Genomic DNA, 576,716 nt, shown 5'->3' on the forward strand with positions numbered 1-576,716 from the left:
ATACCCAGTAGCACGTCCTTTAGCGTTGATGCATGCCTGTATTAGCCGTAGCATACTACCCACAAGTTCATCGAGGCACTGTTGATCCAGATTATCCCACTCCTCACGATTCGGTGTAGATCCTTCAGAGTGGTTGGTAGCCCACATCGTCCATATACAGCCCTTTCCAATCTATCCCAGTCATGTTCGACATAGTTCATGTCTGGAGACATGGTGGCCACTCTAGTCGACCGATGTCGTTGTCCTGAAGGAAGTCATTCACAGTAAGATGCCGATATGGTTTCGCTATTAATCGCAGGTAGGAATTCATTTATCATACAGCCGTTACGGCGCCTTCCATGACCAGCAGCGGTGTACGTCGGTCGCACATAATGCCACCCCAAAACAGCAGGGAACCTCCGCCTTCCTGCACTCGCTGACAAACGTGTCTAAGGCGTTCAGCCCGACTGGGTTGGCTCCAAACATGTCTCCGACGATTCTCTGGTTGAAAGCATATGCAACACTCATCGGTGAAAAGAACGTAATGCCAATCCTGAGCGGTCCATTCAACATGTTGTTGGGCCCATCTGTACCGCTCTGCACGCTGTCGTGGTTGCAAAGATAGACCTCGCCATGGACGTCCGAAGTGAGGTTGCGCATTATGCAGCCTATTGCGCACAGTTTGAATCGTAACACGACGTCCTGTGGCTGCACGAAAAGCATTATTCAGCATGATGGCGTTGCTGTTAGGGTTCCTCCTAGCCATAAACCTTAGGTAGCGGTCATCCACTTCAGTATTAGCCCTTGGGAAGCCTGAGGAAGGCTTGTCGTCGACAGTTCCTGTCTCTCTCTGTATCTCCTCCATGTGAGAACATCATCGCTTTGGTACACTCCAAGACGCCTGGGCACTTCCTTTGTTGAACTCTTCCTGACACAAAGTAACAATCGGATGCGATCTAACTGCTGTATTGAGCATGATTGAACTACAGACAACACGAGACGTGTAACTCCTTCCTGGTGAAATGGCTGGAACTCATCGGTTGTCAGACCCCCTCCGTTTAATAGGCGCTGCTCATGCATGGTTGGCTATATCTTTGGGTGGGTTTAGAGACATCTCTGAACAGTCAAAGGGTCTGTGTCTGTGATACAATATCCTGAGTCAACGTCTATCTTCAGTTGTTATGGGAACCGAAGTGATGCTCAAAAAATGGTTCAAATGGCTCTGAACACTATGGGACTTAACATCTGAGATGATCAGTCCCCTTAGAACTACTAAACAAAGGACATCACACACATCCATGCCCGAGGCAGGATTCGAGCCTGCGACTGTAGCGGTGGCGCGGATCCAGACTGAAGCGCCTAGAACCGCTCGGCCATTGCGGCCGGCCCGAAGTGATGCAAACCGTTATTTTTTAAATTTTTTTTTAAATGTGTGTACATACAAATCGGTGGCAGTTACAAACTTATGTGGAGAAACATTTTCCTTAGAGGAACAGTAAAAAGATGAAGACCTTAGTCACGGGCTCTCTGCATGTGTCCTATTACTCTACAGAACGTCATCAATTGTTGTGACTCTGTATAGTACAGATTTCAAGCTCGTAAGGGTACTTGGAACAAGCTGAATGAGAAACGATTGTGTATTCCAGAGCTCATTAATACGCTGTGGTGTATATTTATGTCAGTATATCGCCCTGAATAACTTCCGAGTACAGATTTCCTGCAGATAATCTGATTATATAACGTTATCTTTGACATACAGCGTCCAGCAGTGTTAATTGTATGACACAACTTGTGCTTAGAGTCATAAAATGTATCATGGTCCCTACTCTGTAGTAACAGACACAGGTGTCTGACATTTTTCCCATCCTACTCATGGCATATATAATAAAGCATAAAAGATGGACTGTCATTATTCCGTAGGCAATCTTAAAAGTTATAGAGCGTTATATTAGAGTGCATGTGTTCAACTATTTCTGTGCTATATTACGAGACCTAACTTTTCAGGCAGGTGTAATGTTAGAATTCGTCATTTAAATTAGGGAAGGGCTACTAGAATTAATAGTCACCTGGTGGAAGATGTTCTGACATGAGCGTGCCGATAAACATTACTAATATGGGATTCATTGTTACAGTCAATATTTCCGAGCCGGAAACGATGATACAAGGGACAAAATCCAATGTTTCCCTAATTCTTAGTCCATGAATACCGATTTGTAGCTTCCTGACTGATTAAATCTTGTAAGCCGGATCGCGATTCGAATATGGGAGTTTTTCTTTATTTCAGGAGTGGTAGTCTTTTAATGTCTGCGGGAGAGCGTTTGTGATGTTTGGAAGTAAGTATCGTTGAGTGTACACCTGTGAGAATACTTCGTGAGTTGTTCTTGTTCTTGAATGGCTCAGTCGGTAGAGCACTTACCCACGAAAATCAATGATCCAAGCTTCGATCTCCGTTGCCATACACGGTTTTAATTGGCAAGGAAGTTTCATATAAAGACATCTGCTGAGAAGCACATATCCAGTAGCTTGGAGAAAATCAATCCGCGCGTCTGACAATTCGAGTAGGTTTTATCTGTTTCCTCGCGTTTGCCAGTGAGAGCGGCTGAATTTATTTGCAGGTGTAAATGTCAGAAGAGGTGGAATGCCATCTGCGAGAAACACCACTTTAGCAATATTAAAAACAGCGTCCGCGGGCAGTTGCCTGACGTACGCGCAAACTCTCATTTCCGCGTGAATGTGCCGCGAAAATTCCTTTACGAGCTAGTAATCACGTTTTTATTGCAGTGTGAGACGGGGAGGCAGCCACTTGAGTGGGCGGCGGCGTTTGACAAGGAGTAACACTGCGAGCGGCGGAGGTGAGGCCAGGGGAAAGAGGGGGGGGGGGGGGGGGGGGAGGGGGGTGTAGGCCACGCCAGGCCGGGCTCGCGGAACGCTGACAGAAGAAAGGGACTTGCAAATGAGCCGTGCATAATGCATTATGGGGCAAGCGCCGCTGACGAAGGCGAGAGCGACGCCGCGGCGCTGACTTTGCCCGGGGGTCCTCGCCTGGCGCCGTGTTGCAACAACACCGGTTTCCTCCTCACTTAGTCTCTCGCTACCCGCATCGTACTGTATCAGTACTGTGGAACCAGCGAAGAAATCAAAAGCCGTCCACCATCTCAAACATTAACATCTGCGTATTTCAGCAGAATGATCCAAGAAAACTGTACTGTTTGCTGATGACGTAAGCGTTATCCCCAAGGCCATAAACTGTCGTTTGGCCTACAGTCGATTGAAAGGGCCTTACTACTGATTACCATCCACGCACATGCAATTGATATATGCGTTTCTAGCGTTTCTTTAATCTCTACCACTGTCATGCATGAATCTAATGTTTTACATTTCTTCTGTACAAATGTTTTGGGTTTGTTGTTTTACACTCCCTGTCAATCACGTTTTTGACAGCTGTAATACGTTTTACGTTTTCAACATGAGATGTTTCGTGAATTATGTTCAATATCTCAGTTGTAATCACGTGATTCCTTCTGGGCATCACATTTTTTTCCTGTTTATTTCTCACTTCCCTTCATTATTTCACCTCTCAAAACTCCTCATTCGTCTGATTTTTCCCTGTTTGTCTCATCCCCTGTGTCATGAATCGTTTGCTAATCTTCCTTTTGAAACGTAAAAAAATGACTTGTTACATAAATTTTATCATTCTCGAATCTTCCTAATTTCCTAACTTTGTGCAAGTCTCCAGTTTTCATTGGCAGTTTATTAACAACAAATTGTGGTCAGAGTCCACGTCTACTACGGAACGTGCTTTGCAGATTAAAATCTGGTTACAAAATCCCTGTCTTATCATTATAAAGTCAGTCTGAAATCTCTTAGTGTCTCTATGTCTTATAAACCTACAGGATTAAAATGTGCTTTGCACAAATTCTATCACGCTTTTTCACACTTTTCTCCGGGGCTCGTTATCATAAAGTTTTTCCTTCTATTCCTTTTTTCACTTCCTAATTCCATATCCCCTACAAACCTAAATATTTACGGCCATTACCGTTCTGAAATTTTCTCTTTTACCTTGTCATAAATAGTACCTCACATGGTCTACCTAAGGAAAGTAACTTTTTTTTATTTTTGTGACTGGCAGTAAATTATGACTGTTGGCTTCAATCCGAAGTACATCAGACTGGTCATGAAATGTACTGATATGAAGCAAGTAACATGATTAGGAAAGCCACATCAAAAAGTATGGGAAAAAATTAGTTTTTGGCATACTGAGTCAACTGTGTTCCCAAAGTGGGTTGTTCTTCTTATACTACAAATTAAAAATACTGGAAGCTAATTAAATCTGGTTTTCAATAGGCTTCATGTTCAACCACACAAACTAATAGTAACTGAAATTAGTTGTTTAATAAGACAGTTTTAAGGAATTTAGCTGGCATAGATATAAAAACTGGAAAAAATCTTAAACAGCCCTTATCAATTAGTCTCAGATTATTGTTCTTCAGACCACATTCACAAAATGTAATGCTTTCCGAACCATTGTTTAATCGCTTATGTAAGTTATCTATAACAGTGAACCGTCAGAGACGGCCGAAGTGGCCAATGGTTCTAGGCACTACAGTCTGGAGCCGCGCGATCACTACGGACGCAGGTTCGAATCCTGCCTCTGGCATGGATGTGTGTGATGTCCTTAGGTTAGGTAGATTTAAGTAGTTCGAAGTTCTAGGGAACTGATGACCTCAGAAGTTAAGTCCCATAGTGCTCAGAGCTATGTGAACCATTGTGAACCGTTAGAAAAATATTGTTACCTTTGCTAATCGCTGTCCTCACAGCTTGGGCTTATAAAGCAGTCCTTGTTCGCTGTCGTTAACCTGGACGTAATCATTAATGTAATCGTGGACGTAATGACCTCAAACAAAATATATGCCATATCGTTTACTGAATCTTCTTTGCACACTTTACATAACCAAGATTCACTCTTGTGAGTCAATATGTCTTTTTTGGTTGGTTCCCTGGTCGCGACTGGCTGTATTTTGGATGTTATAGGAATTTTCGATTCTTATGTCGTCGAAAATAGCGATTTCCTCAAAACGGTGCCTTAACTGTTCAAAGAAAGTTATGTCTTGGACACTCGAACCATTTTCTTTTTTAGTTTTGGGAGTATATTGGCAAATGTGATCGTACCAGCAACTTATCGTCACATGACTCAAAAACGGACTTTTCTATAGAGTTATCCTCTTCCATAAACAATAAGCATACTTCATTCATATTTATATTTGGCATACCCGAAGACCCAGTATGTGGATATGGAATGTGTTCTGATTTTCACTGAGTTGATGTTGACATAGGTTCTGTAGCTGCATGATTTTGTAACTCGGAAGACGTGCTAGATGCAAATGTTGTTCCGAATCTTACTGGTATCATGCGGATAGAGTCCAGTAGCCTTAGACCCAGCTGTGATATTAATAATGATCATCGATATCTCCCAAACTTTGGGAAACATTATTCCAAAGCGTTGCTTAGTTAATATCCTCTCACGACGATTGCGCCATTACATCATTACTTCTTGATCCCAGTGCTGTTCGAGTGAACGGAACACTGCCTAATCCAGAGGCTGAGGTTCATGAGTAGTGTTGTAAAGGACGCCGTATAAAACTATGCAGTACAAGTCAGAAGTTTCCACTATTACATGATCTCAGTGTCTTCTCGCTCCATCAATAATCAATACGTACCGACCACCAGGTTCATGATGACAGAAAGGGAGTCACCCTTTAACATAACTTGTTGATGCCATTGACTCATTTTCTGTCATGCAGCAAACATACTATGTAGCCAGATCGTCAGCAAAGTCCGGTTTCACGTGTTTTCGTTTGAATTAGTTCATTGAAGAAACATTTGCTCCTATTGCGCTCGCTCGAGAGATGGCCGTTACATTTTCTCCCTGTTTATTATCAGTTATGTGCACTTTACGAGTACTCGTGGTTGTATGCGTCAATTCAATATGGAACTTGCATCATCCGTATTGAAAATCAGTTCATAATTTCCAAAAACATCATCTCCATTAAAAAGAGTTTTAAATTTTTGAAAATGGTTCAAAACTGGTATAAATGGCTATGAGCACTATGGGACTTAACAAAAATGGTTCAAATGGCTCTGAGCACTTTGGGACATAACATCTATGCTCATCAGTCCCCTATAGCTTTGAACTACTTACACCTAACTAACCTAAGGCCATCACACAACACCCAGTCATCACGAGGCAGAGAAAATCCTTGACCGCGCCGGGAATCGAACCCGGGAACCCGAGGCACTTAACATCTGACGTCATCAGTCCCCTAGAACTTAGAGCTTCTTAAACCTAACTAACAAAAGGACAGCACACACATCCATGCCCGAGGAAGGATTCGAATCTGCGACCGTAACGGTCGCGCGGTTCCAGACTGTAGCGCCTAGAACCTCTCGGCTACTCCGGCCGGCTTGAAAATGGTCTTGAAGAAATATTTTGTTTAGCATTTGTGTCCTAGCCGGCTAAGATTTTGAAATAATGGGACATAAATTGTAGAGTTATCGTTGAAAAAATTTCCTTACCCGTTTGAGGCTTGCAATGTGCTTAAAATCAGAAGATTGTTGAATAGCGTTGTTTTATTTGCCGTACGTGTAGACATATATTCTTAGAATTTTAGTTTTTTTTCATATCCCGCTTCTGCCAACTTTGCTGTTCAAGAACAGAAGTCAGCATTTTGTTGTTCACACGAAGTAAACTTTCAACACCACCTTGTTTTGAGTTTACATCCACATTTGATATACCGATGGAGAGTTCTTCGTTGAATACGAAATTCGTTTTCTGCTTTATGGTCTGGCATTTCTTTCTTAATGATGGTATCTATAGCATTTTTCTACGTCGACCAGTCTCCCTCAATAAAGAGTTCAATCAGTACTGACTTCTATCAACAACGTGTAAGCCCAGTTTGGGCTACAAGGCCATGTCGGATCCGAGTTACAATTAAAGTATTTGACACATGTTGCTCCGCAAATGTTATTGTGTAGGTAAAACTGATTGCATGATTCGAAACACAACAACTGTGTGAAGTAACTGATACAGTGCCACATTTGTAGAATAACGTGTAATGAATGAGTGGCGCAAGAAGCTTAGCTCCAATAAACAATAACTCTTCGTTGAAAAACAGCTGAAGATCTCCCGTGGACACTGTGTGAGACGTATGATAGTTGACGTAGATTGACAAACCTGCATGAGCTACCCTCTGTCGCGTTCCATTCCTAGCAATCAAGAAAAATTCGAAATACACTATGAAACAGTGTAGATTGCAAAATCACGTTTATTACAAGCTGCCCGGTTTCGATCATGACATGATCGTCCTAAGGCCAAAATTGTGATATGATACAGTATATAAATTAGAGGGATACATGAAAAGAACTTAATGAATGAATAATGGCTGTGCACGGAGCAGGAACCGCTGAATGACGATAATCAACTGCTGGAGAGAGTAATGAAGCTATTTCTTAAATACTGAAGGCTCCTCCTGCAGCTGAGTCAGCCAAGCAAGTACAAGAGAAAGAAATTATGTACAAAGGGATGTGCCTGTTATCAAATAGAACGTCGAAATTTGTTAATTTTACAATTAAGGAAAAACAGCTTGTTAATTGAAGTATTGTCAAATGAATCTACTAAACACTTTGAACTTTAAGAAGGAGACAAATAAACAGCAGAATCATTGTGTATACGTTGCCCTAGAGGGACATGCTGGGAAAATAATTCCGATGTTGTTAGTTTCTATGAAGACAGCAGCCGCCGATCCAAAGATGTAGCAGCAGGATGGTTTCTGAAGAGACGGCTATGAGTGTCGATAGCTGACGTCGAACATACGACATTCTATATATGTACATTGCAGTTAGTTAATATGGAGATGGTAGATGATCTCAGGTGTATTCCACTGAAGCAGTCATAGCCATCGATAAGCCAAGCTTAGTAGAGAACGCTTCGTAGATGCAATCCCAGGTTGTAAATAAGCGGTATTCATTAGTAGATGTATCGATCTATAGTAAATAGTTGTTGATCGTAATATGTTAGCAAATGGCAACGAAAGTGGCATTAAGAGGCAAGCAATTTAAAAAGAAAGTACGTGCCTGTATTCCTAAAATATATCATGTGATAACTAACAAAAAAGTACCTAATATCAAAAATTAATTAACTAAGACAATTCCATGATGAACAAGTATAGATTAAAAATGTTGTGCCATTACAGACATAACCTGCACATTTTTATACAATGCAATAAAATTGTTTGAATACATATATAATAATTTTAAATTAAAGAGAAGATATTATTATTTAAATAAAATAATTTGAAGCATAATAATATGAATAATATGAAAATAGTATGAAGAAAAATACTAAATAAATATTTGTAGTTATAAAATCGAGACATCAGAGAAAGTATTCTAGAGCAGACCATCTAAAAGCGCAAGGAAATGTTTGTCTTTGAAGTCTAACTGCTCGTATATATCAGATGAGGATTTGTTTTTGTGATGTGAGTAGATTTCGATTTCTTTTGACGTATTAAGAAACAGCCGTTTAGGGGCACTGTGTAAAATTTTCATGTTGTTGGAAATGCAACATTCAAAGTGATTGTGTTCATCGACATGCCGATCAAACGATGATTTGGTTCGGCAGCACAACAGTACATCTACTGAAGCGTATTAAATAGTTACGGCCAGTTTGCTCGGTACATAATTTATAGCAGGTGTAGTACTGCATTTTGTAGGAGCCACAACTATGATATTTGTTACATTCGCCGATTGTATGTTTCAGAATTTTTTGTAGCAAGTTTTTAGTTGTGAAGGATGTCGTCAGATTTATGTTGTTTTTTTTTATATAATTTGTTAATTTTGTCTGAAATAAGTCCCATGTAAGTCATTCTAGTAAACCTCTTATTGAAACTGGGGTTCATGTCATTTGCCTGTTTTATTTCATGATATAAAAGTACGTTGAGCTATGCCTGTTTGGCTAATGCCGTCATCTTGCTGTCAGTTGTAGGTGGTGAAATAGCTGTACCGGTCTCTCTGTTAGTTGATTATCGTCATTCAGTAGTTTCAAATCCATATAAAGTCGCCATCTGTGTTTGGTAAATTTATAGCTAATTTTAAGTCCCTTTTTTGTAATTCATTAGTTTATATCCTGTATGATACTGTGGTTTTGTAGGTTTGAAGATGATCCTGTGATAATCGACGCCAGTCAGCTTGTAATAAACGTGTCTTTGTGATCTAAAAGCACTCCTTCTTCAGGCCACAAGTGGCCCATCGGGACCATCCGACCGCCGTGTCATCCTCAACTGAGGATGCGGGGCGTGTGGTCAGCACACCGCTCTCCCGGTCGTTACGATAGTTTTCTATGACCCGAGCGCTACTGTTCGGTGGAGTAGCTCCTCAGTTGGCATCACAAAGCTGAGTGCACCCCGCAAAATGGCAACAGCGTACGGCAGCCCGGATGGTCACCCATCAAAGTGCCCGCCACGCCCGATAGCGTTTAACTTAGGTGATCTGACGGTAACCGGTGTACCCCTGCGACAAGGCCGTAGCCCTTTGTGATCTAAACTGCTTTATAATTTACTTCAGATATTCCGTATTGATCACTGTGTCCAGAAATGTTGTCACAAAGATTGAACTTTAAAAGAAATATGAGTCACAGTATGGGATACAAGTTGCTTCCAACCCCTTTTTCAGTTGCTGAGACAGTGGACGTGTATTCATGATATACTGACATAGGTGTTCACTTTGTCTATCTTGGCTACGACATGCGTTCATAATAACTAACCTGATTCATATTTTTCTATTCATTATTTGATCGGCTTCTGCTTTCCCCCTGTTTGATTTTGTGTTGAGTATCCTCTACTCACTTCACCAGAAGTCCTGTTTTTCTAGACGGCGCTTAATTTAATCCCACTATGTGTAAGTTCGGACTTTTAAATTCTGGAACTTAAGCCGATTAAGTGGTCGAACATTCCGACCAGTTGAACGAAGCACTCTTGAGATAGTTCTCCCTCGATGATCGAAATGGGGAACAATGTTTCCTCTATAATACCTTATCCATTAGGATGCTATCGTCAGTAGACTACGAGGTAGAGCTGGATGTTCTCATGAAGTGTAAGAGCTTAGTTTCCCTTCGCTTTCAGCCACTCACAGTGCCAATATTGCAAGACCATGTTGGCTACTATTACTAGGTCGTATCAATAAAACACCCAACCTACTGTTACCTTACCTACTCGAAAGACTGCTATTCCTCTTCAGGAAGCATTACTCATCTCTACCCGCATCTGCCCCTCTGTTTTGCTTGTAGCAGTAATGCGGCTGCCTCTACTGTAGACGTAAGCATGCCATCCCAACTGGCTCAGGACTATGGTTAGTGGATAATTTTTGGTTTATCTATTCATTTTATTTTCACTTCTTATTCCCTTAAGGAATCATCTTCTCAAGCTATGCGCCTAAGGTAACTTAATTCAGTAGCAACGAGCGATAGGAATATTGTATAATGTAGATATATGCAACTGTGCTGATTTTTCCTTAAAGAGCTTGGAACTGTTAACTCAAATTCTAGTATAGTTACTTCTAATTTGTATATTTTACTAATAACTAAAATCCGTTTTGACTTAATTGTGGTTTGCACAGTTATACCTGCTGCAGTTACCTACTGTCTAGCACTCAACATGGAGTGGTGTACCATCTTGCTAAGGTCATTAACAAGCTTCCACATACGCACAAAGTAGGAAACAGGAAGTCCGTGCCAATTCAATATAAATAAAAAGCAAACAACGTCAATCATTGCTACTAGCACGTACCGTACAAGCTAGATTCATTTTCTGAAAATTTGAGCATGGGAACCGGAAATCTTCATTGCAGAGATGTATGGCGGGAAGTGGTATTTTCTTTACACCGGTCTATAGTTACAGATAAGCAACCGTCTTCTAGGAAAACACCAAGGTACTGAAGTAAATACTGAGACATTCTTTGCAGATAAATCTTACACTTAGATGGTCCAACATCAGTACCAAATGAACATTGTCAAGACAGCGTGAAAAGGTACATAGTTTCCGCACTATAAGCAGCAGGTTTCGCTGCTCGCTCGCACCGGGAAATAGAAACAGAAGCGGCTCCGGAGCCAATTTTATTACACGACGCCGCCGGCCGCGGGGGCAACAGAACCCATGTGGACGTGTGGAAAGAAATGTGTCAGGCTTCATAATACGTATTTCTACGTGTCGTGTATTACGCATTTCTTGTACGTGGATGTGAATCTGCACATGAACTTTCCTAGTCCTCCTCACACCTTTCCGTAAAGCGTGACCTAATCTTTGTTGGGAAGTAGCTCTGTAGTAATGCAGTGCCAACCTTACTCCTGGCTAGGGGATCAGAGAGACAGCACAGGCAGGTAAAAGTCAAAGACTTTCCAGTGTCACAAGATTTGGGGTGGAGAGCTTGGTCACGGCCAAGTGGTTCGACCACCCCTCTCCACCGGAGCCCAGGAAGACCTCCGAGAGCCCGCCATATTCTTGGAGTGTTACAGAAGACGGGTACGTGAGCAGACGTGCCCTCAGTGCGTCTGTCTCAATGTTCACGCATGGAAGAGAGGTATTTGAATATTTGTACTAATTCTTTTATTTCCAGCTTCGGATTGTGTAAGGTAATGAATGTGCTCGTTTAATTCGGGAAATTTGACCGCCTGTGTTATAGTATCTGGTCCCCAGTTTGCCCGTTATCCTCCTCACATAGTGAATGTTCTATGTAAAGATACTGGGACACTTTGCTGGTATACATTTGGCCAACGCAATTCCGTCTTACCAGTAGAAATGTGCGTGCAGATTAGTATATAATATACCCGAGCTATAAGTTGTAAAACCGTAATATCTGTGAACTGAAATAATTGCTGCTATCGCTGGAAAGTAACATGTTTAAAATAAATAGGTTTTCAACTGTCGTCAATCTTTAACATACCTTAAAAATCACAAAGAAGTCAAGTTAAAGGAATTTATTTAAAATAAAAGCTATAGACTGCAGGGACTCACACATCAGCGTGTGAGACCTCCAGCCCCTTGCCTAGTACCACACAGAAGGGACACGCTCTCTAGGTAGCGCTCTCAAGCTCCTCTCCCCAGTTATCCGTTGCGCAAGTTTGATTCAGGGCTTGACATCATCTTTCATCTGGCGTCCCTAGGCAAGGAGGTAAGATGGTAAACTTTCAAGCGTACAATTTAAATTTTTAAGAGTCGCTTCAATTTTGTTAGCATGTACTTTGACATTTTCCACATAACTGAAAGATCTTGTTGTGACACACGAAACAAAACGAATGCAGGAATGAATGTGTTAATGCATGCCATCCACCATGTCTGCTAGTGTTTATGGTTCTTCAGCTTCTTTCGGCATACGTCGTGTCAAAATTGTTCATGGATGAACTGCCGCGTAACAGTGTCCGTCTGTCACAATATTTCGGGGAACGGCGGCATTATCATCATCGGGTGTGCTGGTGATGGCAACGTGGTGGTTTCTCGAAATATTGCGTGCATTGTACACCGGCATCCGGCTGTTGAACCGTGAACTATTTCGACAATTTCTTCTCAATGTTAAATTATCCAAGCTACAGAATATTTTCGTAGTATAAAGAAGAACTACACCTTAATACTGTGGGAGAATCATTATTAAAATCATTATATGATATAAAATTCAGACCTCAATATTTCTTAAGATCTATGATTAATTAACGTTCAGGTTTGGCAGAATGACGGCAGTAAAATATGCTCTCAAAAGTAGCTTATAAACTAATTCCGAGAAAAATGACATTATACGGACTTATATGGACATTTGTTCAATAGAATGGTGACTAAATATTACTTTTAAACTGACAATGGAGATAACATCAACAGAAATATAATTGTTTATAGGGTATTAGTACAAGTAATTGAGTACAGTTCGTTTCACTCTATATTCATGGCCCGCTTCATTGGAGACATCGTAACACTTTGTACAGGATGTCAACGATTACTGTTTCCAACGTACCACTATGGTGTTTGGGAAGCCGAGATGAAAATTTGGTACTGGACACCTGTGGCCTATCAACCGGGGAAAAAACTTCTAATTGGCCTGCAAAAACCAGCAACCCACAGCGCATGTGCACCGTAAAAAAATTTTAATATATTCTCAATCTCCTCCGTCAACGGCGTAATCGATTAGATTTTTTTGAAATTTTCTCTTTTATTAAGACAAGTAATTTAAAATTTCCCTTGATGTTAATTAAAGAAAACAGACTTCTCTAAGAGTTATGCAAAAACCGTTTATATTTCGATATAAAAATCCCTACAAGCGAAGTAGTAGCGTAGCAAACTGGGCAGGGAAAAATGCGATTTAGTAGTTATTTTTATGCTGCTATTTTGATCTAAAATTTACACAAACGTTCCTTTTATAATTAGTGACTGCAATAACAAGGTATGTTTAATATTCACTGGTATTTTCACGATAAATAGGAATCAGCCTCAAACGGGTATGACCGACTAGCCGGTAGCCTACAAGAGCTAGAGGAAATTAAAAATATCGCTTGGCACTCGTGCACTGAAGCTTAGGTGACTTTTGTAGCCCAGTTTGAGGTTGTCTCCCGGCTAACATCAAGTTGTTCGTCTTCACTTCTGTTACATTACTGTGGTACGTTGTAAAAATGTTACTGTGCACATTCTGTATGTGATCGTTTAACAGTTATCTCATTTGATTTCGGAGTTTGACATAGTTGTCCTTGGAGGGTTATGTGTGTGCCGAAGTGCTACGAATTTGTTCGATTCGATTGTTTCTCAGTCTAGGTTCTGAATACCAGCACGCGTGAAAGAATTTTAAAATGGAATGCTAAAGAACGCTGCATTACAGACATTAAGGGTTATGTGGAAACTGTATGGTCGCTGTGTAGCTTGAACGTACAGGTCGTACCGCAACCTATCTGGATGACCTGTTTATCTGCAATTCCAACGGAGAGTAAGGTGGCCAGACAGTTCCGCTGAATTGTCGGCGCTCGATACTTTTCAGTCAGGGTATGTAAAAATATTTCACTAATATATTGATACACTGTTGGATGAAACGCAATGCCTAATTCGAAATATTTTTTATCTACATCTATATCTGCATCCACGGTGTGCGCGGCCTAGAGGAATAGAAACAATTTTTTTTGTATTTCAGTACCTATTAAGGTTCGTAACATTATTTGTCCAACATTGTATACAAGAGCTCAAACATTTTTATGCATGTTGGGAGAGTTCAATGTGGGCACGGTTGTACTTCTACAGATACCGAAAGTTCTAAGCGCTTGTCCATAAGGTCGAGTGGTGGTATGGCCACTACTGCCACGTGTATCCCTTGCATTAAACCTATCAGATATCGAACCCTTGCTTCGTAAGCAATGTCATTCTTAAACCCCCGTGCACTAAAATCCGGAATGGTCGATCCAAAGACGGAAGGGACCTGGCAATGGGACCACCTCTTTCCCATCCAAAGCTCAGGAAACGTCTCATGGAGAAGTGTGATGACATTCCAATGATAGTGGGGCGACGGGGGAGGGGCACCATCCTGCTGGAAAATGGCGTCAAGAAGTATCTGTGGAACTTCATAGTTCGCCAAAGTATAGAAGCAAACAATATAAACTGATGGGAAAAAGGGCAACGGAAAAAAATATTGTTTTTTGTAGAATAATGAAATTTCGTGATACCATTTGCTCAGGTCACACATTTTAGTGATTAACATTGCAAGACCACAGGTTAATGCAAGCACGCACGAGATAAGACACTGAATGTGACATGAATTTCTGCAATATCGCTAAGGGACATTCAAATTCTCTTAGCACTATTACACGTTCTCGTTCGAACTCAAAGAGGTGCTGATAATGGCATCTTTATCGCCATAAAGGCATTCTTGACAGACATCAGCTCACCATGTCGAATCTCAAAGTAAGTAACGCTCACGATCCTTACGAGGGTGCATTTAAAGCAAACTTGATTCGCACGCTAACGTGAGCACAACTAGCGCCACTCTTACTTGACTGTCCCGAAATATAAACTGACGTCATCTTGCAGACGTAGGAACACGCATACCAACTTTCGTTTATGTCGCACGGCTCCTTCTTCGCGTTTTTTTTTATTTCCATCACTGTATAAAGTTATAATTGAAATCGTCACATGGTATTGAAACATGATACAGTTGTGGTACACGTTCATGGCCCGTGACGGGTTTACTGCTGCTGTGCAAACAGCTGAAATTGCTTGACCGCCAGGTGTCGTTGACCATAAGCACTGTTTACAAAGAGTGAATTCGCTTTATACTTCTTTTCAATTGTATTAAGGAGAGGCCTATCTACTTGCAATCGCTTAGCATGCAAATAATCTTTGTTCTTTGTGCTAAAACCAAATACATTTGAGACAACAAAGTAGGACGGCGTGCTGGAAAGGGATGCCTCGAAATTCAAGCTTTTTAAATAAAAAAACTTTATTAACATTCTACTCTTTTTTCTTCATGTCTAGACGTTTTTTCGGTACGTACCCACACCGTCTACGAGCAAATTTATCCCAAAGAGAGAACAGTTTGTTGCTACTGTCAATGAAGAAATTCTGACTTTGTTGACGGAGCCACAAATTCTTTTGGGCTTCAACTGTTTCATGATAATCAGCGTGAAGTCCTCGAGGGTGTTCTTTAAATGATGGAAACAGATGAAAATAGGATGACGTCGAGTCAGATGATCGATGTCAGTGAACTGGAGGCTTCGGGTTGTAACAGACGTCGCAGCGCTCGTGTATGGTGTGGCACTGTCATGTTAAACTGGAGGGTGCACAACATGTCGACAAATTTTTCTGCTGTTAGAAGCTCGATTAAAACATGCTCTTTCCCCAAGCAATTAAATATCTCCGGAAGAAATTGCCCTTTACTAATGGTGCAGTGTTTACCGGGTGGATGTTGCCTCCTATTCAATGTGATATTGTTTGTTTATTTGTTCTCGTGTTTGAATGAGTCTGCATGGTCCCAGGAAGTATGCATGACAGGTAGGTCAGCTTCTTGTTGCTATATTGACAGCCAAGCAGTGCCACGGTCGCTTGTAGGAACCTCGTCCCGCCTTCCAAGGTGACGGATCGAAGGGTTGTGGGAAATTCACATCTGCTTGTAAAACTTCATTGTGTGCTGTTTAAATCTATCAAAGATTAGTTCCTTATGAAATACGTCGAGCAGGTAGGCTACGCCGATGGGAGATTCTCTAGACATGATACATCCGTTGTAGTGCTTCGTTTTGAGGGCATTGGATTTCTTCGAATCTGTTCTCCAGACGGGGCAGGCGTAGTAAAATATTGGCCGGATGTAAGACCTATAAACATGAAGAGTCCATGCAGTAGAGAGAGTCTGAAGGCTCATTTACGAATGGATAAATGACGTTCATGGTGTTTGTCGTATTCTTGTGTATTTCATCGACGTGGTGCTTTCGCGATCCAAAGTCAAGCAAAGGTACTTTACAGCTGGTTGAGAGTGTAATGTTGAGGATGTTCGGTGGATGTCTGATTGTTCGTAGTAGAGGTGACACCTGGGGACGTAGGGAGGTCGGTGGTACAGGCTTCATAGAGGGCAGTGTACAAAAGCCGACGATATCAGACATTGTCAAATGCGCTCCCAACGTCTTAGAATACCATAACACAGTACTCCTTGTTATCACAAGCTATTGGAGATTTATTCCACTGCCCACAGTAGATAATGCGACATCGTGTTTCCAGGTCAGCAACAAAAGGCTGCTGAAGGAAGCACGTCTTCTCGGTTAAAGAGTCGGATCAGTCAATGAAGGAAATGCGCTTGAAGGTCTTGCTCGCTGTTGGCAGCTAGCTTTGAGCCTTGGTGCCATTGAGATACTAGACTGTAGTGTCTGCCGCCCATGGCTCAGATGTAGTATCGAATATCGTACTTGCGGCCCCATTGACATTATCTATGAGGAAGATTTGGTATCTGTGGGTTGTGTCCTTAGAATGTCTTTGCCTGCCGATGTATATACGGGGTTCAATGGTCAGGGGGACTGCCTCCCCCCCCCCTCCTAATTCTGTAAGTCTCTCCAGATCCTTGATCGCCATGCACTCTGCCTCGCCTTCCGTATACACATCCCGTCCCCCACGCGGATCCCCTATGACCTATTTCCTTTCCCCCATCTGCTCCTATTCTTCGAACATATCCGCATACTCTACACCTTCCGCCGCCTTGATCCCCCTCATCCCCTGGTTGCTCCTCTCCTCTCCCATCCCCACCCCCTGCCACACCTTCACTGTTGTGTCCCCCCTACCCTCCATCTCTACACCCTTCATCTCCTTTCCCAAGGTGGCTTCTGTGGACTCCCCTTCCCAGATGATGCCCTCTCTCCCTCCATTTATCCCTCCTATCAGCTCTGATCCTCACAGAGGAGCAAGTTGCCCAGAAACTAAAAAGGAAACTTGTTGTTAGATTTAGCTGTTAATCGGTTCAATTCTTTGATTGTAATTGCGTTTCTCAGTCATTAGTCACAATCTGAACAACCTGTTGTACAAAGCTGTTCGTTTCTGTGTTTGAAAGGCCGTGTCATTATTGATACATTTTAGCTGGATATTGTGGTTCCGCCGAGTAAGTTCTCTTGTAATAATTGTTTACAAGTAATGTTTTAAGACGTTCCTTAAGAGCGGTCTTAATAACTGACAAGCAGTTTCACTTTGAAAATACTAACAGTCAAGTGTCACCAGGGCTTTAGTGAAAATAAAGTTGTCAAAAGGAACGGGTTGGAATCCAGTCGCACCTTGGTTGCCGATTAAAATCAACAGTTTAGTTGCTTGAAGTAAGGCTTTCATTGCCATATTGTTTGCTAATCTGTTTAACATTGAAGCACAAAAAATGGCTCTAAGCACTATGGGACTTAACACCTGAGGTCATCAGTCCCCTAGACTTAGAACTACTTAAACCTAACTAACCTAAGGACATCACACACAGGCATGCCCGAGGCAGGATTCGAACCTGCCACCGTAGCAGCAGCGTGGTTCTGGACTGAAGCGCTTAGATTTCCCGGCCACAGCGGCGGGCCCTTTAAGAACATTTGCGCATCTTAACCCTAAACATTTTGACATACAGCTGTCAAATTAAAACTCAAGTAATCTCTTTTGAGTAATTGAATCACTCTTGACATCAATGGTGCTTAAATAGGTTTCATGTGTTGCATAAGGGCATTTGATAAGACATACTGCGTCAGCGCGGTAGTAAACGCCACTGTTTCACCCCACAACGGGCCGGCTGCAGATCTGACTGTCTTGTAATCATTGTCATGTTGGTTGCTGTTTTGCAATACAGCACTTCCGATTTCTTTTGCAAAGATTAAAAGCTTATTCAACTTAAAGTTTAAGGTGAAAAGAATTTTGCAAATTTCATCATTTTGTTAAAGAATCGTTTATATTATCTGTAAAACACAGTTTATATATTGTTATATAACACGTTGTGTGAAAAGAAAGTTGTGTTGGTGGTTCCTCCCTTCCACGTTTTCCTCAATTCCAGTAAGTACTACGTATCACTGGTAGCAGAGCGTGGTTGTCGACCCGTCACCGGGGTGTTGTCGTGATTTTCAATTCATGCAACCTGCTTCAGTTTAAATTTTGTACTTTATTCTTCTGAGACATTATCTAATTGTTCTCTGTTGTCCACAGCCGCACAATGGATCCACATCAGTGTCCCGGTATTTCTTACCTAAATCGGAATTAGTTCGGGTATGAACTGGGCATTAGGCAACGAAAGGCTCACGGTACGGTGGGGGAGTTGGTAGCCAGGCGACAGGCAGCGTTGTCAACATAACTCTCCGTTTCTCTCAGCACTGTTGGTGAGGTGAGCCGAAATTTATAAACTGTTGAAGTAGCATTGAATCAGTTACAAGTAAATCTCTCCTTTCTCCAAAATAATCAGTCAACCGTGAGTCAGGTGCAGTGCCTTCTTGCACAATTAGTCCATCTGGGCAATAGAGTAAAGGATCTTAAAATTCTAGAACCGAGACATTAGCAGTTAGCACGTGTCATTCAGTTAGATAATCTTCTGTTTGATTTGCAAATCAAACTGCAGCTTTAGAATCAGGAAGTGGGGCTGATACAAATAATATAGAATGTGTTTCAGGCAGTCGAATAGCCAAAGGTGGATCCGTCCCCCGAGATCTAAGTGATCGGTCTGGGGAATATTTTGCCCGCTTCCCGATCATGCGTCTCGTAAATATTCGAGAATTGTCGATTTAAACCTTAGAAAATATACAACAGGTATTGTGACTGCTAGTTTACTTTGACTCGCATGCTGGTGCATGAAGGATCCCTCATAACTTAGTACTTACCGCACTCTAACCGTTAGTACGCGGTAGCTTAAGTAATCTGCTTCCTGAAACCTTACAGCAGGATAAGACGATCAGGCAACTGAGACAATCGGTTGTGGAGGGTAAGTTATCAGACGGTATGTGCAAAGATCTAGAGTGTAGAGGTTATTGGCGCGTGCAGGACTCCCACGAATCATTGTTTGAATATGTAGAGCGGGTTCGTGAGGCAGTATCGGCACCGTAGATGGATGTACCCGAGGCGAATTTAGTTGCTTACGTCTTGGAAGATATTCAGCTTCAAGATAGGGCCCGGATTGCACTATTTCCTCGTCCAGTCAAGCTTCGTGAGTTAGAGAATCTTATTACCTCTGTTATGAAATTGTCTTTTCCGACTACCAGCCGAAATTAGTTAACGGGAGCCTTTCAAGACTTATGTAACTCCGGTCCAGAAGGTAGCATGATAGCTAGAGCGCGCGGTTCAATGAAATCATGGGTTTGCTTTAGATGCGGTGCACGTGACCATTTAGTACTAGAATGTCCTGTTCCAAGGACGCCTCGTGCTGTGAACTGATTTCAGGCGGGGGGAGAGTCGCATACTCGAAGACAGGAGTGGTGTAGTAGTATACAGGCAGCCACATCGCATACCCTAGCACTTGTTTGTGCGGCAATAGGGGGAAGCATTGTGTGGGATACTAGATTCAGGCAGCTCTGTGTCACTCCTTAATTACGAGTGTTTTATTGGATATTCACAGCTATGTTGAATATCTCTAGTGCGTCCCTCGATTGAGAGATGTTGGGTGTCCAATGGCCATGAGTTACCTCTGTGCAAGGAAGTGCGGGGAAGTCTTTCCGAGTGTTAACTTTCATGGCCTGTCAAGTTTTTATTAGTTAAGGGATTGGTGCCTGACTTAATTCTATGGCACTATTTCATTCGTAAGACCGGTATGGTGTTAGATTTAGGTACCCAGACCTTTTATTTCGAATTTTCCCTCATCGATCGAATAGCCTTTTGGTCATCTGCTCATGTGGGATGGGACGTGACACCAGTAGTAACACGTGTCTGCTTGGGCGCGCTCACCTCTCTAGACAAGAAGGGGAACAGTTAAGTGACCTTTTGGGAGAATTTCCTGACGTACTTTGTGACAGGTTGGGAGTCAAAGACGTCATTAGGTACCATATACAAATCATGGATGACGTGCAGGTTAACCTGTCTCCATATCGCTTCTTATCGCCTTGTATAGAGTTATTGCTTCACATAATTGAGGACTTTTTAAAAGACAGAGTCATAAGACCGTCCACCTCCCCCTATGCTTCCCCCATTTAGTTTCTACCTAAAGATCAGGGGCAGGATTTCTGACCTGTGGTTGATTACAGGTTCTCAATAAAAAAGTGATCTTGGAATCAGTGCCACTGCCTGTTCTCCACAACTGTTCCACCTGATCTTGGCTTACGCTGTTATATCTTAGCCATCTTACCAGATACCCTCAACGGAGGAATCGAAGAATCTCACCCCCTTCGCCACTAACTGACATTTATATGAGTTCAACCGGGTTCCGTTCGGTTTGTCAACCGGTGCAGCAGTTTTATCCCGTTTACTGGATAAAATTTTAGGTGATTTAAAGTTCAATTGTGTCCTCAATTATTTAGACGACATGGTCATATTTTGTGACTCCTTTGAAGAGCCCTTAAAGCACATCCAGAAGGTACTCTCCATATCAGGGATGCGGAGCTGACTGTGAAACACTCGAAGATAATCTTTGCCAAGCGCCAACTGTCACTTCTGATCACTTGGTGTCCGGGGACGGAATTAGCATTGATGAGGAACGCACTAAGGGGTTGAGGAATTTCCTATAGCCACGGAGCAAGAGGGAGGTTGCCCGAGTGTAGGGAAGGCTAATTATTTCCGCAGATTTGTCCCAAACGTTGCTCAACTGGCAGCTCCGTTAAATTTGTTGCACAGAAATAATGAGAAATTCGTTTAGGCTGTAAAACAGCAGACTGCCTTTGACAGAACTAAAACTTCGACTGTCAACACACCCGTTTTAGCCGTACAGGGCTTTAAGAAAAGGTTTATGGTCCAGACTGATGCTTGCAATACTGGTGTGGCAGTAGTTCTTTTGTAGGAAGATCTAGATATCAGGCGTCCGTTAGCATTTGCTTCGCACCTGAGCTCAATTACTCGGTATATCAGTGCGAAGCTCAAATGGTTCAAATGGCTCTGAGCACTATGGGACATACCATCTGACGTCATCAGTCCCCTAGAACTTAGAACTACATCAACCTAACCAACCTAAGGACGTCACACACATCCATGCACGTGGCACGATTCGAGCTTGCGACCGTAGCAGTCGAGCAGTAAGTGCGAAGCGTCAGCTGTGTTGTTTGTGCTGAAAAGATTTCGGTTCTATCTCTAACGTCGTGAATTTGACCTACAGACGGAAAATCAAGCCCTTAGTTGGCTCCTAACTAGTCCCAGGAAGAAAGGGCGTATCGCGGGATGGGCGTTACGCATTTCGATTTTCCATTTTAAGGTTCGACACGTTAACTTTGTGTTATGGCTTACGGCAGGTCTTGTCAACGTTAAGGGACCTGAGAATCAGGTTTCCTTAGCAGGTGTTCCAACAGCACGAGCTTGATGAGGAAACGCCGGACCGTCACCTAGTATGTGCGATCCTTACCGAGGTCCCCCAACTGTTTAATAATTTGAAAACTGAACAAGAACAAGACCCATTGTGTGGGTAGGAGGGGGGGGGGAGGGGGGTCAGGAAGCAAATACTAGATGGACAGGAGTCCAGTGACCATTACGTGCAAAATGGCATTCTGTGTAACCGGAGGAGTAGGTCTGTGCAATCTTGTCTTTGTCCCCCACGAACCTTAGTTATTCCAGTCATTCTGTACTTCTATGATTCTCCAGTAGCAGGACACTTAGGTCTTTATAAAACCTTGTAGAAGGTCAAGGAGCAGACGATCTGGCCGACACTTAATAGAGACGTAAGAGGATTAGTCAAATAATGTCAAGATTGTAAGACGGGAAAACCAAATAACTCTCTTGTGAGGGGATTGCTGCAGTCGGAACGGGAAGAGCATCCGTTGGGCAAATTGTTTGTTGATTATGCGGGCCCACGTTCCCAGAGGAAAAAAGACAATTCGCATATTCTCGTAGTGGTGGGCATCTTTTGCTGGTTCGTGTAGTCGATACTTAGCTGGGGTGTCACGGCTCTTGTTACCCTCTCTCATCTTCCTGTTACATTTAGGTGTTTCAGGCCACCGCAGACGTTGGTTACAAATAACGCTCCGGGCCTCCTGGGAAGGTCATTTAGACAATTCTGTTTAGGCAATGGGATAAAATATGTTACCACCACATCTTATTATCCTCAGGCTTCCTTTGCTGAAAGAAGTACGCGCAACTTGAAGTCAGCGTTGATTATTTGCCACCATAAATCGCCCAAGAAGTGGGATACCATCTTTCCCTGGTCTATCTAAGTATCTAACTCCGTTCAAGAAGCATTCCATGCCATCCCAGCTAGCCTAATGCTCGCATATCCCAAGAATTCCCCGCTCTCCAATTTATGGGAGATAAATGATCTTTTACCTCCATCTACTACTCCGGAAGATCATGGGGAGAAATGGGGGGGGGGGGGTAGGACGAGCTCGGGTAAATATTAAGGAAGGTCGTGATCGCCAGGTCTGTCGTTATAACAGAAACAAGCGCCCCTTTCAGGGGGCGATAAGGGATATTGTCTACATCAGGAACACTCCTGGATGGCCTTTCCGGGATAAACGCTTAGGGAGGTTTGCCCCGCGCTTCCTAGGTCCATATTCCAACACTCCTTGATGGCCTTTCCGGGATAAACGCTTAGGGAGGCTTGCCCCGCGCTTCCTAGGTCCATATTCCATCTTCAAAAATTTTAGCCTGGTCAAACTTTTGGTCAGGGACAGCTCATAAGGATTCATCTCTGTCAGATTAAACATTCCTGCGGAGTGAGAGGTTCTTAACCCTGGGGGAGGCTTGTTCAGTTTTGAGAGGGAGGTTGAGCCATGGCGCCATTGAATTAGTAGACTGTTTTGTCTGTCGCTACTGGCTCAGGTGTGGTATCGACTATCCCTCTTGCGGCCCAATTGACAATATCAATGAGGAAAAGTTGGTATCCTTAGAAGGTCTTTGCTTGCCGATATATATATATATATATATATATATATATATATATATATATATATATATATATATATATACGGGGTTCACTATCCGAGGGAGAGGCATGAAATTTGGGGATTGGCAGTGGCATTGCAATAAGAGGTGGTCACGAGGTCCGAGCGGGCAGAACCATAAGCTGCGCAATGAGGGCCTGCGCAAAGCGAGGATACCGGTGTACTTCACCGGGGTCAGCGTCGACTACAAACAGCAGGCCGACATCTCGTCTGTTGGTTGGCAACATTCGTGTTGGACGACCTCTCGTGGCCTGGCTGCCCTCTTCACCTGGCTTTGATTGCCACCACTTAGTAACCACTGTGATGCAACATGGACCCATGGAATTGTTTGTTGGTAAAGGGGAGTAGCATCCTGTAGTCCCAATGGTGATTTGTTTCATTGTCTACCTGCCCTCCTTATTATTTTCTTCTTTCTTTCCGATCATTAATGTTCTAATTAATCATCTCTGGTTCGTACATGTAGCCTGAACAATTGTACAATAGCACGGGTTTTCCATAAACAAATGAGGGACCTTGTGGTTAGATTTAGCTGTTAACCGGTTCAATTCTTTGATTGTAATTGCATTTCTCAGTCGTTAGTCACTACCTGAGCAACCTGTTGTTAGTACAACCGGCCGTTTGTTTCTGTGCTTTGAAGGCCGGGTCATTATTGATGTATTTTTAGCTGGATCTTGTGGTTCCGCCGAGTGAGTTGTGTTGTAATAAGGGTAGAGTGGGGTTGTGAACTGCCTCTCTGACTGCATCGATCAATTGAGATACTGTTTCAGTGAGGTTCGTTTAATGGTAAGTGGGTGTTTTCAAGTTTATTGCGAACGTGCTGTTGGTGTCGGTCGCAGTTGACCCTGACAGTGCTGACGTCTTGTGCATTGGTGTTTGCCTAGAGCGTCGCTGAAAACACCACTGGCATGTGAACCCGACGAGAGGGCACGGATAACCATTGCTGAGATGAAATCTGCAATCCGTTGAAGTACATCAGTGTCCAGGACATCTGGTGCTTCTCTTCCACATGGTTAGATAGTGGTTTCACATGGGCCACATACTTTAGTATTGGCTGCTTCGATAGTTCGTAGGTGGATGCGGCCGTTGCATGTGTGACTCCTGTTGATCCACCTTGGGTGTTTCGAGTTTCAGCCGCTTCACATGTGATATGTTCACGAGGCGACATGCAGACGGCAAAGAACGTTATAGGTCCTAGTCAAACGTTATAGGTCCTAGTCAAGTCTCGAAAGTTACTATCATGGATTCTGCCCCTATTGACGGCGCGGTGCTGTTCCATACGAAGTTCGACGCCTGCAGCCCTGCGGAATTCTAGCTGAAAGACATTCTCTGACAAGTGGACTATCTGGTTGTAGTCCTCGTAGGAGCGTGGGTTACGAAATCCCTGCTGCAAGTGCCTTTTTGCGGGGCTACACGGTCTTCAGATCGACGCGCCTCTGGCGTTGCGTACGCTTTTGTGTGCGATGCAGCCTTTGTAGCTAGCTGGGCACCGGGCACCACAGTTGCATCAATTTCAGGAAAATTTTCTTTGACTGTGGGTGTTAGAGACTGTCTCAGTCGCTGTTACATTTCTTACGCTTCGGTGGTGTGCTGCAATGCCGGACTACATATAGAGCACCTGGCATCAATGCGACGATGAGTGCGGAGAAGTGCGTCACGTGAAAGATTTGCTTGTGCTTGCTTCTGTGAGCCTGAAGTCCTGCGAAAGTCGACATCTCATTCAGCGCAGCCATTGTCTTCAAATACTTCTTTCGTCTCGACATGCGTCATAACTGCTTTCATGATATTCTGTTTCGTGACAGGGAACGTAAAATCCCATTCACTTCCTCCATATTCATCACTGTTACACAATCATTGGCCGTAGTATAGAACAACTTAAGCTGGTCACCATCTCCTTGATCAGCGGTGAAAGGTTGCTGAAGATTCTGCTTTAGCCAGTCGTATAGTAGTTGATGATCAATTCAGCTTAGGGAACGTAAATGCACCAGAGAGGAAATTGTTTGGTTGGTTGACGTGTTGGTTGATCTGGGAGAGCGTATGAAACAACGAGGTCATCGGTTCCATTGGATTAGGGAAGGATGGGGATGGAAGTTGACTAAGCCCTGTCAAATCAACCATCCCGGTATTTCCCTGAGGAAATTTAGGAAAATCTCAGAAAATCTAAATCAAAATGGCCGGACGCGGTTTTGAACGGTCATTCTCCCGAATGCGAGTCCACTGTGCTAACTACTACGCCACTGCATCTACATCTACGTGATTACTCTGCTATTCACAATAAAGTGCCTGGAACAGGGTTCAATTAACCACCTTTAAGCTGTCTCTCTAACGTTTCACTTTCGAACGGCGTGCGGGAAATCGAGCACTTAAATTTTTCAGTGCGAGCCCTGATTTACCTTATTTCATCGGGATGATCATTTCTCCCTATGTAGGTGGGTACCAGCAGAATGTTTTCGCAGTCGGAAGAGAAAACTGGTGATTGAAATTTGATGAGAAGATCCCATCGCAACGAAAAACTCCTTTGGTTTAAAATTTTAAACATGGCTGACGCAGCGACTGTTGAAAATCTTCACGGTAAATGATAACATCCAAACAGTTGCAGGAGAAAGATTTACTAAAATCCTTTCTCGCGCATACTACAAGTGCCCTCTCTCGGTGAAACTGTCTCCGCTAGTACTTCCACACCTTCTTCACGCTTGTTCACAGGCTAAGAACTGATAATATGCAGTGTTCGCATCGACCATCTCTTCATAATCATACTGCACAGATGGGTGAAATATTTTAATTTTAACTACTGATGACGCCTTTGGCATGCTTGTTTTATGCATCTCCACTGCAGGTTGTGATTTTAGTAAGTGTTCAATAGTTTATGTGCTTGTAATTACGTTGGTAATTTTCATGGTTACTTAAAGCTGTAAGTCTTTGTTTGTTTCTTCAATCTCAGTTAAGTTGCTAACTTTTTTGTTAATAAAGTTGTTTCCTGTTCAGGTGTTCAAAAATGGTTCAAATGGTTCTGAGCACTAAGGGACTTAACATCTGAGGTCATCAGTCCCCTAGAACTTAGAACTACTTAAACCTAACTAACCTAAGGACATCACACACATCCATGCCCGCGGCAGGATTCGAGCCTGCGACCGTAGCGGTCGCACGGTTCCAGACTGTAGCGCACAGAACCGCACGGCCACTCCGACCGGCTTGTTCAGGTGTATTTTTGCCTCTGATAATGGTATATTTAGATATAGCAAAACCGAAGTCAAGGATTTTAATAAATCTCTATCCTGCAAGTGTTTGGCCGTTATCATTTACCGTGAGGCCTTTGATTTAATGATTGCTACTCCAATTCACGTATCATGTCCGTGGCATTATCTCCCCTACTTCGCGATAATACAAAACGAGCTTCCGATGTCATCCGTCTGCCATATCTAATGCGGGTCCCACATTGCACAGCAATACTTCAGAATCGGGCGGACAAGCTTGGTGAAAGCAGTCACTTTAGTAGACCTGTTGCACCTTCTAAGCGTTCTGCCAATGAATCGCAGTCTTTGGTTTGCTCTTCCCACTACATTGTCTATGTGATCGTTCCGATTAAGCTTATTAGTAATTGTAATCCCTAAGTACTTAGTTGAATTTACAGACTTCATATTTGTGTGACCTACCACGAAATCGAAATTTAACGGATTTATTTTAGTAATCACGTGAATAACTTCACACTTTTCTTTATTCAGGGTAATTTCTCACTTTTTGCACCATACAGGTATCTTACCTAAATCATTTTGCAATTTATTTTGTGTCATCTGGTGACTTTACAAGACGGTAAATGACAGCATCATGTTAATTGAAATCAGGAACAACAGAGAGCATATAACATTTCCTTTGGGAACTCCGGATATTTTTTATACACTCCTGGAAATTGAAATATGAACACCGTGAATTCATTGTCCCAGGAAGGGGAAACTTTATTGACACATTCCTGGGGTCAGATACATCACATGATCACACTGACAGAACCACAGGCACATAGACACGGGCAACAGAGCATGCACAATGTCGGCACTAGTACAGTGTATATCCATCTTTCGCAGCAATGCAGGCTGCTATTCTCCCATGGAGACGATCGTAGAGATGCTGGATGTAGTCCTGTGGAACGGCTTGCCATGCCATTTCCACCTGGCGCCTCAGTTGGACCAGCGTTCGTGCTGGACGTGCAGACCGCGTGAGACGACGCTTCATCCAGTCCCAAACATGCTCAATGGGGGACAGATCCGGAGATCTTGCTGGCCAGGGTAGTTGACTTACACCTTCTAGAGCACGTTGGGTGCCACGGGATACATGCGGACGTGCATTGTCCTGTTGGAACAGCAAGTTCCCTTGCCGGTCTAGGAATGGTAGAACGATGGGTTCGATGACGGTTTGGATGTACCGTGCACTATTCAGTGTCCCCTCGACGATCACCAGAGGTGTACGGCCAGTGTAGGAGATCGCTCCCCACACCATGATGCCGGGTGTTGGCCCTGTGTGCCTCGGTCGTATGCAGTCCTGATTGTGGCGCTCACCTGCACAGCGCCAAACACGCATACGACCATCATGGGCACCAAGGCAGAAGCGACTCTCATCGCTGAAGACGACACGTCTCCATTCGTCCCTCCACGATGTTGGGGCGTGAGCGGAAGACGACCTAACGGTGTGTGGGACCGTAGCCCAGCTTCATGGAGACGTTTGCGAATGGTCCTCGCCGATACCCCAGGAGAAACAGTATCCCTAGTTTGCGGCGGTGTGGTCCCCTACGGCACTGCGTAGGATCCTACGGTCTTGGCGTGCATCCGTGCGTCGCTGCGGTCCGGTCCCAGGTCGACAGGCACGTGCACCTTCCGCCGACCACTGGCGACAACATGGATGTACTGTGGAGACCTCACGCCCCACGTGTTGAGCAATTCGGCGGTACGTCCACCCGGCCTCCCGCATGCCCACTATACGCCCTCGCTCAGAGTCCGTGAACTGCACATACGGTTCACGTCCACGCTGTCGTGGCATGCTACCAGTGTTAAAGACTGCGATGGAGCTCCGTATGCCACGGCAAACTGGCTGACACTGACGGCGGCGGTGCACAAATGCTGCGCAGCTAGCGCCATTCTACGGCCAACACCGCGGTTCCTGGTGTGTCCGGTGTGCCGTGCGTGTGATCATTGCTTGTACAGCCCTCTCGCAGTGTCCGGAGCAAGTATGGTGGGTCTGACACACCGGTGTCAATGTGTTCTTTTTTCCATTTCCAGGAGTGTATTTTACTCGATACATTACGTCTACTACTACGACCTATGACCTTTCTGACAGGAAATCACGAATCCAATCGCACAACTGAAGCTACATTCCATAGGCACGCAGTTTGATTAGAAGACACTTGTGAGGAACGGCGTCTAAAGCCTTCTGACAATCTCGTTCCGTACCAATCGCAGAAGGTCTCCAGTATTTGGGAAACTATATGCAGCATTTTCTATTAGTGGTGTTGTTTTTGCTTTTGCTGCTTCTGTTGTGTTTGTTGTTGTTCCCGCTGCTGCTACAAATGCTGCTGCTGTAGCGCTGCTACGTCGCTGGCTCGACAGGTTTCGTCGTCTCGCAAGGCGATGAAGCTGTTTTTCGTCTCCATTAAGGGCAACTGGACGATTATTCTGGTTCAAAATGGCTCTAAACACTATGGGACTTAATATCTGAGCTCATTAGTCCCCTAGAACAGGAGAAAAAAAATGGTTCAAATGGCTCTGAGCACTAAGGGACTTAACTGCCGTGGTCTTCAGTCCCCTAGAACTTAGAACTACGTAAACCTAACTAACCTAAGGACATCACGAAACATACATGCCCGAGGCGGGATTCGACCCTGCGGCCGTAGCAGCAGCGTGGTACCGATCTGAAGCTCCTAGAACCGCTCGACCACAGCGACCGGCAATTATTCTGGGTTTTGCCTGCTTCTTCTGCGGCGGTTTCGTAATTCTTCCTTAACTTGCTCCACAAGTTTGAAGTGCCTCCATGGCATGGTGGTAAATGCTTCACTCCCTTTGCGCCTGGAGGACTTGGTAGAGACCTCTAAATTCCACGATTTCTCTAGGTTCGAGTTCGTCTGCCGAGTCGTCGTATACTGAGTGCCCTCTTCCACTGCAAAGTTGGTCTTCGGTGGAGTGGCACAGGAGGCAGCCGGCAGAGCGAACCCCACTGGACAGCGAACGAACCCCACTGGACGGCGGTGGCAAACTCCGGCGCCGTTGAGGCAGCTGCCTCGGCAGTGCACGTAAACAACACGTTAGTATGCTGTGCCAACGCTCGCTGAACTCTTGGTAACTCCTACGCTGTTACTCCCGCACCGACGAAGTTACGTCTCACAGGCCATGTTACCCGATGCAGTTTGGAGGTCTCTAACGAGAAAGGTTGCAACTTGTGTCAGCAAAGCGGGAAACTCGACCGAGTAATATGCATGACATGACATACCTCAATCGATATTGAGAATAGAATATGAAGTTCGGAGGCTTTACTTTTCAGCGCTGCTCCATATTGAGCTTTATTTTGTTCACTGCTAAGATGATTTGTGGAGAACATGTAAGCAGCCTGGTTGTAAAATATGAGGTTTCATGATTGAAAGTGTCACAATTATTAATATATTCAGGACTATATTATCGTGATGGAATTTATTCCTTGTCAACCCCAATGACACAACTGCAGGGGTACGTCTTCATGGAATTACAATTCCTATGAATATGCAATTTCCACACTGACTCTTCGTAGCTTGTCGTCTGCTGTTTCTATCGCAATGGAATCCAGAGAACAGTAAGTGTCGTACCCTCCTGTTTCCTAATGTATTTGTTGGAGTGTTCATAGATTTGTGTCGCCTCTCCATACAGCCTATCGCAGTCTCGGCTTGTAGCATCCATGATCTGAGGTCTTATTAAATCGAATGAGATAGTTTCCTCGCTGCAAAATGTATTCCACAAATGTTGATGTAAGTCCTTTGTCCGCTCACACAGTAACAGTTATAATAATCTAACAGTTTTTTCCACCATTCCTTTTGTTATAGTCTTGTACACTTGTCCACACCTTCTATATATTGCCGGCCGGAGTGGCCGTGCGGTTCTAGGCGCTACAATCTGGAGCCGAGCGACCGCTACGGTCGCAGGTTCGACTCCTGCCTCGGGCATGGATGTGTGTGATGTCCTTAGGTTAGTTAGGTTTAATTAGTTCTAAGTTCTAAGTTCTAGGCGACTGATGACCTCAGAAGTTAAGTCGCATAGTGCTCAGAGCCATTTGAACCGTTTTTTCGATCTATATATTTCTCCTCTATCCGAACGTTATCCAGTCTCGAATATTTTAATGAGAATTCTGGGAACTGTATCAATAAAAAAGACAATACAGCAAACATTTTGGAGTTCTTTAGGCAGAAATTACCATTATGTATGTTGTGAGAGGTAGTCAAAGGTACGCTAGGCTTCTAACCGAATGGTTTACACAGTACGAAACCGCTGCGGAAACAGTAGTGGACATCAAATGGCAATCATTGGTAGAGAGCAGGACACCAGATTAACCATTTAGGGAGCCATTAGTTTGAGCTACAGTACAGTTCGTTTCTATATGTAGTTCTTTTCATGTGCCTTAAGATTCGCGAGACTGTCCACAACATCGCTGATATTTGTTTCGCGCTTTGTTTGATTCCCCTCCTCCTACGCTCACCCATTTCAACGATGGGCCCATTGAGCTGCTTAAATGTCCTTTTTTGTCGAACCGTTAACAGTCAACATTCTCTAATGCAGCAGAAAAACGCGATTCTCTCAGTACCAGCATATGGGTTCCCAGAGGAGTACACAAAAACAACGAACCGTGGCTGTAATTTGCAGAGCGCCCGTATCATTTGTCCCATCTCGGCCCTATACCGAACTCTGGGGTATTAAGATTACTTTAATATTTTGTTGTTAAATGGTTTTGTGGTTGTGCAAGTACTTTCCATTGGAATTCTAAACCTACAGCTTACATATAGAGCTTATACAACAATAGTTTTCACATGTGTTAGGTTAGATGCGTATTGTTCATGTGGACTGCATACAGTTTACCTAAAGATGCACCTGGCTACTTACAACATAGAAGCTTCGTATCTATAGCATGTTGTAGTTATCTATAACCACAAGTGAGCGTACAGTTACATCAGGTACATAGTCAAAGTATGGTCTAAAGGTTTCATTGAGAATCTAAAGTAAAAATCTGTGTTTAAAAAGTTAGACAATAGTATCAGCACAGTGTCTTTTATCATGTGACGATATGTATATTCGTTGAAATATTAAATGGCTGTCTGATGTTCAAAGTGCCTAACTATTTATTCATCTGCTGGTGGTTTTCTGTGGAAAAGCAGCTCTAAAGATGGCAACTACTTGCCGAAACCGTTAATGTGAATATTTTTTATATTTCTATGTGGTCATTGACGTAATAAGTAATTATAAAGGCAATAGAAAGACCACATACTTCTAGTTGGAAATATGTCAGTTTACTGCCTATTCTTCCTAAATTCCTTTTAACACACAATTTTTTACAATATTTTCATTATGTATAATGCAGCAATGCATTACTAATGTATTCAGTCTTTTATCTTCTGGTTTCTCATTATCAATGTTCTCCTTTGCATTCTTTCGAGTTCTCGACGAGTATATTGATACGTTTTTCTGAACAGTTTCTCTTCCTTTGTAGCAGAAATCCCCCCTGCTAATGCCCACGTCCATCTAATCTGTTCCTCGCGTGCGCAAATTCATTTATCCTGCTTCGTAGAAAGAAGTCTTCCACCCTCGGTACTACGTATTTACCAATAAAGCTGATTAAAAAAACGTTATTCTTCTTCCTCCCACACTTTTTTCCTGACATTTTTCTTGTTCCTTACTTCCGATTCTGTGACAAACGTCGGTACCTTAGAAGTACTTCGTACTGTCCAACATACAAAACCTGTGTAGAATTCAGATTTATCCAGTTGTATATTCATTTACGCCCTGCTTGAATTTAAATCTGTTTTCCAAACAAAATATATTTCTGTCATAAAAGTTTGTAGGATTCCAAGCCCAGCACCATTTTCAACTAAGCCACTTCTGGTATTTCGCCGACATTATCAAACATAAAACAACGAATATACTGGCGTTTCGATCGTCTTTTCATAGGTCCTCTTCAGAGAGACTGACTGCTGCACTGTGATAAGGGTTATCTCATATCCACAGTGTCTTGCGACTGTTAGGCAGCAACCAAAATCACATTTTGGGGTACCACGGGACAGCTCGGAGTAAAGATTGCTAAGGAGTGGTGGTTGTACGGTGAGATATTGCCCGCACTACTCTGAAGGTAATTCATAGGCAACAGCGAATCGTCATCATGTACCGAGGGAGAGTGTTCTCCGGTTGTTAACATGTCGCCTGCCTGGCGAACACACGGAACTCGATGGTTAGGGATGGTTGGCAGACGAGCCAACGATAACTCATAGCCATCCTCCCTGTTCATGCTGCTAGGTAGCTTAAATATTTGAGTAACCTCAATTACTTTTCGGTACTGTCTCCCCGGTTGCCGTACAGGCAAAAGTGGTTCTTGGACATTAATAGACTGGCCAAATTACGGGCGATCTTCAGCTACAACTGATTTGTTGAGCTGGGGCAGACGTACGTAGATTTACGCTCAAATACGAGAATGCTAATCAGTCTCCCGGTTTCACCAATGTAGACTTCGCCGCGTTCACATAGGAGTATGTAACCGACTGCACTGAGGAGGGCATCGACGGAATCTTTCGTGTGTGTCAACCGATCTCAGACGTTTCAGCCGCTCTGAGATACTGACTTAATTCCTCCACGACTTAACACCTTTCTACACTGTCGCTAAGGCCAGTCACATCAGGTTCAAATGGTTCAAATGGCTCTGAGCACTATGGGACTTAACATCTAAGGTCATCAGTCCCCTAGAACTTAGAACTAAAACCGAAATAACCTAAGGACATCACACACATCCATGCCCGAGGCAGGATTCGAACCGGCGACCGTAGCGGTCGCGCGGTTCCAGACTGAAGCGCCTAGAACCTATCGGCCACACCGGCCGGCCTGTCACATCAGGTAAACGGGACGAATAGGAAACGTTCCCTTAGTTCCTTTTTCCGTTTTGTCATCAGTTTATCTCACAGATTGTTGCATGTACTGTTGCTATACTTCGTTCGGGCTGTTATCTGGAGCTCGCTCAGTTAATGTTGGAGTCTGTCAGAACCATTAATCCCGTGTCCTCAGGCTGTCAGGTAGCTTAGGGTTCTTTTGTGCTGGGTGGTGTTGCGATCACGCATGGATGTATCTGTTGGTGTGCACCGGTTTCCTGTACATTTCACGTTCTAATTGGGCACTAGGTGTTCCATACACTTATACACCCAGAAAAGGTGTTGCTCCAACATTTACAATTCGTAGCGTAAACTGTATGTTTTAAACGTAAGCTGTCGCGGTACTGATGAGATCTGCTTATTTCAGCTTCCCCTTGTGACTATATGACGACTACCGCCAACAACATGGGCGCAGGGGCGTGGCCTTCAGTGCTATCTGTCTGAATCCTTGCACGACAACATCAGCTGCTACTGGTGAAACGGTGCCTCCCACTGCCATTCCATTTGTCTGCCCATAGAGTTTGCTCTGAGGACAAGTACAATGCACAATTCCACCAAGTCTGCTGAAGCAAAGCACTCTCTCTGGATATAAGTTGCCACAGCAATCATTACTTCATATCGTCCAGTGAAATCCCAAATATAAAGTCGGTACATTTCTAAGAACCGAGGGAGTATATGTTCTCTTAGTGAGATAGATGATTATTTTCGATATTTGTTAACGGATGGGAATAATCTGTTTTGTAGCATCAAAAAATTAACTAGATAATCCGCATAATCAAGAAACATACCCTAACTAACAAATTATTCGTTATCTTTAAAAATTATGGTTCAATTTAAAGTACTATTATTACTGTTAGTATTATTAATTTCTTTTGTTTTGGTATCAACATCACAGAGCTGCATATCTGCAAAAAGTAGATATAGGGTGGTTCTCATTGTGAGAAATTGTAAGAGATAGTTATGGCACAAATACCTGGTGTGGGGTACGTGGAGATCAAATGAAAAATTTTTGGAGTTGTAAATGTGAAATTTTCGAGTAGGAGGTGGTATCGTGATTTTTAATGAATGATTGCCAACAAAGAGGAAACTGGCACAAATGGAATAGTTACGAAACTTGAATTTTTATTTACACCACTATAATCATAACCTGATACCTTCAGTTACTGGATGTTTCATAGAGTTTCATAGGGCCATTAGGAATAAATTTCAATGGAAAGTTCTAGAATGCAAGTGAAGTAATCAAATTAGGAGTCAGTGACAGTTTCATTAAATATTTTGCAGAGGACTTCGCTGATTTTTCAGATTTATCCTCTCTAGCAACGTCACCGACCCTGGAATATGAACAAATGTTTATCGTTTTTCGATGGTGTAACACTCGTAGTTAATGACTTCTTTGAGCTCAGTTACTAATAAGAGAGGAGTGTGGCCATCTCTCAGGATGAGCCATTTAAGGTCACCTCGGCCAGCACACTTCAGAATTTCATATACGGAATTGCAGCGAAACGATGCCGTGTTTCTACGTTTCGGCTCAGAACATTAGTTATTTATGAACGCATTATAGTTGGTAATACACCCATGACTGCACTACTAGATTGAGTCTGTCGTAATATCATAAGGTTATTTATCTACATTCGGACTCGGAGCATTAGTTACGACTGTTATCAAATTGCCATGAAGACTGCACTACTAGCTTCAGCCGGGCATTTATTGTGTCGGTTGCCCCTGTTCACAAAGCAAGAAACAGTATACTCTGTGCACAGAACTTCATATTAATTTTCTACGTTTTCCTTCCCATATCCCTTAAATGAAAATATGTAAGTACTGAAAATAATGATACTGCCCAAAATACAATTGATGCAATAATTATTATGCAATTGTGATGCAGCTAGAGTGGATATAAAACAGACGGATGACGAACCGTGCTACGGATATCCAAGACATCAAGAACGAGATAAACCTCCCAGAGTCTGACAGAATGACGTTATATGTCGAAGCATTTCCTTCAAAGAAAAAAAAAACTCTTATTCAGTTAGAGGTGTGAAGCGGATTTTATGTTCTGTTTATGATTTCCATGAGTGGAGCCTTAGATATGAGAGAGTACGACCGTGTGCTGCATTGCAATCTAAAAGAAATTTTAGACACAAACAGATAAGTGTTCCTATAGACATTTGTTCATACACATATGAAACAAATACTGCAATCTCCATGAATGTGTTTTTGCTGTTTTCACTGACAACAAACGTTTTACTAACACTATATACTGACACCATATACCTTTATTTTAACTTACTTACTTACTTACTTACTTACTGGTCATACCGAACTCGAGAGTCCATTATGGCAGCAACATTTTTTCGACATGTGTCCCTGTCTTGGCTATTTCCTTCCATTCACCTTCAATACCTAGGCTCCTCAAATCAGCCTTCACATTGTCCTCCCATCTACGCCTCGGTCTCCCCACAGGACGTTTTCCCTCTAGTTTCCCTACCAGTACTCTGCGCGCTGCGCTGTCCTCATCCATTCAAGCTACGTGACCCGCCCATCGCAGCCCACGTGATTTAATAATACTGATTATGTCAGGGCTTGAATAGAGTTCGTAAACTTCTTCGTTATGCAGTTTTCGCCACACGTCGCTAATTTCATCCCTGCTTGCTCCGAAAATTTCCTCAAAATTTTGTTTTCAAATACTAGAAATGGCTTTTCATTTTGCTCAGTGAGAGACCAAGTCTCACACCCATACAGCATAACTGGTAGAATAATAGTTTTGTATATTCTAATCTTTAAATTCCTAGACAATATCCGTGATGAATGTAATCTATTCAGTGAGACGTAGCACGCATTTCCCGCTCGAAATCTCCTCTTCAGTCCTGATTGAATCTCATTTCTCGAAGTGATGTCCATGCCTAGATACTTAAATGTGTTCACTTTTTTCAAACTGCATGTCTCCAACTCTTAACATTTCCTGATCTACTGCTGTTGGCATTCTAATAGTAACCAGGTATTTAGTTTGTCTTTACTTATCCTTAAACCTACATCTTCACTAGCCTTGATTAACGCATTCGCATTTGCTGTTACATATTCTTTCCTATCGCTAATGATGTTTAGATCATCTGCATACCCTAATATCTTAATATTTCCATTTAACTCCACACCCTCTGAATTATCTGCTGCCATTCGTACAATATATTCTAGGACTAAATTAAATAGTAGCGAAACAGGGCATCTCCCTGCTTAAGTCCGTTCTTCATTACAAATTCTTCTGACTTTTTAACTTTCTGTATGTGCAAAAATGCCTTCCTATTATTCTTTAGTTTTCAGCAGCTGTGTCTGTCATTGTACTAACTGCTCAGTTAATTCAGTTCGCTACGCTAATGTGTATTGAGAAAAGCATAATGTATCGTATTGTAGGCGTAATGCTTTCAGCGCGTAATTTAAAACAAACAAATCTTCGCTGTAACATTTAATTCTAATGGCTGTCGTTTCCGTAATTGTACCCTGATTAAATGTCGTTCTGACAAGTGTTTTATTGTTAACCTCCATTTAATTTTTGTTGAAACAGTACAGAATGCACGATACATTTTAAACGTTCCATTTCGACACCAATTAAGCGCTATTTACTATGTTTACATAAAATTTACCGGTAAAAGAACGACACGTCAGTTTATTTAATTACTGAAAATTGTTTTTCCTAGATTATCAAAATGTACAATCAAGCATAATTATTTTCTTGTTTTTTTCAGATGAAAAGTACAGTTAATTTTGCCACTGGAATATGTGTCGTGCTGTTAGCGTTTCCCTCAGTCAAGCATTCCAGTAACGTGTCGACATATACGTCAATAAATTTCTTATAGAACTACAGCTTTGAAAAAAGCATGCCTTTTACGGGTTTTTGGCACAAAGAGCGAAATGCTGACCGTGTCTTTTCTTATCCAGACCGTTGTATGCTCCAGAGGCTTTGTCGTACACGTTATCACATAGTGTCAAAGATTTCAGATGAAAGGAGCGGAGATTTACGATTCAGACTAGAGATGAGAATTCAATGAGAAGACTGTGGCCTTACCCAACACTTATCAATGATTAGGCATTATTAAGAGTTATGCTGCAAGCAGGATATTAGACTGATGCATGTTTTTAAGAGGAAACTGAAAACATATGTGTTCTGGAACACTCACAAAAGAGATAAAACAGATTCTTATATGTTATTAACATGTGCTGGCAAAGATACGAAGCACCATGGATGAAGAATATGGCGTAAGTTTTCTTTGTATTCAAAAGGGGAGACAGAATCGGATCTAAAAACTACAGATGCATTAGTCTGTTCGATGCTGCGTACAAGATCTATGAAGTAGAATAAGTAATGGAATTCCAGTTGAGGCGCTTTACCTAAAAGATCAAAGTACTTTCAGACAATGGCGTTTATACAACAACTGTATTTTTAAAATAACATTAGTCATATAAAAATAAAAATTATTTCACCATTAATGCCATATTGCGTTTTAAAAATCCTTGAACTTTCTAAACGTTCCGAAGAAAATAAATTACGGGCAATAGTTAGTGACAGTGGCTCCCCTTAAGCACAATCAAATGTCTGTGTAGTGAAGAGAAAGTGCAAATATGATTAGAATCATGTAAGAAGGACAGGCAATTCTCTTCGATTAACTCTGTTTAACATCCCTTTTAACAGTGTACTTAACAAATGGAAATCAGATAATCATCTAGGAAATAAAATGTATAACACTAATCTAATTGCATTACTACTTGTAGGTAGTAGTGTAAAAATATGAGAAACTGACGATGATCTAATAATAAATCTTTTAAACCAAATACGTACAGAATACAGTCTTCTCATGTCGGTTATATAGTGAGTTTTCAATGTGAATACTGACGAATATATTAGTGAACTACGAAACTACTGAACAAGAGTCACTTTTCAAACGTTTGCACTATGATACGAATTATGATTATGGTAAAAATAGGTTGCAAACATATCAAACGACACGTAGAACAACAAAAGGAAAATTTAATTAGAATAAAAAGTTTATTCATATTCAGATACTATTCTGTAGGAACCATTTCCACCTCATACAGTGGAATTTTGACAATCTTAATGACTCTTGCAAAACTGGGGAAATGTCCTTTCTATATTCCATTAACATTGTGAGCAGTTTCATATGAAGGAACACTGAAACTTATTTCACAAACATGTATGATAGTGAAATGAGCAAAAGAATTAGTTAAGACTTCGACAACAGTAAAAATGTTTCGCTATGTGTTCGCCAAACATTTTCTAAATGTGGTACTCTTTCTAAAAAGCAATTTCACAGAAAAATAGAAACATTGTGGTGGACTGCGAGTGTGGTTGACAGCAAAGTGACCTATCAAATTTGCATTTATTAACTGATAAATCCTTCCATTCCCACAGTAAACATCGTGCGCCAATAACTACAGCTGTATCAACACGTTTACTTTAGCTACATAGAGAATTAGTATTAACATCCTATATTATCAGCAAGCATAGCCTGTGGAAATAAATAGGGATTATGGGTTTTTTAGGGAGTGAAGTAAATCTGGATCTCACAGTGTACAATCTTTCAGACAACACAAAACTATGGGATGAAACTGCATAATGTATTTATATGCGCATGCACTGTTGTCATACGAGGGTTTTAAAGAACATAAAACCTGGTCTTCTGTATTTAATAGAGACTCAATAATTGCAACAAACCTCAGCCTAAGGAAATACTTCTTGGGCTATGTGAATTCATCCTATTCAGGGAATAGAGCATGATGCAATGAATGACATGGGCCCTCTGAGGGTGGAGATCAGTATGTGACTCAACCTGTTAAAATGCAGTAAAACTGCTAAATTTTGGCAGTGACAACCTTAGATGTACATTTAGGTAATCGTTCTGCTTAGTGATTTGAGAATTATTCGATATCACCCCATAAACGTACATGTTAATATAACGAAAGCGTCGGCAGGAGTGGTCGAGCGGTTCCAGGCGCTGCAGTCTGGAACCTCGCGACCGCTACGGTCACAGGTTCGAATCCTGCCTCGGGCATGGATGTGTGTGATGTCCTTAGGTTAGTTAGGTTTAAGTAGCTCTAAGTTCTAGGGGACTGATGCCCTCAGACGTTCAGTCCCATAGTGCTCAGAGGCATTTGGACCATGTTTGAACAACGAAAGCGCGATGAAACAGATCAAAATTCAAAAGCTGGAGTCACAAATAGCTTACTGAAGGCGAGCAGTAAACTGAAGGGGTGAAGACCTTACAAAATATTAACTAAAGTCAAAGAGTCATAGTCATAGTAATAGTAATTGTAATAGTAATAGAAAACATGGAAAAGGAAGAGAAACGTATTAAATAGTCACTCTGTAAGTAGGCTGTTTAGGTTTTTTTTATTGGTAACGCCGCGCCACGTAGCGCTCTGTATGAAAATCACTGGCTGTGCCGTGTGCAGTCTGAGGCTGGTTTGCATTGTTGTCTGCCATTGTAGTGTTGGGCAGCAGGAGGTGGATGCTAACAGCGCGTAGTGTTGCGCAGTTGGAGGTGAGCCGCCAGCAGTGCTGGATGTGGGGAGAGAGATGGCGGAGTTTCGAAATTTGTAAGAATTGATGTCATGAACTGATATATATATTATGACTATTAAGGTAAATAACTTCACTAGATAGAGTATACGGTGTGATTTTTTTCATTGTGCGCAAACTGTAGGGATTCATCGATTTGATGATACGGAAGAAAAGCGAGCTAATGAACTTAAGTTTGGAAATGCTTATTTTCCGTGCTACAGATAATTTATTCAGCCATACATTGTTCCAGAGACTGCATTCCAGTACGCGCTGTACCATGCACCCACAGTTACAGTAAGTGTAGAAAACGTTTTCCAAGAGCCCCAACTTATGCTTGTACGCACCGTTGCATGTTCCGTCTCATACGTTCACATCGGCCAGGCTCCAGCCGAAAGGCATGAATATGCTGCTCCAGTGTCGCCACATCTCCAACGGGTATCAGTACGCAATACTTTTGGAATGGCCCCATAAGCAGAAATCGCACGGGCTGAGATCAGGTGGACTAGCAGGCCATGCAACTCGGCCCCCTCGTCCAATCCATCGTCCACGAAGGGCACCGTTGAGATACGTCAGGACATTGATGGTGAAGTCGACTGAAACACCATCATGTAGCAGCCACATAACCATTCATATCGTCAATGGCACATCTTCCAGCAGGGCGGGCAAAGTCACCGGAAAGAAAAGCCTATAGCTCCGGCCAGTTAGGCGACATGAAAGGAAGAAAAGTCCCGAAACACGGTCGCCAATTTTCGCGGCATACACATTCTGGCTGCACCGATGCTGATGCTACCTTGCGGGTTCTGCCTTCTATCCCACAGATGACTGTCGTGAAAGTTGAAGATACCACTCCGTGTCATGGTGGCCTCTTCTGCGAATAGGATGAAACTAAACAAAACTCCGCATGAACAGGACGTGAAGACCCAATGTTACGGATCGGCCGCCTTCTCATCCTCAGCCCACAATCGTTACTGGATGCGGATATGGAGGAGCATGTGGTCAGCACACCCATCTCCGTCTGTCAATAGGATCGATGACGTAAGTTCCGGAATCATGGTTGCCTGGTGATGACAGCAATGACGAAACTGCTACCGATGTGGAAAGTCTGTCACTATGAAGCCACGCACACGCTGTTACTGATAAGGGAAGTATCAATTCTCATGGAGAATGTTGTGCAGGGCCGTCTCGTTTACCCGCCACTGGCAGGGCAACTGCCTTATACTGACACGGCGATAGCCTTACACAGTGTCAATCACATTTTTCTCCAGGTCCGAACATTTCGTGTACGTTCTGCATGATTTGCTTCTTCTTGAAACGACCGTGTCTCAGACGAACGGCAACACATTTTTTCAAACATTGAATTCTGTGGTTGTTGTCAGCGTGGATAGGTCTCCTTATGAAATGAGCGGTCTTATGCCAGAATGAACTAAGTGACATTTTTTTAAGAGTTCTTCACCATTTTAAAATGATAGGGTTTCATTTCGTCGTATGACAAAACGAACTATCTGACAGCTAGCCTCGTTTCGTTACCGGAGCAAGGGATTTCTTTGGCAGAAGGTTGGTACTATTCATTCTATTATTCCAAAGTGAAGCATGCGGCATTACAAGATGGCTACCCCGGTGTATAGCTCAGGGGCACGTTCCCGCGATGTGGCAGACAACAATGATAACTGTGAAGACGATTCGTTTAGCTCTAGTTCTTCTGATGTTTACGAACCTGGTGATGGTGCCTCTAGATCATCAAATGGTAGGTGGATCTTAATAACCATCGATACTTTAGTTCATAGAATAAACTCGTTAATTGGAGGTTATGTTGTTACCTCACGTGCCAGAATGAACCATGACCACAAGTAGTAAATCTAAGGTCACTGCACAATCGATAGTGAGTCTATGTCGATATTTAGGCCAGTGCTGCCATAAATAATGAGGGGAGAGGAAAATTGAACCCATGGAAAGAAATACCTCTTTATTTAGAGCGGGAAATGTGATTTAATGTGGAGATGGTTCACTCTGGCTGAAGAGTTGTATTTCGCATATATTAGTCAGCTCCCAAAGTACTGAAATGGAATATCGTGACATGGTCTCATGATTAGCATTCTTAGTAAATCAGTTTTGAAAACGAATTTGTAGAGCTAAGTAATTTATTTTTGAGATGAACATGAAATTTTTGGCAATAGAAGAAAAAAAAGGAAAGAGGGAACAATGGAAGAAAAACCTAAGGAAGAAGAAGCGAAATAGTGGGGAAACTTCCGTTAACAGTAAAGGGGAGACTGTCCCAGGAAAGACATTTGTTGACTTTAATAGTTCATGTAGACAAAAATGTTGCCAAAAATAAATAGTAAGGAGAAAACAAAGTTTTTTGACACATTTTATGGAAGTGAGTCTTGGGATGTCCAGACAGCAGTAATATACGATTCAGTTAAAAATGTTCCCATCAAAAAGAAGCGTTCTAAAACCGACCAGAAAAGATTTTCTAGGAATTGTTATTTCCTAGAGCGGATGGAAATGATGTGAAGGTGAGCAAAGAAACTTATCGAAAGACACTACAGATTTCTGCCAACAGGGTGCATCGAGCCATATCCAAAGCATAGACAAGTTCTTTGTGTGACCAGCGTGGAAAACACGTACCTCATAATAAAAGTGCTGACTCAGTTATTATTCACATCAATAATCACATTAATAGCTTTCCCAGTACATCGTGTCACTACTGCAGAAGAGATTCGTCAAAAACGTTGTTGGACAGTAGACTTAATCTTAGTTTGATGTACAGGTTATTCATTGATAAGCTGAAAGAAGATCCCATTGTTTTAGCTCCCAGCTAATCACTGTACGAAAAAGTATTTAGACGAGACTTCAATCTCAGTTTCAAGCCTCCTCAAAAGAATGCATGTCAGACATGTGACAGGCTAAACAAGCTAATTACAGCAGAGGAGGCACTTAAAGCTGGTGAGGCAGGCACTGAGAGGCTACGAAGATTAAGAATTGCACCACAGGAAGGCTGAAACTGCAAGAGATTGTCTGAAAAGGGATATGGAGGACTCCGAGACAGAAGATAATCTTACAGTTTTTTCATTTGATTTGTAGAAAGCATTAGTGCTGCCAACACTGACAACAGATGTTACATACTATAAACGTCAACGCTCCTGCTTTAATCTTGGAATTCATGACTTTGAAAGTGGAAAGGCAGTAATGCATTGCTGGAATAAAAGTATTGTTTCAAGGGGAGCTCAAGAGGTAGGCTATTGTGTATTGAAGTATGGACCTCATGATATTGGTCAAATGATGGTAGTATGTTCGGATTCGTGTGGGGGGGAAACAGGAATTTTAAAACTTTGCCAATTTGGATGTATTTGGTTCAGATTGACAAAACTAACATTGACGAAATTACGCACAAATTTGCTGAACCTGGTCACTAGTGTCTTCTGAATGACAGTGATTTTGGCGATATAGAGAGCACATTATGGCACTATCCAGAAATATTTACCCCAGAACAGCTTTATTGTATTATTGAGAATACCAGAGTGAAGAAAGGTAAGTTGTAAAAATTGATTGTACTGACTTGAAAAGCACTATGCTACTCCAAAAAGCAAAGACTTTTTGGAGAAATTGTTCAGTGGCTTAGGGTTAAAGAAAGGGGATATTCAAAAGAAAAGCTGGGGATAATGGAGTACAAATACAGCACAATGACATGGAAGAATAGTCTTCAGTGAATTTAAATAAACCCTTAAAAGCTCGCCATTGTTCTCTATATCTATTAGGGCTCACTTTCACCCTGAGAAACTGAAAGATATTCTAAGCTTTCTAGTGTATGTACCCTCAATATACCACCAATTCCACAAGGGCCTCAAAATGGTTGAAGTATCAGAAATGAGCAATGGCAATTATGAATAAGAGGAGTAATGGGGAAGCATAAATATCGCCGTAAGTATATTGCAATGTTGTTACCTAACTCCAAAACGTGCTTAATAATGATGTAGTACATAAATGCCGAAATTATATCTGCGTGTTTCAGTTGCCGAATACATCTATATATGAATATAATACAAAAACAAGAAATCTTTATATTTGGTACTGAAGTGCATTAATGTGATGTGACAACAAAATAACTTGACGTACATGGGTATTTTACATTGTTTCTCTGTAGGTTTAAGTTTCAAACTGTAATTAAATAATGTGCAGCAAGGCTTAAAATGCTTTAAAAATTTTACACACACGTTATGTACCAGACCACATGTATATTCAAAAATTTTTTGAATAGATAAGTTGCTGTAAACTCATAACTTCAGTCCTTTATTTTTCAAACTAACTACATGTCACTTAGTTCATTCTGACAAAAGACCACTCAAACATTGCTGTCCGTTGCCAATTCGAATTCGGAACCATTGTGTACAACGCTGCATCACATCCACCATAAGGTGCCTCAGCAAGAGAAGTGAATCGGACACAACAGTACCAATTACTATGACGGGAAAGGGCGCTATGGCATGAAGTAAGAGGAACAGTACAACCTTCTAGGAGGAAATCATGAATAGTATCATTGTGGTTGCATGGTACAGGGTGTATTAGACCGCAGTCTCTGTAAAAAAAATTATTATTGAATAAATGGTCTCTATCATGGAACTAGGCGTTTCCGGACATTAGTTCATTAAATATTTTTTTCCGTATTTTGGAAAATTTGTGGTAAGGTCTTATGGGACCCAGCTGCAGAGGTCATCGGTCAATAAGCTTACACACTACTTAATCTTAGTTAAAGTAACCTACGCTCAGGGCAACACACACACACCCATGCCCAAGAGAGGACTTAAACTTCTCACAGGGAGAGCCAAATGGACCATGGCAAGACGCCCAATACCGCGTAACTATATCGCTCGATTTCTTCGTATTCTCTCATCGATCAATCCCTAGAGTTTGTACAAGACAGAAAGAATCAAATTGTGGGTTAATGAATTGGTAACCATGGAAGCAAGATATGACCTCAAGTACCGAGCATCATGTAGCCACTGGATCGACATCACAACTAGCACCACATAAGAAATTAATGAAGTCCACATTAACCTGATTAACTTCTGAGAAAAAAATGTTTCCTATCAGGAATGAACTCTTTAACTTACTAGCAACGAAAAGCGATACTTAGTTACACTGCACAACAGGAATGTAATTAACCCCAATCAAAGTGAGGCATACGATTAGCGCACTTGGAGGAGCATGAGATACTCGCAGCGGATCCTCCAGAGAGAGTGTGAAACACTTCCTAGTCGCCATCTATCAGCAACCGGGATGTTCCATTTTCATGTACTGGGTGAGGCAGTGCAGGGCAAATGGCTATTTCAGCTAAGAAAGCAGCCAGTTGTTTGGCCTATAGATTGACGTTAAAAAATGGGGCTTGGCCTTTGGCCCATACCATGACAGGTTAGTGGACATGTCTGAACAGAATTTCGTAAACAATGTCCACGGTTTTACAGGTTTAGACTGGTTGGGTTCTTGGGTAATAAAAAGATGCTTAGAGCACGGGGCGACGACCGTTGCTCCAGGCCAAGCTGGCTTACTGTGCATTTTTCAACAGAACGGCCATCCAGTAGAGCCGCCCCCTGAATGAATCTCGTTAGAAACCAACACCTATTTATACCCATCTGTGCATCCCCGTGTTGCTAACGCGCCGCTCCAAGTCATGCACGCACAACACCTGGGTTGCCACAAGCAAACTGCTGTATTTACTCTTTTAAGCGGTTCGACGGCCCTGTGGCCTCCATTCTACTTCGCAACCGCTGGTCAGCATAACTTTCTGTCAACTGGCCCTTGCCTGGCTGTAACTTGTGCTCAGAATATCGCACTAAACTAACTTTCCCTATCCTAAAAGGTGGTGCCGCTACAGCATCATGTACACAACTACGCCTCCATTGAAGTGAATTAGCATCAACTGTCCACCTTTTCTGTTTTTCTGCTTCATGTGGAATATCTCAGAAAAGAAATTGGCTCTGAGCACTATGGGACTTAACATCTCAGGTCATGAGTCCCCTACAACTTAGAATTACTTAAACCTAATTAACCTAAGGACATCACACACATCCATGCCCTACGCAGGATTCGAACCTGCGCTCGGCCACCCAGGCCGGCAATATCTCAGTAGTTTATGCATGAACATGAGCATGTTTTGATTGTGACATGCATCTTGGCTCCATCTCTCTGCATTGTTACAATCTACTGAACTGAATTCTTCTGCTTACTTCTCCGGCACCCTTCGATTATCATAGTCTTCCATTTCTTTTGTACAGAACTATGGCTGCAATCCTCCTTTGAATGCATACATGTAATACAGGCATTGGAAGCTGCTGTGTCATTCACATTCATCTCACTGACTGAACGCATCATGATTCTTCCACAATTACAGCTCATAACAGACTGAACCCATCCCACCGCTTCTGGTCATATGAGTGGAGAAAAAAAATTCCCACCAGAATCTGAATCTCCCGCCAATCTCTGTGGGATGGGGTGTGGGTGGGTTGTCGGCACAGCACTGGGGGAACGAAATTACCAACAAAATTCGAAATTCCCGCCAAAATTCGAAATTCTCATTAGTAGGGTAAGTGGGGGAGAGGGAGGTGAGGGAGAGAGGTGACGAGGAGGGAGGGTGTGGAGAACCACCAATCCCGCCAGGAGATCCTGGGGACTATTTTACCTCCGAAATATTCGACCAAAGAGGACGCCCACATAATATAACCATACAGTAGAGCTACATGCACTCGAGAAAAATTAGTGCTGTAAATACCTTTGCTTTTGAGCCAATTACATTAAAAAATTGTTAACCTTTGTAAAAACTAAAATACTAAAACTAAAAAAATTACTCTTTAACGAAAATTTTAAATTACAGATTGAAGAGAATTAGCAAAACCTTCTGATTAGACGTATGAGTACAAAAAACTCAAAAAAAGTTTATTTTCGTTATGTAGAGATGTACATTACCCATATGAAAGAATTAATGAAACTTAACAAATCGTGAATTCCGCATAGACATACACCAAAAATTCCAAATGTTCCAGTTTTGTTTAATCTTATTCTAGGTGGAAAACAAATAGTCTAAACCACAGCAAACAAATGGAACCAAATTTTGAAATCACTAACTATCTTAACGAAAGACAGCTGTAATCAATGTACCAAAGAAACAACCGCGGCGATATTAAAAGTGTCTCGATGTTGTAGCATTGTCGTCAACTCACCTGGAACGTCCTCCGTTAACACACAGAAGCTGGCGTAGAGGAACATCCTGACGCACAGCTATCCGATCTGCGCAAAGTATTCCGTCTCTTTTCCACTTTAAACCACGGCCGCTGGCACTTGAACGCAGGCTACGACGAATCAGCTTCTGACTTGACTGAGGCGTGGTCTCCGTGACTGATATTGACGCACCACTCGCTGAACACCGTGTGGAGTCGGGCCGCACACTCGTCCACCACTTTGCGAAATCACCTGGTGACCGTCAGCGCCGGCACCGTACTCTGACTTTCGGTGCCAGAGAGCGACACTTGAACATTTTACCGCACGGCTCACATCTCTCATTATTCCGCAAAGGCGCAATGTGAGTCACGTCAGCAATCAGTGTACAGCCCTTTACCTACAATGATAATCGTTGCCTCGCAACGGCTCAGCAGTAGCAGACGCAGTGAAATTAATTACACCAAGCGATGTGGCGCAGTGATGATCACATGGCACTTGCATTAGGGAGGACGACGGTTCAATCCCGCGTCCCGCCGTCCTGATTTAGGTTTTCCGTGGTTTCCCTAAATCGCTTCACGCAATCGCCGGATGGTTCCTCCGAAATGGTGCGGCCTATTTCCTTCCCCATTCTTGCCTCATCCGACGGGACCGATGACCTCGCTGTTTGGCCCCCAACCAACCAGCCGAAACTGATTTCAGTCGGATAAACTGGGGCGTTCTTCACCACACGTCAGTTTTGACTAATAGCTTCATACCGGACCACAAGATGCAGCACACGTGTGATTTCAAATGGCTACCTGTACTGATAACGTTTCCATCGCATGCAGATGTATTCACGAAGTGTAGAATCGTGCAAATTCTTAAAAATAAATGTTGAAACTTACGGGACAACCGCAAAAAGTGAGGGTTCTGGGTGGGGACAAACTGACATCTGACATAACACCAAACTCACTTTAATAATAAAACGTGCTAAATGCAGCTTCGACAAAAACAAGATATAATGGAGAAATCACGGAAACTCAGCTGATAGAAATAAAGAAGTCTTAAAAGAAAATCACGCTAGAAAACTAACGAAAAATCATGAAAACTAACAAAATGCGGTACTGATATCAGTCGACCTGTCTACGTTAAGACCAAACGAAAACTTGCTCAAATAACGCACGTTGGAAACCTAACCTCACCACCTTGAAGAAAACAGACACCAGCCGCTAGTTTCAGTGCCTCATCGGCACTATCTTCTGGCACCTATACACGCCAGTAGACATGACATCTAGTTGTTCATTCTGCTATAGGAGCCACTACAATCCAACTGGTCCGCATAGACCGAGAACGTTTCAGAGATCTACAGAAACCAGATTGATGTAGTGCTCGCTATAACTGAACAAACGCATAGAAGACCAGTCTAGCTAGCTTCGTGTATAGGGGCCTGAATATGGTGACAATAAGGCAGAGAAACTGGTTGTTGAACCAAATTATTAAACGCAGTCAACACTGTTGGTACTTGTTTCCTTTAAGTTTGCGACTAGCTGCAGTGTCATTCCAGTTACATAACATGGAACTACAGTAATCTCACCATTGGGTGTCCACTCAGCTCCACAACACCTGCTACTAACAGTCCAGGATAACTGCCAACACAACCAAATAATTCATAAAATGTTGCACTAACACCAGTTTCCATATACAATAAATATTCAATTCTGTACAAAAACAAACATTTCAAACATAATGCAATAAATAAACAAAACTAATAAAAGGCACTTACCCACGAAAGGCAGCCCACACATAAATATATCAGTTACGACAGTCTACACGATATGTCTTCAACACAATTTCTCAATCTTCCAAATAGCAGGCTTAGACTTTTCACACCAGGAATTCCCCCGCGCAGAACGCCATACATTGTCCCAACGGCAATACCATACACTGTGGCTCATGGACCGAAATAAAGCAAGTCTGGTCAGTCTTATACCTTGACCAGAAACGTAACGCGTTATGTATTCGGCAAATCAACCGTATACCTGTAGGAATTGAATCATGGTCAACATCTCGTTCACCGTTGCGACATGTGAGGACATACTCGTGAACTTCTCCAACAATAACTAACACGCCAGACCCATAATTATAAAACTGAAAATGAATCAGTTATCCATAGAAAACAATATGAAAAAAATACCTCGCACAATAACGCCACGAACTCAATCGCTACTATTGACAGATACAGGGAGTTCAATTTCACTAAAAAATAGACACAAAAAATTTGTAAAACTAAACACTCCACAGCATAGTCTGCCACTGTATACTCTGTACTTTATGCCCTTTGTAAATATGATGAGCTGTATCAGCTCCTGTCAATACTGAACGTGGTTACGCTCTTCTATCGATGTGTTACACATGTGTGTGACGTTTACTTGAGGTCTTGGTCCTCCCTGTCACGACGCATCTTGCTCTATACCCATCTCACACGATACATTTCAAATAGGACGGGCTACCTTGACCTCACACAACATTTACGACACACGTCAAAGCGAAGAAGTGAAATGGCATGAGTCCTCAGCGTGCCTTCATGGCCCATCAGTTCTGGAGAACCCTTTACTATCGCCGGCTCTCCACAGACCCACTATGTTGACTCGCTCGCACCTCGCACTGCAGTCACTATTATACCTTCGATCTGCTACACCACTTCAGAAAGTTTGGGCGAGTGCCCGAGTCCAGGCCCCTGTATCTTCAGCTGCTTGCACCACGGCTCCTGGCCGAGCTTTCCTGTGACGTCGGTGCGTTCCCCATTCTTCAGTCCCCACCTCCAAATGTAGCCCACTTCCATCAAGCGCCACCCAGCACAGCCACAATCCATCTTGAGTGTTGGTTGGTTGACGACTGTTACAGCTCTAGTCTGTGGGAGATGCAAGGCGAGCACAAGACTGACTTCCTGCGTCTCGCTCCGTCTCACAGCACCACACCTTAGTTCGGATTGCACAAATTCTGCTGACCATACCGTTTATCCAAACAGTAGCATGAGAGCAATGCTGACGTGGCCATCTCAACAGGGCAGGAAGAATGACGTGTCGTCAATTTCAAATTCACAACTCAGAGAGTAATACTTTTTAGCAGCCCATATCCTATATGATGGTTTACAAAGAATCAGCTGAGGCTAATATTGACAAAATGTAGCAGCACGACGGATCTCAACGTGCTATATTTTCCTACAATCACCCACTGCTTGTAGTGGCTAAAACGGAAGACCGAATTTGGGACGTGGCAGATTTCACACAGATTAGTACAATAAATGTAGTGGGAACTGACATCATATGAGCATTTGCAATAGTTTCATGCCATTGAAGTCCAGTCTTTTACTGACTTATGACATCTACTGGGAGGGTGAACTGCATCTTTATTTCAAACATTCGTAGAAGTCTTTGGTTATGGCCCCTGCTATCAATTTTTTAAGTTACCCTTCACCCGGGTTGCCAGTTTAGCCGCATTTTTCAGAGGTTTTAAAAGCACTCTTCCAACAAATTTCAGAAAGATATTAACCATCTACATTGATGATATACCGGTGAGTCGGGTGATTTGGTGGGAGGAGACCAAACTGCGAGGTCATCGGTCTCATCGGATTAGGGAAGGGTGGAGAAGGAAGTCGGCCGTGCCCTTTCAAAGGAACCATCCAGGCATTTGCCTGAAGGGATTTAGGGAAATCACGGAAAATCTGTATCAGGATGGCCAGACGTTGGATTGAACCGTGGTCCTCCCGAATGCGAATCCAGTGTGCTAACCACTGCGCCACCTCGCTCGGTGATATACAGGTTGAAGGAGAGTTGGAAGAGAGATTATGAAGTTCTGGATAGGTTATATAGTGTTTTCAGCAAACATGGCGCACTGTGAACTTAGAAAAATCGTAGTTCTTTGGATGTCAGGTGAACGTTACTGGACGTACTGTGACTTCCATGGGAGTTCTAGTTGTTACAGAGAAGACTGGGGCAATTAGAGACTTTCCGTACCCTAAGACGTGGAAACAGATTCTAGCATTCTTAGGTTCAATTAATTTTTATACAAGAGCTGTAAACGTATTTTGGCTATGCCTTGATTATGTGCACTGTTGGGAGAAAAACTCGTTGAGATTGGGATGCCTAAACACAGACTGAATTTGACAGTGTGAATCAGGCCTTTTTTTGGAGGCGCGTCTCTTGTCACGTTCAAATTTAAGTAAAAAGTTTTTTCTGAGTTCGGACTCTTTTAAAATTTATCTTGGTGCTGAGCCGTTCCAAGGATCCGTTGTAAATGGGGACTTCAAGCGCCATACTGTTGCTTCTCAGAACTATGTGCTCACTAAGTGTGAAGACAGCTATTCAGTTACTGAACATAAAGTTCTTGTGTTTTGTAGTGTTTCATGACGTTCAGGTGTTACTTAGCTAGCGAAGTGACTAAGGTCTTTACAGCTCCTCAAGCGTTAGAAATTTCGAAGAGTACAATGCTGATTCATGGTCGTTTAGCAAGAGATCAATTTAAGATAGTGAACATTTCTAGAATAGATACCACAATTTTTTACTTTCTTTTCGGGTCATGGGACCAATGGTGATAGAGAAGAAAGCAATTTCAGTGTAATGTATTTACAGAATGTAGTTTCTAATAGTACCGTTATGAATAGAGATGATGATATTGCAAAAGACCATGATGGACAACGTCACCAACAAACCTTTTTATTTGCTTCGATGTGATGTTTTGTTCAAGAAATGAAGTCGAGGCGTTTCGCAGTTTGTATGCCTGACGGAAGAGTCAACAAACTGGTTTTGTTTAGTCATCTAAGTTAGGTACATTTTGGTGCAAGGAAATGATTTCACAAGTTTTCTCAGACATGTTATTTTCTGTATAAGTAGAAAAGTATTCTCAAGATCTTGGATTCCTGCTAACCATGTAAAAAGGCGAAATCATCGATAGGGTCACATCAGACTTCTTTAATTCCAATCACTCTATCTACATCGCCATTTGATTTGTTTGGTGCTATGCAAAGAACTATTCAACGCTACTTCTATGTTTGTGTTACTAACAAGTACCCCTCCTATATTTCGTTATACATCCAGCATTTATTTCTTATGAGTCTGTCATGAGGGAACTTTGCAATTTGTGTAGCCTGTTTTGCCAATGCTGCCAGAGATCTTGGGATTCATATCTATATTTGTTTGAAGGGATCTTAAATAAAACATCAAATGCTTTGACGAATTTGCTGTAAAAGTTCGTGATAAATAATGAGCTTCCACAAGATAAGACTGAAGAGAGTCTACTACTCTTAGCCTCTGCTAGACAAAGTGATGTGGAAGACTGGTTTTAGGAAGAAATATTAGGAACACTGAAGAGAGGCGTCAAAGAAACGACATGTGCAAAAACATCAACATTGTTGTTCATGGTCAGGCAGAGAGTACAAGGTAAAGATGAACAATACGTCGCACAAACAACATGCAATGACACTGAAAGTTTTCTCCGTTTCCATTGTTCCATTCAGGGTGCGACATGTGGAGCACAGAAATGTCATAAAGGCGGAAAATTGAAATACTACAAAGTCGAATGTGTTACATCATACTTCATATGTAAAGCTATTTTTCCAGTAGACATGTTGGGATGCATAGTGGAAATATTCCATGACACCTACAACTTTTGCCTATAATGTGTACTTGAGTATGTTTTTGTAATCACAATTTACTGATTAGTGATTAAATTTCAGTTTATTAGGAGTTGATCTTGAAACCTTTTGTCATTCATGTGAATGGAATATAAAGCCAAGGAAATAAGTGTACTGTGGAAACGAGATGTCAGGTGTGAGCAATCCTGGGCAAACAGATCTATCAAGGGTCATAAGGATGTTGCACAAGAAGCTGTACTACTATCTCCGGGTTGATATACTGTTGATGAATGGTCAAGGTATTAGAATAATCAGAGGAATTTGGATACCACAGTAAGATGAAAGATTTCTAGAACAATTATTACGAGAGATTAATTTTGTCTTTTTTCCCTGTCGTGTACAGTGACCCATGTCTTGTGAGTTATTGTGTAACGTGTTTAACATTAGACTTTGCCGATTTTTTCGAACAGTCGAGTCATAGGAGCAACGACATACGTGGCATAATTTACTATCAAAAAATCATCCATGAAATACTTTAAAATGGCCCAAGGCCGATATAATTCACTCGTACTTGCAATAAATCGATTGGCAACTGAAGGAATCATGAAATCTGTCAAAAAATTAATTAAAATCAATGAGGTACCATTTTCTAAAATACATATACAAGTTGGTAGATGTTACAGACTGTGTAGTTAAGTATGTTCATCTAATAATCTACAGATTATCGTCTTAGGATTGAATCTTTCGTTCCGCATTTATACAGGAAACTGTAATAACAAATAAGAGCCTCTGGCTTTCCTGTTAGATTTACGTATCTGGGAGTGAAGACGACTTCCGCCGAAGTCTGAATAGGTAGAGCTCTGACTCTAGCTTCTGTACAATTTTTGGCAAGCCCCTCCATGAGCTTGATAAGAAGATCTAGTCTTGTTATTAGGATGTTTGTTGCTTCTGTGCTGACTATCAAAAAAATGGTTCAAATGGCTCTGAGCACTATGGGACTTAACCTCTGGGGTCAGCAGTATCCTAGAACTTAGAACTACTTAAACCTAACATTCGCCGGCCGGAGTGGCCGTGCGGTTCTAGGCGCTACAGTCTGGAACCGGGCGACCGCTACGATCGCAGGTTCGAATCCAGCCTCGGGCATGGATGTGTGTGACGTCCTTAGGTTACATCTGTTTAATTAGATCTAAGTTCTAGGTGACTGATGACCTGAGAAGTTAAGTCGCATAGTACTCAGAGCCATTTGAACCTAACCAACCTAAGGACATCACACACATCCATTCCCGAGGCAGGATTCTAACCTGAGACCACAGCGGTCGCGCGGTTCCAGACCGTAGCGCCTAGAACCGCTCAGCCACACCGGCCAGCGTGCTGACTATCCACCATTTGATGGCTGCCAAATTTTTAATTTTATAAACAGTACATACAGATCACGATATCCCACTAGCTTTCATTGAGTGAGTAGTTGTGGGCCATCTGATCAATGTCATGTATCTCCTGCTTTCATTACAACCTGTCACTGTGTCTGGCTTTGAGTTTGTGTAATTTCCAGTTTTTGCAATTGGATGCAAGAAACTAAGAATTATCAAGTTCTTTCTGGTTTTTCTTGACATGCTGTGAGTCTTATATCGTCATTTTTTAAAGCTGTAGTCATGTATAGGTCGTTTCTTCATCCACTTATGCATTTCTAGTTATGTTTATTGTACCAAGACAACTTCTTCGGGTCATTTTCAGATGCTATGCGAGTGAGGCCACGGCGTTGAAGGTCTTTACCTTCTCTTTCTTGTCAAGGTTCAAATGGTTCAAATGGCTCTGAGTACTATGGGACTCAACTGCTGTGGTCATCAGTCCCCTAGAACTTAGAACTACTTAAACCTAACTAACCTAAGGACATCACAAACATCCATGCCCCAGGCAGGATTCGAACCTGCGACCGTAGCAGTCGCACGGTTCCGGACTGCGCGCCTAGAACCGCGAGACCACCGCGGCCGGCTCTTGTCAAGGTATGGACCTACTTGCGTGTCTCATCTTGTGTAGGAGCGACGCACAACAAAAAAGAAAATGGAAGCTCCGCAGGTATATTCTGTGGTATCATTTGGGAATATGATGACTTGTCCAGATGTTAATGTATGCGTCCTGTTATTTGTACACAGTGTTTTCTTTTCAGAGATGGCCCCCAAGTTTTATCTTGGGATCGGCCGATCAGCAAATTCTAATTTGTCTATCTCGCTCTGCGCGTGGTATAGTTGCTACAATGTGTGTTAGGCTGATTCGGCCTACGAAGTAAACCATAGGACACAAATACAGGAATAACATTGGTTGGTATGTTTCTAGATTCATATGATATTACGTCATTAGGACGCAGCTGGTCTCAGTTGCGCGTTCTCTACTTCATCGCAAAAAAGCCTCACAAAAGCCGGACCGGCTGGAGTTGCTGCTGTACAATGTGGTATTTTCCAGCGTGTAGAAACTGTAGGGAATGATCGACGACTGAATACGAAACAAAAAAGGTCTACGGAACTTATGTCCGGAAGCGCATGGTTTCCATGCTAGAAACCATTTATACAGTCAAACGTGATTACAGAGACTGCGGCCTAATGCGGGCAATGCCATGCTGCCATAGTTATAGTACGACTTGAAAATGGTTTCCACCTGCCTCAACGCATCCATGTACAAGGGAATGAATACCCTGCTCCAGTGTCTCCACATCTAGAATGGGCTCTGCGTACACGATACTTTTGAGATGGTTCCCATAACCAGAAATCTCACGGTTTGAGATTCGGAGAACGAGCAGGCCATGTAAATGGACCCCATCACCCGATCCATCGTTCGTTAACGACAAAGTGGGCTGGAGAATCATGATGTAGTAGCCACATAACCCTTCGAATCATCAATGTCACTTTTTTCCAGCAGGGGAGGCTAAGTCACCAGCGAGAAACACCGATACTTCCGGCCTTTTAGGCTACGTGAAAGGAAGACTGGTCCTAAAGTACAGTAGCCATTGATCTCGGCCCACACATTCCGGCTGCAACGAAGCTGATGATTTGCTCTCACCACACCGTGGGGGTTCTGCATACAACCCCACCTATGTAAGTTATGAAAGTTGAAGATACACTAAGAGTAAGGCTGGCCTCATCTGTGAATAGGATGCATGTCACAATCCCGAAATCGTGATTGCCAGATGAAGATACCAGTGTCAAAACTGCTCCGGATGCAGATAGCCTGTCGCCAATAAATCCTGCACATGCTGTAAGTGATAAGCATAGTAACAACTGTCATGGAGAATCAAAGCAAATATTTTTCCCTAATGTCATTTTTTTCCATGAGGAGTATTTAAACCGGTAGAGGAAGATTTCTCTGGCGGCAAATTAATTAAACCAACCAATACTTTTCCATTTTCTTATGACCAAGAGACAACACATTAACACAACCCAATTTCAATTACAGTAGATTTTCAAAAATGTCTCCATTGACACGTAAACAAAGGTTACACTGTCGGATCATGTTCTGTGTTACACGGACAAAAACATCAGGAGTGTCCGGAATTTTTCCCCACACACAAAAGTGGGGATCGAACAGGCCATGGTACAGGACCACCTCTGTCAATCCACGTGTCTGGCAACCGTCGGTCGAGGAATCGACGCAGACGACGACTGAAACCTGCCGGCGCCCCGTCATGTTGGAACCACATGCGTTGTCTTGTAGGGAGCGAGACGTTTTCGAGCAGTTCTGGAATGCTCTAGCAACAAAATTGCAATAGTGCCGGCCATTTAATGGCCTAGGTAGCAGATAATGCCCAATTAAACAGTTCCCAACAATACCGACCCTCACATCAAAGAAGAACGGCACTTGATGAGCGTTAGTAATTGCGGCATGCAGGTTATCCTCACTCCAAACACGCGAAATGTGCATGTTGAAGATTCCATCACACTCGAACGTTGCTTCATCGGTAAACAACACAAAGGATGGAAATGTAGGATGCATTTCACACTGTTCCAGGTACCACTGCGAAAACTGTGCTCTGGAGGGATAATCAACTGGTTCCAGGTTGTGGACACGCTGTAAGTGAAATGGACTAACGATTGCTCTCGAAGGACTGTTCTTACACTCGTCTGATTCGTCCCCATTTTACGTGAAATTGCGCGAGTGCTGATAGAATGATGCCGCTCCACGTGCTGCAAGACAGCTTCCTCAAATTACAGCGTTCTTACCGTGCGACGGCGTCCCTGTCCAGGTAATCTGCTAAATGATCCGGTCTCACGAAGACTCTGGTACACGGCAGCAAAGGTCGTATGAAGCGGGATACGGCGATTAGGATATTGTTGATAAACACGCTGTGCAGCTCGTCCGTTGGGTGCGCTACGTAGTACACACCAACCATATCAGTGTACTCACTCCAAGTGTATCCCTCCATCAGTAAACAGAGACAATGCACTACGACACTGGTGGACAGCAGTTTCCTACAACTGAAGAGCGTAATACGCCCTTTAACAACTGAAGAGCGTAACACGGCCTCCACCGTTTTAAATAATCCTCATAGGAAATAATTACATCAGGGAAAAATATTTGTTTTGAGGTCGCCTACAACCTCCCAAAGTTTATCTGTTTAAATACTTGTCACCCTGTACTGGCGGACCAACTGCCTGCTACTGACACGGCGGTCGCCTCCCGTAGTATTAATCATATTTCTCCCCAATTTTGATTTCTGTACATTTCGGGTACGTCTTTCATGATTTCCTGCTTTCTGTAACGACCCCGTCTCACACTGCTGCGAATATTGAATACTGTGGTTCTTGTCGACGAAGATAGGTCTCCTGATACAACCTTGCTGCCCGCCACCCGTTGCCATCTGCCTTTCCTAAGTAGACACCACGTCGGCATCCTCTAGATTCGAATGCGGAACCACTGTGCACAACGTTGTATCACATCGATTAAAAGGTGAGTCAGCAATAGACGTGAATCGGACACATCATTACCAATTACTACAAAGGGCGCTAGGGAATTATGAGGATGTCTTATGAGGTGATATTTTATGTAACCAGGTCCACTGTATCTGAGTATAAAAACTGTGAAGTGTCAACGCCATTGTGTCTAAACTACTTTACCACTGCCTGTCTGGTGTACTGATTAATTAGAAATATTGTCCAGAAGACTATTTCATTGCTCTCTCTCTTGAAAATCAATGTAATGTTCTTTTGGACACAACATTTAGTGTTTAAAATATTTTGTTTTGAAGTAATTGTTTTACTCAAGGACATGAAGCAATTCGGTTTACTCTTTCTGTTAACAGGTAACTAATCTTTGAAGCTATTCTTAACATTTAATTAGAGCTATTATTTTGTAAATTGTCGTTCCATCTTGTACTGCTGTCTATTTTGGAAGAAGTTAGTAACTGCAAGTTTACATTAGAGAGATATAACATTTTATGTATCAGTTTTAAACGTGGTGATTTAGTAATAACAGTTTAAATTCTACACATTTTTGCCACTAGTAAGGATATGTTGTTGAAATTATTCTACTGGGATTTTATTTCATGGGAACTTGAAAGGTTTTACATGTTTTTATGATATTTTATGCGCTCTTGAAGCAACACATTCTAAACCATGAACTATAATTATATAGAATTAACTATGAGGCGTTGCCAGGAATTACCATATTAGTTCCGGAGTTAGCAGCAACTTCAATAATTACTCTTATTTCTTACTAATTTTGTTGTATTAATTGTCTGTGGGAAATGTCCACGTTCCATCATTCCATAAAATCTCAATTTATTAAGGAGCGGGCGATGTAAGGTGCTTGTTAGTTAACACTTTCACTTTCTAACAATATATTTTTCCTTTTTCTGTATCACGATGCTTGTATTTGCTATAATCCATGAGATCCTGCTCTTAGTAGCTTGCAAGCATTTATACAAGCTTTCCAGCAATGTCTTTCCATGCAGATGTTCACTATTTATATGAGCAAACCCTTAGAAAAAGTATTGTGATTGGCTCTTGTTTAAAATGGTGAATAATTATAATTTCAGCAACGACAAATTTGTTTGGTGTCAAATGTAATTGATCTGATTAAATCGGCTGTGCTGATGCGCACCTTATTGTTCTCCTGCAAAAGCTAACTACGTGAATCGTAGACACTCTGACTAATTCACATTCAGCTGAAGTGCTGAAACTAATCAACAGAAATAAGCAGAGTCATCATGAATGGTAATTATGTTTCGGCTGTTGTTAACGGCTAGGTCGTCGTATGCTGGACTACTGATTGTTGCTAAGAGACATCGTAGACACACTAAAAACCTAAGTCTAAAACCGTAGCCCAAAGGCCAGACCCAACACACAGAAGAGACAAACCCACAGATTGAGCGATAAAAGCTCCAGCTCGAATAAAATTCAAAACTAAGCCTGCCACTGCAGCGTCATCCGCTAAAAGGGAAGGGAGCGTATCAGCTGACAAAAAAGCAGACTAGCATAAGAAAAGAGGACGTTCCCGACCTAGATAAATATACTAGTTTCAAACAATGGCCTTAATTTGAGGATAAAATTTTTCAGAATGTGATGTTGGAGCATAGCATTATACGGTAGTGAATGGTGGACTTGGGAAAACCCAACAGGTAGGCAGTCCAAATGTTCCAGATGTGGGGCTGTCGAAGGATGTTGAAAAGTATGGAACAATGGAGTGAAGAAGGGGTTGTAGGCAGAATCGGCGAAGAGGGGGAGATATGAAAAACATTGACAGGAACTAGTTAAAGGCGATAGGTTTTGAGGCATCAAGGAGTAAGTGTTATGTTATTAGACCAGTAGTCGTCAAAACTGCGGCCCGCCGGCCGCATGCGACCGCATGTATTCGCGTGGCCCACGATTCTTAGCCGTATTTTATAGCAATATGCATCTGACAACTAACAGCCGAATCCAAAACGTCAACTAACGCCAAGAGCTGTAGTTTTCCTGCTTAGTAACAAAAAAATGCTTACACACCGAGTCACGATTTTAAGATGTGCTTAATTTTAATCGATGTTGATGAATTGTTCCATGTTCTAAGTAAAGTTGGCCGCTTACCTCATGGGTGTAGGGATCACGTACCGCCGCCACTGCTGTTATACAGCGGGAAACGTTTATTGTTTTGTCATCCTGTACCGATAACTCACGTGTGCGAGCGTCTCCTGCTGTGGTATGAATTTTGAGATGGAAGTAATATGGATTTGTGAATGCGCGTTACACAGACGGCCGTCTTCAAATGTGGCACCCACTTGCAGCAAGGAATAATGTAAGAGGTCCATGACTAAGGAATTTTTTGCTGGCGCACTGGAGCACATATATCTTCCATGGATTGCTCACGCGCTGCCTGCGATATGTAAGTTAAAATAGAATCACAGACCAGAGAGCAGTGTCGGCAGCAGTAGTAGCTGCTCACAGTTGGGCGGTTGGGTCAGACCGCTCGTAGAGAGCTGTTATCAAGTTGTATAGCTTACAGAGAGCAGTCGAGTTATGGAATTACCAAGGCCGGTCGTGGAGAACGATGGCGGTGCCTGAGCGATATAGTATAAGGTAAAAGCAATATATTCTTATCATTTATTGCCACGGGCATATGTTAGTTGCTACAACTGATTATTGTACTATTGTTATATCAAATTCCTATGTAAATGTATTTAAAAATCTTTGAATAATAATCTTTCTTACAAAGATAACTTTTGACAGTCATTCATCTGAATTTAAAGTTTTTACAAATTTTTCCCATCCATAGTCATGCCAATTATCGTAAATAAAGTCAGTTGCTTTTCATACATAATAAAATCTATATGCCAGCATTTCAATGGGCTGTGTCATCAAAATATCTTATCGGAGCAGATATATATGCATTATCCGTCGACATCATTGAGGTAAGAATATTCAGTTTATTCAGAATGATTTTTCAGTGCCATGACGCAGCACTGCTGACGTCCAGATTTACCAGTTTAGATTAATAGTCAGTTAATTATTGAAGGTTACATTACAAGATTTGTTTTTAAGGGTTATATATACACTCCTGGAAATGGAAAAAAGAACACATTGACACCGGTGTGTCAGACACACCATACTTGCTCCGGACACTGCGAGAGGGCTGTACAAGCAATGATCACACGCACGGCACACCGGACAAACCAGGAACCGCGGTGTTGGCCGTCGAATGGCGCTAGCTGCGCAGCATTTGTGCACCGCCGCCGTCAGTGTCAGCCACTTTGCTGTGGCATACGGAAATCCATCGCAGTCCTTAACACTGGTAGCATGCCGCGACAGCGTGGACGTGAACCGTATGTGCAGTTGACGGACTTTGAGCGAGGGCGTATAGTGGGCATGTGGGAGGCCGGGTGGACGTACCGCCGAATTGCTCAACACGTGGGGCGTGAGGTCTCCACAGTACATCGATGTTGTCGCCAGTGGTCGGCGGAAGGTGCACGTGCCCGTCGACCTGGGACCGGACCGCAGCGACGCACGGATGCACGCCAAGACCGTAGGATCCTACGCACTGCCGTAGGGGACCGCACCGCCACTTCCCAGCAAATTAGGGACACTGTTGCTCCTGGGGTATCGGCGAGGACCATTCGCAACCGTCTCCATGAAGCTGGGCTACGGTCCCGCACACCGTTAGGCCGTCTTCTGCTCACGCCCCAACATCGTCCAGCCCGCCTCCAGTGGTGTCGCGACAGGCGTGAATGGAGGGATGAATGGGGACGTGTCGTCTTCAGCGATGAGAGTCGCTTCTGCCTTGGTGCCAATGATGGTCGTATGCGTGTTTGACGCCGTGCAGATGAGCGCCACAATTGGGACTGCATACGACCGAGGCACACAGGGCCAACACCCGGCATCATGGTGTGGGGAGCAATCTCCTACACTGGCCGTACACCTCTGGTGATCGTCGAAGGGACACTGAATAGTGCACGGTACATCCAAAGCGTCATCGAACCCATCGTTCTACCATTCCTAGACCGGCAAGGGAACTTGCTGTTCCAACAGGACAATGCACGTCCGCATGTTTCCCGTGCAACCCAACGTGCTCTAGAAGGTGTAAGTCAACTACCTTGGCCAGCAAGATCTCCGGATCTGTCCCCCCCTGAGCATGTTTGGGACTGGATGAAGCGTCGTCTCACGCGGTCTGCACGTCCAGCACGAACGCTGGTCCAACTGAGGCGCCAGGTGGAAATGGCATGGCAAGCCGTTCCACAGGACTACATCCAGCATCTCTACGATCGTCTCCATGGGAGAATAGCAGCCTGCATTGCTGCGAAAGGTGGATATACACTGTACTAGTGCCGACATTGTGCATGCTCTGATGCCTGTGTCTATGTGCCTGTGGTTCTGTCAGTGTGATCATGTGATGTATCTGACCCCAGCAATGTGTCAATAAAGTTTCCCCTTCCTGGGACAATGAATTCACGGTGTTCTTATTTCAATTTCCAGGAGTGTAAGTAACATTTTTATTGAAAGGTTAGTCACTTTTTTCATTGGGACGTTACGGAGTTTATCTGTTGGGAGGTTACAATATTACAAATATTACATTATAGATCTTATAACACAGTGCAATGAGGAGAGGAAACCTGACATCCGGATCATACGTCATAGTGTCTCAGATTGAATAATGGTTAGAAACGCAAGTACAGATTGTTTTATTAACTAGTTAACCATCCGTTCACACAGACAGCACAAGCCTTAGGTAAGCAGAGCTGTGCTACGACTTTGGGGTCGGTGAGCGTGCAACGATCTGAAATAGAGAACAGCTGACACGAAGTGGTCTGAATGGTACCGACTTTTAACGATCACTACATGGGGGCCAGCTTCCCACTTATATCGCCCTTAACACAACTAGTCTACTGGACGCTTGCAAAATACCAATTCGCATAGTTTTCCAATTATTAATAAGATTGGTACATATGCGACCAGAAGCGTCGTCCCTCAATGTTAATACCAGCTCTTGAGCAAAAAGCTTTGAAGACCACTGTATTAGACGGAGCCTTAGAGGGTAAGAAGTGTAGGGGAAAAATATACCTCTGGATACATGTTACAAATACGGAAGTATATTAGCTGAAGTGCTAGTATGAGATGAAAAGGTTGGCACAGACAAGGAATTCGTGCCGGGCCACATCATGGCAGTAAAAATAATTATTACCCAAGATAAAAATTGTTCATTAAATTATTGAGTATATTTGTTTTCATCCTAGATACAGAGTAAATACTAGTTTACCGAGCAGTCAGTTCGTCAGAACGATGTACAGCTCACTTAAAACTTGACCAACGACGTCACTGCCTCTGATGAAGTCAAAAAATTGAGTGCTATGGATCTATGTGTGTGAGATTTGTATCTTGAGAGCTGTCACTGAGTCCGTGTTGCTAATAAGGGAACACTGATGTTCCACATCGTTGAATGACAGTCACTTTGAGCACATCCGTCTTTTTTATACTTTGCAGTAAGAGGTGAGAAGGAATCAATTCCGCAAAGTATTTATTGAAAGCATTAGCCATATAAGGAAAACAAACTCAGATCTGAACAGAAACCAGTGACCTCCACTCTAGACTAGACAACGCTTTAAAAAGCAAATGGTTAAGTATGCTATTCAAGAAAGTTGCGTATTTGACTATCTACTTATTCAGACACAGTCTCAAAAAACTAGTTATAGAGCCGCTTAATGTTCAGTGAACTGCGGGACATGCCAAGTGCTGCTCAGACGAGGGGATATGAAATAGTTGCAGCGATCTGGAATGTTACTTGAATGAAGTCTTAACCCGGATTCCTCAGGCACGAAGCCGAGCACACCCGCCAGCCCGGTAAAGCCTCCGGTAGGGCCCTAATTGAAACTCGACGGATCCAGGGCGCTTTGTCCTAACCCCGGCCTGCCCACACACTCCTGCCAGTCCCGAGTTGCGACGAATAATATTAGAGCGTAACTCTGTCACAGTGGGAATATTAAACAACTTCACGGTTACTTGCCCCGCAAAACGGCTTTATATTACATTCTCTCCAACACCGAGAAACTTTGTAAAGAGACAGACCCACAACAGAACCTCGCAGCATTGTTCCTTCCACTGTAACTGAACTACTTTGTTTTTACTTAGTTTTTATTCCATTTGTCATAGCGTGCGACACCGTTCAAAATCGAAATATCGATTGGCATTTGTGTGTCATGACAAATACTGCCTTAGTAATGTGAGTAATCTCATTCCCTTAGTGTTGACACAGTTCCAGTTAGGTCTAACTATGGCTGATTAAGAAGAACCACAAAGTGTTTAGAAAATGGTTCATGTTAATGACAGATCAGAAAGAAAAATATTACTTGTGGACAGGACTGTGAACTAACACATTCGCTTGCTCAAATGTGCGGCGAAAGAGGATTTAGTAACGTCAGCATGTTCGTGTTCTGATGAGTCAACTTCTGTAAATAAAGTCAGAAAATGACATTTATTCTCTATCACTATGGTCTTTAATAACCAAGACTTCTCGGAAATAGAATCTTTCATCTTCAGGTATCGTAATGTGGGTAATTGTGGGCATCCGTTTAACATAGGCTGTCATCTTAGACTGGTTGTAAATCTCATTTTTATATCAAATATCTTACACCCATCCGCTCAACATTTGATTCGTTTTCACTAAAATTTTGTTTTTCGAGATCATGACTAAAATCACCAACTTATTCATACACTGGCAGCCAAGATGTAACGAAACAGCGCTACTCGCATAAGTATATGTAAATGGTCTATTCTAATTAACAGTTTTCTATATAATCATGTATTATATATGACTGCATACATTTAATCACACACGTGTTTATTTCCGTTAATTATATTTGAATTCATTTCAATCCTGCAAACGCTGGCCGTTGTGGCCGAGCAGTTCTAGGCGCTTCAGTCCGGAACTGCGATGTTGCTACGGTCGCAGGTTCGAATTCTGCCTCAGGCATGGATGTGTGTGATGTCCTTAAGTTTGTAAGGTTGTAGTAGTTCTAAGTCTAGGGGACTGATGACCTTAGATGTTAAGTCCCATAGTGCTTAGTGCCATTTGAACCACCTACCCTGCAAACGAAATAATATGATAATTAAAATACAGTATCACAAAAACTAAGTAATAACTGTGATTCTCTAGGAGCTTGTCGTACTGTGACGGATATATACCCTGTATTTCGAACGTGATGTAACATACGTGAGTCATAATACAGAACAAGGGAGCGTTCACACGGAGCATATAGATGTATATCTAGGATGTAGGAAGTAGTTGTTGCTGTTTCAATGGTGGACGAGGATACTGTTGCCAACTGAAACTATGCACAATTCGCCGATGTCAGTCGTGATCGAATCCTCTCGTGTGACCTTTCATCGGCTACTGTCTTGGCCTGGAACACTCTGGTTTCTAATATTAGAATCACTCCCATGTGAACATTCGTGGACAACTTACGTTAGACGAAGCAATTGTTTACTGACAAATGATGTAAGGCTGTTTGACAAAAAGTGCCATAAGACCGTCGAATTGTACCGAAGTGCTTCTAATCTTAATTAACTGATGAGTCCCCTGAATTCAAGTGGGAGATGTTACAAAACATTTTGCTTTAGGAACCTTTTGAACGAGTTCTACATATTTGAGAGGATAAAAGGAGATGCTATAGCGGTCTCTCACCCAGGGCCGTATTGGAAAGGGAACGCGGATGGATGCCGTACCCCCCCCCCCCCCCCAATTTTTTCCAAGAGGTACGCTGTTCAAAAATGGTTCAAATGGCTCTTATCACTATGAGACTTAACATATGAGGTCATCAGTCCCCTACAAATTAGAACTACTTAAACCTAACTAACCTAAGGACATCACACAACACCCAGCCATCACGAAGCAGAGAAAATCCCTGACGCCGCCGGGAATCGAACCCGGGTACCCGGGCGCGGGAAGCGAGAACGCTACCGCACGACCACGAGATGCGGGCGATGTACACTGCCCCCTTGCTAATTTAAGTGGAAAACATTTTCGTGTTACAGTAATTATCTTTCATCGTCTCTCTAAATTAAATTATCGTCAATTTTGAGTTATAAGTCATAAAACGTATGAGCAATGAAGTCAACTGTGTACTGACAAAGTGCCCAGACGAACAACGCAATGAAAAAGAACAACGATCATCTGGCGCTTGTGGTGGGGCATCCCCGCAAAGCGAAGACGGTTCGACGAATTGGTTCTCGTTTTCGAATGCCTATATATTATTACGTCGGTTTAGACAGTCAAATCAGTCACTGTCAAGGCCACACGAGAACCAATTCGTCGCGTTGTAAATGCTGCCGCACGTCCGCTGACGTTGACTCAAATTGTGCGAGCGCCTGAAGGTTAATAATACATAAAACCTGGCTCCTATCTGAAGCCTAATCTGTAAGATAAGATATAAAGGGTACGTTCCGAAAGTAATGCAATTGAATTTCCCGCGCCGCTCCTAGTAGTCGGAGTGGGAGCGGGCCACGTGGAGTAGGTGGGGGGGGGGGGGGGACGCTAAGCTTTGCCGCGAAACCGGTTTCAGTGCTCTCCGAGCTGTGGAAGCGGCAGGACGTCTGTTATTGTAAACCTCTGCGCGCCGACCGTGTCACGGAAAAAATGGAATCGACGATCGAGCAACGTTACGCGATTACGTTTTGTGCTAAACTGAACAAATCTTTTGAGGAGACTAACAAAATGACCCGTGAGGCTTACGGGGACTCTGCTCTGTCCTACTCACAAGTTTCGAGGTGGTTAAAGGCCTTTAAGGAAGGCCGGGAAGAGGTTCACGACGAACAACGCTCTGGACGGCCGTCAACCAGCAAAACCGACAACAATGTGGCTCGTGTGCGACAACTGTTGGACTCTGACCGTCGATTGAGTATCAGGATGGTTGCCAATGAAGTGAACTTGTCGTCCACTGTTGTTTTTCGCATTGTTACTGAAGATTTAGCGATGAGGAAAGTGTGCGCCAAGCTCGTGCCCAAGGTGTTGTCAGACGACGAAAAGACCAACCGAGCGGAAATTTCAAGTGAACTTTTGCAACGTGTTGAAATTGAACCTGATTATTTGGACAACGTCATCACTGGTGATGAAACCTGGGTTTTTGAATACGACCCAGAAACAAAACGCCAAAGCTCTGAGTGGCACACTGATCAGTCCCCCAAGCCCAAAAAGGCAAGAATGAGCAAATCAAAAGTGAAAACAATGCTCATTGTCTTTTTCGACAGCAAAGGAGTGGTCCATAAGGAGTTTGTTCCTCAAGGACAGACAGTTAACGCTGCCTACTACGTGGATGTGCTGGAAAGACTCCGCAAAAGGGTCGTCAGGACGATAAAGGACTTCTCCGCCACCTGGCAACTCCATCACGACAACGCGCCTTGCCACAACGCGCTACGAGTCCGCGAGTTCCTGGCCAAACACCAGGTGCCAACGCTGCCCCACCCCCCCACCCCCCTATAGTCCTGACCTCGCCCCAGCTGACTTCTTTTTATTTCCTAGGATTAAGTCAGCCCTGAAAGGAACCCGTTTTTCGTCCATAGACGAGATCCAATCCGCCGTGACGAAGACCTTGCGAGAGGTCCCAGAAGACGCCTTCCAGGGCGCGTACCGGTCATGGCAGAGTCGCTGGAAAAAATGTGTAGAGGCCCAAGGACAGTACTTTGAAGAATTTTAAGTGTTTGTGCATATCTGTTCAATAAATTACTTTAAAAAAAAATAATTGCATTACTTTCTGAACGCACCCTGTAAGTATAATAAAAACATTTCCGCTTCCTTATGCTGACATTGTAAACTTCAATTCTCCAACCCCAACACCCAATTTCAGGTCTTGAGTTCACCCTCTGCTATGATATTATTACAGTAGTCCTAATTATTATTTCGAGTCATTGTCATGCCTTTCGTTTGTGCTTTTACAGATCGACTGTTAACAGCATTAAACTGCACGGAGGCACGAGTATTGCTAATCAGTTTTCTTTTCAGTGACGTTAGTGGTGCTGTAGTGAACAGCTGTGTTGTCTGCTTCAGTTCTACGCATATCACCACCATTTCAACGCCTGGCATATTACATTTTTAAGTGAAAAGTTTATAAAATGTGTTAGTAATTCAATGGTGTAATTTTTCAGTATGAAAAGCAGTATAGTAGATTATTTCACTGACTCTAGTGGGATTTCAAGTACAGAAGATTATCCTTTTGGTTCGAAAAAACGCGAAGCTGACAATGACCCCTCTACCTCATATACGAATAGAGGCACCGCAACGGTCATTGTTCAAGATAAAAGCCAATCGTGTGAAATAATTGCTTGTCATTTGGACACCAAAAACGTTTCTAATTATCCTGTTCGTTGGAACTGAAGTACAGGGAGAGAATTTAAGAAGAACTATGAGTGATTAATGCTTAGGGAAGGCCACATGGGCTGCCCAGTGCGCAAAGATGTGCAGAATATCGGAGTGAGTAAATCAGAGAGAGTGCATTGCAGACACTATGAGGAAGAAAGTCTGTTCATCCATAATACCGAAGAAATCCAGTGTGTCTGTACTCATTCATGAGTCTACAATTGTTACATCACAATCTACATCTACATCCATACTCCAAAAGCCACCTGACGGTATGTGGCGGAGAGCGCTTTGAGTACCTCTATCGCTTGTTCTACTATTCCAGCCTCGTATTGTTCATGGAAAGAAAGATCGTCGGTATGCCTCTGTGTGGGTTCTAATCTCTCTCATTTTATCCTCATGGTCTCTTCGCGAGATATACATAGGAGGGAGCAATATACTGCTTGAATCCTCTGTGAATGTATGCTCTCGAAACTTCAACAAAAGCCCGTACAGAGCTACTGAGCGTCGCTCCTGCAGAGTCTTCCACTGGAGTTTATCTATCATCTCCGTAACGCTTTCGCGATTACTAAATGATCCTGTAACGAAGCGCGCTGCTTTCCGTTTGATGATCTCTATCTCTTCTATCAAACCCTATCTGGTACGGATCCCACACTACTGAGCAGTATTCAAGCAGTGGGCGAAGAAGCGTACTGTAACCTACTTCCTTTGTTTTCGGATTGCATTTCCTTAGGATTCTTCCAATGAATCTCAGTATGGCATCTGCTTTACCGACGATCAACTTTATATGATCATTCCATTTTAAATCACTCCCAATGCCTACTCCCAGATAATTTATGGAATTGACTGCTTCCAGTTGCTGACCTGCTATATTGTAGCTAAATGATAAATTATATTTGTTTCTATGTATTCGTATCAAATTACACTTGTCTACATTGAGATTCCATTGCCATTCCCTGCACCATGCGTCAATTCGTTGCAGATCCTCCTGCATTTCAGTACAGTTTTCCATTGTTACAAACACTCGATGTACCACAGCACCATCCGCTAAAAGGGTGAGTGAACTTCCGATGTTTTAATAGTTTGTGTAAGGTCTGAAATTAGTGATGGATCTGTAAATACAATTTTCTGAGGTATGATTGAACTTGAAAGACGAGCGCAGAAAAGAATTGAAGCTGCCACACCTCACTGCTGCGCCGCAAGCGTGGATTTGGGTAATGCTTGCAAATTTCGCGTAGCTGTGGCTGGAAGGCTGTAGTTACAGGAATAATTGGCACATCGGATCTCAGGCGCGAGCGATGTTGATACTTTGCAAAAGAGCCTGCAAGCCACGTTTATGGCATCGCTCGCATGCTATAAGGCTGGACCCGGTGGCTGCTGTGTAGCAACGTAAAGTAGTGAGGTCAGCAAAGGGGACCGACGTGCTGTGAGAAACCCATACGGTGCAGCTATAACATCGCCTAGTGACCTATGTGAAGAGCCGAAGCAGGCTGAGGAAACCTGACATCGCACACTACTGGCCATTAAAATTGCTATACCAAGAAGAAATGCAGATGATAAACGAGTGTTCAATGGACAAATACATTATACTAGAACTGACATGTGATTACATTTTCACGCAATTCGGTTCATAGATCCTGAGAAATCATTCCACAGAACAACCACCTCTGGCCGTAATAACGGCCTTGTTACGAGTTGGCATTGAGTCAAACAGAGGTTCGATGGCGTGTACAGGTACAGCTGCCCATGCAGCTTCAACACGATACCCAGTTGATCAAGAGTAGTGACTGGCGTATTGTGACGAGACAGTTGCTCGGCCACCATTGACCAGACGTTTTCAATTGGTGAGAGATCTGGAGAAGGTGCTGGCCAGGGCAGCAGTCGAACATTTTCTGTATCCAGAAAGGCCCACACAGGACCTACAAGATGCGGTCTTGCATTATCCTGCTGAAATGTAGCGTTTCGCAGGGATCGAATGAAGGGTAGAGTCACGGGTTGTAACACATCTGAAATGTAACGTCCACTGTTCAAAGTGGCGTCAATGCGAAGAAGAGGTGGCCGACATATGTAACCAACGGAACCCCATCCCATCACGCCGGGTGACGGCGATGACGAATACACGCTTCCAATGTGCGATCACCGCGATGACCCCAAAAAGGGATGCGACCATCACGACGCTGTAAACTGATCCTTGATTCAGCCGAAAAGATGACGTTTTGCCTTTCGTGCACCCAGACATGGTTGCACAATCCGTTACAGCCATGCGGATAAGATGCCTGTCATCTCGACTGATAATGACACGAGGCCGTTTGGATCCAGAACGGCGTTCCGTATTACCCTCCTGAACAGACCGAATCCATATTCTGCTAACAGTCATTGGATCTCGACCAACGTGAGCAGCAATGTCGAGATACGATAAACCGCAATCGCGATACGCTACACTCCGACCTTTTATCAAAGTCCGAAACGTGCTGGTACGCATTCTTCCTCCTTACACGACGCATCACAACAACGTTTCTCCAGGCAACGCCGGTCAACTGCTGTTTGTGTATGACAAATCGATTGGAAGCTTTCCTCATGTCAGCACTTTGTAGGTGTCGCTACCGGCGCTAACCTTGTGTCAATGATCTGAAAAGCTAATAATTTGCATATCACAGCATCTTCTTTCTGTCGGTTAAATTTCACGTCGGTAGCACGTCATCTTCGTGGTGTAGGAATTTTAATGGCCAGTAGTATAATTATCAAATTGCACTCCACCTGTCCCCTCAAGAGGAATAACGCCAGAGTCGTCGGCAAAGGATGTACAAAAAAACGAGTCCAAAGGCATAAATCAGGAAGTTCTGTTGCCGACGATTGTCTAACCACGACGACGGTTTGGTGATATCGGCTGCCAACCGGCCCTCAGAAACTACCGCCAATCTACGCTGTGGAATGGTGCGCCGCACGTTGGTGCTGCACTGGCGTGAGGAGCGAGAGTATGTGACATCGTCCAGCAGACTGGAAGCTGCCGTCCTAAGGGTCCGGGACGCGAATTCGCAGCTGTGGAGCTGTGGAGCTGTTAAGGCTCACTACAACGATGTCGGCCGGGGCCAGCTGTTTCCCATCGGCGCCCTACATGTGGTCCACGAATCGCGCTTGAGGGATAGTCAGCCGTGTTCCGGGCTACAGGTGCAGTTTTTTCCCGCAGGAGCAGCTTTTCGGTGGCTCGTATAAGAGCGCTACGGTCGCTAAGCTGGGTGACCGGGCGCCGACACTGCGGTTTCCGGCATTGGCACGATGTGCGCCGAGTTCAGCAGAAGGCCAGCTGTGTATCTCCGACGTAATAAACTTAACCCTTTCGTGGGCAAAATTATTGAGAAGTTTTTTTTTAATGAATGGGGGAGCAGACAGTAGTTAACAGGTATATTTATCGTACAGAATATCAAATTTGCTCCAACTGTGAAAGTGGGGTCACACAACGAGGTGGAAAGTATTCTTCCGACTGCCCTTCCTTGGAGTTTAATGACAAAAACAACTTTTTCAATATATTGTTGTTGTTGTCTTCAATCCTGAGACTGGTTTGATGCAGCTCTCCACTCTACTCTATCCTGTGCAAGCTTCTTCATCTCCCAGTACTTACTGCAACCTACATCCTTCTGAATCCGCTTAGTGTATTCATCTCTTGGTTTCCCTCTACGATATTTACCCTCCGCGCTGCCCTTCAATGCTAAATTTGTGATCCCTTGCTGGCTCAGAACGTGTCCTACTAACCGGTCCCTTCTTCTTGTCAAGTTGTGCCACAAACTCCTCTCCTCCCCAATTCTATTCAATACCTCCTCATTAGTTATGTGATCTACCCATCTAATCTTCAGCATTCTTCTGTAGCGCCACATTTCGAAAGCTTCTATTCTCTTCTTGTCCAAACTATTTATCGCCCATGTTTCACTTCCATATATGGCTACACTCCATACAAATACTTTCAGAAACGACTTCCTGACACTTAAATCTATACTCGAGGTTAACAAACTTCTCTTCTTCGGAAACGCTTTCCTTGTCATTGCCAGTCTACATTTTATATCCTATCTACTTCGACTATCATCAGTTATTTTGCTCCCCAAATAGCAAAACTCCTTTACTACTTCAAGTGTCTCATTTCCTAATGTAATTCCCTCTGCATCACTCGATTTAATTCTACTATATTCCATTATCCTCGTTTTCCTTTTGTTGATGTACATCTTATACTCTCCTTTCAAGACACTGTCCATTCCGCTCAATATATCTCATATTTATTTGATAAATTTACTTCTCTTGTTACAATGACTTTTCACAATTACTTGCCATGCAATTTTCTGAAACATGGGTCTATGCAAAGTGGTATTTGCAATATGTACAAACACAGCGAGTGCTCTTTTCTGCAGCTTTGGTACTACAATGACGGCACGTCCAGTAGGTTTCCCCTAAAATGGGTTGATGCTCCCCTACACCAACATGACGAAACTCTTCAGGTACTTTACCCCTTTTTGCCAGAAAGACAGGTTTTTGTCCACGCGTTTTTTGGGATGAGAAACCAGCGATCAATTGAATGGCTAGATGGATCCTGTATGTGAGCTGATCATGCTGTCAATAGGATAAAACTGTTCACTACAGCAACGTCCACCAGGAAATAAAGTATTCTGGGCCACCATTTAACAAAACATCTGCCAATAGCATACCTTTCTTATAACTGATCAAAATTATCGACACCTCCCATTATTTTGTTGTATTCTGCCAGAACTTCAGGACAAGAGATCTCTGTACTAGTACCATCTTTTTTTTCCTTTTCACTGTGGCTGTTTCTCATGGGTCATGAATTGAGGACAGGAAAGTGACTGGAAGGTTATCCATCCATTTTACTGCAGAAATGGCTCCTTTTACACTCCTGGAAATTTAAATAAGAACCCCGTGAATTCATTGTCCCAGGAAGGGGAAACTTTATTGACACATTCCTGGGGTCAGATACATCACATGATCACACTGACAGAACCACAGGCACATAGACACAGGCAACAGAGCATGCACAATGTCGGCACTAGAACAGTGTATATCCACCTTTCGCAGCAATGCAGGCTGCTATTCTCCCATGGAGACGATCGTAGAGATGCTGGATGTAGTCCTGTGGAACGGCTTGCCATGCCATTTCCACCTTGCGCCTCACATGGACCAGCGTTCGTGCTGGACGTGCAGACCGCGTGAGACGACGTTTCATCCAGTCCCAAACATGCTCAATGGGGGACAGATCCGAAGATCTTGCTGGCCACGGTAGTTGACTTACACCTTCTAGAGCACGTTGGTTGGCACGGGATACATGCGGATGTGCATTGTCCTGTTGGAACAGCAAGTTCCCTTACCGGTCTAGGAATGGTAGAACGATGGGTTCGATGACGGTTTGGATGTACCGTGCACTATTCAGTGTCCCCTCGACGATCACCACAGGTGTACGGCCAGTGTAGGAGATCGCTCCCCACACCATGATGCCGGATGTTGGCCCAGTGTGCCTCGGTCGTATGCAGTCCTGATTGTGGCGCTCACCTGCACGGCGCCAAACACGCATACGACCATCATTGGCACCAAGGCAGAAGCGACTCTCATCGCTGAAGACGACACGTCTCCATTCGTCCCTCCATTCACGCCTGTCGCGACACCACTAGAGGCGGGCTGCACGATGTTGGGGCGTGAGCGGAAGACGGTCTAACGGTGTGCGGGACCGTAGCCCAGCTTCATGGTGACGGTTGCGAATGGTCCTCGCCGATACCCCAGGAGCAACAGTGTCCCTAATTTGCTGGGAAGTGGCGGTGCGGTCCCCTACGGCACTGCGTAGGATCCTACGGTCTTGGCGTGCATCCGTTCGTCGCTGCGGTCCGGTCCCAGGTCGACGGGCACGTGCACCTTCCGCCGACCACTGGCGACAACATCGATGTACTGTGGAGACCTCACGCCCCACGTATTGAGCAATTCGGCGGTACGTCTACCCGGCCTCCCGCATGCCCACTATACGCCCTCGCTCAAAGTCCGTCAACTGCACATACGATCACGTCCACGCTGTCGTGGCATGCTACCAGTGTTAAAGACTGCGATGGAGCTCCGAATGCCACGGCAAACTGGCTGACACTGACGGCGGCGGTGCACAAATGCTGCGTAGCTAGCGCCATTCGACGGCCAACACCGCGGTTCCTGGTGTATCCGCTGTGCCGTGCGTGTGGTCATTGCTTGTACAGCCCTCTCGCAGTGTCCGGAGCAAGTATGGTGGGTCTGACACACCGGTGTCAATGTGTTCTTTTTTCCATTTCCAGGAGTGTATTTCAAAATGTAATTCTCCTCGTTCCAATTTTACGTTTTCCTACATAAATTAGGGTATATCAAAAGTATTTACCTTATTTCTCGACCGCATTGAACAGGAGAGGAGTTTTTGATGTCCTGGAGGAGAACTCTGGGGACTGCATTCTGGCTCTGGAGTACCCATAGGCCACTGACATAGGCCACGATTGGCCACTACATTCTCCGGAGCTAAACACATGTGACTCATTTCTGTGTGGCTATATTAAAGAAAAGGTGTACATAAATAACCCCAGAACCATTGCTAAACAGAAAACAGTCACTGAGGATGTCATCGACAGCATCAGTGATCAGACGCTTCAGTGGGTCATGCAGAATTTTGCTATTCGTCTGCGGCACATCATCGTCAATGATGGCCGGTATATCGAAGACGCCATAACCTAAATCCGAACAACTGTAGTGACGTTTAAATGTAGAATAAAGTGTGTACACATCGTACTTTTTAATTAATTTACATTTTTCTTTTATATAGTTCAGTAACTGCCACCCTATGTTCCAACCCCTGAGCTCGGTGGGTTGTAACACCACTTTCTACACTTGTGTTTTGTTTTCCTTTTGCTGTCGCAAAAGAATGTCCTATGAATATTTTTCGTGACATCATAAATATATTACAATTATTTAAAAAAGAAATGAGCATTTCAAATGTTATTTAAAATGGTTTTTACCATCGCAAATACGTAACTGTAATTTAAGATTAAAAATTCTAGTAGTCCAATTTTTTTTATTTCTGTATTATTCTTATGCTTCGGTAGAACCATGCTTTCATGAAAACATCCAAAGCATGAAAAATTCGGAACACCATGATCAACGTGCGAAGGAATATACAGAGCGATTGCAACTAAAGTTAAACTTTCAAAACGGTGTCGAAAGAACACCAGTGGTGAGAATGACGTCAAATTGCAACGGAATACTGTCGGAGAAGGGGGAAAACGTATGGCAGAAGAAAGAAATAGTCTGAAAATTGATCAATAGACGGCGCTGTATGTGTCAGAGTACGTAAATGAAAACACTTGTCATTCGCACGGCCCAATGAAGTTAGTATAAACACGCCGGGTAGATGGCTATTCCTTCTTTCGCGTCTGGGACGTTCGCATTGACTGCCTCAATGCAGGATCGCGCTCTGCTTGTAACGCTGTATTACAATAATGATAACTGCCCACACGTCGCTCTGCAGAAATTCCGGGCACTGAAGGGATTGAAAAACGGCGATGATCCGATGACTGCCGTGGGTCTGGGGAAAATGATTCAGAGATTCGAAAAGACGGGTTCTTGTGATGTGGATCGTGGTAGAGGGAGGAAACGAAAGGATTCGACATCAGTGCAAGCAGAGGCAACAGCAATGCAGGAGGAGACGAGTTGTGGTGTGCAAACGTGTGGTGCACAGAGAATTGCCGGAACATTGGACATACCAGTGAGCAGGGTGCGTAAAGTCCAGCGAAACTTCCTTATTTGTATCCATTCAAAATTACCTATATGCACGAGTTGCTGCCTGTGGACCTGCCAGCAAGAAAGACCTTTGCTTTAGAATTTCTTGCTCGTATGGAAGTCAACAATGATTTTCCGTGGAAGATTTTGTGGACAGACGAAGACACTTTCATCTGACAGGATATGTCAATACACAGAATTGTCGAATATGGACAGCGGAAAATCCAATGAAAATCAACCAGTACCACTTCATCCTGAAGGGGTCTCTGTGTGGTGCGGATTTACGGCTTCATCTATTAGAGGGCCATATTTTTTTGAAGAGACAGGTGCTTCCGGTCCTGTTACCTGTACTGTCACTGGTAAGCGCTACGAGTGTCTTTTGCGCAACCATGCCATTGCAGCTCTCCAACAGCATATATGTGTGGATGGGATCATTTTTATGCGAGATGGCGTACCTCCGCACATTGCAAATCCAGTTTAGCAGCTGCTGAAGCGCCATTTCGGAACTACTAGAATTAGCAACCGCCATTTCCCTACAGCCTGGCCGTCCCGATCGCCTGATCTTAATCCGTGTGACTTCTGCCTGTGTGGCTATCTGAAAGATGTCGTGTTCAGCGCTCCGACTGCTAACTTAGCTCCATTGAAGGAATGCATTGTGCAGAACACTCTGAACGTGAGCCCGGAAACACTTCGATCAGTTGTGGAACGTGCTGTTTCTCGATTTCAACTTGCTACAGAAAACCGTGGACAGCATATTGAACATGTTTTGCGCCAGTCACACCGAAATTAATAACCGAATTTGATTTCGATTAATGGCTTTTATGCGGTTTTTGGCCTCAGGACAATTAAAAACAGATTTTTCCTATCCGATGTTGTATGTCCTAGACTTGATCGATGGGCTTACTTCCTAACAGTATCACCCCTGTACACCCATGCATACTGAGTAGTACAGTTTGTTTAACGTCAGATATACACCATAGTTATTACTGTATGTTTCATTTGTCATTTGTAGTCGACCACTATTAAATTTTGATGCTTATAGCGCCATTTATTGTTCCACTTTATAACTATTTATTTTTCCTCTGCCATACGTTTTCCCCTTCTTCGTTAATATTCCGTTGCAGTTTAACCAGCGGCGTTATTTCTACAGCGGTTTGAAAGTTTGATTAAAATCACCCTGTATAACACAGTGAAATTATAATGTTTGAATATCGTTAGAATAACGACCTCGCAACTTGGCTACAATTTCACTGTAAACCACGGTATCGGAGGATTCTCGAAAGCTGGAAAGTGCAGTAGAGTTTGCACGCTGCTGTTTGTTTTAACTGCATTGCACCCAATGGTGGTCTCCCTTTGCTGTGCGATGAGATTACTTCTGTAATCAGCGGAGGCAGCTCTTCACGTGGCAGTAGAAATTGCGTCGCAGGATTTAGGTTACGGTACACGCTATGGCGGAATTGCTTTTAATGAATCTGTCGGTACTCCGATTTCATTGATAAATAGTCCATCGTGTAAAGAGGGATCGTTTTGCCCATCCCAAGGGTCATCAATATACAGAAACGGCTCCATTTTTACATAAGGTCGAAAAACTTTGTCCAGAAATCGACGATACATTTCCTTTGTGGTTGTTGCGTGCACATTCTGATACTGCTCCATTAAATGATGTACGTCTTGATGGACTCTAGGACCGAATATGTCAGTAACTTCTTGGAGATAGATTGAAACTATTGATCGGCAAGGTGTTAATCGATGCCAATTGTAATGTTAAAATTGAGTTTTACTGAAATAAAAAAAAATTATTTCTTCTGTCATTAATTAAATTATAAATCACAATGTCATACAAAATTTTAGTGTCATATACTTCTGCAGCAGCAAATGAAAAAAAAACATTAGATTGTATTTTAAGGCGGAACGAAAATTTTCCAAACCGTACTCTCAGCCACTGTCTTGCCAATGCACTTTGTTTTACGGTACACGAGTGGCCTGATGAACTGATTTCGAGGAAAGAATGATTGTTTATTTCTAACTTCAAATGAAGATTACTAGCATTGATCCTGTACCCTAATCCTGCGTGACTAACTTAATGCAAGACACATTTGAGTACAAAGTTTTTTCTCGCGGATAACAGAAGTTAGTTGTCTGGTAAACCAGATTCGTCAATCTTTGGGATACACCGAACAGACAGAATCTTAATTGTGACAGTACAGCAGTTTCCTTTGATAAGGCGTGTTAGAGGGGGTGCACAGAACTTCTCTGAGTGACACACACACACACACACACGCACGCACGCACGCACGCACACACACACACACACACACACACACACACACACACACACACACTCATTTTCCATGCTAGATCTAACGGTGGGCTGTTGTCAGCCTTTCCTTCTTCGGAACGTTTTAGTACATTCGTAAGTGTGGAGGTGATTTATTGGATATACCTTGTGTGTAGGCTTAGTGTCAAGCATGTGACCTTGTTATTATTGCACTGGAGACACGAAGGGAAGTGAATGCACTTAAAGCAGGACGGACACATGTGATATTCTCGGGCGTTTGAGCAGATTTTATAATTGCTGGCGAATGTTAGCGATTTGGGGAGTGATCTTAAACCAATAATAAGTGGCCGTATTTTTTCACGTTTGTCTCTTGAGCATGTGCATTTCCAATTTCAAAGGAAACTTGCGGTGAATTAATCAGTTCCTTGGTTCGTAAATATACTGATATCCTTCCACATACGCACAACATTATGTGTAGACAACAACATTGTTGCTAGGTGAATAAATCTCAACATTCTGAGTACATGTAAAATCTGTACAATTTTTATTCAGTTCCAGTGTGTGATATTAAGATGGTTTTTCTAAGTTTGCTGATGCCCTCCCACATACGAACCACATTATACATAGACACCAATCGTGTTGCTAGACGAATAAATCTCAACATTCTGAGTACATGTAATACTTGTACCCCTGGCCAATTTTTATTCATTTTCATTGTACGAAATGGAGATGGTTTTTCTCAGTTTGCTGATGTGCTACCACATGTCCACCAAAGTATGTGTAGCCAGGAACAGTGTTGATAGATTAATGGATCTCAACTCTCTGAAAATACATCCATAGCTAATTTGATTCCTATTCGTGATTTTCGAATTTATGAAATTTTTGGCATCTAGTTATTAGTTCAGAAATGCAGTCCAACTTCTCTGCTGAGAATGCTGTACTGTTGTCCAGTAATGACATCCTGAACTTAAGCATGTATGACTGTTTTACTGCTACATACCGGTCATATATTTTACCACTTGTCTATCTGAAAACCCCTGATGTAACGCTGTACTTCGAATAATCACGCATAGCTAAGAGGTACAGTCACCAAATGTTACTGAACAACAGACTATGTCATTCCATGTGCGCACTAACCTGAATTATATTAATATGTATTGATTTGTGTTTAATGTTAGCCACTCTTCTCTTGTTCAATAAACCTCGTGTAAAATTCCCCAGAAATCTACATGTCCTGTATTAAGACCGCACACCAGTAAGCCCCCCTCACCCCACCTCTCTTTTATTAACAAAGTTATTCTAACCAATATGTGTTGCATGTCATTTCAGAAGGTACTGATTAGTTGGAACCTAAAGGAAATCTTCTAGGACTGCCCATTGTATATATGTGGCCAGTGTGTAGATCGTTATTTTTCCAACTTTACGTTCATTAAACTTATTAACTGAACTACTGTGTTCTGTTACGATATTAGTGAACTTGAATTTGTACCACTACAGTCAATTTACTTTAAAAAACAAACCTGTTGCTTCCAGGATACCTCATGTATCAGTGTTCATAAACGAAGTCAATTAAACTTATTGGTAACGCCATATTTGTCAAGCCCTCCATCCATAGCTTTTTTCACATGATTTCATGTGTAACAGGTATCAATGCTTCAGATTATTACCAAATAAACCTGACGCCTCTCGCAAGAGCCTGTAAAACCACTGCATCGTGCTTACGTATAACCACCTGGACCTGCACATGCGTCTCTATCGAGTGTCTGTTACTCATATATTAAAATCAACAGGTGGTCGTCGGTGCCTCCCGTTTTATGAGTGGCTGTTCACTGAGGAAACAATGCTGCGCGGAGTGGCCGATGGTTAGAGGCGCCGTGTCAAGAACCACGCGGCCCCTCCAACCGCAGGTTCGAGTCCTCCCGAGGGCATGGGTATATGTGTTATCCTTAGCGTATGTTAGTTTCAGTAGTGTGTAAGTCTAGAGACCGATGACTTCTGCAGTTTGGTCCCTTAGGAATTCACACACATTTTACCTTTTTGATACGAGTTGGCCCCGCCTTCTTTCGTCAGATGCTGACTTCAGCACGTTACATTGCCAACTCTTTGAAACCATTAACCGAAAATATCGACAATTACTACAGGATGTACCTGAAGTACACTTACACAGTATTGACGCCTAACAAATTTATTAGCAGAGGTCAGTCTGGTAGCGGACGTAACTGGCCACCCCGATCACCTGACCTGTCAGTGTGCGATTACTTTGTGTGGGGAGCCCTCAAGACTCAAGTGTATGGCAAAAGCCCTCATTGTGTTCAAGAACTGCAGCAGAATATTTCGGATGAGACTGCTTCAATTCTAGTGTCCAACCTCCATCTTCTGTCACCAAATTGCTGATCAGGACACATACGTGCCAAGAGATGCATAGGGGTCACTTTCAACATTTTCTATAGTCGGGTTTGCACTGAATTTCCTTTCCACTGCTATGTTTCTTTGTAGCCTGGAACTTTGTTCTCTGGGTCACTTTATTTGCCTCGCCTTGTGTTACTGTCAAGATCAACACAACAGATGTATTATAGTAGGAACCACCCACTAGTGAATCTGAGCCATTGCATAATTTATACCTTCAGAAAGTGCTGCTGCCTGCTAATTAGAAGCTTTATCAAACATTTTACCCTTTCCCCAGTCAAAAGTATTCATTGTTACATATATTTGTGAAGAGAGATTACTTTTTTCCTTTGATTGCTCGTAGTTGAAAAAGACAATATTGTGTTTATTAAAATCTGGTAAGTATATCTGTGATCGTTGACAACTAACTTTTCCATATACTGAGGTGACAAAACTCGTGGGATACCGATATGCACATGTATAGGTCGCAGTACTCTCTGTAGTACAGGAGGTATAAGAGGGTTGGACTGATTTGGTGGAGGAGACCAAACAGCGAGGTCATCGGTCATTACGGAAGGATGTCGGCCATTTTCTCTCAAAGGAACCATCCCGGAATTTGCTTTAACAAATTTAGCGAAATCACCAAAACCTAAATCAGGAAGGCCGGACACGAGATTCAAAAAATGTTCAAATGTGTGTGAAATCTTATGGGACTTAACTGTTAATGTCATCAATCCGTAAGCTTACACACTACTTAACATAAATTATTCTAAGGACAAACACACATATCCATGCCCGAGGGAGGACTCGAACCTCCGCCGGGACCAGCCGCACAGTCCATGACTGCAGCGCCTTAGACCGTTCGGCGGACGCGGGATTGAGCCATCGTCCTCCCGAATGCGAGTCCAGTGGACTAACCACTGCGCCACATCGCTTGGTGGATATGAAAGGACAGTGCATTGGAAGAGTTGTCATTTCTGCTGAGGTGATTCAGAATAATCAGGGTAACAGGTTTCCGACACGGTTATGGTCACACGACGGGAATTAACAGTATTTGAACTCGCAATGGTGGTTGGAGCAAGACGCATGGGACATTTCGTTTGGAAAATCGTTTCGTTTTTCAGTATTCCGCAATCCACAGTGTCAATAATGTGCCGAGATTATCAAATTTCAGGCGCTATCTCTCACTACAGACAACGCAGTGGCAGGTAGCCTTCACATAGCAACCGAGAGCAGCGGCGTTTGCGTAGAGTTGTCCGTGCTAACAGACTAGCGATACTGCGTAAAATAACCGCAGATATCAATGCATGAAATACGACAAATGTATCCATTCGGTTGGACCCATACGGAAGGATTTATAGGTGACGCTTATGAAAGTGAAATGCATTGGTTTGCTACCTCAATACACAATAGATACTGGTGGTACACTTCTGTGGGGAGAAATATTCAGCTGAACATCGTGTTTGAAAGTTGAGACGCATTCATTTGTCAGTGTGTAAGTGTCATCTGTCCAACGTGTCTACGAACAATAATGTACCATAACATCCGGAGCCACGTGACAGGGCGAGTGCACGACCCAATCGCATTATTGCGATCACGACTTACGTTAGACGTCAACGTACAGTAACCACTCAGAGACGTCAGCTTTCAGTACATGCAGTGGATGGTATATAAAGCAGCTTTGGAGGGTTCAGGGAAACTATAGTAGATGTGGTGATGTGGAAATGGATCGATTTATCTGATATACAAAGGCTTTCCGGCCAAAGGTTGGAAGCAGTTTCGAAATGGCCAAGAGTGTAAGTATTTGTGTTCAAATGTGTGTGAAATCTTATGGGACTTAACTGCTAAGGTCATCAGTCCCTAAGCTTACACACTACTTAACCTAATTTATCCTAAGGATAAACACGCACACCCATGCCCGAGGGAGGAGTGTAAGTATTTCTACTGCCGCCTTGGTTTAAGTGTATTGTTCATGACAAAATGGCGCTATACAAAACCAGCACGCGAGGCAACTGTGGTGCACCACAGACTGTACAGGAAAAGGCCGAACGACGACTGCACCGATGTGTACGGACGAATACATATGCAACCGTTCAGCAAGTGCCCGCCCAGATGAACCAAGTCGCTATCAACATTGTCTCCTCAACGCCGTTCAGCGGACATTTCTGTGTATGGGCCTCTGCTGCAGGCGCGTGGTTCATGCACCCATGGTGACTGATGTTCATCGATGACGAAGGCTGGAATCTGCACCCCAGTATCGCAACTGGACATACAGTGGGTGGCGACAAGTGGCCTTTTCAGATGAATTGCAATTGATGCCTCAGCAGGCAGATGGCCACTGGTGCATAAGACTCGAATCGTCTGACAGCAAACACTCTGCAACAATCATCGGATAGCTCCATGACAGACGACATTTCCTGGATGAGTTTCTCATTCTGGAGGTCACACTGAATCAATAATACATTTGTTCTTGTTGACCTTGACCTTCCTTCTATGATGTTGTTGTTGCTGTTGTAGTCTTCAGTCCGGAGATTGGTTTGATGCAGCTCTCCATGCTACTCTATCCTGTGCAAGATTCTTCATCTCCCAGTACTTACTGCAACCTACATCCTTCTGAATGTGCTTACTGTATTAACCTCTTGGTCTCCCTCTACAATTTTTAATATCCACGCTGCCCTCCAGTACTAAGCTGGTGATCCCTTGATGCCTCAGAACATGTCCCACCAACCGATCCCTTCTTCTAGTCAAGTTGTGCCACAAACTTCTCTTCTCCCCAATCCTATTCAACACCTCCTCATTATTTATGTGATCTGCCCATCTAATCTTCAGCATTCTTCTGTAGCACCACAATCGAAAGCTTCTGTTCTCTTCTTGTACAAACAATTTATCGTCTATGTTTCACTTCCATATATGGCTACATTCCATACAAATACTTCCAGAAACGACTTCCGGATACTTAAATCCATACTCGATATTAACAAATTTCTCTTCTTCAGAAACGCTTTCCTTGCCATTGCCAGTCTACATTTTAAATCCTCTCTACTTCGACCATCATCAATTTTGTTCCCCAAATAGCAAAACTCCTTTACTACGTTAAGTGTCTCATTTCCTAATCTAATTCCCTGGGAGTCACCAGAATTAATTCGACTACATTCCATTATCCTCGTTTTGCTTTTGTTGATGTTCATCTTATACCCTCCTTTCAAGACAATGTCCATTCCATTCAACTGCTCTTCCAAGTTCTTTGCTGTATCTGACAGAATTGCGATGTCATCGGCGGACCTCAAAGTTTTTATATCTTCTCCTTGAATATTAATACCTGCTCCGAATTTTTCTTTTGTTTCCTATACTGCTTGCTCAATATACAGATTGAATAACATTTTAGATAGGCTACAACCCTGTCTCACTCCCTTCTCAACCACTGCTTCCCTTTCATGCCCCTCGACTCTTATAACTGCAATCTGGTTTCAGTACAAGTTGTAAATAACCTTCCGGTCCCTGTATTTTACACCTGCCACCTTCAGAATTTGAAAGAGCGTATTCCAGTCAACATTGTCAAAAGCTTTTTCAAGGGTCTACAAATGCTAGAATCAAAGGTTTTCCTTTCTCCTAAGGTAAGTCGTAAGGTCAATATTGCCTCAATTGTTCCAACATATCTACGGAATCCAAACTGATCTTCCCGGAGGTCGGCTTCTACCAGTTTTTCCATTCGTCTGTAAAGAATTCACGTTAGTAGTTTACAGCTGTTGCTTATTAAACTGATACTTCGGTAATTTACACATCTGTCAACACCTGCTTTCTTTGGGATTGGAATTACTATATCCTTCTTGAAGTCTGAGGTAATTTCGCCTGTCTCATACATCTTGCTCACCAGATGGTACAGTTTTGTCAGGACTGGCTCTCCCACGGCTGTAAGTAGTTCTAATGGAATGTTGTCTACTCCCGGGGCCTTATTTCGACTTAGGTCTTTCAGTGCTCTGCCAAACTCTTCACGCATTATCATATCTCCCATTTCATCTTCATCTACCGCCTCTTCCATGTCCATAATATTGCCCTCGGGAAATCGCCCTTGTTTAGACCCTCTATATACTCCTTCCACCTCTCTGCTTTCCCTTCTTTGCTTAGAACTGGGTTTCCATCTGAGCTCATGATATTCATGCAAGTCCTTCTATATAGTTTGTTTTTTCCTCAGCACGATGGCATCTACCAGCATGACAATGCAATGTGTCACACAGCTGCCAGAATACGTGAGTGGTTCTAAGAGCACCAGAATTAGCTTATCGGACTCCCCTGGCCATCGGACTACCCCGATTTCCACCATATCCGGAATCCGTGCGAGCACTTCTGTACAGCTGCTAGCCCCATGGATTCTCAACCGAGAAACCTAGCGCAGACGGTCTCAGCACTGGGGTCGGCATAGTTCCACATTCCTGCGGGTTCCTTCCAAATCGTCACAGACTCCATTCCTGCATGTGTCACAATGATCCAGGTCCTATGCTTTTTACGATTTACATAAACGATCTGGTTGATGGAATTGACAGCGACCTTAGACTGTTTGCCGATGATGCTGTAGTCTACAGGAAAGTAGTATCACACGAAAGGAGTGAACAAATAAATGAGGATTTGCAGAAAATAAATGCGTGGTGTAATGACTTGCAGTTATCACTCAACATTAGTAAGTGTAATCTACTGCGTATAACAAGGCGAAAATCCCCATTAATGTATTAGTACAAAACAAATGATCAGTCTTTGGAAGCGGTAACATCAGTTAAGTATCTCGGTGTGACTATTCGAAATGATCTCAAATGGAATGATCAGATTACACAAGTAACGGGGAAGGCGAACTCTAGATTGCGGTTTATTGGTAGAATCCTGAAGCGATGCAGTCCTTCAACACAGGAAATAGCTTACAATACGTTAGTTCGTCCAGTCTTGGACTATTGTTCGTCTGTATGGGACCCTAACCAGTTGGGTCTGATTCAAGAGATTGAGAAGGTGCGAAGAAGAGTGGCAAGATTCGTGACTGGTACATTCAGCCATCGCGAGAGCGTTACAAATCTCATAGAAAGTTTGAAGTGGGACACACTTGCAGATAGATGACGTGCTAAACAAAAGGGGCTGCTCACTAAATTCCGAAATCCAATCTTCACCGAAGATGTAGAATGGTTCAAATGGCTCTGAGCACTATGGGACTAAACATCTAGGGTCATCAGTCCCCTAGAACTTAGAACTACTTGAACCTAAGGACATGACACACATCCATGCCCGAGGCAGGATTCGAACCTGCGACCGTAGCGGTCGCGCGGTCACAGACTGAAGCGCCTAGAACCGTTCGGCCACACCGGGCAGCCGAAAATGTAGAGCATATATTATTACCACTAACTTTCAAATCGCGCAATGATGATCAATCGAAGGTAAGGGAAATAAGAGCTCGTACTGAGGCGTTCAGACAGTCGTTTTTCCCTCGCGCGATCAGCGAGTGGAACAGAGGAGGTGAAATATGACTTTGGCGCGAATTCTGCCCTCCGCCACACATCGCTTGGTGTCTAGCGGAGTATATATGTAGAGGTAGATGTAGATGCAGGCTACAGAATGTGGTCATCCACGCTTTTGACAGGTGGTCACAATAATATGAGTGGACAGTGTAACGGGGGTTGTGAAGAGATCCAAGTTAACGGGGATCTGCCCCGAGTGTCATGCATTCCCTAATTGCAATCGGTTTCTGATTCGAAGGGAATTGCTGGTCAGTGATTGCGGGTCCACGCCAACCAGTGTGCGATCCGACATCGAGAAGAGAACTGAGCCCAGTTTATATTTGGAGCTAGCTGCTGCACGAAAATTGCATTGATCACAGGAGCGTATATAGCTGCACGTTTCCAATGGGACACGCACACAGAAACAAGAGAGTGTTTGACAGGAGGCGAGTAACGAGGACAGAAGAGTCGTTATTTCGCCTTTTTTCTTTTTTTTCGAAAGATTCAAGAAGAACTGCAACAGGATCCACCCGCCTCTGTGGCCAAATGAGGTGCAGCTTGGATAATGAAGCAGCAGCATCATGAGGAATCAGCTGCTGGCAATAACGGTCGGAGTTGTGGCGTCACAGCCGGACTTAACGAACTTTCCTCCACATCAAGGCAAATACTTACTCAAAGACAGCGCACAGTGCGCTTAAGTAAGCCAACATATCGTTTTACTAGTTAAAACATCTATGCAGTGCAGTGATCCGTGATCCTCGCTACTGGTACTGAGATAAAAAGTATTAACGAAGCCCACGTACGAGTGTACCCTTGCGCTTACGAATAGGTATTGTTGGGAATCAGGTCTTTCTTGATCAGTATCTGAGATGTATTATTAAATGTGAGTTATGTTAAGGTGTTTACAGTAACTGTTCATTAAAGCGTAAAAAGTAAACTGCATATTACGACTATGTTATTTGAAAATACTCTTTCATTTTGGATGAAAAGAAAATAGATTTCACTCATAAAAAGTGAGAAAGTTTAGTACGTAAGCCTTCCGTTTAATTCGTGATTATTTCAGAAGCCGGTTCTCGGTAACTAATAGTTGCTTATTACATTTTTTAGATGCAGCACTCATTTATTTTTCTCGAGGTCCTATAATATTCCTGAGCGTCGTTATTACGATAGTGAACTTCATTTCTTTTCTTGGTCTCTAAAATAAAAAAAAAATGTTTTCATTCTAAATGTGGCCGTAGCCATATTTCAGTTTTAAAGTTGATTCTCGCAGAAGTAGGATTGCACTAAAGATTAAAATACGACCCAATGTTTTTATAACTTACCGTCAAAGACAAAATTCTATTAATAATTTCAAAATATATAAGAGGTGTCTGTCTTTAAGATATATATATGTATATACACTTAAGGCACCGTTCTATGATCAGTTCAGCGTTTCAGCGCAGATGCGCATAAAGGTGAACTCATAAGTGAATCGGCAAGATGCCGCGCATAATGTAGCATATCAACAGGGGCACTGCATCAGAAGTGTGTGGTACAAGTTGATAACAAGAGGCGAGCTAGGATAATCTGTGCGGCTGCGTTGATCACTAGGTCGGATGGCGTAGTGGTCAGCGGGTTTGCCAAGTAATCGGGAGACCTGCTTTAGAACTGCTGTCTGGCACAAATTTTCAACTTTCCCCTTTGATATAAATGAATGCCCACTGACAAATAAAATCTGTAATACCTTTGTGTCTTAATTTTAAAATATATTTAATGGACTTCAGTATCAAATTCAGGATATGAAGCATAATTTCTCGCAACTGCAGGTGTTAATGCTATAGAGGAACTGGGGCGTGTGGATCACATTTCTCACGATCACAATGAGGTTCTTGTACTGGCTTGTAGGCGGCAGGTTGGTCATTCAGTACCGGCCTACGACCTAGCCTTTGACTGGTGCTCACGTTTTTTTTAAATGATTAAACGCGTCGAGCGTACCAGTGGCCCAACGGTGCTTTTAAGTCGCCGTCGGAAGAATGTGTAGTTCAGGTTGGAGGTGACTGTGTGACTGCTTTCAGGCTCACTGAGTCGCAATGGAAAAAGTCAAACATCTGCCAAGGAATGGGTTTATCAGTCAAATAACTCGTTTCAGAATTTATTGATCAGACGTCTACAAAACATTAGATACAAAAATATTTTATAACACACACTAATGATTAGAATGGATAGCTGAAGCAGCCGACTCTGATTGAAATCACCTGACACTATCTGCACTATAACCACCCAGGAGTGACTGCTGCACACAGATACGGTGTTTCAAGCTGTATGTGAAACAAACATTCCCAAACTACCGGCAAAATTCTCCAGAGTACGGTCCAAGAAGACAATTTCGTCACGGGTCGCATGCAAAATGTATAGCGGGGCCGGAGTACATTAACTAATATACATTTATCATACTGTGTGTCTGACGGGTGTGAACTAATTATTATTATTATGGTTGTTATTACACACGTTACAGATCTTTATCAAACCACACGAAGCATTTATGACTACTTGTTCTTCCTGTTCCTCCACCTTCATTCGTTCGCTAAAGGCACCATTCCCTTCTTCGGTCCACTTTGGTCTTTGGGCTTTAGGTGCTGTCTTCTCTGACATTACTTCCCACTTGCGTATTTTGTGCCTATAGACGCTTTTGTCTGTGATGTCCACTGAATCTACCTGTGCTTTCTCCAATTTTGACTTTTTCCATTCAAGGTGTAGCGCTTTTGAGCCTCTCGATTTATCTGAGTATTCTGTTGGTGAGTTTGGTCTGTGGGAGTCCGCTGATGTGGCCGCAACATTTTAGGCGCCTTTTCCTGGTGTGCGCTGCGAGGTTAGACAAGTTCTCTGTGGTGTCTCTAGAGTGAAGCATGTATCCCTCGTCTGTGAGTTTTGGTCCAATAATTTTCCTGATAATTATGCTTTCCTCTGTGAGGATCTTCTCTAGGTCATCCTTGGTGTGTAGTGCCAGTGCCTTGCTGGCGTATAGAACCTCAAGTTTGATTACAGTATTGTAGAGATGAATTTTGATGGAGGTTCATGGACAGTTTTTTGTTGTAGATACCCTGTGTTTTGTATACGGCTTTCTTCATCTGCGTGATTTTCTCCTTTTCTGTTGTTTCGAACACTTCCCATAGGTATTTAAAATGTATTACTCAGTTTATTTTGTCATATTTTGTGTTTAAATTCAGTATGTTGAAATTTATGCAGAAGAACTCTGCTTTTTGGAAGGAGATCTGTAGCCCTACTTTTTTTTTTGCGCACGCTTTGAGTACTTCTACCTGCCTGGTTGCTGTCGTTTCGTTGTCAGCAAGGAGTGCCAGGTCGTCGGCGAAGGCTACACAGCCAACTTCCAGTTCATCCTTGTGTCATCCTAGTTGCACTGGCTTCCAGTATCCCTGTAATTTAAGCTCTTTCTTCGATTCTTTAATGGCTTTGTCCAACACTGGGTTGACTGAGGAATGGTGAGAGAGCATCACCTTGACGCACTCCTTTCCTGATCTCAAAGGGCTCAGAGATTTCCGCCCTAAATTTCACTTTTGACGTCGTGTTTGTCAGTGTCTGTTTGATCAATCTAGTGAATTGTTGTCGAAACGTTGTTCGTATAGGATGCTGAACAAGGACAGGCGGTCACCCGAGTCCTGCGCTTTCATAACGTCCACGGAAAGTTCATATAACTGGCGTGTTTCTCAGGGTTTTGATTTTCAGCGTAGTCTTCAAACTGTAGATTTGTTCCGCTCAGAAGCACAGTTATTATACCGTGTGTCTGATGGCTGTGAACAGGTTTACTACAAAAGAAATATTTTCATTGTACAACGACTTACACTGATAAAAGTGTATAAAATTTTTTGTTTAAATTTGGGAGTATTACGTGGTGCCACATGTTTTAAAAACCCGCAGTCACAATAGCTATATGAGGTGACAGGGTTCAGAGGTGGTCACCTCAAACAAATTCATTAAATAAATACTTATTACTTAGGGCAATACATTGAAGCTCCCCATCTTTAACTACCACAGTTCCTATCACGCAACAGACAATACATAGAGGAACTTATGATATGGCCCTGTTTGTGGTCGGTTTAAGAGTTGCGCCTTCGACATAATTCTGTTTGTGATAATTTAATAGATTGTCACTCGTTTCTGGCAAAAGGGCAATGATAAAAAACTACCAAACATTACAAAGATTTTGGAATCACTAAGTGATTTATTGCGAGAGTTCCTATAGTATTACCAGACACAAATGTTAAATGCAATATAAATAAGAACGGTGTAACTTGAATAATGAGATGTTGTACTGAATTCGCTTGCAGGAGTGGTATTAAATATCACGTTATAGAGCCGTATAACCTTTGTGAGTGGGACTATTTCTTTAGACTTTACGCCGCTACACATTTTTCATGCCACTTGGTGGTCAAAAAGTCTTCTCGACCCGCACTCTGTAACATTGTGTCTACAGTCTGCGGACAGCAACCGCTTTTGGGTGGATCTAGCACAGTTAGTGCCAGGTGATTTCAAAGTGGAATCATCCTGCTATCCTTACTTTTATAAAATATTTTTTATATCTGGCGCTTTGTAAATATCTCATAATGGATAAATGACCAGCAATGTCATTCCATGTCTGACGTTTGAGTTTTACCATTGCGAGTCATTCAGCCTGAAGGGAGAATTACTGATTTTCAAACAATCACCTCATATCATTGTGTAACGTTTTAGGGATTTTTTTCTTAGTAACGTGGGCATAAACACTAAGATGTTTATTTCAGCATTCTAGCTGATCATCTGATGCCCTTTCTTCAGCGTCAAAGTGCTAACGTGTCAGTATGCTGCAGGCACTCCCATATTTCAAGCGGAGTACAAATGTTCACATTTGTATGAATTCCTAAGGCACCAAACTGCTGAGGTCATTGGACCCTAGACTTACAGACTACTTAAACTAACTTAAACTAACGTATGCTAAGAACAACACACAAAACAATGCCCGAGGGAGGACTCGAACCTCCGGAGGGAGGGGCCACGCAATCCGTGACATGCCTCCTCAAACCACGCGGGCACTCCGCTCGGCCGAGCGAAGTACAGCCGTGTTTACAGGAAACTCTAAGATGCCCCATTAGATTAGGATGGGGCTGCAGATTCGCCTGATCTTAATCTCATATAAAATGTCTGTATTAATTTGAGCATCGTTTTTAACGTATTCGTCAACGTCGCCACTAATCGTCAATGAGTGGTGTAATGCATATGTGACTTGATCCGACTATTCGGGAATAGGGTCTTACAATCTGAGACAGTGTTCCGAGACAAACTCCCGCACAATGTCCTCAAACGTGGCGCCAGATCCGCCTAGCAATAGCGATCTGAACGGCCATTGGCTGAAGGTTTGGATATTTATATATGTAGGAAACGAAAGAAGTGTCCCTATTGGCTGATGGGGAACGGGGGGTCTCCCTTGTCCTTCAAGAAGACAGGGCGAGTCAGTTGCGAGGAGCCACTCAAAACGCACGGTCGAGTAACCGGGTCGGCTCTAAAAGAACGCTCGCGAGTGCATATTCAACATGTTAAACAAGATATAAAGTGAAGTTATTACTTATAAGAACGACACGTGTGCAGTGTGTATCATTATGTAAAGTCAGAGAATGGTTTTAATGTGTGTAAAGGGTCGGATGTAACGGCGTAGTCAACAGCCGCCATACTGCAAATGCTGGTTCTGTGGGGTGTGTGACAAAGCAATTTCTGTATTAAAGCAAGTGTGGTACAAATGTTGTTGACAATTAACAACTGGCATCCCTAAACACTCCTATTCAGCAGGATCACCAACTTCAAGGAACCTGGCGACTGAGCGTTACTTCTGCCCTACAAGGGACTTACCGAATCAGCAATACACCAGGTTAGTGATACCGCCCAGGGATGCACTTCTTTCTCTCTACAATGGCACTGAGGGTGTTGTAATGGCTTCAGCTATATATGGCAGGAATGAAGGAACTTCTTCGCCGTATTCAGCTACGAGGGTTATCTGGAAAGTTAGATTACATGCATGTAGCTGTAGCATGGAACGTCCGTGGGTGACGTTGGTACCACTTCCGTGTAGCGGGACGTCAGCGGAAGGAACATGCATTCCCAACAACCAGCATCTCGTCGATTACTGTGGTGACTTTTAGAAATGAGCGTTTTCATTCCGGCTTCCGCCAAGTGTGAAGTGCGCGCTGTAATTCGCTACCTAAACGCTAAGGACATGAACGCGGCAGTGAGTCATCGTGAAATTGTTTCAGTTTATGGAGGGGACTTAATGTCAAAGCGGAATGTGACTAAATGGATACGAAATTTCAATTTTGGAAGGACGAAAATTCACGAAGAAGACACAAACAGAAGGCCGTCAGTTGTGACTGATGATGCGGAGCAGAAAATTGAGGAAAATCTTCTCTCTGAATGCCATTCGACAGTTGAAGACCTGCATTCGGTTTGTCGAAACATTTCAGGAACTGTTGTGCCAGATATCATAACTGATCGGCTAAATTCTTGCAAGTTGTGTGCGCGATGAGCACCCAAGGTGCTTACCGAAGCACACAAAATGAAGAGTCAGTGGCGCACGCGAATTTCTTGACCGTTTTAAGACTGAAGGCGGGGCTTTTCTCAACTCTATAGTGACAGGAGATGAAACTTGGCCTTTTCATCATACTCCAAGGAGCAAATGACAATCAATGCACTGGAGCCATACTCATTCTCCTTCATCGAAGTAATTCAAAATTCAGCAGACAGCGAGGAAAACCATGGTGTCAGTGTTTTGCGACAGAGAAGGGCCTCTTCCAGTAGATTTTTTTTTGGAAAGAGACGGAACAATAAATGCTGCAAGATATTGAGAGACCATTAAGAAACGTCGCAGAGCTAAACAAAACAAATCCCTTGTGACTATCAGCTGCTCACCGAAATGAAGGTACACCTTCGTGGAAAACTCTTTTCCGACGACGGCGGGGTGAAAATCGAAGTGAAGAATTGGCCGAAAAGGCGGTGGGAGACGTCTATGAAAAAGGAATCAGAAAACTCGTCCCACGGATTACAATATGTATTGAAGTAAATGGTGATTATGTGTAAAAATAATGGGAGGCTTGTACTACAATGCATGTAAATTTTATTAAAACAAAGTCAGTATCTATACTTCAAAAAGTTCTTTTAACGTCCTGAATTAGCCTCGTATTATGGAAGATAGAAGCGATCGTACACAGTGTTAGCGTGATTTCTTATTACAATTACTGTTTTCACGTCCAGTATTCTAAGTTCCACATGAGACTGAAGTGTCTCAAAAATATACTGATATGATACAAGACTTAACGCTAACATTAAAGTAACATTCTTACCGTAGCAAATCATTGACTGATGGTTTCCCTGTTCTCTGCTAGAGTATAAAACAGGAGCTCTAGTTGTACACAACCTTGAAGGTGTGATGATTTTCTTTAGAGAATGTAGAAGCCAGTGTCATTCCACTAAATGTGGAGATGACAATTACTGCCAACTGACTATTAAACCTTGATGAGTGTAATGATTTCTGATTTAAGCGGTTTTGGATATTCCAGATTATCATGCTGTACCTTCTGGAGCATTCTAGCAATTCAGTTCCACAGCGAGCGACGCCAAAATGATATGGAAAGAACCGCTTTGTTTCACTTGAAAGGGAAGAATATTGTTTATCAATATAATGTGCCGGAATACGTTAGCATCGCCCGTTCCCGGAGAGCTCAGCTCGGGAGAGATAAAAATCTCTCGCGTCGGCTCGGGGTTTTGTTTGCGCTGAAAATGACGGCCTATCGAGACCAGCGGCGGGGCAAAACTTCGGAAATGGGCCGAAGGCACGCGAGAAGTTAATTCACATTCGGCAGATTGCGAAGCTGAATGCGAAGGTCGCGAGAGAACGCGTCACGTCAGACGTCAGCCGACCGGCGAACTCACGGCAACAGTGTGAAAGTGTCCTCGCCGAAGTCACAGCGCCGTACAAACAGAAACATGGGGGTGAACTTAGAACTATTCAGGGAAGTTAGGAATACGCGGTTGACGTTGAACAAAGAGTAAAAGTATCGTAATAGTAGATTTGGTCGTGCCACTACAACTTACCTGTAAGGTCATGAAATTCTCGATGACGTTTGGTACGTGATATCGCCAATCCAGTGTATGTAAAAATCGTTTTAAAATTGTTTGTCTGCCTTAAAATATACAGAAACTGTATTTGACGTAATGGCCGATCACGAGGACAATCTTTGACCCTTTCGAAAACGGGCACAAGCCGTAATGCTGTAACGCGCTGCTGTCCTGGTCTTCACTGACACTTTTATCAATTTTTTTGTAATTTTATTTGAATAGATTGGAATTAAGTCGAATGCAGCTTTTACAACATTGGTTTGTTTATTAATGTGTACGAAGCTTACAATATCAAACAAATGTTTTCATGCTGGAAAACTAATACTAAATTTGTTTACAATGAGTCCTAGGGAGAAGACTTAAATTAATTTTTATCAGAGGAATGCATCAAAATTTTTATTATGCGTTGGATCGTGGAAAGTTGTTTTTGAGTCGTACAACAAAAGGTTATAGTAATATCTAGGAATTTTAAGACCATATCAAAAGAAATGAAGCTGAGTGATTATTCTTTAACAGTGTGTAGAAGGTCTCTCCGCGTACTTTAGACGACAGGTAGGCTCTTAAGTTTGCCATAGACGTCACTTCTTCCCTACTTATCATAGTACTTCTACTTTCTCGCGCTGTGGGAAGTCGAAATTCGATATCGAAAAAAAATTAGTATTATCAGACAATGAAATAACTTCGCAGACAGTAGAGTATACAACACTTGAATAGAGATTTTTTGTCGGAGTTGTTAGGTGGTATTCGATGAACTTGCAGGAGATAAAATATAATAAATAAAAACAACGATCACGGACTACGACACCACATGTTTTACTTTAATAAAGTTCCAAAAAGAGCTGAGGAATTATATAGGAGCGTTGCCTTTTTAGTTTTTACATAAGCAACGAAACAAAATCAATTTTGGTACAAACCGTCTAGTTGGTTCTTAAAATATTCGGTTTCATCTTGCCCATACTCCAATCTTTTAAGTGGCTAGGAAGTAATCAGAGCCTGCATCATTATTTGTAAATAGCAGGGTATCTCAAATCTAGGAAGTAATTATTGTATTAGTTATTACACAGTCAATTATTTTATATATAGGCCATGTAGCTATGAAGTAGAAAGATGCGCTACACTCAGGAATTAATATAGGAGCTGGTGTACCATTAAATAATCTCTCATCTGTGGATGATCAGATTATTATGTAGAAAACAGAGAATAATCTGCAAATATCGGTATATAGACTGAACCAAAACGAGATGTACTACTACTAACCTATATTTGCAAATAAGGCCAAGATACTCGCTTTCATAAGCAAGAGTGCAATCAGATCGAAAATAACCTTAAATGAGAAAATTTTAGAACAAGTATCCTACTTCAGTTATCTAGTATGTGGTATTAATTGTTTCAACTATGTCAGAGACACTGCGAAGATGATTAATAAATATCAAGCTATCTGCACTATCGGAAGATCTCTGGGACGAAAAAGAAGAAAGGAAACAGAAACGGTATTGTATAAAGTTATGCTTGTACCTACTCTTATACATGAATCCGAATCATGTACAGTAACAAAAAATGGATGTATATAAGCAGCAGAGAGGAAGTTCAAGAGGTATGCAAGGGCTGTACTGTAGTAAAATGGATAAAATAACAACTGAATCGATCTGATCAAATTCAATTTTTTTCAGTTTATGACAAGAAAGATGATAATAGAATGAAAAGACAACAGCAAGTTGATAGAATGACAGAAAATAGATTGATATACAAGATAATGAATTATCGGCCGACTGGAAAGAGAAACCTAGGTAGACCTCCTAAGAGATGGATGGATAGATGACTCAGAACGGAGGAGTTGACTGAAACACCTAACCCTTGGAAGGTAGGCAGGGTCATTATGAAAATATTGTTATTTGTGCACTACTGGAAGTATTTTTTCCCTCTCTGGTGTTCGTCTCAAACACACAGTTTCGAATGATTCAACATCGTCAGGTGACAAAACTTGCTTGCTGCGCATTTCTCGTTTCGAATAAGAGAACAAAAACAAAAGTAGTTGGTCGGTGTACCAGGTGAATATGGGCAACGAATTTTTTTCCTCAGAATACTCAAATATTTGATGTGACGTGTGAAGCGTGTCATTGTCATCATGAAGAAACATGTTATGACATAGGTTATTTTCCAAGAGTTCAGAGATGAACTGTAGCATAAGAGCTACAATTCTTCGATCCTCTGCAGCAATTACCATGTAACGTCTGGTGAAACGAAATAATGAAGCGAACATTTTATTCGGTTGCTGTGTAGTTTCTTGCTGATTCGAAAATATCCAAATTTCGTCTACTTTTACGATTCTATGCGTATTTTATATTTCCAAAATAAATGTTTAACTGTTCCTTACACTAACTGTGTTTATTAAATCAATCTATTTTCTGGAGGTTTTTCCTTACATCGTTTAATAACTCGCTGAGCGTCGATCAAATTGCCCGGAATCCGTCGGGGATAAATCTTTGTCAGTTGAATGTTATCCAAAATAAAATATACTGCAGTCTTCGAAATGTTTGCGAATACCTGTACTTCACAGTGAATCACATATCATTCCTCATCTATCACAAAGTTCACGCCATCGATATTGCGCACATGAAAAGCCAACCTTTGTCGAATTCCAAAAATTCATCGTTAATAGAAGCACGACGAAATTCCACACTTAAAGAGTAAATTCTTTTTTAAAGGTGAAGATAGTTTGATGAAGCTATTCGAGGCATTGTTGTAGAGTTACGATTTAACGAATATGTAGGAGAATCGTCCATCGAAGCACTTATCTCGAAATTTTCATTTCTTAGCAGCATTGTTTCTTCACATTGCAATGGAAACAAAATACTCCACCAATAACTGAACTGAGTTTTGTTTTCACAACAACAAATGACAAATTTTACAACAATGGTTATGTCATTATTATTACTCAGGGGGATGATAAACGTACATACAAGTGGTATAAATCACCGTGGAATTAAGTTGGAACTTAATCTAGTTATATTATACTGAATGATCTGAAGCCTGTCAATTAACAGTGATTATTTCGATGTGCGAGATTCTGACGTGAAAATTAAGAAGGAAGCTACATTTGTTGTCCGACTGACAATAAACTACTCACCTTCTCGCTCCGTAGATTTACTCAACCATGAGTACTACAGCATGAATAATATTGAATAACATGTAAACGTACAAGCTGTGCTGGTGACTGCAATGTGGCCGTGGCGAGCGGGTAGCGACTACGTGACCTTGGAAAAACCCGAGCGGAAGCTTGGCGAGGAGCGTATGGCGGTGCTGAAGCGCTTGGAGGACATTATATGCCTGAGAAAAACTGACGAAAACAGAACCAAGAGTGACACAGAGGTGCGAGTTGGCACTCATGGACAGAAAAATATGTAAAGCTAAATTATCTAGACGCGCCACAAAAATATACGATAATTGTTGTTTTCTTAAAAACTGTAAATTCGTGGAAGGTCAGAACATAATATCTCGGCAATTCTTTGGCCAATTAATATCAGCAAAGTGTCTACGGATGCGGCTAGTAGAGCTGCATCGAGTAATCATAGCCGACTTAGCAGTATATGTTCCATTTTTAATGAGAGGTTGGAATATAGGGACCAGCTGAGACAAACTGTGTTTTTGTTAATAAATAAATTTAAAGAGACAACACTAGCGGCAGATTTCTAATGTTTAAATAATTGTGTGTTTAGGGTATATTTTTATTTGTTTACTTTCGTTGTTATTGTTGTTGTCTTCAGTCCTGAGACTGGTTTGATGCAGCTCTCCATGCTACTCTATCCTGTGCAATCTGCTTCATCTCCCAGTACCTACTGCAACCTACATCCTTTTGAATCTGCTTAGTGTATTCATCTCTTGGTCTCCCTCTACGATTTTTACCCTCCACGCTGCCCTCCAATGCTAAATTTGTGATCCCTTGATGCCTCAAAACATGTCCTACCAACCGATCCCTTCTTCTAGTCAAGTTGTGCCACAAACTTCTCTTCTCCCCAATCCTATTCAATACCTCCTCATTAGTTACGTGATCTACCCATCTAATCTTCAGCATTTTTCTGTAGCACCACATTTCGAAAGCTTCTATTCTCTTCTTGTCCAAACTAGTTATCGTCCATGTTTCACTTCCATACATGGCTACACTCCAAACAAATACTTTCATAAACGACTTCCTGATACATAAATCTATATTCGATGTTAACAAATTTCTCTTCTTCAGAAACGCTTTCCTTGCCATTGCCAGTCTACATTTTATATCCTCTCTACTTCGACCATCATCAGTTATTTTACTTCCTAAATAGCAAAACTCCTTTACTACTTTAAGTGTCTCATTTCCTAATCTAATTCCCTCCTCCATTAATTCATAATTAATAACTAATTGTTTACTTTTAGTATAAAAAATTCGGGAAACTCAAAATCACGCTACAAGAATATTACTTGTGGGAAAACGGTGCCACATACAAAAAAACTGGATTTTAAATTGTTATTGCCCGGAAAATTTCCTTATTTTTCAATGTATCATATGTGCTTTCGCCTTTAGTTTTAGAACACTCGTAATATTTTTTGGCAAACATTACTTTGAGCTAGGCAGTCGTTAGGAGGGTGGATAGGGGGGCCATCTTTAGACAGTTCAGTTGGAGCTACGCTAAGAGCCGATCTTGCCGCTCATCTTGGGGTAGTACTGGGTTGGTAGCCACGATTAATGACGAGTATATATCAAGTTACGTTCGAAAACCATCAAGTAGAGTGCAATATAGTGGTTTAGGACAGCAGACGTCTGTGTACTTCGTGAACTGTGAACAAACTGTCGAATGCCTTGATCGTGACATATAAATTTTATAGTGAAGTGTTGTAGCCTCACTTATTAATGGCCACCCTTATGTAAAAGCCCCTCGGACTGAATTTTAACCGTTTAGTCAATATATTAAAGACACTTCGTGGAAAAATAGAAACAAAATTCATGTTCAAATTATAAATCAACGTGAATGACTCAATATTTCAAAATTTCACCGCAATACCTTCCTGCATTTTGTTTTTGTATTTAAAAAAATATTTCAAATGGCTTTGCGCACTATGGGACTTAACATCTGTGGTCATCAATCCCCTACAACTTAGAACTACTTAAACCTAACTTAAAACTAACGTAAGGACGTCACACACATCCATGCCCGAAGCAGGATCGAACCTGTGACCGTAGCGGTCACGCGGTTCCAGACTGTAGCGCCTAGAACCGCACGGCCACACCGGCCGGTGTGACGTGGCACCCTATGACAAAAAAGTAGACAAATATTGAGACCAACCACGTCCCTGGGCCGCTCAAATAGCTGAGTAGCGAGTGTAACAAATATATATCTTTTCGTGCCATAGTACGTGAGGGCTCGAGCTAACTACTCAATCTACAGTGTGTACTGTCCGGTACTACTCCCCGGCATCAAACATAGTTCCAACAAATATACATCACAGGACGAATGTTGCTGAATAATTGCTGTAAATACAAGCACAAATCGACTCAAAGCCTCAAAATTTACAGATGCCCCCAACCTATGAGACTCGCGAAATTAATTCCAGACACCTGTACATCAGCAGTCAGATTTGTATACAGCGCTTGCTGCAGTTCTCGAAAAATAGGAATAAAACACAATGATGGAAGGTCCCGCATGCGCGCTGTATAATACGAGTTCGGAAACTTGATTACTTCACGATTTGAATTGTCTACTACGTGGCAACTGATAATGTGCCGCAACAAGACGAATGCCCAGAACGAATGTGTGGATGTGCGGCTACTACTGCACAAATGAACGGAAAATTATAGTAGGAAGGGATGCAGAGCAAACTTAACGTTCATTTATTAGTGTTATTACGGTAATTCGCGACGATACATTCGATCTAGACAATATTAAAAGTACTAAAAAAATTATGTTATAGAGAAAGCAGTACATAACTTTTGTAATCGAGAGCCTGTTTCTATATAGCAGCAGGCCTCATGTCTCAAAACTCTCCGCTTTGGCTACAGTTCACATCGTTGTAGGATTCCGAGATAATGTGGCGGCTTTGACGTGCAGTTCTGACGTATGACGACACTGTTTTGTAGAAAACGTCTCCAGATCTGTTAGTCAGGATAGTCAGAAAAACTCATGAGAAATAATTGTAAAGAAAAAAGTTTTTCAAATTAGGTCGTTGCGCATGCTGATTCAAGCGACCGAGAGCGACAGCGTCGCTAAACGTATTCTTCTCTTGGTATCCCAAAACAGAACCAAGGAGCGATGCAAAAATTGTACATGGGGCGGCAGTAAGAATCGAACCCGAGCCATCTCTGAGCAGTCTCGTGTACCATCATCAACGCTATCAAAATAACTGACATTATTCTCCCTGGCTGGCAGCTTGCATTTGCGCGCGTAACAGCCTCATTGGCTAACTGAAATGATACCGTAATTAACTCGAAAGCGGCGAAACTTGCTGAATTTTCTTCTTAATACCTCTCGGCACAAACCACACTGCAACACTCTTAGAAGATTTTCAGACTGATTATGCCGACACTGTATATCTATTACACGAAATTATACAAATCTCCTACTGTCACAGCCGTATAAGTTGCCCTCATGCTGTACGATTACAGATCCCGAGACTGCACAATTTAAAACGTGTGGGACTGACGTAATTATGGAGCACGCACAATTTATTCATCAAGTCCTTGAAAATGAGAGTAATTATTGACCTGCAACTTGCTTTACATTCAATTTCAAACCTTAACGAATTTTTTCTCGCTGACACTCACCAAAACTGATGAAAGGAATATATGACTATAGCTTACTAGATTTTCGGCTTTTATGTTGTAAAACTTTATGTTCAGGCATGCTGCATTAATTTATTACCTGTTTACTTACAACTCAGCTTGCAACACAATTTTAGTTGGTATCCCTTATAGCGCCTAATGAGCCGACAGAATTATATCATTTTATAGCATATAGTTCAGGAGATCGGACACCATAAACATTCAATTTTACGTAAAACCAGCTTTTGATTAAAGTGGAGTGGAAATTACCCGGATGTTACCACGTTTGATAATGACAGCTCTTGACGCCTTCCAGCAACCTCTAAACGTAATTTCAAACCGTTTGTAAGCTTTTGTTTATTACATACTTATCATTAACTATTTAAGACATTAATTCAGTCGTAAGATAATCAAAACTTTGAAGGTGGATTTTCGAGTCCTTAAACATTTTTGGGTTGGGTGATTTACTGTATTTACCTCTATGATGTCCTAACATGTAGGACACATCAAACAGTTTCACATCAGTAACTTATTGATGCAACAAAGTTCAGTATAGTGCTTTAGCACTGTTTCCCCAGTTACCCACCGATTTACGTCCGTTGCAGATGTGAAAACTGTCTTACTTCAACCACACATAAAAACAGAGCGCACAATTAACAGTTTACACTTTAATTATTTATTTTATTTATTGTTTATTTGTTTCACCACATTAGGGCCCTAAATGCCTCTTTTGCATCAAATAAAGGAGAACAGGTATCAAAGGCATCACAGACATTTTTATCGAAGCCATGTTTAGTATTATGAAAAGCGGAATGGATAACGGAATTGGAGAAGATGGAACTGACAGTAACAGCATCTGTTGGGGAAGAACAGAATATAAAGAGAGAACTCTAGTGACAAGAACTAAAAACCTAAACTACTCCTGAACAGGCCAGGAAATCCCAACGGCACCGACCGGCCGCCGTGTCATCCAGAGACAATTAGGCTTCACTGGTTGTGGATCTGGAGGGGCATGTGGTCAGCACACCGCTCTCTTGGACGTATGTCAGTTTACGAGACCGGAGCCGCTACTTCTCAATCAGGTAGTTCCTCAGTTTGCCTTACAAGGGAATGAGTACACCCCGCTTGCCAACTAGGCAAACCGGATGGTCACCCATCCAAGTGCTAGCCCAGCCCGGCAGCACTTAACTTCGGTGATGTAACGGGAACCGGTGTTACCGCTGCGGCAAGGCCTTTGGCGCTCTACTGACAAGGGGTACATAAATGTTGTGCGGAAGGAGCCTGCGGAGAGCGAGCACCACAGAATGTAGGGAAGATCCGCTGCTGCGATAGAAGGTGGGCCTTTAGTTGTCTTCTGAAGTTTAGGAAGAATTTAGTGTCTGTAGTATTTTGAGGGTGATAGTTTCAAAGTCAGGTTCCTCACACTGAAAATGATTTAGAGAACTATGTTTATGCACTTCACATTTGTACAGCGCACATACTAATTTAAATAATTTCCCTGCGTCGTCACACAAGATAGCCAAACCACCAGTCATGACGTCACGCCAACAATCATCTTCACCAAACCAATAACTCGACTGTTCTTTTTCTATAGGTTTCACAGGCTCTCTCCTAGCAAAGAATCATGAAGCTATACTGAAAGTCTTGTGGTCAGATAGATTTATCTGAAATATTTCCATTTACTGACATTTATTGTAAAATTTTATGAATGAAAGAACCCAGCAAAAGAAAAATTTCTATACTCTCACATCACTTCACCCAGCGAGACCCTAACGTCGTCTTCTGGGGGAGCCAGCGCAGTTTAGAATTTCAGTGGCTTTCCTAAATCAGTTTTGGCGAATGCTGCTATGTTTCTTTCGGAAATGCCACAGCCAGTTACCTTCCCACCCTTGTGCTCCCACTTTACATTTAATCATAAGATTTCTTCCTTTAGTGTTCCTTATATCGTCCCAAATGTTCAGTGGTCGTTTCTTTCGAAAGTACCACGATACGTTCCTTTAAGCTTGTCTTGTCCAGTAGATCACATTTACTCAAATAAACCTGATATAGTTAAATATAATCTTACTCCCTTCAGAAATAATAGGCGAGCATGGGAATCTACAAATCAGTGCCAGCACATCTGCTCGGTTGCATGAGTTATTTTACTGATCTTAATATTGCCTACAAAAAGCATCGAAACAAAATTACGTTGTTCATTAACAAAAATTACTGAAAACGTTTCAAAAACCAAAAAGAATTATTTCAAAATTCATCATCTCTGGTGGAAAACACATGGATGCGACGACTATTGCTCACTGAGGAAAAACGTAAACATATAAGCTAAAAGTAACTTTCTGGCAGCAGATGAAAGCGTGCTGAAGCCCAAAGAAACACTCCTACTCTTTTGCAAAATACGTAGCATAGGTTATTTCAAATGCGTTTCCGAAGCTCAGGATGCACGGTAAATAGTGCAAGGCACGTGTACACCTTCAAATGTTCTGGAATATCACGGAAACGGTTACGTCGTTGCGCCGTTTCATGTTACAATGGTTGCTTTTAGAAATTCTGTTGACAAACACTTTACCAGGTGTATGAAAGACGAATTTCCCCATAGATAGATGGTGCTGGCCGTTATTGTAGCACTGTAGTCTCATCTTTGGTTTGTGGAATTCCAGCCTATCACTTTCGCGGTAAAATACCTAGTTGACTGACGTCTGCTGTCATTTCATTGTGTCCTAATGATTTTAAGCTTAATATCAGAGTGCTCGTGGAAATTTCATGGAATTTCCAACGTCTTATGGGGAAGGCATAATTTATTAAATATTTGTTCGCATCAGTTTATTGAATAACTGCCGTGGTTGAAACATTATCCGCTCCTCCGGAAGCAAAAATCATATTTGCGATTTTTTCTCCGAAAGTGCGCCGACACGGTGGCTCAGCGTGTTCGGTCAGATGGTTAGTTGCCCTCTGTAACAAAAAAACTGAGTTAACAGATCAACGATGCACTTGAACAGGTGTCATGGGACGTCCACCCCGAGCAAATGCAATGAACAAAAACGACTAAAATGAGATAGGAAAAAAAAGACACACTACAGTCGCAAACAGAGACGATTTCGTCATCTTGTAGTTGCCCTTTACCCAGCATTTTACCTTTAAAAAATTCAGTGTACGGTTTAGGCAATATGAGGTCTTAATGATAAACACATGGACAGATTTATTTTATGTAATGTTTTCTCAAGGTCTAATTGTTATAAATATACTTCTATTGATATACCTTATCTGCCCTTACCAACTTCCAAACGTCACCATGATCCTGTGTAATTAAAAACACCTTAAAGGTCGTTACAGGAGGTTCCTGGAGATATAATCTTGCTAATATTTATCGATGGCCTATGTTATCAATTTAATTCGTTATTGTGATCGAAGATTTACTTGACGGGAGCAGATCGGATCCCAGCAGCTCTTCAAAAATCTTTCAGTTAATTAATTTATAATATACTTAAATGCTCTAAATCTACACTGCGCTACGAGGATCTCATTACATTCACTGCTAAGGCAGAATAACATATGCTGGATTCTCAGTTTCTCTCTTTCTCTCTCTGTCTCTCCTCGCATCCAGTTGTAGCAATATTGCATTGAATTTCGTGGAAGATACTGTAATTAACAGTAACGTGCTAGGATGTGAATTGCAGTTTGGTAGAGGATGTGTACGAAATGGTAACAAATTGCTGGCCGCAGTGAAATCGAGATTGATAAGAGAAACAAGGCAGCAGATTTCCATTTTTCTCCGACGCAGAGTCTTACTTGGATTTGGAGATGGTTTCGTACTTTTATTTAACTATTCTGCCCTTTAAGATCTCACAGAGAAAGGGAGCATTCATTTAAAATACACACTCTGTTTAACAGTGCGATTAATGTGTGTAGCCGCTGTTATAATTCATACACGTACACATACTCATCTCACGTGACAAAAATACAGAAAGTGACGAATGACGAATCCATCCAAGAAGCCAAAGACCGTTGCTTTAAAACCTTTAAAAGATTTTGTTCTTTTTCGTATGAGCTTTTGGACACTCAACGTTAAAGTTTTCTGGGTATGGTACCACGCGACAATGTAAAAACAAAAGACTACTGGTCAGCGCGATACATTAATATTTAATTTATGGCATCACGTTGTAAAAACAAAATAGCACTGGTTCGTTCTATTCTGATGGACTTTAGTATTTACTTCTGGATAGAAACACTCATCCCGGAGGAGGAGCAGGAGATCACTGTTTAACGTCCCATCGACAACGAGGTCATTACAGACGGAGCGCCAGCTCTGATTAGGGAAGGATGGACAAGGAAATCGGCCGTGCCCTTTCTAAAGAACCATCCCGGCATTTGCCTGAAACGATTTAGGGAAATCACGGAAAACCTAAATCAGGATGGCCGGACGCGGGATTGAACCGTCGTCCTCCACTCATCCTGAAGCGATTCTAACTTTCCAATATGGTAGAGTTGATGTTATCAGAAACGGTCTACATTTTCGTTCGCTAACGATTCTGTCGTTTATAGAGTTTAGCATTCGTGATAACGGGAGCGACATTCGATACTAACAGCGAAACCTCGTTGACCCGTATCGGTATGGAAACTGTCTCCAAACGTGCAAAAATGAGAAGCAGTACGAACAAGGGTGTGATCATCAACAATATCGTCTCAGTGTAGCTCCAACATAGTTTCCAACATAGTTGATCGACGTCATCATAACCTCTGAAAACTGTAATATGAACACGGATTAAAATCTGACTATCGATCGCTAGACTGCAGTTTATTGTCTGAATTCGTGAGACAGATGAAAACTGTCAGTTTATGTCTGTGTCAATTCTAGAAGTATTTCGTCCCTGGATGATGATGTATTGGCCACCGTCGCTCGCAAAGTACATCGATCTTGCTGTGCGCCGGTGTTACTAAAAAGTCTAAAATCTGGTCTACGGATGCGGGAACGTCCAACAGACTCCTGCTGAAAGCAACAACACACCACACCTACACTGTACCCAGCGCGTATCGATACGCTCAGCTTCTTGAAAGACCACAATGTGATCCCACTGAAGCCGTTCACAGAAATAGACACTCGTCGGTGGAGAATTGATGTACCCGACGACGAATGTTGCTAACATCGTTCACCTCTGAAGTGAGCACAGTTACCGCATGCAGAGTCAAAACAGATGGTGCACAGACAGACCTCTTGAGCGCACCCGACTGCTGATGACCGCATAAGATGAATCACTAACACTGCAGCCCTTCAGTTATACCGTGGTGCCATTGAGAGTGTTGCTTTTTCTCCGGCAGTGAATAATATCGTCATATGTAAAAAAGAATCCTATATTCCGAACATGATTTAAGCTAAGAAATATTCACAAAAATACACTACTGGCCATTAAAATTACTACACCAAGTAGATGATGTGCTACAAACGCGAAATTCAACCGACAGGAAGAAGATGCTGTGATATGCAAATGACCAGCTTTTCAGAGCATTCAAACGAGGTTGACGCCGGTGGCGATACCTACAACGTGCTGACATGAGGAAAGTTTGAAACCGATTTCTCATACACAAACATCAGTTGACAGGCGTTGCCTGGTGAAACGTTGTTGTGATGCCTCGTGTAAGGAGGAGAATTGCGTGCCATCAAGTTTCTGACTTTGATAATGGTTGGATTGTAGCCTATCGCGATTGCGGTTCATCGTATCACGACATTGCTGCTCGCGCTGGTCGAGATCCAATGACTGTTAACAGAATATGGAATTGGTGGGTTCAGGAGGATAATACGGAACGCCGCCCTGGATCCCAGCGGCCTCGTATCACTAGCAGTCGAGATGACTGGCATCCTATCCGCATGGCTGTAACGAATCGTGCAGCCACGTCTCGATTCCTGAGTCACAAGATGGCGACTTTTGCAAGACAACAACCATCTGCACGAACAGTTCGACGACGTTGGCGGCAGCATGGACTATCAGCTCGAAGACCGTGGCTGCGGTTACCCTTGACGCTGCACCACAGACAGGAGCGCCTGCGATGGAGTACTCAACTACGAACCTGCTTGCACGAATGGAAAAACTTCACTTTTTCTGATGAAACCAGGTTCTGTTTATAGCATCATGATGGTCGCATACATGTTTGCGACATCGCGGTGAACGCACATTTGAATCTTTATTTGTTACCGCCATACTGGCATATCATCCGGCGTGATGGTATGGGGTGCCATTGGTTACACGTCTCTGTCACATCTCGTTCGCATTGACACCACTTTGAACAGTGGACGTTACATTTCAGCTGTGTTACGACCCGTGGCTCTAACCTTCATTCGATCCCTGCGAAGCCCTACATTTCAGCAAGATAATGCACGACCACATGTTGAAGGTCCTGTACGGGCCTTTCTGTATACAGAAAATGTTCGACTGCTTTCCTGGCCAGAACATTCTCCAGATGTCTCACCAACTGAAAACGTCTGGTCAATGGTGGCAGAGCAACTGGCTCGTCACAATATGCCAGTCACTACTCTTGATGAACTGTAGTATCGTGTTGAAGCTGCATGGTCAGCTGCACCTGTGCACGCCATCCAAGCTCTGTTTTTACTCAATGCCCAGGCGTATTAATGCCGTTATTACGGCCACAGGTTGTTCTGTGTACTGATTTCTCAGGATCTATGGAGCGAAATTGCATGAAAATGTAATCACATGTCCGTTCTATTACAATATATTTGTCCAATGAATACCCTTCTATCATCTGCATTTTTTCTTGGTGTAATAATTTTAATGGCCAGTACTGTATTTTCTAATGTTTGCGAATGGTAAACTCTCTCAAGGCTGGAAATGTTATTTGATCTTTATAAAATATTGATAACTTAGCACATGTTTACTCTAATAAAAGGCGTAACAGCCCCTTGCCGCAGTGCTTACACCGGTTCCCGTCAGATCACCTAAGTTAAGCGCTGTCGGGCTTGGCTAAAACTCTGAGTCTTTTGTTAAGCGGAGTGCACTCAGCCCTTGTGAGGCTAATTGAGGAGATACTTGATCGAGAAGTAGCGACTCCGGTCACGAATAGTGACAACGGCCGCAAGAGCGGTGTGCTAACCTCATGCCCGTCCGTATATGCATCCAGTGACGCCTGTGGACTGAGGATGACGCGGCGGTCGGTCAGTACCATTAGGGTCTTCCGAGTCATATTCGGACGAAGATTATGAAAAATAACTGAGAGTTTTGTAATTAAACTTATACCCGATGTAAGATATTCTGGAAACCATAGTAATGACATTTTTTATTGAACGACGGAATGATTTTAAAATCAATGGAACTTTACTTCACAGAAGGCTGTGGGCAATAACTTGTTAATGACAATAAGGAGTAATATTGTTAATATTGTCAGACATTCCTTCTCTGTTGCAACATTCATTTGTTGAAGACGGGTTTGTTCTTGTCTACATGACAATTATAATTCAAGTAGTAACTGACAAAGGACTGCTGGAAATAGTAATATTATTACTACTCAGGCAGCATTTACATCGAAAAATGCAGTAGCAAAACACGGTTTTGTTCTTATGTGCGTGACAATCACAACTGATAATTAAAGGAGCACAGATGTGTACTACCAACCGTTGTTCTCCTACGGTTTCCGACAATGGGATCACAATAAGTGTAAATAATTTTTTGTATCAATACACACCTTACTCCATCACTTTTGTGATGTCGTTACCTTAGAGGTGTGACGTAGATGTGGAAAATAAAAATATTCATGAGGTGCTAACGCAAAACCGTAGTAAAATTGATAAAATGTATGGTTGCTTCGAAACTGAGGAGACGACGGCATATATGGCTGACAGGCTATCTCCCGACTTGCGGAAAGTAATTGGATCCTACAGATCGAATATTCACTGCGTGGAGGTAACTGACAGTGCAAACTTCGGAATTCGTCCGTTATTACAGCGTCTCGCAATAGGACACAGGCAGGTACGTGTTTTCACAGGATCAGCGAGCATCCGAAGACTGTGCGGAATTCGGCTCTCCGTCTTCAGAACTGCCGGTGTAGCTTTGGGAAAGTTCAGGCAGCTCCCCAAACCCCTGAAAGCTTGCGCTCGCCGCTCCAGTCGAGAAATGTGTGTTCTTAGAGCGCTAATTCATTGCAAGGAAATTAATACAAGGAAGCCTGTCAACGATATATTTCCGCTGCCGGTAAATCACGCACATTGCTCTCTGCTCCCCCTTGCGCCGTGTGTGTGTGTGTGTGTGTGTGTGTGTGTGTGTGTGTGTGTGTGTGTGTCGTTGGCGCAGCATTCCGGCTGCAGACTTATTGGGAGATTTCTCAGCAGCCGGTCTGCCATCCGTACGGTGCTGACGTTTGGAAAGTCGAGAGCAGCAGCGGCGAGGGAAGGGAAATGGTGCACCGAGCGAAAAGACCTCCGGAAGACGGCCGCCGGTAGCGAGACGCTGGAATGAGACCTGCAAGTGGCGGACGGAATTTCTTCCGGTCCCGACAAGTTTTCCAGGGCGGGCGAGTAATGACGGGGACGGCTGCCGCCGACAAGGGCGATGGTTCAGAAACCTCGTCTGCGAAACGGCAGGAATCTGGGACCGCCGAGGGCGTATCGAGAGCAGGGCACCGAATCGACCTCCTGCAGTCTCGCAGTCTCGCAGTCGTGGTCGACGGTCACGTATTGTACAATTCCGATAAATACGAGACGTACTGGACGGAAGAGTTGGGGGTAAAAACTTCAGAGGGCGACCGAGACCTGACTACATTAAGCAGGTTGAAATGGTTGTAGGTTACAATAGTCATTGACACGTGACTATGTACAGGGTGAAAATTATTTAAACCGACAAACTCTGGGATGTTGTAGGAGACATCAAAACAATTATTTTTCCCTAATGTCATTGTTCCTATGAGGAGTATTTAAACCAGTAGAGGGAGATTTCTCTGGCAGCAAAGTAATTAAGTCAACAAATACTTTTCCATATTTTTATGACCAAGAGACAACACATTACCACAACTGAATTTGAATTACAGTAGATTTTCAAAAATGCCTCCGTTGACACGTAAACAAAGGTTACACGTTCTGTCTGACTCGGGCAAAAACCCCAGGAGTATGCTGACTTGTTCTAGCTGCTGCTACTATCCGGGCAACCAGATCCTCTTCTGATGCAACAGGCGTTCGATACAGTTCCCCACAGTCGTTTAATGAACAATGTAAGAGCATACGGAGTATCAGACCAATTGTGTGCTTGGATAGAAGAGTTCCTATATAACAGAACGCAGAATGTCATTCTCAATGGACAGATGTCTTCCGAAGTAAGTCATTTCAGGTGTGCCGCAGGTGAGTGTCATAGGACCGTTGCTATTCACAATATACGTAAATGACCTGGTGGATGACATCGGAAGTTCACTGAGGCTTTTTGCAGATGATGCTGTGGTGTATCGAGAGGTTTGCAACAATGAAAAATTGTACTGAAATGCAGGAGGAGCTGCAGCGAATTGACGCATGGTGCAGGGAATAGCAATTGAATCTCATTGTAGAGTGTAATGTGCTGCGAATACATAGAAAGAAAGATCCCCTATCATTTAGTTACAAAATAGCAGGTCAGCATCTGGAAGCAGTTAATTCCATAAATTATCTGGGAGTACGCATTAGGAGTGATTTAAAATGGAATGATCATATAAAGTTGATCGTCGGTAAAGCAGATGCCAGGCTGAGATTGATTGGAAGAATCCTAAGGAAATGCAATCCGAAAACAAAAGAAGTAGGTTACAGTACGCTTGTTCACCCACTGCTTGAATACTGCTCAGCAGTGTGGGATCCGCACCAGATAGGGTTGATAGAAGAGATAGAGAAGATCCAACGGAGAGCAGCACGCTTCGTTACAGGATCATTTAGTAATCGCGAAAGCGTTACGGAGATGACAGATAAACTCCAGTGGAAGACTCTGCAGGAGAGACGCTCAGGAGCTCAGTACAGGCTTTTGTTGAAGTTTCGAGAACATACCTTCATCGAAGAGTCAAGCAGTATACTGCTCCCTCCTACGTATATCTCGCGAAAAGACCATGAGGATAAAATCAGAGAGATTACAGCCCAAACAGAAGCATACCGACAATCCTTCTTTCCACGAAAGATACGAGACTAGAATAGAAGGGAGAACCGTTAGAGGTACTCAGTGTACCCTCCGCCACACACCGTCAGGTGGCTTGCGGAGTAATAGATGTAGATGTAGATTTGCGTCAACAAGGTTGCGCATCTCCCCTCACACGAAAGAGTGCAGAGGAGACATATCTGGGGATCGAGAGGGCCATGGTACAGGATCACGTCTGCCAATGCACGATTCTGGCAGCCGTCGGTTCAGGAATCGACGCACACTACGAATGAAATGTGCGGGCGCCCCGTCATGTTGGAACCTCAAGCGTTGTCCTGTACGGAGCGGGACGTCCTCCAGCAGTTCTGGCAATGGTCTGGCGAGAAAATTGTAGTAGTGCCTGCCATCTAATGGCCTAGGTATCAGATACGGCCCAATTAAACAGTCCCCAACGGCACCGACCGACACATTTACGAAGAACCGCACTTGATGAGAGCCAGTAACTGTGGCATATGTGTTATCCTCACTCGAAACATGTGAACTGTGCATGATTCATCGGTAAACAACACAGAGGATGGAAATGTTGAATGCATTTCACACTGTTCCAGGTACCACTGAGAAAACTGTGCTCTGGGAGGATAATCAACTGGTTCCAGTTTGTGGCAACGCTGTAAGTGAAATGGACGTAACAATTGCTCTCGAAGGACTGTTCTTATATTCGTCTGATTCGTCCCCATGATACGTGCAATTTCACGAGTGCTGATTGAACGATCCCGCTCCACATGCTGCAACACAGCTTCCTCAAATTGCAGTGCGACATCCTCCCTGTCCAAGTAATTTGCTAAATGACCCGGTCTCATGCGGACGTTGGTACACAGCAGCAAAGGTCGTACGATGCAGGTTACTGCAATTGCGATATTGTTGTTGATAAACCCGCTGTGCAGCTCGTCCATTGTAGTGCGCTACGTACTACGCACCAACCATATCGGTGTACTCACTCCAGGTGTACCGCTCCATTGGTAAACAGAGACAATGCACTACTACACTGGTGGTCAGCAGTTGCCTACAACTGAAGAGCGTAATACGCCCTCAAACAACTGAAGATCGTAATACAGCCTCTAATAACTGAAGACCGTAATGCGGTCTCCACCGGTTTAAATAACGCTCATAGGAAAAAATGACATTCGGGAAAATATTTGTTCTGATGTCCCCTACAACCTACCTAAGTTTGTTGGTTTAAATACTTTTCACCCTGTATAGGTTGTCTCACCCAAATTTTCCACCTGTGAAAAACGCAACGGGGCAGGAATGCATCTAACAGGTGCTCATACAACAGGCAAGCATTCGCAATCCACACAAGTAAACAAATATTACGTTCAGCATGAAGCCACATATCTTTATTAATGGCACATGCATGGTTTTTCTACAGAAAAGAAAATTATAGGAGCAGTTAATGATGGCAGATTTCGTTTCATCACTCTGTTCTTATACCTTGTGGTTCACCTAGGTTTAAATAATGCAAATGGTGGCATACGTTCTGCGGTAACGTTGTAATGCCGTATGCTGGTTGCCTCCACTGTTCTTAAGCCTGCTATAGGCAACCTTTGCCCTGCGTCTTGCTGCACACATTTCGGCGGCGTTTCTGTCGTTTGGTGCATACTAATTTCAGAAGGTATGAGGCTTCGAGTATTTAAAGTAAGTCTGCCGTCACTGAACGTACGTCTAGTAACCATTTCTGTAGAAAAAAAACCATCTATACCTCTTAAAAAAAGATGAAACTATTTGTTTATATTTAAGGATTGTGCTTTCCTTCCCCTTGTGTATGTGTCTTTGTGTCCGAACGTTCCTTGCACAGTCACTGCCGTGTAGACATGGAGAAATACTGACGACAGCGCAAAATTCTGAGGAAAAGGGTAAAGAGTAGGCTTTCGCACAAGTGAAACTCTCAGAGTGAAACTAAAAATAATAGAAGTAAAGCAAGCTGTAAGTAGGTCAAACGGTAAATCCTTTGAGTCCCTATTTAAAGAACACAGGTACCCACGAAGTAATAAGACAGAATTTCAATAGTATCTAAATGAAACTGAACAGTAGTACCACCAAACACACATTTGAAATTTTGCACAAATTACACACACCGCCTAAGGTATGCTTTTCACAACAACTTGGACGAAGTTTAAATACAGGGATATTCAAAATTATCTAGACGCTTTTAAGTTATTGAAAAAAAAGTCACATATTATGTGATTTTATGTATGGAAACAGCAAGTGAAGACTTTTTTTTTCCTTGTTGCAATGATCTCCAGGAAAATGGCTGCTTAAGCTGTGCAGAAAGCACTTTGTTCGTGGAGTTCTGCAAGAGCTAGGCCACAAAGGCAGTGCGCCGGAAATTCAGGACAACCTGCCGGACAGCCCACTTATGAGAAGGATATATTTGCAAAGAAAATTGCTGTGGATGGCCATCAACATCTGAGTAAGAAGCTAAAGGGGGACACGTACCTCAAACGTCTACAGAAATCTGCCTCTCGTACCCGTAGTAAGCTAGGAATTCCACAACAAGCCATCTGTAGAGTGCTGAGAAAATGGCTGCAAAAGAAACCATATCGGACTGAGATGCTCCAAGCCATTACAGATGACGACGAACGGTTTCGGAAACAGTTTTGCATCGATATGCAACAGTTAATGGAGGAGAGGACTATTTCACCCACAACTTGACTTTCATTGTTGAGGCTATCTTTCACGTGAACGATTCAGTAATCCTGCACAATTTGCCAGTACAGCAAGCCGTGAAATTTGACAGTGTTATCGAACATGTCGGTAAATCCCTTATCCGGGGGTAAAACCTCGAGTTCTATTGGAGCTAGAGAGGTAGAGACACGTGTTAGCCCTTGTGCTACGGCACATTCGTGTCTCAAACACCAGTAACTTCTTACTGCAGTTATCCGACATGGTTGACACACTTCCCCCCCCCCCCCCCCTCCCCCCAGCCTAGGAAAATCAAGCTAATCGGGTTTCTTCTTTTTGCGTTATGTGTGGGACACTATATGCCTTTAGCGCTTATGGAGGCACTATTTACTTCATGGGCTGTTCCTCAGAAAACTTGAGAAACATCTTTTCTTGGTTACAGAAGCCAAGCAGGAAATGACTGCAATTTTCACGATATATTGCTAAGATCCCGATCTCTTGGTATCTTTACCTATTTCAGTGATAATACAAAATATGCACGTAATGTCCTACGTGATGTGAAACGTAGTTGATTTAGCAACGTAGCAACGAGAAATTTGCAGTAAAGTGTCTATGTTATCTTCGTAAGTGTTCTGGAAACTTCGTGTAGTAGTACTGAAGGCACAAGCAAAACGTTTGTGTACATGAAATCCTGCTTGAGGCGTAAAATTAGTTTTCCGTTATTTTAGATTCACATGCGTAAACTACAAAAATTTACTGACCACAAAGTTCTCTTTATGTGACTGACGTAAAGGGAACCAGCGGAAAAACGCTCATATCGAAGTACAAAGAGGCTGAAATGCTCGTACTGTGAAGGACTCTGACTGGAAAGAGGTGTATCAGCTACCTCAATCTAACTACTGCATTACTTTTCATATTTTTCATAAATCTGACTTGCAAAAATATTCAAGCTTTTTTATTGTGAGAGAGAAGGAGTCAGTGGCAAAGAGATGGAAGAGTGACAGACATTGGAAGATAGTAGACAGTGACTGTGATACAGAAGTATCGAACGACACAGCGGCAGTGTGAGGGGAAGAGAGGTATGGAGTGGCAGTGGATGAACTGTAGTCGCTCTTGTGAATATGAACCACCATCAGCTGTATAAGGGAATGAAAACAATGAAAACGTGTGCCCGACCATAACTCGAACCCGGATCTAAGGTTTTACGTGAGCAGTCACCTTAACAGCTTTGGTTACGAGTGCATGACTCACGGCCAGACAAACTCCCATATGACGTCGTTCCTGCGTCACAGCCTGCACTGGGACACACCATGTGTATTCCCGTAAAGGTGAGAAGGCTGTAATCGAAAGTCGCTGCCTGGTATCGGCTGATAAATACAGTACTACAGTGTCTGTGTTGTTAAGAAGGAAGCCACATGTTCCTTAGGACTTGCGTACATGTCCGTAGGAACTGAGGCGTCCTTCTTAACAAGACAGACACTGCAGTGTCGTATAAGTGACAGTGATAGAAGAGTGCTAACGAAAGTGTGAAGGAGACAGCGTTAGTGTTAGGAAGTGGAAAGGAGTGAGAGCCAGTGTGGTCGGTATTGAAGACTCTGACAATGGCAGAGAGGAATAGAGAGATAGTGACAGTGAGAAGAGTTAGTAACAGTGAAAATCAGTGAATGAGACAGTAGCAGCAAGAAAGAGCGATAAGGAGACAGTGACAGAGAGAGAAGGCAGTAACAGTAGGACAGATAGAAGGAGACTGTTGCTGTGAGACAGGAGACAGTGACAGTTACAGAGACACTAAGAGATAATGATAATGAGTTGGGTTGACTGAGTGAGGGAGAATGGATACATGGAAGTGGATGAGCAAGAGAGACTTGCAGCGACGTGCTAGCGGGTGTGCGCGCGTTACAATTAGGATGACCTGGGAGCGTGAGGTGCGAGCTGCATGTTAAAAAAAAAGTGCGAAGAATTTCGCATGCCAAAATTTTTGGGAAAATATTTATAAGGGTGACGGGATAGGTAGAATGAGACACCACTTTTGACTCAGAGTCTTTTGAAACAGGGGTATGTTAGACTTTTTTGTGCTTCGGTGGGAGCATTTTTACGATCGTTTCATTTTTGGCTTAGTATTCCACACACACACACACACACACACACACACTAGAGCAGTACTCTAGAACGGGTCTTACGAATCTGCTTGGATAATTGTGCAACTTCCGTCAAAGAGTAAATAATTTGAGGCAATTTTACCATCTGAAAATAGTACGAGATTATTATTAAAATTGTCCTAAAGCTCATTAGTACACAGAATGCCCAAGAACCCCTTAAGTCACTTCTGCATTTTTATAGAGCACTTCATCCAAGATAAGATGCTGCGTCCAACAAATGTTGGTTCCAGTGACAAAATCCATTTTCTACGCCTTCTGATACTACTTTCACTAATAAATGTTTTGATGGTGCTGAGTCTAATTTGGCCCCTTGTTTTCGGAACGCGTCTCACTTATAGGGAAGTACATGTGTTTGTTCAAATGGCTCTGAGCACTATGGGACTTAACATCTGAAGTCATCAGTCGCCTAGAACTTAGAACTACTTAAACCTAACTGATCTGAGGACATCACACACATCCTTGCCCGAGGCAGGATTCGAACCTGCGACCGTAGCCGTCTCGCGGTTCCAGACTGAAGCGCTTAGAACCGCTTGGCCACACCAGCCGACACAGGTGTTTGTCATCTGTCTTCACATCCTGTTAATGTTTAGTCAGCGTTCATTCGAATTTTGACTGTCTGCACGTTGTATTTCCCATGCGGGCGCACTGATAAGGCGTGCGGTCTTGAGTCGGAATCTCCACACAAGTGCGATTCCAGCCCACAAGTTAGCTGTATTAACGGCATCTCTTACAGAGTGTCTTCAGTGACCAACAGTTGTCAAATTGGGTTGCTCGATGAGGACTGTATACCTCAAACAGCGTGTTTATGCTGATGTGCTGCCTCTTTTCCTGCTCTGTTATATTTAAGTGATGAATTACCTTTCACCAGCTGAGAAATGGATGTAATTGCTAGAGGAGCCGATACTGCTCTGCAGCAGAAGCTATTTCGTAGCCAATTCTCTTGCGCTACAATTTCGGTTCACAACTGGACAAGTTTCTCATTTAACAGAAAGTTTAGTTCTGACAGCTCTACGGTAAAGTCCTTTCGATTGGGACACAACTCGTGGGATTCGACACATCTGTCCGGGAGTGGAGCATCGGCAAAGTTTGAATGGAACTGACGGATCGCGCTTACATCAGCACCCAACCCTCCGTCCCCAACTCTCCTTACCCTCTCTGTCACACACATTCTGTATTACAAACTGACTAACTAATCGCTATGCTACGACTGCGACGAGAGGAGGTTTACGTGAGAAATCTAAACCGTTAGTGTTTCTTCGTTGGCAAATATGGTGCTTCCTCTTTCCTTAAAATCACCTCGCTACAATCACGTAATTTCCACAGTCAAATTATGATAAGTTTGGCAGCAATTTCTTACTGCATGAACAGTTCGAAAGCTCATTTCCGAATTGGTTTAAGAAGCGTCTACATCCACAATGCGTAATCCACGTTAAGATGTGTGGTACTTCTAAAGGTAGCCACACTAGAAACTGCATGCTTGGCAACCATGATTTCATAAGCATGCCCAAGCATATAACATGCTTTTGCTACGCGACTGTGCAAGCATGCTTCCTATTTGTTTACTATAAAATGTAGAGGCAAGAGCAAAAAGTCCTTGGCGGCCTTTCTGCTTCTGTTACGAAAAAGTGAAAAGACAAAGCCAAAGATGCATAGTAAAACGAAGTTAAAGTAACGAAAGTATTAGTTCCACACTAACAACTCGAGGTAAACGAGCAACAGAAACTGTCTCACAGCATTTTTGTTTTCCATCTCTTTTTCTTAGGGCTATATGACGTGTCTTACATTGTAGTACGACCTCCTTACCTGATGTAATTTAACAGGAGCAAATAAAAATTGAAGAAACTCTAATCACTCACGAGTGTTTGTACCAGCCTCCAGATTCCTGACATACACGCTCAAGCATGTACATGCTTGAATGCTTGCAAAAGTATCCATAAGCGAAATACGATCAAGTGATAGATCTCTTCTGCAGTCCTGATGTTTGTGCAAATTTACCCTACAGACACTCAAGCGTGCTGGGACAAGCAGGCTTGTGTATGAGTGTGTTTTATTTCATACCTGGCTCATTATAGGCAAAGTATTACATTTATTAATGTTCTTTCCAGTGTATATATATATATATATATATATATATATATATATATATATATATATATATATATATATATATATATATATATCATGTTTCTATGTGTAGTCAATATAGCTCAGTCGGTCAGTGATGGAGCTATAGTGGCTATACATACTACTGCTATCCTTTCGAGTGTATCTTTCTATATATGTCAACTACTTGTCGGTACCAAGCGTAGTTAGTGTCATGGCAGGCTGGGTGAAACACCCTTATCACAACGACTTTGTCATCCTGTGAAGATGCAAAAGAAGACCTGAAGAAGAACAAGAAGAACGGAATTCTCCTTTCTGATAATATACGAGTAATTACTGTAGGTTCATCTAATTGTGGAAAGACTAATGTCCTCATGACTCTGCTAACACATGTAGATGGAGTCGGATTTGAGCATGTTTGTGTATTCTCAAAACACAGTTTCAACTCAAGTATCAGCTATTGCATGAGATATTGCACGCTGTAGATGGTGTTACATACACGACATTCACTCAGAGCGGTTATATGCCTCCACCTGAAAAAGCAAAACCAAACACTGTCTTCACATTTGACGATGTTGCTGCGGAAAACCAAGATCTAATTCGAAAATATTTCTGTTTCGGTCGTCGTATGGGTGCTGAGGTATTTTATCTAAGAGAAACATATTCCAGAATCCCGAAACAGTTGGTTAGGGATAACAGAAACCTCATTATAGCCTTCAAACCAGACAGTCTGAATTTAAAACACATTTACCAGGCACATGTCGAAACTGACATGTCGTTCAATGATTTTGTAAAGATGTGTGCTGATTGCCGGAATCTTTCAGCAGTCGTGTGTATGGCCCCTTTAACATGTCGTACATTCCCTGTTCCGTTCGTGACTGGTGGACTTCCGGTCTTTCGTCAGACAACTTTGCTTTAGGTCTTCTCGTATCTCCTCACAAGCGTCTTCTAACCAAAACTGCGTGCGTATGGAATATCGCCTCAGTTCTGCGACTGGATTCGTGATCTCTTGTCAGAAGGGTCACAGTTCGTAGTAACAGACGAAAAGTCATCGACTTAAACAGAAGTAATATCCGGCGTTCCCCAAGGAAGTGTTACGGAGTCTCTCTTGTTACCGCGCGACCGCTACGGTCACAGGTTGGAATCCTGGACATGGATGTGTGTGATGTCCTTAGGTTAGTTAGGTTTAAGTAGTTCTAACTTCTAGGTGACTGATGACCTCAGAAGTTAAGTCCCATAGTGCTCAGAGCCCATCTCTCGTGTTCCTGATCTATGTTAACGGCATAGGAGACAATCTGAGTCGCCCTATTAAATTGTTAGCAGATAATGCTGTCACTTACTGTCTTGTAAAGTAATCAGAATACCCAAATTAATAACAAAATGATTTTGGTAAGATATCTGCATGGTTCGAAAAGACCCTGAATAAAGAGAAACTTGAATTTATTCACATGAGTACTAAAAGAAATCCACCAAATTTCGATTACGAAGTAAGTCACACACATCTTAAGGCTGTAAATTCAACTAAATGCCTAGGGATTACTATTACAAATAACCTAAATTGGGACGATCACATAGCTAATGGTGTGGGTAGACCAAACCAAAAACTACGATTCATTGGCAGAGCACTTAGAAGGTGCAACAGATCTACAGTCTCTGCTTGCACCATACGTGTCCGCCCTATCCTGGAGTAGCGCTGTGCGGTGTGGGATCCGCATCAGGTGGGACTGACGGATGACACCGAAAAAGTTCAGAGAAGGGCGGCTTGTTTCGTGCTGTCGCGGAATAGGGGAGACAGTACCACAGACACGATACATAAACTGGAATGGCAATCGTTAAAACAAAGGCATTTTTGGTTGCTACTGGATCTTCACATGAAATTTCAATCACCAGTTTTCTCCCCCAATTGCGAAAACATTCTGTTGGCACCCACCTACATGGAGAGAAAAGCTCTTCACGATACAATAAGAGAAATCAGGGATCACAGAGAAAAATTTAAGTGCTGGTTTTTCCCGCTCGCCGTTCCAGAGTGGAGCGGTAGAGAGACAGCTTGTAGGTGGTTCATTGAACCTTGTGCCAGGCACTTTATTGTGAATGGCAGAGTAATCACGTAGGTGTAGATGTACATACATTTGGCCATGAATGTTAAGGCCAACATGTGTACTGTGTACATAATTAGGCAGATTGTCTTCGTGCAAAAGAGTTCGGAATCTCTCTTGCTGCCGATTGATTTCTTATATAGTACCTTGGCCGCGGGAAACGATCTGTTGGCAGAAATATTTAAGTTATTTGGAAGAGAACTGAGCGCAGTGAGAAATGAGTTTGAAGAACTGGTGTGTTATAAAAGGCCAAATACTGTTTGTTACCAGATGCAGTTTTAAAGCGTGAGGGATATACTGTTCTGCGACTCCCACCGTACCACCGAAATCTGAACCCGATCCAGCAAATCTGGGATATAATGAAACTAAATGTTACAGAAAAAATTCTTCCATTAATTTAACTTGCCTAAATAATAATGAGAGAGTCTTTATCTGCGTTTACCCAAGATAATTGGCTAAAAGCTGAGAAAATGTAAAAAGGAATTGAAAATTGGCGCTGAGGTTGGTTAATGGAAGACGATATATGGAATACAGTCATCAACGCGGGTCAACATGAAATACAACACGTAATTATGACAGTGATACGGAAATCTACACGGCAGGTGAAACTGGTGCGGAATCCAGTGAAACAGATTAGATGCAACAGATAAATCAGTTGGCGTTTACCCCTCGTGTGACGGACCATCCAATTAACAGCTCTAATGACCAGGGATAATGAAGTTTTCATTGCATAACTCTAGCTGTACCGTCCTTTATATTCTCCGCCGTTCGGATTACGCACTGTCTCACGATCAACTGACGGAGGCGCCCTCATTTCTAGATGAAATAATATTGTAGTCGGCTGATAGAAGAAACAAGAAACGCCTGAGTGTACGTACTAGCTTTCACACGTCATCCCTTAGTGGTCAGCCGGCCGGTGTGGCCGTGCGGTTCTAGTCACTTCAGTCTGGAACCGCGTGACCGCTATGGCCGCAGGTTCGAATCCTGCCTCGGGCATGGATGTGTGTGATGTCCTTAGGTTACTTAAGTTTAAGTAGTTCTAAGTTCTAGGGGACTGATGACCAGACATGCTAAGTCCGATAGTGCTCAGGGCCATTTGAACCATTTTGAAGCTTAGTGGTCAAAAATCATCCGAAAAATCCACTAAATAATTTGAAAGGGGGCTATATAATGAGGAAGAGAGAATGTGTAATATTCAAGGGCATGTAAATAGAACCAGTTACTGGGACCCTGACGTGACTAGTTGGAGTCTCGCATCAAGAGATGTGTCTGTTGATTTCCAGGAACAACAGCTACTATGTGGTGCTGGACCGGAAACGTACAGTGACGTAGTTTAGTGTGTGAGTGCAGATAATCAACAATATTTCGTAGAACGGGGTTTATTTCAAGCAAACAGTTATTGTGTAAGAGACAATCAGTGATAAACTATAAATTAAATGAAACTTTCGCTTGGTAGCGGTAGAAAATAGGAGGACTACCATGCCTTGGAGATCAATGCGTCCAGCAGTGGAGCAACATCTGATCCACAACACGTCTGCAAGATGTAACTGTGGCCCTCCGTCCCAAGTGAAACAATCATCACAATTCCGCGTGTTCAGCAAGCGCCTCAAGCGGTTGTTTTCAGATCGAGAACCGGTCACGGTACACGTATTCAACGAACGACGGTTGGAATTACAACGCGAAGCTCGGAAACGCGTGCAGTTTGGTGGAGAGCAGGCGAGATGTCAGCTGGGTGCACTGCCTGCGTGGAAAGCCCGGAGTGTGGTCGTGATGGCCACTATCTGCGTCTCGGCAATCTTCGCGGAACTCTATTTTTACGGCGGAGACAGTGGCAGGTTTGGAAGCACTTAAGTTTGTCTCTAGCACTTCCTTCCCCAAGATATTGATAGTATCTGCCTCGCAAAGCGTTCTTAAAAACATTCAGTACAGTCGAAGGAACAAAACAACCAACAGTTATATCTTGGATGTGATATGTGAATATATTCGCAGCACACGCACGGGCCGGACGATCCATTTGTTGTGGGTACCTTCCCACTCTGGTATCCTCTATAATTATGAAGTTGATTTATTAGCCAAGCAAGCGGCAACCTTAGGCACCGTCCTGGATCTGCACCTTCCTTATACAGACTACTTACGTGAAGTCAAGGATCACGCAAGACAACAATGGCAGGAAATGTGGAATGTTTCTCAACATACAAAAGGCGGTTATTACGCAGTGCTACAACCTCGGATTCCTTCACAGCCGTGGTCCATGAGGACACATCTGGACCGATCCATGATTTCTACCATCATAAGACTCCATTTCAATCATGCCTCTTTCCCACAACATCTACATCGGATCAACGTTTACAGTTCACCTGCATGTTAGTGTGATCCTGAGTCGGAAGCTGATGTCCACCACATCTTATTTATGTGCCCCATATTTGACCGTGAACGGTTGGTCTTTCTGAAGACATTGCTGAGTATCGCCTACCATCTTCCTCAATCAGCTTCTTCTCTTTTGTGTACTAAAGATGTTCGTCTATAGAAAGTGATAGTTAACTTCATCAAGAGTACTGGTTACAATCTGTAGGTGTCAATGGTGTGCGTTAAGTTATAAATATGTATTGCTGATGAAGATATTTCATAATTGTTGTGAATTGTAAGCCAAGACACTTTTAATTATTTTCCAATTCAATTCAATTCAATTTTTAAAACATTATGCACAAAACTGTAACAGTTAAGTTTTTGTTCTTGTAAATATGCATTTCTGTTTTTGTTTATCCAATTATGTGTACATTGTCACTATGTCTTGCCGATGGCTGAATTGAGTACACACTCAAAGGCCACATAAAATAAATAATAAATAATAATAATATACACAGCGGAGTTCCTAACATAAATAGATACTGACGCTAACTAAAACAGAGGTTGGTACGAAGAGAGGTTATACTTTGGGGAATGGAAGTCGGATAATCGTACTGCGAAAGTTATATTGGATTTATTAGCGCACTATTTAGGAAGGACTGAGTTTATGGCAGAATAGCTCGAAACGTCAGTGTAGTTAGTACCAGGTATTAATCTGGTGAGGCCCACATCTCATGGTTGTGCGGTAGCGTTCTCGCTTCCCACGCCCGGTTTCCCGGGTTCGATTCCCGGCGGAGTCAGGGATTTTCTCTGCCTCGTGAAGGCTGGGTGTTGTGTGGTGTCCTTAGGTTTGTTAGGTTTCAGTAGTTCTAAGTTCTAGGGGGCTGATGACCATAGATGTGAAGTCCCATAGTGCTCAGAGCCATTTGAACCATAATCTGGTGAGTGTATGGTACCTAGACCTCATCAATCAGCATCAATCCGCATCAATCACTAGTCAAGAAATTAGTAAGAAAATTGAGGAGAATGTGGTGATAGAAACAGTCACCTTTACGAAGAGGAGTAACTGCAATTTAATTGCTGATGTGACAGTCACTAAGCAAGATATTATTATGAAGAAGTTATTATGGGAGACAGGAAAAGGAGTAAACTTCCCCAGATAAAATAAATGTTGTGTAAATACAAGTGACATGCCAATAAATGCTTCAGATCTGCTACAGTCTCAAGAGATGAAAATAACAATGATAATTGGCGCATGTTGCGGTCTGTCAAACAATCCAAAATACAGACATTGTCATGTGTTGGAGAACTATTTGGGAGAGAAGATAAATAGAGCTCGTAAGGGATGTTCAGATAAAATACAGGAGTGAACTATTGTTCAAAAAACGCAAAGGAAGTTCATGGGTTTACTCTACAGTTCGAAATTCTAATGACAGATATAATTGATTTATATGACAAATGAGTAAGTCACATGTGACTTTTAACTGTGTATCTAGGCTGAGCAGCCAAAACGACAGCCCACTGCAAGGTTGGATGTCTCCTGGTGGCGTTAAGGGAACGTGACGCGGTAGGAAATGTATGTAGGCCTAGCAGAGACGGATGGAGGAATATCCTAGAGAAGATATGCAATGCAAATGGAGACGTCTACTGAGAAAACTGACTTTGCCGATGGATGGGTTATTGTAATGTGTAGCCTGTCAATTAGCATATTGAAAACGGCGAAGCTGGTCGAATTTTCATGTGCTACTGCTGTGAACATCTACGGATTGAGATAGAGGTGAAATTACGTCTTAGTTTCACAGCCATCCTGGTGTCCGCTAATTTGTGGTTGGACGCTAAGTGGTTGGACATACACGACTCTTCACAGGACACGGGGTAGCCGATCGCAGTGGCGGCCGTGTTTAAGGCGACGTGTCACGAATTGCGCGGCTCCTCCAGCCAGAGGTTCGAGTACTCCCTCGGGCATGGATGTGAGTGTTGTTCTCAACATAAGTTTATTTAAGTTAGTTTGTTGTTGTTGTTGTCTTCAGTCCTGAGATTGGTTTGATGCAGCTCCCTATGCTACTCTATCCTGTGCAAGCCTCTTCATCTCCCAGTACCTTCTGCAACCTACATCCTTCTGTATCTGCTTAGTGTATTCATCTCTTGGTCTCCCTCTACGATTTTTACCCTCCACGCTGCCCTCCAATACTAAATTGGTGATCCCTTGATGCCTCAAAACATGTCCTACTAACCGATCCCTTCTTCTGGTCAAGTTGTGCCACAAACTTCCCTTCTCCCCAATTCTATTCAATACCTCCTCATTAGTTACGTGATCTATCCACCTTATCTTCAGCATTCTTCTGTAGCACCACATTTCGAAAGATTCTATTCTCTTTTTGTCCAAACTAGTTATCGTCCATGTTTCAGTTCCGTACATGGCTACACTCCAAACAAATACTTTCAGAAACGACTTCCTGAACATAAATCTATAAGCCATGTTAACAAATTTCTCTTCTTCAGAAACGCTTTCCTTGCCATTGCCAGTCTACATTTTATATCCTCTCTACTTCGACCATCATCAGTTATTTTACTTCCTAAACAGCAAAACTAGTTTACTACTTTAAGTGTGTCATTTCCTAGTCTAATTCCCTCAGCATCACCCGATTTAATTTGACTACATTCCATTATCCGCGTTTTGCTTTTGTTGATGTTTATCTTATACCCTCCTTTCAAGACAATGTCCATTCCATTCAACTGCTCTTCCAAGTTCTTTGCTGTCTCTGACAGAATTGCAATGTCATCGGCGGACCTCAATGTTTTTACTTCTTCTCCATGAGTTTTAATACCTCCTCCAAATTTTTCTTTTGTTTCCTTCACTGCTTGCTCAATATACAGATTGAATAACATCGGGGATAAACTACAGCCCTGTCTCACTCCCTTCCCCACCACTGCTTCCCTTTCATGCCCCTCGACTTTTATGACTGCCATCTGGTTTCTGTACAAATTGTAAATAGCCTTTCGCTCCCTGTATTTTACCCCTACCACCTTCAGAATTTGAAAGAGAATATTCCAGTCAACATTGTCAAAAGCTTTCTCTAAGTCTACAAATGCTAGAAACGTAGGTTTGCCTTTTCTTAATCTTTCTTCTAAGATAAGTCGTAAGGTCAGTATTGCCTCACGTGTTCCAACATTTCTACAGAATCCAAACTGATCCTCCCCGATGTTCGCATCTACCAGTTTTTCCATTCGTTTGTAAAGAATTCGCGTTAGTATTTTACAGCTGTGACTTATTAAACTGATTGTTCGGTAATTTTCACATCTGTCAGCACCTGCTTTCTTTGGGATTGGAATTATTATATTCTTCTTGAAGTCTGAGGGTATTTCGCCTGTCTCATACATCTTGCTCACCAGCTGGTAGAGTTTTGTCATGACTGGTTGTCCCAAGGCCGTCAGTAGTTCTAATGGAATGTTGTCTACTCCGGGGGCCTTGTTTCGACTCAGGTCTTTCAGTGCTCTGTCAAACTCTTCACGCAGTATCGTAACTCCCATTTCGTCCTCATCTACATCCTCTTCCATTTCCATAATATTGTCCTCAAGTACATCGCCCTTGTATAAACCTTCTATATATTCCTTCCACCTTTCTGCCTTCCCTTCTTTGCTTAGAAATGGGTTACCATCTGAGCTCTTGATATTCATACACGTGGTTCTCTTCTCTCCAAAGGTCAATTAAATTCAATATTTCTTCTGTTACCCAAGGATTTCTATTAGCCCTCGTCTTTTTACCTACTTTATCCTCCGCTGCCTTCACTACTTCATCCCTCAGAGCTACCCATTCTTTTTCTACTGTGTTTCTTTCCCCTATTCCTGTCAATTGTTGCCTTATGCTCTCCTTAAAACTCTGTACAATCTCTGGTTCTTTCAGCTTATCCAGATCTCATGTCCTTAAATTCGCACCTTTTTGCAGTTTCTTCGGTTTTAACCAATAGATTGTGGTCAGAGTCCACATCTGCCCCTGAAAAGTCCTACAAATTAAAACCTGACTCCTAAATCTCTGTCTTACCATTATATAATCTATCTGATACCTTTTAGTATCTCCAGAATTCTTCCATGTAAACACCCTTCTTTTATGATTCTTGAACCAAGTGTTAGCTATGATTAAGATATTCTCTGTGCAAAATTCTACCAGGTGGCATCCTCTTTCATTTCTTAGCCCCAATGCATAATCACCTACTATGTTTCCTTCTCTCCCTTTTCCTACTGACGAATTCCAGTCACCCATGACTATTAAATTTTCGTCTCCACTACCTGAATAATTTCTTTTATCTCATCATAGATTTCATCAATTTCTCCATCATGTGCAGAGCTAGTATGCATATAAACTTGTACTACTGTAGTAGGCATGGGCTTTGTGTCTATTTTGGCCACAATAATGCGTTCACTATGCTGTTTGTAGTAGCTTACCCGCACTCCTATTTTTTTATTCATTATTAAACCTACTCCTGCATTACCCCTATTTGATTTTGTATTTATAACCCTGTATTCACCTGAACAAAAGTCTTGTTCCTCCGGCCACCAAACTTCACTAATTCCCACTATATCTAACCTTATCCTATCCATTCCCCTTTTTAAATTTTATAACCTACCTGCCCGGTTAAAGGATCTGACATTCCACGCTCCGATCCGTAGAACACCAGTTTTCTTTCTGCTGATAACGACATCCTCCTGAGTAGTCCCCGCCCGAAGATCCGAATGGGGGACTATTTTACCTTCGGAATATTTTACCCAAGAGGACACCATCATCATTTAATCATACAGTAAAGGTGCATGTCCTCGGGAAAAATTACGGCTGTAGTTTCCCCTTGCTTTCAGCCGTTCGCAGTACCAGCACAGCAAGGCCGTTTTGGTTAATGTTGCAAGGCCAGATCAGTCATAATCCAGACTGTTGCCCCTGCAACTACTGAAAAGGCTGCTGTCCCTCTTCAGGAACCACACATTTGTCTGGCATCTCAACAGATACCCCTCCGTTGTAGTTGCACCTACGGTACGGCCATCTGTATCGCTGAGGCACGCAAGCCTCCCCACCAACGGCAAGGTCCATGGTTTAAGCTGATTAAAACTGTGTGCCCGACCGAGACTCGAACTCGGGACCCTTGCCTTTCGTTGTTAGCTCAGTTGGTAGAGCACTTGCCCGCGAAAGGCAAAGGTCCCGAGTTCGAGTCCCAGTCGGGCACACAGTTTTAATCTGCCAGGAAGTTTCCTATCAGCGCACACTCCTTTGTAGAGTGAAAATTTCATTCTAGTTTCAGTAGTATGTCATTATAGGGTCCACGTCCTCAGCAGTTGGGTCTCTTAGGATTTCATTCACATTTGAACATGGGGCACGGGGGTTTGTATGCTCTGCAAAATAGCACAAATGGCAATCTGTTGCATCTCTGTCGAAACATCACAATGTCGGTGGACACACATGTGATTCGGAGCACAACATTCAGCGCACGTTGTTGAACAAGGGACTCAACAGCAGATGACGCATAAGTCTTCACATGTTGGTCCAACGACATCGCCGAATCTGATTGTAGTGGGATCAAGATCATCGAGAATGGACCGTCTATAACTGGAAACTGGTCGGCTCCTCACATTTTTACTACACAAGTTCGATATTCGTCTCCGCAAACGGAGTAATCCTGGCGAATGGCTGCTAGAAATGTCCAGCGCGCAACGGACGCAGGTCGGTGCGAGCAGTCTTCTGTTGTGACGGACGTTCCCCTGCGCTCGCATGGGACCTGTGATGTTGATCGAAGACACCCTGTCAGGTTCGAACCACCTGCATCCCTTAGTGCTTGATGTCTTCCCTGACTACGACTGACCATTTTTCGAAGCCGTTATTGCCCTACAGTGTTTCGAGACGCATGATAAGGGAATCACAGTAATGTCTTCGCTACCACATTAGCCTGTTAAGAAGCCGATTGCTCCCATCTCGGTCGCTATCGAACGCCGACACAGCGTACACAAATCAGCGGCCATTTATTTTCAGGGTCGGCCGGAGTGGTAGAGCGGTTCTAGGCGCTACAGTCTGGAACCGCGCGACCGCTACGGACGCAGGTTCGAATCCTGCCTCGGGGATGGATGTGTGTGGTGTCCTTAGGTTAGTTAGGTTTAAGTAGTTCTAAGTTCTAGGGGACTGATGACCTCAGATAGTAAGTCACATAGCGCTCAGAGCCATTTGAACCATTTATTTTCAGGAATTATGTGACTTATGCTTAGACACCTGGTGTCACATAGCTCAAAAAACCTGTTACCAAACTGTCGGGTCCCTGATATGCTGAACCAGTGATGCATTTCATTCAAAGGCGGACAAACAGGCATTACGCACGGGGTCATCGAGGTCATAATGTTTTGGCTGATCAGTATAAATCTGCACTTCTGGACAAACGTAATTGCGCAAAATATTGTATTATAAGCTATTATTTGATTCAAACTGTAATAATTTAAGCATTTCAAACACAACGTTTTCTAGAGAGCCTTACTTTGATATTCAGATACTAGTGTCCATAGTCGAAAATCACTAGTTCGGATAAACAGAAATTTGTATCCCGTTTCGCCTACATCTGGACCATGAGGTATACGGACATGAACACATGCTCGGATAGGACTAAAACAACTGATTGTGTAATTTTCAAAAGAACCATATTGTGTTTCATCCTAAAAGTATTTAGGCAACGGGGAAGTAGTAAATAAAAAAAAAATGCTTCAAATGGCTCGAAGCACTATGGGACTTAACATCAAAGGTCGTCAGTTCCCTACACTTACAACTACTTAAACCTAACCAACCTAAGAACATCACACACACCCATGCCCGAGACAGGATTCGAACCTGCGACCGTAGCAGCAGCGCGGTTCCGGAATGAAGCGCCTAGAACCGCTCGGCCACAGTTTTCGGCAGATCTAAATCAGTTCAGGGTCTTAATTACCAGAGTTCCACATTGGTCAGCCGCTATGATTAAAGATGAAGAATTAGTTAATAACGAGCAAGGCTGAAACATTTTTCCCCATGTTTTAAGGAAAACCATAAAGAATCCAAGTACGAACCGTTAGGCAAAAATTTTAATTATTTCCTCCTAAATAACAAACCAGGTCCTTAACGTCTACACTGCCTGATTCGGTGCAAATATTTTTAATATTTGTCTTTGTAACTTAGTAAAGAAAGCAATTGATTTTTATAAATTCTACGTGTACCTTTATACAGTAAAAGTCAGTTTAATACTGGCAGAAGCGTTCCTGATACGTTTCAACTTCAGTAAAAAGCATTATGCCACCATTAGAACCACCACAACTGTTCGACAGTTAGTGGCATGTGATAAACACTCTTTAGTTACGTGATGACAGTTAGTGGTCTGAAATTTGAGTTTTAGAGTTTATCTGCTATGTACTGACGAAATTATCTTTTCATGGAATGTAACCATTTTCTTCTGCGCCTCATGGATTAAACTTTCAGGCCTGCACAGTCTCCACAATTTCCCTGAATCTGTTCATGAATCTTCTCATTTGTCACCTCCCGAGTGGTTTATTATCTAATTTTGTAAGCATTTTTTATCCGTTTATTGTATTGGCTCAATCAGATATTACGATGCTTGTTGATTTTCTCCAGGACTGTGTCCATCTCTTTTCCCACACATTTTATTTGTCATATGTTCTGTGGAAGAATGACAACTGTTTCTTCTTCTCAGGAATTTAACTTCGGCGCACAGTACTCAACTAAAATGTCAGCTAATGTTGTGATATAAGATAACTAGACGGGCAATAGTGGTCTAAAATATTACTCTCTGGACTAGCTGGATTTTGTACTTTAATATGTTACGTGTCGTGCCACAAGCTCTTTCAAACTGGGGCAATTTCATTTCAAGGAATTTATGGAAGCATTGTCCAATTTAACAACCTAAATTCTCGAATGAACACATTTGCCCTAAAACCGTCTGATTGAAACAATTCTTCTTCAAACTCAATATTTGTCACAGAACGCCATTACCTATATTTTAGCTTTAGAAATTTTCCTGTCACATCTCTTGCACAAGCTGTTGCAATGCTAGAGTACACGCTACAAATCTTCTTATGATGTTTGAAGTTTTAACGTGTCGCCTTCAATTAGTGAAATACAGTCGTTAAAATCTTGTCTTTTGATTCTTCAATAACTATGTGATTAAACCCTATCCAGGCAGGGGCCATGTAAATTATATAGTTGAAAAAAGTAGTGCTATGGGAAACTGTGGTAGAAAACTTTTATTTATTAAAATTTTATCTATACAATTATCTTAGAATCTTTATAAAGGCCCGTCTAGATGTTAGTAACATGCCAAAATATCAAATATCTCCCACTGTTAACTATAGCTTTTAACATTCTCGAATACTTTGAGACGCTTATAAAATTTCATGTGACTAACTTCGTAATTTAGCTGTTTAGTATTTGTCTTATACTGTCGTCCGGGCTGCTCTCGGAGCGACTGAAGTATTTACCGACATGTTCCACTTCATGCTTCTCACGTCCTCTCATGCATAAAGAACTGAGGGGGAAAATCTTTAATGTCGCTGGACTTGTACTCCCCGTTATCTCCGAATTTACCGAAGGAAAATGCGACGGAAAACCCTTTTGTCCCCTGTTTTCTGTTCGTGATGCTTTGTTTGGCGTCCTGGCGGCGGACTGAAGATAATTCCGACTTAAGCATTCCTCTTAATCGAGGAGCTGTTTATAAATTTAGATTGAGAATCTATACTCCCGTAATGAATTCAGCTGCTTCATTGCCTTCAGAAGTGGAGCACCGTTTCTAGTTCTGAGCATAAAATTTGTATTCCGGTTAACAGGTTAATATTAATATAGGTTGTCCACAATTGAAGTGCTTAGCTCGTTGTATGTCTTATTCTTCTGTATTCGGTTTCTCTGTTATCATTTCCATCTGCCCAAAGGTACAAACGTAGGGGAATTCAAAAGTAAAACGCCAGCAGTATGCTAAAAGATATTTTCTTGTTTTTATATTCAAATTCTAAACTTATTTAAAGTTGTGTTAAACGCATTAGGTCAAAATTTGTGCCTCGATCCGCAGAAACAGCGTAATCACGTAGCAGATAACGATGTTGCTTACTTTTCCACATAGCCCACTGTCTGTGACCTGCAGATCTTTTTTGTTACAGTAATATGTCACGGTGGGTTACGGTTTTCTCGGGTCGCAGGTGTCCTTTTTTCTCAGTACTTCCTTTGTGAACCTCTTTAACATTTTGGAAAACTTAGGACTCTTTGTTTAAGAGTAGTTGGAAAAGGTTACTGGGCTAGGTGGACAGTGCGAACACGTAGCAGAATCTCCATTATACATTCGCCATGGTTTCGTTGCACTCCAAACCATCTATTGCCTTTAACACTTCCTCTGTTACCGAAAAGGTAATGTTCCTGTGACCAAGCATTCACTTGTTTCTGTCTAAATGTTCACAGTTCAGGTGACGAATAGAATTAAGGTGTCGGCATTTCGTACTTTCTCGTATTATCCCTCCTCCAGTAATTACGGTAACACATACATCAGTATAACAACACGAAGATTCTGAGTTTCCGGGACAACTCTACGAATTCTCCCCAGTCCCTTCCATATTGCTTCGGCAGAGTTCATGAAGACAGACTACCACCAGTTAACAGCTCATAATAAGATGTATAGGCAGTCATTCTTTTTATCTTCCAGACGTCAATGGAACGAGAAGAAATCATGTAGTTCAACAGAAAATACACGTTATCAACCAAAAATACTGGCCCCTAGTGTGCAAATTTAGAATTACAATATTCATGAAAATGTGCACCATACCACATTTTTCTACTGCGATATATAGGTAAGCGGTTAGAACTCCTCTATTCAAGACCGAAACGGATGATAGCAGGCAGAAATCCGAAATACTGAATTCAGTCTTCCGAAACTGTGTCACCGCGAGAGGATGGTAATATTGTCCCTCTTTTCAATCATCTTACGACTGTCGAAATGGTAGATACTGAGGTAAGTTACTGCGGAACAGAAAAGCAACTGCAATCGCTTCCGAAAGGAAAGACGCCAGGAGCAGATAAGCCACATGTAAGTTTCTACAGAGATTATGAGAAAAAAATAGGCTGACCTTATAGCACTAGTTTATTGTAGATCACTGAAGCGACGAAGTGTATTTAGCGACGGGAAAAAAAGAAAGGCCATTCCCGTTTTCAAGAATGGTCGCAAGACAGACTCACGTAATGATGGGCCTATATCGGTGATGTCATTCTGTTGTAGAATTATGGTTTGTAATGTATGCTGAAAAGCTATGACGTTTTTCCAGAACGAAAATCTCCTCATTAAAAATCAACATGGATTCCGCAGCTAGGGGTCTTGTGAACCTCATATCGCTCTGTTCCTCCACGAGATTCAATGCACTTCGAAAATGGAGCTCAGGTTGATACCATGTTCCTTGTCTTCACAGTGAGAAAAAGAAAAAAAAACTAATTTATTTATGACTTAAGACTTCATAACAGATTTAACTAAAACGTCGCTCTCAACGGAACAAAATCAGCAGATACAAAGGTGACTTGGAGGGTGTCCCAAGGAAGAGCGAGAGCCCCGTTACTTTTTATAGTGTATACAAATGATCTATTAGAAGCTCTTTTAACAATTTAGGGTGACCATGCGGTTGTCAATAAGAAATTAACAACGCCACAAGACTAAATCTATTTGTAGGCTCTTCTGCAGAGGGTGGATGAAGGGTGCTAACTCTGGAAATTTACCCTAAAAGTAAATAAATGTAGCATATTGCGGATACATAAGAAAAGAATTTCACCAATGTACAAATATAGTACGGATGACAAATTCCTTGGCATGAACTGCGCTGCACCTCCGGATGAAGGTTCGAGTCCTCCCTCGGGTGTGTATGTTGTTCTTAGCATAAGTTAGTTTAAGTAGTGTGTAAGTGTAGGGACCGATGACCTCAGCAGCAGTGTGGTCCCTTAGAAATTCACACACGTTTGAATATTTGAACATTTTGAAGAAATACTGGAAACAGTTGCAGCCAATATACAGGGCTTTTCTAAGTGATGGACCCATTTTCTCAACTTCGTACTTATTTATGTACAAATTGTAATATCTCTTTATATTCAATGAATTATTCTGATACAATTGTACCCTTGAATGATGTTTACTAATCTTCTATCTTCATACTAGCAGAATCCGTGAGCAAAGTAGTTTCATACAATAGCTATGCCATGAGCGCATAATTATTCTTTGTAGTACTCTCTCTGGCGGTTGTTAGAAAATAGCTTCCGAGATTGTCTTCGTGCCGATTAACCTTAGCATTGTTTGAAGAACAGTAATCTGAATATTGAGATTTATGACAAAAGATAACTGATGCGAAATTGCTCCTTCATACAAAAGGTGTGTAACAATTTACACTATTTGACATTTGAGAATTAATGATATTCATCGGTATATTGCGTAGTTGTTATTCAGCAGGGAACATCCGGAAGACTGGATACGAACGTGCATTTAATAATCCAAGAGCTCCATTACTTCTTCGGAAGGTTAAACATCATTAAAGCCAAATATCCGCATGATCTGGGGTTTCCCGACTGATTATACAACGCTCCCAAAAATACGAGGCATTTTATTTGTACAGTTTAGCAGACTGCCGCAAAACACGAGCCTGCAGAGAAGAAGAATCAGCGCCTGATTTCATTCCAACAATGAAATTTCTGAATAATTTTGAGTGACTGAGTTACGACTGTGTTTCCTATTATGAATGTTTGATTGCTCGAACGAATTGAGAACTATATGACTAGATAATTACATAGATAGAAGGAAAAATTACAAAATCCAAAATGAACATACCTTATACCAATGAAAATAGGAAGTTTCAAAGCTTTTTTCATAATTTTTGACATCAATTTAACAAATTTGATAATTTGTAATTAATTAGTTTTTAATAATGATTTAATAATTAGAAATGTGATAAATGTTATAATGTTCAATGTGACCGCCGTTGGCTGCACGGCACACACCGACACGGTATCCTAACTCATACCACACACGCGAGAGCGTATCTGCTGTTACTGAGTGTAAGGCAGAAGTGATCCGGTTCTACAGATCGTTCAGAGTGATTGGTAGAAGAGGGATGTAAACAGCTTCTTTCACACAAACCCATAAGAAACAGTCACAGGTGTGTGTGAGATCTGGAGATCTCGGTGGCCAGAAGTCAGAGCCAAGTCCCCAAGTTCCCAGCGACTGATCCAGCCCTGAGGAATGGAATCATTCGAAAAAGCTTCGTACATCACGATGCCAGTGGGATGGAGCTACATCCTGTTGGAAAATGAAGTCCTGGGAATCTTCCATAACTTGAGGGAGCATGTCGAGTTACGTGATTCCTGTTATATTTTCTTTCCGAAAAGAAAAATGGTCCCTAAACCCTTCTACGGGATATGGCACAGAACATGTTGATATTCAGTGAGTCTCTTCCGTGTTGCAATGATGAATCTGGATTTTCAAAACCCCATATGCAAACATTGTGCCTGTTGACTTTTCCACTAACGTGGAACGTCGCTTCATCGCTGAAAATTACATGCTGTAGAAATGCGTCATTCTCCATCTTTGCTAGCACATAACCACAAATTGCGACCTCATTCTCTTTCTGATTGGGTCTCAGAGCCTGCACAAGCTGTAATCGGTAGGGACTGTACAGCAAACGCCGTCTCAGAACTTTCCATACCGTTGGTTGGGTTATCCCAAGTTCTCGACTGGGTATATTGGTAGACTTACTGGGGCTGCGCACAAAACTTTCTTGAATCCGTCGGACATCATTCTCTGACACACGCCGTCGGATTGTGCTTTTTCCTTTGCACATACTTCCAGTTTGTTGAAATAGCTTAATCAAACAGCTAATGCTTTTGCGAGTTGGTGGTTGAATACCGAATTTGGTACGAAATACCCGCTGCACTGCAATTGGCGACACACTTTTCGCGAACTCAAGAACGAGAAAACGTTGATCACCGCAGTCGCCACCTCACTCACTACTGACGGTGAAACGGAATGACGGTCCTATTGCCACACCAACTGGCCGCTTCTGATACCATCACAGCCCGCCCGCTGCCACCCGCCAAAAACTTTGGAGCTTCATCTTACCAGTGGTATAAAGCTTGTTCATTTTGAATTTGTACCTGAATACATACGAATTTCTGATGGATCCATCATTTAGAACAACCTGTATATCTAGGAGTATCTATTCTAAGCAGCCTTAAGTGGAATGACCACGTATGACAAGTAGAAGGAAAGGCAGATGTGAGACAGATTCATAAGACCAATCTTAAGGAAATGTAGCTCATCCACGGAAAATTGGATTAGAAAGCGCTTGGTCAGTCCATTCTTGAGTACTGATCATCGATCTGTGACCTTTACCTGGTGGGACCGCCGATGGAGTAGGTCAAATGAAGAGCCGCGCGTTTCGTCACGGATCGCTTAGTAGGCACGAGAGAGTTCCAGAGGCGCTCGACAAACTCCTGTCGCAGAGGCTGTGATAAGTTGTTAAGTAGTTAGCTATAATTTTATGGCCTGTCCGTCTACATGCGGTACTGCCAGTTTCTTGGAGTAACACTATTTGATCACGGAGGACACTATCCTTTAGTGCAGGATGCAAAGTTTGCTTCCAGTTGGACGGATTACTCTTGTAACCGACATAGCCAGATCTGAGAATTGTTCATGTGGAACGGAAACTGCTCACTTTTAAAAAGGAAGGGAATCTAGAAGTTCGACAAAACATAACGAGTATTTAAATGAAAATGTGCAAAAACGTAGTAACAACCGGTATGGCTGAAATTTGTGTATGCCGCTTTGGCATAACGTAGGGAGACATATAGGAATGCGAATATAGTGTCGTCATCTCCCCCTAAAGTATAAGAGCTGTGCCGTCAGCCAGCAAGGTAAAGCTCAGAGTCGTTTACGACGTCCGGTGTCCAATACTCTTCGAATTCCTCGATCATGGAAAAACTATTAACAGTGACGCATACTGCGAGACCCTCAGTAGCTTAGGCAAGTCCATCTAGAGCAAACGGCCTGGGCTGCTCGCGGAGAGAGTGATTCTGCTTACACTATAACGCGCGTCCACGCGCCTCCGAGGTGACACAAAGTGTAATGGCCAAGTTCAAGTGGGAGCAGGGAGCAGGGAGCAGCTTAAGCGTCCGCCCTGCAACCCGGACATACCGCCCTGTGACTTCCATGTGTTTGATTCGCTGACAACACATCTCACAGGGAAGCGCTTCAACTCGGGTGACAAACTGAATGACACAGAAATACTAGGAACAAGGAATTCTCACAGTTACGTTTCGTACCTTTTCTTTCGAACATCCATAATGTGTTGTAAAAGGCGTCCTGTCACAAAATCTTACTTGCAACCATTTGGGAACCACAATTCTGATGTCACACTTCAATGAAATGCTGGCCTCTGCAGGCACAACAGTATCAGGAATTAATCAAGGTTGTGGCGAACACTAGGTTAAGGTCTTCATATGAAGTAGATGCGCCATGTCTCATTCACCAAATATTCCCGTGTACAGGAGCTGATAAACAGGGGTATCAACGCCGACTTTATATACTATTTTCTGGCAGAATAATGTGCGTTACCACATAGCGAGGAATGTTGAAGACCTCTTCGATGAAAGGTAGCAGCATACCTGGACCTAAACGTTCGCATTACTTGTCACTCATCAAATACGTATTCGATGTGACAGGTGGGCAACTTGTTATCACTACTTCTACAGCAAGCGTTTGTTTAAAGTTTTGTGGACTCATGTACAAACAGTACACGCCAGAAACAAAGCCAAACGCTGCCGTACTTCGTACGATAACGTTAGTAAGCTCCGACTGCATCACATACGGACATCGTAGGATACTCAACTATCAGAGAACCGAGCCAGGTATGCAGTGGTGAGACGTTGAGCTCCGTTTCTGGAGAGCGACGCTTCAAATCCCCAGCCATCCATATTTAGATTTTTCGTAACTCCCGTGAATCACGTTGCATCCTTTGAATGAGCAAAACTTTCAGACGTGCAAAATAGATACTTCTAATTACTTCGTGCAGTGCCGGCCGGTGTGGCCACGTGGTACTAGGCGCTTCAGTCTGGAACCGCACGACCGCACGTTCGAATCCTGCCTCGCGCATGTATGTGTCTGATGTCCCTAGGTTAATTAGGTTCACGCAGTTCTAAGTTCTAGGGGGCTGATGACCTCCGATGTTAAGTCCCACAGTGCACAAAGCCAATTGAACCGTTTTGAACTTCGTTTAGCGTAACAAGTACCATACAAGTATTCCCAATAACTTGATACACGACACATAATAACTGACAAATATGGAAATAATTTTTCATCTGATCTGTACAGCATCTCACCAAATTCCTTCCAGAATGAGAAAAACTAAGCGTTTTAACTAGGTATTGTTGGAAGATCAAAGCCGTTTTGAAAATTTTCAGCCCTTTGACACTTTCGGCGCTACAGCAATTTTGTGACTACAAGACATTTCGAATCCACTGTAGAAGTTATGGAGACTGTGGACGGGAAGTGTCCAGACGCTCAGAATTTTATTTCAGGTATGGCATGTACTCACTGGAAAAATCTTGAACGAAATAAGTTCACGTAAGTGGGGACTAAGCAGCAGAAACAATTGCCCTAACTTCCACGCCGACTGAATGCCGGACATTCGCCACGCCGGACATTTGCCACACTTGCCCCTTCGCCAGGTAGCGATCCCTCATGTAAGGGACGCCCTTCCTATTCCTGTCCGCTTCCAAACCGCAGTCTCCACATGTTACTCGATACAACCGGTACATAAGGGACCTTCTTCTTCTACATCTTGGCCAAATACAGAGCTTCTTTTCCGAAACAGAAGTATGTATAACTTTTGGAAAACTAAAACAAGGCCGACGGTTATCTCAGTATGTAATTCGTTCTGCCAAGTACAAATATAGATCACTCTGTTTGCACGGCAGCTTCCTTTCACGCTTACTGATTGCGACAGAAACAGTCCATCGCCATGAGAGCAACAAGAAAGGAACGATGTAAAGAGTATGCTAATGTACGCTAATCATTGCTTTTTGATCACTGCATTTGTGCCTACTGTAATTACTACAACTGCATGCCCAAATGCCAATAAGGAAAGAAGAAATGGGAATGTGGATGTTTGAAAAGAAGAGCGAACTAGTACATACTAATTTACTGTCTAAAATCCGATATCCCTTGCGGCGAAACATTTGCTAGTAAAATGTAGCACGCAATGTTCAAAACATGACTGAAAATACATTCACTAAATAGAATAAGAACATCTATGATTGACATGTCATCTACAGTCGATGTACAATTTTTAAAGTGTTAGAAATAAGGAAATGAAGTTATACAGAATGCTGTGCTTGTAACGTACGTTGTTGTTCTACAATGCTTAGCTCTGGTATTTACAGGGTCACAGAGAAAGCATCCTAGGTTTTGGAGGGAAAAGCCGTAATTGTAATGATCTGCACAACAACAGAAACAAGAAAGAACAACTTAAGGACAAATAATGTAATGTGTGTTTCAGCTCACAAGCGACATTGAAGCAGATAGTTCTTGTGACTTAGTATGGGCAGCGGTTATATTTGACAACCGGAATAAATTAATAACTAGCTCCTTTTACCGACTCCCGGTCTCACATGAAACACTTGCTGAAGAGCTCAAAGAAAACTTGAGTCTCAACACAAATAGGTACGCTACTCATACAATTATAGTTGGCAGTGACTTCAACCTACCTTCCGTATGTTGACAAAAATACATTTTCATACACTATTCTAGATCGAAAACAACTCCCGTAATTCTTCTAAATACTTTTTTAAACATTATTCTGAACAGTTAGTTGATGAGGCCATTCAAAATGTAAATGGTTACGAAAACACACTTTAACTCTTAGCCACAAATAATCTTGAGCATCACGACGGATACAGGGATTACAGTAGTGGCGAGGCTCAATTCCGTAACAAAGAAATTCACCAAAACTATACGCGAAATGTATCTATCTATAATAGCAGCTAAAAATTCGGTTGACGTCTTCCTAGAGGCAGTCTCCAGTCGTTCCAGACTATGTAAATGAAGACTATATGTGGCTTAAGTTCAAAGGAATGGTATCAACAGCACTCGAGAGGTTCAAACCAAATAAATTAATGAGAGACGGAACTGATCCCCCATAGTACTCGACACACAACAGAAAGCTGCTCCAGGAGCAACGAAAAAGGCACGTATAATTTAGACGAGCGCAAAATCTCCAAGACTGGCGAAGTTTTACTGAGGCTCGAAATTTGGTGCGGATTTAAATGCGAGATGCACTTAACAGTTTCCACAAAGATACTCTCTCTAGAAATGTGGCGGAAAATCCAAAGAGATTCTGGTCATATGTTAAGTATACCAGCGGAAAGGCTCAGCAAGCGATGAGGAGGAGGAGGAGGAGGAGGAGGAGGGGGGAAGGAGAGACAAGGGACCCAACCTTTCGGAGCAGGTAAAATCGTGGCAAATGTCCATCGTGGCAAATGTCCGCACGCCGGCCGACTTCTTGTCAACTCGTATAATTTATGCTCTGGATTAATGACCGTCCTGTCGTGTGGGCCGATGTAAACAAAGAACAACAGTGTCCTTTGTCACAGATGAAAAACCTTCCGAGTCCATTACACCGTCTTGTGCAGATGGCGCGAACCATGCAGATGGCCTCCTGTGGTGAGACGGTGGAAATGAGAAACGACGCCGGGGTTAATACGAGCGTTCGCTGGGGACTCAGCTGGCGGACAGGTAAGATTGGGGTGGAGGGACAGGAGCTGAGTGGAAGACGAGGGGATCGGCGGCGGCACTGGAAGGGCGTCCTCAGCGGTTTGGGGGAACGGCTGCTGTCAAAGAACGCTAATGACCTGCTGCAGAGCGCTGTTTGCTAACAGGGAGGTTTCTCGCTGCGAAGGTGAAGCCACGCTACTCCCTACGAGGAACGTCGCTGCCGACTCCTCCCAACTACATTAGGGTAATGGCGGCTTCTGTCCGCTCGCTGAATTATTGTGTGTCTAGGGAGAGCCAGCCGTGACGAAATTATTCCAACTGGTGCGCAAGACATATGGGACCGCGGAACAGTCTCAGATATCTAGAAAGTATGTAATGACCTCAGTTCGAAAATTGGCTGTAGTGAACATTATTGAACCATCAGTTTACTAAGTCGTTTAATTTTGTACATTGTTTTTCAGTGTTTCGTCCGCGACTGTTTTACTTTCGTAAAATGAAGAACAAACCGCCTTCAGTCACATGTTGCGTTTATTTACTACACTATGCATTTCGAGCCCTGGAGGCTCGTCTTCAGGTGCTTTTTTGAGTACACTGTTCTTAGTGCCTGGCCAGGCAAATGTAACTTAATTTTATCCATTACTAAGTCGTGCTTCCAAAGTACAGACTCGTATTATTTATAGAAGAATGGAAAATCCGTCCAAAGGAAGCACGTGTGAATTTTACCGAACCATCCGGTTATTAAGCTGTGCTCGCAGAATACAGACTCGAATTATTTACAGAAGAGTGAAAAATCTACTGCAGGCGGATGTTGGGGAGGATAAGTTTGGGTTCAGGAGAAATGCAGGGGCACGGGAGACAGTACAGAAAACACGAGTCATCTCACAAGGGAAACTTCCCATCGCACCCCACACGGCTTTAGAGGTAAGGTCCACCGCCAACAACAGAACACAGATCAAGTATAAAAACAGGAAGAGCATGTTCTGAACTGTCAAGAAAGAAGCAAATTAGAAACAGGGAACGACCCAGCTGTAAGATGTGAAACACGGAGCTACTACAGACAGCGGTGGCGTCCTGATTCTGTTGTCATAGTCTTGGACCGTAAAGCGGGAGATCCGAGTTCATACCTGCTTTGTGTTCAATATTTTTTTCCACAAATTCATAAACTGTCCGTTAGATCATTGACGTGTCTGTTCTTCGTCTGTGTTCTTGGCAATTGTCATTATCTACATTGCTTATAGAATATGAGTCATGTGGGAAGGATATATTACAGTCTCAAGTAAATGAGACGATTAAAGAGAGCGGGCGAGATGCCTCATAGACGTCTCACAGAAATGAAAACAACAAATAAATGGATTTGAACTAGGTTACAACGAAGGAATTGAAGATTGAAACTTCCAAGCATAACATGTGGTACTTGTAAAGAACATACAGGAGGCCCTTTATTTACACGCCGCTGTTGTAAACGAACGTTGCACTACGATAAACACACAAATTTTAGTACAGCGAACAGACGTGCCAGTACCCGGACGGACAGATCATAATTTTGTGAAAAAAAATGATTAGACACGACATGGTGTAACGTTATTTAAAAATGATTTGAAATAGTTACTTTACGATTACGTTGAATGAAGTCTGAACTGTGGATACAGAACTCGAATTGTCGTGTTGCGTGCTGTAACTGCAAGTGGTGTGCTTACTCCGTGTTATTGTTAGCAAAACCTTACACGAATTGATATGGCAATGCAAGTCCCAAAGCTAATAACGTAATAGAGTCACTACAAAATACATTCAGTGCCTTAGGTACTGAATCATCTTGTAACGCCGGAAATGCATATCCTTCTATTTCCATCTATTGCACAATAAATTTTTTTCCTCATTCTGTTACCTGAAGATATGACGTTTCTGTGTCTTTGTATATTGTAATTGTTTTACTATTTTTATATATATGCATTTATGTCGATGTATAATTGGTTTGTTTTGTAAATATTATTAGTACTATTACGCTGGGTCTTGCGTAGGGAAAACTATGCTATCGAACGATTACATCGATAGGTCGTGTGGAGAACCAAAGGTTTTAGGAAATTTGGTAGTGTTAACTCTGCCACGTGGAGCGCGGGTAGTGCAGAGAGAATTTGGCTGAGGTATGGCGGTGGAGCAGGTGTGTTGTGTGACGCTCCCGCGAGTTGCCGCGCTTTCGGGGTTTGGCAGCATGTAATTGCGCTCTGGCACGGTGTCGCGGACGGGAATCATTAGCCGGCGCACATCAAGAGCCCGTTTCGCCAGGTGACACTGTCGAGAAGAAGGCGCGCCAACATCCAGCTTGTGCAACAGCAACGGCCGACAATGAGTGACAGTCGCCACCTCCTCGACCCACAACTTCAAACCTTCAATGAACCAACAAGGAAGACTAAAAGCACGTCAAGTTTTAGAACTGTATGGCAGACCTCAGCTTTTCAAACTGTTAAATATTTCTCACTAAATTACAGCAACGTAGTATGAACCTTTGTTGCTCATTGTCCCAACTGCATTACCAAGCAGGGTCCCATACTTTTCCGGAATGAACCCGAGTGTCGTTGAAATTCAAACGCCAGCATTAAAGTAGTATCATTGGATTTCACTGCTTTAATTTCAAAGTTCAGTTAAGGTATTCATAGCTGACTACAATATTTAAATTACACAAGCGAAAATTAAGATTGCGTGTTTTGTTACCGTATTTTTGCTTACCTGTGACTGCAGCTCATCTTTGTACGTACTAAACTTTACTATTGTTAATTGTTCAGAATCGTTTAATTCAAGTCCAAAGTTAAATCTCTTATTTCTAAATAGCGTAAATTCAAGTAGCTTTTCAAACGATTGTTGAGGTAGCCCAAGACTAACCTTATTTTATTGAATTTTGTAGTGCTTCAGAAACAAAGTTCAATATTAATTTCAGTCACTAAGTTAACTTCCAATTTTCTGGTTCTATCAATACGTTTGCTGTATTAATTCATGGTGTAGCGAAATTTATTACTTCTGACAAACATTCAGTTTTCACACAAAACGTGTCAACCTTCTGTAACCACGCTTTGAGTGCTAATTGTATGTGCATTGATCATTAATTTTTTTAGTTATTATAGTATTTCTCCATAGGACAGGCGACTGTAATTTTCCCCAAATCTCAAATATATAATTAACGCCAGTTAATTGTTAACGTAACGACCGCACATTTACTTTCTTTATTAACTTTACCCCTTTCAAAATTAATTTCCACCAGTTTCATTTTCATTTTTCCTTTCATTTAGGTGTAATCCTTTCCTCCCTCTTTACCGACAAATTAACCCCGGTGACGATTGCTCTTCCCAAATTTCCATTAGGAGCACGCGGTTTAATTTTTAACTGTCATTAAGGTTGATAAGTGAGGGGGAGGTTACATGTGGCTACCTGGTGACAGGACAATCTTCAGATTTGAGGTGGTTCTGGACACGAATTTTGCATTTTGCAAATCTCGCAACAAAATACTGGATACGAACAGGTCGTTACGTCAGTGAGAATAAGTAGTGGGAGGAATCCTAATTAGATCTGAGATTTGTCATTTATATTGAAAATTTGTAAAATGAGTGAAGGCAACAATTACCAGAATTTGGTAGACTTGGGTACTGAAGAATCGGTCGCACAGTGGGAAACGCGCACCGCGGAACTCATTGTTCAGGGGCAGGCGGCTAGCATGAAAGACGTGACCGCCGAAACGCAACAAAGAGCAGAAATGGAATTCCAAATTTTAGAAAATGTTTCGGAATCGGAAGTGAAAATCATATCCGAACCCCTTGATGACGAATACGGGGGGACAATTAAAGAGGAAGCCACTACGGAAGCAAAACTGATAGTTTCCGGGAATTAACTGATCTATTGAATGTTTTGGTTAACGAAATCAAGAGCCAATCGTCAGAAATTATAGTTCAGTCTGCCAAGCAAGAGGCTTAGTCTGAAAAATTTACAGAAAGCTAGACAATCAGAACACAGCTATTAATGTTGTTAACAACAATGTAGGAGTTGTTAGCACAAAAGTTGATAAAACCAAAGAAGATATTGTTGTAATTAATACCGAAATGGGTAATCTTAAACAGGAAATTATAGGCGTTCAGGCGGAAATTGCGAGCATAAATACTCGTTTTGATTCCGAAATTAGCAGAATCGAGAAAAGTGTAGGAGAAGCAGTTGGTCCGATCATCGAGAATAAGGTGACGGAAGAAATTCAATTAGTGAAAAAAGAGGATCAACAGAAGGTGGAAACATAGAAGGCTTTAGTATCCGAAGTAGATACTAAAGTGAGGAAGCAGGCTAATACCTGCGAAGAGAAAAAAGGGGAAGTGGAAACGCTTGCGACAACCACTTGCCAAGTACTTACGAGAGTTTCGGAATTGGAAAAGGAACTTGAGGAGGAACAGGGCTATGTGCCAATCTGTGCACATAGTTCGGAATTGTTGACGAACGATGAGCGGTTCGACCCCTTGAAAAAAGGGGTTTTGTGAGGGCTGGATCCGCAAGTTGGAATATTTGCGTGATCGCCTCACGGAATCCGAAATAGTCTGGGGACTCTACAGGAGGCTTCCAGATGATACAAAACGCTGCGAAGGAAGCAATCAATGATTTCCTGGAAAGAGTAGAAGGACGAGGACAATTGGCGCAATAATCGCGATAGTGGTAGAGGCTGTGGTAACAACAACGGGTACCGAAACAACCACAACAACGATAACCATGGGACCGTAATGACAATCGGTAAAATTCAGATAATAACAGGAATTATGGAAACCTTTATCATACTAGCGTGATACGGGCTTCGCAGTATAGTAATAACGGCAGAGGGTGTGATAAGCCGCCTCAGCAGCATCCGGGGAGCAGATCTGCTGGGATGAGACAGGGAAACCATTAGCGCAGGTGAGGGGCCGGCCGGGCGTGGAGAAATTTTCGCGGCTCAATAACAGGAGAAAACCGAGGTGTCGCCGTTATGAAAATTCCGTTTGGAATAATCAACGGCGGGAGAGTGTGCCCGTGTTAGGAGAAAGGCTTGCGCCCACAAGTAGTAGATCAGTTGTAGACACGGCAGTAGAAAATACATTCACTCTCAGTGAGGACAATTTAAGTAGTGTTCCGGAAATCGATTATAAAGTGGCAGCTGTAGCACCCACAGCGGAACTGGAGATTGAGTTTAAGAATGATTCGCAAGTGTTGAGAGAAGATCGGCTGTCGGATAACACGGCTGTCATCGAGCGAAGGGATGCAGAGAGGGATGAGGTCTGGTTAAGGCAGTTTGGTCGGTTCTATGACGAACTAAGAGATTATAGGGGCCTGTACGGGAGATGTGTTAATGGGGAGCGTGGGCAGAATTTGCCGCGTCTCGTCCCGCAGGAAGATAGTGTTTGTGAAGTGATAGAAAGTTCCGGCCCTAATCGACAAACTTTACCAGAAATAGTTGATGTTAATGTGGAGCACGAGCAAGATTCGTCGTGTTTCGTCCCGCAGGAGATAGATGTTTAAATAGTAACGGAAAATTCTGGCCCTAACCGGCAGACCTTACCGAAAGCCATAGTGGTAGAAGTAGCCGACCAATCCGACGCAAACCTCCAGTTTAAACATTGCGAGAGTATTGAGGAGAAAGATTACGAAAATTTTAGTGATAGCTGGAAACGACTGGTAGAAAAGCACTTAGATTACAGCGTGTATGAGGTTTGAGCTGACGTCATACGGTCGGGCGATAGCATTGTGGCTTGCGCAGATCCAGAGAAAATAATTGCAGAGACTACTGGGCACATTCCTCCAGGTAGATTGGCAGATGAGATCAATATGGCCAAAGAGGAATCAATGAAGACGGCTATTAGTGAGTTGATAGCAAAGCAACACTCAATAGTTGACGAGTTACAGGAAAAGGTTTCGGTATTGGAGGCGAAGCTACAGACTAACCCTCAGGACAAACGTATTGAAATTAATACTGTATGTGAACAGAGGCTGAAAAAGCCGCCAGATAACCCGGATTTAGGATCAAAGCCGGATGGTTTTCTCTGGGATGACCTGGATATAGACGAGGATTTACTGTGGGAAAATAAAGAAACAGTCGCGGACAAGTGTAGACAGATAGTAGCGTCTGTTAATACGCAGGACCTACAACTAAACGTGTTGATTAACGGCGGTGCAGAATTGAGTGCTGTATCTGGGAAAACATTAGAGTTACTGAAAGACAGACCTGGTATCGTAGTTATGCCAGTAACAGGAGTGAAAATTATCGGTGCTACTGGGAAGGCCAGTAAACTGGTCACAGAATAGATTTTTATCAACTTCGAGACATGTGGGGCACGATTTGAACAAGAGTCTGTCGTCGTGCCAGACTTAACTACAGAAGTAAGTATCGGGTTACATTGGCTATTAAGGTACCGTGCAGTGAGTAATTGCGAAAGCAAAACTTTGACATTTGAATCACAAGACAAAACAATAGTAGTTAGTTTTGAGGAGGCAGGAGACGGTGTGCATAGGCAATACTAGCCTATACACACTGTTAACTGGCCGGATGCTATTGACGTAGGTATGAATTTGAACTACTGTAATGTGAATAATCTCTGCATTGACAATAGTGTAGAAAGTGAATGGAATGTATGGTAGACAGTGCGTCAAACGTAACATACGAACAAAGACGAGGCCTGTATGAAGTAATAATGAGGAATCAGAGTGTGGTTTTAGACAATCCGGGACTTGTGGAAGGATATAAATGCAAGTTGCATGTAATTCCGCACGAACCATTCTTCGTGAGACCGTATGCTATACCGCTGTCCAAAAAGGAAGCAGTGCAATGGGAGATAGATAAGATGATCGAATGGGGAGTGATTGAAAGAAGTACGAGTCCATACAATAACGGTTTGGTCATTGTAGCAAAATGGGATGATAGCGTGCGTATTGTGATTGACGCACGCACGTTGAACAGGGTCGTTCAACGCGAAACAGACAGACCAGAGAGTATGGGGGAGATTTTGCAACGTTTTCGTGATGTTACGTTCATGACTAGCCTCGATCTGACGGCTAGTTACTGGCAAATAGATCTCGAAGAAGAATCTAGGCTATACACCGCACTCTTGTTTGCGGGCAGGTGTTATCAGCATAGAGTGCTGCCGTTTGGACTTAATATATCTGTGTCCGCATTTATCAGGGTCCTAGATAAAGAGCTCAGCCCGGTTTTGAGTTCAAGATGAACTGTATATGTTGACGACCTATTGTTGGCCAATGCCACTTGGCATGATCATCGGGACCTCTTAGATGAAGTTTTTAGAGCATTGTGCAGTGGCGGAATGACTCTAAAGCTAAAGAAATGCGAATGTGTGCAGCAGGAACTGAAATTTTTAGGGAATGTAATTACCACTGCTGGTATTACGAAAGACCCAGAGAAACTAGAGGCAATAAGGTTTCCACCCAAGTCTCGGAAACAGTTGAAAAGTTTTCTAGGGCTCACAGGATTTTACAGTAAATTCGTAAAAGGACAGGTGTTTAATGATGAAAATTTGAATAACCTCTTACGCAAAAATGTTCCGTCTGTGTGGACTGACGGGTGTCGGCCGCTTTCGAGAGATTAAAAGACGAGTTGTTAAGATCTAACATACTATTTCATCCTGATTTATCGCTACCCTTCCATATGTGGATGGATTCGTCGAATTACGGGGTGGGGGTAGAACTGTTTTAAGAAGTTGGTGAAGGAGAGGATAAGGAACACAGGACGGTAGCGTTCGCGAGTCGAACTTTATCAAAAAGTGAGCGAAACTACACAATTTCTGAGAAGGAGTGTCTCCCTATCGTGTGGGGATTCAAGAAGTTCAAGGGTTACCTATGGGACCGTAAGGTGATTATTCATACGGACCATAAGGCGCTCACGTATCTGAAAGATTGTAAACTACTTCACGAAAGACTGACTAGGTGGTCGCTGTATTTACAGCAATTTAACTATGACGTCTGTTACGCAAAAGGGACCGACAATAGCGGATGCGCTGTACCGGTTGCCCGAGTCTAATCAAGATGTATTGAAAGATGAGTCAGATGGAGTGGTTAAGTTATACAGTTTTAAAGAAGTTGAGGGACGAAAATTAATAATGAACATCTGTAAGAATCTACGTCGTCATCAGAACGAGGACGGTTGTTTAAATATGGTGAAAACCCGATATGACGAAAGGAGTCCAGAAGGAGAGAAATTAAGGAAGTATTACAAGATATACGATCATATATTGTACATATGTATATATGTAAGGGTGAAGATAGTAATATTTGGCGGGTGTGCTAACCCACCAAATACGTCACGGAAATAATAGACTACTACCATTTGGCGTATGGTCACTGTGGACCAAATAAATGTACGGAAAAGCTGAGTGAAGCGGTGCATTTTAACAACATGTTAAAACGTGCTACTGACAGAGTGAAAACGCGATTTATGTCAGAAGGTGAACGTTACCAACTGTACGAGTCGTGGTCCTATGCAAAGTATAAGGCCTAACAGCATCTTTAAATTACTGTGCGTTGATTTGTACAGACCATTGCTCAAGTTATCAGGAAACTTTGCCTACGTTTTAGTAGTGCTAGAAGCTTTTTCCAAGTTCGTCAAACTATACCAACTACAGCCAAAGCGGTCTCTAGCAAGCTTGTGAACGATTATTTTGTTCATATTGGTAAGCCCAAGGCGATTCTATCAGACAATGGGGCACAATTTACTTCTAAGTTGTGGAATGAAAGCATGGCAAGTAATGGGGTCAAAGTGATCAATATTTCAGCTTACTGTCCGGCTGGAAATCCGGCTGAGATGTATATGCGCGAGCTAGGTCGACTTTGCCGTACCTATTGCCACCACAACCATAGGGCATGGGGCAAATATGTAGCACAATTTGAGAGAATTATGAGTACCTTGAGATATGAGTCTACGGGATTTTCTCCAGAGGAAATCCTGTTGGACGACAGAAGTAAAAGTTTAGTGGAACAGATAATCAATTTCCCTCCGCGGATTGACATTAATATTGGTGTGAAAAAAGATCGTTTGCGAGAAGAAACGAAGCTAAAAGCCGACGCTCGCATACAGCGTCATGACGCTAAAGCACATTTTCCTAAGTTTGCAATCGGAGACTTAGTACTTGTAAAAGCTCATGAGAAATCGAGCGAGATAGACAATGATATCTCTAAGTTTGTTTATAATGGACCATATAAAGTCATTGGTATACCTCACACAAATGCTTATTGCTTAGAGTATCCAAGTTTTGGAAAACTATTAGGTATACAGAACATTGTAGACTTTTAATTGTACCAACCAAGGATTGATTAATGCCAGAGAATGGGTAATTTGTACAGTATGTAAATTTAGAGTGTAAGATTTAAGGATTTGCCGTGTTGCCATGCTTTTGGCGGACCAAGAGGTCATTAAAAGAAGTTGTAGTTAATAAGTAATTAATTTTGATGACGTGATTTAAGAGTAACTCATTATTAATCAATTGAAAAATCCAAGCTGCTAGTTTAAGTTTTCAGCTGAGTCACAGTAGATTAAGGAATGTAAATATGATTTTGTAACTAGCTGTAAGATTTCATGAATGTGTGTTTCACTAGCCATTGCCGATGTACTCAGAAGCTGTTTTAAGTTTCACGCTAGTACATGCGTGTGATGATGGACAGTGTTAAGTTATCCACTGTGATAGTGTTAATGGACCCCTTGAGATTACTCGGGAGTGAGTTTTTTTCGGAAGAATTCAGTGAAACGGACGTTCTGGAAATGCCCTTACACAGGCGAGTGAGATCAAGCGTGCCGCACAGGCGGGCGCAACAATACTGGCGAGGCGGAGCCGCTGTCGGCTCTTGTGCCGCTCTCGGCATTCTTTGTACTTGAAACTTCCTGGCAGCTGATGTGAAAGAATTCTACTGTCAATATTTATCTTCCTTTTTTTCGATCTGCTGTACATTATTTTCTTGTTTAGCGTTAAGTGGACTCTCATGACGAGAATATTAATTATGAAAAGATTATATAAAAGTGTGTATTCTATGTAATTAATTATTAATTTGTGTATTTTGATCAACCTGTTTTATGACTATGTACTCTGATTAATTTTGTAAATAGAATTCAACTTCTTGATACTGTTAGGAATTTTGACGATTTTAGAATAGGTAAACCATTTTCTATGTTTTCTATGAATTTTAATATGTTGTCAACCTGTTTTCTTTTGTGTAATATGACAGAGTGGAATAAGATTAGGAGTGTCTCCACTCAATTAATATGGTCTAAAAATTGACTTATGGTTAATCAGACTAATGCTAAAATTTCTTGATGTTTAGAGCATATGCATTTCTGCTGTTGTTTTTTCCCTTTTGGGACATTTTCTGAGTCTGTTTAGGTTACACGAACATCCTCAGACAATGTGGAGCACCTGTAACGGCGGAAATGTATATCCTCCTATTTCCATCTATTGTACTATAAATTTTTTTCCTCATTGTGTTACCTGAAGATATGACGTTTCTGTGTCTTCGTATATTGTAATTGTTTTACTATTTTTATATATATGCATTTATGTCGATGTATAATTGGTTTGTTTTGTAAATATTATTTGTGTATTTACGCTGGGTATTGTTTAGGGAAAACTATGCTGTCGAACGATTACATCGATAGGTCGTGTGGAGAACCAAAGGTTTGCACTGCCACGCGGCAGAGTTAACACTACCACTGTCATTAAGGTCGATAAGTGAAGGGGAGGTTACAATCTGGCCTTGGTCAAAACTGCCGACCTCAGTGGCCTAGCGGTTCTAGGCGCTTCAGTCCCGAACCGCGCTGCTGCTACGGTCGCAGGTTCGAATCCTTCCTCGGGCATGGATGTGTGATGTCCTCAGGTTAGTTAGGTTTAAGTAGTTCTAAGCCTACGGGACTGATGAACTGGGATGTTAAGTCCCAGAGTGCCTAAAGCCATTTGAACCATTTCATTTTGTATATATTTAGAGATAAGTTTGGCGAAGTTGGCTGGAATACACTCTTTGAAATTTCTGAAGTTAGCTGGGAGACATAACAGGGACGATAGGTTAGTTACAAATTCAGTAGAGACGAGACTGCAGTAATGGTAGTCGAGGGTCATAAAAAGGGAGCACAGATTGAGAATGAAGTAAGACAACACTGTAGTCTACCCCAATGTTATTAAATCTGAAACAAATGCCAGCACTTCTGTCATAAGTTGCATATAGGAGAATCCTTTGTTTATTGGTGAAGGCTAGTTTAAAACATTGGGTCTGTCATCAAACTACGTATCTTCATAAATAACTAAACTGAAGTCAAGAAAGCATGTTTGGAACAGCTACAGCAGATAGTTCAAATGGCAATAAGGGTAGTCTAACACCCAGCAGATAACATTATATTGTCATCGTTCACTGTAACTTGTCTGTTGTGTGTTAAACTGCTTGCATGCCATTTGGTTTGTCTGCTGTAGCTGATACGAAATTGAATACTAGCTTGCATTTCAATCACTTGCGAAGACGGACGGTATGAGAGTGGATACAACGTTCGAAACTAGTCACCATTCATTAATAAAGGATTCTTCTTCATACAACGTACAATGGAAATCAAACCATTCTTATCAATAAAGAAAAAGTTGTAGTTTTATTCTACCTATATCATGCTTCATGTCCGAGAAAGTTAGTCAATCTGTACACAGAGCTAGCAGTAAATAAAGCCTGCGGGAAATGTGGAGAGGAAATCATTTAGGGATAATAAAGGTTTAGAAATATGTGACAAGTTCTTATGGGACCAAACTGCTCAGGTCATCGGTTCCCAGGCTTACACACTACTTAACCTAATTTAAACTAATTTAATCTAAAGTCAACACACACACACACACACACACACACACACACACACACACACACACACACACACCATGCCCGAGGGAGGACTTGGGACTCGAACCTCCGATGGGGAGAGTCGCGCGAACCGTGGCAAGGCGCCATAGACCGCACAGTTAATCTACGGGGTAAAGTTTGGCTATCTGGTTGCTTTTCTGTCTGAGGTAGCAAAGGACTTAAATGAATCCATCAACGGAATGAATAATATATTGAAAATAGGTTATACAAGGAACATCAACAAAAATAAAAGATCGGTAAGATGTTGTAATCGAATTAATTAGGTGGTACTGATGGAATCACTTTAGGAAACGATAAACTAAAATTATTTTCGACGAACATATAACTGAATATGGCCGAAGTAGGTAAGATATAAAAGGCAATCTGCCTATCGCGTGAGAAACATATACGAAAAATATGAATAATTTATGTCATTTAAGTATTAGAAACTCTTTTTCTCAAGGTATTTGTTTGAAGTGTAGTCTTGAACGCAATATAAGACGAGAAGAAAGTAAAAGCTTTTGAATCATTGCGTTACGGAAGATTACTGCACATTAAATGGAGTAAATAATAAGGAGGTACTGAATCGAATTATTGATAAACTAGCTGCTACCCACAGCGTTACGCGCCGTTGAGCTGTTATTTGTAAAAGAAATGCCCAGGTATGTATTTATTCCTATATTCTATTAGTCCATCTACTCCTTCCTCACGTTTTTGTCCAAATTCTATCATCTTCCCTCTTCCCTCCGCCCCTCGACTCTGTCCACCTCTTCCCCCCATCTCTCTGTTCACTTTTTCGAGCCTTCATTCTCTGTCGATCTCCTCCTTCCCCTCTCTCTGTTCACCCCCTCCTGTGCCACTCTCCCTGCCTATCTCCTCCTCTTCATCCTCCTCTGTTGTTCCTGCTCTTTGACCTTCTCTCCCTACTCCTCTTTCTGTAAACATTTCTCTCCCGTACCCATGTCGTTGTCCATCTCTCAACATCCTCTCTGTCCATGGCCTCCACCCCTTATCCACAGTGTGCTCTCTGTCTCTTTCTTACTGCTCCTCTCTCTGTCCATCTCCCCCTCTCCCCATCCATCTGCTCCTTCACTGTCTCTATCTCCTCCTGGTCCCTTCCCTCTCTAATCTACGACTGTCATTTCAATAGTAAGCTGATGGTCTTTACACCGACGTCTTTCCAGTTCGTAACTAATGTGGCTACTGAAGTTGGCTGAAGATATTCCACTGGTTCAGGATGACGTTCGTACTTAAGGCATTGCCCACGTTACACATATCAAATATATGTCACACATATTTAACACATTTCATACGCATTTGTACACATGCCACTCTAGTGGATTTCTGCGTACATTTTCATTTTCACGCACCTCAACATTTATGACGTCGTATCTTAGGAAGTACGGGCTGTGCAGTGACATTATCTAGCAGGTATAATCAGTGTATATGTTGTTACTACCTGAAAAATGCGTTGTGAGTAGAATTAGTAGTAAAGTAATACATTAATGCGTCATCCATGATGTGGCAGTTTTTCCCTCAAATTAAGTATTTGACATCATATCTCCGGAACTACGTGTCGTACAATGAGATAACTTCGGTGGTTCATTCAGTGGTATATGTGAACTCTGTCTGCAAAATGTACCGCGAATACTGTTAGTAGTAGAGAGATAATGGATTAAAACTTTTATGTTTCACGGGGCAGCATTACTGTAGAATCATCAAAAATGTAATAAACGATCAACACTTTTTCCATTCATTATTTTGTAGGGGATGTTAGCGAGAAAAATTTTCATAGAAGTTGGATATAATAGGTAAAGTTCGTTTAAGTGCCTAGGTGCTCACGTTTTTATAACTCTGTTCGTAAAAGTAAATGCATCTTACAATTTAAAAGAAGGGGTTGGTTGACAGGACACATCCTCAGGCATGACGAAATTGTCATTTGGTAATGGATACAAGTTTTGGGCTTAAGAATTATCGAGGGAGGCCAAGGAACGACTAAAGAAATCAGATTTAAATAGATGAAGGATGGAGAAATCATTTAGAGGTGAAGACAATGTCATAGGATTGATGCTGCTAGTGGTTCGCCCTCTAGCAAATTCGGAAGATTACTTTAAATAAAATCCGTTTCAACAGCGCAGCTTTCTCCCCTCTTTCATAATAGGTACTCTTATATAAAAATCACATCAGCCTGCTCACAGAATATGTACCCATCCAAGTTCAAACAGTGCGCTTACTTTTACTACGGAAGTGAAACATTAAAGACAAACTATTCTCGGATGTGTAAGATGGCAGGTGACACGTAACAGGTCACGGTTGTGCTTCATTGTTGTCGGTTGTATATAATGGTGCAAGGCCAAGCGTACATAGTGATAGCACATATTGGCTTTCCGACTGAAGTGAGTGTCGAAGTGATACTGATACGTGACGAAACCATTTGTGAAAACCGAAGTTCCTTTGCTGTTAGATAATTTTCCGCAGATTTCTCGGAGTGTTTTGCTAATGAGTACATGCAAATTATTAAGGTACCATAACCACAAGTTGTATGATTGTTAAATTCGCAAACGTCTTTTTAATAACCGCAAACTTCAACGTATGACTTCCACTCTAGACGTTCCTCATTTTATCATGATCTACAACGAAGAAGGGTAGTGACTCAACTCGTGGTCAGGGACGAGGTGGAAGATTGCTAAGCACAAGCAAGGACAAAGCAGTAAACAGCGTGGGGACATATAGCCTTATCCAACAAAGCACATCTGAAAGGATATAGATTGCGTATGGGCTTTTAAGGGAATAAGGGAATTCTGTTTCAACATCTTATGGAACTTGTGATAATTGGTTATAAAGCGAACTGCGGGACGTTGAAAGATGTGGATAAGCTATTGGCTTCAAGCAAGAGCTTGTCAGTTAATTGTAAATGTACACGATTTCTGCAAATGTGTGATTACCTATAAAATGAAAATATGCTTACATCCTTATAACTTACTGCATGTCAGTGAGGACCATTACTATTGACTTCTGTGCAACAGAAATTATCAAATGGTTCAAATGGCTCTGAGCACTATGGGACTTAACATCTGAGGTCATCAGTCCTCTCGAACTTAAAACGACTTAAAAGTAACTAACCTAAAGACATCACACACATCCATGCCCGAGGCAGGATTCGAACCTCCGACCGTACCAGTAGCGCCGTTCCAGACTGAAGCGCCTAGAACCGATCGGCCACATCGGCCGTCTTCCGGTACGTGACACTACTGTAACTTGTACATCTGATTATCGTTAGCCCTTTAGAGTGTTTATACATTTGACTGTGGACTGAGGTCGAAAGTAGATTCACTAGATATAGTGAGGTATTTAAGAGAAGGAACCAAAAATGTGCCCATATAAAAATGTATCCATATAAACTTACTGATTGCGTTGCGGACTCGAGGTGCGGTAAGGAATAGTGCCAAAAGCAAATACTGAAACTTGTTGAGGAACCCACAGCCGATGAAAATGTATAAGTAGGCGGCTTGTCCGCTCTAGAAGCTATGTTGAGGGAGATCTGACCGTAGACTGAACTGACCACCTTGTACATAGATTGTGTGGCACAGGTGTTTCCGAGCACACGATTCGAGGCACAATGTTGAACTGGGGCACTGCATCAGACATCTCCTGTGCATTCAAATCTCGACACAGCGGCATCATCAGTTATGAGAAAGTGGGCACAGGATCAGGGAGATAGGTCCATCAATCAGCGGAAACTAGTCACTTGGTCGAACGAGTCCCAAGTCTCGTTACAAAAGGACAACTTTCGTGCCAGAATGCATCGTCATCCAGGGACATGGCTGCCACCGCTCCACAGATACTGGCAAACGGGGTAGTATTAAGCCATGGATAACTGGTGTCTTGACCACCAAATTCTCTGATGCCGATCGAACAATCCTCGGATGGTATCCGGCGTTATCTGAGTGTTCACGAACCAGTGGTTCGTAATTTATGGGAATTTCGTGAACTTTGTGTGGACAGGTTGTGTAACATACGTTCACAAATTACCAAGGACTTTTCGAATCCATGCCATTTATCAACATTGATGTATTATGTTCTAAAGGTCGACAAACATGCTGTTCACCTGGTGGTCACTAGAAGCTCTGCTCATTTTTGTATACGAGGGTTCGCAGAAAGTAATGCAACAATTTCTTTTTCTCAACCGAAAACAATGCTGTTAATGGGAAACGTTACTTATGTATTATTTGATGTCTAGCAAGTGAGCACGCCAAGTTTCCGTCACTTCCCACACATACCGTAGCCTAGCAGCAGCACAGTTTCAAAATGGTTTCTGTAGATGTGCGTTACAAGCAACGTGCCCTCATAGAATTTCTCACTGCAGAGGAAGAAACAGTTAGCAACATTCATAAACGCTCGGCCACTGCGGCCGGCACAGAAATTATCATATCTATTCCTGTCTGTATTTTGATTCCGTACCTCAGTTGTAAAACCCGAACCCATTTTGTTTTCCGCATGTCTGTCCGTCTGTTAATAAATATGTTTCTCAAAAAAGGGTAGTCGAAATTTATGTCAAATATCAGAGTTAGAAACTTGGTGGCGCATAAAATTTAAGCTTCTAAGTCAATGCAGCCAAAAGATATCGTCATTTATGTCATTTATTTTGGCTGCCGCAGACTCACTCATCCAAACATAGCAACGTTTGTAGTGAAACTGCAGAACGCGAATCCTACTTACACTTGTCCGTATTTTTTTTTAAATTTTTATTATAAGTGTTATGAATACTTGGCTTACGCCAATGGCCTTGCAGGAGTGGTATGACCCTTTCCCTTCGGATCACACAAGTGCTGTTGGACTTGGCTAAAACTTGGATGGGTGACCGTCGAGGACTGCCGAGCGCTGTTGGCAAGCTCAGTGCCCTCAGCCCTTATGAGGCCACTTCGGGAGCTGCTTGATTCAAAAGTGGCGGCTCAAGTAATGGGAACTGACAACAGCCAGGAGAGCGGGTTTCTGACCAAATGCCTCTTCGTATCTGCATCCGGTGATGCCTATCGGCTGAGGACGACTCGTTGGTCGGTCGGTACCGTACAACCTTCCTTCGACCTGAGTTTACACTGGTCTTATGTCATTCTCTGTATCCCTGAGCATTTCTTCACTGTTCATGTGTGGAACAACATGTACATCGAACCTAGCCTCATAGAATCTAACGTAAAAGTGCTGTAAACTGTATTCGATAAAATACAGAAGGATCCTGAATGAGATTTCCACTCTGAAGCGGGGTGTGCGCGGATATGAAACTTACTGGAAGATTAAAACTATGTGCCGGGCCGAGACTCGAACTCGGGATCTTTGCCCTTCGCGGGCAGGTGCTCTATCATCTAAGCTACCCAAGCACGACTCAGCCCCGCCCTCGCAGCCTTATTTCTGCCAGTACCTCGTCTCCTACATTCCAAACTTTACAGAAGCTCTCCTGCGAACCTTGCAGAACAGGAGACGAGGTACTGGCAGAAGTAAGGCTGTGAGGATGGGGCGAGAGTCGTGCTTGGGTAGCTCAGATGGTAGAGCACATACCCGCGAAGGGCAAACGTCCCGAATTGGAGTCTCGGTCCTGCACACAGTTTTAATCTGCCAGGATATTTCACAGGATCCAGTTTCTCGTACACACCTAAGTATGGAAAGAAAATTATTTTGGTATACGTGCTGTCAATGTGAGAACAGCTAAGCTTAGCCTAGTTGTGACGCACTTTCACCCCAATGAACGAACCGGTTAATGCAGTACGTAGGTGTAGGTCAAGTTCTCAACACTATCCGTACCGCTACGAGTCGCTGCTAACGCATAACCAACACTGCTGGGAAGTCCATCCTGAGTTTGAATACAGGGTGAAGAGTAGTAATTGTTGTTGTCAATGGCAAATACCAAGCTGAGGGTATCACCAAACAAGGCACACTGAGCATACCGTCGACATTTTCAATGTGTTATATCGACGTGTAACTTAACTCTTGAACTGTATTAATATCTATATCCATATGAAATGTACTCTGTCCACTGACATTAATGTGACCTCCCCGCAGAAACCTTTTTACAGCACGGACCGGTGAGAGATGTGCAGGTAGAAAGTCAGTGAGGTTCTGGTAGGTACTGACAGGGATCTGGAGCCGTGTCGACTCCATCACCGTGACCAACTCGGCTTGGATTTTTGTTGAGAATCCATGGTGCATAAAGCCTGATGGAGGTGGTTCCATAGATTCTCGATAGAATTTAAATCTAGGGAGTTTTGTGGCACGGGGAGTATGATTAACTATCCTGGTCCTCTGAATCACGCATGCACACTGTAACCTGTGTGACAAGTTGCATTGCCCTGCTGGTAGATGCCACCGAGCCGTGCTAAATCAATTTGTATATACGGGTGAGAATGGTCCCGAGTGAAAGATGCACACTTCTATTGATCAGTTATGCCTTACAGGATGACGAAATCATCCAGGGAATGCCGAGGAAACATTCCGCAGACCTGAACACACACTCCTCCGACCTGGACCCTTCCGACTGCTGTTGCAGGGTTTTCCCTTTGAGACGTTTTACGTCGTACACATCAACGGCCGTCTGCCTGATGGAACTTAAAACGTGATTCATCTGAAAACTTCGCTTGTCGACACCAGTAGCCGTTCAGTGGGAGTACTGGCATGCAAATTCGATCATTTGTCGCTGTTGAACAGCAGTCAGCATGTGCGCACGAAGCATGAGGTTGCTGCGGAGGTCAATAGCCAACAACGTTCTCCGAACGTTGCCTTCTGTGGGTGCTTATTGCACGCTGACTTCCAACATAGGCAGTGGTCACATTAATGTGACATCGCCGTGTATATTATGTTTTACCTGTTTGTTCTCTTGTTTTCAGGCTAGAAACAACTTCTTCAGCACAGTTTTCTCGAGGCTAAAGTATCATTCGGTGTTACTTACATTTCTGATGTTGTTAACCCTTGTGTGTCGTCCTAGAGATGTATTTACTTGATCTGCATTCTCCAGATGGGCTGTTTTCGGCGTTTTTTCTACCTCATTTGTTCCAGCACTTCACTTTCACATTACACCGTGTACTGAATGTGCGTGACTAAAGTGAAAAGTGGAAACGGGGAGGAGAAGTGAGTGTTGTTGAAAAAGCCAAAAATCGGCCGTCCAGAGTCTTCAGACCGAGTAAATACATTTCCAGGACAACACACGTGGAGTAACAACATCAGAAGTTCTAAGAAAAACCAAATCTTAATTTAACGTCACGAAATGTGTGCAGTTACTTACAACTTGAAAAACAAGAGAAAACAATACGGTGACAAATTTATAACTACTGCACGATACATTTATTATATACATAAAAGAGACATGTATTACAGTCCACTGAAGATGCTTCACAGGTGATAGAAGCGAAACGCGTATGGCAAAAACAAACTTTCTTTCATTTATTTGTTAAGACGGAATACACAGCCATGAATTTTAATGACTGAAATCCTGCTTAGCTATCATTAACCGGTATGACTGCCTTCTTTGTGCGTTACTAAGATATTAAAAATAGTACGTCTTCTATAAACAGCACTCTGTATTTTCTATTCGACAATACATTTCACCACCTCAAAACCTATTCAAAGGATTGTGCTATTCATCTAAGCACGACGTTATAATAGACATAATACAAATATTTTACACACCTACAGGAGCACACATTACAGCTACCCAGAGTAGCGTAACTCGTCCACTTGCTGGAATTGACATTAAATAATATAAACATAAGGCTACTGCAAATGCCAAAGAACTCGTTCTGCTACTTGCTCCGATGGTGAAGATGTATTTGAATATGGTGAATAAATAAATGGAGTATGTGCAAATAATAAGTTCCAGCAAAGCGCCGCACAATGTAAGCTATGAAATATTTAAGTTATTTTATTTATCCTGCTATTTCCGTCTGGGATAGTGAAGCAAGTATAACATCAGGAAATAAGTAGTAGAGCAAATCGATCTGGAATAGTCGTGTGATGTCACTGTGACGACTCTTCGCATCCAAACCACCTCCACGGATCAGTGACTTCTGTTTACTCTCCGTTTAGCCAGACACGCAGGAACGGGACGGAAACGGTCGAGTTTACTAATTCACAGTGGGGGCTCTCAATCGGCCTTATTGGACAGCTAACCCCATTACCTGCGCTGCAGCCGCCGGAGTAAACCGCCATTAAGCTGCAAGTTTAATACGGCCGGTATGCAAATTGCCGTTCGTCATAAGGAGACTACCGCACGGCATTTCCACGGCCAGATCCGACCAGGCTACAACTATCTGTTGTTTACGTTCGCTAGCTGCGACGCCGTAAAAGCATTTGTTTTAGAGCTGAGGTAGATCGGTCCGAGCGATAATCACTGTGGATACCTCGCCGGTGAAAATTACACGTAAACTACTCTTTGTCTAAAGCTATTTTCGGCAGAAAACAATATCAAATAGTACAGTATTGGAAAACAAGGTTAGGAGGAAACACTGTCTAATTTGTGGATTATGTACTAGACGAGGTAAGCGACTTTTGCTGCCTAAGAAGAAAATGCATGACGGAGGAAGCAAGGTGGACATAGGAAGAGACTAGCGTTCCTCGTCATACGAAATGTACTAGTATAATCCGTAACAGGAGGAAGATATTTCTGAGACAGTAATTATGTATCGCAACATTTTAAGGTATTACGAACTGGGCGAAACAATGTTGAAATCGATGTTACTAAGATGATTATATAGTGTAATATGATGAAGTAATGAATGGAATGGAACTATGCAAAAACCGGAGATGGAGAAAATTCACGTGGCTGAGACGTATGTTAAGAAAAGATGCTGATAATTAAGATGGCTGGGCAGATAAAGAAATTGTCTCAGACATCTCTCCGCAGAAGTTACGGGGAAAATAAAAGAAGGACTGTGAGTGTATCACATCTTGTTGTAGACGACAGAAACGGACGACACGCATGGACTGACGAAGATTGGGACGGGAAACACCTGTGCTCTTTCTAAAGAATCATCACAGAATGCACCGAATGTGTTGTTCAATAATTATGACAACGTAAATCTGGGTAGCCAAAGGGGGTTTCAAGCGCCGTTCTCACAGGTATGAGTGCTGTTTCGTAAGCAATGCGCCACGTCACTTGTTGGATAGAGAAACAAATGAATGGAAACAATAATGAGGAGAACGAAGTGGACGAAACAATGTTGAAATCGATGCTACTAAGGTGATGATACAGTGTAATATGTTGAAGTAATGAGTGGAATTGAGTACACACGAATACTAAGCTCTGGCAAACTACGGTACAACGCTGGACGACAGACAATGAAGTAATTGGCGTTTCCGTCTAGTCTCTCATCACGAAGACGCTGGTGCAAATCGTTCTGGAGCAGTCGACCTAGCTGCGTGGCGACTCTCAGATGCAAATCACCTCCACACCACCGTATTCTCAGCGCTTTTTCTCTTTTATTTTTGATTCATCACTGTTTTGATTGATACGAAGGAGCCGGCTATGAATTCCTCTCCTGCACCAACCTCTTCATTTCAGAATAGCGCTTGCACCATATGTTCCCAGTTATTTGCCGAATGTACTCTAATGTCCTCTCTTTTGTCCGGTAATGCTTTCTTCGCCGCTCTTCGTCTGTCTTGCACAACGTTCGTGGTTCGTCCAAAATTTGTTATTATGCTTCCTGTTGTTGTTGTTGTTGTCTTCAGTCCTGAGACTGGTTTGATGCAGCTCTCCATGCTACTCTATCCTGTGCAAGCTGCTTCATCTCCCAGTACCTACTGCAACCTACATCCTTCTGAATCTGCTTAGTGTACTCATCTCTCGGTCTCCCTCTACGATTTTTACCCTCCACGCTGCCCTCCAATGCTAAATTTGTGATCCCTTGATGCCTCAAAACATGTCCTACCAACCGATCCCTTCTTCTAGTCAAGTTGTGCCACAAACTTCTCTTCTCCCCAATCCTATTCAATACCTCCTCATTAGTTACGTGATCTATCCACCGTATCTTCAGTATTCTTCTGTAGCACCACATTTCGAAAGCTTCTATTCTCTTCTTGTCCAAACTAGTTATCGTCCATGTTTCACTTCCATACATGGCTACACTCCAAACAAATACTTTCAGAAACGACTTCCTGATACATAAATCTATATTCGATGTTAACAAATTTCTCTTCTTCAGAAACGCTTTCCTTGCCATTACCAGTCTACATTTTATATCCTCTCTACTTCGACCATCATCAGTTATTTTACTTCCTAAATAGCAAAACTCCTTTACTACTTTAAGTGTCTCATTTCCTAATCTAATTCCCTCAGCACCACCCGATTTAATTTGACTACATTCCATTATCCTCGTTTTGCTTTTGTTAATGTTCATCTTATATCCTCCTTTCAAGACACTGTCCATTCCGTTGAACTGCTCTTCCAAGTCCTTTGCCGTCTCTGACAGAATTACAATGTCATCGGCGAACCTCAAAGTTTTTACTTCGTCTCCATGAATTTTAATACCTACTCCAAATTTTTCTTTTGTTTCCTTTACTGCTTGCTCAATATACAGATTGAATAACATCGGGGAGAGGCTACAACCCTGTCTCACTCCTTTCCCAACCACTGCTTCCCTTTCATGCCCCTCGACTCTTATGACTGCCATCTGGTTTCTGTACAAATTATAAATAGCCTTTCGCTCCCTGTATTTTACCCCTGCCACCTTTATAATTTGAAAAAGAGTATTCCAGTCAACATTGTCAAAAGCTTTCTCTAAGTCTACAAATGCTAGAAACGTAGGTTTGCCTTTTCTTAATCTTTCTTCTAAGATAAGTCGTAAGGTCAGTATTGCCTCACGTGTTCCAACATTTCGACGGAATCCAAACTGATCCTCCCCGAGGTCTGCATCTACCAGTTTTTCCATTCGTCTGTAAAGAATTCGCGTTAGTATTTTGCAGCCGTGGCTTATTAAACTGATAGTTCGGTAATTTTCACATCTGTCAGCACCTGCTTTCTTTGGGATTGGAATTATTATATTCTTCTTGAAGTCTGAGGGTATTTCGCCTGTCTCATACATCTTGCTCACCAGATGGAAGAGTGTAGTCCTGACTGGCTCTCCCAAGGCCGTCAGTAGTTCTAATGGAATGTTGTCTACTCCAGGGGCCTTGTTTCGACTCAGGTCTTTCAGTGCTCTGTCAAACTCTTCACGCAGTATCGTATCTCCCATTTCGTCTTCATCTACATCCTCTTCCATTTCCATAATATTGTCCTCAAGTACATCACCCTTGTATAAACCTTCTATATACTCCTTCCACCTTTCTGCCTTCCCTTCTTTGCTTAGAACTGGGCTGCCATCTGAGCTCTCGATATTCATACACTTGGTTCTCTTCTCTCCAAAGGTCTCTTTGATTTTCCTGTAGGCAGTATCTATCTTACCCCTAGTGAGATAAGCTTCTACATCCTTACATTTGTCCTCTAGCCATTCCTGCTTAGCCATTTTGCACTTCCTGTCGATCTCATTTTTGAGACGTTTGTATTCCTTTTTGCCTGCTTCATTTACTGCATTTTTATATTTTCTCCTTTCATCAATTAAATTCAATATTTCTTCTGTTACCTAAGGATTTCTAGCAGCCCTCGTCTTTGTACCCACTTTATCCTCTGCTGCCTTCACTACTACATCCCTCAGAGCTACCCATTCTTCTTCTACTGTATTTCTTTCCCCTATTCCTGTCAATTGTTCCCCTATTCTCTCCCTGAAACTCTGTACAACCTCTGGTTCTTTCAGTTTATCCAGGTCCCATCTCCTTAATTTCCCACATTTTTGCAGTTTCTTCAGTTTTAATCTACAGGTCATAACCAATAGATTGTGGTCAGAGTCCACATCTGCCCCTGGTTCCTAAATCTCTGTCTTACCATTATATAATCTATCTGATACCTTTTAGTATCTCCAGGGTTCTTCCACGTATACAACCTTCTTTCATGATTTTTAAACCAAGTGTTAGCTATGATTAAGCTGTGCTCTGTGCAAAATTCTACTAGGCGGCTTCCTCTTTCATTTCTTAGCCCCAATCCATATTCACCTACTATGTTTCCTTCTCTCCCTTTTCCTACACTCGAATTCCAGTCACCCATTACTATTAAATTTTCGTCTCCCTTCACTATCTGAATAATTAGCAGAATTCGTGGACTTCGTCCATTTGGTGATCCCCAATTTTGCTATCAAGTTATCGATAGTTTCATTAATTATACTGCTCATGCTGTTCCTTCGGTAGAATAGTAGACCAAGCAACTGAGGATATTGAGCTAATGTTCCGCCCCAAGATGAAGCAGTTGCCATATTAGAGGAAATAATTTCTCAAGGAACCTATTATTAGACCTGTCATTATTGTTTTGGTAGTGGTGATGGTGGTGGTGGTGGTGGTGGTGGTGTTGGTGGTGGTTGTGGTGATTCGATGCACCTCTACACACTACTCTAGCCTGTGCAAGTCTCTTCATCTTCTAATAACAGCTGCTACGTATGTCCATTTGAACCTCTCTATTGTACTATTCATCTATTGGTCTCCCTCTCATCTTTCTACCCCAGACACTTACCTTCGCTCCAGAACAGATATGTCCCACCTGTTATGGTGTGTCGTAAGTATCTTTTATCCCTCAATTCCATTAAAAATCCTTCATTAGTTATTCCATCTAAACAGCTAATTTTCAACATTCTCCTGTAACACCGCATTTCAACAGCCTCTGTTTTCTTCTTGTTTGAGTAGCTTATCGTCCACGTGACACTTCCGTGCAAGGCTAAACACCAGACAAACATCGTACCTCCATGAATGGCAATCTAACTCTTACACTGATATTAAATGTTACAAAGTTCTTCATCTTTAGAAAAGCTTTTCGTGCCTTAACAAGTCGGCACTTTGCTGCCTCTCTACTTCGCCCATCTTCAATTATTTTGCTCCCTAAACAGGAAAATGCATCTACCACTTTTCGTGTCTCACTTCTTAATGTAATTCCTCCAGCATCGTGTGATGTAATTCGACTATATTCCATTACTCTTGTTATACTTCAATGATTTTCATCAGTTAATCTCATTTCAGAACGCAATTCATTTCACGCTCTTCTACGTTCTTTACTCTTTCTGACAGAATTATGACGTAAGCAGAAGGCCTCAAATTTCCTTTTTTTATTTATTCTCCCTGACGTTTAAGTCCTTCTCCAGATATCTTCTTTTCTTTTTACTGAATGATCAACGAATAACATCGAGAATAAGCTTCAATTCTGTTTCACTAGCCTCATCAGAAAAATGACCTCTACTGGTGATTTCATATTGCCTGAGAAAAAGCGGCACCGTGGTACTAGCCGAGCGGTCTTAGGCGCTGCGGTCAGGGACTGTGCTGCTGGTCCCGGCGGAGGTTCGAGTCCCCCCGGCATGGGTGTGTGTGTTTGTCCTTAGGATAATTTAGGTTAAGTAGTGTGTAAGCTTAGGGACTGGCGACCTTAGCAGTTAAGTCCCATAAGATTTCACACACATTTGAACATTTTGAGAAAAAGCAACAGATGATATAATCTGTATGATCCTGGATCAGTTGTTACGAATTCTTGGTGAAATATGATTACATTATTAAAATCGTCATGAGATATCCATAGCAACTTTCTGAATCGACAAAATAGCTATCTGCTGTCTACTACGTCAGATAAAAATACCGCTTCACCTACTACTACTGCTCCTGATCAATAGCAAGGACAGGAAAACCATTAATGTCTATTCACTGTGTACAGACGTAAGGCTGATACTACATTACGATCCATATCCTCATCGCATTTGCTGTGTCACCAGCGCTTCTTCTAATCTGTAAGAAGAGAATGCGAGACACATGTTCATGCGCCTCCTTTACTGTCCTTTGAATGTTCGTAATATAATGGAGGAAGAAACGAATACTTTTTCTCCTATAAAGGAGATCTTCTTGAGATTGTGACGTTTCGAAATTTCGATGCGTAATAATACCAAACGATGTGATACTTGCACTATAAATCGAGAGGATGGAAGGTAAGTGACTCAGATATCTACGTGTAGATCTTCAGAAAAATATCGATGTTTAGGATTAAATAAATGTTCTGCTTGTAATTCATTTCTGCAATATGTATACTTTTGACCATACGTGAAAATGAAACAGTAAATACGACATGTATTGTTGTTGTTGTGGTCTTCAATACGAAGACCGGTTTAATGCAGCTCTCCACGATACTCAGTCTTGTGCAAGCCTCTTCATCTACGAATAACTACTGAAACCTAAAACTTTTTGAATTTCCTTGATGTATTCATTTCTTGATTTCCCTCTACGATTTTTACCATCCAAACTCCCTCCGATACTAAATTGGTGATCCTTTGGTGTCTCTGAATGTGTCTTATCAACTAATCCGTTCTTTTGGTCAAATTGTGTCACAAATTCCTTGTTCCCACAATTATATTTAGTAAATTCTCGTTAGTTACTTGATCGACCCATCTAATCTTCACATTCTTCTGTAGCACCATATTTCGAAGGCCTCTATTGTCTTTTTACATAAACTGTTTATCACCCATGTTTCACTTCCATGCGCAACTACACTCCACAGAAATACTTCCAGCAAAGATTACCTGACACTTAAATGTATACTTGATGTTAAAAAATTTCCCTCCTTCAGAAACGTTTTCCTTGCATTGCCAGTTTATATTTGATACCCTCTCTGTTTCGGCCATCATCATTTATTTCGCTGGCCAAATAGCAGAATTCATCTATGACATTACGTGTCTCGTTTCCTAATCTAATAACCTTAGCGTCACCTGATTTAATTAGACTACAGTCCATCATCCTTGTTCTGTTTATATTGATGTTCATCTTGTATCCTCCTTTCAAGACACTTCTCTTCAAAGTGTTTTACTGTTTCTGACTGAATTACATTGTCATCGGCTAACTTGAAAGTTTTCATTTCTTCCCCCTGAACTTCAACCCTTGGTCAAATTTTTTCCTTACTTTTCTTTGCTGCTTGTTCGATATACATATTTAATAACATTCTCGACAGATTCCTCTCTTCTCAACCACTGTTACCCTTTCATACATTCGACTCTTATTACTGCTTCTGTTTTCGCTCCTTGTATTTTACTCCTGCTACCTTCTGAATTTCAAAGAGGCTATTGCCGCCAACATTGTCAAAAGCTGTATTATGGTGCCGAAACCCGGGAGTCTTTGACTGATGGAATATCGCGATAGAGTTGGATTTCAGCTGCAGAACGGAAACAACGTCGGCTTGTTGCACGTCTTCGAATCGGGTAAATGGAAAGGCAGTGTGGCGAGGGGTTCCCGTCGGGTAGAGAGTTCGCCTGGTGCAAGTCGTTCGAGTTGACGCCACTTCGGCGACTTCCGCGCCGCTGGGGATAAAATGATGATGATAAGGACAACACAAGACCTAGTCCCTGGGCGGAGAAAACCTCCGACGTAGCCGGGAATCGAACCCGCGCCGTTAGGCATGGCATTCCATCGCGCTGACCACTCAGCAAACAGGGGCGGATTTTGAATTGGGTAAGAGAGGAGAAAGCATATAGAACCTCATTCTGCAGTCACATAAACTCGGCGCAGAAGTTACGTAGTGCGCTTTCCTATTCTGGCAAATGCGTGTTAAGAAATCTCTGCAAATATTGTAAGTTTAATACACTGGAGCCTGAACTGCAAGCAGTGCGTTCTGTTGTTTGTTTATACTACTACAATCTATGACTGTTCCCAAGTAGAGGTAAGGGGAGACAGTGAAATCAATTGCCAGATCTTTGTACTGAATGCTTTTAGTTAGAAAGGCCTTGTCTCCTGCGAATCTGATGCTCTGACGTCTCGTTGAATGACAGTTTCAGACAATAGTTTTCATCGGCGTTTTATTTTTGTCTCGAAGCCCTCTACATTGTTTTACGGTACACAGGCCTACGCAGTTTTAAAAGGAAACGAAGGACAGACAGAACACTAGTGACACGGTTCAGAACGGCAACGTAAGAAGGAGTTGAGGTCCAAGACGCACTCATAACAGAGATGGATAATAAGTAAACTGCCACTGTCCAATGTAAGATAGACCAGGTAAGAAACGCTGTTGAGAATTAAAAAACTGCTCATCTTTTCAGCTATGTAATATGTATTCGTTGACTGGCGACGAAAATAAAGCAGAAAAAAGCTACACATGTGGTCCTGTCGGTTAATGCGCAATAAACAGGGTGCTGCAAAACTATAACGACAAACTTAGAGGTGTTGTGGACGGTGTGATGACCAAAAAATCTAGTAGAGGGAAGGAACCATGCCCGGAAACGTCATGCATCGACGTTACAGAACGTCGAAGCTATGGACGCCGGTTCCTGCCACCCTCTCGGCTGAAAAGGAGATTGTAGAGGGCTCCAAGAGAAAAATAAAATCAGGATAGAAACCGTTGTCTGAAACTGACATTCACCGATACATTAGAGCATCGGTTTCAATGGAGCAAGGCCTTTGGAAACAGCAACTACCTCCTTATTCTGCACTGGCGGTCATGGCAATCAGTAGTGATGACTGAACAATAAACATTATGACGAGACGTTCCGCCTATGGTCCGTCAGCGTACAAAGCCACATTTGCTGTCGAGGCCGCGGCCTAATGAGAGGCGCCGGCGCCTGTTACTTCGACGCTCTGTAGCGTAGCTAGATGACGTTTTCGGACATTACTTATCCTCGATTTCTTCCTCAAGACACCCTGTACAACCGCTCGTAGTCTGTCGCATCATTTCTGGGACACTCTGTGAAACAAGCGACAATGGTCTTGTGAAACACAGTGGGATAGATGTGTTCAAATATTTATTCGGTAGAACGTGAGTGGTGGTGCAGCGGCAAGACTCTCCACTTGCATTCTGGAGGATGCTGGTGCAAATAGTCCACAAATCGAAATTTATGACTTCCGTTGTATCCATAAATAAGGTAATGGAATTTTCGGAATGGCTCCGTTCAATAGAAAACTTCTGAGTTACTACCCCACACTTCTCTAACACGAGGTTATACTCCATCTGCAGTGACGGCATCTACGACAGGACTTTATTTGAGGAATACTGTCGAACAGCTTTATTGCTTCTACCGTAACAATCTTGACAGTCTGAGTGGATCCTATACATAGTCACCCTACCTCGTCTCGTAAAAAGTTGGAACAGCGAAGTAACACTCCGTGAGGTTAATCAAGCGCTGTTCACTGGTTGGTGAAATATAAGAAAATGTGTGAAAAAGTTCACGGAATGTGCACTGAGATAAGATCTCTAGACTACCTTTACGATTATACGCGTCATCTTGGGATATCAATCCAGACAATCGCCTACGTCGATTACAAAGAATAGTTTAGATGCAAGTGATATATCTTGTGTTAAAATTCGCTACATATTGTTTAAATAATTTCGCTGTGGATATATATATATATATATATATATATATATATATATATATATATATATATATATATATATACAACTGGTTGGTAAGAATTATTTACGAATTTAAGCTAATGAAATAAATGTGTTAGGAAACTGATATTTTCGAACTCACCTCCACGCCATTTAAATGATAGTTCCGACAGCAGTTACGAGGTAAGGAGGAGCATACCTGAAACGAGACAAAAGAAATGGAGCATGAGAAAAACACCTTCAAGTCGGATTTCCATTTTCACGTCATCTCAATGCATTGTCGAAGAGTTATACATGAAAGGGTATTGCAACTGCTTCTGGGTGTTTGTATTTTCAAATAGCTGTGCATGGTAGAGTATTATACGTATTACACAAATTGTTTATTATCTCAAGAGCAATATCAATCGCCAGAAACACAGGTACATTTACAGAAGAGTAACTGAAGTTGAATCATCATCTTTGCTGGTTAACACGCATTGTCGGAAACACACACACACACACACACACACACACACACACACACACACACACACAAGCCAGAGTAGCCTGGACGGCTAATTGGCTGCTTCGTGGGTAGGCGCGCTGGACCCGGATCCAATCCAACCGGTGAATTAACGACGACGGCCGATATGCCGGCCAGGCTGAATCTGTATTGTAGGCGGTTTTCCACATACCGCACGTGGCTACCAGGATGGTCCCCACGTTCCGCCACAGTTACACGACTCACAGACATTTGAAAACGTTCTCACTATCTCATGGCTTACACTAGATGCAGACAGCTGGGGTACACTATTTACGTCACGGGGGGGGGGGGGGGGGGGGGTACGGGGTGACAGCTGGAAGGACATCCGGCCACCCTCTGCAACTAACACTGCCAAAACCGTAATGACACCGCCAAACCCCGTTGAAGCGTGACAAACGCCAAAAGAAAGAATATGGAAAAGCTTCTTCACAATAATCACTCTCGCTTCCTCTGTCCCGTATCTTATTTTGCAATTAATAGTTACTAGGCATTATTGTGTATATAGTCACTTATAGACTCATCATATACACTATGCATATTAAAATTGCTACACCACGAAGATTACGTGCTACAGGCGCGAAATTTAACCGACACGAAGAAGATGCTGTGGTATGCAAAGGATTAGCATTTCAGACTATTCACAGAAGGCCGGCGCCGGTGGCGACCCCTAAAACGTGCTGACATGAGGAAAGTTTCCAACCGATTTCTCATACACAAACAGCAGTTGACCGGTGTTGCCTGGTGAAACGTTGTTGTGATGCCTCGTGTAAGGAGGAGAAATGCGTACCATCACGTTCCCGACTTTGATAAAGGTCGGATTGTAGCCTATCGCGATTGCGGTTTATCGTATCGCCACATTGCTGCTCACGTTGGTCGAGTACCAATGACTGTTAGCAGAATATAGAGTCGGTGGGTTCAGGAGGGTAATACAGAACGCCGTACTGGCTCCCAACGGACTCGTATCACTATCAACCGAGATGACAGGCATCTTATGCGGTTACCCTTGACGCTGCATCACAAACAAGAGCGCCTGCGATGGTGTACTCAACGACGAACCTGGGTGCACGAATGGGAAAACGTCATTTTTTCGTATGAATCCAGGTTCTGTTTACAGCATCATGATGGTCGCATCTGCGTTTTGCGACTTCGCGGTGAATGTACATTGGAAGCGTGTATTCGTCATCGCCATACTGGTGGGTCACTCGGGGTGATGGTATGGAATGCCATTATTTACATATCTCGGTCACCTCTTGTTCGCATTGACGGCACTTTGAACAGTGGACGTTACATTACAGATGTGTTACGACCGGTGGCTCTACCCTTCATTCGATCCCTGTGAAACCGTACATTTCAGCAGGGTAATGCACGATCGCTTGTTGATGGCCCGGTGCGGGCTTTTCTGGATACAGAAAATGTTCGTCACAATACGCCAGTCAGTACTCTTGAAGAACTGTGGTATCGTGTTGAAGCTGCATGGGCAGCTGTACCAGTACACGCTATCCAAGTTCTCTTTGACTCAATGCCCAGGCGCATCAAAGCCGTTATTACGGCCAGAGTTGGTTGTTCTGGGTACTGATTTCTCAGGATCTATGCACGAAAATTGAGTGAAAATGTAATCACACGTCAGTTCTAGTATAATATATTTGTCCAATGAATACCCTTTTATCATCTGCATTACTTCTTGGCGTAGCACTTTTAATGGCCAGTAGTGTATGATGTTATGCTGTGTATTTACTGTTCTAAAAACGGTGTGTCAGGAAGGAGAACGTACATTGTTCGATATTATCCTGGCAGTCAGACCGATCGCGAATCGCGTATTGTTCTTTGAAGATCGCATTAAAAACGCAAGCTGCATCTTTTACTACGAAGCCTCATTCAGTTTCACTATAACTAATTAATTTCAAACTAATGTACAACTTTTCACAGCCAGTCTGCTTATCGTCAGTCGCACGTTCATTACGACGTACAACCCTATACATTTTATTTAAAGAAAATCGACGTTCAACTCGATTGAAAAATTAATACTTTCAGATGTTTTCTGTCACTTCTGTGATGTGTCCGTCCAACGGCAACCTTAGTTTATGCACTGCTTATTATTGAGCAGATTGAGTAAACTTTACCATTTTTATACTTGCTCATTACTGCCTGACGAAGGTTCCATACAAAGTGCGCCGGCAGGGGTGGCCGAGCGGTTCAAGTTGCTTCAGTCTAGAACCGCTCGACCGCTACGGTCGCAGGTTCGAATCCTGCCTCGGGCATGGATGTGTGTGATGTCCTTAGGTTAGTTAGGTTTAAGTAGTTGTAAGTTCTAGGGGAGTGATGACCTCAGATGTTAAGTCTCATAGTGCTCAGAGCCATTTGTACCATTTACATACAAAGTGCGCGTGCGTGCGTGCGTGTGTGTGTGTGGGGGGGGGGGGGGGGGGGAGGGGGGGCGGAGGTTGGGAGGGCATTTTACGACAGTCGTGATCTTCTCCTTCTTACCTTGCGTAGTTTCTTACCTCTCCAATGTTCTTCCTAAAGGCCCCTTCAGTTCACCATTGTACGATTTGTATATTATTTTCTTCTATCGTTTACCATCCATTCGTTGGGGGTGACGGTACCAAGTCAATATCTTGCAATATATGGCATCCAGAATAGTGTATTTTATTCTACAGTTTCCCGTATTTCAGTATTCATTTCTGATGTCTTCCAGTCTGGAGATGCGACAACTTCTACACCTAAAATCCATCTCAAGCAACATAATTTTTTTCTTGTATACTTTCCTCCTAACTTATTCTTTAATTCCTAATTGGAGAATTTCATTTGTTTTATCACGATAGCCAAAACCACATATTTTTGAAATGGTGGAATATCTATCATATAAGTGATACAGCAATATATTTGAATGATTCATATCTCATTGCATAGAAAATTCTGTACCTGCTGATTACTTTATAAATTTTCCTGGTGTGTAGATCATTGTGGCTGTGAATTGTATTAGTTTAATATACGAGATCAGCAACTTCTTATACTTTTCTTCTAGCTTCTGCCCACCTTCAGCAGGAGTAATTCATGTTTAAAGACGGGCGGGGTAGCCGCGCGGTCTCGGGCACCTTCCCACTGTTTGCACATCTCCCGCCCCCCTCCCCCTTCCCCCCCCCCCCCCCTCATCGGAGGTTCTTCGAGTCCTCCCTCGGGCGTTTGTGTGTGTGTGTGTGTGTGTGTGTGTGTTGTCCTTAGCGGCAGTTAGATTAAGTTATATTAAGTAGTGTGTAAGTCTAGGGACCGATGAGCTCAGCAGTTTGGCCACAATGCAACCTACCACAAATTTCGAAATTTTTCCTATTTCACTTTTCATTAGCACATCACACAGCCATCTCACGTAATACGACAGCTGCTCTATAAAACCAGATATATGTTTTCTCCACGATGCCATGTCAGAGACAGGTCAGATATATTTTAACATTTCAACATGTACTTGAGAATGGCTACAAAACTGAAATACTGATTTTATAAAATAAATGAACAATTAATAGGCAAATAGAGAAAATTCTTTCAAAACATTTTTAAAATAATGTTTCCTACTAGGAACCCCTTGAGCGCCAGATTGCAGAAGACGAGTAACGTTTACGGCAGTCGCCGTCCCACATACCGTCTACCATGCAACCACGATATTGGCTGCTGATGGCAACAGAGCCGGCCGCTGTTGCCGAATGGTTCTAGGCGCTTCAGTGCCGAACCGCGCTGCTGCTATGGTCGCAGGCTCTAATCCTGTCTCGGGCAAGGATGTGTGTGATTTCCTTAGGCTAGTCAGGTTTAAGTAGTTCTACGTCTAGGGGACTGACGACCTCAGATTTTATGTCCCATAGTGTGCAGACGCAAACAGATGTTTATCCAAATGGTGCATCGTCCTTGACGGAAACGGAGCCACAAATTCTGCCTCCAGTGAAACGTAGTAAAAGGGAAATGTTACCCAACGAGTGGGGACTAAGCAGAACTATGCACAGCATAGTAAAAACAATTATGAACAGATTTCGAGTAAGTACACAGTTATATGACCGTATAGTGCATAAGAAAAACTACGGATATTCAAGGGAAGACAAGGCACAATTGTTACAAAAATTGGTGTTTGCGCGCTTCAAGGATGCTCGATAAATTTACGGGATGTACGTGATAGTACGATAGTACGTTATGCACGCCATAGTGTACAGTGATTTCAGAGGAAGCATTGGATGTCGGCATAACTTCGTGAAGTGCATCAGAATTTGAAGACGTAAGATAACGAAATTTCAACCAAAGCGTCAACATATTGAAGCACAGCAAAATGTGGAATCGCCCTAAAATTTGTGGCAGATGTAGACAAACTTGCCCCATTATTCAGTAAGGGGTTTGCTTTCAACTCCGACCAAATGCGATTTGAAGAGTAAATCCACATGAAACGAACGTTGGAAATTAGAGGTACTAAGAGAGTTGTATCAGTATCAACTAACATTGGTGCCTTAATGCATTCGTTTACACTTACGCCGACTGTTTATCTAGATATTAAATTGGCTGTAAATGTATTTATTGTGCTGCGAGTAGCTTAAGATGCTCTGCCCTTACGAGTCTTTCTCGTGTGCGTGATCTCTCATGAACAATAGGCAAAATTTACGTCACAGCAAACAAGAGTGAAAATGTGCGTAAGAGAACTGTAGCTGAGGTATGATCACTGCTTTACGCCAATACCTTGTAAAAATTACTTACATTTGCTTGCTTTCTCTGTCTGCATATAAAAATCACACTCCTTTAGAGAGCACACTATCCCGCCAGAAAAGTATGTGACACTGCAGTTCATAATAGCTATAATCACTGGACAAGTTCAGCTTTTCTCCTGTGGATTATATTATTGTTGTTGTTGTGGTCTTCAGTTCTGAGACTGGTTTCATGCAGCTCTCCAAGCTACTCTATTCTGTGCAAGCTTCTTCATCTTCCAGTACTCACTACAACCTACATCCTTCTGAATCTGCTTAATGTATTTATCTCTTGGTCTCCCTCTACGATTTTTACCCTCCACGCTGCCCTCCAATGCTAAATTTTTGATCTGTTGATGCCTCAGAACATATCCTACCAACCGGTCCCTTATTCTTATCAAGTTGTGCCACAACCTTCTCTCCTCCCCAATTCTATTCAATACCTCCTCTTTAGTTGCGTGATCAACCCATTTAATCTTTAGCATTCTTCTGTAGCAGCATATTTCTAAAGCTTCTATTCTCTTCTTGTCCAAACTATTTATCGTCCATGTTTCACATCCATACATGGCTACACTCCATACAAATACTTTCAGAAATGACCTCCTGACAATTAAATCTGTAATCAATGTTAACAAATTTCTCTTCTTCAAGAGCGCTTTCCTTGCCATAGAAACGACTCAAGCTGTTCCATGTTCGTGCGCAAAATGCATCCGACGTGTTAATGATGTGATAACGAACATTTAAGCATTTATTATGCCATCTCATCTGAACATAGGCGAAACGCCTGAAAAATAAAAATACAATAAGTGGGCTAGTTGCGTTTCTTAAAGCAATGTAATCTACAGCCGTAGAGCTCAGCAACAACTGAAATACAAAGAAACATTGTGATGAGTTTAACTGGTTCGTTGGTTTTTGGGATGTACACGTTCTCGACGGCGAAGTTATCAGCGCTCGAAATGGTTTTGCGGAAGAAACTGCTAATCCTCAAATTAATAAGGAGTTGTCCGATCACATAATGTGTTTTGTTTTTGAGTGAACCATGTGCTGGTAACATGTTATTTCTATATGCACCAATAGATAGAAATGCCTGCTTTATAGTTTATTTTGTCTTTTTAAATTTATATTCCTGCTTTTTAAATTAGCTGTTACAAATCCCCCAGCTCAGGGGTTGTCGTACGTCAGAACAACCGACAGGTATGGGTTGGTAGAGAGGCGTGACTTACGCCGAAGCGTGCAGAGTAAACCAGCAAGTGTGTCAGTGACTTTATTACATCGAAGGTACACAGACGACCTTACGGTGATTTCGGCAATGGGTCCGTGAGCGCGCGTGGGCCAGCGCCAAAGTGAGTACCGGAATCTGTAGAGTCGGCATCCGGATGCCCAGCTTTGCAGACGTACTGACCCTACTGCTGCCACGTCTAAGTGGCCGCAGCGTGCCTTAAGTGTGCCCATGGCCCGTAACACGGCTGACTGCTCCCTCAAGCGCCACCCGTGGAATCCACGTAGAGCGCCGAAGGGAAGCACCCGACCGCCGTCGTTGTAGTGAGAGTAAGCAGCTCGGGCCGTCCACCCAGAGCAGCTCGTGTAGTGCCCACAGACAGCTCTGCACTGGAAAGGTCGCGAGTTCGCGCTCCGGCCCCGCGCCTGCAGACGGCAGCTTTCAGTCCGCAGGACGATACCATTCAGAGACTGAAGGCTAGCAGCCCTCTCGCTCCTCGTGCTAGTGTACCTGCAAGTAGTGTACCCCGCAGTAGCAATGACGCGTCCATGCAGCGAAAGTAGGAGGTGGCTTCCGCAGGCCTCTTTGCCTCAGGTATCCGTGACCAAAAGGTCATCATGGTTGGCCTGCCGCTTAAGCAATCGGGACGAAATATCGACAAAACTGCTCCCTATGAGCCTCCGGTCTTGCTTATATCTACGTTTTTTCCGTATGCGTCTGACGTAGTTCCTCTGGAGGGTACAAGTTGAGTGCTCTTTGATAATTACCTCGTCAGCCTCACTCAGTCCACTTCGGCCCCTACACACTGGTCACCAGGCGCTGTTGTAACTGCAACGTATGCGTTCTTCACTGCACCTCGGTGCCATGTGCATAAGTAACAACGCCAGAAGATAGTAAAAATTTGCAGAACGACCTGCAGAGAATAGTTGAGTGGTGCAGACTCTGGCAATTGACCCTGAACGAACATAAGTGTAACATATTGCACATACATAGGAAAAGAAATTTACTACTTACAGCTACACTATTGACGCAAACAGCTGGAGACAGCGTAGCTACCCAGGCGTACCTAACCAGAGTGACGTTAAGTGGAATGACCATATAAAACAGATAGTGGAAAAAGCAGACACCAGACTCAGATTCACCGGAAGAATCAGGAAAGGTGCCCCATCCACGAAAGAAGTGGCTTACAAGGCGCTTGTTCGCCAGATTATTGAGTACTGTTCATCTATCTGGTATCCCTATCAGGTAGGACTGATGGAGGAGATAGAGAAGATCCAGCGAAGTTCGGCGCGTTTCGTCACAGGACCATTTAGCTGGCAAGAGAGCATTACGGAGGTGCTAAACAAACTCCACTGGCGGACGTTACAAGAGAGGCATTGTGTATCACCGAGAGACTTACTATTGAAATTTCGGAAGATCACTTTTCAGGAGGAGTCGGGCAATTTATTACTTCCCTCCTTCTCCCCCCACATGTTGTTGTTGTTGTGGTCTTCAGCCTTCAGACTGCTTTGATGCAGCTCTAAAAAGAATGGTTGAAATAGCTCTGAGCACTATGGGATTTAACTGCTGAGGTCATCAGTCCCCTAGAACTTAGAACTACTGAAAAGTAACTAACCTAAGGACATTACACACGTCCATGCCGGAGGTAGGATTCGAACCTGGGACCGTAGCGGTCGAGCGATTCCAGATTGTAGCGCCTAGAACCGCTCGGCCACACCGGCGTGCGATGCAGCTCGCCATGCTACTCTATCGTGTGCAAGATTCTTCATCTAAACAGTACCTACTGCAGCCTACATCCTTCTGAATCTGTTTAGTGTATTCGTCTCTTGGTCTCCCTCTACGATTTTTACCCTCCACGCTGCCCTTCAATACTAAATTGGTGATCCCTTGATGCCTCAGAATATCCCCTACCAACCTATATCTTCTTCTAGTGAAGTTGTGCCACAAATTTCTCCTGTCTCCAATTCTATTCAGTACCTCCTCGTTAGTTATGTGATCTGCCCATCTAATCTCCAGCATTCTTCTGTAGCATCACATTTCGAAAGCTTCTATTCTCTTCTTGTGTAAACTATATATCTTCCACGTCTCTATTCCATACGTGGCTACATTCCATAAAAATACTTTCAGAAACGACTTTCTGACAGTTAAATTTCTTCAGAAACGCTTTCCTTGTCATTGCCAGGCTACATTTTATATCCTCCCTACTTCGACTATCATCAGTTACTTTGCTCCCGAAATAGAAAAACTCATTTACTACTTTAAGGGGCTCATTTCCTAATCTAATTCCCGCAGCATCACCCGGTTTAATTCGACTACATTCCATTATCCTCCTTTTGCTTTTGTTGATGTTCATCTTATATCCTCCTTTGAAGACACTGTCCATTCCGTTCAGCTGCTCTTCCAAGTCATTTGCTGTCTCTTACAGAATTAGAATGTCATCGGCGGACCTCAAAGCTTTTATTTCTTCTCCATGGATTATAATACCTACACCGAATTTTTCTTTTGTTTCCTTTACTGCCTGCTCATTATTCAGATTGAATAACATTGGGGAGGCTACAGCCATGTCTCACTCCCTTCCCGATCACTGCTTCCCTTTCATTCCCCTCGATCTTATAACTGCCTTCTGGTTTCTGTACAAGTTGTAAGTAGCCTTTCACTCCCTGTATTTTACCTCTGCCACTTCAGAATTTGAGAGCGAGTATTTCAGTCAACATTATCCAAAGCTTTCTCTAAGTCAGCCAATACAGAAGCTTAGCGAAAGTACCCTCCGCCACAAACGATTAAATGGATTGGGGAGTATGATGTAGATGTGCTGCCCTGATTACTTCTCATTTGTAAACACTACCCGCCGTGCCTTGCTTGCTAGGCTGTGAGCGGTGTCGTGAATCTGTCCCACAGAGTCGTTTCCAAAATATCAACATCTCCCGGGCCTGCCAACCGATGTGACTGTCCGTCGCTTAACTATTATCTTCCAGCCATAGTTGAACGAAATTCACAAGAGTTCCCCAAATCCACCGCTGTTCTTTTCGTGAGGCAACATGACAGGTCATGTAACACGCAGCAGCTAAAAACACGATTTTGTGGGCTAGGGTTTTCTTCCATCGACGCTTTCAATTAAAATGTACTCAAGGTACTACTTGCCGTACTGCTTAAAGTAATGTAGCTGTCCACCTCTGAAGCGAGGTAGCTTGTATCGTCACCGCGACTCGCAGCAATGCGGTGGTCTTGAAGTCAACCGACGGTCCTGCCGGGGAATGGGGTGCCCTCGGACTTGTAACTTCTCCAAAATTGCTGCCTAAGTGAGAAACAGCGCCTCAAAAGCTTCGGAATCTCAAAATGTTCAGGAGATGGTGTGCTTCCTATACGAGTCTCCATACTACATGCGAGAGGTGTCATTGTCACAAAATGACACAGCCGCCGGTCGGTACGGCATGATTCGTCAGAGCTAGTAGATGGAGCTGCTAAATACAGTTTGGATTAAGCTGCATCTTTAAACATGTAGTGAAGCCTATTCTGTTGTAAGGACAGGCTATTTTGTGATAGTCTATAAATAAAATTTATAACGAGCTCTCTGACGTAATAACAAGTTATTTGTGGGCGCCTGCCCAAAGGGAAATATGTTTTGCTCCGTTTTTTTCCGATTCGTGTAGTCGTAGGCAATTATCCGGTCGAAATCGAGTTAACGTGGTTGTGGAGTCGTCCTGCATTAACTTGATTGAGAGCGCCAATTACGATCCTAGTAAATTGGGAATTTCAGCCAACAAAGATTTTTCTCTTGCATGGATGCAAGGTAATGTAATTTAAAGAAGGGAAGAAATTCCGTACTATTTAGAACATCGGAAAGCATTTACATTCGAAATTGGCTTCTGTAATTTTCATCAAAATAAATTAAACCAGTGGTGTGACAAATTAAGCGGAGGACCATTTTCTCTCACCGATAGACTTTGTTAATTGACAGCACTGCGCTTCTACCTCTGTACGAGCACGTAACTAGTGGTCTCTTTCTGTCTCTGCACTTCCTCATTCCCCCCCTCCACCCCCTATTCTCTCTCTCTCTCTCTCTCTCTCTCTCTCTCTCTCTCTCACTCACTCACACACACACAAGCGATAGTCTGCCCTTTCGGTAACGACATCCACTTTGATGCTAAATGCTGGTAACGAATAGTTTTTTTCCACAGTTTTGTTACTGAATGTTACGTATCATCTGTCAATGATATAAGTCACAGGACATGCGAGGGTTGTCCAGAAACAAAGTTCAGGTCGGTTGCTGAATGGAAACCACAGTGAACATTTCATTTGCAAGAGTTAGCTTCATTTTCCAGATATTACTCTACATAGTCGCCTCTCCGACTTAGACATTTGTCGGAGCGTTATAGCAAATTTCCAACACCAGCGTCATGGAAGGCAGCCGCCTGTGCTGTCTGATAATTCTTTACACTGGGCTATAGCGCATAGCTTGCGCCGAAATGTTGTCTTCGTATCCAGCGTTTCATGTGAACAGAGATGATACCTAGGATGATCCAATTAGGGCTATGTTGCGCATGATCGAACACTTCCCATCGAAAAGGCTGCAGGAGAATCTTCGCTGCCCCTGTAGAGTGCGGCTGAGAATTATCTCGAAAAAGGAAGTGCTTGGCTGTTGTGTTAGGTGGGTTGCATTCATTAAGGCGATGCCTCTCAGCGGGCCTTCCTACTTGGCGGGAGACATCGTCGTTCTAGGCACCTTTAGTCGCAACTGAAAAGAGCATCTTGATGTGATCGACGGTCATACTAGAGACACTACCCAAAACATCTGTGCGGAGCTTCATGGGATTTTCACGGTGGTGTCTATTTCGCGACCGTTCGGAACTTAGTTTCTGGACAGCCCTCGTATTAATGATTGTCCTGGCATTGTACTCCGTCTCCTTAACATTACTTCTCTACATTACTTTTGTTGTAGTTCAATACATGTGTCGTTGTTTTAAAGGCAACTACTTCCACACAAATTTTAATCCTTTCTGATTGTCTCCCTTTCTGGAGCTATCTGTAGTAATAACCAATGACAGAAATATAACAGTTCATTTAAGGTAGTCATTTAAAACCTCGAAAGAAACATTGAAAAATTGTTTGAATATTATTTTCGATGTATATTCAGTTGTGTCCGGATGGCACAGTAATAGAAGTAGAGGTGAACTTATTTCTCAGTAGCCAATAGCTTGAAAGTAGAATTAATGTGTAGCTGCAATAGATACGAATATAATACTTTTTAAAAAAAATTCCACAAGAAAAGTAAAAATTATCAGAGCGCTTAACACATTGATCCTTTCTGATAATAGGAAGATATGAATAAAATCATTTCGGTTTTCTACAGCATTATTGTAAGTAGAACACTCGAGCATTCGATTGTTATCTCCCACATCATGGCGAAGAGTAACAACCACTCAGTGCTGGGGCTGTTTTTCTTCCTTATTGTTAGTTTCTTATCCCTCGCCCCATATGGGTAGGGGGTTACCTGCCAGCGATACAATATACCGTTCTTCAGCGAAGAGCATTTTTAAAAATGTAACAAGAATGGGTTACGGACATCAGAAATGATATGCTATTTTAAATTAAAAAGTCAAAAATTGTCATCGAGAATATGAAAATGTATACATTTTACAAGCACGAGACAGAATGAAGATATTATTTTAGGAGAAAAAAACAATGAGGTGTTGCACTGGGAGAAAAGTATTTTGGGAAGAGAGAAGATGGTCAATAGGAGTGAGGGAAAGGGAAAACTACACAGGTGAGGGTGTGTTGATGTGGATCGTGGAAAGGCAGATGCTGGGAAAGAAATAGGTTTGGAAGGAGTTTGGTGTATGGGTAGAGTGGTAGAGTAATGTTGCTGTAGGCAAACGAATGTGCAAAGCGAGAGGGAGTACTTGGCGCTCGAGAGTTTGGAGAGATTTGTTGAACTTTGATGAAGCGGATATCAATGCAACATGTGGATAGCAGAGGATGGGTTGCCGGGGCTGACACGTTTTTCGCTGATGCAGGCACGCTTGGAGCATTTGGAACCAAACAGAGGGGGCCGAAACTACGGGTGCGTGGAAGGTGAGTTGGGCAGCTCATAGCAGCTCCGGGGACCGAGTGACCTCAAGTGGCGAGAGGGATCGGCGACTTGTTTGATTCTGCTGCTCCCGCCTGCTTCTAACCGTCAGGCATCCGTGTTTGCGCTATATGAACTTTGATGAAGCGGATATCAATGCAACATGTGGATAGCAGAGGATGGGTTGCCGGGGCTGACACGTTTTTCGCTGATGCAGGCACGCTTGGAGCATTTGGAACCAAACAGAGGGGGCCGAAACGACGGGTGCGTGGAAGGTGAGTTGGGCAGCTCATAGCAGCTCCGGGGACCGAGTGACCTCAAGTGGCGAGAGGGATCGGCGACTTGTTTGATTCTGCTGCTCCCGCCTGCTTCTAACCGTCAGGCATCCGTGTTTGCGCTATATCGATATCCAAAGTCTGCCCCACATCCTACTAACTGTCTAAGCCAACTTTCTTCTAATACATTGGCCGTTTGTTCTAATCTCGGCCGCCTCTTTTATAATGGAACAACAATATGTTGACGCACGAGCGAAGACTGTCGCCTTTCCATACTGTAGTTTATCTCTGTTTTTCGGGAAATGCTCAGCTGTGGTCAACTTGTCAAACTCGCTTTGTTTCAGATGTCCCTTCCTCTCCGTACTACGTTCTTAAACTGTTTTATCTACTGCATACGGTGTCGCATTTACGATGGACGCCATACACACCGGGCACACGAAGAACTAAGTTGTCTTTTTTAATAGGACGCAGAATACCACGTTTTCACTTCTAACGACCATGTGAAGATAACCAACGACAGCTGGAGTCTTTTATTCTAAATGACGTTACTTGACAACCGGTGAGATTTTATTTAGGCTTGCCGCCACAAGAGGCTTAGACGACATTTACAAAAGTTTTTCCAGGACGGCAAGAGTCATAATTATCACACGAGAGTTTATAATGAGAAAATTTCGTAATAATAATTTCAGGGGAGATTGAAACTTAGTTGTAGTAAAGATATAATAGTGAAGAGACAACGACGAACAACTATACAAATTAGACACCATTTAGAGCTAATCATGAATTTTCAGGGCACCATAAAATACATTATGGGCTTCTGTACGTAGTCGCTGAACAGCAGTAAGTAGTTCGTTCATTAGCTTATTCATACACACATGATTTTACACTGACACTTCACACACCTCTTCCACACATCAGTAAAGCATTTTTAAAAGTTTACAAAATACTACTGTATATACAGGTACATAATTACTAATTCACTTAGATTCTCATGTAGTTACAGGCCGAGTGGCCAAAATCAATGATGTTTATTCCTCGGCTGCTTTCCTTTTTCCCCAGCACACTACTGGTGTAAATGGGTCCCCGATGTATCATGTGCAAAGCGGCGGCGACTGTCTCTCAGCTGACTTTTATCGCCCTAATTGCTTTCCAGAGACGACCTGACGTCCTTTCGTAAAACTCCTGTCCAGGTTTTTACATGTGTGGAAACATTGCCTCCGCAAATAGGAAAATCCACTGTTGACCTAAATTCCTGTGTAGTCTTTAACATACTGTAACCGAAGAGACTTACAGGCATAGTGAGAGAAGCGGTGCAGTGGTTAGCACACTGGGCACTCATTCAGGCATCTTGTCTCCATATTGCTCTAAGTAAATGGTGGGATGGTTCCTTTGAAAAGGCACCGCTGATTTCCTTCTACATCCTTGTCCTCTGTCTCTAGTGATCTCTATGTCGATGGGTCGTTAAACTGTGATACACCTTTCTGCTTTACTTGCGCTGATTATTGCTGCCTTCCCCCACCCCCCCCCACCCCCCCCGCAATCCTCCTTTTCCGCTCCTGGTTCAAAATGGTCTAGGCAGAGGTATAGACACAGAGAAACGACGCCGGCCTATGAGATAAGGTAGGACTAACTTCACTGGTTATTCATATAGGGGAACGCGACTGGCGTTTTCTTAGAATGCATTTTTATTGTTCGGCACTCGGAAGATCCAGAACTCAGCCAATCTGAATTCAGTAAGAGATGTGAAACGCAGCCGTGTGACGTTTCGTTTCAATTAAAATTTGGCCAGGAGTCAGTTGATCTTTGGCAGCCTCTATCGGGACACTTTCACACTGAGAGCCGATGTCGACTCCACGTGCATAACACGCCACCTGATCGCATGTATTGGGGACTTAGATTTTCGAGCTGACCGTCACTTATCCGCTTGTGATAATGATTGGTTCCGCCAATGACTGGTTCTGCTGCCACTTCAGTCTTTGCCTCCAATGTTATAGCGAGATCAAGCAACAACCACAATATGATGTGCATAGGCTTAAAGTCATTGTATAGGAATGCGATTACTTGAAGCACTGAGGACTTCTATTTTAATGCCAATGAACAATCTGATTTCAGCTTCACCCACGGGTGTGTCGTATTCCCCTTTGAAGAACTACTTATTTTCGATTAACATCATGACAATCACTGAGTGCTTGGTGATTATAGTTGATTCATGTGTTTGATTATTAGCATCCTTCCCGTGACCCCTGTGTCAGATATGCCGAGGGAGTATATTACTGTTACGTCTGTCATTTTCAAAGGGAGACGGCAAGGCTCAGTCTTTATGTAGTGGGATTAAATGAAATGAAACGTTAGGGTAAAAAAACGTTTTCCATCCAGACGAGTTGCAGTATTAACAAAAGTAGAAAATGATGCAATGCTAGTAGGATTTTTTATGATCTTACGTCAGAGAGTACTTTATTCTCAGAAACTCTGTGGTGCGTTTTTCTCGACACTGTCGACAGCATACCAGCACCAACAACAACAATTCAGTATACATGCTACAAGTGGAACATGAAAATGTAGAGAAAGTTTATGGGGAGAATGAACGTTGTTAAATTGTTTGTGAATCACAGAAGGAGGGGGGTATACTTGGAAAATGCCCAGGGAAACGGGAAGCTCGCAGCTGGATTACGTCATGCACAGACAGAAATTCTAAAACCAAAAATTGTATTGTAAAGTACACCCAGGAACAGATACAGATCACAATTTTGTAATGATGTAGAGCAGACAAGGGTTGAACAGATTCATACGCGAGAATGAAAGTGGAAAGAAAATACTGAAGGATAGATGAATGTAATTTGGCGTATCAGAAATGTGATTAACGATACTTAACACTGAAATAAATGTCAGCGAAATAGACGAAGTTAAGGAATTTGTTATGGCGGACGGAAATTAATACATATGAAATGAATTTTCAATCTGCGGCGGAGTGTACGCCGACTGAAGCTTCATAGAAGGTTAAAATTGTCTGCTCTTTCGTATACGCTGTCCATGCACGACCGATGATCCATCCGCACATTATGCCTTCGGCTAGTACTTTAATCGTACCTTTCAGACTTGGAAGCACTTGTCCGCGAAACACAAGGGTTCGATGTCATAATTCCAGTACGGCACAGAGATTTAATCTGTTAGTTTCAAAAAATATGCATGACGGGTGAATCAAGTGCATAAGAAGCAGACTACGACAGGCAATGAAGATATCTCTGGCCAAAAGACAGTCTGCTATTTTAAACATAGGCCTTAACTTGAGAAAGAACGTTCTGAAAATGTGTGTATTGATCACTGCTTTGCGAGGCTGTGAATCATGGATTGTGCGAACATCAGAAAAGAAGAGAATCAAAATGTTTGCGACGTAGTGCTGTAAAAAGAATTTGAAGATTAAGTGTTTTGTTAAGATAAGGATAGGCACGTCCTCTGAGTAATCGGCGAGGAAAGGAAAATAATGAAAATATCTGCAAGAAGGCAGGAGACGACTGCAGGACATTTGTCAAGAGATCAGGGTAAAAATCGTAGCGGAATTCAGAGATTGAAACACATCAAACGAATAACTGAGATCTTAGGGTGCGTGAACAACACGGTGATGAAGAGATGGGCACAATGAGGATATTCGTAGAGGTCTGCATCAAACCATTCAGAAGAGAGGTGACTCATGGTAAAAGATTAGTTTCAGAGCACGACAGCACAACTGCCTACCGATCACCTTTTTGGTAATCTTACTTATGTGCCACATAATTTCTTGTTGAGTCGGCAGAAATTATTGAAATTTTCAGTGGCATTTCGTATCGTCCAGCTTCTTCTGACTCCATATCCGTGTATGTGCAGGCAGTATCCGTGACCTTTTTCACGTACAAGTAATTCAATCGAAAACTGCATCTCACTGTTACTGCGAGTAAGTCTATCCATTTTCATACTGTCGGGAGGATTCGACATTTTTAGTGCTGTTAGTGACGAACAGGTTTATTAATGCTGCCATCTTATTGGATGAAGTGGCAGATTCCATTATACAGATAACGATGTAGCGTGTCTTATTACAAAACAGTTAAGAGTACAATGTCGTCTTATAACTAGCTGTTCATTATCGCGCTTTATAATGAGCTATAGCTATAAAATGACATAACAGACCAAAATCGCGATGTTTGTGAGCAAATAAATTTAATAGCAAAACTAAATGTTGTGTTGGCAGAAGAGTCAACACCGCGTTACGAGAGGAGGCCGAAATGCACACGTTTTAGCTCACGCAGGCTGGCGTGAGGAGGGAAGGACTATACTGATGTGAGGTCTGGAACGTGACAAGGAATTAGAATTCAGAAAGCGGACGTAATTAGTTTGATACTTAACTTTAATCCATTAATGATGAACGTCGCTCTTGACGGTACATGATTCACAATATTATCTGTTCAGAATACACAGTAACTGAATATGGCGTCTTGCTAGATCGTAGCAAATGACGTAGCTGAAGGCTATGCTGAACTGTCGTCTCGGTAAATGAGAGAGTATGTAGGCAGTGAACCATCGCTAGCAAAGTCGGCTATAGTACTGGGGCGAGTGCTAGGGAGTCTCTCGAGACTAGACCTGCCGTGTGGCGGCGCTCGGTCTGCAATCACTGATAGTGGCGACACGCGGGTACGACTTATACTAACGGACCGCTGCCGATTTTAAGGCTATCAAATACAAAGTGTGGTGTCTGGCGGTGACACCACGCTAAACTCCTTCCGAACAGGCCTTTGAAGCCCCAACGGTACCGATCGGCCGCCGTGTCATCCTTAGCCCAGATGCGTCCCGGACTTATGTCAGTTTACGAGACCGGAGCCGCTACTTGTCAATCAAGCAGCTCCTCAGTTTGCCTCAGAAGGGCTGATTGCACCCCACTTGCCAACACCGCTTTGGAGACAGGATGGTCACCCATCCAACTGATAGCCCATCCCGACTGCGCTTAACTTCGGTGATCTGACGGGAACCGGTATTACCACTGCGGCAAGGCCTTTGGCACATTAATATTATATTCTTCGTAAAATTACCCCCACTATTAGCCATTCACCGGAATGATGGGTATAGCGCCTGAAATAGTAGTGTTTGGACTGTGGTCTTATCGTAACCTCGACAAACACACAGCGTTTTATATTTTACTTCTTCCTGTACTTTTGTTAATTCGAAAGTAAAATTCTATGTACCGACTTGACAGAAAATTCTAGGAAGTTCTGGTCTTATGTTGAATCAGTAAGTGGCTCGAAACAGCATATCCAGACACTACGGGATGATGATGGCATTGAAACAGAGGATGACACGCGAAAGCTGAAATACTAAACACCTTTTTCCAAAGCTGTTTCACAGAGGAAGACCGCACTACAGTTCCTTCTCTAAATCGTCGCACAAACGAAAAAATGGCTGACATCTAAATAAGTGTTCAAGCAATAGAGAAGCAACTGAAATCACCCAACAAAGGAAAGTCCACCGCACCTGACGGGATACCATTTGGATTCTACATAGAGTACGCGAAATAACTTGCCTCCCTTGTAACAGCCGTGTACCGCAAATCTCTAGAGGAACGGAAGGTTCCAAATGATTGCAAAAGAGCACAGGTAGTCCCAGTCTTCAAGAAGGGTCGCCCAGCAGATGCGCAAAACTATAGACCTATATCACTATGTTTGTTGCTCGCGTATCATGTCGTTTCTGCAAACCCAGAATCTACTCTGTAGGAATCAACATGGATTCCGGAAACAGCGATCGTGTGAGACCCAACTCGCTTTATTTGTTCATGAGGCCCAGAAAATATTAGATACAGGCTCCCAGGTAGATGCCATTTTCCTTGACTTCCGGAAGGCGTTCGATACGGTTCCACACTGTCGCCTGATAAAGTAAGAGCCTACAGAATATCAGACCAGCTATGTGGCTAGATTGAAGAGTTTTTAGCAAACAGAACACAGCATGTTGTTCTCAATGGAGAGACGTCTACAGACAAAGTAACCTCTGGTCTGCCACAGAGGAGTGTTTTGGGACCATTGCTTTTCACAATATATATAAATGACCTATTAGATAGTGTCGGGAGTTCCATGCGGCTTTTCGCGGATGATGCTGCTATATACAGAGACGTTACAGCATTAGAAAATTGCAGCGAAATGCAGGGAGATCTGCAGCGGATAGCACTTGGTGAGAGGAGTGGCAACTGACCCTTAACATAGACAAATGTAATGTACGGCGAATACTAAGAAAGAAGGATATTTTAATGTATGACTATATGATAGCGGAAAAAACACTGGTAGCAATTACTTCTCTAAAATATCTCGGAGTATACGTACGGAACGATTTGAAGTGGAATGATTCTATAAAATTAATTGTTGGTAAGTGGGGTGCCAGGTTGAGATTCATTGGGAGAGTCCTTAGAAAATGTAGTCCATCAACAGAGGAGGTGGCTTACTAAACACTCGTTCGACCTACACTTGAGTATTGCTCATTAGTGTGGGATACGTACCAGGTCGGGCTGACGGAGGAGATGGAGAAGATCCAAAGAAGAGCGGCGCGTTTCGTCACAGGGTTATCTGGTAAGCGTGATAGCGTTATGGAGATGTTTAGCAAACTCAAGTGCCAGACTCTGCAAGAGAGGCGCTCTGCATCGCAGTGTGGCTTGCTGTGCAGGTTTCGAGAGGGTACATTTCGGGATGAGGGGTCGAATATATTGCTTCCCCCTAATTATACCTCCCCAGGAGGTCACTGATGTAAAATCGGTGAGATTCGAGCGCGCACGGAGGCTTTCCGGCAGTCGTTCTTCCCGCGAACCATACGCGACTGGAACAGGAAAGGGAGGTAATGACAGTGGCACGTAAAGTGCCCTCCACCACACACCGTTGGGTGGCTTGCGGAGTATAAATGTAGATGTAGACGTAGATGCACGTCGAAATGCTGCTGCGGGCTGAGCCGTAGCAGAAGCAGAGCTCAGTCGCTCTGGCCACGGACCACCCACTCGGCACCGAGAACCAGCACATCATCCTCAGCCAATGGCCACTACTGGGATGCCGTAAGTAGAGGCACGGGATCAGCTCACCGGCCGTTATCGGCTTTGCAGTCGCTACTTCCCATTCAAGTAGCTCTTCATCTGGCGCCACGAGGCTGCGTAGAGCCTGGCCCAGAGCTTCCACTAAGAGAAAATCCCTTGCAGTACCGGGTACTGAACCCGGTTCCTCCTCTTGAAAGCTATGTACGCTGCCCACTCAGTTACGGAGTCGGGCCTGCAGCAAGGACTTCCGTAGTTCGCTGTTCACTATACTACACACTGGGGGGAAACTAAAAAGACGAGAATCGATGCGTTTGAAACGTACCTCTACAGAAGGATGCAGAATATGAAAGAGACTGTTACGAAATGAACTGCCGAAAAAAGGTTAGAGGAAAGGTGCCTATTATGCGATAGTTCCCTAAAATGAGACATCCCAACTGTGCTCATGTTAGGGGTTGCACTCTGGTGGAGAGTTTCTTAAACACGTCTATTACGCTGCAGACGACGTCACAGCGAGTAGGACGCCATAGTTGAGCCGGACACAGTACGTAGAGGCTGATATAAAATTTCTTGTGTTTGGAGTTTTTGCGACATCGGTGTTGAGACAATATTTCACCTTAGAGGTGAGTGGATATAACTGTAGTCTTTTATTGTTGTTATTTGTGACGGTATTACCTATAGTTATTGACAATTAGGTTCATTTTTCAACAAACGTTGTTAACTAGTGCGTGATTTTTTGTGTAAAATGGCGAAATTCTTAATATGCGTTAGTATGGGGATCCAAATATGCGACAGTGTCACGTATTGCGGTACCTATCGCATATTGAGGGAACATTATTCCCAGACAAAGAATCTCGATGTGTTAGATAAAGCATGTGAAAACAATGTACATATCCTATGTCTGCCACCTCACTCAACGCATAAAATGCAACCACTGGACGTCGGATTTATGGGGCCTTTGAAAACCTACTATGCCCATGGGATAGAAACGTGGTTCGCAAGTAACCCAGATCGTGTTATCAGCCCGTTATTAATAGCCAGGTTATTTGGGGCAGCTTACAACCGAGCAGCAGCAATGGATGTATCTGTGAATGCCTTCAGAAAAACAGGTCTCATCACATGCAACAGAAATATCTTTAGGGAACAAGGAATTTGCAAATCATCATCATGCTGACGCTCTTCAAGAAAGAGATGCCAAAAACGAAAATGAAACTACTGATGGTGATTGTCAAGCTGTCAGCCCGGCAGACATCAGACCTCTCCCACACATCGCAAAACCATCTGGAGACAGTCAAATAAGTCAAACATCGCGTTCGTGCTCTGCTGCGTTACTAACTTCAACTCCTTATGTGAAGCAACTGCAATATTCTAAACAGAAGAAGGCTGAAGCTAAGAAAGCAGCCAGAAAGTTATTTGGGGAGAAAAGTGGAACACCTTCAAATCGTAGACCTAAAGCAGAAGAATCGTCTTGTGACTCGGCATACGATGTCCATCTTGATAACACTGGGGATTCAGACAGCAGTGATGACGCAGAGTGTCTGTTCTGTTCTGGGCCCTTTTACGAAGACAGACACGGGGAGAAATGGGCACAGCGCACGAAATGTTGTCGCTAGGCTCATGAAGAGTGCAGTGTCACAGAAGACAATATTGTTTTCCCTGGATGTCGTAAATATAAACCTAAGTAGTGTGAAATGAGTGAAGGATAACAGGAATGAATGAATATATAAAAACTGTATATTCATATGTCATTATTCTGTAATAAAATAATTAAAGAAAATATTATTCGTGTCTCATATTAGGAAACCTTGATGTCATTTCTACGAAATGCCTTGTTTGTAAGGATTTAACAACCACTATGAATGATTGTTTATTATTGCAAATATGATAATTGTATGATAAAATTAAATAATGCGAGATATTATCACCATCATCAAAAATACAATTGCACTTACTTGTAGGTCTTTCAAATGGGTTTACAAAAGTGTGTCTTATATTAGGCACCTTTCCTCTAGTACGCCCTTTTACAGGTTTCCAGTTCATTCGAGATTTATTGTTGTATACGGAGTGCACGAAATAATTACTGGTGAATAGCACAAGCGGTTCTGAGGTAGCAGGTACTGACCCTTGCTGAAACACCGATATTACTAAGTGATTTAACCTCAACCGGCGTCAATGCAGGCACAGTTTCTGGCATCCAGTCCATCGTACAGATGGCGAACACTATCCTTGGATATGTCTTTCCACGCCAATCTGTCTCTTAGTGCATCTGCTGACGAGTCTCACAAGTCGCTTCTCGTCCTGTTATGTACCACACGCGGTCGATTGAAGACAAGTGCGTAACTCATGCTGACTAGGAAACTTGCTGCATTACTTACAGAGCATGTTCAGTTTCACGGGCAATGTAGTCGGTTGATTCTGAGGATGGGACCAACCAGCGTATTCATTTTCGAACACAACATGCGACCAGCTTAAAGACAGAAGTGATGACACTTTGTGCAGGACCTGACCTTCATTTTGCAGGACAAAGCTCAAGCACATGCGGTGCAAGCTCTTACTGATTTGTTTGACTGAGGGGGCTGCTAAGTGCTATACCACCTACTGCACTCAACTGAATTAAGCCCTCGTGAGTTCACCTCGATTTCTAAACTGAAGGAAACACTTCACGGCATTCACTTCAGAACTGTCACAAATTCGTCGGGCAATAGACTGCGCCGCTCGAACTGTCAACACAACTGGCACTTCTGGGAGTATCCTACAACTTCCGCATCGCTGGCAACGGGTTATCCAAAATGCTGGTGACTACTTTGAAGGTCAGTAAAACTTTGAAACGCGTATCTATTTCGTACGAGCTATAAATAAATAGTTACCACTATTAAAGTACCAACCCATGTATAAATATCAAATAATAAAACGATCGAGACTTGTACATCTACATCTACATTTATACTCCGCAAGCGGAGGGAACCTTACGTGCCACAGTCATTACCTCCCTTTCCTGTTCCAGTCGCGATTTGTAGCTATGACATACTGTCACATGTCGCAGCAAGTGCTCTAGTCAGCATAAAAAATGTTGCATTCAGTGCAAATCTTACTGCGTAAGGTAAATCAGTGACGGAATTGCAGAATACATAGAGTGACGTTCATATTGACCTGCCGTTGGTTGGGACTAGTATAAGGTATTACATACTACAGACAGAATCCTTAATTAGGCATTGAAGGAACCATCGAGGCCGTAATTGGGAAACATGAGAGCTTTATTCAGGTCCATAGCGTCTGTGAGACTACCACAACAACAAATATATCCCTACATTCTTCGTGGAAAGGTGTTGTAAGGGCACCTGGTTTCCTGGATTCAGTTAATTAACTTACGTGCGTGTGACACAATTCTCAAGTAATGGTGAAAACAACTATAGTATCATCACTTACACACAGAATTAACAAGAGATGACGGAAATAGTGACTGCGATGGTCTGGCATCCCAAGTTGATGTACACCAAAATCGTAGTAAAGAAGCGAGAGATACGAGTCACTAGCGATGCATACAGAGCGCCTGAAACTTCTGCCTCTTTAGTTACTCTACGTAACAACGTTCTGCAGGCAGTTCGTGGTGCTGTGGTGAGTGTTGCTGCCTCTCTACCTCTGCGCCCCAGCTTCAGTTCTCAGCAGTGTCCGGGTTGTTTCCCGCTGGGACGTGTGTGTGTTTGTGTGTGTGTGTGTGTGTGTGTGTGTGTGTGTGTGTGTGTATGTGTGTGTTTTGTTTTGATCATTTTTACATCTACATCTACATCTACATGACTACTCTGCAATTCACATTAAGTGCTTGGCAGAGGGTTCATCGAACCACAATCATACTATCTCTCTACCATTCCACTCCCTAAGAGCGCGCGGGAAAAACGAACACCTAAACCTTTCTGTTCGAGCTCTGATTTCTCGTATTTTATTTTGATGATCATTCCTACTTATGTAGGTTGGGCTCAACCAAATATTTTCGCATTCGGAAGAGATAATTGGTGACTGAAATTTCGTAAAAAGATCTCGCCGCGACGAAAAACGTCTTTGCTGTAATTACTTCCATCCCAATTAGCGTATCATATCGGCCACACTCTCTCCCCTATTGCGTGATAATACAAAACGAGCTGCCATTTTTTGCACCCTTTCGATGTCCCCCGATAATCCCACCTGGTAAGGATCCCACACCGCGCAGCAATATTCTAACAGAGGACGAACGAGTGTAGTGTAAGCTGTCTCTTAAGTTGACTTGTTGCATCTTCTAAGTGTCCTGCCAATGAAACGCAACCTTCGGCTCGCCTTTCCCAAAATATTATCTATGTGGTCTTTCCAACTGAAGTTGTTCGTAATTTTAACACCCAGGTACTTAGTTGAAATTACAGCCTTGAGAACTGTACTATTTATCGAGTAATCGAATTCCAGCGGATATCATTTGGAACTCATGTGTATCACCTCACACTTTTCGTTATTTAGCGTCAACTGACACCTGACACACCATACAGCAATCTTTTCTAGATCGCTTTGCAACTGATACTGGTCTTCGGATGACCTTACTAGACGGTAAATTACAGCATCATCTGCGAACAACCTAAGAGAACTGCTCAGATTGTCACCCAGGACATGTTCACTCCTGGAAATTGAAATAAGAACACCGTGAATTCATTGTCCCAGGAAGGGGAAACTTTATTGACACATTCCTGGGGTCAGATACATCACATGATCACACTGACAGAACCACAGGCACATAGACACAGGCAACAGAGCATGCACAATATCGGCACTAGTACAGTGTATATCCACCTTTCGCAGCAATGCAGGCTGCTATTCTCCCATGGCGACGATCGTAGAGATGCTGGATGTAGTCCTGTGGAACGGCTTGCCATGCCATTTCCACCTGGCGCCTCAGTTGGACCAGCGTTCGTGCTGGACGTGCAGACCGCATGAGACGACGCTTCATCCAGTCCCAAACATGCTCAATGGGGGACAGATCCGGAGATCTTGCTGGCCAGGGTAGTTGACTTACACCTTCTAGAGCACGTTGGGTGGCACGGGATACATGCGGACGTGCATTGTCCTGTTGGAACAGCAAGTTCCCTTGCCGGTCTAGCAATGGTAGAACGATGGGTTCGATGACGGTTTGGATGTACCGTGCACTATTCAGTGTCCCCTCGACGATCACCAGAGGTGTACGGCCAGTGTAGGAGATCGCTCCCCACACCATGATGCCGGGTGTTGGCCCTGTGTGCCTCGGTCGTATGCAGGCCTGATTGTGGCGCTCACCTGCACGACGCCAAACACGCATACGACCATCATTGCCACCAAGGCAGAAGCGACTCTCATCGCTGAAGACGACACGTCTCCATTCGTCGCTCCATTCACGCCTGTCGCGACACCACTGGAGGCGGGCTGCACGATGTTGGGGCGTGAGCGGAAGACGGCCTAACGGTGTGCGGGACCGTAGCCCAGCTTCATGGAGATGGTTGCGAATGGTCCTCGCCGATACCCCAGGAGCAACAGTGTCCCTAATTTGCTGGGAAGTGGCGGTGCGGTCCCCTACGGCACTGCGTAGGATCCTACGGTCTTGGCGTGCATCCGTGCGTCGCTGCGGTCCGGTCCCAGGTCGACGGGCACGTGCACCTTCCGCCGACCACTGGCGACAACATCGATGTACTGTGGAGACCTCACGCCCCACGTGTTGAGCAATTCGGCGGTACGTCCACCCGGCCTCCCGCATGCCCACTATACGCCCTCGCTCAAAGTCCGTCAACTGCACATACGGTTCACGTCCACGCTGTCGCCGCATGCTACCAGTGTTAAAGACTGCGATGGAGCTCCGTATGCCACGGCAAACTGGCTGACACTGACGGCGGCGGTGCACAAATGCTGCGCAGCTAGCGCCATTCGACGGCCAACACCGCGGTTCCTGGTGTGTCCGCTGTGCCGTGGGTGTGATCATTGCTTGTACAGCCCTCTCGCAGTGTCCGGAGCAAGTATGATGGGTTTGACACACCGGTGTCAATGTGTTCTTTTTTCCATTTCCAGGAGTGTATATAGATCAGGAACAGCAGAGGTCCCAGAACGCTTCCCTGGGAAACACCTGATATCACTTCGGTTTTACTCGATGATTTGCCGTCTATTACTACGAACTGCGACCTTCCCGACAGGAAATCACGAATCCAGTCGCACAACTGAGACGATACCCCATAGGCCTGCAGCTTGATTAGAAGTCGCTTGTGAGGATCGGTGTCAAAAGCCTTCCGGTAATCCAGAGATACGGAATCAACTTGAGATCCCCTGTCGATAGCGGCCATTACTTCATGCGAATAAAGAGCTAGCTGCCTTGCACAAGAGCGATGTTTTCTGAAACCATGCTGATTACGTATCAATAGATCGTTTTCTTCGAGGTGATTCATAATGTTTGAATGCAGTATATGCTCCAAAACCCTACTGGAAACCGACGTCAATGATATAGGTCTGTAGTTAGATGGATTACTCCTACTAGCCATCTTAAACACTGGTGCGACCTGTGCAATTTTTCAATCTGTAGGTACAGATCTATCGGTGAGCGAGAGGTTGTATATGAATGCTAAGTAGGGAGCTATTGTATCAGCGTAATCTGAAAGGGACCTAATCGGTATACAATCTGGACCTGAAGACTTGCCCGTATCAAGTGATTTGAGTTGCTTCACAACCCCTAAGGTATCTACTTCTTAGGAAATGAGTTAGCAGCTGTTCGTGTTTCAAATTCTGGAATATTCCATTCGTCTTCCTTGGTGAAGGAATTTCGGAAAACTGCGTTCAGTAACTCCGCTTTAGCGCCACAGTCGTCGGTAACAGTACCATCGGCACTACGCAGCGAAGGTATTGACTGCGTCTTGCCGCTTGTGTACTTTACATACGACCAGAATTTCTTCGGATTTTCTACCAAATTTCGAGACAATGTTTCGTTGTGGAACCTACTAAAGGCATCTCGCATTGAAGTCCGTGCCAAATTTCGCGCGTCTGTAAATTTTAGCCAATCTTCAGGATTTCGCGTTCTTCTGAACTTCGCAAGCTTTTTCCGTTGCCTCTGCAACAGTGTTCGGACCTGTTTTGTGTACCACGGGGGATCCATTCCATCTCTTACCAATTTATGAGGTATGAATCTCTCAATTGCTGTTGCTACTATGTCTTTGAATTTGAGCCACATCTCGTCTACATTTGCATAGTCAGTTCGGAAGGAATGGAGGTTGTCTCTTAGGAAGGCTTCTAGTGACACTTTACCCGCTTTTTTAAATAAAATTATTTTGTGTTAGTTTCTGGTGGACTTGGAAGAAACGGTATTGAGCCTAGCTGCAACGACCTTGCGATCACTAATCCCTGTATCAGTCACGATGCTCTCTATCAGCTCTGGATTGTTTGTGGCTAAGAGGTCAAGCATGTTTTCGCAACCATTTTCAATTCGTGTGGGTTCGTGGACTAACTGCTCGAAATAAGTTTCGGAGAAGGCATTTAGAGTATTTAACACGTTGTATTCCGGCCAAAATATCGTTAAAAGTTTCTCTAGCACCTCGTATATCGCTACACACAAAGAAATTCTGCTTTATTGGGGTCGATTTACAGTAACAACCAATAAAACTCTAGCTCTCAGTTTCCATATAGTCTGCCGAATTACTTTGTCGTATAGTGTAGTTGTGCTCACTGCATACGCCGAGTGAAAGGTTTCCACGTTTCTGTCTGGTACATATTGCCCAAGAACTAAAGACAAACCCTGTTCTTCAGTCCCGACCAAGTTGTTTTGGCGATTAGCTGTGGGCTTAAGGTAAATTTCGGAACCGGAAATCACTTATAAAATAGTCCCCATTTTGACTACTTCCGGTTCATTACCAGCTCATCTGGTGTTTGGCTAAAACGTCCATGACACTGCAACTAGAACAAGTCGCTCTCCCTTTACGGGGAGTAAATGGAAAGCTAGAAACAAAATCTCATAATAATCAAATGTAGCCTCCAGAGTAAAAAATCACGCGCGGAATCGATTCCGAGTCTGGGATCGATATTGACACCTTCCAAAACCAGTCATCGTAGCATTGTAAATACTTTTGATCTTAAACTAACGTTCTTCTCATTTCACAGAATAGTATAGTTTTAAATTCTTAAGAAATTTGCTTTATGTGATGTTTATAGGATATAATTAATTTAAATTCTTAAATAATTTGGTCTAGATATAACCGCCGCCATAAATAAGAAAACCGTAAGCGTCAGCTACTCGGAAGTTACATTCATGGACAAAGTAGCCATAAAAACTTAAATTAAAACATGATCCAAGCAAGTAACGATATTCTGCCGTTGCTTTGTGCTTCTGATGCTATTGTAAGTTAATAGCTGAAATCATAAGCAAAATGAAATCAACTAAGATACGAAACAAAGATATCCAATCAGTAGACTTCAAGTCCTTAGTAGGCAATAATCCTGGGTGGTTGACTAGAAATTGTGACCAAACATCTTTAACTACAGAGAGAACGGGCTCAAAGAAAGAAAAAGTTCGCAAGCCTCACTTGAGTAAATTACATTTATGACAAATATTAAGAGCGCCGTTAGGAGTGTTACAGCTAAAAATGAAAGAAAAAATTTTTAATCGAGGCGACGGAATGAAGTAATACGGAAAAGTATCTGAGTAACCTGTGCTAAAAAAGGAACGACTCACCCAAGAGCTGCCAAAATTAAATTACTGTGCCACTTAACGAGATATGTCCTTAAACAATGAGTTGCGGAATGTCTGTTATTGTCTACGAAAATAATGGTAGAACAACCGGAAATCAGTGAAAGAAAGATGTTGAGAGTAATTCTAGTGCTAATTAGTGATGAACAAAATTATGGAGGACGTCATTATATTGAACGTTAGACAATTACTGAAAAATATGGTGGCCAGTTGCTAACAGTACTCACGCTGCAAAGGCTCCTATAAACCTAATTATGAGTATAGACGGTTCAGCAGTTCCGGGAATTTTGACTGTTGTGGATAAACATATGGGCAAAGTACCGGTATGCATTCAAAATTGCAATCGAAATAGGCTAACAAATGACAAAATAAATATTTCTTGTGTCATTTAAGTACAAATTAATAATTTTATGTTTTTTCTCTTTTTTTTCTGTGAAGCCTTACTCATTGCGAAATTCAATGATTATAGGGGAACATGTAGTACGCCGTAGGGTTTGGTGACTGACTGACTAATTTGCTAGTATTAACATACGTGTCGTAAAAGATCATGTCCTTTCATTGCTTGACTTAGAAGCTTAACTACACTACTGGCCATTAAAATTGCTACACCACGAAGATGACGTGCTACAGAATTGAAATTTACCCGACAGGAAGAAGATGCTGCGATATGCAAATGTTTAGCTTTACAGAGCGTTCACACAAGGTTGGCGCCTGTGGCGACACAACGTGCTGACATGAGGAACGTTTCCAAGCGAGTTCTCATACACAAACAGCTGTTGACCGGCGTTTCCTGGTGAAACGTTGTTGTGATGCCTCGTGTAAAGAGGCGAAATGCGTACCATCACGTTTCCGACTTTGATAATGGTCGGATTGAAGCTTATCGCGTCTGCGGTTTATCGTATCACGACATTGCTGCTCTCGTTGGTCGAGATCCAATGAATGTTAGCAAAATAAGGAATCGTTGGGTTCAAGAGGGTAATAACAAACGCCGTGCTGGATCCCAACGGCCTCTTATAACTAGCAGTCGAGATGACAGGCACCTTCCCTGCAGGGCTGTAACGGATCGTGCAGCCACGTCTCGCTCCCTGTGTCAAGAGATGGGGACATTTGCACGAAGAGTTCGACGACGTTTGCAGCAGCATGGACTGTCAGCTCGGAGACCACGGCTGCGGTTAGCATTGACGCTGAATCACAGACAGAAGCGCCTGCGATGGTGTACTCAACGACGAACCTGGGTGCGCGAAAGGCAAAACGTCCTTTTTGCATTAATCCAGGTACAGTTTACAGCATCATGATGGTCGCTTCCGTGTTTGACGATATCGCGGTGAACGCACATTGGAAACGTGTGTTCGTCATCGCCATACTGGCGTATCAAACGGCGTGATGGTATGGGGTGCCATTGGTTACACGCCTTGGTCACCTCTTATTCGCATTGACGGCACTTTCAACAGTGGACGTTACATTTCAGATGTGTTACGACCCGTGGCTCTACCCTTCATTCGATCCCTGCGAAACCTTACATTTCAGCAGGATAATGCACGACCGCATGTTGCAGGTCCTGTACGGGCCTTTCTGGATACAGAAAATGTTCGACTGCTGCCCTAGCCAGCACATTCTCCTGATCTCTCACCAATTAAAACGTCTGGTCAATGGTGGCCGAGCAACTGGTTCGTCACAATATGCCAGTCACTACCCTTGATTAACTGTGTTATCATGTTGAAGCTGCATGAGCAACAGTATCTGTACACGCCATCCAAGCTCTGTTTGACTCTATGCCCAGGCGTACTAAGGTCGTTATTGGTGGTTGTTCTGCGTACTGAATTCTCAGGATCTATGCACCCCAATTGCGTGAAAATGTAATCACATGTCAGTTTTAGTCTAATATATTTGTCCAATAAATACCCGTTTATCATCTGTATTTCTTCTCGGTGTAGCAGTTTTTATGTCCAGTAGTGTAGTTCTAGTTAAAGTGCCCCAGTTAGGACAAATTTGTGTATTACATTCATGTACCGAGGAATTTTCACCTATGTGGTTTGAAATAACACTGCTATAAACAATGGGAATTCAAATGGTACTTGACTATAAATGCTGGAAGGTCGTGAGAACCCGAAAGAAAAATTCGTATTCAGAATGACCAGGGCGTCTGCTGGTGAAAGACAAAGAAAGAAATCACGTCCGCAGTCGTTGATACACCTAAAATGGAGTGAATATTCAGGAGGGAGGCACTTACTATTCTCTACCAGCCGGTGCCGTGTCATCGGCGTGGGACATCTCGCTGCGTCACCCCCACTTCTGTAATTAACCCCTGCCACCTCATCCCTCGAGCCCTGCCGGACTCAATTACGATGGCCGCTCACACCACACCACACCACCCCCCACCGCGGCTCCCTGCGGTCTCTGATTGTGCCCCGCCGGTGACCCAGTGTCCTGGAAACGGCTGCTCGCGCTACGGCACTCAGCTGCCTACTTGTCACTGTCGCACTCCCATCGAAATTTACTAGTAACACGATAGCACTCTTTGAGGCTCAAATTTCTGAACGCTGTACACGGGTTTCTAACCGATCCCACAGCACCTGAATTTCAGACTGAACCTCAGAGAACGAAAAGCATTTATGAATCTGACCCATGATTGTTACAGACTTTTTTACACATTTCCTTTGAGGAGCGAAGGACAGTAATACATGAGGTGTGCTTAAATCAAAAAGAAGAAGAACACTGTAAGTATAATTGAAGTCTTTATTAAAAAGTAATGACCAGATGGCTAAACACTACTCTAATAATTATTTTCAGCCATAATGGCTATGTTTGTGAACCGTGACTGTGTGAGATAATTATTTTATTTCACGTTTTTGCTATCAGTCACTTTTTATTTTATGCTTAATCTACGAGGGTCAGTCAAAAAGTAATGCCTCCTATTTTTTTTTCTACGTTTAATTGTCAGGAAACTTAATTGCAATTACATAGGTTGAAAACCACAACATTGAGGATCATTTTGTCATTTTTCAATGTAATCTCCGCCCATCTCTACAGTTTTGGTCCATCTTTGAACAAGGGCATGTATCCCAGCACGGTAAAAATCACAGCTCTGCTTCCTAAGCCATTGACGCACGGATGTTTTGACGGCCTCCTCATCTTCAAAATGAATCCCACGATGAGCTTCTTTTAGTGGCCCGAACAGATGGAAGTCTGATGGTGCCAGGTCAGGGCTGTATGGGGGATGAGGCAAAACTTCCCATCCAATTTTGACAATCTCGTCAGAGGTGTGACGACTGGTGTGTGGTCTTGCATTGTCATGCAAAAGAAGAACATCTGCCATTGATTTTGTTGGGTGAACTCGCTGAAGACGTGCTTTAAGTTTTTTGAGGGTTGTGACGTATTGAACAGAATTTATTGTGCATCCCTGCTCCAAAAAATCAACCAGAATCACACCCTCTGTATCCCAGAAAACTGTTGCCATAACTTTCCCTGCCGATCGCACAGTTTTGAATTTTTTCTTCCTCGGCGAGCTTGTGTGACGCCACTCCATTGACTGCCTCTTTGATTCGGGTTCAAAAAAATGCACCCATGTTTCGTCTCCGGTCACAATTTTTTTCAGAATCTCATCTCCCTCCAAACGGAAGCGCTGCAAGTGTTGGGAGGCTATTGTTTTCCTTGCCTCTTTATTCTGATCGGTTAACATTCTTGGAACCCACCGTGCACAAACTTTTGAGTACCCCAATTGTTTAATAATCGTGATCACACTGCCTTTACTAAGAGAAATAATGCGACACACTTCATCTGCAGTCACCCGACGGTCACCACGAATGATGTCATCAACTTGCTGAATGTTGTGTGGAGTCACTGCACTCACCGGCCTGCCGCTCCGCTTTTCGTCCGTCAACTGTGTTTGCCCTTCAGCTTCCTTACAACGACGAACCCATCGTCTAACAGTGCTGACATCCACTGTCACAACACCATACACCTTCTTCAGTCTTTCATGAATGCGTATGGGCGTTTCACCTTCTGCATTCAAGAATTCAATCACACAACGCTGTCTCAAACGAACATCGATGTCGGCCATCTTACAAACTTCTGCTGTGCTGCCACCTGTTGACACAGAAAGTTACTACTGCAGTGTATTGCAGAAGAAGGTTTGAGGAATGGCGCCAAATTCAAATTTTTCACTTAACTTAATTTTTTTAAGTAGAAAAAAAAATGGGAGGCATTACTTTTTGACCGACCCTCGTAACATAAAGCAACGCGTTTCGAACATGTGCAGTTCATCTTCAGGCGTTTATACATACATACATACATACATACATACATACATAGATAAATGTTACTTAAAATAAACAGTCTTAAACTAGATTAATGTAGAGCACTTTGTCCATTGCTTTTACTGTAGCTGCTGGTGTGGCATTTGGGTGGAAGGAGGGGGGCAGTACATGGCTACAAATCGAAATCAGTGATGTCTTCTGCTGGTTTTCTTCTCTTTGGTTGACTATGCATATCACAGTCTGTATAGGATGCAGATAGATTTGCATCAGTTATGTGTTACGAAAATAGTGTGAAAGGCTTTTATATGACAGTTGATCACTTACAATTTCATAATCTTGCTACTTCACTCGCATCACTGGTGTAATGGCGGAGCTGTTGATTGACAATACACTATTGCACATTATAATTATGTCACTGATTCACAACGTAATTCACTGCACAAATTGCTTCGATGTTATCCACACAACACAAGATGGTGGACTGTAGCATTTGAGTCTGTACCGATTATCAAGGATTTGTGTCGATATTCATGGTACTGATAGATTTGTAGTCAATTATTATCATTGTCATATCTTGAACCTATTGAGCTAGAACTGGCTTAAGACTGTTGAAGAATTTTGAGTTTTTGAATTCGGTTATTTCATTAAGAATGTTATCAGCATGCTTTGTGTTATGTATAAAAATTTCCATTTCTTCCATTATATCCATTCTTTTACTTTTCCTATTTTGTGTAAAATTTCGAGGTCGTCCTCGATTTTCAAAGGGTGGCCTGTGTCTTTAATGTGAGTTGCTACTTCTTATTTGTTACATTTATTGAGCTTGTATCAGTCTAAATGTTCCTTGAATCGGGTTGTGAAATGTCTGCCTGTTTGGCCGATATAATGTTTATTACATTTTCATACAAATCTGTCTGCATCCTATACAGGCTCTGATATACATAGTCAACCACGAAGAAGGAAACCAGCAGAAGACATCACTATTTCGATTTCTAGCCTTCCAAATGCCACACCAGCAGCTACAGTAAAAATCATTGGACAAAGTGTTCTAGAGTAATCTAGTTTAAGACTGTTTGTTTTAAGTAACATTTTTCCATGTATGTATGTGTGTATAAACGCCTTAAGATGAACAAATATGTTCGAAAAGCGTTGCATTATGTTAGATTAAGCATAAAATAAAAAGTGACTGGTAGCAGAAGCTTGAAATAAATAACTCTAATAATGTTTCACGAACCGAAGGGTACCCCGTTTCCAGAATTTCTGTGGCCCTGAGAAGAGCCAGTGGTACAGTGTGTCCTTAGTTTCTTCGTCCGACGTGAAGCGCTTCCCCTTGAGACACTTTTTTTTTTCAAAAAAAGAAAAGAACAGAACAGAACAGAAAGCCGACCAAGCACATGGAAACCGCAGGGCGACATGACTTTGCCATTACACTTCGTGTGAAAGCGCGTTGTATTGGGTAGAATCATTCTCTGCGTCAGCAACCAAAGACGTTAGCTCTTAAGGTTACGGAGTATCTCAGTACACTTGATGTTAACGGTTTTTCCGTACTCGAGCAATACTCTGAGTGTCGGACTTCGGCCGTCGAAAACGAGCGTTACCTTACCCGCTGAGGGCACAGCTTTGAATTTTTTAGAGGGAGACGTCTCAGTACATTATCCTAAAGCAGCGCATGTAAATTTCAATTGGTTTCCTTATTACGACGTTTCGTATCCTTTCATTTGAAGACCTTTATAAAATCTGTAGTGTATGCATAACGATATAACGTACCGTTCAAGAAACTAATAATTCACAAAAACTGAACTTTCATCTCTGCTTTGTGTATTGTATGTAAATAAGGATAATAAAGAAAAAAAATTTAACAGAGTATGAAGTTTTTCAGCTTTACATGATGAAATCGCGTTGCCAACCAAATTTTAAAAAAAATGGTTCAAATGGCTCTGAGCACTATGGGACTCAACTGCTGTGGTTATTAGTCCCCTAGAACTTAGAACTACTTAAACCTAACTAACCTAAGGACATCACACACATCCATGCCCGAGGCAGGATTCGAACCTGCGACCGTAGCAGTCGCACGGTTCCGGACTGCGCGCCTAGAACCGCGAGACCACCGCGGCCGGCCCAAATTTTAAGGATGACTAACAATCTCTTATTATATCTCGTTATTCATAACCTTATTCTAACAATTGCCTACAATTCTACTTATTTCTCATGAAGCGTAATATGTACTTTGGTGGATATCGACTAGTTCGATAGTGATCTATCTAACTCTTGACTATGTTTACTCCACAAATACTGTGGATTACATACTATACATGCAACGGCCTTGCCGCAGTATATACACCGGTTCCCGTCAGATCACCGAAGTTAAGCGTTTCCGGGCGTGGCCGACACTTGGATAAGTGACCATCCGGGCCGCCATGCGCTGTTGCCATTTTTCGGGGTGCTCTCAGCCTCGTGATACCAATTGAGGAACTACTCGACCGAATAGTAGCAGCTCCGGTCAAAGAAAACCTTCATAACGACCAGGAGACCGGTCTGCTTACCACACGCCTCTCTTATTCGCATCCTCATGAGGATGACACAGCGGTCGGATGGTCCCGATGGGCGGCTTCTGGCCTGAAGGTGGAGTGCTTTTTGTATACTACACATGTCTCTCTTTGTCACGCCTTTTCTCTTTGTTCTTAATACTCCGACAATTGCAAGGCTCTATTGTAAGATGATACATTAACAACTTCTATTTCTTTGATAATCACTCTTCAACGATTGCTTTCTTCGTGTATTGTGCCTACTGGCTCCTCGTTTTTAACTGCTGAGTGCCAAAACATACTAGGTGACGCTGAAAATTAAATACAGACAGTAGTACAAATTTTGACACAGGATGGAGCTACAATTGGTATGATGATCTCGAGAAGTAAAGTGACAGCTACGCTGAAGCAGTGCACGTGTTGTACATAAGTACGCTGCGAAGTTACTTTTGACATGCCTGCATGCCGGAGGGATCAGGCCCTGCGCAAACAACTGCCGTTATGAAATATATGAAATGTATTTGCATTTGTCAACCATCAGCTGTTTAATGGAATGACGGGGATGAAACTTTATGCCTGCGAGACATACAATGCAGTCACTGTCATACCGTATTTATCCGCTAACACCGGACACGCGACTGTCAATTTAAATGTGTACCCTGTTCGGAAATATACACAATGGGAGCACGAGTGTAGGTTGTTGATGAATTGCTGACGAGATATGAAAGTTTTGGCCTGTCTGTGAGTCGTGCTTGAATAGCGCAATGGTAAGGCGACAGATCGCGATGGGCGGGAAATCTTGGTTCGAATTTCGGTGTGGCACAAGTTTTCTCTGACGTCATTCCGTTATACAACTGCTGGTTGTCCACATTCACAAAATCCGAATACATTTCATGTAAAGTGACAGCATTTCTAGGACTAGAACCAACAAGAGCAACTGCAGAATAAATGGTCACCTAAGTAAAATTAAATGTCAATGGTGTCATCTTATGTGTACAGAATCACACGATATTGAAAATAAATCTCACGAATCTAGGCATTCCTGTCGTACAATAAGACGAAGATTTAAATTTTATCGTTGGAAGGAAACCTTACTGAAACTGCACGAACTTATAGCGCATGTTATAGTTGTAGGAATTCGAACGCCGATCTAACGACAGTATAAGACGAACTGCATCGCCTGAAATGAGATTTTTCAGCTCTGTAGCGGGATCCATCGCATCTAGATCATAGCATGAAAGCTGAAATTACGACGACACCAGCGACCCGCCGCAGCATCGAACACGTAACACATAACATGTGTGGCCACACGCAGCGGTAATGAGCTACATGCACAAGTCTTCCCTGTGACTCAGTCGAACAGTGAATAGCCTGTCAATATACGTACAGCAGTTTCTGGGATTATCCTTCACACAAAGGAAGGCAAACGCGGAGGGGAACTTTTATTTATAATGTGCAGTTATCAAATATGGAGTCATTTCCAGATTTTATCAATAGTACAGAGTAAAGTGGAAGGACAATTTGGAACTACTGGACGACATTACTAAAATTAAATGCAAGAAAATTCCCCAGGGAACGAAACGTTGCGAGCTATAAAAGGATAGCATGAACAGTTCTGGGCGAAAGCGTGCCAGAGATGTAATGCATGATGTCGATGATAATGATGGGACACAAAGTTCTCCCTTTTTTACGTTTTCTCCTGCACTATTGTCACCCTTCCTTCTTTCCATCTTGTGAATATTTACTCCAGTTTGTCGAACTATGCAGCGAACATTGGAATGAATTTATAACGTTCACCTCATCAAAATTTTATAAAATTTTGACACTTGAGTTAGAATTACCTCCAAAGCTAAGCCCTCGTATTCCATCATTTGTATTTGTATCCTAACTGCAGTGTCGACGGCAAAATCTCTGAGAGTCCCGAACTCTTCGAAAGACGTAAATTGCTATCCTATTTATGTGTGACAGTGTAATGTCTGCTCCTGACTGAAATACGGTTAGCGCATCAGAACAAATATTAATTCACCCTTGATAACGGGGCATCAGGTACTTCGACTGCGCCATGCGGAGTGGCAGCGTGGTATGAGGCGCCATGTCACACACAGCGCGGCCCGTCCCTTCGGACGTTCACGTCCTCTCTCGGGCTTGGGTCTGTGTTGCTTTCAGCATACGTTAGTTTAAGTAGTGTGTAAGGCTGGGGATGCTATGACCTCAGCAGTTTGGTCCTTTAGGAATTCACACACATTCCAACATTTTCTTCGATGACCGTATTAAATTAGGAGGTCCGGCTGTAGTGAGCCTGTATTTCGAGAAGGCGAACACCGAACTGAAATTCTCGTTTCTAATTGTAGTGTCATGCGTTCTGAGAAAGACCAGGAAACGATTACTTCCCGTCGCTGTGGGCGTCGTGAGCAGCTACTGTCATCAAGTAATATTTAAATGAGCAGAACCGTCAGCGTTAGTGCCTCTAAGGATTCAACAAAGTTCCTTGAGAGGCAGACACACATACACGAATCCCGGAAGTACTCATCGGCAGTATGAAGAAAGAAAATAAATCACTAAAGAAGATGAAGTGGAGAATGTCGGGACAGTACAGACAACCTGCAGAGAGACTCTCAACTGAAATACAGACAGTGCTCCAAAGAAGATCTAGAATGGGACTAATCGGAGATATTACTAGCTTCTGAACGTGGCAGAGTCCTATTGCTCTCTTTGCTGAATTAATCTAGTGGCTGGTGTCAGTTCCTATGATATCGGCTTGCAAGTGTAGGGACTAAAGGTTCTCGGTGTGGGTGAGTTGCATTATACGTCCTTTAAGGCCTGGAGCAGATCAGTCGCATCCCTGTGACTGCGACTAGTGAACAGTCGATAACAGCAGTGGAACACTGCACTCAGAGGCACATGGTTCAAATGGCTCTAAGCACTATGGGACTTCACATCTGAGGCCACCAGTCCCCTAGACTTAGAACTACGTAAACCTAAGCAACCTGTGGACATCATACACCTCCACGCCCGAGGCAGGTTTCGAACCTACGACCGTAGCAACCGCGTGGTTCCGGACTGATGCGCCAACAACCCCAAGCCTACAATGGGCCGGCCGATAATTTGTGACTTGACTAGCCACGGCTACTGCAAATGATAAGCTCTTGTCACTTGTCTAGTGATGATGGACTTCGAGAGACTTAGATGCTATGTCGCCGACATGAACGGCTTAATTGAAACTGCTCTGGAGATCGAACCATGAGCTAGTGCAACCTCACCAAGTCGACGACTCGTGGAATTTTTGAATAAATAAGCTACACTACTGGCCATTAAAATTGCTACACCCAGACGAAATGCATATGATAAGTGGGTATTCATTGGACAAATATACTAGAACTGACATGTGATCACATTTTCACGCAATTTGGATGCATTGAGTCAAACAGAGCTTGGATGGCGTGCACAGGTACAGCTGCCCATGCAGCTTCAACACGATACCACAGTTCATCAACACTAGTGACTGGTCTATTGCGACGAACCAGTTGCACGGCCACCATAGACCAAACTTTTTCAGTTGTTGAGAGATATGGAGAACCTGCAGGCCAGGGCAGCAGTCGAACATTTGCTGTATCCAGAAAGGCCCGTACAGAATCTGCAACATGCGGTCGTGCATTATACTGCTTCCAATGTGCGTTCACCGCCATGTCGCTAAACACGGATGCTACCATCATGATGCTGTAAACAGAACCTGGATTCATCCGAAAAAATGACGTTTTGCCATTCGCGCACCCAGGTTCGTCGTTAAGTACACCATCGCAGGTGCTCCTGTCTGTGGTGCAGCGTCAAGAGTAGCCGCAGCCGTGGTCTCCGAGTTGATAGCCCATGCTGCTGCAAACGTCGTCGAACTGTTCGTGCAGATTGTTGTTGTCTTTCAAACGTCCCCATCTGTTGACTCAGGGATCGAGACGTGGCTGCACGATCCGTTACAGCCATGCAGATAAGGTGCCTGTCATCTCGACTGCTAGTGATACGAGGCCGTTGGGATCCGGCACGGCGTTCCGTATTACCCTCCTGAACCCACTGATTCCATTTTCTGCTAACAGTCATTGGATCTCGAACAACGCGAGCAGCAACGTCGCGATACGATTAACCGCAATCGCGATAGGCTATAATCATACCATTATCAAAGTCGGAAACGTCATGGTATGTATTTTTCCTCCTTACACGAGGCATCGCAACTACGTTTCACCAGACAACGCCGGTCAGCCGCTGTTTGTGTACGAGAAATCGGCTGGAAACTTTCCTCATGTCAGGACGTTGTAGGTGTCGCCACCTGCGCCAACCTTCTGTGAATGCTTTGAAAAGCTAATCATTTGCATATCACAGCATCTGCTTCCTGTCGGTTAAATTTCGCGTCTGTAGCACGTTATCTTCGTGTTGTAGCAATTTTAATGGCCCGTAGTGTGCATGAAGTAATACATCTGCTACGTTCACTGAAACGAGACCACAATTTTGGGAACCCTTTTACGAGGACACACTTTCGCTACTCAAACAAAGCTTCTACTGCGGTGAAAGCCTTATAAGGAAACTGACTTGAGCATTTGATCATACAGCCTCTGAGGCCCAACTACCATGTTCGGCAGCTGCTTTAAAAGCTATAAGAGGATCTTCGCCCGTTTAGAGGAAGCCACAGACTCGCATGTAAGGAACATGTGAATCAAATCAAAATTATCTCATTCGTGAAGCGTTCAACGACTTCGAAAATAAAATGTTTCCCTGACCTGACAGAAAAGTTGCTGTCTTCAGTCAGTAAAATGATAAAAGCCATCTGACCAGACTCTCGGTGACGATAATGGCATCAGAATCAGGGAACATGGAAAGATAACCGGAATACTAATATCCATTTTAGACATTGTTTCGCTGAGGGAGATCGTAATTCTGTCCCTTCTTTGAATCGGTCTACGAGCAATAACATATCACGCGTTCAAACAAATGGCAGCAAGATACGAAATCAACTAATATCGAACAACAGACCTGCGAGAAGGGATGTCCACACAGAGTAAACGAAGGAACGTGCCGCTCTATTAGCAGCAGTCAACCCTAAATCACCTGAACAAGGAACACTTCCTACTGATTGGAAAAATGCGCAGAAAGGTTGTCAAACAAACACACACACACACACACACACACACACACACACACACACACACACACACACAAACAAACAACAGGCTTCTATCGCTGGCGTCAGTGTGTTGCATAGAAATGAAACGCGTTTTGTGCTTGTGTATTACAATTTATCGAGTTCAAGCACTTTGTAACGCAGGAAATGCATATCTTTCTATTTCCATCTATTGTACTATAAATTTTTCCTTATTTGTTACCTGAAGATATGACATTTCTCTGTCTTTATATATTGTTATTGTTTTACTATATATGCATTTATGTCGACGTATAATTGGTTTGTTTTGTAAATATTATTAGTACCATTACGCTGGGTCTTGCCTAGGGAAAACTATGCTATCGAACGATTACATCGATAGGTCGCGTGGAGAACCAAAGTGTGTAGGGTCTTTGGTAGTGTTAACTCTGCCGCCTGGAGCGCGGCCAGAGCAGAGAGAGTCTGCTGGCACACATCAAGAGCCCGTTTCGGCTGGAGACCGTGTCGAGAAGAAGGCGCGCCGACATCCAGCTTCTGCAACAGCGACGGCCTACAGTGAGTGACTGTCGCCACCTCCTCGATCGACGACTTCCAACCTTCAGTCAACCAACAAGGAAGACTGGTAGCACGTAAAGTTTTAGAACTGTATGGCAGACCTTAGCTTTTCAAACTTTTAAATTTTTCTCACTAAATTGCAGCAACGTAGAATGACCCTTTGTTGCTCATTGTCCCAATTGCATTACCAAGCAAGGTCCCTTCCCCTTCCGGAATGAACCCGAGTGTCGTTGAAATTCAAACGCCAGCATGAAAGTAGTATCATTGGATTTCACTGCTTTAATTTCAAAGTTCAGTTAAGGTATTCGTAGCTGGCTACAATATTTAAATTACACAAGCCCAAATTAAGAGTGCAAGATTTGTTACCGTATTTTAGCTTACCTGCGACTGCAGCTCAGCTTGGTACGTACTAAATTTTATTATTGTTAATTGTTCAGAATCAAATAATTCAAGTTCAAAGTTAAATCTCTTATTTCTAAATTGCGTAGATTCAAGTAGCTTTTTAAATGATTGTTGAGGTAGCCCAAGACTAACCCTTCTTTAATGAATTTCGATGTGCTTCAGCTACAAAGCTCACTATTAATTTCAGTCACTAAATTAACTTTAAATTATCCGGTTTTATTAATTCTTTAGCTAAGTCAAGTCAGAGTGTTAGCGAAATTTATTACGTCTGAAAAACTTTCAGTTTTCACACTACATGTGTCAACCTTCAGTTGCCACGCTTCTAGTGCTAATTATATGTGTAATAACCTTTATTTTTCAGTTACTATAGTAATTGTCCATAGGACTGGTGACCGTAATTTCCCCCAGATCTCAAATATCTAATTATCGCTTTTTAATTCTTAACGTAACGGCCGCACATTTACTTCATTTATTAAGTTTACCCCATTTCAAAATTAAGTTCCACCAGTTTCATTTGCATTCTTCCTTTCATTTAGATGGAACCCTTTCCTCCATCGTTACCGACAGATTAACTTCGGTGACGATTGCTTTTCCCAAATTTCCATTAGGTATGCGCGGTTTAATTTTCACTGTCATTGAGGTCTATAAGTGAGGGGGAGGTTACAACCATTCCTTAGAAATCAACATGGATTCTGCGAACAACGATCGTGTGAAACCCAATTGAGGTCACGGGACCCAGCTATCAGTATGATTCCACGTTCCATGACTTAAAGGAGGCATTAGAAACAATTCCGCATCAAAGCCCAGTTACTAAAACACGAGCTCACGTAATATCATACAAGATTCATGACTGCATTGAGAAGTTTCATCCGATAGCACACTACATATCGTTCTACATTAACACTCCGCGAGTCACGGTGTGGGGCGGAAAGTGCTTCTGGTACCTCCAACTGATCCACCTTTCCAGTTCCAGCTTGTTGGAGGATTGATTGTAGTTAAGCCTCTGTATGAGCTCAAATTTATTGAATTATCTCGTCCTGATCAATTCGCGAGATGTATATGGGAGGTGTTAACATACTCTACGATTCTTAACGGAAGGTGCACCAGTGCACCAAACGAACTTCGATCAATGGTCATTCCAAGGACACCATTTGAGTGCACGTTGAAGGTGTGGTAGTGGGACTTTATGTTCCGTACCGCACTCCGACGGTAGAAGTTCAATTTGCAGGTGACATAACGACATTAGATACCAACATTGTTGGCTTATGATGATCGAGTGGTCAGTTCAACACTGACGCTTCATTAGTAGCCGTAACAGGACTATCGATAGCCATGGTCGGATTTCCTCAAGGAAGGTGAGAAGAACAGGGTGGCGGCGCCTGTGTCAGGGAGTCATGCTCCCAATGTTTTGTAAGCCAGGGATCGTGTCGCGTGGGGCTTCCACTTCGTTGTAGACACACCTTGGCTTCTCTCGCATGGTAGTCCTCACAGTGACCATGTACGTCTCCTCGTGGAGGGTAATTACCTTCATAAGGGGAGTGGCATGCAGGCTCCACCGAAGCAGTTTATTCTGCAGGTGCTGGAGGGTCAGCATTCGGGACGCACTAATTGTAGCCCCCGCAGTGGAGCTACAGGTGAGGGAGGGGTGGACAACTATCCCACACAATCGGAGCTTGGTTTCGAGGTTCAGTACACCACTTTTGAACAATGGGTACTACACTTTTATCAGCTTATGTCGTTTTTGGCTGATGTATTCTGCATGTCGATGGAAGAGCAGATTTTTAACCATCCAGACGCCTAGATATTTTGTATCAGGGAGCCATGTTACCTGTACGCCTGCAGTAGTGACGTTGTGGCAAAGGATGGGACGTCGTCAAGTGAAATAGATTGCCATAGTTTTGGAGGCACCGAACGACACCAGGTCACTGACGCGTCCACCTGCCTCTGGAGGCGAGCAATGAGCTGGTCCATGTTGTGGACGGTTATATAGAGCGCCGTATCATCAGCGTATTGCGCCAGGTGGTGGTGTGGGGTGACTGGCATATCATTAACAGAAATGTTAAAGGAGATGGAAGAATACACTGAGCCTTGAGGGTTACCCATCGACATTTGATATAAGCTGGAGCATTCAACTTGCTGAGTAACCAAGAAGGTTCTATCGTGGAGCAAGTTATCCACGATCTTGACAAAGATGTCAATGATGGTCGTGTGTGCCAGCATTTTGTACACAAGACTGTCCTATCAAATCGGTGATACACGTTTTTCGGATCCAGGAAAACCGCTGGAGTTGACATGGTGGAGTTAAAGCCGTTGCTGACTCGGAATTTGGCCTACAGGTGGGAAGCGAACACGAATTGTCCCAGAGGCTGGGAAATGCGGTGGGGGATCAGAGATTCTAGAAACTTTGCCATGAGTTTCAGAAGGCTAGTGAATCTGTTGTTAGTAGGGACCATAGGATCCTTTGAGTGTTGAGGATAGCAGTCAGTTTGGCCTGCCTCTACTGTGGGGGAAAAGACCAGCTATGAGACGGTAGTTCAGGATATTGGTAAATAAGACTGGTTGCTTGTGTGGGAGCAAACAGAGGTGTTTGCGTAAGACGTCGTAAAAAACTGGAGCTAACTGCCCATGCTTCCACTGGAGGATCCATTAGATTTCCGCTATGGACATAAGATGATTGGCAGTCAGAGGTGGTCTTTTGTCTGAAAGCGATAACAGTCGCCAGAATATCATATTCATCTTAGAGTCCAACAGGAGTGAGGACCTGGGTGAGCAGTTGTCTCTGGGCCTCAAATGCATTGGCCAAATTTTCTACTATACGGATGGCATCAGAAATTATGACAGCCATTGTGCAGATGGGACGGTTGGTCTTCACTGCAGAGTGCCACAGGGCACCGATAAAAGACCATTTGGATATATGTTGGAGGAGCAAAGCGGACATCATGTCTTCCAATTGTTCTGTTTTCCAATCGGAGAGGCGTTGGCAGAATTCACACTGCTTATCTCGAAGATCATAAAAGTGCTTCCATGGCCTGTGATAGTGGTTCTTCTGGATTTTGACTTGATACAATAGGGAAGGCAAGTCATCTAGTGGGGTTAATGACGTAGGGGCAATGCAAGTAGAGGTCTTCATCGCCTTCTGGATTTTTGTGGTTGTATAATCAACAACACTAACCAGATTGGCCGATGTTGTCAGGTTCAGATGTTGCTGAGTGATGTTGTTGAGGACCCTGGAAAATTTGTAGCAATCCATGACGGTCAAGGTAGAATGGGCATCTAAAGAGAGAGTGATGTTGGTAACATACAGAAGCATGGTGTCATGGTCAGAGGCCAGTTGGTGGAGTATTTCAAACAAAAACAGGACCACAATGTGCTTCCAAATGGCCACATCCAGAAAGTCAACTTTGCAGTTGGAGCAGACTGGGATATGTGTGAGTGTGTGGGTCACAGGCTGGCAGTGCCAAAGGATCTTACAGGTCCAGGAGGAGTCAGCCATTGGGACTAGCAAAGTAAGAATGCCAAGTTGGATGCCTGGCGTCGAGACCTGCCCAACAATTAGTTTGTCAAATTATGTCAAGGTACAGAGGTCCATTTGAATAAGTGGTAGGTTAGGGCTCAAATCCGCCACAGCGAATGTTATAGCAGCAAGGTGGGTAGAAACAGTGTCTGCTGTAGCCTCAATATGTTCTAGTGGTTGGAGAACATCATGATTATGGACAAGTGTTTTATGTAGGAACACTGCTGTGCCCCCACCTCAACGATGGAGTCTGTCGGTGTGAAAGCAACTCATGTTGCCGAGGCGAAAATCGTCAGTGGGTTTAAAGTGAGTTTGGAGACAAGTAAAATGTCCACAGGGTGGTCTGAGAGGAAGGTGTACAGTTTAGTCTTCACTTCTTCAATGCTATTAGCGTTAAAAATGCAGACAACTAGATCTAGAGGGGGCTGATGACTCTGTGGTGTGCGATGCGCCATTATAGCAAAATCTGGTTGAGCCCATCAACTAGGGCAATGAATTTGGTGTACCCATCCTCCAACCAACGGCTCTTTTGAGCTGCGTCACGAATGAAAGCCCTAATGTTGGGTTGCGTGAGCAGAGAGATGACTTGTAGAGTCTCTCTCTTGTCATCCCAGAGAAGCATCTGTCTCCACCACTGGGGGGATATCCCAGATGGGCTTTTGCGGCAAATCTGAAGATGGTCATTACAGACCGAAACTAGTAATCTGATGACAAAAGATTTGTGACCACTGATGTTGAGTGAAGGAAATTTATAGCTAGAAAGTAAACAGTGTACTACGTTCAGGATCCGAGGTGCTCATCCAATGACAGTGGTAGAAGCTACAAAAAGGCGTTGTGTGTCACAGTCGATTCACAGTTTGCATTCCGAGAAAATAAACGGTATGAATTTCTGGCACTTATGTGTCCCTCACGAAAAGGCCATGGTGGTAAAATTATATTCAAGGTTCCTCCGAGGCTACGAAATATCGTTCATCTCACTCACCATTCAGGACTGTATCGTGAAAGATGCGGTACCGGGAGATTTAGACAGTGATTCGCCCTTAAAACATACCATCAGCGAGTTTTGCGGAGTCTAGATGAAGATATATTAGGTTATGAAAAGGGAAAGGTAACAGAGTGAATGAAAATAGAGTAGTAATTACCTAACCAGCATGCCGAGCAAGCAGTGCAAATAACCAAAGTAAAATTTCTGCAGGAGATAGAAGGTGAGTGACAAGAAATAGAATTCTTTTGGTTTGCAGATGACTTTGTAAGTCTGTCAGAAATGGCAAACCGTATGAAAGACCAATTGAACAAAAATCAACAGAGTCGTTAAGAGAGATGAACATCAACAACAGTAAATCTAGGGTAATGGAAGGTACTCGAATTACGTAAGGCGATACTAAGGAAAGCAGAAAATGATACATTAAAACAAAAACAAAAAAAGAAATAAAATATTAGTATTGGTACTTGGCAGAAAAGTTTCTGATAATACTGGAAGTAAGAAAATAAAAATGCAGAGTGTGAATTACAATGAATGCGATTCAGAAAAAAATATTTTTTTTAAATGTTGAACATAAATTTGTGTGTTACAAATTTTTTTTCGGTAAGTATTTCTGTGGTATATAATATGGAAGCGAAACATGAAAAATAAATGGCACAGAAAAGGTTGGAATAGAAGTTTTGGAATGTGGTGCATCAATAGAATGCTGAAGGTTATGTGTGTAGATCACATACCTAACAAAACAGTGAATCGAACGTAACAGCACATGTATTACGACAGCGAAAGGAACCTGTGACCACTGGAGAAAGTGCCACAAATTCCTCCAAAAAATTGTAACAACACACACATACAAATGTCATACTAACTAATGTAAATCCACCCAAAGGTGAAGGTTTAAACCTTTGAAACGCGTCGTGGAGATAAATAAACCGGTGATTGGTAACAGTGAACTTGTTGTTTCACTTAACTTACGATACTTGTTTATTTTCTCCACGACTGCGTCCATCTTTCTTGCCTATATTTCATTTGTAGTGTGTTCTGTTTCAGAACTCAAGCTGCAGAACACCATTACTTATACTTTATCTTTAGAAATTTTCACAACATGTCCCTTGCACATGCTGTTGCAATGACAGAGAACCCGCTGTACGTATTCTTATGATGTTAGAAGTTTTAACATATTGTTTGCAATTAGTGAAATACAGTAGTTAAAATCTTTTCCTTTGATAAACTGTATGCAGGTACGTATCATGCGTTTTATATAATTGGAGACCTTGGAAACCCTTGTAGATAACCTTTATTTGCTAAAATGTAGTCTTTACGGTTATCGTGTCTTTCCTAGCTGTTACTAAAAGGCAAAAAAATCAAATATTTCCAGCTATTAAAGATAGCTTTTATCATTATCGAATGATCTGAGACGTTTATAAATTTCATGTGCGATTCTATATTAAATTCCAGTTACGTTTTATCAGATTAACTTCGTTGGCTCTCCGTGTATTGATCGTTTGGTATTTGTCTTATTCTGTTTTCTGGGATGCTCTCTAGGCGACCGAAGCCAGTCTAATTACGTTTCGCTTTCATGTTTCTAACGCCTTCTTATGCATAAAGAACAGAGGGAAATATCTTAACTGTCGCGTCACTGGTCTTGTGCCCTCGTTATCTCTGAATCTGCGGAAGGAAAACGCGGCGGAAAGCTCTTTTGTCCCCTGTTTTCAATTCCTGGTACTTTGTTTTGCCTCGTCGCGGCGAGATGAAGCTAAAACCGGCTTAAGTATCCCTCTTAATCGAGTAGCTGCTTACAAATTTAGATTGAGAAAGGGGTTATTTTACCGTAATAAATTTAGCTCATTCATTGCTTTCGGAAGTGGAGCATCGTTTCTAATACTGGGGATAAAATTTGTCTTGCGGTTAGTACGATAGTATTATTGAAGGCTGGCCAGGACGGAAATGCGTATCTCATTGGATGTCTTATTCTTCCTCTCATCATTATGTATTCAGTTTCTTTGCTGTATCAATGTCACCAGTCCAACGGTAGCAACTTATGGGCTTTAAAATTTAATACATCAACACTAAATTATCAGATATATTCTAAATTTTATATCCAAATTATAAACTTACTTAAAGTTGTGTTAAATGCATTTTGTAACAGTGATGTGTCATGGAGGTTTGCTACTTTCACAGGTGTCACTTATCTTTCATTCCTCAGTACGTCCTTTGTTAACCTCTCTAACTTTTTTAAAAACTCGGGACTCGTATGTAAAGAGTTGTTGGAAAATGTCACACGGCTAAGTGGACAGTGCGAACCCGAATCTCCATCACATGTTCGCCATGGGTTCGTTGTGCTTCATACCGTCTATTGCCTTCACATAGTGGCTTGCTTATTTCAGTCTGAATGTTCTTTGTTTACGTGACGAATAAAATTAAGAAATGTGTAGATTTAGAACTACGGCATTCATGAAAACGTTTTCATTACTGCGGAAAATAAGTAAGCAATTCGAAATCCTCTATTCACTCACAGAGACCATACTGGGATCAAAACGGAAGGTCGAATTACTGAATGCAGTCTTCCGAAATGGTTTCACCGCGGATGGACTTACTGTTGTCCCACACGTCAAGCACCGTAAGAACGTTGAAACGGCAGATGTTGGCGTAACCGGTTGCGAAATAAGAAAGCAACTACAGTCACTTAGCAATGGAAATGCACCAGGAGCAGATGAGACAGCAGCAAGTTCCTACAGATGTTATGAGATGAAATTTGCTCCCCTTGTGGCAGTAGTTCCTTGTAGGTCACTGAAGCAAAGAAGAGTACCTTGCGAATGGAAATAAATGCAGGTCATTCCCATTTTCCAAAATGGTACTGGGACAGACGCACATAATTATAAGCCAATATCTCTGTATGCAATGTCACCTCATTTTATTGCTTGTCAACATGTATGTAGTGCACCAAGGCTAGGAATTAGCATAGAGTCATGTCGTTGGCTGTGCTGGTTGAAACCTGTGCAGAGTAGTTTAAAAGTACGTTATAAGAGGGTTGAATCCGGTAATGACTGGATAGTACTTCGCCTTAAGTAGTAATGTATACATTCGATCATGTAACGAACCGTGCAACAGACATTAAGAATGTCAAATGATCCCTGATATAGAAATGCGTTAACTGACAGTACTCTTCCAGTATGGAAGTTAATATGTTTCTTGGAACTCTTTTCACATTTTCGCCTGTAGACATCATGTGAAAGGTGTTTTATGTATGTTTTTACTACATTTTCAAACTATGGCATTCTCTTCTCATGTGCTGCCGTTCTCTTCGGAAATCACAAAAACTATTCCTGTAAACTAAGATCTTTCCCGATCTCGGAGCATGTTCCGTGTTCCATATACCTAGGAACAAATATCCTATCGAAATTTAAAAGCCTTATAATAGGGAAAACATTATCAATACAGTAATTAGTCGCCTGATTGTTACAGTGTCGCTCTAGAAAGCACCAATAACGATTGATATCAAATTAACAGAAGTGTTATCAAAAACCAGATACAATTTTAATACATTTTGAAACTGAATCTATCGAAAACTATCAAAAATTTCGATTTTCAGAGCAGATAAAACTTTTAAAGCATTAACGAAAGTTGGTTAATTTGCAAATATCACATTTTCCATGGCAAAACACATTCTGCTGTTTCATGATACAGGATGGTGCACGACCAACAAAGTATGACTCGACCTTCCGTACGTTATTCAACTAGTTTTAAATATATATGAAGTTCTAGTTGCAAAAAAGTTTTGTAACTGGACAACTAACAATGTATTCCAGATTAACTTAACTAAATTAACTGAACTTAAATGCGTAGAAATCGAAATAGTTACAAATGCAGCACACTGCACAACGCTATGCCTAGCAACAACAAAAACCGTAGAAAATTGTGAAAACTACTTATGGCGGTCTCTTGTGTCGATGCCTTCCAGTGATTCTAAAATCATTCAATAGACTGGCTTACCGATGGAAAATCATCATGTGTTCTTAGGTGCACCCTCCTCTAGGTACAACACCATCCACTAGAACTGTATGTCGGCACCAGAATCAAGAATATTCAAATTTGTACGATGTCGCACTGAATGACCAGTAGTTGCATTTTCAGCTACGTTGTGCTGCAGTGTGGGTAGTGGTCGCAGCATGTAAACCATCGGAAGGTGAGAGAATGATACAAATTGTGTTATGTGCTACCGTTAGGCACTAAAAATGTGTAATTACCCGTAACTACCAATTCCTAATGTGGCATATACTAGATACTAGAATAAACCCATGAACGTTATTTTCTAGCAGAATACTGTCCATTTCACCATAGAGATGCTTATAAGGTGACTCACTGGTCGTGTTCATTTAGGTATAGGATATAATCACGTCTCTTAGCACACAAAGTGCAGGAATCAACGGTCGTCTATGAAATAAAGTATATAAGACTTCAGTGTAGTAGAAGCATTACCAAAGGTATTGTCACTACAGTTTAGAATTCAGTTCCAGTAACTATTAATTTGATATTAAGCTGAATGATGTGATTTTATGGAACTAACTCTCGAAACTGGTTAACGGCACACACCCCTCATAATTTCGGCAAATTTGAAATTTTTTATGAAAATACTATCTCAATACTCTGAAGCATATACGGGGATGGAACCAGTACATTCTATGCCTTATTGATATAATGATGTTCTTTGAGTTTGTGATTAGATACCTAAATTTTTTCAGTTATCTTGAAAGGTTAACATCATCTTACAGATGCAAGTTCTTTCCACTGATGTTCCTACATTATTAACTGCATTTGTGTTTCATTTGATATTGCGAACAGAGGAATGGAAACTCATGACTGTATCATCCACGATAAGTTTTTAAAGTTTTTGGTGATATATTTTATGTTTTTATACAAGGCTAGTTACTATGTTCAAGATTTCAGTGTGCCTTAAAGCAACGTTTCCCTTCGTGAATTACAGCGTTTATTGGTCACAAACTTAGATGTTCTTCTCTACATGTTGTATTAACAAAACTCTTTTTATATGAAATTTCTACAGATATATGCCCGGAAAAAATATTTTTTGACGTATGGACCGTTCTATCTTATGGTAGATAACTGTCCGTTGTAAGTATAGGAGGTGCTCAATTACATCACTTCATTCTGTTACACATTCTTCAGTGGTAATTTTCAAAGAATTATGAAGTAACACGAACACATTTGTTGGTCTCAATTATTGTTGCATGCATGAGCTACACATTTCAGTAACGTATGCACGCTGTCGATTTATGTAGAATACAACAATGCTTTTCACTGTCCCTCAGAGAAACAGAGAGACTACGCTACTTGACGTCGTAGACAAATCCATCTATCGTTCCCTGTTCCCATAAGCTCACAAGTTAAAGAAAAGCGCAAAATACTCACTCTTGCCTAATCATATATTTTGGAAGTTATGTCTTTCATCATGAAAATTACACACAGTGAAAAACATGTAGTGTTTAAGATGGATGCTTTAAATACATATAATATGAAAAACTTAATTTTTAATGAATGTCAAACGAGGTCACACTTTGCTGTGGGTCATTTTGGTACGAGATAAATGGGAAAGTAAACAAACATATTCTAGTGAAAATACAGTCACTAAATAATTCAATCCATTACGCTGCCTCACGTTGCTGTGGCTATGTGTAATGAAAGTAAAGGAAGAAATAAGGTTTTTTCACAGAAAATAATGTGTTACTGTAAAGGCAATGGATGGACTGAATTCCTTGTTTGTCTGTTTTCTGTGTAAACAAAGATCAAACAGTTTACCGACTCTGGAGCATGCGATGTATAATTGCTCATGGGAGAAGGAATAATCGTTTACTAAATTCAAACGACAAACTTTCAAAGCTTACCTTTGAGCTTTATGGATAGTCTGGAAACTGAAGTCGTTTGAACTTTAACTCCATGACGGTCGAAATGAGTGGTATTCGTGGTACTAGTACGTCTTCATCTTTTTGATGTCTGAAAAAAATTGATGCTTCACCCAGATTCTTCACCAATTTGTGAACAACTAATCATTTGCCATGGTATAAATTTGGCTGATTGGTATTTCTGAATATGTATAATTGTCACACCAATGTTCAAATTCAGGATTTGTGACGGTAGTCCGTGAAGATAGAGGTTTAAAAAGAAACTACGTTGGAATCTTCACTACTTCACTTCAGTTTAAAACGGAATCGAGTATTTGTATGTCACTGTTTCACCTGCGATTCTGCTTAGATTGATGAGGTACAAATTGTGTATGTCGACAATTTTATGCTGCTAATTGCATCTTCCTCTTACCCATGCGTGATATCGATACTATGTTGCGATGCTTTGGAGAACCTTATACAATTCCTTCTTTTTATGTCACGATATTGCACAAAGTGTTTGGGAAGATGATTTTCAGCTGTTTGTGGATTTGTTGGTACAGTGTCGTTAACGACCTGGAATAACTGCCTTAAAAGTATGTCACATGTTCAATCGGCTTCAAGCTAAACTATCAATTTGTTATAACATGAAATATTTTGGCTGTTTTCCGAAACACTGAATATTTCAAGCAACGATGCATTTTATCGACTGTTTTTGAGCGAGGTATCACTGGAGGCGTTTGCCTGCAGTCGCTGCGTAGTAAAAACCATTGAATCACCAAACGCTATCTTATCACTTGACAAATTTTTCAGTGTATGCTCTAATGATTCCATTGACTTCTTGTGAACCATAATACTCATATCCACAGGATTCTGCATGTCTGAAGAACTTTCCCCGTTCCCGACGTATTTGAAATTATATGTGAGTGTTCTGTCAATTGCATTTTTAGTGACACTTTATTAAGAGCTGAATGCGATGTTCTATCTCCTTCGATCAACGGGGCAGCAACGCTTAAAGAAGCGAATCTAACACAACGTTTGAACGGATTTTAGCCGGGATCGTAAGAACGTCTTTCCAGTTACACATGGAGCTTCCAGAAAGTGCAGTTCAGAGGATTGTCTGGTCGCAGCCTGCATGATAGTAACAAATGCTTTCTTTCGTTCTGAAAGCTGTTTCAGTGTATTTTCGTGAACGAGCAACTGGAAAGAAACGAAGGAAATGATATCAATTTTCGAAAACACTAATCAAATAACATCACAAAGAAATGAAATGAAATGATTTGAGTGTAGCAAGGAGAAGCAAAGTAACTCACGTTTTGATTTTCTAAAACAGACAAACAAATCATTTCCTAGATATAAAAAACACTCACCTATGCTAATGCAACGTTGCATTAGAATTTCAAGTCAACTGACCGACTATTTTTCGAGTTTTGTAAGTTCAAACATACGAAACTTGAAATCTCATATCTAAAGATATCCACCGCATGAACTGTCACTATCCAAAGTCAGTATTAAGAAGTAATCCGTCAATATAACACGTATAAATTTTCTTCTTTATGTAATATAAAGTCCACAGTCAATTGTAATTAGCAGCTCCTGCAAAAATTATATAGTTATTTAATTATATTTCTTCATGTGTCTGTATAGTACCAATTTTGACCTAATTCCTTGGCGCTTTCTACAAATAACCTACGGAGGCCGCTTGCCACAATCTGAGTATATAAATCAGTAGTGCTTGCATTCAAATGTATACAGGAACTACAAAAACATGCATTAGCACCCACTTTAAGTAGTGGAAAAAGAAATATATCTGGGCAGTATGGATCAATCGGGATAAGCAGAGAACGTACTATGACCATCTCATGCTGTTGTTTTGGTTGATTGATTTGTGGGGGTTGAAGGGACCAAACTACAAAGGCCATCGTCCCCTTGCTGTTGTTTTATTAGGATCCAATCATTACTATGCTAGCAGATACAGAATGGTTAACAGAAAAGAAGAGGAATTGAAATGAGACACATTGTGAGCACCAGTACTAATTGAAGTTCCGTAACGTAGGTCGGTGCGAATCCGCGATCTTGGACCTGCTGTCTGATGACTTCATGATCGGACGGTTGCCTGGATACCTATAAACAGTTGGGCTAGCTGCATTTGTCTGGAATATGCATTCTGAGATGTTATAGCCTCTGAAGATGCCGCCGGCACTGTAAGACGAAACGTTAGTCTGAGAAATATGGATAGGAACAAGGCCTTGTGCCCACAAACCAAATACCATCAAATATAGTAGTAATTTAGGTTCTTTTGGTTATTATACACTTTTGTTGTTACGATCGTTGATAGCTATTTTGGTATGTATGTAGCTTTAACTCTTCAGTGAAGTCTGTCTGGAAACCGAAAATTCGTGAGATCGAATCCCCATTACATCACGGATTGTTCAGCCTGCCTTTCACCAACCCATTACATCTCGTGGAAATAGAGACTCGTCGGATATTACATGAGGTTAAAACTTCGCTCTGAACTGTTGATTCTTTTTCCCCAGTGGGATAACTCGGTATGTCAGAATCATGTAGGTCTTTGAAGTTAGGCGCAATTAAAAGACTTCCATCAGGCCGTCCAGCCACACAAAATTACTGTTATTAATGATTGCTGCACTACTCCAAATTTTGATGAATTCTTATTGAAAACATCCTATCCATCAGCCTTAATCAGTTTTATTAGCGCTGAATTCTCTTCCACCTTCCCCCTCGCTTAATTAATTGTGACCTCATGCTAGTGAGAACGACGCTTATTGCCTTCACAATCGACTCTGAGCTACGTCCCACTTAAATTCGCTCCATCTTGCAGATTTCTGCTTCAAAAATGCAAAACCGGTTACTGCGGCATGAAACTTTGTGGCGAGCAGTTTACTATTGGATGACTCGTGTTCTGCACACAGCTCGAGGTTTAGAAGATCGTACTGAGTGTCTTCTGAGACATGTAACAGGTTCAGATACCTTCTGACTTAGAATCCACCAAGCTATAGAGGGTGAAGTACTTTACTCAGACATAGCAGTAATACCGCATGTTATCGGAGGAAGCCTAAAAGCAACGTCCTCAAGTACACAAAAGTATTTACAGAGAGTAAACAGCACTGCCTAGTTGTACATTAATGGTGCTTATTTCAATACAAAAGTATTTTACGAACTATTGCAGTATTTGTTGTTGGTGTACAAAATAGCTCCTTTCTTTTAATGTATAAAAATGCGAGATAAAGTTATTACGAAGTGACATGAAAATGTACGAACTTGCCTAATTAGTAGTAACGAAAGCGGGTGGAAGACAGATTCCTTGGAAATTTTGCATGAAGGTCAGCGCCCAAACAGAATGTACACAAGAGACTAGTGCAAGTTGTTCGGGATTACTGTTCCGCTTTTTGTAGTCCTTGTCACGTGGACCTGTCAACACATGTCAAAGTAATTCTGTTATAACAGTTTGGCACAGTCCATGAGAAACAGGAAAGATCGGGAACCTAACCACAAACCCTTAGAAGAGAGGTGGAGTTCAAGTGAAAAACTGGTGATCAGTCTGAATAGGGATGTGCCACATCTTGACAATTATTGTTAGACGTATGATAAAAAGGTCATCAAAATATCAAAGGTAGGTTCCCTCAGGAAAGACACTGTGCATGACTCACATGCGTGATCATAAAAGATGTCTAGTGAATCCACCAAGATCAAATACTGCTTCCCCTCCGATATAAAACAGTGCTTCCCGTGTCCCCTTCCCATATAACGATGGCAATGATAAAATTTAAGACGTTGGAATTACACAGAGGAATAGCTCCATTTTTTTCGACGCGAGCGTAAGTAAGAGAACGTTCACTGGTAATGATTCACTCGCCATAACCAGTAGAATGTGGGGCAGAGAAGTAAGTTTGATGGACGTAGATGATACCGAATTTGCTGCAGAAAGTAGTTCAGTTGCACTTACAGTAACTTCTAGTTCTCCACTGATCTTAAATGTATTCTGATATGGTGATCCTAGTAAAGAAGGTGAAGGAAATGGAAGTAATTATTTCTGAGTAGGTGTAGGGAACCACGAATTATCTTGGTCGTAACAATTAGGTGTGTAACACCATATATCAGGTTCTTACCTTTTTTCTCCCATGTTTGTACCTTGCCACCGCAACATGTGGCTTTGTCCACGACTGGCGGGAAATTGAGTAATTTCCTGTATCTGCTTGTGTGAGTGTGCATGTATCTCTCTCTCTCTCTCTCTCTCTCTCTCTCTCTCTCTCTCTCTCTCTGTGTGTGTGTGTGTGTGTGTGTGTGTGTGTGTGTGTGTGTGTGTACACTATGGACAGTCGACCACCGTACAGGTTTCCGCCACACGTTTCGGCATTAATTATCCGTCAGCGGCATCTGTCAGAAAGAGACAGGGAAAGGCTTGGCTCACGGCTTAATTAAGACCAGATCAGCTGCTTCCTGCATGATAGGGCTGCTATAACACTCGGAAAATTCGCGAGGAGCCTGCTGTATAAATAGCGGACACATTCCAAGATATCTCCAGACGCAGAACACTGTTCTGAGATGTTCTGTGCAACCAATATTCGAGGAGTATTAATGACGTTAAACCATCTCCACATATTCTCCAATCAATGAAGAAAATTCGTCTTAATTATGGATAGTATGACGCAGACGTTTGAAGTAGAATGCTTCTTCGCCATTCACGAAACGATCCAGTCTGAAAACTCCTGCCACATAATGGTTTCTTCGTCAGAGGAAAGAAGTGGAATATCTTGGGTGCCATTTAAAAACATCGGAGGTGAAGGAATGTCTGACGGCTGAAAGAAGCAACATGTTCGGCTGTGTCTCGGGCAGATTGATCTGGGCCGGTATTCTGGGGCAATGCCAAGTCTTTGGAAAGATCACCGCGACGAGTTGTCTTCACAGCTTCCCGTAACCTCATCATGAAGGTATTACGTTACCAACACATCGATTCGGTTACAACAAATACCCATTACCTCTTTGTCCAGTTATGGTTGAATCTTCACGGAATAATCGCCACGTCAGCACTGTTGTGGGTAGTACAGAAATAGAGGAAGATTTCGTAAGACCTGAAAGCGAACTTTCGCCATGAATTTTCAGTACATGGACAGGAAGCTGTAAACATAGCACCTGATGCAGTTCGCTGGAGGGAGCTTGCGCCCAACATGCTACTAAGCATTGGAGCAACTTAGTCTACGCCCTCACTTTTTTTTTGATAGTGGTCAATCCACATGTTTTCCCTAGTTGTTTTTGCCAGCTTCCAGTCGTTTGCTTCGAAGTTGGAGGTGTGGAAACTGAGGCCTGTATTTGACATTTTGTTGCTGTTGTCTTCAGTCCTGAGACTGGTTTGATGCAGCTCTTCATGCTATTCCATCCTGTGCAAGCTTCTTCATCTCCCAGTACCTATTGCAAACCTACATCCTTCTGAATCTGCTTACTGTATTCATCTCTTGGTCTCCCTCTACGATTTTTACCCTCCACGCTGCCCTCCAATACTAAATTGGTGATTCCTTGATACCTCAGAACATGTCCTACCAACCGATCCCTTCTTCTAGTCAAGTTGTGCCACAGACTCCTCTTCTCCCCAATTCTGTTCAATACCTCTTCATTAGTTATGTGATTAACCCACCTAATCTTCAGCATTATTCTGTAGCACCACATTTGAAAAGCCTCCATTCTCTTCTTGTCTAAACTATTTATCATCCATGTTTCACTTCCATACATGGCTACACTCCATACAAATACTTTCAGAAAAGACTTCCTGACTCTTAAATCTATACTCCATGTTAACAAATTTCTCTTCTTCAGAAACGCTTTCCTTGCCATTGCCAGTCTACATTTTATATCCTCTCTACTTCGACCATCACCAGTTATTTTGCTCTCCAAATAGCACAACTCCTTTACCAATTTAAGTGTCTCATTTCGTAATCTAATTCCCTCAGCATCACCCGACTTAACTCGACTGCATTCCATTATCGTTGTTTTGCTTTTGTTGATGTTCGTCTTATACCCTCCTTTCAAGACACTGTCCATTCCGTTCAACTGCTCTTCCAAGTCCTTTGTCATCTCTGACAGAATTACAATGTCATCGGCAAACCTCAACGTTTTAATTTCTTCTCCATAGATTTTAATACCTACTCCGAATTTTTCTTTTGTTTCCTTTACTGCTTTCTCAGTATACATATTGATTAATATCTGGGACAGGCTACATACTTTAATTAAATAGCAAGATAATGAATTAGTAATTATACGAATATTAAATGGAACAAGAATCACAATTAATTCGGCGTATTCTGTTGAAGAAATCGTTTGACAAGCAATGATAATATGGTTAAAGTAAAAACTTGGCACATCTGATAAAAGGGTCTGGGATAAGATTCTAATAATGACGTAAGTAAAACTACTACAATCGGGGTGTTGTACAATGATTGTCGTGATATTAGTAGATAGCACAGATATTAGTAACCAACGGAATAAGTTGAAACTGTGTGCGGAGTTGAAGGCAAGCTGTTCATTAAATCGAAGTAAAGCTTGAAGTTATGAAACTGTATATAGAGGCTGTATTCTCTCTACACTTCATCCAGCGGTGTGGCTCGATCTCACATCGGGAAACCGCGGCTGGAGGCTGAAATGTTTGCGGTGCATGCCACTGGCAGCAATCATACACCATCACTAACCTGTTGGGAAGCAATATTCGCACATCGATAATGTGCTGAGTCAGTTAGGCTCAGCTACTTATGCCGTTAGAGTTACTGCAAATTTTGGTGATGAACATACCAGTTATGTAGCCTACTATGCCTGTTTTCATTCACTGCTATCATGTGGTATCATATAACTAAGAGAAAAATTATTCAGTGCATAGAAGCGTGTAATCCGAATAATAGCTGGAGTCCAGCCAAGTCCACCTTGCAGACGTTCATTTAAAGAACTCGGGATATTCGCAGAACCTTCGCATTGCGTATACTCACTTACGAAATGTGTTATTAATAACTCTTCCCTGCTCAAAGATAATAGCGAAGTTCCTTGCTACAACATCACAAGAATGTATGACCATCACTATTCTGAGTTAAATTTGGCTTCATCTCAGAAAGGGAAGAATTATGCTGCCACAAAACTCATTAATCATTTACCAAATAGTATTAAAACCCTGACAAATAAACCTACGAACATTTAAAATAAATTAAAAGTATTTCCGAATGTCAACTTCTATTAAACAGTTTTTTTTTTAAATATGTAAAAATCATCCAACCGGTTTCAAAGGTTTTCTGCATACATTGACCAGGTTTCGTCACCTCTAAGGGTGACTTCATCAGAAGGTAAGGTAATTACATGAAGAACATATCGTCAAAGATGTATAGTGATTTACGAGCTGAGTTGCTCAAGTTACTGTACACCTATGACGATATGTTCTTCATGTAATTACCTTACCTTCTGATGAAGTCACCCTTAGAGCTGACATAACCTGGTCAAGGTATATAAAACCTATTCAACCGATTGGCTGATTTTTACATACTTTTCTAATTTGTGTATACGGTTGCTGCAAAAGTCAGCCATGTTCAGAGCTGTACGTCTATTAAATAGATGAATTTTTAGATTTGAAGTAGTAACTGCAAAAAAATAATTGTAATGTGTAAAGAAAAGGAAACTGACACGTTCCGCAACAATACAAAATGCCGTATTCATGATCTATGGAAAAAATATTGATGTAATGTAATGTAAATGTAATGTAATTGGTAAGTGCAGATCAGACCGAAATTTCTCAACTGCCTCGATGCCTTGACGGCCTCGTAGCCCATTTCTTAGTGATCAAAACATAACCGTGAAGACTAATTTTGTACCGGGTGTTTGCTCTTTACTCTGTATGGGTTAGTTAGGCTTTGGATCTTCAGAGTAGCGAATAGTAACAATGTACCTCAAAAAACGCTATTCTCCTTCCCTGGGTTACTCTTTAAGCAGTTAATCGGTACGTGCAGTCTATCATTTAACACTGAAAAAAAGACATCTCAGTTTTTTTCCATTTGTCTCTGTAGCCAGTGAAGTGATTCTTCATTGACACAGTCATGTTGCATAAACATTGGGTTTTTGAGAAAACAGCGTACAGTGGCATCTCATGCCTACAAAGTGTACCAGGAGTGTGGGACCCCAGTGTGTTTTCAAGACAGCATGTGTAGCATCTGGAGCTATCCGGAGAAAACACAGCTTTCTACGTTTTGTGCATAATAGTGTTTTCTTGGACTTCACTAAAAGTGGCGTTCCTCTCCATCCTACTTCTGGGTTGTAAAAATAGTCGCAGTTGGGGGCCTTGTGCCACAGGATATATGTTTTTCCCTGCATTGGTGTGGTCGACTATCAGCGCCAATGGAAAAGATTGACTGGTGGCCTGTAAGTCACTGATTGGTGCACAACCCTGTACTCCCTCTCCAGAACCGCCCCAAGCCCATGTAGTTCTTTGCTGCTTTCTCCTCGCTCTAATCTGCGTTCAGCATTCTGCCATTGATATAAGACATGCAAATTCGAGTAAAAGAGTAAACGAAGAGTAAATTACATTAGTCAACTACTGATAATCACTAGTTCTTTTATATGTCACAATACTCACTGTCTGCTAATTGTTACAATTGTGTGGATCATTGTATTATGATTTTATATACATTACTGGTCAATAAAATTGCTACACCACAAGATGATGTGCTACAAAAGCGAAATTTAACCGACAGGAAAAAGCTGCTGTGATACGCGAATTATTAGCTTTTCAGAGCATTCACACAAGGTTGACGCCGGTGGTAACACCTACAACATGCTAACATGAGTAAAGTTTCCAACCAATTAGTCATACACAAACAGCAGATGACAGGTGTTGCCTGGTGAAATGTTGCTGTGATGCCTCCTGTAAGGAGGAGAAATGCCTACCATCACGTTTCCGACTTTGACAAATGTCGGATTGTAGCCTATCGCGATTTCGGTTTATCGTATCGTGACACTGCTGCTTGCTTTGGTCGAGATTCAATGACTGTTGGCAGAATATGGAACCTGTGGGTTCAGGAGGGTAATACGAAACGCCGTGCTGGATCCCAACAGCCTCGTATCACTAGCAGTCGAGATCTACATCTGCATCTACATTTATACTCCGCAAGCCACCCAACGGTGTGTGGCGGAGGGCACTTTACGTGCTACTGTCATTACCTCCATTTTCTGTTCCAGTCGTGTATGGTTCGCGGGAAGAACGACTGTCTGAAAGCCTCCGTGCGTGCACGAATCTCTCTAATTTTACATTCGTGATCTCCTCGGGAGGTGTAAGTAGAGGGAAGCAATATATTCGATACCTCATCCAGAAACGCACCATCTCGAGACCTGGTGAGCAAGCTACACCGCGATGCAGAGCGCCTATCTTGCAGAGTCTGCCACTTGAGTTTGCTAAACATCTCCGTAACGCTATCACTGTTACCAAACAACCCTGTGGCGAAACGCGCCGCTCTTCTTTGGATCATCTCTATCTCCTCCGTCAACCCGATCTGGTACGGATCCCACGCTGATGAGCTATACTCAAGTATTGGTCGAACGAGTGTTTTGTAAGCCACCTCCTTTGTTGATGGACTACATTTTCCAAGGACTCTCCCAATTAATCTCAACCTGGTACCCGCCTTACAAACAATTTTATATGATCATTCTACTTCAAATCGTTCCGCACGCATACTCCCAAATATTTTACAGAAGTAACTGCTGCTAGTGTGTGTTCCGCTATCATATAATCATATAATAAAGGATCCTTCTTTCTATGTATTCGCAATACATTACATTTGTCCATGTTAAGGGTCAGTTGTCACTCCCAGGCATCTTATCCGCATGGTTGTAACGGATCGTGCAGCCACGTCTCGATCGCTGAGTCAACAGATGGGGACTTCTGCAAGACAACAACCATCTGCACAAACAGTTCGACGAGGTTTACAGCAGCATCGACTATCAGCTCGGAGACCATGGCTGCTGTTACCCTTGACGCTGCATCACAGACAGGAGCTTCTGCGATGGAGTACTCAACGACGAACCTGGGTGCACGAATACCAAAACGTCATTTTTTCGGATGAAGCCAGATCCTGTTTGCAGCAACATGTTGGCTGCATCCGTGATTGGCGACATCGCTGTGAGCGCTCATTGGAAGCGTGTATTCGTCATCGCCATACTGGCGTATCACCCGGCTTGATGGTATGAGGTGCCATTAATTACGCATCTCGGTCACCTGTTGTTCGCATTGACGGCACTTTGAACAGTGGACGTTATATTTCCGATTTGTTATGACTCGTGGCTCTACCCTTCATTCGAGCCCTGCGAAACCCTACATTACATAATGATAATGCACGACCGCATGTAGCAGGTCCTTTGCGGGCCTTTCTGGATAAAATAAATGTTCGATTGCTGCCCTGGCCAGAGACAATGGGAGCTATAATATGACGTAGGTTTTTTGTTGCTAGGTTTGGTTCCTTCAGAGGTATGAAGGTCAATTTTTTTTATGGCGTGCTGTAGTTTCGTACTTATCTTTTCTGATAGCGGCTATCGAGCCCAGTCGAATGATATGTAACAGGGTCTTCGAAGATCAACTAAGGTCAAGAAGGTGGGACGAACGTGCACCACTTACGGAAAATGTTCGAAGTGATGGGCAGTGTATAAATGCAATGCTGCAATCTTCTTATAATGGATTGTGCGATTTACATGTAAACAACATTCGGCGGTTTCGCAATGCAACACTAGTAGGAACGGTAAGTCTAGTATCGTCGAATCAAGGAAATGTGAATCACGTATTCCTTCGAAGAACAAGTACATATGCTTCTCATTTACGGAGAATGACAACGAAATTCAGTGAGAGCTGGAGACTTATATGCTGAAAGAAATCCTCAAGTACTCAATCTGCACGTCGTACATTTAAATATGTGTATGATAAATTGATAACAATTTGATCCTTAACACATCGGAAGCATATCTGGCAAAGGAAAGTTACTAACGAGGTAACGGAAATTGGTACACTTGCCACTGTGGTTCGCGATCCTTGTGTTAGTTCGCGTCAAATCGCAAGCGAGTCTGGCATGGACCAGAGTAGTGCTGTTCGTGTTCTGCATCGCCATACACATCATCCATACTATATAAATCTCCACCAAGAATTAGCTGGTACGGATTGAATGCGTCACGTTGAATTCTACCTGGTATACTCAACTTCAGATTCAGAGGCATGACACATCATTACATATACTGACGAGGCGACATTCACGAACCATGGAAGTGTCAATTTGCATTACATGCATTATTGGTCAGCTGAAAATCCATGTTAAATGCGGCTAGTTGCACGCCAAAAACCGTGGTCTATGAATGTATGCTTTGGGATTCGGGAGATTAAAATTATAGGCCCCTATTTCATCGAAGGAAATCTTAAAGGTAGGAAGTACACCAGTCCTGTAAGATACATTATGTCTGTTACTGGAAGAGATACATTAAAGAACAAGGAACAGAATGTGATATCAACACGATGGGTGTCCGGCATATTTTTCGCTGATTGCTAGAAATAAGTTGTATAGATAATTCCCAAACCATTGGAATGGTCGCGGAGAAGATGTATCGTGCCTGGCTCATTCGCCAGACATCACGCCTTTGGATTTTTTCTTGTGAGGATTCGTAAAAGCCATTGTTTGTAAAGTCGTTCCAACTACAACTGAAGATAAGCGAGAGAGAAACGTCCTGACAGATTAAAACTGTGTGCCCGACCGAGACTCGAACTCTGGAGCTTTGCTTTCGTGGGCAAGTGCTCCACCTTTTTTTTGTAGTCTCATTTTGTTCGCTTTTGTTCGTTGCATCTGCTCGGGGCGGACGTCGTAATACATCCGTTTTAAGTTCGTTGTTGATCGATTAGCTCAGTTTTTTTTTATTACAGAATGGTGCTAAAGCTCTGACCGAACACGCTGAGCTACCGTGCCGGCGTCACCAGGTACTCACAGCTTTACTTCTGCCCGTATCTCGTCTCCTACCTTTTGGAAAGTAGGAGAACAGATACTGGCAGAAGTAAAACTGTGAGTACCGGGCGTGAGTCGTGCTTCGGTAGCTCAGATGGTAGACCACTTGCCCGCGAACGGCAAAGGTCCCGAGTTCGAGTCTCGGTCGGGCACACAGTTTTAATCTGCCAGGAAGTTTCATGTCAGCGCACACCGCGCTGCAGATTGGAACTCTCATTCTGATAACGGCGGCCATTGAGTGAAACGCATTTCTTCGGCTCGCAGGTTTTTCCGCTCATTGCAGGTGTTACAGAGAAGTGCGGCAGTCCACAACGTGTGCATCCGACTAAACAAGTGTTACTTGCCGTGGTGTATTGTTCTCCGTTGATTACCACAAGTGATAACTGATAAGTGAGTGAAAAATGGGAAGAGCACGAGTAAGCGGCAGGAGGCGAGGCTACAGGGGCGCAGGCAGCGCGGGCGCCCTGTCTCCGGCGGCAGGTGAGGCCCCGCTTCCCGACATCGGGGAGCTCGTCCGGTCGCAGGTGAGTGCGGCGCTGCACAGCAAAGACACGCTAGACGTAATCGTCCATTCCATCACGGACTCCGTGACGGCCGCGGTCATGGACAAACTGCAAGAGTCTGTCGGGCGCAACAGCACCGAAATCCGGTCTCTTAGAAGGTCCCTGGCCGCACAAGAGAAAAAAGCCGCAGACCTAGAGGCTAAACTGTCTGCTGCCACCGATGGAATAGAGCAGTATCAGCGAAGGAACAGCTTGCGCTTGTTCGGGGTAGCTGAAAACGATCGCGAAAACACCGACGACCTGGCCATTAGCCTCGTGCGTGAGAAACTTGGCGTGCAGATCGACGTGGACGATATTGACAGAAGCCACCGTGGTTGGGCGCAGGATACCAGGTGCCATGAAACCCAGGTCCATAATAATTAAATTTGTGTCTTAACGGAAAAGAGCTGAAGTGTTTGCTTAGAAAAGAAAACTCGCCAAGACTGGGGTTACCGTGAGGGAAGATCTGACGCGCGAAAGGCTAAAAGTTTTGAACGCTGCGATCACACAGTTCGGCCTTCAAAATGTATGGACCCAGGATGGAAGGATCGTAGTCAAGACGGAAGGAGGGAGGAAAATGGTGACGAACATGTTCGAACTGAAAGACTGAGCGAAATCTCGCAAGACATAAAGTCTCATATTGAAATCTATCTAATATAAGTTAATTTTTATTCTTTCCTTTCATTTTTTTAGCTTCAATATTGTTCTGTTATTTCTGTAAGTGCCATATCCTGTATGTTCATACTGTTTACACTGTCAACTATATCTTAACTAATATATTATCAAATTATTCGTTTCTCTACATAACTATTTTTTTATTTTTATCTCTATTTACTTTTTCTCGTGTAATTTTTGTTATTATTTGTATTATCAACTTTTCGTTTCTGCACATAACTATTTTCATCTTTAATTGATTTTCTCATGTACACTCCTGGAAATGGAAAAAAGAACACATTGACACCGATGTGTCAGACCCACCATACTTGCTCCGGACACTGCGAGAGGGCTGTACAAACAATGATCACACGCACGGCACAGCGGACACACCAGGAACCGCGGTGTTGGCCGTCGAATGGCGCTAGCTGCACAGCATTTGTGCACCGCCGCCGTCAGTGTCAGCCAGTTTGCCATGGAATACGGAGCTCCATCGCAGTGGTTAACACTGGTAGCAAGCCGCGACAGCGTGGACGTGAACCGTATGTGCAGTTGACGGACTTTGAGCGAGGGCGTATAGTGGGCATGCGGGAGGCCGGGTGGACGTACCGCCGAATTGCTCAACACGTGGGGCGTGAGGTCTCCACAGTACATCGATGTTGTCGCCAGTGGTCGGCGGAAGGTGCACGTGCCCGTCGACCTGGGACCGAACCGCAGCGACGCACGGATGCATGCCAAGACCGTAGGATCCTACGCAGAGCCGTAGGGAACCGCACCGCCACTTCCCAGCAAATTAGGGACACTGTTGCTCCTGGGCTATCGGCGAGGACCATTCGCAACCGTCTCGATGAAGCTGGGATACGGTCCCGCACACCGTTAGGCCGTCTTCCGCTCACGCCCCAACATCGTGCAGCCCGCCTCCAGTGGTGTCGCGTCAGGCGTGAATGGAGCGACGAATGGAGACGTGTCGTTTTCAGCGATGAGAGTCGCTTCTGCCTTGGTGCCAATGATGGTCGTATGCGTGTTTGGCGCCGTGCAGGTGAGCGCCACAATCAGGACTGCATACGACCGAGGCACACAGGGCCTACACCCGGCATCATGGTGTGGGGAGCGATCTCCTACACTGGCCGTACACCTCTGGTGATCGTCGAGGGGACACTGAATAGTGCACGGTACATCCAAACCGTCATAGAACCCATCGTTCTACCATTCCTAGACCGGCAAGGGAACTTGCTGTTCCAACAGGACAATGCACGTGCCACCCAACGTGCTCTAGAAGGTGTAAGTCAACTACCCTGGCCAGCAAGATCTCCGGATCTGTCCCACATTGAGCATGTTTGGGACTAAATGTAGCGTCATCTTACGCGGTCTGCACGTCCAGCACGAATGCTGGTCCAACTGAGGCGCCAGGTGGAAATGGCCTGGCAAGCCGTTCCACAGGACTACATCCAGCATCTCTACGATCGTCGCCATGGGAGAATAGCAGCCTGCATTGCTGCGAAAGGTGGATATACACTGTACTAGTGCCGACATTGTGCATGCTCTGTTGCCTGTGTCTATGTGCCTGTGGTTCTGTCAGTGTGATCATGTGATGTATATGAGCCCAGGAATGTGTCAATAAAGTTTCCCCTTCCAGGGACAATGAATTCACGCTGTTCTGATTTCAATTTCCAGGTGTGTAATTTTGTTAATTATTGCTTAAGGTAGTCTCACTTTCATGCTTAATTAGCAACCCACCATCATACTTTAGTTGTAAACCTCATAAGTGAAATTAATATCACACTCTGTCGTAACGTGCAGATTACTCCCGTTGTGTTTAGCGAAATTCCTTCCCCTGGCAGCCCACGGCTGCTTCCAGAACCGTGGCTGACATTGCTGACCTTGGCCGCAGACCCCGTTGCCTCCCCGGGGGCCTACCCCCTCCCCTTCCCGACCGTTTTCACTGCACAGAACTGGGAGGACACTCCCTCACCCCCCTCCTTCACACGCCTTCCGCATTCCTCATGCCAGACCCTCTTGTCACCGCCTACCACGACCCGCAAACATCGGTCGTCAGCCTCCTCGGGCAATCAACACCCGAACGCACCAAGTTGCATATTGCACATGCAAATGTCCAGTCTCTGCCAGCTCACTTCGACGAGTTCAAATATATATTTCAAACTGCTGATATACACGTAATACTTTAGTCACAGACTTGGCTCAAACCAAGTATTCCTACAACTTCCGTAAACCTAGATGGCTATATCTTTCTCAGGCACGACAGATGCAACAGACGAGGGGGCGGAGTAGGGCGTACATACGCTCTGATTTGTTACCTACTGTACTACACACATCCGACAACAATGTAGATAAACAAGTGGAATATATGTTCATAGAGATCAAATCGCTGAACAGTTAGTGCTTAATATGTGTCCTTTACAAACCTCCTAAAGTAGGTGGGTTCGCCTGCTTCGAAACTGCCCTCTCTAGTCTCGAATTGTCATATGAACATGTAATTATAGCAGGTGACACTAATACTAATTTTCTGTGCAATAGTCCTTCCACTGGGAAATTTAAGAGGATGCTTTCTTCCTTAAATATGACGCTACTTCAGCTGGCACCTACTCATCACACGACTACCATTCACACTTTCATTGATATATTCGCAATGAAATCTCCGAACAGAATAATCCGCACCTCTCAAATATCTGTGCCTGGCATGTCTGCCCATGACATCATTTCCATGACGTATTCACTAGAATGTCCTAGAAAGAAACAAAAACTGTCTACATACCGAGACCTCAAACGCATAAATTTGCCTGAACTCGAAACTGAGGCACAAGAAATAGTTTGGGGGATGACCTCTACTCCACTCATGGACATAAACGACAAACTCCAGGATTTCACTAACAAAATTACTCGACTCTATGACAAATATGCTCCAATAAAGACCAGAAAAGTAAAAAGGCAACCTGCACCCTGGCTGACTGATGAACTAAAATAGCTCATGAATCTCAGAGATGCTGCACATCGAGCATACAAGATACACCCTACAACTGAAAATCATGCTCTATACAAGCGGAAACGAAACAAAGTCAGTCAAGCGGTGAGAAACGCTAAGCTCAGACATGCCTGTACATTAGCTGACAATAGATGTAGACCAGCTATCCTGTGGAAAAATCTTCGTAGTCTCGGTTTAGGCAAAATAAAAGTTGCAGAAAATCACATGGTCCCAGCTGAAGAACTAAACCGATTCTTCACGTTACCTACAAGCAAAATTGTACCGCAAAATAAACAGAGAATCGTTGATTACTTCATGGGGTTGAACGACTGTAGCAAAAAAAAAATTCTATCTACAGCACGTCACTTGCAGTACTGTCAAGAAAGCCATAATGCGGATTAGATCAGCATGTACTGGACATAATGGTATCACTATCCAGATGGTAAAACTTATAATTGACCAACTACTGCCCTCTATAACAGATATTTTCAACGATTCATTAATCACAAGTGTTTTCCCTGTGGCCTGGAAACTGGGACAAATTAAGCCACTGCCTAAAAAGGACATAGCCACAGCACCCTCTGACTACCACCCCATCTGCCTTCTTCCTGCACTATCAAAGGCCTTAGAATATATAGTTCATGACCAGCTCACCAACTACCTCACTACTAACAACCTTCTAGACGAATACCAATCAGGTTTCCGTAAACATCGAAGCACAACATCTGCTCTGATAAAGGTGACATATGATTTGAAACTTGCCATGGACAGACAAGAAGCGACTATCATTTGCTTCTTAGATTTCAGCAAAGCATTTGATACTGTCGACTTCGACATCTTACTGGCCAAACTTGGCGGTCTAAATTTCTCACCAAGTGCAGTGCAATGGTTTCGGTCATACATGATGTCTCCTCAGCAACGCGTCCTATCTGGGAATATAAAATCACAATGGCGGCAGGTAGTGTCAGGTGTTCCTCAAGGCTCAGTATTAGGTCCTATACTCTTCTCTCTGTATGTCAACGATGTGTCATCGGTTCTGACCTATTGCAAATACCATATGTATGCTGATGACCTTCAGTTGTATCTGAGTGAGAAACCAAGCAATCTCAAGAAAGCTATTGAAAATTTCAGTACTGACCTTGATGCACTGTCAAAATGGGCACAGGACATAGGTCTAAAACTAAACCCATCTAAAACACAAGCGGTACTTGTTGGTCACTCTAAGCTCATTAGCCCAAAACATCGGGAATCCTTACCACTTCTTATCCTAAGTGGAACAAATATTAACTTCTCTCCCTCAGCAAAGAGTTTGGGAGTAATAATAGATGAAAATCTAAATTGGACAGTGCACGTAACTGCAGTGTGCAAAAAAGCATCAGCATCCCTTCAGGTCCTACAAAAATATAAAAAACTCTTCCCCTTCGATCTGAAAAAGAAATTAGTACAAACGCTTATACTTCCAATCATTGACTACAGCGATATTATCCTACAAGGCCTCTCTCAGGAAAATTCCCGACGTCTAGAACTGGTAATGAATGCCTGCGTCCGATATATCTGTGACGTTCGACTTTTTTATCACATTTCACGAGCATATGCAAAATTGTCCAGGCTGCGTGCAGACAAACGCAGAGATTTCCATACACTCTGTCTCATCTACTGCCTTATAAATGTAAACTGTCCCTCATATCTCTCCTCGTCCCTAACGCTCATGTCGGAACAACATGACAGAAACACACGTTCCCATTATAATAAAATCCTCTCCGTTCCACTGCGTCGCTCAGTCACCTTCTCCAAGTCCTTTACAGTAGCGGGAACCCGACTCTGGAATAACCTCCCTCGTTATGTTAGAGAACTTAAAAACATGTCCAGCTTCAAAAAACAGTTAATGACGTATCTACTTAAGCAACAGTAATGCCTTCCTCTGTACATGAATGCACTTCACCTCATTACTTCCCTCTTTCCCCCTCCTTAAATCCCCATTCCCCAAAACACGCTAAACTAGTAAACATCTACTTTACACACCAAGATATTATGTACATCTGCACAAACCTTCGTTACTTTTGCCAATCCTTCTCATGTTTGTCATTATTATTTGATTTTTTTACTGTTATTATTATTGCTTATTATTGCTTTTATCATGATCCGTATGAATAACACCTGTTGTAAAAATACTGCCGCATTTACTTAATTAGGTCTTAGTCACTACTCTTTATTCATATTGTCACTAGAGTAAGCTAACATTCTCATTTAAACTATTGTCATGATGTAACTCTGATGTGTGAAATGCTGCATGTGTGGAACACTGGTCCGATGGAAGAGAGGGCCTAATGGCCCTAATCTGATCAGGTTAAATAAATAAATAAATAAATAAATAAGCGAGAGAGAATTGTCACAGCATATGCTTCGATAAGTGCCGAAGTGATAAGGAATACCGCTCAATCTATGATAAGAAGATACCAGCACTGCATTGAGACCGGTTGTTGTCACTTCGAACACCTTCTGTAAATGGACGTCTCATGCCACCTTTTTGACCCTCGTTGACCTTCAAAGACCTTACTGTTGTACAAAATTCGATTCCTATCGATAGCTGCTATCAGAAAACAAGTACCAAACTATTGCTGCTTTGGTCTTCAGATCAGAGAGTGGGTTAATGAAGCTCTCCATTCTACTCTATCCTGTGCAAGCTTCTTCATGTCCAAGTACTTACTGCAACCTACATCCTTCTGAATCTGTTTAGTGTCTTCAACCCTTTATCTTCCTCTATGATGTTTACCCTCCACGCTGCCCTCCACTGGTGATCATTTCATGCCTCAGAGAATGTCCTACAAACCGGTCCATTCTTCTACTCAAGTTGTGCCACAAATTTCCCTTCTCTACAATTCTATTCAGTTCCTCCACATTACTTACCTGATCTACCTACCTAATCTTCAGTATTCTTCTGTCTCGCCACATTACGCAAGCTTCTAATGTCTTCTTGTCCAAACTGTTTACCGTCCATGTTTCACTCCCATAGATGGCTACACTCCATACCAATACTTTCAGAAAAGTCTCCGTGACACTTAAATCTACACTCGATATTAAAAAATTCCTCTTCTTCAGAAACACTTTCCTTGCCATTGCCAGTCTACATTTTATATCCTCTGTACTTCGACTATCATCAGTTATTTTGCTCTCCAAATAATAAAACGCATTTACTACTTTCAGTGTCTCATTTCCTAATCTAATTCCCACAGCACCACCTCATTTCATTCGACTACATTCCATTATCCTCGTTTTGCTTTTGTTGATGTTCATATTATATCCTCCTTTAAAGACTTGCTCAATATACAGATTGAATAACATCGGGGAGAGACTAAAACCCTGTCGCACTCCCTTCCCAACCACTGCTTCCATTTTATGCTCCTCGACTCGCAGAACTATCATCTGGTTTCTGTACCAATTGTAAATAGCCTTTAGCTTCCTGTATTTCAACCCTGCCACGTTCAGAGTTTGAACGGGGTATTAAGTCAACATTGCCAAAAGCTTTCTCTAAGTCTACAAATACCAGAAACGTAGGTTTGCCTTTCCTTAATCTATCTTCTAAGCTAATTTGTGGGATCAGTATTGCCTCACGTGTTACAAAATTTCCACGGAATTCATACTGATCATCCCTGAGGTCGATGCCTGCCGGTTTTCCCATTCATCTGTAAAGAATTCGCATTAGTATTTTGCGACTGTGACTTATTAAACTGATAGTTAATTTTCACACCTGTCAATTGGGATTGGAAATATTATATTCTTCTTGAAGTCTGAAGGTATTTGGCCTGTTTCATACCTCTTGCTGACCCTATGGAGGAGTTTTTTCATAGCTTGCTCTCCTAAGGAGGTTATCAGTGGCTCTAACAGAGTGTTGCCTACCTCTGGGGCCTTGTTTCGACATAAGTCTTTCAGTGCTCTGTCTTACTCTTCACGCAGTATCATATCCTATTTCATCTTCGTCTACATTCTCTTCCATTTCCATAATAATGTACAAGTAAATCGCCCTCGTATAAACCCTCTATATATTCCTCCCACCTCTCTACTTAACCTTCTGTGCTTAAAACTGCTTTTCCATCTCAGTTCTTGATAATCATACTAGTGGTGCTCTCTTCTCCAAAGGTCTCTTTAATTCCCCAGTAGGCAGTATCTACCTTACCCCTAGTGATATATGCCTCAACATCCTTACATTTGCCCATCACCACGTAACTAATTTTACTCTGTCGATCTCATTTTTGAGACGTTTGTACTCCCTTTTGCCTCTTTCATTTAATGCATTTTTATATTTTCTCCTTTTATCAATTAAATTCAATACATCTTCTGTTACCCAAGTATTTCTACTAGCCTTTGTCTCTTTACCTACTTGATCCTCTGCTGCCTTCACTATTTCATCTCTCAAAGCTACCCATTCTTCTTCTACTGTATTTCTTTCCCCCATATTTGTCAGTTGTACCCTAATGCTCACTCTGAAACTCTCTACAACCCCCGATTCTTTCAGTTTATCCAGGTCCCAGGTCCTTAGATTCCCACCTTTTTGCAGTTCCTTCAGCTTCAATTTACAACCCATAAACAACAGATTGTGGTCAGAGTCCACGTCTGCCCCTGGAAATGTCTTAAAATTTAAAACCTTGTTCCTTAGTCTCTTACCATTACATAATCTGATACCTTCCAGTGCCTCCAGGCCTCTTCCACCTATAGAACCTCCTTTTATGATTCATAAACCAAGTGTTAGCTATGGTTAATTTAAGCTCTGTGCGAAATTATACCAAGCGGCTTCCTCTTTCATTCTTTCCCCCATTCCACATTCACCCACTGCTTTTTCCTTGTCTTCCTTTTCCTACTATCGAATTCTAGTCCTCATGACTATTAAATTTTCGTCTCCAATCAGTACCTGAATGTCGTCCCCGATAGCGTAGTGGTCAGCTTGACGGATTGCCGTCGTACATGCCCTGTCGGGGAATTTTATCCGCTCAGGGACTGGGTGTTGTGTTGTCTTCATCATCATTTCATCCCCATCCGGCGCGCAGGTCGCCCAATGTGGTGTCGAATGTAATGAGACCTGCACCAACGCGGCCAGATCTGTCCCGCAAGGTGCCTCCCGGCCAATGACGCCAAACGCTCATTTCCATTTCTAGTACCTGAATAAGTTCTATTTCATCGTACCGAACTACAGCATCTCATTAAAAACAAGCGACCACACCTAGCAACAAACAACCAACGTCATATTATGGCCCCCGTTGTCCCACGCAACTTTTGTCCCACAAACTTTACTTTCGGATCTATTGTTGCTGACAGTAGTTAGTGACTCAGCCTGTATTATGAGTGAGAGACTTTCACTTTGTCCACTATCACCTCCGTTGTAATTTCTTGGGTTTTGAGTAAAATCGTGTCCACATGGTTTGCGATTACCAGCTTTTCACAGAGTGATTGGCACTTCGTTCTTCATCATTCGACTTGTTTAAACACACTGGCAAGGTCTCAGCCAGTGTGTCATAGGACGCCGTAGTTTGACGTATACTTTCATGAACTAAGAATAGATTGTTGAAGCGTTTGAAAATGCCGAAAACGAACTACCACACGATGCTTTACACTATGAGTGGGTTGTGCCATTTCCATCTGAATTTCCTAGCAGTATGTTACGGCGCACTGTCAGGATATCACTGTGCATTGGCACTATAAGGGTATACCTATACACACAGTAAACGATCTTAATGTTAGTCATTTTCCTGTGTTGGCTGTTCTTTCATTGTGAAATAAACATTTTATTTCATTATTGAGCAATTAACTAATTTCGTCCTCTTGTACATTAATAAATTACATCAAAATAAAAATTGTTATGGTTGCAGCATATAATAAATCAAACAACAACGTGAACGGAAGTATTATATCTGGGGTTCGTAAGAGGCGTTTCAAACAGTGCTGTAAACTACGGACGCAACAATCTGAGTTATGGAGTTCACTTCTAAAATGGAAGAAGAACAACTCTTTTACACATTAATATACAAGGTTTTTCAAGCTGGTAAAGAAAATTTTGGATCTATCCTTGTGTAGAGTGTACAAAATGTATTGCCCCAGTCTTTCGAGAACTGTAGTGTAATGACGTTGAAAGGTCGGTGAAAGAGAAAAATTCCTTCACCTGCCACCTTCGGAAGAGACCAGTATTGCATAGTCCATGTTATCAAAACAGCCGGAGTGGCCAAGCGTTTCGAGGCGCTTTAGTCTGGAACAGCGCGACCGCCACGGTCGCAGGTTCGAATCCTGCCTCGGGCATGGATGATGTCCTTAGTTTAGTTAGGTTTAAGTAGTTCTACGTTCTAGGGGACTGATGATCTCAAAAATTAAGTCCCATAGTGCTCAGAGCCATTTGAACCATGTTATCAAGAAGTTCATGAGAAAGAAACAGATAATTGGGTATTAACGCCTACTGCACGGCAAGATTATTAGAGAAGAAATGCTCAAGGACAGCGAAACAAAAAGCAGAGGAACTTACAGTATTAAATTTGTAATCTCGCGTTATGTTCCTGCTGATTCTTAATTGGAGAGGTTTGTTCGCGCGATCAAAAGACATTAGAGATGCTTAGAAAACACGGTTCGTAAGAAACATGACTGTATCGTCTAAACAATTTCTTTTGTGAGTGTTGAAGTCATCCGTTCTTCAACTAAAATGAAAGCTTACTTTAGAGCTAAACAGTTCATTAAAAAAAATGGTTCAAATGGTTCTTAGCACTATGGGACTCACATGCTGTGGTCATTAGTCCCCTAGAACTTTGAACTACTTAAACCTAACTAACCTAAGGACATCACACACATCCATGCCCGAGGCAGGATTCTAACCTGCGACCGTAGCAGTCGCACGGTTCCGGACTGCGCACCTAGAACCGCGAGACCACCGCGGCCGGCTTCATTCATTGTGTTCGTTTAGTAAGTTGCAAGTAGCACACTCGGTAATAATGGGTAGTCTCAACCGCTCTCACACTGTTAAGCTCCGACCGAATGAAGTTTCCTATTGCTGTGTTTCCAAACTGAACTATAACTTTATAAAAGTTTGCGGTTACCTTACTAACCAAATAATAATACAAAATGGTTCAAATGGCTCGGAGCACTATGGGACAACTTCTGAGGTAATCTGTCCTCAAGAACTTAAACCTAACTAACCTAAGGACACCACACACATCCATGCCCGAAGCAGGATTCTAACCTGCAACCGTAGCGGTCGCGCGGTTCCAGACTGTAGCGCCTAGAACCGCTTGGCCATCCCGGCCGGCAATAATAAAGTTCTGCAACATATGCCACTAATTGCGAATGACGGTACAGCATTTGCCCTGGTTTTCGTATGTGATTACACGTACCATCCGCGACTAAACAGACTGGTCAATCAGATTGCCGACCCTTCGATGGAAAACGTTCATATGTTTACCAACATTTTCAAACAATTCGAAGTTTTTAATTCGCCCTGCTACATGTGACCTAGTCATGTGGAACCTCAACAGCAGCTGACTTTACACATCACATAAAGGTGAGGGAACGACAGCGCTTTTGGGTTGTTGGCCGCTGCAGGAGCAAGACCATGCCTTCTGCTGGAATCTGCACAGTCCTCAGCTCCGATTGATCCAGACAATCATCGGTGCGTAACGGCTACCATTGGCTACGTCATACTGCAACAACACCGCTCGTTGGTACTGCTCAAAATATGATGATGTGGACAGATTGTGACATCGAGCCATTTCAAGAGTGCTTTGCAGGTGCAAATGGTCACTACCAGCTGAGGTCGCAAATGATCGTTCCACTCACCTTGCGCTTTTTGTAACTGTGTCCCTTACGCAGAACGTACAGCAATGCCGTAGGTTCATCGATAGCACTAATTTTGACCACAATGATGACATCTTCGTATATCCATAATTTAAATGGAAAATTTGGGACATCAGCTAGTATAATATATGTTAAAAATGACGAAATTACTTCAGATGTATTGGGAGGTTGGTTTTATTGGCGGCTAATTTCGATGTTGTTAAAACATCATCTTCAGGCCCACACTTGTCGACAGCAACCGTATGTATCTAAGACTAGTAGTGAGTGGTGAGATAGGCCACTGAGTACTAGTGTGAGACACATACGGTTGCTGTCAACAAGTATGGGCATGAAGATGATGATGTAACAACATCGAAACTAGTTGCCAATAAAACCAACCCCTTAATACAGCTGGAGGAATTTCGTCATTGACAGTCCTTAATCATTATGAGAAGTATCCGTGTGGAGTCTGCAGCACTCGTAATCACAAACGCTTTGGAACATAGTGACACACAGCTGAAACAGAATGAAGCACACTATCGAACTACTTAACTCTTCTACACAGGTCCACATCGAGACATTGACGCCACCCGTTCGGCTAGTTCGTTTAGGAGTCTCCAATCAGAAACGGCTTGGCTTCCTTATATGGCCGTGACCTGGGCAGCCAATGAACATCGAGAAAACGTTTTTCTCAGTCGTTTTTCTTGATGGACCACGTATTCGGCGCGTGTTCACGACGCCGTATGCGTCACCTAGATGATTTTATAAGATAATGATGATGATGTCGTATGACTAAGGCCTCCTGTCCGGTAGGCCGTTGGCCTGGTGCAAGTTTTTCGATTTGACGACACTTCGGCGACTTCCGAGCCGATGGGGATGAAATGGTGATGATTAGGACAACGCAACACCCAGTCCCTAAGCGGAGTAAATCTCCTACCCAGTCGGGAATGGAACCCGGGCCTTTAGAACTGACATTCTGTCGCGCGACCTCTCAGCTACCGCGGGCGGACTATAAGATAATAATCAACACTTAACGCTGGTGTGAAAAATATAAGGATGGAAGCTTCTGCCGCATAATTTGACGAAACTTTCAAGTGACACAGAAAGAACTGCTACAGTACATCACAGATGGTAACTTATAGAAATATGCAGACGAACGGAAATGACCCTTTCATTCTTTTAAGACAATATCTGAAGCGTACTCTGGAACAACGACTTCACTGAAACCCTAATCAGTCAGTACTTCTTCTATTGCACCACCACGTCATAAGTTATGAAACCACAAAACTTATTTTGTATTTCACTGAAATGTAGCTAATGTAAGAGAGTTTCAAATGAATGAAATAATATTTAAAACATTCCACAGAGCACCTCAATTACGCTGAATTCACCACGATTTATGATGGGCCCTTGGACCTTACAAAAGGCAGGCGATTATTATTTACTGCAATATGGATGTCAGTGCATGCTCGACTGCACCGTTCTCGCATGCTGGCCTCAAGGCTGTAGTCCACCTGCGCGGTTAAGAAATTTAGGATGGTCGTTGATGTAAGATAGTCCTCTCATACTGTGACGCTACAACGCAGTCCTTGCTATGAATTTTTTCGCTTACTTAACACATGAAACTACTTGTATACGATATATTGTCTAGTGTGAATATGTATTGTAAATACTATGTTTAAATTACGTAATATTTAACACTGGCAAGTCAGGGCATATTTAGTTAACTTTGAAGTCAGTTTTGTGGCGCCTCTGGGCGCGGGAGCGCGCCAGCGGGCAGTAGCAGCAGTGACGCCGTGCTAGTCCTAGCTTTGTTACATCTAACGGCTAGTATGTGGATCTACATACGACAGGAAAGTAATGGTCGGTATATCTGGAAGCATGGCCGGGCAAGTTATTATGGATTAATGGGCATAGTGCTGAAGAAACGAGTACCTAAATGTGAAGCGCACTGTGGGCCCAAGTCACAAAACTAAAAGCCCGCTGCCTCATTGTGTCGCTACTGTGGACTTCCGTCGATCCACCGACAACGAGGGAAGTAAGATCTACGTAATTTTCGTAGGATAAAATTGTAGAAGGCTTGCCAGTGACTCTGCTTTTCTCTGAAGATGAACAATTGTTTACATGCACTTTATAATCGAAGTGTTGCAGTTAGATTCCACCCGACAATAACACCAAGTAGCTTCCTTCCGATCCTTGCCTTATTGAATGGAGTGCGTCACGCCATTATCAAGAGAAAATATGTTGATTATCAAATTACTTGCATAGACGGTGCAGAGTAAATTTCGGACTGTTTTGAACGACGGGTTATCGTAGTTAATTGTTGCACTTAATAAGCTTACGCCAACCGTAGTAACTTCATAATAGACCGAAATAAGAAATTTGATTTTTAAGATTTATTTCAATGCATATTCACCTGAGGCCAGACAAACGTGTGGTTCCTGAAGAGGGGCAGCAGCCTTTTCAGTAGTTGCAGGGGCAACAGTCTGGATGATTGACTGATCTGGCCTTGCAACATTAACCAAAACGGCCTTGCTGTGCTGGTACTGCGAACGGCTGAAAGCAAGGGGAAACTACAGCCGTAATTTTTCCCGAGGACATGCAGCTTTACTGTATGATTAAATGATGATGGCATCCTCTTGGGTAAAATATTCCGGAGGTAAAATAGTCCCCCATTCGGATCTCCGGGCGGGGACTACTCAGGAGGATGTCGTTATCAGGAGAAAGAAAACTGGCGTTCTACGGATCGGAGCGTGGAATGTCAGATCCCTTAATCGGGCAGGTAGGTTAGAAAATTTAAAAAGGGAAATGGATAGGTTAAAGTTAGATATAGTGGGAATTAGTGAAGTTCGGTGGCAGGAGGAACAAGACTTCTGGTCAGGTGACTACAGGGTTATAAACACAAAATCAAATAGGGGTAATGCAGGAGTAGGTTTAATAATGAATAGGAAAATAGGAATGCGGGTAAGCTACTACAAACAGCATAATGAACGCATTATTGTGGCCAAGATAGATACGAAGCCCACACCTACTACAGTAGTACAAGTTTATATGCCAACTAGCTCTGCAGATGATGAAGAAATTGAAGAAATGTACGATGAAATAAAAGAAATTATTCAGATAGTGAAGGGAGACGAAAATTTAATAGTAATGGGTGACTGGAATTCGAGTGTAGGAAAAGGGAGAGAAGGAAACATAGTAGGTGAATATGGATTGGGGCTAAGAAATGAAAGAGGAAGCCGCCTAGTAGAATTTTGCACAGAGCACAACTTAATCATAGCTAACACTTGGTTTAAGAATCATGAAAGAAGGTTGTATACGTGGAAGAACCCTGGAGATACTAAAAGGTATCAGATAGATTATATAATGGTAAGACAGAGATTTAGGAACCAGGTTTTAAGTTGTAAGACATTTCCAGGGGCAGATGTGGACTCTGACCACAATCTATTGGTTATGACCTGTAGATTAAAACTGAAGAAACTGCAAAAATGTGGGAAATTAAGGAGATGGGACCTGGATAAACTGAAAGAACCAGAGGTTGTAGAGAGTTTCAGGGAGAGCATAAGGGAACAATTGACAGGAATGGAGGAAAGAAAAACAGTAGAAGAAGAATGGGGAGCTCTGAGGGATGTAGTAGTGAAGGCAGCAGAGGATAAAGTAGGTACAAAGACGAGGGCTGCTAGAAATCCTTGGGTAACAGAAGAAATATTGAATCTAATTGATGAAAGGAGAAAATATAAAAATGCAGTAAATGAAGCAGGCAAAAAGGAATACAAACGTCTCAAAAATGAGATCGACAGGAAGTGCAAAATGGCTAAACAGGGATGGCTAGAGGACAAATGTAAGGATGTAGAAGCTTATCTCACTAGGGGTAAGATAGATACTGCCTACAGGAAAATTAAAGAGACCTTTGGAGAGAAGAGAACCACGTGTATGAATATCAAGAGCTCAGATGGCAGCCCAGTTCTAAGCAAAGAAGGGAAGGCAGAAAGGTGGAAGGAGTATATAGAAGGTTTATACAAGGGCGATGTACTTGAGGACAATATTATGGAAATAGAAGAGGATGTAGATGAAGACGAAATGGGAGATACGATACTGCGTGAAGAGTTTGACAGAGCACTGAAAGACCTGAGTCGAAACAAGGCCCCCGGAGTAGACAACATTCCGTTAGAACTACTGACGGCCTTGGGAGAGCCAGTCATGACAAAACTCTACCATCTGGTGAACAAGATGTATGAGACAGGCGAAATACCCTCAGACTTCAAGAAGAATATAATAATTCCAATCCCAAAGAAAGCAGGTGCTGACAGATGTGAAAATTACCGAACTATCAGTTTAATAAGCCACGGCTGCAAAATACTAACGCGAATTCTTTACAGACGAATGGAAAAACTGGTAGATGCAGACCTCGGGGAGGATCAGTTTGGATTCCGTCGAAATGTTGGAACACGTGAGGCAATACTGACCTTACGACTTATCTTAGAAGAAAGATTAAGAAAAGGCAAACCTACGTTTCTAGCATTTGTAGACTTAGAGAAAGCTTTTGACAATGTTGACTGGAATACTCTTTTTCAAACTCTAAAGGTGGCAGGGGTAAAATACAGGGAGCGAAAGGCTATTTATAATTTGTACAGAAACCAGATGGCAGTAATAAGAGTCGAGGGGCATGAAAGGGAAGCAGTGGTTGGGAAAGGAGTGAGACAGGGTTGTAGCCTCTCCCCGATGTTATTCAATCTGTATATTGAGCAAGCATTAAAGGAAATAAAAGAAAAATTTGGAGTAGGTATTAAAATTCAAGGAGACGAAGTAAAAACTTTGAGGTTCGCCGATGACATTGTAATTCTGTCAGAGACGGCAAAGGACTTGGAAGAGCAGTTGAACGGAATGGACAGTGTCTTGAAAGGAGGATATAAGATGAACATTAACAAAAGCAAAACGAGGATAATGGAATGTAGTCAAATTAAATCGGGTGATGCTGAGGGAATTAGATTAGGAAATGAGACACTTAAAGTAGTAAAGGAGTTTTGCTATTTAGGAAGTAAAATAACTGATGATGGTCGAAGTAGAGAGGATATAAAATGTAGACTGGCAATGGCAAGGAAAGCGTTTCTGAAGAAGAGAAATTTGTTAACATCGAATATAGATTTATGTATCAGGAAGTCGTTTCTGAAAGTATTTGTTTGGAGTGTAGCCATGTATGGAAGTGAAACATGGACGATAACTAGTCTGGACAAGAAGAGAATAGAAGCTTTCGAAATGTGGTGCTACAGAAGAATACTGAAGATAAGGTGGATAGATCACGTAACTAATGAGGAGGTATTGAATAGGATTGGGGAGAAGAGAAGTTTGTGGCACAACTTGACTAGAAGAAGGGATCGGTTGGTAGGACATGTTTTGAGGCATCAAGGGATCACAAATTTAGCATTGGAGGGCAGCGTGGAGGGTAAAAATCGTAGAGGGAGACCGAGAGATGAGTACACTAAGCAGATTCAGAAGGATGTAGGTTGCAGTAGGTACTGGGAGATGAAGCAGCTTGCACAGGATAGAGTAGCATGGAGAGCTGCATCAAACCAGTCTCAGGACTGAAGACAACAACAACAACAACAACATATTCACCTGAAGTTAATTCAAGGACATTTCATGAAACTATAAAGCTTATTCCACCTGACAATCGCCAAAACATAGTTAATCAAATATTGGCAATATATTTCATTATCAGTAGATTAAACTGTGGAAAATACGTAATTTTAAAGACAGAATGACAGGCCATAATTCCAAATGTCGATAGATAATTATCTGTGTTGTCAGCATTGCACTTAGCTGACAAATTATGAACAAAATAATTATCAAAATACTTATTGAAAGTTAACTATTAATGTTTAAGTGTAGTTAGATTGTTATGACATTATTTTATATGACTACTGAGCCTGACACAGCACTTACGTAAAAGTTCCCGTTCCACCTGCTGCGCTGTAAACAGGTAAACTATATTTTTGACACAATTATTCACGTACGTAACAGTACTGTTGCTCATCAGTTGAGCTGGCGACCGATTTTTTATTTGCTTTTACAACTTAATCATTTCTTTCGGCAAAATTTCCGATGGCCATATTTATTTCCAGATTATTTCCATTACTTCATTTACAGATCGTTACGTAATGAAATTACTCATTCAATAAAGATCAAGTTATAACCTCTCCTGTTTCCCGCGGAATAATCATTATTTACTTCGGATTCGGGTGCCTTATCTCGACACGGGTCACAATTCATAATTCACGGTGATTGTTAACTTGTAATTTCACAAATTCCGGGAAGCAGGAGGGTGTTGTAGTAGCAAGAGCTCTTCCACCTCTATTGCTCGATGTTGTCACTTATTGTCATTTATAAACATAAAGTAAAGGTCGGACGCATCGCTGAGTTGCCGCACTGAGGGAAGGAGTTCAGCTTTCCAGTACCGTTAACTGCTGAGTGCTATGTTTTCAAGGATTTGGAGGTCAGTGTGGGCAAGCTGCGTTGTGTGTCCCCACGCCATATCATCTGGCCCAGAAAACGATCGTGTTCGACAGTACTGGACGTCCCCTCACATCGCAAGTGGTGTGAACACGCATTGCACCCAGGAGCGTTGTTGAGCAGCGTCGTTTTGGTCGTCGATGAAATGTGGTCCAGGGAGGTATAATGTTGTATGGGAGAACTGATGTCCCAATCCTTGGACACCGTAAGCTGTACGGCTTCCCCAGTTGGTTTATTCAGGTGAGCATTCGCTCCTTACTTCATTTTTATGGATGACAATGACCGACCGCCTCGAACTGCACAGTTAGAGTGGTTCCTGGAACAACAAAATGTTCGCCGAGTGAACTGGCCTGTCCGTTCTCCCGACATAAATCCCATCAAACACGGGCGAAATGCATTGAGCACACATACGAGGCCTGTTCAGAAAATTCCGGAACATTCCTGATATCGTGCCAATGATTTCTTGGAGCGAAATGCGTTTGGCATTCCTGCACACATTTGCGTTTAATGTGCAACTGCCGGAAGTTTTATTGTTGTATGTCTGTTAGTTGCTGTTCAGTGCTGTATTGAGTAGACGTCGTTTAGCACAGCTCGAAAATTTCGAGATGGAAGATTTAGAGGAGCAACGCATATGAATTAAATTTTGCGTGAAACTCAAGAAAACCTTTACACGGCCACACCAAATGATGCAGGAAGTCTACGGTCATGAGAGCTTCAGCCGTACTCGGAGTTACGAATGCTTCACATGGTTTACAAATGACCAGACGGAAGTTAAGGTGGCCCTCCTTCAGGAAGCTCTAAGACTCCACCGACGACGCTCACGTCAGGACCGCCACAGAAATCGTGCGTGACAATCGTAGATGACTGTCTGAGAGACTGCCGAGGAATTTAACATTTGTATAGGATCATATCATGAAATTGTGACGCAGGGAATGAATTGTGTTGCCACCAAGTACGTCCCACGGCTCATGAGTGAAGACAAGAAAGACCTTCGCCTTGCAATCTTCTTCTTCTTTTTGCGTTACGGCCTCTGTAGGACCACGACTAGCCCCTTCGTGGACTGCATTTTCCTCTTCTTCTCCCAGAATCTCTTTATTCTTTCTCTTCTCCTCTCCCGCTCTTCTTCCGAGATCCTTAGTTTCCGTTTCTCCTGACGGCTCTACTGGTGACATTATAATCTTGACTGTATTCATCTATCATTGATCTCCGGCATATTTGTCAGTGTATATTTGTTCCTCCAATTATCCTTTCCTTCGATCTAGATCCCCAATTCCAACCAGTCCTTCCGAAGTTCAACAAAACACTTGGTTCCTGTCTTTCCCCGTGTCCTCCCTGTTGTTTCCCACACTCTCTTTGTCATTCTGTCCATACTCATACTAACTACATGCCCAGCAAACCTTGCCTTTTGAGTCTGATTTCCCAGTATATTGTTCTCATGTTCTTCCCTAGGTCTTCGCACCCACCTCTCTCACTACGCAATCTGTGACAAGCTTTTGGACCGCGCAGATGAGAACGGGAATCGTAATTGATGATGAGACGTGGACCTACGGTCCTGAAGTTGACATCAAGGTTCAGTCTTCACAAAGGGTCGGGAAATGTTCTCCAAGACCAAAAGAAGCTTGTCAGGTCATGTCAAATGTCAAAGCCATGTTGATACATATCTTAGCCTCTGAAGGTCCAGCTCTTCAAGTATTTGTGCCAAAGGAACAAACTATTATTCGATGGTACAATCACGACGTTTTGAGATGCCTGTGAGAAAATGTGAAAAGGAAATGGCCTGAAATGCAGTGAGACAGTTTATGGCTCTGGCATCACGATAGCGCACCTGCACATTCATCCCTGTCGGTGCCTGGCTTTTGCACAAAAAACGAAGTCACTCTGCCGCCTCATCCTGCGTACTCTCCAGACCTGGACCCTGCGGAAGTTTTTTATTTCCGAAGTTAAAAATCCCGTTGAAAGGACAAAGATTCTCAACGGCAGAATAGATAAAAGAAAATTCGCAGACGGCCCTTCGTGTGATCCAGGAAGAGTCGTACCAAGACCGTTTCCGGAAATGAAAACGGCGGTGGGAGTGGTGTATCAGTTGTAGATGGGAGTATTTCGAAGGAGCGCAAGCACAATAAGCAAAAGCAAAGCGCACAAAAATTTCGTGGACGAAGTTTCAGCTCCATATATACTAACAACTGTCCAGTTTTCAACCGCGCTTATGGAGGAATGGAAGGGGCTACCACAAGAGAACACGTTTCAGAGCGTACATTACCGACAGCGGTCACCACGCACAGTAGTAAGTACCTTGACCCCTTTTTGCAGTGCCCAGGGGATCATGATTTCAATGTAATTATTGACTCTGAACAAATGTGTCACTCCTCTTCGTACCATTGCGTATTTCAGTTAGCTTCTATACTGCACTGTACTGTAGTAGTTATTCCCACTTATCTTCCAAGTTTCATCGGGTTAAGTTACTTGACAGTACACATAATGCGGAAGTTACTTTCGTAATAAAGCTCAGCACACCAGCGTAGAAGTTTCCATATCGCTGTATTTGGTTGTAATAACTGTTTGCCAATAAACCAACATCAAATATGAGAGTTGGAGATCTCAGTACAGGCTCAATTAGCCAGAAAGTCACAATATCTCTATCGATAGCAGTACCCCTTGAAGGTTCAATGGAGCTCACCAGGATCCGGTTTAATCCATTTCGGAAAATTAGGTATAACGTAAATCTTTATGACCCTACCTCTCTGATCTGATTGTGGATGTGATGGTGAAAGATGTGAAGAAGGAAGCGCCGTGGAATATGATGTTAGCGGATGATGTGGTTCTTTGTGAGCAGATCATCGACAGACTTGAGAAAAACTGGAGCATTCGAGGAAGGCACTAGAGGAAAGAGCGATGAAAATTAACAGGACAAAGTCTGGATATTTAGCACTGAAGGATGTGCAGATGACGTCTTGCAAGATCCAGGATTGTGAGCTGAATTCGGTGAGCAAATTTAAATACCTGGTGTCGTATATACAGAGAGACGGAGGACAGGAAACCGAGATACAACACAGAATAATTTGCGGTTGGAACAACTGGAGGAAAATGAGTGGAGTGTTGTGTGACAAGAAGGTGAGCATTGGGTCGAAAGGGAAAGTGTACAAGTCGGTGGAAAGGCCTACTATGATATACGGGGCAGAGACATGGCCAATCACGGTAGCACAGGAAAGGAAGATGGAAGTGGCAGAAATGGGGATGTTGAGGTGGATGTGTGGGGTAACAAGGAAGGACAGGATTAGAAATTAATTTGTTAGAGGAGCTGTGAAAGTGAGACCAATGGGGAAAAAGATACGAGAGAGCAGACTAAAGTCGTCAGCACGTGGACCGTGATGTCGAACGTTGACGTTGAGCGTGCCAAGTTCAACGTGCTGCTGAACGCTCAGGAACGATGCGACTTGTGCACACGGTACGTGGGCCCCAACGTGGTATACGCGATCGCAATGCACTCCAGCGGCAGTTTGAGGGATGTTCCTAGTTCGTCAATCACACTGTTTACTCAACGGTCGCGTGTAAAATTCCCATGTTAGCTCTATTAAAATGCACATTTCCTCCATAGTCCACGAAAAGGAAAATACCATGTCCAATCAACAAGGACACAGCCTTATAAAAGTTCCATTGCAAACAGTACGGTACAAGTTTGGAATAATTCCCCGCATGAGATAAACATTGTTTCATCATTCCCACATTTTAGTAAAACCCCGAGGTCAATCTTACTTGATCACTGTTCCTACCCAGTAGCAGAATCCTTGCAACATGTGAATTACGAAGCATAAAAGAAAGAGGAGCAAAATATCTTTATACAAGTAGCGCAAGGCTTCCTGTCGATTATGCCTATCAAACAAAGTCATCCCTCAAAAAAAGATGAACTTATATTTACATAACATCAAATGTTATAGCATATACTTATATTAAAATAATAGTAAAGTATGAGAACCTAATAAAAACGCAAATGGTAAGAAAAAAATTTGTAAGTGTTAAGACGCGAACCAGCGCCTCAACAAAACCTCATGTCTGGACAGATACGCTACTCATTACGCTAAACCAACGATTTGCACCATGCACTTAAACATTTGTGTTACCCCTTCCTAAAAACGTTACTCGTACATAATTATGTTACTAACTGAAATTTAATTATAACAAATTGTACCAAGAACAATGCGCGTTTTGGGTGGATCTTCAGTGTGTCGCTGCCTTCAAATAACCTACTATCACAATACGGATGTTACAATAATTCCTTTGCCACGAATATGATGCTTCTAATTGTTTTATTGGACAGAATCACACAAATAAAATTTGCTGGTGCTCAGAAACGGCATATATACATATAGGCTTGAAATGAATGCCAATATGGCATCATAACTCTGTACTGAAAGGAGACGGCGTGTGTGTGACGGAGGTGGCTTTGTGCCATCTCATTGACTAAAGGTCAGACGCACGCTCGGAATACCTGACATGCCAGATATTGTTCTGCACGTTCGGAAAGACTCCCGAACGTGCTGTTCCACGCTATGACGTCAGATACTCGGCACGTTCAGAGCTCAACGTTCGGATGAGCGGTCCGTGTGCCAACAGCTTAAGGTGGTGCGGAAACTTACAGAGGAAAGGGGAAGAGTATATAGGAGTATATAAAGATTGAAGGAGCGAGAAGGACAGGAAGACCGAAGATAAGGTGGAACGATAATATAACAGAGGAACTAAGGGAGAAAGGATGGAAGAAGGAAGAGGCAATAGATAGAGTACTATGGAGAAGGATCCAGCAGGGCAACACCGACCCTATGTGACGTGGGACAAGGCGACGATAGAGAAGAAGAAGAAGAGTTTTGAACGTCGTGTCCAGAATGCGAGTTCAGTGCATCCGCCATTGCACCACATCTCTCGTCTCCACGTGGAAGGATTGCCTGGAATACGTCACCTAGTGGAATTTTTCCGAGAGCGCCAGTCGACCTGCAGGCCTAATTGAGACGCAGGTTCCGCAAGGTGGGCGCCGGGCGCCCGCTTCCGTGAGGCACCTGTCGGGCAGATAGCGGCTGCCAGTTGATTCCGTGTAAAGCCAGAGAGCAGAGCGCGCGCACGCGAGACCGTGCAGAGGCCACGGGGCGCAGCTGACTGTAAATCCGCGTCCGGGAAGAGGAAATAAGCTGACTGCTGACCTCTGAGTCTGGACACAAGTTCTCTCTAAAAGGCAACTTGTCTTCTTTCGTGATTCTCAGTATCGTGTTAAAGAATATCTACACTACTGGCCATTAAATTTGCAGATGAAGAACGGGTAGTCATTGGACAAATATATTATACTCCAACTGACAAGTGATTACATTTCCACGCAATTTGGATGCACGGATCCTGAGAAATCAGTACCGAGAACAACCCCCTCTGGCCGTAATAACGGCCTTGATCACGCCTGGGCATTGAGTCAAACAGAGCTTGGATGGCGTGTACAGTTACAGCTGCCCCCGCAGCTTCAACACGATACGACAGTTAATCGAGAATAGTGACTCGCTTATTGTGACGAGCCAGTTTCTCGGCTACGTTTACCAGACTGTTTCAATTGGTAAGAGATCTGGAGAATGGGCTGGCCAGGAAAGCAGTCGAACATTTTCTGTATTCAGAAAGGCCCGTACATGGCCTGCGAAATGTGGTCTTGCATTACCCTGCTGAAATGTAGGGATTCGTTGCGATCGAGTGAAGGGTAGAGCCACAGGTCTTAGCACATCTGAAATGTGACGTCCACTGTCAATGCGAACAAGAGGTGACCAAGACGAGTAACCAATGGCACTCCATACCATCACGCCGAGTGATACGACAGTATGGCGATAGAGAGTACACGCTTCCAATGTTCGTTCACCGTGATACCGCCAAACACGGATGCGATCATCTTGATGCTGTAAACAGAACCTGGATTCATCATAAAAAATGCCTTTTTCCATTCGTGCACCCAGGTTCGTCATTGAGTACACCATCGGAGCCGCTCCTGTCTGTGATACAGCGTCAAGGGTAACGGCAGCCATGGTCTCCGAGCTGATAGTCCATGCTGCTGTAAACATCGTCGAACTGTTCGTGCAGATGGTTGTTGTCTTGCAAACGTCCCCATCTGTTGACTCAGGGATCGAGACGTGGCTGCACGATCACTTACAGCCATGCGGATGCGATGCCTGTCGTCTCGACTGCTAGGCCATTGGCATCCTGCACGGCGTTCCGTATTACCCTCCTGAACCCACCGATTCCATTTTCTGCTAACAGTCATTGGATCTTGACCAACGATAGCAGCAGGGTCGCGATACGATAAACCGCAATCGCGATAGGCTACAATCCGACATTAATCAAAGTCGGAAACTTGATGGTACGCATTTCTCCTTACACAAGGCATCACAACAACGTTTCACCAGGCAACGCCGGTCAACTGCTATTTGTGTACAAGAAATCGGTTGGAATCTTTCCTCATGTCAGCACGTTGTAGGGGTCGCCGCTGTCGCCAACCTTGTGTGAATGCTCTGAAAAGCTAATCATTTGCATGTCACAGCATCTTCTTGCTGTCGGTTACATTTCGCGCCTGTAGCACGTCATCTCCGTGATGTAGCAATTTTAATGGCCGTTATCTTGGCATTAGAGAGGAGAAAGACCAATTGCATTTCAATAGCCGCGTTTTAAAGTTGCTACAGAGCATCATCACAGGTTTCATCGGAACAAAAGGCCGCTAACAAACGATGAACTTATGTCGAATAAGCAGAAGGAGAACAATGCTGCATCTGCTAATAAAGATGATAGTGTGTTGGTTCGTGTTACAGCGCCCTTACTGCTGTATTTTATAGGACGAGTGTGGATAATTAACTTCAAAGCTAATAATTAAGGAAAAGGGCTGCAGATGGCTATGGCTGGCTGAAATCTGAACAAAATGTATCAGACTATGACTGTACAACCGACCAACATGTTGTTGTTGTTGTTGTTGTTGTCTTCAGTCCTGCGACTGGTTTGATGCAGCTATCGATGCTACTCTATCCTGTGCAAACTTCTTCATCTCCCAGTACTTACTGCAGCCTACATCCTTCTGAATCTGTTTACTGTATTCATCTCTTGGTCTCCTACGATTTTTACCCTCCCTGCCCTTCAATACTAAATTGGTGATCCCTTGATGCCTCAGAACATGTCCTACCAAACGATCCCTTCTACTAGTCAAGTTGTGCCACAAACGTCTCTTCTCCCCAATCCTATTCAATAGCTCCTCATTAGTTAAGTGATCTACCCATCCAATCTTTAGCATTCGTCTGTAGCACCACAATTCGAAAACTTCTATTCTCCTCTTGTCTAAACTGTTTATCGTCCACGTTTCACATTGATACATGGCTACACTCCACACAAATACTCTCAGAAACGACTTCCTGACACTTAAAACTATACTCGACGTTAACAAATTTCTCTTCTTCCTTGCCATTGCCAGTCTACATTTTATACCCTCTCTACTTCGACCATCATCAGTTATTTTGCTCCCCAAATAGCGAAACTCATTTACTACTTTAACCTTCTCGTTTCCTAATCTAATACCCTCAGAATCGCCAGATGTCATTCGACTTCATTCCATTACCCTCGTTTTGCTTTTGTTGATGTTCATCTTATATCCTCTTTTCAAGACACTGTCTATTCCGTTCTTCCAGGCCCATTGCTGTCTCGGGCAGAATTACAATGTCATTGGCGAACCTCAAAGTTTTTATTTTTTATCCATGGATTTTAATACCTATTCCGAATTTTTCTTTTGTTTCCTTCATTGCCTGCTCTATATACAGATTGAATAACATCGGGGAGAGACTACAACCCTGTCTCACTCCCTTCCTAAACACTGCTTCCTTTTCATACCCCTAGACCCTTATAACTGCCATCTGGTTTCAGTACAAATTGTAAATAGCCTTTCTCTCCCTGTATTTTACCCCGCCACCTTCAGAATTTGGAAGAGGGAATTACAGTCAACATTGTCAAAAGGTTTCTTTAAGTCTACAAATGCTACAAACGTAGGTTTGGCTTTTCTTAATCTAGCTTCTAAGATAAGCCTTAAGGTCAGTTTTGCCTCACGTGTTCCAACATTTCTACGGAATCCAAACTGATCTTCCCCGAGGTCGGCTTCTACCAGTTTTTCCATTCTTCTGTAAAGAATTCGCGTTAGTATTTTGCAGCCGTGACTTATTAAAGTGATACTTCGGTAATTTTCACATCTGTCAACACCTCTTTCTTTGGGATTGGAATTATTGTATTCTTCTTCACCAACATAACCAAGCTATAACCTTCGCCTGATAACCAGGCAGTAAACACTTTTCCGAAACTTCAGGCCTCGTAAGAAGGCATATACGTTCCTCCTCGTTGATTTTACCCTCTCGCCACAATATACGATGCACAGAGCTAAAATGATTTGTACATAATGAACAAGCTGGTGAAGGAGTGGGTGGGCGGAAAGCACTTACTGCTTTTCTCGACAGAGAGCGAAGTGTTGTTTTAGGGGACAGCGCCCATTTTGAGGCTGTTTACGGTAGCCTCCTCTCGTCGCAGTAACTGATGTGCAGTACATTCAGAATGAAAACGTTACCTACCAAACATAGTTTTAAATAAACTTTGCGGACGTAACCAATTTTATCCATAGTCACTCAGCGATCATAATTGTACTGAAACGGATAATGGCGTAGATAAAACTCTGATCTTAGATTCAGTCTTCCGAAATTGTTTCACAGAAAAAGATCCTACTACGGGTCTCTCTTAGAAAATTGCAGGAACGGAATATGTCAGTTACCGAATTGACAACAAAGAGAATAAAAAGTGAAACTGTATCTCTCAGATAAGATAAGATCAGTAGAGCTAATGGGATTCGCAAATTCACTGAACAGCGATTGCAGTGATGAGTATGAGAAAATGGAAACTGCCTACTCGAGGGCTCTCAGTTTCTATGAACCACTCGACCTATTGTCCCGGCTGCCGGGTGCGGCTCGTGCCAAGCACTTCGAGCTAAGGAACAGATAAATGGGAGCGTACAGACGAGCTATAGTCACTCTATGGTATGATTCAAACGATGTACACTGAAGAGCCAAAGAAGCGGTGCACCTGCCTAATATCGTTTACGGCCCCCGCGAGCACGCAGACGTGCCGCAACAAGATATGTCATGGACTCGACTAATGTCTGATGTAGTGCTGGAGGGAAATGACTGTGAAATCCTCCAGGGCTGTCCATAAATCCGTAAGAACACGAGGTGGTAGAGACCTCTCCTGAGAATCACGTTGCAAGGCATCCCACGCAACGATGTTCTAGTATGGGGAGTCTGATGACCAGCAGAAGTGTTTAAACTCAGACGAGTGTTCCCTGAGCCACTCTGTACCAATTCAGGGCGTGTGGGGCGTCGCATTCTCCGGCTTGAATTGCCCAAATCAGACGGAATGCACAGTGGACATGAGTGGACGCAGGTGACCAGATAGGATGCTTATGCACGTGTCACACGTCAGAGTTGTATCTGGACGTATCAGAGGTCCAACTGCACACGCCCACATCATTACAGAGCCTCTACCATCTTGAACAGTCCGCTGCTTACATGCAAGGTCCATGGATTCATGAGGTTGTCTCCATACCCGCACACATCAATCCGCTCGATACAATTTTAAACGAGACCAGCAACATATTTCCAGTCATTAACAGTCCAATGTCGGTGTTGACGGGCCCAGGCGAGGCTTAAAGCTTTGTCTTCTGCGGTCATCAAGGGTACTAGAGCCCATTTCGATGATGATTCGTTGAATGGTTCTCATGCAGACACGTGTCGATGGCCAAGCATTGAAATCTGTAGCAATTTGCTGAAGGGTTGCACTTCTGACACGATGAACGGTTCTCTTCCGTCACTGTTGGTCTTGTTCTTGCAGGATCTTTTTTCGGCCGCAGCGATGTCAGAGATTTGATGTTTTACTCGATTCATCATATTTCCAGTACACTCGTGAAACTTTCGTACTGGAAAATACCCACCTCATCGCTACCTCGCAGATGCTGTGTCCCATCGGTCGTGCGCCGACTATAACACCACGTCCAAACTCACTTAAAGCTCGATAACCTGGCATTGTAGCAGCACTAACCGATCTAACAACTGCGCGAGACACTTGCTGTCTTATATTGGAGTTACCGACAGCAGCGTCGTATTTTTCCTATTTACATATCTCTGTATTTGAATAATCATTCCTTTACCAGTTTCTTTAGCGCTTCTGTGCACTTACTGTACTGTCAGTAAATCATATCTTATGAAGCATGCTGTGAACACTGGGAGATGAGTGGACGGTGCTGACTGGCTGCCGTTACCCTTGACGCTGCATCACAGACAGGAGCGCCTGCGATGGTGTACTCAACGACGAACCTGGTTGCACGAATGGCAAAAGGTCATTTCCTCGGATGAATCCAGGTTCTGTTTACAGCATCATGATGATCGCATCCGTGTTTGGTGACATAGCGCAGAACTCACATTGGAAGCGTGTATTCGTCATCGCCATACTTGCTTACCACCCGGCGTGATGGTACTGGGTGCCATTGGTTACACGTCTTGGACAGCTCTTCTTCGCATTGACGGCACTTTGGACAGTGGACGTTACATTTCAGATGTGTTACGATCCGTGGCTCTACCCTTCATTCGACCTCTGCGAACCCTATATTTCTGGAGGACAATGCACGACTGCATGTTGCAGGTCCAGTACGGGACTTTCTGGATACAGAAAATGTTCAACTGCTGCCCTGGCCAACGCATTCTCCAGGTCTGTCACCAATCGAAAGCGTGTGGTCTATGGTGGCGGAGCAACTGGCTCCTCTCCGTACGCCAGTCACTACTCGTGATGAACTGTGTGTTGAAGCTTCATGGGCAGCTGTATCTGTACACGGCATACAAGCTCTTTTTGAGTCAATGCCCAGGTGTATTAAGGCCGTTATTACGGCCAGAGATAGTTATTCTAGGTACTGATTTCTCAATATCTATGCACCCAAATTGCGTGAAAATATAATCGCTTGTCAGTTTTAGTATAATATATTTGTCCAATAAGTATCCGTTTAATCATCTGCATTTCTTCTTGGTGTAGCAATTTTAATGGCCAGTAGTGTATATCTCCGGCGCAATGTGTTTCACTGAAATCCAGCGCCTAGTCATTTTGCCATAACAAGAGATTCACTTTGATGTAGTGACACTGCCACACCTGCTACACAGTTACTATTGTGCCTTGCGGCTTATCGCGCAACCCTGCTGCCCTTGCTTCGCAATCCAGTTGTGCATCTGTTACTGCGACCTACATGTCACCATACTGGCAGCTGCCGACCTGCGGCTATTCATAGCCAACACACTGTGTCGACTTCCATGCTTTCTTTTTTTTTTACTCTCGCTAAAGACTATTAATTTTCTGTCAAGGCACTGGATAGTGGCGCTACGCTTGTGGCGTTTCTGCAACAAATTTTGAATTCTGTGAGATTGCAGTTACCGACTGTCCACAATTTCACCGGTCTGCTTACTGGTGTAAGTAGGCTGTTTAGGTTCTTGTATTGGTAACGCCGCCGCCACGTAGCGCTCTGTATGAAAATCACTGGCTGTGCCGTGTGCAGTCTGTGGCTGGTTTGCATTGTTGTCTGCCATTGTAGTGTTGGGCAGCGGCAGCTGGATGCTAACAGCGCGTAGCGTTACGCAGTTGGAGGTGAGCCGCCAGCAGTGGTGGACGTGGGGAGAGAGATGGCGGAGTATTGAAATTTGTAAGACTGGATGTCATTAACTGCTATATATATTATGACTATTAAGGTAAATACATTGTTTGTTCTGTATTAATATCTTTCATTTGCTAACTATGCCTATCAGTAGTTAGTGCCTTCAGTAGTTTGAATCTTTAATTAGCTGGCAGAAGTGGCACTCGCTGTATTGCAGTAGCTTGAGTAACGAAGATTTTTGTGAGGTAAGTGATCTGTGAAACGTATAGGTTAATGTTAGTCAGGGCCATTCTTTCGTAGTGATTTTTGGAAGTCAGATTGCGTTGCGCCAAAAATGTTGTGTTTCAGTTTAAGCACAGTCGTGTATAATTTTTCTAAGAGGACGTTTCACTGGCAGTGCCCAATTCAGAATTGTATTTCATAGAATTCCTTTGCATATGCGCCTTGTGTGTCTCCAACAAACAGCAGTTTACGTAGTTAAATAAATAGTAACCCACAATTGAGATATTCGAAGAAAGAGAAACGGACGCAGCTTACCTTTAACAAATGTAACAGTAAGAAAAATGTAAACAACAACAACAGCCACACCATCGTTATCAAGTAGAAGTGCAGCAACAGGGAAAAAACAGCAGAAAAGTGCAAGAAGAATACCAGCAACAACTGATCCAAAGGCTTTATGTGACCAGAGCCAGCAGCAACGTCTGTAAGGGATTGTGAGCATTTTAAAAGTTTTCCATCCTGTACATCTCAGCTAACAATACAAAAAAAAAAATAAATAGTCAAATGGCTCTGAGCACAATGGGACTTAATTTCCAAGGCCATCAATCCCCTACAACTTAAAACTACTTAAACCTAACTAACCTAAGGACATCACACACATCCATGCCCGAGGCAGGATTCGAACCTGCGACCGTAGCGATTGCGCGGTTCCAGACTGTAACGCCTAGAACCCCTCGGCCACTGCAGCCGGCAAGAATGTCAGGAGGACAGTCTTATGTCCGTTGAATGCTCCCCAATTTTGATAAATTTAAGGTTGCCATGATCAGATTTATAGGCCTTTCTTTGTCGTCTACTTACTGAACATTGCAACATCTTGGTCTTGAATTATCATCGCCAAACTCACGTTGTTTCTCTTCGAATAAATATTCATTAGAGTAAGAAACAGGCTATCGACATACTCGTGTATCGTAATGCCCAGGATGCACGCTTGCGAGACGAGAAGTGATCTAGTCCAAGATCGAATCCGCGCAGCTATGGCTGGTGCATTGACCAAATTGAGTGTCTTTTTAGGTGCATAAACAAATGCTCGGTAAAGCAAATGCTGGGCTCATCTCCAATCTGCACGTCAGAAAACACGAAACACGAACTGTTAAAATACGATAACACACAGAACAAAGTTCAGACCATTCACATGCACGTGGCTCACATTAGGACACCCCTTCACTCATCCCACCCCCCTCTCCCCCATAGGTAACTGACGACTACGGCGACAGGAATGGCATCCAGCCAAAAAGTTAAATAAAAAAAATCACGAAAGCTTGAGCTCGGCGGAAGCCATACGGAATTAACGCTACGTACAAAAAGAAGTAGCATTAAAGAGACCTTTGGAGAAAATAGAACCACTTGTATGAATATCAAGAGCTCAGTTGGAAACTCCGTTCTACGAAGAGAAGTGGAAGCAGAAAGGTGGAAGGAGTATATAGAGGGTCTATAAAGGGCGATGTACTTGAGGACAATATTATGGAAATGGAAGTGGATGTAGATGAAGATGAAATGGGAGATATGATACAGCGTGAAGAGTTTGACAGAGCACTGAAAGACCTGAGCCGAAACAAGGCCCCAGGAGTAGACAACATTCCATTGTAACTACTGACGGCCTTAGGAGAACCAGTCCTGACAAAACTCTACTATCTGGTAAGCAAGATGTATGAGACAGGCGAAATACCCTCAGACTTCAAGAAGAATATAATAATTCCAATCCCAAAGAAAGCAGGTGTTGGCAGATCTGAAAATTACGGAACTATCAGTTTAATAAGCCACGGCTGCAAAATACTAACGCGAATTCTTCACATATGAATGGAAAAAACTAGTAGAAGCCGATCTCGGGGAAGATCAGTTTGAACTCCGTAGAAATATGGGAATACGTGAGGCAATACTGACCTTACGACTTATCTTAGAAGAAGGATTAAGGAAAGGAAAACCAACGTTTCTAGAATTTGTAGACTTAGAGAAAGCTTTTGAAAATGTTGACTGGAATAATCTGTTTCAAATTCGGAAGACGACAGTGGTAAAATACACGGAGCGAAAGGCTATTTACAATTTGTAGAGAAACCAGATGGCAGTTATAAGAGTCGATGGAGATGAAAGTGAAGTAGTGGTTGGGAAGGGAGTGAGACAGGGTTGTAACCTCTCCCCGATGTTATTCAATCTGTATACTAAGCAAGCGGTAAAGGAAACAAAAGAAAAGTTGAGAGTAGGTATTAAAATCCATGGAGAAGAAATATAAACTTTGAAGTTCGCCGATGACATTGTAATTCTGTCAGAGACAGCAAAGAACTTGGAAGAGCAGTTGAACGGAATGTACAGTGTCTTGAAAGGACGATATAAGATGGACATCAACTAAAGCAAAACGAGGATAATGGAATGTAGTCAAATTAAATCGGGTGATGCTAAGGGAATTAGATTAGGGAATGAGACACTTAAAGTAGTAAGGGAGTTTTGCTATTTGGGAAGCAAAATAACTGATGATGGTCGACGTGGAGAGGATATAAAATGTATACTGGCAATGGCAAGGAAAAGAAAGCGTTTCTGAAGAAAAGAAATTTGTTAACATCGAGTATAGATTTAAGTGTTAGGAAGTAGTTTCTGAAAGTATTTGTGTGGAGTGTGGCCGTGTATGGAAGTGAAACGTGGGCGATAAATAGCTTAGACAAGAAGAGAATAGAAGCTTTCGAAATGAGGTGCTACAGATTAGTGCTGAAGATCATATAACTAATGAGTAGGTATTGAACAGGATTGGGGAGAAGAGAAGTTTATCGCACAACGTGACTATAAAAAGGGATCCGTTGTAGGACATGTTCTAAGGCATCAAGTTATCAGCAATTTAGTATTGGATGGCAGCGTGGAGGGTAAAAATCGTAGTTGGAGACCTAGAGGTGAATACACTTAGCTGATTCAGAGGGATGTAGGTTGCAGTAGGTACTGGGAGATGATGAAGCTTGCACAGGATGGAATAGCATGGAGAGCTGCATCAAACCATACACAGGACTGAAGACCACAACAACCATAAAAAGTCATAAGTGTATTTGTATGTGTAGGCATCTTTATCGCCTATTTTCGTACGCGGCCGACTGCAGACACGAAATGCAGCAGGGGGCCTAGGGATCAGTATTTAGACGAACAGTATCGAATCGCACTAACATTCAGGACGGTACAAGCTTCTAATAATCAGCAGCAAGATGCCACGCAAGAGTTACAGAAGAATCTTACAGCACAGTGTCGCGTACCGTGGTGTCGAAGCTCGTCACCTCACAGGCGCCCACACTAATGACAGCACGCGGCAGCAGCAACCATCTGAATAGGCTTACTGTGCTGTTTTGCATTATGTGATAGAGGTATGGGTTAGGAGCAACAAGCACATTTACCTTTTACAGACTTCTTGTTCCGTGGGTAACTTTGTAGCAGCAGTAATAACGAAATAAAACGGTTAACTAACCCACCGCGAGCAAATGAAAACTAAATGTACACTCATGGAAATTGAAATAAGAACACCGTGAATTCATTGTCCCAGGAAGGGGAAACTTTGACACATTCGTGGGGTCAGATACATCACATGATCACACTGACAGAACCACAGGCACATAGACACAGGCAACAGAGCATGCACAATGTCGGCACTAGTACAGTGTATATCCACCTTTCGCAGCAATGCAGGCTGCTATTCTCCCATGTAGACGATCGTAGAGATGCTGGATGTAGTCCTGTGGAACGGCTTGCCATGCCATTTCCACCTGGCGCCTCAGTTGGACCAGCGTTCGTGCTGGACGTGCAGACCGCGTGAGACGACGCTTCATCCAGTCCCAAACATGCTCAATGGGGGACAGATCCGGAGATCTTGCTGGCCAGGGAAGTTGACTTACACCTTCTAGAGCACGTTGGGTGGCACGGAATACATGCGGACGTGCGTTGTCCTGTTGGAACAGCAAGTTCCCTTGCCGGTCTAGGAATGGTAGAACGATGGGTTCGATGACGGTTTGGATGTACCGTTCACCATTCAGTGTCCCCTCGACGATCACCAGAGGTGTACGGCCAGTGTAGGAGATCGCTCCCCACACCCTGATGCCGGGTGTTGGCCCTGTGTGCCTCGGTCGTATGCAGTCCTGATTGTGGCGCTCTCCTGCACGGCGGCAAACACGCATACGACCATGATTGGCACCAAGGCAGAAGCGACTCTCATCGCTGAAGACGACGCGTCTCCATTCGTCCCTCCATTCAGGCCTGTCGCGACACCACTGGAGGCGGGCTGCACGATGTTGGGGCGTGAGCGGAAGACGGCCTAACGGTGTGCGGGACCGTAGCCCAGCTTCATGGAGACGGTTGCGAATGGTCCTCGCCGATACCCCAGGAGCAACAGTGTCCCTAATTTGCTGGGAAGTGGCGGTGCGGACCCCTACGACACTGCGTAGGATCCTACGGTCTTGGCGTGCATCCATGCGCTGCTGCGGTCCGGTACCAGGTCGACGGGCACGTGCACCTTCCGCCGACCACTGGCGACAACATCGATGTACTGTGGAGACCTCACGCCCCACGTGTTGAGCAATTCGGCGGTACGTCCACCCGGCCTCCCGCATGCCCACTATACGCCCTCGCTCAAAGTCCGTCAACTGCACATACGGTTCACGTCCACGCTGTCGCGGCATGCTACCAGTGTTAAAGACTGCGATGGAGCTCCGTATACCACGGCAAACTGGCTGACACTGACGGCGGCGGTGCACAATTGCTGCGCAGCTAGCGCCATTCGACGGCCAACACCGCGGTTCGTGGTGTGTCCGCTGTGCCGTGCGTGTGATATTGCTTGTACAGCCCTCTCGCAGTGTCCGGAGCAAGTATGGTGGGTCTGACACACCGGTGTCAATGTGTTCTTTGTTCCATTTCCAGGAGTCTAATTTCGATCCTGTAAACGCAGTTGCCCCGCAATTTTCCTGCCTCTATTCTACTCTCTGACGTAATACCAGTGCCGATTGACCATGAAACAAGAGTCGCACATGCTGCTGAAACTTGCTGTCTTCGTGAGTATACGAGTATGAATACCTATCTTCTGCAGGCGTCGTCTGACGATGAGCCAGGAAAGGCTTGAAAACCAGATAATGGAAACAAAATGCATTTTTAGTAAGTGGGCATTCACAGTTATCTGTGTTTGCACAGTAACCATTTATCTGTGTTTTCTTTAATACTTCATTGTCCATGCTATTAATGGATGTGAGCCTTCACTTCCCTCTTGTAAGTATTAGCGACATGGATGACAGCTCCTGACTGCGAAATAGCTGAGCTACTTCTGTTGGAGTGACGATATGGAGATGTAAACCTGTATTTCAGGTTCATACGAGATTACAAAATAGTCATAAATTCAGACTGACTCGCTTACTTCTTCCGAAACATAGCTGGGACCATAATTTCCCTCCCCTTCAGACATCTTCAAGCATTCTGACTTTTATTATTTCCGTCATATCGCACACTGCGTCCACGGCAGCAATTAAGCCGCTTTGAAGTGTTGCAGCGTTGCTATGGCACATGAGCAACAAAGAAGACCTAGATCCATTTTCTTTGAGCGAGAAGTCTCTACACACTGAGTGAAGACGTTCACCCATAGAAATTTACAAATAGTCATTTGTTAGTGGTGTTAATTCCAGAGCCACGGAAAGAGTACAGATTCCCAAAACCAAAATTCCAGTGAACATACTTACCATGTGGTCATTTGTTGTCGCCGGTTACACGTCAACGACATCATATCGATGGTGGTGAGCTGCCAACTCGAGTGTTATAGGATCATATAGCAACATCGTAAGTCTACTTTTATTTAATTTATGGCTTGAAACTTATTTTCGAAACTTTTCTCCAATCTATTTTCGTCTAATATTTGATTAATAGAAATGTGGTACAACGAAAATAACTTTACATTTAGTGTAGGTTAATTCTTACAAAGAAGAAAAGAGCAACCAGCCACTGTTAATAGTGCTAAATATTTAGGTAAATAGCGCCGTTACCGGTTTCCAACTGGCAAGTTCATCATCAGACGGCTGTTCACATGATTTTCATGATACACTTTACATTATCGTCCGTTTTCGATTTTTATTATTCCACTGAGGCTAAGTATTTCTGGTGTGTTGTTGCCTTTAAGAAGAAAACAGTGTTAGAAGCGTCCTATGTGAAAATAAGTAACCTCCAATCGATTAAATACAGCGTAAATATGTGAGGTTAAGTGGATATGGTAAATATGTCAAAAATTCGGCTCGATTTTGTAGCGAAATTGCAGCATTGTATTTTTAGAAAATTTTTGAAAATCATGTGAACCGCCGTCTATTGAAGGACTTGCCAGTTCGAAACCGGTAACGGCGCTATTTACCTAAACAAATAGCAGTATTAATAGTGGCTGGTAACTGTTCTCTTTAAGGATTAACCTACATTAATTGTACACAGCCAAATTCTCACCATCTCAGTTTTAGACAAAATAGCATGAACTTTACATTTGTTTGATATCGAGATAGTAATAGCGTTTTTTCACTCTCTTGTAAAGAGGAAATTTTTGACATACAAGCTTATTGTGCAGTGCCGTCGGTATGTTAACCGATGAGTTTTTCAACTATAAATAATTATCACGAACTTTCAGTGGAGTTGGCCTGCAAAATAAAAACAACGCCCGTGAGTTGCACTCAAATAAGTGTCAATTTGAAAACACACGCACATCGTAGTTGTGAAAGCGCCATTCTAGGGTGCCACGCTGTCCCTTCAACTGATACTACTGTCCAAGTGTACCCTTCAGGCAACAACTTCCATTTAAGGGGCTAGTGACGCCATTACCATGGCATCACACAAGACCGACGTCAGCCTACTCACGCTATAGAGTCACGTGCCACGCACTGAGCACACACGTCAGCGACACTGGGCATTAGGCTGTTGCAATGGCGTGATCTTAACCATGAGTAAGTGATGAACACATTAATTTTGACAGCCACACCCTTTAGGGCCTCCACCATCCAGCTACCGCACCTCAATCGTCCACCATCTGACTGTCTGACATTGTAGCCAACTCTCCACCCCCAGGGTCAGTAATAATGCTTTAATTAGTAGTAATGAATATGTTGTCTTGCAAGTAACGTTAGCTATCAACTTCAAAGTAATTTAACCTTCTGTAACGACTGAAATACATGAATAGCTTTTTAAATGTGTCAAAATTTAAATCAGCAGTGCTCTCGTTTCCCACTCGCTGGATTAGTTTGTGGAAGCTGTCCCCCACACAACGCATTATATCTCAGCATGAGATCGACTCGATTTCCAATAAATGAATTCCTTTCCTGCGGCCAACTCTAGACGTCAGAGATACAATTCCACCTTACGTCCTCAGTGATATCATGGATGTATTGCAATTTCTATCTTCCCCTGCAGTTTTTATGCTCTACGGATTCGTTTAATACCCTGTAGAATATTTCCTGATACCTTAACAGAAGTCCCACCATCGTGTTTTTTCTTCTTGTCAGCTTTTTCGTATGTTCCATTCTCCGTCCGTTCTGTGGAGAACAACCTCATTCCTTACCTTGTCAGTCCACCTGGTTTTCAAAGTTGTTCGGTATCACCACACCTCTAACAATTCGTTTCCCCTCTGTTGTGGTTTTACTACGGTTGTGAATCTGGACCGCAGAATGCTGTGCTCCAAACGTTCATTCTCAGAAAGAGCTTTCTGAAATTGAGGCCTTCCTTTAATACCAGTATATTTCCCCTGGCGAGGAATGCCGTATTTTCTTGTGCTATTCTGCTTTTTATATTCTCCTTACTTTGACCGCTATCGGTTATTTTGATTCGAAGGTAGCAGATATAATTTCTTCATCTACTTCGTAGCCACTACCTGTAATGTAAGTTTCTTTCTATTCTTATTTCTGTGATGTTTCAGTGTCTTCCCCTTTTTATGATTTACTCTCCATCCCTATTCTGTAATCATTGGAGTGTTAAACTCAACCAACAAGTCCTGCAATCCTCCTTAACTTTCACTGACGATAACAGAGTTAACAGCGAATGCTTTTATTGATATCCTTTCACCCTCAATTTTAACCCCACTCTTGAACCTATTTTTTTTATTTCTGTCATTGTTTCTTCGATGTATAGACTGAACAGCAGGGAAGAAAGACTGCATCTCTGCCTTAAACCCTTTTTAATGAGAGCCCTTCTTTTTTGTCCTCCAACCACGTTCTTCCCTTTTGCTTCTTGAACATATTGTATATTACCCATCCTTGAATGTAGCTTAACCCTGTTTTCCTCAGTCTTCCTAAGACTTGCACCATTTCACATTGTCACGATCAGTTGGGTTTCTGGCACATGATGTCCTTAGGCCGATATTGCACTATCATATTTCTTTGTTAAAGACGATATGTCAAATATCTAAGTCAAAGAAATCTGATGGTGTAATAGAGAACTTTGTCAAATGTCGCGTGTCGTCAAATAACTATGATCAAATCTAGGGCCTCGTCGTAGATTTGACCGTAAAAGTCGTTCGTCTTCTGTCCCCTGTCTTCTGTCCACCCAAGATCATCCTGCAGACATTTATTTAAGGATCTAGGGATATTCACAGTAGCTTCTTAGTATATACACTCTCTTATGAAATTTGTTATTAACAACCAAACCCAATTCAAAAGCAATAGCACGGTGCATAACTAGAATACCAGAAGAAAAGATGATCTTCACTATTCAAGATTAAATCTAACTTTGGCACAGAAAGGGGTGAATTATACTGCCACTGAAGTCTTTGGTCACTTACCAAATAGTATCAAAAGTTTGACAGATAACCAATAACTCTTTAAGAAGAAATTAAAAGAAATTCTGAATTACAACTCCTTCTACTCCATAGAGGAATTTTTAGATGTAAATTAAGAAAAAAAGAAACAAAATTATAAAAAAACAAAAAATAAAAGAAGTTGTTATATTAACTTAAGTATGTTGTTAAATTAACTTAATCATTTCATGTATTGGAAAATTTGACTCGTTCCACATCATTACGAAATATCGCATTCATGATCCATGGAACTAGTATTAATCTAATCTAATCTAATCAAAACGATGTAGAAATAACATCACTGGTCAGAATGGTGTCAAATTGCAACGGAATATTATCGGAGAAGGGGGAAAACGTATGGCATAAGAAAAAAAGTGTGAAAATTGAGCAATAGATGGCGCTGAATGTGTCAGAATACGTAAATGAAAACACCTGTCATGCGCAAGATCCATTGAACTTGGTATAAACACACCATGTTCACGGCTTTCCTCCTTTCGCGTCTGCGACGTTCGCCATGACTGTCTCGATGCAGGATCGCACTCTGCTTGTAAAGCTGTACTACAATACTGATGATACTGATGACTGTGCACACATCGCTCTGCACAAGTTCGGGAGACTGAAGTGTAAAAAAAGGCGTAGGTCGTATGACTGCCATGGGTCTGGACAAAATGATTCGCAAATTCGAAAAGACGGGTTCTTCTGGTGTGCTACCTGGTAGAGGGAGGAAACAAACTGATACGACGTCAGTGGAAGCAGTGGCCACAGCAATGCAAGAGGAGACGAGTGGTGGTGTGCAAACGTGTGGTGCACGGAGAATTGCCCGAACATTGGACATACCAGTGGGCACAGAGCGTAAAATCCTACGAAACGACCTTCTGTGCTGCCCATTCAAAATTACCCATGAGCACGAGTTGTTTCCAGGTGATCTGCCAGCAAGAGAGACCTTTGGATTAGGATTTATTGCTCGCATGGAAGTGGACAACGATTGGCCGTGGAAGATTTTGTGGACAGACCAAACCCAGTTCCATCTGACAGGATATGTCAATACACAGTATTGTCGAATATGGGCAATGGAAAATCCGCACGCAAATCAACGAGTACCGCTTCACCATGAAGTGTGGTGCCGGTTTACAGCATCATTTATCATAAGTTCATATATTTTCGAAGGGAGATGTACTTCCGCTCCTGTTACCTGCAACGTCACTGGTAAGCACTATGACCGTCTTTAGGGTTATCAGTCCAGCTCACCGACAGCGTGGATGTGTGAATGGCATCATTATTATGCAAGATGGCGTAGCTCCACGCATTGCAAATCGAGTTAATCGTCCCGATCATCTGATTTTAATCCGTGTGACTTCTTGCTCCGGGGCTGTCTGAAAGATGTTTTGTTCAGTGTTCCGATTTCAAAATTAGCTGCATTGAAGGTACGCATTGCGCTACACATTCTAAACGTGACCCCGGAAAGACCTGGATCAGCTGTGGAACATACTGTCTCTTAATTTCAGCTTGTTGCAGAAAATTGTGGACAGCATATTGATCATGTTTTGTGCCAGTCACACGGAAAATAATAACCCGATTAGATTTTTTATTGACGCTTTTATGCGGTTTTTTGTCTCAGGAAAAATAAGAAACCGATGTGAGTGATGCTTTTTATATGGTTTTTGGCCTCCGGATCATTAAAAATCAATTTTCCTCATTCAATCTGATATAACTTTGCCTTGGTGGATGGTCTTACCTAACTAACAGTATCACACCTGTACACCCACGCACACTGAGTAGTACTGTTTGTTTAACGTCTACTGTACACCTTGAGCATTATTATATGATTCTTTTGTCATTTTTAGTGTGACCACTATTAAATTATGATGCTTTTAACGTCATATATTGCTAAATTTCGTATCTGTTTTTCTTTGCCATACGTTTTCCCCCTTCTCCAATAATATTCCGTTGCAGTTTGGCGTCATTCTGACCAGTGGTTTATTTCTACGGCGGTTTTAAAGTTTAATTATAATCACCCTGTACATGCGAGAAGCGTTCATTCAGTAATGTATAACATGTGCAAATAAGGCAAAGTAGATATTGGATATATAAATTTAAGGTCTTCCAATACCACGGCGGTTTTGCGCTCGGTGGAAAATGTGAATGGTTTTGTTTTTCAATACTCATCACAGTATGGCCCATTTCTGCCACATGCAACACAAAGGCAGCTCTGTTACTTGGCTGTAAATGCACATTTATGTTACATGAACAGAGCTTCTGGTTTAGTTAATATAACACTTATCACAATAATTACACTCGATCTTTTACACAGAGCATCCGCTGAATTTGTCATGTGCTCTTCTCGACTTACGTTATACACGAAGTTGTTAACTTGAAAAATGATCTGACTTTCGATTTTCTAAAACAGTTCTCTATTTTCTGGGACATATTGCTTTGTTTAACCTACTTTACAGGTACATAACATCATAAACGAATGGCTGTTGCGGACTGCTTTAAAATACCGAGTTCCTTGCGGGTTTTGTTGTCGTTTAAAGTAAATGAAAGAACCGGTGAGTCACTGAGGTAAAGAAGGCCTTTTTTACATGATGGGAGTGGCATGAAACGGAATTGATGATAATATCTGTGCATGTTGGCTTTCTGAAAATGGAAGATTTATATTTATTATCAACTTTCTTAATAGTAAGGTCTAGGTAAATAATGTTCCGTTCTTCTCCTTCCGAGTAGAAGTTATTATTTGGTGCATGCTGCTTATGTTCGAAGACATGCCGACGGTAGTCTAAGGACTAAACGTTTTGTGATTATTGGCGGAAATAAAAGAAATTCATTCTACATTTCCGGGATCACCATTCTAATTTGTCACCATTTCATAACTTGTGAAAATATGTTATATTTTTGAGTAGTTTCGATGCATGCGATGTTCAGCTGATTGTGGGAGAGTTTCCGTATCTATCTTCCCTCACTGTCTTCGGAAATGTGTGGATGCTGTTTTGCTGGAAGTCTGATGGTACGTTGCCAGTCTCGCACATTCTACACAACAACTTGATTACAGTTTGGTTGTTATTCAAATTCCGACTTAGTGTATTTTGTCCCTTCTGCTTCATATCATCTCCAGTCTTCCAGAGGTCCATTCTTTGTACCTATGTCTCAGTGTCCTGCATCTGTGAATGCCCCTTCTAGAGACGACCCCTTCAGCTAAACGGCAAACTCTCGTACTCCTTACCACAGTATCCACATTGTTAGCGAACTTCGTATGCACCTGATCATTCCTCAGTATTTTAGCATACCACTGCACGTTTTTTCGGACTATTCTCTTCGACTTGAGCAACACTTTAAATTCAGCATTATTAAACTGTGATGTGAGTCTACATTTACTCCTGAGCAGGACTTACTATCCAACATTTGATTTCTGAATCTCTGTAGACTGTGTTGTAACCCACGGGAATCTTCCCGTGTGTCTGTATTTTCCTAGTATACTTCCTCCTGTTGTGATTCTTGGACAGTGCATTCGCTAATACCATCTAAAATAAATTTACTGCAGAACTCAATTATTCTTTCTCCTCTCTCAAACCTACTGCCAATGAAAATGAAACTCTTTCTTCTACTCCTTACCCTACAGCCGCATTCGAATCCCCAATGACTAACAGATTATTACCTCCCTTTACATACTGAATTACCAGCTCAGCATTCTTGTATACTTGCTCTGTCTCTTCATCCTCGACCTTCGAAGTCGGTATGTACACGTGAACTGCCGTTGTCGGTGTTGGTTTGAAACCCTACCACTGAACTGGTCACAGTAGCTCTCTTTCTGTCCTACTTTCCAGTTCATCACGAATCCTGTTTCCGTTGTACCATTTTCTGCTACTGTTGGTATTACCCTTAATTCATATGACCATATATCCTTATCTTTACATTTTACTTCACTGTTTCTCACTATATCTAGATTGAACCTTTGCATTTTTCTTTTCCGATTTTATAGCTTTCCTACTACAATCAGACTTACGACATTCCATGACTCAGACTCGTAAAATATTTTTTTCTTTGGTCATATCATCTTTGCCTCATGGTCAACTACCCCTTATCAGTGCTCTCAGACTATCCCAATAGGGGACTAACTAATTGGTAAATTTGTATAAAGTGCCTCTGAGACTAAACTGCTGAGGTCTTTGGTCCCAAGGCTTACACACTACTTAAACTAACTTACAGTAAGGAAAGCACACACACACACACACACACACACACACACACACACACACACACACACACACACCTATGCCCGAGAGAGGACTCGATCCTCAGACCTATCCTCAGACCGAGGCTACCCTGCGCGGTTGGGCAATGGAGAAATCATCATGACAAATTTTCTGTTACAGACAACATGCCCTGTGGATAAACGTTATGTGTTTTTCAAAATGGCTCTTACCACTATGGGACTTAGCATTTAGGTCATCAGTCCCCTAGAACTTAGAACTACTGTAACCTAACTAACCTAAGGACATCACACACATCCATGCCCGAGGCAGGATTCGTACCTGCGACCGTAGCGGTAGCGCGGTTCCAGACTGTAGTGCCTAGAACCACTCGGCCACTCCGGTGGGCCTTGTGGTTTTAATACAGTAGTTTCCATTGCCTACTGCGTAGTCTTGTCATTGATCTGATGCTTCTGCCCTTGAGGGGCATTTTGCAGCCCCAAGTCAACAGAGTTTCCTGAACTTCTCCCCCCCCCCCGCCCCCCCCCCCCTCCTTCTCGTTCACAAAGCCGATGACAGAGCGAGGTTGACCTCTTATGCCGGAAGCCTTTGGCCCCCGTTGCTGATCATTATTATTTTTAAAAAGTTATGCTGTGGTTGGTTTCGAACACTGAACCCATGAAGTCTTGATTACTGATTTGAGAAGCTTCCCCTAAAACATGAGTTCAAGTAGGTAACGAAGGAATTTCGTAAACTAAATATATCGGTATGGATGGGTATGGATAGTTCAAGCAATTCTATGCAATGTCTAAAAGAAATTTCTATATTACATCAGAAGAAACTTATTACGTCACATTTCAGCTTTTTTTTTAAATGTAAAGGTATCGTTTTTGAGTAGATCGTTGGTCGATATCGACCTCGTATTTGTGAAAAAGCGGCCGGAATAGGATTATAACACACCCCTAACACCTCCACCCGCTTGCAAATTGTAGATGACGCAGAAACTTCCTGGCAGATTAAAACTGTGTGCTGGACCGAGACTCGAACTCCGGACCTTTGCCTTTCGGGGGGCAAGTGCTCTACCAACTGAGCCACCCTAGCACGACTCACGCCCCGTCCTCGCAGCTTTACTTCCGCCAGTTCCTCGTCTCCTTCCTTCCAAACATTACAGAAGCTCTCCTGCGAAACTTGCAGAACTAGCACTCCTGAAAGAAAGGCTGTGGCTAAGCCATGTCTCCGCAGTATCCTTTCCTTCAGGAGTGCTAGTTCTGTAAGTTTCGCAGGAGAGCTTCTGTAAAGTTTGGAAGGTAGGAGACGAGGTACTGGCGGAAGTAAAGCTGTGAGGACGGGGCGTGAGTCGTGCTATGGGAGCTCAGTTAGTACAGCACTTGCCCGTGAAAGGCAAAGGTCCCGAGTTCGAGTCTCGGCCCGGCACACAGTTTTAATCTGCCAGGAAGTTTCGCATCGGCGCACACTCCGGTGCAGAGTGAAAATCTCATTCAGCAGGTGACGCTGTTGACCTATTTCTGACGTATTCATCGTTTCCCCCTTGGACAGGGTGCAACTGTGCTGACGCAGCTGACAGCACTGCTGCAACGTGGCGTCAGAAACTCCGCTGCATCGCCAATCTCCGTGAGCGACGCGAGCGGCGAGCTAACTAACGCCCAGGCCACGCGTGGAGTCTGGCGCACTCCCAAAAGCACGGCTCTGTTGCACGCAGAGAGGAGACTTCGGGGCCGAAAGCGGCCCAGCGGCGCTCCAGCATCGCAATTACGGGAATTACTCTTTAATCCGTCCGGGGACTGCGCGCCTGTATACGTCAGAAAAAGGAGCGAGCGAAACAGGAGAGCACGGCGCGGAACCTGTCCGAACCAGGGCAATCGCGGGGGCTGCACCTGGCTGTACAACTAAGTCGTCACCGCATGCAAATTTGCTGGATTAGAAGACGGCGTAAGCTGCGGAGAAAGAGTGGAATTTAAAGAGGGCCATTACTGGACGCCTCGCGATCCGCGTTGCCGTTGCAAAGAGCTGCTACCACTGAGGTTTTCTTTCTAAATCTTTTCTTGAGCGCTGTGTCTTCTGAGTATCTTTAGCAGAAGAGTAAACTACGATTCTTTGAAGAATGGTACTCTCATGTTTAAAACAGCTCTAAGCGTCTGATTACACTATAAATGAATTAGTGTGTTAAATATCTGCGGTTGAACACGTCAGCGAGAAAAAGTTAGCACAACATTCGAAATTTTCCTTTAAGTCTGTGGGAAATCGCTAACATTATGAATCATTGGGCTAATATAGTCTGGGCAAACTGCGGGCCATTTTAAGCAGCAGAGTGTTTTTTAAGCATCTAAATGTTTGTGATGTCAAATTACCTGAACTATGTAGCACAGAATGTTATGGTGTTGGGGGTACATTGACTGGCATATGTAGGTACGGTATACAATATATATTCCGAATATAGTCGGTAGCGAGAGGGTAACAAATTAAAACAGCAAGTCTGATGGTGGAGTTTTACTGCGTGAAAAGCGGAACTGTAATATGCGATAAATTTTTTCCGTTCATCGTTTTGTGAGGAGTGTCAGAGAGAAAAATTTCCGGAAAGGTTTGAAATTATGCGTAAAGTTTGTTCAAAATCGCTAAAAGTTGTTATTTTGAAGCAGTTCATAAATAAATTCGGAACATTCCGTTCAGTAATTTACGCTGCCGCTAGACGACACACATTCTGTTATATTTCTTTTACATTGTGTTACACTACTGGCCATTAAAACTGCTTCACCACGAATATGACGTGCAACAGACGTGACATTTAATCGACAGGAAGAAGATGCTGTAATATGCAACTGATTAGCTTTACAGACCATTCACACAAGGTTGGCGCCGGTGGCGACACCTACAACGTGCTGACATGAGGAAAGTTTCCAGCCGATACATAAAGAGCAGTTAACCAGCGTTGCGTGGTGAACCGTTGTTGTGATGCCTCGTCTAAGGAAAATGGCTCTGAGCACTATGGGACTTAACTGCTGAGGTCATCAGTCCCCTAGAACTCAGAACTACGTAAACCTAACTAACCTAAAGTCAACACACACATCCATGCCCAAAGCAACATTCGAACCTGCGACCGTAGCGGTCGTGCGGCTCCAGACTGTAGCGCCTAGAACCGCTCGGCCATTTCGGCCGGCTCGCGTAAGGAGTAGAAATGCGTACCATCACGCTTCCGGCTGTTATAGTGGTCGGATTGTGGACTATCGCGATTGCGAATTATCGTATATGCAAGTGGTAGGTTCAGGAGGGTAATACGGAACGCCGTGCTGCATCCCAACGGCCTCGTATCACTAGCAGTGGAGATGACAGGTATCTTATCCGTGTTGTGGTTGGCAGGAGAGCCAACACCGTGTTACTACAGGAGGACGAAAGGCACGCGTTTTAGCTCACGCAGGAAGGCGTGAGGTCTGGAACAGGACAAGGAAATTAGACTTCAGAAAAACGGACGTAGCTGGTGGAATATTTAACTTTAATACATTAATGATGAACGTCGCTCTGGACGTTACATGTTTCAGAATGTCAATAGTAACTGATAATGACGACTTGCCAGGTCGTAGCAAACAACGTAGCTGAAGGCTATGCTAACTATCATCTCGGCAAATGAGAGCGTATTTTGTCAGTGAATCATCGCTAGCAAAGTCGGCTGTACAACTGGGGCGAGTGCTAGGAAGTCTCTCTAGACCTGCCGCGTGGCGGCGCTCGCTCTGCAATCATTGATAGTGGCGACACGCGGGTCCGACGTATACTACCGGATCGCGGCCAATTTTAAAGGCTACCACCTAGCAAGTGTGGTGTCTGGCGATGACACCACAATCCGCAAGGCTGTAACGGATTGTGCAGCCACGTCTCGATCCCAGAGTCAACAGATGGGTACGTTTGCAAGGCAACAACCATCTGGACGAACCGTTCGACTCCGTTTGCAGCAGCATCGACTATCAGCTCGGAGACCATGGCTCCGGTTATCCTCGACGCAAAACGTAATTTTTTCGGATGAATCCAGGTTCTGTTTACACCATTATGATGGTCGCATTCGTGTTTGGCGACATCGCAGTGAACGCAAATTGGAAGCGTGTATTCGTCATCGCCATACTGGCGTATCACCCTCGTCAATGGTGGCCAAGCAACTGGCTCGGCACAATAGACCAGTCACTGCTCTTGATGAACTGTGGTATCGTGTTGAAGCTGCATGGACAGCTGTACCTGTACAAGCCATTCAAGCTCTGTTTGACTCAATGCCCAGGCATATTGGCAGTCATTACGGCCAGAGGTGGTTGTTCTGGGTACTGATTTATCAGGATCTATGCACCCAAATTGGGTGAAAATTTTATCACATGTCAGTTTTAGTATAATATATTTGTCCAATGAATACCCTTTTATCATCTGCATTTCTTCTTGGTATAGCAATTTTAATGACCATTAGTGTAAAATTTTAACGTAAGAGTATACCTCCTAATCTGTACGTTGTGAAAGCATTTGAGATTTCTAAATTGGGTCACTTACACCCAAATCATTGAAATTCAAATTTTTTTGCCTCTGGAAGCCATTAGACAGGCAACCTCCAACTTGTTAATGTGTTCCAGTTATCTGGATAGTCGCATGTGATTTTGGGCAGGTGGTGCCCACGCCTCGGGATGAATAAAGTCGTATATAAGGACCACAGATATCAGCAGTTTAAATAAAGCTTTATTCAATATGTTTTGATCAAATGGTCAAACACGTTAATCTGCTGATCATATATAAATAAGCTATGAGTTTTATGTTGACGGCAGTTTCACTGACATATTTTGGACTTTTATTTAATTTTTGACTCCACAGCGAGAACCCTAAAATACAAACTGATGCAAGTAATTGGAAAGTTTCCTCCTACTGTTGTCCGTTCGACCAGGGAAGTTCCAGACAGTTGAAGCAGTCTATGTACGGCTGCTATGTTGGTCTTCCACATGTAATCAAATAACGCGATTTGTTTCATGTTTACATGTTTCCAGAGTTCTAGATTACTAGAGATATCAGTTAGTGTGGCGTTGTGTTTTCTTCGAAAAGGTTCCTACTCCTTTGCTAAATATATTAATCTTGTGTGTACAAGCTTCCCAATGAATGCAAAGTCAATATTACCCCGAAAGACACCTGAAAGCTACTCACATCCTGTTTGAAACCAACGTTTACACAGAAGCTTTATTCTCTAGCAGGCATAGCGCTACCCGATACAAAATGTGAAGTGGCAGCACTTACAGAGAAGCAAAAGGCTTGTACCACCACTGCCCATCCCTTTCGTAAACATGAGCAACAACTAGCTCGTCTGAAGCCCGGGGAAGAGTCATTTACAGACTTCTGCTCCACTTCAATGGCAAACAAGAAAATTCACGATTGATCTAAGAAAGCAGAGGAATGATGAACACCTGATATGTATCAAAATTGAGGTAGCCACTTGGTCACGAAAGTAGACTGTTTTAACTTCCCCCTTCCGAATTGGCCTATTGGACTGCTATATACTTGACCGAGATCGCTTACGCCTAATGAAACTTTACAGTGAGTAAGGCCATCGTTATCGAAGGATAATAATGTCGCTTAGTAGGAGGAATGTCTACAACAGACCCTTCTAAAGGAAACGATATATTCTAAACCTAACCTTATTACTAATGATTATTTTGAAACAGGTAGAAACTAAGTGCAGTCACGAACCACACAGGGGGTAAAGGATACCACATTATATTTAATACGAAGGAAATAATGATTCCAACAAAAAAATGGTTCAAATGGCTCTGAGCACTATGGGAATCAACTGCTATCGTCATTAGTCCCCTAGAACTTAGAACTACTTAAACCTAACTAACCTAAGGACATCACACACATCCATGCCCGAGGCAGGATTCGAACCTGCGACCGTAGCAGTCGAGCGGTTCCGGACTGCGCGCCTAGAATCGCTAGACCATCGCGGCCGGCAATGATTCCAACAACAACAACAAAAATTAAAAGGTCGCCAGCCAACTAGGGCAATAAATATTTAACATCCTAATAAAGGTACTGGTAAAGAAAGTTAAGCAAATAATCACTGGCATGGCAACAAATGGCTGTCACGCTTCTCCGTAACACAAAAGTTCACGAGAAATAAGATGAATCAGAAATCACTGAATTTGTAGTTACCTATTCTGAAATTCTAAATTTTGAAAGTAAAGTTAAATGAAGTTGCTGGTTAAATAAATGACTGGCTGTAACAGATACGATGTTACGGAAAAAATAACTTTCACTAACATCAGCGTAACGTAACGCAAAATTTAGAAATAGGCACGTCATTTACTTCTGATTAGTGAAAGATTGCACTGAATTTACTTTAAGCAAATGAGAAACCGAGTTTACTTTTAATATAACAATAATAAGATACATACTAAGCCGGCAGAAGTTACCGCTTAAGCTAAATAGAGAATAATATGAAATTGTGCACTCTTAATTTGATGAAATTGTGCACTCTTAATTTGGGCTGCATATTCAGTTATTATTTTTACTATCGAAATTTTATGTTAGTTTAAGTGATTGAGGTTAATTGTAAATTAGTTAAGCCTTTGTTATGGAATCCAGGAATGAACAGTTACTGAGGCAGCAAAATTTAGACAAACTGGTCATTAGCAAAGAAACAATACTAGTAGTAAACAGTTAATCAATTTTCAAATTCTTAAGACACTCGGTGACTGCATGGAAAGGAAAGGGATCCTGCTTTGTACTAATGTCTGACAATACAGGTGCCCTAAGAGTTTTAACTATTGCAGGTTGACATTCGGGATGGAGTAAAACTTTGTGAAAGAAATCTCACTGGTGACGAATACTGGTTACACTTTGTCAGTTAATTGTCTCACGGAACTGTGGCTGTGCGGATGACGAAAAATGCAGCGGTCGACAACGCAGGGCGGCTGCTGTATCTGCTGTCGGTTGAGGAAGGCGAGTCGCCTCCAGAGCCACGAATAATTATGGTACAGGCAATAGATAGAAACACATCTTCCTTCGCCTGCCAACTTCCACCGTTCTCTCAGTGCTCGAGGATTATCGAAGTAGGTGCATCTACACTGGCGCGATCATAGCTGCACACCACATCTGCGGGAGCGCCGGGCAAATACCTCCGCACTCTTTCACGACTCAAGCTGCTCTGCTCCCTCTCTGATCGCAGCGCAACTGAGAGACACTCTATACGCAAAGATAAGCAACGGCACAGCCACTGCCATTTCGTAGTTGCTATCGATACAACTGCAAAAATGTAGGAAATTAAGGAGATGGGACCTGGATAAACTGAAAGAACCAGAGGTTGTACAGAGTTTCAGAGAGAGCATAAGGGAACAATTGACAGGAATAGGGGAAAGAAATACAGTAGAAGAAGAATGGGTAGCTCTGAGGGATGAAGTAGTGAAGGCAGCAGAGGATAAAGTAGACACAAAGACGAGGGCTGCTAGAAATCCTTGGGTAACAGAAGAAATATTGAATTTAATTGATGAAAGGAGAAAATATAAAAATGCAGTAAATGAAGCAGGCAAAAAGGAATACAAACGTCTCAAAAATGAGATCGACAGGAAGTGCAAAATGGCTAAACAGGGATGGCTAGAGGACAAATGTAAGGATGTAGAAGCTTATCTCACTAGAGGTAAGATAGATACTGCCTACAGGAAAATTAAAGAGACCTTTGGAGAGAAGAGAACCACGTGTATGAATATCAAGAGCCTAGATGACAGCCCAGTTCTAAGCAAAGAAGGGAAGGCAGAAAGGTGGAAGGAGTATATAGAAGGTTTATACAAGGGCGATGTACTTGAGGACAATATTATGGAAATAGAAGAGGATGTAGATGAAGACGAAATGGGAGATACGATACTGCGTGAAGAGTTTGACAGAGCACTGAAAGACCTGAGTCGAAACAAGGCCCCCGGAGTAGACAACATTCCATTAGAACTACTGACGGCCTTGGGAGAGCCAGTCGTGACAAAACTCTACCAGCTGGTGAGCAAGATGTATGAGACAGGCGAAATACCCTCAGACTTCAAGAAGAATATAATAATTCCAATCCCAAAGAAAGCAGGTGCTGACAGATGTGAAAATTACCGAACTATCAGTTTAATAAGCCACGGCTGCAAAATACTAACGCGAATTCTTTACAGACGAATGGAAAAACTGGTAGATGCAGACCTCGGGGAGGATCAGTTTGGATTCCGTCGAAATGTTGGAACACGTGAGGCAATACTGACCTTACGACTTATCTTAGAAGAAAGATTAAGAAAAGGCAAACCTACGTTTCTAGCATTTGTAGACTTAGAGAAAGCTTTTGACAATGTTGACTGGAATACTCTTTTTCAAATTCTAAAGATGGCAGGGGTAAAATACAGGGACCGAAAGGCTATTTATAATTTGTACAGAAACCAGATGGCAGTAATAAGAGTCGAGGGGCATGAAAGGGAAGCAGTGGTTGGGAAAGGAGTGAGACAGGGTTGTAACCTCTCCCCGATGTTATTCAATCTGTATATTGAGCAAGCAGTAAAGGAAACAAAAGAAAAATTTGGAGTAGGTATTAAAATTCATGGAGACGAAGTAAAAACTTTGAGGTTCGCCGATGACATTGTAATTCTGTCAGAGACGGCAAAGGACTTGGAAGAGCAGTTGAACGGAATGGACAGTGTCTTGAAAGGAGGATATAAGATGAACATTAACAAAAGCAAAACGAGGATAATGGAATGTAGTCAAATTAAATCGGGTGATGCTGAGGGAATTAGATTAGGAAATGAGACACTTAAAGTAGTAAAGGAGTTTTGGTATTTAGGAAGTAAAATAACTGATGATGGTCGAAGTAGAGAGGATATAAAATGTAGACTGGCAATGGCAAGGAAAGCGTTTCTGAAGAAGGGATATTTGTTAACATCGAATATAGATTTATGTATCAGGAAGTCGTTTCTGAAAGTATTTGTTTGGAGTGTAGCCATGTATGGAAGTGAAACATGGACGATAACTAGTTTGGACAAGAAGAGAATAGAAGCTTTCGAAATGTGGTGCTACAGAAGAATACTGAAGATAAGGTGGATAGATCACGTAACTAATGAGGAGGTATTGAATAGGATTGGGGAGAAGAGAAGTTTGTGGCACAACTTGACTAGAAGAAGGGATCGGTTGGTAGGACATGTTTTGAGGCATCAAGGGATCACAAATTTAGCATTGGAGGGCAGCGTGGAGGGTAAAAATCGTAGAGGGAGACCGAGAGATGAGTACACTAAGCAGATTCAGAAGGATGTAGGTTGCAGTAGGTACTGGGAGATGAAGCAGCTTGCACAGGATAGAGTAGCATGGAGAGCTGCATCAAACCAGTCTCAGGACTGAAGACAACAACAACAACAACAACAACATCGCTACATTTAAATTAAATGCCGGGTTATTAGAGGAAAGGTGCCTAATATGAGACACTTTTGTAAACCTATTTCAAAGGCCTAAGAGTAAATGCAATAAAAAATTTTATGATGGTTATAAGACCTTGCATTATTTAATTTTATCTCACAATTCTCGTTTTTTCAATAATAAACTATCTTTCAGAGTAGTTATTAAAGCTTCACAAACAAGGCATTTCCTATAAATTAGATCAAGGTTTCCTCATAGGAGACCTTAATAATATTTTGCTGTAACTATTTTATTACATAATAATGACATATGAAAATAAAAGTTTTACATGTTCATTCATTTCTGTTATCCTTCACTCATTTCATACTACTTAGGTTTATATTTACTGCGTCTGGAGCCAACAAAATTGTCTTCTGTGACACCGCAATCTTCGTGAGCAAAGCGATAAGATTTCATGCACTGTGCCCATTTCTCCCCGTGTTTGCCTTCAGAAAAGCGCCCAGTACATAACAGACACTCTGCATCATCGTCATCACTGCTGTCTGAATCCCCACTGTCATCAAAATGGACATTGGGTGCCGAGTCAATAGACGATTCTTCTGCTTTAGGTCTACGATTGGAGGGTTTTCCACTCTTTTCCTCAAATAACTTTCTCGCTGCTTTCTTAGTTTCAACCTTCTTCAGTTTACATTCCTGGAATTGAAGTTAGTAACGCAGTAGAGCACGAACGCGATGTTTGACCTATTTGACTAACTCTTGATGGTTTTACGATTTGTGGGAGAGGTCTGATGTCTGTCGGGCTGACAGCTTGACCGTCACCTTCAGTAGTTTCATTTTCGTTTTTGGCGTCTCTTTCTTGAAGAGCGTTAGCATGGCGATGAATTGAAAATTCATGTTCCATAAAGACGTATCTGTTGCATGAGATGAGACCTGTTTTTCTGAAGGCATTCAAAGATGCTTCCATTGTTGCTGCTAGGTTGTAAGCAGCCCCAAATAACTTGGCTATTAATAATGCGGTGATAACAGGACCTGGGTTACTTGCCAACCACGTTTCTATTCTTGGGTATAGTAGGTTTTCAAAGGCCCCATAAATCCGACACCAAGTGGCTGCCTTTTATGCGTTGAGTGAGGTGGAAAACATACAACATGAACATTGTTTTCACGTGCTTTATCCAACACATCGAGATACTTTGTGTGGGAATAATGCCCATCCATAATTAAAATGACAAGGTCATTTGAAAATGGCTTTACATGGCACACAAAATGATCAAACCACTGAGTAAAAATGTGAGTTTATATCTTGCCACTTGGATGACAAGCTGATATTGATCCTGCAGGTGCACCATCCATCAAGTTCCAGAAAACATTCCAATTTCTGATCATAAGACTAGTCAAAGTAATCCCTGTTTATCATAATTTAATCGATTTATAATAAACGCAGTTGCCAAAATTTTACTACAGTAAATGACGGAATATTTTTATCTCATGACAGTATTGCATAAATTACACATAAAAAATCGTGAGGGAACGGGTTCCCCCAATATGCGATAGGTATCGTAATATGCGACATTGTCGCGTATTTGGATCTCCATACTACCGCTTATTAGGAATTTCGCCATCTTACAGAAAGAATCACGCACTTGCTAACAACGTTCATTTGGAAATGAAACAAATTGTCAATAATTATACGTAATACCGTTACAAACTGCAACAATAAAAGACTGCAGTTATATCCACTCACCTCTAAGGTGAAATATTGTCTCAACACCGATGTCGCAAGAACTCCGAACACAAGAAATTTTGTATGAAACTCTACGTACTGTGTCCGGCTCAACTATGGCTTCCTACTCGCTGTGTCGTCGTCTGGCATACAATAGACGTGTTTAAGAAGCTCTCTACCGGAATGCAACCTCTAACATGAGCACAGTTGGGGTGTCTCATATTAGGGAACTATCGCATAATAGGCACCTTTCCTCTTTAACCCAGCAGTTTACAATATTTTCATTATAATTACAATCAGTTATATATAGCCAGAAATAAATGCACTACTACATCGATTACATATTAAACATAGGTTCTGTAATAAAGTTTACAAATTTAGAATTTTCAACGGACAATAAACGGCGAAAAATTTTATATGGCGCAGAAGGTATTTCATCTGCATTTTCGATGTTACATAGTGAAAGTGGAAGAGTTAAACGGAATGTACACAGGGATTGCTAGATCCAAGGAAAACCTCAAGAAATGGTTCATATTATACTATGGAAACTTACTACACGAATGCTGGGAGGAATAAGCTTCTAGTGGTCTCACAAATTGGCGTCTTTACTTGATTCGTGCAAAGGGTTGGAAATGGCACTGGCATCAATGTCATCAAATACTGGTGACAGTATGCATAAATACTGTATGTATTGTAAATATTTCATTATGACAGTTTATATCCTGTGTAGTACATTATACTTGGACCAATTTATTCATGTATGTTTCATATTCTTTTAGTATCTGTTTTCTTTGGTACTTACGACACGAATACAGAAAAAAATTTAAGAGGCTCTGCAGTAAATTGTCTGACTGTTTATCAGGATTTCAGAACATCTGACGCTGGAAGGTCACGCTCCTAAATTTATACACGCATTAAGTGATTTACTAGCGATACGGGTAATGGCAGCCCCTTAGATTGGGTTGAGTTGGGGGTAAGAGATCAAACAGCGGGGTCATAGGTCTCATCGGATTAGGGAAGGACAGGAAAGGAAGTCGGCCGTGCCCTGTCAAAGGAACCATCCCGGCATTTGCCTGAAGCGATTTAGGGAAATCTAGGAAAACCTAAATCAGGATGGTCGGACGCGGGAATGATCCGTCGGCCTCCCGAATGCGAGTCCAGTGTGCACAGCGCTCGGTGGCAGTGCCTTGATAACAGTTAGTGTAGTAATCGAAAGAGATCGAAAGTATTAAGTATTTCTAAAATAAGGGTAGGGAGGATGAATATTGAGAAGGGAATACCAAAATCAGCTGCAATTTCTGCTCTTATGTCACCTTGTGAGATCAAAAGTAAACAATGCCGTGTGTCATATACTGAGAGCTTTGGTGAATGCCGTGAGTTAATAGACGCACTCCCCCGCCCCCAAAGCATTACCCCTGGCAGTGTTGCGGGCACATTATGAGGTAGTGAAGCTACATAAGCGGAGCAGACAGATATGTGGAACCTTTCGAACGGCGATTAGGGCTAGAAAAGATAAATCCACTGACATAGCGACTTTGACAAACGGCAGGTTGTTGCTGCCCAGCGCCTGCTAACGGCCACCTCTGAGGCTGCAAAGCAGCCATCAGTTCGTGTGCTGCTACAATGAGTATAAATGGAAAGTAGCTGAAAGACGGCGTAGCCACGAGCGAGAGACAATGTGTTGTACGTCTAAGCCTCATAACGGAGTGTGGAGGTCAGAGGACGCTTTGCAAAGCAGGAAAGACGGTTAGCTAACGACAGAGTATACTGCTTGTGCAGGCACATTTTACGATAATCACAAGTCACCAACTTGTTGTAATGTGTAATACTCCATCTTCTTCAGGCTGTTATGAACTCTAGCGAATAGTGACCTGCACATTAATCACGGACGAAACTATTTCAAGGTAGCATCCAGTCGCCAGACAGGTGTTTCTTAAGGGACATATCTCACATTATTCGTTCAGGAATATCGTGTCTTCCCGCCCGATGATTTCTTATATCAATACTTGGTTTAGCGTCCTTGACCCTCTGTGTAATTATTTAGTCCATCGATGTCTGCTACATATGCAGAAGTTTTCTCTAAGGGTCTAGTAATATGGTAACAAAAGATGTACCTTTAACTGTGAGATTATCTACGAACACAGTGTTATCACACACAGAGAAAATTTAAAATACCTGCTATTCACAGTTGTTATTTTTGTAGTTATAAACATACAGGGTGCTTGTAATTAAACTGTTGCTGCTTGAGAGGGTGGCCGTGAGAAACTAGTGATTTGGGGACAACAAAACTGTGTGGGAGCATTTGTAAGAACGTTCAGAAGAGAGTAACGAAGAAAAAATTCAACGAAATGCATTTTAATTTCCACATAGAGGGATAACATATGTTTACGTTCCAGATTACAAACGTTGCTCAGTGTAACGACCTTTCACATCCACGACAGCCTGGAACCTGGCTAGAGATTCCATTTCACTACCGTTCGCAGCAGTTTTTGGTCGATGGACTAACTAATATTCAGCTGTAGTGACACAGCTAGTGCGCTGCTTGAAGGTCGCATGTTACGTCCATCATTCTCCTTCATAGCAGCAGTAGCTGCTTCAGCAGCTTGTGACGCAATTGATCGTCGGACTTTCTCAGGAGTAATTCGCCAATCGTTAGTTAATTCAGAAGCACGTTCTTCAACATCGGTGCAGAAACAGGACCCCTTTGTATTCCTTTCACGTGTCGATGATTGTCAGGTGCTGCAGCACTATCGCAGATTTACGAGTAAAGTCCTGCTCACCTTGTTCAGACTCAAACTGTCTGAAGCCTAATACACACAGATACTTGTGTTTCAGTCCTGCGTTACTGTACCAGAACCGGCACGTGGCAGCAAAACGTAACACCAGGACAACTAACAGCGCAAATCCTACAGCACACAGTCTGAGCACCATTCCTATAATGTTGAGTACCAATTCGGTGAACAGGTTTCCGTCCACGTTGACTCACACAGCGAAAGTATAGTTATAACCGCTCTGCACATGTTGCATGTCCGAATGGAAAGCATTCTGAAAAGGAAATGACGACAATCACGCATGAAGACATACATGAATGACACAGGGATGTAGGAGACTACAGCCATGAAGAGAGGAACGAGAGTAAAGCTTTTACTCACAAGCTGATCATATGTCGATGATTCACTAGATGATTTAACTAGATAATTTCACTAATAAAATTTCCTGCTGATGCACCATCTGAAATTCTGAGTAACAGAGGTGTTCAGAGTATTAGAACAAAAAATTTTCTGCACTACCCTTCCATGAACCTATCTTTGGCATGAAATAAGCAGTAATATACTTATTTGATAATATACCAATGGAAATACATTTATGACAGACAGCAGAATCAATTTGAAATTTAGATTATACATGTTTCTTCTTAACAACTGGTTCTATGCCACAGAAGAATTTTTTAAAAGAAATAGCCATTTACAACAAAAAACCTGTTAATGGTTTGCATTTAGCGATGTATGTATATTTCTATTTTATGTATTTGTTCAGTTAACGCGATCTACATCATAACGTTTGCCTTGATTATCACCTTTGGAACATGTAACTAACTTCATAGAGTCTTGAGGTACGCGCTTCTGATTTTTTTCTTCAATAGGGGACATTACATTTCGGATTCCAGGATGTCAATTATCTTTAACCAAGAATTTCGGTAAAAATCCGACGTTGTTACAGTTCTCTTGTGCTATGAATCCGAACCAGAGTATAAACAGAGCACATATTGATCCTGGTTCGTCGCCACCATAAGACGACGAATGATTTGAGAAGAAAAGGTGTCGCAGGGTTGGTAACTGACCTAATTTAAGATATGTGTAGCAATGTTTGGAGGCAAGGAAATTTAGTAATTTGCGAATTAAATGTTAATATCGGCTGTTGCGAACTATTTTGGTGTGAGACATTTCATAGTACGAGTATTTCGACTCGTCATCTGAGAATCGTGTATCAGTTTATTCGACATCATGATATCGAAACTGATCTGATCGGTAGACTTACTGAGTTTGTGTCACACAGTTAGAACAGCATGCGGAGAAATACGGTAGAGTGGAACTATGCTATTCGTATTAAACCTTGGTAAATTGTCTTATTTTTCACTCATTTTGTTGCATTATATTTTTTCTGTTACAAATTAATGGAATTTCTTCTGCCAAAACTTGTTTTCATGGAAGAAACACAATTCCACGCGTACTTTGCTCTCTTTGTCCTGACAGAAAAAAATAATTGTTTGGAGAGGGGACTTAGCGAATTTGCTCTTGGGACGTGATTTCGTTTTCCTTAGAAAAGGAATGCAGTGGCTCGGTTAGCTCATTTCACCTTTTACGCCATAAGTAGACTTACAATCCCTTACCTTCGTCAGAGGCTGCTACTTTAACCTTTTACTTAACGTCTTAAGCACGGCCACAATAAGAGACGTAATAACAACTACAACAAAAGATAAATCTGATTACATTCCCCTTAGCACGACAAAAGAGATTTAACTTTCGGAATTTCTCTTCTGACTTAAAAAGGGCTTACCTATAGCGCTAATAAGACTTACGAAATATACAACGGCTAGAGGTTAAAGTAAATCTGTAAGAGTTCTAAAATGGGCTCTTGCTGCTATTGCGGTCGAGGTATACGCTGAGCAGATAATTGTTGTTCGGCGTAAGTAGGAATGTAATGACTTCGAATTAACTTACGTTTTACGGCAACTATAAAAATGGCTTCATAACAACGTTCTTTCTTTCTTCTAGGAGTTAAGAAATGCAAGAGGATCATGTGCAATTTCAAAGCACGTCCTCACGAGTTACCTGAGTACACTACTTAATAGTCATGACCAGAAGAAATTGAGCAACACGTTAACCGTCCACTTCGTTCGCAACTCTCTACTGGTACAGGTCAGAGATAAGTTTCAGATGTATTAAACTTTCTAACACTTTGATAAATGTTGAATTATATTTTGTTCTTTTGCTTTATGGTTTTTTTCAGTATTCACCTCCTGGAACAAATACCACATCAGGATGCCGAGATGTGCAGCATCGTGAAGACAAAATTGGTCCCATCACATGGGGTAATCTTCCAGTTCTTAGTCATTTTTTTCGGATTCGGAACTGGATTTGCTATTTTGCAAGCTGGTGCAGAAAAAACAAATTTGTTTTATAATTTAATAGGTAATATGCAAAGCATTAGGGTCTGCGTAGCTAGATGTTGCATAACAAGTGTACACAATACCTTTAATCCATGTAAGGGCTGAACAGTTTTGTACTTCGGCTACTGCTCTCACCATAGCTCTTTCTAACGGTATTAGGAAAGCTTTCATATATTTATCGACATAACAGAACTACTTTATTTATTAACACATTTTCATCTGAGCGTACCCTCCGATAACGTCTATTTCCGCAATAACTATACATTTCAGCATACGCCAAGAATACGCATCAGTTGTAATATGCTACAATATCAGTATGACTTGACTGTACCGACCTGGGTCAGTCCGACATTGTTTAGCATTGTCGGGCGCCTTCGGTCACGTATGTACGTAAACGAGGTTTCGTTCCGCTTTCCGCCGTAGGCAGTTGTAAAATGAACAGGTAATACGTAATTTGTAAATCCAATGAATGTTCTCTAAGTTATAATAAAAGTCATATAAAAATCTCAAATTTTTAAAACTAATATGAAAAAAGAGCACACACCAGTGAGCAAAGTTTGCGTCTGGCTTTGATGGCAGAAAACTCGTTGATCATATCTACATAGTTCAGACGGTTATCAGTTAGAAGGTCGGCTTCGATGCAAAGAATAGACAAGACTTTCAATCTCTCCTCAGACAACGTAGAACGTAGATACGATTTCAGTCTTTCAAGAAACGAAAACGAGCGTTTTGCTGAAACATTTGTAAGTGCCATACATAGAGATATTCTAAGAATAATGTCAACATTCGGGAACACAGACTGTAACCTCTCTATTCGTAAGAATTTATTCATTTCGACTGGTATATCTCTAATGTCAGAAGATTTCAAAAGTTCCGCGAAATGACCGCAGCTCGTGGTCGTGCGGTAGCGTTCTCACTTCTCACGCCCGGGTACCCGGGTTCGATTCCCGGCGGGGTCAGGGATTTTCTCTGCCTCGTGGTGACTGGGTGTTGTGTGCTGTCCTAAGGTTAGTTAGGTTTAAGTAGTTCTAAGTTCTAGGGGACTGATGACCATTGATGTTAAGTCCCATAGTGCTCAGAGCCATTTCAACCATTTTTTTTTTGTTCCGCGAAATGTAGACATTCACTAGGGAAGGAAGGCTCTAATTCAGTGTCATATGACGCTTGGAGATTTGCTCCACGTTCAGCAATATCGTCAGGTGAAAAATTCTTAAAGTTACTGAAAACTGTGAAGGAGTCCTACAGTGTTCTAAAGGTTTCCTTCGTCCTCACTAATTCGGCGTACAATTTGTCAAGTACTGAGTGAAATGTTTCGACTCTAAATTTTTCCCTCCCAGTCAGAGAAACTACTTCAGAGTCCGCTTCTTCGTCATCATGAAGTTTGCGTTTTCGTGATCTTTTATAGGTGCATTCATAGTCTATATCAGTCACAATCCCCATGGATTTATTTTCATAGTAGTCGAGCATGCCACGAATAGATGCCATAAATGCTACAAGTGATTCATATAATTCATGCACTATTTTAGTATCAATATTTACACTTTGCAATTTCAGATTTACACTATTAAGTCTCCGAAGTATGTCCTTACAAACTGTCGTCATGAATACTTCTAGTCTGCTGAGTTGATTCAATAAAGCTGACGCCTCATTTCGCACAAGTGGTTTTTAAAATTTATTATTGGCAACATGTGTGAAGGGCATTGCTAACGCCATCCTAGTTTTCATATAGACTTACACACGCTTCCTTCTCTTGCTGACCAACGTGTTCTCGATAAACTTTTTAGAATTTTGTTTCCTGATTTCATGAAAGAAATACGTTTATCCCAGAGCTGTGTAGCCGAGAGAAAAATTCTAAAGGGTTTGCACCAGACTCAAAAATGAACATGCATCCCGACAACAGACTGCAGCAATAGTACCGACTGAATTCAAGGAATGAGTTGCACAAGACAAGGCCCATAATGCACTTTCGGATTTCGTTCTTTATGCGTGCCTGCAAGCCAGTGTGGGTTCCTTACATATTGCTTGTGTTGACATATGACTGGCCTCTACAGTCAGTAATATCAATGGAATTTGTAGACAGTAGTTTTAGTACGGCCTCATTAAGTTTGCAGACTTGTGTCCTGGGTTTGGTAAAAACAGAAGAAAGGGTTCAACAGGTTCACCAGTTTCGGTCACATACCTTAATATGGAAGATAATTGATCAGTTGTGAAATGCCCGCAGTCGAACCTACTATTGCAGAGAAACATTTGGCCTGTTTTATTTCACTTATGATAATTCCACTTATTCGTTCAGAAAGAAGCTACGTTATTTCATCCCAGACTGTTCAAGAAAAATAACTTGTATGTCCCTGCCCTGGATTTCCATATCATACAATGTGCTCTGCGAGGAAAGGATCAAACTCGGCTATAAATTCAAGAGACATCACAAACGGACCATTGTGTAATGAATGGAATCTTTCATTGTGTACGGGAAGCCCACAACTATTTAGCTTCTTCGCCGGCCCCCGCGGCGTAGCGGTTCTAGGCGCTTCAGTCTGGAACCACGCGACCGCTACGGTCGCAGGTTTGAATCCTGCCTCGGGCATGGATGTGTGTGATGTCTTTAGGCTAGTTAGGTTTCAGTATTTGTAAGTTCTTGGGGACTGATGCCTCAGATATTAAGTCCCATAGTGCTCAGAGCCATTTGAACCATTTCTTAGCTTCTTCACTACTGCGAACACCCTTTTCAACACACTGTGGCAGTACAGTTTTTTCTGTCCCCACATATGACTCGAAATGGCAATCTATTGTTCCAAGCGACTTTTATCTTGTTAAGAGTGATAACTCAGAATTTTTCTGTTCAAGTGAAATCTCATGATAAGATAAAATAAACATCGGTGCTACAGGAGTATACTAGAAAATCACGCAAAGTTGAGTCACCATTTAAAAGTTTGCGGTAAGTTACATTTTTGTTCAAATATCTGGTTTTATCGCCTACTGATCTTCTTGAAATAGAAAAATCAACTTGAAAATTTTGATTAATGCCGTGTTGTAAGAGAGTGTCGATTGTGGATTCACTGACACGCCATTCTGCATGATCATCACTAACGAGGTTAATTCGTTTTTTAATGTATGACTTGACACTTGTTTTTCCGTGAAACTCGAAATCAGGAACAATTTCCTTTCCTTCATTTTTAACTTGGTTTCGTCTGTATTTACTTGTTTTACAACAGCTGTTGTGCCTGATATATCACACGTACTATTTGAACTCGAAGTCGAACCAGCAACACATTTGCGAAGGATTTATCTACTGTGTCAAGCGTTTTTATAACATTGGCTTCTCGCCTTTCCTTCGATAATTTCAGAAGTGCTCCACTTAATTTTGCACGTTTGTTTTTTTCACTGTTATTCATGCTAAGGTACTCCACAAAATTGTCAACCAACAGTCAAAACAGAAGACAAAAGATTGTAGAAGGAAAAAAAGAAATACTGTAAATCGTATTAAACCGCACACGAGCACAAATCATTTTACTTTGAACACATCACATGATCACAAAGCCGGCCGGAGGCGTCGAGCGGTTCTAGGTCCTACAGTCTGGAACCGCGCAACCGCTACGGTCGGAGGTTGGAATCCTGCCTCGGGCATGGATGTGTGTGATGTCCTTACGTTAGTTAGGTTTAAGTAGTTCTTATAGGGGACTGATGACCTCAGAAATTAAGTCCCATAGTGCTCAGAGCCATTTGAACCATTCGATCACAAAGATTTTTCCTTTAAAACCAACTCGGATTTCTCAACGTAACTGTGCAATGAAAGAGCGACAACGCAAAAAAAAAATTCACGGTCGCCTGTTTCTCTGTTGTCAGTGAACGGTAGAAGCACACCTGCCGGCTGGAGTTCGTCTCGTAAATCAAACGGGACAGTCCAATTTTTAGCTTGTGTTTCCCGCGTCGCTGGTATTTTAGCTGGGACGCAAAAATGTTGTGAATGTTCTTGACACTGTCTTTCTTATTTAAAATCAAATAATTTTTGCAATTTTTTGCAGTGAGGTGTGCTGGATCGAGTCTTATCCCGCTTATTCTTACAACGTTTTAGCAGTTTTTGTAGGCAGAGAAGTAGTCTTGTTTGCAGTTGATGTGGTGTGTTGTCATTCGTGTGAACACTGCTGTTATGTCTACACGCAAATGCACCTTTTGTTCAAACATAAAACAAAAATAACCTTTCCTCGAAGAAAAAAGCTGAGTCAAGAGGTTTAATATAAAATTTTGCATATTATTAGATTACACACAGTGAGAACTTTGACATCGTGCAGGTTGCAGCAAAATAAGTAAGACAGACGAAAATTGGTTTCTTCTTCTCTTTTCGCCAAACAAAAGTAACTAAGTAAATAAATTAATAAAACATTTGAACTGTTCTGAAGTGTATTTCACACATTGTTAGATATACTGCTTATGTAATTTTCGTATAAACATGGGTTTAAAAATGTAAGACAATCCCAGCATCAACATGTTTTGCTAAACGAGTGTTATTAAATCAAAGCTCAGATATTGAAGACCACAGAGCTTTCAAATTAAGTACAGTAATGGAGGGTTGACTTTATACTTCCCCACAATTGCTACAAGACATTTAAGTAGGGTCGGGTTTTACATACTGAGGCCCACACGTGTTACATTATTTAAGAAACTGCTGATTAGTTTATCGCAGCTTTTCAGGTCTCCCGGTTTTTTCACGGGGAAAATATGGTGGGGTTAAGTAGAAACCGACATCACTCTCGGAATAATGTTTCAAATATTGTATTGTAGATTGCCATCCTGACAACTTATTTCAAAATATTTTGAACACTCGCGAAGATGGTACCAGACAAAAACCCAGTGTCAAATTTCCATTCAGTCACCACGTAAACCGAGCGAGGTGGCGCAGTGGTTAGCACACTGGACTCGCATTCGGGAGGACGACGGTTCACTCCCAAGTCTGGCCATCCTAATTTAGGTTTTCCGTTATTTCCCTAAATCGCTCCAGGCCAATGCGGGGATGGTTCCTTTGAAAGGGCGCGGGGCACGGCCGACTTCATTCCCCGTCATTTTCCTAATCCGATGAGACCGATGGTCTCGTTGTCTGGTCTCCTGCCACAAAGAACCCAACCCCCACCAAGTAAACCATGTATATTGTTGAATTTCGTTCTTAAGGCTTATTTGAACTAACAAGTTGTTTAATAATTTTAAAATCTTTTCTATTTGTAAGCGCAGTTATTTTAAAATGTAAACGGTTAAAATGAGTACGAAGCACAAGATGCCGCCCCCCTTAAGGTGTCGCCTATAGGCCCGTACCTAGTGCGTCTATATGTAAATCAGAGTGTTGTTTTACACACACACACACACACACACACACACACACACACACACACACACACACACACACACACACACGGTGATCCTGACATCTCCGTCTATCTCTTTGACTTGTTCCTGTTTCCAGCCTCGTGGTAGAGATTGTTGAAGGACATTCGTTCGTAGGACGCTGTGCTGTTGACTTGGGAGACAGCGAAGCTAGATTACCATAAAAGTCGTAGTCTTAGCATAAGTTAGCTTAATTTAGTATAAGTGGTAAGTCTATGGACCGATGACCTCAGCAGTTTGTCCCTCAGGAATTCACTAACATTTGAACGTTTCATTGTTCTAAAATACTTCACAGACACACTGTGAAAATATATTCCTGTAGGCAGCAGGATCTCCTGTAGCTCCCACAACATTATGTTAAAAATAGTTTATGCATATTGTTGACATTATGAGTCCCTCTTCACTTTGTTACGGAATAACCCCTATTACATTCGTCTCCATTGAAGATTCTCCACCCAGTACCACATGTTTGTTTTTGAACTAAACCGGATCCTTTTTCGTTTTTAGCACTGGACGGAGAACAGACTCGTTTGGAAATAGGGGAAGCTTTGTGCCACTGATGTTCAGAATGTTTCACAGACAAGTTATTGAGGATTTTTCAACGCTTACGATAAGGTTAGGAGCAGCTTACAGTTCAATAGTGTTTGTTCCATCAATAATCTTGGCATAGTCGCTGCTTCACCCCTGGTGTAGCTTTCCACTTTACGGTGAATGCTGTTGGAGAACACGAAGATAATAACTTCGCTAACTTCGTCCGCCCATCACGTCGGAGGATTTGCAGGCGCTGTCCGCGCTGACGTTAACTTGCTAAGTTCTCTCTGTGGGTCTGAGTTTCTTCACAACGTCTTCTTATGCGCAGGAAACACTGTTTCTTGTAAGCATAAACCAGCGAAGTGCATAAAATCCTTTGTTTCATTTCTCGCCTGAGTACTCCGTGGAACAGAGCGCAATAAAACACTGAGTACACACTAAGCGATACACTGGAATTAAATTATAAGCTATCCTATTGGCGTGAACTAAATGTATGGCAAACGTATTTATTCTTACAGAAAAGCGAAACGTATTTTTATAGTAAGTAGTAAGCGTCACAAATAAATACTAAATTCATAAGAGTAGCTGACATAAAATATCCGTACTACTGAGCGGAATATTTCCATGTTGCAAATACGTATGGTATTAATCCCGACCATTCCTAAGTTCTCACTGGCGTCAAACACTTTGTTCTCCCGTGAGTGTTACACACACAGAATGACTGCAGGAGCTCTAAATAGTTTTCAAGGTATGGAGATAAGGCACATCGAAGAATGTAGCTTTCAGTCATTCGTGAATCATCAACGAAATTTCTTCGTCACAAACATTGAAAAAGGTCTTAATTTGTCGAAGAAAGAAAAAATATGTCTCACTCGATTTTCTTGCTTAAATTTTCCTGTGCTTACAGTTCAGCACTTTTATTGGACGGTATTGCAAACTTTTGTTCATATCGTTTTACGAATATTAGAAACTCAGTGCAGATATTACTTTACCAAATCTAATGCTTCCATATGAACAGGTAACGTCTGATGCCTTTTATGAAGTTCATCTAATCTGACGTTTAAGTACTCATCATCATCATCATCATCATCATCATCATCATCATCATTTAAGACTGATTATGCCTTTCAGCGTTCAGTCTGGAGCATAGTCCCCCATATAAGATTCCTCCATGATCACCTGTTCAGTGCTAACATTGGTGCCTCTTCTGATGTTAAGCCTATTACTTCAAAACCATTCTTGACCGAATCCAGGTACCTTCTCTTTCGTCTACCCCGACTCCTCCTAACCTCTACTGCTGAACCCATGAGTCTCTTGGGTAACCTTGCTTCTCCCATGCCTGTAACATGACCTCACCATCTAAGCCTGTTCGCCCTAACTGCTACATCTATAGAGTTCATTCCCAGTTTTTCTTTGATTTCCTTATTGTGGACACCATCCTGCCATTGTTCACACCTGCTAGTACCTGTAATTACCGTAGCTACTTTCAAATCTGTAACCTCAACCTTATTGGTAAGGTAACCTGAATCCACCCAGCTTTCGCTCCCATACAACAGAGTTGGGCGAAAGATTGAACGGTGCACAGATAACTTAGTCTTAGTACTCACTTCCTTCTTGCAGAAGAGAGTAGATCGTAGCTGAGCGCTGACTGCATTAGCTTTGCTACACCTCGCTTCCAGTTCTTTCACTATGTTGCCATCCTGTGAGAATATGCATCCTAAGTACTTGAAACCGTCCACCTGTTCTAAGTTTGTTCCTCCTATCTGGCACTCAATCGGTATATCTATCTTTCCCATTGACATTAGTTTTGTTTTGGAGATGCTAATCTTCATACCATAGTCCTTAAATTTCTGATCTAGCTCTGAAATATTACTCTGCAAACTTTCAATCGAATCTGCCATCACAACTAAGTCATCCGCATATGCGAGACTGCTTATTTTGTGTTCACATATCTTAATTTCACACAGCCAGTATATTGTTTTTAACATATGACTCATAACTAATATGAACAACGGTGGAGACAGGTTGCAGCCTTGTCTTACTCCTGTAACTCAATATACCGTCAACTCTAACTGCTGCCTGACTATCTTTGTAAAGACCTTTAATTGCTTGCAAAAGTTTGCCTCCTATTCCTTAATCTCGTAGAACAGACAATAACTTCCTCCTAGGAACCCGGTCATATGTCTTTCCTAGACCTATAAGGTATAGATACAATTCTCTGTTCCACTTCTAACACTTCTCCATTATTTGCCTTCAGGTGAAGATCTGGTCCTGACAACCTCTAAGAGGCCTACACCCACACTGATTTTAATCCAACTTCACCTCAACTAATACTCGCACTTTCCTTTCAACAATACCTGAAAAGATTCTACCCACAACGCTGATTAAAGAGATACCTCTGTAGTTGTTACAATCTTTTCTGTTTCCATGTTTAAAGACTGGAGTGATTACTGCTTTCGTCCAGTCTGATGGAACTGTCCCGACTCCCACGCCATTTCTATTATCCTGTGTAGCCATTTAAGACTTGACATTCCACCGATATTTGATGAGTTCCGACTTAATTTCATCCAACCCAGCCACTTTATTGCACTGCAATCTATTGACCTTTTTCTCCACTTCCTCAAATGTGAAGAAGATTGTCAAGTACTGAGGTCGTGTCGATTTTGTAATGTTTGTAATGAGGCTTCGTTTGAATGATGATGTTATTTAAAGGAAGGTCGTACCAACAGAAAACCAAAGGAACACGTGAGGAGAAGTTATACTGGGCGCAGGGACGCGCAATTGCTTTCACAGTAAATAATTGTCTCCCCCCCTCCCCCCTGCCCTCCTTCCCTCTCCTGCCCCTTCCCCCCTCCACGGGGCCATCTGTCGTCGCCCAGTGTTATTCCATGTGAACGTGTGAGAACACTTTCTAAATGATTGCTTAGTGTGCCGCTGGGGCAAGACTTCAGTACTAGTTAGGTATTCGCCAACTCGGATGTGAGAAACCGCCTAAATCCACATTCAGTCTGGCCCTCATAATGACTCCCGTCGTTAATCCAACACAAGGATTCGATCCGGGGGCGAATCACCGAGTGCTGGAAGCGACTTGCTAACACGTGCGGCTATCAAAACGGATTAAATTCCGCAATATAGCTCTAACTGCTTAACTTGTACTATTTGTGATGTACCGAACTGTGAAACTGGAAGCAATTTTTCTTGACCCTGAATATACTAAACATTAAACGCATCAATAAATGAGTTACCTACACCAAAATGTCAGTGGTCATATCCTGATCAAAGACAGTTTTGTTGGTGAAATGCGATAATTTATCGGTTTAACATACACTGTGAGGTGCGACAGTAAATTATTCTGTCACGACAGAGATCAGCGCCAGGTGCCACAAAGTGTCTTTGAATTATTCATTGCAAATTTCCCGACATTGCATGTCGAGGCGCCGGTAACGTTTTCCGTGATGACTACGGCGCCTGTTTTAAATTCATCAAATGCAATCTTGTTGTTACTGCCCCAAACGACATCCTCCTAGATTGTAACACAACTGAAATGAGTACATTGTATCATAAAAGCAGTTTTACGGTAGTTTACCGACATTTCATACACGAATGCCGTTAAATTTGAATCGAAATGGACAGGCTCGCTGTAAAATTGTTCTGTAACGTTTTGCAATTCCCGGAAACGACCTTTCCGCTGTTGTGGTCTCTGGGCGCCTTATAACGCGTTCGTACTCTCTGCCAAGCACAACGTTTTGTAAGTAATTTTTCCACAAATATGCCATCAAAACTGCCTACAAAAGACGACATAGTACTTGCAAGCATTTTGTTAGTAATTTTTCCGCAAATATGCCATCAAAACTGCCTACAAAAGACGACATAGTACTTTCAAGCGTTTTAAACATTTCATTCTTGGTTCTGCTTGTGATTCTTACGAGTGGCATTGACTTAAATACTTGTAGAGATTAACAGGAACAAAATACTTTGTCTGTGGAACGTTGAAAGATTCTATTCCTCCTATCATTCCTGCATCAGCAATCTGGTATCTACTGTTTTAATTCGGTGCTGACGTAAGAACAAGATTAATCATTTCACGAAGCATCAACAGCAATACAGGTGGAATTGAAAAGCGTCAGTCAATGCACTTTTCATATTATTTTATGCTCTTATAATTTCATAATTTGATCAAGCAGACAGACCATCTTTTCTCTGCTTTCGTTTCCTCATCCTTAACACTCCAGTGAAGAAGATCTCTCTGTCAACCGTAATTAAATATATTTTTGTCTCATTTTTAGGACATTTAACATCCACAGCACTTTATACCTGTAACAGACTGTTCTAAATATGGATGACCGCTGCACTGAATGAATGTTGTTGTTGTGGTCTTCAGTCCAAAGACTGGTTTGATGCAGCTATCCATGCTATTCTATCATGTGCTAGCCCCTTCATCTCCGAGTAACTACTGCCACCTATATCCTTCTGAATCTGCATACTGTCTTCATCTTTTGGTCTCCCTGTAGGATTCTTATCCTCCACACTTGTCCACAGTACCAAATTATGATTCCTTGATGCCTCAGAACACGTCCTACCAACCGATCCCTTCTTCTAGTCAAGTTGTGCCACAAACTTCTTTTCTCCCCAATCCTATTCAATACTTCCTCATTAGTTATGTGATCTACCCATCTAATCTTCAGCATTCTTCTGTAGCACCACATTCGAAAGCTTCTATTCTCTTCTTGTCTACACTGTCTATCATCCATGTTTCACATCCATACATAGCTACACTCTATACAAGTAATCAAAAAGGCAAGCGACTGCGACAGTAAAAATGTAAACTGTTAGTTTAGCTTTGCAATGCAAAACCTGACGCAGGCAGTTGTATATATTATGCGAAACGGAACAATGGAGCCAAACAGTCGACACAGCCATGTTCACTTTTGGGCGTTAAACCGAGTGGAAAAATTTTGAGGTGAATGATTCAGGCCTTGTTAAAGGATGTGTGATAAACTGATGCCTTGGAAGAACTTGAGCTCCTTAGACGTGTGTCGGAAAGGCGTCATCTTGAACGAACAACTACCTACAGTTACGAAGCAAAAGCTTTTTTAAAGCGTTTAAGCCGTTGCTCGCAACTGTATGATGCTTTGGTTCAAGTTTCTGTTCCCTTCCATTTCGGAAACGTTTCTTCGTCTCCTATATATAGTCTGTTCTTCCTTATTGATAGTACGCCAGACGGTAATGTATACCACATTCTGTTTTCCAGATTTTATGTGAAGCATATTTCCACTTCCCTTTTCTTCGCATGCTGCAACAGCCTGACAAAATTCTGCTGCAGTGTGTTCGTTACTCTCAGCATGTATTTTTGGTTAACCATTGTATTCATTTTATGCTACACTCGTCGTAGTCATTTTCATAAAAATAATTTTACTCCTTTACGTATCTTTTACACGTCCTTTATTTTGCACTACACACACATTACTCCGTTTCGAACGTCTAAATATGTATCATACTGATGTATTACTGTTAACAGTTGCGTATTTCATGCGGTTGATCATTTATCACGCTATTACCTCTCTGTAAGCTGCTTGCTCTGCTCCATGTTTGCCTGGCATCGCAACTATTTGCCATGCGTTCAGTCCAATGTCTTTTCTGTCAACAAGCTATAACTGTTTAAAAATTTTTACTATTTCAATGTTGGACTTTATTCCATATTTTATGCTGTTTTACCTCAACTTTTCCGCTCATTTTTTATATTAACAATTTCAACGTCATGCAATTTGTTCAAGTACCAGTTTCATTGCATGTATTCCATTTCAGTGTTCTAAAGTATTAAGTATCTCAGACATTCGTGACATTATAGGTGACTTCCTTTCTGAAGAAAATACCATTAGAGGTTCTGAAACCTGGTCAAGGTTTTTACAACAAACTTACGGGACGGGTAGGCTATATACTTCATTTATTGACAAAAAAAGGCTTCTCTGAGAGTCTAAATCTTTCTGTGTGAGCAGTTGCACATCCATGTTACGTCCCTAAGTGAGGCCAATGCGTGGTGAATACTGATGATCATTAAGTTATTGCAATTTGCTTGTAAGGAACCGGTATTAGGATATTATATGTGTTCCATGTTAAGGAAGTTCAGGAGAACATGCCTTCCTTGTGAATAAATGTTTCTAATGCTTTGTTTCTATTTACTTCGTTACACATCGCCACAGTGAGCATACCAGAACGACTACCTTCCTCCTGTGATTTCAAAAAAAAATTTTCAGATGGCTCTGAGCACTATGGGACTTAACTTCAGACGTCATCAGTCTCCTAGAACTTAGAACTACTTAAACCTAACTAACCTAAGGACATCACACACATCCATTCCCGAGGCAGGATTCGAACCTGCGACCGTAGCGGTCTCGCGGTTCCAGACTGAAGCGCCTAGAACCGCTTGGCCACACGGGCAGGCCCTGTGATTTCAGACCTCACGTAACCCGTATGCGAGAGTTATTAGACAATATTCGCTGAAGTTTAAACCCTGACAGGTCGATTTGAAGTTCAGTAGTTAGAGTTTCCGTTGTGGTATTTTCTTTGGAATATGAATGGAGGATACATTTCAATTTACATTCGTCGAACTTAACTTAGGTTGTAAGTACTCAATGGAAATCTTGCAGGTACGAAACGTACATGATATAAGGCGAAAGTGCAAGAAACCACAGATTTGTAAAATGTGGTGACGCCGTTTAAAATGTAATCATATAGCTCCACACGAAACATGTGGGACGTAGTAATTTTCAGAGGTTTGGTGACATATACACCGAACATCACTCCCAATGTGGCATCCACTCTTTTTTCCTTTCCTTTAAAATATTTAGCTGATTGTTTCAAATGTTTAAACTTTCCGGCACTAGAAATTTTGTGACGAATATTCACAAAACGGGAACATTCACAAAGACAAGGTGTTTTCTTAGACTTCGCATTACTCGCAAGCTAGGCATTCCAGTCGTAGACGATGATCCTGAATAAAGTGTGCCAAGGAGCGCAACTCCTAAAGGCCCATCCCCTGTTCCTGGTTGGGCAATGGTTCATTTTTCACGACAAATTATTTTAGCGATGCCTCGTACAGTGTGTTCAATTTCGTAGAGCACAGAACAAGCACGGAAGATTTCATAGTTCTGGTCAATAACATTCTTCTGGGTTTGAGGCTGCACTGTCAACTATAACATTCCGACGTTTCAGCGACTGTTGCAAGACACCTTCCTTAGGCTGTATTGCTAACTGCTAGCAGTCAGCAGTACACCCTGAGGAAGGGATCTTGCAACAGTCGCCGAGACGTCGTAATCTTATAACTGAGATTGGGCTAATCAGTTACCACAGGAATAACGATTGGGCGGACACGTACCATAGATTGATCATGCAAATACTACATCAGGTCAGGTTTTGAAGGAATGAAGGATGATCAGCAACTTCCTGGCAGATTAAAACTGATGGCTAGACCGAGACTCAAACTGGGGACATTTGCTTTTCGCGGGCAAGTGGTCTACCGACAGAGACTCCCACGACCGATCTTCACAGCTTCGCTTTCCCCAGTACCTCATCTCCAACATTCAGAACTGGAACCGAGGTTGTGGGGATAGATCGTGAGCCGTGCTTGGATAGCTCAGTCGGTGGATCACTCGCTCGAGAAATCCAACGGCACCACGTTCGAGTCTTAGTCCACAACAAAATCGTAATATGACAGGAAGCTTTGTTTGAGCGCACAGTACCCTGCTGAGTAAAAATTTCATTCAGGGTTATTAGACCTTAACGTCCCGTTGAAAGCGCGGCCATTAGACACGGACAAGCTCGGATTAGGAACGGGTGGGGAAGGAAACCGGCCACACCCTTTCTATAGGAGCCATCCTGGCAATAGCCTGAAGGGAAATCAAAGAAAACCAAAATCAGGATGGCAGGGCGGATATTTGGACCGTCGTACTATCGAACGCGGCTTTACTTCAAATATTCTCCCTCGCCTGTCCTCTCGGTGCTTTTCGCGGGCACGACACAGTTCAAGAACTCTTAGCGCCGCCAGATGCACGTGACATATCATGTGACGTATGGCTCCGTCGACTCTCCCGAAAAGCTTGTTGACGGTCTTGGAAAATACCTTTGCACTGCTCCACACAGATGAGTTGGATAAAAAAAAGTGGCAACACAGCTACAAATCGTATCAGAATTTACTGAGAGCCGTTCACCGTGTTACATGCTGCCAACATAATAGTCCCGCTTCTCGATCATCTCCCACGACAGGGATGGTAAGCGTTGTACACCTTTAGAGCATCCGTCTCTGTCAGAGTCTCGCGAGGATCACACTATGGCACGGATGATGTGTTGTCTTCTGTCGTAACACATGCCACGAAGAAGTTTCTTCATTTTCACGAGCAGGTCGTAATCGCACGGACACATGTAGGATGAATGCGGTGTATGTTCGAGTATCTCCTTACTCCGCGTACGCAGTAGCTCCTGTACGGGGTGCTCGTCGCCGACCGGAGTGGCCGAGCGGTTCCAGGCGCTACAGTCTGGAACCGCGCGACCGCTACGGTCGCATGTTCGAATGCTGCCTCGGGCATGGATGTGTGTGTTGTCTTTAGGTTAGTTAGGTTTACGTAGGTCTGAGTTCTAGGGGACAGATGACCACAGCAGTTAAGTCCCATAGTGCTCATAGCCATATGAACCATTTTTTCCCCCCATGTGGCACCGTGCATTGTCATGGTGAATGGCGAAACGCAATAACAGAAGGAAACAATATTGTTACGCTTTCACCGCGTGCCACTTCCATCTTTAGCCACACACTTCGTTTCTCTTTATTAAAGATGTGTTTATTAAAGACACTCTTTTTCTATTTTTGATCACCACTCTTGTGACTGGTTTGAAGCGATCCGCCACGAATTCCTTTCCCGTGCTAACCTCTTCATCTCAGAGTAGCACTTCCGACCTACGTTCTCAATTATTTGCTGGATGTATTCCAATCTCTGTCTTCCTCTACAGTTCAAATGGCTCTGAGCACTATGGGACTTAACTGCTGTGGTCATCAGTCCCCTAGAACTTAGAACTACTTAAACCTAACTAACCTAAGGACTTCACACACACCCATGCCCGAGGCAGGATTCGAAGCTGCGACCATAGCGGTCGCGCGGTTCCAGACTGTGGCGTGTAGAACCCCTCGACCACTACGGCCGGCCTCTACTGCTTTTGCCCTCTACGGATCCCTCTAAGTCATTCCCTGATGTCTTAACAGATGTACTATCATCCTGTCTCTTTTCCTTATCAATATTTTCCTAATAGTTCTTTCCTCTTCGATCCTGTGAAAAACCTCGTCATTACTTACCTTATCAGTCCACCTAATTCTCAACAGTCGCCTGTTGCAGCACGATAGAAATGCTTCGATTCTCTTCGGTTACGGTTTACCCACAGTCTAAATTGCTGTGCTCCAAACGTATATTCTCAGAAATTGCTTTCTCAAATTGAGGCCTATTTTTAATACTAATTGACTTATTTAGGCCTGGAAAGCCCGTCTTGCCAGCGCTATTTTACGTCTGATGTGATTCTTATCCTGTCCATCACTGGTTATTTCACTGCCTAGGTAGAAGAATTCCTTACCTTCATCTACTTAGTGACCGTAAATGGCAATGTTAAATTCCTCGCTGTTCTCATTTCTGCGATCTCTCATTACTTTCGTTTTTCTTCGATTTATTCTCAATCCATATTCCGTCTGTCAGTCCATCAGAAAGTTCATTCCATTCAGCAGATCGTGTATTTCTTCTTCACTTTCACGCTGGATAGCACTGTCACCAGCGAATCTTGTCATTGATGTCCTTTCACCATCAATTTTAATTTCACTCCTGAACCTTTCTTTTATTTCCGTCATTGCTTGTGCGATGTACAGATTGAACAGTAGGGGCACAAGACTACAACCCTGTGTTACATCCCTTTTAATGCGCGCACTTTGTTCCTGATCGTCCACTCTTATTATTCTCTCTCGGCTCTCGTACATATTGTATATCACTCGTCTTTCTCTCTATTCCTTACCCCTATTTTTCTCAGAATTTCGAACATCTTCCACAATTTTACATTTTCGAACGCTTTTTCAGGGTCAACGAATTCTATGAACGTGTCATGATTCTTTATTAGGCTTTCTTTATCAATCGCAATGTCGGAATTACCTTTCCTAACGGCACATTAATCGTCATCTAATACATCCACAATTTTCTTTTCCATTCTTAGGGCGCTTGAACTGGCCTCCTGCACTTTCAGACGTATGTTCAGCAACAGACTCAAACACAGCCGTGGCAGTTGACTGCACTACTTTAATTGACTTTCTTCTATCGGCTACAGGCAGCGGGCATTCCTTGTGAAGCACGCCTTTCACGTTATAACAGTGTTATCTATTGTGGTGTCACCGCCAGACACCACACTTGCTAGGTGGTAGCCTTTAAATCGGCCTCGGTCCGGTAGTATGCGTCGGACCCGCGTGTCGCCACTATCAGTGATTACAGACCGAGCGCCGCCACACGGCAGGTCTAGAGAGACTCCCTAGCACTCGCACCAGTTGTACAGCCGACTTTGCTAGCGATGGTTCACTGACAAAATACGCTCTCATTTGCCGAGACGATAGTTAGCACAGCCTTGAGCTACGTTATTTGCTACGACCTAGCAAGGCGACATTATCAGTTACTATCGACATTGTGAATCATGTACCGTCCAGAGCGACGTTCGTCATTAATGTATTAATGTTAAATATTCCACCAGCTACGTCCGTTTTTCTGAAGTCTAATTTCCTTGTCCTGTTCCAGACCTCACGCCAGCCTGCGTGAGGTAAAACGCGTGCCTTCCGGCCTCCTCTAGTAACACGGTGTTGGCTCTCCTGCCAACCACAACATCTATACTTTTATCCAAGCCACGTATGTTATGAGACTTCATCAAGACCACCAGCCTAGCTTTGACCCGTTAGGTATGGTTAAATTAGTCACAGCCGCTGTACCACTAATCAACACCCTGTAGCAGTCCCACTACTCTCGATAAGATACCACAGTACTGGGTAAAGAACATTTCAATCGGCCTCTACACCGTCACCAACCAGTTTCTACCACCTTCCATGTAAGCAGCACATCATCAAAGCTAAGGAGAGTAAGGACTTACGGAAGAACTCAATGTTTTATACTTCCATACAAGTAAAACGCGGTTTGAAACTTCCTGGCAGATTAAAACTGTGTGCCCGACCGAGAGTCGAAATAGGGACCTTTGCCTTTCGCGGGAAAGTGCTCTACCATCTGCGCTACCGAAGCACGACTCACGCCCGGTACTCACAGCTTTACTTCTGCCAGTATCCGTCTCCTACCTTCCAAACTTTACAGAAGCTCTCCTGCGAACCTTGCCGAACTAGCACTCCTGAAAGAAAGGACATTGCGGAGACATGGCTTAGCCACAGCCTGGGGGATGTTTCCAAAAGGTAGGACACGGATACTGGCAGAAGTAAAGCTGTGAGTACCGGGCGTGAGTCGTGCTTCGGTGGCTCAGATGGTAGAGCACTTGCCCGCGAAAGGCAAAGGTCCCGAGTTCGAGACTCGGTCGGGCTCACAGTTTTAATCTGCCAGGAAGTTTCATATCAGCGCACACTCCGCTGCAGAGTGAAGGTCTCATTCTGAAAACGCGGTTTACTGTGCTCTAAAGTCTCTCGCCAAGTTCGCTTCGTCCGTTACACAGCGCCTCAAGTTTCTCAGTTGCTGAACGCTCTGTTAGGCGGCCTCTTCCTAAACAATAAATGTACGCTCGGTAAACAATAACAACCACTTCGAAAAAAAAGGCAATAGTCTAAGACGTTTACCAACACCCGCGAAAAGGAAAGTATTTCCTAGACTTTCTGCACTCTTTGGATCCTTCAGTACACACTTCCGAAATACACCTCCACACCATCCTTCGAAGGATAGGAACTCCTCCTGAAACGGACTTGGCCTGCCGACCGATTCCTTGAAATCTGGAACTGCTCACCATCCCATGCTATTCATTTCACATGCAGATATTTCGACCAGATATTGGCCAGATATTTCGGCCAGTGAACCTCCAATTCTGAAAATATGCGCTACGCTTAGCGATTTGTTGTAAACCCTCGGGGGATTGGTATGAAGAGCTGCTGTCTATCGACATTTTTTAGGAGTTTGTGTGTCAAAGGGCACTACGTAACGCTGTGGGAGACACTTGCCTTTGGAACCCGGCAGCTCAGGCCAGGCCAACACCCTTCAGTCGCATTGAACAAAGACCGACCTTTTTCGCCAGGTGTGAGAACAGTTCGTGTCCTCCCGGAAGCCGGGACATCAGCGTTCTCCCTCACTCCAGGGATCCCCACTGGCCAACGGTCGCGATCCGTAAATGGCTCGTTACACAGTTTGTTCACCACTGCGGAATCTTGCTCGGATGCCGCGCGGTGTAGCCGTGCGGTCTAGTGCGCCATGACACCGTTCGCGCGGCTCCCCATGTGGGAGGTTCGAGTCCCCTTTCGGGCATGGGTGTGTGGGTATTGCCCATAGCGGAAGTTACCCTACTGGCCATTAAAATTGCTACACCACGAAGATGACGTGCTCCAAACGTGAAATTTAACCGACGGGTAGAAGAAGCTGTAATATTCAAATGATTAGTTTTCCAAACCAATCACACAAGGTTGGCGCCGTTGGCGACCCCTACAACGTGCTGACATGAGGAACGTTTCCAACCGATTTCTCATACACAAACAGCTGTTGACCGGCGTTGCCTGGTGGAACGTTGTTGTGATGCCTCGTGAAAGGAGGAGAAAGGCGTACCATCACGTTTCCGACTTTGAAAAAGGTCGGATTGTAGCCTATCGCGATTGCGTTTTATAGTATCGTAACATTGCTGCTAGCGTTGGTCGAGATCCAATGACTGTGAGCAGAATATGGAATCGGTGGGTTCAGGAGAGAAATACGGAATTCAGTGCTGGATCCCAACGGCCTCGTATCACTAGCAGTCGAGATGACAGGCATCTTATCGGCATGGCTGTAACGGATCGTGCAGCCACGTCTCGATCCCTGAGTCAACAGATGGGGACGTTCCCAAGACAACAACCGTCTGCACAAACAGTTCGACGACGTTTGCAGCAGCAGGCACTATCAGCTCGGTGACCATGGCTGCGGTTACCCTGGACGCTGCATCAGACAGGAGCGCCTGCGATGGTGTACTCAACGACGAACCTGGGTGCACGAATGGCAAAACTCAATTTTTTTGGATGAATCCAGGTTCTGTTTACAACATCATGATGGTCGCATTCGTGTTTGGCGACATCGCAGTCAACTCACATTGGAAGCGTGTATTAGTCATCGGCATACTGACTTATCCCCCTGCGTTGTGGAATGGGGTGCCATTGGGTACACGTCTCTGTCACTTCTTGTTCGAACTGACGGCAGTTTGAACAGCGGACGTTACAATTCAGATGGATTACGACCAGTGGATCTAGCCTTCAGTCGATCCCTTCGAAACCCTACATTTCTGCAGGATGATGCACGACCGCGTGTTACAGGTCCTGTACGGGCCTTTCTGGATACAGAAAGTGTTCGACTGCAGTCCTGGCCAGCACATTCTCCAAATCTCTCACCAATTGAAAACTTCTAGTCAATGGTGGCCGAGCAACTGGCTCGTCACAATATCCCAGTCACTATTCTTGATTAACTGTGGTATCGTGTTGAAACTGCGTGGGCAGCTGTACCTGTACACGCCATCGAATTTCTGTTTGACTCAATGGCCAGGAATTTCAAGGCCGTTATTACGCACAGAGGTGGTTGTTCTGGGTACTGATTTCTCAGGATCTATGCATCCAAACTGTGTGAAAATGTAAATACATGTCAGTTTATCATCCGCATTTCTTCTTGTAGCAATTTTAATGGCCAGTAGTGTAGTTTAAGTTGGAATAAGTAATGTGTAAGCCTAGGGCCGATGAATTCAGCAGTTTGGTCCCAGAGGAACTTATTACAAAAGAAAAAAATCTCGCTCGTTGCCGCAGAGCGATTATGAATGAGTTGATGGTATGGCAATAAACTCTACCGTGAAACTGTGAAGGTGCTATATACCAATTTCCTCGCGACGAGTTATACACTGTGACAGGTCTCTTAGACAATAGGTGATAGAGACCAAGCGTGACGTCATTATATTGAAACAAACATCTTGATCTTATGATGGGGCACGTCAGTTCACGGGCAGCTTAAGAGATGATTCCTATTCTTCTAATTTTATAGTATTATGTCCTCAATTTGGCTTCCGCCGTTTTGCAATAGATGGTGGTAGAGAGATGAGGCTCATAAAATGCTCGATTAGACCTATGATGAGGCAATTGTTAGTGAAAGAATGTGCAGTGAGAATCGTCCCAATGCTTCATGGCTGTTTCATTTGACGTCTTAGGCCAGCGTGGTGCTGGAAGAGTGAACGTTCCCGAAGTAAACTATTACAGAGATTGTTATAGAAAGGAGTGAATGCCTTTGGTCGAGCACTGAAAGACAGATGGCCTCAATCCAGCGATTGTTATGAGAAAGTGGTTTTGCAACATGCCAATGCTCAACTCCATGTCGCAAAAGTCATCAAAACACTCTTGGAAAAGTTTAAATGGGAAGCCCTACCGCACCTAATGTGTCGGCAGACATTGCTCCCTCTGACTACCACCATTATCGATCAAAGATCCAGGGCCTGGCTGACCAGCACTTCTGCTCATACGAATTGCAAAATTTGTTCGATTCCTGTATCTCCTCAAACGACGCCCATTTCTTCCATAGCTACATTTAAAGGGGAGAAAGTAGTGGCAAGCGATGGTCAATACTTTGAATCGTGCAGTTTTTTTTTACGTTTTTTACAATGAAGCCTCGAGCTTCGAGAAGACACTGCGGATGCAGTGTTGTAGACACAATATTTTCAGTAAAAGTTTTCGTCCTACAGTGATGGAGACTTATCTAGATTTTCATTGCACCAAAAGACGTGTGGAAGAAAGTAATACTTCGTTCCATACGTAACCTCAATACTGGCTAGAGTTTCCTTAGCACGTAAATTGCTATCCTTTAAGTGAACTGAAATTAACGATTCATGCTCATCTTCAGATATAAATTTTGATGAAAGAACATTATCTCTATTATCTCTGGTTTACTGAAACGGTTTCCTCCACATTCGATGTTTTTAATATCGTTTCTTATATTCGCGTGGTTTCAGTATCTGTACTGGAATGAAAACAACCGTCAAAACCTAATACTTATTTTATGTAGGAATGGGAAATTATACATAAATTCTCTTGTGAGTTCTTATAAAAGCCGAAATACATTTCAAATGTATTTATGAAAAATCACCAGAAAACTAAATGCCTTCTGCCGATCTGATATTTGATTTTGCAGTTTAAGAGGAACAGTGAAATTATTGAGGCAGAATGCACAAAAAAGTAAAATTAACTGACTGTATGCAGATTAAGCATTTGTAAAAAGAAACCACTGTACATGAAACGTTTTAAGACCCCGGTTGTTATGTTCTCATCTTGCCGACTGTTAAAGACCCATCACATTAGGATTAGAAGTATCTGAGAAATTATGTTAACTATAGTACCAGTTGTAAGGCTGACACAAAAAGTAAGCGACATTTTAAAATAAGTGTTTGATTTCAGCTATAAACAAGACAAGTTGTAACTGTCAGTTCCGTTTCGCCTGCTGCGTAGAAACGGAAACTAGACTTGATGCCTCAGCGTGGAGGATATGGGAGAGAGCTCCGGGATGTCCCCGAACAATCTGGAATCCCCCCTAACGTTCCAGATAACTCCCGAACATTCCAGAACATCCTGGATCATTGTCGAACATTCTGAAACGTTCTGGAATGTTGTGGAACGCTCTCATGTATTCTCGAATGCTCTGGAATGTTCTCGAATACTCTCGAATTTTCGGAAATGTCTTAGAAATTTCTAGAGGGCAAAACTTTCCTGCCACTGTATCTTCAAAAGCACACCCTTCGGGTAAAAACGGGAACCGTAAGTTAGAGGGCAACAGCACCATGTAACTCCCTTGATCGTAACGGGACTCGCTCTGTGTTTTAGCTGCACGCACATTGTAAATTTGCTTTTACATTATATATATTAATTAGAAACACGAGAATAGTGTGTTGCGCTAATGGGTGTTCGGCATGGGATGTTGGACGTATGTATACATAAGAATTCGCAGTGGGTTTCATCCCAACGACAAAAAAATGTGACTCCGATAGAGAGGTATGAGCAGTTAAATTGCTTAGGTGACATCGAAATGGTAATGGTTCTCGACAAAGTAGAATTTGAGAAGAGAATAATGTATCAAGAGGAAGGTCTCTGGTTGAAGGAAGGGGAAGATAAATCAGTTATGCGCCAAATTTTCGGTCAAATACACGCTTCAGAGCGTAGAAAAGCGAACAGTTACACGGTTAAAAAAAAGGAGTCTAGGTATGCAATGGTATCCAGTTCATTATGCATAGGGTGTTAGTTCCATCAATGCATTCTATAGCGAAGGGTATGGGTCCAACACAGTGTAGCAGACTTATAAAACGTCTGTATTATAGTTGTACCTGTTGAGTTGCGATGGGAAAGAATTATAGCTGGTAATGAGTTCACTCCACCTTCGGCATGTTGGCGAAAATACCGTTTTGTAATCGGTGGTATTCATGAAGTATCATCCGAAATTCGACTAAATGATTCCATCGAAAATAATTTTGAGGGATTAATGATGGAGCCCGAACGAAGTGTAAAATGCTGTGGCATCTGACTAGAACACGTGGATGTGCAAGCAGAGAGTTCACGAGGAATACATACTGCACTGAAACTGAATGCCGTAATTTACAAATTCACAGAAACTAACTTCAAAAATACTTATTTAAAAAAGCAGAGTAAAACTCGTTTTGTGCCTTTCTAAGAGGCGTTCTGCATTCCTTCAATACTGATTATGCGAGTGCCGAGTAAGAATGGCACAAATTCAGAAAATGACTGTCGATGCCAGTTGAGAATTTTGTACAGAGAACATTAACAGGTCTACAATCTTTGGCAGAAGCAACGAAAAGAAGCATGTTGTTGTTGTTGTCTTCAGTACTGAGACTGGTTTGATGCAGCTCTCCATGCTACTCTATCCTGTGCAAGCTTCTTCATCTCCCAGTACTTACTGCAACGTACATCCTTCTGAATCTGCTTAGTGTACTCATCTCTCGGTCTCCCTCTACGATTTTTACCCTCCACGCTGCCCTCCAATGCTAAATTTGTGATCCCTTGATGCCTCAAAACATGTCCTACCAACCGATCCCTTCCTCTAGTCAAGTTGTGCCACAAACTTCTCTTCTCCCCAATCCTATTCAATACCTCCTCGTTAGTTACGTGCTCTATCCACCTTATCTTCAGTATTCTTCTGTAGCACCACATTTCGAAAGCTTCTATTCTCTTCTTGTCCAAACTAGTTATCGTCCATGTTTCACTTCCATACATGGCTACACTCCAAACAATACTTTCAGAAACGACTTCCTAATACATAAATCTATCTTCGATGTTAACAAATTTCTCTTCTTCAGAAACGCTTTCCTTGCCATTGCCAGTCTACATTTTATATCCTCTCTACTTCGACCATCATCAGTTATTTTACTTCCTAAATAGCAAAACTCCTTTACTACTTTAAGTGTCTCATTTCCTAATCTAATTCCCTCAGCATCACCCGATTTAATTTGACTACATTCCATTATCCTCGTTTTGCTTTTGTTAATGTTCATCTTATATCCTCCTTTCAAGACACTGTCCATTCCGTTCAACTGCTCTTCCAAGTCCTTTGCCGTCTCTGACAGAATTACAATGTCATCGGCGAACCTCAAAGTTTTTACTTCGTCTCCATGAATTTTAATACCTACTCCAAATTTTTCTTTTGTTTCCTTTACTGCTTGCTCAATATACAGATTGAATAACATCGGGGAGAGGCTACAACCCTGTCTCACTCCTTTCCCAACCACTGCTTCCCTTTCATGCCCCTCGACTCTTATGACTGCCATCTGGTTTCTGTACAAATTGTAAATAGCCTTTCGCTCCCTGTATTTTACCCCTGCCACCTTTAGAATTTGAAAAAGAGTATTCCAGTCAACATTGTCAAAAGCTTTCTCTAAGTCTACAAATGCTAGAAACGTAGGTTTGCCTTTTCTTAATCTTTCTTCTAAGGTAAGTCGTAAGGTCAGTATTGCCTCACGTGTCCCAACATTTCGACGGAATCCAAACTGATCCTCCCCGAGGTCTGCATCTACCAGTTTTTCCATTCGTCTGTAAAGAATTCGCGTTAGTATTTTGCAGCCATGGCTTATTAAACTGATAGTTCGGTAATTATCACATCTGTCAGCACCTGCTTTCTTTGGGATTGGAATTATTATATTCTTCTTGAAGTCTGAGGGTATTTCGCCTGTCTCATACATCTTGCTCACCAGCTGGTAGAGTTTTGTCAGGACTGGTTGTCCCAAGGCCGTCAGTAGTTCTAATGGAATGTTGTCTACTCCGGGGGCCTTGTTTCGACTCAGGTCTTTCAGTGCTCTGTCAAACTCTTCACGCAGTATCGTATCTCCCATTTCGTCTTCATCTACATCCTCTTTCATTTCCATAATATTGTCCTCAAGTACATCGCCCTTGTATAAACCTTCTATATACTCCTTCCACCTTTCTGCTTTCCCTTCTTTGCTTAGAACTGGGCTGCCATCTGAGCTCTTGATATTCATACACGTGGTTCTCCTCTCTCCAAAGGTCTCTTTAATTTTCCTGTAGGCAGTATCTATCTTACCCCTAGTGAGATAAGCTTCTACATCCTTACATTTGTCCTCTAGCCATCCCTGTTTAGCCATTTTGCACTTCCTGTCGATCTCATTTTTGAGACGTTTGTATTCCTTTTTGCCTCCTTCATTTACTGCATTTTTATATTTTCTCCTTTCATCAATTAATTTCAATATTTCTTCTGTTACCCAAGGATTTCTAGCAGCCCTCGTCTTTGTACCTACTTTATCCTCTGCTGCCTTCACTACTACATCCCTCAGAGCTACCCATTCTTCTTCTACTGTATTTCTTTCCCCTATTCCTGTCAATTGTTCCCTTATGCCCTCCCTGAAACTCTGTACAACCTCTGGTTCTTTCAGTTTATCCAGGTCCCATCTCCTTAATTTCCCACATTTTTGCAGTTTCTTCAGTTTTAATCTACAGGTCATAACCAATAGATTGTGGTCAGAGTCCACATCTGCCCCTGGAAATGTCTTACAACTTAAAACCTGGTTCCTAAATCTCTGTCTTACCATTATATAATCTATCTGATACCTTTTAGTATCTCCAGGGTTCTTCCACGTATACAACCTTCTTTCATGATTCTTAAACCAAGTGTTAGCTATGATTAAGTTGTGCTCTGTGCAAAATTCTACTAGGCGGCTTCCTCTTTCATTTCTTAGCCCCAATCCATATTCACCTACTATGTTTCCTTCTCTCCCTTTTCCTACACTCGAATTCCAGTCACCCATTACTATTAAATTTTCGTCTCCCTTCACTATCTGAATAATTTCTTTTATTTCATCGTACATTTCTTCAATTTCTTCATCATCTGCAGAGCTAGTTGGCATATAAACTTGTACTATTGTAGTAGGTGTGGGCTTCGTATCTATCTTGGCCACAATAATGCGTTCACTATGCTGTTTGTAGTAGCTTACCCGCATTCCTATTTTCCTATTCATTATTAAACCTACTCCTGCATTACCCCTATTTGATTTTGTGTTTATAACCCTGTAGTCACCTGACCAGAAGTCTTGTTCCTCCTGCCACCGAACTTCACTAATTCCCACTATATCTAACTTTAACCTATCCATTTCCCTTTTTAAATTTTCTAACCTACCTGCCCGATTAAGGGATCTGACATTCCACGCTCCGATCCGTAGAATGCCAGTTTTCTTTCTCCTGATAACGACATCCTCCTGAGTAGTCCCCGCCCGGAGATCCGGATGGGGCACTATTTTACCTCCGGAATATTTTACCCAAGAGGATGCCATCATCATTTCATCATACAGTAAAGCTGCATGCCCCCGGGATAAATTACGGCTGTAGTTTCCCCTTGCTTTCAGCCGTTCGCAGTACCAGCACAGCAAGGCCGTTTTGGTTAATGTTGCAAGGCCAGATCAGTCAATCATCCAGACTGTTGCCCCTGCAACTACTGAAAAGGCTGCTGCCCCTCTCCAGGAACCACACGTTTGTCTGGCCTCTCAACAGATACCCCTCCGTTGTGCTTGCACCTACGGTACGGCCATCTGTATCGCTGAGGCACGCAAGCCTCCCCACAAACGGCAAGGTCCATGGTTCAGGGGGGGGGGGGGGGAGGGAAAAGAAGCATGGTGCATTTAAAAGGACGAATAATCTCCAAAACTAGTGACTTTTTAGAAATACACGAAACTTAGCTATGGCTACGCTATGAGATTCTCTTGAAGATCTGGACAATAAAACTGTCTCGAAATCTGATATAAGGGGATCTTTGCCATATGTAATGTTATCAGCGGAAAGATTTAATCAGTATCTCCATGACGCGATAAGAATGATAGTATTAGCGTAGTAATATAGTGCGGTTCGCCAAATAACACACAGCAAATATCTCACAATTCGAAATAAGAACAACCGCCAACATGAATCATTAGGGAGAAGATATTCCTCATTTAGTAAGAAAATTAAATCAACTTCATGTAGGCGAGTCTTTCGGTAACTGCTACAGTAAGTTGATGAAATATTTCCATTGTAGTAATCACCTACAACCATTGGCCTAGCGAAAGGTCCTTACCTAAAGAGAGCAGAGTTCAACAAGTTACACCAATACAGTAGAAAGGAAACCTAAGTAATCCAGTGAATTTTAGACTCGTGTTATTTGCGCTGACTTGTAGTTTTGATTTTGAAGTATATGCTGCGTTCCAGCATTATAAATTATCCCACATAAAACAATAAAACTTTCCATTGACACATAACCATAGCAGATTAACAAAATATTGTTCTTCTGGAAAAGAACTGCCTCTTTATTTATATGAAATAATAGTGCTATAGACAGGGGATCTCAAGTCGATTCGGTATTTCTGGATTCCAAGAAGTCTTTTAACACGGCCCCCTTCCGGAGTTTCTTGTTAAATTTCGTACCAATGAATTATGGACTCGGCTGTGCGACTGGAATTGCGATTTCCTCTTAGGGAGGTACATTTCTTAGTAACTGACGGTAAGTCGCCTAGTGAAAATGAAGCTACATCTAGTCATCTCCAATATAGTGTTACAGGCCGTCTGTTGTTCTTAATCACTATAAACGATTTAGGAGACAATCTGCCGAGCCCTCACGGGATCCAGAAAGTTCAAAGAAGGACCACTATCTCCAGTTATCGCGGAATACGGAAGAGAGTGTTTTGTACATGAGAAGATATTTGCAGTATAGTAGGAAAATAAAGGCCATTTACGTCGCGGCGAGATCTTTTAAGTAAATCACAATTACAAACTCTTCCCACTGGAGTATAAAACATAAAATAAGTGAAATCAGAGCTTGTATAGAAAGATTTAGGTGTTCATTTTTCCCATGTGCTACTCGAGAGTGTAATTGTAGAGAAGTAGTGAAAATGGTTTGATATCAGTGTTAAACACTAAGAATAGTCATGTGGATGTAGTCGTATGTGTAGCGCAGTATTTCAGCGCTGAACTTCCCACGTTTTTGTTGTGCACAGTATCAGCAAATTCATTTCTTGATATTGTCTTAAATGACACTTACGATGTTGTAGCACACTTCCATTATGTACTACCTGTAGGAGCAAGTATTGGATGAGCCATCTACAAATTTCCGCAATAGGTATGTGTCGAGAGATGAAAATAGTTATACCATAGTAGTGAATCATTCTAGTGAATCATTTAAGGTTCAGGATCCAAATACTGGGTCACGGTGTATCCAATGCTCCACCCACGCCTGTCGGACAACTGCATGGTTTATATTCAAGGTCACGATGTAACTTGAAACGTGTCAAGATAAACACTTCCCCTCGGTCATCTACGGCTGGTACGAAGACCAAAATCAGCATCACCCCCGTATCTCAACTAGACCAATAAGGTGTCTTAAAAATGTGGTAAGTCAAGTTCCGTCTCCCCTCCATCAATATCTTTTCTCTCTACTCGAACTGTGTAAGTTTCGTCATTCGAGGTGTGTACGCCTTAGTAAAAGAGTCATGAGAGAGATTATCCACCGCCCCCCAGACATAATATAAGGAGACTGTATATTGCAATGTAAGTATTATCAACCACTTCCTCTAGGTAAGAATTGGGTGTTAGTGCACTTTCAATTACATAAATTCGACTACTTTTCAAGGTGATCCAATACCCACCCCAAAAGGCGAACATGTAGACAAATGTAAACAGGAGAGTTTTGGATGTGGGAAGTGGGTGCTTGGATCACCCTGGAAAGTAGTAGTAAATAAGCAGTTTAAAGTATAATAACCCTCGTTTCTTACGTATAGAAGATGTGAGAGCGACCTTGATAAGACACAAAATGCATGATGTGTTAACTACTCTCATATTTTTTTGTTACATGTCTTTGAATTCAGAGGATATTTCCAGAAATGAGTTGTTACTGAAATCATTGCATCACAAGTGGGTAAACATCCACATCTTTGTTTTTCTGTAGTGTTACTGTGATTCGACAACTACGAATTTGGAGCGTTCCTATGCTTTGCACGTGACAGCGAAAAAAGTGATTGAAATTTGCGCTTTTTTACGTATTCTGTTTGTAATGAGTTGTCGAATAACAATGCCACTGATCTTGTATCACATGCCATTGTGCAAGACGTATGGTGGTGGTGATTCCTACAAGGAATCGCTGAATCTTGTTATCTGTCATACAAAATTGGCGATTCGATGTTACGTAGCCGCACATATACATTTTGTTAAAAACCCTTTCCTAAATCTGGCTTATACTCCAATCCATAATCTAATTGTGATAACTCGAAGCTGTTGTGATAGACCGGACAGCTTGTTCATTTTAATGTCAGCCAGTTTCACTGCATACGGGTTTCTTATATTTCCTCAAAATGGTTTCCAGTGCCTAGTTTCCAGTTATTCCCGATAAGTCTCCGGTATATTGCTCCCATGTATGATAAATTAATCTAGAATACCTGGTCTTCCTCCTGTTAAAATACAGGTAAGTGGCGTTATCTTCCTGTCGTATTTCTAGTACATATATCAAGGACCTAGAACTTGTGGTGCCAATTCCAATTACTTCCACAGTTTAACGATTTTTAAGCATATATATGAAATATGTGTGATAAGATGAACTATATGTGACATATTGTGCAGGAAAAAGACTGTAACTGATATGTTACGGATGGTTTGTATACCAATCAGATATTATTCCAGACAGTACACCCCGATGCAGCATGCAGTTGCTACGAGCTTAGCGGAATACACGAGTCGCCTCTGGATTGTTAAATTACCTTTTCCAACGGACTGTACACAGAAGTGTAACTTATTCCGCATAAAGAAGTGAAGAGATGCACTACTGTTCTGTTACGTTGTTGGCGATAAATAACTGGAAATTTGCTGCCGGTACGTTTCTTGCTGTCGATGTGCACAGAGCGCTTTTCGTGCTCTCACAGACTCACAATTCCCTATCAGTGGACTTACCGTGATTTTATCAGTATTGGTGTCAAAATGTGATCCATTTGAGATTTCCTTTATTCCCCTCTTTACGTTTCACGGTATCTTTCTACTTTACATTGCTTTGGATGGTTATTTGCAAATATTTTACGATTCAGGTACACATGACTCGCAGGTTGCGGGTATTGGGAAAGAATATTACATCATTCAAAATCGAAATAAAATGTATGCGAGAAATCGCAGTGCACTAATCTACCATTAGTAATAATACGACTCCAGGGAAGAGGAGTTATTATATGTTAGCAAATTTTCTCTCTATATTCTTACGTACAGCACTAGAGTTTCTAGCACTTTAGCAACTGAATGGATGATTTCTAGTTCACACCACAAAAGTAGAAGTGAACTGTCATGAATCTTTACTATACCTCACCCCCTTCGGTAGACAAATTGGCGAACAAAGTCTTTAATAGGGAATGTCTTACGTCTCCATGACATAGTGGTTAATTTACTTATTATTCATCTCAATATAACATTTTGATAAATGATATAACGGGTGGTTATAATTGAACTTTCCCTATTTAACACGTTATAATAGGGAAACTTACTACCATACTAGTACCGAGCACGATAGCATTAATGTCAAGGACATGGGGAAAAGAAATAATGCAGAATCAATTGAAGTGAAAGACGTTTAATGTGCTGCTGCAGTACATACTGCAACAAAAGGGGCGCAATATGGCCCTCATCAGTCTCCAGAAGAGTCTGATAGTGGACGATAGGATTCTGCACAGGAGAACAATGCATGTCCGTCGGTATGCTGGCTACTGCTCTTGATACGGTCCGCTTCAGATCATCACATGTGTGTGTGCTCCCCTGGTAAACACTGTCCTTCAGGTAGCCCCATAACCAGGAACCACAGGAAGTGAGATAAGGTGATAGTGGCGGCCAAGAATTTGGATACGATCGGCTGATAATTCGATGGTTTCAAAATGTGTATCGCAGAAGCAGGTTAACTACACGAGCGATGTGCGATGGGCTCCCATCTTGCATGAAAATTGTCGAGTTCAGGGCTTCTCTCTCCTGTAGAGCGGGTATGACGTGCTGGCGAAGCATATCTCAGTTACGCTGGCCAGTCACGCTTCGGTCCTTGAGTGCCAACAAGTTGAAAAAAGAGTGGATCAATGATGAACGTAGGTGTCAACCCAGACCATACGGTGACACGTGCACCATACAGACGAACTTCATGCACTGTGACTGGAGGTGAAGATCCTCACACTCGGCAACTCTGTGAGTTCACCTCATGCGTCAGGGAGAAATGAGCTCCGTCTGTCCATAGCATGGTCTAGGGTCAGCCGTCGTCAACTTCAATCCTTGCAAGAAAGTGCAGAGCCAAGTCAACACGTCATTGTGCATCCTGTGTTGCAAAATGTTACACAGTATGGATCTTGTACGGAATCCATTTGAGAATGATTCGAAGCTCCTGCCGTACAGTGGACCACGGGATGTTCAACTGTCGTGACACAGCACGCACACTGTCTGACGATCGGAAACTGCGCGCAGCGTTGTCTGCCATAGCAACAGCGAAATCATTAAACGGTCTTCGGCCTCTTCCCGGAGCGACGCCCAGATCTCGAGTTGATTCAGACTTATTCATCATACTCCGCACAGCAGGTGGAGGGAGAGGACACTTCTCTAATCCTTTCAGCCCGCCGGTGCAGCTGAAGCATTACTACTGTTTGAATGAAGTTTGTGGAACTGTGAATCACGATGACTGGTCACGGCACCCGGTGGTCATAGTTGGAACTGAACGGTTGCGCTGTGACGCACGAATATCATGCGCCCCACACAACCAAGTTTCGTACTTGTACGATAATTAGTTTTCTGGGTTCAAATGGCTCTGAGCACTATGCGACTTGACTTTCGAGGTCATCAGTCGCCTAGAACGTAGAACTAATTAAACTTAACTAACCTAAGGACATCAAACACATCCATGCCCGAGGCAGACCGTAGCGGTCGCTCGGCTCCAGACTGTAGCGCCTAGAACCGTACGGCCACTCCGGCCGGCTTAGGTTTCCTGTTTTTAAGTGTTAAATACGGGAAGTTTAGTTGTAACCATGCAGTAGTACTTTAACATGGTGCAGTATTAAGAAAAAAAATAGTTTCTCCACATTTAATGTAGACTTACACCTGTGTCGTATGCTTTAGAGTATGTGTTAACAAAGCTTGTTTACACTATTCATGACATCCCTCTTTTAGTAGAGTGTTAGTTGCATTATGTAATGCCCTCAGTTCGAGTTTTTAGTGTAGTATTGCCATGTCATCCGCTGTTAGCAAATGTTCCATCAAAGGCTTATGCACTCCCACTTTCTGACCTCCAGTTTTTGAAATGCCGTTATTCGAGCAGAGCAATTGGAAGGATGCGTAACAACGTCTCCAGCAAGAAGTGGTCTAAATTATGGCGGTTACTCGCCTTTCTTGGCATAGTATACTGTAGAGTAGAGTATACTATCTGCAGGCATTAACTAAATGTTCAATTGAAGCTACTGGTTTCTACAGCATATACACCCCCTCCTGATTTTGAAATGCAATTTCCTTATGAGGGATAGCCAGTACTCCAGCAGAGTAATGGAACTGCATCTGTAAATATTAGTTTTTCATATAAATAAATAAATAAATCTCTAGGCAGACGAGCATGATTCGTAACCTTTTCTTGGTCCTTATTTTCTGGAACTTGTCTTCCACTCACGCCAATCTTAGCGTACTCTTACACTGGAGAGCCAAAGAAATTGGTACACCTCCCTAATATCGTGTAGGGCGCCCGCGTGCACGCAGAAGTGCCGTAACATGACGTGGCATGGACTCGACTGATGTCTGAAGGAGTGCTGGACGGAATTGACAACACGAATCCTGCAGGGATGTCCAAAAACCCGTAAGACAACGATGGAGCGGAGCTCTCTTCTGAACATCACGTCGCAAGGCGCCCCAGACATGCGCTATAATCTTCATGCCTGGGAGTTTGGTGGCCAGCGCAAGTCTTTAAACTCAGAAGAGCGTTCCTGGAGCCATTCTGTGGCCATTCTGGACGTGTGGGGTGTCGCATTGTCCTGCTCGAATTGTCCAAGTCCGTCGGAATGCACAATGAACAAGAAGGGATGCAGGTGATCAGACGTGTCATCTGTCAGAGTCGTTCCTAGACGTATCAGGGATACCATATCACTCCAACTGCACACACTCCACACCACTCAAAGCCTCCACCAGCTTGAACAGTTCCCTGCCAATATGCAGGGTCCATGGATTCATCAGGTTTGATGTTTTACCGGATTCCTGATATTCATGGTACACTCCTGAAATGATCGCACGGAGAAGTCCGCACTTCATTGCCACCTCGGACATGCTGTGTCCCATCGCTAGTGCGCGGACTGTAGCCCCACGTTCAAACTCAGTTAAACCTAGACAACTAGTGACTGTAGCAGCAGTGACCGATGTAACAACTGCGCCATACACTTGTTGTCTTATACAGGAGTTGCCGACCGGAGCATCGTCTTCTTCCTGTTTACATATATCTGTATTTGAATCCTCACGCCTATATCAGTTTCTTTAGCGCTTTCAGTGTATTACCGAAGTAGAGAAACTGAAAAATTACAGCGGTGTTACATTGAGTTTTATACTCAAAGCGTTATGCCTAATCCCCTTTTATGCAAAATTTTGATGACGTTGTGGAGAAGAACCTCCCGGATTCTGAGTAAAACGAAATTGTTTGTCCAGCCTTAATAATGTGGAACTTAAATGTAACACTATTGTCATGGAAGGCAGTACGCGTCTACATGAAGTTGTTGCAACAGTCCAGACATTCGGTCCGTTAGAACTCTGATGTCATTGTGTAGAACGACGGCTCTGGCTGTAGGAGCAGACTTCCTTTACCAGCTTAATTAAGGCACTATCCATTGTTCAGAGGCTCGTGTCGCTCAATATACAAGATGCATGATGTGTCACGCTGAGAAAACAATTCACTAAGTTGAAAACCGTTTCGTACAACTATAGCAGCACATGTAGATTGAAGACCTCATAACGTACATAACTGAAAGAAGCAGGCAGGAACCGAGGTTACTTTAATTGATCTTGTGCACCGACAGCTCCCAAGTTGGTGAAGAATAGTTCCCTGCGATATAAAATGGGGGATACGAGCAGTGGATCATTACAGACTCACGGCCGAAATTCAAGGTTACGATGTAATCTGATATCCCACGATTCCAAGTACAGTAAGAAACTGCACATTGGAGGTAAGTGTTGTTTAATCTCTTCCCATTATTACTATAATCGCCCATTAAAACCAATTGCATTTTCTACCAGCACTCAAAAGTATAACCATCTCTCACTGCTATTTACTATTTTGGGGTAATTTTCCACAGATTTTCTCGAAATACACACTCTAAAGATTCTTACAAATATCAGACATTTAAGTTTTATCTATTGAAAGGTGTATGTTTCCTAAAAGAAATACACTGTTGCTACATATCAAGCCTGTGGAGAACTTGTCTCTGCGGTATGACTGTCTAAGGTTATAGTTTGTTGAAAATAAGGGCGTTTTCTGTAAGCACTCTGTTGTGTACATAGTAGTCAGCGCGTACACAACTTTCCCAGCAGAGCGCGCCCCGCTCAGCAGAACAGCGCAGGCGCAGCGCTCGTCCATCTCCGCCCTACGAGACGGCACTGCCTTAGAGACAGACCAAATTCTGCTTCCGCCGATCCGCCTATTAATATGCAACGAAGCCAATGAGATTGCTGCTAACGTAGAACCTTTTCTTCTCGCGGATCACACTCGCGCATTGATACCTGAACGCGCGAGGTATTGTAACGAGTGCACAGACCTCCGATTAGTCAGTCTGCATTTGTCTGCACCAGTCTGCATTAGTCTGTACCAGTCTGTAGTCAAGTTTCAGTCTGGGCCTAATAAGATTACCATATTCCTGTACATAGCCATGAAGATAAATGTGCAGACACTTTGTCAAGTATCAGAGATATGTGAGAATAAGATTAACGAACCAAGGCGAAAGGAACTTCAGATTGTCAATTGAAAACAGCATCCAGAATCAAGTTAAGTAATGTCTATCCTTTTTATTATTTTCATAAATGTACTTGAAAATTAATGAAGTTCTGTTTAAAGTTGGTCACCGTCAATCTGCTACTCTAAGCTTGTGAGTGGCATTTCTATCGTCTGACTTAACGGCAGAAGATAAACACGCCACGATAAGACCACAAGACATACTGCTGACACTGCTACTTCGTTAGACCGACAAGTCAGATAATCTGATGGTGTGTGTACCGATGGTCTTACAGTATGCACGCCACACACTCCAATAACTGACCACCTGTTTACGATTTTGCTACATATTTCTGTCCGATTATCTCCCACTTTTCACGATCGTCGACCAAAGAAACACGTAAGAAATTTTAAATGTTTAGCAGTTACCGTTGTGTGTTACTTTTATCAAACACAGAGGTATCCAATTTTCAACAATTAACATAGTGAGATTTGTTTCGCACTCTCTGGCACGCTTTTTTGCGTTTCTTACTACGTAATATGCCTTGCATTTGCCAATCGTCGAAATGTCTCGCTGAGTGTATGTAACTTGGAGACCAAACCAAAGCCACAGAGGTTGCATCCTTTAGATGCACATTTAGCAAGAAATGTAAGAAATTATTGAAGAACTTGATATTCCAGAGAGAGTTACTACTATTGTTGAAAGAAAGGAAGCCACAATTTCCTCATGGGTGACTCCTTCTATTCTGTCGAAGAGTTTGTTATTACTTTTATGTTATAATTTCATGTATTGACATGTTCTATGACCTTGGAGATATGCTCCTCAATTTGATCCTAAGGAACTAGACGTGTAAAATAAATAAATAAAATACGGTAAGACTGAACAGCTAGAAAGGGCAACACGTAGAAGAAGTAACCTTATTATGGCTAATCGCTGATTCACATTTCTTTCAGCTGGATAGCTGACCAAGATGACTGCTCGACTCTTCACCATATTATGGTCTTCACTGCCTGATTTTTACTCACCATATGACTTGCTTGCAACATCCACTGACGCTAACACTCTTTACATCCGTAGACATGGATAGTAAAGATGCTGAAATAAAATCCATAACAGGTGACATTTCTATGGCCAGCTGTCAACTGAAAAGTGCAAACGGCTATTGGCAAAAGTAACAGTCGTCGACAGAACAGAGGCAACACTGATGGGTTGCCACAGAGATGTATAAAAAATGGCGTTACGTGATTAACAAAGACAGACATGCGAGGTTACCACTCTAAAACCGCCGCAACTACTCGGCTCAGTCAGATAAATCCCTAACTGACAATCAATCTACGAGGTGCATTCCAGTTCTAAGGCCTCCGATTATTTTTCTAATTAACTGCTCACCCGTATTCGATGAAACTGGCGTTACTTCTCAATGTAATCGCCCTGCAGACGTACACATTTTTCACAACGCTGACGCCATGATTCCATGGCAGCGCGAAGGTTTCTTTAGGAATCTGTTTTGACCACTGGAAAATCGCCGAGGCAATAGCAGCACGGCTGGTGAATGTGCGGCCACGGAGAGTGTCTTTCATTGTTGGAAAAAGCCAAAAGTCACTAGGAGCCAGGTCAAGTGAGTAGGGAGCATGAGGAATCAGTTCAAAGTTGTTATCACGAAGAAACTGTTGCGTAACGTTACCTTGATGTGCGGGTGCCTTGTCTTGGTGAAACAGCACACGCACAGCCCTTCCCGGACATTTTTGTTGCAGTGCAGGAAGGAAGTTGTTCTTCAAAACATTTTCGTAGAATGCACCTGTTACCGTAGTGCCCTTTGGAACGCAATGGGTAAGGATTACGCCCTCACTGTCCCAGAACATGGACACCATAATTTTTTCAACACTGGCGGTTACGCGAAATCTTTTTGGTGGCGATGAATCTGTGTGCTTCCATTGAGCTGACTGGCGCTTTGTTCCTGGATTGAAAAATAGCATCCACGTCTCATCCATTGTCACAACCGACGAAAAGAAAGTCCCATTCATGCTGTCGTTCCACGTCAACATTGCTTGGCAACATGCCACACGGGCAGCCATGTGGTCGTCCGTCAGCATTCGTGGCACCCACCTGGATGACTCTTTTCGCATTTTCAGGTCGTCTTGCAGGATTGTGTGCACAGAACCCACAGAAATGCCAACTCTGGAGGCGATTTTTTCAACAGTCATTCGGCAATCCCCCAAAACAATTCTCTCCACTTTCTCGATCATGTCGTCAACCGGCTTGTGCGAGCCCGAAGTTATTTTGGTTTGTTGTCACACGATGTTCTGCCTTCATTAAACTGTCGCACCCACGAACGCACTTTCGACACATCCATAATTCCATCACCACATGTCTCCTTCAACTGTCGTTGAATTTCAATTGGTTTCACACCAGGCAAATTCAGAAAACGAATGATTGCACGCTGTTCAAGTAAGGAAAACGTCGTCATTTGAAGTATTTAAAACAGTTCGCATTCTCGGCGCTGGCGGTAAAATTCCATCCGCCATACGGTGCTGCCATCTCTGGGACGTATTGGCAATGAACGCGGCCTCATTTTAAAACAATGCGCATGTTTCTTTCTCTTTCCAGTCCGGAGAAAAAATCGGAGGCCTCAGAACTTGAATGCACCTCGTAGACAACGCTCCATGGCTCAGTGAATGGGTGGTGGAGAGAGAGAGGGGGGGATTGGTGAGAAGGAATGATGAGGTTCCCTTTCCGTAGACAATAAGCAACCGATCCTTGTACTCAAAGCCCGAAGAACATTTCGAGAGTACTTATCGCTACATATAGCTGCATTTGAGAACCTATACACAATAACTGACGAACAACAGATATTACACGTAGATGTGTTCCAAGGTCGAGCAATGTGTCGGCTATGTTTGCCATCAGACATGGTATACACAGAGAGCACAACATGGCAAGGCTAGTCTCCATGTGTCGCCTCTTAATTACTGTTTACCGTCGTAGAAGGCTATCTAACTTCCACTGATAACCATATCCATCCCTCATAGTGACGGTGCGAAGGCACAGAGGCCGAAAATAACAGGTGCTATATCTTGCTTGTGCCTGACCTCAGACAAATATTTCGCGAATGAACACTCACCTATTTCAAATGATAAAAACTTTCGGAACCAAAATGATTTATTAATCAGGATTAGTTTCTTGATATTATAGTCACTGTAACCTAAAGAAGGTTCCATTTTCGTAATTAAAAAGGGACTACCGAATTAATCCAATGTGGATTAGGCAGTGAGTTACACGGAACTTTCGCCGGCGGCTGTGGCTGAGCTGTTCTCGTCGCTTCATTCCGGAACCACGCGACTGCTACGGTCATGCCTCGGCTACGGATGTGTGTGATATCCTTAGGTTAGATAGGTTTAAGTCGTTTTAAGTTATAGGGAAATGACGACATCAGATGTTAAGTCCCATAGTGCTCAGAGCCATTTGAACCATTTACGCGGAACTTTCAGAACATAGTGACTGAGTCTTCGTACGGGTAAACAGTAGAAATCCCATACCTTCCCTCAAAAAATTGGCATCATAAAATGTGTAACTGGCATGGATAAAATAGCCAGTGGATCTAGAGAAGCAATCTTAGAATAAAAAATTGTTGGATAAAAACCGGCGTCACAAAACGTGAGAGAGAATCTCCAACCTAAAACAGCTCACCGGACACATGAGGTACGTCTTCTCGAGAGCAGTGATCATCCCCAGTAGTGCAACATAGAACAAATAAGCAGGCGTCGTTCGTGGAAGATTTCTTAGCTCGGGGGTTCTGTTCCACATTTAGGGATGCTGGTTATTACTAACTGTTTTTGTTTCTAGGCTTACGTCTTTCTCAACTCGCACTGGTTAATTTATTCTCTACTGTTGCAGTATTTATGAAGCTTATTTTGTGCAACATGATAACGAGCTTTTACTACTTACTCTTTCAGAAATTTAAAGGCGTTATGTATTGAAAACGTGATGAAACTCCCCGGGTAAACAACATTCCGTTAATTAGGTAGCTCCGGTTTAAGGTAGTTGTAATGAGGATTATTGTATCTTCTTTAGATCAACAGTTCGTTACCTTAAGATGTGACTGTAATGCCATGGAACTATTCTTGACTAATAAATCATTCTGAGGCAGCTTTTGCGGGTTGCTTAGTTTAAAATGTGTCATGAAACGTGTGGTTGCCCCTTGCACCAAGTGATTTGGACCAATAATCCGCCGACCACCAACGAAAGGTAACTGCTTTACTTGGTCAGTTGTTGCAGTTGCGATGAATGCCGCAGTCATAAAACAGTGTCACAGTGTACGCTGCATGTCACGGCGTGTGTTACGTGTGGTATTAACACAGGCAAGACTTTAATACTCTCGGAGAACGGTTCAGTCACACTGAAGCTATTGTTAGACTACTCACTCATCGTTCACTGATTTAGGTTCGGAATTTTAACGTGCTACGTTTTTTCATCAGTACGACACTAAAGCTGTGTATCTTAACATATCATTTTATAAAGGATTGTCCGCTGGTATTTACTTTTGGGCCTTTATGAGACGTCACGTGTCCTCGATGATTCAAAGTACCACGAAATTAGATGGTTGCGCAAAGCTGCTGCAGTCCTCTCATCCCACACGGGATGCAGCTGTTATCGACGCAGCACCTGTGTCATCCGGAACCAACGAGGAAGGCCCAGTGTAGTTATAAGACAGTGTTTTGGAGCAGCAGAGTGGCACGAAGAGGCGCGTGGGTAGCCATTGGCGTAGGGTGGTGCAAATTTACGTCTCTGAACGGTGGGGCGTCTGGAGTCGTTTTATAAGCCAGCAGTCTGTTGCTGATGAGCACAGACCGAGAAAGCCTCTTGAGGTCGGTGTGTATGTTTCCCACACAGAGCTTCACTGTGCGCAGGACATGTTCTTTTTAAGTTTGTCCGCTGTACATCCGGTACCGTATTTACTTGATAGAGCAGGCGTTACTACAGTACGTCATACATCAGCCGTTACTTTGGATTGACTGTAAGCCTATTACACTTTTTCAACTTTTTTGTATCTTATCACACCTTCTTACAAATACGTGGCCTGAAAAATTCAATAGCGTACCAGATGGTATTCTAATGTTTATATTACTCGTGCATCCATAGATCTATCATAAACTATAGTGCAGGTAAAGCTTTATCAAAGTCAGTGATCAGGAACTGATTACGACGTACACAAATGGAAATAAATCCAGGGAAGCAGTCCAAGAAAAAAACAGCTCGGGAATGCCGTAGACATATCGAAGGAACTCGTAGCCTGTTTTCATTTTCAAGCTCACATGGCTTTGACCTGGCAACAGTCTTGGTGACCTAAAGCTGCAGTTGGTAGCCGCCCCTGACTTCGCCGGTGGCAGCGACACACCTGGACGGAGGTGGATTTTGCGTCTCGCCCCACAAACTAACATTTGGAAGTAGGAGTAATGGCAGATTAGCTTATGCGACTAAACTGTCACTAATGTTTGGGGTTTGGTTCTCCACAGGCGCAGCGGGCAAATGTCAGGTGGAGTAACACGTGTGCTCCTACAAATTACCCACACTTGCAAAGCACGAACGCATCAAATTAATAAGCTTCAACATCTGCTTTCCTCTCCTCTCCCTCCACCCCACTAAGGGAGGGAAAGCTGTTTTTGCCGTCTCATGCGACACCCAAGTATACAGGGTGGTCAATTGACAGTGACCGCGCCAAATATATCACGAAATAAGCATCAAACGAAAAAACTACAAAGAACGATACTCGTCTAGCTTGAAGGCGGAAACCACATGGCGCTATGGTTGGCCCGCTAGATGGCGTTCCCATAGGTCAAACGGATATCAACTACGTATTTTAAAATAAGAACCCCCAGTTTTTATTACATATTCGTGTAGTACGTAAAGAAATAAGAATATTTTAGTTGGACCACTTTTTTAGCTTTGTGATAGATGGCGCTGTAATAGTCACAAATATAAGTACGTGGTATATCATAACATTCCCCCAGTGCGGACGGTATTTTCTTAATCATACATTACCCGTGTTAATATGGACCGTTTACCAATTGTGGAAACGGTCGATATCGTGTAGATGTATGGCTATTGCGATCAAAATAGCCAACGGGCGTGTGCCATGTATGCTGCTCGGTATCCTGGACGACATCATCCAAGTGTCCGGACTGTTCGCCAGATAGTTAAGTTGTTTAAGGAAACAGAAGGTGTTCAGCCAAATGTGAAACGTCAGCCACGACCTGCAACAAATGATGATGCCCAAGTAGCTGTTTTAGCTGCTGTCGCGGCTAATCCGCGCATCAGTAGCAGACAAACTGCGCGAGAATCGGGAATCTCAAAAACGTCGGTGTTGAGAATTCTACATGAAGATGGATTGCACCCGTACCACATTTCTATGCAGCAGGAATTGCATGGCGACGACACTGAACGTCGTGTACAGTTTTGCCACTGGGCACAATAGAAATTACGGGACGATGACAGATTTTTTGCACGCCTTCTATTCAGCGACGAAGCGACATTCACCAACAGCGGTAACGTAAACTGGCATAATACGCACTATTGGACAACGGAAAATCCACGATGGTTACGACAAGTGGAACACCAGCGACCTTACCTGGTTAATGTATGGTGCGGCATTATGGGACTAAGGATAATTAGCCTCCATTTTATCGATGTCAATCTAGATGGTACATTTCCTACGTAATGTTCTACCGATGTTACTACATCATGTTTCACTACAAGGCAGATTGGCGATGATGATTGTCCGGCACATAGCTCGCGTGCTGTTTGAAGCGGTACTGAATAGCATATTTCATGTCAGGTGGATTCGTCGTCGAAGCACCATACCATGTCCCGCACGTTCACCGGATCTGATGTCCCCGGATTTCTTTCTGTGGGGAAAGTTGAAGGATATTTGCTAAAGTGATCCACCGACAACGCCTGACAACATGCGTCAGCGCATTGTCAATGCATGTGCGAACATTACGGAAGGCGAACTACTCGCTGTTGAGAGGAAATGTCGTTACACGTATTGTCAAATACATTGAGGTTGATGGACATCATTTTGAGTATTTATTGCATTAATGTGGTATTTATAGGTAATCTACATCTACATCCATAGTCCGCAAGCCACCTGACGGTGTGTGGCGGAGGGTACCATGAGTACCTCTATCGGTTATCCCTACTATTCCAGTCTCGTATTGTTTGTGGAAAGAAGGATTGTAGGTATGCTTCTGTGTGGGCTCTAATCTCTCTGATTTTATCCTCATGGTCTCTTCGCGAGATATACGTAGGAGGGAGCAATATACTGCTTGACTCTGCGGTGAAGGTATGTTCTCGAAACTTTAACAAAAGCCCGTACCGAGCTACTGAGCGTCTCTCTTGCAGAGTCTTCCACTGGAGTGTATCATCTCCGTAACGCTTTCGCGATTAGTAAATGATCCTGTAACGAAGCGCGCTGCTCTCCGTTGGATCTTCTCTTTCTCTTCTATCAACCCTATCTGGTGCGGATCCCACACTGCTGAGCAGTATTCAAGCAGTGGGCGAACCAGGGTACTGTAACCTACTTCCTTTGTTTTCGGATTGCATTTCTTTAGGATTCTTCCAATGAATCTCATTCTGGCATCTGCTTTACAGACGATCAACTTTATATGATCATTCCATTTTAAATCACTCCTAATGACGCTGTAAAAGCATGGGTTCTCAGAACTGATTCGTTCACAAAGGTACATGTATCACATTAGAACAACCGAAATAAAATGTTCAATCGTACATATGTTCTTTATTTTAATTTAAAAAATCTACCTGTTACCAAATGTTGGTCTAAAATTGGGAGCCATAAGTTTGTGGCTATTACATCGCCATCTCTCACAAAACGAAAAAAGTGATCCAACTAAAACATTGATATTTCTGTACGTAGTACACCAATATGTAATAAAAAATGGCCGTTCCTATTTAAAAAGACGCACTTGATGTCCGGTTGACCTATGGCAGCGCCATCTAGCGGGCCAACCATAGCGCCATCTGGTTTCCCCCTTCTAGCTGGACAAGTCTTGTTCTTTGTAGGTTTTTTCGTTTGACGCTTATTTCGTGAGATATTTGGCTCGGTCACGATCAGTGGTCCGTTTACGCAGAAGGCGCCACACGGCAGGGCCAGTCCCTGGACTGGTGCCACGCAGTCATGGTTTGTCGCCACAGGGACCACGTCTAATTGGAACCATATCATGCTTCCGCTATACGTCATAGCCAACCGTCGTAGTTATGCTCTGGCGCCACAGAGGTTGAAAATAAAATCGACTGAACTACAACCACCTGTGGTCAGACAGATACGTCGCAAATGGTCATTTATGTGCAACCACAGATTTAAGCGGACTCACTGCTTCACGCGTCCAGTTGTCACAGCCACCATCAATTTCCATCAGTTGTCACATTGCCGCTGTCTTCGTACACTGTCGCTGTGTGCTTTATTAAAAAGAGTTACCGACAGCAGAATCAGACTGGAAATACCATTAGATTTACTAGCCACTTTCCCCTGCGTTAAGTTTACACCAGAACCTCAAGCTCAGTGTGATGTCTCCTCATTAGCATCAATCTAAAGCAGAGTAATTCCATAGATTCTTTTAAAAAATGAGCTATTATTTTGTGTTGCTGGGGGTTCACTTTGTGTAGGGACCAAATTTATTTGGTGAATACAGCTATTTCAGTGATCTTGTTAGAACAAGTGTGAAAATGAATGAGCAATTTATGTGCTTTTATGTATGCAGTTCTTTATTAGCTACCTTCTCTTCGTAAAATCTGCGTCTTTTAAATGTTTATGACTTATCTTCAGTATTCAAGGTATTTGATTTCAGTATCCAAATATACATATATATATGGCCATCGAAACCAATGCTGCCCGCATCTCGTGGTCGTGCGGTAGCGTTCTCGCTTCCCGCGCCCGGGATCCAGGGTTCGATTCCCGGCGGGGTCAGGGATTTTCTCTGCCTCGTGGTGGCTAGGTGTTGTGTGTTGTCCTTAGGTTTGTTAGGTTTAAGTAGTTCTAAGTTCTAGGGGACTGATGACCATAGATGTTAAGTCCCATAGTGCTCAGAGCCATTTGAACCATTTTTTTTTTTTTTAAATTAACGCTCCGACACAATTCTCTTACACAACGATAACTTTCCTCATTTTTAGGATGCAATGAACAGACAAGAGTGATATAGGCACTATGGCGAGAATCAACCGCTACAGTCACATAGATGGAAAACAAGGATGGAATCTTCTATAATGCAGCAGACACTACGCGTCAGCGTTTTACGATATCCAGAGCATAAGGAAACGAAATGGACAAGTCAGTAGAAGACTTCATGTAAAAATCGTTGATGTTGTTTGAAAGATAACGAAATAATCAAATCATTTGCAGTGATTTGTGTGATACAAAATATTACGTTGCTACTTACTGTTTGCTACGTTAAACTTCAAATGTGTAAAATCATGGATCGTATTCCAGGTTATATTGTAGGTTCCCTTTCCCCAGATGGGTAACAAAGTGAGCCGCCTTACGTTTTTCGTTTTGTGAGTACATGGTCTAGAATGGCTGCTTTTTACCTGCACTACTGTGATCTAGGTTAAGGTATCTTTAAAATTTTTCATTGTTTGTTAACTTTAATCTATAAAGATTTGCATCTGACGGCCCCGCTGGTGCACGTGTCTGAGTTTAGGTATCTTTAATATTTTTCATATTGAAATAATTTAAAACGTCCATATAATGGTACTGTCATTTATTTAGCATTGTAAATTTTGCTCTGTTAAGCCGAGGTACTTGCAGCTCAGATACTCAGATGTGTGTTCTTTTGGCCTTTTGTGCGTTACCTAAGTTTAAAGAATTTTCTGTATGTTTTAGAATCTGTGCTGAATCGAGCAACAGTTGGGGGCTTGAGCCGAGCTTACGCTGCATGCATTTTGTAGGGTAAGCCATGCGTTTCTGCCCGTCTATTGGCTTTGGATTTTTCTTTCATTGTCCTTGTGAATATCTAATCATTCTTATAGATTCGCTAACACTCATTCCCTTATTTAATAGTATGTACAGACGTTGCATATTCAAGTATGCTAAGTGCCTTTGCTACCAGCGCGACATCGTGTGGAGCGCCTCTCCTGGGATCGTGACCGTATCGGTTGGACGCTATACAACTGGAGAACTGTGGCGTGGTGAGGTGGGTCCCAATTTCAATTGGTCAGAGCTGATATTAGCACTTAAGTTCTGTGCTGACCCCACGAAGCCCTGGAACCAATTTCTCAACAAGACACTGTGCAAACTGGTATCGGCAGCATAACAGTTTCGGCTGGGTTCACACGGTCCTGCGGTCATTATTGACTGAAAATGGTTACGTTCGTTTTCCTGAAGACCACCTGCAGCCATTCATCGACTTCATGTTAGAAAACAAAGACAGAGTTTTAGTGGATGACTATGCACCATGTCAAAATTGTTCGCGATAGGTTTGAAGAACATTCTAAACAATTGAAGCCTGTGATCTGGTCACCCAGCCGCCCGAAATGTATCCCAGCAATCATTTATAGGACATAATCAAAAATTCGGTTCGTGGACAAAATCCTGCGGCGGCAAGAATTTCGCAATTACGGACTGTTATGGAGGTAGGATGGCTCAATATTTCTGCCGGAGACTTCCAACGATTTCTTGAGCCCATACCACATCGAGTTGCTGCAGTCATGGCAAAGGTTCGAGTCCACCCTCGGGCATGGGTGTGTGTGTGTGTGTTTGTCCTTAGGATAATTTAGGTTAAGTAGTGTGTAAGCTTAGGGACTGATGACCTTAGCAGTCCCTTAAGATTTCACATACATTGGAACTATCGCGGCAACAGAAGATCCGACCCGTTAAGAGGAGGTATCCCACGACCTTTTCATCTCAGTGTAGGACGCAAGTAAGCTGTTCCACATATGAAAGTTGTGATGAAACGTTTTCGTAACACTTCAGCTTGAAGCTCAATCCACCGGCTTCCGCCACTTAAGAGAAGGACACTACGAACATCTATGATCCTGTACGGATGGAATAGATGTTCAACGAGGCGCTGGTCCATCCACATTTAGGTTTGGCTAAATCGTTTATGCCGGCACTTGGATGGGTGACCATCCAGGCAGCCATGCGCCGTTGCCATTTTTCGGGGTGCACTCAGCCTCGTGATGCCAATTAAGGAGCTGCTCGACCGAATAGTGGCGGCTCCGGTCAAGAATACCATCATAACGACCGGGAGAGCGGCATGCTGACCCCAAGCCCCTCCTAGCCGCATCCTCCACCGAGGATGACATGGCGGTCGGATGCTCCCGGTAGGCCACTCGTGGCCTGAAAACAGAGTGAATTTTTTTAAAAAACCGTTTATGTCGCACACCCTGTGCGATTTCTGTCGTGAGGATTGCGTTGGTGTTCAGTCGTGTGACGAATTTTATGGAGGAAGGGTAATTTTTTCAGGGTGTTTGTACCGGTGTCAAGATAGTTATGTACTCTGGTTACAGACTAACAGGTAAAAGAGAAGCTTTCCGCTTGTTTGGGAGCACTCCGTGTAACTCTTAGAAGTCCTAGTGAACTTGGTGGGAGCAGAACCTCTTTATACAAACCTCTACACAGAAGAAAAAAATGTGGAAGTTCGTACTGAGTTCCTCGGTCACGCCTATCGCACCGCATGGAACTCCTGAATAGAAATCAGTTACTCTGAAGCAAATAATTTCGCCCACACATAGTATGATGAAAATCTGTTGGTCAGCGGAGAGATAATGACCGCGAATATCCATTTAGGCGTGCATCCTGTGCACACCACAACCAACGGTGGTCAGCAGCCCGCGGCGTTTAGCTGGCAATTCCGAATGAAGCCCCAGCGGCAGACCGCAAGCGACACAATCAGGCGACCACCGCGACAAGCGGGCGCTGACCGTCCACCTCACGGAGCCCTCCCACTGCCGTACAGCTCGCGACACGCAGTTACGTGACAGGCGAGTCCATCACGTTCAGACCTAACAACAAGTTTATCTCAAATGTCATTAAACGCAGCTACTAATCCACGACTACAGTGGATACAATTACCTTGTGGCTTCTGGTTATCAAGAGCTTCACAGATAGAAAATACACTGCCTAATAACATTAATGTGATCACCTGTCAAGAACCTGAATAACCAGCTGTTACGGTGCGGCCGGCTGTGAGACGCGTACGTAGAGTGTTGGTGAGGTTCTAGAAGACTAAGGGATGGCGTAGCCAGGTGCACCATGTTTCTTGGCTGACGATCAATGGCGCGTACAGCCCTATCGAGTTGGTCCCACAGATTCTCGGTTGGATTTAAATTCGGAGTTGGCCAGAGGAATACGGCAAACTCATCCTGCCGCTCTTCGTGTCACGCATGCACACAGCGACTGTGTGACACGTTGAAGTAGCCGATGAAAAACTAACTGTAAATAGGGGTCAGCAAGGTGCAAACAGCTTGCACAGTGCGCGGGTCAGCTTGCGCCCATGGTTTCGTGGGGCCTGCATTGTACTCGGGCGCTGCCATCAACTCTTGAAACGTGTCCTTAGAAAAATGAATGAATTACTGTGCTATTAACCTCTTACATTATTTGTTTTTGAAACAGCTGAGCTGAACTGAACGTACTCAGACATTTCGCTCTTTACCTATCCTGATTAACACTAAACTGACACACAATATTTTTAGCGCAACCGCAATCTGACTTTCGAAAATCTCTGCAAAGGAATGGCCCTGACTAACAATAACCTATACCTGTCATGTATCACTTACCTCACAAAAATCTTCGTTACTAGAACTACAGCAATACAGCGAGCGCCAATACAGCCAAGCTAAATAAAAGATTCAAACTACTGAAGGCACCAACTACTGATAGGCATACTTAGCAAATGAAAGATTTTGATAGAGAACAAACAATTTATTTACGTTAATAGTGTTCAAAAGTCATAATATATATAGCAGTTCATGACATCCAGTCTTACAAATTTTTGTAAATACGCTTTGAAAACTCTGCCATCTCTCGCCCCACATCCACCACTGCTGGCGGCTCACCTCCAACTGCGCAACGCTACGTGCTGTTCGCATCCAACTGCCTAACACTACAATAGAGAATATTTCAATAATGGCAACCAGCCACAGACTGCCCAGTGCTCAGCCAGTGATTTTCATACAGAGCGCTACATGGCGTTACCGACAGCCTACTTACACTCGCACCAACTGAAAACTGTACTCATCGGAACAGGCCATGGTTTTCCAGTCGTGCAGGGTGCAACCGACTCCGGGACGAGCGCTGCATGCGATAGCAAAGGCACTCGCGTTGGTCGTGTGCTGCCATAGCTCATTAACGCCAAATTTCGCCGCAATATCCTAACGGATATAAAAACCTTCAACATCGCAGCGCGTCAGCAATTGTTGATTAATATATTAAAAAACTAAAAATCAGCCTCGATTGCGAAAAAAGCACCTAGCTCACCTCTTGTTTTATCTATTTCATTTTTTGATATACGTTGATCCACGATTGGGATTATATGACCTATTTAGCCCCGACCCATATATAAACTTTCTCGTATCGTAAGCGCATGCGCATTCAAGTAACTTCCCTTGTATTGCGCATGTGCATAGATAGCGGGTCAGGCTTGTAAGTGAGCTGCAGTTTATAGCGGGTCATGGCCCATCGAACATAGGCCGGTGTGAGGTGGAGCGTACACCATTAAGTTGTGTTGTTGACATATGTACTGTTTGTGTTTTCCTTTTCTTTATCGTTTACAAATGTATAGCTAGGGTGTTCTTTTAATCGTTGACGAAGGTCTTCTTAGGCACTTGTGGGTTTTATTGTTGTTCTGAAGAAGGTGTAGTTATCTGCGCCGAAACCTGGGTTAACACTTTGAAACGTCCCCTTAGAAAAATTATACAAGACTGAGCTTCAACTGACACACAGTATTTTTTTAGCGCAACGCAATCTGACTTTTAATAATCCCTACAAAAGAATGGTCCTGACTAACCTTAACCTATACCTTTCAAAAATCGCTTATCTCACAAAAATCTTCGTTACTCGAACTACTGCAGTACAGCGAGCGCCACTACTGCCAGCTAAATAAAAGATTCAAACTACGGAAGGCACCAACTACTGATAGGCATAGTTAGCAAATGAAAGATTTTAATAGAGAAAAAAAATGTATTTACCTTAATAGTAATAATATATATAGCAGTTCATGACATCCATTCTTACAAATTTCGAAACTCCGCCATCTCTCTCCCCACATCCACCACTGCTGGCGGCTCATCTCTAACTGCGCAACGCTACGCGGTGTTAGCATTCAGCTGCCGCTGCCCAACACTACAATGGCAGACAACAGTGCAAACCAGCCACAGACTGCACACGGCACAGCCAGTGATTTTCATTCAGAGCGCTACGTGGCGGCGGCGTTACCAATAAAAAAAAACCTAAACAGCCTACTTACAACTTAACACTAGGTGCTTTTTTCGTAATCGAAGCGGGTTTTTCGTTTTTGAATATCCCAACGGATACCTTCGCCGTGCGTCACATGAGGATTTCTGTGGTTTATTAAACACCGCAGCTCTCGGTAGGTAAGCGAAGGCCGAACTCCTACGTTGACCGTCGTGAGAAGTAATTCCTGAAATTCGGTATTCTCAGCTCAGTCTTGATACTGTGAGTCTCTAAATATTGAATTCTCTACTTCCGAAATGATATGTCCATGTGTCTAGTTCCAATTATAATTCCGCGTTCAAAGTCTGTTAGTTCCCGTCGTGCTGCCATAAACACGCCAGAAACCTTTTCACATGAATCATCTGAATCAATGACACCTCCGACAACGCACTGCCCTTTTATACCTTGTGTACGTGATGCTACCGCCATCTCGCGACCTTTGTCACTTCACTGCCATTTCTAATAATTAGAAATTTATAAGCAATTTTTTACCTTTGTTTCTTGTATACTTTGTCGATATTCACGTTTATTTGTGATTTTGTACTGAACATCAACAGCTTTCTAGACTGGGACAATGATCACTTCAGTACAGATGAAAACCACGCTCGAATTATTACGGGAATCGCCGAAATACTGCGAGTAACGAGGATAATCGGCAGCCCCTAAGACAGTACTGTGCTGATACGGTGAGAATTTGGGTCTGACAGGAGGACTGTTAGGTTAGTCCGTTGGGCACTGCGTCTGGGTGATGAGTGGTCAGAGCATCTGCCAAGTTAGACGGACATGAGTTCGAAGAGCACTAAAATTTGAAAAGAAGAAAAGCATGCTACGCGGGCATCGGTGCTAACCTAAAGAACTGAAAACAGGCAAAGATATAATACGATACTGGGTTAAACTAATCTATTCTAGAATCAGTAAAAGAGGTACGAAGACGATTTACGTCTAACAACCTCTAAAGCACACCACATTACTATAAGATACGCATTTTGTGACTCATTTCTGTTAGGTCACAAAATGCTGTTGCTTCGACCTGTTGTTGTGATCTTCCATCCAAAGACTGTTTTTATGCAGCTATCCAAGCTAATCCATCCTGTGTAAGACGCTTCATTTCTGCATAACCACCGAAACCTACATGCTTATGAACATGCCTTCTGCATCCAAGCATTCTTCTCTCTCTGCAATTTTTTACCAATCAAATTAATTAATACTTGATGCCTCTAGACACATCACACCCACCAACTAACTCTTTTGGTACAATGTGCCATAAACATATTTCTCCTCTCAATTAGATTTAGAACCTCTTCACTTGTTATTCAGTCTACCGGCCTAATTCCGTGCCTAATTCCACATCAGCAACTGAGTTTGTGAGTACTAGGAAGTATCTCCAACATTTATACTAGTGCGCTGTCATCTCGTTCAAATGTGGCCTACCCGTTGACGAGTTATTGGAGACAGAATAAACCCTGATTAGGGGAAGATGAAGAAGAAAACATGACTTACTGTTTCAAAGTAACCATCTCGGCATTCACCTTCACACGGTTTATGAAAATGTTGGATAATCTAAATTTGTCTGCACTAATGGGAATTTGAGCAACTGTCTTGCCTGTAAGGAGGCCAGTGTCTTAACTCGCTCGGTAGATACGGCTACCTGCATCGCCTGCTATCAGTCTAATCCAACATGCAGTTGCTACACTGCTACAGCCAAAAGGAAGTCCAACAAGTTATTAGGAGGTGTCCCATGTTTTTTTCACCTCAGTGTAGAATGTGTGAGGCGGCGGGTTAGTTCAGATATCTTTGCCGTTTTCACAAGAGCCGGAAAACTATTTTTGCCTTCAGCCATAAAGTGATGGCGAACGGGGTAGCCGCACGATCTCAGGCGTCTTCTCACGGTTCTCACGGCTGCCCCCGTCGGAGATTCGAGTCCTCTCTCGGGCATTGGTATGTGTGTTGACCTTAGCGTATGTTGGTATAAGGTAGATTAAGTACTGTGTAAGCTTAGGAACCAATGACCTGTGGAGTTTCACCCTATAAGGCTTTACCACAAATTTCCTATTTTCTATAAAGTGATGGAAAACCTACTAACCATAATTTCCAGTCGGGCGGTCCACATTCTTCTAGTGCTCACTGAAGCAAAATGTTCATACTTGCTATTTACACAATGTAATCAGGAATTATGATTATAAATAAAAGTTTTGAGTTCTGAGTATTATATTCAGTAAAAGTTCACATGCGCAAATATAATAGTATTTCTGATGACAATAATAATAATAATAATATCCGTACCTAAAACAGCTCTATTAGCAGTTGAGAGGCGACCTCGGTAAGCTCGAAGTAAAATGATTCAACGCCCTGACTTCTAATCATCAAATTTAACTGCTCGCCAAGGAAGTGGAAAATAACCTCACTACTTGTCCCACGGTTTTGTCAACATTACGGGCGGCACACAAACAGTTACTTCAGTGAAATCTAGGCTATCTAGGATGGTTTACAGTCTTCGCGAGTTCACTTTCTACTTTCACCGAAAACACGTCCTAGCTGTGACGTCATCCAATGCGGAGCGTATGACGGCATTTAACAGACGCGGACACAGTGATGGCTCGGTGCGAAATGTCTATCCCCACTGCCTTTCTTGCCGTATTCATGTATGGGTGCAGCTTAACGCCGACGGAAACGCTGCTGTCAACTGCTGTAGGCAAAGGGTAGCAGCATTTAAGTGGCAGTTCTCTCGGACGCGTGTTACTTAATATCCCTGCTGCGTAATAATTTTTATATAAATGAAGTGAAGTTGGCTTTTATTACTGTAAAAGTTTTAGCTCGACTGCATTTAAATTTTGCTAGCTGGAATTTTTAGAACGGAACCGCCGATAGAACATGTTCTCGGAACTACTTCTTTAGGTGCCCACATGTTCTCGGAACTACTTCTTTAGGTGCCCTTGTATTGACTGTTATTTACACTAAAGTCTTGAAACTTGGTGCAGACGTTATTTTCTTAATGTAATCGAGTGCTGAAATTAGAACTTTGCATCATAAACACAAAAGATTCTTAATCTATTATGAATAAGGGCAATTTGATTTCAAATCTAGTTTTTAGTAAATTATTTGACAAATAAACGAAGTCACATAGTTAATATTTTTATATCAAACTGAGGCTATAAACTAATTTTCATCTTTCTGAGCCTAATATTTAGATGGTCCTAAATGCTATCTCCGAAAATTATTTCGAGCAGTAGGTCCACGAACCCACGCGAATTGTAAATGGTTGCGAAAACACACTTGACCTCTTAGCCACAAACAATCCAGAGCTAATAGAGAGCATCATGACTGATACAGGGATTAGTGATCACAAGGTGGTTGTAGCTAGGCTCAATAACGTTTCTTCCAAATCCACCAGAAACAAACGCAAAATAATTTTATTTAAAAAAGAGTTTAAAGTGGCACTAGAAGCCTTCCTAAGAGGCAGTCTCCATTCCTTCCGAACTGACTATGCAAATGTAGACGAGATGTGGCTCAAATTCAATGATAGAGTAGCAACAGCAACTGAGAGATTCATAACTCATAAATTGGTGAGAGATGGAACTGATCCACCATGGTGCACAAAACAGGTCCGAACGCTGTTGCAGAGGCAACGGAAAAAGGATGCAAAGTTCAGAAGAACGCGAAATCCCGAAGATTGGCTAAAATTTCCAGACGCTCGAAATTTGGCCCAGACTTCCATGCGAGTTGCCTTTAATAGGTTCCACGACGAAACATTGTCTCAAAATTTGGTAGAAAATCCGAAGAAATTCTGGTCGTGTGTAAAGTACACAAGCGGTAAGACGCAGTCAATACCTTCACTGCGCAGTGCCGATGGTACTGTTACCGATGACTGTGCCGCTAAAGCGGAGTTATTGAACGCAGTTTTCCGAAATTCCTTCACCAAGGAAGACGAATGGAATATTCCAGAATTTGAAACACGAACAGCTGCTAGCTCATTTTCTTAGAAGTAGATACCTTAGGGGTTGTGAAGCAACTCAAATCATTAGATATGGGCAATCCAGATTGTATACCGATTAGGTCCCTTTCAGATTACGCTGATACAATAGCTCCCTACTTAGCACTCATACACAACCGCTCGCTCACCGATAGCTCTCTGTACCTACAGATTGGAAAATTGCGCAGGTCGCACCACTGTTTAAGAAGGATAGTAGGAGTAATCCATATAACCACAGACCTATATCATTGACGTCGGTTTGCAGTAGGGTTTGGAGCATATACTGTATTCAAACATTATGAATCAATTCGAAGGAAACGATCTATTGATATGTAATCAGCATGGTTTCAGAAAACATCGCTCTTGTGCACCGCAGCTAGCTCTTTATTCGCACGAAGTAATGGCCGCTATCGACAGGGGATCTCAAGTTGATTCCGTATTTCTACATTTCCGGAAAGCTTTGAAAGTTCCCCTTTGAACAATTTATACGCGACTGTGCTTAAGCTGACACATAATATTTTTAGCGCAACGCAATCTGACTTCCAAAAATCCCTACGAAAGAATGGCCCTGATTAACATTAACCTATACCTTTCACAAATCACTTACCTCACAAAAATCTTCGTTACTCAAGCTACTGCAATAATGCGTGCGCCACTACTGCCAGCTAAATAAAAGATTCAAACTACTGAAGGCACTAATTACTGATTGGCATAGTTAGCAAATGAAAGATTTTAATAAAGAACAAATTATGTATTTACCTTAATAGTCATAATATATATATCAGTTCGTGACACCAATTCTTACAAATTTCAAAGCTCCGCCATCTCTCTACCCACGTCCACCACTGCTGGCGGCTCATCTCCAACTGCGCAACGCTACGCGCTGTTAGCATCCAGCTGCCGCTGCCCGACAATACAATGGCAGACAACAATGCAAACCAGCCACAGACTGCACACGGCACAACCAGTGATTTTCATACAGAGCGCTACGTGGCGGCGGTGTTACCAATAAAAAAACCTAAACAGCCTACTTACAGCTTTTGACACCGTTCCTCACAAGCGACTTCTAATCAAGCTGCGGTCCTATGGGGTATCGTCTCAGTTGTGCGACTGGATTCGTGATTTCCTGTCAGGAAGGTCGCAGTTCGTAGTAATAGACGGCAAATCATCGATTAAAACTGAAGTGACATCAGGTGTTCCCCAGGGAAGTGTCCTGGGACCTCAGCTGCTCCTGATCTATATAAATGACCTGGGTGACAATCTGAGCAGTTCTCTTAGGTTGTTCGCAGATGATGCTGTCATTTTCCGTCTATTAAGGACATCCGAAGACCAGTATCAGTTGCATAGCCATTTAGAAAAGATTTCTGTATGGTGTGGCATGTGTCAGTTGACGCTAAATAACGAAAACTGTAAGGTGATCCACATGAGTTGCAAAAGAAATCCATTGGAATTCGATTACTTGATAAATAGTGCAATTCTCAAGGCTGTCAATTCAACTAAGTACCTGGGTGTTAAAATTACGAACAACTTCAGTTGGAAAGACCACATAGATAATACTGTTGGGTAGGCGAGCCAAAGGTTGCGTTTCATTGGCAGGACACTTAGAAGATGCAACAAGTGCACTAAAGAGATAGCTTACACTACACTCGTTCGTCCTCTGTTAGAATATTGCTGCTCGGTGTGGGATCCTTGCCAGGTAGGATTGACGGAGGATATCGAAAGGGTGCAAAAAGGGAAGCTCGTTTTGTATTATCACGTAATAGGGGAGAGAGTGTGGCAGATATGATACGCGAATTGGGATGGAAGTCATTACAGCAAAGACGTTTTTCGTCGCAGCGAGATCTCTTTACGAAATTTCAGTCACCAACATTCTCTTCTGAATGTGAAAATATGTTGATGAGCCCAACTTACACAGGTAGGAATGATCATCAAAATAGAATACGAGAAATCAGAGCTCGAACAGAAAGGTTTAAGTGTTCGTTTTTCCAGCGCGCTGTTAGGGAGTGGAATGTTAGAGAGTATGATTGTGGTTCGATTAATCCTCTGCCAAGCACTTCAATGTGAATTGCAGAGTAGTCATGTAGATGTAGATCTTTAATTTTTGGTAGAAATGCCGATTGTTATCAAAATAATGGTCCAATCAAGTTGATAGTTGATACTAGTAACTTTTTATTGTGACATTATGAAAAATTTTTAGTTTTCTAGCTTCACTGTGCTAGAGCCATTTATTTTTCTTAAAATAACATATTGACCAAAACTTATTCATCTGATAATTCTGAGAGTTAACAATTTTAACATAAATATACCGAAGGATATACTGAAAAACTAGGGAAAGGTATTTCAGTTCTTCATTTCACTCTTAGATTACGGTGCAACACTTTCTACGCTATGCGCAGGTGCTTTATGACGACGTGGTGCTACTAGTAGTGAACTGAATTAAGTGCTGGCACACTCGATCTCCTCTGTATCTCTCAAATGATACAGTGCTTGATTCGGTACAAATATTAATAGTTTAGTGGCACCGCCACAATAGGAAAGAAATTCGGGACACAGTGTTCCGACCAATATCCCAAACAATCTCAGCTGAAGACACAGCCGACATGCAGAACACGTCACACACCACATCAGCCGATGGCAAGGTTTTCATAACTATCCGTCGATGTGTCAGTGTTCGAAGCACCATTGAATTACTTCACTGCCTGACAGTCAAACGAAGCCAGCAAGCGTTATTTATATGGACTGCTGGTGCCAACACGCATATTATCGAACTGGTGACCGTAACAAGCGACCGCGATGCTGCTGGCCTACCCCATCATCAACTGGACAGACGTCACCGCCATCAGCGCGCCACTTGTACACCAAGTTCCCCACTTTGGGACACCATTTTATCCTACGCCTTCGCTGCCAACCACCTGTATGGGCTTTTCAGCCCACAGCCAGGCAGATGAAGTGGCTGTCTGGTTGACAGCTACCGACGCAGCTCCTGCAGCGTCAGCACTGTTGAGCCTTCATGCTGACATCCAGGAAACGCTCTGGAGGTTAGCGTTGAGTCACAGTAGACCAAGAGCTCCACTCCATGTGCCGATGATGGGCCGCTCCAATGGACAATAGGGCGCATTCGTAACTACTGTAGCTTGTTGGATAAATAAAGAGTTTATGTGCACACTGTCTGTCTTGCCGCAGCAGTCTTGACATCCGTCACACTCAAGTAGACATTGCCAAACCATCTCAAAGCGTTGTGTACAGCTGAGAGAAAATCTGGCATCCTTACCACTAGAAGGACGTTTCTTTCAGCCCTCCATGGCAGTAATTGTCCTCTTGTGCCACTCCATTTTGGAGCTCAAAGCGTAACAAGTGACACCCAGTGACATATATTTGACTGCATATCTTCCTTCACTGCTACGACAGCGGCTATCAGCCACATAGTCGGCATCAGCAACAAAAATTCAAATTTAGCTCCTCAAGCTTTCTATACTCCAAATGTGAAGTACCTGACTGCATAACGATGAACTTCTCACCGCCAAGAGTGTATGCACAGCTAAAAGTTTCTAAAGAAACTGCCTTATATACTCATTTATCGGTAAATAGTCCAACATACCTTGTAAGTAAGATACTTTCTTGCAGACCAGTATACTACAGAAGATAGTTGCATCACAACGTACACGAACTCACAGACTTCATTAAAACATCTCTCTCTGTGTGTGTGTGTGTGTGTGTGTGTGTGTGTGTGTGTGTGTGTGTGTGTGTGTGTGTGTGTGTTGTCCTCAGTGTAAATTGGATCAAGTTAGCTTAAGTGGTATGTAAGCCTAGTGACCGACAGCCTCAACAGTTTGGTACCATAGGAACTTACCACAAAACATCCAAAAAATTTCAAAATTTCCATCAGTAGTCCGATTTTACACAAATATCACTGGCAAAGAGATGATTAACATAAGAGACAATCTGCTAAGATATAGGAAAACAAATATTGCATTAACCTATGAACTTAAAGATATAGTCATACATACTGTAGACGATAACTACTTTAGCTTCAGCAACAAGCTCTACTAATAAAAAGATCGGCTGACAATTGGGAAGTAGCCTTGCTTGGCCTTTAACTTACATTTTTATCAGCTACCCACAATCGAAATATTGCTCCAGTAATCAATATATTATTAAGATAATTATCAACAGCAGAAGGCATTTGTTAGATACAGGCACCATTTTTAATGGCACAAAGAACCAAACTAATGTGTTGGCAACAGATCTAATAATTTCATAAAAAATATGAAATTCGCTTTTCAGCATGAAGTGAATAAAATAATAAATTTTCTAGCTGTTGAGATATGCAGAAGAAAACGTAAACGTCAGTATATTTTTAATCTAAAGTCTACCATCATTGGCACCATGTCATCCCAGCCAACATAAAATGCCTCATTATAGTGCCATACTATGCCATACGCCAAAAATTTATGCTAACCCAATGATCAACAGGATAAAATCAATTTGGTTTAAGTAGCCACCTATAGTAACATATATTTTCTGCAACAATTGACAAACTCCAAGCAGAATAGAAACAAAGACAGAACAGTTATATTCAGTCTTCATAACAAGAAAACTCACTCTGCCAAAGAAGCCAAACTTAATCACAACGCGATCCGATACATAGGGCCTCAACAACACCAAGTAGCAAACTTATTTAAAAAGAGGAATACGAACTTCATATTGTCTTAACATTTAAGCTCTTCAAAAGTATTCCGTGATACAGGATATACCATTACGGCATGCACATAGTTGAATCTATATGATACTACAAGCAAAAAGTCTCAATGAACATGGGTTCTAGAATGCATACTTAAGAGCTGTAAGCAGTTCATCTTCGAAACTGAGAAAAAAAAAATTCAACTGACAACTCTTTCCTTTCCATACTTTGAGAGGAGTTTGGGACCATACCACTACGAATGAAGGAAGGGAAGCAGAGAGCCTGCCGCAGGAAAGGTTTGTTTCACAGTATGGAAGATGAATCGTTGGCCATAGCCCTTAAGGTATGCTTTCTAGAACCCATGTTTACTAAGACCTTCTTGCTTTTAGTATCGTGTAACCTCATCTGTGTGTATTTACACCATTAATTATGATTTACCATATGTAAATGCTTCCAGTGCTCAATATAGTAAATCAGAAGTGTACAGGCGCAAATCTAATTAGTACCCATTGATTCTACAGTGGCCAGACAGAAGTTTTAACAGAAGATATATAATCATCACTTTGACAAGTAATGACGTGGTAGCTAAAAAAACATATGTAGTGGCAGCTGACATTGCTTAAGATAGTATACGTAGAAACCGCTGAATAGAAGAAAAAAAGGGAATAACTTCTATGGTTCTAGAAGACGGCCCCCGTGGCCGAGAGGTTCTAGGCGCTACAGTCTGGACCCGCGCTACCGCTACGGTCGCAGGTTCGAATCCTACCTCGGGCATGGATGTGGGTCATGTTCTTAGGTTAGTTAGGTTTAAGTAGTTCTAAGTTCTCGGGGACTGACGATCTCAGAAGTTAAGTCCCATAGTGCTCAGAGCCATTTGAACCAACTATAGGTAACATTAGAGTGTCATAATTTGGGAGGAAAAATTAGACTTGAAAGTATCCAACAACTATTGAGAACATTGGGTTTTAATTGGTACCCTGAAAGACCCAGGTGGTCATATCGAACGAGTCTGAAGAAAACAGGTAAAAGTGTACGCCATCGAGATGTAGAGGTGTATCTTGGATATCTCCTGGGGGTAAGCTCCACAGGTTTTCGAGTGAGCTACTGATTTCAGACAAGAGTTGCAACTAACGGTGTCTCGCTGTGTCCATGGCGCGTAGTGCCAGCCACGTCACCGAAATGAGAGGATATTAAAGTTCGCTACACGCAATGAAGTGCGTCTGCGAAATTTCTTCTGTATAATGTATTCAGTGATGTTAAAATTTAATTGCAGAACATTTGATTATTATAAAAGACAATGTTTCCGAGACGTTGTACATAGAATTTTACGAACCAACTGCAACTTTTCTTTCGGGTCATGTTTGTTGAGCAGAGGAACAAAATGCGAGTGGAGCCCCCGGAATTTAATCTGCGTTGGTAGCACAGATAACGACCCCTTTGTTCTTGCGAAATTGCAAGATCGATCTCTGGCGTCGTGCGGCAGTTCTTCCGAGCCTCGGCTGCGGCGCTTCTGGCTACTGCCTGCGGGTGTCCATTGTCCTCGAGTAGGCGGTCTCCGTCCCTGGAATATGCCTCCGCTAACGCAGGCGTTAAAGGAATTTGAATATCGCTGCACGGAAAATCTGTCGTCGCAGGCCTCACTTCGCTCGGCTTCCTTTCCCGAACCCCCTCTCTCCCTTCCCTCTGTGTCTCTCTTCCACCCTCTACTCCCCCACCACCCTTGCTCCCTCCTAACACACTCAGCTCTCTTTCTCGTCCAAATACACTCTGCCACACACGCCCCGGGGCGGCGGTGGGGGATGTGAATGAGTGAACCCTGAATTTTTGCGGTGCGTGAGCGCCAAAGTGGTACGGAATGGGTTTATGCAAATCCTGAATGGAGCTCAAGCGAGAGCTGATAGCGTTATTATACGCGTCGCCATTGCCGGGGTCATAACGCCACATCTCTTAAGTTAATTCAATAGCTAACCTGCGGGAGCGTTCGGCAAACGGCTACGCCCAGCTGTTGTCTCGCCTCTTTAGTGTTCCGTAATAAAGTCGTTTAGCGCCCCTTCAGTGTAGGCAACTGCGCTGTACAGTAAACACGAGGGGTACATACAAACTTTTGTGAAGTTGGCGCCGTAATAGTCAGCAACTGCACGAATACTCGATTAGTTCAACCGTACACAAGGGAGATCACAAGCTGTAATTTATATAATAACACTCATGCTCTTACAAGTTCTGGAAAACCACTACTGCTACAACTGCAGCCCTGATGTTATTTTAATCATTACCCATTGATATCAGAGGGGTTTTGCACGTATAATACGTATAGCGCAGGACACGCTTCCCTCCCACTGCCACTCTACCGTATCATACGGAGGAAAATCACCTGCTTGAATTTTCAATGAAAGAGTAAGTACTGTTTATGCGCATTTGTGGTGTATTGTTTTTAAAACTTCGAAAAATGATACACTCTTAAAAAACTTCTTATATATTTGCAACGTTCGTAGAATATGTTCGACGTACTTGCTTTTTTAATGAACTGTATTAACAAATTGTCAGAAGAATTTAACTTTCAAGTTTCCATTGTTCATTACTACTGACTTGCAACAAAGTGTTCAACATTTCTTTTCTTTACATTGTTAAAAAAAACCTAAGGATCTTCTGTTGATACATTCTCACACCAAACGACGTACGCCGTTCAAGGGAAGAGTCGGACAATCAGACATCCGACTGAGTTAACAACAATGATAATCCAGCTGATTTGGCCCTTTTTCACTGTAGTTTTTGATCTTTTAACTTGTTTTGTATTCGAACATCGTGCTTTTACAATATTTTTCTCTACGTCTACATCTAGATCATACTCTGCAAGCCACCTAAAAGCGTGTGCCGGAGAGTAGACTGGTTTTGGTACCACCAACTGATGCCCCCTTCCCTGATCCGCTCGCGAATGGATCGAGAAAGAAATGATTGTCGGAAGGCCTCTGTTTCCTCCCTAATTTCTCAAATTTTCTCATGTTGCTTATTACATGGTTCAAATGGCTCTGAGCACAATGGGACTTAACTTCTGAGGTCATCAGTCCTCTAGAACCTAGAACTACTTAAACCTAACTAACCTACGGACATCTCACACATCCATGCCCGAGGCAGGATTCGAACCTGCGGCCGTAGCGGTCGCTCAGCTCCAGACTGTAGCGCCTAGAACCGCACGACCTATCCGGCCGGCTTATTAGATGTATGTGGGAGGAAGTGATAAGCTACTTTCCGGAAATCGCTCACTAGAAATTTCAATAGCTTACTTCTTTGTGATGCACAACACCTACTTTTGTTCTGTCACTGGAGTTTCTCCCCCTCTAAAACGCTCTCCCGCCGAGTAAACGAAGCCGTGGTGAATCGCGCCGTTCTTTGTAGGATGTTCTCGATTCCTTCTAGCAGCCCTCCCTGGTAAGGATACCAGACTGATGAAAAGTACACAGAATCAGCCAAACAACCGCATTTTAAGCCACTTCCTTCGTTGATGAGTTAGATTTCCTGAAGATTATTAATATGAATTTCAGTCTGGCATCGGTTTATCGTACTCTATGTTGTTACGCTAATTTCACTTAAGGTCCCCTTGGGTAGTTATTCCTAGCTATTTTGCGATAAATGCTATTTCCAGCCATTTGTCGTGAACAGTGTAATTGCAGGGTAGTGATCTCGTTTTCTATTTATGCATAAAATGTCAGATTATTTACTAAGATTATCTAGTCACTGGTTAAATTAACCATAAATAGACGCTGCGCCGATGCGGGGCTAATACAAGCGAAATAGTGAAAAGATTCATACACAATTTAATATTCAACCCATTCATATTCGCCAGAGTTATTTCGTGCCGAATGTTAAAGGAATAGGTTTCCAGTTTCCACCACATAGCATAACCTACATAAATCTTTCTCTAGCGGTTTGTTGTGATATGTTTTACTTTATTGCACTGAACTGCGGAGTGCGTCGTGAATTTTTGCTATTTCAGTAGATCTAGACTTTTTTAATTTCATAAAAGGATACATTGCAAATTTTAACATAAGTATTTATTTATAATCAGTTTCGAGACACTTTCTCCAAATCATTTGTTACAACTGTGTGTAACACTCTACTCTGCCTTGCGGTAATTCTAGAGGGGGCAAATATCTGAGTACATCGTTACCTTACACTTTTCAGTTAGTGAAGAAAATGGTTAGGACACCTCGTGTCTCTAAGTGAATTTCAGTGTAATGATAGCCTACATATGTCGTAGACAATTGTTGTGACGGAGGGTCACATTACACACAAACAGTACATGTTCCTTGCATTGTGACTGAACCCAATAAGAACTTTGACGGGTTCCTTTAGTGACAGCAGTAATGTTGATTACGTTGCCAGATAATGGGTCTCAAATCAGTTTTAATAGCGTCCAAAAATTTACAAATTAAAATTTTATGACACATTACCTTCACATTTCGGATTAAAGTAAAACAAATCAAATTTGAAAAGGAAGCACATATTGGAAAACAGGAGAATCGCAGTTCATCAGTGCTACGGGTACAGCGCCACCTTTAGACGCCCCTGATCGATGCACCACTAGCGTTTCATACATTTTTAACACGCAGAAATAGCGACATTCTTCGAATAACAGTCCTGTTAATCTTCTCGTAATATCATTCCGTTTAATCTTCGCTTTCGATCCAGTTTTAGATTGAAATCAGTAGCCTCTGAACTTACGCACTCGGTGTTGTCCTCTATATATCGAGTTTAATTTGTGACAGTAATTTTCTTCTAACAATACCACAGTTTCCTTGAATGTTGCCAAGTGGACTCGTACATACTTTTCGTTTGCTTTACAAATATATTTCAGATCGGACTAGTACATCTCCGAACGGATTCTGCTCGGTATTAATCCGATACCTCTGGTGTAAAGGTGCCACGTTCTTTTACTGTCATGATACTCACGATGGCTACATCATTCTGGTCTGCTACTTAACTAATGAAATTCAAGATCTTAACAGATCTGTGCCCCGGTTTTAAATTCCGATAAACAGTTCGCAATTAGTGTGTAATTCACACGCAATTATTTATTTACATATTTTCTCACGTCATATGTTACAGGTATAGGTAAACTGTCCTAAAAAACTGTTGCGATTATGCTAAGTCGAGATTTCTTTTGATATCTTACATAAAATGATTTACAGGTTCATAAAATTGTCCCACTTTGGGCTCCAAAACTGTTGTGAATCCCTCAAAATTCTGTCATCTGACATACTATGGAAGTTACCAAAGGTCTTCCCATCCTGGGAGTCGATAATTAAGTGACATCAATAAGTAATTGCACTCGAACATGAAATTAAGAGACTGATGTAAGAATGGGGCAGGCTGAAAAGGTTATTAAAAAATGAAATTTTGTAAGTGCAGTCTGTCTGGGCTTGTACACGTCTCACTTATTAAGGGGATGGAGAGGGAGATGAATCATCCCACCATTCTTCGTCGTCATTTGTCGTATGGTGATGGCGGCGGCAACCATTGGGTCGGCCAGGAGTCTCATCCTTCAGCTGCGCCATGCGAATCGGCAGCTCTCCTCGGTATCCCGTGGCTGTGTAGTGAGGTCCCGGACCGGTCCCCACGTTGACAGTTTGCTATAGATTTCGTAGCCGCACACAGATCGCGTGGTTTGTCGAAAGTCAGATGTGAAGAAGGAAGGTCTGTGCTCAGTCCAGTGTTTCATTTTCAAGCAGTGGACCGTAAGGATTCGTCTATTTAACATGGAACAGGAAACGAGTAAGTCACAAACTGGCTATGGACCTTAGGATGGGAGTCTAGATCATATTAAAACTCAAGAGACTAAATGCACGGTGATTGGAAAAGGCCCCATGTCCATTCCCTGCTGCACTGTCCCACCGACTATCTCTCTACGCAGTTAAGCTCAGTGACTCCTCAAATTTTTCCTCCTCTCCGCGTTTTCATTTTCTGTCTATGCTCATAGTGCCTGTAGGGCCCACAGCATTCTGCACGTATCACATTGTGTGGCAGGCGCCTCGCAAGGTCTCCGTTTTAAGCGGAGCGAGGACATTCCCCATAATACTCCCTATGTGGCTGCGGAAAGCCTCCAGGTCCGAGTGTTTCCAGTTTGCAGCAAGAGTTGCCACCGGCAGTAGACGCAAAACGAAAAGTTAAATAACCAAAAAATAAATAGTGAATGCAATAAAATTTTAGGAATACGTCATTGTAGGTAACATATTGAAGCGATTAACATTACATGATTACAGGTTAACCTAAGGCCGAGATATGCCACTGAAAATGTGAACTGCTGATACGTTAATAGCCTGTGTAACCACCAGCTTGTTGAATGCAAGCGTTCAAACGTGCTTCCATTGAGTCAAAGACGTCGGATGTCAGCTTCTCGGTTGGATTAGGATGTCTGTTGTAGTTGGCCGGTCAATACAGAGAAGTTAAAAGCTTATTGTGGATGACGATGGAGTTGTCGTCCGATGATGTCCCATACGTGCTTGATTGGAGACAGAACTGGTGAACGAGCAGGTGAGGGCAACATGTCGACACTCAGTGGAACATGTTGGGTTACAATAGCGGTATGTGGGAGAGCGATATCCTGTTGGAAATCATCCCCAGGAACGCTGTTCATGAATGGCAGCACATCAGGTCGAGCCACCAGACTGACGTACAAATTCTCAGACAGGGTGTGTTGAATCACCATGAGAGTATTCCCGCTGTTATAAGAAAACGCACCCCAGATTAAAAACTGAGGTGTAGGTCCAATGTGTCTAGCTTGAAGACAGGTTGGTAGCAGGCCCTCACGTGGCCTCTTTCTAACCAACACTCGGCCGTCACTGACCCCGTTGCAGAACCAGATTTCATCAGAAAACTCTCCAGATCACCACTCTGTCCTCCAATGACCACTCACTTGATAGCACTGAAGTCGTCAATGATGGTGACCTGAGGGTAGTGTGACACATGCTACAGGGCATTTGGCTCGGAGCCTTCCTTCAAGTAATCGATTTGCAACAGTTCGCGGTTGCGTCATTCTGGTGTCAACTGCTGCTGTTGCTGCTGCTGCTGCAGCTGCAGATGCCTTACGATGCTCCAGAGTCATACGAGGGGGTACCCTAAAGAAACCGGACTCCGAGAGCGCTGCCACTCGTAGACGTAGTGCAGGGCTCTCACGCTGGATGGTGTTTGTAGAGACCTTCATGAAACAGCTGTGCAGACGGCGGCAGTGTACAGCTGAAAGTGCAAGTGTGGTATTGTGTTTCTCTAACTGTTGGCGGGTTACCTCTGTAAAGTCGTTACGGCAACTTTAAAAGAAGCAAAGAGTGTGTGTGAAATTTTGTTTCCCGCTTAAAAAAAACTACAACGGAGACACACCAAATGCTTCAGGAAGCTTTCCAGAAGGACGCTATGAGCCGCACACAGGTTTTCGACTGGTTCACGCTCGTACACTGAAGATGATCTTCACTCTCGGTAGTGCTACGTGACCGTCTGGGACACGGTCTTCTTGTGACACACATTCTCGTGCCAGTAGTCATGTACAAGGGCTACATTCCTGCCACGTCTTCCTGCAGTAGCTACTGGGGCGAAATTTGAATGACATCATCTTCCAGATGTAGAAACACATCTACCATCTTTAATTTAAGCCACAAAACTCCTTCCTGGAGTTGCGACTTTTTCCGTCAGTGTATCACAGTATGCGCTAACTTTTGAAGAGACATTAAAATTTCAAGAGTATTGTGCAAGTAATCATTTACTGAATGTAACTTAGTGGCTGAGTGGGTAAGTATCATTTTACAAATTTAGTGTTCCAAGTTTGGTGGTTTATTTCCGCGACGATTCTAGAAAACTTCCGGGATCTTTCGCACTTGTGAATTCGTTGCGTAGCACAAAACCGTAATTCGAATATATGACAATCTACACTCCTGGAAATAGAAAAAAGAACACATTGACACCGGTGTGTCAGACCCACCATACTTGCTCCGGACACTGCGAGAGGGCTGTACAAGCAATGATCACACGCACGGCACAGCGGACACACCAGGAACCGCGGTGTTGGCCGTCGAATGGCGCCAGCTGCGCAGCATTTGTGCACCGCCGCCGTCAGTGTCAGCCAGTTTGCCGTGGCATACGGAGCTCCATCGCAGTCTTTAACACTGGTAGCATGCCGCGACAGCGTGGACGTGAACCGTATGTGCAGTTGACGGACTTCGAGCGAGGGCGTATAGTGGGCATGCGGGAGGCCGGGTGGACGTACCGCCGAATTGCTCAACACGTGGGGCGTGAGGTCTCCACAGTACATCGAGGTTGTCGCCAGTGGTCGGCGGAAGGTGCACGTGCGCGTCGACCTGGGACCGGACCGCAGCGACGCACGGATGCACGCCAAGACTGTAGGATCCTACGCAGTGCCGTAGGGGACCGCACCGTCACTTCCCAGCAAATTAGGGACACTGTTGCTCCTGGGGTATCGGCGAGGACCATTCGCAACCGTCTCCATGAAGCTGGGCTACGGTCCCGCACACCGTTAGGCCGTCTTCCGCTCACGCCCCAACATCGTGCAGCCCGCCTCCAATGGTGTCGCGACAGGCGTGAGTGGAGGGACGAATGGAGACGTGTCGTCTTCAGCGATGAGAGTCGCTTCTGCCTTGGTGCCAATGATGGTCGTATGCGTGTTTGGCGCCGTGCACGTGAGCGCCACAATCAGGACTGCATACGACCGAGGCACACAGGGCCAACACCCGGCATCATGGTGTGGGGAGCGATCTCCTACGCTGGCCGTATACCTCTGGTGATCGTCGAGGGGACAATGAATAGTGCACAGTACATCAAAACCGTCATCGAACCCATCGTTCTACCATTCCTAGACCGGCAAGGGAACTTGCTGTTCCAACAGGACAATGCACGTCCGCATGTATCCCGTGCCACCCAACGTGCTCTAGAAGGTGTAAGTCAACTACCCTGGCCAGCAAGATCTCCGGATCTGTCACCCATTGAGCATGTTTTGGACTGGATGAAGCGTCGTCTCACGCGGTCTGCACGTCCATCACGAACGCTGGTCCAACTGAGGCGCCAGGTGGAAATGGCATGGCAGGCTGTTCCACAGGACTACATCCAGCGTCTCTGCGATCGTCTCCATGGGAGAATAGCAGCCTGCATTGCTGCGAAAGGTGAATATACACTGTACTAGTGCCGACATTGTGCATGCTCTGTTGCCTGTGTCTATGTGCCTGTGGTTCTGTCAGTGTGATCATGTGATGTATCTGACCCCAGGAATGTGTCAATAAAGTTTCCCCTTCCTGGGACAATGAATTCACGGTGTTCTTATTTCAATTTCCAGGAGTGTATATGTTTTCTGTATTTGATTGTATAAGTCGATAGTTACCTAACCAACGCATAATGTAGTCTAAGTTAAGTGTTTGTGTAGAGTGATTAAAAATAAAACACAGCCTTTGCAAGAATTATATTTTCTTAAAAGTTATTTGGAATTTTGTGGGACAAAACCTGTGAGCTGATTCTGCTACAGTTCCAAAAACTCAGACGATGACAATTAGGACTATATAAAAAATTTCAGAGAAAGGTTGTAGCTGGATGATGTTAAAAGTTCAGTAGAGATACTGTATGAAGTAAAGACATGATAAAGTATTAGTAAGTACTCTAGAGGTAAGGAGTCTCTGTAAGCTCTTACCAGAAGAAACGTCAGCTTAGTGAGGCAATGGTTAAACATTACAGGAATGCTTAATGTTGCAATAAGAAGAGTGACTGGTAAATATTGTTAGGAAAAAATGAAGTGCAGTAAACAGTTATATGGATTAGAAGGCAGGTGCATAAATTAGGAAAAGTACTAACTGTTGGAAGACAATAATGAAATAGTCGCAGACTGAATGTGTAATGAAACTGATAATTTCATGTTAAAATTAATTAATATCCAACTCCGTGTGTCTGAATTAAGTGGTGTTACAATAAGGACACTCTGAAGAAATGAGACAAAATCCAATAAACTTCTGAAGCTGAAGACATACTACCTACACGGTAAGGAAGACTATCATATTGCCTAAAGGAAAATCTTGTTGAGGACATTTTACTTTTACTTCCTAAGCCTCATTTTATTTGTAATCATTCTTAATGATTAACTAATCGACTGATTGGTCAACGTGCAGCAAATGAAATTATACTGGTCATGTACAACCATCAACATGACAAACACATATTCTGTTCAAGGCAAAACTGTACATCAAAAACATATTTTAGCAACAAATTTAATGAAGTGTAGCCTCTGACAGACGACTACAGCGTCTACAGGCGTCTGGTACCGTTCTCTGAAGCGTACCTTGTCACTGACACACGTAGCGCATGTAAATGCAAACGTTTCTCATTTCTAAAACGGGTGCTCTCTTAGAGCTGCTGATTTTCGTGAAGTACGTTTCAAAAATGTTGCCCCGATAACAACTTGGAATTTTCTTGTGCAACGCTAACGCCTCGTGTAATGCTATGCATGCAATGCTGTGTATGGTCTAATTGATTTCATTACTTCAGAATTACCAAAGGGGACGAAGTTAGTTAACAGCTATGAATGATTAGGAATGAAATACAGGAAATATACGAAAAAACTTTTCCCTAAACGTGATATGCACTTTTCGAGTAGAAAACCTTCTAGCGGATTCTGCAACAATGAAACAAAACTGAGATGCGAGGAAGTTTAGTGTGGTATACATCATTTACAAAATGTGTTTTTAGTCTTAGGTTTCTCAGTATTCATATACAGACGAATTCTCTAGTCAGAACATTTGGCAAATAGGCAATTTTTCCCTCAGAACAAGCATCGTTAGAGACTATATCCTTTCATAATGATTTTAGAAGGATCATGATCTTCTGAGCCCTACATTTTTTTCGAAGCAGAATTCCATACTTAGTAACGCATCAGTTTCACAAACATTCAAAGTGCAGTTTATCAATAAATGCCCACTGATCTCCATGAGCAAGTGAAAGTAAAATATCGTAATCCAAACATGACTAGTACGTACTATAAAGTTGTACTGCTTAAAGTCGGAGAAATAGTTGACACTAGAATAAGCAAAAAAGTTCGCATTTCGTCAGATTAGGCAAACAGGAAAGTAATATTAGTTACATCCTTGCAGACGACGAATGGATGAGGTAATCCGCGTGTCGTTAACCTTCCAAGCTTTAATATGCTCAGATACTGTTACATCTCAAATAACTTTGCCTTTTATCGCAGGTAGGACGCCGATATTTGTAGCCACTGGCTGAATTGTTCGTCTGAATGCAACCCGCGGCAGTTTGGAAACGTGGGCGCAGAGAGCCGTTTTGAGATGTGTTCAGTCGATCGAGCAGAAAATAAATTCCAACTCTGCTTGGCGGAAAATTACGACCTTTCATCGTCTCTGAAATTCTGCAAAAATTCCTGTAATGTCTACCGCTCGGATGCTACGTATTGTAAACCAGTACCCATGTAAACGTGTGGGTGCTATTCTGTCATTCTTCACAACGGATTAATCTGAGGTGTACCCTTTACCCAGTGGCTCCTGAAAGATACAATGTCCACACCCACACTACTACAGAAGTCAGACAGACGCTCGCAACGTTCTAAAGAGAAATGCCTGAAAAACTTTCAGCAATGAATATCTTCTGGAGTCGTCCGCTGTAAGGAACTGACACAAAAATTCACAAAATTTCTTACGTAACTAGTGGGATACTTTGGAACTGGAGTAGCGCTAGTTAGTGTAAGAGAAACATGAAAGTAACAAAATTTATTATTTTATTTTGCTGAAATTCTGAGAAATCAGAATGGCACTTTTAGTTATGAACTGAACAAGTTATTTACGGGTTCTTTTCAGAATGTGAAGTTACCTCTCAAGGATAGGATTCGCTAATGGAATTTCTATACGAAGTTTAAGACTGTTTTTGTCTTGGTAGAATGACAGAGCAGTGCCTACTCCACTTAAATAATTATCCGTTAGTATGTTGCTAGTTACGGTCGAGGGTGTCGCGTGTGAAATACCGTGAAGTGTACTGTTGTGGAGGAAATATGGGGTTCGCAAGAGCTGAGCGCACAATACCATAAGTTGCGATGACTGCTGTCTGCGCCGCTCGCTGCTGACAAATAAGATAACTCTCGTTCTATCTGGATTGACATTCGCCAATCAAACTCTCTCTACGCCTCGACGAAGTGAAGGACTCCTATTCGCCCCTAGACTAACTACTGGCGTGGTACACCGGTCAGATAACCAGTCCAGCGTGATGCCACTCAAAACTTCGCTCGCAAACGTTTAACTATAAGTCTGTCCGTTCACACCATACAATAAGTGTGGCAGTCAACACAGTGAACAACGATTATTCGCTAGGACTCAATATAGAGTCGCACACCGATTCGCTCTCGACAGAGGTGCTCTCCCAGTGAGGTACTGAGGAGAGACTTGTTCCTCGCTCTTTGAGTACACGTATGAGCAAGCACACTCCGGTTACATGTTCTCGTTCCAAGATCGACAACGGCCCCTCTCCACGCCATCTTTCGGTCTCTTCCATTACTCCTTCAGATCAAGGCGTCAGAAACATCTTCTGCCAATCAGCATTGCTCTTCTAAAACGGAAATCTGTAGCATCGGCGTTTGGCGTTTGCAGTCTCCCTGTGAAAATCTCAAACTGTGTGCTATATCTGTAAAGAATGCGTAGGCTGGGCGCTCCCACACAATGTAACGGAATTTGCTTGTAAGCCAAACAAGGGTCGTTCTTCCTTTCAGTTTGGGTTCGAATGAAGCGTCCTGATGTGCGGAATATGATTGTGAGGGCGGAATATGTAAGCAAATAAGGTCAGGAGACCACGACGTCTTACACCTATGCTTCGGTAAAGACCGCACTGAGCTTGTCAGTAGCACCCGTTGTACTGATATACGCAAAGTGCTTAAATTGAAGACTCTTAAATAAAAATAAAAGTTTAAGATTGTCGTTGTCCTTTTTAATTTTTTGATTATGTTGAAAGTTTCCTGGTTTCAAGATTCTGACTTACGGCTGCAATGAGAGAATATGTACAGCTGGATGCAAAACTTCAGGACATAAGTAACTTTAGCGTGATGTGTCACTATCATGTAACATAGCTTGATCGAACTTGTACCATACGTAGAAAGAACGCTGACCATTGTGGCCGAGCGGTTCTAGGCGCTTCAGTCCAGGAGCGCGCTGCTGCTACGGTCGCAGGTTCGAATCATGCCTCGGGCATGGATGTGTTGTGGGGCGGCGGGTGGAAATATTGTTATTATTGAAATGAATGTCATGTAGAAATAACCTTCCAGGCCGATGCACCATATATGGGGCGGCGGGTGGAAATAATTTGTTGCATAATAAAATGTTCCTATGATTGATTTAATGCTGTTGTTTGCCGCTCTCAACACTGGCTCTCTAACTACAATATTGGCAACCAGAAAGTGAAGCCTGTGATTAGAATTCCTAGTGCCCACTTCAACTGAGAAACACACTTATAGCTACAGCTAATAGCTCTGAGGAATTAGGAGATTGTCTGGAATTCATAATCAAAAACGATTCACTCTAAAAGGTTCACTACATTCTGAAAGTCACAGACCAAAAAGAATTCACACAATCCAACTACCAGAGCAGTGCAGAGTCTAATACGCTGATGCAACTATAACTGTTCCAATTAAATCCTTAAGTTAATGCTCGCCATAATTTGATGATAATGTTCATCAAACGCCACGCTAAATAATGGTAGAATGTCTGTCCCGCGGCGGCACGTGAAAATACGACATACGCGAACTGAAGACTGATCATCAAAGTCATCCCAGAATTAACACTTCACTCGAAAACGATTTCTTGGCTACGCGTATCCCGAGTAACTTATTACGGCATCCGAGGCTGTTTATAGCAACCATACCGATGCGACGCGACTCCCGGCACAGATGGTGCGCTGAACAGTATCTGGAGAGAACTGAGGCCTTTTTTCCTCTCGCAATGTTCTTATATATAAAGCCGCGGTGCGGACGGCTAAGGGAACGCCTGACTAATTCCGCTGTCCCGACTAGCCGCTGGGCTAGTAATGCACCACTTTAAGTTATTAAATAAATCATTGCTTCCTTTGCTGATGACCAATGAAACTCTCGATGTAAATGTGCAATCAGCACACAGGTAAGTAATCATAATAAAAGTCTGACGTGGCTAAGTCCAATACTTTGGGCGAGAGAATTAATTTAATTACACTACACGCAGTAGACGAGCTCTGAACTTGCCCTATGGAGATACGCTATCGCTACAGTTTTATAGTTACTCAGTTGAAACATCTTATATCTTTATGCTTGTAGCGTATCTCCATTCTACTTAAATGTAAACATCCTGGCCTTATTTATTGGCCTACTTTATCTTTGTTCCTTAATTTTTAAGACAAAAACCAGAAAATTATGAATTTCAACTAAAATTTTAATTTGTGAGATCCAGAATACTGTTTCTACTAAATTATTGTGCAAAAGGAATCTAAATATAAATTTTTAAGTTTCTAGCTCTTTGATGTTGCGCCAATGATTTTTAAAGAAAAACGTCCAAATTTCGAAAAAGGTTGAAGTTATTGAACTGATATTCAACACATATTGATTTAGTATTACTCTTGATATGCTAGAAACGTTTCAGGTTATTTACTTGATTTTTAAAGTATTGCGCAACAATTATGACGTCAGAGCTACTTACAGCGGACTGGCTGGCACACAATGGAAAGACTGCTGTGAATTTTATACTGCGTGAGTAGGCCATTAAAATAGCTACACCACGCAGCTGACGTGCTATAGACGCGAAATTTCACTGACAGGAAGAAGATGCTGTGATATGCAAATGATTAGCTTTACAGAGCATTCACACAAGGTTGGCGAAGGTGGTGACACCTACAATGTGCTGACATGAGGAAAGTTTCCAACCGATTTCACGTACACAAACAACAGTTGACCGGCATTGCCTGGTGAAACGTTGTTGTGATGCCTCGTGTATGGAGGAGTATTGCGTACCATAACATTTCCGACTTTGATTAAGGTAGGATTGTAGCCTATCGCGAATGCAGTTTATCTTATCGCGACATTGCTGTTCGCGTTGGTCGAGATCCAATGACTGTTATCAGAATATGGAATCTGTGGGTTCAGGATGGTAATACGGAACTCCGTGCTGGATCCCAACGGCCTCTTATCACTAGCAGTCGAGATGACAGGCATCTTATTCGCGCGGCTGTAACGGATCGTGCTGCCACGTCTCGATCCCTGAGTCAACAGATAGGGCCGTTTGCAAGACAACAACCATCTGCAATAACAGTTCCACTACGTTTGCAGCAGCATGGACTATCAACTCGGAGACCGTGACTGCGGTTATCCTTGACGTTGCATCACAAGCAGGAGAGCCTGCGATGATGAACAACGAACCTGGGTGCACGAATGGCAAAACGTCACTTTTCGGATGAATCCAGGTTCTGTTTACGGCATCATGGTGATCGCATTCGTGTTTGGCGACATCGCGGTGAACGCACATTGGAAGCATTTATTCTTCATCGTCATACTGGCGAATCACCCGGCGTGAAGGTATTGGGTGTCACTGGTTACACATCTCGGTCACCTCTTGTTCGCATTGACGGCACTTTGAACACTGGACGTTACATTTCAGATGTGTTACGACCCGTGGCTCTACCCTTCATTCGATCCGTGCGAACCTGTACATTTGAGCAGGATAATGCACGACCGCATGTTTCATGTCCTGGACGGGCCCTCCTGGATACAGAAAATGTTCGGCTTCTGCTCTGGCCAGCACATTCTCCAGATCTCTCAGCAATTGAAAACGTCTGGTCAATTTTTGCCGAGCAACTGGCTCGTCACAATCCGTCTGTCATTAGTGTTGATGAACTGTGGTATCGTGTTGAAACTGCCTTGGCACGCCATCCAAGCTCTGCTTAACTCAATTCCCAGGCTCATCAAGGCCGTTATTACGGCCAGAGGTGGATACTGATTTCTCAGGATCTATGCACCCAAATGGCGTGAAAATGTAATCGCATGTCGCCAGTGCTTTTCGACAATTTTCTACTTTGGACTGCAGCTCGTTGTCTGTGTCAAAATATTGTCTTCATAGGCAGCGCATCATTTGAGCAGAGATGAACCTCACGGGTCACCAATTATGGGCTGTGTTTTGGTGATCAAACAGTTCCCATCGAAAATGCTGCAGGAGCAACTTCATTGCCGGTGCCGAGTGTGGCCGAGAAATGTCGTGTAGAACGAGCTGCATGCGAGTTATGTTACCTGGATTGCCGGCCATTGTGGCCGAGCGGTTCTAGGCGCGTCAGTGTGGAACCGCGCTGCTGCTATGGTCGCAGGTTCGAATCCTGCCTCGGACATGGATGTGTGTGCTGTCGTTAGGTTGGTTAGGTTTAAGTAGTTCTAAGTCTAGTGGACTGATTATCTCAGATGTTAAGTCCCATAGTGCTGAGAGCTATTTTTTTGTTACGTGGATTGCATAGCTTCATGCGAAATCTTTCGCCAGGCTCTCATACTTAGCGAGAGACGATAACTTCAAGCCATCTATACGTTCTCAGTCTGAGCTCAGAACCGAAAAGAGCGACATGATACGATCGACAGGCGTACTGGACACAGTGCCCAAGGCATCTGTGAAAAGCTTCATCAGATTTTCACTGTATTTCCCATTTCGTTCCGTAGTTTGCGAATAGCCCTCGTACTTCTGTACTGTACTGTATTGTAAAATATTTTTCATTTTATGGTCCAAGTTTCATCAATCTACACTCCTGGGAATTGAAATAAGAACACCGTGAATTCATTGTCCCAGGAAGGGGAACTTTATTGACACATTCCTGGGGTCAGATACATCACATGATCACACAGACAGAACGACTGACAGAACGACAGAACGACAATGTCGGCACTAGTACAGTGTATATCCACCTTTCGCAGCAATGCAGGCTGCTATTCTCCCATGGAGACGATCGTAGAGATGCTGGATGTAGTCCTGTGGAACGGCTTGCCATGCCATTTCCACCTGACGCCTCAGATGTACCAGCATTCGTGCTGGACGTGCAGACCGCGTGAGACGACGCTTCATCCAGTCCCAAACATGCTCAATGGGGGACAGATCCGGAGATCTTGCTGGCCAGGGTAGTTGACTTACACCTTCTAGAGCACGTTGGGTGGCACGGGATACATGCGGACGTGCATTGTCCTGTTGGAACAGCAAGTTCCCTTGCCGGTCTAGGAATGGTACAACGACGGGTTCGATGTCGGTTTGGATGTACCGTGTACTATTCAGTGTCCCCTCGACGATCACCAGAGGTGTACGGCCAGTGTAGGAGATCGCTCCCCACACCATGATGCCGGGTGTTGGCCCTGTGTGCCTCGGTCGTATGCAGTCCTGATTGTGGCGCTCACGTGCACGGCGCCAAACACGTATATGACCATCACTGGCACCAAGGCAGAAGCGACTCTCATCGCTGAAGACGACACGTCTCCATTCGTCCCTCCATTCACGCCTGTCGCGACACCACTGGAGGCGGGCTGCACGATGTTGGGGCGTGAGCGGAAAACGGCCTAACGGTGTGCGGGACCGCAGCCCAGCTTCATGGAGACGGTTGCGAATGGTCCTCGCCGATACCCCAGGAGCAACAGTGTCCCTTATTTGTTGGGAAGTGGCGGTGCGGTCCCCTACGGCACTGCGTAGGATCCTACGGTCTTGGCGTGCATCCGTGCGTCGCTGCGGTCCGGTCCCAGATCGACGGGCACGTGCACCTTCCGCCGACCACTGGCGACAACATCGATTTACTGCTAGCGCCATTCGACGGCCAACACTGCGGTTCCTGGTGTGTCCGCTGTGCCGTGCGTGTGATCATTGCTTGTACAGCCTTCTCGCAGCGTCCGGAGCAAGTATGGTGGGTCTGACACACCGGTGTCAATGTGTTCTTTTTTCCATTTCCAGGAGTGTATTTTACTTCTCAATAATACATAACGCAAAAGTAATTTTTGTCCATACGTTTTGCACACTATGTACCATTAAAGATAGTGAAACTGTTGTCACTCCACAGGCTACATTCTTTCACTTGATAAGTTCTTGGGAACAACTCTTCTGTCCCATTGTGTAATATTAATTATACTGAGAGAATAAATAGTTGTCCTCTTATGTATAATTTATGTGCGTGTGAGAGATGCCGCCTATGTGGCTAAGAAAGCAAGCTTGTAATCGCACCCCCCTCAGATTTAGTGGTGTTATGGCGCAGTGGATAGCCCGTCGTAAACTGAACACAGATCAAGCAAAAAAACAATGTGTACCGACCTGTGAAAAAGAAGCAAAACAGTGAGCGGTCCAAGGAAAGAAGTGCGGTTCAGAGCAACAGCGGCGCGGGGAGGCCGCGCGGTCTAGGTCACCTTGTCAAGGTTCGCGTGGCTACCCCTGTTGGAGGTTCCAGTCCTCCCTTCGGCGTGGCTGTGTGTGTGGTCCTTAGCGTAAGTTTCAGTAAGGTTAAGTAGTGTGTAAACCTAGGGACCGATGACCTTAGCAGTTTGGACTCTTAGAACTTACCACGAATTTCCAAATATTTTCAGAGTAGCCTGAAACAACTGCAGCGTCCTGGATGAGTAGACTGCCAACCGGGCGAACTGTGTTCTAAACTCCCTCATGCCCACTGTTCAGTTTTTTCTTTCACAACGTTATGAACTGTGTGTCAGACCATTGAATGGTTTGTTCTCTTTCTCTATTCTTGGCAATTGTTGTACTATACATCGCAAATAAATGTCATGAATTCTGAGAACAGGCGAGATATCACATAGACGTCTCACCGAAATGAAAACAACATGTTACAGCAACGGAATTCGAAAGTCGAGACTACCAAAACGGAACTTCAAAATCGTTAAAAACATATGTACTGACACAGCACAGTGAAACTGTGTGATTGTGAAATCGTTGCCGTCATTTATTGCAGCTTATGTGATAAACTACTATGTTTTCATTATTTCGTTGGGAGTCATCACATCCGCATTCATATGAACACCTATATCGGGCAATGACGCATATCTCTTTCACTCACCAGTCGTATACCGTCTGGAGAGTAGCTTTTTATTTACAGATAATCGGTTTCAGTCTTCTCTGCAGATCATCTTCAGGTCTGCGCTGGAACGAAAAGGAATCACAATAACGATTTTACAAAAGTATGATTTACGAACGCCTGTGTCACGTGTAGTACAAATAGCAACGAAATATTTTGAATTCATTCACATCTGGAGCCGCGAAGTGAAGCTTGTCAACGTTGTGCGAAACTAACAAAAAAAGAAAGCTGTGTGGAGGAGAAAAGCTCTCGTATACTTACGTGACATGTGCGTAGGTCGTGAAGAGTATATTAGAACTATGTCTCCCTTCATATTTAAAAAAAATAAGAAAATTTTATACTTAACTGACACTAGAATGTAGTATACTTCATAGTGAACCACATGTTTCAAAATTATAGATAAAAAACAGATGTTATGAACAGACTCACAGCAACTAAGCATCATACACTCTCGCTTTTGTTTTCATATTTTAGAAACAGTGCAGCATTACCAAATATATGTGACACTATGAGGAACTGCCTTCATTTTAATGAATAAGATTAGAAATACAAATATTTAATTATTTAAGATCAGTTTTACAATGTTTCATTGCCCTCATCTATAACTTACGCAGATGTCACGTGACTATGCGTAAGTTTTCCTCCTCACCACACACAACTTTGACAAACTACACTTTGTGCCACCAGTTATGTGAGAGTACTTAATGTTTTGTTATTTCTACTACCCATGAAACAATTATTCGTAGTATCACACATATGTAAAGTCAATAATGTTTTTGCCTTTTCGTCCCAACATGGACCTGAAGGTGATCTGCAGCACATATCTGACCCAGCTGTGGTAAATGAAATGCTGTGATCCAGATAGTGTTTAATTATTCATTATGACAAAAGGGTCACAGCTAAGACTTGGTGGAAATAATTATGTAGTAACTGTGTTACCGCCAATGGCAAAATGATGCATAGATATGAAATTAGCGTATAATTGAGAAACCGGAGGTAGAAGGAGTGACAGAAGTTAATCTGACTTATCTATTCATGTACTCAACCGACTACCACCACAATTCTATATGACTTAATCCAAAATAACGGTTTTTTCCATATGTCCTTTGTACTTTGAAGTAGTTTTTTTGTTTTTCCTACAACAATGAAAGGAACATTATCGATTGTTACTCATCGTTAAGCTAACACGTTGAGCTTCACGCAGTCGTAACGAAAACACTGTTACAGATTTTGCTTTCGACCAAAGTCGTCTTCAAGAAAAGAAACACACCCACCCACCCACCCACCCACCCACACCCACACCACACACACACACACACACACACACACACACACACACACACACACACACACACACATTCATAGAAGCAAGCACAGCACATGCATACATGGCTGCGATATAAAGCTTATCAGTCCCACAGCCTTACTGTTGTGCCTGTGTGCTATTCAACGTGTCATGTTCACAGTGAGTAGCAGTATGTCTTTTTCGTTTTATTGTTGATATTACTGCCTGGAATATTCGTTGTTCGTTTTCGCTAAATGTTTTTTGCAACGGTGACCACTAGAGGTATTCTTCAATAACCGTTTTATTTGGACTCTTACATTTACGTTCAATACTTAGTCAAAGATTTCCACAGACTCATGTTCTGAAATCGTGTTTTGTTTCACTACTAGACATTGTCACAGGTTCCCCTGAAGTCGTCTCTACACACGTGTGTCTTAGTAACACCAATAAATCCACTTGATGTATGTTTAAACCTTTGAAACGTGCTGTGAAAATAAACTCAACAGTCACTGGTAACAGGAAGCTAGTTATTCCATTTAATGTCAATAATTTTCGTCAACGATGAATTTTCAAGATCAACTATCGGGACCATATCTCAACTGATGAACTACTGAGAAGAAGTTATCTACGAAGCGAGCATAGAAGATTTGCTGAAAGAAGACTGAAGCTTGTGGGGTGTATTCTATGCATAAAAGATGCAAGAATGTAATATACATCACTGTTGTGGGAACCGACGTATGGATACAGAAGTATAAGAAGGTATCGTAAAATATGGAAACGAACTTTTGCAAAGGATCTTCTACGCCTGGACATAACTGCGAGGAAGCTGAAAACCTGGCAGCAGATCGAGCACGCTGGAGGAAACCTGTTATCTGCTGAGCTATCTAGCACTGGAGGGTCTACATAAGTAGGTAACCGCCAACCGTCCAGGCACCTCTTGTGTTATTTTCTCTTGTGTGGTGTTTCCACAGGACATGATACGTCGTTATTGTTATCTGTATCCTAACATTTCGAAAAGATTTCACTGATGCCACAAACAATAAAAAAAAGAATGTTAAAATGTGTGTGAATTCCTAAGGTACCAAACTGCTGAGGTCGTCAGTCCCTAGACTTACATACTAGTGAAACTAACCTTAAACTAACTTATGCTAAGAACAGCAAACACACGCATGCCCGAGGGGGTTCTCGAACCTCCGGCGGAGGGGGGGGGGGGGGGCGCAGTCCGTGACACAGCGCCTGCTGAAACCGCGCGGCACGAAAAATCGTTTCCTATTTTAAAGAACCCAAAAATCCTTTCCATGAGTTTTATGACAGAACTCAACGCATGTCCCACGACTCGCGACATGATCTATGATATAACGCCGAGTACCTGGACCTCAGCGCACGCGTCAGAACCCAAGAGAGAAATATCTAAAGCCGCAAGGTAGACGGACCGCTTGCGAAAGAGAACACGACGCATAGCGGTAGCCGAGCAAAGCACTACTGGCAGATTCCGGACACAACAAATACAGGACCAAAGCAACCCAAGCAACGAAGCGCAAAGCGAAAACCTTCGCCATAGCGAGGTGAACAGAGAGCAAAGAGAGACAGAGTACGAAACTTGACAAGAGAGAAAGACGAACTGCCGAGAAACGTTGTTATTGGATAGTTCGTAGTAAGGCGATTATTGCAACCTACAATATCAGACGCGAGTACAGAATTGCCTGACCGTTCACTGGGCGGCCGTGTTTACACCGTCTGCGAGGAGCACTGATCGCTGGCGTGTTCACTGGGCGAGGCGAGTGTCAGGCTGACGATGAGAGCTCAGCGTTGCGGCAGTGGCGAGACGGTGGCCCCTAGCGGCCATCTAGGTCTGTTTCCCCGTATTCAGCTTCCTTGGAGCCGGGTGACCAGGCTACTCAGGGGAATCCTAGGTACACTGACAAAGAAATACCCTTCCCGGCGAGCAGCCTGGCTGTGTCCTGAACAATCGCCATCTCAGCCGACAGAACCTTGCTCTAATACTGCAGCGTTCTGTCGCACCGCACTTACAAGTGAATCGCAGACCCTTTGTACTTAGTGGTAAGAGGGCAGAGGACCCAGTGAACAGCCAATCAAATACTGAAAACAGACGAAGCATGGAAACGGGACGAAGGTGTCTGGACTTTCTTTTTTTAAAAAAAGCAAAGTAGAAATAGTGAACGTTCTAAGAACATTAAGTGCAATACGGAGTAGCTGAGAAGAGAAATGGAGTCGTGGATAAGTGGTTATGGTACTGAGCGGCCAGGGTCACGAGCCGTTTTCAAACCTTTTTTTGCCTTTTTTTCTTTTCATTTTATTTAAATTTATGTCTGTGTTGTGGTGTAGCGTCCGTTTCCAACAGCTAGATGTAATGTGGGACCTATAGTGACAGTTGATTTTGGACAACTATTCTTTTAGCAGCCGAGAGGAAGTGGCTATGGAATGAAAACGGCAAACGTTTGGTCACAAGGCGAAACGTCAAACGAATCCTCAACCGGAAGAACCTCTGCTGTGTCATACAAGGCATTAGTGACTGTACGTCATACCTTAGGAACCCCTTACTGAGGTACTACGGTATTCGTTATTGCACTTAATGATTTCAAAACATTACCTGGCTACGTAAATGAGTACGCAGCTATATAACCTGAAAGAAAAGAATTCGTGTACCATTTGCAAAATCCTTATCATCTACTCAGTCAAAGACGCCCACAATGCTTTAAGACTTACTGTGAAATAATGATTTTGATTGCTAGATGTTCTTTGTACATCGACATAATGTTTCGTTTATACCAGATGATCTTTGCACTTTAAAGTTTCAGGAAACCATTTCTCCTTACAAATAGTGACGGCTTGAATATGATGTATTACGACAAGGAAAGGAGCCTGTGACCACTGGAGATCAACTATCGTAATTTGTTTGTTTGAGCATTCAAATTTACGTTAAGTTTTTAGTCGAAGTCCCCCATCAAACCATGTTGTAAAATAGTGTTTTGTTTCACAGCTATACAGGCCACAGGTTACCTTAAAGTTGTATCACGACCCACACATTTCATATTAAAACACGTAAGTCCACTTGTTTGAAGGTGTTTAAACATATGAAACACGTTATGGAAATAAATTAAACAGTGACCGTAACAGGAAACCTGTGGTTTCATTCGATATCAGTAAGAATTACTATAAATCCTGACTTACAATGTTCACATTTGAAGTTGTAAAAAATGATGGGCTTAAGTGCTTATTTTTTTCTGACTTTTTTTCCAGGTGTCAAATGCTTATATTGGCATCAGTCGGATGATAGAGCAGTACAGTATAATTACCATACGGATCACATTCTTTGGAAGACGATTCTACTGGTGATACGTGCATTTGTGTTCCCGTTATTATAGATATCTCCATCTTGTAGCGCCTTCCGTTGCACTCTAAACTGAGTAGACAGATTTCCACTTCTTATTGACATTGTTATTTTTTATCACTATTTATGTTCAGCTTTACAGAGCTCGCCATTCCATACAGCTTGGTAAACATTAGTTGTAATTGTGTTGTTTCTGAACATTATATCCAGTTTTTCTCGCTATGAAATGTACGAGTAATGTGAAAAGAAATGGTAGCAAATCACGTTCCTGTCTGACGCCTATCATAATACTGAAGAAAGTGGGTTCCCATCTTTATTTCTTCAATAGCAACACGAAACTAGACAGAGGTTTCCGAACACTTCAATGAGATTGTCAAGAATTGAGTACAAGCTTACAAAATTTTACAATGGTTATCTTTGTAAACTGCCAAATCCTTTTTTAAATCAACGAATGTTAGTTGCGGTGGGCAGTTGAATTCCATGCATTGTTCTAATTCATTTGGCAGAACAAATACTTGTCCAAACCAGGATCTCTCAAATCGAAAGTTTTTGCTTTTTATATGCTTTTGAGAAGACCAAGGCAAAAGACTTCGCATGGCACGAAGTTAAGGGTGATACCTCTCCAGTTTGTGCACCCAGACAGACTAAGTTTCTTCGATTGTTCAACTATGATGCCACGGCTCCAGTCTTCTGGAACTTACATAGTTTGCCAACAATTATTGAACAGTTTAGTAAGGTGGTGAATTAAGTAAGGACGAACATATTTCAAAATTTCAGCTGAGATTTCATTAACACTATCTGCTTCATTGTTTTTGAATGTTATTAATCCTGCGTATACGCCTGCTTCTCTGATATAAAGTCTTTTTACCATTACCTCTTGCGCTTTTTCCTCATTTTAAAGGTTGTAAGCATTAAGAGTGTTGGGATGGTTTAAGTGTTCTCTGAAGTACTCAGCCTGTCAGCTGAAGTGTTAACGTTTCGTGCTCAGAAGTTGCAACTTTTAATTGTCATGGGGATGTCTGAGAAAGTGTGGCGTCTAGTAAGTTCTCTGCCGCTACGGCATAACGCCCTGCAGTCATTTCGCAAGGCGGCATTTTGCGCCTCTGTACGTTTCCGTTCAAACCCCCCAGATTTGTCAGCTCTGTCTCTCCCCCTCCCCTCCCCCTCCCCGTCCACGCCCCCTCCCTCTTTCCTTCTCTACCATCCTTATATCTCAGGCGAAAATGATCTAAAATACCCTGACTGATTAAAACTGTGTGCCGGACCAGCGCTCGCACCCGATGGTCTCGCCTTTATAGTCGGAGAGCACATACCTGCGAAAGGCAAAGGTCCCAGGTTTGTGTCCGTGCTGGGTACACAGTTTTAACCTTCCAGGAATTTCAAATTATCACATATTCCGCTGCAGAGTGACAACAATTTCTGAAAAGATCACAAAAATTTCTTTGTCGTTTCTCTGGACATGAAACTTACAAGGGGTAGTTGTCAACCGTTTTGAAAGCTCAGAGCATGTTTTTACACTCTGCCGGGGACTGTTACATCTTTAAACAAAATGGTTTTCGCCATTTCTCATTGGTAAAGAAGATCTCGTGATTTAGTGCAAGACGCATTTCTTCTCAGTGGCTGTTGCCAGTAGTTCGTGAATGGGCGCTACTAGTCAACGGGATGGACGTGTGTGTTTTGCAAGAGTTAAAATAAATAGTATTGCTGCAATGAACACTAGAGTTTGACCTCGTGAGTGAGTGTCTCACATATTCCTTAATGCCAGGTAGGTTTTACAACGTAAGTAGTTGTTAGAAGCTGTTGCTGACTGTGTAGTATGAAGACTGCATAGGCCGTCCCAGATAAGAATGTGTTAGCTCGATCGCTGATGCGGTAATACATGTGCGAAGAGTATATCTTTGAACAATGAGGAATAGAGAAGAGTGCACGCCCTATGTTAAATTGGACAGTACTGCACAAATACTGGATAGGTCACTCAGAGAAATGCCACCAGCTGGTGAACAAATGACTTTATTATAGCGCGTCCCGGGTTTACCAATCGTCAGGCTGTCACCATGGGCAAATTAGTATCCCTTTCGGTAATTTTTTGATTCACGGTGATGTCACCTTACTAGCAATATCAATCTGCCTCTGACAGTTCAACATGTACTTCCAGTCCATCTGAACAACGTGGTGTACTTGGTATGTGTTCATATTGTTGGAACCAATGTTTGATCGTTTTCATAAAACATGACAGTGCTGTGAAGTATTTTAGTTCATGACACAGATCAAAAATGGTTCAAATGGCTCTGAGCACTATGGGACTTAACTTCTGAGGTCGTCAGAAGTTAGAACTTCTTCAACCTAACTAACCTAAGGACATCACACACATCCATGCCAGAGGCAGGATTCGAACCAGCGACCGTAGCGGTCGCGTGGTTCCAGACTGTGACGCCTAGAACCGATCGGCCTGCCCAGCCGGCCAAGACAGTATCCATGACTTACAGAACATCTGATGATGGATAAACTTGAAATGCGTTATAATAAAGTCATGCGTTAACGAACTGTTGACATTTCATTGAGTGACGTAGCCATCATTTGTGCAGTACCATCTAACTTATCGTCTTTGCTTCCTGCAGATCTTTCTGTCGCACATTCATCCTGCGTCAGGCCCGATGGCCGAAACTACAGAAACTTTGTGTTATTTCTAGAATATTCCTTCTTGAGATCCCGCAAGACGCTAATACGGCGAAATTAATAGCTTCGCCAAATATCCGGTTGGATCCGTATCTTTTCTGATGACATACAGACTGACACAGAAAATAAATCAATAGTGGAGACGTAGTGACTATTAAGCGTTATATCATAGGTAAAAGTATGGCGGGGGCCCTTAGAGAAACGGAAAATGTTTATCCTGATACATCTACTATGGAATCATTCCATCGTATAGTGGGGGAGCTTGCACTGTGCATCCTCTGTAGCCGCGATAAAAGTAATGGGCACTGAATTGTCTAAAGTTGTTACAAGTACATTTCCGAAATAATTCGCCGTGTGTAGGAACGGTTACGTTTTTGATATGGTACTGAGTTGGTTAATGTTCATCGCCTCCGCAGTTGTCGCACTTTAGTATATGGCTGGTAAACCGGTTAATTGTAAATTAGTGTACATGAGAATTTTTAAAATGTGGTGGTCATTAAAGACCATTGTTCTTCGGGATATAACAGAACACCCGTATGCTACCAACAGCACTGGAGCACTGACGGAGTGGGAACGATAATATACTGCGAATCCGATTTTAACGGATGTGATGACGGGGTTCCCTCAAAATGCCTCTTGAGATGATAAATTAAATTGTTTTGGCAATCAGAGCGTGTTTTAACAATTACTGTGAATATGGAGGCTGCACTGTCTGCCATCGGGTCCCCCTAAATGGCAGGCAGCACCACACAACAGCCACGCTATGAGGAAAACAAACAAACAGCCAAACAGGCGAAGACATCAGGTAAACAAGACGAAGATTCCAGTCCATTAATAAGAACCTTTCCTTGCAGAGGTCGCCGCGACGTATCAGGCCACGGATTCCTACGCCGGGTTTCTATTGGCTCCAGCTCACTATATAGACCCGGTCGGTCGAAGGCAGACCAGCCTTCGTCCGCTGCTAATGGCAACCGCTACAGCAGAGACTCCGAAAAGATGTCACCGAAGCCGCTGAACTGCACCGCCGATCGAAGTACCAGCCGACCGAGAGGAACCACATACCCGGCTAGATCGACGGACGTCTACATCTGTTGTGCAGCCAGCTACTGTATTGAAGAAGAAGTTACGTTCAGTAAGTTGCGTTGGAGAATACAACAGAGGCCCATCCCATTAGAGGCTTTTGTCTATAGTGATAAAGATCGTATTTGAGAAAAACAAACTGAAGAATAACTCCAGGTATCAGGTTAGACTGTATCTGCCTCGTTTCCATTTTGAAATTTTCACAGTATTTGAAGAAGTTACAACACTACATTTCGCTTGGTATGGGTGGAATAGAGATCTAATCAGAAGGATCTTGGTAACTATGCAGCACCACTGAATAGCTACCGGTAACTGGACACTGCACTGCATACATGGCCGGTTGACTACCTCATTTGCGCGACGGTTTGGGCGGGTGCTATTCTGGCACGCAGCGTAATATCGCCGGCTACCCCTTGGGTATCCTACATCTACCCCCTACCCCGCCGTCAGTAACCCATACACATCACGGACCGGCCAGACGCACATGGCTTGCTTACACGTACCGTGGCCGGGTCTGTGCAGATTGGCAGAAGCGAACGCGAATTGACAAGGATGCTGCAGGCGGGACGCTCGTGCTTGTGTGTTTGCGCGCGTGCTTTTGTGTGTGTGTGTGGGGGGGGGGGGGGGGGGGGGGGGAGGGGAGCCGGACGGCAGTAGCCCTGATTGCGTCCGCTAGCTCGCTGTCAGGAGAATATTAATTATGCGTCCCACCAACGAGCTACAGACCTCTTTGACCTGAATGTCCCTCAGACAACTTGCAGTACGTATTTGTCCATTTCCTGTGGGTTTGCATCAGCTATAGCTTCATAAATCTGATATTGAAAACTCTTCCGTGTTATGTACATCGGCAACTGGACAGATTGTGTCCACACGATAGATACAGCAACGGATTCGCGTTGTTGAAGAGACGCACTCCATAACAGTAATCTTTTATATCCTTTAGTTGAACAATTAAATACTTTTTTTGGATCAAAACAGGGAAACAGACCTATTTCTACCTCCTATTTCTTTCAAATTACCTGATGCTCTGTGAATTTATAGCAATGTCGATAATACACACTACTGGCCATTAAAATTGCTACACAATGATGATGACGTGCTACAAATTTAACCAACAGGAATAAGATGCTGTGCTACGGAAATGATCAGCTTTCCAGAGCATTCACACAACGTTGGCGCCGGTGGCGACACCTACGAAGTGCTGACATGAGGTAAGTTTACAACCGATTTCTCACACGAAAACAGCAGTTGACCGGCGTTCGCTGGTGAAACGTTGTTCTGATGCCTCCGATAAGGAGGAGAAATGTGTACTATCATGTTTCCGACTTTGATAAATGTCGGATTGTAGCCTATCGCGATTACGGTTTATCGTATTTCGAAATTGCTACTGTCGTTTCGAGATTTAGTGACTGTTAGCAGAATTTGGAATCAGTGGGTACAGGAGGGTAATACGGAACGCCGAGCTGGATCCTAACGGCCTCGCACCACTAGCAGTCGAAATGACAGGCATCTTATCCGCATGGCTGTAACGGATCGTGCAGCCACTTCTCGATCCCTGAGTCAACAGATGGGGACGTTTGGAAGACAACAATCATCTGCACTAACAGTTTCACGACGATTCCAGCAGCATGAATATCAGCTCGGAGAGCACGGCTGCGGTTACCCTTGACGCCGCATCACACAGGAGCGCCTGCGATGGTGTACTCTACGACGAACCTGGCTGCACGAATGGCAAAACGTCATTTTCTCTGATGAATCCAGGTTCTGTGTACAGCATCATGATGGTCGCATCCGTGTTTGGCGACATCGCAGTGAACGCACATTGGAAGCGTGTATTCTTCATCGCCATACTGGCGTATCACCCTGCGTGATGGTATGGGGTGCCATTGGTTACACGTCTCGGTCACCTCTTGTTCGCATTGACGGCACTTTGAACAGTTAACGTTACATTTCAGATGTGTTACGACCTGTGGCTCTACCCACTATTCGATCCCTGCGAAACCCTACATTTCCGCAGGATAATGCACAACCACATGTTGAAGGTCCTGTTCGGGCCTCTCTGGATACAGAAAGTCTTCGACTGCTGCCATGGCCAGAACATTCTCCTCATCTGTCACCAATTGAAAACGTCTTGTCAGTGGTGGCCGAGCAACTGGCTCGTCACAATACGCCAGTCATTAATCGTGATGAACTGTGGTATCGTGTAGAGGCTGCATCGGCAGCTGTACCAGTGCAGCCCATCCATGCTCTATTTGACAATGCCCAGGCGTATCAAGGCCGTTGTTACTGATTTCTCAAGATCAATGCACCCAAATTCAGTGTTAATGTAATCAAATGTCAGTTCTAGTATAATGTATTTGTCCAATGAAAACCCGTTTAACATCTACATTTCTTCTTGGTGTAGCAATTTTAATGGCCAGTAGTGTAATTACCATCGTTAGACCGTAGTTTAACACACCTATTTACCACTTGGGCTTGAATCAGTTATCGCGTCAGTCACGGAAAACTTGCGGTAGCCTAAATACGTCTTTGAATGGTTGTATCTGGTACATCTATAAGTAGGGATGGAAGTAGGGTAACCAGAAAAGGCCGGATGGGAAGAGATCAACTGCAGATTACGGAGAACCAGTGTGGAAGCATGAGGGAGTATAACACTGCAGCGACACCTGAGGTTTTAGAAAAAATTGGCGGCGCTACATAGCTCCTATAAAGTAAGCACTCAGCGAAATTTCCCCAGTGGCTAACTTCTTCCAGTTCACTACATAGCCTTCATGAGAAGAGGAGCACTTTTTCTCCCGTCTTTTCCTCTCTGACAATCTGTCCACTCGGCGCTCAGGGCACCATAAGGCGAAAACATTTTCACGCTCTAGTGCTTATACAAGAGTTGCTTTCCTCATTTCTATCAAACATACCCGTATATAGATTTCTTGAAATATGCCCATTTTCGTAAACAGGGCTGAACATTTATTAATTCAGGTTCTAAATCCATCCCCAGTCTCAGCTTTGTGGTCATTATTTTTCAGAGAAAATATATACCCTTTCCTGAATGCGGTAGACTACCTTCGATCCAAATTAATGATCTCGAAACGCATTTCTGTTTATTACTGAAATTTGAAGCACCATTTGGGTTGCCAGTGAACCAGCGGCAATTATTTATTGCATATTCATATCGATTTTGATAACTGTGGTCTTATTCAAAAACTATACGGTGACGTTCACGTAAGCGTCACGTTAGGGTACATGGAAACTACAACTGATAACAGCAAACTATAGAGCGAAGTACATTGTATCAAGAATTCTACGGTTACATTCACTTATTCGATACTCATACCATTTACTTACATGAAAAATATCGTGGAGCATATGGAGGATTTTGTTAAAGTTATAAGTGTAATAAACCCCACATTGTATAGAAATTTATCGCAAAAGCCATCTGCTGTTTAATAAATGACTGTTCTTTGGACTTCTGCTGCTGGATTCTCAACAGTTGATTTCACAGTGATCGTGGTAATTACAGGTATCTAGAGGGAGAAGATTCATCCCGTTTCCAGCAGAAACTGCACAGAGTCTGGCTATGACATTGACTTATTAGTAATGAACCGCCGTTTCTCAGACACTACACCACAAGAAATACTAAAAACGCAAACTTCAATCGAAGAGATCCAGCGAAGTGAGGCAGTGACAAGGCAGAGGTTTCGTACCCCTGAAGACAGTGACTCAGTTGCGATTTAGGTTTGCAGTACTTTTCCTAAACTGATCAAGGCTAGTGGCACGATGGTTTCCTTGAATTGACTCGTCCGCTTTCCTTCTCTGTTCTCGCCCATTACTAGTCTGCAATCGGGTTTTAATGACATCACCATCGGCTGGACGCTAAATCGTAATCAGGCTAAGAATCGAGATCACCATGTTTGGAAGAGAAATTTTCTACTTTTCGTCGTATTGTTGCCCTTGGACTACATTGCCAGTTCCGTGTCTCTAAACACGTGATGGCCAGAGCGTCGATGGCGGTCAACTCGTAGCTAGCGGGATGTGTTCCGGTAGATCACGGTCACGCTCATGATGGCTGAAATGGATTGCTCCACTGTTCACAGACCGCTCTCACAATAAACAGCTGTCTGTTTCTCCAGCGCAACTGCCACTTTCAATGAAGGACAGCAAATCGTCAGAATAATACAGTATTAGTAGTTGACTATACACGCCTGATGTTGCGCACTTGTGTTTTTCGTGGGTATGTATCAGGCATTTGCTAACGTGGACAGTTTGATTTGCGCATTGATACTAAGGTTAGTTTGCCAATGTCCAGACTGAATGACTTACTCATCTTTGCCCAGGCCAAGCCGCTAAGCATAGAGAGTTGCAATTAGGGGAGGTTGTTGATCGCATACCACAGACGTGGTTCAAGTAGAGAGTTTTTCGGAATTGAGCACCTTAGAGGGTGAAATAAGGGATGAAATGTTTGTTGAAAATACAACGCTACTAAGGGAATTCTGAAGCTAGAGCTACGAAAATTGGTATTTAGTTTCTCGATTAGAAATAAAAATATACATTTTTCTGCACTTTCTTTTTGTTTTTGATTTTTAACCTATATGGGATGAAATGATGGATAATTTTTTTTAAAATTAAATTATTATAGAACTACTACACTATTTTTAAATCTACATATATGAAAATTGGTATTGAAATTAGCGGTTACAAATAAAAGAATACGACCTTCAGTATTTCGGAAATTCGACTCCTAAGGGGGTCAAACAGGGAACGAAATGCTTTATGAAAATATTTCATTAGCGAAGCATTGAAGTTTTAAAATCGGTATTGGGCTTCTCGGTTGAAAATTAAAAAATTCGTTTCACGGTTTTTAGAAATTGAACTACTAATGGGGTGAAATAGGGCCACATTAATTCACTGACTCCTTATCGCCCAGCCGAAACTGCTAAAGGAGAGACACGTAAAAATTTGAAGAGGGTGCTGATCTTGTACTGCAGGCATAATTAAAGACCCGCGCCGTCTAAGGCGCCTTGCCAGTTCGCGCGGCTTCCTCCCGTCGGAGGTTAGAGTCCTCCCCCGGGCCTGGGTGTGTGTTGTTCGAAACCACTTCTAAGGGGATGAAATACGGGATGAAAGTCTTTTTGTAAATATGTCGATATTAAGGCAATTTCGGGGCTAGAATTACAAAAATTGGTAATAGGTTTCTGAATCAGAAATTAAAAGAATCGTGCTTCAGTATTTTCGGAAGTTCAGGCACTGAGAGAATGTAAGAGCGGCTGTTTTTTTTTAATCAATCATTGTTGAAGACCCTCTAAGGCATTATAAATTCTTCGTCCCACACGTAAAAAAATGCGAATGAAAGTATTGACGCTCAATTTGAGTGTGATGTTCGAATAATTCAACTATTAAACCTATACCTATGAAAACTGGTACTGACTTTTTTGTTAGAAACCAAAAGAGTCCAGCGCCCTAAAGTGAGTGAAATAGCGGATGGAAAGTTTCATGAAATTATTTCATAACGAAAGCATTTTCAAGGATAAATCCTTAGAACTTTTATTTAGCTTCTACGTCAGAAATGAAAAGAAAACGTGTTTCACTATTTTTCGAAATTCAACCCCCTAGGTTGGTGAAATGGGAAGTGAAAAATTTTAAGAAAATATTTTCTTTTACTAAACACTTTTTGCAGCTAAATATATGAAAAATGTTATTTCATTTCGGGATTAAAGAAACAGGTATTACATGGTGAGACTATCTATGGAAATACCACCACAAGAAAATCTACCAGGCCTTAAATTAAGCGAAAAGCTTAGAGTTTGTTGCAATTTGGCAACAACATCAAAGTTCAGTTCCAGAAAAGGGGGAAAAAAAGACTATGTAGACCATACAGTCCACACATGCGAAGCAGCGGCCGCTAAGGTAGTCAAAATACAAGGGAAGAGCCAGTAAAGAGTATTCCAGTAACAGAATGCACTAGAGAACAAATCGACTCTGCAAATACTTCTGTACAGAAGTTGACGGATTTAACAATTGCTGGAGCTCCTGCTCCGGTAGACAAAGAAAAAAGGACAGGTAGCTATGTATCGTAGAGACAACAGTTTCCCAAAATTTCTGTCCTACGACTCTGTAATACGCCAGCAGTCATAGTTCGGAGAGTTTTTAAGTATGTAGAATATAAGGAAAAACGGCTGTTTAGAGCATTGATTGATGAAGAAAATCGGTAGTGTTGTTATCTAATGCTTCATACGGAAGGTTGTTGGCTTCGTAGAGGCAGAGTTTGACTATAAAGAGTTGTTTCCCGGCTTAGTAGAGTAATTTAAGTCTCATTCTTCCGAACCGGCTTGCGGCTTGTGCAAGAGGCTGATCGAAGCGATCTTAGGCAGCCCTGAATCCGCCTCTGGATTCAGGAAGATTATTTAATGTTGCATTATTGCGTGTCAGGATCCTCATCCTAAATCCTGTGTCAAATGTAGGGGATTCCAGCCCGAGAGTAGGCGACCACTACAGTAGAGAGAACCGTCTAATGGTATGCTCTCGACGCGGCCGATTGTTCACTCACACCACTTCAGTCTCGGGACCTTACCTCACTTGTCCCCGCTTATACTCCTGAACTACTGCGTGGACTCAACACACAGACATTTCCGCTCCATATGGATAACGTGGACACGCGGCCTGTCCGTAGCACGTCGTAGCCAGAACCACGTGAATCCACTATCCAACCATCAGCACAATAATCGCGGAGCCCCAGCCGTCTCACTTCACAAGTAGTCCAAGATGCTACTCCAGGCAGGTGTGAAACGAATGTGCGCAACGGAAAATAATAAACTCTAAAATGAAGATTTGGCCCTGTCTGGGTACCCCCTGAAGCAGATCTTAGGATCTCTTAATTCTATAAATTACAATCTAAGCACAAATGAATTGTATGTAGGCTGTTTAGTTGTTTTTTTTTGTAACGCCGCCGCCACGTAGCGCTCTGTATGAAAATCACTGGCTGTGCCGTGTGCAGTTTTTGGCTGGTTTGCATTGTTGTCTGCCATAGTAGTGTTGGGCAGCGGCAGCTGGATGCTAACAGCGCGTAGCGTTGCGCAGTTCGAGGTGAGCCGCCAGCAGTGCTGGATGTGGGGAGAGAGATGGCGTAGTTTTTAAATTTGTAAGAATGGATGTCATGAACTGCTATATATATATTATGACTATTAAGATCCAGTAAATAATAACTTTATGATGTACTTAAAAAAAACAAAGGAGCTCAAAAAGATATTTCCCTTCATCGGAATTGCATACAGAATTTTCTTTTCAAGTACATGGTAATATGTTTTTTACTATAAGTTTTCGTGGTGCACCACTTTAATTATATAGACATTAAGATGTGAATATACATTTCCCTTATCTGCATTGTTGTCTTTAGTGTAATATTTTTTCTGCTTGAGCTTTGTCATGTTTAGATATAAGTTATTGTATTTGCTGCTGCTGTTTGCCAGGCATAGTGGTACTAAATTTCACTTTGTATTACTCTGTTAAGCTAGTTTTACTATTGATTTTTATTGTTGCTGCACATTGGTTCACATCAGTTGTAATGTTTCATTACTTGGTAATTTAGATTTACTGTAGCTTGCTGTGACAATTGCCATATTTTTGTCATTGCTGTTTGTGTTAATTGATTTGTGCTGCTGCATTGCGTCGTCCCTTAGTTTAGCATCTGAGCTCAGTAGATTTAAATTAGCTTAAGAGGGGGGTGGCCTATATAAAAGAATGAGTTGCTATAAATTTGAAGAAATGCACTGAGAGGTTATATGAGAAAAGTACAGAAAGCATGTATAGATAGGACTTTTTGGAAACAATGAAGAACGGAGGGAGGTCTCCGAGAAGTAGAGAAAGTTTTGTTTGCAAAATACTGCAGTAAAACAAATCCTGGCCTTTCCTGTGTTATTCCGCTATGTGTTTGTGTACCCTTGTGTATTTATGTTCTTCCTGTCTTTATTTGTTAATCTGATAAGACTTACATTGTAGAATTTTCTAGTACTCAGCTACATTCACTATGATGAGGAATACTGTTATCCTCAAATATAATTTGCATTAATAATATGTCATTTTCTTTGTAAATATGTTTAGAAATTATTTATTCTGTTTTGTTTTAATGCTCATGTGTGAAGTTGATGTTTCAAAAGTTATTCTGATCTTTTATCTTTTATGTATGTACTTATGTCATAATTCTTGTAACACTGATGTATATGTTTATTTCTATTCCTTTGTAAAGCCCCTGTTGCTACAAATGTTATCTGTATTGTTATGTTCTTTAATGATGTACTTTGTACCTTTGTTACTGTATTCTTATGTTATAAAATTGTAATTGACACCAGTTCATCAAATTAAGTAACTTGTCAGTTACATTTCACTGCACACGTTTCTGTTGGTCATAGTATATTGACAATATGTGAGAATTATGGACTGATAGTGTTTGCACTTGTGTTAATAATTCAGCAACGGACTGTATAACAGCATTCTAAGGTCATTTCAAATTAAAATTGTGAGTGCACAAGTGGTGGTTTATGGACTTGCTATATTGTCCGCAAGACTCTTCGATGGTGATTGGGCACCTGCACAGTCACAACAGATGGCTGCTGACCATCTCTACAAGGACTGAAGTAGGCCTGCACCTTTGATGACTCACCAATACCATTATTTCTACAAGGACTGCAGTGGGTCTGCACCTCTGGTGGCCCACCAATAACATAATCTCTACCAGGACTATAGTGGGTCTGCTCTGTGATGACCTACCTACCAATATTCTTCAACTTCGACTGGCTCTGCTGTGGGTTTGCTCTGTTGTAGCCCATTACCTGTCTGCATCTCAAGCGTCAGCACTGTCTTTCCGTTGGAAGGACAACACTACTTCTTAAAGACTGCTTAGAAATCCACTACATCCGAGTGCATTTTCTTTTATTGCTCAGTCTTTGAGAAAAACACTGCAATTTTACTATGATGGATGATCAGGACTGTCTTTATTGAATGTGAGAAAATTTTAGCTTTTGACGAACATTGTATCAATAAGTGTGTGCATTTCATTTCTTTGTTATTGTAATTATGAAAAAAAATTCCAAATATGTATTGGCCATTGCCCAAAACAATTTGTAAATTTTTGTGTGTGGATCATGGGGGCTATGTAAGTAGGCTGTTTAGGTTTTTTTATTGGTAACGCCGCCGCCACGTAGCGCTCTGTATGAAAATCACTGATTGTGCCGTGTGCAGTCAGTGGCTGGTTTGCATTGTTGTCTGCCATTGTAGTGTTGGGCAGCGGCAGCTGGATGCTAACAGCGCGTAGCGTTGCGCAGTTGGAGCAGTTGGAGGTGAGCCGCCAGCAGTGGTGGATGTGGGGAGAGAGATGGCGGAGTTTTGAAATTTGTAAGAATGAATGTCATGAACTGATATATATATTATTACTATTAAGGTGAATACATTGTTTGTTCTCTATTAAAATCTTTCATTCGGTAACTATACCTATCAGTAGTTAGAGCCTTCCGTAGTTTGAATCTTTTATTTAGCTGGCAGTAGTGGTGCTCGCTGTATTGCAGTAGTTCGAGTAACGAAGATTTTTGGTGAGGTAAGTGATTTGTGAAAGGTATAGGTTAATGTGAGTCATGGCCATTCTTTCGTAGGGATCTTTAAAAGTCAGATTGCGTTGCGCCAAAAAAATATTGTGTGTCAGTTTAAGCACAGTCATGTATAATTTTCCTAAGGGGACGTTTCAGAATGATGAATGCGGCTAATCCTAAGTGATAAACGTTGTTCCTGCTTATATATATTATTGTAGATTTTTAAAAAAACCTTTATAACACGAAGTTTACATTTCCTAAGTATAATTACTGATCAGTTGCCCAAGTCTGCCCCCTATTATGACTGCGCGATATAATAGCAATAACGCGAAGTGACTGACATCATTTACGTACCAAACACTAGAAGACACTACTTTAAAACATGGTCTACGAAGGTGTGGAACGTCAGTGGAAGTAAATTAACTTCATCACTGCGGTTTAGCTTTTATAGCCCTAATAAGGCGAAGCAATTGGCGATATCACCGTATGTACTGCGTCCGGTGCGTCGAGATGTTGGTTCTCGTATTCGTCTGTGACGATGGAAGAACTCCAGCCACAAATAACCATTTTCAAACACTAGCACGGCAGAACGCTGTCCTCTGACTAATATGATACTCTTTTATCCTCTCTGTGTTCTACAGACGACAAACGTGAACTCCCAGCCACAAGGACTGATTTCAGACAACGTCACAACGTAAGTATAAGCAGAGGAAGTGCTCTCAATTACTGAACGCTGCGTACTCAACGACGACTTCCAACCCGTTGGTGAAGTCCAGAGTCGTATAGGTTCGCCACAGTACAGTACCTAACTGTTCTAACAATAAACTCTCCTGAGAGCAAAGACGGAAATCCCGTCTGTACTAACAAAGCTAATATCGAGTGACCGTCACGCACGGGCTCTCACAATGAAAGACCTCGTCTCCCCACCGCTGGCCTCCCAGCAAGGCTCGCCTCCTCACCCTCTTAATTCCAAAAACGAATCATATTCCCGAAAGCACTGAGTATCCTCCCTCTTTACAGATTATTCCGAACGCCGACCAACCGAATTTTAGTCTTTTGTCGTCCAGCGCGGAAAGTTTGCGAGGAATAACCTGTACTCGCACAGTGCTACGCTTCTGAGCGAAAATCCTATGAAGTAGTGCAGCCTGCGTGGTTTCCGAGGTGTTCCAACGTCCGTCTTGCTACTTCCTTAGTTTAAGCAGGGCCAACACACCTGTGTGGGCCTTACACCCAGGGCATGAGTTCCGCCTGCCGTTTCATTTCCACTGTCGCTCCAGGCTATACTAGTATGATGGTAAAGACACTCCGGCACCTTTTATGGTACAAGCGTTAACAATTATTTACAAGGCGTACCTGACAATGTCAGTCTTCTTTGCATATTCATATACACGATGTACAACCTATCACATGATACCTAATTGTGTTTCCAGATCAATTCAAAGTATGTGGATGAATGCTTATAATGTGCGAAATTTGTAGCCACCTTACAGTAGAGCTGTGGATACAGAGCACACATTACACTGATTACTTGGTTTAACCCTTTGTTTATCGGCAATGAATTCTTGAAGAGTATTATTCTCTTAACGTAGTTATAATTTATACGTCAAATTATCGTCAGTGCAAGCATTTACACAAATAAATAGTTGTACATTATTTTTACAACTCGCGGCTTCCCAGTAAAAACCATCAGGAATTCATATATTCCTAACTTGTGTGATACTTTTCAAGAAAGTTTGCATCAATACGTTTGCAGGATGCGAAACTAATTGTCAGCCACATCCGTTAACAGCAACAGGATTGTCTTACTACGTCATTGCGCACCTTCAAAAAATGGTTCAAATGGCTCTGAGCACTATGGGACTTAACTGCTGTGGTCATCAGTCAGCTAGAACTTAGAACTCCTTAAACCTAACTAACCTAAGGACATCACACACATCCATGCCCGAGGCAGGATTCGAACCTGCGACCGTAGCAGTCGCACGGTTCCGGACTGCGCGCCTAGAACCGCGAGACCACCGCGGCCGGCTGCGCACCTTCTTGACAGTCGTTTTCCAGGTATATTGGCTGCTTCATTCAGCTCTTATAGCCTGTGGAAGGCATGATTAATGATTCACAGTCAATTATTTGTTCCACTTGAAGGCCATTTTTTAATATACGCACTATCTTAACAATGACAGCTAGTCTAAATTCCTGCAGTCTCCTTTTATCTTCTCCATTAACGTCATTGGAGATTATGCGGACATTGAAAACAGCTACAGAAACGATATGCACTATTGCACTTTCATTGGCACTGGTCCGGACATCTGATCACTCAACAATTAGCGGAGATAGCCTGTCACTTGTCAGATGTTCAGTAGGTCGATTTCGCGGCCGGCCGGTGTGGCCGAGCGGTTCTAGGCGCTTCTGTCTGGAACCGCGCGACCGCTACGGTCGCAAGTTCGAATGCTGCCTTGGGCATGGGTGTGTGTAATTTCCTTAGGTTTGTTCGGTTTAATTAGTTGTAAGTTGTTGTAAGGTGTCAGACAAATCAGACACCTTCCGAGAAAACCCCGACATGATAAGCAAATCCAGTAGTATGTCACATAGCTTCGAATAAATCATGACATTAAATTAACCAAAGTAATTCGAGTAACGAGTGAGAAAATGGAATACCAAAGACTAACACAAAAATGCCTAAATGCATGTCGTACCTTCCAACCCTGAGACCGACGCAGTTCTGAGGGAGAAACGAGAACAGACGCCGAGAACAGAACCGTGTTAAGCTAGAAGGCCCTACGATAAGGGACGGAGTGGACACCAACGCTGCCAGCTAACCACTAGGACAACGCCAGCTGCAAGTTTTGGCGTGAGACTTTTTCGCGTCTGTTACGTCAAGGAACATCACCCAGCCCATATTAAAAGCTAGAGCCCTCCAGAAAAACAGTATAGATCTTACGATAACACAAAAAGGGCCACACCACCCCCAAGTTTTAGCGTGAGACTTTTTCGCGTCTCTGTTACGTTGCAAACTTTGAAAACATTGCCCTACCACGAAAAGTATAACGTTTGTCATTGGATAGACAGAATTTTTGTAGGCGGAGCTTAAGGTTCACATTGAAACCCTGATTGGTCAGATGAAAACACAGCTAGATAGTTTTTTTTAAACCAACTTCGGTAAATGGTAGTAAGGAGAAGGAAGTTAGTTCCGAGACGGCGACCTGGATGGCTGCTGCGCCGGCCGTTGCCCCCCTGAAGCTGCCTAACCAACGACAAGGTAATGAATGCACGCGATGCCGCATAACAGCGCATAAAGCTTCACTCAGAACTGCAGAAGTCTTATCTGTTACACCCCCTTTTTGCGTAATACTAGTGTCGATCGTAAATTAAAGCTCATGGTGTTCACATTTGCTACTTTAAGTAAAAATCTGTAAAGCGATGATTTCTCTCATATAATTATTGAGAAGCCACATCAGCCACTGTAATTTACGACAAGTTAGATAAGTAATCAAAGACAATTGAGGGTCACTGTAGACCATTTTGATAGTTTTCTCTCTTGTGAAACTTAATTTAAACCTAGATTATAGATGTGATATGGCATAGGTCATCCTTCGATCCATTTTAGAACTTGAAAATCCACTCAGGGAATATTCGTTCACATTTTTTTTGAACGCAGTTGGTTTTTACCATCCTGTATTGAAACATTTCCTTTTATCAACAGTGCAATTTAAAAACAATGTTTTGTGAGTAGACTAAAATTTCCAATGGTAAACTTAACTGCTTTTTCGACGTTATTTTACCAGCTAACTAAAAGTAGGAAAGCCATGAATCCGTTTCACTAAATTTAGTTAGTATTAAGATTCTTTTACAGGGAGTGCAGTGGAGCTGACGTTGAAATCATTAAGTATGTGGTTATATCATCGTTAGTCTCACTGAAATCTTCTGAATTCTACATGTCATGTGTGGTCTGGCGTCTTCTTACCAGCAACAGGTCCCAGGTTCAAACTAGTCAATTCCCTAAAAAACACGTTCAGAGCGTCGTTGCGCGAAAGTGCTAGGGAGACACGATATAGAACAAACAGTCACCACCCAGAATGTTAGATTGTAGGCGATCGATGACCTCTGATGTTACCTCCCATAGTGCTCAGAGCCACATTTCGTGAATCGTGATTCCGTGAATGTGAAGAGGAAATACGCCGGCCTTTACAGTTTGGAAAAGGTTATCTTTCGTTAGAATGAAGCTGACTAGTATTGATGACGCGTAGAACGAAATAATAATTCCCAATGAAACGTTATCAAAGATCTAGTTGCGTGGACTGTCTAATCACAAACAAGAGACAACCTAAAGACGGGGTATGATATCCAGCAGTAATCAAGCAACCATGGGCGGATGGCAGTGTGTAAAATTCAGCACAGAGTGCTTGGGATGGCCGCTGTAAGTCGGAAACAACCAGTAGACGTCATGACGTCTCTGCCTTACCTCTGGTAAGCCAAATAGTCGACCTAAAACGGGTTTTTTTCGCATAGTCGCAGTGGTAAACTATGAATAAGGCTACTTGTCAGTGCTCAGCACGAAGAAGAACCTTCGTGATGAGCTCTACACTGCGAACTCTGGCTTACTCTGCCAATTTCAAATGTCCGGAGATCCGCGATACTCCTGCTTCCGTGCCGGCGTGCCCCACTCGGGACCGGCGCTAACAGGTTCGGGCGCTGCTGCCTTTGAGCCGAACCGCCCACGTCGATTATTAATTAAGCAGCTGTATTTGCAGTGCGTGTCGTGTGTGCTGAGGGACCGGCAGCGGCCCCAGGGACCGGCGTGTGCGCGCTGTGGAGAACCGCGCAAACACCGAAGCACGTGCGCCAACGCGCGCCCAGCTCTGGTCGGCTTGTCAGGCTCCCCTCGGCTGGCCACTGCCCATGAACGTCTCCCTCCATGTCAACACCTGTCATCAACGATACAGCCCTCATCCCGTCCTTTTTAATCAGAAGCCACGTGGGAATGTCACGTCTCGAGTGTCAAGTAGAAAGCATAGGATAAAATATCCTGAGTTGTCGGAACTGTTGTTTGACGCTTCTGGTAGTACTGGCTCAATATGGCACACATTAGCACATTGGTGATTTTTCCCACAATGTACAAACTCTAGCGATTGATCTTAGAGAATACGGAACAAAAAAGGTCTAATGAAGTCATGTCCGCAGAAGCATGCTGGAGACCATTCGTTCTGTCATACATTGTTGCAGAGACTGATCTAATACGCGCTGTACCATGCTGATACATTTAAAATATGCATGGCGTCCTCCTAGATGGCAGTACTGTGCTTCTTATGTCATGCCCCAATACCCTCTCCTGTCAAGTTGATTGGTAGTGTTGTGTCCGAACCACTGTGTCTGTTCCATGTACTTCGCATTAACTAAAAGGCTTTAACGCAGGGTCATCCAGGTTACAAATGTATCAGTACTGAAAGATATTCTGAATATCAAAATATTACTGTTATCGTCTGTTCCATACATTCTGAGTTTATGGCGTGGTGAAATATTGTGGGATATGCGTTTTCATATCAGTGAAGAACCTGTGTAGCTTTGTTTCCTTTAAAGTTGCAACTTGTACATACTCTTAATATCTCCCGCTCTATTCTTCGTATCCGATGAATTCAGTTCTCCCCTGGTATGTTGTAAGCAACTACGTGATGAGTCGATGCACCTTTATTCTTCCTCGTTTCCTCACTCCCAATCATTCGTCTTCTGTATCATCATTTCTCTCTTATATTCCATCTGTCAGCGATTAAGGCTGTTGGTTATGATGTCACACCTCGATAAACTTTAGGGGTAATGCTTAATGTCTCTTGGCTAGAGGATGAACTTAATTATGTAACTATCCTTGCAGAAGGTTCGCGGTCATGAAAACCTTCTCGAAGAACAACATTTTAGCCTTCTGTTATCAGTTTTTCAGTCAAGACTCCAGTTTCATCCATGCGGTTGTTCTCAAGTGCTGAGTTTCGTATCAGAAAATTTCAACACACTGTGGCGTGCACGAAACTTTCGTGTAGTTGTCAGACAATTTTAATCGTTGTTGAACTGTGCGTCATACGTTCTGTAATACCTGAACCTTGATCCTGTGATACAAATTGTATAACTGCTATTTGAAAAGGTCAGAAACCTAGTGCAGTTCATATGTCGTCAACAGTTCTTTCCAATGGTTTTTTTCTCGATCTTCTACGTTTTAGTACTTTCAAGGTTTATGCATACGTACTGTTATATCGTTTTTACAATGTGTATTCTGCAAAGTGCAACCCGTTACTTTTCATAGTAACTTTACTCCAAAACCTCAATTAATATATTTTCGCTCTTTCCAGGAGATCCTATTTCCATACCATTATGACATTTTAGAATTTGACTTTCTCTCACAGAACTTATGCAGTTTGTTATTTCTGATCATATCCCTTAGTGCTTGGCGTGTCCCTCCAATTGATAATATACAATGTGTAAGAGGTCCATGATTAAGGAATCTGTTGTTAGCGCATTCGAGCAGATGTAATTTCGATGGATTGCTCACGCGCTGCCTGCGATATGTGAGCTATAAGAGAATCTCAGACCAAAGAGCAGTGTTGTATGCAGTAGGAACTGTGTAGTAGTAGTAGTAGTAGTAGTAGTAGCGAGTAGTCTGGTGTATCGTGTTGGCTGGGCCGGTCGTGGTGGAGCGGTGGTGCAGCCTGAGCGTTGTAGTTAAGGTAAAAGTAGCCTTGCCCATATGTAGTATTGTTATATCAAGTCCCATGTAAATGCGTCTAGAGAAATCTCTTAGTAATAATCTTTCTGATAAAAAGTAACTTTTCATAATCATTCATGTCAATTTAAATAATATACTAATTTCTCCAATCCTTGGTCATCCCAATTATTGAAAAGGAAAATCAGCTGTTTCTTTTTATACATGACAAATCTATCTGCCAGCATTGCACTGAGCTGCACCAGAAAAATTTCTTATAGGAGCAGATATATACGCGTTACCCACGGACCTAATTGAGGTAATATTTTTCAATGTATTCAGAAGGAATTTTCAGGGCCATGACGCAGCACTGAAGTCCAAAATTTACCAGTTTAAATTCACAGTCAATTATTGAAAGGTTATATGTGAGCGACAATTTTATCGAGAGGTTTTTCACATCGCATTATTGGTAGGTTAAGCTAAATGTCAATGCTATACATATTTTCACTGTTGGGTAGTTACGCTAAATGAGAATATTATTTATATTATTTTTTGCTGTTGGGAGGTTACGGAATAAATCTGTTGGAAGCTTACACTAAATATGAATGATATCAATAATTATTGTTTTTACTGTTGGGAGGTTAGGGAATTTATTTTGTGGGGAGGGGTTACAAATGACATGTATACAAATCATTTTGGACGTTGGAGCATCGATCGTCCCTTGAGCCATACTTACTTGCATGAAGCGTCACCCGTTTTATCGACCAGTTTTGCCTGTCGATATTGTGTCATTCATCACTATATCTACAACGACATCTGCATGACTACTCTGCAATTCAGACATATCTGCTTGGCAGTGGGTTCATCGAACGACCTTTAGATTATTCCTCTACCGATCCACTCTGTAACAGTGCGCGTGATTTCTCTTAAGATAATTTTCATTTGTTTTTCCGTCTCATTTGCATATTTATAATTACATTACATATCCTGATCACTCTGGATCATCTTCGAATCTAAGTATTTCCGTCAGAAAACCGACTACTCTACTCAGAAACACGTATCACAGTACTGCGATACGTGGTTCTGAGTAAACAAGACACGCTGCTGACGCAATTCAAAATGGTTCAAATGGCTCTGAGCACAATAGGACTTAACATCGATGGTCATCAGTCTGCTGACGCAATTGCTTGGATCAGAAGATCATTCGGAGAGATTGAAACATGCAGTCTAATTAAGAATGTGCAACAGAGAAGAACTGTAAATGAGAATTACCTTAAAGATCTATACAATGCCCCAATTTCTCAAAATAATTATGTCGACTATAGTTAAATTTCTCTTATTTTATTATGATCATTTCTCATTATGTGGGTGATCATCACTACGTATTGGGCTGGATTAACAGTCTTCGTGTGATTTATCGAGTAACCGATATTTAACTGATTCATTTCAGTACTCATAACTTCACAGTTTTCAATTTGTACGTGTTGTTACATCTGGCACGTAACAGATTTCTTGTCTAAATAATTTTCCAATTGGTTTTGATCATCTGATGACTTTGCTAGACTAAACGACAGCATGATAAGCTAAATTCTAACAAGGCTGCTCGGATTCTTTCCCATATTTTTTATGTTCGTAAGGAACAGCAGAACGTCTATAAACTTTCTGAAAGGAATTATGCTTCCAGTCCCACAGTTGAGACATTACTCTACAGGCACGCAATTTCGTTAAACTTCGTTCATTAAGAACGTTGTGGTGGTGGGTTTGAGGTGGAGAGAGACCAAACTGCATGGTCCCAGAAGAACGGTGTCACAAGCCCTCTGGTAATCTAGAAACATAGAATGGACTTGGTAATTGTGTTACTACGGTTAATTACTCGTGCGAATAAAGAGCTAGTTACATTTCACACTAACGGTATTTTTTAAATCACGGCTGACTATTTGAGAATAAATAGTTTTCTCGGAAGTAATTCACAATTTTCTAACTCGGTTGTTGTTGTGGTATTCAGTCCGGACACTGGTTTGATGCAGCTCTCCATGCTACTCTATCCTGTGCAAGCTTCTTCATTTCCCAGTACCTACTGCAACCTACATCCTTCTGAATCTGCTTTGTGTATTGATCGCTTGGTCTCCCTCTTCGATTTCTACCCTCCACGCTGCCCTCCAGTACTAAATTGGCGATCCCTTGATACCTCAGAACATGCCCTACCAACCTATCCCTTCTTCCAGTCAAGTTGTGCCACAAATTTCTCTTCTCTCCAATTCTATTCAATGTAATCCAATCTTCAGCATTCTTCTGTAGCATCACATTTTGAAAGCTGATATTGTCTTCTTGTCCAAACTATTTACCGTCCTCGTTTCACTTCCATACATGGCTACACTCCATACAAATACTTTCAGAAACGACTTCCTGACACTTAAATCTATATTCGATGTTAATAAATTTCTCTTCTTCAGAAACGCTTTCCTTGCCATTGCCAGTCTACATTTTATATCCTCTCTACTTCGACCATCATCAGTTATTTTGCTCCCCAAATAGCAAAACTCATAAACTACTTTAAACGTCTCATTTCCTAATTTAATTCCCGCAGCATCACCCGATTTAATTTGACTACATTCCTTTATCCTCGTTTTGCTTTTGTTGACGTTCATCTTATGTCCTCCTTTCAAGACACTGTCCATTCCGTTCAACTTCTCTTCCAAGTCCTTTGCTGTCTCTGACAGAATTTCAATGTCATCGGAGAACCTCAAAGTTTTTTTATTTCTTCTCCGTGGATTTTAATTCCTATTCCGAATTTTTCTTTTGTTTCTACTACCACTTGCTCAATATACAGATTGAATGTCGTTGGGGATAGGCTACAAGCTGTCTCACCCCCTTCCCGACCACTGCTTCCCTTCCATGCCCCTCGACTCCAATAACTGCCATCTGGTTTCTGTACAAATTATCAACAGCATTTCGCTCCCTGTATTTTACCCCTGCCACCTTCAGAATTTGAAAGAGAGTATTCCAGTCAACATTGTCAAAAGCTTTCTCTAAGGCTAGAAATGCTAGAAACGTAGGTTTGCTTTTGCTTAATCAGTCTTCTAAGATATGTCGTAGGGTCAGTATTGCCTCACGTGTTCCAACATTTGTATGGAATCCAAACTGATCTTCCCCAAGGTCAGCCTCTGCCAGTTTTTCCAACTGACTGTAAAGAATTCGTGTTAGTATTTTGCGGCCGTGGCTTATTAAATTCGGCACCTCTCAGATCTGTCAACACCTACTTTCTTTGGGATTGGAATTATTATATTCTTCTTGAAGTCAGAGGGTATTCTCCTGTCTCATACATCTTGCTCACTAGATGGTAGAGTTTTGTAAGTCCTGGCTCTCCCAAGGCTGTCAGTCGTTTAAAAGGAATGTTGTCTGCTCCCGGGGCCTTGTTTTGACTTGGGTCTTTTAGTGCTCTGTCAAACTCTTCACGCAGTATCATATCTCCTATTTCATCTTCGTCTACATTCTCTTCCATTTCTATAATATTATCCTCAAGAATATCACCGTTGTAGAGACCCTCTATATATTCCTTCCTCCTTTCTGCTTTCCTTTATTTCCTTATAACTCGGCTTCCATCTGAGCTCTTGATATTCAATCAGGTGGCTCTCTTTTTCCAAAGGTCTCTTTAATTTTCCTGTAGGCAGTATCTATCTTACCCTTAGTGATATGCGCCTCTACATCTTTACGTTTATCCTCTAACCATCTCTGTTTAGCCATTTTGCACTTCCTGTCGATCTCATTTTTGAGACTTTTGTATTCCTTTTCCCTGCTTCATTTACTACATTGTTATATTATCTCCTTTCACCATTTAAAATCAATATCTATTCTGTTCCCACGGATTTCTGTTATCCCTCGTCTTTTTACCTACTTGATCCTCTGCTACCATGACTATTTTATCTCTCAAAGCTACCCATTCTTCTTTTACTGTATTTCTTTCCCCCATTCTTGTCAATCGTTCCCTGATACTCTCCCTGAATTTCTGTACAATCTCTGGTTCTTTCAGTTTATCCAGGTCCCATCTCCTCAAATTCCCACCTTTTTGCAGTTTCTTCAGTTTTAATATACAGTTTATAACCAATAGATTGTGGTCAACGTCCACATCGGTCCCTGGAAATGTCTTACAATTTAAAACCTGGTCCCTGAATCTCTGTCTTACCATTATATAATCTAAGACTTTCCAGTATTTCCAGGCTTCGTCCATGTATACAACCTCCTTTTATGATTCTTGAACGAGTGTTAGCTAAGATTAAGTTATGCTCTGTACAAAATTCTACCAGGCTGCTTACTCTTTCGTTCCTTAGCCCCATTCCATATTCACCTATTACGTTTCCTTCTCTTCCTTTTCTTACTATCGAATTCCAGTCACCCATAACTACTAAATTATCGGCTCCCTTCACTATCATCATATATTTCATCAATCTCTTCGTCATCTGCGGAGCTAGTTGGCAGATAAACTTGCACTACTGTGGTAGGCGTTGGCTTCGTATCTATATTGGTCACAATAATGCGTTTACTATGCTGATTGTAGTAGCTTACACGCATTCCTATTTTCCTATTCATTATTGAACCTACTCCTGCTTTACCCCTGTTTGATTCTGTATTTATAGCCCTCTATTCACCTGACCAGAAGTCTAGTTCCTCCTGCCACCAAGCTTCACTGATTCCCGCTATATCTAACTTTAACCTATCAATTTCCCTTTTTCCCTATCTGCCCGATTAAGGGATCTGACATTCCACGCTCCGATCCGAGGAACGCCAGTGTTCTTTCTCCTGATAACAACGTCCTCCTGAGTAGTCCCCGCCCGGAGATCCGAATGGGGGCCTATTTTACCTCCGGAATATTTAACCCACGAGGTCACCATCAACATTTTACCTTGCAGTACAGCTACATGCCCTCGGGAAAAATTACGGCTGTACTTTCCCCTTGCTTTCAGCCGTTCGTAGTACCAGCACAGCAAGGCCGTTTTGGTAATTGTTACAGGGCCAGATCAGTCGATCACCCAGACTGTTGCCCCTGCAACTACTGAAAAGGCTGATGCCCCTCTTCAGGAACCACACGTTTGTCTGGCCTCTCTACAGATACCCCTCCGTTGTGGTTGCACTTAGGTACTGGCTATCTGTATCGCTGAGTCACGCAAGCCTCCCCACCAACGGCAAGGTTCACGGTTCATGTAGGGGGGGGGGGGGAAGGGGGGGGAGGGGGGCATTATATATTCCAAAATCTTACTTCAGTTTTGTTTCAGTGATATGCGCCTGTAATTCGGCGAATTACTCCTGTTTCTTTTCCTGACTACTTATAACATGTGGTAGTTTACAGTGCTGTCTTACATTAGAAAAAGAACCTCTATTATCACGCTAAACAAATGGTACAGAACTAAAATCGAGCACACAGAGGTAGTACTTTATCAGATCTACTCTCTGGTTACCACCACCCCACCCCTACCCACCCCCTCTCCTTCCGTTGAAAGTAACATCAGTTCCACCGCAGGTTTTGTTGCTAAAAATGAGATAAGTACCGAAATTTTTGAAATTATCATTGCTACATCACATGATGCCCCAATGAATCATTGGCATTTCCGTCGGTAGGGTTTCTTGTGTGCGTCAGCGATACAAGTAGACGTACCATAGGTGCAACCACAACGGAGTGGTATCTATAGACGCCAGACAGACATGTGTTTCTTGAAGCAGCTAAAGACTTTTAAGTAGTTTAAGGGACAGCAGTCTGGTTGATTGACTGATCTGTCGTGTAACATCAACCAAAGTGGCCTTACCATGCTGGTACTGCGGACGGATGAGAACAAGGAAAAACTAGAGCCGTTATTTACCCCGTGGACATGCAGCTCTATTGTATGGTTAAATATTGATAGCGTCCTCTAGGGTGAAATACTTCGTTGGTAAACAGTCCCCCATTCAGATTCCTGGGCGAGGATTACTCAGAAGGATGTTATTAGGAGAAACGAATCTGAAATGTTGCTTATCAGATCGTGGAATGCTAGTCCCTTAATCGAATAGTTAGGTTAGAAAATTCAGAGAGGAAAATGGATCGGTTGAAGGCAGATTTAGTGGCAGTTAGTGAAGTTCGGTGACAGGACGGACAGAACTTCTGGTCAGGCGAATACTAGGTTTCAAATACAAAACCAACTGGTATAATGTAGTACTAAGTTTAATGATGACTAAGAAAATAGAAATGCACGTTAGCTACTATGGACAGCATAGTGAACGCATTGTTGTAGGCAAGATAGACACGAAGCCCAGACCCACCACAATATTACAAGTTCATATCCAAAATAGCTCGGAACAAGTTGAAGAGCTTGAAGAAATGTGTGACGGGGAAAAAGAAATTATTCAGATAGTTAAGGGAAACGAAAATTTCATAGTAACTGGGAACTAGAATTCGGTAGGAGTAAAAGGAATAGAATGAAAAATTGTAGGTGAATACGGATGGGGGAAAGTAAAGAAATAAGAATCCGTCTGGTAGAATTTTTCACCAAGCATAATTTAATCATCGCTGACACTTGGTTTAAGAAACATAAAAGAAGATTGTATACGTGGAAGAAACCTGGAGACGCTGGATAGTATCAGATGGATTATGTAAGGACAAGACACAGATTTAGGAACCATATTTTAGTTTGTAATACGTTTCCAGGACCAGATGTGACATCCGAACACAATTTATTGGTTATGAACTGAAGATTATACCTGAAGAAATTAGGGTGAGGTAGGAAATTAGAGAAAGGGACTCGCGTACGTTGAAAGAACCAGAAGTTGCTGAGAATTTCAGATGGAGCATTAGGCAACAGTTGACTAGAACAGGGGAACGGAAAACAGTAACGAACGAATGGGCTGCTCTAAGGGATAAAAAGGTCAAGGCAGCAGAGGATGAAATATATAAAAACATAAGGCCTAGTTGAAATCCTCCGATAACAGAAGACGCACTGAATTGAGTTGTTCGAGGAAGAAAATATGAAAATGCAGCGAATGAAACAGGTGAAAGGGAATACAAACGTTTAAGAAGTCGGACTGATAGGAAGTGAAAAATGTTTAAGCAGGAATGGCTAGAGGAGAAATATAGGGATGTAGAAGTAGTTTTCACTAGGGGAAAGAGATAACGCCGACAAAAAATTAAAAAGGGCTTTCAGGAAAAGAGAAGAAGCTGTATAATACCAAAAGCGCAAATGGAAAACTAGTACTAAGCAAAGAAGGGAAAGCTCAAAGGTGGAAGGTGTATATAGAGGGTCAGACGGGAATTATAAGAGTATAGGGGCATGAAAGGGATGCAGTGATTGATGAGGGAGTCGATGTATTTGTAGCCTGTCCTTGATGTTATTCAATATGTAGGTTGAACAAGTAGTAAAAGAAACCGAAGAAAAATTAGGAATAGGAATTAAGGTTCAGGGAAAAGAAATAAATGCCTCTATGTTTGCCGATGACAGTATAGTTGTATCAGAAACAGAAAAGGACTTTGAAAAGTATTTCAACGGAATGGACAGTGTCTTGAAGGAGGTTATAAGACGAATGTCAATAAAAGCAAAACATTCGTAATGGAATACAGGCGAAATAAATTAGGTGATCCCAAGGGAATCAAATTAGGAAACGGGATACTTGAAATAGTATATGAGTTTCCTTTTTGGGCAACAAATTAAGTGACGATAGCCAAAGTAGGGAGTATATAAAATTTTGGACTAACATAAGAAAAGCGTTTCTCAAGAAAAAAATTTATGAACATCAAATACAAATGAAACTGTTAGGAAGTCTTTCCAGAAGGTATTAGTCAGAAATGTAGCCATGTGTGGAAGTGAAGCAATGGACAATAAACAATTTAGCCAGAAGAGAAAGTAAGCTTTGGAAGTGTGGTGCTATAGAAGAATGTTAAATATTCGTTCGGTAGATCACGTAAAAAGTGAGGAGGTACTGAACAGATGGCTGGCTCTGAGCAGTATGGGACTTAACATCTATGGTCATCAGTCCCCTACAACTCAGAACTACTTAAACCTAACTAACCTAAGGATAGCAAAGGACACCCAGTCATCACGAGGCAAAGAAAATCCCTGACCCCGCCGGGAATCGAACCCGGGAACCCGGGCGTGGAAAGCGAGAATGCTACCGCACGACCACGAGATGTGGACTTCTGAACGGAATTGAGGATGCAAGACATTTGAAGCACAACTCGACCAAAATAAGGGATCGGTTGATATCACACATTCTGAGACATCAAGGAAATACCAGTTTAGTATTGGAGGGACCTGTGGGGAGAAAATACCGTAGAGAGACCAAGAGATGAATACAGTAAGCGGATACAGTAGTTGTTTGGAGATGGAGAGACTCGTGCAGGATAGTGTACCATGGAGAGCTGCAACGAACCAGTTTCCGAATTCAAGACCACAGCAGCAACGTAATCGCATAACAAAGGAAATAGAAATACATTACTATCTACCAAGACAAAATGCATAGTTCATATTGTAATAAACCGAACTATAGACGCTAATGAGGTTACAAGTTTGGGAAATTTCCAGAATGACATTATCTACTGTAGAAATAACAAAAACGTGCAAAATGTTAAATTGGGTCGATGCAAGCGAGTGATTAATTTACAGATTCCGCTTCCTAACAGTGTAGACGGGAAACAAAAGAAAAAGAAAGTTACACTCCATATACGGCTATGCGGAAGGATAAAGTTCGCAGAGCTAATTACATCTAAATTAATAAAACGATTAAAATTTATCCTCGGGCAATTATGACTGAATATGACATTCACGGAAACAGAATCACATGGTGTTTCATAGTCTTATCGGGGCTTTCCATCTACGAAACACGTCATCATATCATTGAATTGTACTTGTACTGTGTTTGCTGCTGCGGTGATCGTTTACTAGTGGAAAATTTCTGTTTCACACGGTGTATGTTCTGACCACCTGGCAAATTCTGTGCACACTGCGGCTAAAATACTGTAAAATCATTTAATGAGCTAAGGATTATACATAATTTTATATCGATCTAGGGTCAATGCACATTATTTTCTCCAGAAACTTGACATACGCCTATTTTTTGCTGCCAAATGATTTCCGTGGCATGTAACTTACTGTTGCTTACTACGTAAGAGCTTGAAGAAAAGTAAGCAATAGACAACAGAAATTAGCAAGTACCCAATATTTTATGCAGGTATCAAACGAACACTACTGAATCTGCACTCCCTATTATATGTATTTGTGTTTGCATTCTGCGTGTTAAATGTAGAAGCAGCGTTAATATTTCAGCAAAATGTCCGAGTCCTCGGGCGTGATAATTCGAGTCTTCCCAACAGCAGAATTATAATGTTGTTACAGCATTCGTTACCTTCTGAAGTGTTTCTTCGTAATACTGTGGATGAACTGCTGGTGTATCTGCGTGACATCACGTCATCGGTGAGTAATCAAAATAGGCTCCCTGGGGAATCGTCCCGAAACGTGCGATTGTCTGCATGCTGGGAACTAAAGCACAAATTTCTGACGGGTCTCTGTCAGTGTCAAACATGAAGGCACAAATTGAGTGAACGTGAGGGAGACTGAAGGGGCTGACATCGATGGAGACGCCGCTTAATCACTGTGTATCGGCTGCCTTTGTCAGAGCACCTGCCGTTGACAAATATTGTCATTGCATTCACCGAGTGAGATTGTCCAGAGGCGTGAAGTGTAGCCCATTGAGGCGTTACGGACACAAATTTCGGAGCAACCACAGCTGTGAAGCACAAAAGTGGACTATCAACAAAGGAATGGGCGAACGAGCCTCACCACTGAAATAAAACGTTCACGGGAAAATGTAGCGACAAGTGTGACGGTGGTATTCTCTGCCTTTTGTATGACTGGCAAATATTTGTTAACGCTACAGCCCCATTTCTAAACTAACAAAGTACTACAATTAGGCGTTCCGAATTGGCAAACTGTGTTTCGTTGAACCGTTATTTACAGAGATGCTCTATCAACATGACAAGCATGAATAAGCCCCATTCCAAACCGTCTGTGTGTGATGGAAATGTTAAGAAAGAGCTGCAAACGAATTCTGTAAGTATCTGCTACTATTCCACAAAACATTTAGAGAATTCTTGTCAGCTGATATATTCCGTGCTTTAGTGATCTTCTGACTACGGTTAATTCTCAGTGCTTCTTATGTTTTTGGAACAAAGAAGAAGAAGAAGATATTGCCAGACGTTTTACGCTGTTAGTATCGAAATGCTACTTACATATCCTCTTTTCATGTACCATCTCAGATGTCGCATACTGTAACACATCCGCGAGGTCCCCTTTTCGTCTAAAGTCCCAAGGTAAGCTTAAAGTTCCCTAAAATAACTATCACCTGTCCTTATTTAAAGCACAGCAGTTTAAAACAAATTTTTAGTGATAATGCGAGAATTCACTTAGAATCGGAGGATAACGCGGAAAATGAAGGGTTACTACTAATAATAGTTCATTATGGGTGGTAAATTTGTAATTCATTTCCTCGTTTGCCAAACAAAAATCAATTACTAAAAAAAGCACGTTGTCCAACAAAATTAGTTTGTGTTACGACCTTCATTAAATTCTTTTACACTCAAACTCTAAATCAAACGCGAGAGGCAGAAGGTGGACGTCAATTAGCTAGTATGGTACTTTCGTACAACGACATGCCACAAACAAAATATAATAGTACAATATAACAATATACAGAGTATGTCATACTAAGGATTCAACGTTATGGATGCAGGTAGTGCAACAACGCATAGAGTCACCTAACATGGTCACGGTGCATAAAATCTGCAATATCAGAGAATCAAGCGTGGTTAGTAAATTACAAATAAATACTTAATGAATACATAGCTGTTGAGTCACACAATAAGTACTAAGCTGAGGAACAACATTTTACGTACAAACTATAAAAAGAAAACTTGAACCTAATTTTGAAAACATGTGATATTAAACAGTTGACCTGACGCGCAGCGTCCAGGATCAAGGAACGAAATCCTACAGATTCGGCTTACGCGAAGATGACCAATACGACAAGCTGCTGTAGCGGAGACCGCTGTAGCAACTTGATGTAGTTAGCTGTTCAGCATCCGTTACGTTTAAATTTGGTTTGCTCATTGTCCCTATGGTCTGTATGTTACAACTTGCACTTCAAGATATCCAAATCTTCCAAATTATAAATGACCAGTCCTTTTGATTGTGTATGCAAGTTATCTTAAATGTTACGCGATCTGTGCCTACTGCGTTCCAAGTTGACTCAGGACTGCGAGTGGCATCGCCTTCTCTAAACCTAGTCTGAAAACTTCTCCTTGTCTGCCTGATTTATCTTCAACAACATCGTGAGCATTTGATACGGTGAGGTGGGGTAATTATTATAGGGACAAACTACAAGCTTTCATGATGTACAGAACGTTACCCATTACTTTTAGGTACAGAAAAGGATGAGTAACACCGACAGATTTCAAGCATCTCCGTAGTGTATCGGATCAAGATATAACCTGATGTTCCCGTTTATATGCCCGATTTTAATGATAATTAACTTTACATAATCTTTCTTAGTTTTCCTTCATTTTAATAGCGCCTGATGATGTGATTTACGTCCTGAAAACCCCTGTCGTCAGTAGGATACAGCTAATAGATCTATCAAGTACAACTGGAGCGGATTTATTCGTCATGGAAAATTTTAGCAATAATTGTGAACGTCCACAAAAAAGTGTGTTCTCCTATGATAAATGACGTCGGAAGTGTGTTTCTTCCTTGGTACACGGATGTATTAAAAATTTTCAAGAAAGATTATTGACTGAATAATCTACGCTTATTCTTAGCCCCCTACTGGCCGCTTCAGTAGGCAACGTGTAGACACACGTAATGTAATTACACCACAAATAGTGGCGTTTATCAAGTCGTAATTTCCACCTTTTATACAACACTTTTTTTCTGTCTTTCTGCACAGATTTTACCGTCTACAGCTCCTATAGGTCGTCGGAACTACCTCCTTAATGTCTTAACAAATATCTTATCCCCTCTTTCTTATCACTCTTTTCCATACATTTCTTTTCTCGTATAATCTCTGGAAACTACCTCATTCCTTACCAGCGCCACCTAGTCTTTTAGCATTCTTCTGTAGCAGCACATTTAAAATAATTCGATTCTCTTTCTTTTCTGTTTTCCCACAGTTCATGTTTAGCTACCATACATATCTAGCTCCGAACTGCATTCTAAAACATTTGTGCCTAGAATTAACGTTTGTGTTTGATACTAGTATACTCCTCTTGACTAGGAAAGCCCTTTTCGCTAATGGTATTCTCCCCTGCCCCCTCCATCATGTGTTTTGCTGCATCGACAGCGGAGCACTTTAGCTTCATCTACTTTGTGTTTACCAGTCCTGATGTTAAGTTTCTCACTATTCTTAATTCTGCTACTTCTCCTTTTTTCTTTCCTCGATTTACTCTCAATAAGCATTCTTCACTCATTCCACAGTTCATTCCATTCAGCAGATTACACAATTCTTCTTCACATTCACTGAGGATCTCAGCGTCGTCAGCGAATTTTATCATTGATATCCTTTCAGCTTGAATTTTAATTCCATTTTTGAACCTCTCTTTTATTTCCGTCATTGCTTCTTCTACGTATAGACTGAACAATAGGGCGAAAGACGACATCCCTGTCTTACACCAACTTTAATCCTAGCACTTCGTTCTTGATATGGGAAGAAAGTATTGTGTGGTAGCATCCTAAGCATCTACTGTTGTGCACTTCACAGTGGTTTCCTGGAGGACGATTGTAAGCGTATTGTCATATCGCTGGCTTAATTGTGGAGTATCTTTGCGCGCAACTGCGTCTGTGGAGAGTCAAGCACGGAACACCAAACTGTTATGTTGTGTAGTGTGTAGTTCTGCATGTAAAAGCAGTGTTAGTATTCAGGTTGAAGTGTTGCTACAAGTGCTATTATAGTAAAGTGATGACGTATGGAAATGGTTCAGAGGAAAGTGCGTCAAGAAGTAATTGAAAATGAGGAGTGGCGTTAATAACGTATTCGTGTTTCCTCCCGTTGCGTGTCGCATAGCATCGATCATCCGCGCCGTGTTTTGTCTCCAAGAATGAACAAATGTGAATCAGTAATACTATTTACCACAAAAGACTGCAATCAGGTGCCAGTGATTTGTAGCGAGCGTCAGAACGTGCGTTCCGCATCATCAACAATCAGCCGCGCCGCGACGGTTACGCGCACGCTCGTACAAGTTATGAATCGTCCCCTAAGAAAAATTGTGTCAGTTTAAGCACAGTCTTGTACAATATTTTTTGCGCAACGGAATCTGACTTTCAATAATCGCTACAAAAGAATGGCCCTGACTAACAATAACCTATACCTTTCTCAAATCACTTACCTCACAAAAATCTTCGTTACTCGAACTACTGTAATACAGCGAGCGCCACTACTGCCAGCTAAACAAAAGATTCAAACTACTGATAGGCATAGTTAGCAAATGAAAGATTTTGATAGAGAACAAACAATCTATTTACCTTAATAGTGTTCAAAAGTTTATATATATATATATATATATATATATATATATATATATAATCAGTTCACGACATTCAGTCTTACAAAGGTACTCTCTGGCCAGATCATCCGCTCCCACAACTCCGCCATCTCTCTCCCCACATCCACCACTGTTGGCGGCTCACCTCCAACTGCGCAACGCTACATGCTGTTAACAGCCAACTGCCCAACACCACAATGGCAGACAACAATGCAAACTAGCCACAGACTGCACACAGCACAGGCAGTGATTTTCACACAGAGCGCTACGTGGTAGTCTTTAGGCCTATTGTTCAGTCTATACATAGAAGAAGCAATGACGGAAATAAGTGAAAGGTTGATGAATGGAATTAAAATTCAAGCTGAAAGGATATCAATGATAAAATTCGCTGACAACGCTGAGATCCACAGTGAATGTGAAGAAGAATTGTGTAATCTCCTGAATGGAATGAACGGTGTAATGAGTGAAGAATACTTATTGAGAGTAAATCGAGGAAAGGCCAAAGTAAGGAGAAGTAGCAGAAATAAGAACAGTGAGAAACGTAACATCAGGACTGGTAAACACAAAGGTGATGAAGCTAAAGAGCTCCTCTATCGATGCAGCAAAACAACAGATGATGGACGGGGCAGGGAGAATACCTTAACAGCCTACTTACAAACTGAGAACTGAAAAATTAACTTTACGAACAGTGTTATATCATTACTAGTGACAAGGACTATTACGAGGTATCTGTATGTGTGACGAGCCTGAGAACTTTCGTTCGATCATTTGGCTTCCGCATCATCAACAATCAGCCGCGTCGTGTCGGTTACGCGTACGCTCGTCTGAATTATATTTTGGACTGTTAATCATCAAGATTGCTAGTTGAGATAATCATTTACGATTTAGAGTGTAAACAGTGCAACCTGTGGTTTCCATATCGTCTCAGAATATAGTTGCCCATACTAGATGTCGGACAGTAGTGTGTTTTTAACGTTGAATGGCTCCCTTAAACCCGCTTGCATATTTCGATAGATAATTTCAGGCAAGCCAGCAGCCAGCTGTGGAGCAGAACACTACGACCGCCGCGGGATTACCAGGTACGTCGTGTGGACAGGGCGCACGGTGAAGAAAAGCAATGGTCACGAAACGAGAAGTCAGTTTTAATAGGAAACCCCCGCCCATTCGTAATCTCCGGCGTGTTACACGATGAATACAAGTGGCAACGTGCACTGTTCGAGAGCGTTGAGCACTCAGTTACGCTCAGCAATGTCCGTTCGCAAGCCACGAACAAACTGCTCGGCACCTTCGGCGACACACCGGCGCGTGCTGTCTGAGCACTCGGCTCGGGCACCTCTTAACGCACTCACAGAAACGCAGCCTGTTTGGGGAGCCGCCTCGGGTCGCCTCTCTGGCGGGAGGTCGGGTCCATCCGGACGATTGGCATCGCCCTGGAGGCCCGGAAGCGAGAGGCCACCCCGACAAGCGACATCGTGGGCGCCGGACGAGGAGACTTCGTTACCTCGTGCGTCACGCCAGGAAGTACGAAAATCGAATGAGGCCCCCCGGCTCCAAGCAGCACCCTAGCGCCCTGGGCGTTGCGAAATGGAGGTGTTTCTCCGGCGAGAGGCGGCTTCTACTTCTCCGTGTCAACAGGACGAGCCAGGGAAACCCTCGCCTGTACATCTGGCGTCAGGCTTCCTGGCTCTTACAAGGGGAAGGCATCAGACGCGGCCAACCGATTCGTCTCAGATTTTTTTGGTCGCTTATGTACAACCTAAAACGAAGGAATCTAAGATATTTTGGGTCCACACCCCCGCGTTTTTGAGAAAATCGCCCCTAAAGGGTACGACGAGCGATCGACTCAAAGTCGGCGGGATCGATAGATAATTGTAAATAGAGCATTCTTCATCACCAGGTATGGGGTCGGACAACGCATACTTTTCGCGTCTGTACCCACATGGTCAACGCCTTTCGCCGACAGCACCAATAGTGCAACGGCCAAGGTAACTGGCTGCGAATCTCTAAGAAACGTAGTGGGTGTTATTCTTTTGGTTTGTATTTTTCCATATCTCAACTGATATGGGTAGGAGGGTTAACACGGTAAGTAAATCAATAAGTAATGATGATAATTACGTAGGCAAACTAATTTCCCAAACGCCGTGAGTTAGTAAAGTATTAAACTCTTAAGCCTTGTCACATGAAAACAACTCCGAGTAAAAGTGTTGCGACTTCCTCACGAGAGATCGCAGATAGCCAACCGTGCAACGGTTTTGGGGAAGAGACCAAACAGCGAGGTCATCGGTCTCATCGGATTAGGGGAGGACGGGGAAGGAAGTCGGCAGTGCCCTTTCAAAGGAACCATCCCAGCATTTGCCTAGAGCGATTTAGGGAAATCGCGGAAAACCTAAATCAGGATGGCCGGACGCGGGATTGAACCGTCGTCCTCCCGAATGCGATCCAGTGTGCTACCACTGCGCCACCTCGCTGTGATAGAAATTAAAGAATGATGTAAGAGTGAGATTAAAAATTAAGGTGTAGGGATAACAGTGATAAGATTTCCTGATGACATGGCTGCCATCAGTAAATGTGAAGACGACTTACATTATCTGCTGAATGGACTGAACAGTATAATGGGTACGGAATATGAATTGAGAATAAATACAGAAAAGACTAAACTAATGACTAGTAACAAACGAGAACAGCGTAAGACAGAACACCGGAAGTATGCGAAGTTACGGAATTCTGCTTATCCAGCAAGTAAAGTAACCCGTTACGGATGGAACAAGGAAAACCGAAAAAGCAAACTAGCACCGACTACATGAGAATTCCTGGACAGGAGATGGTAAAAGGATATCAGGCATAAGATTCGCCGATGACATTGCTATCCTCAGAAAATGTGAAGACAATTCATAAGATCTGCTGAATGGATTGAACAGTCTCATGAGTACAGAATATGAATTGACAGTAAATCGAAAATAGACGAAAATAATGATTAGTAGCACGAATGAGAAACTCGAGAAACTTAACATCGGGAGTAAGAAAATTTAAGTAATTCTGCTTATCTAGGAAGCAAAATAGCCCACGATGGACGGAGCAAGGACAACAAAGAAGGAAACTACTACTGGCAAAATGAGGATTCCTGGATGAGAGAAGTCTGCTAGTATGAAACATAGGTCTTAATTTGAGGAAGAAATTTATACGGAAAAGCACTGCATAGTAGTAATTCAGGGAGTGTTGGAAACCGGAACAGAACTAAATCCCAGTATTTGAGATATGGTGCTACAGAAGAATGTTGAAACTTAGGTAGTAGCTTGATAGTGTGAGGAATAAGTAGGTTCTCGTAGACGAAAGGAATTTATGAGATACATTGACAAGAAGGAACAGCGTTACAAGAATAACTTCTATTGTACTAGAGTGACGTGTAGAGGATGAAATGTGTAGACGAATACTCAGACTGGAATATATTTAGCAAATAAATGAGACTCTGAGGGCGTAGGTTGTAAGTCCTACTCACACAAGTCCTACGAACACAGAGGTGGAATTAGTGTCTGTCCGCATCAAACCAATGAGACGACTGATTTTAAAAAAATTTAAAGAAAATTAAAAAAAACGGAATGAACTACACCCGTCCGCTCAAAATGCTCGAAAATATATCGCAGAACTGGGAAGAACAAGTACGCAAAGATGGTAAACATAGGAAATACCACAACCGTGTTCAACATCAAATTCAAAGTATCCATCAAAATATCATTCTTAATAATTTCTTCGAAACATGTAAAATTTATAAGATATCAAGGGAGACTAATAATACACGGTGCACGGTGGAGAGTAACCTGTAACTATACTAATCATTTTCTTTCCTAATCCACTCGAAATTAGAGAGGGGGAAAAACTACTGTGTATGCCTGTGTATGAGCCCTAATTTCCTAATCTTGTTTTCGCGAAATGTACGATGCCGGCAGTAAAATCGTTCTGCAGTAAGCTTCAAATCCAAGTTCTTCAAATTTTCTGAATAGTGTTCCACGAACAGAAATTCGATTTCCCCACCCCTACCAACCACCGGACTTTTCCCCTCCCCCTCCAGTCTCGCTACCCCTCCCCCCTTAAGATGACCATTTGAGTTCCGCAAGCATCTCCGTAATACTTGGATGTCGTTCGAACCTACCGGTAACGAATTTAGCTGCCCGTCTGCTCCTTCTTTAATCATTCATGGTGCTAATCCCAAATAGTCGAACAGTATTTAAGAATCGACCGCACCAGTGTACTACATGTGGTCTCACAGATGAAACTCACTTTCATAAAATTCTCCCAATAAACCTTAGTTAACCACTCGCCTTCCCTATTACAATATTAACATGCTCGTTCCATTTCATATCTCTTTGCAAGATGTAGGAGTATCTATGAGATAAAGAAATGTTAGAAGGGAAAAGGTTTGGTGACAGGAAAAGACCTCAGGAGGAATTAAGAAAAGGGGTTTGAAAATTTTATTATATCGAGTGTAATACTCTATGGAAGCGAAGCTTGGAGAATCAAAAGAACAGAAAAAAAATCTTGTATCAGTGAAATGTGTCTCTGCACAAGAAACAAAGTGGAACGAAGCGTAGCGGAGTGAATATTATAGGCATTGAGGAAATTGATTGTGTTATACCTCAAATAGAAGTTACCTGCAACGGAGGTTCCTTTAAGAAGAGATTGCACAAGACTAACTGAGTGTTTAGAAACGTGGAGTAAAAGAACCGCTACACAATTTACAATCAGTATGGCCTACCAACTGATGGACTAACTTAGGGTTTCACCTAATCTGGAGAACTAATATTACCTTCAGAGGTACAGCGTCTCTAAAATATCACTGGTTCAGTAAAAAGATTTACTTTTAAACACGGCTCTTTTCTTTCACTCGATACTATACAGACAGGTGGCACTGCGGAACGTCTTCGTCGATCCAGTAGAAGCGTTGCATGCTTCTCAACATTGTCAACTTGAAAAGACAACTTTGTGATACCTTAACTTTTACGGGCAAATTGAAAGTCCAAATAAATCACGGCTTTGCCGCCGGGTGACGTCGACGACCACCGCCGATATTTCGGCAGGATAACATCCTGCCATTCTCAAGGCACAACTGCAACGAGGAAGCAATGTACAAGATAATTTATTACCTCGGTTCACAGAGGAGAAACAAGTTAAATGCCACACACAGGACAAGTAACCGCAGAGTCGACAACCAAAGATAACCAAAATCAGATATATCGATAGTGACTATTAAACAACAGGTGAGGTAGCACTAATTCTGTCCCTCTGTTTTTTGATTAGAGACAGAGCCCGTTTCCAAGCAGCATTTAAACAAAGTCCACTATCTCTGTTTATAAGGTTGCTTGATAGTTTAACTTCAATAGCTTCCTTAACAACACTATCTGAATAGCTGGATGTGCAAGCCCGATTCTCCGTGTTGTATTCCACAGGATGACCGGTGTCAAGGCAATATTCTGCAATAGCGGATTTTCTCGGCTGTTGTAAGCATGTGTGACGCTTATTTTCAATACACCGGTCTTCCACAGTCCTGATTGACCAATATATGACATGCCACAAGTGCAAGTAATACGATAGACACCAGACTTACGCCAATTAATATCTTTTACGGACACCAACAGGGCCTTAATCTTAGGTGGTCGAAAATCACATTTCACATCATATTTCCGCAAGATACGGCCAATCCTGTTTGAAATGTTTCCTGCGTAAGGCAAAACGGCCGTTGACTTAGGTCCCACTTAGTTGCTATCGTCACTCACCCTTTTCACAGAAGGCAGATAGCGCAACGCTCGTTTGATATTCCCTATAACCATTCTGACGAAAGGTGACTTCGAGTTGCGATAACTCAGCTGCCAAACTTTCAGCGTCTGAGATAATGGGGGCCCTGTAAACCAAGGTACGAAGTACTCCTTCACGCTGATCCGGATGGTGACCACTATCAGCTCGCAGATACAAGTCAGTGTGAGTAGGCTTCCTAGACTGTCCCAAAGTACCATCAGCCTTCCCTCTGACCAACACATCAACGAAGGGAAGGCATCCACTCTTTTCCATCTCGATAGTGAACTGAATATTCGGGTGGATTAAATTCAAGTGTTCCAGAAACCGGTTTAAATTCTCACTACCATGAGGCCAAACAACAAACATCTCTTCTACACGTCTGAAAAAACATGCAGGTTTCATGGTCGCTGACTCCAATGCACGTTCCTCTAAGTCCTCCATAAACAAATTGGGCACAGTAGGTGACAACGAGCTTCCCATTGGAACTCCATTAGTCTTACGAACAGACTTCCCATTGAATAAAAAGTAAGAACATGTCGAAACAAATTTGTTAACTCGACACCAAACTTAACCTCAATTAGCTGCAACGAATCAAAGAGGATCGCGAGTAAAAAGAGAAACCACATCAAAACTAACTACAATATCAGTCATTCAAACGCTCAACAACCTAGCAAGATGTATGGCTACACGATATGTCGGAGCACCAATATTAGAAACAATAGGCCTCAACGGAACAGCCTCTTTATGAACCTTAGGGAGGCCATATGATCTAGGTGGTACAGCACAGTAATAATTAAGACTCTTGACAGTCTGCTGTGACAAAGAACTTTTCTTCAGGAGGTTGTTAGTCTATCTCAACACTGTTTGTAGGGTGAGCACCGGTTTTGGGATACGCCGAATCAAAGTAGACACTGCATCTTTTGAATGTAATCGTGCTTGTTCAACAAAGCGGCAGCATTTCCCTCGTCCGCAAGTAAAATAACAATATCAGGATCCATTCTGAGTGAACGTAAAGCAGCCGCCTGAGCTGCTGTAATGTTACAATTGGGTGGACGGGCCCCAGTCATCACACGACAAGCCTCCCTCTTAACCTCTTCCGCAGCCTCGGGAGGTAGTTTATAAACAGCCTGTTCAATAGAACTAATATAAACGACTGGCAAATTCTAAGGCGTCGGTGCGAAGTTCAAACCTCTCCCCAGGGCAGACAAAGCTGTGTCGTCAAACGTTTTCTCAGTGAGATTGATCACAGAAAGTCGAGAATTAAAGTTAGAATTAAACACTGAGCCGAGGTAACGATCAAACTTCGTCGAAGGACGAGCAGTTACAGATTGAAATTCCTAGTTTGATTGCGACCAAGAGGCACCGTCCATCCAATCACAAGAAAATTCAGTAACATTAGACGCCATCATTAAATGAAGCAGAAATAACTCCTTAGAAACAAAATCTAACTGACGGCGAGTATAGTCGATTTTTTCACGAACAAGACCTAAACCAGCACGTTGCTTGATGCGATTGGCGGCAGCAGAATTAAAATGATTCACTAACTTAGAAAACGTTGGAATCACACTGTGATTTCGACACTTCAATAAAAACGATAATGCACATTTCAACGTGACTCTACCGCCGCGAAGTTTATCCAACCTTCGAAAGCAACGATACATTTTCTCCCAGTAGGGATAAACAATGTGAGACCTTAACTTTTACGGGCAAATTGAATGTTCAAACAACTCACGGGATTGCTGTCGGGTGACGTCGTCAACCACCGCCGATGTTTCGACAGGATCACACCCTGCCCTTCTCAAGGCACAACTACAAGAAGGAAGCAATGTACAAGGGAATTTAATACCTCGGTTCACAGGGGAGAAACCAGGAAAATACCACACACAGAACAAGTAACCGCAGAGTGAACACACGACCAAAGATAACCATCATCAGAAATATCGATAGTGACAATTAATCAGCAGGTGAGGTAGCACTAATTCTGTCCCTCTGTTTTTTTTATTAGAGACAGAGCCGGATTCCAAGCAGCATTTAAACAAAATCCACCATCTCTGTTTATAAGGTTGCTTGATAGTTTGATTTAAATAGCTTCCTTAACAACGTTATCCCAATAGCTGGACGTGGAAGCTAGATTTTCCGTGTTGTTGTATTCCATAGGATGACCGGTGTCAAAGCAATGTTCTGCAATAGCTCATTTGCTCGGCTATTGTAAGCGTGTGTGACTTATGTTCAATACACCGGTCTGACCAATATATCACATGCCGCAACTGGAAGGAATACGATAGACACCAGCCTTACGCAAACCAAGATCTTCTTTTACGGACGCCAACAGGGCCTTAATCTTAGAAGGTGGTCGAAAAACACATTGCACATATTTCTGCAAATTACTGCCAATCGTGTTGGATATGCTTTCTGTGTGAGGCAAAAAGGCTGTAGACTTAGGTGCCACTTCTATCGTATTCCTTGCAGATAAGGCATGTCATATATTGGTCAGACAATCAGGACAGTGGAAGACCGGTGTATTGAACATAAGCGTCACACACGCTTACAACAGCCGATGAAATCCGCTATTGCAGAACATTGCTTTGTCACCGGTCATCATATGGAATACAACAACACGGAGAATCTGGCTTGCACGTCCAGCTATTGAGATACTGTTGTTAAGGAAGCTATTGAAATCACACTATCAAGAAACCTTATAAACAGAGATGGTGAATTTTGTTTAAATGCTGCTTGGAATCCGGCTCTGAGTCTCATCAAAAAACAGATGGGCCGAATTAGTACTACCTCACCTGCTGATTAATAGTCACTATCGATATTTCTGATGTTGGTTATCTTTGGTTGTGTGTTCACTCTGCGGTTACTTGTTCTCTTTGTGGTATTTTCCTGGTTTCTCCTCTTTCAACCGAGGTATTACATTCGCTTTCACAATGCATCCTCCATGCAGTTGTGCCTTGAGAACGGTGGGGTGTGATCCTGTCGAAATATCGGCGGTCGTCGATGACGGCACCCTGCAACAAACCCATGAGTTATTTGAACAAAGAAAACTTTCTTCCCACAGGCTGAACGTTCAGTGGGAAAACAATGTACGTGAGTGTGATGTGGGAGAGTGTGATAACTGACTACGTTAGTATAAGTAACACTTTCATCATACAGGGACTGCTATTCTCTGCGGCTGTACAAAACCATTAATTTGGTTTCATATTTTAATTGTTTCACATCCGTTTTGGCACACATCCCACAAGCAATGTCGTTACTGTGTTAAGCATTAAGGATTGCAGTGGTGCCGGCCGCTGTGGCCGAGCGGTTCTAGGCGCTACAATCTTGAACAGCTCGACCGCTACGGTCGCAGGTTCGAATCCTGCCTCGGGCATGGATGTGTGTGATGTCCTTAGGGTAGTTAGGTTTAAGTAGTTCTTTGTTCTAGGGGACTGATGGCCTCCGAAGTTAAGTCCCATAGTGCTCAGAGCCATTTGAGCCATTGCAGTTGGTACCAGGCTGTTTCCAACTCAGCTGCTACGCTGTCGTGCAAATTAATTTTAAGAAGTAAAACGGGAACACTCTTCCTTTTCTGGTAATGTGACCAAACCGTCCTGTCACATACTGCACTAAATTTCACCGCAGTTGGCTGTATGACACAATATCCGCCTCTTAGTATGAACCCTCTTCGCTTCAAAGTGTAGGCCCAAAGTCGAAGTAGGGATGTCATATGCAGTCTTTGTACCTGTATCTCCGTGGAACCACCGTTCATAGTCATACCTTCCCTCATTATACTTCCACACAGCACAGCAAGGCCTTGACTGTTTTCTTTCTGAAATTTAGTCAAATATAGACTAATCTCATAAACTGAACAAATTCCGTTGCTGAACGAAACAATTTTTTTTTTATGGGTTTTGCCCCGGGCGTGCTACTGTTTCACTTTTTTGTTTACCTCTTTCGCAAATAAACCGACAGAGAAATGTAGTGTTGAAAATCGGATTTTGCTCATTACGCAGCAACCAACTGCGATGAACAGAAACCAATCCATTGTAACGAAAAAGTATTCTTCAATAATGACAAATGAAGTAGAAGGCACATGTGTGACAGAACAAATCAATTTCCACTGAAATTAAGATAAGAGGAAACCCCGAAAGAAATGTAAAACCTTAATACTGGAGAAATATTCGACTCTTCCAGATGTTTCAATTCCATCTGCCTTCGCCTGAACTACTGTTGAAAATTACGTAGAGTGTTGCACCATAACCGCAAATTTCACCGTCCCTGGCTTCCATTCCCTTGATAAGTGTCGCTCTGCAGACAGCAATTCGGCTCCGCGAAAATTTGTTTGCGCTGCTTGTCAGCTGTCGGCGGTACACGCCGCGTCCGTCAAACAAGTTCCAGGTCGTGTGCACACTTTGCATATCGGCGCCAGTAGTCGCGCAAACTCGCTTTCATTAATCATGCGGAAAACACACATTTGCTTTAGTCCATTACTGTGACTACGTGGCACAAGTCTAATGACATCGCGCTGACCGGGCTTTCAGAGGAAGATATAACGGCCCACCATTAGGGAGACGGCGTTCCTCTATGAGTGATGACGTGCGGCCGAACGCCGACTGCAGACTAAATGTACTCAGCGCCAACCAGGGCGAGACTGTGCTGGAGGCGAAATGTGCCCGGATTGCGCATTCGCCAGAGACGTGTTCAGAGCTTAATGACAATCACATGTGCAGTCCACAAGGCACCTTGCGCTCTTTGTTGGGTAGGTACTTCGTGTACCCACTGTCACTCGACGACTGTCTTCATCATTTGTGTTCCAGTCGCGTGCTGGTTGTGCAGTAACAAGGATTGTTGGTAAACCTCCATGTAACATCGAATCTCAGTAGTGTTATCTTCGTGGTCCATTCCTGAGATGTATGTAAGAGGAAGCCACAAATAATTTCACGCTTCTAGGATGGTCCGCGCTCGGAGTTTTAAAGGCCACCGTTATGCACAACGCACCTCTTGCAATGCCTGCCACTAGAATCGGATGAGCTCCTCGGTGACGCTTTCGTGCTTCCAAAACAAACCTGTGACGAAACAGCCGCGCGGGATTAACCGATCGGTCTGGGGCGCTGCTGCTGCTGCTGCGGCTGGTCCCGGCGGAGGTTCGAGTCCTTCCTCGGGCATGGGCGTGTGTGTTAGTTCTTAGAATAATTTAGGTTAAGTAGTGTGTAAACGTTGGGACTGATGATCGTAGCAGTAAAGTCCCATAAGATTTCACACACATGTGAAAATTTTGAATATTTGTGACGAAACACATAGCTGTCTTAAGATCGGTTCTGCTGCTAGCAAATCTTTCGGGGTATAAAGTCTTGTTCCAAGAAACTCTTCCGTTCCTAACGTCTCGTCCGGAAATGCGCTGGACATCTTCAGAGGCGTTGCTTCTGCGTTGGGTCTTGCCGACTAACGGGTCGGAGGTCTGAGGGCGACATATGTACTGTAGAAAAAGGGACGTGGCCGGAGTTACACGTAATAACCACAGATGATCCATGTCAAAGACAAATCTTAACTATCGATTGTCGTCTTGTCACAGATGAAAAAAAGCTGTTTAGTGATTCTGACACTGTTCATATGTCGCTAAGGTTCATGGTGTCTTGACAAGACGACAATCGATAGCTCAGTTTGATCTTTGCTATGGATCATCTCTGATTATCAAGTGTAATTCCGGCCACGCCCCTCTTCCCTACAGTACGTATGTAGTTCTTAGACGTCCGACACATCAGTCGGCAAGACCCAACGCCGGAGCAACGTCTCTGAAGATGTCCAGCGAAACTCTGGACGAACCGTTCGGTACGAAGAATTTTACGGACGATGAGCTTATTTAAACCCCGAAACCCTTACCAACAGCGAAGTCATCTAGTCATGACGACCGTCATTCTATCTTCATGTGAAGTCTTCAACCTGAATCTACGATTGTTTTAAAAAAAAGTCTGTGGCTCTATTAGATCTTTGGAGTGTTCAATTTTAGGAATATCTTAGGAAAAAACATGCTTTTGGGTTTTGTAGAAGCTTTCTCAGTCCAATACGGTGTGTCTGAAGAAGGCGGGTGTCCCAGAACTCCATTACCCCTATCCCAGAAGAAGATCGGTTTATCTAGAGATAAACCATTCCGCAGGATGCTGTCTGGAGAAGAAAAAATACACGAAAAAGACAACCTGCTCTTGAAGTTACATGAGTAAGAAGCCTTACACTAGCACGAACGGAATGCTTATGGCGGTGATGAATTTTAGTGGGTGTGTGTCCTGTACCAGCAATCAGTTTTTAAATAAAGCTTTAAATCCATTTTTCAGTAACTTTCTTTTTCTGAGTTCAAGGCCCACTTTTTTATCCTAAATATTAACCTATGTAAATGAGCTGCTTTGTAGAAAGTGTTCTTGAGGTATTTGTATACTTCCTTGTATTCATGTTACCGAAAATTCAGTTTGTCTGTTATACTATCACATTTATGTATCCATAATGAAAGAAAATTGAAGATTTAAACTTGAAAAAACTACTGAAAGTCAGTTAATTTTTCTCATAAAATGAACTGGATAGAACTTTTTAAAAATATCTTGTGAATGTACGTAAAAAATCAGGAAAGCGCAAATCTACGAAAAATTGGTTTCCAAAATTCGAAACTCGAAAAGCAATTAATGTCTACACTTTGATGCTTGGGGTTGTTACATATTAAACATGATTATAAAATTCGTTTCAGATTGCAAAAGTAGAAAAAAATTTAATTCTTAGGTGTTGTTTCCTGTTAAGGAGGAAGGTAACTTGATGTGTCAGTATCGACTACTACAGCTCCATGACACTTCCACTGTACGTACAGAGAAAGAACTACTACAGTATTAGACAAAAGGTAACAAATCAATAAGCAACGAGACGAACCCGAAATAACACTTTTATTCAAAGGCAATAATTAGATTGTGGTCATTTTGATTTATGATTGTCCTTTCGGATATTACAACAAGCGGTTCATGGTTCTCCATAGGGTGAGTAATCCCCATGCATGCTCTGCCAGGTGCTCCCATGCTGCTCACAGGGTTGGTAAGCAGTTCTTGTGGTAGAGCGTTCTATGCCTCCATCAGTGCGGTTCACAACTGCTGGATGGTGACTGACGCTTCTGGACCTACTGAAATACGTCTCAGTAACGCCTCCCCCTCGTACTCGATGGGTATTAAGTCGGGGAAACCGTTAGGTCTGTCAATTCGTCGAGTCTGTCGCGTATTTTCATACAGTGAAACGAAGACGGAGAAAAAAAGCACTTGGGGAAGGCGCATGGTATCAGAAAAATTTTGGCCGACGATTATGGAGGCCAGTAATCCACTGCAACATGGATGCCCCACCGTAGCTCTTGGACCATCAAAACTATCATGTTCGACACTCTACCTGGGAGCGTTACGTATCCCAAACTCTTGCGGATCGACATGCGATATGTATTCAAATATCGGCCGAACGGGGGTTTCTTAAGCTACCTCTCAGAGGATGAATTACATTAAGAAATTCTCTAATTCAACTAGTATGGCTCTGTAAGCTCTATAAGCATACTCCCAGATATTTAATGGATGTGACTGCACCCAATGTTCTATTCGAAGATCGTGTGGACATAAATTATCGGCACTTGCAACCTATTCAGTGGACTGGATGGTGTGGAAGACTACATCTTTAAAAAGTCATCAGATAATGTATGAAAACCTGTATACATATATATAAACAACTCCCTATCAACAGGAATCTTTCCCAATAGCCTAAAACAGCTAAAGTAACTCCACTGTTCAAAAAAGAAGACTCTGAATATGTAAATATTTATCGTCCCGTATCCTCAGTGCTTTCTCCAAAACATTTGAGAAAATCTTCTACACTAGACTATTAAGGTACATTACAAGAAATTCATTACTCTCAGGAAGTCAACATGGATTCAGTAAATCAAAGTCTACAACAACAGTAATGTATGAGTACATACAAGCTGTTCTTAAAGCACTGGATGACAGAAAAGATGCTAGTGGTATCTTTCTGGACCTTTCAAAAGCTTTAGATATAACTGACCATGACTTCCTCATTCACAAGTTAGATCAGATAGGTGTCCGAGGAATCCCAAATCAGTGGATCAGATCTTACCTTGAAAACAGACAGCAAGTGGTGGTTTTAAGGCATGATGACATTTCAGTACAAGGAAATATTATCAAACAACATGTCTCCAGTAAATCAACAATAAAGAACGGAATGCCACAAGGTTCTGTCCTAGGACTTGGGAAAACTAATCATATTTGCTGATGACACCAGCATTTTAACAACAGCTGCTGTCAAAATCTCATTGGAAGTAGCAGTAGATACTGTAATGCCCCAAATTACTAGCTGGTTTAAAAAAATAAAATAATAAAGAAAAAACTGTCTTTATTAATTTCCACTCTTCTCCACATGTGCAAAACTTTGTTACAGGACCATACCTTGAAAATACGTTACTGAACTCTGTTACTGACACTAAGGTTCTAGGCCAATTGGTACAAGATAATTTAAAATGGGACTGTCATATAAAAGAACTTCACAAAAAACTTTCAAAAGCTTGTTATGCTCTGCGTGTGTTAAATAAAAGTGCATGTAAGTCAAGAGTTATTCAGGGGTATTATGCATACTTCCATGCACTACTTCGATATGGGCTAATCGTCTGGGGAAATTCAGCCACCAGCATAAAGAACTTTAGGATGCAGAAAAGAGCAATCAGTGCTATCTGCAACCTAAGGAAACTGGAAACATGTAGATCACATTTCATCCAAATGAAAATAATGAGCCTACCGAGCCTTTACATATATGAGTGTATCCTGTTCGCAAATGAGTATCTTTTAAACCAAACTGGACATCTTCAACAAAATAAGCATATACACAGTCACAACACAAGAAACGCAAATAATATCCACATGTCGTAGTGTAGAACAGCCCTGTACCAAAAACGTGTATCACACATAACAGTTCAGCTATATAACAGCATATCCAGTGATTTAAAATCGCAGCAAGATAAACTTTTTTTAAACATAATCTTAAGTCATTTCTAGTGGAAAAATGTTTTTACTCTGTAAAAGAATTTTTAAATTACAAAAAATAGCCTTGTAAACAATGATTATGCAGTAATGGTTAAATTCCAATGTGTGTGTGTGTGTGTGTGTGTGTGTGTGTGTGTGTGTGTGTGTTTCTGCTTCTTTCGCAATTTTGACTTGTCCTATATTCAATGTACTGTTTAAGTATGTAACGAATCAAATATGTAACGAATCAAATGGACCAACAAATAAATTTATAGCTAATATATAGTACGCTGGATGTCTACTGCCTATTCCTGAACTAAGTATCGATCATTTTCTTGTCTTTCTAAATTTTGTTACAATTTTCTCTAGTTAATAATTATTAGGAAACGAAACACTAAAAGTAGTAAAAGAATTTTGCTCTTTGTGTACGAAAATAACTGATGATGACTGAAGTAGAAAGGATCTGAAGTGTTGACTGATAATAACAAGTAAAGCGTTTCTGAAGAAGATAAAATTGTTAACATCGAGCACAGATTTAATTATTAAGAAGTCTTTTCTGAAGGTAATTGTCGGGAATTCAGCCAAGTATAGAACATAGGTTTTTGAAATGTGGTGCTGCAGAAAAGTGTTGACGATTAATGGGTTAATATCGTAGCTAACGAGGAGGTACTAAATGTAAGAGGGAGAGAAGAAATTTGTGGCACAACTTGGCAAAAAAAAAAAAAAAAAAAAAAAAAAAAAAAAAAAAAAAAAAAAGGAATCGATTGATAGGTCATATTCTGAGACACCAATGGATAACCAGTTTAGCACTGTAGGGAAGTGTATGTGTGTCGGAAAGAGGGGGGGGGGGGAGGGAGTGTGGCGACAGGTAAAATCTTAGAGGGAACTCAGGAGATGAATAAAGCAACAGATTCAGAAGGATGGACGTTGCAGTAGTTATTCCGAGAAGAAGAGGACTGCACAGGAATGATCTGCTTCAAAACAGTATGTGGAATGAATACCGCAATAACAAAACTCAACAACTACTTATCACGAATCAATACACGGACAGCATTTATGAACTCGCCAAGCGGTCGGGAAAAGCTGAATGCGGTGTTCAAAGAGGAACTTCTGTTCTGGCTATTGTGTCTAAGTGATGAAAATTTTCCAACAGTCCAACGGCAAATTACACGAAATGTAAACAGAACTAAAAACCCTGTTGCCATTTTTTCCCGTAGCTCCGTTTAACTTATAACAATGGCATCATAGGCCACAATAGCAAGTGATCCTGCCTGACGTGATGGAGGCCAGTATGTGGCCGTAAGCACGGAAATGAGGTTGACACATTAGGTGTGCTACACCTAAAGCATCATTGTTTTCATTTGAAATAATTTTAAGAATGCTACACTGATGTCAGTGACCTCGTAGATTTAGAATATGGTTTTTATGTCACAGATTTCAAAATGAAAACAAATGTAAACTACAAGACGTTTCGTTCGTTATTCATTGCTAACGCAACTGTAAAATAATCAGAGAAGTCAAAAGACGCAGTGAGTCTGCACCTCTAGACCAAACAACAGCGTTAACAATATAAGTAGATCCACAGATAGTGTGGATTTGGGAACCTACACCTGTATATCTATGGCGTATCTTGTACTAGAAAAAATACAGAATTGGCAGTACGTCAATCGTTGGAACCTAGAACAATCCAACTTGAGAGTCTTCATAAACACAAAGATGAACACAAAGCCTTCTGAGTGATCCTATACTGTTTATTGTGGACAAATTCACTAAGGTAGATATTCACAACGCCAGACATGTAATTATAATTTCTCCGAACTCGTAAGAAATCTTCCTATCTCGGTGAGTATATCTACCTTTTCGCGTAGCTACTAGTTGTATCACTGACTATTCTTCACTAGTACAGTTCTGTTCGGTAAACAGAGATTGACAGCTGTTTGCGTTTATATGTGGTATTTGATCCTTCAGACATGTCCGAAGGAAAAGACATCACATTTATAATTATGGCGGGTACAGCCAGTGATCACTTCAGTGCAGATGGAAAAAGAATGTCGAACTCTTACGGGAATCAGCCAGATTTCGCTAGTAATGAGGCTAATGAGCAGAAACTACATCAGTAGTGTGTGGCGCAAGTTGAGGCAGTGGGTCTGATGGGCGGAGTGGCCGAGCGGTTAGAGGCGCCATGTTATGGATTGCGCGGTTCTTCCCGCCGGAGGTTCGAGTCCTTCCTCGGGCATGGGTGTCTGTGTTGTTTTTAGCATAAGTTAAAGTAATGTGTAAGTCCAGCGGCCGATGACCTCAGCAGTTGGGTCCTTTAGAAATTCACACACATTTGAACATTTTGGAGTGTGTCTCACGGGAGGCGTGAAAGGGTAATCTGTGCAGGTGTGGTGCCCACTGTATTTGAATGCCTAGTAAGCAGGGGATTTGTATCCGAATCCTGGTCTGGCACAAATTATCAACGAATCAGATTGCAATTACGAGCAACGTGGGGATCACGACTGCATCTCGATACGTGCAGTAGCGGCGCGTTTCGTTTATCCCGGGCGTCAACATCACTTTGAAATTTCTCCGGATGTAAGTGACGTCTTAAGACGCATCCGGCGCCATTACTTTGGTGACTTTTCGAGTTATTGATTGCGTAATAATAAGGAGTGTCCATTTAAAGAAACATAAGTCTGTGGGACAAATAATATGGGCTTACGTTTTAGGACGTCTCACGATATTTACATTCATGAGTCCAAAAAATGGTCGAAATGGCTCTGAGCACTATGGGACTTAACTTCTGCGGTCATAAGTCCCTTAGAACTTAGAACTACTTAAACCTAACAAACGCCGGCCGCGGTGGCCTCGCGGTTCTAGGCGCGCAGTCCGGAACCATGCGACTGCTACGGTCGCAGGTTCGAATCCTGCTTCGGGCATGGATGTGTGTGATGTCCTTAGGTTATTCAGGTTTAAGTAGTTCTAAGTTCTAGGATACTAATGACCACAGCAGTTGAGTCCCATAGTGCTAAGAGACATTTGAACCATTTGAACCTAACAAACCTAAGGACATCACACATCCATGCCCGAGGTAGGATTCGAACCTGCGACCGTAGCTGTCGCACGGTTCCAGACTGTAGCGTCTAGAGCTGCTCGGCCACTCAGGCCGGCATTGTTGTATTATGCGTTAGAAGTATTTCACTTAGGATGCTATTCCTTCTAAGTAGTATAAATTCTGTCTACGACAGTGGAACTCTTGTGTAGAACGTCTCATCAGTGACACTCACGCTTTGAATTTCACAATTGCTAGCTGAGTAACATGTTCGTCGTGTGTCTGCGAGTAAATAGGTAGGAAATTACTCTCAGAAGACTATGTTTTTCTGTGGGCAATTCTGGATGTCGTTTGAAATGTTTATAGGATAATTAATTTTCTAATAATGCTGACTCGACCGACAAGGGATAGAACTTGAGGAATGTTTATAGAAAAGCACTTGTTGACGCCAGCTGCGCATATTTAATTATATTCTTCACCGTTTGTTGTTACTTTACCGATTATAAACTGAAAGAAAAATACTCATCTTGGTTTATCTGTGGGTTCAATGGAACACTCATTCACGAGCATCTAAGCACACTAGACAAAACTTTAGTCATATCGAAGACATCTGATACTAAAACCGTGTAACACTTCTAAAATGGCCTTAGTTGGGAAAGGAACAGAGCTCACATGAAGCTTCGGACACATCGTACTAACCAGAAACCACTCATGAGTGGTTACTCATATGCCTATTCAGACACATCATACCAATCAGAAACCACTCACTGATGGTTACATAAAAAGAGCTAACAACCAGTGGGTATGGCGATTGCAACGTTTGAACTGCTGTTCCCAACTCGTTGCAGAGGTCAAGGCAGGCAGTTACCTTTGATTACATTTTATACATTTGTAGAGCGCGAGTGCTCAAGCTGTTTCTGCTGCTACTAATGAAACAACAATGTCCTCTCATCTGATCTGGACACTGTACGCAAAGTGCAGCACCTAAACAACAAACAATAACTTGATAGCATACACGATTATCTGTGTACTGCTGGCCGCGGTGGCCATGCGGTTCTGGCGCTGCAGTCCGGAACCGCGGGGCTGCTACGGTCGCAGGTTCGAATCCTGCCTCTGGCATGGGTGTGTGTGATGTCCTTAGGTTAGTTAGGTTTAAGTAGTTCTAAGTTCTAGGGGACTTATGACCTAAGATGTTGAGTCACATAGTGCTCAGAGCCATTTGAACCATTTTATCTGTGTACTACCTAATAAGGAAAGTTGTAACACACGTGAATGGCCTTGTAATAGAAGTTTTCTTTACGCTCAAGTAGGAAAAAACGAGTCAAAAGTTGTTTGCTTTTAACAGTGTGAACCCGTGTATGCGTGACATCTTTGGCAGTCAGTTATCCATAGTTTCCGCCGGCCGCTAGAGCGTGCGTAAGCAGCGGTGGTCGGGGATATACCGGGTGGTTGTAATTAATCTTTCCCTATTCAACATGTTATAACACGGAATCTAATTACCGTACAAATACCAAACTTGGATATGGGGAGGAGAAATAATGCAGAATCAGTTCAATTGAAACACTTTAATGTGCTGCTACGGTACATCATACCATTAAACATACCGGTACCATTACTGCTACAAATGGAGCTCAGTATGGCACCCACCAGTGTCCAGAAGACAAGGCGTAGGATTGCATTTTGCACAGCACACCGAACCATGTCCGTACGTATGCTGGTTGCTTTCTTGATATGCTACGCTTCAGATCATCACATGTGTGAATGTTCCACTAGTGAACCCTGTCTTCCAGGTAGCCCCACAACCAGAAACCACAGAGAGTGATATCAGATGATAGTGCAGGCGAAGCGTTGGGAAACGATCGGCTGATAATTCGAAGCAGGTGAAATTTATGAGCGCTGTGTGATGGGGCCCCATCTTGCATAAAAATGTTTAGTTCAATGCGTCTCTCTCTTGTGGGGCGAAGATGACATGCTGGCGAAGCATATCGCAGTAACGACAGCCAGTCGCACTGCACGTTTTTGGTCCTTCAGGGCCAACCTGTTCAAAACAGAATGGGTCAGTGATGAACGTAGCCATGAAGCCATACCGTACGGTGACATGTTCACATAAAGGCGAAGTTAATGCATAGTAACTGGAGGCAAAGATCCCCACACTCGGCAGTATAGTGTGTTCACCTCACCCGTGAGAGGAAAGTGAGCTCCGTGTGTCCATGGGATGGTCCAGGACCAGCCCTCGTTAACTTCAATCCCTGCGATACGGTACAGAGCGAAGTCAACACGTCGTTGTATGTCCTGTGATGCAAGTTGCTGTACGATATGGATCTTGTACTGATACCATTTGAGACTGGTTCGAAGCCCCTTCCATACAGTGGATCTCGGGATGTTCAACTGTCGCGACACAGCACGCGCGCCGCCTGATGATCGGAAATTACGCGCAGCTTTGTCTGCCCTAGCAACAGCGATTTCTTCAACCACCTGTGGTGCAACCGGTCGTCGGTTTCTTCCAGAAGCGACGCCCAGTTCTCCTGCTGATTCCAACTTCTTCATAATGCTTCGCACATCAGGTGGAGAAAGAGGACCCTTACATAATTTTTTCAGCCAGCAATATTCTAGAGGTGCAACTGCCGCATTATTGTTGTTTTGATTATAGAGAGCCACCAATAACGCCATGATTCTTCTGTCCAAGCTCATGTTCACACGTCAACAAGTATACTGCGAATGGTCAGGTGTGTGAGACTATGAATCACTATGATAACGGCACCTGTTGGCCGTAGGTGGATGTGGATGGTGGCGCTCTGAAACATAGAAATCATGCACTCCATTTTCTGAAAATTAATGCTACCAAGTTTGGTGTTAAACAGGGAAGGTTTGATTATAACCACTCGGTAGTAGCGTGTGCGGCAAGCAGTTAGGAACAAACTTTCTGTCAGCGGTGTTGAGAGTTGGAGGTCTGGTTATATCTAGGAAGTGTGAGGGGAGTCTAATTTATTTTCACATACCAAGACCGAGTGGTTAAAACACCACCGTTGGCTACAGTACCAGTACACGGACATATGTGTTGAAAGCTGGCTATTGTTACTGCTTTCCACGAAAACCTAAAAGAGATCGTGAAATGAAAACTGGCTCTTAGCAGATATGTAGAATGTTAATGGCCTTGGGCGTGGATGTAGTGTCACAAAAACACAATCTACATCTTCAAAGCCCCAGCCGCGCGGGATTAGCCGAGCGGTCTCAGGTGCTGCAGTCATGAACTGTGCGGCTGGTCCCGGCGGAGATTCGAGTCCTCCCTCGGGCATGGGTGTGTGTGTTTGTCCTTAGGATAATTTAGGTTAAGTAGTGTGTAAGCTTAGGGACTGATAAAAGAATGGTTCAAGTGGCTCGGAGCGCTATGGGACTTAACGTCTATGGTCATCAGTCCCCTAGAACCTGAAACTACGTAAACGTAACTAACCTAAGGACATCACACACATCCATGCCCGAGGCAGGATTCGAACCTGCGACCGTAGCTGTCACGCGGTTCCAGACAAGCGCCTAGAACCGCACAGCCACACCGGCCGACCAGAGATTGATGACCTTAGCAGTTAAGTCCCATAAGATTTCACACACATTACAACTTTTTTTTCAAAGCCCAATTACATTACAGGAAACGCTTCAGTTACGTTAGGACCATTATCATAACTTTGGTCGAGGTCCGTACTACGTATAATTGAGACTGGAATGCAACAGGTTTATTAATTTATATTGCAAAACTAGGTGTAACGGTTTCTACCGTATCTGAGCCCTGCAACGGTAGCTTCTCAATGCAAAAAGCTACTTACTCGTTTACTGAACTACAAAATAAAAAAAATCTCTTGCTTCAAACAATGATGATTACGAGAAAATTGATGAAAGCAGTTCATATGTTCGTACAGTTAGTCATCAGTGACTGACCTCGCTTGAGAAATTTAGCATTCTGTTTTTCTTACAGTACATACACAATGTAGCTTAGGCCATAATAAAGGTTACAAAGCTACATAAGTAACTGTTGACGTACAGACATAAGGTTAAGTAAATGACCCAGTCAGGTGAACCCCCAGTGAATTAATCACTGAGTGATGCTAAATGAATCTTCGGAATGGAAGTAAACTGCTGCGCTATTTATTAGGCTAGCAAAGCTTGTGGTACCTCGTATTTCCGGGCAGCATGACGTATAAGCGAAATGAACACCGATGGAATCCGCACGACATAGAATGGTGTGAATTTGAAAAAAAAATTAATCAAAATCAGATGAAAATAAAATGACCTTACTCTGCCTCGAATACAACTGCGTTAGCTCCGTTTCTCGTATGATGGTGTTTGAGCTACATAGTTGCTGATCACCGGTCTCAAGTAGCAAGTGAAGAAAGCCGTTTACTGCAGTCTTGCATCTTCCCAATAGAAAATCTCACTAGCAAGTGCTAGGTGGATGTTGTGTTCAACTCCCGTTGTTACGTGAGCAGAATATCCGTGACTTCACACACCTCACGCGGAGAGCATTTGTTGCTGTCCGTGTATTCAATGGGCATTGTAGAGGCGTCTATTCATGCTGATATAGTCGATCCAAACAAGAAGGGGCGTGTCACAGTTATTTTTACAGGTGCAGCAGACCAGCAGACAACCGTCTGTGGCACGACAAACGAGAGGCTCAAAAGCTGGCGAACAAACAGCCACCTGTCAAGGTATGCGTTTCATTAAGAGCGAAAATACACTACAGCACAGGGATGGAAGCGGTCTCGCGAGGTGCATATGGGTCAAGTGGTGTTATCCACGCCAGCCTCTCCGGCTGATGGCCCTCGGCTAGCAGTATCACGAGAGAGAGAGCACTCGGTCCCACTCGTACAGAACTTCGAGCCTGTGTTGACGGGACCACATACCCCACGCGCCGGGCTGTGATGGCACTCACTGCTGCCTCCCAAAAGTACCCACATATAGAAACCAGATGGCCGCACACTCAACAGTTGAGGCAGTCTAGCCCCAAACAGAGGTAGTGTTGAATGATTACATCATGTGAAGTACATGTCACTAGATAAGAAAGGAATTACTGAATAGTCAATCAAATTTCATCTTCCTCTTCCGTGTAGTAGCGACGATGACGAAAAATCGCTTATATCGATAATTTCATTGCCATAGATAATTTTGACAGAAGAAGGTAAATGCAGAATCCTTTGTAGCTACACATGAGACTCATATTGTTTCAACTGTGTATACACGTAAGGTCAACCAGAGCTGCACCGACGAAATTGTTGAGGGATATTTTCCTAAACATTTGTTATAAGGGACCTGAGGTCTCGGGCCTCTCGTTGCAGAGAAATTGCAGTTCGTTTGATTTCTTACGGCTTGTATCCGTACTGCACTGGAAATATCTGAACACCACTGCAAATGTCGACAGTACGCGCATTGTGTCTTATTTGGAAACAAACTTGTACCATTCGCCCACAGTACGTGCTGTTGACACAAGCAACGCCTACTTTTCTCTTCGCCTTCAAGCTTGCGTTCAGTACGGCTCGGTCCTATGTCGGGTTTGCTTTACCGGCAGTGTTAGTTGAGCGTTAACAGTGATACACAGCATAATGGAGAAGGTTACTGATGCATAACAGGCCGATATGCATCTGATCCATGCGTTCGCTGAATGCAGTGGAAACGTGGCGCGACGACGCTATATTCAACTATTCCCGCAGCGATGGTGACCAGACCACAGCAGCTGTTCTTTGAAACACAGGCGAATACGAACAACCTGATATTTCGTGGCACTATGTTTTGGTGATCGCTTATTACAGACTTCCTCACAATTGTGCAAGAATTTCATTAAAACTACGATAAATTTTGGGAACAAATCAAAAAATATTATAATTACGTTTTTACTCCGCAACGAGCCACCGGAAACCGAAGGTCTCTTACACCAAAATATTCAGAAAATATTCCTGAATACCCTCCAAATTATTTTCTGTGTAGTTCTGCTTCACAACACGCAGTGTGGTCAGAAACAGTGTTAAAAGCTTTGTAACGTGTTGCGGGGTAGGTTATGGTGAAAAATAATTACTAAGGAAAATATCAGATACGATGCGCCGTATCCTGGTTAATCACCATTGACGTTATCCAATCAGGCCATTGTGCACACAATGCTTGCCAGCCTTTGGTTCGCTTCCGAACCTCATTACTGTTCCATGCCTCTGGTTCGGTTTCGATCCTCATTACTGTTCCGTGTCCAGTCTTTGCACTACCATCTTGCTAAGCTTTAGGAGAGCAAACGAAGAACACGGTTAGTGGCATTGTCTCTGGCATGTCGCTTGGTTTTGCGCTCCTAACGGCCTGATTGCTTAACTTCAGTGCCAGTTAACTCTGAAACGGCGCCACTTACCGAATTTTTTTTCTCAGCAATAATTTCTCAGAGTGGCCTGCCGTGCAACACTCTTACAAGTTTTTCAGGCTGTTTATGATCGCCCTGTACGCACAGGGCGTTTCAAAATTACTTTTACTGACTTTGTTGGTCGATTGATGAGACACACCTCTAGAACTTCATTTATCTGTGCACCCCTTCGACTCATAGTAACCGAGAGATGATCTTGTATTGCCAGGGAGACTTGTCTTCAAGGTGCCCGTTGTGGTCATTTTCTACAACGTACTGAGTGAGCTGAAAGTGCTCCTTTCAAACATGTCAGGATATGCACTTCGGGAGCAGGTAAACACTATTCATACGTACTGCGCCAGTAATAATGGGCAGGAGGCCGTATGGCTCTATGAGGCGGCGTTTCCAGACCAAAGGCAGCCGAGTCATCCAAGCTTTGATGCTGCGTATCGTCACGTTACCGAGACAGGATCCGTAGCACCACAGACTGTGCATCGTGGAAGATCACCTGTTGCTCGTGCACCTGGCCAGGAAGAGCAAATTGTACGGCTGTCGAAGAAGAGCCAGCAAGCAGAGCAAGACAAATGGCCCTGACACTTGGTACAGCTTGAAGTTCATCACGAAGGACTACTTCACAAACAACTCATGTATTCGTATCATATTCAGCGCCTGCCGATAAGCCATCGCGTGAGAACTTTAGCCAAATATGTGTTGCACGAAGTGCTAATCCGTTGTTCATATCTTGAGTTTTGTTTGCAGACGAGGCGATGTTTGAAAGAGATGGAATGGCAACTTTCCACAACAAACACATATCAGCCTATCGCAGTCCTCATTCTTTAGTACATGCTGAACATCGGTTTCAGTTTAAGATTAATGTCCGGAATGGAACTGTTGCTGATTGTCTGGTAGAGCCATATATTCTTCCATCACGTCTTAAGGCTGCTATCTACAGAGAATTAATTCAGAAAACTTCCAAGAACTACGAGAGGATGTACGAGTGCAAACAGGGGCGAATGTAGCTCCTTGCCACTCCTAAGCAGAGAAAAATACTTCCGCCCGTCATTTCGACTTTCATGTAGGCCTACCACCAAATAATTTACATCTGTACGTTAGTGAATGGTACGACTTCTGCTGCTGATGCTAACAATAATATGAGAAATAAATGCACACTGAACTCGCCATATTCCAGGCAGACAAGACTTTTCACAGCCAATTTTCTTTGTATCAAACCTGTCGATGAAATTTTCATAGTCTATTTGGGGTCTTATGTAAGAATTAATTACTGTTGATACAATTTCGTTACTTGGATGACCACAAATAATTCTTCAGTCTTTTGAGGGCTGAGAAAGAACGCCCGGCCGAAAGATTGGTTGCAGCGATTGGCAAAAATATTCGTACTGCTATCTGCAAACTGGGAAATAGTCCTTGAATATGGTTTTTACCAAACACTTTATACGGAGTACTAATTAAGGAAGTTTTATTTCTCTGTTCTTCACATATGCTTCAAAAGAAAGGTTCAAATGGCTGTGAGCATTATGCGACTTAACGTCTGAGGTCATCAGTCGCCTAACTAACCTAAGGACATCACATACATCGATGCCCGAGGTAGGATTTGAACCTGCGACCGTAGCGGTCGCTCGGCTCCAGACTGTAGCGCCTAGAACCGCACGGCCACTCCGGCCGGCTTTAATAGAAAGAATCTCGTCACGAGAAAATTCTTTCGGTACTGCAAGATTCAAGCACGTTTCAATAGCTCAACGTTGTCTCGCCCAGGAAAATGACTTAGTTTTCAGCAACCGGTTAGCTGTGAAATTTCTTCATTCAAACTATTATTATTATAAAAACTCTTGTGATGATTATTTTATATTCTCCAGTTCAAATATCATTTTCTCTGTAATAACCAGAAATGTATTCACCGGGAAACCTTCGTTTCCTTGAAAAGTAATATCGAGCTCGGCTGTTTGATTCACCTAAAGTTTTCTTGACATTTCCTTTTTCGTGGCTCTTTCGTGTATATTCATCTAACTATTTTCGATGCCATAGGTGTCATATGTGTCATTACATAAAACGAATCTCTCGAACATGTTCAAGTGAAGAATCGTACAACTTTATTACAGTCACAGTATCGGTGTCAACACTCTGCAACAACTTACTTGTAGCGTTAAACCTCTGAAATATCGCTGACGAAATAGATGTCATTGTTGCAGTTTCCGTACTCTGTTAACTCCTCAGCATTCCAGTCGCCTCGCATCTTTGAGAAGTCCTTTGAGTTCCGTCATCTTGAACAGCTTCCAAAGTTGACATTATTTCTATCCAGCTGATAACGAGACTCTAGCACGCATCGTGATCCCCCGACCAAAGAGTTTCTGAAGGGCGCTTTACACCGAATGAACAATTTCATTTCGACTGCATAATATTCCAATCGCTCGTCGAAGCAGAGAAGAAAGAGTAAATTGGTTTCGGGAAACGGCAAAAGGAAGCCCTTTGAGGATAACAGCCACAAATGACTCTAGGAGTGAAAGGACTGAGTTGCACAAAAAATACACACAGAAAGATGTTAGATTCGTTCAATTTCAGCTTGAAGGCCAGCGTAAGTACCAGCCATAGTGCTGGCATTGTCATATGACTGGCCCCTGTGTAAGTGAATGTCCAGATCATTACTGCTTATTAAATTTATTAGTGAATCAGCTGATGCTTCTGATTGTCACCATGGATTTAAGATAAAACACATAAATCTTTCAAGAGGATATCCAGCTTTTGATATGTACGTTTTAACCATAAGCTGCTATATCACATGTGTAATAGAAGGGATGGAATGTAACATGATGCGGAAATATTTAGTTTCCTTTATTTCGTCTACAACATACTTCACCAACCTTTCGCCAAAATTTATAAAAAACTTTTCACGCGTTCGAAAAGAAAGATATGACGCGCTACCTTCTCCTTTGTTTATATAAAGTTCTCTAAGTTTAGCTAGAAAAGGATCGAATTCTGTTAGTAACTGTAGAGCAATCTCGAAATTTCCTTATCGTGTTGACCCAAGCCCACAATTGCAATCCTGAAAGACAAGCCTTGGATAGAAAGTATTTTACTTTTGTCTCAATCTGAGATGTTGGTTTCTTATCCATTTTCCTCGTAATTTGTCCTCTAGCTTGTAAAGGTAATGCACATTTCCTGTTTCAGCTAAATTGTCATGGGCAGTAAACGGGAACCGATCGTTTTTTCAGCCATTAAATCACTAATTACGTTTTGCAAACTGCGATGTTCCCTTAAACAATTAACATGGCACACAAAATATACTACCCTTACATTGACAGTACAGTGAAAATAGTCTTTGATGTTCCTTGAGATCCCCTATGGTTCTCAAGACGAACCTTTCAGTGCCTCGGAAAGTCAGTATATTGCCAGAATGAATTACTGAAATCACAATCCATGTACAGTTCCACATGACATTGTTTGCGAAGTCATCGCGAAGGATTTCATTTACTTTCCAGGCCGCAGGGTATCAGAAATTGAATCATTATCATCATTACCTATATCTGCTTCATTTGTTTGAACTGAAATGACTGCTTCCTAACCATTATTACAGTCTCCAATGTCGAAAATATTTGACTATGATAAACCAAACGCTGTACTATTTCAGGCACTGTTCACCACATTATTACACTTCAGATTATGACTCTCTGATATTCCTACACTTGAGCTAGCTGTGCTCGATTTTAGGTGGCATATCGATATTAGCACACTCCCTCTTTCTGACTGCAATTATTTTTCGCGAATTAGGAGTACCGAGAATCACTAACTTTTTTGTTACAGTCACTCGTTTTAATTAAGTGTAAAATATAAATCGCAGATTAAACTCCAAACAATTGCACGCTACAGTTTCATAATAAACACACCTGTTACCAAGCGGTCGGCTGTTAAGAGTGATTGACGGTATATTCTTTGAATCTGACTGGTATTGTTGAATCTCTGCTCTGGGTACTCCTATTACAGTGTTAGCGGAGTCTCCCATCACGAAGCTTTTCTAACGAATAACAGTTGGAAAGGCGCTAAAATAAAACCTGTCTTTTTCCGTTTCCTGAATAGCCGTTCACGAAATCTGAACGGATTGTTGGCAGTGTTATTAATATCCATTTCATTGTGAATTAAAGTCAGCATTCTCTTTTCAAGAGCTGCGAATAAAATGTTTTAAAAACAGTTAACAGCTAACATGGCACCCATTAAAATCCACTGCCAGTGAAAGTCCGCCGCTCTAGACAGCTGTCTGTGTAGACGTAAACGTGCCTCTGATTGCAAATACATAGAAACATGTGGTTTATGCATGATGAAAGTCCAGCACATTTCAGTGTAAGTGTTCAGGACTCACGGGGTGCTGTCCACCCTAACACTTGGTTAACAAGAAGAAGGCCAGCTCCATGGGCTGTATTTTCTCCCGACCTCACTTCTTGGGATTATTATCTCTTTGGCCACCTTAAACAAGTGGTCTATGTAACAGACTAAACGTATGTAGTGTAAGTAGGCTGTTTAGGTTTTTATATGGGTAACACCACGTAGCGCTCTGTATGAAAATCACTGGCTGTGCTGTGTGCAGTCTGCGGCTCGTTTGCGTTGTTGTTTGCCATTGTAGTGTTGGGCAGCTGGATAAGCGCGTAGCGTTGGGCAGTTGGAGGTGAGCCGCCAGCAGTGGTGGATGTGCGGAGAGAGATGGAGTTTTGAAATTTGTAAGACTGGATGTCATGAACTGCTATATACATTATGACTTTTGAACACTATTGAGGTAAATACATTGTTTGTTCCCTACCAAAATCTTTCATTTGTAACTATACCTATCAGTAGTTAGTGCCTTCAGTAGTTTGAATCTTTTATTTAGCTGGCAGTAGTGGCGCTCACTGTATTGCAGTAGTTCGAGTAACGAAGATTTTTGTGTGGTAAGTGATTTGTGGAAGGTATAGGTTAATGTTAGTCAGGGCCATTCTTTTGTAGGGATTTTTGAAAGTCAGATTGCGATGCGCTAAAAATATTGTGTGTCAGTTTAAGCAAAGTCTTGCACAATTTTTCTAAGGGGACGTTCCGTATGTCGACCCTTAGCCGAGGATACCTCACTGGAATCTTCTGATTTTTTTTTCTTGTAGTTTGTTTAGTTAGTGTAGATTCTGTTTACTGCTAGCGCGTAATTGTAGAGAGAATCTCGTTTGTAGTTGTAGTCTTTCATTGTTGTATAGTAAAACAGTTGTTGCATGCAAGTATTTCACAGCAGCGCTTGCAATTAACTAGATATTATTTTCAGTGCTATGTTAATGTGTTCTCTTATTTTTGCTCTTCAAAATGTGTTTTTCTGTGTTGTAGTGTGAAATATTATGACAATAATGGCGTGTGAAGAACGTAATACTAGGCTCCAAAGTAAACTGAGAAATGACAGTGAAGACAAAAGCAGTGTGTTAGCGCCACCATGTAATGAATTAACTAATGTTCAAAGTAGTAATTTGGTAATCGTGCATAGGGGAATGGAGCGGGCTGCAAATAATGGTGTAGGCAGTGAAACAATTAGTGAAGAGGGAAGCATTATCGATCGATCGGTCGGCAACAGCTCGCCTCACGAGTCCGAAATGACAGGACACAATCTTGCAAATGCTGTACATTCAGGTTTTGCGTCCTCACCGTTTTCTCAAATAAGTCAAGACACATTTTCTGTTTTTCAAACTGCGAATATTGCCGGTTCAAATTCATTGCCGAATAGCACTCAGGAACATGTTTCAGACACCAACGCATTGTTATTACAATTAATGCAACAAATGAGACAAGGGTTCAAAAGTTAGACACAATGGAAGAAAATCTGCAAAAGTTAGACACAATGGGACAAAATCTTCAAAAGTTAGACACAATGGGACAAAATCTTCAAAAGTTAGACACAATGGGACAAAATCTTCAAAAGTTAGACTCAGTGGAACATACGCTTCAACAAACACGTGAAGATTTAACTACTGAATTACATAAAATCGAATCGAAATGTCAAAAAGTCTGTAATGATGTAAAAACACAAATTTGTGAGCATTTCCAACCTATTTTTTCGCGGCATAAAAGAACTGCAAACTAATGCTCATGAAAATCATGAGACCTTGCAAGCTAAAATTGACTCAGTAGCATCTACCGACTCGGTTACGCAACATGCAAAAACTCAAAAAAAACTTAAAGGACACAGTAGATACTCTGAAAATTGGTTCAGAAAGACACACGGAGGAAATTAGTTCATTATCAGAGAAAGTAGTTGAACTTTCGGATCAGCTAAATAATTTATCTACGAAGGTAGATGATAATTTGAATGACACAAAACCGGTAGTCTTTAATGACACAGAAGAGTATGAACAAATTAGAAAATTCAAACAAAATCTGAACAAATTAATACGCAACAACAAAGAGAAATCCGGTAAGTACAAGATCAGCTGACACAGGTAATACAAGGATTACGTATTTCAGAGGACACTCGCGCTCCAATACGGGAAGAGGGACATAGAAATACGGAACAGCCACAAAATAATAACACGGGGCACTTCGGAAGTTATGATAGCAATTGGCAAGGTACACCGTATTTTGAGATGGAACCACCGAAACGACGTAACAATGACCAAAATGCGACTCGCCGACGTGATGATTTTGACTAAGCTGTTCATTACTACACGTAAATTCAAATCATTTAAGAATTCTGGCAACGACATTCATCCACAAGCGTGGCTCCATCAATTCTCTCATTGTGTTCCTCGCATCTGGTCATTGGAGCACAGATTAGAATTTATGTGTGGCTATTTAGAGAATGAACCATCCGTAAGAATGCGATCGGTCATTCACGATTGTCACAGTGAAGGAGAATTTTATCATGCCTTCCTCTCAGCGTATTGGTCTCAAGCTACACAATACCGAGTAAAACATAGCACCATAATGATGAAACGTTTCGAACAATCTGAGTTTTCCATTCTTATGAAATATTTTGAAGACATGTTGCATAAGAATAAGTATCTTTCAAACCCATACAGCCCTTCAGAACTCATCCGCATTTACTTAATCAAATTGGCTGAACATTTAAGAAATATTATTTTGGCAGGACGTTGCAAAGATGACATTGAAGCTTTTCAGGGATTCTTACAAGAATTAGAAACTGACACAGACCGTAGCCGGATACGAAAACAAGAAAACAATCACTACAGGTCATATCCGTCACAATTCCGTGACGACAGAAACAATAACTGGACACGAGAAGTCTATTCTTACAACGCAAATTGTGACCAAAACAGACACCACCCACATGACAATCACTGGCAGAGTAATAATAGTTACAGAGAAAGATCGCATTTCCGTAGTAATGAATATCACAGAGACAACCATAGAAACAGACAATATGGGAACAAAAACAATTATTATCAAGGGAGCAGAATAACTTCAGACGCAACAGCCCAGCGCGCAGATACGGTTCAGGGAGAAATTATCCACCACATGACCGACAAACAAGAAACTATGTAAACTACCGACAAAACGACTGACCTGAATTCCATCAGAACTGGCGAGCTTCAAACTGGGCAGGGCCTTCTCGTCAAGATGAATTTATAGAAGTTAGGTCTCCAAATCCCAATAACGACGCGTACCAAAAAAGAAACAGACAATGATACACACCGCTCTCAGCCACGTGCGCCGGCTGGCTCAGAGAAAAATAACATAGACGCTAACCTTGAAAAAAATTCCAGTATTCCTTACCGCCGTATACCGCATGATAATTGCGTTCAAGTTAACTGAACACTAGGAAGAATAAAGAATTGTACTGCATTTCACATGTAAAACCGTTTATTGAAAGATAATCTGCTTTTTAGCTTTGTCTTTGCTATATAACTTTTCACTTTACATTACTGGTATGCTTTGTCAGACTTAAGAAATTGGTAACATGCAACCATGTTTGATGTTAAATATATAGTCAAGAACCAAGAGAACTTATTTAAACAGAAATTACGAATGCATTGTTGTAGTGAACCGACAACACAGTGTTGTTATTTGTCAATCCTTGCTTGTTAGTTGCACGATTACATAACGACTATAAGGCTGACATACTTAGAACATGTACCGGTACTCCTAATGAGATTTTAATGCAACATTTTGGTTTACTTGAAAATACATTCTGGATTTAAAGTACTTTCTGTGAGATACCAGATGACACAGTGGTTAGTTTATGTGACAGCTACACGATTTTATCACGACGCTACTAATGAGTGACTATTTACAATGTTGCTTTTGCGGTTTACCTGTTTTATATCTGCACAGTTTTTCTGATTTCTTCTGGAAAGTAAAACATGTTTTAGTAGTAACTTTTGTGGTATAGCTACAATGAGACAGCCTTTTCTGTAGCACAACAATACGTACAGTACAGTACTTAGTTCATCACGGCAATAAGCGTAAGAACTAAGATATCTATACGCAAAGGATTTCTCTTTTGTTTATCATGAGATAAGTACATTGACTTCTGTAAAACGTAGCTTTCGGAGGACGATTACTACGACACTTCCACAGAGATTATCTTACAACATGACGCACAGTGTAACGCTACAGTACACGTATTTGAGTGATTAATTTGGTACTTAAAACATTTGTTTTTAAAGATATTTGAAGTACAATGATACAAAGGTTTTCAGTGATACATTTCGTTCCATTGCTGTAATCTGTTACACCTTAGTGTATAATGACATTTATCCTCAGGGGGGTACACGCCTACTTCGTGTACCAAGTGTATGGCAAGCACAAGGAGCCCTAGCCAATATGGTATTTCCTTATACAACTTTACACATCGGTACCATATTCCTCTAATTCAGAATGACTCAGCTATCTGATCATTTACTGAGAGAAACAAACATTTTTTTTACTGCATGTTTACGCAATTACACAGTTGGATAATTTCACACTTATGAAATTGTATTTGGTCTGTACTTTGTTAACTGATCTTGAGAGCTTTGAATGATCTATTTGGTATGGGATCATGATTTTTAAAGTACGTTTGAGGTAGATGACACTATTGAAATGAGCAGAGATTTTTTTTTAGGTTTTGACATTATTGCAAAAAGCTATGGTGTTTAGAGATTTGACTGAGGTGTTATGATGTTATTTTTACTACAACGATGTGTGTTATGCTGTTGAGGTATGTGTATGATCAATAAGATGATGCTACCATATATGAGGAATTTGATTATGCTACGTACTTCTTATGATTAAATATTGAAGAAGTGTCGACGAATATGTATATGTGTAATAAAGCAAGGAATAATGAGTAGTGGTTTGGGACTCTGGATTGTGAAAAAGGATGTTGGAAACCGAGAATAGTGTTTTAAGAGTTATGAAATGTATGTATATGCGTGAATGTATCACTATGCTATCGAAAATTTTTTCGACACTGTTACATAAATAGGATTTTGTTTCTACACATTTGTAAAGCAAATTCTTGACCTGTGAAATTTTTTATATGAGACTGCCACTGTAGCAGACAGCCACCTGACAAAAGAAAGCCATCAAGTAAAAAAAAGGAGGCCTTTAAATGCGAACATTTTTAGGTTAGGCTTTACCGTGACTGTTATTGACATTAAATGAAACAATAAGTCTACTGTTACCAGTCACTATTTATTTGTTTCCACAACGCGTTTCAAAGGTTTAAACCTCCATCATCAGGTGGATATACATCAGTTAATATGGCATTTGTGTGTTTGTGTTGTGTTACGATTTCTTTGGAGGAAGTTGTGACACTGTCTAGTGGAGAAAACAAAACAGTATTTCAGAACTTGGTCTGTTTTGACAAAAATTGAACTTGTATCTAGCAGTAAACATAAATTAAGTAAGATAAAGTACCTCCAGTGGTCACAGGATCCTTTCACAGTCGTAACACATCACATGAACACTATCATATTGTATAAACAAATATGGCGTCGTAATCTATTAGGTGCATGGATCGTACAGCAAAAGAGAAAACGTTCTCACAAAGTCCAGAGAATATACGTCCTAACAACATTATTACAGAAAACTTTTTTGAATGATTTGGAGGTGTTGAATACATTTGTTGGAGTAAATACTTCAGGCAGTAAGTAAATACGATTTTGACAGCTTAAAATAGTATAAAGTTCATACTCATTTATACAATCAGGTGAGGTGTTAGAAACTTTAAGTACAATAATCATATTGGCTACAGTGATAAAATAAAATAAAATAATACACAATTGACCATTCTTATAGGGGTTCATAGGTAGATATGAAAGGCTGGAGGCAGAGGGGAAGGAATATAAAGAGAACATGAGAGGGAGGGAGAGGGTGGAGAGAGAGATTGTATGACAGCAAACTTTACAAGGCAAAGGATCTTAAGATTATATCTGTTGCATGTATTAACTGTCTAAAGGTTATGGTAATACATTGGTAAATGCTTAAAAAGTGCACATGGATGTGCATTTGTATCAGCAGTTGTATACATAGTTTCAAGCTGACAAGGGGTACAAACTGTTAGTGTGATTGTATATCTGTAAATGAAGTCAATCTCCTGTACACTCAGGGTTGTTATGGTAACATAAATAAATATTTGTGGTAAATCTTAGGGTCTATGTGTGTGTGTGTGTGTGTGTGTGTGTGTGTGTGTGTGTGTGTGTGTGTGTGTGTGTGTGTGTGTGTGTGTGTGTGTGTGTGTGTGTGTGCGCGCTCAGCAATTTTTAATGACGTAGGCAGTTGTTGAAAATGGAGATGATACTACTGTAAATATTGTCATTTTTGTCATTTAAGATGCATTCAGGTTGTTTAGTTTGATGTTTGTATATTTGGAGTGTTTCAAGGATGTCTAGTTTTCTGCCTTTTGGTTGGATGTGTAGGATGCTGATACTTGTGTTGTTAACATGGTGTTTTGTTTCATGCAGGTGGGTGGCAATAGCTGATGTGTGGTATTTTTTGTTTTTTAGTGCTGCCATGTGTTCTTTGAACCTAATCTCAAATGATCTCCCTGTCTGGCCTATGTAGAAGCAGTCACAGTCTAAACATTTAATTTTGTATACACCTGTGTGATGCAGAGGGTTTTGTGTGCTGATGTTGTGGGGTAATTTCTGTCCGATCCTGTTGTCTGTTGTGAAGGATATGCTTATGCCTTTTCGTTTGAAGACATTGGCTATCTGATAGGAAATCTTACCTAGAAAGGGGATTGTGTGGAAGATGATATTTTCTTTTTGTTTTTTGTGTTGTGATTTCTTAGCCATTATTGAGTGTTTTAGGGTGTCTACTATGGAGCTGTTATAACCATTTGCAATAGCTGTTTGTTTTATTATTTGAATTTCTTGATCACTTTTGTCTTCAGAGAGTGGTAGTTGGATAGCTCTATTGATCATGTACTGGAATGCTGCCATTTTGTGGGCTGTGGGGTGACAGGAGGAGTTGTGGATTGTAGTATGTGTTGTGGTAGGCTTCCGGTAAATTTCAAACTCATGTCTGTTATTCCTTATTCTAACTGTAAGGTCTAAGAAATTTATACTGTCATCTGTTTGGTGTTCAACTGTGAATTTTATGTTTTCATGGGAGCTGTTGAATAACTGGTTCAACTCACTGATGTCATCTTTAGTGCATTTGATTAAAATGATGGTGTCATCCACATATCTGTAGTAGTAGATGATATTTTTGAGGAGGTGGTGATCAGAATTCAGGATTTTGTCTTCTGAGTTACTTATAAATATTTCAGCTAGCAACCCAGAAAGATTCGAGCCCATTGCCAGGCCATCTGTTTGTATGTAGATTTTATGGTTGAATTTAAAGTAGTTGTGTGAAAGTGTGAATTCGAGCAGGTCCATTAGCTCAGTAATGTGAGTTGAAGGGATTTTTTTATGTTTTTGTAGGTTGGCATTGATTATCTGTAGTGTGGGATCTATTGGCACAGAGGAATAAAGGTTTTGTATGTCAAATGAGGCAAGTGTGGCTCCGTCAGGTACTTCTATGTCTTTGACATGTTGTGTGAATTCTGTTGTGTTTTTAAGTGTTCTCTCATTATTGAATGTGTATGCTTCTTTGAGAATTTTGAAGAGCATTTTGTTGAGTTTGAATGTTGGGCTGTTCCTGCAGTTCACTATAGGTCTTATGGGGGTCCCATTTTTGTGTATCTTGGGTTGTGACCGAAGGCAAGGTGCTTGTGGGCTCATTGTTACAATATTTCTTGCTTCTTGGATGGTGAGTAGAAAGTTTATTTATATTTATTTATGTTACCATAACAACCCCTGAGTGTACAGGAGATTGACTTCATTTACAGATATACAATCACACTAACAGTTTGTACCCCTTGTCAGCTTGAAACTATGTATACAACTGCTGATACAAATGCACATCCATGTGCACTTTTTAAGCATTTACCAATGTATTACCATAACCTTTAGACAGTTAATACATGCAACAGATATAATCTTAAGATCCTTTGCCTTGTAAAGTTTGCTGTCATACAATCTCTCTCTCCACCCTCTCCCTCCCTCTCATGTTCTCTTTATATTCCTTCCCCTCTGCCTCCAGCCTTTCATATCTACCTATGAACCCCTATAAGAATGGTCAATTGTGTATTATTTTATTTTATTTTATCACTGTAGCCAATATGATTATTGTACTTAAAGTTTCTAACACCTCACCTGATTGTATAAATGAGTATGAACTTTATACTATTTTAAGCTGTCAAAATCGTATTTACTTACTGCCTGAAGTATTTACTCCAACAAATGTATTCAACACCTCCAAATCATTCAAAAAAGTTTTCTGTAATAATGTTGTTAGGACGTATATTCTCTGGACTTTGTGAGAACGTTTTCTCTTTTGCTGTACGATCCATGCACCTAATAGATTACGACGCCATATTTGTTTATACAATATGATAGTGTTCATGTGATGTGTTACGACTGTGAAAGGATCCTGTGACCACTGGAGGTACTTTATCTTACTTAATTTATGTTTACTGCTAGATACAAGTTCAATTTTTGTCAAAACAGACCAAGTTCTGAAATACTGTTTTGTTTTCTCCACTAGACAGTGTCACAACTTCCTCCAAAGAAATCGTAACACAACACAAACACACAAATGCCATATTAACTGATGTATATCCACCTGATGATGGAGGTTTAAACCTTTGAAACGCGTTGTGGAAACAAATAAATAGTGACTGGTAACAGTAGACTTATTGTTTCATTTAATAAAAAGGAGGCCATTATCCTCGCTATTGACAATCCATTGTAGAAAGCAACGCGAAAAACGGCACGCTCATTACTTGGAAAGATACTTACTTACATGCACACCTGATAATGACAAACGTCTTTCTACGAGAGTTGAGATAATTTGTACGAACTTATGAAATGTCACATGACTATAGAATGATATTTTTATGCTTTGCATTTCATAGTTGCTTATTTCATTTGATATCTGGTTTCCAGCTGTGTTGCAGCATTAGTTTTATAAAATAAAATTAAATTCATTTGCTAATATATAATTTTCTTTTCAAGTACTTGGTAATTTTTTGTAGAATCAGTGTTTGTGGTGCACCACTTGAATTACATAGACATTAAGATATCAGTAGACATTTCCCTTATCTGCATTGTTGTCTTTAGTGTACAATTTTCTGCTTGAGCTTTGTCATGTTTAGATATAAGTTATTGCATTTGTGTGGCTGTTTCAGTTTGTATTACTCTGTTCAGCTAGTTTTACTACTGATTTATTTTTATTGTTGCTGCAATTTGGCTCATATTAGTTGTAATGTTGCATTGCTTGGTAATTTAGATTTACTGTAGTTTGCTTTGCCAATTTCCATTTTTTTCATTGCTGTTTGTGTTAATTGTTTTGTGCTGCTGCATTGCCTCGTCCCTTACTTTATGCATCTGAGCTCAGTAGATTTAAGTTAGCTTAAGAGGGGGGTGGCCTATATAAAAGAATGAGTTGCTATAAATTTGAAGAAATGCACTGAGAGGTTATACGAGAAAAGTACAGAAAGCAGGTATAGATAGGACTTTTTGGAAATAATGAAGAACGAAGGGAGATCTCCGAGAAGGAAAGAAAGTTTGATTTGCAAAATACTGCAGTAAAACAAATCCCGTCCTTTCCTTGTGTTATCTCGCTATGTGTTTGTGTACCCTTGTGTATTTATGTTCTTCCTGTCTTTATTTGTTAATCTGATAAGACTTACATTGTAGAATTTTCTAGTACTCAGCTACATTCACTATGATGAGGAATACTGTTATCCTCAAATATAATTTGCATTAATAATATGCCATTTTCTTTGTAAATATGTTTAGAAATTATTAATTCTGTTTTGTTTTAATGCTCATGTGTGAAGTTGATGTTTCAAAAGTTATTCTGATCTTTTATCTTTTATGTATGTACTTATGTCATAATTCTTGTAACACTGATGTATATGTTTATTTCTATTCTTTTGAAAAGCCCCTGTTACTACAAATGTTATCTGTATTATGTTCTTTAATGATGTATTTTGTACCTTTGTTATTGTATTCTTATGTTATAAAATTGTAATTGACACCAGTTCATCAAATTAAGTAACTTGTAAATTACATTTCACTGCACATGTTTCTGTTGGTCATAGTATATGGACAATATGAGAGAAGTAGGGACTGATAGTGTTTGCACGTGTGTTAATAATTTAGCAAGGGACTGGATAACAGCATTGCAGGTTCTAAGGTCATTTCAAACACATTCTTTGTGAGTGGACAAGTGATGGTTTATGGACTTGCTAAATTCTCTGCCAGACTCTTCGATGGTGATTGTGCACCTGCACAGTTGCCACAGATGGCTGCTGGATGTCTCTACAAGGACTACAGTGGGTCTGCATCTTTGATGTCCCACGAGTACCATTATTTCTACAAGGACTGCAGTGGGACTGCACCTCTGGTGGCCCACCAATACCGTAATCTCTACCAGGACTACAGTGGGTCTACTCTGTGACGACCTACTTACCAATATTCTTCTAAACTTCGAATGACTCTGCTGTGGGTTTGCTCTGTTGTGGCGCATTACCTGTCAGTATGTCAAGAGTCAGCACTGTCTTTCCGTTGGAAGGACAACAATGCTTCTTGAACACTGTGTGGAAATCAACTACTTCTGTGTGCATTTTCTTTTACTGCTCAGACATTGAGCAAAAACACTGCTATTTTACTGTGATGATCAGGAGTGTCCTTATGGACTGTTAGAAAATTTTAGCTTTTGACCAACGTTGTATTAATAAGTGTGTGCAATTGAGATTTTTCTTACTGTAATTATGAAAAAAAATTTCAAATCTGTATTGGTAAGTGCCCAAAACAATTTGTAAAATTTTTTGTGGGGAGCATGGGGGCTATGTAAGTAAGCTGTTTAGATTTTTATATTGGTAACGCCACGTAGCGCTCTGTATGAAGATCACTGGCTGTGCTGTGTGCAGTCTGTGGCTCGTTTGCATTGTTGTCTGCCATTGTAGTGTCGGGCAGCTGGATAAGAGCGTATCGTTGGGCAGTTGGAGGTGAGCCGCCAGCAGTAGTGGATGTGGGGAGAGAGATGGCGGAGTTTTGAAATTTGTAAGACTGGATGTCATGAACTGATATATACATTATGACTTTCTATCACTATTGAGGTAAATACACTCCTGGAAATTGAAATAAGAACACCGTGAATTCATTGTCCCAGGAAGGGGAAACTTTATTGACACATTCCTGGGGTCAGATACATCACATGATCACACTGACAGAACCACAGGCACATACACACAGGCAACAGAGCATGCACAATGTCGGCACTAGTACAGTGTATATCCACCTTTCGCAGCAATGCAGGCTGCTATTGTCCCATGGAGACGATCGTAGAGATGCTGGACGTAGTCCTGTGGAACGGCTTGCCATGCCATTTCCACCTGGCGCCTCAGTTGGACCAGCGTTCGTGCTGGACGCGCAGACCGCGTGAGACGACGCTTCATCCAGTCCCAAACATGCTCAATGGGGGACAGATCCGGAGATCTTGCTGGCCATAGTAGTTGACTTACACCTTCTAGAGCACGTTGGGTAGCACGGGATACATGCGGACGTGCATCGCCCTGTTGGAACAGCAAGTTCCCTTGCCGATCTAGGAGTGGTTGAACGATGGATTCAATGACGGTTTGGATGTACCGTGCACTATTCAGTGTCCCCTCGACGATCACCAGAGGTATACGGCCAGTGTAGGAGATCGCTCCCCATACCATGATGCCGGGTATTAGCTCGGTGTGCCTCGGTCGTATGCAGTCCTGATTGTGGCGCTCACCTGCACGTCGCCAAACACGCATACGACCATCATTGGAACCAAGGCAGAAGCGACTCTCATCGCTGAAGACGACACGTCTCCATTCATCCCTCCATTCACGCCTGTCTCGACACCACTGGAGGCGGGCTGCACGATGTTGGGGCGTGAGCGGAAGACGGCCTAACGGTGTGTGGGACCGTAGCCCAGCTTCATGGAGAATGGTCCTCGCCGATACCCCAGGAGCAACTGTGTTCCTAATTTGGTGGGAAGTGGCGGTGCGGTCCCCTACGGCACTGTGTAGGATCCTACGGTCTTGGCGTGCATCCGTGAGTCGCTGCAGTCCGGTCCCAGGTAGACGGGCACGTGCACCTTCCGCCGACCACTGGCGACAACATCGATGTACTGTGGAGACCTCACGCCCCACGAGTTGAGCAATTCGGCGGTACGTCCACCCGGCCTCCCGCATGCACACTATACGCCCTCGCTCAAAGTCCATTAACTGCACATACGGTTCACGTCCACGCTGTCGCGGCATGCTACCAGTGTTAAAGACTGCGATGGAGCTCCGTATGCCACGGCAAACTGGCTGACACTGACGGCGGCGGTGCACAAATGCTGCGCAGCAAGCGCCATTCGACGGCCAACACCGCGGTTCCTGGTGTGTCCGCTGTGCCGTGCGTGTGATAATTGCTTGTACAGCCCTCTCGCAGTGTCCGGAGTAAGTATGGTGGGTCTGACACACCGGTGTCAATGTGTTCTTTTTTCCATTTCCAGGAGTGTACATTGTTCTCTATCAAAATCTTTCATTTGCTAACTATGCCTGTCAGTAGTTCGTGCGTTCAGTAGTTTGAATCTTATGTAGCTGGCAGTAGTGGCGCTCGATGTATTGCAGTAGTTCGAGTAACGAAGGTTTTTGTGAGGTAAGTGATTTGTGAAAGGCATTGGTTAATATTAGTCAGGACCATTCTTTTGTAGGGATTTTTGAATGTCAGATTGCGTTGAGCTAAAAATATTGTGTGTCAGTTTAAGCACACTCTTGCACAATTTTTCTAAGGGTACGTTTCAGCAGAAACTCTTCATCGAAATGCCATGAAAGCCGAAAAGGTCACGGAGTTTTTTAAAGGTTATGACAGTCCTTGATTGGACGCATGCATGCATGTTTAGAAGCAAGAGAAGGTCATTTGCTGCATTCATTATGAGCTTCTGTGTCGAGAATCTGAAATAAACTGAATAAGTAAGATTCATTAATAACTGAGAAGCGAAGGATTTTCAGACAAGCGTTATGTGACCTTTCTTTTGTTTACTTGAGGTGAGGAACCTGCTCCCAAAATTTCTTAAATTATTTTTGTATCTCCCTGTATATTTACCTTGGTTATTTTCTAAATGACTGAAGACATATTGGCTGTGCATTCTGTATGTTTTTCTAGGTGATCCGTCTCTGGTATTTATGTGTATATTTGGCTAGGCGCAATGTCGGCAGTCCACACTTGATTCAGTATTGGGCAGCATCTGAGGAAGGCAGCACGTCATGCTATTGAAACATCATGCAAGAAAGACGCGAATAACTGGAAGAAACCCGATTATTCAACATGACAGCACTTCACCGGGAAAGCCTGAAGAATTACAAATCATATGTAGGTTATGAAGAGTTCTGGTTGTTGACTTTTCTATGACGTAGCAGAATTATACTTAAAGGTTACCTGGATGTTATTCTACATGTTGTACTTTTGTTCCATTTTTGGCGTTGTTCTACTTCTAAGAACAGTCATTTGAAATTTCGCTTTGTAGACTTCACAGCCTACGAACTGAGCCCTTGTTTTTCTGCTATGGTTTAGTTGGTTTTGCTGACTTTCGATGGTTAGTGCCAGTGACAGAGTGTTATTTCCTACTATTGAGTGTGAATATCTATGATCTGTTTGTGTGCGCATGTGAATGTGTTGTGTGTGTGTGTGCGTGTGCGTCTGTGGAGAGAGAGAGAGAGAGAGAGAGAGAGAGATGTACTTGTTTTAATGTTAGCATGTGCAAGCGGAACGGTTTTTACCTTATCGTTTCATTTGCTAAGTGTAGCAGAGAGTCAGTAGTGTGTTTGCTCATTTATCATGTATCAGTTTTCATCAAAGGCTTTCTGCATGTGGACGTTTTCTTGCATTTGTACAAGGTATCTGTCATGGTTGTTTATTCTGATTGCCTTCGTATCTTGCTCCATGCTTGTTGGATGGTGACTGTGGTGTTTAAAGTGCTCTCAAAATGCGGAATGGTTTGTTTCGTACTTCCAACAAATGTTGTGTTCCTTTTACCGTGTTTTAAAATTCCTGCATATTATTCCTATGTATACAGCCACATAAATTCAATTATGTATGTTACTGATCCCTGAAATTTGTCCCTCTTGATTAAACAGTCCTAAAGTAAAAGGTATCAACAATATTACACGCAACTGACGACGACAGGACTACAAAACTTTGCTAGCGTCGAGTCCAAGGAATTCGTATACGGATATTGTAGCAACAGAGCAGAGTTCTCGTCATTTACTGTGCGAAAAACCAAGTAATAATAAATCTCTGAGACTCAGGCACGTTGTGTTGAGTAATACCTCAGCTTGAAATAATGAGTACAATTTCCTATTAAATTCGCAGTCTATACAATGTTTGTTACTGTACTTCACACTTCGTATCTCCCACAATTCCACCCTCCAGCCTACTCAGTCTACGACAATCCTGATACTGAAAAAGAAGCATTTTATCAAAAACTTTTCTCAACAATGACACATTCCTGTTAGATGCAGTTCGTGGAGACGTAAGTTTCAAGTGGAACTTTAACTCTTGCCGGTTTCTTTCAGGAAATCTATTGTGCTATGATTCCTGCCGTCACTAAAGAAAACAGATGTCTCGTCCTCATCGCAAAAGAGACTGACTATTAAGGTACTTATCCCACAATTCACTGATGAGATTTTGCCTACCTGCTGTTCTCAGGTCTCTGTGCTCAGGGACGTCGTTGTAGCTTCCCTCAGGATTGTAGACAGAAGCAGATTTAGAGAGAAAAGCACATAATGTGATTTACGGTAATAAGCTTAATTGAAGTATCTTATGATGCGTATCACATAATAGCTTATGAATAGTCAACACATCCCACACATATTGTCAAATCCTCCTTTACATCTTTCTTTGAAATGTGTACAAGTAATTCACAAATGTTTGTTATTATGAGTATGAATTACTTGTATTTCATTATGCGAAACAGTGAAAAAATATTCTCTTCTTTGAGAAATGTTTGGTAAAAGTAGGATTGCGTATGCTGTGGCTCTTTTAGTGCATCTGGTATACTACCTACTGAATGTTTTCAGGACGTGGGATTTTCGTTATAGGTGGTTTCCGGTTGGCAACCGCCGATTTACGACTTCTGTTTGACAGTAATCGTTTAGACTCAGGTTATACTCTGATGTTTCCTCACTTGAACACCAACTCATAAAAATTTGTAATTAATTTGATAACGACAAATCGTGATTACACATTGAAGCCTAAAAACACTGCTGAGCACTAATAAACTGCGAACACCTTCACACTTAAGACACAAGTTGCAACCACGTTCCATTGTGTTTCCAACATTACTGCATACTCTATCTGATCAAAATCATCAAAATGTTCAAATGTTCAGGGTGGTCGGAAGTTCCCGTTACAAACTTCTAGGACTTGTAGAGGGAAGTGAGCACGTGATAAAAGGCAAAGGTCCCGAGTTCGAGTCTCGGTCGGGTACACAGTTTTAATCTGCCAGGAAGTTTCATATCAGCGCACACTCCGCTGCAGAGTGAAAATCTCATTCTGAGTACGTAATATTTTGAATAGGAACACATGTCCGGGAGCGTATCGTTTTCGTGCTGCAGCCGTTTGAAAACATAAAACGTGTTTGCTAGGTAGGTGTGCAACAGGATAGTCATAGTGACATGTGCTTACGTCAGATCGGCTGATACCATTTGACGTCCTGTCCTGCCTCACTGACTACATCGCATACCTTTTTCTCCACAATCACGCAACGGTTTCGAGAATGGGTATCTTCACCAGCAGCAGACGTGAGTGTTGCGCTGAAAGGAGGCCCCACACGCCCGAACTGGAAGAGGCGTTAGTGCATCACGTCGATGAGAACTCGTCAACACGTACACGAGCAGTCTCATTGTCTATTAATGAGTATAACTGTAAAACAAATGATTTCCTGGATCAAGCCCAGTCAACTCCTTGTAAAAACGGTAGCATCAGCAACACGTTTTCAAATGGTTGTGGCACGGAAATGGTACGGTTCTGAACATGTGTTCCTACTCAAAATATTATGTTGTCACTCCCCACTACAAGTCCTAGAAGTTAGTAACAGGAATTCCCGACCACTCTGTGTGTGAATCCCTAAGGGACCAAACTGCTGGGGTCATCGGTCCTAGACTTACACACTACTTAAACCACCTTAAAGTACCTTAAAGAACAATACACACACCCATGCCGGAGGCAGGACACGAACTCCCGCGCCGCAGGGTACGAGCAATCCATGACATGTCGCCTTAAACGGTGCGGCCACTCAGCGCGGCATCAAAAGTATCAGGACACCACTATGTAACACGACATTGACCATTACACATCATGAGGGTTACAGCCGTCAGTATAACCGAAGACGTGGAGTACTGTGTTGTGAGCAGAGCAGCAGTGGCAACAGAATGGGTGGGTCAGGAGAGCTGAGTGACGTCCAATGCTGACTACCGATCGGATGTCAACTGAGCAACAAAGCGATCAGAGACATTTCAGCTGTGGTAAAGCATCACAGGTCGACTGTTGGTGATGCGATTGTGAAGTGGATACACGGAGGAACAACTACTGGTGAGCGAAGACCAGACTCATGGGGTCCAAAGCGCTACCAGCAATTCAGCTATTAGTATAACTTTGCATTGCAAGCTAAAAAGAATGGGGTGCAATGGTCGAGAAACTTCACTAGAGCCACACGCTTCTGGAATCAATGCAAAGCGACGCTTTAGGTTGTGTAAAGAGTAACGCCATTGGACAGAGGATCACCGAAAACAAATGATTTGGTATAATGAATCACTCTGTACCCTGTGACAATCCAATAGAAGGGTTTGGGTCTGACAAATGGTTCGATAATATTACCGCCGTGCGGGGTAGCCACCCGGTCAGGGGCATCTTGTAACGGTCCGGGCGGCTCCCCCCGTCGGAGGTTCGAGTCCTCCGTCGTGTGTGTGTGTGTGTGTGTGTGTGTGTGTGTGTGTGTGTGTGTGTGTGTTGTCCTTAGCGTAAGTTAGTTTACGTTAGGTTAAGTAGTGTGCAGTCGTAGGATCCGATGAGGTCAGCAGTTTGGTGCCTTAAGAATTCACACACATTTGAACATTTTCGATAATATTACTTGTTGTGAGTAGTGTCAACAGTGGTACACAGAAAAGATGGTGTTAAGGTATGGGAGTGTCTTTCGTGGTTACAGTATGGCCCCTTATTGCACTTAAGAAAACACTAAATGCGGAACGATGTCAGTACATTTTACAGCATTGTGTGTTGCTTACAGAAGATGAACTGTTGGGAGATGATGACATTATTAACATGTCATTGACATGCATTTTTCCATAACGCTGAATCTATGAGGGTATAGTTTGTGGACAATAACTTTCACGAAACAGATTGGCCTGAACTGATGAGCTACAACACCGACTTCGTTCTAGGCCCCCAGGGTCCAAGATCACACCTGTCTCTGGTTCCAGCTATTGAGAAATATAATAGTCATTCCTCCTCATAAATTCTGACATCTTAGAAGATTCAAGCTGCCACAAAGGCAACACTTCAAGCCGGCTGCTGTGGCCGAGTGGTTCTAGACGCTTCAGTCCGGAACCGCGCTGCTGCTACGGTCTCAGGTTCGAATCCTGTCTCGGGCATGGATGTGTGTGATGTCCTTAGGCAAGTTATGTTTAAGTAATTCCAAGCCTGGGGGACTGATGGCCTCAGATGTTAAGTCCCATAGTGCTCAGAGGCATTTGAACCATTTTTTGAGCAACACTTCATGTTACTGTCCACTAAAAGGTGTCCGATCACTCCAGACCAACTTAATTTCTTTTTTCATTTCTCAATACCGAGGTTTTCTGTAGACTGTTTCAACCAGTACTGTAGTAACACAGTGACCCTCCTCTTTGGTGGCCAGACGCGGCCGATCGGTATGTTGACGACGAGTATGCCGGCCTTCATGTTCTCACGCTACCCAGCATCAAGCCACAGTGGTACTTAAATGTGCCCCAAATCTTGATATCGCACGATTCGGCCACACCCAGAAGGAGACCACATTTCCACCTCTGCAGTGCTGATAATGCTGCCTCAAACGAGGACGTGGAGTCTTCGTGTCCTTCACAGAGATCGTTAAACACCTGATACTTTTCACTCCCCTTATACACCCTATCAGGTAAGGTAGCAACGATAAAAACGAGAGACAGTAACGTCTAGTTGTGGCCTTTATGTCAGTCACTGAGAGTTGCAACCACAGTCATTTGCACACCCGCCAGTGCTGTGTACGTGTGTGACGTCACATTTACATCCGAAAATGTCTAATGGTTGTGTGCTGTCGTCTGAAGACTGAAGTACTAAGACGTAGACGGTACCTCGCGGCGGAACCACAAGTAAGCGCAGTCACTGCCAGACGCAGCGGCGAATGAGAGACGCCGGGACAGACACGCCCTCAGTTTGCATATTCCGCCGCTGCAGAAAACTGACTGAGCTCAGAGCGGAGTGGCACTTAGCCCACTCTGCAATCACGGCCGGGGAGGACCACATCGTCTCGCTACAGAGCCAACAGCGTGAGAGTTGTCTTACACAGAAGTATGTAGCGAAGTTTTCAGTCAATTCCACAATGCGGGAACAGACTACTATCCACTACTGTATCAAGTGATTCGTTAGTTAACAGTGGCAGTGAGAAATATGCGTATAGAGTCCTGTGAACATGAATTGTTTGAAAGTTAAGTATTTCATCTCTTTCAAGTTATAATACGGTGATCTAATATTTTTTGTGTGCCCTAGTATCCACTCGGCTTCTTCCAAAAGTAGGCAGCCTGTTTATACGATACTGAAATTCAGTACATCGCTGAAGCAGCAACCGTAGGATGACACATTCTTCTAGAAACACTCAGTTGGAAATGGGGATTATTAAGACCGCTTTACTATGGTATCAACGTTTATAAAAACGACTTGATCAGAAGGAAGTATTGACAATTGGATGACATATTGTGGCAGAATTAGTCTAAAATATAGCCCAAAGGCGTCACTCAAACGTAAGGTATCATCTTCGTTATAATAAAACATGCACAACAAGATTGTCATTTGGTATTTCTTTACCTTCCTCGGTGAAACTGACTGATAGATAAATGTAAATTAATGCAGATGAATAGGAAAAAGAGTCCTGTAATGTTTGAATACTCTATTAGTAGTGTAGCGCTTGACAGTCACGTCGATTAAATATTTGGGAGTAACATTGCAGAGCGATATGAAGTGGGACAAGCATGTAATGGCAGTTGTGGGGGAGACGGATGGTCGTCTTGGGTTCATTGGCAGAATTTAGGGAACATGTGTTTCATCTGTAAAGGGGACCGCTTATAAAACGCTAATGCGACTGCTCGAGCGTTTGGGATACCTATCAGGTCGGATTGAGGGAGGACATAGAAGCAATTCAGAGGCGGGCTGCTAGATTTGTTACTGGTAGGTTTGATCATCACGCGAGTGTTGCGGAAATGCTTCAGGAACTCGGGTGGGAGTCTCTAGAGGAAACGAGGCGTTGTTTTCGTGAACCGCTACTGAGGAAATTTAGAGAACCAGCATTTGAGGCTGACTGCAGTACAATTTTACTGCCGCCAACTTACATTTTGCGGAAAGACCACAAAGATAATAGAGATTAGGGCTCGTAAAGAGATTTATAGGCAGGCATTTTTCCATCGTTCTGTTTGGGAGTGGAAAAGCGAGAGAAGATGCTAGTTGTGGTACGAGGTACCCTCCGCCTAACACCGTATGGTGGATTGTGGAGTATGCATGTAGATTTAGATGTAGACGCCTTTCGGCTGTATTTTAATGTACCTGTCTCAACACATGTAAACCAGCTGTCAATATTTCCTTCTGAAGCAGATGTTTCTATAAACGTTGAATCCATGTCACATGGGTTACAATAAATCTTCCATTTTGCAACAGATTGGCTGTTTTCTATTGCTACCAGAAGTATTTAGATGGATACGAAAATATGATAAACTATGGCTCTAGCCAGGCTATTATCTTCGATTTAGTCCCAAGTTTCGAATTTCCATTGGCATTTTATTGTAATATCATATACGTTATAGTTAAGAGGGCAAACATTTATTTCACATGACAAGACGCAAAAAATACATGTGGCACGCCTTCGAAAAGATACTGGTTAGTAATTAACCGCTTACCTAGTATTAGGCCTATTAAATAAAACAAGCCCTAACGAACAACGTCTCTTTCATTTTATATGTCTAGCAAATTGGCTTCTGTTTCTCAGACTTTTATCATTGAACATCAAACATTTTGAGCTCAACTTCTATACGCTATTTTCACTACTTGTGTACTTTCGGACCCAACTTTCTCAGCGTCTGATACTCACTGAAAGCTACGTGTAAGCCAATATCGCACCAGTCGTTATTGTTTCTTCATTTCAACTGTCCTACTGGCATTGATTTTACACTGATACGTTACTCTCTGGGAAGATAGTTTTGCCACAAATGTAACACAAGATATTCCAAATACAGGTTTACATACATGGAGGTTATAATTAAACTTTCGTTACTTGAAGCAGTGGAGACGTAAAGGTATTTGCCGTATTGGTACCCAACTTTATTAAGAATGATGTTCAGACTGTGGGCTGCAGGATTTGCGCTGTTTATGTTGTTGGTGTCATGGCGTGACGTTAGATGCCGGTACTGGTATGGCGACGAAGTGTTGAAACAAAAGCACTCGCGTTCGTTACGCTTGTTGACAGTCGACATGGGTCTGTACAAGTGGGAAAGGCTTTACTCGTACAGCTGCTTTATCGAAACAACAGCAATATTGCAGCTCCTCTTCAAGAGTGTCGACGCAATACGCGGAGGCTGTCTTCCCACACCGAGGTTGAACAGCATGACTCAGTACTTGGAAATAACTGGCGATTTGGGAGTTGGTCCAAGCAGAGGCCAATGTGCAATTGAGCCCAAACTGTTGAGGAAGTTATTGTTGCCATGGCTTACAATGCTGGAAGCAACATGCGATCTACAAGCAGTGCACGAGCTCTGGCACTACAGTTGAACAATCCATGCCCCACGGTTCGAAAAATGCTGAGAACAGTTGAAGCGCTCCCTGGAAAAACGATTTAACGTCCATTTTTCGCGTTCTGCATCTGTACAAACCAGTCTTTCTACTCTAAAATTATTATTAAACTCAGACATACCCTACGCCCTCAAGAAGAATTTTACAACTGTGCTGTTACAAGTAGTTGTTCTACCGTACCTGTGTTAGTGTGCGCTATGCTCAGATATATTTATCAGAGATGCGATATCTGTGCCGTGCAATTAACGTATGCCAACATCACATGGGAAATAAATACCTATTGCAAAAAAAAAAAAAAATGCGAAATGATTGTGATAGATGTTCAATACGGAGTGTCATAATGAGAATTACCTAACTGGAACGAAACTTAAAATTCAAAAAGTAAAGTAGAAGAAAGAAGTCGCGAAGAAGAAGAGACATTCAGGACTGTGTTATGTTTCGCCAGAAATCTGTAAGAAAGTCTGTTCTAAGAAACTGTAGTTAATACTAAATGTTACGGAAAGGAATGCTACCAAACAATATGCCCAACACGTAAATAAGAGAACCATGAACGAGTTTGGGCTTTAGGTGAAAAGAAGACAGGAGATACGTTGATGTTAAGTTTAACTCTAAAGGAAACACCATCTAGAACATCTAACACACCTAGGTCTGGTCGGAATCGTATCTCCATCTTCATATACCATGTAAAATGTAAAATTAAAAAGAGAGTAGTTTGCAACTCCCTATTCCAAAGTGTCTTGCAAGTTACCAAGAGTCCTTTGGAGACAGTTTTAAAGGCGTTGAATTCCAGTGCTCTTACAGTACAAAACAAACGAGGGAAACACGGCAACAGACCGCATAAAACTGCAACAGAAATTTGGGGCATGGTCCGCTCTCACTGGGACCTTTTTCCTTCGAAACCATCGCGTTATTGTCAAGGCAAGTCCGATAGGAAATATCTTGACAACCCTGACCTTAGTATAGCAAAATTATTCACATCATTCCGAGATCATTTTCTCCATGAAACAAAAACGGTACTCTAGATGAAGTAGACATTTTATACTTAAAACTTATCATAAGTTATTTAAGGAAAATAGTCCGTATGCGTTTCGAAAACCAAGAAGAGATACCTACGATTTCTGCCGGGAGTGTGAATTTATATTGAGTGTCAATGCAAATGATCGTAGGAAAATAATCTGAAAAAGGTAAATTAATGGTTGAGGAGCTCAATAAACTCAAGGACAAGTATTTGAGGTCAGACAAACTCGACAATACTGATAACTGTGCGCTAGAGTTCGATTGCGCAGGTCGACCGCGGTGGCCGAGTGATTCTAGGCGCTTCAGTCTGGAACTGCACTGCTGCTACCATCGCAGGTACGGATCCTGCCTCAGGCGTGGACGTGTGTCATGTCCTTAGGTTAGTTAGGTTCAAGTAGTTCTACGTTATAGGGGACCGATGGCCTCAGATGTTAGTTGACAGTGCTCAGAGCCATTTGAACCTTTTTTTTCGATTGAGTACAGAACCTGGCTCTTCCTAAACTTAGCGTTACTTCGCAATTCTATTAGAGGTTAATGTGACTCCATGTATTTAATGTTCACTGTCACCGTGACCAAGTACATTTTATTGGTTTCTCGAAGATTCAGCAAAAAAAAAGGTTAAATTTCTGTTTGTTCCTTTTTGTATAATTTCATAAGTAGGAAACTCTAGGAGCCAAACAATATTAAGGCCATTATACCAATATCGGATTCATGTGGAAGGTAAAATAAAATTATGAGCCTGGTACGATTTTGTATTTGCCTTTGAGAAATAAACAACGTAACCATATAACACGTATTTTCAGTTCGGGGACACTCATACACTCAATGTGTCAGTAATGCTGAGGATACTGAAAAATTGAGAATGTGAGGCAACATGTTTCAGTGCTTCAGAACTGCAGAAAGAATCCAGCATCTTTTGAGATGGTGAAAGCAGTGGACATTGATGACTGGGCGTCATCTTTCACACCATAATACGCCACAAAACCATAAGGAACCGCATTTTCCGTCTCCTCTCCTTCTGCATTCTGTCCATGTCAAATAAAGAAACGAGGATGTAGGCCATATTGCCAGTGTGGAAGACGGACATGGCGATAGCGGAGACGTATAGTGTTGGGATTACGGATGCAAAGAAGAAAGGTATCTTCGCGCTACTCAAGTTCCTTTGAGACGACAATGCAGAAATTGAAGAATTTTGTCGAAGATTATGAATCTGCGACAGACAATGACTATACAGGATGCGAAACAGACACGTGATATATATGAAGTCTTCACGTGTTGTCAGCCGTGTAGCGTCGTCGTGTCGTAGCAACGTTTCGATGGAATACGTCTCCATCATCTTCAGGCGAAGTGTCGGGATACTGTCGGTCGCGGGCTAATACCCCCTGATATCCCGACACGACATCCCGACACTTCGCCTGAAGATGGAGACGCATTCCATCGAAACGTCGCTACGAGACGACGACGCTACACGAGTGACAACCCGTGAAGACTTCATGTATGAAATTCGCCGAGATAGCCTGCACTTACACACATGATCGATACTAACCACGCATACACTGTTGCAGATCATTGTTGAGGAAGGTGTGTCCTATATATGTATGTAATTGAATAAATGTATTTCTTTAACTTTGCGGATGATTATGTTAATACTAGTTTGTTAAAGAAGATTTGTATGCGCCATGTTCGTTGGTATGTGTGATACGTTCAGTAACAGCTTTGCTATGTACTGCTGGTTTGAAAACTAATTATATTTGTCGAATAAAGGTATATTTCGTGGCTTTACGATTCGAAAACGCTACTTTTAGATTTAACGACTCTTTAATAGTCAATTACGGACAATGTCGTTTTCTTGTTCGTGTTATACAGTGGTCTGTGGAAGAACAGTTTTTTGCTACTGCATTATCAGTATGTAAGTCGTACAAAGTCCACTATCGCATCATTTGTTCTGGAACAACAATACGTCGTTTCTGTTTGACTAAAATTTCGTCCATGTACGAGGGAATGAGTGTGAAGATTTGTCTCATGTGATAGAAGAAGAAACAGGAGTCGATTTAGAAGGGATTTGGGATCCAGTATCAGAATCGGAATTTAAAAGAGCTTTGGAGGACTTACGGTCAAATAAGGCAGAAGGGATAGATAACATTCCATCAGAATTTCTAAAATCATTAGGGGAAGTGGCAACAAAACGACTATTCACGTTGGTATGTAGAATAAATGAGTCTGGCGACATACAATCTGACTTTCGGAAAAGCATCATCCACACAATTCCGAAGACGGAAAGAGCTGACAAGTGTGAGAATTATAGCTCAATCAGCTCAACAGATCATGCATAGAAGCTGCTTACAAGAATAATATACAGAAGGATGGAGAAGAAAATTGAGAATGCGCTAGGTGACGATCAGTTTGGCTTTAGCAAAAGTAAAGGCACGAGAGAGGCAATTCTGACGTTACGGATAATAATGGAGGCAAGGCTAAGGAAAAATCAAGACACGTTCATATGATTTGTCGACCTGGAAAAAGCGTTCGACAATATAAAATGGTGCAAGCTCTTCAAGATTCTGAAAAAGTAGGGGTAAGCTATAGGGAGAGACGGGTCATATACAATATGTACAACAACCAAGAGGGAATAATAAGAGTGGACGATCAAGAACGAAGTGCTCGTATTAAGAAGGATGTAAGACAAGGCTGTAGCCTTTCGCCCCTACTCTTCAATCTGTACATCGAGGAAGCAATGATGGAAATAAAAGAAAGGTTCAGGAGTGGAATTAAAATACAAGGTGAAAGGATATCAATGATTCGATTCGCTGATGACATTGCTATCCTGAGTGAAAGTGAAGAAGAATTAAATGATCTGCTGAACGGAATGAATAGTATAATGAGTACACAGTATGGTTTAAGAGTAAATCGGAGAAAGACGAAGGTAATGAAGAGTAGTAGAGATGAGAACAGCGAGACTTAACATCAGGATTGATGGTCACGAAGTCAATGAAGTTAAGGAATTCTGCTATCTAGGCAGTAAAATAACCAATGATGGATGGTGCAAGGAGGACATCAAAAGCAGACTCGCTACGGAAAAAAGCCATTTCTGGCCAAGAGAAGTCTACTAATATCAAATACCGGCCTTAATTTGAGGAAGAAATTTCGGAGGATGTACGTCTGGAGTACAGCATTGTATGGTAGTGAAACATGGATTGTGGGAAGACCGGAACAGAAGAGAATCGAAGCATTTGAGATGTGGTGCTATAGACGAATGTTGAAAATTAGGTGGACTGATAAGGTAAGGAATGAGGTGGTTCTACGCAGGATCGGAGAGGAAAGGAATATGTGGAAAACACTTGTAAGGAGAAGGGACAGGATGATAGGACATCTGCTAAGACATGAGGGAATGACTTCCATGGTACTAGAGGGAGCTGTAGAGGGCAAAAACTGTAGAGGAAGACAGAGATTGGAATACGTCAAGCAAATAATTGAGGACGTAGGTTGCAAGTGCTACTCTGAGATGAAGAGGTCAGCACAGGAAAGGAATTCGTGGCGGGCCGCATCAAACCAGTCAGTAGCTTTATGGAAGAAAAAAAACGAGGGAATGAAATGAAAGAATGCACTGCGTCAAATATTTGATGCTCTGTTTCTCGATTTCCATGTACCGCAATTAAGTCGTTGTTCTAGAGAACGCCTCACCTGTGAAATGTTAGCTCTAGTGAAGTTCCGAACTGTCGTGGATGCACAAGGTCGTTCCACTGTGCAACGCTCGTAACTTGTAACTTGAAATTGGTATTCAATTAACAAATGTTACCCTTTCATGTGAAAAATAAAATGAATTTCTTTTATTGGTTTACTCGTTCTTCCTCTTCCGCATGTCCCTAAAAATGTATCCATCGACTCTTATTATCCTACAATCACTGGTTTTTGTTACTGGGGCCCTTCCAAGTAGAGAAAGTTGCGCTTACATTACACGGGAGTATTCACATAAGACACAGTAGATAAAGACAGGGATTATGGTACCGATATACTCGTTGCAATGTGTCTTATAGAAACGCGCTCTTGACAGTAGCGACGAGTAGGAAATTATCTCCGCTATGTTGAATCAGTCGTGTTCTACATGTTTAAGAAACTTCGGGACATCGAATAGCATTCTATAAATTCTCCCGTAATTTCGGGCAAAGTTTTAAAGCTAATGTTTCCTCTGGGCCGTTTGCTGGGTTATCACCTCCAACGCAAGCAATGAGTTACGCCAGTTGTCTCTGGGTAAATCTTGAGTCGCACCTACTGCGCAAAGTAAACGCAATCATCGCTTGCCGAGTTGTTAGTTAAGTTGTGCAGCAGAGAAGTTGGAGAGACGCTTGCGTTACAAAGTGGGTACAAAGCCTAAGTTGAGTCGCGCTTTCTCGTGAAATGACGACTTATTACTGTCTTTTATCACTAATAGTCATTGTTGCAAACTGATTTACAAACATATAGGGTGTTTGTTGATCACAAAGAGAAATCTTAATTTGTAATTTCCCGGCGTTCCTAAATAATTCCAACCACATGTTGTGCCACTTCGTAACTATAGTTTATGAATAAAAGCTTTCCCAATTCTTCCTCACTGTCAATAATTTTTAATGGAAAATGAAGAGTAACTATCATTATTCGAATTATTAAGTAGCTTAATTTTTGTTTCTTTAGACCATTAAGTGGAATTCCCAATTTATTAAGCATCCCAGTTCTCGATGGCTACCTCGAGTTTAGTGCCGGATCCTAAAATCAATGTGATACCATATTTCAGCTATTCATCTATCCGCCGTCTTCAGGAGAATGCTGCTGCTGAATCCTACTGAAAACTGATGACACGGCGGAAGATCGTCGTCCTATATGCACCTCCACCGATTTGCTGGCTTGGTATCAGATTTCAGCGGAGCTCAGGAGCAGCAGCAGTGTTGTCCTGAAGATGGTGGACAGATGGATTACAGAGATGTTGAATAATGTAGGTTTTAAGACCCGGCAGCAAATCCGAACACAGTGCAAGAATTATGAAGCAAGGGAAGCCTAGAAGTCATAGCACCGGGAATGTGAAAGCATGGTATAATGACCTCGTGCAAGTTTAGTTCGACCTAAGTATAATGGGAAGTATTAATCTTTCTTTTCAACTTATTGTGAACATACGTGTCAATGGGACGGTCATCAATTTAGGCTACGTGTCTAAAAATATTAATTCGACATAATAATCAATGCATTAATAAGCACCAAGCTAACGGATATGACAATTAAGAGCTACTAAATTCAATAGGAAGACAAAAATAGAAAAAGCGTCAGTGATCAAGTACGCCAGGTACGTTGCCGAAAAAACAAACGAGTTTTCCAGAGAGTTCGTAGAATCCAAGATATGATAGGGTCAGTTAAGGATGCAGTAAGGGCCGTCAGAGCTGCCGGTGCATCCAAGGTGTAAAAACGGAGACATCTGCGCTGGGCAAACCGGAACTCCTGTTTTTTATCTATCACACGGTGGGTGCTACGTTCTGCTGGGGCAGCACAACAGATCGGCAGTATCCGAGAAACATCGTGGCTGTGGGTAGGCCGTTAACTTGAAACACTCCCGAAAACTTGCAAGGCAGCCCGAGGTACCAATGCGAAAGAGAGAGTTTCTAGAATGACGGGAACATACTTGGTAAAATGATTTATCTGAAACTAAGAAATAAAATAGATTAGAAATAATATGAAGCGCTTTTGAGTAATGTCAAAAATCATGTGCTTCAAATCAAGCTCCGCTTGATAATATTTACACCTTAGGAGTGGGGTGACAGCAATAATATCTTAGGATCACATGATTGCGTGATCTACATAATCCACCACATAATTATGATTTAGTTATTAAATGGAACAACAAGTTTACTGTTACCAGTCACTGTTTATTTATCTCCACGACGCGTTTCAAAGGTTTAAACCTCCTCCATCAGGTGGATTTACATTTATTAGTATGACATTTGTGCATGTGTTGTGTTACGATTTTTTGGGGGAACTTGTGGCACTGTCTAGTGGAGGAACAAAACACTATTTCAGAGATGGTTTTGGATTTCTTTTGCAAAACATTAAACGCGTATCCAGCGGTAAACATTAAATAAGTAATATTAACTACATCCAGTGTTCAGAGGTTCCTTTCTATGTCGTACTATATCACATATCTGTCACAGTTTGTGAGCAAATATGGCGTCGGAAACTACTGGGTGCATGGATCGTATAGCAGAAGAGAAAACATCACAAATTACAAAGAATATACGTCCTAACAACATTGTTACAGCATAAATTTTAAACGATTTGGAGGTGTTGTTTCGAGGTGTCGAATACATTTGTTAGAATAAATACTTCAGGTGGTATATAAATCCAGTCGTGACAAGCTGAAATAGCTTAAATTTCATACTCGATTATATAATCAGGTGAAGAGGTACAAACTTTAAAGTACAATAATCATATTGGCTACAGTGGTAAAATTATACACAAATAACAATTTTGGTGGAGATTCATAAATAGATATGAAAGGCTGGAGGCAGAGGGGAAGGAAGAGAAAGAGAAAGTGAGAGGGAGAGAGAGGGTGGAAAGAGTGATCGTATGAGAGCAAACTTTACAAGGCCAGGGGTCTTAAGATTATACCTGTTACATGTAATAACTGTCTAAAGGCTGGGATAATACATTGGTTAATGCTTAAAAAAAAGATGGATGTGCAATTTGTGCTGGTAGTTGATGTACATATAGTTTCGAGCTAACAAGGGGTAAAAGCTGTCGATGTGAAGATATATCTGTAAATGAGGTCAGTCTCTTGTACACTTGGCAGCTGTCATAATAACATAACTAAATATTTATAGTAAACATTAGGGTGTGTTCGTGTGCGTGTGTGTGTGTGTGTGTGTGTGTGTGTGTGTGTGTGTGTGTGTGTGTTTTGCAATTTTAAAGGCATAGGCAGTTGCTGAAAACAGAAATGATACTATTGCAAATATTGTCATTTTAGTAATTTAAAATGGGTTCAGGTAGTTTTGTTTGGTGTTTGTACATTTGGGGTGTTTCAGGAATGTCTGTTTTCCTGCCTTTTGGTTGGATGAGTAGAATGCTGATACTTATGTTGTTAACATGGTGTTTTGTTCCATGTAGGTGGGTGGCTATTGCTTATGTGTGGTACTTTTTGTTTTTTAGTGCTGCCATGAGGTCTTTGAATCTAATCTCAAATGATCTGCCTATCTGGCCTATGTACAAGCAGTCACAGTCCAAACATGCAAATTTTTACACACCTGTGAGATGTGGGTTAACTTCTGTCCAGTCTTGTTGTCTGTGGTAAAGGATATGCTTATGCATTTTCATTTGAAGACATTGGCAATCTCATATGATTTCATATCTAGTTATCTTTGAATTTTCAAGATGCTGAGTTAAACATTGAACTTTAGATTCTCAGTAAGCACCTCATTTGCGTTCACTATTTCTAATATCATTCAGTGTCAGGTTGGATGTTCCTCTGATCTAAGCTATTCATTACGTTTGGATAAATTATTTCTTAAAACGTTTTACCGGTTTGTTATTTTTTTTGCAACCTAGTCCAGAAAGAAAAGAAGAAAAAGATCAGCTTTTTGACATCTCACTTGTCTTCCTAGTACCTGCTATTCTCGAGATATCCTAAATGTAATACTTAATTCGAAAGACACAATTTTAAAATTCAAATATCCCACAAATGCAACTTCCTCAACGTACTTTCCAGAGATGAACTTTTCGACACCGCATTTGCTTTTATAGCGCCATCTGGTCTAGAAATATCCTGATTTTGGAATTTCGTTGGAAGGAAAGCATTATAACAATTGTCACATCAGTCTAACTTCTTATGCACACAATAGAGAGGCCTTGAGGAATTGAACTATTTAACACTTCTTTCACATAGCTAGCAGCAATGGTCATGGAATATTTGAATATTCCCTCAAATCAATAATTAAGTTTTTATACATTACCCAGATTACTTTCAAACACTATGGTTTTTTTTCGAAACAGGAACCTATTCTGGTTAACTTGATATCGAATTTCTTTATTTCTCACCCTTTCACTTGCCTACGAAAATTCAGACAAAATACCAATATTTAATATGAAGGGAGCCTTATTTTGGTTCCGCACCTTTCATGGGTAAGAAGGCAATATAAATCCTGAGAACATCAACAGAGAAGCCGCATGTTCGACTGATACCGTTTCTCCACAACTACAGCAGGAAAACAAGGCCACTAGAAGCTGATCTGTGGTTCGTTGGGGCGCTACCAAATATCAGCTCGCATGTCAACTCCCTCTTACTCAACATCTAACAATGTCAATCTAGGGGCATTAAAATCTAATAAACGTAACGTCGACATCGTAGTGACACGGTTAGGAAAGATCGCCGTCTATTTAGTCTTTTCCTTGAGGAAATCCGCTCCAACAGGACAGACAGAATGATTCGATTTCATAAGAAGTACCTCCTTAAGTTGACTTCCTACATTCAGCCACATAATTCCTCCTCTCTTCAAAAGACAAACCCCGCTGAAAGAATATTCAAAACTAATGTATATTCTTCAACTTCTCATCCATGAAGTTGTTCCTAGCTTGAGAACAAAGTAACTTCGTTCCACAAAACAGCCTGAGGAACTGTCCCAGCAGAAACTTCACCATTGCCCGCAAATTTCGTGAACTCTACACTACAAATGCACAACCTGAAGTACGATATGTTATTAACCCTCTACAGAGACCCAAAGGCTTTGAACTCCTGCAGAATGAGTGGAAGGACATAAATCGCCTCTGAGATGGACACGGGTGTGTGCATACAAGCTCTACAAACGAGTAAGCAGGCCACTCCAAGCTGTGACTGTTGAGCAACCAACCAGCCAACCCAGCACGTTGTTGAGGAACGTAAGCTGTGAGCCTACCTGGGTGACCCAGTCTACTTGGGCGCAGCAGCAAGCCTTCACTGTATAAGGAGACTGGACATTAGAATATAATTCCAATTTTTAATGTATTACCTGTATTTGTACACACATCAAAGAAAGTTTTGCGTCACCCCAGTTCCCAGAACTCTGGAAGATAGGCGTTGACTGGATGTTGTATTACATAGATCCCTTTGGCTGTTCAGAGATGTCCATACACCCGCCCAAAACAATCATGCATGATTGGCAACCTATTAGACGGAGTGGTCTGACAGCCGACCAGTTTCAGTCATTCCACCAGGAAGGAGGTACACAGCTCGTAGTTCAACCATGTCTAGATTGTCAATGCTGCGATTCGATCACGTCCACATTGTTACTTTGTGCCAGGAAGGGCTTTCAGTAAGGGAAGTGTCCAGGCATCTCGGAGTAAACCAAAGTGATATAGTTCGGATATGGAGGAGATACCAAGGGACAGGAGCTGTCGATGACATGCCTCTCTCGGGCCGCCCAAGGACTACTACTATGCACCCCGGTACAGATTGGCCCAAGAACATGACGAATTTAACCCTCAGGATTGGGATCATGTCCTCTTCACCGATGAGTGTCGCATATGCCTTCAATCACACAATCATCGGAGATGTGTTAGGGTACAGAACGGTCAGGTTGAAAGCCTGAGACACACCGTCCAGCGAATGCAGCCAGGTGGAGGTTCGCTGCTGTTTTGGGGTAGCATTATGTGGAGCAGACGTACGCCGCTGGTAGTCATGGAAGGCGCCGTAACGGCTTTACTATACGTGAATGCCATCCTCCGACCGATAGTGCAATCATATCGGCAGGATACTGGCGAGACACTCTGAACCGTGAGTTTATTTGGAAAATCTTTTCTTAAAGAATTTACTTTATTTACTAACGATTCATCAAGAACATTGACAGATTTAATCATACTAGGTGGGCGTGGAAGTAGTTGCCAGGGAGTAACTGATGAAAATGAAATTACCTGTAACAAATGGGAATTTTATACATAAAAACCTTTTCAAAAACAGATTTATAATTTATAAGCAGAAAAGCACCCTCGACATGTCAAGTTACAATTTTATTTAGAGTCAGGAAGAACAATATTGACAGTATGAGCCTTCGGGCTGAGAAGCTTGCCGCTCTCTTTCAACACGGCAGTAGTCACGACCGCACACACCAACCTCGGATAGACTACACTGGTGCAAATCTGCAGCACACCAGATTACTTTAAACTAAAAATTTTAACAACTCACACGAACACACTAGCTATGCACCCCATAAGAGGGATGGAAATGGTACAAACACTCACACTAAGAAATTATTTGCCACCGAAAGTTCAATTTGGTTTTCATAGGACTCTTACGGTGGAAGGGTGGCAGCTTTATAAAAATTACTATTTAAATAAAACCCATGAAATTCAGACTTACATAAAATGTACAACATGCTCTACATTACACATTTACCGCCTCGCAAGATGATAGGCAAGATAAAAACATATTTTAGGAATTCAGCCTTTACAACTTAATTCTAAAAATTCGTTAACACCGAATCCGACAAACATGACAGAGGTTGCTATTAACGTATGGCAGATCGACAGACAGAGAAACACTAACTGCCTAAGAAATGCGGACGAGAGACAGACGAGCAAACTGGGGACGAGAGACTGACCAAGAACACAAGTACAGTTTAACAAGTAAATTTAACCGCATATCACGAATCCCCTGCGATGTCTGACGAAGACCTCGCGCAGGACCCCCAAATCGCTCTCCCGAACCGTCCGCTGCCAGCCGATTCAACGGACGCAGGAAGGCGCGTCGATCTCCCGTCTCACGGCGTCGCAGATCGCGCCGGCCAGACCGATGTCGTGGGTCGACTCCTGTTGCTCTCCTGTCGGCGGCGAAGCCACTACCCCTCGCTATACAGCGCGGCCCACTGGACTCACGTGGCGACATCACATGAGCCGACGCTCAAGACGGACAAGTCATCTTGTGTCTCAGTGCGCGACCGACCAACCGATCGATACAACAGCCAATGCCCATTGCCTGAACAAACTCGAGCAGACTGGCGGCCTAACACATACTAGCACTCCGGAAGACAGACAGACACTGACTGCCCCACACTGACTCGGCTAACCAAATGCCCAGACTCCCTCCGACTGACAGACTGACCCCCTGCCGAGCTCATAGCGCCCCTTAAATTCACGTGAACAGGCAACTTTTCCCCTTTCCCACCAGAGGAAGACACAAAAGCTGCGATTGCCACAGCGGCGCCACCGCCAAAAGCGACTGCTTTACACTACGCGCTGCGGCGCGCTCTTCAAAACAGCAAATTTTACCACGGCCCACATTCGTCTTCATGGACGACAATTCACACCCTCATCGGGCACACCTTGTGAATGACTTCCCTCGGGATAGCGCCATCGTTCGACTAGAGTGGCCAGCATGTTCTCCACACATGAACCCTATCGAACGTACCTGGGATAGACTGTAATGGGCTATTTATGGACAACGTGACCCACCAAACACTCTGAGGGATCCACGCCGAATCGGCGTTGAGGAATCAGACAATTTGGACCAACAGTGCCGTGATGAACTTGTGGATAGTATGCCACGACGAATACAGGCATCAATGCAAGAGGACGTGCTACTGGGTAATAGACGTACCAGTTGTGTACAGCAATGTGGACTGCCACCTCTGAAGATCTCGCTGTATATTGGTACAACAAGCAATGTGTGGTTTTCATGACCAATAAAAAGGGCAGCAATGATGTTTATCTTGATCTCTATTCCAATTTTCTGTACAGGTTCCACAACTCACGGAACCGAGGTGATGCAAAACTCTTTTTGATATGTGTAGTTTTTACATATTTTATGTATTTTTGAATATATGTCGCGCTCAGAGCTATACGCTAAATAAATAATACGTTCGCTAACATTTTAATATTTAAGTTGTTTTCTTAGATGGTGCAGCAGTGCTCTCAGAAATGTTTTCATGAAACTGACACATACCACAGAAACCTACTGTGATGAGTGTCTATGTTCGATGTGAACGTACTATAACCGCTCAGACAAAACAGGTGGCAGTGGAGGATATAGAAAGCGTGCCATGGGGACAGAGAAAACAATGCAGCAGTTGACTTAAAGCGGTAACACACCGATTTTTCTTAAGTCCAAAAGGGCAATAACATTGGGTTTCTGGCCAGAGTTGAAAGCATTTTCGAAATAGCTACGTTCGTGAACTGTTTGCGTGCCACCATGCTTAAAATACAGAGTCCGCCAGAAAAATGTATACACTCTTTTCAGGTCCTCAACAGATGTTAGTACTTTCATCTCGGTATTGAGAAAACAACATGGCAGGAGCATGCTTGACATTGGAGCAACCAAAATGTATAGTGGAATGGTTTTCCAACTTTAACAATGCCGTTGAAGTGCAGCGTCAGTGGAGGGGGGAGTTTGAAACAGAGCCGCTAACCTGCCTAACAATGAAACGCATTATTGACAAGTTTGAAGTGCATCAAACGATTCGTGATTATCACAAAGGAAGATCAGGAAGACAGCGTACAGCTACAAGTCCTCCGACGTCGGCTGTAGTGCTGGAAACGTTTCTTAATTCTCCACAGGAGTCTGATACTCAATGTGCACGTGGAGGCTAGCAGTATACGAAAATTCTGAAGACACAAAAGTGGAAAGTTTACACTGCACGATTACTGCACGCAATTAATCATGACGATCCTGATCGCCGAATGCAATTTTGCTAATGATATCAGAAAATGGTTACTGATGACGAACAATTTGCGACGTAGGTAGTGTGAAATTACGAGGCACAATTTAAACTTAATGGAAACGTGAATCGGCATGACAGTCTGTACTGGGCACCGGAAAATCCGCATGTTTATGTGGATGAAGCGGTCAATCTAGCATGTGTGGTGTGGACTATCATGTTCTACCAGCAGGATAGCGCGCCACCATACTATCACCTAGCTGTACGAGCTTTCTTGAATGAAATTTTCAGGGATATTGGATTGGACGAAGAGGGCTCTTTGAGTTTCCTCCGCGGTCACCGGATCTAACACCTATGGACTTTTACTTGTGAGGAACTGTGAAAGATAACGTTTACTTACGTAAGCCACGCACGCTCTAGGAACTTCGCCAGGAGATTACACCGACAGGTGCAGCGATCTCCACTGTAACATTGACTGACGCAGTTGCGGCGACCGCTCGTCGTTCTATTATGTGTATATCCGCCAACGGTGAGGATTTTGAACATTTAATGTAACCTTGTGCTAAACTTAAGCTTGCACAACATGTGTGATCAATTATTAAATGTAAAATAAACAAATAAGTAATAGTTTTTGTTCGTTAAAGTGTGTATACATTAGCGGACTCTGTATATCGTGGACGGCAAAATGACGCTGTCCAAAAAGTGCGCCGAGGCAACTATTGTACACTACGGACCATATGTGACAGGGGCGAATGAAAGCTGCAGAGATGTGTGCCGTCCAATATACGTGCAATTGATGAGCTTATAATAGCCCAGATGAAGCAAGGGGCTACTAACAACGTCTCGTCAGAAATCAAACACACAGCAGCAGTTGTCGGAAGGGTCAAGGCCTGAGGGCATTCCTGGTGGTCCGGTCATTCTTGAAGGCACAGTAGGTCAATACAAAAATGTATCTGTCCATCGGGACCGCGTTCACCGCTACATGCAGTCTTTTTTTCCTCGGTACGATCACGTTTACCGGCAGGAGAGTGCAACGTATCATACAGCTCGCATTGTGCCTGTGTGGTTCAAAGAGCACCAAGATGAGTTAACCCTGCTCCGCATGCCATCTGACACCCCGGATTAATATTCAGTCATGAACCTGTAGGGGCCACCACGAACGGGCTGTTCGCACTATGGATCCTCTCAACCGAGAAGCCTAGCGTAGCTGGCCATGGACTGGAGGCGGCATGGCTGCACATCCCTGCCGATACCTTACAGAACCTCACTGACGCTCTTCCGGTACAGATTGCTGCCGTCCACGCTGCAAAAGGTGGTTATTCAGGCTTTTGATAGATGGTCATGTTATGTCGCTGGACATTTTATTTACTACCACAGGACGGTAACGAGTATAATCACAATCCCTACCCACCTTCCTCCACGTACTAGAAATAAATCCTTATGCCTGCCAAAGCCTCTTGTTGGGAACCAATATTTATCGTTTTCGTTTTGTTTTACGTTTCCACCCAACAGTAGGTTATGTGTTTCAAGCACGAGCTTTTTTCTCGTTAGTTGGTTAGAGATATACTGGCGATAAGGGAAATTGTTACATGATGATTAACTTGTCCAAATCTTAAAAAACAGATACTCGAATGTCAGATTATGTGCCGCAAGATCGGAGACCTAAACGAAGACAATTCCTTTCACATGGCTCGCACCATGTGATCTACCCAGGCAGGACTCAAGGCCACTTTCCAAACTACACATATGTAGCGCACTTGGGACAGAAGATGTTGCATAGAAATATGATACAGATACTGCTATATACTCGAGTAGCCGAATGGCTCTGAGCACTATGGGACTTAACTTCTGAGGTCATCAGTCCCCTAGAACTTAGAATTACTTAAACCTAATGACATCACGTACATCCATGCCCGAGGCAGGATTCGAACCTGCGACCGTAGCGGCAGCGCGGTTCCAGACTGTAGCGCCTAGAACCGCTCGGCCAACCTGGCCGGCAGTAGCCGGATATCGGTGCGCATGCTGGAGTGCCGGAAGAAATGCAGAAAAGGAGGAAATCACCAGGAGGGATAATTAGACAAACTGAAGGCAGGCGAAGGAAATGCGACAGACATACTGCCGACCAGACAACAGAACAGGACAAGGACCAACAAGTGTGCAGATGAGTATTGTATCTGCGGATCATCCTCTCCTGGACACGCGTTAATGGCGCAATCGGGACTGAAGAAGGGAAGTGGTGCGCAGGTAGTGCGGTGTCGAGTGGTGGAGGCCTCAGCAGCAGACTAGTGACATCCGCGGTATACCAGTAGCGCTGACGTGTTAAAGTAATGTTCTAACGAGTAGCACTGATTTGGGTTTTAGGCTACTGCAATATGTACCAGGATTGGTGGCTTTATCTGCATGTGATGACGTCTTATAACTACGTATTGAGACGGAGAAGTTTTAAGTTCATTGAGCTTCCATAAAGGAGTGATACAATACTACATTCATAGCTATAAAATGATGAATTGGGTATGTTAGCTGTAACGCTCCTGCATCCAACACTTCTACTGTGTCTTAACGTACTGCTACATTAAAAGTGAACAAATTTTTCACGCTGTGAATTTTAACACCGGCGAGCGTGGTGGTATAGAGTAATTGAGAGCACGTGATGTTGTTCTGTGCCGCCTGACACTATTCTCATATTGCCATAGTCCTTATGAAAACCACACTACCGCATACGTTCGTAGGTGCGTAACAGTATATCATACTGCACATGCGGAAAAGGTTTTGTGAGTCCGAATGCTGAATGATTTCTAATTTAATGTTGTTAAATTCACTGATTGGAACTAACGATTCTCGTGAAAGCTCACAATTTTGTGTTTCTTTTTTTAATTTGTCCAAATTTAAAAAAAACTGTAATTAATATTTAGTTTTAGTAAATGGTTGGCAGTGTAGTCTGACTTTTTACACCCAGTCCTCGCTCCTCTACCTATTTGGAGCACAACCTAGAGGACCATGAGGCTCTATACAAAATCGTCACTGCAACGATGGCAACAAGGAAAGACCAGTGGAGAGACAGATCCAAGGCGTCACCAAAGACAATAGTCGGATGACAAGCAAGGTTGTTATCAATCTGTCTTAGTACAACCACGGCAGATCCGACAACAGATCTGCAGCAAACCATAGGTATTAGGTACTAAGTAACAAGTATTTTGGCTGACTCGAAATACCGAATCGTTACTAACGAATATACAGGGTGTTTCAAAAAATACTTAACAAATTTAAAATTCACATAAATTTATTGAAATAAGAGATATAGCTGGGCTTAGTGCTGTTTTGTAGGGAAACACATCAAGTTTTTTTGCGTTATACTAAAGATGTTGCATGTCGCTTCCGTAGGTTACCATGCGCAGGTCCCATCGGAAGTTAATTTGTTCCCAAACTCGCCGTAACATTGCAGGTGTAACTTCCTCAATGACGGCCCTACGAAACCGATGAAGATGACCAAGAACGAAATGTTTACCTCATGTGAGACGGTGAACCACCCCACTAACTGGCTGACCTCCGGGATTTTCCCGTGGCCGCTTTCCAGGTCAATGGATTGGCCGTGATGCGCCAATTGCAAAGCCCCCTACGTTCCACAGACCTGGCACCACTCGATTATTTTTATGGGGATTCATCAGGGATATCCTGTGCCAGTTTATCTACCTGAACTTTGAGCTAGAACTTAAGCCACCAAGTTGACAAAACTTCGTCTCACTCTGTCCATGAAGTCTTCAGGTGAGCTTGGGTGATCTGATGATTTCCCATGTCTTACAGTGCACCCTGTTTCTACAAACAATTTTCGCCGCTCATAAGCTGTACGCCTACTAGGAGGACCTTTAGCTTACTTGATACGGATATTACGCTGAACTGTTGTCGCCGACTTCGATTCTTCAAACCGAAACTCACAGCTAGCACGACCGGATCCAGTGAAGGCAGCCATCTTTAACACTACTGCCGCTAGCTCTCTTTACCGTGCGTTTCGGCACTAGAGAACTACGCGAGATAAAACTTGATGTACACTATGTGATCAAAAGTATCCGGACACCCCACAAAACATACGTTTTTCATATTAGGTGCACTGAGCCGCCACCTATTGCCAGGTACTCAATATCAGCAACCTGAGAAGTGATTGCCATCGCGAGAGAGCAGGATGGGGCGCTCTGCGGAACTCACGGACTGCGAACGCGCTCAGGTGATCGGGAGCCACTTGTGTCATATGTCTGTACGAGAGGTTTCCACACCCCTAGGCACACTGTTTCCGGTATGATAGTCAAGTGGAAACGTGAAGGGGCACGTTCAGCACAAAAGCGTACATACCGACCTCGTCTGTTGACTGACACAGACCGCCGACAGCTGAGGGGGGTCATAGTGTATAATAGGCATGCGTCTATCCTGACCATACAGAAATTTTAAACTGCGTCACGATTATCTGCAAGTACTATGACAGTTGGCGGGAGTTGAGAAAACTTGGATTTCATGGATGTGCGGCTGCTTATAAGCCGCACATCACGCCAGTAAATGCCAAACGACGCCTCGCTTGGAGTAAGGAGCGTAAACATTGGACGTCTGAACAATGGAAAATCGCTATGTGGAGTGACGAATCACGGTATACAATGTGACGATCCGATGGCAGGACGTGGGTATGGCGAATGCCCGGTGAACGGCACCTACCAGCGTGTGTAGTGCCAACAGTAAAATTCGGAGGCGGTGGTGTTATGGTGTGGTCGTGTTTTTCATGGAGGGGGCTTGCACCCCTTGTTGTTTTACGCGGCACTATCTCAATATAGGCCTACATTGATGTTTTAAGCACCTTCTTTCTCCCCACTGTGAAGAGCGATTCGGTTATGGCGATTGCATCTTTCAACGCGATCGAGCACCTGCTCATAATGCAAGGCGTGCCGGAAGGGCTGGCCGAGCGATTGTAGGCGCTACAGTCTGTAACTGCGCGACCGCTCGGTCGCAGGTTCGAATCCTGCCTCGGGCATGGATATGTGTGATGTCTTTATGTTAGTTAGGTTTAAGTAGTTCTAAGTTATAGGGGACTTATGATATCAGAAGTTAAGTCCCATAGTCCTCAGATCCAATTTGAACCATAATGCACGGCCTGTGGCGGAGTGGTTACACGACAAGAACATGCCAGTAATGGACTGGCTTGCACAGAGTCCTGACCTCAATCCTACAGAACACCTTTGGTTCTGTTTTGGAACGCCGACATCTGGCCAGGCCTCACCGACAGACATCGATACCTCTCCTCAGCGCTGCACTCCTCGAAGAATGCGGTGCCATTCCCCAATAAACTTTCCAGCACCTGATTGAACGTATGTCTGCGAGAGTGGAAGCTGTCTTCAAGGGTAAGGATGGACTAACACCATATGGAATTCCAGCATTATCCATGGAAGGCGTTTCGAACTTGTAAGTCATTTTCAGTCAGGTGTCTGGATACCTTTGATCACATAGCGTATTTTCCTACAAACTGACATTACAATAAACTCTGTAGGTACTATGAATTAATTTACACTCCTGGAAATGGAAAAAAGAACACTTTGACACCGGTGTGACAGACCCACCATACTTGCTCCGGACACTGCGAGAGGGCTGTACAAGCAATGATCACACGCACGGCACAGCGGACACACCAGGAACCGCGGTGTTGGCCGTCGAATGGCGCTAGCTGCGCAGCATTTGTGCAGCGCCACCGTCAGTGTCAGCCAGTTTGCAGTGGCATACGGAGCTCCATCGCAGTCTTTATCACTGGTAGGATGCCGCGACAGCGTGGACGTGAACCGTATTTGCAGTTGACGGACTTTGAGCGAGGGCGTATAGTGGGCATGCGGGAGGCCGGGTGGACGTACCGCCGAATTGCTCGACACGTGGGGCGTGAGGTCTCCACAGTACATCGATGTTGGTGCCAGTGATCGGCGGAAGGTGCACGTGCCCGTCGACCTGGGACCGGACCGCAGCGACCCACGGATGCACGCCAAGACCGTAGGATGCTACGCAGTGCCGTAGGGGACCGCACCGCCACTTACCAGCAAATTAGGGACACTGTTGCTCCTGGGGTATCGGCGAGGACCATTCGCAACCGTCTCCATGAAGCTGGGCTACGGTCCCGCACACCGTTAGGCCGTCTTCCGCTCACGCCCCAACATCGTGCAGCTCTCCTCCAGTGGTGTCGCGACAGGCATGAATGGAGGGACGAATGGAGACGTGTCGTCTTCAGCGATGAGAGTCGCTTCTGCCTTGGTGCCAATGATGGTCGTATGCGTGTTTGGCGCCGTGCAGGTGAGCGCCACAATCAGGACTGCATACGACCGAGGCACACAGGGGCAACACCCGGCATCATGGTGTGGGGAGCGATCTCCTACACTGGCTGTACACCTCTGGTGATCGTCGAGCGGACACTGAATAGTGCACGGTACATCCAAACCGTCATCGAACCCATCGTTCTACCATTCCTAGACCGGGAAGGGAACTTGCTGTTCCAACAGGACAATGCACGTCCGCATGTATCCCGTGCCACCCTACGTGCTCTAGAAGGTGTAAGTCAACTACCCTGGCCAGCAAGATCTCCGGATCTGTCCCCCATTGAGCATGTTTGGGACTGGATGAAGCGTCGTCTCACGCGGTCTGCACGTCCAGCACGAACGCTGGTCCAACTGAGGCGCCAGGTGGAAATGGCATGGCAAGCCGTTCCACAGGACTACATCCATCATCTCTACGATCGTCTCCATGGGAGAATAGCAGCCTGCATTGCTGCGAAAGGTGGATATACACTGTACTAGTGCCGACATTGTGCATGCTCTGTTGCCTGTGTCTATGTGCCTGTGGTTCTGTCAGTGTGATCATGTGATGTATCTGACCCCAGGAATGTGTCAATAAAGTTTCCCCTTCCTGGGACAATGAATTCACGGTGTTTTTATTTCAATTTCCAGGAGTGTATATGAATTTTTCGAAGTTGTAAAGTCCTTTTTGAAACCCACTGTACCTTGTTACTCGCATTTAACGATGCGATGCCAGTAAAGGAATCCTGCACAGAGTATGCTTATACTGGACAGCGGCAATGGCAAATGGGTGCGAATCATATGGATATGAAATGCAATGGCGTTGCCATTCGATTCGGCATGCGGGATGGAACCCCTTACCGTACTTAGTGTTCTGATCCGATTGCTCGATTTTTCTCCGCTGTTTTCGTAAGATTGAAGGATGTGTGCGCACAAGAAGAGTAGTTGCCATTTAGAGAACATAGTTAGCGTTGTAGAAGATTCGTTGTCGTGCAATTTTAGTTTCATTTAAAATATTGTTTTTGGAGTGGGAATATTCTGTGTTAATATTTATTGTGATGTGGGTAGTTTATATAACCTCCTTGACGAACTTTAAATGTGTAATTATATGATTTATATGATTATTATTTCTTATGCTTGAGATGTTACTTCTTGGTCCGTATTTGCACATTAATCCTCGATGATCTGCTGGTCGTCTTATAACGCAACCAATCGTGTCTTTTGTTTTTAATCTGTTTTAAATGATTATTGTTTTTTTTTTATCTGGTATAGTATAGAGAAGGTGTCATCTTCATATGCGATACTTCTCACTCATGTCGACATTATTGTAATTGTTAATGCCACCATAAACAGCACAACAGTGCTACGGGACGCAAATGTATTGCTGCACTTATATGTATCGTATAATGTATATGCTACTTTGAAACGAAGCACTGCTTTTCTTTATTTTTTAGTTGATTGAAGGAGAAGATATCTACTTCAAACAGATTCAAGTACAGGAAATATATCGAAATACCAGGATGTTATCGGATGAATGCGATTGGATTCCATACGATTTTTACGATATCGTCGGTAACGAAAGTAACGATTAACGATACGTTTGTTCGAGAAATGTTGCTTTTAGTAACGAATAACTACGGATCCGCTTTTTGTCGTCACTTCCACGGCTCTGTGGGACAAACTGAAGCCCGAGCTGTTGGCTAGGCGGCCACATACGCACAGGGTGCGTGGGACGCTGTTTTCCTCACGTAGCGAGACGATGGCGCACTCGCCATGCAAGCACAGCGAAGTGGCCCTTAATGGCTACCTTAAACTCATCTCCGTAGGCAGGCATTCAATCTCTGCGGTGCACAATATCAGTCCTACATTTCCTTGCTCGTGGGATATGTAGATTGTAATTTCATCCTTACGTGAGCTTGTTTTCAGGACAGGAAAGAGCATTTTCTACAGACGAAGTATGGTGTGAGTAAAAACTAAATTCCGTCAGAACAGGTCTAGCAAGGCTCAACGGTACCGACCGGCCGCCGGGATCATCCTCAGCCACATGCGTCACTGGTTGCGGAGATGGAGGGGCATGTGTTTAGCACACCGCTCTCCCGGCCGTTAAGTACGAGACTGGAGCCGCTACTTCTAAATTAGATTGCTCCTCAGTTTGCCTCACAAGGGCTGAGTGCACCCCGCTTGCCAACAGCGCTCGGCTGACGGGATGGTCACCCATCCGAGACCGACAGCGCTTAACATCGGTGATGTGACGGGAAAAGGTGTTGCAACTGCGGCAAGGCCGTTGGCATGGTGTGAGTACTTGTTAGCTATTGAGACTCTCTGACGTTTATGGGACTTCTCAGATTACAACACATCATGCGTAGTGGAAGTGCAGCCGCGCGGGATTAGCCGAGCGGTCTATGGCGCTGCACTCATGGACTGTGCGGCTGGTTCCGGCGAAGATTCGAGTTCTCCCTCGGGCATGGGTGTGTGTGCTTGACCTTAGGATAATTTAGGTTAAGTAGTGTGTAAGCTTAGGGACTGAAGACCTTAGCAGTTACGTCCCATAAGATTTCACACACATTTGAACTTTTTTGAAAATTTCTTTTTTAGTCGAAGTGCGCATTTCAACTTCCAGAAAGAGCCCATCATGGGGATCAAGGACAAGGGAACACGTTACCAATAGACACCACAGACATCTTGCTCTAGCACAATGACTGAAGAACGAAGGACGGCCAGATGGACTCAGGATAAGAGAGTGGCGAAAAGAGCCAACAAGGATCCTCCCGAAAAAACTATACTGTCAGAATATCACTGAACGTTTGGACTGGTTCTTAGAAATACACAGGTGTCAACTGTACATAACTTGCAGGTAGTTCCATGAACCCTCTTCCAGGCACTTAATTTTGAGTTGCTGAGTAATAATGTAGATGGAGATAGTTGGGGACGTAGATTGCTATTACTCATATGAGATTAAAAGGTATACACAGGGGAGGAATTTCTGGTGAGTAGCGTACTCGATGTGTGTCACCACGAAGACACGAGAACGGATTACAAAAAGCAGCTGGAGATGTGTACTTGTCATACTACATGATAAGGATGATAAACCTGGGTGTCACGCCTTCACGAGCAGGGGACTATACAAAATATTTTAGCAAGATAATGCCACGTTAAATGGTGAAATTTGTTCTAAATAGTGAGAAAAAATAGCCGTAAGCTATAGGGAAGGACTGGTAATATAGAATACGTACAAAAAAGAAGTGGAAACAATAAGACTGCACGACGAAGAACGAAGTTCTAGGATTAAAACGGGTGTATATTGCCTTTCGCCTCTACTGTTCAATCTATATATCGAATAAGCAATTATGGAAATAAACGCAAGAATCAAGAGCGGAATTAAAATTCGAGATGAAAAGATATGAGCAATAATACTCGCTGAAGACACTGCCATCCACAGTTTAAGTGAAGAAAAATTACAGGGTCTTTTGAATGAAATGAACAGTCTAATGAGTGTAGAATATGGTTTGAGAGTGAATCGAATAAAGACGAAACTAATGAGAAGTAGCGGAAACGTAAACAGCGAGAAACTTACTATCGGATATCGAGATTACGAAGCTTAAGAATTTGATGATATTCGCTACCTAGGCAGCAAAGTAACCCGTGTTGGACGGACCAAGAAGGAAATGAAAAGCAAACCAGCACTTGGGAAAAAGACATTCCTGGTCATCATAAGTCTACTACCGTAAAAAAATAGGCTTCGATTTCAAGAAGAAATTTCTGTGGGTCTACGTTGCAGCACAGCATTGCGTGGTAGTGAAACATGGATTGTGGAAAGACCAGAATCGAAGCATTTGACAAATGGTGTTACGGGCAAATAATGGAAATCAGATGGACTTATAAGGCAGTGGATGAGAATGCTCTCCGCAGATTCGGCAAGGAAAGAAATACATGGAAAATACAGGAAGAGACAAGATGATAGGATATCTGCTAAGATATCTGCTCAAGAGAGCTGTAGAGGGTAAAAGCTGTAGAGGAAGAGAGAGGCTGGAATACGTCCAACACATAGCTTGAAGATGGTTCGGTGAATCCTCCTCCAGGCACTTAACTGTGAATTGTGGCATAATCATGTAGATGTAGGTAGTTGAGAACGTAGGTTGCAATTGCTACTCTCAGATGTTTAACACAGCTGAGAAAATCGTGGTGGGTGGCATCAGACTAGTCGCCAAGAATGGCGACTCAAAAGAAGAAAAGAAATGCAAGACCTGACAGTGCAGTTTACAATGCAAAGGCAATAAATGCAACAGCGTGCCACAATGAACGCAAAGGTGTATACCCGCACGTGATGTCACAACTCGTGGCGAATAATATGTTAATCACCTCAATGCCGACCTGTAGCGATCGAAATCCATCGCGCTTTAAGCAAAACATTTCCTGTTTGACTAAAGGCAGGCGCTCATCACATATTACAAACGTTAAACAGTCATGAAACTTCCTTTTAGACAAAAATGTGTGCCGAACCGAGACCGAACTTGGGACCTTTGCCTTTCGCGGGTAAGTGCTCTACCAACTGAGCTACCCAGGCACGACTCACGCCCCGTCCTCACAGCTTTACTTCTGTTAGTACCTCGTCTCCTACCTTCCAAACTTCACAGAAGCTATTCGGCAAACCTTGCAGAACTAGCACTCCTGGATGAAAGCAAATTGCGGCGACATGGCTTAGCCACAGTCTGGGGGATGTTTCCAGAATGAGATCTTCACTCTGCAGCGCAGTGTCCGCTAATATGAAACTTCCTACCAGATTAAAACGGTGTGTCGAACCAGAGTTCGAGTCTCGGTTCGGCACAAAGTTTTAATTTTACAGGAAGTTTCATATTAGCGCACGGTCGGCTGCAGAGTGAAAATCTCATTCTGTTAAACAGTCTTGTCTACAAAAGTAACGACCATGGATAGAAGTAAATGTCTATTTGTCATTCGTCTTTTTCATTATTATCGTCATCACTCTTTCGATTATTTACCAGCTTTCTCCCAAGACCTATTACAGGAAAATTTATTTATTTCTAGATAATTAGAGACTCCTTAATTATGCATTACTTTCCTCGGGCTATGGCCTTCCATAACGTTCTTCTAGGACATTTACAAGGAGCGGGTTGTATCGTATTTTGTGTTCACTCGTGTCCCATTCGCTCTACTGTTCTCTTAAATGATGTTTCTTCACCAACTTCTTGTAGGGTGACTTGCTTGTTAGTTTTAACACTTAAACACCCTCTCCCTCACTACAGTATTTATGTTGTTTCATCAAAGTAGTTTTTTTTTTATACGTCAAAATTTCTTCACATTTTGTAATTATCTATTTTATGTCTACCTCCGTTTTAAGTTGAGTATCGTGCAAAATATTTGCTTGATGTAGTTTTCTTTATTTTATTACTCTTCATTTTCATCGGCATCTACATCATACTCTGCAAGCCACCTAATGGTGTGCAGCGGAGCGTACTTTCGATACCACTACCTGATCTCTTCAACCCTGTTCCACTCGCTTTTATTACTTTTCATTTTCATCTACATCTACATCATACTCCGCAAGCCACCTAATGGTGTGCAGCGGTGGGTACTTTCGATACCACTACCTGATCCCTTCAACCCTGTTACACTCGCGAATAGTGCGTGGGAAGAATGATTGTCGGTAAGCCTTTGTATTGGTTCAATTTCTCGAATTTTCTCCTAGTGGTCAATACGTTGGTGGGAAGTAATAAGCTGTTTGACTCCTCCTAAAAAGTGCTGTCCAGAAATTTCCATAGTAAATCTCTCCATGATGCACAACGTCTCTTCTCCATCTCCTCTATCAGTCCTACCTGATATTGATGCCAGATAGATGAATGATGCTCAAGATTCAGGCCAACGAGCGCCTTATATGCTTTCGTGGATGAGTTACATTTCCGTAGGATTCTTCCGATGAATCTGAGTCTTGTGTCTGCTTTTACCACTCTCTGTTCTATATGGTCATTCCACTTAAGGTCGCTCTGGATAGTTACGCCTAGATATTTTACGGCAGACGCTGCCTCCAGTTGTTCGTCTACAATAGTGTAGCTGTACAGTGGTAGATTTCTTTTCGTATGTACGCGAAATATGTTACATTTATTTACGTTCAGGGTCAACTGCCAGAGCCTGCACCATTCATCAATTCTCTTCAGGTCGTTCTGCAAATTCTTACCACCTTCTGGCGTTGCTACTTTGGTATTAACAACTGCATCATCTGCGAATAGCCTTAAAGAGCATCCGACTCTTCCTACTAGATCATTTATAAATATTGTTTGGTTTCTTGGACCACACAAGTATTACTGTCTCTAGTGAGTTGATTTGCATTTTACACCTATTTCTTAGTACTGTATACATAACTTCTAAGATTGGTTAGAGACTTCTTCCATCAGCAGTTACCACAGCTATTTCACCTGGAGTCCCAAAGACTTGCAATTAATTACAGCATGCTCGATGGCAAAAAAGCGGGAACTTGAAATTATTAAAAAAGCTTAAAAACTATCTAATTTGCATAGACGTTTGTGTTTATTAACTGATGATTAGTTTGAGATCTTTCCAGTCCATTTTCCAGTCATCAACGTAGGTCATACGAAAACATCTAAACATCTACATTCTGGGATACACCGCACGTGGCACCTTCCATGCGTAATGGATGTTCGTTTATAACTTCCGTGGATGATTTGAAAATGGACTGAAAAACTCAGAAACTAATCATCCGAAGATGTGTGTTTTTCTCTCATTTATTCAAATGGTTCAAATGGCTCTGAGCACTATAGGACTTAACTTCTGAGGTCATCAGTTCCCTAGAACTTAGAACCACTTAAACCTAGCTAACCTAAGGACATCGCACACATCCATGCCCGAGGCAAGATTCTATCCTGCGACCGGAACGGTCTCGCGGTTCCAGACTGTAGCACCTAGAACCGCTTGGCCACTCAGGCCGGCTTTCCCGTTTATTCTTATACATATATAGTATTCTTTGCACTCTTGTGTTCTAAATTCCGTGTGAATATTGGATAGTGATGAGATACGTTGTATCTGGTCTAACGCCTTTAAAACCTATAGTTTCTTTTCGTATAGTTCTTATCTTTACTGCCGTCGTTATTTTTTGTACAGTTCTTTAACTGTCCTTATTGCTGTTCAGTACAGTTTAATCATTTTTAGAATTTTCATTTGTTTGCTCCATTCGACGGTGACGCAAGCTGTTTAAATATTTCTGCTTATCATAAGACGAAGGCCTTCTCGGAAGCCAAATTCTTCTATCTCAGTTGGCATCAGTATTCTTCCTAAAGGTCTGTGTATGACATTCTTCTTAACATTTTTTTATTTGTGTGTGTTAGAATGCTCATAGTTGTGTGTGTCACCTTGTTTGTTCTTTGAACCTTCTTTAAAATAATCTGGCATAGTAACAGGTTTATTGGGCAGATTTGGAATACTTAAAATAATAACACTTAGAAATATTTGACATTTCTAAAAAGCTTATTATAAAACTGCAATACTTTCAGCTGTTCCCACTACCTGGATGCTTGGTCGCGCCAGCAGAAAGCACGGGGCATTCGTGACTGGACTGTTACAAAGTCTCCTTCTTAGAACCGTAAAGATTGTATCTGCGCATTAGAACATCTCGGACGGAGGATTAGCACAACCCTTTTGGTCAGATCGATGGCAAACTGCCACTGCCGCTGAAAGTAGGGCGAGAGGGATAAATATTCCACCTATAGAGTATCATACTCACGCAAAGTTAAATACATACTTGGAACAGGGTGACGGTTATACGCTACTAGAATGTAAATGACACTTTCGTACTGTGTAACACAAGACGATTTTGTCACCTATTTTCTGCACAAGAGTGAAACAACCGCTGGAAAAATGTCGCTCCACTAGAAATTAATTTTTTGAGGATGAGTTCCTTCCTTGACCGTGTTAGACCCTTACACATCTCATAAACTATGAAATTCAAGACAATATTTCTGATAGTTATTATAAAATTCGCCAGTGTAGTGTAGATACTCTGTTGCGGACTGGTACTCACTACTTCTAGCCGGCCGGGGTGGTCGAGCGGTTCTAGGCGCTACAAACTGTAACCGCACGACCGCTACGGTCGCTGGTTCGAATCTTGCCTTGGGCATGGATGTGTGTGATGCCCATAGGTTAGTTAGGTTTCAGTAGCTGTAAGTTCTAGGGGACTGATGACCTCAGACGTTAAGTCCCATAGTGTTCAGAGCCATTAGAAACAATTTTGAACTTCTTGTCACAAACATTGGTACCCTGTATTTCTAACTGGTGTGTTAAGAGGGAATGGTGGTCGGGGGGAAAATTTCCGAAGGGCTTTAACAGAACATATGTCAATGACAGCAAATTGCAGTGCTTCGAAAAGTATTTTAAAGCAAGGAAAGTGTGAAAAATATATTCCACCTCTAGGTAATCAGCCACACGATTTCCCTGCACAAAGGAAGGATAACGATGAATGAAAGATTTTACATGCTGAGACTGTGACCGGCATGCAGAATGATACCAGGATACACTGAAAAGTCTGTAGGGTGGTGACAGTGAAGCCCCTGCGTACCATGTTTTGTTTCACTGAATTTCTTTTATATTTTATATTTTGAGAGATTAATCGGAAAGAAAAATAGTTAACAAATAATGATATTGCGGAAATGATGCCAGATAAAGCGCATAAAGCTGTTCGAAGTAAAAATGCAGCAAAGGTAATCAGCTATACAATTTTCCGTTATGACACACACAATTTCAGCGGAGAACGACGTTTCTCCGAACATTGAAAAGCGCTGTAGTTAACCAGCAACAAGCGAGATGAGATCGAGAAAGGATAAAGCTCTACAGATTTATTAGACCCGCTTTCCTAACGTACAATATAGCAATATAGTTAGCAAAATTAAAACGATGGGGCAGAAAACACATTCGAATACAAACAAGGAAGGAACTGAATTTGGAGGAAGATATAGTTTGACAGTCAGATTTTTACCTATTCTGAATTGTTTCTATCACTTAGATGGGAAATTAAACTATGGAATATGTAAATCAGTTCATATTCATCGATTTCTGAATGATTCTGATTCAGTTTCAACAAAATGTGTTCTTACTGACCTCATGCTTGACACCTATTATTCAAATTAACGTTTGTGCGATGAACGTTGTACAGGTCAGTAATACAGTTTACACTAGTCTTCATTGGCAGTGATGAGGATTGTAGCAGCTGCTTTATGTGACTGCTCGCTTTGCTATTTCTAATGCCAGTCTCCTGCTTCAAGCGTTTCGAATCACCACTAACACAGTGTAATGTAATATTGAATCTGTGCTGTGCTATTCAAACGAAAGACCAGAAGCAGCTGAACTGCTTTAAAACGAGGGAGGCGGGCACTCAGGTAAAGAAATCTTCGACACTAATAAAGCTAAAATGGTATGTCGTGATGAAATCGCTTCAATCAGTTTTCATGTAGATAGACATAACGTGATCATTATCCTCATAATACTACTTTATTTTTGACTGGCAGCAAAGTCGATTATGGCAACCGGAAGACGGCAGTAAAGGGGTGGGAGGAGGCCCTAAATAAAAAAAAAACAGTAATAATAAGAAACGGGGTCTCAATGGTAAAGTGCCAGACTATGGAAGTATCTACATCTACTTCATAGTCCTCATGCCGCCTGATCGCGTTTGGGGAAGGGTACTTCTAGTATCACTAACTCGTTCCCTCAACCCTGTTCCACTCGCAAGTGTCACGTAGGAAGAATGATTGTCGGTAAGCCGCTGTAACAGCTCTAATTTCTCGAATTTTCTCGTCGTGGCCATAACGCGAGATATATGTGGGAGAAAGTATACACATTGTCGGACACTTCTCGAAAAGTGTTCTCTCGAAATTTCAGTATTAAATCTCTCTGCAATGCTCAACGCCTCTCTAGTCAAGTCTGCCAATAGTGTTTACTAAGCATCTCCGTATAACGCACTCGCGCCGAGTAAACGATAGCGTGACGAAACGCGCCGCTCTTTGTTGGATCTTCTCTGTTTCTTCTATCAGTACTACCTGGTAAAGATCCCATGTTGATGAACAACACCCTAAAACCGTTCGAACAATCGCCTTATAAGCCACTTCCTTCGTGGATGAGTTACATTTCCTTAAAATTCTTGCTATAAAGCTCAGCCTGGTATCTATTTTTCATACTGTTTGTTTCACGTGGTCATTCCAGTTAGGGTCGAGCTGGATGGTTGGTCCTTTTTATTTTATGGTACATACTATTTCCAGCAGTATGTCATAAGTAGCGTATTTGTAAAGCTGGAGGATTTCTTTTGAAATGTATAGCTAATATTTACATTTCTCTACGTTCAGGATCAACTGCCAGAGCCTGCACCACTCTTCAGTATTCTGCCGGTCATCCGGCACTCTGACGTTGCTGTTTTGACATTATGGCTTTGCTGCTTTGTTATACACAACCGCATCATCTGCGGACAGTCTTAAAGAGCATCCGATGCTTTGATCTATTATGAGTATTGCAAGGGTCTCAGCATAGATCCTCGGTCAGTCCTAGGGTATTTAACATCATTTATCACTTCTTTAACCTCTGGCAACGTTTTGTAAGGTGTAAAACTCCAAGTCGCCTTTCGAGTTCACGTTAAACAGTCCATCCATTTTCAACTGGCTGCTTAGGTCATTTCAAAAACGAACCAACTGCAAATGCTACTGAAACTGTTGTTACTGTGATTATAACTGTGCCTTGCCTCAGTGGTAACACCGGTTCCCGTCAGATCACCGAGGTTAAGCGCTGTCGGGATGGGCTAACACCTGGATGGGTGACCATCCGGTCTGCCGAGCGCTGGTGGCAAGCGGGGTGCGCTAAGCCCTTGTGAGGCAAACTGAGGAGCTACTTGATTGAGAAGTAGCGGCCCCGGTCTTGTCAACTGTCATATGACTGGGAGAGTGGTGTGCTGACCACATGTCCATCCGTATTCGCGTCCAGTGACGCCTGTGGTCTGAGGATGACACGGCTGCCGGTCGGTACCTTTGGCCCTTCTAAGGCCTGTTCGGACCGAGTTAAGCTTAGTTTAGTTTAGCCAGTCCGAACTAATGCTATTGCTTTTCTTTGAGTCGTTCTGATTACATTGCTTTTGGTTGGTTGATTGATTTGGGAGAGATGTCATCGATCCCATCAGATTAGGGTAGGATGGGGAAGGAAGTCAGCCATGCCCTTTCAAAGGAACGATCCCGGCATCTGCCTGAATCTATTTAGGGAGATCACTGAAAACCTGAATGAGAATGGCCGGACGCGGGATTGAACCGTCGTCCTCCCGAATGCGATACCACTGCGCCACCTCGCTCGGTAAAATTGGTTTTGAATATAGGTCTCTTGCACCAGTCGATGACACTGGATAATCGCCAAGAACTTTACAAATATGAAAATTCAGCCGGCCGAAGTGGCCGAACGGTTCTAGGCGCGACCGCTACTTTCGCAGGTTCGAAACCTGACTCGGGTGTAATGTCCTTCGGTTAGTTAGGTTCAAGTAGTTATAAGTCTATGGGACTGACGACCTCAAATGTTAAGTCTCATTGTGCTCAGAGCCATTTGAACCATGAAAATTCACATAAATTAATTCCTAGTACCTACAGAGGTGATGGTAGTGTCAGTTTTTTAGGAAATACATTTAGTTCCGCTAGTGCCGAATCGCAAAGCAAGGAGCGCTAGTGGCAGTTGCGTTTAAGAAGTCTGCCTTCACTGTAGCGATGGTGGCAGTTGCGTTCAAGACGCCTGCCTTCGCTGTAGCGATGCGTGCTAGCTGTGTGTTTTGATTTTAATAATCGAAGTTGTCGGCAACAGCTCAGCGTAATTTCCGTACCATACAAGCTAAGGATCCTCCTAGTAGGCCTAGAATTTATATGTGGCAAAAATGTTTTGTGGGAACAGGGTTCTCGGTAAGACATGGGAAATCATCAGCTCGTCGAAGCGAGTCAGACAACGTTTTGTCAACAACCCTACGAAATCGACCCGGCGTGAACCTCGCGAACCGCAGATCCCATATACAACTGTTTGGAGTATGTTGAAAAACCGTTTGCATGTGAAACGGTACGGATTGACTATACTGCAAGCAATAAAAGACCCTAATAAAATTGCTCACAAGAACTTCTGTGCGAATATGTTAAATCGATTACATGAGGATCGACATTTCTTGGAGAAAATCATCTTTTATGAGGAATCGGCTTCTCATTTAAGTGGAAAGGTTAACAAACATAACTGTGGGATTTGGGACAGCGAAAATCCATATCAAACATTGCAACACGTTCAAACTGAAAATATTTTGTGTATTGAGCAAGAACAAAGTGTACGGCCCATTTTTCTTCTATGAGAGAACTATGAACAGGTTAGTGTACCTGGATATGTTTCAACAATGTTTGATACATAAGTAGATGAGGATGACCAAAAACGAAATGTTTACATGATGCAAGATTGTGCATCATGCCACTAGCTGACTGACGTGCGGGATGTTCTCAGTGACTGCTTTCCTGGTCAATGGATAGGCCATGATGCGCCAATTGCAAGGACCCCATGTTCCCCAGACCTGACACCATTTGATTTTTTTAATGATCATTCATCAGGGATGTCGTGTTTGTTCCTCCTGTGCCAGCTTCACTACCTGAACGTAGACCAAGAACTTACGATGCCAATGAGCAAGTTTCACCTGCAGTGCTACAGCGAGTTTCGGAAGAAATTGCCTTCCGACGGGATGTGTGCAGTATAACCAAGGAATCCACATACAACACGTTTAGTTTACGGAAAAATAAACTTGATGTGTTTCCCTATAAAATTACACTGAACATAACTCAGTACCTTCTTTCAATAAATTTATATTAATTTTTAAACTTTTAATTTCCTTTCTGGAACACCCTGTATTAGTATTTTCGAATAAAGTACCGAATTACGTAAATTAGTAAATGAACAGTTTCTGAAGTTTTGTCTGGTAGTTAGTTTTTTACAAGAAATTTCTTCTAGTGAATTTTTTAAAAGCACATGTTTGTTTTTATCGCATCTCAAAGAACAAATTTCAGATGGTAATACTGATAATTTTCCATCTTTTCAGGGTCACAGTATGTATACGCATACTCACTGTGGCCGTTAAGAGTGGGGGAGCCAGTGCTCATATATATATATATATATATATATATATATATATATATATATATATATATATATATATATATAATCGCCATGAAACAGTACACAGGATGATTATAAACTGGTATCCATAGCTTCCGACAAATAAAAAAAATTATAACGATTACACGTGAACATGGAGTCGCAAATACTTCGTTGGCGAGCAATATGCGGTTACAAGGTTTCAAGCCGTCTGACGTTCCTAGAAACATTAATAAGCCAACACTATCCACTCCTTTTCATCACTGGAGATACGCAGGGCACATGATTCTCATGACTTAATTTAACTCTGATTAACTTATCTGATTCTCAGTATCGTATTTGATAGAAGTGCAGGGGCTGTGTGTCGGAACTTACGTCACGTTGGCCAACGGGAATCGTGGGAACGTAGCAGTTCGTTTTCCCAGGAGTAGTTGGGTAGCGACCAATGTACACAACACTGGGAGTAACGGGGAAGTCTGGTCGCCTCTCAGAGGGTTAAATCCCTGGCTCACGAGGGCGGTAGAGACATTTGAATGAGGCTTGTATGATTTTCATGTCATTTGGAGAAGGACGGGTTCAATAATGGCTCAAATGGCTCTGAGCACTATGCGACTTAACTTCTGAGGTCATCAGTCGCCTAGAACTTAGAACTAATTAAACCTAACTAACCTAAGGACATTTAACTTCTGAGGTCATCAGTCGCCTAGAACTTAGAACTAATTAAACCTGACTATCCTAAGGACATCGCACACATCCATGCCCAAGGTAGGATTCGAACGTGCGACCGTAGTGGTCGCTCGGCTCCAGACTGTAGCGCCTAGAACCGCCTGGCCACTCCGGCCGGCGAGAAGGACGAGATTTACGGTGTTGTGGCGTACGGTGCTCTCCGGTGCGCGGCTGGCGGTCTTGAGTTTAAACGGCAGCCCCTCCAAACGTTAACATCTGGAGTTAGCTTACTATTCTTGAAGAGGCCACGCCTGCTGCCGTGGAAACGGGACCCAGTAGAATTCTAGTCATGTTCGCTTGACTTGTTGGAAATTCTGAGTTGTACCAGAAACATTCTGGTCCGCTTGTCGCCTCTTGAAGTCAGATGGAAATATTCGAAACCAACTTTTAGAGGGGAGTGTGCACTAATTGGCCCTCTACTGTATGTGTTCCATGATGAGAAACTATTTAACATTGCAGTTTCACGCCATTGGGCATTTTACTTGACTGGTGCTTGCTGGCAGGCCGGCGCAGATGGGGAGTCGGTTGCAGGGGCATATTATCTGGGACATTCTTGGATCGGTCGTCCTAGAAGCGACTGAAAGTGCTCGATCGCTAAGTGAGTGACCGTTGTGGTGTTCTGCACTGGGACGTCGTCCCGACAACTTAGCGCGATCCACCCATCCAGCGCTGGTGTATATCTTCACGTCCATCCAGACGACAAGAGATTCGCTGAGCATGTTTTCCAGCATCGGCTCGTTAGGTGGGAGTTTACCATTTTATACGGGCACGCCGACGCCGTACTGCTGTTGGATTCCAGTCACGAAGATAGGTTCTTTCCATTTTAGCTCGGACAATCAACCACCGTATAGTAAAATTCTGGTTCGTGGGGTTTATTCACAATACTGAGGGAATATGCAGCTCGAATCCGTCATCCTGCATTGGACATCATACGTGTCCATATTAACTATCTATCATGTTAGATTCGTATTGTCAATCTGTTGGTTTTCTTGTGTACGAAAACGAACTTTTGTGATAAATCCTCGTTTTTTTATTTGAATGTCGTTTAAAGTGGGTTGTGTTCCCGTCATACAATTTTAACTATCAGTTGTTTTTTAAATTTTGGTTATTAACTAATTTTGTAGCGTTTCCCCACCTCAGGACCTCATAGTATGGCCGAATATCAGATAGCGTATTCGCATTGTGTTAAGTGCATCAACATTGGGTGTTAACGGGTGTCTCAAACTCCGGCAACGACTTCTAAGTTTACAGAATCTGGGTTTGGGGGGTTTATTCTTAATATTTTTAGTGATATGTTCAACAACATGCCCTATCCAAACATTCCTCTTAGTGACCTTCTCCCTGAGGTTACGTTTCACGCTTCGTCGTGCTGTGTTGAAATTTCCCAGAGTGGTAGCATCTGTTCAATTCTATTCAGATACTTTCCCTCAGAATATCAAGTCGGGGGCTTGAATACATCAAGAAGTTTAAACGACCCCAGAACAAAAAACCCAATGGATTCAAAACTGGTGAGGGATTAGGCAATGCAGTGCATCCCCCTCGAACAATCCATCCATTTGGGAATTGATTGTCGAGATACCGGCGAATGTTTAATGTAATGCATCATGGAACAATATCGTTGCGTAAATCACATTCGTTGGATGACGTCTGGAGGCATATCATCAAGCAAATAAAGCACCTCATTTCTGCGGTAAAGAGGGACGTTTATCTGGTAAGAGATTATGGGAAGGAATAGGGAAGAAAAACATGATGAAGAATAATTCTCGCCACTTGGTGATGCTAAGCAAAACACAGTAAAACAAACTGAAACCAAATCGCAAGAACATATTTACAAATGAAACTGAGCAAAAATACTCGTCTGAGGTGAATTGCACAATCAAGAATCACTGCTGAGAGCTCCTTTCGTAACTGGGTAACGAAGGATTTTAGGGCCCATGTTCACTGAACTTTAGTTTTGGCGTCATGAATACATCCCTTTATTCATGTATACCAATTTATTAACACCCTACTTTGAAGTTAAAGACAACAGCAGGCCACGTCACATTAATCTCTGTATATGCTCCCACTATGAAAGCATCACCTGAAGTCAAAGACATGTTCTAGAAGACCTGCGGAAATGCCTGGAGAATGTTCGTGGATCAGATAAACTCATGCTACTGGAAGACTTTAATGCCAGGGTTGGGAATAAACGGAGCAACTGGACAGATTGCATTGGCCCATACGGTACTGGAAATATGAATGAGAACGGTCAGCTACTGCTGGAACGTTGCACCTCTCTTTCCCTCTGCATCACTAACACTTACTTCCAGAACACAGACGTGCACAAAGTAATATGGAAACACCCACGTTCAGGCCATTGGCATCAGCTCGACTTCATCTTAACCAGAAGAAGCGACCTACGTCATGTCCTTAATTCCCGCACATATCACAGTTCTGACTGTGATACTCACCACTCTTTAGTTATGACCAAATCATGGTTCACACCAAAGAAGATCCACTCAGCTGAGAGCGTTTGTCGAAGAGTAAAGATCAACACCAAAGCCATTCAAGATGATGCGCTATACAAAAAGTTCAGTGAAGAAATTGAGATGAAATTGAATTCTGAGCAATGTATGACTGCACAGAACGCTAAACATATGTGGCATCTAACTAAAGAAAATATTATGCAGACAGCTATCGGAACATTTAGCAAGCAGGGTAGGACTCAAAGTGACTGGTTTACTGAATGTGAAAGTGAGTTGCGTCCATATATAGAAAAGAAACGTAATGCTCATATACAGGTTATGAATAATCCTAAAGACCAACGAGCAATAGCTGAAAACAAGGCCTGCAAAGCAGAACTGCAACGAGTTTCTCGCCATTGCGCCAATAGATATTGGACCAACCCTTGGAAAACTATTCAGATCTGCCGAGACAAAGGAGATTGTAGTGGCATATATCAGGGCATCAAAAAGGCCATTGGACCAACAAGCAGGAAGTTCGCTGCAATAAAAGATCAAAAATAAAAACCAGCAGCTAGATAGATGGGTGCAGCACTATGCTAAACTATACTCAGAAGAGGTCAACATTTCTTCAGAAGCTTTCGGTACTTTACCAACTTACCCAGTTATGTCTGAGGTTGATGAGCCTCCCAATGTCGACGAATTAATACTCGTACTTAAAAGTCTAAAGCTAGGCAAGAATACAGGCCGTGATAACTTACCAGTAGAAATCATCAAACATTACTGCGTTTTGCCGATATTGTAAGAAATCCTATTGCAGTGCTCGGAAGAACGCACAGTACCTCAAGACATGCGAGATGCAAATATAGTAACAATTTACACTCCTGGAAATGGAAAAAAGAACACATTGACACCGGTGTGTCAGACCCACCATACTTGCTACGGACACTGCGAGAGGGTTGTACAAGCAATGATCACACGCACGGCACAGCGGACACACCAGGAACCGCGGTGTTGGCCGTCGAATGGCGCTAGCTGCGCAGCATTTGTGCACCGCCGCCGTCAGTGTCAGCCAGTTTGCCGTGGCATACGGAGCTCCATCGCAGTCTTTAACACTGGTAGCATGCCGCGACAGCGTGGACGTGAACCGTATGTGCAGTTGACGGACTTTGAGCGAGGGCGTATAGTGGGCATGCGGGAGGCCGGGTGGACGTACCGCCGAATTGCTCAACACGTGGGGCGTGAGGTCTCCACAGTACATCGATGTTGTCGCCAGTGGTCGGCGGAAGGTGCACGTACCCGTCGACCTGGGACCGGACCGCAGCGACGCACGGATGCACGCCAAGACCGTAGGATCCTACGCAGTGCCGTAGGGGACCGCACCGCCACTTCCCAGCAAATTAGGGACACTGTTGCTCCTGGGGTATCGGCGAGGACCATTCGCAACCGTCTCTATGAAGCTGGGCTACGGTCCCGCACACCGTTAGGCCGTCTTCCGCTCACGCCCCAACATCGTGCAGCCCGCCTCCAGTGGTGTCGCGACAGGCGTGAATGGAGGGACGAATGGAGACGTGTCGTCTTCAGCGATGAGAGTCGCTTCTGCCTTGGTGCCAATGATGGTCGTATGCGTGTTTGGCGCCGTGTAGGTGAGTGCCACAATCAGGACTGCATAGGACCGAGGCACACAGGGCCAACACCCGGCATCATGGTGTGGGGAGCGATCTCCTGCACTGGCCGTACACCTCTGGTGATCGTCGAGGGGACACTGAATAGTGCACGGTACATCCGAACCGTCATCGAACCCATCGTACTACCATTCCTAGACCAGCAAGGGAACTTGCTGTTCCAACAGGACAATGCACGTCCGCATGTATCCCGTGCCACCCAACGTGCTCTAGAAGGTGTAAGGCAGGAAAGGCGTATGCAAGTATAATCCTGAAGAGACTGGAAACCTTGGCTGCTCGGATCTACCCTCAGTCACAGTGTGGATTTCGAAATGGCAGATCCACAAGTGACATGATATTCACCTTGAGACAAGTACAAGAGAAGTGCCGCGAACACAGAGTGCCATTATATGTGGCTTTTGTTGACCTCAGCAAAGCCTTTGACGCCGTCAGTAGGGAGGGACGCTACAGCATATTGGAAAAAATTGGTTCTCCCCCAACTTTGCTTTCTTTAATAAGATCTTTTCACGACAATATGCGTGGCTCTGTAATCTTTGATGGCAGTACATCCAAACCATTCAGTATGAACTGTGGCCTATGACAAGGCTGTGTGTTGGCACATACACTTTTTGGAATTTCCCTCTCTGGTCTGCTCCAAGTGGTTTTCGAGAATTACAATGTTGGAGTACATCTGCATACTAGGAAAGATGGAAGGCTTTTCAATGTCAGTCTTCTGAAGAGTAAGACAAAGCGCTACGAGATAGTCGCTCGTGAGCTCCTGTATGCTGATGATGCTGCAATTGTTGCGAACTCCGCAGAGGAGGTGCAAGAGCCAATATCAAGATTTAGTCACGCATGCCACCTCGATGAGTGTTAGCAGCAGTAAGACCGTAATTATGGTTCAGGGTGCTAACACAAAGCTGAATATCACACTAGATGGCACTACTCTGCAAGTCGTAGATAACTTCTGCTATCTTGGATCTACTATAGAATCAAACGTGTCTGTTGACAAGGAAATTGATGCTCGCACTGGAAGAGCTGCGACAACTTTTGGCAAACTCTCTACACGTGTTTGGAAAAACAACAAACCCTCTTTGACCACCAAAATTGTTATATATCAAACTTGCGTCCTCACCATCCCTTTGTATGCATCGGAAACATGGACTACCTATGCCAAACAAGAACTTCGCCTTAATGCTTTCCACATGCGGTGCCTGAGATCCATCCTCGGAGTAACGTGGAAGGACCGAGTGACCAACGAAGCAGTGCTATCTGAAACTAACTGCAACACTATTTCAGCTATCTTGAAACAGAGACGACTCTGTTGTCTGGGACACGTCTACTGTATGGATCCTGACAGATTACCACGTGAGGTGATGCTTGGGGAGATCTCTATAGCCAAAAGACCTGTAGGACGTCCTGTATTGAGGTTCAAGGACTCCTGTAAACGAAATATGGAGAGCTTTGGAATCGACACAAACAGATGGGAAGCACGGGCTAGCATGAGACCAGAGTAGCGTGATGATGTATCATCTGGAATGTCGAAGCATGATGAAGGTTTGTTAGACAGATTACGGCAGAAAAAGCTTCGCAATGCTACCACTGCTCCTGCCTCAGCAGCCAGATACACTTCTGACAACTGCGGCAAGAGATGCCGTGCTGCCATTGGCTTGACAGGTCATATTTAAAAACGCAACCCATAAACACACAGACACTGCAGCAATCCTCAGCCAAGATGTCGTGGCCTATATATACATAGCCTGGCAACGGTAACGTATAGTGAAAGCACTTGTATGAAGAACCAAAATCGTTTTCGTGCAAGCCTGGTTCTTCAAAATTTTTGAATCGTGCGCAATTCGTTCAAACAGACCAAAGGTTGAAATGTGCACTCAGAAAGCTACGTAGCACACCAGTAATCTTCGAAAGAACGGGAGGGAGGGGCCACACAAACACTCTTAGGATACTGGAGGTTTCTACACTCCATTCACAAACAATTAATGGTCGATATTGTGATAAGTTGTGTTACAGAACGCGCGGATGGCCAGTGCGAAGTTGCAGACGAGCAAATAGACGACAATAATCAGACCGCATCTTTCTGTATGAGTCACTTATTTACTTTGTTAGTTAGTTGAGCTGCTTGTTGGTAGTTGCAGCAGCCTTGTGAGTCTTGCAGGCTTACGGTCATGACTTACTATGCGCTTGCCAGTTAGAGTGCTGATTACTTTCTATGGTGTTACTGAGATGGGATTTAAGAATCCCGAAGCCTTTTTCTTGTGATATAATAAATTTTCAAAGAACACAGCTAGTTGTGCAAGTGATTTGAATAAACAAACAGAAGTTTACAGCTGTGCCACCTCTTTTCACTAACTCAAGTTTTTCTGTTGAGCTGATATCACAATACTTGAGCGATATGAAAACTGACTCAGCGAGTTGCACCCGTATCTGCGTAGCAGACAGCTCCTCTTGCTGTGGCCGCACGTCACAAGTCGCAGCAAAGATGTGTATGGCACTCGCCTCGCAACAAAGTATAAAAATATCCTGCTTAACAGCTGGATCTGCATGTCGAATGTTATCGTTGAGAATTCTGTATGCCAATCGCCAGGAACAACAATTTACCCCCTTTATTGGACCTATGCTCATATTTTGGAAATCTGATTGTGTATGTTGATATTTACAACTAGTCTCATTTGCTTCATCCTTACTATGTGGACTCACGGTACGTGCGATCGTAGCATTCCTTCCCTACTGTTTTGTTCAATCGACTTTGTGTCTATCTCAGTTATCTTGCATTATAAGGTTAGCAGCAGTTACCTGCCTAGTCTGTGTCAGAAGAAACCCACAAAACGTTGTTGTCTTATGTCAGTCATGTGTTACAACTGTTACTTTCGCTTCTGCTTTCGAATATCCAACTACATTAAACGTAACGGAAAGGATAACTCGGTTGATCTACGTACATATTTCAACAAAGGATCAATTACTCGTAGTTAATACTATGACTACATCTGTGGCAAGACAAGGATTGTGATTTTCGTATGACGAAACTGTTCTTATTAACCGAGCCACTTAATTTCACTTAAATTAATTACAGAAAGTGTTGTAGCTGCACAGCCTTTGGATTTCCTAGAAGTTGCTCTTTTATTTGCTATTACTTTGCGATTTACACAGTATACCCCGCTAAAGTTAGTTGCTACTACAATATTTTTCCAAAATGTAACCAGACATTTGAATTTGATTCATACAATTCACATAAATCATTCACATAACTCTTTCACATAAGCCATTACACGTCACATATCAGTGTCCCGAAACTTGCACAGAAACCAGTTTGTGGTTATAATAGTCGACGGACAAGAAAATGTAGAAGTGAGAAATGAGTGAGTGAGAGGTCTGTACTCTATCTCAAACGTTATTCAAGCTGTAGACGGAGCAACCGGTTAAGAAAACGAATGAAGAATTAGGAAATGAGACTGAAGTTCAAGGATAAGAGTAAGTAAGTAAAGGGTTGCACAGGTCACACCAATATTCAAGATAGGTAGTGGGAGTAATCCACTAAATTACAGGTCCATATCATTAACGTCGATGTGCAGCATGATTTGGAACATATATTGTGTTCGAAAATTACGAATTACCTCGAAGAAAACGGTCTACTGAAACACAGTCAACATGGATCTAGAAAACATTGTTCTTGTGAAACAGAACTAACTCTTTACTCACATGAAGTGTTGAGTGCTATTGACAAAGGATTTCAGATTGATTTCTATTTCTAGATTGCCGGAAGGCTTTTGACACTGTACCACACAAGCTGCTTGTAGAGAGGCTGCGTGCTTATGGAATACTGTCTCCGTTATGTGACTGGATTCGTGATTTCCTGTCAGAGAGGTCACAGTTCGTAGTAACAGAGCACATAGAAATGTTTTGGGGAAGGCTAACGAAAGACTGGGTTTTATTGGTGAGACACTTAGGAAATGTAGCAGATCTACTAAGGAAACTGCCTACACTATGCTTGTCTTTCCTCTTTTAGAATACTGCTGAGCGATGTGGGATCCTTTGAAAAAGTTCAATGAAGGGCAGCACGTTTCGTATCATTGTGAAATAGGGGAAAGAGTGTCACTGGAATGATACAGGATTTGGGGTGCACATCGCAATGCAATGCGGTTTTCGTTGCGGCGGAATCTTCTCACGAAATTCCAGTCACCAACTTCCTCCGAATGCGAAAATATATTGTTGACACCCACCTACATAGGGAGAAATGATTACCATGATAAAATAAGGGAAATCAGAGCACGTATGGCAAGTTATAGTTGTTTGTTCTTTTCGCGCGCTATACGAGATGGGAATAAAAGAGAATTGTGAAGGCGGTTCGATGAACCCTTTGCCAGGCACATAAATGTGATTTGCAGAGTATCCATGTAGATGTAGAGGTTCGTCAGTTACTTTGTAATTCTGTCACAGACGACAAAGGATCCGCGAGAATAGTTGATGCAATCGTACAATGAACATAAAAAAGAAACAAAAATAAAGAAATGTATTTTAATTAAATCCGACATTAATGAGGGAGTTATATTAGGAATGACACTAAAATTAATTGTAACGCTATCTGAACCGTAAAACATGTGGCCACGGCAGAAGTAGAGAGGATATAAAATGTATGTTGGCAACAGGAAGGAAAAATTATATGAGAATGGTTAATTTGCTGTCATAGAACATATATTTAAATGCAAAAGTCATATGTGGAAATAATGTCTGGAGTGTACCTTTGTCAGAAGAGGAAAGTGGAAGCTAAACAGATCGAAGACAAGCGGGGAAAATGCAAGAGACAGCTGAAAATTAGATCGATAGATCGGATGAATAATGAAGTGGTACTGAATGCAAAGACAGAAAAAATAAATTTATGGCACAACTTGACTAAAAGAAACAATCACTTTTTTGGAGACATGAGGCGTTGGAATCAGTATGTTAATGCACTGAACGTGAAGGGTAAAAATTGAAGACGAAGATCAAGGCTTGTCTACAGTACCCTCATTCAGCTGGGTGTGTGTTGGAACAAAAGACGCAGAACTGAAGAGGACTGCGCAATACATGCTAACTTGGAGACTTGCATCGGAACAATCTTCGGAGTGGAGGCTGTAACAACCATTCGTTATTTCAATAAATAAGAAAATGTAAAGTATAGCTATAGACGGAAAAAATGTAATTTCAAATGTATTTCACTGAGAAGGAAAGATTTGGCAGCGAGGTAAAAGAATACAAGAGGTAGAATAATAGACGTAAGGTAGGTCACAAATTACAGTGGTTTGGCGGTGAGGAAGTGTTCTTCACTTGGTTCTCCACGGCTGTAAAAATTAAAACACACAGTGAGTTTCGTGAGAGGGCTACGTGCATGGTGGCGACTTTTGCAGGCGGCACACGGATGTGCTTGTCACATGAGATTAAAGGACTCCATTAAGCAAACCGCTTTCACGAACAAAGCGCAGCGCCAGAGGCGAGAGACACCAGCCACTCCAAACTAAAGTCACGTGCAATTAATTGCCCGGCTGAAAAAACTGCTACGTTCTGTGTTTGTGATTTTATGAGTCTTTGAAATTTAATTACAATCACTAACATAGCACTACACCACTCAATCAAGCACTCGTAACAGGCACCTAGATGTTACAGTTACACATTTAAAATCTTACCATGACATATCACTTCACTATGCAGTCGAGTCTTGTACTCGAATACATAGCTTCTCTGTTCAGATCTAGAACTGCACTACGAGACTCAGCTTACGCGGTGGAATAGACGGAGCTATTGGTGCCAGTGTCATTCGCCCACGTCTCTGTCCCAACAGTGATTGACACTTGGGATGAAGGACGGCCAGCAAGCCTCCTAAAGAACACTTTGGTTCCTTTGTCAAAATCATGTATATGAGAGGAAGTAACTAGCAAAGTCTTCTTGGAGCGCGTGGAGTCTAAACTTCAACAGTATACAGTAGGGAATAGTGCTCACTCTGGTGTTATGTCGTAGTAAATCGTACTACTTACCCATCGCTGTTTCTGGAACTTCCGAAGTAGAGTGCATCTTCTTGTGGTTGGGCATAGACTGGCATTTAACGTGAATAGTCCCAAAGTTCTACTTGTTTCACGCGCGTATGTGAGTAGAAAGTGGCGTTTCGGGTATTGTAAAGAGCAGTTGCAAGCAAGCGAATGGCGCATAAATTGTCTAGAGAGTATGCTAAAGTGATGGTTATGAGTTTGAAAGTGTTACGTCGATCGGTAGCCTAAAAGTAATTAATGATACGGGCTCTTCGTGGAAATGTGCGCGGAATTATTTATGAGCCGGCCGCTGTGGCCCAGCAGTTCTAGGCGCTTCAGTCTGGAACTTCGCTGCTGCTACGGTCGTTAGTTCGAATCCTGCCTCGGGCATGGATGTGTGTGATGTCCTTAGGTTAATCAGGTTTAAGTAGTTCTAAGTCAAGGGGGACTGATGACCTCAGATGTCAAATCCCATGCTGCTTAGAGCCATTTGAACCAACTATTTATGAAATTTGTATACAAAACAGCATCGCGTTTATAGATCAGTAACTTCCGTTGTCGGAACGCATTAACGTCTCAACATAAATAAAAAGTCTTCCGTGGACAGTGGTATTTTGGTAACGTAAAAATGCAGTACAGGAATTGATAGCTGTACACGAAACTGAGATAAGTTTAAGCTACTAATACAGATGTGGAAGAGCCCAAGCATTCTAAGAGAGGGCGTGACATGCCTGGAGGTCAGTAAAACTAAACAGTGTAATCTGTAGTGCTATTATTTTGAAGTGACATTTTCCGTTTCGTATCTGAGGAACGTTAATCTTCGTGGAGTATAAGAGACGCAGGTTCCCTTCAGAAGTGAAGCGTGTTCTCTCAGTAAAGACCCCATACTCGAGACTGACAGCAACAAAATTAATACATCAGATACGTTAAGGAGCTTTAAAGTACCATTCCGTGATGTACAATGCCTCCCATGTAGCCTTTTTCACGGCGTTCTTGAGATACGCAACGCTCTTACGCATGTTAAACGATCCCAGGCGGTATGTGTTGCTCTATGCTGGATTTTTAGACACCTCTCCTATTAGACCTGCCAAGCAACAGACCAAGAACAACAACAAATATTTAAGTATCTGTCGAATGATGGTATTGTAAGTCATCTCTTCGTCTCTAAATTACGTTGCCCTATGATTCTTCCTGTGAAACGTAAACTGGCATCTATGATTCCTAGGTTTATGTGGACAATTCTCTCCAACTGGCATCGGACGATTCTACCTTAATAGTTACGGTTGTTACACCTTCCAATGATTGTCGTTATTGGTGTAATCTCTACGTCTAATTACTTATAACACATTCGAGTCCTTTAAGTACATGGACATCTGTCAATCCCTCTGCCCGTCGTTGTTTGTACAGTTTTCAGAAGTAACAGTTTTCCCACTGAGTTTTCCCATTGATTGCAGTATCTTCTAAAAGCAGTTGAACTATCAAGCTATTAATCCGGTGACCACGATCTTTTGACTAAAGCAACGGACTAAGCAGTTAAACATGACATGTAGATGGAGATGGATCGAGATGTAGATTGCCAATGGCTACTTCGCCGACCAAATACTGATATTTACTAGAATCCGTGAGGAGGATGGTTTCAGAATTGAGAGTGGAAAGTATCCTGGGTGTGATTTACAGACTAAAAGAAGAAAGAAGAGAAAGAGAGAGTGAGGGATGGATGGAGGGGGAGGGAATGGGAGACAGAGAGAGAGAGAGAGAGGGAGAGAGAGAGAGAGAGAGAGAGAGAGGGAGAGAGAGAGTGAGAGAGAAAGAGACAGAGAGAGAGAGAAAGAGAAGAGAGAGAGAGGGAAAGAGAACGACACACCACGAAGGAATTATCCAAATGGGATGGAGATCTTTAGGTGTGGTGTACACGTACACACAAAGAAAGAAGTACAATTTCATAAAAATTAAACGACTTATTCAAGAGAAAAAGCGTCATAAATCCACCAAGTCAGTAACGCATTGGTGCATGTCTGGCCATTGTGCATGCAGTTATTCGGATTGCCACTGATTGATGGAGTAGTTGTGTCGTCCAGTCGGGCATCGCGCCAAATTCTATCTGATTGACGCCTCGGATGGACGAAATCCAAAGATGGATGGAAGGCGCCACCCACAGTGCTCCAAACATTTTCTACTGGGGAGAGATCCAACGACCTCGCTGGCGAAGGGGGGGTTTGGCAAGCTCGAAGACAAGCGGTAGAAATTCTTGATGTGTGTGAACGGACATTACCCCTTGTTGAAGTGTAAGCTCAAGATGACTTACCGTGAAGAGCAACAAGATGGAACAGGAGAGGGGGGGCGGTGGTAAAATATCGTCGACGTACCGCGCTGTGTGTTTCCACTAGAGGAGAAGACACGTCTTCGGCATTGAATCTCAATAATTGGAGTATAATCGTCCCCAGTGATGAGTGCCGTTTCGAACTGAGTACGGATGACCAGGGATGGCGAGTCTGGAGATCGTGGACAGGTGTGGGACACCGATCTGACTGTCACCCTCCATACGGCGCGCCAACCAGGAATGACGGTCAAGGGTGTCATTCCATTTCATAGCAGCACTTCTTCGGTTGTCATCCGCTGCACCGTTTTAGCACAGCGGCACATTGACCATATTCTACAGCCCGTTTTGTTGACCTACAAGACAAGCCTTACGCTTCACCAAGACGACACCCACCCACACACGGCGAGAATTTCTACTGTTTTTTTTTTTCGTGCTTCCCAAGCACTACCTCGAGCAGAAAGGTTGCCTGATCTCTTTGCAGTTGAAAATGTTTGGACCACTATGGGTAGGGCTCTCCAACCATCTCGGGATTTTGACGATCTAAAATGTCAGTTCGACAGAAATTGGCACGATCTCCCTTAGGAGGATATCCTAAAATTCTGACAAACAACACCAAGGCGAATAACTGCTTGCACAAGGTGGATCAACGCGTTATTGACTTGCTCAATTTGTGATGCTATTTCTGTTGAAAAAAAAAAAAAAAAACATGAAATTATCTTGAAATTGTAATCATTTGCCTGTCCTTACATGTACTTCATGTACATCACATTTAAAGATTTCCGTTCCATTCGGATAATTCCTTCGTGTTGCGTAATTTTTTCCGACTTTGAGTGTATTCAGAGAGAACAGTCGCTCACATTCTTTCTGCTGTTTATCGCAAGCACAGTCGTCTGCTTATGTATCAGTACACAGATGAAATGCCCGTTACTGGAGGGACTTTTGCCCAAAGTATCAGTCACAGTTTGTGTGTGATGGGGAAAGAGGATTGAGGCTAATAAGGTATGCACAGTTTTTCAAATGGAAAAAAACTCAGCAGACGGCCTTCCCCCACACAGACAAAATGCAAGTCGGTCTCTTAAGGTCTCAATAAAACTGACTGCCCCTCAGAATTCAAAGTCTAGACAGTTGCACGATATGGTAACATTCAAGGATGCGAAAGTTTCTGTACGTTCACTCGAGTTGCTGCAGTGCCAACACTTGGTATAGTGGTAAACACCGGTCACCGAAGACACAAAGACGTTAGTTCGTATCTTCTCCTTTCTCTAGATTCGTAGTGCCATAGGTTGGTCTAGTGGTAAACACCGCGCTCTGAAGACACAAAGACGTTAGTTCGTATCCTCTTCTTTTTCTAGATTCGTAGTCTGCATTTCTTTTGCCTGGTGAAAGAATCGGGCTGCTGAGACCTCAATGATAAATAGCATAACATACTGTCGCAAGACAGGTGACCCGTGAGGACACCGAATGTCCATTACTCACCGCTGTGTTACCAGAGTGGACTTAGTCACTAACAGCCGCGACATATAATACTAACCGAAGGCTCGACAAAACATGACGGACAGACTAACACCACCACGTCTCTCAAAAACATTGGAAGAATGTGACCTCTCCCGCTGTCGCCTTGACACTCCCTTTCCACCGCCATCCAGGATAGTACAGAACTGAGATTCGTATCCGAACAATGCAATGGCATTCAGCTGAATTTCATGCTTCCTGGTCTCAACACTGCTCCAAACGTGTCTATTCGTGTTGTGCCATTATTGGCATCCTATAAACACAGGATGTTAATTCCGTAACCTAGATGTTCGTCTCTGACCACTGATCTAGGACGACACGGTATGTTGCATGAACGGAGTCCATTAGTTGTTCTTAGATGACAGGTGCAGAAATGATCGTGTTGTGACTTGCCTGCCCCACAATACAAAGGTCCTTCCCTGTGGTGGTCAGACGTGACTGAATGGGGTCTTGACAATCAGTATGCCTGCTCTGACGTCCCCACGTAGTACAACATTGGGCTACTGTTACGTGCGGAATTGTCACAGAGATGCTGAGTGGTAAACGTTAAAGCTGCGGCATTGTGCTTCGCTACGTTGTTCACAGTCAAAATTCAGACAGTTTAGATTCCTAGAATAGCCAGTATAATGCCTCCTACTTCCTTCTTTTTTTATCTCTCGGAAGGAGTGATGATCGCTCAGACAGCGCCCTCTGACAAAACCAGGATGGCTTGCGAGTATAGATGTGCACTATTGGCTATTATAACTACGACGAATTTAAAACCAGAAGGTAGGAGGAAGAATTATACTGGCTGACTCTTCTAGGAATGTATCTTGCCTGAATTTTAACAGTGAACAACGTAGCGAAGCACAATGCTACGCTTGTAACTTTTACCACCGGGCATCTCTGTGACTGAGCCGCCCGTGGCTCATGTTCGTGCCATCTATTACGTAACATCTTGTTTTATCGTACGGCCGCTTCCTCATTTTAAATTTCAATTACTGGTTTCACTGAATTACTGTCTTGCCTGCCCGTGAGTGGCGGCAGCAGCGCGTATCGATATTGGCCTGCTGCACGGCTGTTACTTCCCAGTCGTGGTGTGTTGTGGACTGAGATCAGACGTGGAGGGTTTGGAACTGGAAGGCGGCAGAAGTGCAGTCGGGTTATAGCAGCAGTCGGGGACGGAGCGCTAGGGAGGCGCAGACAGCCAGTACTCGCCGACCGCTCGCGACACAGGATGAACTGTCCGACGGACGGAGATGGCGACGGGATCGACCGTTGGCCGGCCGTTCAGTTGGTCGCCTCTTTGGGCGACGTGTGTTTGGTCTTTTGACCGTTTCTGTGCCTAAAATGGTTCAAATGGCTCTGAGCACTATGGGACTTGGAACAGCTGAGGTCGTCAGTCCCCTAGAACTTAGAACTAATTGCCTAAGGATATCACACATGTCCATGACCGAGGTAGGATTCTGGGGCACATCACTGGGTCATCTTGCTGGACGTGGCTCGTTTCCTTCCTGTGCGGAGACTTCGTGGCCAATGGGCAACAGTTACCTCTGCATGATTGGGTGCGAGCAGTGCTTCCCGGATCACCGTGTTTCCGAGTTCCCGACAGACAGCGGACACTCATGGTTTGAGTGCCAACGACCTTCGTTGGTTGTTCGTCGGTCGTCTGGTCAGACGACGTGTTTTTCGTCACCGACCAACCTTCGGCTTTGTATGTGTGTCCGACAGTGATTCGTTTTACGAGTGTTCGAGTTTCTTGTGGCCTTGTTTCGTGGAACACAGTGTACCCTGTGTCAGTTCGACTGTTGTTGTTGTGGTCTTTAATCCTGACACTGGTTTGATGCAGCTCTCCATGCTACTCTATCCTGTGCAAGCTTCTTCATCTCCCAGTACCTACTGCAACCTACGTCCTTCTGAATCTGCTTAGTGTATTCATCTCTTGGTCTCCCTCTACGATTTTTACCCTCCACGCTACCCTCCAATACTAAACTGGTGATCCCTTGATGCCTCAGAACATGTCCCACCAACCGATCCCTTCTTCTGGTCAAGTTGTGCCACAAACTTCTCTTCTCCCCAATCTTATTCTATACTTCCTCATTAGTTATGTGATCTACCCATCTAATCTTCAGCATTCTTCTGTAGCACCAGATTTCGAAAGCTCCTATTCTCTTCTTGTCCAAACTATTTATCGTCCATGTTTCACCTCCATACATGGTTACACTCCATACAAATACTTTCAGAAATGACTTCCTGACACTTAAATCTATACTCGATGTTAACAAATTTCTCTTCTTCAGAAACGCTTTCCTTGCCATTGCCAGTTTACATTTTATAACCTCTCTACTGTGACCATGATAAGTTATTTTGCTCACCAAATAGCAAAACTCCTTTACTACTGTAAGTGTCCCTTTGACTTCGACTGAGCAATGCTTTAAATGCTGTAATGCTGTCTGCGTACTGCAGTAGCCAGTTGGTCGTCTCCGACACAGCAGCGAGTGAGTGTTTTCTCACCGTGTTAGTGCTGTCCGCTACGGCGTGTAGTTCCACAGCCGTTGCGATGTTCATGTATGTCAGTAGCTAATGTGCCGCGGCTTTTAATAGACCAATATTCGCAGACGAGTGTTACTGGTCTCTTCAAGTCGCTGGCATTTCTTTTGTAGTGTTTTTGGTCTGCTGAGCGAAATCAGGTAGTTGGTTGGTTCGTCGGCTGTCTGTCGGTTGGGTTGCCCTCCGATTTAGAGATTGTAGGTCAGGCTGCCTGTCTCACCTGAACGGGCGTTAGTGTTACGATACCAGGCCGACCCTGGGAAGGCCTACCCTTGGACACTTCTGAGCGCCGTTCCGCGGCTGTTATATGGTAACTTACCTGTTTGAGTTTTAGTTATCTGTTAGATGTGTGGCCTTGAGCCCAGTTTTTATATATAACTGAATTAATCTTTTAAGGCCATAAGCCGTTAAATTATTGTGTTGATGTGTGGCCTAAGTCGACTATTAATATTACTCAAATTAATGTCCTTGTCTTGTCCTTAAGGCATGAGATTATTATTCTTTATTTTATATTAAAATTTATACGATAAGGCCTTCTGCTTTTTGATTGAAACTCCTCTTATTGTTTGTGACGTCCAGCCTAATTCCATTAAAATAAAATTGCTAAGGCCTTCTGACGGATAGATTGAAAGTTTAGAAGATATTCTTGGGTGAAACCACCAGAAGAATCTTGTATCATCAATTTTTCAGAATTTGAATGTGGCCGTAAGCCGATCTAAATTTAATCAAAGTTTTTGTAATATTGTGTGTTGATAAATAAAGTTTATTTGTTGAGTGCAGCTTACAGGAACTCATTTTGGCCCCTTTCCACAACCTATTCCACTCTGTTCTGCTAGCCCAGGTATTTCACTGACAGTTCCGCACGTGACAGTAGCCCGATGTTGGACCGCCTGTGGATATCATCGCAGGCATCCTCGTCAAGATCCCATTCAATCACTTCTGACCACAACAAGGGTGGCTCGCTGTATTGTAGGTCAAAAAATGGTTCAAATGGCTCTGAGCACTATGGGACTTAACATCAATGGTCATCAGTCTCCTAGAATTTATAACTACTTAAACCTAACTAACCTAAGGACATCAAACAACACCCAGCCATCACGAGGCAGAGAAAATCCCTGACCTCGCCGGGAATCGAACCCGGGAATCCGGGCGTAGGAAGCGAGAACGCTACCGCACGACCACGAGATGCGGGCTTATTGTAGGTCAGGCACACCATTACACTACCGGACGCTATGGCCACACAAATGAAGAATTTAATATCGACTTGTCAAGCATTTCCACTTGACGTCTATTACAGACCACTGATGATGCTATATCTCAATAAAGCAAAAGTTGTCTGTTGAAAAAAGTTGCACTTGTCTGTAGTTGCAACGACAGAAAAAAATAACCTCAGCACTATAAAGCAACTACGGACACTATGGCCACATCAATGAAGAATTTAAAGTGGTTTGCAACAAACGTCAAATTGGCATGAGGTATACTGCATGCCTGTGTATGCAAATGATTAGCACGTCAGACGTACCTCAAAACTTACGCAGGATAGCCCTGTCTATATTCTGTATATAAGACATGTTTACGCAACGTATTTCTCTTTCCAAAATCAAGTTTTAGTGACAGTTGTTTGTGAGAAAATAGTGTAAAGTGCGATGTATAAAAGGGAAACATATACAGCACGTGTCGGAATTGGAATTTACTTGGATCATAGCCTACGGACACGCCAGGTTATCCTTCAGCAATACTGTTACTCATGTTGCTCAAGATCGCAGCCGGCCGAAGTGGCCATGAGGTTCTAGGCGCTGAAGTCTGGAACCGCGAGACCGCTACGGTGGCAGGTTCGAATCCTGCCTCGGGTATGGATGTGTGTGATGTTCTTAGGTTAGTTAGATTTAACTAGTTCTAAGTTCTAGGCGACTAATGACCTCAGAAGTTGAGTCCCATAGTGCTCAGAGCCATTTGAACCAAAATCGCACGACAATCAGGCGAATATGAAATCGAAGGTTTCATGAGGGCCTTATTAAAGTGCATGCTAAATCATAACGGTCTCATACGAATAGCTGCCAAGGTAAGAGAAAAAAGGAAGATTAAAGTTTAACGCCCCTGCCGAGAGCTTAGTCACTACAGACGGACCGCAAACATGAATTGCGAAAGAATGGTGTAGTAACTCGGCTGTGCCCTTATCAGAGGAACCATCCAGCCTTTTGCCTGTACCGATTTATGGAAATCACGGGAAAGATAAACTACGATACACATAGCTTTTGGTTCTAGGTGCGTCTCCGAGCAATGTTTCTCAGCTTCCTGTTTCTCCGATCCCTGAATGTATACTGACGTCTATGAAAAAACTGGCTGGAAAAGAAAATGAACCATTATCTTCCCGAATGCGGAAGACAGACAAATTGATCGCTCGACCAAGGGAAGCGTAAAGGTGTGCCACGTACACTCCTGGAAATTGAAATAAGAACACCGTGAATTCATTGTCCCAGGAAGGGGAAACTTTATTGACACATTCCTGGGGTCAGATACATCACATGATCACACTGACAGAACCACAGGCACATAACACAGGCAACAGAGCATGCACAATGTCGGCACTAGTACAGTGTATATCCACCTTTCGCAGCAATGCAGGCTGCTATTCTCCCATGGAGACGATCGTAGAGATGCTGGATGTAGTCCTGTGGAACGGCTTGCCATGCCATTTCCACCTGGCGCCTCAGTTGGACCAGCGTTTGTGCTGGACGTGCAGACCGCGTGAGACGACGCTTCATCCAGTCCCAAACAAGCTCAATGGGGGACAGATCCGGAGATCTTGCTGGCCAGGGTAGTTGACTTACACCTTCTAGAGCACGTTGGGTGGCACGGGATACATGAGGAAGTGCATTGTCCTGTTGGAACAGCAAGTTCCATTGCTGGTCTAGGATTGTTAGAACTATGGGTTCGATGACGGTTTGGATGTACCGTGCATTATTCAGTGTCCCCTCGACGATCACCAGAGGTGTACGGCCAGTGTAGGAGATCGCTCCCCACACCATGATGCCGGGTGTTGGCCCTGTGTGCCTCGGTCGTATGCAGTCCTGATTGTGGCGCTCACCTGCACGGCGCCAATCACGCATACGACGATCATTGGCACCAAGGCAGAAGCGACTCTCATCGCTGAAGACGACACATCTCCATTCGTCCCTCCATTCACGCCTGTCGCGACACCACTGGAGGCGGGCTGCACGATGTTGGGGCGTGAGCGGAAGACGGCCTAACGGTGTGCGGGACCGTAGCTCAGCTTCATGGAGACGGTTGCGAATGGTCCTCACCGATACCCCAGGAACAACAGTGTCCCTAATTTGCTGGGTAGTGACGGTGCGGTCCCCTACGGCACTGCGTAGGATCCTACGGTCTTGGCGTGCGTCCGTGAGTCGCTGCGGTCCGGTCCCAGGTCGACGGGCACGTGCACCTTCCGCCGACCACTGGCGACAACATCGATGTACTGTGGAGACCTCACGCCCCACGTGTTGAGCAATTCGGCGGTACGTCCACCCGGCCTCCAGCATGCCCACTATACGCCCTCGCTCAAAGTCCGTCAACTGCACATACGGTTCACGTCCACGCTGTCGCGGCATGCTACCAGTGTTAAAGACTGCGATGGAGCTCCGTACGCCACGGCAAACTGGCTGACACTGACGGCGGCGGTGCACAAATGCTGCGCAGCTAGCGCCATTCGACGGCCAACACCGTTGTTCCTGGTGTGTCCGCTGTGCCGTGCGTGTGATCATTGCTTGTACAGCCCTCTCGCAGTGTCCCGAGCAAGTATGGTGGGTAGACACACCGGTGTCAATGTGTTCTTTTTTCCATTTCCAGGAATGTATTTTCTGTAAGTCTTGCAGTAGGTGAAGTATGCGCAAGGACAGTGCGACGACGCCTACAGCTCCATGGCACCCATTGTTGCGGCTTTATTAAACGCGGCAGCAGAGACAATTTGGGCAACTAAGGCACAACATTGTGCACAGTAGTGGCACCACTTTGTCATTTCATAAAAGTCCCAGTAGAACAGTGCGCGTCGTTTGGATGGGAAATGTATGTGGCTGAGGGCTCGGTAATTTCCAAGAGTGATTGCCTATCGAAGTTGTGGAGTCCAAACGATACATATCGAACTTACGGTCCTAAATTCATCATGCGACTCTGGTGGAGGGCGTCATGAGTATGTTTACGGTGGTCACTACAGCAATAACAATAGAAGAGCGTTACAAAAATATTTGTAATAGTGGTCGAAACCTTCTGCTTTGAGTGTCTTGTAGGACTGCAACCTATCTATAATGACTTTATTACCAGGCAGTATGAAGTGCTTGGGGCTGTATTGGATTGTTAGGGGGAAGAGACCAAACAGCGAGGTCATCGGTCTCATCGGATTAGGGAAGGACGGGGAAGGAAGTCGGCCGTGCCCTTTCAAAGGAACCATCCCGGCATTTGCCTGGAGCGATTTAGGGAAATCACGAAAAACCTAAATCAGGATGATCGTATGAAGTGCTTTATCAGACGCATTGAAGCGATCTTGTCTCTGGCCAATGACAACGAAGCATTTCCGGGACTCTCGTTCTATTCTACCGAATACCCAAATATGATCGTTCTTACTCTTTGAAGGTCGTCCTCTCTGTTTCTTCCTTCTTGCTAGGTATGATTCGCCCATTTCAACTGGTCCGCCAATCGGTACACTGTCGTTCCTCACAATTACATACTACTGTTCTCCGCAAAAATCAAAATAGTCGCACACGATATTAGCAGATTCCTCAGTTTCCGACGCTGTTGCTTGCAAGGTGTAGTCTCTAATCCAGCAAGATAGAAGAATTACGCTGGTCTGGATGGATAATGTGGAAGAGTTCATGTTTGCTTCCTGATAGTCGTTAGTTTTACGCACTCTCCGCAATATAATTGTATCGTCATTTCAGCATCGAAACTCTTCTTACGAAGTTTTACACACTTCGCACCACCACAGTGTACACAGTCCATCCTTTAATCGTCCGGTAGTACTCCATGATTGCGACAAAATGTCAAACAATTTTCTACGCTGGATAACCATGGTATTAGGTTAGATTTTTGCATGTGACAGAATCCGCCGAAGAAACGTCAGTAACACCAACTCACAAATAATTCGCGGAAGTATGTAATTTAGAGCAACTAAGGGAACGACGGAAAACAGATAAAAATGACGATCACAAATAATTGATCATAACTCCCGCCGTCAGAATCGCATGATCGATTTAGGATCGCACGTTCGAAATGTATCGTTTGGACATCGGGACTTCGATAGGCAATCATTCTTGGAAATTACCGGGGACTCCGTGTGGAGCAAATATCTTCATTGAGTCATCGTCGTACCAGACCAGCACATGAAGTTATGGTATGATATACCGTTGGCTACACAATAAAATCATCTCTGGTTGGTATAGCTGGTAATATTTAACAACAGCCGTCATATTTATGACGAATGGAAGCTGACCTTGTGAGTAGGCTGTTCAGGTTTTTGTGTTGGTAATGCCACGTAGCGATCTATGAAAATTACTTATTGCGCTGTGTGCAGTCTGTGGCTGATTTGCATTGTTGTAATATTTGCTATTGTACTGTTAGACAGATGGATGTGAACAGCGCGTAGTGTTGCGCAACTGGAGGTGAGCCGCCAGCAGTGGTGGATGTGGGAAGAGAGATGGCGGAGTTTTGAGAGAGGACAATCTTGGACGTGTTGTAACAATACAACTCAAGATAGATGTAACGGAACTTGAGTAGCGTATTTGCCTCAATTGGTTACGGTAGAGAGATCGATCTTTCCCTCCTGTCTGTATATTTATATATAATATTGCATGAATAAAGGCTGGGCGAGTGTAAAGCACGCACGCCGCGCGATTTGTTACGATTTGGTCGGTCATAATAATAACAACTTGCTTTTGAATACAATTAAAATATAACGGCGATACCTGTTTAGTGTTATTGGAAACAATATGTAGTAAATTAATGGGTAAGGTAGCCGATCCTGTAGGAAGAGGTAACATTGGGCATATTAAGGTGTTTTGCTTTATATCGACGAAGCCGATGAAATGGCGTCATTTTTTTCGATTATTCTTAGAAATAAACAAGTAAAGAAGTGCTAAATGTGCGTAGTGAAAAAATGTAAGGACGAGTTTTGAACAACTACGGTATATAATCAGAGTAACAATAGGACATTTAATTACACGAAATCGCGGATCGCGAAGTGTGGGCATTAAATTGAGTACACCTACGGGGCCGTCAATTCTGGGATAAATCTATATGCATCTCACGAGGGACGCGGTATTGAGACAGTTTTTATTTTTTTATTTTATTTATTTGTATATATTTAGTCCACATCAGAGTGTAAATGAGTGGTGAATGCGAAATAAAACTGTGAACAAACTTACGTTAAATAAAACAGAAGAAACATTACAGTTTGGTCGTATCCGTTATTATTCCATAAACTGTAACATTTCTTATCGTTGTATGAAGCCTTTACAGATGACCGTTATGACAAATTGCTTCGAAGGGATCTCGTTACGAGTTACGTTTTGGGGACCTAGTCAATAGGGGGTAGTTAGTAGATCCTTACTACTGCAGCTATTATGGAATCAGGTGCTACCGTGACCGTTGTGTGTTGTCAATGACTTAAGGTTACCATATCTCATGCTCTAAGATCGACGCGCCTTTCCACTTGGTATAACGGAGCCTCACGGCAACAACGACGACGCCGACGACGAAGGAAGATACGGTAGAGTGTGTCCGTCAGAAAAACGAAATTTTAAAGGCTGGATGTCATTATATATATATATATATATATATATATATATATATATATATATATATATATATATATATATATATATATACACTCCTGGAAATTGAAATAAGAACACCGTGAATTCATTGTCCCAGGAAGGGGAAAATTTATTGACACATTCCTGGGGTCAGATACATCACATGATCACACTGACAGAACCACAGGCACATAGACACAGACAACAGAGCATGCACAATGTCGGCATTAGTACAGTGTATATCCACCTTTCGCAGCAATGCAGGCTGCTATTCTCCCATGGAGACGATCGTAGAGATGCTGGATGTAGTCCTGTGGAACGGCTTGCCATGCCATTTCCAACTGGCGCCTCAGTTGGACCAGCGTTCGTGCTGGACGTGCAGACCACGTGAGACGACGCTTCATCCAGTCCCAAACATGCTCAATGGGGGACAGATCCGGAGATCTTGCTGGCCAGTGTAGTTGACTTACACCTTCTAGAGCACGTTGGGTGGCACGGGATACATGCGGACGTGCATTGTCCTGTTGGAACAGCAAGTTCCCTTGCCGGTCTAGGAATGGTAGAACTATGGGTTCGATGACGGTTTGGATGTACCGTGCACTATTCAGTGTACCCTCGACGATCACCAGAGGTGTACGGCCAGTGTAGGAGATCGCTCCCCACACCATGATGCCGGGTGTTGGCCCTGTGTGCCTCTGTCGTATGTAGTCCTGATTGTGGCGCTCACCTGCACGGCGCCAAACACGCATACGACTATCATTGGCACCAAGGCAGAAGCGACTCTCATCGCTGAAGACGACACGTCTCCATTCGTCCCTCCATTCACGCCTGTCGCGACACCACTGGAGGCGGGCTGCACGATGTTGGGGCGTGAGCGGAAGACGGCCTAACGGTGTGCGGGACCGTAGCCCAGCTTCATGGAGACGGTTGCGAATGGTCCTCGCCGATACCCCAGGAGCAACAGTGTCCCTTATTTGCTGGGAAGTGGCGGTGCAGTCCCCTACGGCACTGCGTAGGATCCTACGGTCTTGGCGTGCATCTGTGCGTCGCTGCGGTCCGGTCCCAGGTCGACGGGCACGTGCACCTTCCGCCGACCACTGGCGACAACATCGATGTACTGTGGAGACCTCACGCCCCACGTATTGAGCAATTCGGCGGTACGTCCACCTGGCCTCCAGCATGCCCACTATACGCCCTCGCTCAAAGTCCGTCAACTGCACATACGGTTCACGTCCACGCTGTCGCGGCATGCTACCAGTGTTAAAGACTGCGATGGAGCTCCGTATGCCACGGCAAACTGGCTGACACTAACGGCGGCGGTGCACAAATGCTGCGCAGCTAGCGCCATTCAACGGCCAACACCGCGTTTCCTGGTGTGTCCGCTGTGCCGTGCGTGTGATCTTTGCTTGTACAGCCCTCTAGCAGTGTCCGGAGCAAGTATGGTGGGCCTGACACACCAGTGTCAATGTGTTCTTTTTTCCATTTCCAGGAGTGTATATATATAATGGATTTGAACACTATTAAAGTAAATACATTGTTCTCCATCAAAATCTTTCATTTGCTAACTATGCCTATCAGTAGTTTGTGCCTTCAGTTGTTAGAATCTTTTATTTAGCTGGCAGTATTGGTGCTCACTGTATTGCAGTAGTTCGAGTAACGAAGATTTTTGTGAGGTAAGTGATTCATGAAAGGTACAGGTTATTGTTGATGGTGATGTGCTATTCAGCTGGGGAGTGTGTTCGACAGTTGCTCTGACCGGCAAGTTCACCCGATCTCTCACTCACTGCAACCTTCTGGTTGTAGGTTTTCCAGAGACTGACACAGGCAACAGTCGTCCGCCAATGTTATTGATGAAATATGGAAAGAACTGAGGCAGCATGGCACTACTTACCCGTATCGGTCATCCTAGCAGAGTTCGGATGAATGCCCAGCTGGGTTACAACCAACCCCTTGTCCCCTCTCTCACAAATCACAACAAAGTACATATGTATTCTTGATACCATACAGAATACGTACAGTAAGAAATTTTGTTATTTGTTCTCTTCTCTGGTGTTGCAACGGCCAAGTGTGTGGATATAGACAGATATTTCCGTGAATTTAATTTGTAGTGTGCGGAGCAGCGTACAAGCCCGTAATGACCGTATGAAAGGTCTCTGTTGGACTGCCTTCATGTTAATTTTTTAAAACTGTTGTCATTTATGGAATACATACCACTTCTAAATTTACTGTGGAGTTTCTGACTATCTGGAAGGAGACTGAGCAGTGGTACATGTTACTTTTACACATAATCAAAAATGATCTGTCACACTACTACATTTTGAAACACAGTTTATATGTAATTCATGTCACACAGTGTCATACGGAACGTACATCCGCTTTCTTTTATATTCTGTATATGATAACATATGTCCATCCCCCTTCGCTTCTGTGTGAAAGGATGAATGAGCAAATGTATTTCTAGTTGCATGCTTACTGGTAGCAGACAAGCCTTTCTGCTAGAGAACAGTAGAACCAACGTCGGGACAGGTAGCTACGCTTTCTAAAAGCAAAGAGGTTTTTATTCTTAGTATGGTCCTGTCCGTCCCTTGTCATGTTAGTATAGGAAGCTGCCTCTCTGGTCACTTCCGTTTTGTATCAGGAAGCACCATCGGTTGGGGCCCACGGCAGTCTGTCCGCGGCGAGCGTCTGAAGTGGTAAGATCTTCGGCTAAGCGCGTCTCTGCTAAGTCCGTAGGACAATGGATTTCTTAAGTTTAGCCTAACTGAAAATTTAATCACCTTTATTTCAGGTTTGGATCTAAAATACCTAATGTTACCTTAAACTGCAATGCAGTGAAATTCGAGTGTGAAGTTCAGAATATCTTCCAGTAACTGCTTTGTCACTACTTTCTGAGTAAAGTGGATCCACATGTGGATGATCCGTAACTCTGTCTAAGAACATCAATCTTAAATGCGAATGTGCGTGAGATTATAACGTCTCGACTTGACAATATTTTACAATACAGCAACTTTTCTTTATGTTCAACCAACGTGGGGTGTACTTCATGAGACCAGTACCACGTGCTTATACAATTGGTTGACCCATCAGGTTAATAGTAAGACGACAGTAACCAGTTCGAAGTTTTTCTTTTCTAATTTGTGTTTCGATGTTATCTATTTTAATTAACAAAATTAAGGTGGAGTTACACTCTTTGTGTAAACCAAGTTGACCACGTGAAGCATGTAGTGTAATCATCAAAGTAGCCCTCAGCTATTCTTTTCGGGAAGATTTCACAGACAGTTAGTATGAATTTTGAGTTCCAGTGTGTGGTAATTTCATGACGGACAGGAATGCGCTACTAACGTAACTTCTTTGGGTGAAAATTGAATTGGTTGTTTGTGGTTAATTTCCTCTTGCATATGTTTCAACGTTCGTCGTGTGTTATTTTATGAATGCAGTGTTGTATGCAGTCTCCCAATCTTGGCTCCATATTTGATGTGTTCCTTAAGATTACAAACTCACATTTTCACAAACCTAAATAAGGCACAAGTTTAGTTATGAATCAAGTTCAATATGCTGAAATTTTTATGTATATTTCACCGGTTATCGTAAGATGACTACTAAAACATTATAATTAATGTTAGTCTGGTTGGGAATTTGGTAAGCTATACTGGATACCTGGTGAAACAGTTGCTCAGTAATGCAAATTTAACTTCCCCAGATAGCTAACAGCTTTTAACCCTCTTTTATTGTCTTGAATATCAGCTCCGCTTTCAGAACAACTTAATGCATCAACATTACACGTTTTCTAGACTGACCATTGGCGTTAACAAACAGACGTAAACCATTTACGGTTTCTAGGGATAGACATAGCTCCTGGTTCTAGGTGCGTCGGCTAGCACCGTTTCTCAGCTTTCTGTTTCGCCGCTCCCTGATTGTGTACTAACGTCTACGCCAACACTGGCTGGAAATGGGAACGGTAAGACGACTGCAAATGGCCGCAGCGTCTTCCGTAACGGAGAAATACAGCGGCGCGGCCACGGTCTGATGGTGCAACACTCTGTCCTCATCTACGAGGCGGGCAGAGGCGGGTAGAGCCGGGTACAGGCCCGCAGCTTCCGCCGAGAGGCTTCCGTGGAAGGCTGTGGCGGCGGAGTTGTCCCCGCTACCGTCTCAGCTAGCCTCTGCAAACGCCGCACCCTTCTGTACACACCCACCTGCATTCGAGGTTACGTCACTATGCCGTGATATCTGTACACTTACGGTTTTACGTAGCCTCATGCACAGCGTTATGTTCTCGGTATCTTCTTTCCTTGCTCTTTCAAAGTTATATTTTGTACGCCTTCGGGTTTCTTCTTTCACGCTTTTCTACATCTACATCTACATCTGCACTCCGCAAGCCACCTGACGGTGTGTGGCCGAGGGTACCTTGATTACCTCTGTCGGTTCTCCCTTCTATTAGAGTCTCGTATTGTTCGTGTAAAGGAGGATTGTCGGTATGCCTCTGTGTGGGCTCTAATCTCTCTGATTTTATCCTCATGGTCTCTTCGCGAGATATATGTAGGAGGGAGCAATATACTGCTTGAGCCGGCCGGGGTGGCCGAGCGGTTCTAGACGCAACATTCTGGAACCGCGCGACCGCTACGGTCGCAGGTTCGATTCCTGCCACGGGCATGGATGTATGTGAAGTCTTTAGGTTGGTTAGGTTTAAGTAGTTCTAAGTTCTAAGGGACTGATGACCTCAGAAGTTAAGTCGCCTTAGTGCTCAGAGCCATTTGAACCATTTTTAGACTGCTTGACTCCCCGGTGAAGGTATGTTCTCGAAACTTCAACAAAAGCCCGTACCGAGCTACTGAGCGTCTCTCCTGCAGAGTCTTGCACTGGAGTTTATCTATCATCTCCGTAACGCTTTCGCGATTACTAAATAATCCTGTAACGAAGCGCGCTGATCTCCGTTGGATCTTCTCTATCTCTTCTGTCAACCCTATCTGGTCCGGATCCCACACTGCTGAGCGGTATTCAAGCAGTGGGCGAACAAGCGTACTGTAACCTACTTCTTTGTTTTTGGTTTGCATTTCCTTAGGACTCTTCCAATGTATCTCAGTGTGGCATCTGCTTTACCGACGATCAACTTTATATGATCATTCCATCTTAAATCACTCCAATCGCGTACTCCCAGATAATTTATGGAATTAAATGCTTCCAGGTGCTGTCCTGCTATATTGTAGCTAAATGATAAGGAATCTACGTTTCTATGCATTCGCAGCACATTACACTTGTCCACATTGACATTCAGTTGCCATTCCCTTCACCATGCGTCAATTCGCTGCAGATCCTCGTGCATTTCAGTACAATTTTCGATTGCTACAACCTCTCAATATACCACAGCATCATCCGCGAAAAGCCAGGTCATTTATGTATATTGTGAATAGCAACGGTCCTACGACACTCCCCTGCGGCACACTTGAAATGACTCTTACTTCAGAAGACTTCTCTCCGTTGAGGATGACATGCTGCGTTCTGTTATCTAGGAACTCTTCAATCCAGTCATACAATTGGTCTGATAGTCCATATGCTCTTACTTTGTTCATAAACTGGAGAGAACTGGAGAACTGTATCGAATGCCTTGTGGAAGTCAAGAAGCACGGCATCTACATGGGAACCCGGGTCTATGGCCCTCTGAGTATCAGTGTTGATTGTTCCTCTCTTCAGACCGTGCCCTCTCAGTCGGCTTATCTTGGCTTCCGCAACAACATCTGGTTCATTTTATACGAGGGTTGTCCTGAAAGTAAGTTCAAATCGGTCGCGAAATGGAAACCACAGTAAAAATCAAAAACGTTTTATTTGCAACAGTTAGGCACACCTTCCACCTACTTCTTTACATAGTCGCAGCTCCAACTTCGAGTTATGCTGTAGTGTTGTATCAACTTTCCAATATCCTCGCCATAAAAAGCAGCCGCCTGTGCTTTCGGCCAGTTTTATGCACTGATCTGCAGCTCGTTGTCTGTGGAAACATTTTTGCTTCATAGCCAGCGGTTCTTGTGAGCAGAGACGAGACTCAGGGAGAGCCTATTACGGACTGTATTGTGGGTGATGAAACACTTCTCGTCGGAAACGCTGCAGAGGAGTCTTCATTGCCCCTGCAGTGTGCTGCCGAGAATTGGCATGAAGGAGGAACTGCTTGACAGTTGTGTTATGTGGGCAGTATGTCACAGGCGAAATCTCTAACCAGGCCTTCATACTTGGCTGAAGACGCTATTTCCTACGCATCTTTACGTGCTCACTATTCACTCAAAACTGAAAAGAGCGACGGGCATAGCCGGTCGCTGTGGCCGAGCGGTTCTAGGCAGCTTCAGTTCGGAACCGCCCTGCTGTTACGGTCGCAGGTTTGAATACTGCCTCGGGCGTGGATGTGTGTGACGTACTTAGGTTAGGTTTAAGTAGTTGTAAGTCTAGGGGACTGATGACCTCAGATGTTAAGTCCCATAGTGCCAAAAGCCATTTTTGAGCGACGGTCATACTAGAGACACTGCCCAACACATCTTTTTAAAGCTTTACCGGATTTTCCCAGTGGTTTCCATTTCGCGACCGATCGCAACTTACTTTCTGGACAGCCCTCTTATCTTCCTGATCCCTCCGTTCGTACGTCATCAGCATTCTCCTCCCTCAAAAACTTATCGAAATTACTTCCGCAGGATTCTATATTCAAAACTCTTTACCTTTCTCCCTGTGTACTCACCTGTTCTCCGTATATCTGCAGTAAGAAGTAATACCCGTCTGATTGTGTTCTCTCTCTTAATTTTGGTACCACTTAAAAAAAAAGTGCATGACAGTAATTTCTTGAGTGAATATGACGCGGTGCGTACCGCTTTGATACTCGCTTTTATTTCTTGTTTCTCATTCTTTCTTTTGTTTAGTACCACAATCTGGTATTTAAACGAGCCTGCTTCTTCGTATTCGTAGTTATGAATCAGCAAGGTTTTCCGCTTTCTGTCTTGTAGTTAATCACCAATCGAATAAATAAAGCTGAGATTATGAGATACTTGACGCTTTCTATCTTATAAACTGGCAATGGTCGAATATAAAAAATAGGCTTTGGCATTCATTTTATAGTCATTTATTAAACCATAGGAAATCTACAAATTTGAACATGTCCTTCCTTCCTTCTGAGCACAAGTTCATTAGTTACTGTCGTACAAACTGACGGAAGGACGAAAGTAGGATATATCAGATCAGGTAAAATTCGTTCATGTCGTCCTTGGAATGTGAGGAACAAATTATGGTTACCTTCGGAGATCTAATTGCCCTCTATGGAATAACTTACCAGAAATACCGTCGAGAATTAAAACAAACAACATACTTCCAAAAATACACCCATTTCAAATTTTATTATTGGTACTTCATCAACACAGACCACGTTATCTGTTTGCAGACGCAGTTTATTACCTGCAGTGGTATACTTGTACGTCAAAGGATCGTTGATGTAAATAACTAACATATACATTTTTACTGCAATAATTTACTAAATTATGAGAAGGATAAGTAAATCATTACGGAGAATTGTTCTCGTAAAAGTTAGGACTCGCTTCTTCTTTGTCTTGTTCATATTTGAAATATTTCCTCTCTAATAATAATGATCTTCGGTAAATGCAAATAATAACAGCATGAAGAAAACAAAATTGAAATGTCATATTTTATCATACAAGACTTGAAATGGCATATTATGCCAGAACGGAGTGAATAATGTACAATCTCAACATTTGTTTACACATTCACTTAGTTCATAAAAGTAATAAAGTCAATGAGAAAAAAAAAAAGAAATGAGAAAGATGGGTCTTGTGGAAGCTGCTTCTCAGTTTAATATGGAGTGTCTCAAATTGAGTGTAGTTAGAGGAGTCCCAGCCCTACTTTGTCCCCTTCCAGACATTTTTTATATGCACGTCATGGACGTATCAAGAAATCCACAGGATGGTACTGGTACCTGGAGAAAGAAAAATTCAAGAAGACTACCTTCGTCTTGAAATTACAAGAAGAAGTCTAAAGGAACAGGAAGGCAAAACGTACGCTGCTGGAGAATTTTAGTAGTTATGTCTTTTGTACTAGCGTCCACTTTGTAATAAAATGTAAAAGTTTGTTTTTATAAGTACAATGCGAATTTTTTCATCCCAAGTATTAGCCAGCCTCAATGAAACTTTTTTTGATAAGTAGTCTTCAGGCACTTGCATTCATCTATGCAATAATGTAATCCATAATGTACTTGTCTAGTTTCTATCACATACATGTATCGATAATTAAATAAAACTTACTCTGAAACGTGAAAAAATACTACAAATAAATTAATAACGTTTCTCATAAAATGAATAAGTGGAAATGTTGTACAGCATTTTGTGAATGTACTTAAAAAAACCTGGAATGTGAAAATTGAGGTCTGCATACCAAACACCTGCTTTCAAAAGTGCCATTAAAATAACGTTAAAAATCCAAATTAAAAAACAAATGAATTTCTACACTTGAAAGGCTGGATTCGCTACAAATTTGCGTGATAGGTATCATTTTAATATTCGGTTGAATTCGGTAGAGTAGGAGAGGAATGAAATGTTCTGTTGAATTCTCCTCTTAAGTAGTTAAATCTCAATAAGCTATCGAACTCGATGTTGTCGGTGAAAAATTTCGCACAGAATGTGCAGTTGGCCGTGAACTTAATTTATTTGCAGAATATAGATGCAGATATAGAAAACATGTTTCCTGGAAAGGAAATCCTGAAAGTTTGGGGTGGTGATGAAGAAAGCTAACGTCATAATGACGATGGGTAGGAGAAGGGAGCACTGCGAAGTACTGATAAAGACGATTTTCTTAAAAAAAAAATTTGGGTTTCATTTTATTAACAGCATTACTTAACTTTTATGTTGAACAAGTGCCATAATAAAATTTTGGAACACGAATACAACTACAAGGGTACCAAATTCCAATGACAGGGATTGCAGACAATATCGTCCTCATGGATGAGAAAAGCTGTAACAATGCCTACACGGAAGTAATGAGCAAAAGTAGAAAGGAAAAGTGGCACTTACTTAGTATCACAGAGTAGAAGAAGGAGTTAGAGAACTTTCTAGGTAGCAAGGGTGCTTAAAGTATCCAGGCTAAGGAATGTAATAACAAGGGACTGACGCTGGAGAAGCAAGTGTTCCATAACGGAATCACTGTACCAGAACCGATTACCGCCAGATAAATCAAGAAAATGATCATGAAAGTGTAACTCTGGATGAAAGAAATCAATGGAAGTAAAATGATGTTAACATTTAAGTGGGCAACATACCATGAAATGAAGAGGCAGTCAAAAGGATAGAGCAAACCGATGGATAGCATGAAACAATTACGAATAATTTAGTTGGGGACGAAGGGGACGGTAAAGATAATCATCTGAAGAGAAAGACAAGGAAATCAGTTTGTGAAACAAGATTAGAGAATACGCAGAATGTAGGAGGAATGCTGGGCAAAAACATATCTTCAAGCCAGGCAGAAAAGGATCATACAGTTAAATCAGATTCAAGAACAATGACATAAGAGAATACTAATTTCATCGGATCAGACTTAACGTCTGTGACGAAGAACTTTTGGCTACATTGGTTCAACAGTCAAACATTTTAACTATCAGTCGCTGTTGCATTTACAGTCCCTGGTATATTATTAGACGCATCCGATTTTTTTGACAGTTCATTTATTTATGGGGTTTGGTTTTTTAAACTAGCTATACTATCATTTCATAATGTGTTGACTATTGTTAGCTATCATTGAAGGAAATGATCTCATTCGTTGCGCTGCATCATTCTTGTGAGAGGTGATTCTTGATGTTCATTTACCAGCTATAGTTTTGAGAATAGCAAGAGCTGGCGCGTTTGAAGTATGTGTACATTATTAATGTCTAGTGTTATTCGTTCCTGGTGTATTTACCATCTGTAGTCTCTAATAATAGGGTTTGTTGATTACTTGGTGGTTTTGGATTCAATACGATACGAAAATAACGAGTAAAGAAAATAATATGCCTCCTCGAAAGGTAGCGGAGGTAAAAGCCCTGATTGACGTGAATGTGTATTGAAATAGCAATATTCCTCGAAGACAGGACATATCAGAACCATTCGTAAGGCGTGTAAAGATTAAAATTGTTTTTGACGAAGAATTAGTAGTTCAAAGGAAGAACAGGTGTGGTAGAAGACCAGTGTCTGAGGGCTCACTGAAAGGCATATGCCGTGAGAACAGGTTTACCTGTGCAAGAGAAATTAAAATGAAACTGCAACATATTGGCGCTGTTGCGTCTAAAAGAACTGCAAGTCTAGCCGCTTCAGTCCGGAACCGCGCTGCTGCTACGGTCGCAGGTTCGAATCCTGCCTTGCGAATGGATGTGTGTGATGTCCTTAGGTTAGTTAGGTTTCAGTAGCTCTAAGTCTAGGGGACTGATGACCTCAGATGTTAAGTGCCATAGTGCTCCGAGCCGAGCCGTTTTTGAAGAACTGCAAGACGCAAACTTTCAGGAATAAACTGCAAGGCTTCTGCGCCTCCCTGAGAGCCTAAATTAACTGCCGCTATGATGTCAAAACGTTTTGTATGGGCAAAGGAGGGCAAGCATAGAGATTTGGACATCTGGAAATGATTGCGTATCATTAAATTAGACAGCTTTTTCCATCATAGAGTAGTGATAAATAAATTTTCTGAGATCAAGGCCACTTATAAAGCAAATATTAACGATTTTTTCATTTAGTTTCATATTTGATTTAGTAATCTGTCCATAATTAAAATTTTGGTAAATTTTCGGTTTCTACAAAGACGCGCTGGTGAATGGTTTCATTCCTACTGTATTCTGCAGACTGTGAAACATCTAAACAAACTGATGATATGGTTCCTCATCAGTGAGAAAGACACTGGAAGTCAGTACTCGGTTGAAGGAACAGAGCGGGAAGCCCATTACAAGGAGATATTAAGGAGGGGGCTACTACCTCATAATAAAGAATGGTTCACTAAAGGATTACCATTTCTGGTTACGCAGGACGGAGCTCCATACTTCAGAGGAGCAGTAAAAGCGTTCTTTTTAGTATGATAAGGTCTCTTTGTTACCCGGACAGGAAATTAGCCCGACAAAAAGTGATAGGGAGCTGGCAAAAAGAGAAGCGGCAAAAGAAACAATCACTACAAAACTTCGTCTCATTGGAAAGATTATTCAAGTCTGGTATCATCACCCACCAACTCAGGACACTGTACAGGCCTGTATTAACAGTACGCCAAGGCGAATAGAAGGATTAACAGCTGCTAAAAGCGTTTTGGAAAAAAGTGTTAAGAAATCAGGCCTAGTTCTGCTTATTGGTCATTATTTAAAAACAATCTATATTAAGCTTATGTGGTTTACCAGTTGTTAATGATTGGTAATGTTTAAAGAAATTAAACAGTTTCATTTAGATTGATCGAAATATGCTTTGCAGCTTTTTGTACCTCCTAAACTCGTATGACGTTAAAAACTCAAGGTGCGACTAGTAATGTGGCCAGGGAATGTACTACAGGGTTAAGTGCGACTCATTCAAACTTTAGTGCTAACAAAACTCCCAGTCGTTACTGATCGTTCGACGCTTCGTAGTTCCTGGAACGTAAATGGATACGCAATAAACATTTTAATGTATGTAAGCTACCAGTGAAACCGCAATACGAACGGATCATAAGTAATGAAAAGAGTTTCAGGGCTCCCCTCCTCTCGTGTACAAATAGTTATTTGCTGCCGGTCTCCGTTTCTGGTGCTGTGTTCCAAATGCCACATTGTGCCCGTTATTTCATAGAATGAAGTTCATGAAAACGTATTTGATTACCTTCGTCTCATTATGATGCCATGCCGCCGATTCGTTTCATTGATTTACACACAATGTCAGGTAAGGTGGCAAAAAGACAGATATGATATCCGCTATGTTGTCAGTGTATTCAGCTTATAAGAAGGAAAGACTTTTGAATTGAAGCATCTCGTTACAGAGCAGGCGCTTAATCAACCCTTAACTGCCCGAATTTTCCTAAATTGGTTTTTTTCTTTATTTTCAATTTATAAACTTCTTATACATCTAAATAACGCATCCAGTCAAGTACAGTCTAGTATTGGCCCTTTCTCTGTCTCAGTTTCTCTAACGTAAAGTGTCATACGGACACGTTAGGCACTTTTTTCTAAGTTTTACATTTTTTCTGTGACATTGAAATGTCATGACAGGTATTGTTAATAACCAGATTTCAGTACAAATAAGATAAACTCTGAACAAAATAATTTTTATAAATCAGTTCGTGTCAACAAACATAAATTAATTCGCAATCGTTTGATTTACTTTCTTCGTGGTGTACTTCAAAACATTCTACACACAATTATACGTCACTTTTTCTACATTTTTGGTGATATGTTGATGTCGGTTTCCAATACAAACCTACACTCGTTTTTGTTTCTCAGTTTTCTTGAAGTGGTATTTATGCTTAGTGCCTTATGTAAATCGGAACACGCGATTTGTATCTGCTTATCAGACAGGAAAAAGGGCTTTCCGCTCCTCTTACATGATTCGTATATCCGTTTAGGTAACCTTGTACTATTTCTCTCCTGAATTCAAGCTCCATGTTCTAGCTTCTGTTACTTTCTTTACCTGTCATGCGTTGTGCACAGATATGCCAGGAAGTCTCATACTATTCCTCATTTCGAAAGTTTATTCTGTACGTAGCAGTATTCTCATGAATACTGTCCACTTCCCCAGGGTGTTTGTTATAAACTGCAATAATTTCAGGACGCTGTACTTGATTTGTCCTCTAACCCATTGCAGAGTACCTTTTTACACATGTTGCAGGTTCCACTCTTTCACAGATAGATAGATGCTACAGCAGCTGCAATGTCCATCCCTTTTGTGTCTATAATGTCATCACCCTTGCAAAGGGAAGAGTCAAAATGCTCACTTTAAATTTTAACAAGCTTGAGGACCTGTCTTTTTTTCTAATATTGCCTGTTCGTCCTTAAAACTATTCTCTTATGAAAGACAGAACAGCAAATCCTGTGAAGAAGTTGTCGAGAAAAAATGTAATGGCAATTAATTTACTTTCAGTTGTAAATCATATTTCTTCTGATTGACTGGGGCAGTAGCCTACCCAAAGTGTTCTTCATATGCTGTATTTCCGTTTAGTGGTTTTCCCTGCTAAAAGGGGAAAAAAATTAAGAAATGTGAAGAAGTTCTGCATAAGCACCATGCTTTATATCCAATTCGCATTGATTCCTGCGTGATGCATTGCCTGGAAGAGTGGGCCGACCGCTGTGGCAGAGAGGTTCTATTCGCCACAGTCGGGAAATGTGTGACCGCTACGGTCGCAGGTTCGAATCCTACCTGGGGCATGGATGTGTGTGATGTCCTTAGGTTAGTTGGGTTTAAGTACTTTAAGTTCTAGAGGACTGATGACCTCAGAAGCTAAGTCCCATAGTGTTCAGAGCCATTTGAACCTTTTTTGAAGAGTATCTCCAAAAATTTTTATCATTGACTCTTCATGAGACAGATATATCCGAGGAATAAAATACTTAGTATATCTGTCGCTTACAGCTGCAATAAAAGATCTAATTTGGCACATCTTGTCCTTTTTATCAAATTTGTAACTGTCGGTACGGTACATACATCTGATAATTTATTTAAAACAATTTCTTCTCCTGGCTTTGCATACAAACGGAAATGTTTATAATTACTTAGAATAAGGACGCTAACAAATATCTCATTGCTACAAAGGCTACGTTAGGACTTCGAAAAGTTCTTACAAAGTGCATAGTTGTTTTTCTCATAAACTCTAAATTATATGATATCATCATTAAAAAAATGGTCCACGTGGCTCTAAGCACTATGGGACTTAATATCTGAGGTCATCAGACTCATAGACTTAGAACTACTTAAACCTAACTAAACCTAAGGACATCACACACATCCATGCCCGAAGCAGGTTTCGAACCTGCAACCGAATCAGCAGCGCGGCTCCAGACTGAAGCGTCTACAACCACTCATCGACAGCGGCTGGCGATATCATCATCAAAGAAAAACATCTAACACAACAGAAAAATTTGAACATTATGACCACCGATCTACTTTCGATATAATCCCGTCCAGTCGATAGCAGCGTTCTCTGGTGAGGAATCATTGCGAGACAGACACACGCACGGTGCAATTTAGCAAAAGTGAGAATGCTGCCCATGTGGAATGGGGAAGGTGCGCTACATAACTGAGTGTGACCGAGGGCAGGTTGTGAGGCCTGGGGATCGGCAGGAGCATTTCTGAAATTGCTGACTTTTTAGCTTTTCGAGGAATGCTGTGGTGAGTGTCTTCAATACGTGGCGAAACCAAGGTGAAACCACGTCCAGACGTCATGCACGGCCACAACCTCGTTAAAAATGTCGGACGTCGTAGGCCTGGCAGACTGGTAGAACAGTAAAACGGTAAACTGGGCAGAACTAAAATGAGACGTTAATGCTGGGCAGAGTACAAGTGTGCCTGAACACACAATGCATCGAACAATTTAAGCGATGGACCTCCACAACAGAAGATCCATGCATGTACCATGGTCAGTTAAGACAGGAGGGGGCTTATGAGAATCGGGACTGGACTTTGGCGCAGTGGTAGAGCGTTGCACGGTCTGATGAAACCAGAGACCTTCTTCACCATAACTACGCGAGGGCGCGAAGCTGTCTTCTTCCAGAGTAACAGGGCCTTGACACCTGTACCGTGGGAAAGCCACCAGCTGGCGGTGCCTCCATTGTGCTTTGGTGAGCATTCACATGGGCATCCATGGGTTCAGCGGAGCTCGTGCAAGGCATCATAAGAGCCAAGGGATATCGTACATTATTTGCGGATAAGGTACACCACTTCATGACGTTCATGTTTGCCGACTGTTGTTGTTGTTTTTGTTGTGGTCTTCAGTACTGAGACTGGTTTGATGCAGCTCTCCATGCTACTCCATCCTGTGCAAGCTTCTTCATCTCCCAGTACGTACTCCAACCTACATCCTTCTGAATCTGCTTAATGTGTTCATCTCTTGGTCTCCCTCTACGACTTTTACTCTCCACGCTGCCCTCCAATGCTAAATTGGTGATCCCTTGATGCCTCAGAACATGTCCTACCAACAGATCCCATCTTCTGGTCAAGTTGTGCCACAAACTTCTCTTCTCCCCAATCCTATTCAATACTTCCTCATTAGTTAAGTAATCTACCCATCTCATCTTCCGCAATCTTCTGTAGCAACACATTTCGAAAGCTTCTGTTCTCTTCTTGTCCAAACTATTTATCGTCCATGTTTCACTTCCATACATGGCTACACTCGATACAAATACTTTCAGAAATGACTTCCTGACAATCCTATACTCGATGTTAACAGATTTCTCTTATTCAGAAACGCTTTACTTGCCATTGCCAGTCTTCATTTTATATCCTCTCTACTTCGACCATCGTCAGTTATTTTGCTCTCCCAATAGCAAAACTCTATTACTACTTTAAGTGTCTTATTTCCTAATCTAATTCCTTCAGCATCACCCGACTTATTTCGACTACGTTCCATTATCCTCGTTTTGCTTTTGTTGTTGCTCTTCTTATGTCCTCCTTTCAAGACGCCCTCCATTCAATTCAACTGCTCTTCCAAAGTCCTTTGCTGTCTCTGACAGAATTACAATGTCATCGGCGAACCTCAAAGTTTTTATTTCTTCTCCATGGATTTTAATACCTACTCCGAATTTTTCTTTTGTTTCCTTTACTGCTTGCTCAATATACAGATTGAATAACATCGGGGAGAGGCTACAACCCTGTCTTACTCCCTTCCCAACAACTGCTTCCCTTTCATATCCCTCGACTCTTATAACTGCCATCTGGTTTCTGTACAAATTGTAAATAGCCTTTCGCTCCCTGTATTTTACCCCTGCCACTTTTAGAATTTGAAAGAGAGTATTCTAGTCAACATTGTCTAAAGCTTTCTCTAAGTCCACAAATGCTAGAAACGTAGATTTGCCTTTCCTTAATCTTTCTTCTAAGATCAGTCTTAAGGTCAGTATTGCCTCACCTGTTCCAGTATTTCTACGGAATCCAAACTGATCTTCCCCGAGGTCGGCTTCTACTACTTTTTCCATTCGTCTGTAAAGAACTCATGTTAGTATTTTGCAGCCGTGGCTTATTAAACTGATTGTTCGGTAATTTTCACATCTGTCAACACCTGCTTTCCTTGGGATTGGAATTATTATATTCTTCTTGAAGTCTGAGGGTATTTCGCCTGTTTCATACATGTTGCTCACCAGATGGTAGAGTTTTGTCAGGACTGGCTCTCCCAAGGCCGTCAGTAGTTCCAATGGAATGTTGTCTACTCCAGGGGCCTTGTTTCGACTCAGGTCTTTCAGTGCTCTGTCAAACTCTTCACGCAATATCATATCTCCCATTTCACCTTCATCTACATCCTCTTCCATTTGCAAAATATTGTCCTCAAGTACATCGCCCTTGTATAGTTTCTCTATATAATGCTTCCACCTGTTTGCTTTCCCTTATTTGCTTAGAACGGGGTTTCCAGCTGAGATCTTGATTAGTGGCTCTTTTTTCTCCAAAGGTCTCTTTAATTTTCGTGTAGGCAGTTCCTATCTTACCCCTCGTGAGATAAGCCTCTACATCCTTACATTTGTCCTCTAGCCATCCCTGTTTAGCCATTTTGCACTTCCTGTCGATCTCATTTTTGAGACATTTGTATTCCTTTTTGCCTGCTTCATTTACTGCATTTTTATATTTTCTCTTCTCATCAATTAAATTCAATATTTCTTCTGTTACCCAAGGATTTCTACTAGCCCTCATCTTTTTACCTACTTGATCCTCTGCTGCCTTCACTACTTCGTCCGTCAAAGCTACCCATTCTTCTTCTACTGTATTCCTCTCCCCCATTCCTGTCAATTGTTCCCTTATGCTCTCCCTGAAACTCTGTACAACCTCTGGTTCTTTCAGTTTATCCAGGTCCCATCTCCTTAAGTTCCCACCTTTTTGCAGTTTCTTCAATTTTAATCTAGAGGTCATAACCAATAGATTGTGGTCAGAGTCCACATCTGCCCCTGGAAATGTCCTACAGTAACACCTGGTTCCTAAATCTCTGTCTTACCATTATATAATCTATCTGATACCTTTTTGTATCTCTATGGTTCTTCCATGTATACAACCTTCTTTCTTGCTGACTGGAGTGAAATGTTTCAGCAACATAATTCACCATGTCACTAGGCCAGCAGTCTTATGTTCGACGAACGTAATGGAGAGTTACAATTGATGTGGTGGTCCGTAAGCTCACCAGGTCTGAACCCAATCGAGCACATCTGATATGTGATTGGACTTGGCGTCAGAATTCATCGGCTCCTCCTCGGAATTTACGGGAATTAGGTCAATCGTAGGTGCACATGTGGTGCCAACTCCCTCCTGCGGCCTACCAAGTCCTCATTGCTTCCATGCCATGACGCGACGTACCTGTTATCCGTGCCAAGAGTGGACATATTGACTATTAGGTAGGTGGTCATAATATTCTGGCTCATCAGTACATGTGCAAAAGCTTGAATGAGCAATAGTTTTCTAATTTCAAGCTATTACGCCATGAAACAAGGTTTTCTGCTTATTTGCCTTTCTGAATCCCTGAATCCTAAATTTCTCAAATACTCAAATATTTTCCTGATGAGTATTTGTGAGTCTTATCTTGGTTTTCCCTGTGGTTCTCGATGGTTACGACCATCACTTATTGCCCTGAATCTTCATCCACGAGAATTGATTTATTGGGGGCCGCTGTGTTAGATCTTTCACTCTGAAGACCGCTTATTTTCCCAAACCGGATGTCTAAGACATTCTACAGATTCAGACTTGTTTGCCAAGATTCCACGAATACTCTGTCATGAAATGAACGGGAAAAAGTAATGAAATCATTTTTGACCCAGTGCCTGTCCAGCGCGTCGGTTTCGACAAGCGTGAAGTATTCTCTTCAACAACAGAAGGTGAATCATTGGGTGATAACATCTTTAAAATGAAACTCCAAACAGTCATATTTAGTTATGTGGCGTCGCAACTAGTGAATGATCACCCATTTGTCTATTAAAAGCTTTACTTCAGAATGTTTGTGGGCTGCATTGTAAGCCGGTAGAGTATTATACGGTCAGTAACGAACGAGTTGTGTCCTGCCATCTCTTGCAGCTGTGCGTGTGAAAGCAGTGGAATAGCGCTGGCAGGCCACTTACATTATACGTAAAAAATATTAATAACTAATATAGGAATAACCTGAGGAACGTTATATTTGATGTACTACCTTCTGTTGTGAAAACAAACAATATGTCAAAGTCTGAGATCAAAAATAGTTGTATTTTTTAAGTTAGCAAAATTCCATAAAAAACGTAATTTTCCGACAGTCAAGAATTTAAATAAATACATTGATGTAATAGTTCACCTTCAGTGACTATGTACGATGATCTGATAACACTTCCAGTGTTCATATATAAATTTGGAAAGTTTTTAGTTTCATAAAACCTCTATCGCTTTTCTATAATAATAATTTCAAAAATTCTAAGTAAATATGTGTATTGTGTGTTAGGGTGCGTGTGAATGAGAATGTGTGTGTGAGAGTATGTGGGACGTTCAGCATTATTAAAAATCATTCATGTCATTCTCTACAGGAACTGGCAAGGGTTCCAATTCTGTAAAGTGGGAACGAATCCACTAGTGGTTCCTCTACTAGTGAATGTCGGATGTCCAAGTTTGTATGCTTATCTAAAAGACAGCCAGAACATTCGCAACTACATAATAAATTTCCAGATATAGAGTAAAGCTTATAGTTCATTTTGTTTAGCTTATTTAATTGCAGAATTTTCTGTTACTTAATTTGATAACGTCAATGAGTCTAGAGAAGTGGTTGGTGCTTTCTAGATTTTGGCGCGAGCCGCGCCCTAGAAGTGAGTTCTCATTGGTCGTAAGTGCCGACAGCCAATGAGAAGCGAGAAGGTTGGCCGCCTAGCGAAGAGATGTAGTTTTGAGGGTGGGAGAGTGAGAAGAGAGTCGCGAGCTATCTTTGATTGGGGGCGGTTATGCTGCATGTGACTTTTCGCATTATGTATAAGATGAAGTCTCGGGATGACTTCCGCCTTATGGTCCAGTGTTAATGGTATCTGGTAGTGACCAGAAACTGTTTATGAAAACTTTAGAGTGTTGTGATAATTCGTTTCGACGAAAATCGCGAGTGATCTTTGAGTCATATAGCGTGGCGTTACTGAGTATATTATTATTGAGTATTTCATGGCGAAGATAAACTTTTACTAAAGACAACCACTGAATATCGTGAGCAGAAGTAATGGGCCGATCATTGACTGTGTTGCAGGTAATTGGTTTCGGAATTTGGGAAGGTAAAAGTTCTGGCTGTTTTAGGTATTGTGATAACTGTGAGCAGAAACTTTAGTAATTTTCGTAAATATGGGCTGATGATCTTGCTTAACGGCAATAAAGATCTATTGAAGGTTTAAGTTTGTTCATCATGTTTAAAGTACGAGTGACATCCTCTTTCCGAATCATTTCTTTAAAGTACATAGAAAATTTTAAGCAAACTTTACTTATAGCGGCCTCCGGCGTGTAGCTATGAGGTTACAGTTTCCTCAAGACTGCTTTTCTGTGATCTCCTAAGTATCTGCAGTCAGGTGTTTAAAGCGGTAGGTGAACAAAAATTATAAAAGAAATGGCGTTGCATTAGCAACGTATAATCCGTCACAATTGGTACATTGACGCACGCACGTAAAATATCCGTCGCAGTTTCGGCTGGGAAAAAGTAGAAGTTATTCATGAAACAATACTTACTTAACCTCAATATGCTCCATTGCTATTGTCAAAGCACCAAATAATGAAAGTACTATTCAAACCGTCTATGAGATGAATAATTGAGTGTCCGACTTAAAAATAATTGTAAGCTGAAAACTAAGAAATAATAAAACTATACAACAATTCTGTCCGTATGGATACTCTAGGTAGGAGAGGGTTAGTTGAGGATGAGGGAAGAAAATAGTGAAGGATTTTTCGGAACCACTACATTTTGCGGAACCACTACCTCATTAGCATAATGTAGCTTCATGCCAATCTCTGAAAACGTATATCACGGAAGGTGGGATGTGATACAGACCTGCACCTTATCTTATCCATCGTATTATCCTCTACTCAGTTTACCTTGGCGCAGAGTTACAAATGCAAAATAGTCGCAGCTTAGATTGAGAAGAAGTAATATAATACGTCGACTTGAATAGTTATAAATTTAAATATTTAGCTGCATAACATCCAAGTTCAACGTCATCAACACGCATTCGCCACCATGGTCATTAAATAGTGATCAGAATAGGTCTCAGATTCCGCTTTACTCAGTCAAACGTTCAGAAAGCCTAATAATGTAAATGGAGAACTTGTGTCACGTGGAAAGTTTTAGACTAGGCACTACGCCAAACTGCTGAGTGGTTAAGTCTCAGGAACGTGACTTGTATCGCACAGACATAAAAATAACGGCCCCGCCATTCAGTACAGAATAAGGTATTTTTAGTTCCCCCGAAAAAATTGAGCCAATGAGGGGGTGGTTTCTATAACAAGGCTCCAATCAAAGAGCAGTGTTCCCATCTGTTACCAACGAGCTCGTCATCGATGAGTGATCAACCACGAACTTCTGTTTATCATTTTCGTCCATTCAGGGAATAAATGCACGAGCTGATCATATAGTAACTCACGACGCGGTACGTCGAGAGACCGGGAGGTGAGCCATACGCACATCGAATCCTCACGGCAGTTTTACGACGCTTGCTCTATTTTAGTGGCTGCCTGAGTGTGATTTTTAGACGCTTTTCCACGTTGCTTTAGGAAGATTTGGTTTGGTCCCCATCTCCGTCTCAGAGATTACGTAAACACCTGAAATACGTTAACACAAGGACCAAGTCCTACTCGATTAACTGGAATATGTGCCACAGGACTTTTGTCTTTGGTCGACTGACAATTGAAGTGACTAGGAGTGCATCTCAGCTAATGACAAAGTGGAAGAAACGTGTGTAAGTGAAAGGTGGAAGGGGCAGAAGAGAAAGGAAAGGGGAGAAATTGGTTATATCTTCTGCTAAGAGACTTTGTGCCGAATCGTCTTTGACGGGCGACATTGTGTGTCAACACTCGAATTCGGTATCTCCGGCTTACTACTGCGCCATCCGGACACCGCTTATATTTCTAATTCACTGCATATCTCGGCACGCTACCCGGCCGACCCATACACCCACCCTGTCGGGGAGCGTGCGGAGATATTCCGTGTATGTGCTATAAACACTGCGTGTGGATAACTCAGTGATTACCGCCAACTGCCTAGCGAGCAGGAGATGCTGGGTTCAAGTCCTAGTCCGGCGCACTTGTTCACTCATTGCTGCCGATTCCTCATAAAGTTCTGATGCAGCTGATATCATCAGTTACTTGTGTTTCCTTTTCTTTCTCCCGCCAAACCCTTCGCCTCAACCATCTACATATATAACATATATCGTTGCTATGGATTCTGGGTGATGCCTGTTCTTTCGGACATGTACGAAAGAACAGACGCCACGCAGTCATAGAAAAGAAATTTGCCTAAACATGACTACGTCAGATAGAATACGACGAGAGAAACACTAGAGGAAGGGGTGAGGGAGAGAGAGAGAGTGAGAGAGAGAGAGAGAGAGAGAGAGAGAGAGAGAGACAGAGACAGAGAGTGAGAGGAGAGAGAGAGAGAGAGAGAGAGAGAGAGAGAGAGAGAGAGAGAGCAAACTGGCACGGCCTCAGCTACTCAAAGTGTTTCTACGCAGAGAAAAAAAACGTGAGTGTAATAGCTATCCCGACAGTAGCTTTCATTATTATTGCAAGGAGAAGATGCAAGGATGAAATCAACTGTAAGCATTGCCTTACAGACATGATATGTGGAGACAAAACAACTCTTCGATCAATTCTTGTATATTGATCGTCATTTTGAGACTCTTACTTAAATGATATTAATAGGGGAGTTACAGATGCTCCAAAGGTTTGCTGAGGGTTGCAAAGCGGTATGCTGTAGTAATCGCAATAGCATTACACAGATGTTCAGTGTACCTCACTGGCGGACATTACAATTGAAGCGTTCAAAAACACAGGTTTTATCATTGAGCTTACGTTTCAATTATAATATCAGAAAAATCAGTTAATGAAATGTCTTTCGACCCCAATGAATTGATCCTTTTGACTGCTGTGTACTCAGTTCAGGAGTTTTGTCCAAATCAGTAATTCGCCAGCAGCAATGAAAAGTTCAGTGTGTCAAGAAAATTCGGTTCATGGGGTGCTTGACATTTATTGGTGTCAAAATCTTTCTACTGCACTGACGAATTTTTAGCGCAACCAGTTGTATATGTTATTAATAGCACAACATATGACTTTTAATTAAACTCTGGCATTAGTACATCTTCATTGCAGTGGTGCGACAAACGTAAGAAGGTGTTTACGAAATACTTTATGTTTGATGATTCCATGCCACAATAGGCTAAGAGTTTTCTTGGGTACATTAGTATAGACTACAACTATTTATGTGTTCATGACAAGTTTTTTGTTACCCCTACATTGAAAACACTTGTCACATTTTGTAACCTCTTCATCATCTATGTGATCCAAATTTAGGATATGTGTGAGTAGTGGAGGCTCGTTTTGAGTCGACCCATCACTGTTGCTAGGTGACGCTCCGGTGCCTGGAGGTACGTAGAGCGTGAGAGAGTTGGCGTGGCGGCAGCGACGTGAGAGCTCCGAGCTTGGTTTTTACGAGGAAGCGTGCACCACTGGGTGTGCTGCACGGCGGTAGTACCTCCGCTGGCTGTGGGGGGCTTGCAGCATTTTCCAGTGGTCACAATCCTGGGGGTCGTGTCGCATTTCGGTTGCACATTGGCCGAAGGCTAGAACTGATTTTGGGGCATCTTCCATTTGTTCATTACAACCACCTTAGCGGAGAACGATGCTGATATTCAGCAAGCGAAGGTATTACTGTTCCGAGCTCTGGATCCAAGCATTGAAATTACTCAGTTCTGCATTTGTGTTGCCAGCGTGTCTGAGAGCTAGCTTAAGATTGCATTTTAAATATCTGCCTTCACCTGCTTTCGCTCTGGCTATGCGGGCCGTGATGGTCGAGTGGTTCTAGGCACTTCAGTCCGATACCGCGCGACTGCCACGGTCGCTGGTTCGAGTCCTGCCTGGGGCATGGATGTGAGTTATGTCCTTAGGTTAGTTAGGTTTGAGTAGTTCTAAGTTCTAGGGGACTGATGACCTCAGATGTTAAGCCCCATAGTGCTCAGAGCCATTTGAACCATTTGAAGCTCTGGCTATGTTTAAAGTAACATTCTTTGAGACAACGTGTAAAAATTTATTCTAAATTCATCCATTTACTTGTACTGAAAATGGATAGAAATGTTAGTGTGTTCTAGACAGCTAAGTTGAAACTATGGGTACGTCACTGGACGATTGTTGTGTTGGGTGTTCATGACCTTTTTCCTACTCGTGGGCTCACTGCTGGAACTTTGGCAAATTCTAAGCCGTTGCAATTTCCCTTTCTTAAGGTCGTGACTTGGACTTGTAGCGTGCTACGCATCACCGCAGTTCTTAGTGATGAAATGAAATGAAGTGACCGTGCAGCATTGATGGGCGGGAATGCCCTTACGGGGAGTCCGGCCGCCGGGTTGCAAGGCTTATTTCAGTGACGCCATATTGGACTACTTGCGTGTCGGTCATAACAAGGACGAGGAGGAGGAGGAGGAGGAGGAGGAGGAGGGAGGAACCGTTACCACCCACTCTACGAGCGGAGAAAATCTCCAACCCAGCCGGGAATCGCACCCGTGCCCCGCTGCATGGTAGTCAAATTACCCTTCCGTTAACAAGACAGATAAAGTGTCGGTCATGTAAATTCGTGACCTAGTCAATATTTTATTGCAATCTATAGTTAAGATTTATGTAAATTTCTTGTACTCTGTAGTCAGAATGTTAATTGCATTTTATCGCTGTTCTAAGGTTGTCCATGTTATAGAGATGTCAAGTTAGTTAGGCCCAAGTTTTTCTGGAAGTTGTTGGGTCAGTCACAAACGTATTGACCTTTTTCAAAGTTTTCTAAACAAAATTTATTATTTGCACTCTAGTTCAAATTTGGCCTTCCCCTCTGTGCAGTTAACTCGAGTTTTCCCTCCCGTATGGAAGGTCAGATTCCCATGCGAGTTGTTTATGTACTGGATTGCTTGCTTGCGTTAATTGCTCACGTTCGGATTACTAAGAGGGTCTCCCTTTCCAATCCTCACTTCAGCGATCTGGAAGGGACATCTAGACTTTGTGAACATTCCAGAGTGACTCCGTATGTATGTAGTGCCTGTTATTCAACTAGGCCACGCAACTAATTGGCAGAGCTAAGTTGTTGTTCATTGTGCTTGGAAAATAGCCTATGGCACTTAATCTTTAATTTCCCAATAGTTGCTTACTGCACTGTTTGATGTTCTCGCATACGGTCTGTAACTATGTTTATAAATAGTTTTACAGGTGTAATCTGCCCATGATTAGATATTTCTCTGACCCCTATTTCTCGAAGGCCATATATCGACGAAATGTTAATTATTCTTTTAATTTTGATCCAGTTCATTTTCTTCAAGGATGAAGCTTTTTCTTCCTTATTCAGCTTGCTGCGCTTAAAGAGCTAATTTTTGCAAACAATGTAAATATATAGTTTTATTTTCAGAATTAGCCAGTCTGCGAACGCTGATTCTGATATTACAGTCACATTACAAAGCTTGAAAAATGGCTGAAATGGCTCTGAGCACTATGGGACTTAACATCTGTGGTCATAAGTCCCCTAGAACGTAGAACTACTTAAACCTAACTAACCTAAGGACATCACAAACATCCATGCCCGAGGCAGGATTCGATACTGCGACCGTAGCAGTCGCTCGGTTCCGGACTGAGCGCCTAGAACCGCTAGACCACCGCGGCAGGCACAAAGCTTGAGATTGGTTAAGCAAATTAAGATTAAGTTATGTTTAAGTCCAAATTCTTTTACTTGGTTATTTAATAACTTGTTGTTTCCTGAATGACTATGAGAAATGCATGTATGTGTTCGAAACTGAATGCTGTTGACTAACCTAGGAGTCAAGTCTTTCCATGTGAGTTTTCCTAGAAATTCCCTTGAGGGTAAACTGTACGAGGACTCTTATAACTTACTTCGTTTCATGAGACGTTGCGCATACTTGAAGATGTGCAGAACGTGGATCTATTGGACTAAATATATATCTAATCTAACACGATATAAAAACAGTAAGAAAAATATTACTTCGTCCCATACATACGTAGCTAAATGACATCTGACTCCGATAGATATACTGGTTTCAAACATTTCAACTTTTAATCGTCTGTGGAAACATAATTTTCATACGCTGATATGTTTCCTTTCATGTACCATGTAGGACACAAGTTAGTAGAAGGTTGTTCTAATACTTTTCCTTTCTTTTTAATCATAGCCACTGTCAGATGGACCAGGTGCAAATTTTTCCGATTGACACTGTAACCAGTATTACCCAGTATTCTGAGAGCGTTACACAGCACTACCTGCATTAGAAAACAAAGATAACAAAAATTGGAATCGATAGAGAGTTGAACAGCACATACACTCCTGGAAATGGAAAAAAGAACACATTGACACCGGTGTGTCAGACCCACCATACTTGCTCCGGACACTGCGAGAGGGCTGTACAAGCAATGATCACACGCATGGCACAGCGGACACACCAGGAACCGCGGTGTTGGCCGTCAAATGGCGCTAGCTGCGCAGCATTTGTGCACCGCCGCCGTCAGTGTCAGCCAGTTTGCCGTGGCATACGGAGCTCCATCACAGTCTTTAACACTGGTAGCATGCCGCGACAGCGTGGACGTGAACCGTATGTGCAGTTGACGGACTTTGAGCGAGGGCGTATAGTGGGCATGCGGGAGGCCGGGTGGACGTACCGCCGAATTGCTCAACACGTGGGGCGTGAGGTCTCCACAGTACATCGATGTTGTCGCCAGTGGTCGGCGGAAGGTGCACGTGCCCGTCGACCTGGGACCCGACCGCAGCGACGCACGGATGCACGCCAAGACCGTAGGATCCTACACAGTGCCGTAGAGGACAGCACCGCCACTTCCCAGCCAATTAGGGACACTGTTGCTCCTGGGGTATCGGCGAGGACCATTCGCAATCGTCTCCATAAAGCTGGGCTACGGTCCCGCACACCGTTAGGCCGTCTTCCGCTCACGCCCCAACATCGTGCAGCCCGCCTCCAGTGGTGTCGCGACAGGCGTGGATGGAGGGACGAATGGAGACGTGTCGTCTTCAGCGATGAGAGTCGCTTCTGCCTTGGTGCCAATGATGGCCGTATGCGTGTTTGGCGCCGTGCAAGTGAGCGCCACAATCAGAACTGCATACGACCGAGGCACACAGGGCCAACACCCGGCATCATGGTGTGGGGAGCGATCTCCTACACTGGCCGTACACCTCTGTTGATCGTCGAGGGGACAATGAATAGTGCACGGTACATCCAAACCGTCATCGAACCCATCATTCTACCATTCCTAGACCGGCAAGGGAACTTGCTGTTCCAACAGGACAATGCACGTCCGCATGTATCCCGTGCCACCCAACGTGCTCTAGAAGGTGTAAGTCAACTACCCTGGCCAGCAAGATCTCCGGATTTTCCCCCATTGAGCATGTTTGGGACTGGATGAAGCGTCGTCTCACGCGGTCTGCACGTCCAGCACGAACGCTGGTCCAACTGAGGCGCCAGATGGAAATGGCATGGCAAGCCGTTCCACAGGACTACATCCAGCATCTCTACGATCGTCTCCATGGGAGAATAGCAGCCTGCATTGCTGCGAAAGGTGGATATACACCGTACTAGTGCCGACATTGTGCATGCTCTGTTGCCTGTGTCTATGTGCCTGTGGTTCTGTCAGTGTGATCATGTGATGTATCTGACCCCAGGAATGTGTGAATAAAGTTTCCCCTTCCTGGGACAATGAATTCACGGTGTTCTTATTTCAATTTCCAGGAGTGTATTTCAGATTTCTCGCATTCGACGCTGGGAAATCGCATTTTGGTATCAATGTTGATCTTTCCTCCGATAACACTGTTTTAATCCATTAGGTCCTCATGAATGGCGTTGTAATTGCAGCAACTGTTTTATCCTTTACTTCGAAGCCAAATAAGAACAATTTATCTAACATCTGGTGCGGCACTATGGCACTATGGGACTCAACTGCTGAGGTCATCTGTGCACTAGAACTTAGAACTACTTAAACCTAACTAACCTAAGGACATCACACACATCCATGACCAAGGCAGGATTCGAACCTGTGACCGTAGCAGTCGCGCTGCTCCGGACTGAGCGCCTAGAACCGCTAGACCACCGCGGCCGGCGGCACCATCGGTATCGGCTTTCTGCCACAGTGAAACATTAGATTACAATATAATATACGAGGACTGCCCAGAAAGTAAGTCACGTATATTTTCTTCAACAGTTCTTTATTGATCACGATGAGAATTACACACTCAAAAGGAAGGTGTTTCATCTACACTCCCAAATTTTCCAGGTAATTTCCATCCCGTTTTATGGCCTGCTTCCGGCGCGAAACAAGAGCGTGTATGCACATTAGGTACCGGTCCTTGTCTTGTTAGCGGAGCCAGTGTTTCACTTTGTGAATCACCTACTCACCGTCCTCACAATGTCTTCCACGAATGTCATCCTTTAATGAGTTGAGATGGGTTATTTTGTGGGGAGGAGACCAAACAGCGAGGTCATCGGCCTCATCAGATTAGGGAAGAGAGTCGGCTGAGCCTTTTCAAAGGATCCATCCCCGCATTTGGCTGTAGCGATTTGGAGAAATCACGCAAAACCTAAGTCGGGGTGGCCGGACGCAGGATTGAACCGTCGTCCTCCCGAAAGCGAGTGCAGTGTCCTAACCTGTGCGCCACCTCGCGTGGTCTTCCTTTAATGGGCCAAGGAAGTGGAAGTACGAGCTGTGGTGTGGTTTGGGTAACACTGTCCAACCCTGTTTTGCGATTTGTTCAGCAGTCCACAGACTTGTATGGGGCCAAGCGCTATCGAGTTGCAGTAAAATGTCTCCTCGTTTGCTGTGGCACCGAAGTCGCGAGAAGGGCGTTATTAAGTTCTGTTAATCTGTTGACATATGCTTCTCATCAATGAGAAACACATCACGGGCCCCAAACACGTTGATCTTGACCTTACCGGCGGAAGCAGTTGCTCAGAATTTTTTCTTCTTTGTGGGAGTGGGAATTCCGCCACTCCATCAATTGTCGTTTGGTTTAGGACTCAAAATGGTGAACCCAGGTTTCATCGCCTGTCACAATCTGGGACAAGGTCTCCCCCTCTGCTTGAAAGCGTTGCTGCAAATAAAGAGAAACGTTTTTTTCTGTGCGATGTGTGATCCACCGTTAGACACCATGGGACCCATCTTGCATATACTTTTGAATTTCCAAGAGTGCGCATAGTTGCATCCACACTTCCTTTGCTGTCTGACAGATGCGGCGCCAACTGCCGAGTCGTAATGCTGCTGTCCTAGCGAATAACACCAGCTCGCTGGAAAATGTCATATGTGACAGCCGTGGGTGGTCTCCCCGACCGCTGCCAATCGTGGAGCTTGTGACTGTACGTCACATAAATGGACATGAGGCGAAAGGGAAAAGAAGTTTCTTTATGAGATGTGTGAACCATAAATTATATAAAGACTAGGTACGTCTACGCGATGTATAACAAATAGTAAAGATTGTAAATTGTTATTATAAGAACACAAATATCTATGTAATTAAGAAATAATTTATTTTGTATAATATCTCTGTAACATAGGCCATGAATATCAGAGACAATGCTTTGATTGAAGGCGCGCTCCTTTTTTGTTTCGTCTAGCGGTAGGCCGCCATTGTAGTGCTGTCTGATAATTAACGTAAGTTTTAACTTTATTTTCAAAAATATAATAGAAATTGTTATTAGAAAGTGCGTATTATTGACTTAGTTGTCACCTCTCATGATCGCAACCTTTAATTATAATTAACAAAGTTTTTACAGAACTTCGTAGTGCAGGGAGCTCATCTCCCATAGCAGGATTTATTCGGCCATTACGCTGATTGTATTATTTAATTAAAATTTCATGTCATAATATTAAATGTAAATGCAAGAGATTTCTCAGTTTTGATCTCTCATTAATTTCAAAGTTAAAAAGCGTAGTAATAAATTTCATTTACTAAAATCCACAGCACTGGTGAGTTCAGTATGTTTCATTTTGGCCGCCTAACGGCAGACGAGATTCTCTCCAGTTTTCCTTGCAAATAATGAACAAGAAATATTGAAAATCATTACATTCCGCAATATTTCAGTTAATATTTATGTAGCTTGGTACATAAATAACCAGTATCCCCTGAGACCCATAATAATAATTGCAAGTTGCATAAGAATACTCATATTTTCTTTTCTAAATAGAAGCACTCACGCAAACTATTTATTAGAAGGCGGTGACTCGCGCGTTGTGTTTAAAAAACATTATATCGTACGTACTTCAGGAGAGCCGATGTCCGTACGAGTATCGCGGTATAAGTTAATTAAAAGTCTCACGGTAGCCCACAATATTTAAAGCCACCCAACTAAAATCATAAAATATAATTATAAAAATAAAAATATAAAATTACCCCGTGATAAAGTGGATACACATTCATACATACACAGTTATACCGTGATAAGCTCCGCAAAAACCGCCTTCTGATGACCTTTGCTCTGAGACTAACTGTACTTCAGTCGACAGCACATGTTCCATAGAATCTGCACAAGCGTTTGTGATTATATTCCCCTCAGTTTCTCTCTCCACAGTGAGAAATTCTATGAGGGCACGTTGCTTGTAACGTACATCTACAGACGCCATTTTGAAACTGTCCTGCACTTATGCTACGGTATCTGTCGGAAGTGATGGAAACTTGGCGTGCTCACTTACCAGACAAATAATACATAAGTAACGTTTCCCATTAGTTGCATTGTTTTCGGTTGAGAAAAAAAAATGTGTTGCATTAACTTCTGCGAACCCTCGTATACGGTGATGAGCAAAAATTGTAATGACAACCAGCTGAACAGCATGTTTGTCCACCATTCGAACATAATACAATAATGTTTATAAGTGGCGTGGATTTGAAAAGTCCTTTGTAATTTGTGAAAGTATGTGACTACCACTTGTCCACGCAAAGTTCACGAAATTCCCATAAATTACGGGCCACTGGTTCGTAAACACTAAGATAACGCCGGCTACCATCCCAGGAGTGTTCGATCGGCTTCAGGCGAATTAGGTGGTCAATACACCAGTTATCCATGGCTTAATACCATTCCATCTGCCAGCATCTGTGGAGCGGTGGCAGCTGTGTCCCTGGATGACGATGCACTCGGACACGACCGTCGTCCTTGTGTAACGAGGGACGTGACTCGTTCGACCAAGCGATTAGTTTGCGTTGATCGATGGACCTATCTCGCTGACCCTGTGCCCACTTTCTCGTAACTGATGATACCACTGTGTCGACATTTGAATGCACAGGAGTTGTCTGATGCTGAGCCCCAGTTCAAAATTGTGCCTCGAATCGTGTGATCGGAAACACCTGTGCCTACACAAGCAATGTACAAGGTCGACAGTTCAGTCTATGGTCATATCTGCCTCAGTAGAGCTTTCAGAGCGGACAAGCCGCCTACATCCACGTTCTCGTCGCCTATGCATTCATCAACAAGTTTCAATATTTGCTGTAGGCAGTATTCCTTACCGCACGGCGTGTCCGCAAAGCAATCAGTAAGTTATATGAATACATTTTTATATGGGTACATTTTTCCTTCCTTGTCTTAAATACCTCACGATATCTCGTGAATCTACTGTTGACTTCAGTCAACAGTCAAATGTATAAACACACTAAAGGACTAACGATAATCAAACATGCAAATTATAGTAGTGTCGCGTACCCGACGCCAGCCAGTGTGGCCGAGCGGTTCTAGGCGTTTCAGTCTGGAACCGCGCGACCGCTACGGTCGCAGGTTCGAATCCTGCCTCGGGCATGGGTGTGTGTGATGTCCTTAGGTTAGTTAGGTTCAAGTAGATCTGAGTTCTAGGCGACAGATGACCTCAGATGCTAAGTCCCATAGTGCTCAGAGCCATTTGAACCATTCGCGTATCCGAGGTATAAAATGGCAGTGCAACATCGTAGGTGTCATTTGCACCCAGAGGATTCACGTAACAAGTTGTCCGACGTGGTTATGGCCGCACTATCGGAATTAACAGACTTTGAATGCGGACTGGTAGTTCGAGCTAGAAGCATGACACAATCCATTTCGGAAATCGTTAGGGAATTCACCACGGCCAACGCAGCAGCCGACAAGGTTCCAGCTGAATCGATCACTGACTGAAAGTAGTTATGTTCGGCTACTTGGAGACCATTTGTAGACTTTTTGGACTCCATATTCACAAACAACGATAGAATTTTTACGGATGGCATTGCGCCATGTCACCAGGCCATAATTGTTCGCGATTGGTTTGCGGAACATTCTGGAAAATTCGAGCCATTGATTTGGCCACTCAGATAGCCCTACATGAAACGTATCCAAAATTTATGAGACATAACAGAGCGATAAGTTCGTGCATGACATTTAACACCGGCAGAACTTCCCCAGTTATGGACGTCTATAGAGGCGGCATGGCTCAATGTTTCTGCAGGGGACGTCCTACGACTTATTGACCCCATGGCACGTCAAATTGCTCGACTGCGCCAGGCAAAAGCGGGTCCGAAACGATGTTTGGTAGTATCCCATCACATCAGTCCATCTCAATGGATGTGCTGCTGGGGAATGTTTTCAAGAGTCGATCTCAGCCGCTTATCGATATTTTATAGGCCTCGATATTGAATTTCGCCAGTTTTCAGAGCCAGCTGGAGAAATTTCCACCCTGTCCGTGAAATTCGTGTTACGATTCGAATAAAATAAGATGCGAGCAAGATTATCCTGTCGTCTGAGCCACGCAATATATGACTTGAAATATACAAAGTGATCTCCATCAGCCGCTGGCAAGTAAAAAATTGTCGCTAGCACACCTAGAGTACCTAAATATTCGATTTCTCAAATACTCAGACATCATGATTCGACCTGTCACACATTACATCACAGACTCTTTCTCCTGTCACCTCGGCCTCTTACGCCCGCGACTGAATTGGTAGCATTCAGCCGTCGCGAGAAGTTAACGGCCGAGAGGTAGAGGTTTATTGCAGTATTGATCTTTTGCCAACTTGGCGTCTGGACTAGTCTATCGTCTTACCTCCAGAACGCAATTAATCATACTTCACGAAGCCGGACTTGACGGCGAGCCAATTACAAGGTAAATAGTTCTGAATATTTGACGCCATTACGCCCCCCGCTGTCTGCGCTGTGAGTTATAAGGTCCCTCCGAAGCGTTTCTGATTACGGGTCAGCCCTAATTCTGTTCCAGAACTCCTCAACAAACTTAACTTTTTATGAGGGACGCTGCTTCCGAAACGTGGACAAGATACGGCCAGTTGTTTACAAAGGCGTCCTTCAAATCCCTCTAAGGCATCATCAGAATCGATTAGCTGATGGAAACGGCACGAAAGTTGTTATTACCGGCTATGTAAACAAGGAACTGTAGTTAAAAGTCAGAAGCGCTAACACTAGAGTGACCGCGGATGTGACGAACAGCGGCGGTCATGCTATCGAGTAATCGATCAATCAAGTTATTGCGGAAGATATGGTATTTTGAAGCAGTGGACGTCTCGGTGGAAAGGGCAAGCAAGAAAAATTCACTGAAGAAAAAAAAATTGTAACGCCAACAAATAATTGAAATGATCGTGTGACATTTTTGGCTGAGATGTTCCAAATAAGGAAGTTCTGTGACGCTGCACTAGGTGACTTGTACGTCTGTGATGATTACATAGTGATGAAGGCAACGCAACACCCAGTTCACGGCTGGACAAAATGTCGAACCAGGTCCTGAAGCAAAGCAAGCGCTGTATCATGTATAAGATACAGAGGCGAGCGAGTGCACGGGACTTACCCTAGTTCACTGCTAGTAGCGTCACGTCATCGTAACGCGCCTGCATATAGTATTGCACCACATTTAACATAAAAGTAAAAATTAAGATTTGTGTGTAAAACTTTGTTAAAGTATAGTTCTATGTAATAATGTTTCAGGTAACAAATCTTAATGTTATAAAATTAGTAGTTTACGTAAAATTCACGTTTTGAAAGAAAAATAGGAGGCGCTAAATAATGACGCTAGGAAGCCAAAATTTGGTGAGAAGGTGCAGTAAGAAGTCATTAATGAGTGGTGCTGGTTTCCAAAACCATAAAACTAAAATTGACTCCAGAATCCGCGTTTTTCGGAAAAATCAGAGGCGCGAAATAATAGAGCTACAATATTGAAAATTGGTAGGATGCTTCAGTTCACCCTAATAATACTAATGGAAATACCACAATCAGTTACCTCTTCTAGTTTTTTTTAGTAATTTAGTAAAAACTACTTTTGTGAGTAAAATGTACATAAGCATTATAGATTAAGTACTTTAAATTTTAATGATAAAACAAATTCTTTAAGACCAATGATCAGATAGGACAATTAACAAAGCTACACCAAGTTTTAGTCTTGTAGCATAATTAACAGCTGATACAAGTCTTGATAAAGCTATGGTTCAGAGGTAACAATCTACCGTTAGTTCCATTGTAAAAATTCTAGAGAGTAAAGTTTTAATTTTAGCGGGCTGAGATTTTCTACGTGCTTCTGTACTGCTCAGATGTATGTATACAAAAATTGAGAAGTTTGTAAAGCTATTATTAAATGTGATATTTAAGATTATGTGCCTGAGGTAGCGATCATTTGGAGGCTGCAGGCATCTGCATAGGAATGGAAAGAACAGATGCTCTCTTGGCGGTACGCGCCGGAGCTATATAAAAAGAGCGGCAGAGGCAGTAGTAAGCTCACTCCGCATTAGACCAACGCCTAGTCCACGCGAGCTTAACGTCCGATCGCGCCTCGCCTCGGGTGACGTCATAGCGGGCTGTGACATGCGCGTACTTAGCAATGTAAACGGACATTGAAAATCGCGAGGACTGTACACCGTCCTGGATCGTTTAGACTTCGGTAACAAACTGTTATTGTGCCGTCCGTGTGAAGTATAATTCCGCGTGGCAAGTGGTGACTAACTCCACTTTTAAGGCGAGCATTAATCTTTTTTTTTAACATTATTGCGAACTATTAATAGAGCACCGTTAGTTAGAGTAATGAACTATTCGGGAGGAACTTGCTGTAGAAGTCGCCTCTGAACTATTAAACGATTGGCTGAATTAACAATATTTAATGTTTTTAGCATTTTCAGAAGTTTCGAGTAATTTGTGTGAGCCTTTAAGATAATAAAATCTTGTTTGGAACTTTAAATTTTATTGAAGCAGCCCTAATCCCGTGAAGAACTATGGATATTTTTCGTTTAGCTGGGCTGTACAGGAATGTGGCCGTGCAGACTGGGAACTAAGGTCAGTAAGTTTCCCTTCGCTTTCTGACTGGCCACCAAATTAGTTGCCAGGCTCGCGTGATTTAAGGCGGCAATGTTCAACTTTCATTCAACATTAAACAACGACTTCTTCGCCGTCCCACATATGTGGCATCGGCAATAGTCTGTTACGTGAAATGAACATTCAAACAACTCATTCGACAAACTTCTTCGCCGCCCCACATATGGTGCTTATCGGCCGGGAAACTGAATTAAAAGCAAATAAAAGTGCTCGATGTGTGAAAGCGATTGGTATAAATTAACGAACTCGGTAGGCAATAACAGGACACTGAATTGAACTAGTGTGGGAACAGTGTTACCAGTAAAGGCGGGTGTAGTGTATAAACAATAAGTGTCTACCGCTGTACGTTGGTTAGTGACGATGGTGAGGAAGGCGACGATGCTGGATCGCGGCTGCCGACGGCGCTGAGACTAAAGGAAGACGGTGCGTCATCGCGGAGCTGCGCTGATCTGCGAGACAGCTGCCGGCTGCGCCGAGCGGTCAACGGTGCCTTGCTGCCCCCCCCTGGAGCTATTGCAGTAGGCGATTCCTGTGGCGGTACTCGACGCTACAGCTGCTGCTGCTGCCTTCAATACGTCGCGACGCGTCGCATCACGATAGCTGGTACACCGCGACGACATCATTCGTCGAAATCAAGCATTTAAGTCAAAGACTTTTAAAATATTTATTAACTGCTGCTAACAAACTAAAAGATATGGAAAGTAGTGTACATTTCAGAAGGGAACCGGTCTCTGACCAAGAATCCTCAGGATCAGGAATTGAGTTTAATGAGGATGGTTCCATTAATCCCTCAAATATTGAACTAGAACGTAATTTGTCACCAGTAAATTATGACTTTAATTTAAATGAGAGTGCAGGGATGCAATCAATAAGTGAAATAGAAGTCAAAAGGGAGCCAGTAGAGTTGCTAACTTTGTCAGGTAGTGAAACTGAGCTCAATATATCTCCAGCTCAGTCAAGTCAAGAGATACAAAGTATCAAGGTAGAAGCTCCGGATTGGATGCAAATACTGTTTGCCAAACTCGAATCAAACCAAAATAAAATTGAGGCTAAAATTGAGGATAGTAATAAAGAACTAAAAGAAGAACTGCAATCAAAATGGAATAGTTTGAATTATAAGATAGATGCTATTCATCATGACATTCAAGTAAAAGTAGGGCAACAGTTAACTAAAATGCATAGTACTTTCAAATGTGAAATAGATCAAATTCAAAAAAATTATCAAGAGGCAGATGAACTTTTGGAAGAGAGGTTGTCCGAAAGATTGAGCAACGAGTCCAAACTTTGCTCTGACAAAGTTAAAGAGGTACAAATTAAAGTAGATACTTGTCAGAAAAACATTGAGAAAGTAAAAGAAACCTGTACCGAAATTCGTGGTGCAGTGGAACAAAGATGTTCTGCCAGGATAGAAGCAGTAGAGTCACAAGTAGAGGAATTAAATACTAACATTGCTAACCTAGAAAATAGAGTAACCTCTGTTAATTCTAGTCATTCTACTGTACAGCATGTGACTTCAGTTGACGCCGCTTTTATAGGGTGTCGACAGTTTTTGCGCTTTGATCCTGATAAGTACATTCACCCTCTTGAATTTTGGAATGACTTTGAGGATGTTCTCCCCAACACTTGGTCAGAAAGAGAAAAAATGTCATTTATAAGAAGTCATTTGTCAGGTGATGCTTTGCGATGGTCAGCGGATGTAATGATCAAATGTAAAACTTTATCTGAATTTAAGTCTGCATTTCTCAACGAATACTGGTCACATAACAAACAAAATGATGTGTTAAGGGAATTCTGGAGTGGTAAGAAGTTTTTCCCAGGGCGTGAATCAGTAAAGGATTTCGCTAGGAAGTGGGTTTCAAGACTGTCACATTTGACAGAAAAGATGAAGCCAGATATGATCATTATGGGTTTAGAAGGTAAGCTGCCGTGGTACTGGCAGAAGAGGATCATTTCCGCCCCTAGAGATAATATAGACAAATTTATTGAATATCTGGAAAGAGTGGAAAGAGTAGCTGCTGCTGAGGAGCAGGTGCAGCAGAATAACAAATCTTCTAACAATCACGTACAAAATAATGGAAACGTGAACGTTAGAAATATGGAAGTTAGGCACACCAAAACAAACTATCGAAACCAAAGCCGTGGCAGAGGAAGAGGGGGTAGATACTCACCACGCTTTCGTAACAACTACTATGACGAAAGTGGAGAAGTAAATACTATGCCATTAAGACAAGAAGGGAGTCATGATGCTACTATATCTAGTGGTGTCACAGATGAACACAACAGGCCGCGTGTGGGAAACTAAATCCCGTCTATGAGGAAACTGGCGCTCACCAGGCGGTAACAGTAACACAGCCAGTAACGGAAACACAGACAATCAGCCAACATACACAGACAGACAACATGGATGACGAAATAAATACAGATAATACCAGTGATGTGTTAAGCCACTCTCACAAAATAGTGGATAGTATTTTGGATACACTAGAAAAATGGGTCAAGGAAGAACAGGAACTCAAGGTAGATAATGGGGAAGAAATAGATAATGGGTTTGAGTCTGATGGGAATAATGATGAAGTAAAAGCTTACATCTTCGATGAAAATGGCAATCTAAAAGCTGAAGTTGAAGTAGCAGAAGTAGAATCAGTACTGCAAAACTTTAGAGAGGAGGAAATGATGAATGAAGGGGGTAGAAATAGTAACGAGGTGAAAGAATCTAGTAGCTGTGTAAACGTGCCACAAATGGTTGAAGGTGACGACATTCTTATGAACAGCAATATTGCGCAGGGACGCAGTTGCTCAGAGGTAGAGGATAGTTTGGCTGATGTGCAGCAAACAAAAGTAGAAAAAGTCGTCAGATGCTTCGATTTAAAGTTAGTGGACAGATTAGAGAAAGCAGCTAAGATTATAGAGCATTATGAGCCCCAGGATGTAAATGTAAATGTAATTGCAACTGATCAGAATTACTTTAGCTGGAAGAACATAGAACGAGATTTATTAGACGAGGTGTGTGAGCAACCTGTTCAATGTAAAATAACTCACCCTGTTATCAAAGTAAACATATCAGGAGTCACTGTGCGTTGTCTGCTTGACAGTGGCAATGAAGCAAGTGCTTTATCACAAACATTTTTTGACACCATACCCAATAAAGAGAAGTTAACAGTTATGAAAGTAAGTGGCTTAAAGATTATAGGTGCTACTGGAAAAGTCTCTAGACCAGTTCAACACAAAGCTTTGATACCCATTGGTATAAATGACGTAGTAATAGATCATCCTTGTTTGATTGTGCTAGGCTTAAGTGTTGATATGTTGATTGGTACTGATTTCTTATCAAAGTACCAGGGAAAGATCAATTTTGATCAGAACAACTTAATTTTAACTTTACCTGACTCTAAAGTGATAAGAGAGTCTTTTATAGGAAGTCATATAGGCGGTAGTAATGAAACTTGGGAACTGCCTATTAGAGTAATAAAGAATAAAGGATACTTGCAGGAAAATTTGGTTTTCAGTGAGAATGAGGAAAGTGCTAAGGTTGAAGAGAGACACATCCTAAAGGAGTTTAAAATTAACAGTAATTAATTACTGTAGGGAGTCTGCCACTCTTTGGCGGATACACGGTTTGGCGTACCGTGCAGTCCCAGCTGGGTGAAACTTTATTTCCTTTTCAAGTTTCATTCCCTTCTTCTGGTCTATCATAACAGGTAAGAATCACATATGTCTTCATGTTGTATATATGCTATTAGGTTTTAAGTATTCTTAGTAAGGATCTACCTAGTGAATGGCAAAACAAAAGTCTGAGTACCAATAAGAGGCAAACATGGCTAAAATAAATAAATTAAAATATTTCATGTAATTGTAAAGGGTTAGAAACTACAACTAAGAGAGACACTTTGCAGTATACGAAGTACGGTATGAATATGAATAATCCATGAGATTATGCAGAAGGTAGTATGTTGCTAGAAATAAGGTTGTCTGAAGGAAAACAGCGTAAGAAGGTAATGCTCATAGAGGCAAGCAATGGCGTTTTAGAATTAAATAAATGGAGATGTGTGGAAGTGGTGTGAGGATCGCACCAAATATATAGAAACAGGACGTCAATAGGCTGACAAAAGGAAAAGGGAGAAAGAAGTGGAGAAATGAAGTATTTTGAATCTGGAAGAAAAGGGAGAAAATGAATAAGGTGAAGAAGTGAAGTAAGTAAATTGAAGTAAATGATGTAGGATTAAAGAATAATTCCCTCACGTCTCGTGAAATGGTGAAAAACGCTAAATCTTGCTTGAGGCAAATAAATAGTTAAACAGACAACAGAAACACACAAATATTGGAAAATGCAGAAATTTGGAATCGGTATACTGAAAATAACTAATTTCTTTAGTAATTCATACAATAAAGCAAAGTGCTGGTCAGCAAATGACTTCTTTGATGAACTAATCCATACGATAATTAAGCCAGAGTACATTAAAACTAAAAGGTTACTCAATTTTCTAAGTTGAAGCAAGATCTTAATATATTAATTTGCTAAAAGAATTTTCACTATTTAGGAACCTAAAAGATTATTTATGAAAGAAGAAAGTAGGAGCTATTGTATCAGATACGACTTAGTGCTAAATGTCTTTCTGACAACTTCACAATTAGTAAAATAGTGCCAGAATATAAACTATAAAATGTACTTTGTCCTACCTTAGATATAAGTTGAAAACAGAAACTTAGACTGTATTGTCTGTTTCTCAGGGACATGCAGGCTGCATGAATGACTGACAACAAGCGGTAGGGAGATTGGAAGTAGAGACGCAAACCACAGTGAATACAATTTCCTCCCACAATTTTGTCAATCAGTGAAATTAAATGAGTGTTACAATAGGACACCCACCACAGTGCCGAGTATTATAGTAAAAGAAAAATGTGAGTGCGTTGCAGTGATAAAAGTCGTGTGTATTTTCTTTTTCAGGAAGAGACTGATTTTAAAGAAAAAAAAATAACTATTTTGTAACCATTGAAAAATTTAAATTTCCATGTAAATGTATGTAAATAATTTGTGAATGTCTTCTGTACTAGGTTTTCTATGTGTATATGAGTATGGTCATTTTGTGTATGTAGTAATAAGGAATTTCCTAAGAAGAAGCAACTTAAGTTGAAAGAGGTATACTAAAGTAATCCATCGCTTGTTTGTTCTTTTAGAAATTTAATTTTGTTCAAAAATAGATTTTCACGAAAATTAAAAAGGGGGTGATGAAGCAAAGCAAGCGCTGTATCATGTATAAGATACAGAGGCGAGCGAGTGCACGGGACTTACCCTAGTTCACTGCTAGTAGCGTCACGTCATCATAACGCGCCTGCATATAGTATTGCACCACATTTAACATAAAAGTAAAAATTAAGATTTGTGTGTAAAACTTTGTTAAAGTATAGTTCTATGTAATAATGTTTCAGGTAACAAATCTTAATGTTATAAAATTAGTAGTTTACGTAAAATTCACGTTTTGAAAGAAAAATAGGAGGCGCTAAATAATGACGCTAGGAAGCCAAAATTTGGTGAGAAGGTGCAGTAAGAAGTCATTAATGAGTGGTGCTGGTTTCCAAAACCATAAAACTAAAATTGACTCCAGAATCCGCGTTTTTCGGAAAAATCAGAGGCGCGAAATAATAGAGCTACAATATTGAAAATTGGTAGGATGCTTCAGTTCACCCTAATAATAATAATGGAAATACCACAATCAGTTACCTCTTCTAGTTTTTTTTAGTAATTTAGTAAAAACTACTTTTGTGAGTAAAATGTACATAAGCATTATAGATTAAGTACTTTAAATTTTAATGATAAAACAAATTCTTTAAGACCAATGATCAGATAGGACAATTAACAAAGCTACACCAAGTTTTAGTCTTGTAGCATAATTAACAGCTGATACAAGTCTTGATAAAGCTATGGTTCAGAGGTAACAATCTACCGTTAGTTCCATTGTAAAAATTCTAGAGAGTAAAGTTTTAATTTTAGCGGGCTGAGATTTTCTACGTGCTTCTGTACTGCTCAGATGTATGTATACAAAAATTGAGAAGTTTGTAAAGCTATTATTAAATGTGATATTTAAGATTATGTGCCTGAGGTAGCGATCATTTGGAGGCTGCAGGCATCTGCATAGGAATGGAAAGAACAGATGCTCTCTTGGCGGTACGCGCCGGAGCTATATAAAAAGAGCGGCAGAGGCAGTAGTAAGCTCACTCCGCATTAGACCAACGCCTAGTCCACGCGAGCTTAACGTCCGATCGCGCCTCGCCTCGGGTGACGTCATAGCGGGCTGTGACATGCGCGTACTTAGCAATGTAAACGGACATTGAAAATCGCGAGGACTGTACACCGTCCTGGATCGTTTAGACTTCGGTAACAAACTGTTATTGTGCCGTCCGTGTGAAGTATAATTCCGCGTGGCAAGTGGTGACTAACTCCACTTTTAAGGCGAGCATTAATCTTTTTTTTTAACATTATTGCGAACTATTAATAGAGCACCGTTAGTTAGAGTAATGAACTATTCGGGAGGAACTTGCTGTAGAAGTCGCCTCTGAACTATTAAACGATTGGCTGAATTAACAATATTTAATGTTTTTAGCATTTTCAGAAGTTTCGAGTAATTTGTGTGAGCCTTTAAGATAATAAAATCTTGTTTGGAACTTTAAATTTTATTGAAGCAGCCCTAATCCCGTGAAGAACTATGGATATTTTTCGTTTAGCTGGGCTGTACAGGAATGTGGCCGTGCAGACTGGGAACTAAGGTCAGTAAGTTTCCCTTCGCTTTCTGACTGGCCACCAAATTAGTTGCCAGGCTCGCGTGATTTAAGGCGGCAATGTTCAACTTTCATTCAACATTAAACAACGACTTCTTCGCCGTCCCACATATGTGGCATCGGCAATAGTCTGTTACGTGAAATGAACATTCAAACAACTCATTCTACCACTTCTTCGCCGCCCCACAGTCCCGTTGCATTGTGGGCAAACGCGTTACATCTCAGCTAAGCAGACGGACAGCAAATGATTAATGTAGAGTCTATGTCTACATCTACATGGGTACTCTGCAATTCACACGTAAGTGCCTGGCACAGGGTTCATCGAAACACTTTCATACTACTTCTCTACCATTCAACTCTCGAATGGCGCGTGAGAAAGAGGAACACCTAAAGCTTTCCGTTCGAGCTCTGATTTCTCTTATTTTTTATGATGATCGTTTCTCCCTACGTAGGTGGGCGTAAAAAATATTTTCGCATTCGAAAGAGAAAGTTGGTAATTGAAATTTCGTAAATAGATCTCGCCGCAAAAAAAAACCGCCGTTGTTTCTGTGACTGCCACCCCAACTCGCGTATTATATCAATGACACTCTCACCCCTATTGCGCGATAACACGAAACGAGCTGTCCTTCTTTGCACTTTTTCGAAGTCCTCCATCAATCCTACCTGGTAAGGATCCAAAACTACGCCGCAATATTGCAGCAGAGACCGAACAAGTGTAATGTAGGGTGTCTCTTTAGTGGGTTTGTCGCATCTTCTAAGTGTTCTGCCAACAAAGCGCAGTCTTTGTATCGCATTCCTCTATGTGATCTTTCCAATATAAATCGCTCGTAATCGCAATTCCTAGGTATTTAGTCGAAATGACAGCCCTCAGATTTATGCGATTTATCGTATACCCAAAATTTTTCGGATTTCTTTTAGTATCCATGTGGATGACCTCGCCCTTTTCTTTGTTTAGTGCTAATTGCATTGCCACTTTTCGCATCATACAGAAATTCTCTCTAGATAATTTTGTAATTGTAACTCATCGTCTGCTGATTTTAGTTGCCGGTAAATTACAGCGTCATCTGCAGACTATGTAAGTGGGCTCCTGAGATCATTTACGTAAATCAGGAACAGCAGAAGGCCTATGACACTACCATGTTGAACGCCAGATATCAGTTCTGTTCTTCTCGACGATTAACCTTCTATCACTACGAACTGTGATCTCTCTGAGAAGAAATCACGAATCATTTTCTTCAAGGTGATTCATAATGTCCGAGTACAGTATATGCTCCAAAATCGTACTGCAAATTGAGGTCAGTGATATGGGTGTATAATTCAATGAGCTACGCCCATTTCTTACCTTGAATGTTGGTGTGACCTGTGCTACTTTCCAGTCTTTAGAAACAGACCTTTCGTCAAGTGATCGGTTGTATATAATTGCTAAGAAAGGCGCTATTGTGTCTGCATACTGTGAAAGGTCCCTGATTGATATACCATCGGGACCTGAAGACTTGTGTTTCTTACGTGATTTGAGTTGTTCCGCAACTCCTAAGATATTTACTTTCATGTTCTGGTTTCCAATTCTGGAATATTTACTTCGTCTTCTTCCGTGAAGGAATTATGGAAAACTGTTTTTAGTAACTCCGCTTTAGTGGCACCATCTTCGGTAACATTTCCTTCGCTATCGCGTAGTGATGGTATTGACTGTTTTTTTGCCACTGGTGTACTTTATATACGACCAGAATCTCTTTGTGTTTTCTACCATATCGTGAGATAATATTTCATTGTAGAAACTATTAAAAGCATCTCGCATTGACATCCGCACTAAATTTCGAACTCCCTTGAAACTGAGCCAGTCTTGCATTTTGCGTTCATCTGAATTTGCTTCTGCAACAGTGTTCTGATGTGTTTTGTGTACCATGGTGGAGCAATTCGGCGGTACGTCCACCCGGCCTCCCGCATGCCCACTATACGCCCTCACTCAAACTCCGTCAACTGCACATACGGTACACGTCCACGCTGTCGCGGCATGCTACCAGTGTTAAAGACTGCGATGGAGCTCCGTATGCCACGGCAAACTGGCTGACACTGACGGCGGCGGTGCACAAATGCTGCGCAGCTAGCGCCATTCGACGACCAACACCGCGGTTCCTGGTGTGTCCGCTGTGCCGTGCGTGTGATCATTGCTTGTACAGCCCTCTCGCAGTGTCCGGAGCAAGTATGGTGGGTCTGACACGTATCAATGTGTTCTTTTTTCCATTTCCAGGAGTGTATTTTGCGTTTATTTTTAGTGGTTTTAGTTGATATGGGTTTGAGCCTCGCTACACTGTCCTTGTGTTCACAGATCCCTGTATCCGTCAAGTAGCTCTCTATTAGATCAGGATTATTAGTGGCTAAGATGTCGAGTTTGTTTTCGCAACCATTTACAATTCGTGTGAGCTCATGAACTAATTGTTCAAAGTAATTCTCAGACAATGAAATTTCGGGAATGCGGTTGTCTATGTAACATATGGAAGTGACTAACGTGGCAGGGTCACAGGTTGTGTTGGACAAGTGCCGGATGTTAGTCTGTGCGATGGAGTCCCATGTATGTTGCACTTGGTTAGCCAATACAGGAACGGCTAATGCTGTTTGTGGATGACGCTCTAGTTGTCGTTCGATTATGTCGCATATGTGCTCGACAGGAGATAGGTTTGGTGACTGAGCAGGCCAGGGCAAAATGTCGATACTCTGTATAGACACTGAGTTACAACAGCACTATGCGGGTGAGTTATCCTTTGGAAAATAGCCCATGGAGTACTATCAATAAATGGCATCACACGAGGTCGACTCATCAAATTTTTGTAAAAATCTACCGTCAGGGTTAATGGGATAATTATGAAAGTACTCCTGCTGTCATACGAAACCACATCCTAGAACATAACCGCAGATGTGTCTTTATTGTTTCTATGAAAAAGACAGGTTGGTTGCAGGCAATCATTTGGACTTCTTCTAATCAGAGCCGGATGTCATGATAAAAACGTAGCAGACTTCAACCGTGACCTCCATTGTGCTCTCGCCTGACCACTGGAGACGCAAATGGTGGTGTTTGGCGGTCAATGGAATGTACGACACGGGGAATCCGGCCGATTTGCAACAGTTCGTTGTGTCGCTGTGGTGCCAACAGCTGCTCAAACTGTTGCTGCAGGTGCAGTGCGATGCAACAGAGCAATACGCCGAAGACAGTGCTCTTCGCTGAAGGTACTGCAGCGTAGTCGTAGGAAACCCGGTCTTCTTGCGACTGTACATTCTCGTGACCGCCGCTACAAGGAGTCATCTACTGTGCCTCTCTGCGTTAACGCAGGAGCAACATCCAAATTCTCGTACACCTATTACACGACTTAGTTCAAACTCCGAGACGTGTTGATAATGTACACATCCTCGCCCAACATCAAATCATTACGTGCTGTCTAAGAGGCAAAAAATAAAATGAAATCATCGTATGGCATTGTTGGCCAGGAGGCCCCATGCGAGGAAGTTCGAACGCCGTATTGCAAGTTCTTTTTAGTTGACGCCACTTCGGCGACTTTCGAATCAATGACGATGAGAGACACACATCACACAGTCATCATGAGGTAGAGAAAAATCCCTAACCCCGCCGGGAATAGAACCTGGGACCCCGTCCCAGGGAAGCGAGAACGCTACCGCAAGACCACGAGCTGCGTACAGTCTTAGAGATAACAAACGCTCTTTACTGTTAGGCGTCTATTAACAGATTTCCATCCTCATCGTGGCGCTATTGGCTTATATGAGTGGAGTGAAATCTGAACAGTCATCATCTTTCAAAGTGGCTACCAATTTTCGTTTATGTCGCAAAACTCTTTTGGTGCGATTTACTTTAGTCAGCGTATGTTCTCGACTTTTTCTGTATCTTCGTCTATTATCTGGATGTCTTCATGGTCCACAGTTGTCGACTGAACTGGCAGCCTTCGACCCACGATCGTCCTTACAGAGACACCAAAAAGAGGTAAATACCCTAAAATTCTTATTTATGTAACTTATTCGGTGAATATGAGAAATTATCATGCACAAAGAAGTAAATCTACCACGAAGTACACAAAAATGATTGCATCTAAAATACACTACTGGCCATTAAAAATGCTACAACACGAAGATGGCGTGACACAGACGCGAAATTTAACCGACAGGAAGAAGATTCTGTGATATGCAAGTGATTAGCTTTTCAGAGCATTCACACAAGGTTTGGACCTACAACTTGCTGACATGAGGAAAGTTTGCAACCGATTACTCATACACAAAGAGCATTTAACCGGCGTTGTCTGCGTGCAGCCCCATCTCGATAACTTAGTCAACAGATGGGGACGTTTGCAAGACATCAACAAAAAATGATTCAAATGTCTCTGAGCACTATGGGATTCAACTGCTGTTGTCATCAGTCCATTAGAACTTAGAACTCCTTAAACCTAACTAACCTAAGGACATCACACAACACCCAGTCATCACGAGGCAGAGAAAATCCCCGACCCCACCAGGAATCGAACCCGGGAACCAGGGCGCGGGAAGCGAGAACGCTACCGCACAACCACGAGCTGCGGACTATGCTCTTTCATGTCATAACAAAACGCTGCGGTATTTAAATGGCATGATGATTACAAATTGTTAACAATTATTATAATTTTAAATGCAGGGTTATCTGTTACAATATAAAGAAATGTACCAGTATTACACGTCAACAATCTCAAAAATGACGTAGGCCCTGGCCCTCAAAGCGCTGCTGCGTAATACAGTTGTACTTAGTGTATGAACTGTCAGTCGCGGGAAAAATTGGAATTGCGTTTTACTTATTGTAGAAGTCCACAGTAAGGGATGTGATATCAAACATGAAATCCACAAAAACCTTTGGTAAAACTTGAACATGTAATTGGCGACTTGTTATCACAACTTCATGAATAGAAGTAGCAACTGGTGCGTTTGCAATTTTGGTTGCCTCCCCGGGACCCTCGTGTTGCAGGCCTTTCTGTTCGTATTCTCCTAACAATGACCACTGACTCTTCATTTCGTGGCAGCATTTTTCTATCTTCAATGTAAGGAATAGCTAGGAGTGTTCCAATTCATCGAGTAATATTCGTCTTTTGTAAACAACATTTCTTTCCACCCTGGATTTATTAGTGTCCACATAGAAAAACATTGCAGGCAGAAGTATCAGTAATATTGTGGAAGATGATCATTGGCTAGTGGTTGGTTTTCCTCTGGCATGTGTAGGTGTCAATGTACTGATCCATCGTCTTGGCTGCTTCCTTATATTCGTTGCAGTCCAAAATCATTTTCGATTTCTTGTCTTCCCTGTTCCTTATTTTCTCACTGTTGTTCATTGTGATCACCAGTACAATCGACTAGTTCTGCCTTATAACGTAAGATACGACTGTGGTACCTTAAGAAAAAAGAGCTTCAAAGTGTGATCATCTTTGCTTGATATATTAATAGGGACTTCATGATTACTTTCAAACGGCCCCTTAGAAAAATTAATGAATTACTGTGCTGATTTTGGTAGTGTTAACAAAGGTATTAGAATGTTTCAAATCTGTTCGTTAATAAGATCCTGATGTTGAAATCAGGTGTGAGATTACCTCGAAACCCCCATGAGAGAGGTTAGTTTAGCAATTTGGTCAAATTTCAGTAAGAACTTCGTGTTTGTGCCTTGGCCAGGACACGCACCATGGGCCTTAAGCTAACTCTCCTATTATTGCCCTCTGCTTAACAGATGTTAACTCATTTAATGTATTTTAATGTAGTATTTCTTTTACAGTAATATTTTGGGGGATTTTTTAATTTTTTCATATTTTTCTTTTGTGTACTTGCTTTCCCGCCACGTGATCGGTTGGAGCAACCGCCACGTTTGTAAAGTGCAGTTTCGGTCTGAGTATGTATAGTAGACGAGTGAATAACCATACGATAGTGGGTAATTGTAAGACCGGGAAGAAATAATCTTGTGCGTCTCTATTTTTGCATTTATGTTGGCTACCGCAACATGGCCACCTGTGTGGAATAGTATTGATGGGATAGTTAATGTTTCTTGTACCCCCTCGTATTTGATTAGTCTAAAATGAAGTGCGTTACGTAAAATACACGGTTTAAACTCTTGTATCTAGGAAAGGTTGAGATTTTAATGCCCATTGATCGGATAAAGACTAGCAAAATTTTCCTTCCACATGACAGTAATTTTTCTTCACCCCAGCTCAGTAACGTGGTGCTGTTTCCGAACGCAAGTTTACACCAAAATAGGTAGTCAGAGTCAAGTGGATCATTTGCAACCACCTCTCCAGCCTACGTCTTAATGAAAATTGAAATGTTTAGGAAAATACTCGTCCACCCAGTCCGAGATTGCTTGTAGTGTCATTGCTGAACGTATTCTGTGTGAACTATTGGAATCAAATGTAATAAGCATGGATTTAGGCGTAATTGTTTGCCTGCATAAAATTCCCTTTCCATAATTACACAACGAAAGTGAATCATATTAAATAGAGAGACTCGTTGTGATGATGTACATTCCAACAGATACACAGCTATTCGTTGAAATGCCATCGTTATTGAATAAATATCAATTAATCTTTACCCTCCACTGATTATTTCCTCCCTTCATTATAAAGAATATGTGAAAGTCACTACCACAGTCGAATGCTGGGTCATGAAAGTGATTAAGGCCCTATGCTGCCTAATAAGTCCGGCATAGGTGCCTTCTGTAGGGGATCTAAAAAAATATTGCGTTATCGATTGCGTTCAAATTTTTACAGGTTGGTTAAACCCACCCGCTAGAAACTATTTATACCCCAGCAATAACTCGCAGGGGCCTGTAATTTCGTGCACCACACGTATTTGTTAAACCATTATTACAGAGAGTAGCTTGCAGGAGCTGTAGGACATGACAAGTGACGGTAATCTTCCTACCAGGGCCGAGTTTAAACATGAACTATACAACCGGTAGCAGAAGGTTACGTTGCAATATTTGTGTTTACTGGCCCGAGGAACATAAGTGTAATAAATTAAGTTTAATCCCTGCCGTACGGACATAATCACTGGGAAACCTTTTCTCATGAATCATCTGAGCACAAATGAGAGCTCCACCAACGCACTGACCCTTTATACATGATGTACGCGATTCTATCGTCATCTGTACATATGCTTATGGCTATCACCAAATACTCTGCCACCTCAGTGTTAAGCTGGATGTCAACTCTAGAGTGCGACCGACATGGTTAATAGAGTAACGGGGCATGAGTATTTAGTAGTCCGCCCAGAAAGAGCATCCATAATGTTGTGCAGTTAAACTGTGTCCACAGAAGCCTAATGTTTGGACTTTAGGACATCTGGAATTTCTCTCTTCTACAAGATGTAGAGAGAACGCCATGTTAAACACCAATGATGATAATGATGTACGACCCATACCGCATCCATGTAATACAGCAGATGGCCGCCGTTGTGCCAGATGGTCTGATTGTTATGTTATTTTTCGTTTATTACATGCATTATATAGCGGTCCGTTCGATGCTCCAGAAGCACTGACTCCTTCTATCCTAGACGACCTATATTTTTTTCCAGGTGTAGTACAGATCTGGAGACCCAGCCCCTTGGAGATCCCCTGTTCTTTTCAGCGAAACAGGGTGATTGCTGGCTGTGGGGCAAGACAGAGTGTCACTTGGTAAAAAATTTAAGAGGATTTGAAGTTCTGGCATTGTCTCCATAACAGCTCGCTCTAACGATGGGATTGAAGGGGCTTAACTATCTAGTACATGTACAGTATTATCACATATAGCAGTGGATCCTAAATTATTCTGCATGCTGCCCCACTTTGCAACATCATAGTATCATCCGCCCCTAATTTTATTCACTTATATTTTTAAAGTTCCTCCCTTGCTTCTTGCGAAAAACTTTATTTGACAATAACGGTAATCTGAAAGCTAAGGAGAGTTGTCAGATGTAGAATAATACAAAAATACAGTTTTTCAAAGGACATGGTCGGACTTTGCAATTTGTAGGAAGCCAAAACGTGAACTTAACATGGTGTTTCGGCTGTAGAAACTCCTATAACTCTATTTCAAGATAAACCATATTCAACAAAATTTCATTAACCGCAAAAATATGTTATAACCCAATGATAATCTCAGCATCTTTTCTAAAAACGTGCTGACGTTTTAGTCTAGTCCCCAAATCGATAGCAAATTACTAACTGACCATTTTAGATATTTACAGCCTTTTAACTAGCTGGTGTTTCACATTAAGGACCATTTGTCTGATCCTGTGTTGCTCACTGAAAGAGTATCTTGTCAATGTTCTGCTGATTCTTTTCTTCAAAAAGGACGCTGATTGCTTTAAGAATGGAGGGTTTGAGTAATGTGTCATTTATATGACATTCTTTTCATATTTTGCTATTATGAGACATATTTCATGTCATACTTCGACAACTTTCTCATTTTCTACTGAAATATCCCAGTGTAGTACATTTTCAGACGATTTAAATAACTTTTTTCCAACAAAAACTATTTTGATTTACTTTTTAACGCCGTGTGAGCTTCTGCTAGACGTCGTTCCAGATGCATAGGCCGCAATAAGTCGCTACTGAGGACATCATGCCACACAGCACACTGTGGTAGCTACAAACGGTCTTTTTCAATTAACGTGAATCCGTGCTTATGAGGACTATTCGGAAAGCAAGGTCCGGTTGGTAGCGAAATGGAAGCCACAATGTACAGGTATATCAAGAATCCAGAATGAGATTTTCACTCTGCAGCGGAGAGTGCGCTGATATGAAACTTCCTGGAAGATTAAAACAGTGTGCCGGACCGAGACTCGAACTCGGGACCTTTGTCTTTCGCGGGCAAGTGCTCTACCAACTTTTTTTTTCCACCAGGAACAGGATAAATGAACAAAAGATCTTTATTGGTACAAGCTTAAATACAAGAAAAATGCCATCCTTCCGGCGAAAATAACACAAGACATGATACTCGTACAAGGTGAGCAAGGGTTTTTTTTTTTTTTAGTATGAACGAGGTGTAGGAAAAAAAAAACTAATAATACTGATGGAAGCTAAGAGGTGTAAAGCAATTTACAGTGGAGTGAGGGAAAAACCAGAGTTTTTTTTTGGTGTAGTGCATAAATAAGGCGCGTGTCCATGCGCCTACTCCACTATGGGTTACAATGTAGAAAGCAGCGCGAGGGGTCTCAGATGTCAACAGGCGGGGCGGGAGTGCTGTCGGCGTGTGGTACCATCCAAGTGAGCGGGGGTGACGTAAAGATCGCGTGTAAGTAATTAGCGAAGAAGGCGCGGTAGCGCGGTCGCTGTTCGACTTCACTGTGGGCGGTTTGTAAGTACTGCCAGAAATCAAGGCGTGATTTGTCGCCATCATTATACATGTAGGTGATGGTCCATCCCTTGACCCATACAATCGCATGATTTTTTGTGGCGGAGAAATAAGTATTCTCAGGATGTATAAAAGTCCATGGGTCAATCAAGTCCGGCGGAACACGGAGGTAACAGGCAACGAACTGTCGGGCAAGTTTCCCGACGTCACTGGTGGCAGCACAAGTCAGTTGATGGACATCGTCATCCATGAGGTGGCAGATGGAGCAGAGTGGAGAGTCCTTTAGTCCGATGGCGTGAAGACGATGATTTGTGGTGAATTTTTCATTTGCGACCTGGTACCATGTTGTCCTGACGCTGGAGGGAAGAAAAGGCTGGTGGATGTGACGCCAAACCATGGTCCACCGCGTGGACGGATGTCGCAGTTCGATATTGTTACTAGATATGGAACGAAGGAGTAGGGTGTAAAAATCTTTAGGTCGAGGAGAACGCGTGGTCGGTAAGTGTGTGTGAGCATAACTGAAGTCGACGATGAAATCAGAAATGTGCGTCAGATGGTGCTTGATGTGTCCGACTGGTACTGGTGGTGTTATGGTCGCGGGCACAAGAATTTCCAGCAAGCTGCGCGTAAGGGAGGTGCCCCCGTGCCACTGCTTGTGCATGGTGGACATGTACAAGGACGCCGCGCGGAGTCGCACATTGACAAGACCGAGGCCACCCGCTCGCGGGGGAAGGGTGAGCGTGTCGTAGCGGACCTTAAAGAGCGTACCAGCCGTAAGGAAGTATCCGAAGGCAGCCTGGAGGCTACGTCCAATAGTTGATGGCAGCGGGAGGACCTGTGCAATGTGGACCATTCTGGACGCCACATGTTGATTGAGGTATTGGACACGTTGTAAAGAATCGAGTCGTCGGAGAAGATTTTGTCGCACCGTCGTGCGGATGGTTTGGAGCGCACGCCGAAAATTGATGGCAGCGGAGCGGCGCACGGTGGAGGTGAAAATGATACCTAGGTATCGTAGTTTCTGTACACACGGGAGAGGTGCTAAGTCGTCGTGAGAGAGGCCGCGTCCAATGGGCATCGCCGCGGATTTAGTCACATTCATGTTACTGCCCGCTGCAGTGCCGTACGTTGATATCAAATCAATCATCGTGTGTGTTTCACTCCGTGAGCGAATCAAGAGAAGGAGGTCGTCCGCATACGCACGACATCGAAAACTGTGCGGTCGCAAAGTGAGACCAGAAAGGTGGCTCGTCAGACTCCCGATGAGTGGCTCCAGGCTGATGGCATAGAGTAGGGTCGAAAGTGGGCAGCCTTGCCGTACCGAACGTCGGATCGCCACTGGTCCCGCCACACGGCCATTAACCTGAATCAGCGATTCGGCGGTGCCGTACAGGCGCCGGATTACGTCGATAAAGGCTGGTGGAAAACCCATGCGGTTCATCACGGAGAACAGAAAAGGATGCCGCACTTTGTCGAATGCGCTGTCAAAATCAATGGCAACCACTGCGGCGCGGAGTCTGCACCCCGCTGCCAGTGCAATTAAATAGCGACATTCTCCTGTGGCCGTTTGTATATTAACTGAGCCGCCCGGAGTTGTCTGTTCCGGGGATAGAATGCTAGGCAGGACCTTGCGGCATCGCGTTGCCAGGAGGCGTGTAAAAATTTTACAGTCTGCGTTAAGCAGAGTCAGGGGACGGTAATGTGCTGTCGTCACACCTGGTTTCGGTTTGTGGATGGGTATAATAATTCCCGTGACGAAGGACGGCGGTACGCCGTTCCCCATCGTCAGCAGTTCATGAAACATCGTTGTCCACCGTGACGCCATTACTGTGAAGAAAGTGCGATAAAATTTTATCGGCAATCCGTCGACACCAGGTGACTTATTCAGAGCACCTTTTTTGATTGCATCGTGGATTTCGTCACGCGTAATGGGCTCCATCAGCTCATCCGCTTCGTCGCTGGTGAGGGTGCGAGTTACGTGTGGTAACACAGACTCCTGAGCGTGGTTGTCGGTAGTCTCCTCCTGGTACATTGTGCGGTAGTGGTCGACAAAGGCACTGACGATTTCGGCCTGGCAAGTGACGTGCTGGCCGCGACAGGTTGTGATCTCGGTGATGAGTTGTTGTCGCCGATGTTTCCTATCGGAGGCGATATGATGCATGGTCGGATGTTCCTGTTCCGCCGAATCTTGATATCGGGTTCGCACCATAGCCCCCTGCAGTCGACGGCGTGTCAAAGTTACAATTTGGGCCTTAATGCTGCTGCGTTCCCTCTGGGTGTCGGGTGTGGGCGGTTGGGCGTCCAGGTCGCGGAGAACGGCGTAGAAGTAGTCGGTAGTGTGCCGGCGCCACATAGCAACTTCTTTTCCATACTGAATCAAAGTACGTCGAATGGCAGGTTTGGCACATTCCATCCACCAGGTCAAGGTCGTGCAGTATTTAGGTAAGCGACGTTCACAGGTGGTCCATGTCTCGGTAACACGTTGAAGACATTCGGGATCATGAAGATGGGAGGTGTTTAGCTTCCACGGTGCACGACTACGCCAGACCACTTGCTTGGGGAAGAGAATGTTGCAGATGTAGGCACAGTGGTCCGAAAAGGCCAAGGGCCAAAGTTCTGCACCTTGGACTGCAGGTGTGAGTTCCCGAGAGACGTAAATTCTGTCCAGGCGGCTCGCGGAGTGACTCGTCTGGTAAGTATGTCCAGGGGCGTCGCCGTGCTGAACTTCCCAAGTGTCGCGGAGCAACAGATCTCGGACGACAAGACGCAGTTCTTGACAGGTGTTGTAGTGGGCCACTTGATCTTTAGGGTGCAAGACACAATTAAAATCACCCCCAAACAAGTAATGGTCGCAGCGTCCAAGAAAAAAAGGAGCGATTTCTTCTGAATAGAAGAGGGCCCTGTCGCGTCTGCGGGTGGAGCCTGATGGAGCGTAAATGTTGACGATACGCGTCCCCATGACGGTGACGGCCATGCCTCTGGCAGATGGAAGGTATGTGATATCGGTCACTGGAATGCCTTCTCTGGCGTAGATGGCTACGCCGCGTCCCAGGTGGTCACCAGGAGAAGGATAAGTGTTATATCCCGCGACGTCTGGAAGTGTGGCCAAGTGTACTTCCTGTAGTAGTGCTATATCGACGTCCGACGCCCATATCATCTCTCGCAGCAGTTGAAGTTTCACGGGTGAGCTGATGGTGTTAGTGTTTATCGTTGCTATGCGGTAGGTTTGGAGCCGTCCCCCGCCGTGAAGGGGAACTCCACCGGCGGAGGATGAAGAGAGGCGAGGCAACGGCGAGTCGTGCCGTGCGCCACCTGACGGCGTTACTCGTATCAGCGGCGTAACGATGCTTCCGTCTGGGGTAACTCTGTCCCCAGTGTGTGGTCCGGGTCCTCATCGACGTCCTCACTCCACACCATTGTGGGCGCTGTCGTTGTGATGGTCGTACGTTCCACTTCGGTCTTAGGGGCGGAGGACGTCTTGGCGGCAGTCGCATCAGTGGAGTCCATTGGTTCAGGAGCACCTGAGCAAGCCAGTAGAGTTGTTGGCATCGAAACATCCACAGTCGGCGTCATGTTATCGTCATTCGTATCGTCGTGTAGTTTCTCTGAGGCCTCGTCGTGTCGGACGGCCTCTGCAGCATCAGGGGGAGGTGATCCGTCTCGTTCCGAGACCGTACGACGCCTCCTCTTGCGCCTCTTAGGTGAACGTTGTTTGCGGGTTCGTCCCTCTGTGTCGGAAGACGGAAGGGAGTCGCGTCGCTCTGAGGGAAGGCCGTCGCGGGAACGTCAAATGAAGGGGTGTCCATATGTTCAGGCTGGTGGGTGTCGGAAGTCGTCGCTGTTGATAGTGGCGCCGTAGTAGCGTCTGGCTTTGAGCGAGACGTGTCGGCCCCGGCGGTATCCATAGCAGCTGGAAGGGTCACCGGTACGTGGTCCGATGAGCGGCGGCCGGTGGGAGGAGAAGAGAGTGCCGATGCGTAGGTGATCGGTAAAATCGTCGTCGGAGCCGTAGGTGCCACGGTAGCGCCTGGCAATTGGGTGATCCGTCGCTGAAGACACTCAGATCTGAGGTGGCCTTCTTTTCCGCACCCGGAACAGGTCTTGGGTTGGCCGTCGTATATGACAACCGCTCGGCACCCACTAATTAGCAGGTAAGATGGCACGTGGCGATGGAGGTCGATGGTGATCTGCCGTACACCGTTAAGAACGGGGTACGTTTGGAATTGCGCCCAGCGTTCGGCAGTGTGGCCATGTACAGTGCCATAGGGCGGAAAGCCGCGATAACGTCTTCCGCCGGTAGCTCGAACGGGAGTTCGAAAACTCGTATGGCGCGCATTCCTAAGCCGGCATGGTCGACAGTGACCGCTCCGACATTGCCGTCGGCGTGGCAAAAGCGTAATCCATGGTTGGTGTCACGAAGTATTCTTTCACACACCGCGTCGTTGACAACTTTCACGTACACAGTACTGCTTAATATGGACAAATGGATGCCCAAGATGTCGGAAGATGGGATCTTAGCAACGTCGCGTAGGAAGCGTTCCACTTCCAAGGCCTTTGGTCGTGCGTATTTGTTGCAGAAGTTGAATCGTAAAGTTGATTTTCGAAAACGATTGGCCATGGCTCTATTGCACGTAAGCGTCACGTAAGTGACGGCCGCTGAAATGTAAACAACAGCGAGCGCGCGCGCTCCGCAGGCGGAAACAACAACACGTCCGCACTGCACGGCGGCGAAAGCCGGACTGATCCAACTGAGCTACCCAAGCACAACTCACGCCCCGTCCTCACCAACTTTACTTCTGCCGGTACCTCGCCTCCTACGTACTAAACTTTACAGAAGCTCTCCTGCGAACCTTGTAGAACTAGCACTCCTGAAAGAAAGGATACTGCGGAGACATGGCTTAGCCACAGCCTGGGGGATGTTTCCAGAATGAGATTTTCACTCTGCAGCGGAGTGTGCGCTGATATGAAACTTCCTGGCAGATTAAAACTGTGTGCCGGACCGAGACTCGAACTCGGGACCTTTGCCTTTCTCGGCCAATTGCTCTTTATATCAAGAATGTTTTATTTGCCGAAGTTTGCTACATCTTCCAGTTACTTCTCTACATAGCCGCCGCTCCTAATTAGACATTTTTCGTACCGTTGTACAAACGTTCCAATACCCTCGTCATAGAAGGCCTGTGCTTTACGCCGCTTTCTGCGATTGTCTGCAGTTTGTTGTGTGTGCAGAAATGTGGTCTTCATTGCAAAACGGTTCATGTGAGCCGAGATGAATATCAGAGGGAGCCCAGTCTGGGCTGTATGATGGGTGATCAAACACTTCCAATACAAACGCTGCAGGATCGTCCTCATCACTCCCGCAGAGTAAGGCCGAGAAATGTTACGAAGTACAAAATGCATGACAGGTACGTTCTGTGAGGTCGCACAAAATTAGGCGAAATCTAGCAGCGGGCACCCGCAACTAACAGAAGATACTATTGTTTTAGTCATCATTACGTACTCACTGTACGCTCAGAACTGAAGAGAGCGACGTGACGTAATCGGCAGGCATAGCAGAGACACTGTCCTACACAGGTGTCAAAAGCTTCATCGAATTTTCACCGTCGTTTCTATTTTGCAACCTGATGGACCTCACTTTCCGAGCAGGGCTCGCCACATAGCATTCATTATACAACATTCTTTTATTAGACATTTCCGTTCAATGTACGGAACCAATAAAAATAATATTTAAACCTACAGAGCACAACGGGCATAGTACTAAGTTACGAGCGTGTAAGCAAGAAGTTGGCGGCACTCGACGCAAAGCTTATGCTGCAAACGCCACAAAAGTGCACTCGTCAACATTAACAAGACTTGCTGCCTGAATGATTGAGCTTTCTTCCGAGCTGTCTGCCCACCCACAGGTATGCGAGCCCCCGCAGGTTTCGAACTGCTGACACAAAAGAAGGAAGAAAGATTAGAGTTACTCTTCGACTGTGAGGCCATGAGTGGCGAAACAGATACTTGGGTTCGGGTAGATGGGAAAGGAAGTTGACAGAGCCCTTTCGAAAGAGCCATCTCGGTGTTTGCCTTATGTGATTTAGAGAACTCGCGGAAATCCGAAATTTGGATGGCCGGACGGGGATTTGTACCGCCATCCTGCAGTGTATCAGTCCACTGTGCTACCTTCGCTTCCACGCTCGGCGAGTATATAAAGGGTCAGTGAACAAATTTAGTTCCACACACGGGTTGTGCTACGGTCAGTGCCAGTGAGCTAGTGGCTGTTCACCGCAAGATCGCGTCTGTTGGTTACGGAAGTATGGATGGTCTCCCTTTACGCAGAACGTTTCTAGGCCCCTTAACATCCGTTCCTGTGTATTTAACACTGCACGTGTCTACCAGGCAATGAGTTCTCACTCAGCTAAGCCATATATCAGTTTCTGGCAGCGCCGATTGGCACACTCGTCACAAAAGTTACGCTAAATGCATAAGTGGTCCCGGTGGAGGTTCGAGTCCTTGGGCATGGGTGTGTGTGTGTGTTTGTCCTTAGGATAATTTAGGTGAAGTAGTGTGTAAGCTTAGGGACTGATGACCTTAGCAGTTAAGTCCCATAGATATCACACACAAGTTTTCGAAGACAAAAAGTCGCATTTGTAATATGTTGACACAATAATGGAAGTAACAGAGGAGAAGAGTTCATTATATCCGAGCCGTAGTACTCGCTACTCACAGAAATCAATTATTCACGACCAATGAACCTTTTCTAAAAAATATAGTCAAAGGCAATAGATCCAAAAGTGGGTTACTGAGATGGTGGTGGAAACGAGTTAATGAACTGCTTAAAACTGTGTGTATCAGTTGTTTCAAAAAGCAGCTAATGAGTTAATTGGACACAAAATGGAGGGCTGTAAATTACGACAGAAATAACGCAAATCGACTGGCCACAACGACCCGTGAGAGAGTGCGGAGTAAAATTAGAGCTCTACCCACTTGTTTTGTTTTTTACTGCTACAAATAACTGCTGGCATATTTTCAGAGAGACCATAAACTAATGATTTAGTACTGCATACCTCTTGTATAGTAAAACGTTGCTATTGTCTACACGTTTTTGTGAGGTTTTTCCACTGGTTAAAAAAAGGAGGAAGATTAGAGTATAACGTCCCGTCGACTAAGGGTACAGCTCGGGAAGGATTTACAATGAGCGTCCTCAGAAACCAGAAACAGTGCCTTATCTCTTCGTTTTTCAGCCGATTAGAGAATATTAATATTTTAAGCAATGAAGACAAGAATTGTATAGAAACTCCATTCAGGCAGTTGGTATAATTTTCTGGTGGTTCCTATGAAAGAAAATACATGAATCGAACCAAGAAGAAAATTATATCTTAACTTACCCACACTATATTGTCGTTCTGTTGTATTCGAAAGAAGTGTCTTACGAAAAGCAATATCACGACGAGCCGTGCTGAATGCAGAGTGAAGTAGCAGATGGCGCGTTGTGATTTGACAGTTCATTTCCGGGCACCCGAAAATATTTCCTATTTAGTATTTATCACTTCTAGAAGGTTCTCGACTTTTCTTATGTTCACAGTATTTACTTGTTTTGAAGTATTCGATGTCTGCTGTTACCGTCTATAATAAAACGTGCTTTCAGTTCTAAGTGCTTTTCTCTACTGACGAACCTATTTTCAGTTTTGGAACTGATTGTGGTTACGACGTGACATTGTTTGGTGGAGACCCAGAATACTTGAAAACATGAACGTCACCGTGGCTCCAACTGGGGAACACAACAATTTTCGCCTATATGGATTGGGATAGGAGTGCAAGCAGCACATCGATCGAAAAGTCAGAATGTTGAAGAGATAAGTGGACTCCATAATAACAGTAAGTCAACTGCTCAGTAGGTATCCATCAGTGTTTTCTGGAAACGATGTTCACGACCCGACGAAAAGGCTGATAAGATGCGACCGAGTCGCCACACGTGGATTGACATGACGTTTTTTGGCAAAGTATACTTTCATTTTGGACTGCATAGCCCAGCAGTAGCTAAAAAAATATATAGAGAAGCTCGACAGCTGGGACAAATTGCAAGCCGATTGATACCATTCAGCAACAATCCTGCTTAGCAGTAGAAGAACTGGAAACAGGACCAACTTCCGTAGCAGAAACAACGCTGTCTTACATGAGAATGTTTAGGTCCTAAGCCCTATAGTCAATCTGAACAAGGCAGTGGCTGACGATACCTCACACTTTGTGAAGGGAGTCGCAGCAGTCTTCTACCAAGCTCTTCTGGTAAATAATGCCACAACGACAGAGGAGCTCCTGAAATGTTGCCAGCGCTTTGAGAGATGAAACGGAAAAAGAGTCAGACGGAAGAATGTAGTCACTGTGCCAGTTTTGGAGGCCGGCATGGTGGCCGAGCGGGTCTAGGCACTACAGCCTCGAACCGCGCCACGGCTACGGTAACATGTTCGAATCCTGCCTCGGGCATGGGTGTGTGTGATGTTCTTAGGTTAGTTAGGTTTAAGTAGTTATACGTTCTAGGGGACTGATGACCTCAGAAGTTAAGTCCCGTTGTGCTCAGAGCCATTTGGACACTTCCTTGTGAAGGGACATATGAAATACGCACTGAAACAGCCAGGATACAGCGCCGGGCAAAACCACCGGCTTGCAATTTGAAGAAAGAAGAGCTACAACCCATTAAGAGTCCCAACGGCGACAAGAGTATATTAGTACTGCCTGCCGATAAGGGGAATGCGACTGTGGTAATGAAGACCGAAGATTATGAGCAAAAGATCCGAGACCTATTAGATCCGACGACGTACCGAAAACTAAGCGCAGATCCGACGCAGCATATCACGCGGAATAATAATGTATTAATCAAGACGTCTTCTCTGCCGGCGGACATACAGAGAAACCTGCGCAACACAGAAGACCTACCACATCGGCTGTATGGATTACCCAAGATCCATGAGAACAGCGTTTCACTAAGACCGATTGTCAGCGCTCCTGGCTCACCGACATATAAACAGGCAAAACACTTGGCCTCTGTGCTCCAGCCACACGTGGGGAGACCGACACATACATTAAGGTCTCAGGACATTTCATTGAGAAGCTGAAGAAACTGAAACTTGCACCAAACGATATCCTGGTCAGCTTTGATGTTGTTTCTTTGTTTACCAAAGTGCCACTCAGTGACGCTCTGGAGCACATCGGGTCCATTTTCCCGCAAGACATCACAAAGCTCTTCCATGCATGTCTCACCACGAGCTATTTCACGTGGAATGGCTATTTCTACGAACAGCTGGAAGGCGTCGCCATGGGTAGTCTTCTTAGTCCAGTAGTGGCCAACTTTTTCATGGAACAATTCGAAACACAGGCGCTGGACTTGGCGACTTGCAAATCTAAAGTGTGGTGCCGCTACGTCGATGACACTTTCGTTGTGTGGAGCCATGGTAAAGAACAGCTCGGTGACTTCCTAAGACCCTTGAACAGCCTCCATGTCAACATTAAAATTTACCATGTAAGTAGAAAAGGACAAAAAACTCCATTTTATAGATGTACTGGTCGCAAGGGATGGAAGAAGCCTGGGACACAGCGTGTATGGAAAACCGACACACAGGACCGGTACCTGCACAAACTATCAAACCACCAACCGAACCAGAAAAGAGGCATGATCAATACGCTCGTAACTCGAGCAAGACAAATATGTGAGCCGCTTCACCTCAGACGCGAAATGCCACACCTGGAAACTGTTCTGAGAAGCAATGGGTACTCCACATGTTATATTAGAAGTGTAACAGAACCAAACACTTGGCGAAGAAAGGAATCAGAAAAAGAAATGTTGGGTTACAGGCTTTCTACCATACATTCACCGAGTGATGGATAGAATCGGTCGTATATTGCGTAAAAACAATTTTCAAACCGACAAGGAAGATCAAAGAGTGTCTTAGATCGGCGAAGGAGAAAAGGGACCCACTGGCAATTTCGGGAATATAACGTATACCGTGCACATGCTGAAAAGTTTATGTCGGATTGACTGGAAGATCAATCAACACCAGGATCAAAGAACATAAGCGACGTTGCAGGTTAGGGCAGGTGGAGAAATCGGACGTGGCAGAGCACGCACTGAGTGAAACCGACCACGTAATAAAATTCCCCGACACGGAAGTTCTGGCTGTAGAGAAGCACTATCACACGCGCTTGTTCAGAGAATCTGTAGAAATACAAAAACATGCGAACAGCTTCAACAAGGCAGAGGAAAGCCTTACGGTAAAAGGATCTTGGCTTCCCGTACTGCAGCGAACGACCGTCGCAGGTAGCAAGAGGAGAACCGCACCGGAATTGACAGCTGAGAAGCCTTCGGACGTTGGCGCGCCAGGTACTTATAGTTTGCGGCCGCGAGCCTGGCTCCAGTTCACCACCGGCAATGGAGAGTGAAGCTTTGACGATGCCAGCCACTCGTGCTGGTGAAACGTCAGCAAAATCATTAGATGAACGTCGGCCGAAGAACCCGAGACAGAAGCCAATAGGCAGTTTGTCGATAAGAATGGTGCTGTATTTGTAGCATAGTCAACATATGATCTCACAGGGATACCTTCTGGGCCAGATGCCCTCCTGGCGTCTAGGGTCTTAACTGCTTTACAATCTCAGATACACTGAACGCTATATCAGCTATTCTTGCGTTTGTTCGATAATTGAATGGGGGAATGGTACTGAAGTCCACTACCTTAAGCGAGTTTTTTAAGGCTAAGTTTAGAATTTCGGCCTTCTGTTTATCATCATCCGTTACATTACCCGTACTGTCAACAATTGAAGATATTGAAG

This window comes from Schistocerca gregaria, chromosome 8 (assembly GCF_023897955.1).
Source record: "Schistocerca gregaria isolate iqSchGreg1 chromosome 8, iqSchGreg1.2, whole genome shotgun sequence".
In the NCBI taxonomy this organism is placed as follows: Eukaryota; Metazoa; Arthropoda; class Insecta; order Orthoptera; family Acrididae; genus Schistocerca; species Schistocerca gregaria.